Source organism: Anolis sagrei, chromosome 5 (assembly GCF_037176765.1).
Source record: "Anolis sagrei isolate rAnoSag1 chromosome 5, rAnoSag1.mat, whole genome shotgun sequence".
NCBI lineage: Eukaryota > Metazoa > Chordata > Lepidosauria > Squamata > Dactyloidae > Anolis > Anolis sagrei.
The window spans coordinates 82919325-83496040 of record NC_090025.1 but is presented as its reverse complement, the minus strand read 5'-3'; the positions used below and the strand labels follow the sequence as shown (position 1 = coordinate 83496040).

Sequence of the window (576716 nt, the reverse complement as noted above, 5' to 3'; positions counted from 1 at the left end):
GCTTTGATGGCAGAGAAGAGGAAGCAGTACTCCACTCAACCTTATCCTCAACCTTTGATGCGCTGCCCTGGACTGAGATCCAAAGGGCTTCCAGGGAGGAAAGGGAATAAGGACGTTTGGAATGCTTTGATGGCAGAGAAGAGGAAGCAGTACTCCACTCAACCTTATCCTCAACCTTTGATGCGCTGCCCTGGACTGAGATCCAAAGGGCTTCCAGGGAGGAAAGGGAATAAGGACGTTTGGAATTCTTTGATGGCAGAGAAGAGGAAGCAGTACTCCACTCAACCTTATCCTCAACCTTTGATGCGCTGCCCTGGACTGAGATCCAAAGGGCTTCCAGGGAGGAAAGGGAATAAGGACGTTTGGAATTCTTTGATGGCAGAGAAGAGGAAGCAGTACTCCACTCAACCTTATCCTCAACCTTTGATGCGCTGCCCTGGACTGAGATCCAAAGGGCTTCCAGGGAGGAAAGGGAATAAGGACGTTTGGAATTCTTTGATGGCAGAGAAGAGGAAGCAGTACTCCACTCAACCTTATCCTCAACCTTTGATGCGCTGCCCTGGACTGAGATCCAAAGGGCTTCCAGGGAGGAAAGGGAATAAGGACGTTTGGAATTCTTTGATGGCAGAGAAGAGGAAGCAGTACTCCACTCAACCTTATCCTCAACCTTTGATGCGCTGCCCTGGACTGAGATCCAAAGGGCTTCCAGGGAGGAAAGGGAATAAGGAAGTTTGGAATGCTTTGATGGCAGAGAAGAGGAAGCAGTACTCCACTCAACCTTATCCTCAACCTTTGATGCGCTGCCCTGGACTGAGATCCAAAGGGCTTCCAGGGAGGAAAGGGAATAAGGATGTTTGGAATGCTTTGATGGCAGAGAAGAGGAAGCAGTACTCCACTCAACCTTATCCTCAACCTTTGATGCGCTGCCCTGGACTGAGATCCAAAGGGCTTCCAGGGAGGAAAGGGAATAAGGACGTTTGGAATTCTTTGATGGCAGAGAAGAGGAAGCAGTACTCCACTCAACCTTATCCTCAACCTTTGATGCGCTGCCCTGGACTGAGATCCAAAGGGCTTCCAGGGAGGAAAGGGAATAAGGACGTTTGGAATTCTTTGATGGCAGAGAAGAGGAAGCAGTACTCCACTCAACCTTATCCTCAACCTTTGATGCGCTGCCCTGGACTGAGATCCAAAGGGCTTCCAGGGAGGAAAGGGAATAAGGACGTTTGGAATTCTTTGATGGCAGAGAAGAGGAAGCAGTACTCCACTCAACCTTATCCTCAACCTTTGATGCGCTGCCCTGGACTGAGATCCAAAGGGCTTCCAGGGAGGAAAGGGAATAAGGACGTTTGGAATGCTTTGATGGCAGAGAAGAGGAAGCAGTACTCCACTCAACCTTATCCTCAACCTTTGATGCGCTGCCCTGGACTGAGTGCCAAAGGGCTTCCAGAGAAGAAAGAGAATACTGCCGTTTATTTTTTACACCCAGGGAGATGGGTTGTATCCCAGATGAACTGTAGTCATAGTTCTGGGATTGGGATGGAATCTGAGACTGCCCTTGGCAGGTTCTCCTAGGATGGACATTCGAGACACAGTTCTCCTGGGTTTCGCTTGGTTTGGAGACATTTTTCTCGTCCTCCCAACTGACTCTTGATCCTCGGCTTCCTCTTTCAGAGCCAGAAGAGAAGCAGGGCTCTTCAGCATGCAACCAAGCAAGAACTCTTCTGTCCTGGCCTATTTCATCCAACGCATCTGTCTGGTGGATGCTCTGTTCTCCTGGACCGGAGCTCCATTCCTGGGGTTCGCTGGGTTTTGAGACATTTTTCTCGTCCTCCCAGCTGACTCTTGATCCTCGGCTTCCTCTTTCAGAGCCAGAAGAGAAGCAGGGCTCTTCAGCATGCAGCCAAGCAAGAACTCTTCTGTCCTGGCCTATTTCATCCAATGCATCTGTCTGGTGGATGCTCTGTTCTCCTGGACCGGAGTTCCATTCCTGGGGTTCGCTTGGTTTGGAGACATTTTTCTCATCCTCCCAGCTGACTCTTGATCCTCGGCTTCCTCTTTCAGAGCCGGAAGAGAAGCAGGGCTCTTCAGCATCCAGCCAAGCAGGCTCTCTTCCGTCCTGGCCTATTTCATCCAACGCATCTGTCTGGTAGATGCGCTGTTCTCCTGGACCGGAGCTCCATTCCTGGGGTTCGCTTGGTTTGGAGACATTTTTCTCATCCTCCCAGCTGACTCTTGATCCTCGGCTTCCTCTTTCAGAGCCGGAAGAGAAGCAGGGCTCTTCAGCATCCAGCCAAGCAGGCTCTCTTCCGTCCTGGCCTATTTCATCCAACGCATCTGTCTGGTAGATGCGCTGTTCTCCTGGACCGGAGCTCCATTCCTGGGGTTCGCTTGGTTTGGAGACATTTTTCTCATCCTCCCAGCTGACTCTTGATCCTCGGCTTCCTCTTGCAGAGCCAGAAGAGAAGCAGGGCTCTTCAGCATCCAGCCAAGCAGGTTCTCTTCCGTCTTGGCCTATTTCATCCAACGCATCTGTCAGGGAGATGCTCTGTTCTCCTGGACTGGAGCTCCATTCCTTTTCTGCATCTATTGGAAATGAAGTCTCTGACACTGCAGAACCTTGTTCATAATCAGTATCCGCAGTAGCACAAGCTAGTTCTCCTTCTTCCTCTTGAGTGTATGCTATTTTTGGAGGCTGAAATGCCTTCAGGGACTTCTGAGCCCGTTCTGGGAGACCCCACTTGTGCTCCGCAATCTTATGGCTCAGGTGGGAATTCAGGCGTGTTTGTGCTTCAGCGCAAACGAAAGGGAGGCTTGAAGTCGAGATCTTCACATCTCCTCTCTCCTGAGAGTGCGCCTTGCACACATTCTGTCCTATGTGTTCTTTCTTCTTAAGAAGAAATGGGGAGAACACATGCAAGGATTGTATCACCTTGGCTGGAAGACCCCATGCATGTTGGATTCTCTTGTGCACAACGTGGGTTCCAGACAGTTCCAGGCTTCTTCCGTGAGGAAGGAGGGCTTCTTCCCAGGACAAGGGAAGGCCACCCCTCCGGGACCACGTTGTGCAGTTGTTCCCGGTGTCCTTTGCCAGGTGGTCTCCTTTTGCTTCGCAATGGCTCCTTTTCTGGATTGGACAAGGGGCCGGGAATCTTCCTTTCTCTTGGAAGGGGACGAAATGCCGTGCCGTTGGCGGGATTCCTCTTGGAGCTGTCTTCCTTCAGTGTGGGATGTTTAACTGCAACCCAGGTTTTGCACTTTCTTCTTTCACCTTGGTTATAAGGGTCCTCCACTCCTCCCCACTTTCGGCCATCAAAGTGGTATCATCTGCATATCCAATGTATGATTTTCTTTTTCTTTTTAAACCTTTTCTACTCTGTACGCTCTAGGTGCTCTTACTGCCTACTACAGGGAAAACCAGCTGATCCCTAACCCATCTAAAACACAGACATGTGCCTTTCATCTCAAGAACAGAGAAGCATCCCGAGCTCTGAAGATCACCTGGGAAGGAATCCCACTGGAGCATTCCAGTGCACCCAAATACCTGGGAGTCACTCTGGACCGTGCTCTTACCTACAAGAAGCACTGCCTGAACATCAAGCAAAAAGTGGGTGCTAGAAACAATATCATACGAAAGCTGACTGGCACAACCTGGGGATCACAACCAGATACAATGAAGACATCTGCCCTTGCGCTGTGCTACTCTGCTGCTGAGTATGCATGCCCAGTGTGGAACACATCTCACCATACTAAAACAGTGGATGTGGCTCTTAATGAGACATGCTGCATTATCACGGGGTGTCTGCGCCCTATACCACTGGAGAAATTACACTGCTTAGCCGGTATTGCACCACCTGACATCCGCCGGGAAATAGCAGCCAATAGTGAAAGGACCAAGGCAGAGACATCTCCAGCTCATCCCCTGTTTGGGTATCAGCCAGCGTGTCAACGACTTAAATCAAGAAATAGTTTTCTAAGATCTACAGAGACACTCGCTGGAATACCTCAGCAAACGGGAGTCCAAAAGTGGCAGGCTCAAACCCAGCACTTCAACCAATGGCTGATACCAAATGAGAGACTCCCCCCTGGGCACACAGAAGACTGGGCGACTTGGAAGGCATTGAACAGACTGCGCTCTGGCACCACGAGATGCAGAGCCAACCTTCAGAAATGGGGCTACAAAGTGGAATCCTCAACATGCGAGTGTGGAGAAGAGCAAACCACTGACCACCTGCTGCAATGCAACCTGAGCCCTGCCACATGCACAAGGGAGGACCTTCTTGCAGCAACACCAGAAGCACTCCAAGTGGCCAGATACTGGTCAAAGGACATTTAACCAGCTACCAAACTCACAAGTTGTGTATTTTTCTGCCTGTTTGCTTTGTTCTGCTAGAAATGTAATATAATGGACTGGCTGCTCTGACACGACAAATAAATAAATAACTCTGTCGAAATTTCGCTGTTCCAAAGCCGCTGGAGATTCTGTGAGGACCCAGCAGCAACTGTATCGCAAACTCAGAACTAAACCCTTTAATATTTTTTTTCATGTCAGGAGAGACTTGAGAAACTGCAAGTCGCTTCTGGTGTGAGAGAATTGGCCGTCTGCAAGAACGTTGCCCAGGGGACACTTGGATGATTTGATGTTTTTATCATCCTTGTGGGAGGCTTCTCTCATGTCCCCGCATGAGGAGCTGGAGCTGATAGAGGGAGCTCATCCGCCTCTCCTCAGATTCGAACCTGAGACCTGCCGGTCTTCGGTCCTGCCGGCAAAGGCGTTTAACCCACTGCGCCACCGGGGGCTCTAACCCTTTAATAAAATGTTCTAAATGATATTTTTATGTAACTTGTACTAATTGTGTGTTGTATTAATTCCTAAATGTATAAAATCTAAATTTGAATGTATGGTGAAGGCATCTGTTTTCCCCAGCACCCTCTCTTAGTAGTAGTTTATGTGATGCTTAGACCATAGGTCCTTCACATACGAGGCAAGGCAAGGCAAATAAATAAGTACATGAACGCCAGATTATTAAATACAATATAAAATACACAATAAAATCCTATAAATCATTAAAATGCTGCATATATCGATGGCAAGATGCACCTTTAAAATATTACATAATGTATAGACTCACACCTGCGTAATTAAAAACCAAGTAAAAGCAAATAGATACAGCATTATTAAAACCACATAAACAGCCACTATTAGTTGAAAGCATCCCCAGCAGAGTCAACTGCAATACCAGAGATTAGTTTTGCCCGGAGTTTCTGTGCTGCCAGGGCAAAAAGAGACACCTTGTGAGTAACCACGGGGTTAGTGTCAGCCAAGAGATAGAAAATCTTTTCGGACACAGTGTTGGTCTGAAGGAGGTGCAGAAGAAACCCCAGGATTTTGGTTCTTAGATCAGAATACAAAGGGCAGGAAAGCAAATAGTGAGGCAGATCCTCAATTTCCGGGGCCCCGCAAACACATAAACGAAGAGCCAGAGGGGTGCCCGTATATCTGCCATCAGTCACTGCTGTGGGCATACTTTGAAAACGAAGGGCTGTGAAGGCTTGTCTAAGTTTTGGAGATGTGAGCCTAGTCAGGTAGATAGCCCTATCGTGGTCACGTTTGTACAGTCTAAACCAGTGGGAGAATTTGGAGTTATTAATGGCCTGCCTATCATGGTGGGCACAATTATTAAAAATATATTTATTTATTTATATTATTATTATTATTACTTTATTTGTACCCCACTAGCATCTCCCGCAGGACTCGATGCGGCTCACATAGGCCAAGGCCTCAAACACAATACAACAATACGATACATAGAGCAAATTAAAACAGATTAAGCAAAAATAAACAACAACAATAACAATACATAGAGACATCAGAAACAATATAAAACTGGGCCAGGCCAGAGTGATGGGTACAGGATTAAAAGTGCTGATGTGGCAGGGGGTATGTAGGATTATAAATTAAGTGCAGAGTGCGGTGTACAACGGCCATTAGTTCAACTAAAGTGCTTCTAGGACTTGGTATTGGGGTTCCTAATCTGGGAAGGCACATCGGAACAGCCAGGTCTTCACGTTCTTTCTGAAGACTGCCAACGAAGGGGCCTGTCTGAGGTCTTTTGGGAGGGCGTTCCAGAGTCGGGGGGCCACCACAGAAAAGGCCCTGTCTCGAGTCCCCGCCAAACGCGCCTGCGACGCGGGCGGGATCACAAGCAGGGCCTCTCCAGATGACCAAAGTGAACGTGTGGGTTCATAGACGGGGATGCGATCACGTAGGTAGGATGGTCCCAAACCGTTCAGGGCTTTGTAGGTAAGCACCTGCACCTTGAATTGGGCTCGGAAAATAAACGGCAGCCAGTGGAGCTCCTTAAACAGGAGGGTTGACCTCTCTCTGTAATGAGCCCCAGTTAACATCCTGGCTGCTGCCCATTGGACCAGTTGGAACTTCCGAGCCATTTTCAAGGGCAGCCCCACGTAGAGGGGCTCATTATCAAGAGAGGTCTACCCCTCTGTTTAAGGAGCTCCATTGGCTGCCATTCATTTTCCGAGCCCAATTCAAGGTGCAGGTGCTTACCTACAAAGCCCTAAACGGTTTGGGACCACCCTACCTGCGTGACCGCATCACCATCTACGAACCCACACGCTCGTTACGGTCATCTGGAGAGGCCCTGCTCGTGATCCCACCCACGTCGCAAGCGCGCTTGGTGGGGACACGGGACAGGGCCTTTTCTGTGGCGGCCCCCCGACTTTGGAACGCCCTCCCAAAAGATCTCAGACAGGCCCCCACTCTAGCCGTTTTCAGAAGGAATTTAAAAACTTGGCTGTTCCGTTGTGCCTTCCCTGACTAGGAATCCCCACCCCAAGTCCTAGTAGCACCTTAGCATAACTAATTGTCGCTGCACACCGCACTTTTAACCTTACTGCCTCCTGCCATTTCAGCACTTTTAACCCTTGTACCCAGTGCGCCGGCCGAACCAGTTTTTAATAATGTCTTGATGTACTGCCATTGTCGTTATTTTGTTTATTGTTTGATTTGCTTAGTTATTGTGGAGTTATGTTATTTTGCTCATTGTTTGATTTGCTTGTTATTGTGATGTTACGTTCTTTATTGTATTGTGTTTTGAGGCTTCGGCCTGTGTAAGCCGCATCGAGTCCTCCGGGAGATGCTAGCGGGGTACAAATAAAGTTAATAATAATAATAATAATAATAATAATAATAATAATAGAGCGCATTACAATAGTCCAATCTAGAGGTGACCAAGGCATGGACCACCCCGGCCAGATCAGCCTTCGCGAGGTATGGTCGCAGTTGGCGCACGAGTCTCAATTGTGCAAACACCCTCCCGATCACCGCCGACACCTGAGCCTCAAGCGTGAGTGATGAGTCCAAAAGGACTCCCAAACTACGGACCTGTGGCTTCAAGGGGAGTGTAACCCCGTCCAACACAGGTTGCCACCCTATACCCCGGTCTGGTTTGCGATCGATTTCGTATACTTCTACCCCGCCCTTCTCAACCCCCGAGGGGGGACTCAAGGCGGCTTACAAAAAGGCACAATTCGATACCTACACAATAATACAATAAACGTATAAAAACAGCAATTAAACAGTTATAACAATTAAAACAATCAATATATATCACAGTCAATAAATCAATCTCATGCTCAGCGTTCGCCAACTCAGAGTCCATACTATATTCCACATTGTCTATTCCTGTCCGTCGTCGTAGTCCTTTTTTGTTTTTTATCTGCCAGATTGCCCAAACGCCTGGTCCCAAATCCATGTTTTTACTTTCCTTCTAAAGGAAAGGAGGGATGTCGCTGATCTAATTTCCCCGGGGAGTGAATTCCATAGGGGCCACCACTGAGAAGGCCCTGATCCTCATCCCCGCCAATCTCCCCTGTGACAGAGGCAGGGATGAGAGCAGGGCCTCCCCAGAAGATCTTAAACTCCGAGGTGGGACGTAGAGGGAGATCCGTTCGGACAGATATGCTGGGGCTGGAGCTTCTCCTTTGAGTTCAAGATAGAAGGCTTATCAGACAGAGTAGGGTGAAATTCCAGCAGCTTCTGGTATCTAGTATTCCAGACTTTAACAGAAGCTTCTGAGAAGGGAGATCACTGAGCCAAATATCCCTCCAGCGATCTCCCAGACTTGATAATATAATCTCTTTTGTATATGTAAAAAAGAAAGAAAAGAAAATTGCTTTATCTCCAGGGTCGTGTTTATACTGTTTACTTGACCAAATGTGCCCAGAAACTTATTTATCTTGTATTGTCGAAGGCTTTCATGGCTGGAATCACTAGGTTCTTGTGGGGGTTTTTTTTCGGGCTATAGAGCCATGTTCTAGAGGCATTTCTCCTGACGTTTCGCCTGCATCTATGGCAAGCATCCTCAGAGGTAGTGAGGTCTGTTGGAATTAGGACAATGGGTTTATATATCTGTGGAATGGCTGGGGTGGGGCAAGGAGCTCTTCCCTGCTGCAGTTAGGTGTGAATGTTTCAACTGATCACCTTCATTAGCATTTGAAGGCCTGCCTGAGCCTGGGAAAATCTCTTGCTGGGAGGTGTTAATCTGTGCCTGGTTGTTTCCTCTCTTTCCTCAACAGCAAAACAACACCGCAGAGGAACTCAGGACGGTTCACAGCCTTGTTCCTCCAGACATCCTTTGGTGGAAAACTTATAGCTCTGGACTTACAGCTCTTATACAAAAAAGTAACCACAATTTTGTTATATTTGTTATAGTTATGATAGTTATGGTATTTCCACCTACCACTAAGGAGGCTGTTCAGGTCATGAACCGGTGCTTGGTCGTTGTCTCGGACTGGATGAGGGACAACAGATTGAAACTAAATCCAGACAAGACAGAGGTACTCCTGGTCAGTCGTAAGACCGAACAGGGTACGGGGTTACAGCTTGTGCTGGACGGGGTCACACTCCCCCTGAAAGCTCAGGTACGCAGTCTGGGAGTTCTCCTGGATTCACTGCTGAGCCTGGAACCCCAGGTCTCAGTGGTGGTCAGGGGAGCATTCGCACAATTAAAACTTGTGCGCCAGCTGCGTCCGTACCTTGGGAGGGCTGACTTGGCCACGGTTACATCCCGCTTAGACTACTGCAACGCTCTCTACATGGGGTTGCCTTTGAAGACTGCCCGGAAGCTGCAGCAAGTCCAACGCGCGGCAGCCAGATTACTAACGGGGGCTGGGTACAGGGAGCACACCACTCCGCTGTTACGCCAGCTCCACTGGCTGCCAATTAGCTTCCGAGCACAATTCAAGGTGCTGGTGTTGACCTATAAAGCCCTAAACGACTCCGGCCCTGTTTACCTCTCCGAACGTATTCTCCCCTATGAACCATCAAGATTATTAAGATCATCTGGAGAGGCCCTGCTCTCGGTCCCACCGGCCTCGCAAGCGCGCCTGGTGGGGACGAGGGACAGGGCCTTCTTGGCGGTGGCCCCGCGACTCTGGAACTCTCTCCCTCTGGAGGCCAGAACTGCCCTATCCATCCTAACATTTAGGAAACGGGTGAAGACGTGGCTGTGGAGTCAGGCCTTCGATGACTGAGACAACACCATAGGACCCTGGATGGAAGTTGATGTAGATCCATCTTAATAGGACGACTGACCACTGTAGTTTTATATATAGTGTTCTTAAAGTTGTTTTTGTAATTTGTGAAATATGATATTTTAATGAGTGTATATGTTTTTTATGGCTGGAAACCGGGCTGACTCCCTCAATGACGTTGAGAAGCTCGGTATAGAAAACTGTGAAATAAATAAATAAATAAATAATAAATAAATACAGACCTCTTGTGATATTTAGGAAACACTTTAGAAATGATTCACTCCCCCCCCCCCCACACACACACACACACTCACACAATTTAGTAATGAGTATTGATTGTTTCCCCCATGGATGGCACAGGTCTATCCAGATGGACAGAACACTGAGTTCCTTGGTGCTCAGCCATGGGTTTTTGGGGCCACTTTGAGAGGCCAAAGTACTCACCCGTTCTCCAAAGGGCCAAAGCTGGGACACAATTCCAAGGCAGGCAGAAAGGCATCTGTGGGATCTTTGCCACAGATCCTGCCGTAATGGAGGGTATCTCAGGAGCTCCCAAATTAGGTGGAGAAGTAATTCATGGATTCCCAGAATCAAAATTAATCCGCAGATGATGGAAGAATCAATGTCTAGCATTGCCTCTTCCATCGTCATCAGCAAACCCAAGGTGACACTGCCACTTTGGGTCCTTTGCCAATGCTGGCTGGAGAGGCAGGTGCCAAGCCTTGGGAGGAGTCCTGCTCGCATCATAAAGGTCTCCAGGTCCCCTTTGGACAGCAGCCACAGGTCAGAAGAAACATCTGAACTTCATAAAGGGTTGACTCTCTGAGCAGTGATGGGTCAGATGACATCACCAGACTTCATAAAGGTCTCCAGGTCCCCTTGGGGCAGCAGCCATGGGTCAGGAGAAACCTCAATGACCCTCTGAGCAGTGATGGGTCTGAAGGCATCACTATCTATCTATCTATCTATCTATCTATCTATCTATATCTATCTAAACATGCTCTGTGCATAATGAGTACCTTAAAAACAAAAGAACCAATGGACGAAATCACACCAAATTTGGCAAAAAAAAAATAATCTCAAAACACAAGGAGTGACCATCACTCAAAAATTATGATTTTGTCATTTGGGAGTTATAGTTACTGGGATTTATAGTTCACCTATAATCAAAGAGCATTCCGAACCTCACCAACAATGGAATTGAACCAAACTTGGCACACAGGACTCCCTTGACCAACAGAAAACACTAGAAGAAAACACTAGTGATGGATCTGGACCAAACTTGGCAAGAATACTCAATATGCCCCAATGTGAACACTGGTGGAGCTTTGTGAAAATAGACCTTGACATTTGGGAGTTGTAGTGCTTGGATTTATAGTTCACCTACAATCAGAGCATTCTGAACTCCACCAATGATTAAATTGAACCGAACTTGGCACACAGAACTCCCATGAACAACAGAAAATACTGGAAGGGTTTTTTGTTTTAGTTTTTTTCTCCTGCAGTCACTTTAGGAGACGATTGTTATTACTATTATTATTATAAAACTCAGTTGGAAGGAAACCCCAAATCCAGCCCCCATCTTTCTGCCAGGCAGGAAGATAGAATTACTCTTCTATTATTATACACCATCTTCTATTTCATCATCATCATCATTATTATACATTACACAGGATACAAATATGTGAAATTAATTAATTCATTAATTATGTGCATGTGTTTTGGACTAGGAGTCTGGAGACTTGGATTCTAATAAATGGCAATGGAGTGCCACGGGATGACCTTGAGAAAGACACACTTTCTCAGCCTCAAAGAAGGCAAAGGCAGACTCCTTCTGAAAACATCTTGCAAAGAAAATCCAGTGCTAGGTTCATCCTGGGGCCCTTCCAGATGGGCCCTATATCCCAGGATCTGATCCCAGGTTATCTGCTTTGAACTGGATTATATGAGTCCGCACTACCAGATAATCTGGGATAAACAGAAAACCTGGGATCAGATCTTGGGATATAGGGCCTGTCTGGAAGGCCCCTAGACCCCTTCTACACTGTCCTTATAACCCAAGATCTGATCCCAGGTTATCTGCTTTGAACTGGATTATATGAGTCCGCACTGCCAGATCATCTGGGATAACCTGGCTCTTTGAACAGGCGTTTAATTAAGCAGTGCAATTAATTGATTGAGTCTGGAACTTGGAATAATGGACGAGGAGATCGGATTATGACTTCATTGATGAGACGTGATGGATTAGTTATATGGATGGATTGTTGTTATATTGATGTTCTGATGTATTGTTATATTGATTTAGTTGCTTTAGTTACTGTTTTTTAAATGCTAATGCTAATGTTGTGCACTTTGTATATTGACCTGGTTGTAAACCGCACTGAGTCGCCTACGGGCTGAGAGAGTGCGGTATACAAATAAAGTAAATAAATAAATAAAATAATAAATAAATAAACAGAAAACCTGGAATATGAGGATTTAAATATTGAACTGCAAAGACTCCGGCACAAGCCAGTCAAAGTGGTCCCAGTGGTGATTGGCACACTGGGTACAGAGCCTAAAGACCTTGGCCTGCACTTAAAAACAATCAGCACTGACAAAATCATGATCTGCCTGCCAGCTGCAGAAGGCCACCTTACTGGGATCTGCACGCATTATTCACCTATACATCACACAGTCCTAGACACTTGTGAAGTGTCCCACGTGTGATCCAATACAACTTTCTGCCCCATATAACAACAACAACAACAACAACAAACCCACAAACAACAACAGTAAGTCAAAGTTATAGCAGGTTCCCTCATCCTTTCTGCCCAATATAATAAAATAATAATAATAATAATAAGAAGAAGAAAAAGAATATAACAACAACAGTAAGTGGGGCCAGGAAGTTCTTGGATGCAGAGGGGAAGACTGCAACTCCCACTATTCCACGCAGCCTCAGGCCCTTTCCTTGTAAGCAGGTGACTAGAACTGACCTTCCTCCCGGATCTTGAACAGCGGGAGCTTTTTTTTTTTTTTTTGCGCCCCTGGAAAAAAAAAACTATTCAGCAGCCGCTTACCCAGCGCAATGGAAGAACCGCCCCTGCCCGTTCCACACAGCTGTATAAAATCCATATTGAACTGGATTATATGGCAGTGTGGATTCGGCTATCCACATCCCTTCCAGACAGGTCCTATATCTCAGAATCTGATCCCAAGTTTTCTACTTACCCTAGATTATCTGGCAGTGGGAACTCTTATAATCCAATTTGAAGCAGAAAACCTGGGATCAAATTCTGGGATATACGGCTTGTCTGGAAGGGCCCCTAATACAATGTGGATTTTATACAGCTATGTGGAAGGGGCCATCGTGGATTATCTGCCTTGATATTGGAACCCACCTCAAAATTGTATCCATCCACTTCATTCTTGCAAGATGCTTTCCCAGGTGGTGTCACAAAGGCCCCTACATTGCCATGTAATCCAGATGATCAAAACAGATGATCCACATTACCTGCTTTGAACTGGATTCTATGAGTCTACACCGCCATGTAATCCAGTTCAAAGTAGATAATCTGGATTTTATATGGCAGTGTAGAAGGGGCCAAAGTAAGATCTCCTTAGGCAGTTTCAACACAGCTGTATGAAGTCCACATTGATCCGGATTATATGGCAGTGTGGACTTGGATAATCCAGTTCAAAGCAGATACTGTAGACAGAAGCGGCCCTGGGTAATTTTCAATGGTAAGCAAACAGTATCCCCCCCTCCCCCAACCAATAATTGATATATATTTTCTGTTCGTCATGGGAGTTCTGTGTGCCATATTTGGTTCAATTCCATCATTGGTGGAATTGAACTCCAAAACCAGAGGACATTCTGAACCCCACCAATGATGGAATTGAACCAAATTTGGCACACAGAACTCCCATGACCAACAGAAAGTACTGGAAGTGTTTAGTGGGCAATGTCCTTTGGTTTTGGAGTTGTAGTTCACCTACATCCAGAGATCACTGTGGACACAAACAATTATGGATCTGAGCCAAACTCTACATGAATACTCAAAATGCCCAAAAGTGAACACTGGTGGAGTTTTGGGGAAAATAGACCTTGACATTTGGGAGTTATAGTTGCTGGGATTTATAGTGCACCTACAATCACAGATCATTCTGAACCCCACTGACAGAATTGGGCCAAACCTTCCACACAAAACCCCCATGTGGGCCACAGCAATAAAAATACACACCAAAAGAAAAGTCACAATGCGTATGTGTAAACTTCCTCCTTGATTGAATCACTGGCATTATTCTGGCATTTTCCTTATGGGTGCCTTAAATACCTTCCCACTTTAGAGCAGCCCCTATTTAACTACCCACATTGCTGTTTTCCAAGTGCTAGGTAGGCAAAAGCTGAAGGAGTTCACCTCCTTTCGGTCAACCTAGCCTACCATCAACCGCCCTGCTCAAATCTTTCACACTCGGGGCTGTGATTGAATCATTCATCCTTGATTGAATCATTCCTCTGGAATGTGGTCTCCTCCTTTTTCTGCTGCCTTCCAGAACATCATTGTTCTTTTCTAGTGAGACATCTCTTCTCATAATGTGGACAAAGTATGACAGCAGTTTAGTCATCATGGCTTCTAAGGAGCGATCAGGCTTGATGTATTGTCGAAGGCTTTCATGGCCAGAATCACTAGGTTGTTGTAGGTTTTTTCGGGCTGTATGGCCATGGTCTAGAGCAGTGGTTCTCAACCTTCCTAATGCTGTGACCCCTTAATACAGTTCCTCATGTTGTGGTGACCCCCAGCTATAAAATTATTTTTGTTGCTACTTCATAACTGTAATTTTGCTACTGTTGTGGATCATAATGTAAATATTTGATATGCAGGATGCATTTTCATTCACTGGACCAAATTGGCACAAATACCCAATACGCCCAAATACGCCCAAATTTGAATACTGGTGGGGTTGTGGGGAGGGGTTGATTTTGTCATTTGGGAGCGGCGGTAGTTGCTGGAATTTGTAGTTCACCTACAATCAAAGAGCATTCTGAACTCCACCAATGATGGAATTGGACCAAACTTCCCACACAGGACCCCCATGACCAACAGAAAATACAGGATGGGTTTGGTGGGCATTGACCTTGAGTTTTGGAGTTGTAGCTCACCTACATCCAGAGAGCACTGTGGACTCAAACAATGATGGATCTAAACCAAATATGCCCAAATATGAACACTGGTGGAGTTTGGGGAAAATAGACCTTGACATTTGGATGTTGGAGTTGCTTGGATTTATAGTTCACCTACAATCAAAGAGAATTCTGAACCCCACCAATGATAGAATTGGGACAGACTTCCCACAAAGAACCCCCATGACCAACAGAAAATCCTGTGTTTGCTGATGGTCTTTGGCGACCATTCTGACACCCCTCTCATGACCCCCTCAGGGGTTCCGACCCCCAGGTTGAGAAACACTGGTCTAGAGGCATTCTCTCCTGACGTTTCGCCTGCATCTATGGCAAGCATCCTCAGAGGTAGTGAAGTCTGTTGGAACTAGGGAAAAGGGTTTATACATCTGTGGAATGACCAGGGTGAGAGAAAGGACTCTTGTCTGCTGGAGCTAGGTGTGAATGTTTCAACTGACCACCTTGATTAGCATACAATGGGCTGACTGTGCACCCACTTTTTGCTTGATGTTCAGGCAGTGCTTCTTGTAGGCCAGAACACGGTCCAGGGTGACTCCCAGGTATTTGGGTGTGCTGCAATGCTCCAGTGGAATTCCTTCCCAGGTAATCCTCATGAAAGACACATGTCTGTGTTTTAGATGGATTAGGGATCTGCTGGCTTTCCCTGTAGTAGGCTGTAAGGGCACCTAGAGCTTCGGAGAGCTTCTGTTCAACCATCTCAAAGCTCCCTGCTTGAGCAGTAATGGCACGATCATCAGCATAGATGAAACTCTCTGTCCCTTCTGGCAGTGGCTGGTCATTTGTATAGATGTTGATCATGGATGGAGCAAGCACGTTCCCCTGAGGCAAGACGTTCTTCTGTTTCCGCCATCTACTTCTCTGGCCCTGAAACTCAACAAAAAAGCTCCTGTTGAGGGGAATGAAGTGATCTTATTATTCCCCACTGGTGTCAGTACAGCCATTTCTCACCCAGTTTGTGATGCTCAGTTCCATTTCGTAATCACCTTTCACCATAGGCAACAATGGTGCCAATACTCCCTGGCACTAGTGCAATGAAGTACAGGAGTGTGATTTCACACTTCTTTACAGGAAGATTCAAAACCATTGCTCTTAGAGATATTCTAAAGGTTGCAGAAGAAGGCAGAAATGGTGTTTAGTTCAGCAAGTTGCAACGCTTCATTATCTGACAATAACCAGACTACTATTATGTTTATGAAGAATACTCACATGCGGCCACTCTCCCACCTTGGCCGAGTGGTTTCCTGCCAGTTTGCAGCAGTACTGTAACAGGACAGGACAGAACAAAACATGCAGAAGTTGTGTTAAAGCTGCCAGATCAGCACTTTGTACAACTAAAGATCTTAAAGGATCAACATCTAACCTACACAGACGGTTAAAACGGTTACGAGTTTTTCTTTTCAGAAAAGAAGAAACAAGATTTTATTTATTTTTGTCATGTCAGGAGCGACTTGAGAAGCTGCAAGTCGCTTCTGATGTGAGAGAATTGGCCGTCTGCAAGGACGTTGCCCAGAGGATGCCCGGATGATTTGATGTTTTTATCATCCTTGTGGGAGGCTTCTCTCATGTCCCCGCATGAGGAGCTGGAGCTATTTATTTATCGTGTCATCAGCAACCATTGTATTACAATTCTAACAGAGCAAAACAAACACAGAGATTAAAAAGAAAAAGAGGGGGGGGGGGGGAAGAAAAAAAAGAAAGAAAAAAAAACCACACAGATTTTGTAAATTTGGTATTTGGTTAAATGTCCTTTGACCAGTATCTGGCCACTTGGAGTGCCTCTGGGGTTGCCGCAAGAAGGTCCTCCATTGTGCATGTGGCAGGGCTCAGGGTGCATTGCAGCAGGTGGTCAGTGGTTTGTTCTTCTCCGCACTCGCATGCCGAGGATTCCACCCTGTAGCCCCATTTCTTAAGATTGGCTCTGCATCTCGTGGTGCCAGAGCGCAATCTGTTCAGCGCCTTCCAAGTCGCCCAGTCTTCTGAGTGCCCAGGGGGGAGTCTCTCATCTGGTATCACCCATGAATTGAGGTGCTGGGTTTGGGCCTGCCACTTTTGGACTCTCGCTTGCTGGGGTGTTCCAGCGAGTGTCTCTGTAGATCTAAGAAAACTATGTCTTGATTTAAGTCGTTGACGTGCTGGCTGATACCCAAACAGGGGATGAGCTGGAGATGTCTCTGCCTTGGTCCTTTCACTATTGGCTGCTACTTCCCGGCGGATGTCAGGTGGTGCAATACCGGCTAAGCAGTGTAATTTCTCCAGTGGTGTGGGGCGCAGACACCCCGTGATAATGCGGCATGTCTCATTAAGAGCCACATCCACTGTTTTAGTATGGTGAGATGTGTTCCACACTGGGCATGCATACTCAGCAGCAGAGTAGCATAGCGCAAGGGCAGATGTCTTCACTGTGTCTGGTTGTGATCCCCAGGTTGTGCCAGTCAGCTTTCGTATGATGTTGTTTCTAGCGCCCACTTTTTGTTTGATGTTCAGGCAGTGCTTCTTGTAGGTCAGAGCACGGTCCAAAGTAGCTGGAGCTGATAGAGGGAGCTCATCTGCCTCTCCTCGGATTCAAACCTGCAACCTGTTGGTCTTCAGTCCTGCCGGCACAGGGGTTTAACCCACTGCGCCACCAAGAAACAAGATCAAAAAATTATAAATGGCATGAAGAGGAGACTTATTTTTTGAGAACACAAGAAGACAACTATTATGTTTATGAAGAATACTCGTAAGGATTTCCACAATCTTTCCACTGCTTTGTGAAGGTTGGTTTGGAGGTTGCATAGAGAGCTGCAGGAGAGACAGGGATTTCCTCTCTTCCTGGTTGTATTGATGGCCCTGTACATGTAAAGAACATTTTTCATATTAACACTTGAAGAAAACTCCTGTTTGTTGCTATAATTTATAAGATTCGGTTACCTGATGACTAAGCTCTTTGTGGGTATTTTTTGTGTTTGGCCCTGCTAATTTCTCAGAAACACTGAATGAGGTACTTCTTAATCCGGATCTAAAACGTTTGCCTCTTTGTTGTGGTTAGTTCTATGGGAGGGATTAAAATGAACTTCAGACATGAAAGACACCTCCCAAGAAATAGATGAACTTTTTCACAGAGATGTAAATCTCATTGTTAGTCCTAGCTAGAGTAGACCCATTGAATCAATGGAATGTAAAGGAGTGTTGACCTGCCATCAGTTTAAGGATTCTACAGGTATTCTTGCTAAAACTAGAAATTGGTTCTATTCTATTCTAAAAATAAGTTTATTTTGACCAAGGTATGTAAATACTGAACTGATTCCAAATCTGGTTCAGGAGAACTTTATTAGTAAACCAAACCAAGTGTACTTATAAATAAATTATGTTGATAATCACATAATTTTCTTCCATATAACTTTTCTTAGGATGTGATTCTGGTATGTCTTCACATTTCTTATTATTATTCTGTGCAAATATAAAATCACTATTCCTTCTGTTCATGTGTTTCTAATGCTTGGTTGTTGTAGGTTTTTTTGGGCTATATGGTCATGTTCTAGAGGCATTCTCTCCTGACGTTTCATCTGCATCTATGGCAAGCATCCTCAGAGGTAGTGAGGTCACTACCTCACTACCTCTGAGGATGCTTGCCATAGATGCAGGCGAAACGTTAGGAGAGAATGCCTCTAGAACATGGCCATATAGCCCGAAAAAACCTACAACAACCCAGTGATTCTGGCCATGAAAGCCTTCGACAATACATTTCTAATGCTGTTTATTGCCTTTCTGGTGTTTCCTGAATTACTGTTGGTTGACTCATCCTGAAATTTTCTCTTATGCCTACTTAGATTAACTAGATGCCAAGTAAATGTATCGCTTCTTGTTTTTTTAAATTACTTATGCGTAGAGATTTCATTTCCTACATTTTGTCTGATTCCATATCCCAAAATTCTTGTTTATTTTATTTATCGTGTCAAAAGCGAATTGAGAATACAGTTAAAATGTACTAGCTACCCCCTGCCACACGTTGCTGTGGTCCAGTCTGTTAATTTGGAAAATAAAGTAATGAGAAAGTGTTGGTTTCTAATATATATAATTTCTTTATGCTTGTGGGTAAACAGTATTTCTTGCTGTTTCTTTGTCAGTGTTGATGTGGAGAGTGTCTAGTTTGCCCACCCTGGAACATACAAGATATCATTGTCCTTCTTTAGAGGTCCCTTTCAAGTCTATGACACTATATCTGTGTGTATGTGAATAATATCTATCTATCTATCTATCTATCTATCTATCTATCTATCTCTATGGCTGGATGGCTCTTTTTCGGGAGGGCTTTGATTACATTTTTCTTGCCCTGGTGAAGGGCAAGAGTTAGATTGAATGGCCTTAAGTATTTTCTGTTGGTCATGGGGGTTCTGTATGGGAAGTTTGCCCCAATTCTGTCGTTGGTGGGGTTCAGAATGCTCTTCGATTTAGATGAACTGTGAATCCCAGTGACTACAACTCCTAAAAGTCAAGGTCTATTTCCCCCAAACTCCATCTGTGTTCATATTTGGGCGTCTTGAGTATTTGTGCCAAGTTTGGTCCAGATCCATCATTGTTTGAGTCCACAGTGCTCTCTGGATGTAGGGGTACTACAACTCCCAAATGCCCACCAAACCCTTCCAGTATTTTCTGTTGGTCATGGGAGTTCTGTGTGCCAAGTTTGGTTCAATTCCATCGTTGGTGGAGTTCAGAATGCTCTTTGATTGTAGGTGAACTATAAATCCCAGCAACTACAATTCCCAAATGACAAAATCATAATTTTTTGAGTGATGGTCACTCCTTGTGTTGTGAGACGTTTTGTTGCCAAATTTGGTGTGATTTCGTTCATTGGTTCTTTTGTTTTTAAGGAACTCATTATGCACAGAGCATTTATAGATAGATAGATAGATAGATAGATAGATAGATAGATAGATAGATAGATGAACCACAAACAAAGGTATACACTTTGTGTTATACTGAATTTCCTTTGACCAGAAGCTGGCCACTTGTAGTGCCTCTGGTGTCACTGTAAGAAGGTCCTCCAATGTGTATGTAGTAAGTGGTCTGTGGTTTGCTCTTTTCTGCACTCGCATGCAATGAGCTCCACTTTGTGGCCCCATTTTTTAAGGTTGGCTCTGCATCTCGTGATGCCAGAGTGCTGTCTGTTCAGTGCCTTCCAAGTCACTCAGTCTTCTGTGTGCCCAGGGAGGAGTTTCTCATCCAGTATCAGCCACTGATTGAGGTTCCAGGTTTTAACCAGCCACTTCTGGACTCTCGCTTGCTGAGGTGTTCCTGTGAGTATCTCTGTAGATCTTATGGAGCTATTTCTTGATTTAAGGCATTAGCATGCTGGCTGATATCTGAACAGAGGATGGGCCAGAGATGTCCATGCCTTGGCCCTTTTATTGATGTCTGCTACTTCCCAATGGGTGTCAGGTGGTGCGATACCAGCTAAACAGTATAACTTCTCCAATGATCTGGGGCATAGACATCCTGTGATAATGCAGCATGTCTCATTAAGAGCCACTGTTTTAACATGGTGAGATGTATTCCATACTGGACATGTGTATTCAGCAGCAGAGTAGCAAAGTGCAAAGGCAGATGTCTTCATTGTGTCTGGTTGTGATCCCCAGGATCTAATGGAGGTTGAAAGAGAGAAATGTGCCAAGAGGAAGGCACATTAAGTCAACCCTGACTGGGACTGCCTTCTACCTGGAAACCGATGCCCTCACTGTGGGAGAACATGCAGATCAAGAATAGGGTCCCACAGTCACCTACTTACCCATCGCCAGTACATCGATCTTGGAAGACAATCCTACTCAAACAATGAGGGATTGCCTAAGTAAGTAAGTACTTCAAGATACTATAAAATCTGTTGCAGATTTTCCAGTTAGAATCATAGACCCCTTCCACCCAGCTGAATAAAATCGCACATTATCTGCTTTGAACTGGAATATATGGTAGTGTGGATTCAGTTAACCCAGTTCAAAGCAGATATTGTGGGATCTTCTGCCTTGAAATTCTGGGTTATATGGCTGTGTGAAAGGGCCCATAGAATCATAAAAGTTGGAATAGATCACAAGGGCCATTCAGTCTCCAGAACAATTTTTTAACACATATGTATCACAGTGCAATTTCTGGCGAAACCGATAAAAGCCCCAGATGAATTGTGTCTCCAAAGTGTCACAGCAGGCATAATGTGATAGACGTGTAATGACTTCTCAGTTTAAGGTGCATACTACAAATGAAATGGATTCTAATGGGTACTTCGTATTCACGTATCATTCCCTCCACTGCTACTGCTCAGGTTGTGAGCAAAAAATGTGTATTGAGAGGGAAAACATTCCAAGGATGGCAACTCCCCAGATGTCCCAGAGTAGGTTAAATGTGCTCATTGTCCTTGAAATGCTCACCAATTGTTGAGTGTGTATAAAACTGGGTGAGGAGAGGAAGTTGAATGGGAGGATTGCACAGGTTCACTCCACGGTGCCAGATTTTTGTTATATGTGCCAATTTTTAAAATATGTAATAATAATCTATATATATATAAATGCTCTGTTCGTTTTGAGTGACATCATAACTCAAAATCCGCTGGATGAATTGCTGCCAAATTTGGCCACAAGACACCTACTAACCCAAAGAGTAACCATTACTAAAAAAAATCCCAATTTTCTCATTCAGGAGTTGTAGTTGCTGGGATTTATAGTTCACCTACAATCAAAGAGTATTCTGAACTCCACCAATGATGGAATTGAACCAAACTTGGCACACAGGACTCCCATGACCAACAGAAATCACTAGAAGGGTTTGGTGAGCATTGACCTTGAGTTTTGGAGTTGTAGTTCACCTACATCTAGAGAGCACTATGGACTCAAACAATGATGGATCGGGACCAAACTTGGCACAAATACTCCATATGTCCAAATACGAACACAGATGGAGTTTGGGGAAAATAGACCTTGACATTTGGGAGTTGTAGTTACTGCGATTGTTCACCTACAATCAAAGAGCATTCTGAATCCCACCAATGATAGAACTGGGCCAAACTTCCCACACAGAACTCCCATGGCCAACAGAAAATACTGTGTTCTGGTGGTCTTTGGTGATCCTTCTAACACCCCTCACGCCCCCCCCTCCCCCGGCGTCCCGGGGTTGACAAATGCTGCCTTAAGGCCATCCAGTACAACTCCATTCACCAGGGCAAGAAAACATAATCAAAGCCCTCCTAACAAAGAGCCATCCAGCCATAGATATAGATAGATATAATTCACACACACACATACATATATGTATATGACAAATATAGCATCATAGATTTGAAAGGGATCCCTAAAGAAGGACAATGATATTTTGCATGTTCCAGAGTCCCCCTCAATGGACTGTCAACTTGTTGTGGTGAGGGGGCTTGCGTGTTCCAATGAACCTGCAGGCACAACGACTGAAGTCAATGACTGCAATTCCTGGAACGATTCCATCAGCGCTGCCTCTGGAAAATCCTGCAAATCTCTTGGGAAGAAAAGCGGACATATGTCAGCATGCTGGAAGAAGCAAAGACCACCAGCATTGAAGCAATGGTCCTCCACCATCAACTCCACTGGACCGGACACGTTGTCCGGATGCCCGACTACTGTCTCCCAAAGCAGTTGCTCTACTCCGAACTCAAGAACGGAAAACAGAATGTTGGAGGACAGGAAAAGAGATTTAAAGACGGGTTTAAAGCCAACCTTAAAAACTCTGGCATAGACACTGTGAACTGGGAAGCCCTGGCCCTTGAGTGCTCCAGCTGGAGGTCAGCTGTGACCAGCAGTGCTGTAGAATTTTAAGAGACACAAATGGAGGGCAAAAGAGAGAAACGTGCCAAGAGGAAGGCACGTCAAGCCAACCCTGACTGGGACCGCCTTCCACCTGTAAACCAATGCCCTCATTGTGGGAAAATATGCAGATCAAGAATAGGGCTCCACAGTCACCTACGGACCCACCGACAGAACCTTGGAGGACCATCATCCTCGGACTACGAGGGATATAATAATAATAATAATAGTAATAATAAAACTTTATTTATACCTCGCTACCATCTCCCCAAGGGCCTCGGTGCGGCTTACAATACATCAATAATAAAAGCAATAACAAACAACAATACGAAACAGTTAAAATAAATCTCATAAACAAAAAAATAAGCAATAAACATTGACAACAAACGTAAGTAAGTAAGTAACATTGACAACAAACGTAAGTAAGTAAGTTCCAGAGTAGGCAAACCAGACAATCTGTACATCAACACTGACAAAGAAACAACAAGAAATACTGTTTACCCACAAGCAGAAAGAAATTACATATATTAGTAACCAACACTTTCTCATTACTTTGTTTTCCAGATCACCAGACTGGGCCACAGCAACGCGTGGCAGGGGATGGCTAGTTCTAACTGAAAATGTTTTTGGGATTTTGCCTTGAAACTTTGTGATAGAATTTCAGTGATATAAATTTCTAAGGTACCCAAAAATGTGCTCGCAAACATTTGGTCCTTTGTAGTGAGCACAAGGTGTCTTGACAATAGCAAAAGACATTAATTCCTAGAAGTGTGTTGTGCCAACACCTCTTTTACCATCTTTCAGATCTAAAACTACAACGAATTCTTACTGAATAAGGATGTGTTATTGAGAAAGATCAGGGGGAAAAGCCCTACCAATTTATTTTCTACCTGCCCAGCAGATGTCACTATCTGATACAATTAGGGTTATATATATATAATCATAACAAAAACTAATAGAGGCATGTGTCCAAATGTCTTTGAAAACCATTCCTTGTGCTGTGATGATTAATAGTATGATTCATACCATTATGCTTGGTTTAGTGAGGCCTGATACTCCCAAATGTGTGCCTAGGATTGTAGCAGTTAGTTGGTAGTTTTCTATCAGCAGCAAGTAGGACAGAGCTGTCAACGGCTTGTATATGTACGCTCAGCTAGTTCAAATCTTCCATTGCTCTACTGACCTGAAAAACAACCTGACGCTATGTATTCTCATAGCAAAGTACAGGATGGAAAGAGATGTCTCTTCTTTACGGTGTGATATATTTTTTAGAATTCCTGTTATCCAATAGAAGTCATGTTGAAAATTAAACTGATTCTTGTCTGCACTGCTTTGAGCATAAAATAAGGAACTTGAAGCGAGCAACGAGTGTAATTGTTTATTTGCATAATTAATTTCAGCATGAACAAGGTCACCTTGTGGATTTTTCCCTCCCTCATGAACACACAGTGTTAAATTTAAGAAACAGAAGAATGGTTTGAAAGGATAATTGAAAATGGACAAATATAAATGAAAACAACAGGCAACTGAGAAGAAGAAGAAGAAGAAGAAGAAGAAGAAGGAGAAGGAGAAGGAGAAGGAGAAGAAGGAGAAGGAGAAGAAGGAGAAGGAGAAGGAAAAGGAGAAGGAGAAGGAGAAGGAGAAGGAGAAGGAGAAGAAGTACTTTATTTTTCTACCCCACCTCCATCTCCCCGAGGGGACTCGGGGCAGTTTACATGGGGCCAAGCCCAAGGCAACATACAATTAAAAGCAGAAATAACATATTAAAATAGCATAAAACAACATAAACAACAATAAACAAACATCATAAGCAACAAGAGACTCATTTGGGGGCGGGGGAGTGGGCCAATATGCGAAATGAGTTAAAGGATGGGCTGGTCAATAATAATAATAATAATAATAATAATAATAATAATAACTTTATTTTTATACCCCACCAACCATCTCGGGACTTGAGGTGGCTTACAAGGGACACACCCAAGATTACAATTAAAACACACATGTAAAACAATTTAACCAATTAAAACATCAGATAAAACAAATAACAACGCAATAGAAATCAATATAAAATCAATGAGGTGGATAGAACATATAGTAGCATAGAAATAGAGCAATTAAACAGGATCATGCCAGCTTAACTTTAAAATGTAGTAATCAAATATAGGAATTTGAATTCAGGTCATGGTTAGAGACCATCTGTCAAAGGAGTCATCAGTTGAATGCACAACGAAACATCCACATCTTTTGTTCCTTACGGAATGTGGATAGGAAGGGTGCCAGCCTAATCTCCTTGGGGAGGGAGTTCCAGAGACGAGGGGCCACCACCGAGAATGCCCTTTCCCTTGTGCCCACCAACCGCGCCTGAGACAGGGGTGGGAGCAAGAGAAGAGCATCCCTGGAAGATCTTAAGGATCATGTGGGCTTGTAGGGGAGGATGCAGTCACAAAGACAGGCATGTCCTGAACCGTTTAGAGCTGAGAAGATGTAACACCAAACATTGTTACATAGGCAATAATTCAGTAGAGAGCCTGCACTTTGTGTTTGTGTCTGGATTCCTCACAATAATCACTGCTTCTCGGCTGAGAGTACCTGATTCTTTTTCATTTGTTTTTTGAAAAGATTATTGGGACGTTTTGTGTTGTTCATTCGTTCAGTCGTCTCCGACTCTTCGTGACCTCATGGACCAGCCCACGCCAGAGCTCCCTGTCAGCCGTCACCACCCCCAGCTCCTTCAAAGTCAGTCCAGTCACTTCAAGGATGCCATCCATCCATCTTGCCCTTGGTCGGCCCCTCTTCCTTTTTCCTTCCACTTTCCCCAGCATAATTGTCTTCTCTAGGCTTTCCTGTCTCCTCATGATGTGGCCAATGTGTGACGTTTCAATTCTAATAAAAATTTAGCCATGCAAGATAATGCAACAAACTTCATAAGAAGCTGTACCATTTTGAGGGCAATTCCAAAGCATAAAACACATTATAAAAGCTTCATTGGGCTTCTTCGTCAAGCAAAGATGTTTAAAACCATACAGGAGAAAGAAAATGTGCATAGGCCTACTTTCTGTCTGAGAAATTGTCAGTGAAGATGGCGTGGGGGAATTTTAATGTAGGTGGAGGCCCCCACTTACTGGCCATGTGAGGACTGGATATAAAGAGCAATAAAAGACAAGGACTTGCCCACAGAGTCTCAGGGCCATTCCACACAGCCATATAACCTGGAATATCAAGGCAGTTAATCCACAATATCTGCTTGGAACTAGGTTATCTGAATCCACACTGCCATCTAATCCAGTTCAATTTGGATTTTATACAGCTGTGTGTGGAAGGGCCCTTTGTTTGCAGCAACTGAAGTCAGCAGAGGATGAAGAGAGAAGGTTGAACTTGGGATACATCTACACAATAGATCAGTGCTTCTCAACCTTCCTAATGTCGCAACCCCTTAATCTAGTTCCTCATGTTGTGGTGACCCCCAAACATAACATTATTTTCGTTGCAACTTCATAAATGTCGTTTTGCTACTGTTATGAATCGTCATGTAAATATCTGAGATGGAGGATGTATTTTCATTCACTGGACCAAACTGAGCACAAATACCAAATACACACAAATTTAGATACTGGTGAGGTTTTTTTTTGGGGGGGGGGGGGTTGATTTTGTCATTTGGGAGTTGTAGTTGCTGAGATTTATAGTTCACCTGCAATCAAAGAGCATGCCGAACTCCACCAACGATGGAATGGAACCAAACTTGGCACACAGAACTCCCATGACCAACAGAAACCCACCCGGAGGAAGGGTTTGGTGGGCATTGACTTTGAGCTTTGGAGTTGTAGTTCACCTACACCCAGAGAGCACTGTGGACTCAAGCAATGATGGATCTGGACCAAATTTGGCACAGATATACAATATACCCAAAAGAAAACACTGGTGGAGTTTTGGGAACATAGACCTTGACATTTGGGAGTTGTGGTTGCTGGGATTTATAGTTCACTTACAATCAAAGAGCATTCTGAGCTCCACCAATGATGGAATTGGGCCAGATTTCCCACACAGAACCCCCATGACCAACAGAAAATACTGTGTTTTCTGATGCTCTTTGGTGACCCCTCTGACACCCTCCTCGCGACCCCCCCCCCCCCCGGGGAACCACTGCAATAGATATAATGCACTTTAATCATGGGACCTATAGTTTGGCCAGTTACAAAAGACTTTGGCAGAGAAGGCTAAAGACCATGTAAAGCTACAACTCTCATGATTCCATAGCATTGAGCCATGGCAGTTACCATAAGTGATGTCAAACTGCATTAATTCTCCAGTGTATACACTCTGGGACATGTTAAAAGCAGCTGAAAAAGTGGAATGACAGATTAATCAGGACCGCTCCTGCCAAATCGGGACAGTTGGAGAGTATGCTATGTATATGAGCCCAGGATCTAAAAGTTCTCCTTTTGTCCAGGTGACAAACCCCAGTTCAAATATCTCTTCTATATAAGCGGACTTGACATGGTTTACAGTAATGTTAATTATGCTTCTCTGCTTTGCTTTCTAAGAAGCACACATAAACCAAACAAGCAAGCAATGGAAATCAAGCATTCACTGTTGCTAATATATGTGACTGCAATTATTCTCCCTCCCTGTACTTTTTGTAATGAGAAAATTGTATTTTTAAATTTCTGCCTGTCAAAGAACCATTGTAGAAAACAGGAAAATATCTTATGGCAAATATCTAGTGTGAAACTGCTGAGATATTTAAAATATAGTTTTTTAAAAAGTCGAAGATAAGCATAATGTACAAAAATATTTACTAGTATGAAAATTACAACCCCACATTCCTTTCGATTCAATTTCCCCCTATACGTTCATGAGCACAAGCTTCACGTAATTATTTTGAAAAATGAAATATAGGGCAAATTAATGCACTGCCTTGAGTTCCTCTAGTTTATATTAGCAAAACTGATTGCCTATTTGCATGACTAATTTTGATTAAAATTGCTTCATCTAAATACCAAATGAAGGCCTTCGTTTTCATTAATCTGTGTAGCTCTTGGTAGCTTGATGGTATTCATAGAAAAGAAGGGAATATTTGAGTGGGGAAAAGTGTAATGCTGGCTAAATCAAAATTCCAAAGCCAAAGGAAACATAAAGCAACTCTTTACATCATTTTAAGAATTTTACTTTCCAACTGACCAGGAAAAAATGTCAGTCTGCTCCAGTGCTTCAAATAGCAGCTCAATTTGTTAAAATCAATGTTATGAAGTTTTTCACAGTTTAGCAATAAGCTTGCTATTGAGTTGTTGTAGGTTTTTTCAGGCTATATGGCCATGTTCTAGAGGCATTTTCTCCTGACGTTTCGCCTGCATCTATGGCAAGCATCCTCAGAGGTAGTGAGCTCTATTGGAACTAGGAAAGTGGGTTTATATACTAGCGATAGCGATAGTATCCTTATATAAGTAATCGCTGCATCGTAAAACAAGGCAGATATATATACTGAAAATAATTGTAGCTTTGCAAGGCAAAGGAGTTGTTATACTTTCCCTAGCACTTAGGCTACAATTATAAGCATGCCTACCAAGTGGTGTGACATCTAAGCTGTAGAATTAGCGTACTTTGACACCTCTTTAAATGCCATGGCTCAATACAATGGAATTTTGTGAATTGTAGTTTGGCGAGGCACCAGCACTATTTGGCAAAGAAGGCTAAAAGCCTTGTAAAACTACAACTCCCAAGATTCCATCGCATTGGGCCATGACAGTTAAAGTGTATAGTCCCGAGACAGTGAGCAAGCCCCCTTTTGTTAAAAGGATTTACAGATAGGCATTTTGTCTGCGCATTTCCTCTTAATTTCCTCTGGGGTAGTTTGTTGACGAAAGGTGGTGTCATCTGCATATGTAAGGTTGTTAATGTTTCTTCCAGCAATTTTCACCCCAGTCTTGAATTTGTCAAGCCTCACATGATGTGTTCTGCATACAAGTTGAATAGGTTGGAGGAGAGTATACAACCCTGCCGTACGCCTTTCCCAATCTTGAACCAGTCTGTTGTTCCATGGTCAGTTCTTACTGTTGCTACTTGGTCCTTATGCAGATTCCTCAGGAGAGAGACAAGGTGATTTGGTATGCCCATACCACCAAGTACTTGCCACAATTTATTATGATCGACACAGTCAAAGGCTTTAGAATAGTCTTCTACCATTTATTATTATTCTGTCTTCTTATGAATGCGCACAGATGATGTTGTCATCAGCATATATAGCAGTGTGGACTCAAATAACCCAGCTCAAAGCAGATAATGTGGATGATCTGCCTTGATATCCTGAGTTATATGGCTGTGTATTTATTTATTGTGTCAGGAGCAAACCAAACAGTTGTACTACATTTTTTAAACAAACAAACAAACAAAACACAAAGTTTGCAAGCTTGGTAGTTGATTAAATGTCCTTTGACCAGTAGCTGGCCACTTGGAGTGCCTCTGGTGTTACTATAAGAAGGTCCTCCCTTGTGCATGTGGCAGGGATCAGGTTGCATTGTAGCAGATGGTCTGCGGTTTGCTCTTCTCCAACTCGCATGTCGTGGATTCCACTTTGTAGCATCATTTCTGAAGGTTGGCTGTGCATCTCGTGGTGCCAGAGCGCAGTCTGTTCAGCGCCTTCCAAGTCGCCCAGTTTAGATTCAACTTTCATCATCATCATCATCATCATCATCATCATCATTTAATTACTTATTAATCGCCCTCCATCCGAGAATGCTCTAGGCGATTTACAGCTAAATTGTAAAAGATAAAATACATACATACAAAAATTAAAAATTAACAGGGATCGAATGTTCTAGTAAAAAGCCAGGTCTTAAGTGCTTGAGTAAAAGGCCCTAAATCACGCATGGCTCTCATATAGGGCGGCAAGGAATTCCATAAGGCAGGGGCAGAAATAGAAAAAGCCCTGCGTCTGGTCCTTTCCAAGTGCACTTCTCTAGAAACCGGTATATAGAGTACGTCGCGTTGGGCTGGTTGTTGCGACCTCTGACGATGGGAGGAGAGGTGGTACCTAAGGTACGATGGACCCTGGCCGTGGCGTCCATCCTTGCCCTCCCCATTAGAAAGGGGGCTTCTGCTTTTTTGGGAAATATTCTGGTTTCTTTGCCCGTACAGCTCAGTTTTCTGTGTGCCCAGGGGGGAATCTCATTTGGTATCAGCCATTGATTCTGGGTAAGTGGGCGCTAGAAACAACATCATACGAAAGCTGACTGGCACAACCTGGGGATCACAACCAGACACAGTGAAGACATCTACCCTTGCGCTATGCTACTCTGCTGCTGAGTACGCATGCTCAGTGTGGAACACATCTCACCACACTAAAACAGTGGATGTGGCTCTTAATGAGACATGCCGCATTATCACAGGGTGTCTGCGCCCTACACTACTGGAGAAATTACACTGCTTAGCCGGTATTGCACCACCTGACATCTGCCGGGAAGTAGCAGCCAATAGTGAAAGGACCAAAGCAGAGACATCTCCAGCTCATCCCCTGTTTGGGTATCAGCCAGCACGTCAACAACTTAAATCAAGACATAGTTTTCTTAGATCTACAGAGACACTCGCTGGAACACCTCAGCAAGCGAGAGTCCAAAAGTGGCAGGCCCAAACCCAGCAGCTCAATCCGTGGGTGATACCAGATGAGAGACTCCCCCCTGGGCACACAGAAGACTGGGCGACTTGGAAGGCACTGAACAGACTGTGCTCTGGCACCACGAGATGCAGAGCCAACCTTAAGAAATGGGGCTACAGGGTGGAATCCACGACATGCAAGTGTGGAGAAGAGCAAACCACTGACCACCTGCTGCAATGCAACCTGAGCCCTGCCACATGCACAATGGAGGACCTTCTTGCGGCAACACCAGAGGCACTCCAAGTGGCCAGATACTGGTCAAAGGGCATTTAATCAACTACCAAGTTTGCAAAATCTGTGTTTTTTTTTTAATCTGTGTGTTTGTTTTGTTCTGTTAGAAATGTAATACAATGGTATGGTTGCTGATGAAACGATAAATAAATATTATTATTATTATTATTATTATTATTATTTAGCTATAGATGTGTGCATAGCTCTGTAAGGGAGATATGCATGTACATCAGTGGTTCTCAATCTTCCTAATGCAGTGATCCCTTAATACAGTTCCTCATGTTGTGGTGACCCCTAACCATAAAAAAAAGCCATTGATTTAAGTTCTGGGTTTGAGCCTGCCACTTTTGGACTCTTGCTTGCTGAGGTGTTCCAGTGAGTGAAAAGGCAATGTGAGAAGGCCCTGGGGGCAGGCCCTCCCTGCTGCTCTGTGACTTGGTTTAGTTTTGTGCCATTTTGGGGCCCTTCCACACAGCCCTGTATCCCAGAATATCTAGGCAGAAAATCCCAGATTATCCTCAGGCCCCTGCTGAGGGGGCCTGAAGATAATCTGGGATTTTCTGCCTTGATATTCTGGGATACAGGGCTGTGTGGAAGGGCCCTGAGTCAGCGCCACCAGGCCTGAGGACCTTGTTATACTGGGAAGTCTCTTCAGAAGAGTTTTATGGAGGAGGATGTTATGGTGGCACATTCGTGAGGCCCGGGCCCGCACGCCTTTCCTGGGAGGCTCCCTGAGGAGAAACTCCTTCGCCTAGGCCCGCCTCCCGGCCCTTGGCAACTGCGCCTCCCTCCCAGCCCTGCATTGGGGAAACGGTGACCAAGCAGGTGCGGGGTGTCGCTTCCCTCTCCCCCAAAGTCCCCTGAAAACCGAAAAAGGAGGAGTTGGAGGAGGAGGAGGAGGAGGCGAAGGAGAGGGCGCGGCCTGAGGCGCCTCCTGGGAGGGCGAGCGCGCGGCCGCCATGCCAAGAGGTCGGCTTCGGGCGCGAGGCGGTTCCTGAGCGCGGAGAAGGCCAGGCCTCTCTCTCTCCCTTTGGGGGTCTTGTCAGTAAGTAGAAGGAAGACACAGGCCGACGCCGCCTTTTCCTCTTCAAGGGCCTTTCCTTGGCCTCAAGCCTCTTCCAGCAGTGAAACCTGTCGGGGAGACACATATAATAGGCCTCCTTTGTGGAGAGAAAAAGCGGGGTAGCCATAAACATAATCTTAATAATAACTCTCAGGGCCCTTCCACACAGCCATACAACCCAGAACATCAAGGCAGAAAATCCCACAATATCTCATTTGAAATGGGTAATTTGAGGGCCCTTCCACACAGCCATATCACCCAGGACATCAACACAGAAAATCCCACAATATCTGGTTTGAAATGGGTAATTTGAGGGGCCTTCCACACAGCCATATAACCAGAACATCCAAGGCAGAAAATCCCACAATATCTGGTTTGAAATGGGTAATTTGAGGGCCCTTCCACACAGCCATATAACCAGAACATCCAAGGCAGAAAATCCCACAATATCTGTTTTGAAAAGGGTTATCTGAGGGCCTTTCCACACAGCTGACTAAATTCCCACATTATCTGATTTATTGTTGTTGTTGTTGTTATTATTATTACAAACACAACAAGATGAGTCCACAGAAGACACTGCTGGCTGTTGATTTGGATCATACGTCGGACACTTCCCAAGTGTCTAGGACTATGTGATGTATCGGCGAATAATGCGTGCAGATCCCAGTAAGGTGGTCTTCTGCAGCTGGAAGATGGTAATTTTGTCAGCGCCAATTGTGTTTAAGTGCAGGCCAAGGTCTTTAGGCACTGCACCCAGTGTGCTGGGAGCCCCCGGTGGCTCAGTGGGTTAAAGCCCTGTTCCAGCAGGACTGAAGACCGACAGGTCACAGGTTCGAATCCGGGGAGAGGCGGATGAGCTCCCTCTATCAGCTCCAGCTCCTCATGCGGGCACATGAGAGAAGCCTTCCACAAGGATGATAAAACATCAAATCATCCGGGCGTCCCCTGGGCAACGTCCTTGCAGACAGCCAATTCTCTCACAACAGAAGCGACTTGCAGTTTCTCAAGTCGCTCCTGACACGAAAGAAAAAAAAACAAAACCCAGTGTGCTGATCACCACTGTGACCACCTTGACTGGCTTGTGCCAGAATCTTTGCAGTTCGATCTTTAAATCCTCATATTGTGTCAGCTTTTCCAGTTGTTTCTCTGCAATCCTGCTTTCACCTGGAATTGCGACATCAACGATCCATACTTTGTTTTTCAACACGATTATTATTATTATTATTAAGGGCCCCCGGTGGCGCAGTGGGTTAAAGCACTGAGCTGCTGAGCTTGTTGACCAAAAGGTCGCAGGTTCGATTGCGGGGAGCAGCATGAGCTTCTGCTGTCAGCCCCAGCTTCTGCCAACCTAGCAGTTCGAAAACATGCAAATGTGAGTAGATCAATAGGTACCGCTCCGGCGGGAAGGTGACGGCGCTCCATGCAGTCATGCCAGCCACATGGCCTTGGAGGTGTCTATGGACAACACCGGCTCTTCAGCTTAGAAATGGAGATGAACACCACACCCCAGAGTTGGACATGACTGGACTTAATGTCAGGGGACAATCTTTTACCTTTATTATTATTATTATTAATAATAATAATAATAATACTAATAATAATTTTGTTGTTGTTCATTCGTTCAGTTACTTCCAACTCTTCATGATCTCATGAACCAGCCCACACCAGAGCTCCCTGTCGGCCGTCACCACCCGCAGCTCCTTCAGAGTCAAGCCAGTCACTTCAAGGATATCATCCATCCATCTTGCCCTTGATTGGCCCCTCTTCCTTTTTCATTCCATTTTTCCTAGCATAATTGTCTTCTCTAAGCTTTCCTGTCTTCTCATTATGTGGCCAAAGTACTTAATAACAACAACAACAACAATAATAATAATAACAACAATAACAACAACTTAATTCATATCCCACCCCACCTCCACAAAAGCACTCTGGGCATCTTGCTTTAAACTGGAATATATGGCCACATGGACTCAGATAACCCAGTTCAAAGCAGATATTGTGGGATTTTCTGCCTTGATATTCTGGGATATAGGGCTGTGTGGAAGGGCCGTGAATCCACACTGCCATATATGCCACCCCAAATTGAAAATGTGGGATTTCATTCTGCTATGTAGAAGGGACCATAGAGTCATAGAGGTTATATTCTGCTATATAACTCAGAATCCACAATATCTGCTTTGAATTGGGTTATCTTGGTCCACACTCAGATATTGTGGGATTTTCTGCCTTGATATTCTGGGATATAGGGCTGGGTGGAAGGGCCCTGAGATTCTGCCACTTCCAGGTCTTTGATGGCAATGGAAGTATTAAACCCAGGCTCTCTTGATTCCAGCTTCACCATGAAGGATCTAAAACGTGTGCTGCTAAGTTGTGTTGGTTTTCAATTGGCATGCCCAATGGAGTTCATATATTTAAACAGTAAAGATAAATGGATAATGTTTGATAAAAGGAATGACCTTCCTCCTGGTTATGTGTATCAGAAACTCAAGGTCTATTTCACAGCAATGCTTAAAAAAGATGTCCAAGTTCATATGCAAGAAACAAAGGGCCCTTCCACAGAGCCCTCTATCCCAGAATATCAAGGCAGAAAGTCCCACAATATCTGCTTTGAACTGGGTTATCTAAGTCCTCACTCAGATTATGTGGGATTTTCAGCCTTGATATTCTGGGATATAGGGCTGTGTGGAAGGGCCCTGAAGTGGCACAGAACTAAACGAAGCCACAGAGCAGCAGGGAGGGACGCCCCCCAGGGCCTTTTCACACAGCCATATAACCCAGGAGTAAGGGGTGCTCAAGGCAGATCATCCACAATATCTGTTTTGAGCCAGGATATCTGAGACCTCACTGCCATATAATCCATTTCCATGTGGACTTTATAGGGTCATAATTTGTGTCAGCCACAAAAACGAAGTTACTGGAGTATAACAACTACTTTAGAGTCAGTACCATGCAATTAAACAGGAAATAATACTTTCAAGCCAGGAACAAAACTTTTTCATATGTTAGTAAAGGTAAAGGTTTCCCCATGACATTAATTCTAGTCATGCCCGACTCTAGGGGGTAGTGCTCATCTCCATTTCTAAGTTGAAGAGCCAGCTTTGTCCATAGATACCTCCTAGGTCATGTTGCCAGGATGACTGCATGGAGTGCCATTACCTCCCGCAGAAGCAGTACCTATTGATCACACATTTGCATGTTTTCGAACTGCTGGGTTGGCAGAAGCTGGGTCTAGCAGTGGGAGCTCACCCTGCTCCCCGGATTAGAACTGCCAACCTTTTGGTCAGCAAATTCAGCAGATCAGTAGTTTAACCTGCTGTGCCACCAGAGGGCCCTTATCAGATGTTACTAATTGTAATAATAGGAAGGCGGCACAGGTGGAGTATCCCTCATCTAGTGATGCTAGGGGTTTGTTTTGTTTTGGAATCTTTACACCAGAGCTTTCCAAACATATCATATGGGTGATACGCTTTTTTGGCACACATCCTTTTGTATCACAGCCGTTCCACCTCGGGCAAACCAGATGTTAAACCAACCCCTTATGAGAGATACGGACACATACATAAATTGTAATTGTGACATGTATAGGGACGCAGCACATCTCATGGAAACCTTTCATTTATATATTCTGGCTTGGGTACCCGGCAATGCCCAGGTTATTTCAAAAAGGCATTATTTGTTTTTGGATGTTAGATAATATCAGTTTAGTAATTTGTAATGCTGTTTATTGGTGGGGGGCGGGGTCAGTCTTTCCTTTTGTTTTTTACGTGTGTGTGTGTGTGTGTGTGTATAGTAGTTTTGGATAGCATAGGGAAGGATTACCTCCTCTGTAACATTTGTTTTGCTGTCTGTGGCCCTGTTTAGAAGATATTGCCTGACTTTCTGTCCCTGTGACTATTGGATTTTGAAAATTTTGGCATCTTGTGGAAACAAGGATTGGTGATAAAGCTGGAGTCACATTTTAAAAATGTTCCCATTCAACTTAAGAACAAACCTACAGTGCCTACAGTGTTCATAACTTGAAGACTACCTGTATACCTTATACAGGTAATTGTACACACCACATTTGCAATAATTCAATGTGTGAGAGAAAGTGTACAGATATGGTGTATACCATTCCTTTCAGGCTATGTGAATATATATGGCAGCCAAAATCGATGCCAGTAACATCTAAATGGACACCTCTAGAGTGTGTATACAAGAAAAGGACTGGCCAAAAGTGGTGAAAAGAAATGAGGAATAAAGATTTATACAGAATTAAAGACATGTATTGTGTGAATGCCTCGGTCTTCTCACAAAAAGAGAGTCTTCAACCTCAGCAAGATGGAGTGGATGAGGGATTGGAGGACATCCAACCCCAAATTGGGAAAGAAGTTGTCCAGGAATACCTGGCCGCTCTTAACAAGTTCAAATCCCCAGGGCCAGATCAACTACACCCCAGAGTATTGAAGGAACTAGCGGAAGTCATTTCGGAACCATTGGCAACCATCTTTGAGAGTTCTTGGAGAACGGGAGAAGTTCCAGCAGATTGGAGGAGGGCCAATGTGGTCCCAATCTTCAAGAAGGGAAAAAAGGATGACCCAAACAACTACCGTCCTGTCAGCCTCACGTCAATACCGGGCAAGATTCTGGAAAAGATTGTTAAGGAAGCGGTCTGCAAACACTTAGAAACAAATGCAGTCATCGCTAATAGTCAACATGGATTTATCAAAAACAAGTCATGCCAGACTAATCTGATCTCTTTCTTCGATAGAGCTACAAGCTGGGTAGATGCGGGGAATGCCGTGGATGTAGTGTACCTGGATTTCAGTAAGGCCTTCAACAAGGTCCCCCATGACCTTCTGGCAAGGAAACTAGTCCAATGTGGGCTAGGCAAAACTACGGTGAGGTGGATCTGTAATCGGTTAAGTGGACGAACCCAGAGGGTGCTCACTAATGCTTCCTCTTCATCTTGGAAAGAAGTGACAAGTGGAGTGCCGCAGGGTTCCATCCTGGGCCCGGTCCTGTTCAACATCTTTATTAATGACTTAGACGAAGGGCTAGAAGGCATGATCATCAAGTTTGCAGACGACACCAAATTGGGAGGGATAGCCAATAGTCCAGAGGACAGGAGCAGAATTCAAAACGATCTTGACAGGTTAGAGAGATGGGCCAAAACTAACAAAATGAAGTTCAACAGTGACAAATGCAAGATACTCCACTTTGGCAGAAAAAATAAAATGCAAAGATACAGAATGGGTGACGCCTGGCTCGAGAGCAGTACGTGTGAAAAAGATCTTGGAGTCCTCATGGACAACAAGTTAAACATGAGCCAACAATGTGATGTGGCGGCAAAAAAAGCCAATGGGATTTTGGCCTGCATCAATAGGAGCATAGTGTCTAGATCTAAGAAAGTAATGCTACCCCTCTATTCTGCTTTGGTTAGACCACATCTGGAATATTGTGTTCAATTCTGGGCACCACAATTGAAGAGAGATATTGACAAGCTGGAATGTGTCCAGAGGAGGGCGACTAAAATGATCAGGGGTCTGGAGAACAAGCCCTATGAGGAGCGGCTTAGGGAACTGGGCATGTTTAGCCTGAAGAAGAGAAGGCTGAGAGGAGATATGATAACCATGTATAAATATGTGAGAGGAAGCCACAGGGAGGAGGGAGCAAGCTTGTTTTCTGCTTCCTTGGAGACTAGGACGCGGAGCAATGGCTTCAAACTACAAGAGAGGAGATTCCATCTGAACATTAGGAAGAACTTCCTGACTGTGAGAGCCGTTCAGCAGTGGAACTCTCTGCCCCGGAGTGTGGTGGAGGCTCCTTCTTTGGAAGCTTTTAAGCAGAGGCTGGATGGCCATTTGTCAGGGGTGATTTGAATGCAATATTCCTGCTTCTTGGCAGGGGGTTGGACTGGATGGCCCATGAGGTCCTTTCCAACTCTTTGATTCTATGATTCTATGAATGGCCAGTTAATACCCTTGGATAGAATAATGGAAAATACTGGAAATAGAAATTGGCTAGAAGTATTGGGACTACATAATAAACTTAAACAAGGGAGATACGGAAGGAAAATAGAGGAAGATGATAAAATGAAACAATTAAAACACACACAGAGAGAGAAATTAGAGAAAGGATTGGCAGGACTAATATACAAACCTATGGTCAAGGATGGAGTATATATGGTAAAGACAATACAAACTAAATGACAGAAAGAAGGACCATTGACAAGTCAAAACAATAGCTTAATGAAGGGGGGTGATTTGACATGTATGTATATTTGGGGAAGAGTAGATGGTATTCCTTCTATTAATAATTATGTTAAAGGTATTATAATGTATTCAACTGTTTCTCATATTCGGAAAGTGTACAGACTGAAGTTTGGAATATGTGCAGATTTATTTAAACACAACTGATTAATCATTTGACTTTTTACTGAGCAGTTGAAAAAATGTATAACACAAGCCTTAAGGAAGATACTGTGTGTTAGACAAGTTCAAAACTAGAGCAATTATGTAAATTTCATCAGAAAAGAAACAAAGATTTTAAGACTTATCCATGCATCACTTGTGCAATCTTGTTGAACTTTGCCCCATTGTTCCACACTAATATAAGCACCAGTTCCTGGAACGGTCTTCAGACATACATAACCTCACCTTAAAGAGCTGCTAAGATATGCAAGCATTTGCATGCTTAGAGATTGTATGCATTAGATCATGGAAATGTGTTCTTGAAACATTACGTTGTTCCTGCTTGAATTTCTAGATATCTCTTGATTTATATTTCTGGAAATTCTTTCTTTTTAAACAAATATTCATGAACACTCTCCTTGAATGTGAAATCAAGTGTTTCCTAAAATATTTGAAGTTTTATTTGTGTATTAAAAGAATAATCTTCAAAGGAAGGTTTGTGATCCCTTCTTAGTAGGTCTTACTTCTTTTGAAATAATACCTTTGTGAATGGGGTAAATATTTGTTTTTGGTATCACTTTAGAAAATGATCTCATCAGTATAAAATGCTTCTATCACTGTGTTTAAATAGTACAGGAGTCATTATGGTGTCACATGAACATATCATTTTAATTCTCCAATTAAAAGATACTAATAGCAAAAATGCAGATTGTTGTGTCTTCTGATCTGAGTTCTCTGTAGTCGATCATAATGATAAATAGACAATGGGAACATAGTACAGTTTCCATTACAAAATGAAGCAGGTGTATTCGGTATATCTTCCTGGAGTGAATTCTAGAAATCTATTTTGTCAGTACTGATCAGGCATTATGCAAGAGTTGTGTGTGAAGCCGGCCAGGCAATCTTGCCTGGGTATCTAAAATGAAAAATGGCAGAGGAGCGAGTGTAGGGAATAACTATTTAACCCTTTAATGCCACTTCCTTGCTCTAAATCAGCCCTGCCAAACTGCTCTTCTTGCTATGGAAGAGAAGCATGTTTTGTGTTTATCACCCCATTGGATAGAAAGTTGCTGGAAGATTATTCATGATAAAATTTCACATTCTTCTCCCTCTTGCTAGATCTGAATCTCTTTCCTGTATTCTTTTTCTAGCTTCTTTGGGCCCTTCCACACAGCCCTGTATCCCAGAATATCAGGGCACAAAATCTCACATCTGAGTATAGACTAAGATAACCCAGTTCAAAGCAGGTATTGTGGGATTTTCTGCCTTGATATTCAGAGATATAGGGCTATGTGGAAGGGCCCTTTGTTCATTGAATATCTTTTTTTTAGCCTTGTTGTGAAATGGTTTTTGAGCAGGGGTCCACAAACTTTTTAAATAGAGGGCCAGGTCGCAGTTCCTCAAACTATTGGAGGGCCAGATTACAATTTGGAAAAAAAATGAATGAATTCCTATGCACACTGCAATATCTTATTTGTAGTTATAAAAAACACTTAAAAACAATACAATAATTAAAATGAAGAACAATTTTAACAAATATAAATTTAATAGTATTTCAATGGGAAGTGTGGGGCTGCTTTTGGCTGATGAGATAGGATTGTTGTTGTTGTTGCTTTCAAGTTGTTTCAGACTTAGGTTGACCCTGAGCGAGGGCCGGGTAAATGACCTTGGAGGGCCGTATCCGGCCCCCGGGCCTTAGTTTGAGGACCCCTGTCCTTGAGTCTCTGATACACATAACCAGGAGGAAGGTCATTCCTTTTATCAGACATTATTCATTTATCTTTACTGTTTAAATGTAGGAACTCCATTGGGCATGCCAATTAAAAACCAACACAACTTAGCAGCACACTTTTTGGATCCTTCATGGTGATGCTGGAATCAAGAGAGCCTGGGTTTAATACTTCCATTACCATCGAAGACCTTGAAGTGGCAGAATCTCAGGGCCCTTCCGCCCAGCCCTATATCCCAGAATATAAAGGCAGAAAATCCCACAATATTTGCTTTGAACTGGGTTATCTGAGTCCACACTGCCATATTCTTCTTCTTCTTCTTCTTCTTCTTATTATTATTATTATTATTATTATTAGCAACATACACACACACACACACACACACACACACACATACAATACATTATACCATGAGCAAAGTACAATATCAGCACTATACATCACTATATTGTACTATACAATTATATTGTAATATTATTAGTAAAATTACATGTAATATAAAACATATATTATAATATTAGTATTATACTGTATTACATTATAATATTATAAATGTTGTATTCCAATTCAAAGCAGATTATGTGAGATTTTCTGCCTTCATATTCTGGGATATAGGGCTGTGTGGAAGGGCCCTCAGACCTGTATCTAACACATTCACTGCTGCGACAGAGTTCTTGCCCACTTTGTTGGCAGTATAGAGAATCATGCAGTTTTCTGGTCCTTGTTGGGTTGCAGCTTCCAAAAGCCCTTACCAGGATAGTAAGCAGTAAATGATGTTGGGAGTTACAGTTCAACAGCATCAGAGGGGAGGCATCCGTTTCTCAAGAATGAGAAAAGTGAGAGTATGCAATAGTCTATATGTTATGACAACCAGTAGGCATTTAGCCTCTGCTATTGACCAGGTAGGGGTTGCCTCACTGGTAGGAGTGATCTGGATTTGGAGGCACCTTGGTTTGGAGGCACAGAGTCTGACTGTAGCCTTGACATTCGCAGTATTTATTATTGCAGAAGCTGTGCAGAGCAGACACTGGTTCTCTGACTTCTTCCAACATTTTAGTTGCAGTCTTTAAGCACACAATCACCTTCTCATTTAATGTAACACAAAGCACTTGCATCTTCTAAGGCACAGAAACAGGTCAAGCTTAGTGAGACGTGGAAAGTGTGGTTTTGCTCTGAATTGCAGATATGGCTGCTAGCTCAGTCAATAACAAGGTGGAAAACTTGGCCAAAAGCCTTGCATTTACTAAGAGCCTGTTCAATTGGCTGGATCAAATAAGTTGACTGCTGTGTTCTTATTTTGTTCTGTTCTCTTTCAGAGTTGCTTTTATGGACTTTTACTTCAAGAATGGAATTCTGTGAAGATGGGAAATAATTTTTGTCACAAATATTGTTCAATTTCCCTCTGTAGCTTCTGAATTCAGCTGTGACATTTTGACCACTTATAGAATAAGGTATGTAAGCTAAAAGTAGGAAATTTCTTTTTAGTTAGAAGCTATCTTGCCTCAGTGGTAGTCTGATGTCTTGATGGAGTGTTTCTATGTTAGTGACATGCAGAGCCAAAGTCAGTGGAGCTACCTCCTTTCCCATTCACTTTCCTCCTCATGGTTTCTGTGATTCACACGAATGGTTTTTACTGTGCCTGTGCAATGCAGCACGCAGAACCTTCTAGTGCTGATATATAAGCATTTTGGTGGTAGTGCTGCCTCCCCTGTCTTGTGACCAGCCTGATTCCCGATCAAACACTCAGTTTGTTTTTGTCTGGTGCCGTAGCAGCATCAAAGGAAGCGTTTTGGGTTTTTTCCAGGTTATACTATTTCTGGTTTTTTAAATATATATATACCCTTCTTTATCCTCTTTTTTCATTGTTTATTATTATATAATGATAATAAAGCTATACTAGGACTTCTTTCTGTTTTAATATTCATTATATCTTCTATTTCTTTAAATACTTTCCCCCCAAAATTATTTGCATATTTACATTGCCACCACATATGTATATATGTTCCTGATTCTTGACATCCTCTCCAGCAATTTTTTGAATAGTTTTATTTATATTTGCTATTCTTACTGGTGTTAGGTACCATTTCTATATTAACTTATAATAATTTTCTTTAACCCATATTGATAATTTTTTTAGATGTCTTTGTCTCTATAATTGTTGCCACTCTGTTTCATTTATTTTTATCCCTAAATCTTCTTCCCATGAGGATTTTTTACAAGAAGCATTCAGTCCAAATGCATCTTGTCTGGTGATCAAGTAATGTTTGTCCCTACCTCTGGATACCATTCCTCCCTGGATTGTTTCATTCCCTACTCCAGAGCTTCCAAAGGCACTTGACACAGAGTTTATCACCCTATAAACTTAGAATCTATCTAAATAAAAATGTAATGTTCGTTTGTGGGATTGACGTAACTCAAAAACCACTGGACGAATTGACACCAAATTTGGACACAAGACACCTATCAGGCCAGTGAGTGACCATCACTCATAAAAACACAGAAAAACACAGCAGAAGAGACTAAAAAAGCCAAAATACAAAAAAAATACATTATCACTCATGCTCATAACCACATATATACAGAAACACACATATATACACATATACACAAATAAATACACACACAAAACAAATATACACAGACTGGGACACAGCAACGTGTGGCAGGGGACAGTTAGTAGTAAATAAATGCCAAATGTGATGCAGTTTACACTATTTTCATCGATACTGAATAAATTCATTTACTGATTTTTCTCTTGGACAACTTTTAGCATGCGCCCCACCCGGTTTCAACAAGGTGTTCCTCTTTTTTCTTGTAACCATTGCAGTAAATATTTGACTGCTCTAACAGGAAATGCATTGACTATTTTTTAAAAAAAACAAAAACATCACAATCGTGTTTATAACTATGTGGGTTAAATTTCCTTCCTGGTTACTAGAGCACTTCCTTTGCATCTGCTTATGAGAGCAAACAAGAAAAGCGGAACAGCTTAGACAAGTAACTTTTCATGTTGTGAGTAGTTGTCATTTTAGGTAGACTTAAAAAGCTATACAAATGAATCTTCTCCAGCTGCTCAGTTTCTGCTTTGTAACCAGGTAATCTTTTCTTCAACATCACACCTTTCTGTTTTCTCTTACTTGGCTCTTAGAAAATTGAAAGATATAATTCAATTATTCATGAAGTCCCAGAGTAGTTTTTTTGTATTCATTTCTTGTTCTAAAGTTTTCTGGAACAGAGGAAATGGTATGGATTGCCTGCTAATGCATTTATGTATTTGATGTTTGTTTTGAAAGAAGTTACTGTTAAACAATAACGTTCCTATTACTTAAGGGAACACTAAATCAGACGCTATCTGTCCATTAACTGTCATTTCATTTGGCATTGCAGAATTGAAATTGCAATAAACCATTTCTTACTTTTTAATCATCAGCGAGAAAATATAGTGTTTGGGTTGCTGTGAGTTTTTCAGGCTGTATATGCTGCCGGAACTTGGCCATATAGCCCAAAAAACTCACACCAACCCAGTGATTCCAGCCACGATCCTTCAACAAAATACTGTTTGCTAGGGGCAAATTGAAGAAAATACTTCCTTCTTTGCTTATGAGCTTCTAGTATGATCTTCCAGGATTTGGGGTTTGATTTTTCAAGGTAACTTTGAAAATGTTTGTGGTCATTGCATTTTTTTTACAATGTCTTTAGGTTTCTTTATTCCGGATTGTGATGCTGTTTTAAAAATTCATAATTTTTATTTTGGTAGTGTAGAACTTAACCACAATCTTTCTTGGATTTTTGGTGGTTTAAATTTGCCATTACTTTTTACACATGAAGCTAATAAATGGTTTCCAAGTGAAATCAAACTCTTCTCCAAAGTTGAGGATCTAAATCCTATTGTTAGTCCCAATGTCAAATTGGTAAAAGTTATGTAAGTGTTGAATTTCCAATTTCCCATTTATTCAGTCATTTATTCTAGTTGAGATTAATAATTAGATTTACGCTAAGATGCAAGAAAATCAGAGGAAATAAATCGTTTCTAACTTGTTTGAAAATTATTTTGGTGATTGTATTTAATGAAAATTCCACAAAAATATGCTGGCGCACAGAAAAATATTACCCAATCATTTCTTGTATTTTTTTTAGATACCCTCTGGCATGGAGCTGGAGGTCAACGAGCAACCTGTTGTTATGAGAGACGATAACAAACGGAGGAGAAGGAGGATGAAGCCATATTGTACAGCCAGCAGTTTATCTGCATCAGAACTGATAACCATTGAATTTGTTCTACCCACAAGCAACATGTTAATAGATATAGCCAGCAACTGTACTGTAGAACAGATGAAAGCACAAATTTGGATGCGGGCAATAGAGCGGAATCAAAACTCGGACTACTACCATACATTCACACCAGATCAATTTGTTCTTCAGTACCAAAAGAAGGGTCAATGGTATGAAATTTATGACAAACATCAAATAATACAGACACTAGACTGCATATTGTATTGGAAAGTGTTGCAAAAGAAAGTTGGCAAAATTCACGTGATCCAAAAGCAAAAGCCCACAAAGGAAGTTCAGGAGTTTCAAAAGCAACTCAATTATTTGATTGGCTATGATGTCACTGATATAAGTAATGTGCATGATGACGAACTGGAATTTGCTCGCCGCAGATTAGTCACTCCACGAACAATTGAAGTATCCTGCAGAGATCCAAAATTATATTCATTGCACCCTTGGACTACATATAAACCTCTTCCAGATTATATGCTTAGTAGAATTATCAATAATAACATTTTCATAAACATCCATAGAGGAACAACTAGCCAGAAGGTTAAAGTGGCCATTGATGACACTCCAGAAATGATCCTTCAGAGCTTTTTCACAAAAATGGCAAAGAAAAAATCTTTGATGAATATTCCTGAAGATCACAACGAGCTGGACTTTGTCCTTAGAGTGAGTGGCAGAGATGAATATATTGTAGGCGAGACACCGATTAGAAATTTCCATTGGATAAGACAGTGTCTGAAAAATGGGGAGGAAATTCACCTTGTCCTGGATGACCCCCCAGACCCAAATCAGGATGAAGTGCAGAAAGAGGAATGGCCCTTGGTGGATGACTGCACCGGAGTCTCAGGATATCACGAACAGTTGACAATAGATGGCAAAGATCATGAGCGGGTATTCACTATATCATTGTGGGACTGCAATAGAAAATTCCGTGTCAAGATAATTGGCATTGATATCCCTGTGCTACCAAGAAACACAGACCTTACTGTATTTGTTGAGGCGAATATTCAACATGGGCAGCAGCTGCTTTCACAGAAAAGAACGACTGCTAAACCATTTACTGAAGAAGTCCTGTGGAATATCTGGCTTGAGTTCGATATCAAAATTAAAGATTTGCCTAAGGGTGCATTACTGACTCTGCAGGTATATTGTGGCAAAGCACCAGCATCGTCCACTAAGGCTAATCTCCAGCCACATGATTCCCCCAGTCCCGATTCTAAGTGTAAAACCCAGCTACTCTATTATGTCAATATTTTGCTGATAGACCACCGCTCCCTTCTTCGGACTGGGGATTACGTTCTCCATATGTGGAAAATTTCCGGCAAAGGGGAAGAGCAGGGGAGCATAAATGCTGATAAGCTTACCTCAGCCACTAATCCAGATAAAGAGAACTCAATGGCTATCTCGATTGTTTTGGACAAGTATTGCCACCCAGTTGCTTTGCCCAAACACAAAATTGCAACAGATCTGCAAGGAGACCGGGCCAGAGCCGAAATGCCTAACCAACTGCGCAAACAGCTTGAAGAGATCATAGCCACCGACCTGCTTAATCCACTTACCCCTGAAGACAAAGAATTACTGTGGCATTTCAGATATGAAAGCATAAAACATCCAAAGGCATATCCTAAGCTACTTAGCTCAGTAAAATGGGGACAACAAGAAGTAGTAACAGAAACATACCAATTACTAGCTAAAAAAGATGCATGGGACCTCAGCACTTTGGATGTTGGATTACCAATGCAACTCTTAGATTGTAACTTTTCAGATGAAAATGTGAGAGCCATGGCAGTGCAAAAACTAGAAAGTTTGGATGATGATGATGTTCTTCATTATCTCTTGCAACTAGTTCAGGTAAGGTAGATATACATTCCTCAACGTCTGTTATATGGTATATGTCTGATTGCAAGCGTATTCTGATGTTAGGTGTGCTGTTTGGTTAGCTTGGTAAAATAGTGCCGTGATAAATGTATCAACCAAACCCATTATTAAGCAATGAGCTAATACACATATGCATGTCTGTCTTGTTGTCTGGCAAGTGGATGTCTACCACTTAGATCTACCAGATTACCCTGCTATCTTTGAGGTGCTAACAAGAGATAATGGACATACCTATGAGACATGCGATTCCCAAATGGAAGTTGCTTCTTCAGATTGCGGCTGACATCTGATGAGCATAGATGTATGAAGCAACGCAATATTTATGATCCAAGGTTAGCACCAGATTGGCACAACTACCAAAGTGACAGAACAACTTTCTAATGAGCTAGTTGTGTTTGTGCTCAGTACCTACATTCTCTGTCAATGTTGTATTGGTATTCTTGAGCCTGCTGTTTGAAGGTTAAAAATGCTAGAAAAATTAGCTGATGTATGCAGAGCAAGGGTAAGAAATCCCAATCACTTTTTTGTGTCTCTATGAACTCCAAATTATTATTTTGTTGCAGATTAAAAATGCCCCAATTTTTTCAAAAAGCCCTGTGAAAAATGCAACAACTTACTTTTAAACAACTAAATTAAATCTTCTAATCTTCTCCTTACTGGAAAACCTAACTAAAGCCAGGAAACAGAAAAGAGAAGTGATGTCAGATCACTTCTGGGTTGTATTTTTGGGGCAGTTGTCAGAAATGATATCTAAAAGTCCTGAATTTAGCAAGAATCTTTCTGTTTGTATAATTCCTCCAAATCTTTTTTTCCACCCCACCCAAAGAAGGGAAAGGGAGAGGACCTAATGATCACTCAGTGCCTCAGAGATGGAAGCGATGAACAAACTAAAATGCAGTAGAATACACATGTGAAAAGTAGAATCAATGTAATGATTCAACTTTGATTCAATTTTAACTTTGTGTTTTTAAATAATTACAACTGTACCTTCAATTTGCTTCTCACATGATAAATAAAAAAAATCAACAATCAGAAGTATAAAACAGTAGGATAATGAGAGTAGGGACTATTCCAATTGTTAGAAAAAGATTATTCAGGGCTTTTGTGTTCAGCGAAAAAGAGAGAGGGGTGGAATGAGCTAAATTCCATTTGTACAGATTAGGAAATTCCAGAACCTGGCTGCCACTGTAGGCTCCCTCTTCCATACTATAGCACAATTGTGGTATATTGCCACGATAATTTCTTACGGAGTTCTGGAGTCTTCAGTTTGGTGAAATTCCAGAGTTCTCTGACAGATAATTTTAAATACTTTCCCCTAAATTGCAAATCTCATGATTCCCTAGAATGGAAATACAACAGCTATAAGTGGAATCACACTTATAGTTGTATAGTTGTGTAGTGCAACAGGGCAGAAGTAGGCAGTTTTTCAGATACCTGGATGTAGCCTTTAGGGGTGTAAATGTTGTAACTAGCACTTTAAAATGGACTCAGAAACAATTTTGGTGCTAATATATTTGCAAACAATCCACGCCATATATCTGTCTCACTGGTCTGATATATACTGCTTGTGAACATTTGAAAGTGTTTTTACTTGGTAGAAAAGGAGAATATGCTTGAAAGAAAAGAAAAAACATGATCCTTCAGCATGTGAATGAAAGATATGACACCATTATCTGAAGCATGCAGAACACATTTTTCTATTGAATTGAATGAAGTAGGCTTAATGTTACCCTATGTGCAATTACAAATGTTTTGTAGACACAGGAGAAAAAGCAGAATACTTACAAGTGAGGAGAGACGAGTTTACACCTCTGTGTACTGAATAAATGACCAGCTTATCTAAGGCCCCTTCTACACTGCCATATAAAAGCCAGATTATCTGCTTTGAAATGGATTATATGGCAGTGTAGATGTCTATAATTTAAAACAAATAATGTAGATTATCTGGTTTGATAATCTGAATTATATGACAGTTTAGAAGGGGCCTAAGTGTAACGTGACAAGGGAGAACTAGGACAAGAATATCAGTGCTGTTCTCGTCTGCTTTAGAAAGTGTGGAAGCGAATATATAGCCCTCGATTACATTACTGGAAATGTTTCTCTTGATAGGAAGAGCAGATGATCGCCTAAACTGTGTATGGAATGAAAAGGATTCTAGCTGCCTTTTCCCTTTTTCTGTCCTGCTAGAAAAGAGAAAGAGAAGATGGAGTATTATATTGGCATGTGTCTGATAAAAATAGAGTGATGTGAGCTGGAAGCAGAATGGACAGATGACTTCCCATATTTAACTGAGAATGGATCGATACTCTAGATTTCACTCAGTTTGACACCACTTTAACTGCCGTATTTGTGGTTTTATCAGGGGTTTTTTTTAGACATTTTGTGTCTCTGGTTTGAACTGGTATGGGCTTGGAAAAAATACTTTTAGGGTTATATCTCACACTGGATGGGGGATTCTGTAATCCCAAGAAGTAACTGCCCCAGATGCTGGAGCTGGTACATGAAAAGTATTACATGTTTGTGAGGTATATTCATTATGTAATTTTTAAAAGGAGACATTTTTGTCCAACTTTGTTGTCCACCACAGAGCATATTTATGACTAAAATAGAAGTAAAAGTGCACTATAATTGAAAATATCCTTATAACAAGGGGTAAACAGCAATTAGGAAGCATTTTATTTTACCTGTTGGGGCAGTCAACTCTACTACACACTCTAAAACCTCTATTCAGACTCATTTTATTGCTGTCACACCCAGTGTTTTAAATGTTCAATCTATTAGAATAGGCCCTGCCCACAGTGTTGGATCCCTGTGTTTTTTAAATGTTGTGTTTTATTGCTGATATGTTATTTATAATGGTTTTGTATTGTATTTTTATTTTTTGTTTTATTTTATTGCTATGTTTGTTTATACTGATGTATTGTATTGTCGGGCTTGGCCTCATGTAAGCCACCCTGAGTCCCCTTGGGGAGATGGTGGTGGGGTATAAATAAAGTTTATTATTATTATTATTATTATTATTATTGCTCCATTTACTCGAGTGATAAATAGTGAGAAAGACAGCATGACAAGGATCTGTTGCTTATGATTGAACCAAATATAAGAGCTGTATTTAGTTCATTCTAACTTATGATGATGAATGAGTGGTGCTTTTGAAATCAGGGAGCAGAGGTTTTTAGCCACGTGCCTCTGTGAATACATGATCTAACCAAGTGGGGCGTCAGCAGAGTCACTGACGTGCTTGGAGACAGGCTTAGCAGCCACTAGTTCTATATCACTTCCATCTCAATCTTTTGAGCTTAGTCTCCTAGATTTTTATTTCCTATTTGAGACTATTGAATATATTTGGTGAGGGAGCTGCTGCAGAGGTTGTTATTCATACTTTGGCTCTTTGATGACAAAGGCTCTCCTGGTTTACCATAGAGTTGCTGCAGCCCCTCCTCCCATGATTGTTTTGTGTCTAGTAGAAAATGAGAGAGGTGTTTGAGAGAAGCATCTGGCTGTATCCCCATAGTCCAGTGGTTCTCAACCTGGGATCCCCAGATGTTTTTGGCCTTCAACTCCCAGAAATCCTAACAGCTGGTAAACTGGCTAGGATTTCTGGGAGTTGTAGGCCAAAAACATCTGGGGACCCCAGGTTGAGAACCACTACCATAGTCAGATGTGGGATGCTAAAATAATCTGCTAAATTCTCTGTGAAAGCTCAGCAGGCCTCAGCAGATGCTGTACTCACTTTGTGTCTGTCTAGGGAACACAGTCAGATACTTTACTGATTCCCCATCCCCTTGTGTTCACTACTGGGCACAGAACAGCCATGGGAGATTGCAATGGCTCCACGCTAAATCTGAGTGATGGTAATAATAATAATAATCTATATCTATATCTATGTATATAATAAAAGTCAAAACTTGTATGCGGAGGACAAAAGTGTGGCGGGAGGAGTATGTGCAAGCGTTTTGATTGGCTGCTGCAGTGCTGCTATTTGCATATGGTCTCTGATTGGCCAGCTTCAAGAGGAGCCCCTGGTGGAGAAAAGAGTTCATGGAAGAAACGGGGACATGAGAAGGAAATTTGCATATGGTCTCTGATTGGCCAGCCTCAAATCCAACATTCCGAGATGACAAAGAGAGGAAAGGAAAGGCCGGGGGCTGGGTCAGAACACTCCCAATACAGACCGAAATAGGCACACAGAGCCCCCATGACCCACTCTACATCCTACTGCAGTTTGGAGGAGGATGAACCATGGATGATGGGACTTGCGGTACCATTACTCACATTCTGAGACCACTGTTAACCTCATCCAATGACTGATCAGGACCAAACTTGGCACATAGACCTCTCATGCCCCACTTTACATCCTGGTGTGGTTTGGTCGGGGATAGACCTTGGATTATGGGACTTGCAGTACCTTTGCTCAATTCTTGAGACCACTGCAACCCTCATCCAATTACCGATAAAGACCAAACTTTGCACACTGAGTCTCCATGACACACTCTACATCCTGGTGCGGTTTGGGGGAGGATGCACCATGGACGATGGGACTTGCAATACCTGCACTCCCTTCCTGAGACCATTACAACTGCCAACAGTGATGAATCAGGATCACAATTCGCACAGAGAGCCCACATGACCCACTCTACATCCTGGTGCAGTTTGGAAAAATATGGAAATGGATGATGGGACTTGAAGTCACTTCACTCACTTCCTGAGACCACTGAGACCCTTGCCAATGACGGATCAAGACCAAACTTGGCACACAGAGTCCCCATGACCCACTCTACATCCTGGTGCACGTTTGAGGAGGACAGACCATGGATGATGGGACTTGAAGTACATTCACTTACTTCCTGAAACCACAGTGACATTCATCCAAATACCAATAAAGACCAAACTTGGCACAGAGAGCCCCCATGGCCAACTCAACATTCTGGTGATGTTTGAGGGAGACTATGGATGATGGGACTTGCAGTACCTTAACTCACTTTCTGAGACTGCTGTGACCCTCATCCAATGACTGATCAAGACCAAACTTCTCCATCCTGGTGCAGTTTGGAGGACGATGGGACTCACAGTACCTTCACTAACTTCCTGAGACCACTGCGAGCCATATAAATAACTGATAAAGACCAACCTTGATACACAATTCCTTTCTCAAATAACCCGGGCAGCGCCGGGTCCCCAAGCTAGTATATAATAAAAGTCAAAGTTTGTATGCGACGGAGGGCAGACGTAGGGAGGATGGAGGGAGGAATATGTGGCAGCTTTTTGATTGGCCAGCCTGAAAGTTCCAACATTCGGATTGGCTGCCGCTGTGGTGCTATTTGCATATGGTCTCTGATTGGCCAGCTTCAATAGGAGCCCCTGGTGGAGAAGAGGGCTCATGGCAGAAACGGGGCATGACAGAAGGAAATTTGCATATGGTCTCTGATTGGCCAGCCTCAAATGCAAGATTCCGAGATGACAAAGAGAGGAAAGGAAAGGCCGGGGGCTGGGTCAGAACACTCCCAATACAGACTGAAATAGGCACACAGAGCCCCCATCACCCACTCTACAGCCTACTGCAGTTTGGAGGACGATGAACCATGGATGATGGGACTTGCAGTACCACCACTCACTTTCTGAGACCGCTGTTAACCTTATCCAATGACTGATCAGGACCAAACTTCGCACATAGACCTCTCATGACCCACTTTACGTCCTGGTGTGGTTTGGCCGGGGATGGACCGTGGATTATGGGACTTGCAGTACCATTGCTCAATTCTTCACACCACTGCAACCCTCATCCAATTACCGATAAATACCAAACTTGGCACACTGAGTCTCCATGACGCACTCTACATCCAGGTGCAGTTTGAAGGAGGATGCACCATGGACGATGGGATTTGCAATACCTGCACTCTCTTCCTAAGACCATTACAACTGCCAACGATGATGGATCAGGACCACAATTTACACAGAGACCCAGCATGACCCACTCTACATCCTGGTGCGGTTTGGAAGAATTTAACAATGGATGATGGGACTTGCAGTCACTTCACTCACTTCCTGAGACCACTGAGACCCTTGCCAATGACTCATCAAGACTAAACTTGCCACATGGAGCTTCAATGACCCACTCTACATACCGGAGCACTTTGGAGGACGACAGACCATGGATGATGGGACTTCAAGTACCTACACTACCCAAGACTGCTGCAAAACTCATCTAATGACCAATCAAGACCAAAGTTGGCACACAGAGCCCCCATGACCCACTCTACATCCTGCTGCAGTTTTGGAGGAAGGTGGACCATGGATGATGGAACTTCCAGTACCTTCACTCACATTCTGAGACCTCTGCAAACCTCATCCAATGACGGATCAAGACCAAACTTGGCACATAGACCTCTCATGACCCACATTACGTCCTGGTGTTGTTTGGAAAACTTTGGAGATGGATGATGGGACTTGCAGTACCTTTGCTCACTTCCTGAGACCACTGAGACCCTCGCCAATGACTAATCAAGACTACACTTGGCACATGGAGCTCCAATGACCCACTCTACATCCTGGTGCAGTTTGGAGGAGGACAGACCATGGATGATGGGACTTCAAGTACCTCCACTCTCTTCTGAAGATTGCTGCAACCCTCTTCTAATGACCAATCAAGACCACACTTGGCACACAGAGCCCCCATGATCCACTCTACATCCTGCTGCAGTTTGAAAGGGGATGGACTTTGGATGATGGGACTTGCAGTACCTTCACTCACTTACTGACACCACTGCCACCTTCATCTAAAAAGACCAAACTTGGCACACAGAGCCCCCATGACCCACTCTATATCCTGCTGCTGTTTGTAGGAGGATGGCCCATGGATGATGGGACTTCAAGTACCTTCACTCACTTCCTGAAAATAATGCAGCCATTATCCAAAGACCAATAAAGACCAAACTTGGCATACAGAACCGCCATTACCCACTTTCTCTAATAACCCGGGCAACGCCGGGTCCCCAAGCTAGTCTATGTATATAATAAAAGTCAAAACTTGTATGCGGAGGACAAATGTGTGGCGGGAGGAGTATGTGCCAGCGTTCTGATTGGCTGCCGCTGTGGTGCTATTTGCATATGGTCTCTGATTGGCCAGCTTCAATAGGAGCCCCTGGTGGAGAAAAGAGTTCATGGCAGAAACGGGGACATGAGAAGGAAATTTGCATATGGTCTCTGATTGGCCAGCCTCAATTCCAAGATTCCGAGTTGACAAAGAAAGGAAAGGAAAAGGCCAGAGGGGGCGGAGTCAGAAAATTACCAATACAGACCAGACTTGGCACACAGAGCCCCCATGACCCACTCGACATCCTACTGCAGTTTGGAGGAGGATGAACCATGGATGATGGGACTTGCAGTACCATCACTCACATTCTGAGACCGCTGTTAACCTCATCCAATGACTGATCAGGACCAAACTTAGCACATAGACCTCTCATGATCCACTTTACGTCCTGGTGTGGTTTGGCCGGGGATGGACCATGGATTATGGGACTTACAGTACCTTTGCTCAATTCTTGAGACCACTGCAACCCTCATCCAATTACCGATAAAGACCAAACTTGGCATACTGAGTCTCCATGACACACTCTACATCCTAGTGCAGTTTGGAGGAGGATGCACCATGGATGTTGGAACTTGCAATACCTGCACTCCGTTCCTAAGACCATTACAACTGCCAACAATGATGGATCAGGACCACAATTTACACAGAGAGCCCACATGAACCACTCTACATCCTGGTGCGGATTGGAAGAATTTGACAATGGATGATGGGACTTGCAGTCACTTCACTCACTTCCTGAGACCACTGAGACCCTCGCCAATGACTGATCAAGACCAAACTTGGCACACAGAGTCCCCATGATTCACTCTACATCCTGGTGCACTTTCGAGGAGGACAGACCATGGATGATGGGACTTCAAGTACCTCCACTCCTTTCCCAAGACTGCTGCAACCCTTACTATTGTCCGATCAAGACCAAACTTGGCACACAGAGCCCCCATGACCCACTCTGCATCCCGATGCTGTTTGGAGGAGGACGGACAATGGATGATGGGACTTCAAGTTCCTTCACTCACTTCCTGAAAACAATGCAGCCATTATCCAATGACCAATAAAGACCAAATTTGGCATACAGAACCGCCATTACCCACTTTCTCTAATAACCCGGGCAGCGCCGGGTCCCCAAGCTAGTATATAATAAAGAAGAGTGTTTGTATGGGAAGGACAGAGGTGCGGAGGGCGGAAGGGGTATGTGCCAGCATTCTGATTGGCTGCCGCTGTGGTGCTATTTGCATATGGTCTCTGATTGGGCAGCTTCAATAGGAGCCCCTGGTGGAGAAGAGGGTTCATGGCAGAAACGGGGCATGACAGAAGGAAATTTGCATATGGTCTCTGATTGGCCAGCCTCAAATCCAACATTCCGAGATGACAAAGAGAGGAAAGGAAAGGCCAAAGGGGGCGGGGTCAGAACACTCCCAATACAGACCAAAATAGGCACACAGAGCCCCCATCACCCACTCTACATCCTACTGCAGTTTGGAGGAGTATGAACCATGGATGATGGGTTTCAGTACCACCACTCACATTCTGAGACCGCTGTTAACCTTATCCAATGACTGATCAGGACCAAACTTCGCACATAGACCTCTCATGACCCACTTTACGTCCTGGTGTGGTTTGACCGGGGATGGACCGTGGATTATGGGACTTGCAGTACAATTGCTCAATTCTTCAGACTACTACAACCCTCATCCAATTACCAATAAATGCCAAACTTGGCACACTGAGTCTCCATGACGCACTCTACATCCAGGTACAGTTTGAAGGAGGATGCACCATGGACGATGGGACTTGCAATACCTGCACTCCCTTCCTAAGACCATAACTGCCAACAATGATGGATCAGGACCACAATTTACACAGAGAGCCCGCATAACTCACTCTACATCTTGGTGCGGTTTGGAAGAATTTGACAATGGATGATGGGACTTGCAGTCACTTCACTCACTTCCTGAGACCACTGAGACCCTCGCCAATGACTCATCAAGACTAAACTTGGCACATGGAGCTTCAATGACCCACTCTACATCCTGGAGCAGTTTGGAGGACAACAGACCATGGATGATGGGACTTCAAGTACCTCCACTACCCAAGACTGCTGCAAAACTCATCTAATGACCAATCAAGACCAAAGTTGGCACACAGAGCCCCCATGACCCACTCTACATCCTGCTGCAGTTTTGGAGAAGGGTGGACCATGGATGATGGAACTTCCAGTACCTTCACTCACATTCTGAGACCTCTGCAAACCTCATCCAATGACGGATCAACACCAAACTTGGCACATAGACCTCTCATGACCCACTTTACGTCCTGGTGTTATTTGGAAATCTTTGGAGCTGGATGATGGGACTTGCAGTACCTTTGCTCACTTCCTGAGACCACTGAGACCCTCGCCAATGACTAATCAAGACTAAACTTGGCACATGGAGCTCCAATGACCCACTCTACATCCTGCTGCAGTTTGGAGGAGGACAGACCATGGATGATGGGACTTCAAGTACCTCCACTCCCTTCCAAAGATTGCTGCAACCCTCTTCTAATGACCAATCAAGACCACACTTGGCACACAGAGCCCCCATGATCCACTCTACATCCTGCTGCAATTTGAAAGGGAATGGACTTTGGATGATGGGACTTGCAGTACACTTACTGACACCACTGCCACCCTCATCTAATGACTGATAAAGACCAAACTTGGCACACAGAGCCCCCATAACCCACTCTATATCCTGCTGCTGTTTGTAGGAGGATGGGCCATGGATGATGGGACTTCAAGTACCTTCACTCACTTCCTGAAAATAATGCAGCCGTTATCCAAAGACCAATAAAGACCAAACTTGGCATACAGAACCACCATTACCCACTTTCTCTAATAACCCGGGCAACGCCGGGTCCCCAAGCTAGTAATAATAATAACAACAACAACAACAACACTTTATTTGTACCCCGCTACCATCTCCTTAAGGGACTCGGTGTGGCTTACATGAGGCCGAGCCCAAACACAACAATACAAACAATAATCACAACAATACAAGCAATTAAAATAAAACATAGACGATAAACATATAACATTATCAATAGTGGTCTACTGCAGCATAGTTCCACACGTGGAACTGCTATGCAGCATTAGATCACACAGGATTTCAGCTTTCATATGCAACAACTTTGGAAGACCATAACTTTTCAATGAAGATATAATGTAGCCTCTTATTATTTATTTATTTACATCAATTTTATCCCGCCCATATCAGCCCAAAGGCAACTCAGGGCGGCGTACAAATCGGCTCAATTAGATGCCATATAAAAAGACATACATCGGTTAAAAGCAAAAAAATCACATTACAATACATTTAAAAACCGTAAAAGCAATAACAATAAAAATTATAAAAAATATATCTTCTTGTTCAAATCCTTCTTGTGTAGACTACTATTCCAGGTAATTCACCAGTGCTAGAAAATCTTTCCTAACTTTAAATTTGTTTCTAGGTACAGTTCTAAATGTTGAACTTAACCAATAAAGGTCTGAACAACTAGGGATCGCTATGTCTGAAGAATCATTTTCTCTCATAGAAAACTGCTCATCCTTTAAGATCTGAGGCTTGTTTTCAAATGTAGGACCAGGGGGAATGAGATCAATTCATTGAGGGCTTTAAAATAAATATCTTCTTGATACTCCTAGCTATGGTTGGTTATAAGGACAAAGTTTCATTTTCTTGGTGGTTTATTGCTTCATCTCTTTTTACTGCTATTTTAAAATAGCTTTTATATTTTGAAAATTGTTCTGTTTTTATTGGTAGTATTGTGAAACTGGCTGTAGAGTCAAGTGGGGAGCAGAAAGACAAAATGAATATATTTTAAACAAGTGATAAAGATATTTGGTGTGCAAAGATATGATACATGCTTTTAATTTGACATTGTAATTTCTTGCCACAAATTAATGCTGCCTCAAAGGCTGAAATAATACTCAGTTCACAAGTAACTCAGGTTCTTAAAGTATGTGAAAGTGCAGTATGGTGCAACTCCAGTTAGTGATGGTATTATAAAGAGTATGTGAGAGGAAAAACCCAAGATGTTTCATTTCTTCCCATGTATATCTATAGATTTATTTGTTTTATTTGTCATGTCATAGCAACCAGTCAATTATATTACATTTCTAACAGAACAAAGCAAACAAACAGACAAAATACAACATTTGTGAGTTTGGTAGTTGATTAATGTCCTTTGACCAGTATCTGGCCACTTGGAGTGCTTCTGATGTTGCTGCAAGAAGGTCCTCCATTGTGCATGTGGCAGGGCTCAGGTTGCATTGCAGCAGGTGGTCATTCGCATATCGAGGATTCCACTTTGTAGCCCCATTTCTGAAGGTTGGCTCTGCATCTTGTGGTGCCAGAACGCAGTCTGTTCAGCGCCTTCCAAGTCGCCCAGTCCTCTGTGTGCCCAGAGGGGAGTCTCTCATTTGGTATCAGCCATTGGTTGAGGTTCTGGGTTAGAGCCTGCCACTCTTGGACTCTCGCTTGCTGAGGTGTTCCAGCGAGTGTCTCTGTAGATCTTAGAAAACTATGTCTGGATTTAAGTCGTTGACATGCTGGCTGATACCCAAACAGAGAATGAGCTGGAGATGTCTCTGCCTTGGTCCTTTCACTATTGGCTGCTACTTCCCGGCAGATGTCAGGTGGTGCAATACTAGCTAAGCAGTGTAATTTCTCCAGTGGTGTAGGGTACAGACACCCCGTGATAATACGGCATGTCTCATTAAGAGCCACATCCACTGTTTTAGTGCGGTGAGATGTGTTCCACACTGGGCATGCATACTCAGCAGCAGAGTGGCACAGCGCAAGGGCAGATGTCTTCACTGTATCTGGTTGTGATCCCCAGGTTGTGCCAGTCAGCTTTCATATATCTATGGATGATAGAGTCATGGAAGAGTAATCAAATCAGAGTTGGAAGGCATCTCATCAGCCACCTAGTCCACTCCCCACCTCAGTGCAGGGTCTCTAGCTAAAGCATCCCCAGCATATATAATAAGCTCTCCAAATTCTTTGGAATTAAGGCACAGAACTCCAGGAAAAGTTAAAAAAATAGCCTTTTTTAACACGAGAAAATATATCTCTATGAATATCTAGGTTCTCCAGCATAACTCTGTGATTAACATCTGCAGAAGTTGACCATAGAGTTGCAATGGGAGACCTAGAGATAACATTTAAATCAAATCCATGAATAATCAAATCTGTAAAAGCCACAAAATGTGAAAGGCCCATTGTATAAGTTCTGATCTTGGTCATGATTGTTTGGGGTTTTTTTAGCTGTAAAGATTGACATGAATGCATGCATAAAGGTTTTACTCACCATCCCCCACCTTCCTAAAATATCATTATGATATGCTACTTCGGGGAGTTTCAGTGATATTACTGGGGTTGTTGTTACAAACTTAGAAGTTTCATAATATACAGGCAGTCCCCGAGTTAAAAACACTTGACTTACAAACAACTCAGAGTTACAAACTGGGATGAGACAACAGGAAGTGAGAGAAGTCTACCCCTAGGAAGGGAAATTCACTCCTGGAAGAGTTATTATCATGGGGAAAATGTGTCTCAACTTAAGCTTTGGCTCCAATCCTAGTTTCTACAACAAGCCACATTTTTCAAAATCCAATTTTCACAGGGATAGAAAGTAAGGTGAAATCTTTTGAACAGGGGCACAGACAGCAAAACAAACACCACAGAGGTGTTAACCCTTCCCTAGACTATTGAAAGCTAAAAGAAAATGGCTGGAGTTACACTTAAAATGCACATGCTGCAGCTTACAAACAAATTCATCTTAAGAATAAACCAACAGAACCTATCTTGTTCATAACTTGGGGACTGCCTGTACTCACAGTGGCCCACATATTTCTCGGTTGTTCTAGTCTATGGGATTCTAATTGGCATAGACTGCAAAATCTGAAGCAACAATTCAGGCTTTTTTTTCATCCACCTGTTTACTGAAGTTGTTGTTGTCTACTCAAGACTCCGTGATCTGCCTTGCAATGTTATCTCATAGAGCCATACATGAAGGCAATCTAGGTGATGCTGAAAATTCACCTGCCTTATGCTATCCCTTTGTACTTCTTTTATGGGGCAGATGTTTATGTGATAGAGGCATTCAGAGACAGGAAATTACATTTGGTTCCTCTCTCCTCCTGCATAAATGCAACATCTAAAACCACTTAGAGAAAAAGAGAGAGTAAACACTGTGTGGCAACAATTCATATAAGACTAGCTGTTCCCTGCCACGCGTTGCTGTGGCCCAGTCTGTTGATCTGGAAAATAAAGTAATGAGAAAGTGTTGGTTTCTAATATATGTAATTTTTTCTTGCTGTTTCTTTGTCAGTCTTGATGTGGAGAGTGTCTGGTTTGCCCAACCTGGAACATGCAACATATCATTGTCCTTCTTTAGGGGTCCCTTTCAAAACTATGATACTATATCTGTCTGTGTGTGAATCATATCTATATCTATCTTTCTATCTTTCTATCTTTCTATCTTTCTATCTATCTATCTATCTATCTATCTATCTATGGCTAGATGGCTCTTTGTTAGGAGGACTTTGATTAAATTTTCTTGCCCTGATGAAGGAAGTTGGATTGGATGGCCTTAAGTATTTTCTGTTGGTCCTGGGGGTTCTGTATGGGAAGTTTGCCCCGATTCTGTCGTTCGGGGGGTTCGGAATGCTCTTTGATTGTAGGTGAATTGTGAATCCCAGTGCCTACAACTCCCAAATGTCAAGGTCTATTTCCCCCAAACTCCATCTGTGTTCATATTTGGGCGTATTGAATGCTTGTGCCAAGTTTGGTCCAGAGCCATCATTGTTTATGTCCACAGTGCTTTCTGGATTTAGGTGAACTACAACTCCCAAACTCAAGGTCAATGCCCAGCAGACCCTTCCAGTATTTTTTGTTGGTCATGGGAGTTCTGTGTGTCAAGTTTGGTTCAATTCCATCGTTAATGGAGTTCAGAATGCTCTTTGATTGTAGGTGAATTATAAATCCCAGCAACTTCAACTCCCAAATGACAAAATCATAATCTTTTGAATGATGGTCACTCCTCCTTGTGTTGTGAGGTGTTTTGTTGCCAAATTTGGTGTGATCCCGTTCATTGGTTCTTTTGTTTTTAAGGTACTCATTATGCACAGAGCATTTATATATAGATAGATTATGTATCCCTACTCCTGAACTGTTAACATTTAGAGTTCAGTATGCTCTGTCCCTTTCCTGTTATAGAGATAAAATGACCAAATACTTTTTAAGGAAGTAATTGAAAAAAACTATTGAATATCAGTAAAGATGTGGACTGTTTATTAGGATTCTCTCTGAATTGTAAAAAAAAGTAATAAACATCTCTCTGAATGACAGGATAATACAGCTTGTTTGCCTTTAAAGTTGTTTTTCATTTGGATTTTTTGTCTTGTAGATTGCACAGAAATTTTACTTGTTTCCACTTTTTTATCTGTTCTTTAGGCTGTGAAATTTGAGCCTTATCATGACAGTGCGTTAGCCCGATTCCTTCTAAAAAGAGGCTTAAGAGTAAGTTTTTGGAATGCAGTCAATGAAATGAAATTTATAATTTTTGTCAAAATCTCTTGAATTCTGAGGGTCATTTAATTTGGTATATATTTTCCCGTGTTTCTTCTTTTTCCACTTATAGAACAAAAGAATTGGGCACTTTTTATTCTGGTTTTTAAGAAGTGAGATTGCACAGTCCATGCACTATCAGCAGAGATTTGCTGTGATCCTAGAAGCTTATTTGAGAGGCTGTGGGAAAGCAATGCTACAAGATTTCCTGAAACAGGTTCAAGTAATTGAACTGTTGCAAAAAGTGACAATGGAGATAAAGTCACTTTCTGCTGAAAAGTATGATATCACTCCTCAAGGTATAGAGTTTTTACAACTATGTTCTTATCTGCTGTATGTTTAGTTTTTACTATGCCTTTTAAGAAAGGTAAAACGTAAAGTCTTTCCAATGTTGGTAACGAGTGCAGTTGCAAATACTAAAATAGTTGCAAGTAAGTAAAAAATCCTCAATATTATATTTGCATTTTTGAGGAAGTTTCTGAAAATGTTAATAACATGGGAAACCTGGACTATTGTCTGTCTAACCCAGTATTGTCTGCCACAATTAACAGTGGAGCTCCGGTGGTTGAGGCATAGATATTTGTTACTTAGAAAACTAACATTTGCTACTTGGAAAACTTGTATGTATATGAAAACTAACATTTGCTACTTGGAAAACTTGTATGTATATGAAAATATACATAAAATCAAAATGAACACGTGAGCACTATTTTATTTTATTTTATTGCCTTAAAAAGGTTTTCAGAGAGCTGTCATTTGGGAGTGTTATTATTGGAGGTTACAACTCCCAGAAATCTGCAGTGGTCATGTTGGCTTGGGGATTTGGGGAAGTGTAACATCTCAAAGTAGTTTAATTTTTTTATTAACTTACTTTGTAAGTCTTGTTTTTAACTACTTATTCGTCTAAACATGATTTTTTAATTGTGTGATGCCCAATTTGTTGTAATGTTTCATTATGCTGATATCTAATGTGTTATGATTTGATTTATAGTTTGTTGTTGGCATTGAATGTTTGCCGCTGCATGTTGTGAACCACCCAGAGTCCCCATTGGGGAGATTGGGCAGGATAGAAATAAAGTTTTATATAGAGAAATAAAGTATGATCGTTTGGGAAGAGAATTGCTTTCTTTTTTTATATATTTTTCACATTTTCTGAGATGTAGTGGGTGAATGCTATTCCAAATACTGCCCTGTCTGTCTCCTTCAGTTTTATGTATCTTTTGTTTTATGTATTTCTTTCAGTAATTATTTAACTGACCTTCTATTTCATTGCTTTTATTGATGTTTACTTGCTGCAATGACAGTGTGCTTGAAAGTTTTTTTATTTTTGTTTATTATATTTTGCGCTTATTAGAAAGTAGCTTGATAACTGTTTTAAAACAAAAATATAATGATAGTAATTTTTTTGAAAGCGTCCTAATTTTTAGGCACACTTGACGTGTCTTGTTAGTCTGTCAAATTAGATAAGATACTAATAGTTTGAGCAATAACTAAGTAGCTTCTGGACTAGATTTTGACAAAAAGATTTTATTGATTTAAGCTTGGATGTAAATGTTACTTGCCATGGTATATGAACATAATTTCCATTTGTCCCATGTCTTGTCAAATAATTTGCAGAGTTTATTTACCAGAATAAAAATTGTGTTGCATGCACATTATGACTAACTTTTAGGCAGATAATTTCTGCGTGTTGAATCCTCTTTTAATTGTCTGTTTTTAGTAATTACACAGCTCAAACAAAAGCTTGAGAAACTGCAGGACAGCAGGTTTCCTGAATGCTTCAGAGTTCCATATGACCCTGGACTGATAGCAGGAGCACTGGTGGTAAATCTTTTTTCTTCTCTAATAGCAAACCTGGATGGTTGAATGCCAACAAGATCTGAGACATCTGTTTGGTAATCAGGAGAAGTCAGGGTCTTGGAAAAATATGAAATATCCTAAAACAACATTAAGTCAGAAATAGCAATTTTAAAAAAAAAGAGAATGCCATGGAATGATTGTTGCTAGTTATGAACAATAAGTAATCTTTTTTTTGTTACCAGCCTCTCCTCCTGACTTGAAGGGGGGTACAACATAGTTAAAACACAGAAGAAGTGAAAAACCTGAGGGAGGGAGTTGGTGAATTGACTTACCATATACTTGTGTATAGGTTGACCTCATGAATTAGTTGAGGGCAGGATTGGGGACAAAAACTATAGATGTTTATGGGACCTTTGAATAAGTGAAGAATCCTTCCATAAAAAGGGAGACCCCTGGTCACTGCCACCATTTTCCTGCCCAAACATTTTAAAAATGGAGAAAGTAGAGGGCGTTAATGCTTCTTTTGTCCCTTTAAAATATAGTGTTAGAAATGTTAACTAAAAAAAAAAAATTGCCTCAAAAACTAAAAAAAAACACAACTTTCTCATAAAAGCATTAATTCTTTGGCCTCTGCTTCCGATACTCTTAATTTCTCAGGTAAAGATGAGATTGACCACAGAGGAAAATCTGCTAGGAAGTAGCAAATCTATGTTTATTACAAGGTTATTTCTTGGTTTTAAAAAAGCATAGTGTAAGCACTATGTAACATAATTTGAAAAAAATCTATTCCTGTTTTGAAAGTATTATTTCTCTTTAATTGTGCGGTACTTACTTTGGAAATAGTTGTTTTGCTCCAGAAACTTCGTTTTTTGACTACCACAAACTATGTTGGGTTACTTGAGGCTCGATGTGATAGTCATTGAAAAACTATAGCAAAATGTGCTGTAGGATGTCCCACAAAAACAAAGTTTTTGCAGTTTAATAAACTTTTCCCATGTTTTAATGATAAAACAATTAAGAAAATGACATTTATAACCCAGGAACAAAAATCGTGTTACATAGTGTTATTAAAAATGATAATTTGTTAAGTAGAATGGAAAAGCAGAAGAGATGCTAAGGAGCATGATGGAAATAGAACCAGATAAATGACCATAAACAGCGTTTGATTGCCAAAAGGGACAGGATTGATTGTAAAGATAGGCTTAAATCCAAAGTTGGTCATATTTATGGGATACCCATTGAAATTAAAGGAATAAGATAATTGACAATTAACTTGATTTTAGTTGATCTACTTAATATAGGAATAATGTTAGATTTAATACAAGCATGGATAAAAATAAAATGTTGCAGAATCATTTTGGCTGTTTCTGATGTTCTATTTCAATTCTGTTTGGTTTTGGATGTGATTTTCAGCTCTGTTGCCCAGAATGGTAAAATCCAACCCTAAGCCACTTTGGCCATGTTTTCTTGAAGGAGGTGGGCTTGGTAGTTCATGAGATACCAAATGGAACTCCCTAGGGCTACATGTAACTTTCAGGCTGCAAGATTTCCACCAGTAATCTACCAGAAGGATTCCTCCCTTTAATAGAGAAAGGGGATATTTCTTTCAACCTTAGGCTTAATCTCTTAATACATTTTGCAATGGCTTGCACCACAGTCACATTCATTTTAAGGGAAAGTTTTTAATATTTCATGGCGTCTTGTGAGTGTGGATGCAAAACTAAATGGCTAATATATTAATCCCCGGTGGCACAGTGGGTTAAATTGCTGAGCTGCTGAACTTGTTGACCGAAAGGTTGCAGGTTTGAATCTGGGGAGCGGTGTGAGCTCCCGCTGTTAGCCCCAGCTTCTGCCAGCCTAGCAATTTGAAAACATGCAAATGTGAGTAGATCAATAGGTACCCCTCTGGTGGGAAGGTAACGGTCATGCCGGCCACATGACCTTGTAGGTGTCTACTGACCACGCCGGCTCTTCGGCTTAGAAATGGAGATGAGCACCAACCCGCAGAGTTGGACACGACTGAACTTAATGTCAGGGGAAAAACTTAACCTTAGTTTTTAGACATCAGTTCTGATTGTAGGAAATATATGAATGTATGTCTTTCAGATAGAAAAATGTAAAGTAATGGCATCCAAGAAAAAACCTCTTTGGCTAGAATTCAAATGTGCAGATCCTACATCACTATCAAATGAAACTATTGGCATAATCTTCAAACATGGAGATGATCTGCGGCAGGACATGCTTATTTTACAGGTATTTTCTTCATGGTAATTTCTTGAAAATCTAAGTTGTAACCTTTTTTCTGTTTCAGTTGGAAAATATTAAAAGTATGGGCATGGTATAGTAATTTGAGTTCTGAGTCAGGACTCTAGGAAACCAGAGTCTGCATTTCCCCTTTGTGGAAGCACACTAGTAACTATGAACAAGTCACACTCTCGGCCCCAGAAGAAAGCAATGGCAAAATCTCAGTTGACTATATCTTGCCAAGAAAATACAACAAGAAGATAGTGTTGTCATTTGTCATTGTTGACTTAGGCCCCATGTACGCTGCCATGTAATGCAGTCGGTGTAGACTCTCATAATGCATATTGAACTGTGTTGAACTGAATTATATGAGTATATGCTGCCATATAATCCAATTCAAGATTCATTATAATGGTAGTATAGATGGGGCCTTGAATTCACATAACTGTAATAACAGTGTACAGAAGGAAGCAAAGGGGGTGTATTTTCTTTCTTCAGCCCTACATATGGTCTGTGAGATGACTTTCTTACAAGTGGTACTATTTTGTTTTGACCTCTGTAAAGAGATCTTACTCAGTTAAGGTTTGCCATGTGATATTTTTTCAAATTTTGTAATCTTAGGATTACAAAATTAGGATTTCTTTACACACACACACATATATATATATTAAATCAGATTCCAGGTAATGGGCATTAATCCTTCTTTGTTGCTTCACTGCAGAATAGACCAAAGTCATACTGCTTCCCGACATTCCTTTCCATGCCATGGTCATTGAGGATAGGAATGTCCATCCTGTGCAATACACATGTTTATCTAAAACATGCCTTCCCATTCTGATATTGCTGCTTCCAGTATCATTCAGATATATGTGACCCCCAATTCACTGGGCTTCCTTAATCACGGACACAGAGTGATGTGAATGTAGTAGGCATTTTATCTTAATCTCCTAAAGAAACTCCAGTGCTTCTCATGAAGCCAAGTTTTGGATCATTCTCTTATGGACAGAGAGGCACATCATATGGGGGCATGATATATATTATCTATCATTTGTATTCTGAATTCTGCTAGAATAGATGTTGGGTGTTCATCTCTTCAGGATTGTTCTACAAAATGGAAAATAACTTCTTGCAGAAAACAGATTTGTAACTTTTTCAAAAGTCATGATCAAATATTTGTGTTTTCTTCTTACTAGATACTTCGGATAATGGAGTCCATCTGGGAAGAAGAATCCTTGGATTTATGTCTGTTGCCATACGGCTGCATTTCTACAGGGAATAAAATAGGTAGTAAATTTTGATCAATCAGAGTTGTAAAACATTGTTTCGCTTGGAAGAGTTGGATTATTTTGATTTTATTTCTTAATCTATTCTGATTCAACTTCTTGTGGTGCTTGGACTGGTAGCATACTTCAGTGCTTCCTGACCTGTGAAACGGGAACTGATTTAATCTTGCATAAGATTAATGTCTTACACAAAGAAAGACAATGAATAGTGATCATGATGATGTCCTTTTCTTCATAGGAATGATAGAAATTGTAAAAGATGCTACAACAATTGCCAAAATCCAGCAAAGCACAGTTGGAAACACTGGTGCATTTAAAGATGAAATATTAAACCAATGGCTCAAAGAGAAATGTGTAATTGAAGAAAAGGTGAATACTTTTTTCCTTTTCTTCATTGTAATGTTTTTCAGGGTGGGATGGGTTGCATATTACTATAAGGCAGTGATTCTCAACCTTCCTAATGCTGCAACTCCTTAATACAATTCCTCAGGTTGTGGTGACCCCCAACCATAACATTATTTTTGTTGCTACTTCATAACTGTAATTTTGCTACTGTTACGAATCGTAATGTAAATACCTTATATGCAGGATGTCTTTTCATTCACTGGACCAAATTTGGCACAAATACCCGATATGTCCAAATTTGAATATTAGTGGGGTTTGAGGGAGAGGATTGATTTTTGTCATTTGGGAATTGTATTTGCTGGGATTTATAGTTCACATACAATCAAAGAGGATTCTGAACTTCACCAATGATGGCATACAGAACTCCCATGAGCAACTGAAAGTACTGAATTGACCTTGATCTTGAATTTTGGAGTTCTAGTTCACCTATATCCAGACAGCACTGTGGATTCAAACAGTGATGGATCTGGACCAAACTTGGCACAAATTCTCAATATGCCCAAATGTAAGCACTACTGGAGTTTGGGGAAAATAGACCTTGACATATGGGAGTTGTAGTTTCTGGGATTTATAGTTCACCTACAACCAAAGAGCCCCTTGAACCCCACAAACGATGGAATTGGACCAAACTTCCCACAAGAACCCCCATGACCAACAAAAAATACTGCGTTTTCTGATGATCTTTGGTGATCCCTCTTACATCCCCTCGTGACCCATCCAGGCATCCCAACCCCCAGAAACACTGCTATAAGGCATATATTACTATAAAGGCAGTTATGGGCAAACTTCGGCCCTCCGGAGGTTTTTGACTTACTCCCACAATTCCTAACAACCTACTGGCTGTTAGGAATTGTGGGAGTTGAAGTCCAAAATACCTGCAGGACCAAAGTTTGCCCATGCCTGCTATAAGGTGTGGGAAACCTTGTTGCTGCTGCTGCTGCTGTTGTTGTTCTGTATTATAAGTTATTCTCTTCCAAAATATATTTATTTATTTACTATATTTGTATACTGTCCTTCTCAGCCCACAGGCGACTCAGGATGCTTTACAGAGGCAGCAATTCAATGCCCACAACACCATAAAAACATTTAAAACATTAACATATAATATAAAATCATGACAAAATTAATAAAACATAGATCATTTTCCTAAGATGTTAATATGTTAATATGTAGTGTATCATTGGCCCAGAAATTTTCCTTCTTTTTTTCTTTGTTTCCTACTTTTCTATCTTCTTTTAAATATTCCCCCTCTTTTGATGTAACTTTATAATACTTTAATAAAAAATATTCCAAAAAAAAAAAAAAAAGCAACAGATAAGGCAAGAGCTAAAAGTTGGCAGGACCATATTGTTCTATTATCCGGGTGGAGGCCACCAGAGGACGCTAGAGAAAGAAGGATAGTCCATTTTACGGGGGCAGAGGGTGGGTCGAAGGAGGAAAACCATTTCCCCCTGTTATCCTTTTACTCCCCCATCCATGTCGCCATTGTGGAAACAGCCCTCATTTATAATAAAGCAAATGGGGAAGGGGAATAGCTAGAAAAAACAGGGGGAATGGTTTGCCTAATTCAACTTTCCCTCTGTAAAATGGACTATCATTTTTTTCTGTAGTGTCCCCTAGTGGCCCTTGGCTGGATAATGGAACAGTAACGGCAGGACATAATATCCTCTTCCTTGCCTTCTCCCTCCATACTGTACCCCTTTCTGCCTATCCTATTGTCAAACAGATAAAATGCTAGAGGACCATGGAGAAAAAGCTACAGCCTGAGTCAAGGTGAATCTTCACAGACTGAATCTGAGCTAGATTTTGTTTCCGCCATAGATAGCAGTAGTGTGTGGAAAAGCCTACATAGAATACTTGACTCAAACATCTCCTCCTATGAACCAGGTAGGACGTTAAGATTGTCTGGGGAGGCCCTGCTCTCGGTCCCACCTGCATCACAAGTACGGTTGGCGGGGACGAGAGACAGGGCCTTCTCTGTGGTGGCCCCTTGGCTGTGGAACGCCCTTCCTACAGAAATTAGATTGGCCCCCTCCCTGTTAGCATTTCAGAGGAAATTGAAGACCTGGCTGTTTGAGCAGGCGTTTGAATAGGCAGTGTAACTGATATAGAAATATGGAACAATTGGATGACGAGACTGGATCTTGATTTCAACTATGAAACGATATGAGATGTTGATGTTTATTGATTGTTATAATTGTTATTCTTAAACTGTTTTCACTGTTTTTTATCATGTTTTATGTATTGTATTGTTGTGAACCGCTCTGAGTCGCCCTGAGGGCTGAGAAGAGTGGTATAAAAATGCAGTAAATAAAATAAATAAATAAATTTTGTGTTTCAATATCTTTACTGAATTCAGATCAATGTTTCCAAAAAGCTGGTATTGAATCTGACCTGTGAATTGATGGTGGCTTGCTATTTTCTTTCACTTGATTTTTTCATTTCTCGATCCCTTATCTGATCCCTTGTAAAATTGTCACAACAAAAGCATTCTAGAATGTCAAGATCAGAGTAAATTGTCTTGATGGTTTTAGGGAACTCTTTGAAAAACATTTTGCATAATTTTTCATTGATCAGCAAGCATGAAAAGGTAGGATGAGTGTCTTGCTTAGGCAAAAATTGATATTGACATTCCTGATTTTTTAAAAAATGCTACATCCTTATGGCTGTTTTTTATTAGTTTCAGACAGCAGTGGAAAGATTTGTGTACTCCTGTGCTGGTTACTGTGTGGCAACCTTTGTACTTGGAATAGGAGACAGACATAATGACAATATTATGATTACAGAAGCAGGTATGGATTTTACATCTGAATGACAATTGTTTCCATGAAATTTTGACTGAGCCTTTTTACACCTATTCTCTTGATATGAGTTGTTTGTTGTTCACGACACAAAATAAGTTATTTTGAATATTAATGGTGGCTTTCACCATTTTAAAGGTACGATTCTATCCAATAGAATGTAAGTGTCTGTGAATGAGAAATAGAAAATGGAACACAGCTAAGGAGAAAAAATGTTAAAAGATATTTGTATGAAGACAGGTAGAGGAATGGGCACAGTATGCTCTTCTGCACTGGTGTGAATTCAGCTGTACAACACTCTTATTTGTTTGTTTGTTTACGACATTTATATACCACCCTTCTCACCCTGAAGGGGACTCAGAGCGGCTTACAAGATATATGTATACATACAACATATTATATTATTAGCATAGTACAATATCAGTATTAAATATTATTATATTGTACTATCTATATATATAAAAAAAGAAAGGGTGTCCAACGGGACAGCAAAACTAAAAAAAACCCGACGAAAAGTTACCAAATTTACCATGCACATACCTCAACCCACAAGGTATGCACAAACCGATTCAAAATTCTAAACAACATTTTGACACACTCACAATAACCAAAACCAACTGAGCATGCGCAAAGCTGCCCCGCCGCAAGTCCCCGGTGCGCACACATGGCCGGCTGGCCAGCGCACCCTCCGCGCAAGCCATGCCTCCATCCTCCGTCGCCCAGCCCCTACCCTCCCATACGGCCTCTTTCCAACGCACCATCCTTCTTCCCCCGCCCATGCCCCCTCCCTCCCCCGCCCCGCCCTAAACGCCCATACCCCAACCTTACCTCCTCCCCCTCCTTCTTCCCCCGGCCTTGCCCCCCACATTCACGCCACGCCCCCACGCCCCCCATGTTCACGCCACACCCCCTCCCTCCCCAGCCACGCCCCCCACATTCACGCCCCACGGGACATCACCCCCAGCCTGCAACTCCTCCTCCCCATGCCCTCCTCTTCCTCCCTCCCTCCTCAAAACGCGACACTAAGGGCGATTTTATTTCTTTCTTTCACTTATTATTGTAATTTATACCCAGCATACTAGACAACCCCCAACTTTTCATAAGATTTTCCAGGCATAAAAAGTCTAGCATGCCAGAATATACGGTAGAATAACAGCACTACAATTATGTAATGTGAATGGATCCATAGTTGCTAATGTATCCTCAGCTGGAGTGTGCAAGATCACTAACCTTGTTTGGTTTGTTTGTTTGTTTTGCACTTGTAAAGATGCATTTTTTAAAAAATATTCACCCAGTTTCGTATTGGTTTCTTCTTCCCAAGGTAATCTATTTCACATTGACTTTGGTCATATTCTTGGAAATTACAAAAGCTTCCTTGGAATCAATAAGGAACGGGTTCCTTTTGTATTGACGCCAGATTTTCTTTTTGTGATGGGAACCTCTGGAAAGAAAACCAGTCCACGCTTTCAAAATTTTCAGGTACAGAAGCAAGATCTATGAGTGAAAGTGAAGTTTTTAGAATAACATGTGGCAAACCAGATATAAATGCAATCTATAAATGCAAACATATTATCCTCCAGCTGCTATTTAAAAGTGACTATGTTCCTTGCCTTTTGATTCTAAGGAAGAGAAAGAGAAAGGAGAGAGATGACATTTGTAACGATTCTGGCTCACCTTGGAAAATTGGGATGTAACGTACCTTAAAGGGTTGGCGTGTGAGCAGCCATTTTGTGGTTCTCAGGGACCCGCAGCACCAGTGTAGAGGCTATTTGCATGAGAGCGACCTGATTGGCCGGATGCAAATGGGTGCCAAGCTTTGAAAGATGGGAGCGTCACAAATATTACTAGTGGCAGCGGTGGGATAAGAAAAATCCACCCTGCCACGTGAAAGATCAGAGTGTGTTTCACAATATTATTAAAAAAACAAATGGTTGGAGAGTTCATGTTGTTTCTGTTTGCAAATAGACTATTGTATCTCCTGGGTTTTAAATTGCTGTCTTGCTACACTAGAGCTGCTTGTCCTGTATCATACAAAAATTGAGGAAAACAGAGGAACTCGCATTCTGTCTAACGCTACTCTAAGAATGTTGTATTCTGCACAGTGATCTAAAAATAAAAATATGTGCAAGTAACATAGACAGATATTGTACAGGTAGATATACCAGGGCATTAGAGCATGAAAGGTTGCCTTATACAGAGTCAGTCGACCAGTATTGTCAACACTGAGCTGTCAATAAGAGTCAGTTCAAAGTTTCTGCTTCCTTACCTGGAGGCACCAGAGCTTAAACATGAGAGCATTAGATCACAAGGTATGTACTATATCTCTTCCCACTTGGAATTGGCTTCTGCTTTTTTTTTACTTGCATATAAAAATAATAAGTGAAAGTATTCTCTTAAAATGTAAGAATAAAAATTAGGTGGTGTGTTGAAAAAGAAAAGGAGCCCCCTCGATTTCTGCCTTCGTTGTGACCTTTGAAATGCTGTTTCATAAACAATTTTTCCCACCTCCTGCTTCCTCAAGTGGATTGATTTTCTATTAAGCAATTCGTTTGCATGTATGTATAGGATCAGCTGATTCTCAGTGTGCTGATGATTTCCAAGTTCAGTTTTCCTAGGAATTTGGAATGTCATGGAAACAGGAATTTAATAATAAAAATATTAGAAGTTCAATGCATTGTCGAAGGCTTTCATGGCCGGAATCACTGGGTTGTTGTAGGTTTTTTCGGGCTATATGGCCATGTTCTAGAGGCATTATCTCCTGACGTTTCACCTGCATCTATGGCAAGCATCCTCAGAGGTAGTGAGGTCTGTTGGAACTAGGAAAAGAGGTTTATATATCTGTGGAATGACCAGGGTGGGACAAAGGACTCTTGTCTGCTGGAGCTAGGTGGGAATGTTTCAACTGATCACCTTGATTAGGCCATTATATACTGTCAGGCCATTATATGCTAATCAAGGTGATCAGTTGAAACATTCACACCTAGCTCCAGCAGACAAGAGTCCTTTGTCCCACCCTGGTCATTCCACAGATATATAAACCCCCTTTTTCCTAGTTCCAACAGACCTCACTACCTCTGAGGATGCTTGCCATAGATGCAGGCGAAACGTCAGGAGAGAATGCCTCTAGAACATGGCCATATAGCCCGAAAAAACCTACTACCAACCCATATTAGAAGTTGTCAGAAAGCTACTGAGAGAAACTACTTGAATATTATTACTGGTCTTTCCACTGCCACATGCAGCAGCTATTGGGAAGCAGTGGATCCTTTCCACGTCAGACAATGCAGAAGGCAGAATGGGGTTCAACAAACTTAACAGGCATCCTAAAGGAACTGATAGTGCTTCCTTGACCAATGCTTTATATTCTTTGCAGAGCTTGCGGGGTTCCTTGCCAGTAAAATCTGATGAAGTAGTAACGGTAGTTCCATTATGGAAGAAATTATATTTGCAATTTTCAGAGTAGTTATTATAGAGCAGATGCTCATGTGCATAAAATAACTCTCTTTGAATCCTTTTGCAACAACATGTAGTGCAATGCATCTGCTCATTTCCACCTAGATCACATTTTTCATGGATGTCACACAATTCTTCAAAGTTTTATGAAATGCTAGAGCAATGCTTCTTAAACTGTGAATTGCAAGATTTCTTTTTCATCTTTTATGAATGGTAAAATTACCATTTATGAAAGATGTGTTAAATGGTAATTTTTAAATATATTTTGTTAAAACAAATTTTGAAAAAATTGTTAAATTTGGTGTTAAAATACATTCTGTTAAAACAGATTTTGAAAAATTCTCTGTTCCTAGTTTGAAAGTGTTATTTCCTGTTTAATTGTGCAGTGCTTACTTTGAAAGTAGTTTTTATGCTCCAGAAACTTCTTTTTTGTGGCTGCCGCAAACTATGTGAAATTAGTTGAGACACAATGAGATATTTATTGAAAAAATATAACAAAATGTGCTATGTTTTAATGATAGAGCCAATTAGGAATTGACATCTAAACCCAGGAACAGAAATCATATTACATCATGTTATTAGTAAATGTTTGATTTGTATACCTATTTTATATACCTATATACCTGGAACCACTGAAAAACATTTTTACACTCACTATAGAAGCTGAGACAAGTGATTGGAGAAAATCACATAAAATCAAAATTAAATGATTTCTAGTTTTTTTCCGTTCATAATGTTCAGTTATGGTCATCAGGTTGTTTTTGTGTCTTCTCTGTTAGGATATCTGTGTGAGGGCTTACCTTGCACTTCGGAAACACACGAACCTCCTCATCATCCTGTTTTCTATGATGCTAATGACTGGAATGCCTCAGCTGACTAGCAAAGAAGACATTGAATATATCCGTGATGCTCTGACTGTTGGTAAAAATGAAGAAGATGCTAAAAAGTATTTCCTAGATCAGATTGAAGTATGTAGGGATAAAGGCTGGACTGTGCAGTTCAATTGGTTCATACATCTTGTGCTGGGAATTAAACAAGGAGTAGAAAAACACTCTGCATAATGAAGATGTATACAAACAACTAGTGGGGTAATCCTTTGCTTCTTCTAATGGTTCTCAACAGGAATGGTTGAAAATGCTTCTATGGATTATTCCCCCTGCCGAAGCCATAACTGTACAAAAAATAACCTTATGGAGAATGGCAGTATGGTACAATGTTGATTTAACAACGTAGATGAGAGCTTTACTGTGCCAGCTTTTTCTCTCTCTCGGTGCCACAAATATTTAATAAATTATTGATAGAATTTAGATGACAGCACTGAAGTAGACACACCATATTCTTTCCCACTGTTTGTTAAAGAAAATAATATGGATTCCTACAAAATGGCAGAGAGCTCTCTTGAAAACATTTGGGCATTCAGTATACTTTAAAGCAATATTTTTTTCTCTTTCACCTTAAGCCATTTAATTCTTTTAAGGCCTTCAGTTGTAAATTGTTCCCTTTATTGTAGCTTTAACATGTTTTCTCTGTTTGTAATCCTGGCAAAACACTCTTTCTGTATTGTAGAGAACATGTTATGGCTATGCCATTGTAAATGACTAAATCATATGTATTGTTGAATGTGTGTTACATGCAATTTGGGCATAGCTAATTAATCTCTGTGGAAGCCAAAGTACATAGGCCATTCTGATGGCAAATGGTTCAGATAATCCCTTCGTCCTTTGAAGATGAAGGAGCATATTGTAAGAGCCAATTTACATCTAGGGCAAAATTAAATCACTTGGATATAAGTAGACCCTTGTGGCAGTGATCATAATATGTGGAATATCACTTTGTGCCGCCTCTGCTGCTTCATATGCAAAAACAGTGATGGGAAGCTCTGTACAACTATTTCCACACCTCTAATAGAAGAGAAATACATTTGGGAAAGACTTTACCAGTATATTATTTTTCAAAAGTGTCATGATTTTTAGTATGAAGATAATCTCCCATGATGAAATGAAAAATACTATTCCTTAAAAAAATGAATTCAGAAAAAATATTGACACTTTTGAAATACAATATATTGGTAAATATAATATATTGGCGAGCTCAATGACATAGTACTCAGCTTTTAAAAGCTTTATAGTAATGGTACTGTCATATAAAGAAGTGCTATGTAAGAGCTTCTGTTTTTTAAGCAAATGTTTGGAAATCGTTAACAGTTATATATTTCCTTTGTACCAGTTTTCTAAGTTTTCAAATATACACTAGTGCCATAATCTAGAAAACTACTTTGGATATGCTCAAAATATGCTTGTATATTTGTGTAACCTTTGACTAAGCATCTCCCACCGTTATTTGAAAATGCTTTTATGTTCTCCTGATTTGTAAAAGGACCCTGATTTGCAGTTAGTAAAGTTGTACATATTTCTCTGATCATATCATTTTCTAGTTAGTGGCAAAAATCAAGAAACCCTCTACATTTTTATGGCAGTTGGTTTTTAACTTTTTATTTTTACTATTTTAAAAACAAAATAATTTATTTTTTTAAAATTGAGCAAGTATTTAATATCTCACCATGATAGGAACTAGAGAGACAATATATTCATGATACTGCATATATTAACTATACTTGGTATATTAACTAGATTAATCTTAATTGGGAGGTTATAATTGAGTTTTCAACCATGAAATCATTGCTGATAATACCAGCAATAACCTTAATCCAGTGGCAACACCCAGCTAGAGTATACTCAGTAAATTAAAGAGAACTTGATAAATAAACACTTACATAACCTCTGTTGATTCAAGAGGCGTCTTCTAATTGGTTTTAACAATTGGATTTAGGCCTTGAGTGCTAATGCTTATATTATACATGTCTGTAAATATCTTAAAAACAAACACAAATTGCATGTACAGGAGCATGAACTGTTTCGCACAGACGAGACAGACAAAATCAATTGGAAGAAATAGGTCACAGCTTTGGTTATAGCTGATAAGGTTGGCACATGCATGAATCTGAATTGGCACCAACCAGCCCACCACATATCTAATACATTTAGATGGTGTGAGATGGTCCAGCTGTGCATCTCCCCCGTGTGGTTTTGCCACCAACAGAGAATATAGGGAAAGCTTATATTCCCCCAGCTGGACAGGATCAGTTCCATGCCCCACAATCACGAGTTCCTTAAGTAGACCCTCATATGGTTGTAGATGAATCTTGGCTATCCAAAGACGTGATTGAACATTGGACATACACACATACATATAACAATAATCTTAAACATAAGGAGGAAGGGTGGAACAAAGCTTGGACAGAATTGGGTCTCACAAGGCACAGGCTCCTTAATTTATGCCCAGTTATCCAACTGGAGTGAAATCTTCCCCTCCAGGTCACTCTGGCTTGGTAAGAAGAACCTGCCAAGCTAATGGAAACTGAGCAGTTTCAAATTTATTGGCTGACACACTGAAAAATGCAAATGGGGGCTTCTTGGGCAGCAGAGCCTCTTGGGAAGGAGGCCCTGGACCCAGCTTAACATGACAGCCACATTCTATGCTCCTGGCCCCTAACCACAACCTGGGCGTTGTGTTTTTTGAAAGTTATGCTCATGTGCAGCCCCTTTTTTGAGTTGCTGTGGAGAAAGGAATTCATTACCCTCTTCACACAATAACCAGGACTCACTTTCATTGTGAGCCAGAGTCAATTAGTAGTTGGCAAAGAGTGGGAGTTTCTAAGGAAGCATCTTCCTATGTTCTTATTGCCAGATGCAGAATGACGGATATTGCAGGGCCTCTTGGAGCATGACATTGTTATGTGGCTGGCCCTGGACCCAAAGCCGGGCACTTCTTCCATACTCTTGCTCCCAATTGCCACTAAATGAAGACAAGTTCTGCAGAAGTAGATTGGGAAGGTATATCATGGTTCTACCTGGGTGGAACTTTCTAGTGTGTCTCTCAGTGCAGAAGCTTGGCCATTTGTATCTATATGTTCTGTGAGCAGCAGTTCATAAACGAAAAATCACATCAAAAATGAAGCTCACCTCAAAAATGAAGCTCCCTAGATTCCTCAATTTTAAACAACTACCGGCCAATTTCTAATCTCCCTTTTTTGGGCATGGTTCTGGAGCGGGTGGTCACCTCCCAACTCCAGGGATTCTTGGACGACACCAATTATCTGGATCCATCGCAGTCTGGTTTTAGGCCTGGACATGGTACGGAGATGGCTTTAGTTGCCTTGGTGGATGACCTCCGAAAAGAACTAAACAGGGGGAGTATGTCCCTGTTGGTTCTCCTGGATATCTCAGCGGCTTTTGATACCATCGACTATGGTATCCTTCTGGGGTGGCTCTCCGGAATGGGTCTTGGGGGCATTGCTTTGCAGTGGCTCCACTCTTTCCTTGAGGGTCGCTCCCAGTTGGTGAAGCTGGGGGATTCCTGCTCGGACCCGTGGCCTTTGACCTATGGGGTCCCACAGGGCTCCATTCTATCCCCCATGCTTTTCAATATCTACATGAAACCACTGGGTGAGGTCATCCAGAGTTTTGGAGTTGGGTGCCATCTGTATGCAGATGACACCCAACTCTACTACTAATTTCCACCTAATTCCAAGGAAGCCTCCCAGACCCTGAACCAGTGTCTGACAGGCGTGGTGGACTGGATGAGGGCTAACAGGTTAATCCAGACAAGACAGAGGTCCTCCTGGTCAGTCGTGGGGCTGACCGGGGTATTGGGTGGCAACCTGTGCTCTAGAGGGTTACACTCCCCGTGAGGGCACACGTCCATAGTTTGGGGGTCCTCCTGGATTCAATGCTGTCGCTTGATGCTCAGGTGTCACCAGTGGCCGGGAGGGCCTTTGCACAACTCAAACTTGTGCGCCAGCTGCGACCATACCTCATGAAGTCTGATTTGGCCAGGGTGGTCCATGCCTTGGTTACATCCAGATTGGACTATTGCAATGCGCTCTACATGGGGCTGCCCTTGAAGGCGGCCTGGAAATTACAACTGGTACAACAGGCGGCATCCAGGCTCCTTGCTGTCGCAGACTATAGGGAGTATACAACGCCCCTATTAAAACAGCTTCATTGGCTGCCGATAAGTTGCTGAGCCAAATTCAAGGTGCAGGTCATGACCTATAAAGCCCTAAATGGTTTGGGTCCCGCCTGTCTCCGCGATCGCATCTCCATCTATGAACCGGCATGGACTCTTAAGGTCCTCCGGGGAGGCCCTCCTCTCGTTCCCACCACCATCACAAGCACGGTTGGTGGGGACGAGAGAGAGGGGGCCTTCTCGGTGGTGGCCCCCCGCCTCTGGAACGGCCTTCCAAGGGAAATAAGACATGCCCCATCCCTCCCCTCTTTTCGTAAGAGTTTGAAGACTTGGTGGTTTCAGCAAATCTTTGAGAGTGATCAGTGTTAGCCCAGACACTGTTCGGACACAACCTGTTACTGTTATTTTTTTATTTCGTTTTGATCATGTTGTGACTCTGTATGTTTTAATGTTGTTTGGAAATCGCCCTGAGTTCCCCCGGGGAGATAGAGCGATATATAAATAAAGTTTTATTATTATTATTATTATTATTATTATTATTATAAATTGTTCCATGTTAGTCCAAGTAACTCTGCATTCTATTTTTCAAGAAAAAAATCTATATAGAATTCCAAAATTTTCCATGTATTGTAATAATGTAGGGACTTCCTAACAACAATTTCTTTGTCTTATATTAAGCTGTTTTCATGTTTCACCTGTCCAATAGAAAAGCCAGAATACTAAAGTTGAGTAAAAAAGCATTTTCTAAGACTCTTGCTTGAATGAGTTCAAAAAAATAAATCATTTGTACAGTATTTGTAACCTTAATTTTAAAAATGATGTATTCTAATTTTGAAGGAAATTGCGTAGATGATTAATAAAACGTTATTAAAGTATACTCATACATTTTTGTCTCACGAGTTCTTTCTACATTTATATTACTGTGAAACAATTATGCACCAATATAATAAAACAGGAAATAGTGGGTTCAGTAAAATTATAAAATCATCAGTCAAAAAGTAAAAGTGCTCAGTGGTCATAATCCACTTTTACAGCTGTCTTTTCTTGCAGACAAGCTTTATAATTTTATACAAGTTTATTTCAATATTGGGGGTGTGCATTTTCAGATGAATACAATATGTATTTGCTTCATTTCTGCAGCCTATGGAATGTTCTATCTTTACTGGTCAGAATGTATTTGTGATTTTACAGTACTGTTGATCATCCATACCCATGGAGTTTGTATCCACAGTTTCAACCATCTATGGCTTGAAAATTAGATGGACAGTGATAATAACAATGTTGATAATGGCTTGGAAATGGATTATGGATAAGTTTGATGGAACATCCAATCACAGTTATCGGCTAATAATGGCCATCAGACTGGTAATTCTAAGTAGTTTTTAATTGTATTGTTTTAATGTTTTTATTTATTATTATTTTTATTTATTTATTTTAAATAAATAAATTACACTGTTCAACGGAGAAAAAGTTGCGGGCCTGAAAATAGTTGTTCTTTTATGATTTTGGGGTGCTGAAAATGAAAATGACATTTAAAAATGTATATTGGCTCTAGTTTTTATGATATAAGCAATCACGTGATCATGTATGGTTGAAAAAATGCATGTTGCGACTTACACTATGGAAGATTCTAAAATACTCTAGAAAGTTTGATGACGCAGTATTAGTGCCGTGTGCAAAAGCCAGAAAGCCCTATATAAGGCCAGACTTTTGAACGGTGAGGGTAAGTCAGTTGAAGTCTGAGAAAGTATTGTTAAACATCATTTTACATTGTTCTTTTTACTGTAGTTATGCCTCACACGTGTGTAAATAAAGCACTATGGAAAAAAGATATCAAGGCAAATAGACTCCGTCAATGCTGTCAGACTACTGCTGGAGCACTGTAAGAGACAATCCTTTCCTTGAATACAAAAGTAAAATCAAGAGAAGCAAACAGGATATAAACTAAAGTCACGATTAAAGCGACATTTAAACTTTCAGACTTTTCAACTACATTAGGCCTACTAATATAATTTCTTGCTGCACAAACATAAACAATAGACTAATTAAATAAATATTTCTCATGTATAAACTATTGGCAATATAATTTGACTAAAATTTAGTAAATATTCACGGTTTATATACATGCAGTAAGGTTAGGCGCATTATCATAATATTAACGAATTACCTATTGTGGAGAAAATTGAAATAGCTGTTGCATAAAAACCAGAGCCAATTAACACATTTAATTATTATATTTGAATTCAGCATGTTAAATTTATTAAGAAATGGCACATTTCATTTCCGCAACTGAGAAAAACTGAAAATTTGTAGAACAGTGTTATTGACTGTTTGTTTTTATTATGTATATATTGAAGCAACAAATTGATGCTAATGGGAAGCCGCCCTGGGTCCTCCCAAGGGGGTTGAGTAGGGCAATATTAGAAATAAATAAAAATACTAAAAAAAGAGAAAAAGCTAATCTTGATTTCGCTATTTTATATAGAAGTTGCCATTGTATTATGCCATTATATAGAATGAGACTTGAAAATCGAAAAGAAACTAGTTACAGATGAGAAATCAGAAATTAGAGGATTGCCTTTACATTGTAACTTTGTGGTAATTAGCTAGTAGGAACCAATTACTTCAACTCTGTTTTTCTCAGTTTTTACAAATTCCTAAGAGGATCAAAGGTTTTGAAATAAACATACATTCTAGAGAATTATGTCAATTGTGTAATTAGAAAGTTGTATGCAAAATCTGTGTATAACATGCTTTCAGTTTTTATTTTCTTCTGAATTATCTAACGTCAATATAAATTGTAATGGGTTATAATTAAACGACTTCTATCATACTACATTACGCATGTTCCCATTTTAAATAGTGTATTTTGCCTTAGCTACCCATGGTAGCTAAGATAGTGAGCTGTCCTCTTTCCTCAGTTTAAGTATTATTCAGCACCTCCTCTGAGTTCTTAAGATTTCAGCACACATTGCTCATCTATTCTAACCATCTGGCTAGAAATATTCCTACTCTACAGTGAAAAAATGGCCTTTGTGACGTGATGTGAAACCAGCCAACAAACACAAGAAATCATTCAAATGGTTTAAATCCTATATATGGCATAGTCCTAGATAACCAACTATTAGCAATTGTACTACAGAACTAGAGAGAGATAAACGGAAGAATAAAATTGCGTATTTAAAAGGAGAATGTGTCAATATGGATACTGTTAAAATCCCATGATTGAAAAGCTAATTTTATGTGAGCTGCCTCATCTCTGCAGATCTAAAAACTGGGAATACTTTTACAACCAGTACTTACAATTATTACCTTATTTTAAAAACATATCTCAGGGCCCTTCCATACAGCCAAATATCTCAGAATATCAAGGCAGAATAATAATAACAACAGCAATAACAATAATAATATAAAACTTGATTTCTATCTCACCCTATCTCCTGAAAGGGACTCATGACGGTTTACAATAAAAATTGGCAAACATTAAAAGCCAAGAAAAACATAACACAACACATCAAATAATGGGCAGTCAAATAAACAACATCAAGGCATACTTATAAAACAACTCAAAAATAACAAATTGAAACTTAAAATATACAAATAAAACAATTGGGACATATTTCTATAATAATAATAATAATAATAATAATAATAATAGATTAAAACATTTAAAATTTGTGGCTGGCTGCCCAAGCTGAAGAAAGTCTCCATTAGTTGAGTCAGAGTTTAATATGCTAATCCTCCTCTCTGTACACTTGAATACATGGGTAAGTTTTTAACAGCTTCTTGAGAGAAGGGAAGGGGCAGTTTTCAATTATTTCAGGAGGGAGTTCCAGAGGTGGGGAGCAATCACGGAAAAGACCCCCTCTCTTGTTCCCACCACCCATGCTTGAGACAATGGTGGGACCGAGAGAAGGGGCTCCTCCACGGATCACAGTGCTCATGTTGGTTTATACACGAGAGGCAGTTTTTCAAATAGTCTGGGCTCGAACCATTTACAGAAGCAACCTGGACTCTCAATTAAATTCATACTAGTAATCAAACGCTGCCCTCCAAAGAGGGGCAGAGTTGTCTTTGGGATGGCATAGATATATCTATCCTCCAAGAAAAGAATCTATGAGGAGGGACTTCGGGACAATTGAATTGAGGTTCTTTTCCTGCCACCCATAGCATTTGCCATTAGTTGTGAGTTTACTGGACTGATGTCTGTGTGCATGCTTTCCTGGTACAGTAGGACTTCTGTACCTGTAAGGAATACATTCAGGAACTATGGAAACAGGAAACCAGTGAACTCTATTGAAATTATTTCCACTGGAAGTTACCGTAAAGTCATCCTGAAAAACTTCAAGAATTCCCAGGTAGGTATTATTTCTAGAAATTTGCTAGGTCCCCTAGTGTGCTCTTCTAACAGAACCATAGGATAGTCTCTAGAAAATTCCTAGAGAGGACATAGTTTGTCAGATGTGGGTTAGTAAAATTGTGGGTTCTGGTCATATGTATGTATCCACCTTGCATACCTGTAAATGAATAGATGATACAACCCTCCTGTTTAAGGAGCTCCACTGGCTGCCGTTTATTTTCTGGTCCCAATTCAAGGTGCAGGTTATCGCCTATAAAGCCCTAAATGGTTTGGGACCCACCTACCTTTGTGACTGTATGAACCATCTTGGGCCCTCCGATCTTCTGGGGAGGCCCTTCTCTCACCCTTGCCAGTTTCACAAGCTCGCCTGGTAAGTACAAGGGAGAGAGCTTTTTCCTCGGTGGCCCCCCGACTCTGGAACTCATTGTCTGGAGAAATTAGGAAAGCCCCTACCCTAGAAACCTTTAAAACGAACCTTAAAACTTGGCTCTTCCGCTGCGCCTTTAGTGAGTAGGTATACAATCTCACATTACTGTTTAGCCTCAACGTTCTGTCATTGGAGTATACGTCGTCGTCGTCCCCTTCGTGGGAAAGTTTGATTCCACAACCCCGCTATAATGAGCCCCCCTCCGCAAATAACCTGCTTCCCTTTCATCTCGCCTGAGCTTTTAATTAGTTTTTAATTAGTTTTTCTTTCAATCATTACATGTAGCCCGCCCACTGTCACTGTGTTTGTGCTTATTGTAATTTTATATTGTTATGTATTCACATCTTTTATGTAATTATGATGATGTTGTTGTTTATTGTTTGCGTTTTTGGTTTGCGTTTTTGGTTTTACTCTGTTGTAATTTGTTCTTTGGGCTTGGCCGCATGTAAGTCGCTCTGAGTCCCCATCGGGAGATGGTGGTGGGCTATAAATAAAGATTATTTATTTATTTATTTTCAGTTCCAAAAAAAAAACAACCCCTGGCCTCATAGAACTGCCCTGGAGTTCATTTGCACTGAACTGGAAAAAGAAAATTAGTTATAAAGCAAGAGGACAGAGAGTACAAAGTAGAAATGAGGAAGTAGGGCACAGAAGCTGGTAAATTTGACAAACTGTCATGAAGTAAAGCTATGAGAAAAGGAGAATGACTTTGGGGATGTGTCCTTTTCCTTTACTGCTGGCACAACTCTACTCAATCATGCATTCTGATTGCCTTCCCTCATAATAGAGGAACTACACAAGCTAGTTGTATGAAATACCCAGATAGTAAAATTCCTGATATAGTTAATCAGAATTCCTTTAAAACATCACAAAGGAAAACAAAAGTGTAGAGATGAGTAACTGGGCAAGTTTGCTAGCTTAAAAACCCCTTTGGACAGTTCCTTGTGTGACCAGTTGGGAATCATTGTGTGTGCCGTTAATCCAGTTTTTCCACTTAACAGAACAATTGGGGGTTGGGGTGGGAGGGGATGATTTTTTTAAAAGAAGCAAACAGTGGAAAAATACAGAAATGTGTTTTCTGAAGTAGGCTGTAAAATACTCAGAGACTGAGTAATTGTAATGTAATTTTTTGCTTCCTTTGCTTCTAATCCTAGGCAAGACTGTAAATTGTCCCAGCAACTATTATGTTTGCTTTAACTCTCTTGGAAATAGGAAAAAAAACCTACACTGACATAATGTAGCCAAGACGATGTAAACTGGCTTTTTCTGTTTTTTATCTTCCTGGGCTGAGAAACAAGCATGTTTTAGACTCTCAGGAGGAAGATTAGAAAGCTTTACGAAGTTTTTATTATGAAGTAGAAGAGGAGTTAAAAGATTCAGGTTCACATGTGACTCATCCATGAAACGTAGCCGGTGACCACAGATCTGTCATCATTTCTCAACATACTTCACAAGTGTGCTGATCAGTGAACAAGAGGAGAAACATATAGGTGATTTAATTCCTTGCGGGAAAAGGTAGCTTATAAATAAACAAATAACTACATCCATCTATCCATTCTATCTATTCTAATGCCTTTGACTGTGTGGATCATAATAAATTGTGGCAAGTTCTTGGTGGTATGGGCATACCAAATCACCTTGTCTCTCTCCTGAGGAATCTGTATAACAACCAAGTAGCAACAGTAAGAACTGACCATGGAACAACAGACTGGTTCAAGATTGGGAAAGGCGTACGGCAGGGTTGTATATTCTCACCCAGCCTATTCAACTTGTATGCAGAAACCATCATGCAATGTGCGGGGCTTAATCAATACAAGGCTGGGGTTAAAATTGATTAACAACCTTAAATATGCAGATGATACCACTTTGATGGCCAAGAGTGGGGAGGAGCTGAGGAGCCTTCTAACCAAGGTGAAAGAAAAAAGTGCAAAAGCTGGGTTGCAGTTAAACATAAAAAAACCCTAAGATTCTGGCAACTGGACTGATAATTGGCAAATAGAGGGAGAAAATGTGTAGGCAGTGACAGACTTGGTATTTCCAGGTGCAAAGATTACTGCAGATAAGGACTACAGCCAGGAAATCCAAAAACATTTACTTTTTGGGAGGAGAGCAATGACCACTCTTGATAAAATAGTGAAGAGTAGAGATATTACACTGGCAATGGAGATCTGCATAGTTAAAGCAATAGTATTCCCCATAGTAACCTACAGATGTGAGAGCTGGACCATAGGGAAGACTGAGTGAAGGAAGATCGAACCTTTTGAACTGTTGTGTTGGAGGAAAATTCTGAGAGTGCCTTGGACCGCAAGAAGATCCAAACAGGCCATACTTCAGGACATAAAACCTGACTGTTCATTGGAGGGAAGGATATTAGAGGCAAAGATGAAGTACTTTGGCCACATCATGAGAAGAAAGGAAAGCTTAGAGAAGACAATGATGATGGGGAAAATGGAAGAAAAAAGGAAGAGGGGCCGACCAAGGGCAAGACGGATGGATGGATGGTATCCTTGAAGTGACTGGCTTGACTCTGAAGGAGCTGGGGGTGGTGACGGCCAACAGGGAGCTCTGGCGTGGGCTGGTCCATGAGGTCACGAAGAGTCAGAAGCGACTGAACTAATAAATAACAACATCCATTCCATGGTTTAGTTATTTCTATTTATTTAGTGCATATGGGAAAGTATGTTTGTGGATATGCCTATGTATAATTTGTTCAAGCGTAGGAAACAATATTTTGACTGGACTAAAAAAAAGTTTAAAAGATGTGGTATATAGCCAATATACACAAAAGAAGACTGCAATTGCCACTGTAGCACTGAGAATTGCATGGTAAAGTTGAATGAAAAACCACATCTGTAAACACGTGGTGGGCATGTGCTGGTAAGTTGTAGTTAGTCACTTTTGTCTATGTACATTCTTAACATTTCCATCTAGCATCCAGATATGGCATTGTGTTATCAGACAACATCCAGAGGAGTTGACTTTGGGATACTTCTGATATGTAACATCCTTCTGGTATCTTGGCACATAATGCACCCTTCCACTCTTGGGAATGGAACCAGAGAAAGAAATCATATTGTACCTTCACAACCATTTTCTCTGCATGTCAACTCCATGGCATGTCACTACTAAAAATAGCCCACTTTGGCATGCCAGCTGGAGTTGTAAGATTAGAAAATAAACTAATGTGCCCTTAATGAAAACTGATGGGTGCAAGCCAAAAATTATCTCTAACACAATGACGTATGTATCACTACCAGCATATGAGTTTTGTGATTGAATATATTCACAACAATTGTATTAGAAGGATTCTAAATCTAGAAGAATCCCAACCTGTTGGTTACTGGTATGCCCCCCCCCCCCACCCCACACACACACACTAATTTTCCTCCAATGAGCTCAAGGTGATCTAAATCGTTCTCCTAGACTTCTCATATCCTAACATCAATTGATGGGCTATATTGGATTGAGAGATAGTCTCAAAGTTTGAACTCAAGATCATATATTATGTTTAATGCTTCAGTAATGACTTAAACCTAGAGCACTCAAATTCCAATATAGCACTTTAATCACTACATCACAAGGGTTTTCTGTATTCTGTTCTAAGATCTTAAAATGTTAGAATTTGAGGTATTTAGACTGCAGTAAGCTAAATCAGGACCCTTAACTGTGATCACCACCATCAAATTGTTATGTTTTTAGTTGTATTATTGTCATTGTAAGCATTGAATTTTGCCCTGTTAACCGCCTTGAGTTACCTATGAGCTGAGAAAGGTGGTATACAATACAATAAATAAATAAATAAACATGGAAAAATAGGGACAGATTCTGACATCACGAAGAAAGAAGGATAGCAAAACATTTTGACAGTCATTTTATTCAAAACTCACAGTATGCACATGTGACATGAAACAATTAGAGCAGATTAATAAGAACATTTTAAACCTTCTGAAGAGCACTTGAAATCTTCTTCCAGAATGCATCCTTACAATTTTTTTTGTCTCTCAGCAGCCTCCACTTTTATTTTGAGTTCCACTGTGATGGCAAGCTTTTTTAATATGCAAGGGTGAGCTGGTGAGGCCAGTTAGTCTGCTTTCCCCTACTACCACTTGTTTGCTGTCTATTTTGAGCAAATTTCCTCAAAAGAGGTTCTAGAGTCAGCTGCAGTTTATCTTGCCTGCTGTAGGCAGGCACAGATGGCTGAAGTAGAATTGGCTAAATCAGATAACTATTCTTTCCGAGCTCAAGTAAAATAAAATATGTTTACTGCGACCACTGCTGCAAAGTGACATCAAAAGACTGTGTTTCTCTATTGTTCTTTCACTATCCTCTCAGTGCTGATGCTTTTTTAAAAGCCCTTCCAGCAGAGAAGGAAAAGGAGAAGATGGAGGGCATAAACATGAGCTCCTTTGTTAGAGGTTTTGTTAACTGAAGTCCATCTGCAAGATATAAATAAACCTTCATCCTGCTGAACTCTTCTCTATTCACATCTTTTCTCTTTCTCTTCCTTTTTCCTCTTCTACTTTCATTTGTTACATTTAGTAATTGAAAAAGCATATTCTAGTTATTTCCAGTGCTCATGTTGCAACGAGGGCAGACACTCCTGTCTTAAATGCCAATTCAGACTATAAGACTTGTAGTAAATGCCATCAATACTCCCTCATCTATGCTGTCCTCATAATGCACACACTAATTATTTTCAGAGGGAATAGGCCAAGTGATATTCTTAAAAACATTCAGTCTAAACGTCTGGCTCCTTCTAATTATAAATAAATTAAAGAACAGATGGAATATACCTGATCTCTTTATGGTGGGCAACATTCATATTATGAGGGGGCAGCTGGAGGAGATTCTAGATCAACCCATGATTGGACTTTCTGGTGTTAAATAAATTATCTCTCCATTACCCAAGCAGCCTAGGAAGGAAAAATATCTAGAAACTCAGTCTTTAAAAAACAAAACAAAAAAACCCCACATGTTTTTAAGAAGGAGAAGAGTTTAAGAGAAGATATGATGACCATGCTCGAGTACCTGTATGGAATGTCAAATAGAATATGGACTACTTTCCTTCTCTTGGCAGCCACTTCTCCACCAAAGTCAACATTGGCACCCAAATACAACACTGCCTGAGCTCTGCGAGTGCAGCATTTTTCCGAATAAAGCAGAGAGTGTATGAGGACCGGGGCATCCATAGGGATACCAAGGTGCTTGTTTATAAACCCAGCTATATGCCTGCGAGACTTGGACTATCTACAGACGTCACATGCAACTCCTGGAACGATTCCATGGGCATTGCTTCCAAAAAATCCTGCAAATCTCTTAGGAAGACAAGCGGATAGTCCACGTCTCGCAGGCGTATAGCAGGATTGGGAGGACAATAGAATCATAGAATCAAAGACTTGGAAGAGACCTCATGGGCCATCCAGTCCAACCCCCTGCCAAGAAGCAGGAATATTGCATTCAAATCATCCCTGACAGATGGCCATCCAGCCTCTGTTTAAAAGGTTCCAAAGAAGGAGCCTCCACCACACTCCGGGGCAGAGAGTTCCACTGCTGAACGGCTCTCACAGTCAGGAAGTTCTTCCTCATGTTCAGATGGAATCTCCTCTCTTGTAGTTTGAAGCCATTGTTCCATTGCGTCCTAGTCTCCAAGGAAGCAGAAAACAAGCTTGCTCCCTCCTCCCTGTGGCTTCCTCTCACATATTTATACATGGCTATCATATCTCCTCTCAGCCTTCTCTTCTTCAGGCTAAACATGCCCAGCTCCTTAAGTTGCTCCTCATAGGGCTTGTTCTCCAGTCCCTTGATCATTTTAGTCGCCCTCCTCTGGACACATTCCAGCTTGTCAATATCTCTCTTGAATTGTGGTGCCCAGAATTGGACACAATATTCTAGGTGTGGTCTAACCAAAGCAGAATAGCTTTATAAACAAGCACCTTGGGATCCCTACGAATTTCCCAGTCCTCAAACACTCTCTGCTTCATTCAGAGAAATGCTGCACTCGCAGAGCTCAGGCAGTGTTGTGTTTCAGTGTCAATGTTGACTTTTGTGGAGAGGTGGCTGCCAAGGTAGTGGAAATGGTCAACATTTCTATATTCTATACTCTAATGGATTCTTGACTGCATGCAGGATCCACTCCTGTAACAAAACAATATATGAAGAAATAACACAACCTTCCTGTGTGTGATATACACAAACATACACATGCACACAAATGCAGAGCATTTCTTGAATGATTGGTGATGTATGCCACCCAGTGAATTAATAATAATGATTCCAAACAACCTTTCATGCAGGTTTGGTGCTTACCGGCTGTAGAATGAAGCTCAATGCTGCCAGCTTTTGAAACAATGAGGAACTGTTTGTACTTTGCACTATTTGTTCCAACCAATGAGTGCAAGAGAGTTAATTAGCCAGTGACAGACATCCCCTTCCCTTCCCCAGACAGTCCCAAACACCCCTCCCTTCCATCCCATGCAGAACTAGGCAATCGCTTAGGCCTCCTGCCCCCTCACTAGGGAATGTTTCTATCAACTCTTTCACAGCAATTAGGCCAAAACTGCAGGTGTCAGTTTGGGGAAAACTTCATGCAACCTCCTTTTACTCCTATCAAGCAGATTGGAGGAGGGCCAATGTGGTCCCAATCTTCAAGAAGGGAAAAAAGGACGACCCAAAGAATTACCGCTCGGTCAGCCTCATGTCGATACCAGGCAAGATTCTGGAAGAAATTGTTAAGGAAGTGGTCTGCAAACACTTAGAAACAAATGCGGTCATTGCTAATAGTCAACATAGATTTATCAAAAACAAGTCATGCCAGACTAATCTGATCTCTTTTTTCGATAGAGTTACAAGCTGGGTAGATGCGGGGAATGCCGTGGATGTAGCGTACCTGGATTTCAGTAAGGCCTTCGACAAGGTCCCTCATGACCTTCTGGCAAACAAACTAGTCTAATGTGGGCTAGGCAAAACTACGGTGAGGTGGATCTGTAATTGGTTAAATGGACGAACCCAGAGGGTGCTCACCAATGTTTCCTCTTCATCCTGGAAAGAAGTGACGAGCGGAGTGCCGCAGGGTTCCGTCCTGGGCCCGGTCTGTTCAACATCTCTATTAATGACTTAGATGAAGGCTTAGAAGGCATGATCATCAAGTTTGCAGACGACACCAAATTGGGAGGGATAGCCAATACACCAGAGGACAGGAGCAGGATTCAAAATGATCTTGACAGATTAGAGAGATGGGCCAAAACTAACAAAATGAAGTTCAACAGGGACAAATGCAAGATACTCCACTTTGGCAGGAAAAACTGATGATGTATCTAGAGCAAATTTGCCCAACATAACAAAATTTTAAGTACTGGTGAAATTTCTCAGGGTTAACCTGGCGTTATGTCAGTTGTAGTTCATACACATTGTGCATTTTGTACAATTGAAAAACTGACTTTTTCAAATAACCTGGGCAACGATGGGTACCCAAGCTAGCACAATAAAAATTTATACAAAAGAAGAAAAATAAAATATTTTCCCTCATCCCCTAATTTCATGAGTATTGAAACATTTTTAATTGACTGAACAGGCCTAATAATAATAAGCCATTGTATATAATGGGATTTGGGTATCCACTGATGGTCCTGGAACCACATCAAGCAGATACCAAAGCTCCTGTATAAAATCCACATTGAACTGGATTATATGGCAGTGTGGACTCATATAATCCAGTTCAAAGCAGATATTGTGGATTATCTGCTTTGATATTTTGGGGCTTTTTCCACACAGCTGAATAAAATCACTCATTTTCTCCTTTGAACTGGAATATATGGAAGTCTGGACTATCCCAGGGCCCTTCCACACAGCCCTATATCCCAGAATATCAAGGCAGAAAATCTCACAATATATATTATTGTTAGTATTATATTGCATTACATAATATTATAAATATTATATGTATATACAATATATTATATTGCTTTATATTATATTGGGTTGTTGTAGGTTTTTTGGGCTATATGGCCATGTTCTAGAGGCATTCTCTCCTGACGTTTCGCCTGCATCTATGGCAAGCATCCTCACTACTTCTGAGGATGCTTGCCATAGATGTAGGCGAAATGTCAGGAGAGAATGCCTCTAGAACATGGCCATATAGCCCCCCCCCCCCCAAAAAAACTACAACAACCCAGTGATTCCGGCCATGAAAGCCTTCGACAATACATTATATTATACTAGCTGTCCCCTGCCATGCATTGCTGTGGCCCAGTCTGTTGATCTAGAAAATAAAGTAATGAGAAAATGTTGGTTTCTAATATATGTAATTTCTTTATGCTTGTGGGTAAACAGCATTTCTGGTTGTTTCTTTGCCATTGTTGATGTGGAGATTGTCTGGTTTGCCCATCCTGGAACATGCAACATATCATTGTCCTTCTTTAGGGGTCCCTTTCAAATCTAGGATACTATATCTCTGTGTGTGTGAATAATATCTATCTATCTATCTATCTACCTATGGCTGGATGGTTCTTTGTTAGGAGGGCTTTGATTATGTTTTCTTGCCCTGGTGAAGGGAGTTGGACTGGATGGCCTTAAGTATTTTCTGTTGGTCATGGGGGTTCTGCGTGGGTAGTTTGGCCCGATTCTGTTGTTCGTGGGGTTCAGAATGCTCGTTGATTGTAGGTGAACTGTGAATCCCAGTAACTACAACACCCAAATGTCAAGGTCTATTCTCTCAAACCCCATCTGTGTTCATATTTGGGCGTATTGAGTGCTTGTGCCAAGTTTGGTCCAGATTCATCATTGTTTGAGTCCACAGTGCTCTCTGGATGTAGCTGAACTACAACTCCAAAACTCAAGGTCAATGCCCTTCTAGTGTTTTCTATTGGTCATGGGAGTTCTGTGTGCCACGTTTGGTTCAATTCCATCATTGGTGGAGTTCAGAATACTTTTTGATTGTAGGTGAACTATAAAGCCCAGCAACTACAACTCCCAAATCAAAAATTTTTGAATAAAGGACATACATTGGTTTGTTAGGTGTATGCTGTCCAAATTTGGTGCCAATTGGCCCACTGGTTTTTGAGTTTTGTGAATCCCACAAAGAAACATTACATTTTTTATTTATATAGATTATATTATTAGCATAGCACAGGCCACAAGGTGGAACTGCCCCCTGCCCCCCCCCTCACTTCACTCTGGCTCAGAGTGGCAAGTGGTGCTGGGGGGAGGGGCCCCCAACTGAAGACATTTAGGCCCCTTCCACACAGCTGTACAAAATCCACATTGAGTGGCAGTTGGTGCTGGGGAGAGGGCCCCCCAACTGATGACATTTAGGCCCCTTCCACACAGCTGTACAAAATCCACATTGAGTGGCAGTTGGTGCTGGGGAGAGGGCCCCCCAACTGAAGACATTTAGGCCCCTTCCACACAGCTGTACAAAATCCACATTGAGTGGCAGTTGGTGCTGGGGAGAGGGCCCCCCAACTGATGACATTTAGGCCCCTTCCACACAGCTGTACAAAATCCACATTGAGTGGCAGTTGGTGCTGGGGAGAGGGCCCCCAACTGAAGACATTTAGGCCCCTTCCACACAGCTGTACAAAATCCACATTGAGTGGCAGTTGGTGCTGGGGAGAGGGCCCCCCAACTGAAGACATTTAGGCCCCTTCCACACAGCTGTACAAAATCCACATTGAGTGGCAGTTGGTGCTGGGGAGAGGGCCCCCCAACTGAAGACATTTAGGCCCCTTCCACACAGCTGTACAAAATCCACATTGAGTGGCAGTTGGTGCTGGGGAGAGGGCCCCCCAACTGAAGACATTTAGGCCCCTTCCACACAGCTGTACAAAATCCACATTGAGTGGCAGTTGGTGCTGGGGAGAGGGCCCCCCAACTGATGACATTTAGGCCCCTTCCACACAGCTGTACAAAATCCACATTGAGTGGCAGTTGGTGCTGGGGAGAGGGCCCCCCAACTGAAGACATTTAGGCCCCTTCCACACAGCTGTACAAAATCCACATTGAGTGGCAGTTGGTGCTGGGGAGAGGGCCCCCCAACTGATGACATTTAGGCCCCTTCCACACAGCTGTACAAAATCCACATTGAGTGGCAGTTGGTGCTGGGGAGAGGGCCCCCCAACTGAAGACATTTAGGCCCCTTCCACACAGCTGTACAAAATCCACATTGAGTGGCAGTTGGTGCTGGGGAGAGGGCCCCCCAACTGATGACATTTAGGCCCCTTCCACACAGCTGTACAAAATCCACATTGAGTGGCAGTTGGTGCTGGGGAGAGGGCCCCCCAACTGAAGACATTTAGGCCCCTTCCACACAGCTGTACAAAATCCACATTGAGTGGCAGTTGGTGCTGGGGAGAGGGCCCCCCAACTGAAGACATTTAGGCCCCTTCCACACAGCTGTACAAAATCCACATTGAGTGGCAGTTGGTGCTGGGGAGAGGGCCCCCCAACTGAAGACATTTAGGCCCCTTCCACACAGCTGTACAAAATCCACATTGAGTGGCAGTTGGTGCTGGGGAGAGGGCCCCCCAACTGATGACATTTAGGCCCCTTCCACGCAGCTGTACAAAATCCACATTGAGTGGCAGTTGGTGCTGGGGAGAGGGCCCCCCAACTGATGACATTTAGGCCCCTTCCACGCAGCTGTACAAAATCCACATTGAGTGGCAGTTGGTGCTGGGGAGAGGGCCCCCCAACTGAAGACATTTAGGCCCCTTCCACACAGCTGTACAAAATCCACATTGAGTGGCAGTTGGTGCTGGGGAGAGGGCCCCCCAACTGAAGACATTTAGGCCCCTTCCACACAGCTGTACAAAATCCACATTGAGTGGCAGTTGGTGCTGGGGAGAGGGCCCCCCAACTGAAGACATTTAGGCCCCTTCCACACAGCTGTACAAAATCCACATTGAGTGGCAGTTGGTGCTGGGGAGAGGGCCCCCCAACTGATGACATTTAGGCCCCTTCCACGCAGCTGTACAAAATCCACATTGAGTGGCAGTTGGTGCTGGGGAGAGGGCCCCCCAACTGATGACATTTAGGCCCCTTCCACACAGCTGTATAAAATCCACACTGAACTGGATTATCTGGAAATGGACTTGATATTCTGATATGTCTGCGTGGAAGGGTTCCAAGGGCCTGTTGTACTTCTCCCTAAATATCAGGTTTCCATAAGGAGGCACCATGGCAGTGGCAGCTGAACAGCAGCACTTATAATGCGATATAATAGTACGAATAGGCTTTCACTTGGTTGTCTCTCTCGCGCGTGGCCCCTCTCTCCTCGCTCTGGTGAAAGCCTAGCCTCCCTCTCTCTCGCGCGCGCGCTCTCCCTCTCCTTTCCTTGGCCGCGGCGGGGGGTTGCCATGGTTCCGCGGGTCACGTGCGCAGGCGCGCGCGCGGGAGGCTTTCGAGGCGCGCGGAGCCGGGTGTGTGTGTGTGTATGAGAGAGAGAGAAGGAGCGCGCGCGTGCGGGAGAGACAGAGCGAGCCAGCGCGAGGCTCCTTCTTCCTCGAGGGCGCCTGAGGGAAGCAGCAGCGGCAGCGGCAGCGGCGGGAGCGGGGCCGGCCACCGCAGTGGCTCCTTCATGCTTCCTTGACGCTTGACTCGCGGAGCGGCCCCTTCGCAGCGCCCGGCATGAGCATCTCCGTCCCGGAGGGGCTGACGGAGCTGCTGCAAGGCTTCACCGTGGAGGTGCTGAGGAGCCAGCCAGGGGACCTGCTGGACTTCGCCCTCCAGTACTTCGGGCGCCTCAAGGCCGAGGAGGAGGAGGAGGAAGAGGAGGAGGGAGGGGACGCCGGCCGGCTCCATGCCGCCTCGCCGGGGACCCCGAGGGGGAAGCAGGCGCCCCGCGGCGGGGTCAACTTCGCCGAGGAGCCCATGCAGACTGACTCCGAGAGCGGCGAAGGCGACGAGGACGGCGAGGCGGAGGGCTTCCCCGGTGAGACGCAGAAAAAAGCCTCCCCCTCCCCTCTGTGTGTGAGTGTGAGTGTGTGGGAGGAGGCGGGGCCATGAAGAGGAGGCCCCGCCCACTCCCAGGGGCGTGACCAGGGTCTAGTTAGACCACGCCCCCTCTCCCACCCTCTAGGTTAGTGTTTCTCAACCTTCCTAATGCTGGGACTCCTTAATACAGTTCCTCATGTTGTGGTGACCCCAGAGGCGGCCCTAAGTAATTTTCAATGGTAAGCAAACAGTATTTTGGCGCCTGCCCCCCCCCCCCCAACCAATCATTGATATATATTTTCTGTTCCTCGTGGGAGTTCTGTGTGCCATATTTGGTTCAATTCCATCATTGGTGGAGTTCAGAATGCTCTTTGATTGTAGGTGAACTATACATCCCAGCATTTATTTATTTATTTATTTGGGGTGCTTCTACCCCGCCCTTCTCAACCCCCTAGGGGGGACTCAGGGCGGCTTACAAAAGGCACAATTCGATGCCTGACACTTCATAAAATACAACATACAATTGTCAACAATTATAACTAATTAAAACAATCAAACAATACAGTCGCGGCAATAAAATCATATTGTGGCCAATGTTCATCGATTCATAAATCCATGATCCGTCTAGCATCGTCATTATCCTTTCCTACGCTGGTCGTCATTGTCTTTTGTCCACTGCCAGCTTACCCGAAGGCCTGGTCCCACATCCAGGTTTTTAACTTCCTTCTGAAGGAGAGGAGGGATGTTGATGACCTAATCTCCCCGGGGAGTGCATTTCATAGGCGAGGGGCCACCAACGAGAAGGCCCTGTCCCTTGTCCCCACCAGTCTCACTTGTGATAAAGGTGGGGCCGAGAGCAGGGCCTCCCCAGAAGATCTTAAACTCCGAGGTGGGACGTAGAAGGAGATACGTTCGGACAGGTACGCTGGGCCGGAGCCGTAAAGGGTTTTGTAGGTCAAAACCAGCACTTCGAATTGTGCTCGGAACTGGATCGGCAGCCAGTGGAGCTGACATAGCAAGTGAGTGGTATGCTCCCTGTATGACGCAGTAACTACCCAGTAACTACACTTGCCGCACTTGCTCCTTTGCCTGGCCCGCTTTGGGTCTGGAGGCGTGCCTGAAGACCCCGGCGTGTGCACCAAAAGTCACTTCTTCTCCTGTCTTTCTCCTCAGCCATTGGGACCGAGAGAGAGAGAGATACATAGAGGTGGAGATGCCCACCTTTCCTGAAGGTAGGCGCAAAAACAAAGGTGGGAGCGGAGGTGGGAGATACCTCCAGCCAGAGGGGCTCTCTCTCTCTCTCTCGGTCCCAATGGCTGAAGAGAAAGTCAGGAGAAGAAGTGACTTTTGGGACACACACTGGGGCCTTCAGACACGCCTCCGCCCCTTGGCCCACCCACGGATTGGGGAAAGGAGAGGAGGCGGGTGGAGCGCCGGGGGATCGGGAAAGGGAGCCGGTCATGGGGAAGGGATCGAACGCGGAGAATGATTGAGCGCCGGCTCTGCTTGCGCACCCGGTGGCCGGGTGGAGCAGGAACGAGAGGGGCTAGGTGAGGCTCAAGGGCCCGGCCCCTTTGGGAAGAGGATCGCCCGGCAGCAAGGCAAGAAACCCGAGGCTCCCCCCGGACTGCTAGGGCTGTTGTGAGCTAAGGGGGCGCTCCTCAAGTGGCGGTCGAGGGGCATTTACAGAGGCGCCTCTGCGCCCCTGGCAAAAAGTGTTCTGCGACCGCTTACTTCGCGTAATGGACGAGCCGCCCCTGGATGACCCCCAACCATAACATTATTATTGTTGCTACTTCATAACTGAAATTTTGCTACTGTTATGAATCGTAATGTAAATATCTGATATGCAGGATGGATTTTCATTCACTGGATGAAATTTGGCACAAATACCTGTTACACCCAAATTTGAATACTGATGGGGTTTGGGGGGGGGGGGGATTGAGTTTTTCATTTAAGAGTTGTAGTTGCTGGGATTTATAGTTAACTTACAATCAAAGAGCATTTTGAACTCCACCAACTATTGAAATTAATGAATCTTGGCACACAGAACCCTCATAACCAACAGAAAATACTGGAAGGGTTTGGTGGGCATTGACCTTGAGTGTTGGAGTTGTAGTTCACCTACATCCAGAGAGCACTGTGGATCAAACAATAATGGATCTCAACCAAACTTGGCACAAGTACTCAATATGCCCAAATGTGAACACTGGTGGATTTTGGGGGAAATAGGCCTTGACATTTGGGAGTTGTTGTTGCTGGGATTTATAGTTCACCTACAATCAAAGAGCATTCTGAACCCCGCCCATGATAGAATTGGGCCAAACTTCCCACACAGAATCCTCATGACCAACAGAAAATACTGTGTTTTCTTATTATCTTTGGTGACCCCTCTGACACCCCCTCACGACCCCCATAGGGGTCCCTACCCCCAGGTTGAGAAACACTGCTCTTGGTTGTGCCTTTCTTTGGGCAAACCTGCACTGTTGAATGCATTCAGTTTGCCACCACTTTGGGCACCAATGTCTCTATGCTCTGGGACCATGGGAATTGTAGTCTTGCAAGATTTTATTTATTTATTTATTTATAAATATAAGATCTTCATCCTCTCTTCACAAATCTCATGATTCCATAGCCTTGAATCATCCCATGATTCCATAGAATTTAATTGAGTTGGCCACCATTTTGGACTCCAATAACTCCATGCTCTGGGACCCTGGGAGTTGTAGTCTTGCAAAATCTTCATCCTCTCTTCACAAATCCCGGATTCCATAGCCTTGAAACATCCCATGATTCCATAGCATTGAATTTAGTTTGCCACCATTTTGGACTGTAATGCTCTGGGTCCATGGGAATTGTAGTCTTGCATGATCTTCATCCTCTCTTCACAAATCCCATGATTCCATAGCCTTGAAACATCCCATGATTCCATAGTATTGAATTCAGTTTGCCACCACTTTGGGCTCCAATGACTCCATGCTCTGGGACCATGGGAGTTGTTCTTGTAAGATCTTGGACAGAGAAGGGCAACTAAAGTGATCAAAGGTCTGGAGACCGTGAATCCTTATGAGGATCATCTTAAAGAACTGGGCATGTTTAGCCTGCAGAAGTGAGGGTTAAGAGAAGATATGATAACCATGTATAAATATGTGAAAGGATGCCAAAAGGAAGAGGGAGCAGGCTTGTTTTCTGCTGCCCTGGAGATTAGGACTCATAGCAATGGATTCAAATGTCGGGAAAGGAGATTCCACCTGAACATTAGGAAGAACTTCCAGTCTGTAAGAGCTGTCTAGAAGTGGAACTCTCTGCCTTGGAGTGTGGTGGAAGCTCCTTCCTTGGAAGCTTTTATATAGAGACTGAATCTGTCAGAGGTGCTTAGATTGTGCTAGATGGCTTAAATGGTGTCTTCCAACTCTATAATTCTATAATTCACCCTTCTCACAAATCCCATGATTCCATAGCATTGAGCCATGGAATCATGGGATTCATGTCTAATTGCATATTTCTGCATCCTTGGAAGCCCTCCTCCCCGTTTTGGGTCCCTTACAGAGAAAAGGTGAGGTATAAATAAAGATAATAATAATAATAATAATAATAATAATAATAATAATAACCCATTGAGTCTGTCTCAGATGGTAATGGGCTTCCCACCTGAGACAGACCCAAGGGATTGATATGCTTTCAGATAAGAGATGCTTCAAGGTCGAGCGTTTCTTATCTGAAATCCTCCAAAATCCAGACATCTCCACTTGGGTGGTTGAGAAAGAGACACCTTTGTTTTCTGATGGTTTTATTAACACAAACTTGTTTCCTGCACAAAATTATTCAAAATATGTATGGAGTTATAATCAGGCTATGTGTATATGGTGTGTGCAAAGAACAAAGCATTTTTAACAGTTTCTAACTTATTTGTTTTAATAGACTTCTTTCAATTGTGTGTTTAATTATATTTTAATATTTTAATATTTATATTTTGTATGTTTTAAGTTGTATTGTTTTAAAGTCAGGAGTTGCTTTGGTTCTTGATTCAGAGAGAAAGGCAGGGCACAAATAAACATAATAATAAACATAGTAATAAAATATTATTATTATTATTTGAAACACAGCAAGAGGAGTCCACAGCAGACACTCTTCTGGCTGTTGTTGTTGTTGTTGTTGTCGTTGTTATTATTATTATTTTATTTAGACTTGGGTTCCATCACCAAGATATCTCACTATATGTATACCAATATTTCAAAATCTAATAATAATAATAATAATAATAATAATAATAATATTTTTATTTAGACTTGGGTCCCATCTCCAAGACATCTCACTGTGTACATGCCAATATTCCAAAAATCTTAATAGTAATAATGATAATAATGTTTTTGTATTCAGTATTGGGTCCCATCTCCAAGACATCTCATTATGTACATGCTAATATTCCCAAACTTTAATAATAATAAGAATAACGTGTTTGTATTTAGACTTGGGTCCCATCTCCAAGATGTCTCACTATGTATATATCCCCAATATTCCAAAATCTTTTAATACGAAGAATTTCAGATTAGGCATGCTCAGCTGCACATATTTAATTTATAACCTAGTTTTTTTCCTGGTGGGTTGTCTAAGACACCTTATGATGAATTAAGAGCAGAGTGACACTCTATTCAAATACATCCACAACTGTATTGTTTGAGAGATGGTGGAGAAGAGCCAGGATGTGTTTGCTGGCTCTTGTGAACTCCTTGGTTTCAGGAATGGCTGAACAAGACCCCCAATCAGTTTATCATGATTAGGCCAGGGTTGTAAGAGCAAGAGGTGAGCACAAGAAGCAGCACACCAAAGCTTCACATGTTTGGGCTCAAAGTCAGTGTGCCTCTTCTTGGGCTCACCTCTCCCTTCTCCTGCTCTGTTCCTTTAAGGCAGACTGATAAGCCTGACAGTGATGTTCATTTCTATGCAGGAGCTAGCCTCACCTACCGATCTCTGCATGTCTATTTTTTTGTTAAAATACACACAAGTGTGCAGAGGAGGACACAGGAACAAATATTTGGATATAGACCAAAGGCTAGGGGCAAACATCTGGATGTGACTGGCGTGTTGCATAGGAAATCCGAGCCAGGCTCTCATTCACAGTTTTGTTGTTGACTCTTTATGAATGAGAGCATCAGCAGTTGGTTCAGCCTGCTTTGATGAACATGTGGTACAACGGCTGAGAGTCAGATCACATTTTTTTGGGCTGGTTTTATTGCTTCCTGGGTTATCATTTGTGATTAAGGGCTCTTGGAAAGTGGGAAGAAAAATACCCCCCTTAAACAGAGGTGTTAACAAATTATGTAAAAAGCCATGCTTTTGTGCAACATACAGCAAACACATATGCAAAGCACACACATATGCAAAATAATATTGCCAAAGGAGTTTATAAATATAAAATTGGGAGGAAGTACACAAAACTCTTCTAGAGCAGCTTTTAATGCCTTTTCGGGTTGTTAGTTGTGTTAAAGGAATTTTGGAAAGTGCAAGGACAGACTCCGCACACACACATCCACCTGAACAAAGACAGTAAAAATATGGATTGTACAAAAAAGCAATACTTTTGTGCAGAATATTGCATTTAACAAAACACACACTTGTGCAAAAAAAAAAAAATTGGGAGGAAATACATGAAACTCTTCTTGGGCTGAATATATTGCTTTTTGGGTTGTTAGTTGTGTTATGGAAATTTTCGGAAAGTACAAGGGCAGACTCCGCACATATACACCCTTTGAACAGAGACAGTAAAATTATTGTGCAAAAAAGCAGTGATGCAAAATGTTTCATTTTCACAAAACACACACGTACACAGAATAATTGCCAAAAAAAAGTCAACAAATGAAAAAATAAAATCGCACAAAGCTCTTGTAGTCTGTCCTGGAAGGAACAGGGCAAGGTTATAGTAGGAATGAACTTTCTCTTCAGGACAAAAACATTGTGATGATTTTCTTCCTTCTGAGCAAATTACAAAAGTTTTGTATCTCTCTTCTCTCCCCCTCCTTGCCCCATTTTTTTATGGACTTTGGGCATTTTTTTTCTTGCAAATGTGCATCTTGTTATAATATCTTTGCACAAAAGTATTGTTTCAGCACATTTTGCTGTTTCTGTTTGCTGATGATTAGAAAGTGCTGCTCTTTGTTATTCTTGCATATGGCAAACAATTTCATAGACATTGGCATTTTTTTCCAGTGGTATGTCTCAGCAAAGAAACATAGACTAGATTGTAGAATTGGAAGAGACCACAAGGGCCATTCAGTCCAACCCCATTCTGCCATGCAGGAACGTAAAAGCAAAACACTCTGATAGACTGAGACACCATTCCTTGTTAAAGACAAGAACATTTGATGCTGTTCTTTATGTCCTCACAGAACCTCTAGCATTTTTTTCTTTTAAAAAACCCACATCTTTCCTCTTCCTTCATTTCCAGAAGAGAGCTACATGCTAACCTAGTCAGATGGTTTGTCACTCAATTGTGATTGCTTGTAGTGGTGAAAGCTACTTTATTTTCCTACACGCAGAGAAGTGTGGAGTGGTGTGAAACACTCACTGGCCAGCTACCAACCATCACATCTTGTGCAGAACAGCGTGTTAGAGAAATTACAAGCAGTAACAAAGCAATTAAAGGAAGGAGTTGTTGACAGACAGACCTTTCCCTCTCTGTTCTCCTTTTTAAGCCTTAAAGGGCAGATTGGTCACAGAAACCTAACAGTGGGAGAAGCAAACCAGACTTGCCAAATTAAATGAAGAGTTTTTAAAAAATATATTTTTCAAGGGTTTTTTTTGGGGGGGGGCAATAAATGATATGATAATAGATTTTTCTAAGCAAGTTCAAAGTCCTTTCGCTTTGATCAGATGACCACTCATGCTGCACAATTACAGTGCTATTATTAACTGACATGTTTTTGTCTGATGGAAATCTTGGGTTTGTTGTTTGGAGAGGTATTGGGGCTTTCTGACTGAGAACATTGGAAACATCTTTCTCTAAGCTGCAGACAGAAACTTTATAACTTTATTGTCATTGTACATCATACAAGGAAATTAAATGCCATCCCCAATCACATTATACAGGGTGAGGCAGCATAACTTCCTTTTTTTCAAAACTTAATAAAATCCATTGTATGAATCAGAAATTTTTTATTTTTTAATTATTATAATGTTGGGGCATACCTAAAGTTTTGTTTTACGTAGTTTTGAAGAACAAATTAGGTAGGTGACATCCCCCATTCTCCAACCGATTTCTGGCGTTTGTCATTACTCTTGCCAGCATAGCAGGCGTTATGTTGGCAATTTCTTCCTGGATGTTGGTCTTCAAATCTTGTAGGGTCGTTGGAAGGTTTTACAAAACAAAGCACCCATCATTTCCCATTCTAATCAGTATTGCATCACACCTAATGCCACATCAGAATGAAACCATAGAGTTCAGTATAGTCACAGCTCTAGGATAAAAGCTGTCACTCAGCCTATTCATCCTAGATTTTATCATCCATAACGCCTGCTAGATGGTAATAATTCCAAAAGAATATCCATGTTGAGATGGATCCTCAATAATATTTTGAGCTTTCTTAAGGCAACGGGAATTATAAATTTTTTCCAAATAGGGGAGGGCAACCAATAATTATTTGGGCAGTAGTGGTAATGATCTCAGGATCATTGGGTCCCAGAAGTAGGCAACTGTGCCCCTAGCCATCAAAGCCAGTGGTCAGGAATGATGGCAGATGCAGTCAATAGCATCTGGGTATCCCTACCCCTGACGTTGGCAGTTGTCAACAGATTTCTACAGATTTCTACAGATTTCAGTCATGGCAGTGTTCTGCAGATAGACATAAGCTTCAGACTCTCCCCATCCTCTTTTGTCCCGTTAGCTTTAGTTTCTCTTAGTTTTTGAATGGTACAAGTATACTAGAAAGTCTAGAGAAATTACTCGTATATTTCTATCTATTTTGAGTAAGTACACTTATGTCCAAGTGATAAAGTAAACAATGAATCTTCTTAGCAGAGCATGCTAACAGTAAAAATCTTGAATTGGTTAGGGTCAGGGAGGCATCTACTGAAGAGCTGCTAGAGATGTTTAATTTGTCAGCGAATGTTGCAGTATTTGGTCTCTCTGTTACTTTTGTTATTTATTCAGAAATGTTTTCCTTGGTAGCATTTATTTTAGAAACAAGGTCTCCTGTACCATTGTGTTCACAGGATCTTTGATGGTCAATGTGCTTTCTAGCAAGAAAAACTACTTGTGAGCCAGGAGTTTATTATGGAAATTGATGGCTACATTAGTTTTGTATATCACACTGTGATAAACTGAGGTTTGCCCTCTCCCAACCATGTGCCTAACAGGAGCGGAAACTAGCATGGACTGTGGGACTAAATGATGTGAAGTATCTTCAATTATATACCTAAAAAGGTGTGCGAGGCAGCACTGAGATTTCGAGGTAGCAAGGTAACACTTCTTTGAAACTTAATACAAACTGATGTATACATGAGTGGGCTGATTGGGTTCTCTGTAGCTTCCTTATGACTCACCATACATCTTGGAGTCCTTAGAACACTGATGACTAAAACCTAATTAATCCTTGCAGGAGAATGTTGTGACAGAGGGGACTGTACCACTTTATACATAGTAGAAGGTGAGCGAACATTTTTTGAGAGGCCCTATAGCAGGCATGGGCAAATTTCGGCACTCTAGGTATTTTTGACTTCAACTTCCACAATTCCTTACAGCTGGTAAGCTGGCTGGGATTTCTGGGAGTTGAAGTCCAAAACACCTGGAGGGTTGGCGTTTGCCCATGCCTGTTATACTGTAGTATACAAAGTACCAAGAGTCCCTGCAAACGTGGAAGTGGTGTATTAGTTAGCTGGCTGAGTTAGAACTTTTCTCACTGGTTAACTATTTACTTTAAAAAAGCAGCTTTCTTTCTTTCTTTTTTAAAGCGGAACATTAAAAGAAGGGGATTCTTCCCACCTGATACCAGAACTGGTGCACTCATCTCAGGATTCTACCACTTCAGTGAGATGTGTGTTTAGAGTGTGTTTAAGAGACAATCTACACATCCCATGGAAGAAGGTGAAATAATTCTGGAATGGACTACTTAAGACTGCAGGCGATATTTTAAAAATGTGTTCCTTCCACTGTAAAAAAAAATCCTGAATCTAATGAATGACAGCATCCACCACATAACTATTCTAAACCTTTATCTTACTCTTTGGAGAAAGCTTTCATATAAGTGTGAGAGTGTTAAAAATCAATTGAGAGCCCTTCCCTTCATCCCAACTGCTACTGTCTCAAAGGCAGACCGAATTCCATTATGCCTAGGCTCAGAAACAGATGAAAGGTTAGGTTGTTGTAGGTTTTTTTGGGCTGTATGGCCATGTTCTAAAAGCATTCTCTCTTGACGTTTTGCCTGCATCTGTGGCAAGCATCCTCAGCGGTTGTGAGGTTTGTGGAAACTAGGAAAATTGGGTTTATATATCTGTGGAAAGTCCAGGGTGGGAGAAAGAACTCTTTTGTGTTTGAGCTAGGTGTGAATGTTTCAATTGACCACCTTGAGTAGCATTTGATGGCCTGACACTTTTTAGATGTGGCTTGTTAGTGCCTGAGGGAATTTTTTGTTGAGAGGTGTTCCTGATTGTTTCTTGTCTGAAGTTTCCCTGCGTTTGAGTTTTGTTTATTATTTACTATTTTAATTTAGAGTTTTTTTAGTACTGATAGCCAGATTGTTGTTCATTTTCATGGTATCCTCCTTTCTGTTGAAATTGTCCACATGTTTGTGGATTTCAGTGGCTTCACTGTTTAGCCTGACATTGTAGTTGTTAGAGTGGTCCAACATTTCTGTGTTCTCAAATAATATGCTGTGTCCAGATTGGTTCATGCAACCTGGACACAGCATATTATACCATGCAGCTGTGGACAAGTCTACATAGGCACCACCAAACGCAGCAATGCCCAAACATTAATCAAGGAACATGAAAGGCACTGCAGTCTACTTCAATCAGAGAAGTCAGCCATAGCAGAGCATCTGATGAACCTTTCAACAGAAAGGAAGAAACTATTAAAATGAACAAAATGTGGCTACCAGTACTAAAAATCTCTAAAATTAAAACAGTAAATAATAAACAAAACTCAAACACAGGGCAACTCCAGACAAGAAACAATCAGGAACACCTAATCACCTCTCAACAAGGAAATTTCCCTGGCAGTAACAAGCCACACCTAAAAACTGTCAGGCCATCAAATGCTAATCAAGGTGGCCAATTGAAACAGTCACCCCTAGCTCCAACAGACAACAGTTCCCCCCCCCCCCCCCGGAACTTCCACAGATATATAAACCTAATTTTCCTAGTTTCTACAAACCTTACAACCTCTGAGGATGATTGCCATAGATGCAGGTGAAACATCAGGAGAAAATGCTTCTAGAACATGGCCAGACAGCCCGAAAAATCTACAACAACCCAGTGATTCTGGCCATGAAAGCCTTGGACGATAAGCTGAAAGGTTCTTCACTGTAACCACCACTGCCCTGGCCTTGGGGACACAAAATAGCTTTATCGTGCCTGTGCCTAGATTTAGATGCCATTTCCCTGGCCTTCAAGGGAGAGAAGTAGAGGCAGTATCTGCTGGACTTAAATCTCCTCTCAAACTGTCTTCCCTTTTTTTTCTTTTCTGTCATGTCATAATTTGCTTGTAAGCCTGATGGCAAGGGTCTATTTTGTTGTTGTTGTTGTACCTGTAAAGTGCTTCTGGCTTCATGATTCCAATTCTATAGACTAAGTCAAAGCAAAAGTCAGCTTTGAAATAAAATTTTCAGGTACCTGGAAGGAAGAGAGAGAGAGATACCTCAAATGTTCTAAACCAGGGGTCCTCAAACTAAGGCCCGAGGGCCGGATACGGCCCTCCAAGGTCATTTACCCAGCCCTCGCTCAGGGTCAACCTAAGTCTGAAATAACTTGAAAGCACACAACAACAACCCTACCTCATCAGCCAAAAGCAGGCCCACACTTCCCATTAAAATGCTAATAAGTTTATATTTGTTAAAATAATTCTTCATTTTAATTATTGTATTGTTTTAAAGTGGGGGGGGGGATTGCACTACAAATAAGATATATGCAGTGTGCATAGGAATTCATTCATGTTTTTTTTCTAATTATAATCCGGCCCTCCAGTCTGAGGGACTGTGACCTGGTCCTCTGTTTAAAAAGTTTGAGGACCCCTGTTCTAAACAGTAGCTTTAAACCAATTTTTAGTGAAAAGTCTGTTAATAACTTAATATATTTGTTAAAACATATCTTAATGTACTAACAATACTTAACATTATTCTTATTCAAGCTTTAAAATACTTGCATGTATGCTAATAAAATATATGTCCGAGTAAAGGCTTCTCTCCACACTAAGATATTCTAGGAATCAAGTTCCATTAACTTCAGTGTGATTCATTTCCCAATATATACTTATAAGGTTACATTTTTTGGTTCATTCATCTGCCCCTCACCATTTATTCCCTTAACCAGATAAATAGATAAAATATTTATCAGTATGCAAAATTAACTATACATATTTCTCCTCATTGCATATAAATAAAATTAACATGAGAAATCAAACCTTTGGTTTGAATAAGTGGATGTTTTTAAAGAAACACCACTCATCATGGCACTAATGGCACTTGCTCTCCTTCCCAGCAATGGAAAGACTGAAAAATAGCATCTAGATGGCACAAATACAGTGTTTTTTTTAAAGGATGCATTGTTGTGACTGTATATTTGTAGTCTTAACATGAAAGAGCCCAAAAAGGCAGAAGGAAGACCTGGGATTTGTTTTGAGGGTAATATTGACCTTGGCCAATTAGGTCAGTGACTAATGATAAGCTTGACTTAAATTGCCATGAAAGCATTAGGAAGAAAATCAGCATGAGCAAAGGAACAGACATGACCTTTCTGCTTTTCTAGTAAGGCATGTCCTTTGTTTAGAATTATCGTTTCATTATGAATGATAGCAGCTCAGAGTTATATGAATAGGTCTTGATCGGCAGGTCTTGATTGGAGAGTGTTATTGTGCAGAGCAGCTTGAAACTCTCCTGAAGCCAGTTATATCATCTGTCAAGGGGTGGGGGAGGTCAGGCAGACAATACACAACCCTGAAAGTAGAAGTGTGTGCTTGCAAGCTGCAAGACACGGGGAGAATGGAAAGAGATTAGAAATCTTTGATCCTTAACATGATGGCTGTCAAACTGGGGTCTTACAGTAACGTCAAGAAGTCAGTTGATTTAACTGTTGGTGAGTGAAGCCCTGGCATATTGTATTTGAAAAGCTGAGTTTTACTGTATTTATACATCCATATCTTATTGTATGTGGGTATGAAGGCGCTTTCTAAGAACTGCAAGTGGGTGGCACTGAATTAATATTTTATGTGACCTAATTTTAAAGAACAGCTATTGTAAACAATGCTTTTGTGTTTCAAAAGTCTTACATTAAAATTATTGATTAGTTCACATAATTTGCCTTTCTTGTAGATGTGCAGTTTTTCTAATTTTAAAAAATTGTTAAAGACCAAAGGCATTCAAATTAAGCTATCTCAAAATTTTCTTGAAGAGATTTATTATAGAAACTGGATGCCGCCTTGGTTTGTATGTGGATTAGACTACAGTTCTGTTTATATTTATCTTTATGAATTCAGTGCAATTTGTGTTGTATTGATTATTGTGTTGTTAAGTAGAAAGTTTGTGGGTGGTGTATATTGAAATAGTGTGCTAATATATGTGAATAAAAGAAAGATTTGGGGTTTTTATGTCATTGAAATAATACAAATAGTTCACATGAACTATGTCTATTTCATATATATTTGCTAATTCTAATATATTAACTTCTACAGAGAGATGTGATTCTGATCATTTGTGGCTTATTGAAGAAGTTCTTATTCAAAAATAATTTTAAATTACATTATTTCATAATTTATGTTTATATACAGTAAAAGTTTTCAATCTGGATGTTACTAAGCTTTGATATATTCTATATCTCCTGATTTTTTTTAAAAAAAATGCTTAATTCTGCACTTCATTCTGTATACACCATATAATAAGAGTACTGCATTCATCATACTCTATTTCAATACGTCTCATAGTGGTTTTGATCCATCAGTTCTTAAACAACTATATGGCTTATACACAACGTTTGCTGCCGAAAGATGAAAAATTTAAAGCAAGGATTTTGAGAATCTAATCTCTGTTCGTTTTCTGGAAAAATCCATAATTTAGTTTCAAAAATGATACCAATATTTAATAGTTTATTGTAGGCATATATTATTGTTTTATGTTAAATGGGCATTTTCATCCTAGCCTAGCAGAAGAGAGGTATATAGAGAGATGTACATACATGTAACATAGGTGTAACTGGGATGGACCTTGCTATCCACATTATTTCTCTTCCAAAGAGCAGTGAAAGGACAGACTTTATATTCTGATAGAAATATATAATATTGTATATTTTCATGCAGAGCCATTAGTTATTACCAATTATTCTCTGTGTGCTATTTGAATCTATAGAGCTGAATTAAGACCTACAGCCTTATCACACAAGAACTGCAAGATTAGGCAAAAAGAATGCATACCATTCTGGGATTTGTGGGACCTCTCTGCCCCCTCCCCTAAACTACAGGCCCCAGAATTCTGCAGGAAGGAGGCAGCCACAGAATTTCAGATGGGATTGCATACTCTTTACCTACTCTTCAATCTGTAGTGTGATACCAGTCTTAGTCATTCTTAGAGTAGATCCACGGAAATCAATGGGATGAAAATATTGATGAGTAAATTAAATACTATGGGCCCCTAGTATCAACAGCAGTTTGATTCCAGGACACCTCCCCCCCCTACACACACACCAAAATCCATGAATGCTCAAGTTTCATTATATACAATGTCACAGTAAGATTGACATTGCTTTTTAGAATGTTAAAAAATACTTTAAGCTCTGGATAGTGGAATCTGTGAATATGGAGAACTGGTTGTAATCCTCCATTTAATTCTGTTCTGTTAAGACTGGATCCACTCAATCATTTTTGTGCTCCTTTTTTCTTAAAGGGAAAACCTTCTATGAGTTGAGTTGGGAACAAACTAAAACGGGGACTTTCCTTGTGGGGATGAATGAAAGGCAGATTGATAGGATTAAAATCTGGAAAAGTTAGGTTAACTGTAAATGAAGGATGGGAAGAAAGACTAAGTAAGAGATTTCATGAACCTACAAGTCCCATCAAGTTTCTAAAGGGCATAATTTTTATGAATCTCTTACAAAATGGGCTAGGATATATGTCCTACTGCTGTGCTCCCTTGCCTTTTCCAGCTGTGTGATGATTAGAAATTAATTGTGGAGCTTTTCACACGCCAGCTTTCCATAACATTCTTACCTGTTGAATTTACAGAAACAAAAGAAACTGTCTCATACTGAGTCAGGCCTTGTCAACACTGGTGGGTAATTGTTTCAGACAAGGGGTTTTTCTAGACAGGTACAATTTCTGAGAATTTTAAAGCCATGTTAAAAACTTCTTTGTATTTCTTATGTTTGAAAAACTGATATTAGTATGGTTTATAGGCTAAAAATGAGTTTGTTACTTTTGATACATAAAATGTATTATATACACAATATGATACAGCAATGTAAATTTGTTTGGCATAACATTTTTTGTATTTTCAAGAGAATTTTCAAAAGTGCTTAAGTTAAAAAAAGAACTAGTAGATGACCTGGTTTGGAGAAATGCAGTCCAACATCTCAGATTATTGTGTATGTCATAGTAGCATATGTCTGTTTCTCAGACCTGTAATATAAAATTTTGCTTAATTAAAAAAAATCTTCTGACAGTATAAATCCAAAGCTCTTGACATATTAAAAGGGTGTCCATCCCTGTAACAATATTTTGGATAAAATGTCAGAGGGAGAAAATTAAACATATTTCCTATTAAAATCAGTAGGCTTTAATAGTGTTTACCTGGTGGAGAGTGCAGAACTAAAAATTAGAAATATGGTATATACTTTGAGGAAAATGTGGAGTATATTGGCCTGGCATGCTTTTCATTGTGGTCATGTTTTTGATAGTGTTTAAGAAATTTGGATTAGATATTTTAGAAAAAATCATCCTGTAGAGTTTATTTTTCTTTCATTTATATTCTCTAGGCAAACCAAACTACCATCCAGAAGCAGATTTGAACTCTTTCATACAACTCAATTGTAGCACTGTTATTTTGGTTTAACTTCCCTGGTTTTATGATATGGAATTCTGGGGATTGTAGTTTGGTGATGAAGTACTAAAGCTCTCTAGCTGAGAATTGTCTGTCTCTAAACTTCTGGCAGTAGAAATGGAAAGATGTTGACCAGTTCATATTGATATGGAATCTCCAAATTTGAAATTCAGCAAATCTCACATTTGAATTTGCTGACGTCCCTTTTTGGAACCAAATTTTGTTTCAAAATACATAGCAGTTCATAGTTTTAGGATAATAAGGTATAGGGATGCTAGAGTGATGTATATTATTGCTATCTTTTATTGTCATTTTGAAATCAGGAAAGGCCACAACTCAGAGATATGGGACCACTCTGCACGAGTTTTTGGTGCTTGTCATTGAATTAAAATGTGACTTTTAATTAAAATGAGTTAGCAGCCCTTCTTTTATCTGGAAGCAAGTTTAGAGGGTCAATTTGGATTCATATTCATGTTGATATATGAAAACAGTTCTCCTGCAACCAATTGCTTCTCAAATTGGCTAGTGTTCAGAAGCCCTGCAGGTTTCACCTTTATTTATTGGAGGAATAGGGCAATTACAGTTGTTTTTTCTTTTAAAAGTTAAAATACATACTAATTGACTACATATGTGTAAAACAGATTAAATTATTTTTGAAACTATTTTAAAATAGCTGATATCAATAACAAATTAAGTATTCATTAAATGTTCTTTATTAACCCCCCACCCCCAATTAAGCAATGAAATATCTTGGTCAAGGTTGACTATTATTAAATTTATATTTATATGTTAATAAACCTTTAATGTACTCAGCCTGACTTTAATTAATGTGACAGTAACTATGTCTGAATGGAAAAACTGAAATTATCTATGATATTGACTATATTGTTAAACTTAGTTCCTTTTCTTATTGACTATAGTTCATCTAGTAATTGGCTACCAAATTTTGACAGCAAACCACAATACAGGAATACTTCAGTTAACGTTTTACTAAGTCTTTAAATGCTTGGTCCCTACATTTTTTTCCTTTTTCTTCTGTATAGCTAGAAGTTGTTTAGCAGCATCAGCGTGAAAGAGAACTAGAAAAACATTGACTTGTGGTACAGGTTTGCTGCAGGGTGCCTGTAGTAAAGGGTGAAATAAAGCTAGAGCTTGGAAAAAATTAGATTCTATTTTAGCCTTTTATTACTATAGCTCTGACCACAGCAGGCAAGATGCTTCCAGTGCCCCTTACTAAGTATGTATAAACAGCAAAACAAAGATAAAAGGGAACTATCCCCAGCATTTCTTAGAACTTTAGCCAGAAAGCCTATCCCTATGTGCATTTTGGAAAAAGGTTTCAAGTAGGCTCTAAAAGGTTCAAAATGTTGGTGTATATTTATGCAAGGTTGCCTAACCTGACTGTTCCATTTCACATGTGTATATTGCTTGCTTTTGAATAAAAACGTCACTGAAATATGTTGAACTGCATTCTTGGTGGTAATAATAACTTAATTCTTATATCCCGCCCAACAAAAACAGAATAAAATATAGCACAATTATTGCGTTTCAATAATTAAAATCATAAAACCGAACAACAGACATCGTAAAAACTTAAGAACAACAATAACCATCAACCAGGTTAGGTTCCTGGTGGTCCAGGAACATATCTCTATTTTCCTCATGTTATTTCTCCTCCTGATGGCATGTTCTGTTAAATTGATTCCAGGAACACATTTACTTTGTTAAGCAATGTGTACCTATATAAATTTTTAATAATAAAACATGAATGGGAACAGAAAAAAAAAAAAACATTTGGAATGTGTGACTTGTACGTAGTTTGCAGATTGCCCATCCCTCAGTGTTTAAATTCTCCATTTTCACACTAATTAATAGCTTGTTCATTTGTTGCTTATGATATATTTTATGTGAGGTATTTGCTACTTCCCATGAAGAAAAGTTTGAAGGATGAGGACATGATGGATCTGTTTTGTGTATTCTATGATGCAGTTGTGTCTAGGATGGTACCACACTGGATTAATCAACATGTCTGCCATAGTGATATTGAGAGTCTTGGTGCATATTTGATGGTAGAATTGGTGGGATTACATAACTGATCCTTTAGTTTGGAATAAGATGTCCTTACCTCATGTCTTGCACTGAGTATGGCAGTGAAAAAGTCAGTCTTTTTGCGTAGACTGAGCAGGGAAGTCGCTCTTTCTTATTCTCAATCTGTTCTGCCACTGAACGCTACATTTACAATCACACATTATTTTGTTCTGAGAGCAGCTTGTGAGACGTTCAGGCTTCTTACTCCATTTTTCATCAACTAGAGAAGAATTATTTAGTTCTACCAGAGGATTTTTCATCCAGTAATTTAGGCAGAAACTGGGTGGAATCAAATGTTTAAGTTCTGTAGCTGATTTTTTAAATATAGAATAGTTCTCATATCCACAGGGAATACATTCCTGGACTTTGCATGGATACATGAAACCATGGATAATAATGATCCCTATTATAAATGAAGAAGTTACTGAAAATAATAATAATAATAATTATTATTATTATATTTCTTACCCGCCTCTCCTAATGGCTCAAGAAGGGTTACAGAACAATTAAAACACATAAACATGGCAAAAATAACACAACCCCATAGCTTGTCCCTCCTGTACCTCCCAGTTAAATCACTTAGGTCATCCTATCCCGCCCTGTATCCTCTGTTTTTATCTTTGCACCTTGGCCCAGCCATTTTGATTAACTCCTTATCCCTAATTTTATTTTACTTCATATCCGGTGTTATATCCCATTGTGTTAATTTCCTTTTACTGTTTGTATGTTACTGTTTTATTGCTGTAACTTATTTTAATTTTAATTATTATTTGCTGTATTTATTTATTTACTGTATTCATTGGGCTTGGCCCCATGTTAGCCGCCCCGAGACCCTGGGAGGGGAGATGGTGGCGGGGTATAAATAAAGTTTAATAATAATAATAATAATAATAATAATAATAATTAATAATTAATTGAAATGTACCTCTATAAAAGCAACACACCAAATCGTATCTCTGTAAAATGCACATTAAAACACACAAAACAGATGAAACAAAGAACACTCATTTAAAATTCATGCTTAAAGACTGTCTGGGTAGGCCTGCTGGAAGAGATAGTTCTTTACATGTTTTTAAATTCCGACAGCTCATTTAGCTGTCGGAGTTATTCCGGTAGGTCATTCCACAGCCTTGGGGCAGCTGATGAAAAGGTCCTCTGGTAGATGGCTGCTAGTCAGGTTCTGGCTGGTTGGAGCAGATGCCCCCAGAAGATCTTAGTGTGTAAGGTGGATTATATGGGAGAAGGCAATCCTTTAGGTAACCTGGACCCAAACCATGTAGGGTTTTATAGGTCAAAACCAACACTTTGTACTTTGTCCGAAAACTAATTGGCAGCCAGTGGAGTGACTTTAGGATAGGTGTAATATGCTGCTCACTCCTAGATGTTCCTGTAACCAGTTTGACTACCATGCTTTGACCCAGCTGGAGTTTCTGAACTTGGTACAAGGGAAGCCCAATGTAAAGCACATTGCAGAAGTCCAGCCTTAAGATTACCAGTGTGTGCACTACCATCTTCAGGTCCTCCAAATCTAGGAAGGGCGTATGAGTCGTAGGACTCCTGACCATTTCATCTACCTGGACTGAAATTTGGAGAGACGGATCCAGGAGCACTCCCAAGCTGCGATACAGTCTTTCAAGGGAAGTGTAACCCCATCCAGAACTGGTTGCCATACCTTAATTCCCAGATTAGGACCCTTGATGGCAAGCTCCTCTGTTTGTCTGGATTCCGTTTCAATTTGTTTTTCCTCATCCAACCCATTACCTCCTCCAGGCATGCATTCAGCGGAGACATGCTGTCCTTAGCTGAAGCTGTTTTTAAAGCCATGGAGAAATATATTTGAGTGCCATCAGTACCCAATCCTTACAGATGATCTCTCCCAGCAGCTTCATGTAAATATTAAAGAGCATTGGGGATAGAATGACACTTTGTTGGACTCCACATAACAGCTCCTTTTTTGAGGAGCAGCTATCCCCAAGCACCACTATCTGGAACCTACCTGAAAGGTATGACCAGAACCAGTGCAGCACAGTGCTTCTGATTCCCAGCCCCTCCGGCCATTCCCGAAGGATGCCATGGTTGATTGTATTGAAGGTCGCTGAGAGGTTTAGAAGCACCAAAAGGGACACAAACCCCTTGTCAGTATTGAGACAGAGATCATCCACTAAGGTGACCATCCACTAAGAAGATGTAGCTTGTACAGGAGTTAATAATGAAAACTATGAATAAATGAAACTGTGTGTATTGGTTATGGGGAGTCATTCTGATGACTTGCAAAGTGACATCTTTATAGGATTGTAACTAAATTTTCTTTGTAATTAAATGTGTGAAGCATTTTCCATTGAAGCAAATTTGGGGTGGATAGCCTATTGTAGCTTTATTAGTGTGCATACCGTGTCATATCTGACTTCTGACTTCAGGAAATTACTTCTACAAAAAAAGACTGCAAGAAACTCTGAATGAAGCAGTTTGGGTAACTATATTTCAAATAGTTTATATTTGAAATATAGTTTCAAAATAGAAAGCTGTTACTAATAATGCATCTCCTTCATAAGAAGGAGCTTAATGAAGGTTGTCCCGAAGTTCCAAAAAATCACTGATGATAAAGGTCATTAGGACAAATATAGGAATATTAAATTAAATACAATGATGGCAATTGTTATTTATTTATTTTATTTATTTCATATCAAAAGCATTGCATACATTAGTATAACACCGATAAAAATAGAAGGAGCACAGGTGGCTAAATATATTTTAACCAAAAATGGGCAACAGCAATGGCATTGTCTATAGCCTCCAACAATTCGTCCTCTGTACATGAGGCAGGGCATAGTGGACAAGCATACAGATGCGGAGTTGTCTGTTCTGCTCCACAGTCACGCAAGGTGTGGGATTCTTTTAGGTAGTGCCATTTTGCCAGGTTGTCTTTTGATCTGGCCACTCCACTTCTGACTTCCAAGGGACTTCCAAGTTGCCCATTCTTGGTTTGCCCCTGGAGGAAGACCCTCGTGGGGGGCCATCCAGTTGGGGTTTCCTGATTTAGCTGCCCAGAGGGATACTCTTGCTGTTGCTGGGGGGACGCCAAGAGGAGTGGTAGTTCTCATAAAGCTTTTCCTGGATTTGAGTCTACTGGGAGGAGGCTGGTAGGTGGCTTTCACAGTGTTTAGCCTTATTTCTCTCACATTTAGCAGCAACTTTCAGTTGCACATCAGGGGGGGCAATGCCAGCTAGCTTGTAGAGTTTATCAACAAGTGTAGGTTTAAGACACCCTGGGATTATTCTGCATGTTTCATTCAGTGCTATGTTCACCTGCTTTGCATGGGCAGACCTATGCCAAACAGGGAAGGCATACTCGGCAATTGCGTAAGACAAGGCCAGGGCTGATGTTCTTATTAATTTAGGGTCTGCACCCCATGTGCTGCCAGTAAGTTTCTGCAGGATGTTATTGCGTGCACTACTTTGTGCTTGATGTTCAAGCAGTGTTTCCTATATGCTATATGCATCATCCTAAATATCTCGGTGTCACCTTAGATCGAACACTAGCATATAGCATATGGCAAGTGTTGAGAGAGGTTAACAGAAGAATCCTAAACTGTTCAGAAGTAAATGCATTGAATATGCCCCATGTTCTTTATGCCCAGGTAAATGGGACTGGAGTTTTAGATTATGCTTTCGAGTTAACCGCAGAGTTCCCAAACTACCTAATAGTGTGAAATATTTATCTCACCTAAGATTCTGGGCATTAACCCAAACATAATTATGCATTCTAATTTTCAGCTTACAGTTGTAACAGTAGAAACTGAGTGGGAAAAGCATGTTTCCCTTGATACAAGGGAAGCTTGGGAGCGATCACATTAAAAAATACTAATGAGATAATAAATGTAAGTGAAAGAAAATACAGATTATAATACAACAAGCCATCATTGAAACATATTTTCTCATTAGCACTAGCTGCTCCAGTCACCTGTCAATCCCCCCAATTGTGCTCTGACAGAAGGATGCAACAGGAAGAAGTACATTAAGTACATTTATTGCTGTTCCACCCATTCCAAGCAATCTCTTTTGCACTAAGTAGTGGTGATGGGTTTTTTGGTCCCTTTGGATTTTTTACTGAACAGAACATTGCACAGAGCTCACCGAATTCATCACTGGAACTTACTGTGTTTTCTGCAAATTGCTCAGTGTTTTAAAATATCAAAAGGAAACCTTGCAACTGTTGTCTTTATGTTTTGTGATGAGATATGTGTGTGGAAGGTCTTACATGTTCAAGAAGCCCTTAGCTGTGAGGCAGTCGAAGTGTATCTGAACCTGTCATAATACACACAAGATTTTCAGAGACGCTCTGTATTTTTTTTCCAGCTTCTGCTTAGGTATGCAAATTGGCTGTATTTTCAGGCTTGCTGTGGCTTCCAGTTACATATTCAGATAAGCACATTAGTTCTGAAAGCTCCTGTTGTCTTCGATAAGAAATGGTAGATGTAGAGGATTTTGAACACCTGACCGTCTTCATTTAGCTGCTGCTTGGATGTACAAGCTTTAAGGGGAAAAACATGACATATTCATGGGTGCAAAGGACTTTTGATGACGCAAATCAGTCTCCCTAGCAACGAAACAATAGCATAGCGCTTTCTCTCTTAGAGGGTGAAAGAACATGTGCCTGAAAGATTCGCTTTTATGGCATAATTATCAACTGTATTAAAACAGAAATGCTTGCTTTTTATCTTGGTTTATATACTCTTGTTTTTTTTTGTTTTTTTTACATACAACCAGGTTCAAAGGTAAAGTAAGGGATATACCTGAAGCCACACACAGCTGGAACCATAGTATTGAAAAAATGTCTTGGCTGTATAGTCAGTAAACCCTGAAGGTGTTGCATCCTTCTTTCAAACAGACTCTTACCCAGCAAGTGCTTCAAATCAAAGCCGACAGTTTTCTAGTGTTGTTAGCAATTTTGTGAGAAATCTTGGTGTTGACTCTGAGAGATTTTTTTCCAATTTCTGAACTCAGGAACGTCAATGAAGGAGGCAGATTTGTGGAACGCAGTGGATGCTTTAGCCAAATCTGTTTTCTCTTTTAAAAGAGGTAGAGGAAGCGTACTCACACCAGAGATCCTCACCAGAGAAACCCAGTCATACAATATTACTGTACCATGAAACCCAGTAAGTGAACTTGGCCCAATCACAATTTTTTGGAATAATTTATTTTATGGGTTTGTTGTGAGGGAGAAACACCGTATATACCATCTTGGGCAATTTGGGATATAAATGCAATAAATAAAGATCCATCCAGAGGAAAAGTGTTCTTGCCATATATCAAGGGAACCACTGACCGCATAAGGGAAACTGATGAGGAAACACAACATACAAACTATCTACAGACCCACCAAGAAAATCCAACAAATGCAACATTCAGCAAAGGACAAGAGGAATCCTCTCACCTCTGCAGGAGTCTACCGTATACTATGCAGCTGTGGACAAGTCTACATAGGGACCACCAAACGCAGCATTGCCCAAACACGAATCAAGGAACATGAAAGGTACTGAAGACTACTTCAACCAGAGAAGTTAGCCATAGCAGAACACCCGATGAACCAATCTGGACACAGCATATTATTTGAGAACACAGAAATGCTGGACCTCTCGAACAACCACCATGTCAGACTACACAGAGAAGCCACTGAAATCCACAAGCATGTGGACAATTTCAACAGAAAGGAGAAAACCGTGAAAATGAACAAAATCTGGCTACCAATATTAAAAAAAACTCTAAAATTACAACAGCAAAACAACAGAGAGGAAACAATCAGGGACAGCTAATCATCTCTCAACAAAAAGATTCCCCCAGGCACTAACAAGCCACACCAAAATACTGCCAGGCCATCAAATGCTACTCAAGGTGGTCAGTTGAAACATTCACACCTAGCTCCAACAGACAAGAGCTCTTTCTCCCACCTTGGACATTCCACAGATATATAAACCCAATTTTCCTAATTCCAACAGAGCTCACTACCTCTGAAGATGCTTGCCATAGATGCAGACAAAACGTCAGGAGAGAATGCCTCTAGAACATGGCCATATAGCCCGAAAAAACCTACAACAACCCAGCAATAAATATTTTTTTTAAAAAATGATTTAGACCAGGGCTTCTTAAACTTTTTCCACTCATTACTTCATTTTGCCCTATAAATTTTTATGTGACCTTAGATATATAAATGTATAAAATAGGTTTTTTAAAAAATCAAACATTTACTGATAACACTGGCCAACACACATTGTAGTGCCTCAAATGTTAGCCATGTTTCTACTTGCTGATTCCAAAAATGGCTCTAGTTTTCCCTTATCAGCTCTAATTTTTGAGATACAGAACATGTACCATATATCAGTTTTCATCTCCTTGCCCATACAAATTCATGATCACCATATCTAAGAAACTGGAACTGATGCAGCCTGTCTAAACAATCCTATTGTTTAAATCAGTAAATAGCCCCAGGAACACACCTAAAAAACAATATTTTTTATCTATTATGCTGTGTAATAAATTAGCATTTGCAAGGCTTGCTAAACAGGTTGATTTTCTTTTTGTGGAGTACAGCTGAGCATTTTCTGCAGAGTCCACTGCAAACACTCCAAGTTATTGCTAAAAGATTCACATATATGTCTGGGTGGCATTTAGAAACCTTTTACTGTTGCCAATTTTTTCAAGACCCCAACTGAGTTCAGGGGATCCTATTTGAGGTTGGGACCCACAGTTAAAGAAGCAGTGATTTAAAATAGGTATACATCTCATGACTCTGGGATAGGTTTCATAATCAACCCTTAAGCTTCAGGTTCCTCCATTAATGGAAGGGAGTGATTGTGATCTATCTTGTAGGATTTTGAAAACAGAAAATACATAAATAACCTCATAAAGAAAATCCCCCCCCCCCCCCAATTCAGACTTCTCGCATAGGGATATTTTTAGACAAGGCCTTTAGTATGCACTCACCCTACATCATTCACAAAGTGTTATCCGATGTATTTTTATCTCATTTGATGAAGTGGGTTGGAATCTACAAAAAATTGGGCCACACTAAATGAGTCTGCCTTTTGAGGCCCTATAAGATGCTTCATTGTTATTTTTCTTGAAACAGATTAGATAACTACCTAAGATCTCGTAAAACTAGTTACTGAACTAAAGTCTAAGAATCAGTTGCTTTTGCTTATCTTTTCTTTGATTTCCCTTGTGTAGGTTGGTGGGTTTTTATCCTACCCCAGTTACTCAGAATGCTTAGAAAGCTCTGTGTGGCTTTTAAAAAGCATCCCTGTCCCTTGTCTTTCTGATTCCTATAGTGGTAACATTAGAGAAATGTTATTTGCCTTGATATTGGAAATGATGTTATTTCATAACCTGAACTTTGTGACTGCAGACAGTGTGTATTCCCTTGTGCCCATTGCTGTTTCTGTCTAGTGCTTCAAATAGGTACTGAACTGTGGTTCTTCACTAGAGAGTTGCAATATTGCTGACTAAAACACCATCCTCTGTTTTTAGGGAGTTGGTGTTTAGACAAATGCACAGGCTCACATCTGTTCACCAGACAAAGAGGATGAAGTCTCATGGAAAAGAACATTATTTAAAATAGTTACTTCTTGAAAATTATGGATGGGAAGTTTTTTAAATTTGGAAACTGTTTTAAATGCATTTTTCAAAGAAATAGCTATTTAGGGCAAGTAACATGATTTGTATCTTTTGGGATACTATTAAATTGTATCCTACTCCCATAACTATACATTTGTTTTTTATGAGCATTAATATCACTTGATATTGTATTTGAAAAATTGGGTTTATATCCATAAAGGTCGTACCAAAGTAAAAACGTCCTGCTATGTGTGTTTTCTTTTATTCTCACCCTCTTTTTCTCATGTTTTATGTTTTTTAATATAGTGTGTTATTCTTTGCACTTTCTAAAACATAGGCAGCACATATATTATTTGTTTTTATGTTTTGTGCTTTCATGACAATGTTTGTTTCTTTTTTTTGTGGTCTTGTTGGTTGTATTGTTGAAGGTTCTGGGAAGATCTGTTCAGTTGGACTATATTAGATGTTATATTTAATATGCCTTAGAATCTTGACTTGATCCTTTAAGCAAATCTGTTGGACATTAATGGCATATCCAAAGAATAGCAAATATATTGCACTATTCTGCCCTGCTTTATCTCTTCAATGCTTTGTTTAGATCCATGAAGGATTTTGTACAGATTTTATGTTTATATACAGTCAAGGCAGAGGAAAGAAGAAATGGTCAAATCTGTTTAAAAAAATAGAATGACACTAAAGCATGTCAGAGATCACTATATAGGCAAAGCATGATAGCAATTCGGATCTAGTCAACATGCCTAAATACCCTAAAGGCATTAGATCTCATCTGATCTTGGAAGCCAAACTGGATCAATTCTGCTTAATAATTGGATAAGAGATGGCCAACCAATACCAGGTGCTGTAGGCTATATTACAGAGGAAGGAACTAGTAAAACCAGCTCTTGAGTAGTCCTTGCCTAAGAAAACAGATGACTTGATGGCACACACACATACACACATACGAGTAGAAGTCTCAAGTCAAAGCCTAGAGAGGAGTTGTTATTTTTTCTAGAGAGTTAGGCACTGTGAGTGTCCTCTGCAGCCTGAATTTGACTGAATTATATTGTGCCAAGTCTACGCTGTAGTTCATTTGGCATATTGTACATTGGTGATCACACTGTTTCTAACAAATGGCTTATATCAAGCCAATGTGTAGTCCAGTAGTATTATATCCCTATGTTGGGGACCAGAATAAGACACCCTAGCAACAGTCCCCCCCCCTTCTCGTTTTCTTCATTTTCCTAGAGGGAAGGAGGTGGGAAGAAGAAGTAGCAACAGTGTGTGTGTGTGGCAGGATGGGACAAATGGTGAGTGGTTGTGTGTGTGTGTGTGTGTGTGGGGGGGCAGGTTGTTTACCTAAGAGTGGTAAGGAGCAGGATGTCAAAAGATAGAAGAAATAAGGAGAAAGATGGGCAATTTGGGGAGGAAGGAGGATGGATGATCTGGGTGATGGACAAAGAAAAGGGTGCTTTATGATGCTAATAAAAGTTTAGTGACATTCTGGGATGATCTATAAAGTTTTCACACCAACTGGAATGTTCAAGTTATGATTAAGAAGTTCAATGCAACATTTAAGTTAAGCTGAAAGCAGTAGTTTGAGAGATATAAAAAATACAAGTCTCTCAAAACTTCTAAGAGAATAATCTATTTTAAACTATTCTGGGAATACTCTTGAGAATATTCTCATTACATAGTGCTAAATGGGCTTTGAATTCTGTTCTGTGAAGAAATCAGGTTGACAGAGCAAGGCATTCTCAGCAGAGGTACATTCTGCATGGCATATCCTCGCTCCACGTTGCCCCACTGCTTAGCTGGAGCTCTCTTCTTTTAATGAAAGGGTTAACAAATCCCCAAGCATATTGCTGAGTGGTTGATGAACAAATACTTTAATTACTGATATTTGCTTTTCTGCTATACTGTTCTTAAACTCTGAAATACTTTTACGGTGGTTGAGATTTATTGGAATATGTTTTGTAGGTTTTCTGTATGATAGTTGTTAGCCACTCTGAGTCACTCTTGTGAAATGTGGCAAGACATCAATTTCAAATATAAAAGTCAAGTAGAAGAATGGGCTATCACCAGAATGGATGACATTCAAGGAGGGGAAGGGCTGTGGTGAGTATTCTGGAGGTGAATTGCCTGTAAGAAAGTAAAGTCAGAGAGGGCACTAAGAAACAAACATTATTCCCAAACAATATTGTGAATGCAGTAATCCTTGGAATAAAGTCAGGAAGACTGGTAAAAGTTGAAGGCAGCAGGAAAAGAGGAAGACGAAGTGACTCAATAAACCAAACCCTGGCCCTGAATTTTTCAAACCCTGCTCTTTTGGAAGTCTCTCATTCTACACTGTCATAAAAAACCAAATTTCTACTTTGAATTGGATTATATAGCAGTGTAGAGTCATATATGTTGGAGATCAGCTTGAGACTCCTGAGGCTGATTGGTTCACTGATGATTTAGAGAGGATTATGGGATTGCCTGTGGGATTTCCCAGGGCTCTAAATGATGAAGATTCAAGTCAGGGGAATTATGCTTCTCTCTGTGAGAAATCTGACTTGGAAAGTTCAGGACTTCAAGGTCAGTCAGAGGAGCCAGAAACTGCAACATTAGATAAGGAGTTGGGCGAAGAGATAAATGATACAGAAGGCTCCATAACTCTATAACCTGGAGTTATGGAGATCAACAATGGTCTTTGTTTACAGATCAGAGCAAAAAATAGGCATTGTAGGTCAGAGAGATTATGTGGGAAAGTTGGGGAGATATTTCATGGGGAAAAACATTGGTGCCTATTAATTAGCAAGTTGTTTACCTAAGAGTTAGTTCAGGCAATGTAGCATTCAAGTGAGAAGGTAGACCTGAGTTTTCTGATTCTTGTTTTAAGTCAAGCCTTTGGCTTTGGATTTAAGTTTCCTGGAAATATTCTATGTTCTTGTTTTTATATTCCTGCTCAAGTTTTACTCAGTATATCTTTTGATTGTGTTCTTGTGACTTGAACTGTTTTACCTTGGGATCTGCATGGGACATTTGGCTCACTGTTTGAATTATCATCTTTTCCTAAACCTTTTTAAATTATACATCTACTTTCTTTATTCCTGATGTTTTGCATATACTTTTAATGTGTTTCTATAGTAAACTGTTTATATTCTGGACTCTCGTGTGGTGCTGTGGTCATAGGTATTCCTAGGCCTTGAGTTCAACAATATAATCCAGTTCAAAGCAGATTATCTAATTTGACAATCTGAAGTATATGGCAGTATAGAAGAGGCCAGAACTTCCATAAGATGAAGATAAATTTATGGCAAATCCATAAGATAAAAATAAATTCCAGCACAAGTGTAGATAGTGTAGTAGAGAGTAAACTGAAAAATAACATTTTAGTATAAAACCATATTTTATGTCAGTCTGTATTCTTGGAAAGATTTCACTGTAGTGAACCTATGTATTTAAAACTGAACATTTAATAATGGCTTAAATCCAGTTACTCACAATTAGAGCCAATTCACTGATTCGACTGAAATTTAGCATATGTTTGTGAATTCCATTGATTCAGTGGAGCTACTTCGTTCAGAATAAAAGTCACTAGATTTAGGCAAATGGTTTTAATTGCTTAGAGGCAGGATGGGGCTAATATGATCATTGTGGTGGTTTACTGTCTAAGTTGCTACTTCATGAGCAGTGTTTTGAGCACCGAATATCTGAAAAAGTTGAATGCAAATGAAATGTTTTCATCATTAATTATTAAGGAATGTTAGATTAAGTTTTTGGTATTAATCTCTTTGAATCATAGAGAAATCAGTATGGTATTTCTTATGATGTGGCAAATAATGTCTGTAGGAAGATTATCAGTGTATTTGGAAATTGAATTCCAGATGTTAGTTGCTAAAAGCTGTGCTTGCATTTTCAAATGACTGAGGTCTTTCATTTTTTCTGTCCAGTGTCCTAGGCTTAACACCAGTTATAAAGTGAAGTGCAAATTGAAAGTACTCCCTTTCAACAAGAATGCATTTTAAATTTTGAGCCAACCACATGTTAAGATACTTCAGATTAAGAAATAGTAGTAGACTTTCAATGAATTTTTGCAAAACATTGCTCCCTTTGGCTGTTATTCTTTCTTCTTCTAGCCATGGAAATGCATTCTTCCATGGGTGGGCAGAATACTGCAGTGCTCTTTCAGCTCTCTGTTCATTTGCTTAGAGCTCAAGGGATGTAATACGCTTGTCAAAGTATGTGGCTCTTCCCAGCCTGAATTTGTGGTGTGTAGCACTCAGTCTGTGTTAGCAGGCAAATGGCTGTGAAAAAGCATGAGAAAAACATACTTCATGGAATCCTTTAAATAGGCAGAAATCATAGAAAGCAGCTTTGGAGGCTCGAAGACTGAATGAGACAAAGGAGAAGTGAGGTCAGAGTGGCAGTGTAGGAGGGAGTGGCTACACATTCCCAGTGCCTTTGAATTTCATTATGAAATGATGTTTTGAGAAACAATACTGGTCTTTATCCCTGTATCCAGCCACCACAAGTCTGATTTTCAGCAAAATATTATAAACATAATATTTTAAAAACTTTGTTGACATTTTTTTAATTCCCGTGTCCCTTTTTTTCTTTACTTTTATCATAATTTTCTAACAAAATCTCTCTTTCTCATTTCTTAGCTCCAGTGATAAACCGGTTCACCAGACGGGCATCAGGTCAGTGTACTACATTTGTCTGTTCTGCTTTTCCTGCTATTGAAATGTTTCAAATTCTAATTTATTATTGCTTTACTTAAGAATGCTAACATTACCTATTGTAGAACTAATTTGTTTCCTTTTAGCTCTATACTCTCTCCCCCCAAAAACTGAAATAGTTGTCTTGTGACAAAACCTTGTTAATTTTAGAGTGTAAAAATGTCTAACATCAAGTGATTTCAGTTGGCTGTTGTACAACTGCCATGCAGGAATTTGTTGTCCCATTTGAGTGTGAATCTCATTTAACACTGGCATGGGCTCTCTCTTGACACCAGTAATTATATTTTCTGTAGCCTTTTTATCCTGGAGGAATTTTTCAGGTCTCCAGGAACTCTGACTTGAAAAGTTATTATACCTGCAGTTCATAGAACGTTTTTTTTTTTCAGTCATGACCTCCTATGGAACCCTAGGTTTCTAGGGAACCATGTTTGAGAAATGCTGATCTAGAGTATGTAGACAGATATAAATAAAATTACCATATGTTCTGTAGGTATTTCCACAGTGGTCAAGAACATCCAAATATTTTCTCAACCTAAATGTTGTACCATCTTCTCAAATGTCAGGGCCAATTGTGAAGTAGTAGTAGTTGTTGTTGTTCAGTCGTTCAGTAGTTTCCGACTCATGGACCAGCCCACGCCAAAGCTCCCTGTCGGGTGAAGTTGTTGTGTGCCTTCAAATCATTTCCAATATATGGGAACTCTAAAGTAAACCCATCCCAAGATTTATTCAAAGGGAGTTTGCCTTTGTCTTCCTCTGAGCCTCACAGTATGACGTGTGCAAGGTCATCCAGTGTGTTTCCGTGGCTTAGTGGATCCAAAACCTGGCCTTCTAGTCCAACCTTCAAATGACCACATCACACTAGCTCTTCCATTATGAAAACTCACCAGGAAAAAAGACTAGAATGACAGTGCTTTCCTTAATTACTACTATGTTCCTAAATACAGGCTAAAAGCAGAAGCATTTAAATTGTTTACGTTGTAATAATGTAATTCTTAAGCATTAGATTTTCACTCATTAAATCTTCATGTTTTGATTTAGAAATTTACTGATACGTTTGCAATGAAATACTGAAGATTGGGTTGTTGTAGGTTTTTTCGGGCTATATGGCCATGGTCTAAAGGCATTCTCTCCTGACGTTTCACTTGCATCTATGGCAAGCATCCTCAGAAGTAGTGAGGTCTCCAGGAACCCTCACTACCTCTGAGGATGCTTGCCATAGATGAAGGCAAAACGTCAGGAGAGAATGCCTTTAGACCATGGCCATATAGCCCGAAAAACCTACAACAACCCAGTGATTCCGGCCATTAAAGCCTTCGACAATACATTAAATACTGAAGAATTTCATTCTGAGACCAAGAGCAAGGCTTCACAACACCTTGTAACTGAATTCACACTTCGTGACAGTTATTTATTTATTCATCTTTATTATATTTTAGATCTCTTTTAAGTGTAGGGTGTTCATCTTTCCAAAGTAAGACAATAAACCAGTAGAAAAAGCAACAATCTAAGGATATACTATTAAATTGGATCTCATTAAATGGCAACGTGGAGTCCTATTTTGGGAGAAAGGCAGAATATCTATCAATCAGTCAATCAAATCATTCAACCAACCAACCAACCAATCAATCAATCATATGAGCCATTGAAGAAACAAGAGAACAAACTTCAACCATAAATAATATTTTTTAAAACCTGTTTCTCTCGCAGAAAGTACTTACTAAATGTGAGTGTTACAACATTGCCTTAAAATAGATCTTTTCAAAAGGGTCTTTGGCAAAACATTTTTCTTTTATTCAGTTAGCCAATTTTTGGGCTTGTTTTTTTTTAATTTCAGAGACAGGGTTTTAACTCAAACCAAACTGATGTTAAGAGATTAGGTTGATAGGATGGGCACAGCTATGTTTTAAATTCTTACATACATACAAAAGTCATACATCTCCCAAAATCAAACAGTTGGGATCAATACACAAAAACTATGAAGGATATTAAAAACCCAGCAACCATCCTATATGTGGTTCTGTTACCCAGGGTTCTGTCTTTAAAGTCAAGCAGTGTATGGTACATTTCTGATATTTTTCAATAACGTGGGTTTATCTGTGTTAAGATACATATTTAAGAAAGATTTTCTTTTTCTTGGCAGAGCCTCCAATTAAATAGCCACAGGTTAATTGTAGAAGCACCTGCTGACAATAATGTGGGCTGTTAATTATTGAGTAGATATTCCAAGTAACATGCTGTGACTGTTAACATTTTTTTTTCATTCTGCGTAGTCATAATTGGTCACAGCAGCTGTGATGGCACAATTCCTTGCAAATCAATCCCCCTGAATGTCTTTATCTCTCTCAGGATGCTTTGGTTTTGGTGGTGCTTTTGCCAGTCCTGGCCCCCAAAAGGGATTTTAAATTTAGGGAAATTTAAAAAGAGCCAGAGGGAGACGTTGCTTTGGGTTAAAGTGACATCACATCGTGGCTTTTTATGAATGTCAGGATTTTTTCACGATTGATTCAAGTCTTTCACATGAGCAAGAAAAGAAATGGTGGAAGGGGAAAAATAGTATACTTGTTCAAATTTGATCCACCAGTGCCAGCAGATGCAGTGAGTAACAACCATTGGCCGGTTCACATCCAGTGATTGCTGCTAAGCTGAGGACAAGAGTGGGATGATAAGGGTGATGTTGCTGAACCAGGTTCAGTGCCACTGGGCAGTGTGGACTTCATCCAGTTGCTGGGCTGGTTCAGTGCCTTGCAATGTGGACAGTTGCCAAGCCAGCTCTCCACTGGATCAGTCATGATGTACTGTATGTGGCCTATATAGATGGGCTTGAGAGTCAGCCCAAAATCGGATCCATTGGGTCCTTTATAGCAGGGTAGTGGGACAAGGGAGAAAATGAGTCCTTTTTATCTTTCTCCTACTCTCTCCTACTCTTTCCTAACCGCAAAGAGCACTACAAGATTAGTTATGTTAGTTGGACTGGAGCCCTGACTAGAAGTGCTTCTATTCAGTATTTGATGGTAACATACAAGAACAGTTTGTTATACGCCCACCACCCCTTTATTTAAGGCAGTATTTTATTCAAAGAATCACCTGCTGCTCCCTGCACAGCCTGTGTGGACTTACTTACTGTGGGTTCTAATGAAGTCTCAATTTCAGTTCTTTGAAAAATCTCGTTTCCAGAATATAAAGATCAAAATTGCTACCAGAATTCAATAAATTGTGTATTTCAAATTGAATGTGACCAAGTATGTATTCCTAGCATGTACTGCCTTCTGCATACTCCATTGAAGAAGTAGGCTGTGTGCTGGTAGAGTCTTCCACAACTGACAGGGTTTTTGTCAGAAAGCTACCAGGAAACAGCAAAATTTGGGGAGACTATAGTATAGTATTTTCAATTTCAATGTATGGTTGTAAAAACTGGACAGTGAAGAAAGAAAACCAGGAGGACTATCAACTCACTTGAAATGTGGTGCTGGAGAAGAGTTCTACAATACCATGGGCTGCTACAAAGACTCATTTTTTTTGTACAACTGGACTCCTTAATTCGGAGACTGATGAAAAGTTTAAGTCTAACCTGGAATTCCTTATTATGACCAAAAACACTACCAACATCACTGCTCCTTTTGCTCCTGCTGGTATTCATTTTTAGAAGCTGTCCAGCCTGTCCTTCTCCCAGATGTCACGGTGATCCCCCTCGACCACTCCAGGATTAGGGACCCAATTACTTCCCTTGATCCAGCGCCATGCAGTGGAGTGCCTCACCAGTCCCGCCGCTGAGCCTGACACCACCGAGAGTAACTCAGACATCTCCTCCTTTACTGCTGCAACCCACACCATTTCTGTCACCAACAAAACTTTCCCATCTTCAACCCACCCCACTCCTCTTTCGAGATTGTTTTGCTGAGTTTGCCCTGTTCTGGGTGTCCACAACATATGATTATGGGTGCTTGCTATTGTCTCCATATGCTACACCTTAGACTTCAAGACAGCAGTGCTTCTTGCAGCCATTGCGACAATACGGTAATCGGTCTACCCAGTAACGTCTTCTCCCAGTACTTCATCACCCAGTATTGTCGACTTGTGGTAACCTCATGATTTTCATAGAGTTTTCTTAGGTGAGGAATATTCACAGATGTTTTTGTCAGTTCCTTCCTCTGAAATATAGCCACAACAACCGTTTTTTGTTGTGGTCTCTCATCCAAGAACTAACAAGGACTGACACAGCTTTGCTTCCAAGATCAGACAAAATGTGTTGCCTTTGGGGTATTTATGACCTTAATACATTATGTTGCATACATAGCCATGATTTACTTTAATTTCTCTCTTCAGTGCAACAACACCAAATGCAGGAGGGAAGTTCTGAGCAACACTGGAAATAATACAAACGGCATACCCTATGTCCCTTGACGCTGAGGCAGTAGAAACTGTGGGACATGTTGTACTACTCTTTTTTATTAAGACCTTCGATAACATTTTATGAACCAAATTTTTCTAAAAATACCAGGGAGACCTCAAAGTTTTTATATTGATTATCTTTTGCCTGACCAGTCTCACAAAACTCAAGCCAAAGTTATTTTTGTGCAGCAGCAATAGCTGGGATGCTATCACAGACTTAAAAGGTTCTATTATTTTATCTCATCTTTTCTCACTGTTATTCAAATATATAAATTTTTAATATTTTTTTAACTCTCATAACTTGTTATTTTAATGCCTAAACTTATGTTTACTTACCTTTTAGTGTTTGTTTTAATGCTGGTCATTGACCAAAATAAATAAATATATATCAACCCTGGGTAATATATCTGCTTGAGATTTTTGATGGCTACTTACAAATCCCACCTTCAGTATTTTATGACTGTTTTACTGCTGCGCTATTTGGGTCTCTGATATTGATTTATGACCTGGCTCCTTAACCTTGGGCTATTCCAGCTCATACTTGTCATCTCTTCTCCTTACATCATTTCTGACCTTCCAGTAACTTGCTAACAGCACTGTTTCCAGGAGCCCAGAGATATGGTATGCATGTCTTTAAAAACACTATCTTCTTCAAGCAAAAAGAAATAAACCAGTTTCTGCCTTCTGAAAAGAAGGGGTCTGCCTCGAGTATAAACACCTGCCAGGATTTCAGCACATGGTTCATTCTCAAACTGCTTCCATTCAAATAAGCCTCATTACTGTGCATCAGTTTGTAAAATCCAAAAGGTATTTAGAATTGGGAGAACATCCAGTGGAATTCAATGGTAGCATCAAAATGTGTTATTAGCTGTACTTCAGCATAATAGCCGTACTGTTCAAATGGAATTGTTACATAGGAGGGAGGAAAATGTAAAGTTGCTGCATCTTGTGGAAAAATTTTCACATTTATACATTCACATTTATATTTTGTTTTATGCTTTGAAAAATGGGTCAGAAACATTAAATAGTAACAATAAAAAACAAATTAAATTTTGCCTAGCCAGACTAGCATAATATTTCATATTATTTGCCACTAAATCAGATTCTTTCAGAATCCTAGGAATCTGTGTAGGAAATTCACCCACACTACAAATTTAAGAAAGTGATACCAAAAATACATTTACATTATTTGTTCCCGATAAATACTAGAGTTTTCTATTTAATTTTTCTGTCAATGCAAAAGTCCAGATTTTGACCATTCCATTTGTATATTTTTATAACCTGGCTTTTTGAAGTACTTACTTCCATAGTGCAAAGTCACTCTAAGAGTCTTCTGTTCTATCTAAATATTGAGCAAAAGAAAGTATTCACACTTCTTATAGTCAGCTACATATGATATTATGTAGCTTTACTCTTAATTGGTTAGCAGATGTAAACTTCCTTCTCACAAAGAGATCTCATGTTTCCTATCTACCGTTTATCATAAATCCTTAAATCGCTCCCTTTTGTCTTCCAAATAAAAATAATTATAATATTAAATTGCTCTTATGGATGTGGTGTAAATATTGAAATCTATTTCCTCCAGGTTGTTACTAAGTCACTAAGGAATAGGTGTTGTACTTTCTGTATGTTTCTAAATACAGTACCTGAGTTTGAAATACGGTATATTAATATTTTATTTAGGTCTTTGCTCCTTAACTCTTATGCTAACCTATCAGTTATTGTCAGAAAAGCTTCAAAGTATTTTCTTAGGTTATGTATTGCAAAGTCTCCTATATTAGATAGAGCATGTACACAAACACACACAAATCCTTGATCTTTTTCATTTCATAATACACTTTTCAGCTAAATGTTTCCAGAGGGTACGATTTTTAAATCTGGGTGTGAGTTGGTTTGAAGGAGGAATAACCATTTTGGCACTAGGAGTTTAGCTAATGATTTTGTTCGCCCCAAGAGGCATAATTTGAAAGGTCCTCATGTCTTCCTTTTGCTTCAGACAACTTTTAATTGATTTATATTTTTATATGTAAGATATGATTGATGCTCTTTGGTATTCCTTCCAATGATTTTGAACTAGAATATACTGAGGAAAGCCCATAGATGATCTGAAGGACATTTGGCTGGCTAAAAGGTATATTGAAATAGCATAGTTGATAGTTAAAATGTACAATGCATAATTCTAGATTCATAACCTAGAATTATGCATCAATAACTGCTCCATATTTAGATACGCTATGATTGAAAAATTTGAGATAGCTGCTCCAGGTTATGGAGGCCTGTGGCATGGGCAGGTGGCGCACTTCAGGATGATATGACTTGCCTGCTTCTGGTTTCTGTTCTTAGTTCGGAAACGGGGATGAGGGCAGCTAGCCATGTCATCCTGATGTACCGTACTTGTCCGTGACATTGATGTTTGTTATGTGGAGCACCTTGTTTGAGTTTAAAGCTTGTTCTATGGGTCAGTTTCTTAGGCCATTCGTAATTACATGTATGTAGTTACCAATACAGTGTTGAAACGTACCAATTATTTCTTATTCACTTAGTAAATTCCACATGATACCAGAAATAACTATTGAGATGTGCTCTAAAGGAGCTTTTTGCTTTTCATGCTTGCTTTCATAGGAGTCTCATTTAAGTCTTCTCACTAATTGATATAAAGAATTTGTTGTTAGTTAGCTAGATGATTGCATGAGGCTTGGGCACAGTCAGGGAGCGCTTTAAGCTGGGTAAGGCAAAGACAGCTTATTTGAGAAGTCTCTCATCTGACATTCTAATGGGGCAAGTGCCCGTTTGCAGTCTTCATGTACTTCTTTTTGGAGCTGTGTCAGGAGCGATTAAATACTCTTCTTGACATGGCTTTTAGCCTTGTCTCTCTCCTTGGGATTTGTTAGGTGACATAGTGTAGCTGTCAGGTTTACCATTGTTTGCTGTGCAATCCTCTTTTGCCCTCTTGAATAGAAAAAGGCTCTCAAATCACGTCCTGGTCAAAAATGAGATCTTCATTTTCTTCTCTAACTGCAGAATTTATGTTAGATCTTTTTTTAACCATCAGAACTAGAGGATTTTGTTTGGCTACGTTGCTATTGTAGCTATCTTACAAACTCTAAGCTTGGCTCCTATTTCACATTGATCTACTACAATGAAAGTAAAAAAGGGAGAATAAACTACCCCCAATTTAAGAGTTACATGAGCCCCTGGTGGCGCAGTGGATTAAACTGCTGAGCTGCTGAACTTGTTGATTGAAAGGTCACAGGTTTTAATCAGGGGAGTGGCGTGAGCTCCTGCTGTTCGCCCCAGCTTCTGCCAACGTAGCAGTACGAAAACATGCAGATGTGAGTAGATCAATAGGTACTACTTCTGCAAGAAGGTAATGGCACTCCATGCAGTCATGCCGGCCACATGACCTTGGAAGTGTCTACGGACAATGCCGGCTCTTCGGCTTAGAAATGGAGATGAGCACCACCCCCCAGAGTCAGGCCCGACTGGACTTAATGTCAGAGGGAAACCTTTACCTTTACCTATTATAGATAAACTATACACCATGAGTGGGATTTCATGTTTACTGTTTCTGAGAAGTCAAGCTACTTCTTCATTGTAGAAACATTATGTCATTGATATTTGACTGCTAAATACATGAGGAGGTAGTCCCTCTAATTTTGCAGGGAAATAGGGTTTCATCTTGCAAGAAAAACACTTTGGACTTCTTGTATTGTGCATTCAGCAGTGATATGTTTCATATTCAACTTTCAGACTTTGGAGATGGTGGGTCTTTTGCATATCATTCGGTTTCCATCCCTTCCCCCTCCACGTTAATAGAAGGGTATTTGAAAACGGTTTGTTTATGTGTTTTTAAACTTGACAAGATTACAAGTGAAGACAGAGAACATATGGAATTTTATAGCAATCTGGTAATTTTCACACTTTCTTTTTCTTTTAATATTTAAATGTTGGTTTATAACATCTGGAACGTGTACAGTTAAGTTATGGACAGGCCTTAGAAAAGCTGCATGTCACAATGTGAAAATGAGAAAAGCGACTGCGGAAAGAATTGGACATCCTGTATGGTGTGTTGTGGATTGTCATACAACACTTGTCTTTTCACCAGATAAAAAAGTGGATGTGTTTCTTTATTCAATGTAGCCAATTCCATTTTAAGTTGAAGTCCCTCATTTGTACAATTTTCAATTGAGGTCTGCACACAAATAATTTAGTCACAGAAAGAACAGAATGCGAGCACACCCCACACCCCAAATTAAAAACGCCCTTGAAATTTTCTTTCAGCATCCTAATTTCTAGCATTTATTGACTTTAGTTTTCAATGGATATCTTGGCATTTAAGGGGCTCATCTTCATAGTTGCCCTACCAAGTCCTAGTTTAGCTCTGATGTCTAGACTGCAGTCTCCATTCCAATTTATTACTGAGCCAAAGTATGGAAAATCTTGAACAATTAAAATGCATTCATAATCTACTTTTAAGTTATATAAATAATCTGTGATTATATTGCAATATAATTATTAATATTTCCCCTACAAACCTGCCTTTGTATTTTCTTCTGAAATAATTCCAAGTCTTTGCTATTTTCTGCTAGGAGGATAGTCGTCTGCATGCCATAAATTGTTGATGTTCCTTCAGTTCACATGCCTCCATCCTCTGGGTCTAATTTTGCTTTATATATGATAGGGTGATAAAATGCATCCTTCCCTGATTCCCCTTGCCAATTGAAAACCATCTATTTCTCTTTATTTTATCCTGATGTTATCCTTTTGTCCTGAGTAAAGACTGTGCATCAGGATGCTGACATGTAATGGTACACTAATTTTTAAAAGAACAATCAGTAGGTTTTTTTTTTAATAATCTAGACCAGGGGTCCTCAAACTAAGGCCCGGGGGTAGGATATGGCCCTCCAACGTTGTTTACCCGGCCCTCGCTCAGGATCAACCTGAGTCTGAAATGACTTGAAAGCACAAAACAACAACAACAAACCTATCTCATCAGCCAAAAGCAGGCCCACACTTCGCATTGAAATACTAATAAGATTATATCTGTTAAAATTGTTCTTCATTTTAATTATTGTATTGTTTTAAAGTGTTTTTGCACTACAAATAAGATATATGCAGTGTGCATAGGAATTCATTCTTTTTTTTTTTCAAATTATAATCCGGCCCTCCAACAGTTTGAGGGACTGTGACCTGGCCCTCTATATAAAAAGTTTGAGGACCCCTGAGCTAGACAATCAAAGGCTTTGCCTATAAAACAGAATTATTTTCTTTTGAAATTCTTTGATATTCTTCATTATTCAATGTATATTTGCAATTGATCCTTACTGTCTTTTCCTTTCTTGGACATTTGGCATTTCCTGCTCCATGTATCATTGTGGTAGATCTTTGTACCCAAGCTGGCCCCCACTCAGCAATCCTACCACTCACCTTGTTCTTGTTTCCCTAATTATTCCATTGTTGGATTGGGCTACTGGATTACAGGATGATCTCTTTAAATGTGCTCTTGTGGCTGTTGCCACAAGAGTTGCTGAACAGTTGCGAGTTGCTGAACAGTTGCAAGTTGCTGAACAGTTGTAACTTTATTTCTGTTTTCTTTAACTTTCACTTCTTGTCTATTCTTAATACTGCTTATTTGTCCCATAGATTTCAATGGGATTTGCTCTCAGTAGGTGGTAAGAGTGGGCTAGGGGCTCTTGAGACATATTTGTTGGGAGATTGGTGGAGATTGTGGTGTCCATTGCTATAGTTCTGAGATTTTTGTTAAATGTACTGTATATACTCAGGTATAAGCCTAGTTTTTCAGCAGTTTTTTTCAGGCTGAAAATGTCCCCCGCGGTTTATACTCAAGTCATAGTTATTTATTATTTTACTCTGTTGTTGTTGTTGTTGTTGTTGTTATTATTTATTTTACTCTGTTGTTGTTATTATAATAATTATTACATTTATTTATTATTACATTTATCATTTTACTTTATAATTATTACATTATTTTTTTTACTTTATAATTGTTTACTGCTACATTCATTATTTTACTCTTTTTATTACTATTACATTTCCATTATTTTACTCTATTATTATTACATTTATTATTTTACTCTCATTATTATTATTATTGGAAGGATATGTAAGCACATTTACATTGAAGAAGGTTAGAATAATGGTTTAATTAGAGTTGGACAGTCTTATCTTAAATTACTGTTTTATGTAAATATTCAAAAACATTTCACCTACTGATGCCTCAATTAATGTAATTTTATTGATATCTATTTTGAAATTCACCAGTAGCTGCTGCATTTCCCACCTCGGCTTATACTCGAGTCAATATGTTTTCCCAGTTTTTTGTGTGGTAAAATTAGGTGCATCAGCTTATATTCGGGCTGGCTTATACTCGAGTATATACGGTAACTTAGAGTGCAGTCACATATGCATACATACACATTTTCAGAAGTTACTGCCTTATTTTCAGAATAGTTTACTCTCAGTTAAGTGTGTCTAAAATTTTAAGTTCCATCTAGATCTAAGTCAGTGTATGCTTAAAAATTAACTTTATGAAAATAAAACCAAGCAGCGGAATCGAGTGCAGCACACTTATTTGGAAACTTGCAGAGTACAGCACACTTATTTGGAAACTACACATCTAAATGCTTAGAGGAGAAAAACCATTAAAATCACCAGTCTAGTACATTATGCAAAACTTTTTTTCATCTGTATTGAATAGTGTATAAATGATGACATTCTTATTGCCTCAATTGCTTTCCCCATATTTGTTGTCTAATGAATCTTCTGATTATGTAAGTGATCTCATGCATTATTTATTTGGCAATAAAATTATTTTTCTTTGTACCAGGAAAATGATTTACAATGAGAATAACATCACCTTGGCTGTGACCTGAAAAGCCATTTCTTTCCATCTTCAGTATCTTCTGAAATGATTATATTTCCATTTGCGCTTGAAATGGAGGGTGTGTTTTATACCGAACATGGTAGTTCTTTGTAAGTTACACCTAAGACAAGAACTTGACAGCTAAAAAAACTATTCCAACTAACCCATTCCATAGTGTGGAGAATCTATGTACATATACATTTACGGTAGCTATGCAGTTGTTTAATAAGGTTAATAACTCTTTTCAATTTTTTACATTATTAAAAGATAGGCCAGAAAAACAGCCTCTTCATCCAGACTGTTGAGGTTTGCCTGGTACTGCATTGTTGTCTTTTTATGGTTTTTGTTTAGCTAAGCTTGATGATACTGCTACCTTACAGTTAGCAAAACCACTAATAAAGATGGTTCTTTTTTATAAATACATGCTTAGGGTCCCCCTTTTTTCCTTGTCCTCCATCTAGTTGGGTTTTCTTCTGCAGCTCTGGCATTGGGAGCAAGTCTGTAGCCAGGGGTGGCAGTGGTTAATGAGTTCACCTCCCCCCAAAAAAGGTTCAGTATTTTCAAATAAAAAAGCAATCTGATGTACACATGAATTTTAATTGGTTAACCAAATCCCCATGCTAGGTCTGTGAGAAATGAAAATTAGAGTTCCTCCAGAACTGCAGTCATCATCTCGACCAAATTTTGATAATTTATTCACACTATCATTACCTACTTTTCCACCAATTTACATTCTTTGAGAACACAGAAATGCTGGACCACTCTAACAGCTACCCTGTCAGGCTACACAAATAAGCCATCGAAATCCACAAGCATGTGGACAATTTCAACAGAAAGGAAGAAACCATGAAAATGAACAAAAACTGGCTACTAGTATTAAAAACTGTAAAATCAGGACAGTAAATAAAGAACAAAACTCAGAAAATGGGAATTCCAGACAAGAAACAATCTGGGCCAGCTAACACCTCCCAACAAAGGTTGCCCCCATGCAGGAAGCAGCCAGGCTTTGAAGCTCCAAGTCTATTCAGTGCTAACCAAGGTGGTCAGTTGCAACATTCACACTTGCCTCAAACAGATGAGAGTTCTTTCTCCCACCCTGGACATTCCTCAGATATATAAACGTAACTTGCCTAGTTTCCAACAGACTTCGCAACCACTGAGGATGCCTACCATAGATGTGAGTGAAACATTAGGAGAGAATGCTTCTGAAACATGGCCATACAGCTTGGAAAATTCACAGAACCCACTGGATTGGGGTTGCTTGAAACCCAATCAAGATCTGCTGATATGATCTACTTGTGTGTGTGTGTGTGTATGTGTGTATCATGCTCTAGAGACTTAATTTAATGTATTATTTTGGGAGGCAGTGGTCAATTTCTCAGTAACAGAAAACATGAAGTTTGATGCACGTTTTTAAAACAAGAAAATAATTTGTGAGGAAAGAAACCATGATGCAATGTTTGGTTGGTTTTAATTGATCAGTTAAAATATTTTAATTATAAAATACCCTGGATCTATCAGAAAACACTGAAATTACATATATGACAAATAGATGCTCAGTTAGCCAGAACTCAAGAACTCTCAAACATCTAGCAAAAAAAAAAAAAAAAAAAAAAAATCAAGGAAAAAATATTTTAAATAAAAAATTAAATTAAACAATTTTAGCAGTAATATAAGCTTAAGTTAAGTTTGTCTTATTTGCTTTTAATTCATGTATTTCAATATTACGATCAAATCAATATGGAGTTTATGATATGGTGTAGTATGGGATATAGTATCAGTTAGGTCTATTTTAATAGTGATGCTAATTCAACCAGAAACTACATTTATCCAGCATCTACTAATCCACATGGGTGCTGGTTAACTGAGAGCCTCGTATACTTAGAAATATGCATTAGTATGCAAATTGTTCAGATTTAATCAAGCTGTAGAAATCCCTTCCGTTAATAGAGTAATTTCTTCAATTGTGTGACTGACCCAGTTTAAAGTACCACTGCCATTCTGACTTGCTGTATAGATATTTTGTCTTTTCCCAGAAATGTAAGATAAAGGGGCAAGAGAAGAGAAGATATAGGTGAGATAGGCCCTGTGTCTTCCTCTTTCAAAATGAGAAAATCATTTCACCCAAGATGGGTTTATTCAGTCATTATTTTCTAGGGAGAAATTGACCATTGTGTGAGACACTTTTGCCCTTCTTTTCCATCATGAGTGTGGGATGATGACAAAACGTATGTCTATTTTCTGTGTTTCTCATGACTGTTTGGAACAGGAAAGAGATAATGCCGGCTGTTATGCATCAGTCTCAGGAAGCTTTTTAAAAATACATTTTGTAAGACACTGGACAGTGTCTTGTAGTCAGGCGCTTCTATACAGATAGGAAACAGCTGCAAAAATGACACTGAAACATTTATATTAAGGATGAGCTTTTTTATATATCAACTCCTGTACTACACTTCTGCAGAGGGAACGTTGTGTGGATAGGAGAGCCTGAATAAAGATATCTAGTTTTTGAGCGAGATAGTATTACCAGCCCTCATGAGATCTAAGCGTGGAGCTCTTGGCCCAAAACTTGCAAAACACAATAATCGCATTTTGCAAGATGTTAGCTTGCCACAACCCTGTAGTTGCTTTTCATATAGCTTCCACTATTTTTGGTCAAACAATTATGTAAACTAGACAAATGCTCTTATCTTAGTGAACTGTATATTTAAATGTCTTATTATTTAAATGTATGGAAATCAGTTTTTCAGCCTACTTCAGAGTAAATGACTTTTACCAATTTAACATGCCTGAGGGATGGGACCAGCATCTAAAGACGGGGATACTGAATTTAGAGATGAATACAAGAATGACTTTTTATGGCCCCTTCTACACTGCCATATAATCCAGATTATGAAATCAGATAATCCACATTATCTGCTTTGAACTGTATGTGTCTGTTGTTGTTGTTGTTCAATCGTTACCGACTCTTCATGACTTCATGGACCAGCCTACACAGGAGCTCCCTGTTGGCCATCACTATCACCAGCTCCTTCAAGGTCAATCCAGTCACTTCAAGGATGCCATCCATCCATCTTGCCCTTGGTCGGCCCCTCTTCCTTTTTCCTTCCATGAGTCTACACTGCCATATAATTCAGTTCAAAGCAGATAATCTGGATTTTGCTATGTGTTTGCTATGGAATCAAACTAAGGAGAGCATCACTCAGGAGAACTTGGTCTGAAAACCAATTCTGGGAGAGGAAACCTACAACGTGTTTGCCAAAATTAAACTGGAGCTCTTCGGCGAAGAAATGTTTTCAATTCTGCTCTAAAAGAGTGTTTTCGACTTCAAATGTGAGTAGATAAAGAGGTACCGCTTTGGCAGGAAAAGGCAATAGACACTCCAAGCAGTCATGCCAGTCACGGAGGTGACAACGCAGGCTCCTCAGCTTGGAAATAGAGAACAGCACCTTCCCCAAGAGCCAGAGATGAGCACCGCCTCCAGAAGTCGGAAATGAAAGGAGAAGCCTTTGCCTTTGTCTGTGTATGTTTGTCCCATTGTATTGTTACAAGGCATTGAATGTTTGCCTGTAAAGGTTTATAGACTGTGATCCACTCTGAGTCCCTTTGGGGAGAAGGACGGAATATAAATAAAATGTATTATTATTATTATTATTATTATTATTATTATTATTTTATGTGACAGTGTATAAGGGGCCAAAGTGTAACTATTCTTCACAGTACTTTAAAACAAGCAGCTTACATTGTTGTAGAGGTATGCATCAAAATGCTTCTCTCAGGCAGTCTGGAAAGTTGCATAAATTTTAAAGGCATCTCAGTTTCCAGATGACCAAAGGTTGGTCTTGGATTTGGGAGCATTAATTCAAATGCTCACTTGGTCGTTATATGGCGAAGTTGGCAACTTTAGCTCCCCACTCAGCAAAATGTGCATTATCATGAATAATCTCCCAGGCATAAAGTGAAGTGATAGTAATATGTACAAATGGGACCTGAAATAAGATGTTGTAGTGAGAACTGTGATGGCATTGTGGTTAGAATGGCAACCTGAGATTTGGAAGATCCAGGTTAATATCCCCACTGAATTATGAAGTTCAATGGTGAATTTGGGTCAGCCACAGTTCTCTTTCAGCTTTATTCACATGTAAGTCACCCCGAGTCCCCTTGGGGAGATGGTGGCGGGGTATAAAAATTAAGTTGTTGTTGTTGTTGTTGTTATTACAACTGGTGAGGGGAAAAGAAGGATGGCAAGAGGTTGGAAAGATTAAATAAATCTTTGCCTGTATGGTTCTGCCTTCGAGTTAGCAGAAACAACTTGGCTTGGTGAATTCTTTCCACATCTTGGCCAGTTAGACTTTCATTGGGATTCTATATGCATAAACCAGATATGTTGAAGCTGTTTAGAAGACATCGTGAAACAGTGGATTCAATGAACTGGATATAGTTGGCCCAAAGAAAAGATTTAGGCCAACTATGCTTCTTGTCAGGGGGTTGGACTGGATGGCCCATGAGGTCTCTATGATTTGTATTGAATTTTTTTTTTCATTTCTGCAGATTTTTAAAGTTCTTTATTTCAAATATGTATAAGCAGCTTTTTTATTCCAGGTACTGCACAGTAGCATCATAGTATACAACAAAGCACATATTGATCTTAGAGCAATCTTGAAAGCACATTGTTGTTAAGAATCACATCTTTTTGTTGCCTTTAGTGTGTGCTGAAGCTTATAATCCTGATGAAGAAGAGGATGATGCTGATTCAAAGGTATGTATTCTTGATAGAAGAAATCAGCTTTGAAAAAATCTTGGAAGAAAAATCTATTATTATTATTATTATTATTATTATTATTATTATTATTATTGCTCTGCTTTATCTCCCCCAAAGGGGACTCAAAGGGGCTTAAAATAGAAGCAACAGCATAACAATTTAAAATATACAAATATACAAACATTAAAACAGGATTAAATATAAACAGTATTTTTAAAATCTCAGTTAAAAACAATTAAAACATACTCAGATATATAATTTGTAATAATATACAGACAGTTCCTGGGTTACAAACATCCAACTTGCAATGAACACCTAGTTACAAATGCGGAAAATACAATAGGAAGTGAGAGGAAATCTACTCCTAGAAAGATAAATTCACTCCTGAAAGAGTTATCATGACAAAAAGGTGTCTCCACGGAAGCTTTATCACCAATCCTTGTTTTCATGGCATTCCCAATTTTTCAAAATCCAATGGTTCCAGGAACAGAAAGTGAGGAATATCTTCTGAACAGGGGCACAGATAGCAACACAAATATTACAGGGATGTAAATCTTTCCCTGTGCTATCCAAAACAAAAATAAAAATGACTGGAGTTACAGGTAAATAATGTATCTTTTACGTACGAATTCAACTTAAGAACACACCTACAGAACTTACCTTGTTTGTAACCCGGGGATTGCCTACATCTGTTCATATATCCTGAATGTTTTTGCAAAATGTAGCAACATGTACATTTTCTTTCCTCATCACTTTTATTGTAATTTCCCTTACATGACAATAGATTTGTTACAAAAAATTCTTTTTTAAAATTTATTTCTGTACTGTTTCTTTCTAAAATGAGATTTTTCAAAAATGAAATCCCCTGTTGTTACCTGAAAAATGTTAAATGGCCTTAGAAGTATTCCTTTAGATTGCATACTTTGGTTATGACCCTTTCTATGATCATTTTTCTTAAAGTTAATCCAAGAAGAGGGAGACTAAATTGCAGTGATTTCTTTCAGATTATTCACCCCAAAACAGATGATCAAAGAAACAGACTGCAGGAAGCTTGCAAAGACATTCTCCTATTTAAAAACCTAGATCCGGTAAGAGTTTATTTATTTATTGCTTATTTATAGCAGAAAAGGAATGATAGATTCAAGCATCATTCTGGGATTTTCTTTGTTAGCAACAAGGCATTGGCAATATGGTTAGACAGAATGGTTTCAACAAAGCCAAACTTACTTAATTGAAGCAGTTTGGATTGCTAAATTTTTTGGCTTTCAAATGCTTCTTTAAGGAAGATATATACATACGTGCTGACTTAGGTCAGGAATGGAAATTAAGCAAGTAGTTTAGAACTTCAACTTTGATTACTCCTGCCCGGCACAGAGAATGGTGAAGAATGTTAGGAGTTACAGTCCAGCATTATCTGGGAGACAGCACAACTATTATCCAAAGGTCAGTTGGAATACTTTACCTTAATTCTTATCAAAAGAGGAATTATCCCCTTATCTGAGTAAAGTGCTGAAAGGCAAGAGTCCATTTTGGAGAGTTTAAAAGAAGCACCAATGCCTTGTACTCTTTCTGATGCTGCTTCTGAACTTTTTGAATGCCTGAATACTGGCAGTGGCCAGGGGCAGCTGACCCCTTTTGTTTGCATAGGCGCTTTTTACTTTCTGTGGAATGATCCTTGACCTATCTATGGATCACATCGAAATTCATATCTTTATCCTACTGTGGGCACAACGGGTTGAACTGTTGAATCTGCTGATCTAAAGGCTGGCAGTTTGAAGCCATGGCTCGGGGTGAGCTCCCGCTTTTAGCCCTAGCTCCTGCCAATCTAGCAGTTCAAAAACATGCAAATGTGAGAATATTAATAGGTACTGCTTCGGTGGGAAGGTAATAAAGTCCCTGAAGTCACAGGTCCACAGCTTGGGTGTCCTCCTGGACTCATCACTTACTCTTGAAGCTCAGGCATTGGCGGTGGCTGGGAGGGCCTTCACACAATTAAGACTCGTGCGCCAGCTGCGACCGTACCTCGTCGGATCTGGCCAGGGTGGTCCATGCCTTAGGCACCTCCAGATTGGATTACTGTAATGTACTCTACGTGGGGCTGCCCTTGAAAACAGCCCAGAAATTTCAACGGGTACAACGGGCGGCAGCCAGGTTACTAACTGGAGCAATTTACAGGGAGCTGTCAAGCCCCCTGTTTAAGGAGCTCCATAGGCTGCCGTTCATCTTCCGGTCCCAATTCAAGGTGCAGGTTCTTACCTACAAAGTAGAAGCGGGTCAGGCTAGCCATAGTCTCCCTCTTTGTTGCTGATCAATACAATTAATGCATTTTGAATAAGATCCAGTTTCAAGTTCCTATATGTATTTCTAGTAAAACTAGGGATGTAGAGTGTTGTCCTAGTCTTCTCCAAATGTGCTGGCCCCCAATTCTCATCCACCTCTGCTAATATGGCCAGAGTGAAGGACCATAAGAGTTGCAGGCTAAAACAATTAGAAGGTATAAGGTAAGGGAAGGTTATCCTCAAGCCTTTCATATTTTTTTTAAAAAAATCAGTCAGAGATAAACAACCCGGTATTCAAAACTTTGTTAAATGTGTCATAGCTTTTTCTTATAATGGTTTAATGTAATGAATGCTGGAGTCAATTCTGTGACATTTACATTTGACAATGTGACATTTTGTAATGTTGACAAAGGATATTAATGGATAGCAAATACTCTGTTGGGTTAACCTTGACACACACCTTTAGCATTTTGCCTTTTTCAACAACTCAGTTATGTGTGGTGAAAACTGTTTAGATTTTGGCTAAACATCTTTCAAAGATGTTTGAGTTGTGAAGGAGAACTAGGAACAGCACAGGACAGAAAAGGCTGCTGTCCTCACAATAAGATGTGTTTCCCATTTTTAAACTCTTTCAGACAGAGGCAGGAGGAGCCAACAATCATTCCTTCAACCCAAACCTGCCTGTGTTGGTCTTGAGTTACCAATATTTTTGCCGTTATATACTGTATTTTTTCAATTGTAAAAGCCATTGATTGTAAGACCCACCTTAATTTCAGTACCACCACCAACAATGAAAATACACAAAATACTTCTAAGATGCACCCCATGTAACTGAATGAAACTAAATGATACTGTGTTTTCATATCATATCATATTATATCATTTATTTGATAGGAAAAAGGTGTGTCTTAAAATTGAAGAAATACAGTGTGTGTGTGTGTAATATTTACTTTCTATCCCAATATGAGTTCTCGCTGTTAAAAGGAAGCTGTCCAGATGAAGTCCTGAACAAACCTGAATTAATTCGCCACAAACCAGGAAAACCCAATTAATTTGTTATTGGATTTATTCCATGCCTTCTTGGAAGGTGCAGGATAAACGCACTACTTCCGGTCTCTGGACTGCTCCCTCAAAAGTTCTGGACTTTTGAAGGGGCAGTTCAGACAATAGTCATATGGTTTTGTGGGCTAAATTAGCCCAGAAAACTGTGAGGCCACCCAAATTGCTCCCCCCCCCCCCATTTCTCCTAGTGTGTCATTTCTACGTGCCAGGTTATCCTCAAGCCTTTCACAATTTTTTTTAAAATCAGTAATAGATAAGCAACCTGGTATTCAAAACTTTGTTAAATGTGTCATAGGACTTACCCAGCCTCTAATGGAGGCTGGGTAAGTTATTTTGTTTTATAAAGGGCTTTGTGAGGCTTTCAGGGAGGGGGTTAGAGTGTCTGGGTGTTTTCCTGGAAAGTTCCGGGAGAACATCTGGACTCAGAAAGCATTCTGGGGTAATAATGAATAATAATAATAAACTTTATTTATACCCCTCCACCATCTCCCCAAGGGGGACTCAGGGCGGCTAACATGAGGCCAAACCCTAAGATACAATACAGCAAAATAACATACAAAATATAGACAACAAAATTACATCAGAATAAAATACATAAAATAGCAAAATAAAGTAAACCAAACAAATTAACATAATATAAAATCAAACAAAATTGGCAGGCCAAATGGACAAGGTAAAATGATTAAACCCTGGATGAGGTAGGAATAGAAAAAGTGTAATTGAGAGGAGCCTAAAAAGGCAGAACAGTGGGGTAAGGCTTTCAGTTTAGGGTATGTGTGGATAGGGGCTCAGGAACATTCGCGTTTTGTAAAGTGCGGATGCTCCTGGGATAAAGGGCTGTGTGGAAGCAACTATAGGATTCCATATCTGACAGATGGAATATCAAACTACTATCAAAATTGCATGTGTTCTGCAAGTGCTGACCTTGTGCATAGCTGCTAGCTCTGTCTCATCATCACATCACCGTTTGCCATGGAAATTTGGCACAGAATGTATTTATATAACAATTTGTGGAAGGTGATGTTATCCTCAGTTTCTCGTATAGTTCCGACTTTGGAGCTACATCATCATTATATGAAATGCATTGGAAACATTACTTAACAGCATGCCTGTTTCGCAGCACCATATTATTCACTTTCTCCCTCCACTTTCCCACCCTAGGAGTCAAAAGGAAAGGAAGAAGGAAAATGCTTGGCTGCAAAGTCTGCTGTTCATGAGAGCCCCTCTCCTCCCTTTCAGTAACATTCTTGCTGCTATTTGTCCCACGCTGCTCCCTATAGAGGCTCACTTTGGACTGCTTGCACACTGCTTGCAAAGTGAGCAGAAAGCAAGGGAAAGGTGCCAAGCCAATTGTGAAGGGTTGCTTGTGACCAAGCAAATGCTACTTGGTCCCCCCCCCCCCTCCCCGCACGTCAGTGGCTTCATGCTTTCTTTGATCATTCAGTCTGTGTTCAGTTCATGGTGCTTCTAAGATTGTGGGCAGTGGTCCTTCAGACTGCATCCAGGCATTCATGTTGCTTCTGAGATTGTGATCAGTATCTCTTACAGCAGTGGTCCTCAACCTGGGGTCCAAGGACCCTGGGGACTGTGATATTGTCACAGGGAGGTCTGTGAGGGGCTGAAGAAATGTTATTTTTTTTAGTGCTTAAATCTAAATGAATACCCCAAAACGGGCAATTTGAGAAAAAGTTATTGTTTTTGTTATTATTACTATTAATACTACTACTACCACTACTACTACTACTACTACTAATAATAAACTTTATTTATACCCTGCACCATCTCCCTATCGGGGACTTGGCGTGGCTTACATGAAGCCAAGCTCACCAGTACATTACAAAAATATAAAACCAGAGCACAAAACAAACAACACAATAAAGTAAATAAAACACAATAAAGTAAATAAAACATAAGAATATAATAAACAGTATAAAATAATACTATTATTGTGGTTATCATTATTGGTACTAGTAGAAGTCGTAGTGTCATTATTATTGTTATAGTTCTTGCTATTACTGTTGCAATTATTACTGTCTATTACTGTTATTACTGTTCTGGTATCGCTTCTATTAAATTGTTAGTGTTGATACTTTATTTTAAATTCTTTCTCTGAAGATACATCTTCCGTGTTCATGTCAGTGTGATGGCTTTGTCATAATGATTATCCAGTGTTTCTGTATTCTTTTTCTTTTTTAAAGAACACTAAGATTAATCACTGGCAAAATGCCAACTTTATTTATAAAATTGCAATTTTCATATAATGTAAAAGGGTATCATTAAGATCTTACAATATGATTACAAAGGAGTGAAGGGGTATTGCTATGATTTTACAATACGTATTGTATTGGTTTAGAGAGAAAAGGTGGGGGCATTTATCATCATCATCATCATCGTCATCATAATCAAATAACTTGCTCCTATTTTCATCACATTAGAGTTTTTAACTTATTATCCTGTACATGTGGCCTGCCCACTGTTACTGTGTTTTTTGTTTATTGTAATGATATTTTGTTATTGTATTCATATTTTTCCCCCTTTTTTCCTTTTCCCCCCTTTTGATGATGTTGCTTGTTGTTTATGTTTTGATTTTATTTTGATGTAATATGTTGTTCGGGCTTGGCCCCATGTAAGCCGCTCCAAGTCCCCATCGGGGAGATGGTGGTGGGGTATAAAAAAAGATTATTATTATTATTATTATTATTATTATTATTATTAACAGGAATGTGCACTTTAACAGATAAACCCTAAATTAAATTTCAAGGACCTTAATGAGAAAAGTTAAATTATTATTTGACACAGTCTAGTGCCTTAAACCTTGAATTAGATCTTGGGTGTCCACAACCACAAAAGGTATTTAAAAAGAGATCAGTGGTGAAGAAAAGGTTGAGAATAACTGTCGTACAGTATTATTGTACAGCCTTTGTGTTTATAATACAATATAAAGTAGGATATACTATATATACCTTAATATAATATGATCATGATAATATTTATTTAAATAATGTAATAAATGATAGTATAGCATAGTATACAAAGGGTGCCAAAATGTATACACATTTTAAGAAAGGAAAATGTTGTTTTAACATTGTAATACTCAATATATATTGATAATAAAAGATGACTACATTTGTCTTCTGCAATTACAAACAGTGCTCGAAGTGGTTACCATCAGTGTCCAGACACTTCTGTTTATGGTAAACTACTGTTTGAGCAACGTTGACCAAAGTGTCCACTTGTATTTCTGTGCATGCCATTTCGATTTCTTCCCAAAGTACTGCCAGTGTCACCAGTTTTCTTCAATACATCCCATGCTTTAGGGACCCCCAAAGGGAGAAGAAGTCAAGAGGTGTTAAGTCAGGAGAATGTGGGGGAATCTCAACAGCACCTCTTTGTCTTTCTGTCCATATCAGGAACTGCAGATCTCTAGGAAGACATCTATTCACAGCCAGGGCTTGAAATAAGATTCCTTTATTTCCCTATCATTACAGGTTAGAGGAAAAAATAACTTCTGAGCATTTGGAGTGAAAAGCATGGCTATAACCCACAGCAACAACACCCCTCCCTCTCATCCCAGTTCCTTTGTTTACATTTTCTCAAGGCACTAAGTTCCCAGCTTTAGCTGTCTAAATAACAATAACAAATGTTATGGCTTCATTTTCTTTCTCAGCCTTGATGATACAAGGTGGTGGTACTTAACAGCTTGTTGTAAATTTCCATTCATGACGTGGATTCCTCTGAAGTTTTGTTTCTTTGAAGTTTCAGAAGGGGCCATGACAGTTCATTTAAAATGTGCTTTAGCAGACCAAACAATTTTCCCCACAAACTCTTAATCCTTTTGTACAATGTTTTGAAACGATTCACAATACCTTACCCTTTGTGCATGTTATAATCTTGGGATGAAAACTTTCCATTTTTCTGTTTCAAGAATGCCTTGTAAGCTTGTCCTGCAAAGTCCTGTCTCACAGGCACATTGTTTGGTAGACTTTTATGGTGAATGTGTAAACTGTTGCTGTGTGAGGCCTCCCTGGTCTTGTGTACATCATACATCAGTACCATGTGTCTCAAACCTGTTATGAATGCATGCAATTGTTAGTTGTGTTGGAGGTACTGTTGCATACTCATGCCTCCATTGTTGTTATACTTCCACAACATTCTCATATTTCAAATACCACTTAAAGATGGTCATACACTCTCATCATTTTCTTTAACTGTGCTGCCTATTGCATGATGATGCTAGCATTCATTTGATTAACATTTGATACCGTAGTTCAGTTCAATATAGATAGCATCTCTTAATATGTGTATACATTTTGATGTCCCTGTACACGTGTGTGTGTTCTTTTGTATTATACTTAGAGTATATCAATATATAATATCACATTACAATTATTTATGCTTATAACACTGCACTAAGGAGCCCCCGGTGGCGCAGTGGGTTAAACCCTTGTGCTGGCAGGACTGAAGACCGACAGGTTGTAGGTTCGAATCCGGAGAGAGCGCAGATGAGCTCCCTCTGTCAGCTCCAGCTCCCCATGTGGGGGCATGAGAGAAGCCTCCCACAAGGATGGTAAAACATTTGCTATTTGTCCCTCACGGCTCCCTATAGGGCAGAATTTCTCAACCTGGGGGTTAGGACCCCTGGAGGGGTCGCAAGGGAGTGTCAGAGGGGTTGCCAAAGACCATCAGAAAACACAGTATTTTCTGCTGGTCATGGGAGTTCTATGTGTATTTTCTGCTGGTTATGGGAGTTCTTTGTGGGTGTCCCCTGGGCAATGTCCTTGCAGACGGCCAATTGTCTCACACCAGAAGCGATTTGCAGTTTCTCAAGTCGCTTCTGACACGAAAAAAATAACACTGCATATTCTCTCACACCAGAAGCGATTTGCAGTTTCTCAAATCGCTTGTGACAAAACAAAAAACAAAAACAAAAAACACTGCATAATGGCATAATGCATAATGGCAACTAAATATAATGACAAATCTAAAAGAACTTTTGAATTCATTCAGAAGTTATATATAGTGTGTTATGTTGTTCCAGTGTGCCTTCCCAGAATAATGATCCCATAGCACTTTGTCCTCCAAAGTACTTTATATTGTTTTAGGTCTGCTTGCATGATTCCACAAACGCCCCATCTCTTTTTCACCTATGTCCAGCATTATTTTTAAATGTTAATTACATTTGGCCTACCCATAGATTTTAAAGTGTGTTGTCCTACTGTTAATGTTTATGTTATTGTTTTGTTTGATTTTAATTGCTTGTATTGTTGTTATTGCTTGTATTGTTGTATTGTGGGCTCGGCCTCATGTAAGCCGCACCGAGTCCCCTGGGGAGATGGTAGCGGGGTATAAATAGAGTTTATTATTATATTATTATTAAGAACCAAAATGCATTTGCAAGCTTTAAAAACCCCGAGTTTACCTTTTCAACCAGTTCTGTCTTCTGACAATGCCTAACCCATCAGATCAGATCAGACTTCTATACCTTCTGACCCATACAGCCAGAGGTTCCTAAAGCAGTCAAACTGCTGCTGAAATCTGCACTCTGTCTTCTGCTTGATCACAGCACTTGCATTTTGTTCATATTCTCAAGACCCTGAATCAGTTTAAGTAATAGGTGCCAGAAGCTTCATCATCTTCACTGCTGCCACAAAATCCCTTAGCACATTTCAGGATAGATGATGCTTTGTTCTCATCTTATGCAAATAGATCACATAGTGAGGCAAAACGGTTCTTACTAATCCGGAAGTCATCCTTTACTTGCTTTCTAAAAAAGATTGTATTTTAAAATACTGTTTTCTTTCTCTTTTGTTCTTTCCTTCCTACTACCATCCACTCTCACATGGTAGGGGCATACTCACATGTATGTTTCCCTTTCATGTATGTTGTCTTTTGAACGCTGCAAGTGTTGATACTGTACGTGGAAAATAAGAAATCCTTAAGCTAAGAGAAGCTATTCCATTAATGCAGCATTAGACAGCGAAAACATGAACTTTATGACATTTTTTCTTCAATGGGAGGTTTATGAGCATCACAAAAATCGTTTCTTTGTGATGAAGCGCTGAATTTTCCCCCTGTCATCTAAGTGGTAAAGTTATTTCCAGCCTGTTAAATGCTGACAATGTCATCCTTCTTTTTTATACACAGTGGGCTTGCGTAGGCTTCTGGGAGCTCTGGGTTAATATGGTGAGAAAGGATTTCTAAATGTTAACTATTCCAAAACCAAAGTTATGATGTTTGAAAGGAGAAAGCATAAACATTGATGGTAGCCTAATAACCATCAACTGGGGCAAGTTATCTATTATAAATACCTTTTAAGTTGATAAATTCCTATATATTTGTATTCTATTTTAATAGGACCAGATGTATGTTGTATGTTGTGTTTGCACTGTCTGTTTTTGATAAGGCCAACTGGCTAATCAATAAAAATTGTTGTAGTTATTATAAATACCTGAAGGTAACATTTTAAAAGTCTGGATCTGTTCCACACACTCAAAAAGCAATGATTATCTGCCAATTTACCAGCAAATTGTCATGGCTTATGATGATTAGGGGTAAGGGTTTCTTTGCCCAGCATCTGAGTTGGGGCAAACATGGATCAGCAACACATGCAGTTTGACACTGAAGACTTTGTAGAGCAGGAGTAGCAGCCCCAAAGAGATAGGGATACAAAGTCAGGGTAGAATCAGAGGTTTGAGGAAGCAAACTAGGAACTAAGTATTCCAGTTAGGCTGCAATTAAGATCTGATGCTATTCAACTGTGGCAATCCAGTTGATTGACTGAGAAGAGGGTCAACAGGAGGGATCACTTAGGAAAGTGGCATGAGTATCTGGAGACTGGATTGGCTAGGTGCTGGAAGCAATGTCGGTGCAAATGCTACAGCTTGAATCTTTGTTGGGGAACTCTTGAACTACTGACTGGAACTTGACTTTGGTGTGTGGCTTGCAGTCTTGATGTTGGTGAGATTTCTTGGCTTTGAACGTTCTGGAAAGGACTTTGGACTACTCTTGTGTCTCACTCTTATTTTGGATGACCTTGGATTGCTTTGGACTATGATACAGTGTACATTGTTCAACAGTATTCTGGTGGACAGGACTTTGACATAATGATGCTTTCCAGTATAAGGCAGGACTGATTGCTCCCTTGAACTCTACAAGGCCAACCTATTCCTCCAGTTAGTATATGGGGCAGCAGTGTGTGTCCACTCAGATATAGTGTTACTGGGTTCAATACAATTTTTTTTCAAAAAGCAATCTTTGATTTTGAACTGGAAACTGTGTTTTCCCCTTCAGCATGTGTAGGAATTTGTATTGAGAACTTCCTGCTCTTTCCTTTATTTTCATTTTGTGTTTTGAGGTATCTAGGTTATGATTTGGTGATGGCTGAACCACCACTCTTCCTTACATATAAGAGATCTCCAGTAATTACTGGTAACCTTTTTGGACTTCATTTGTTGAAACAGCTGTACTTTCTGAGGCTTTGACAAATACTGTTGACATCTGTTGTGTTAAATAATCCATTTGCTACCAGTGGACAGTTTGAACAACTAGACAGTAATTTACTTGTTCATGAATTCAAAACTGCTTATTTGAACAGTCTAGTGAAGACAAGGCTGAATGAGTGTGTAATTTTTTGGAAGATCCCTCCATTAGAAAATCTGCCGTTTTGTTGAGTTATTTTTTTATTTATTGTGTCAGGAGCGAACTAAAACAGTGTAATTGCATTAAACAAACAAACAAACAAAACACAAAGTTTGCAGACTTAATATTCTATTAAATGTCCTTTGACCAGTAGCTGGCCACTTGGAGTGCCTCTGGTGTTGCTGCAGGAAGGTCTTCCATTGTTCATGTGGCAGGACTCGGATGTCATTGCAGCCAGTGGTCTGTGGTTTGCTCTTCTCCACACTCACATGTCGTGGATTCCACTTTGTAGCCCCATTTCTGCTGCTGAGTTATGTTGAACAGATTTAAGTGACCAGCTCCTCTGCTGGGACAACAGTGCAATCCTTGGGAAGCAGGAGGAAGCAATCTCTACTTCCCACTGCAAACTCATGAGCATCCCCAAAACTTGTTCCAGAGGACTGGGAAACCTTTCAGAGCCATTTTGTGAACCTTTCCCAACAGAGCAGGAGATAGAAAGGAAGTCAGATTTCACAGCAGAGTCAACATGATGTTGAATCTAGGCCACTGTTGAGTTTGAATACAATTAAATGAAAAGGTTAGGTTATATCCCTACTATAAATCACCAGTTTACATTTCTCCTGAGGCTTTGTATTCATTTGGGTAAGCAATTTTACAAGAGAGTTTCTGTATGCAAGAAACTTGTTGATTGACAAAGGAAATTCTTGATATACTAATAGTCATAGAATCATAGACAATAAACATAATAAATGTAATAATAATAATAAATCCACCTTTCACAGTTTTATTTCATCTGCAAACTTGATAAAGAATCACTCCACTCAATAATAATAATAATAATAATAATAATAATAATAATAAATAAAACTTTATTTATATACCTCTCTATCTCCCCAGGGGGAATCAGAGCGATTTCTAAGCAACAACATCAAAACATACAGTCACAACATGAACAAAAAATAACAATAACAGCAACATAAGCATGGAATTACCCAACAACACATAAATATTAAAAGAAAAAAACCCTGCCTGCTCTTCATGTCTATTTGTTAGGGCATGGAAAGGAATGGGTCAGGACAATTAAAAAGGCTGGGTCAAGACTGATACAAATTGAAATAAGATGGGACCGGCATTTGAGTACGGTACTGTAATAGGTAAATGACAAAAGTGGGAATAGGCTATTCCAGGGGCCTGTTAAGAGAATGACCAGGGTAATAAATAGGGGGCTAGGTCGTGTCCGGACAGGGTCTGGGCTGAGCTAGTACTGGTCACTCTTGAAGATTTGTTGAAACCACCAAGTGTAGAAACTCTTATGAAAAGAGGGGTGGGATGGGGCCTCTTGGAAGGCCTTTTCCAGAGGCGGGGGGGGGGGGGCACCACCGAGAAGGCCCTCTCTCTCGTCCCCACCAACCGTGCTTGTGGCGGAGGTAGGAGCAAGAGGAGGGCCTTTCCAGAGCATCTTAGAGTTCACACTGGTTCATAGATGGAGATGCAATTGTGAAGAAAGGCGGGGCCTGAATTGTTTAGGGCTTTATAGGTCATTACCTTCACCTTGAATTTGGCTTGGCAACTTATCGGCAGACAATGAAGCTGTTTTAATAGGGGTATTGTATGCTCCCTATAGTTTGCTCCAGTAAGGAGCCTGGCAGCCGCCCATTGTACCAGTTGTAATTTCTGGGCCGTCATAGATAAAACCGTTGAAGAGTAATGGTCCTAGGACAGAACTCTCCTTCCAGTTTGTGTGCAGTCATTGATGATAAGTCTTTGAGCATGGTTTTCTAATGAGTTATGGATCCGTTTGCCAATATTCCCATCTATTTCACATTACGTGATCATTTCCTTCTACAGTACTGATTACTTTGAGTCCAATGACTAACTCCTTTCTATTGGTTTGGATTGAGTCTGGGATTGCCAGTATCCTTGTTCTTTCCTTTTCCTTTTGAAAAAAAATATGTTCAAATCACATAATTCTGAAAGTCAAACACCATTTACAAGCTAGTCATTCCTTTTTAGTATCTTTCTGTCTCTGCTTAGTTGTCTGCCCTTCACTGGCAGAATTGATGAGAATACCACCTGTGCCTTAAAACTCCTTCTTTCAGCTTCCTGGCAAAGCTTCATAGCCATAGGTGAACTGCTCAAAAATGTTCTTGGCTGCGTTTTTGGTACTCACTTGAATAAGGAGAAAGGATCTGTGTTTTTGATGAGTTTGGCACATTGTCAGTGACATCCTAGATTCGTATGCCAGCAAGATAACACACTTCCTGATTCATCTTGTCAGCCTGGCATACTGGTGCCTCTATACTTCTGAGCAATTAGTCCCTAATCACCAGTACCTTTCTTTTCTTCTTGTCTTTGGTGGGTTACCTTTTCCCCTTCCTTGACATGAGGTTTTCTTTGTTGCTGGTTTCCTGTTTGAGTGTTTTTACTGCTGCTATGCTGCTAAAGGTTTATTTGGAAGGATTTTGTGCGATCTGCTCTTGACAGTGACTTTTGTCTGGGGTGGGTTTTTTTAACTGTTATATGCCTTTCCAGTTTCACTGGAAGTTTCCTACTGTTGGTTTTATATTATCAGTTCTTACTTTGTTTTATCAGGAAGTCGTCCTGTTCTCTGATGCATTGAAGACATGCAACACATATCTATAGTGCACTGATCTTTGCTTCCAAGAGAGCTACCAGTTTGCACTTGCTACATATGTAGTTGGTGATGCTTCCTGCAAAGAAAACAAACGTTGTATGTATATTGCAGCAGACAATGAATTTATATATCCTCCCCTCTCCGATCAAATCTGAATAGAGATTCATTGCTCCTCAGTTTTTTCCAGATTCATTTAGACTCTGTTCAGAGCCAATTCAACTTACCGTATATACTCGAGTGTAAGCAGACCTGAATATAAACCGAGGCACCTAATATTACTACAAAAACTGGGAAAATGTATTGACTCGAGTATAAACCTAGGGTGGGAAATACAGCAGCTACTGGTCAGTTTCAAAATAAAAACAAATACCAATAAAAATACATTAATTGAGGCATCAGAAGGTTAAATGTTTTTTTTAATATTTACTTAACACTGTAATTTAAGATAAGACTGTCCAACTCTGATTCTAACCTTCTTCAAGATAAATGTGCTTATGTATCCTTCCAATAAGAATAAAGAGTGTAACATAATGTAATAATAATAGAGTAAAATAATAAATGTAATAATAACAATAATAAAGTAAAATAATAATGTAATAATAATAATTAAATAAAATAATAAATGCAATAATAATAATAATAAGAGTAAAATAATACATATAATAAAAATAATGACAGGGTAAAATATTAAATAACATAGCCGAGGGGAACTTTTTCAGCCTATAAAAACAGCTGAAAAATAACATATAAAACAGCTCTGTACTTAAGCAAAACAATACGTCTGAGAACCTCATATGTAGGACTGATTGGGGTAAATTGTAGGGGTGATAATGAAATATGATGGTGTATATACTCAGCTTGATCAGTTGATCAGTTTTATCATGTCTTATCATATTTATTTATTTACTGTATTGTTATAAGTGTCTTATTTTAACTTACTACGTGGAGTGTGATCGGGTCTTGTCAGGCCTTGTTGTTCTGTTTCTTATTGTGATATGCCCTAAGGGCTAATCAATAAAAATTACTACTACTGAAAAACTAGGCATATACTCGAGTATATACAGTAATTGTTCCAAGGCTGCCTCAGCATCACCTCCAGAGTAGGTTCCTGTCAGTATCCATTGTCCAGGAGTCAAACTGGTGAATATAAGTTTTGCGGCACCAAGGCTGCCCTCGCCTTCTTGTTCTCTGACACTGTTGCTGGAGTGCCATTATCATCATTGCTGCTTGCTCACTGCCACTACTGCCACTCTGTGTTGTTGGTCTCTGATGTCCATCACTGCATAGCTGTCTCTTCATGTTCCTCTGTCTTCTTGCATCCAAGGTGGCTCTTGCCACTTACTATGGATCCTTCTGCCTCTGTAGTTATTTCCTTCCTCTTCCTTTCTTCTCTATATTGATTCTCAGTTTTTCCTGTATTGCTTGAAGCCTTTTCCCAAGACAGCTTCATCTTTCACGTGAAGTTTAGCAGTATCAACCCAATTGTTCCAGGGTTGCTTCAGTATTGCTTTTAGGATCGTAGAGACTTGCACTTCTTAACGGTTGCCATTGCCATGCTGTATTTGCACTGGCACTTGTTATACCCTAGGAAGGGATTTCTTTGCAAACATGGAGTCAGGGGAAAAGGTAGATGAAAAGATGTTGGCTCCAACTGTTGATTCTTTGACTTGGTCACCAACTGTCACCATGTGAACTCCTTTGCAGATTGTAAACTCATGCTTAAATTCAAGGCTGAGCCAGTCTCTTGAGTCGAGGACACATAACAACAACCAGCAGTGCTTGATGAGATTCACTCAGAAAAGAAAAGAAAATAAGAAAGTTGAACAAGGACTAATTTCCTAGTAGTGGTTTTGTAGTTGTTTTGCCTTGTCTGAGTTATATGACCTTGGCAACTTGGTTGCCCGAAGTCCAGAAAGTATTTCAGCCCTCAGATTTAGCAGATATCCTGTTCAGTGTTCATGTGACTCACTCTCTCTCTCTCTCTGGGTTAAATACTGATGCTATAGTATTATGGTAAATAGTTTCTTTTTCTGCCCTACCTCCCTGTCTTTTGAACCATTTACCACAATACTATAGAATCAGTATTTAACCCAAAAAGAGTGTTTTTAAAGACGATACATTTTCAGTTATAAAATTAGTGTATATAATAGAGGGCTCCCAGAAATGTTAAGAAAAAGAAAATTAATTAACATACTCTTTGCTTGTTTATCTTTTCAGTCCCATATGGATAGGGACATGCTCTTAAAGTTAAAGGCTTGTAGAAAATAATGTTTCCAGTAGAGACTGTTGTTATGTAAACCATACTAGGCATATATATAGGCATAATACTGTGAGATTCTTAATTACTGGTAAAACGTCATAGGCGGCATGCTCTTTCCATATTTTCTTCTTTATTTTAATGCTGGTAACGTGGTAATATTGTTCTGCTGGATCCAGATTTTTTGCCCAGATTTGCAATTTCTTCTCCTGTCTTCTCCCCTTGTGCACCCTTCAAAACTTGCTTTAGTGGGTTGAGAAACTCTAAAGCAGGATATTGCTTTTACTATATCATCAAATCTTCATGTCCTGATTAAAATTAGGTTAGTCATGATTAATGCCTGGTGCTGGCTGACCCTTTTCCTTGGGAAGGGATACTGCCAAAGTTTTGGTTTGCATTGTGAAAGCTTTCTATGCCATTCTGGGTCAATAAATAAAATGGTAGACAGTCTTTATACAAAAGCCAGCACGCTTACTAAAATGTTAACAAATGATCTTTTATTTTGTCTTTGTAGCAGACATATTTAAGGACAAATCTTCCAGTCCTTCCTCATCCTCCTTGCCCCCTCTCCTCTCTTTGAATTTCTTTCCAATCTCCCTACTGCCTCACCCTCTCCACACACATCCCTTACAGTCACCCAGTTGATTGTGATCACAGTCTCCCGAATCTTGCTTCCTTGCAGGCTCACATATCTTTCCTTTGATGTAAGGGTGGATATTTTATTTTCTGTAAGGGTGGTGTCTTCCTTACTTCTCATAGTCTTATGGTGCCACTGAAGGATTCTAATTAACAGGTATTGGAGTTCAAAATACATGCTTTCCCCCAGTCACTGAAAGTTATTTCATTTAAGAATAGTATCTCAACATAAACTCAGTCCATACTTCAGGAAATAAAGCCCGACTGCTCATTGGAGGGAAGGATATTAGAGGCAAAGATGAAGTACTTTGGCCACATCATGAGAAGACAGGAAATCCTAAAGAAGACAATGATGCTGGGGAAAATGGAAGGAAAAAGGAAGAGAGACCAACCAAGGGCAAGATGGATGGATGGTATCCTTGAAGTGACTGGCTTGACTCTGAAGGAGCTGGGGGTGGCGATGGCGGACAGGGAGCTCTGGTGTGGGCTGGTCCATGAGGTCACGAAGAGTCAGAAGTGACTGAACGAATAAACAACAACAAAAATAAACTCATCTGCTTTTTATATTTTTGATTTAACAGGAACAGATGTCTCAGGTATTAGATGCCATGTTTGAAAAATCGGTTGAAGGAGGGGAGCATGTCATTGATCAAGGTGATGATGGTGACAACTTCTATGTAATTGACTGGTAAGTAATTTGTATATCCAGACAGTCCCCAAGTTAAACAAAAGATAGGTTCTGGAAGTTTGTTCTTAAGTTGAATTTGTATATAAGTTAGAACAGATACGTTTTAAGTGTAACTCCAGCCACATACACATGCACGCATGTGCGCACATTCTCTCTCTCACACATATGTAGGCTTTTGTTAGCATAGGGAAGGGTTAACAATTCTCGGGTGTTTCTTTTGCTGGTTGTGTCCCTGTTGAGAAGGTTCCACCTCGCTTTCTGTCCCTGTGATAACTAAATTTTGAACATTTTAGGTGTTGTGGAAACAAGGATTGATGATAAAGCTTCAGTGGTGAAACCTTTTCCCCATGATAACTCTGTCAGGAGTGAATTTCCCTTCTTAGGGGTAGACTTCTCTTACTTCCTGTTTTCTCACCTCCATTCTTAACTATGAGTTGTATGTAAGTTAGATGTTTGTAACCTGGGAACTGTATAAATAATGGTTCAGAGTAGGGCTGAGGTTGCAACATCACATAGGATGGGATCTACAGTAGTGGTAGTGTTACTATCTGTGGATGACATAAATCCAATTGAAAGAAATATTGTGTATGAAAATGTAGTGGGCTCAATTTGTTACAATTCAATTAATTGCATTTAGGTGCTTAAGAATAATTACTAAAACTTTCTCTAGAGCAGTGTTTCCCAACCGTGATCCCTTAATACAGGTCCTCATGTTATGGTGACTTCCAACCATAACATTATTTTTGTTGCTACTTGATAACTGTAATTTTGCTACTGTTATGAATTGTAATGTAAATATATGATATGCAGTATGTATTTTAATTCACTGGATCAAATTTGGCACAAATACTCGATACACGCAAATTTGAATACTGGTGGGTTGGGGGGGGGGGTTGATTTTATCATTTGGGAGTTGTAGTTGCTGGGATTTATAGTTAACCCACAATCAAAGTGCATTCTGAACTCCACCAACAATGGAATTGAACCAAACTTGGCATACAGAACTCCCATGACCAATAGAAAATACAGGAAGGGTTTGGTGGTCATTGACCTTGAGGTTTGGAATTGTAGCTCACCTACATGTAGAGAGCACTGTGGGGTCAAACAATGATAGATCTGGACCAAATTTAGCACGAATACTCAATATGCCCAAATGTGAACACTGGTGGAGTTTGGGGACACTGGACCTTGACATTTGGGAGCAGTAGTTGCTGGGATTTATAGTTCAGTCAAGGAGCATTCTGAAACCCACCAAGGATAGAATTGGGCCAAACTTCCCACACAGAATCCCCATGGCTTGAAGGGACTTGCTGTCGTGAGCCTCTCTTGAACCTCACATGCTCTCCATTGCCAACACATGCACACCATGCTGCCTTGCATCAGGCATGCCTGCTCTCCCCTTCCCACTTGGAGTCCCAGAAACAGCCCTCCCCTAGGCTGAGAGACTGGCCAATCACAGCAGAGGAGGGTTTTTGCTGGTGGGATTGCTGTCTGTTTCCAAAAAGGAAGAGAAAGACAGGTGGAGAGAGCTTCAGCTTTCTCTGCCAAAGGGGTTCCTAAGACCATCAGAAATAAATGTTTTCTGATGGTCTTTAGCGACCCCTCTGATACTCCCTCATGACCCCCTAGGGGTCCCAACCCTTAGGTAGAGAAGCACTGCTCTAGAGGGTTTTCTCTTCATATTTAATTAATAATAATTATGGTATAATTAGAGTGTTTCAGAGAAAACCCAATAGTAACTTCATGTGATGTAATCTTCCAAATCCCTCACTGAATTAAACTAAATGATAGTGTTTTCATATCACTAATTTGATTTGATTTTTTAAAAAATACATATTAAAATATTTTTTTATTTCCACTCTACATCTGTAGATTTTGGAACATCATATTCATATTTGATTTCAATTGGATTATAGAATTTATCAAAGCTATTTTATAATGCCTTTCTACAGTGTTTAGTTATTGTAAGGTTTGCAGATTCACCCATCTCTAACTGAAGAACTCGTCCTGGAATCATCTTGATTCTAAAAACGTAGAAGGATGGAGTTATCATCAAGAAAAGGCCACAAAAACAATTGAAAAGTGATTTAAACAACTTTAATCAGATCAGCAGAAATAAAAAGGCTTGGGCTAAGAGGAAGATGTGATTGCTGAGTCTCAAAAAGTTTTAATATGGCTCCAAGATGATACTAATGTGCATGTTAATTTAAGATGTGTTTGTTTTCTTTTTTCTTAATTCTTTTTATCTGAGATGCCACATTCATGGAAGTTAATTGCTTTTAACCTAGATATTGCATATTTTAAAAGATGGCCTATCAATTCCTTATGCACTTTGTATGTCTTATAGGGGGACATATGACATCTATGTAAAATGTGAGGGTGTTGGAAGGTGTGTTGGCACCTATGACAACCGTGGGAGCTTTGGTGAATTGGCTTTAATGTACAATACGCCTAGAGCAGCTACAATCATTGCTACCTCTCCTGGTGCTGTGTGGGGCTTGGTAAGTACCTTGCCATCAGATCTAGTTTGCTCTTGATGTCTGAAAATTAAATAAACTGTTTTTACAAAGATATAAGAGTCTAACATAGGGCACAATACACCATGTACTTCAGTTTCTCTTAAAATCATTCGGTTGTCTTTGGGCGTTTTCCTGCTATTTTCTTCATTTAGATCTTTCAATGAAGAATTATTTGATTAAGCTGATTATCTTTATCATTATTAAGTTGATTTAGTTTATTATTAGTGTAGTAAACAAAACATCATAAAGTGATGTATGGGTAAAAACAAAAATTCTAAAACATTTTTTGAGATTTAGAAGATACCTCTGTGTCTTGGTAGGTTAGGATCTTATAAGAGATATTTGTAATATGTGAAGTAAATACAAATATTTTTAAAATACATGAAATAAATACAAATATGTTGAAGACATGTTGCCTAGTTGTTTGTGTTAACTGTTTAGTCAGTGTTATGTTTTCAATACAATTGTCTAACCAATTCATCAATGAAGGCTAAAATCTTACACATGCCTTGCTGGGAGCAAGTTCAACTGAACATATTGAACTTGTTATTTTTCTTAGAAGATGTTCATAGGAATGAACTACAAATGTTATAGGTCTGATTAGTAGGTGGTTGCATTATTTTGAACTTGATGCTTTTTACAGATTTAAAAAGCAAATAGATTAATATTAGCATGAATTATCTCTGTTTATGGAGCCCCTGGTGGCGCAATGGGTTAAACCCTTGTGGCGGCAGGACTTCTGACTGAAAGATCGGTGGTTTGAATCTGAGTAGCAGGGTGAGCTGCTGTCTGTCAGCTCCAGCTTCTCAAGCGGGGACATGAGAGAAGCCTCCCACAGGATGGTAAAACATCCGGGCATCCCCTGGGCAAAGTCCTTGCAGACGGCCAGTTGTCTTACACCAGAAGTGACATGTAGTTTTTCAAGTCGCTCCTGACACAAAAAAACCCACTTCAATTTCTTATGGTAATGGAAAGTATCCAGAAGTGTATTTCTGTCTCAAATACAAGACAACTGGGATTGCCTTCCTTTTGTGAACCTCTATGGCATCAAAAAACCCCTATCTGGTTTTCTCCGTTTCAGAAGCCATTGGGGTGGGTGGGGGGGGGGGTATGTGTACTAGATCTTTCAGGGCTGAAAGCTTCCATGATCCCCATGGAAGCTGAAGGATCCAAAAGATTTATACAATGGAATCCAGGCTGTTCAGTTCAGAATGTTCAATCCAGCAAATTGCTATACACACGCTCGTGCACATTATACACTTCAAATTTTGATACTGTTTCACTTTTCCTTTTACAGGACAGGGTAACATTTCGAAGAATTATTGTAAAAAATAATGCCAAAAAGAGAAGAATGTATGAAAGCTTTATTGAGTCATTGCCCTTCCTTAAATCTTTAGAGGTAAGTTGACTTACTGATTTTTCAGAAATTTTAATGTCATTGCTCCATATAGCTCGGGGTGGAAACATTGTGACCTTTGGACTGCATTTACTCTTTACTCAAGCCTTCATAGCTGATAGTGAGGCATGATGAGAGGTGCAGTCCATCAAAAACTAAAATTTGTCTACTCCTACTTTAGGTTTAGTGTAATATGTGTAAACAAACAAGTGCTATGTTTGTCTTTGTAGACCATATATCCAGTCCAGTCCTGTTATTTCACCTACACTGTTTTCCTCATATTGCACTTTCCCCCACCTTATTGAAAGTCTAATTCCACTTTTCAGTCCCCTACAAGCTCCTCCCCCACAAATATACCTATTTCATTGCTATCTCATTCAGAGTTTTATCATTTTATGTTGTGCATTTGGCCCGTCCACTGTGTTTGATTTTTCATTATGTTATTTTGTACTCTTTATTTTACTTGATTGGTTTATTTTATTGTTATGCCATTTTGTTGTTTATATTTTATGTTGCTGTAATGTATCAATAATATTATTATTATCATGTAAGCCTCTCCGAGTCCCCTTTGGGGAGATGGTGACGGGGTATAAATAAAGTTTATTATTATTATAATGTTTTTAATAGGTTTTTCTTAATACCATGTTCATATGAGAAATTGCAGAGCTCACCTACTGAGGACAATTGTGATGTTTAGGGTTGTGACTTTCTGAAATTAGTCTCCAGTTTTCTTTCTTAGTAAAATATCCTCCCCTATTTCACAACACTTCAAGGTGATATCGATGTAAAGTGATCCCCAGTCACTTCTATCCTTCCATGCTCTCACCTTCTTCCAACAGCCCACTTTTGTTATACATACCATACAAAACAATTATATCTTGTTTTTGTTGTTGTTGTTGTTGTTGTTGTTGTTGCCTGCCTTTCCTCAGGCTGGAAAATTTCTTCTGGGGAGGGCATCAAGAACATTTGATGCTGAATGTTAGCTCCCCCTCTCCACCCATTTTTGAAGCTTTTTCCTTGCCCTATTTAAGTACATTGAGATATTCCTGCTTTCATCTGAATAGAGAAAAAAACTTTCATTATTATTATTATTATTATTATTATTATTATTATTTCGAATATTTTTACCCCGCCCTTCTCAACTCAGGGCGTCTTCCAAAAGGAGGGAGTAATAGTGTGGTACGTGCCCCGACATGCCTGGATAGTGCATTACACTGTTCTTGGCATCCCATAATTCAAGTAGTGGAGTTGAGCAAAAAGATTCCAGCAATCTGTCACCACAGGTATGACCAGTCCACAAGCAATGGTGTTAGAAGCACATATGTGTTTGTCATTAATTTGAAATTAATTTTGGAGAGTATGCATGTATGTTAGCATAATTTGTCTTCTCTTTTGTTCAAGCTATCTGAAAGGCTGAAAGTGGTTGACGTGATAGGTACCAAAATCTACAAAGATGGAGAACAAATTATTGCTCAGGTATATCATATGTGTTTGTTTTAATCAGTTACTGTCTAGATGTAAATAAGTCTGTTGTTCAGAATTTGCATGTGAACAGTTTGTAGAAGTCTGCATTGGTAAAGGAGCAACTGTAAACTCAGGTGTGGGTAGCATACAGTTTTCTAGGTATAATTGCGTTGCAGCCAAGGACCATGCTGGGAAATGGTAGCTTAACGGCATGTGGAGGGTTGTACAGGTTTTGCCCATGTCCTAAGAATGAGAATTGGGGTTGAAAAAATTCTATGTGCTCTGTTTGAATTGGACTTCCCAGTGAGAAATAAAATTCTGGTGGTTAATACAAGCTAATGCAAATGACAGGAATTAACCCAGGGGTCCTCAAACTTTTTAAACAGAGGGCCAGATCACAGTCCCTCAAACTGTTGGAGGGCCGGATTATAATTTGAAAAAAAAATGAAATAATTCCTATGCACATTGCACATACCTTATTTGTAGTGCAAAAAACACTTAAAAACAATACAATAATTAAAATGATGAACAGTTTTAACAATTATAAAATTATTAGTATTTGAATGGGAAGTGTGGGCCTGCTTTTGGCTGATGAGATAGAATTGTTGTTGTGTGCTTTCAAGTTGTTTCAGACTTGGGTTAACCCTGAGCAAGGGCCGGGTAAATGACCTTGGAGGGCTGTATCTGGCCCCCGGGCCTTAGTTTGAGGATCCCTGAATTAACCAATAAACAAATTATTAGAGGAACAATAAACAAATTATTAGAGGAACAATAAACAAATTATTAGAGGTGTTCCCCAGCTGTGGAACACCCTCCCTGCAGACATCAGACAGGCGCCCTCCCTTATGTCATTCCGCAAGAGCCTAAAGACATGGTTATTTGAGAAGGCGTTTGACTAAGTGCTACAACAATTGGCAATGACGACTGGAACGGAATATGGATTACGAGATTGGTTTATGATTCTAAGATGAGATGGCGCGGATGATTTAGTGTAATTTGTATTATTGTTGTATTATTGATAGTTATGTTGATATTTGTTGTGTTATTGCCTTATTGTAAACTGTTTTTATATGTTGTACACCGCCGCGAGTCGCCCTAGGGCTGAGAACGGCGGTCAACAAATGCAGTAAATAAATAAATAAATAAATTTACCATGTGATGTAAATACATTACCATGAAAGGACGTCCCTTTACCATATAATTAACAACTTGAAATTTTACTATTCTTCTGTTTATTTTTGAAAATATGTAACTTGGTTAGCAAAAGCTTGATTTATTTGTTTAGATCTCACTTTTTTCCCGTATGGCTAAAATTGTATGGTAAAACAAAATGAGTTTACGCAGGGCTCCTTTTTTGTTCTTTGTAACCTTTTTAGACTTTTGTACTACTGAACCAGTTTGGCTTTTCTCTTTAGCATCTACTTTCTAAGAGAAAGTTAGCTCCCCCTCCAAATTCTTGCTTACATAAGTACTGGCTGCAAAGGGTTTTAAGTATAGGGTTTTAAGTACAGGCTGCAAAATACAGGCTTTACGTCAGCTACGTTTTCTGGTAAGTTACAGGGCTCTGCTGTTGTGTTTGAAGTTATCCACAAGAGTGGATTTACTGTTAGGGAATGATACTGCTAAATGTCAGTCTTGCGTACCGACTCCTCTCTCTGCTTTCTTTTGTGCATGACAGAAATAAATCTGTTTTTATTTTTCAGCTAACCTCAGTTCTTCATGACACCTGAACTGTGGTTTATTCTCTTTTTACTTAACAAACCAGGATAACCAAATTGTGACTCAAAAAGACCATAGTTAATCTCAGGAGGAACATGTTATCTTCCAGTGGAGTTCCCATAAGCCATTGGATATGTTGTCTAAGAGTGTTGGGAATTGCAGGCCAGTAAGATTGGAAGGCCTCATTTTCCCCATTGATGTTTTAATATTCTGTATGAGCCATGCTACTGTCTCAGTGGCTGCAGCTGCTTCATCTCACTGCTGTTGCCCTTTGAAATGTATTCTTTCTTTATTCTGAACAGGATGGAGAAAATAAAACATCTTTTTTTTTCTTGGCATAGTCCTTGAAAATAGTTAGCAAACAAATCTGTAGAGAAGGCACTGCTGCTTTTCATCCTGTGCCTGTTTAGTTTTTATGGCACCTAAGAAAATATTAAGACAATTCTCAGCGAGAACGCTCTGGATAGAAGCCTTCCGGATTAGTTTCGAATAGCTTAAACTTTGGCAAACTGCTACTTTTCCCCAAAGCAATATTTCAAGATTGCATGAAAGCTATCCATCTATCGATCAACCAATTTCCCTATAGGTTGAGTATCCTTTAGTTAAAATGCTTTGTACCTGAAGTGTTTTTGAATTCAGATTTATTCTCTAATTTTGGAATACATGTATTTTGAGATACTTCCATAATAAGAGATATCTTGGAGATGAGATCCAAGTCGAAACATGAAATTAATTTATATTTAATATACACCTTTCACACACAACCTAAAGGTAATTTTTGTGTGATGTTTTTAACAATTTTGTGCATAAAACAAAGTTTATGTACATTGAACTATCAGAAAGCAAAGGTTTAACAAGCTCAGACACCCATTGGGCAGTTTTGGATTTTGGGGTATTTTGGATTTCGGAATTTCAGATAAGGGATGGTCAACCTATATTATGTCAGATAGTAACAATCTCAGAGTATGGTTAATTATTTCTCATTTCATAGGATGTGGAAGCTGCTCAGTTTATGAAAAAAAGGGAAGGATAATTTCCCACTAATCTTTTTTTTAAAATTATTTGTGTGCTTATAAGGAAACTAACATAGAACAAATAATAATTGTATTAATTCATGTTTCTGCTCTCTTTTTTGAAAGGGAGATATGGCCGACTGTTTCTTTATCATTGAATCTGGAGAAGTGAAAATTACCATGAAAAGAAAGGTAGACCGTGTATTGATGTAACACTGATAAATGTTGACATTTTATGACATTTTATGTCTTGACATTTTAATAGTACAGAAAAATCTCAATTTATATTGAGATTCTCTTTTTAGATTCACAACATGAATTGGAACTGATGTAAAAGAGAGACATTGTACATTTGAAATGTTGTAAATTAGAGCAACACAAGTTGTGATTCAAGTTGAGTGCTTATCACCAAATAAACAATATCAGCTTGGTTTTAAGTCTTTGTTTGGTATATATGAGGCTATTTGATTTTTTTATTATTTCCATTCTCTTAGGGTAAACAGGATGTAGATGAAAATGAAGCTGTTGAAATTACCCGGTACACTAGAGGGCAATATTTTGGAGAACTTGCTCTTGTAACTAACAAACCTCGAGCTGCCTCAGCGTTTGCACTTGGCACAGTCAAGTGTTTAGGTAATTAAAAGCAATTGTGTGTATGTATTGTTGTCTTTCCTAGTGTGAAAAATAGCACTAATTCTCTGTGTAGGCCTCTGTACTACTCTCACATTTTAAAGCCAGATTTAGCTTCATTGGTTGCACTGAGTTTGAGATGGTATTATGTTGATGTAGGGTTTTAATATTTACGGTGTACATCAGGAATGGAAATTGGACTTCATCTTTTATACCTGTTAGGGCTGATAAAACTGCATTTCAGTTACGACATTCAAATGTTAGTCTCAAGAATAAGCTTATTAAATTGGTGGGAATATGGCAAGTTAATACTTACTAAAACAATTGCATTTCAACCATAGTTCCCACAAAACATGGTTATCCCACAAAACAACTGGACTGCAGATCCCAGTATTCTTCACATTTTATACCAGTTAGAGGTGATGTAACAGCACTTCAGTTACTAAATTCAAATGTTAGTCCCACCAAGAATAAGCCTGTTAAATTGCTTGAAAAGGAGCCCCCGGTGGCGCAGTGGGTTAAACCCCTGTGCTGGAAGGACTGAAGACCGACAGGTCGCAGGTTCGAATCCGGGGAGAGGCGGATGAGCTCCCTCTATCAGCTCCAGCTCCTCATGCAGGGACATGAGAGAAGCCTCCCACAAGGATGATAAAAACATCAAATCATCCAGGCGTCCCCTGGGCAACGTCCTTGCAAACGGCCAATTCTCTCACACCAGGAGTCACTCCTGACACGACCAAAAATTGCTTGAAAAATGGCAAGTTAATACTAACAATTGCATTTTTTTTACTTAATCATACCACCTATGCTGAATATATACCTAGCTCCAAAGATAAGTTAAATGTACGTGTATTCAAAGATAAAGTATTTGAAATGAAGTGACAGAAATGTAAGAGGGTGCGATTATAAATTAGACTTTCTTCCTTTTAATAAAAAAACTATCTTACACTCTTAGAGATACATTAGGGAAAGCAGTATCAGTAACATTCTGACATTTTAATTAGCATCCTTGTTACTATGGATCCTGAAAGCGTTGGAAACTAGCATAGATCCAAAAGTCTCAGTACTTTAAATGCTTTTGAACATGCACAAAAATCCTCTGTGGATTAATCTAAACCAGTATTTGGATTAGGTAGCCCTTTAGTTTTACATAGTATTGTTGCTGGGACCTAAAGTCCAAAAATGTCTGGACGGCTGCATGTTTCCGGTTTTTGCTCTAGAACAAGGCTTCTTAAACTTCCTATTTTTTTCCCTTTTTGCTGCAGAAAGTTTTACACAATCCTGAGTATATAGGTATATAAAATAGGTATACAAATCAGACATTTACTGATACTCGATCATAAAGAATTTTGTTTTTTTTAAAAATATTTGGTATGCAAATAACTTTACCATTTATTAAAGATGAAAACCAGTTTGCATACTATTGTTTATTTTTACATAGAGAATTAAATATTGGCTGAATATTTGATACTGCAGGAAGTAAAACATCTGACTTCAACGTTTTTCATGCCATACTGGCATGTTTGGTTTGCAGCCCCAAGTGGCAGAATATCCACTGTTGGCTCTCCTTTTTTCTGCTGGATTCATGTAAATGTCTAAAACAGCCACTAGGTGGCAAGCTACACAATTTTGTCAGGATGCACAGGTTCAGGTAGGGGACCCCAAATGGGGTTGCAACCCACAGTTTAAGAAGCTTTGCTCTAGAGCAGTGGTTCCCAACCTGTGGGTGCACAGGTGTTTTGGCCTACAAGTCCCAGAAATCCCAGCTATTAGGATTTCAGGGAGTTGAAGGCCAAAATATCTGGAGACCCACAAGTTGAGAAGCACTGCTGTAGAGCGGTGTTTATGAAACTCTTGGGGTACTCTCCGGTTGTTTTTCACAGTGTGCCTAATAAGGGTATCATACTTGTGCCAATTTATTTTATGGAAATTACCTGTGGATCAGCAGTCAATAGCTCATGGACTAGCACTAATATGTGCATCACCACTTTGAGTAACATGGCTCTAAGGACCTCATCACACTAGAGAATGAATCCACTTTCAATCCAGTTGCTGATTCCTGCAGAATTCTGGGGTTTGTAGTTTAGGGAGGAGCCTTTAACAGCTTCACTACACTACAAACCTCAGAATTCTGCAGAAGTCACAAACCGGATTTAAAGTGGATTCATTCTCTGGTGCAGTGGTTCTCAACCTGTGGGTCCCCAGGTGTTTTGGCCTTCAACTCCCAGAAATCCAAACAACTGGTAAACTGGCTGGGATTTCTGGGAGTTGTAGGCCAAAACACCTGGCGACCCACAGGTTGAGAACCACTGCTCTAGTGTGATGAAGTGGTAAAAGGTCTCTCAATGTTTTGTGAAAAACTTTTTGAGAAAGCATAGTACAGAGAAAGAGGAACCAACCTAGTAGACTGGCAGGACATTTGTTGCTGTTTTAGATTCTCACTTCTCTTTTTAACCATGCTGACTAAATATGGGCTGCCTTACAACCTTTACTGCTATAATTTAGTATCTGGCAAGATAAATGTTATATTTCTCTCAGTGCAAAATACATATTCATTCATTTTCTCTCCCTCCCTCTCTCTTTCTCTCTTAAAAATTTAGTTATGGATGTACAGGCATTTGAAAGGCTTTTGGGACCTTGTATGGAAATTATGAAAAGGAACATTGCGAATTACGAAGAACAGCTAGTTGCTCTGTTTGGAACAAACATGGACATTGCTGATCCTAGTGCATGAAGTAAAGTATGAAACCACAAGATCTGTTTATGAGAAATAGCACAGTAGTGGTTAGTCCACTGAAAATGTGTCTATCTTCCTGTAGATGCTAAGCATTTTTCTGTGATTTTACAGGGAACTGGGTTTCTTTGTGTTTCCCCCTCAATTTTTATTTGCCTTTTTGTACACAGTATTTCAGATGTATCAATACATGGAGTAGAGACATCATAGCATCTACCTTACCTTGAAGAAAAATCGTTCCACCAACCCCTGAGCTTTTGGGTAACAGTCCTAAATATCAGCCCTAAAATCTTTTATTGAAGTTCAGTGAGTACCCTTCATTCAGTTTTAGTATTATAACCCTTTGGGACCTCGAAAAAAAGACATGCCTTCTATCATTACAAACATTTTCTTTTACAAAATCCTGGATTGTAATCCAAACAATGTGTGCATATCGGCATGTTTATTATTATTATTATTATTATTATTATTATTATTATTATTATTATTATTATTTGTCTTTCCTGATTCTGAAGTCTTCACCTCTGCAAAGCAGCCTTCCCAAATTCCTGATCTGCTTTGGAGGTAGTTTATTTTGTAGCACAGGACATGGGTTACATTCAGGAGTGTTCTCCTTTCACTGCATATTTCTGTGCAGTCCTTGGGATTGCAGGATACTTGTTGATGAAATCTGTTCCTAGCTGATTAAATAGTAATGGCTTCTGTAAACTATCTGAAGACAAATGGAGTAAGTTGATGTCAGTGGGGTATTTGCCACTGATAAAAAGTCAGGATTGTGTCCATATGTCAAATAAATGTGGTATATTGAGAGTATTCGTGCACCTAATGCTCACAAGTATCTAGTGAAGACGTTTACACAATACATCTGGTTTCCTGGATATTTGAAATTAAATCTGGATAAGTTAAGGTGAATTTATAGAAGTTGCATTTTTTTTTAAAAAAATCCCCAAATTTAAAGCATGGCCTTGTGTTCTTTATAACTTTTATGACCTAAATCTTGTTTTAGGTTTTACAAATGTTTATTTTTTTAAATGATTCAAACTAAGATATCACACTTCACTTCTGTTTGTATGAAACATACTCCAACATCTTGCAAAACTTGGTTTGTGTTTTTATGGAATATGCTTATTTTTGTTGTTAAATTTATTGAGTTTGTATTATTTTGATTATATTCACTCATTAGAAGAATGGAAAAAGTTAACTTTAGATCAAGGAAGAGTAACTTCCCATAGGCCATTGTTACAGTCTATTTGCATATCAAGTGCATAGATATAGCTTTCAAAGCAATCTTGATTCTGATATACTGAGATTACAGATTGACTGACTAATCCACAAATTAGGATTAGTAAAATAAATTCCTTGGATTAGGAGTATCCATTTTGTTGGTAGTTCTTATAGCCCTTTGTTTTAAATATTGTTATCTTTCTTCTCTGAAGGTATTTTCCCTCGATTCGCCATAAGTGGGCACCCTATCTTTTACTCATCGTTATTTTATTAATGTGAATAGTGTTTTAAATCACTGCACCTAAAATCTGATGTGATCCCAACATGGAATATAGCACTGCCAGCTTTTACTGTTAATGTTCTGGTTTTCAATAGACCATAAAAAGGAACTTCTAAAGTAGAGTCACAGAGAGTACCTAGATAGGCAACCAACTATATACCTACCTGTCCGTATGAAAGCACAACCACCTCTGGATTTATTTTTTGCCACTGTAGTCAGATAATACCAAAATTTAAATAAGTGAATTCAAAACAATAATATTGAAACAGAGCACCAGTTAAAAAAAATAGTGTAGTCTTCCTTGTTGACAGAGTTGTCAGAAAAGTATTTGGCCTTTTTATGACATCTCTTCCTTTAGCATAAAATTCTGCTGTTTCGACAGTTGTGGCATAGAGTGAATTATTGCCTCTTGGAATTGAGAACAAAGTATTGTCTAATGTCTATATATGATAATATAACTATATTTCTTTATTTTTATTTATTGCCTCTCAGGCTACCAAAGCCCACGGGATAGTGTCCCGTGGGCATCTAAATACACAGTTAGTGATTGCTACAAATTATAAACTTATAGTAGGAACCTGTTATTGTAAATCAATATTATTAGTCCCTTGTTTGGAATGCTGAAATCCAAAACAGTCCAAATGAGTGGCTGAGATAGTGACACCTTTGCTTTCTGATGGCTCAGTGTAAACATAAAATTTGTTTCATGCACCAGTTAGTAAAAATAGTGTATAAATTCATGTTCAGACTTGGGTCCCATTTCAAAGATATCATAGTATGTACATATATGCAAATACAAGTGTTCAAAACACCTGTAGTTCCAAACATTTTTGGATAAGTTATAGTGACCATACACTATGGTATAAAATAAAAGATGACATGTAATTTCTTTCACATATTCTTCCTGATAAAGGCCCAAATCTAATTTCTTAATTAACTTAAACTCTTTAAATCAATATAATTTTCTTAAGTGTAATTGATAGGTCATTCACCAGTTGATTCTATGGTTCTGTGCTGGATATAGGAATCATGTAGCCTTCCCAATATTGTTAAGATTATAATCCCTAGCAACTCTAAATCAACATAGCAAATTGTAGCACATGCTTGGAAATGCAGTTCAAAAACACAGGGAGGAATATAATTCTCATTGATCGTTTACTCTCATTGATCGTTTACTAGCAAGTGAGTTTAGGCTGAGATTATTTTGGATCAGTAAGGATACAGTGTTATGCAGTGGAGAGAAAATCAGGTAGAGGACTCTGTGGCTTGCACCCAGAGGACTCTGCCAGATGTTTCACATGCTAAAAGAGAGCTTTGGGGTTGATTTTTTTGAATGAAGGCTAACTCACCGCCCATGGTGAACATGTGAATCAAGAGACTTCAAAGAACATAGTGATGTGGCATGGTGAATTTTTCCTTCAGTGAAAAAAAAATAGAATAAATTCCACACTGAAAGATACTCTTTGCTTCCTGGCCCACAACCTTTTGGATTTTTAACTGAGGAGGGCTATGTATTATGTTAAGTGTTATGTAGAGGAATGATGATGTGATTTACACGTGTGACAAAAACTTCCAATCAAAGCCAAAAATAGTTAGTTTGTAATGGTGTTTGTTTAAAATTATTTATACCAAGGCATTAACCCTTCTTTAGAATTGCAATTAATATTAGGCCTGCAGTTCTCATCGGCACACTTCCAATACATGAACATTAGCATGTTTCAACATTGTTTTTGCTTGTGAGGTTTGTACAAATTGTGTTGCCACGATTTTAGCTCTTCCCACTATGATCTTTTAGTAAATACGAAAGCAATCTGTAATGGGAAGATTCATTCAAACCGATCGAGTGTAGCTTCTTACTGTTGGATATCCTGCATTCTATTCGTGAAAAGAAGGCAAGATATAATTCTAATACAGTGGGTCTTTTGTATCCTCTGGGGTTTGGTTCCAGAACATCCTATGGATACCAATATCAAGTCCCACTATATACAGTGATGTAGCAAAATGACATCCCTTACATCAAAAGACAAAATTGACAATACGGTAATAAAACTTATATGGATTGTAGCCATACAGTAATTAGCTTTATTTACATTATTTACACAAAGCTCAACGCAGCACAGAGCAAGTACGTCTGCTCAGGCAGAGTCATCTCAGCAAGATGGCGATTACAGTCTTCTCCTTATCAGTAATGGCACGCCTCTCAAGCAGTTTTATGATGACCAAAGTCTGGTATCATCAGAGGAAACAGGAAAACACACTGTCCTTCTAGGACAAACTCAAATCTCTGTGGTCTGTTAACTCTACACATGCTAGGCAGCTTTTACAAACACATGATCACAGCTTTAAAAACATACACTTTGAAATCTCCCAATAAATCAAACACATCTCAAGGCTTGCTTTTTGGATTTTTAAAAAATATTCCAAGCCTTGGATGGTTGAACTTGTGGATATAGAATCTGTAGATAAAGAGGGCCCGACTGTATATAATCAGTGCAAAAGTGTATGTAAGGGAACAGTCCCAGTAGTTGAGTAGTGTCAGACTTGTGGCCCTCCAGATATTTGGGCTTCCAACTCCCAGAAGCCATAGCTAGCTTGTTCAATAGCCAGGAATGCTGGGAGATGAAGTCTAAAACATCTGAAGGGCCACAAGTTTGCAACCACTGCAAAAGCTGGTACCCTTCAATAAAATTCTTTTGTTTGTATGCAACAGACAATCAGCAAGGTATAACGAGTTTTGGCAGTAGCAGTTCCTTGCTAGGTAAGGCCCACAAAATGTGTACAAGGAGAGTGTCTTTCATTGTGTGCATTTGGCTGTCCATTGTTTAATTAATTTATATTTATATTGCCTTCGAAGCCCAGGGCAATGAACAAAAAAAAAAAACCAATTAAAAGATTTTAAAAAATTCAAAAACATATTAAAACACATTTTGAAAAACTCTGAAAAGCAGTCTTAGAATCCAGTTTAAAAGCAGTTGAAATAGCAATTTCAGACATTGTGTTGTTCCCGAGCAAGAGGGCTTGCACACCTTGTTACACCATAGAATCAAACCTGTGCTGGTCTGCCAGTGCGCAAGTTCCCCATGTTAATCAACTGTTTCCCAGATATAACCAGTATAATATTAATTATCAATCAAGGAAACTTGGTAAAATATCTAGCTCATCCATGAAACTAAGTGTTATCACTAGATGCAACTTGGATAAATAAAAATGGTAACTTGAGAACACAAGTGGGGAGAAATAACATTTTCTGGGTCTAGAGGTATCTTAACTTTGTGTGAAGGGGAAATATCACATTAGAGAAAGTGGCACAAAAGCATTTTTTTAAAAAAAGACTTCATTTCATATATACTTGCTTATATGAAAAAGGAACATATTTATTTGCATTTTTAAAATAGGATGCCTGTGCATGTGGAAAACGTGTATATAACGTGTGTGGGGAATGGGATTGTGTTGCACCCTTGGCTATGCCTACCACACTCCCAGGGTCATGTTGCAACCAGTTGTTGGATCATATGTTAGCACAGATTCTTCTTTATTGTCTTTACCCCTTGAAATTAAGGGTTAAATATCACATGGGTTGGATTTATGTAGATTTCAGTGACATAAGTTAGGATCCACGGCAATATATGGAAGTGAGTGGGGAGGGGTGGGAACAGCTTGTACATGCTTTTTCGATAGACATGAATAGGATCAAGCATTTATATAATCTGAATGGAGAAAGTGGAAGACACGTAGTTGGATGCTACTGTGCATACTTGGCATGCAGAAGTTTTAATCAACTCCTTGAGTTAAAGGAATCACAGGCAGAGTTACCATAGATGTTTCCCTGAAATTCTTGAGAATCACTGCCAGAGCTGGCTTTCTTGGACTAGGATAGATGGACCAACAGTCCAATTTGACAGGCAGCTTAATATATTAAGATGTAATGGCTACTCTTGTGCCACTTTTCTTTGAAGAACTTCGCTAAAGCCTAAACCAGGACATCTTCCGCCATTATCCCAATATCTTTCTGTTTAGAATTGTCTTTTAGTGGTCAGGGTTTAAATGCTGTATTTAAAATTAATGGGATTTACGAGATATTTTGATATGTATGTGTGTGCTTTTTCATATATTTTTTCTTTTGTTTGAAAGCTTTGTAATATGCCCTACACTCTTTGGATAGAGCAGAATTTTTTTTAATGAGCATTAAATTAAGGATACATAGTCTGCCCCACCCTTTTACAAGAAATTTGTGTATCACTTCCTTTTCCTGAATGTTAATGTTCTGTCTTTTTACTGATGCCTCTTTTTTATGGTACCTATCAGTTGGTGAAGATTTACAATGTACAAAATTAATAAATAATTTTGAATATAGAATATTGTGAGTCAGTATTTGTTTTGCTTGATCAGTTCAAACAAGTCATACATTTGCTGTCATTAGGCCCTTTATTTTTGTAGCAGATTAAGGAGCCTCCGGTGGCGCAGTGGGTTAAAGCACTGAGTTGACCAAAAGGAAGCAGGTTCGAATTCGGGGAGCAGCATGAGCTCCCACTGTCAGCCCCAGCTTCTGCCAACCTAACAGTTTGAATACATGCAAATGTGAGTAGATGAATTGGTACAGCTCCGGCAGGAAGGTAATGGCGCTCCATGCAGTCATGCCGGCTACATGATCTTGGAGGTGTCTACGGACAATGCCGGCTCTTCGGCTTAGAAATGGAGATGAGCACCAACCCCAAGAGTCGGACACGATGGGGAAAACTTTTACCTTTACTTAAGATAACAGGTTTAAATACCATACTGTGATTGTGGTGTTTATAGTCTATATTTCTTTGATTCTAAGATGCCATTGATTTTCAGATGCCAACTTATTTTAGTACCACCAAGAGAAAAAGCTTTATTTACATATACAAAAAAAGCACCCACGATTCTATGACACACCCCATTTTTTTAGATGTTTACATGGGTGGAAAAGCATGTTGTGGAATCAAAGAAATACAGTACCACATTTCTTCAGTTGTAAGATGCAATCCATTGTAAGATGCACCCTAATTTCAGTACCACTACCAACAACAACAAAAATACATAAGATACACCTATGATTCTAAGATGCACCTCATTTTAGAGATGTTTATATAGAGAAAAAGTGCATCTTGGAATTGAAGAACTACGTAATTGAGACTCTGGCACTCCCTCTTCTGGAAAATATTGTTATAGCTGATCTAGTTAAATAAAGATGTCCTAAAATGTCTTGGGAATAAAAAGCCCATCTGGAATTGTCCTCCTGATTTAAAGGAGGTGATTTAAAGGAGGTGATTTAAGGTCACCATCTAAATATATGACTTTAGATGCCTTACATTCAGATTGCTATGGAACATAAATATTAACAGCGTTAACTGGTGAGCCATCTAGCAAGAAGGTTTAAAATGTATATTTGTCATATCCCCGATAACAAAGAGTCTTGAAATCACTTTTGTGACGAGGTACCAAGTTGTTAATCAACTGTGAGGCCCCAAAGGCAGGGAATTGTCTCTTGAGCCTGTCAAAGCTTCTCATTCCAGTTGGTCTGAACCATGTGGGCCTATCCCATATGATTTGTCTCTACATACACTGCAATTCTTAGATGAAAAAGACCTTCAAGATTGTACTAAACATGTATGAAATTATGCCTCTTCTGAACCAATGTAATAATGAATGAGATCACTATTTCCTTATGTTTTCAGTATTTTGTTAATTACAAACGGTTAAACCAGTGGTTCTCAACCTGTGGGTCCCCAGATGTTTTGGCCTTCAACTCCCAGAAATTCTTACACATGGTAAACTGGCTGGGATTTCTGGGAGTTGTAGGCCAAAACATCTGGGGACCCACAGGTTGAGAAGCACTGGGTTAAACATTTAATCAGTAAGTGTAACAATGAATAAATACCAACAAAACGAATGTCTCCAACTTGGTTTAAACGATTCATATTCATCCTGGAGAAAATATCTGGGCAACTTCCTTCTTAGGATTAATATGATAGATTCATCCACATGAAATGTATTTCATTGCACAGCCCTATATGCAGTTAGGTTCTCTGGATTAATAATTCATACAATATGCATTTACATTATCTAGAAATGTTATCTGCTCAGTTATCTTACTCCCAAGTACTAAATTGGTCAGAAACAATATGGCAATCCAGTTTTATTTTGTGATGTGAGGCCCTTATTTCAGTTACTTAGAGTGCATATGTGGAAATGAACAAATCTGCTTAATGCATTGCCTTGCAGAGATGTTCTTCACTTTTTGACTTTTCCAGATTTTGTTATGTTACAACCTGGAATGGAAAGGTATTGAATTGAAATTGTTACCATTTTATGCATATTGATGAAATACAGTGGGAAGGTTTTAAACTTTTATGATGGAACAAAACAAAATGACGTGTTGCTTGCAGAAATAGTTGGAAAAAAGCATATTTGGCAGCAAAGGCAGTCAATACTTCTTGGATAAGGTTCTACACAACACTATTCTTCTTCTAGGCAAAATAGGCCCAGCCCTTCGCAGTTACATGGAGACTATTGGTGGACATCCACTTTCAAGTCTTGCCACAGATTCTCCATTAGATTGGTATCAGGACTTGGCCTGAGCCACTGTGAGACATTCGAGTTACTTCTCTGTTTCTTTGGCTGTGCATCCTCCTGGCCATTGACCTGCTGGAAGATCAAGGCTGTGTTCCAGGCACAGGTACTACGTTAAAAAAGAGGGTCCTCTATAATTGTTCAGTATTTGGTCCCATCCATCTTGCCATCAATGGTGGGGTTGGTCTTCTCAGCGCAATGAGATCTCTCTCCATGAACCAGCCCGGGCTCTTAGATCCTCGGGGGAGGCTCTCCTTTTGCCCTTGCCATTATCACAGGCTCGTCTTGTAAGCACAAGGGAGAGAGCCTTCTCCTCTGGCCCCCTGATTCTGGAACTCATTGCCCAGGAAGACCCCACCTTAGAAACTTTCAAGAGAGATCTCAAAACCTGGCTTTTTTGATGCGCTTTTGGAGAGTAGCCATATTATCACATACAGTTGCTCCTCCTCAACGGTTTTTGTCCCCAGCGTATATTTACTGTGTTTTGTCGAAAGCTTTCATGGCCGGAATCACTGGGTTGTTGTAGGTTTTTTCGGGCTGTATGGCCATGGTCTAGAGGCATTCTCTCCTGACGTTTTGCCTGCACTTTGGCAGGCATCCTCAGAGGTAGTGAGGTCTGTTGGAAGTTCCAACCATGGCCATACAGCCCGAAAAAACCTACAAAAACCCATTTACTGTGTTGTTATTGTGTTTTGGTTTTACCTTATTGTAATATGCTGTTGAGCTTGGCCTCATGTAAGCCGCCCTGGGTCCCCATTGGGGAAATAGTGGCGGGGTATTTAAAAAGTTTCTCATTATTATTATTATTATTATTATTATTATTATTATTATTATTATGAGCAGTGTTGGTTTTTTGCCAAATATAGCAAGGCCAAAAGAAAATCAGATTTGGCCTTGACTGACCAGACAACCTTTTCCATATGCTGTGTGTTTTGTGTGTGTGTTTTTGCAGGGGGGGGGGGGGGGGGTTGCATATCCCAAACAGTCTTTGGCATGGATTTATTTAAGCAATACCTTTCCTCTTGCCAGTCTTGCATAAAGCCCAGCTATGGGGAGTATGAGTGTGATTAGTTGGTGCCCTGTGATGTTTTCTTCCATCTTAGCTGCAAATCTCTGCAACTCCTTACCATTTGCTTCTTGGTTGCATCCATGCCCTTCAAAGGACTTTACAATGAGATGCTATTCAGCTGCTTCTGTGATGTCTAAAGGTTGTGGATTGCATGAGAGCAGGTATGGACAAACTTTGGCTCTCCAAGTGTTTGGACTTAAAATCCCAAAATTTCTAACAGTCGGCAATCTTTGGCCCTCCGAGTGTTTTGGACTTAAAATCCCACAATTCCTAACAGCCGGCAGACTGTTAGGAATTGTGGGAGCTGAAATCCAAAACACCTGGAGGGCTAAAGTTTGCCCATGCCTGCACTAGAGTCTATTTAGGTATGTCACAGCAAAGGGGTTTTATACAATACAGTACAATGCAATGCAATGCAATGCAATGCAGTGCAATGCAATGCAATGCAATGCAATGCAATAGTAAAATATAAATGTATTTGAAATAAGTAAGTGCTAGCGTTGTTACTTACTTAATGATTGTGGCACATTATTTTATAACAGAGCCCCTCTTCGGAGCTCGAGAATAGGACGGGATACAAATGTTCTAAACAAACAAACAAACAAACAAATAAAAATAAACATTGATTTGTATCTTGTGAACATCAGGTAGTAGAGAAGCCTGAATGTCATCTTCAGATGTGCACTATTTCACCATTCACCTCTGACTAGGAACAACTCAACATGACTCACTCGTTAAATAATTAGGTTAAACTTTTCTGTAGAAGCAACATCATTTTCAAAATAGGATGGTTAAATGCAGCAAGGTTCTTATTAAAATCAGCTTATTACTTCTATTCTCTCTTCCTCCACAGAAATACTTAAAGCATCAAATTAAATTGCCTATAGGAAGCATTCCTGCAAGAAGAAAGGACGTGGAGAACCCTACCCAGAAATGCTGATTGCTTGTTACACATTTTCTTACCACGGTTTCCACTACAATAGTTGCAAAGTGGTGTCTTTTTTTTCTTAATGAAAGGAGCTAATTATACTGGGGATGTAGGATGAAAGGAAAGAGTAGGCCAGCATTCGGTGTGATGAGCTGTGCCTGTCGGGATGGTAACCCTGTTTCCACATCAGCAGCGTTATGAAAGAGTTCCTCATTCGGGCATAACTGGAAGAGCAACATTCATTCCAAGAGAGAAAAGGCAGTAAATCTGAATTGTGGAACAAGAGACAGACAGAGCATGCTTTTCAACCTGGTGCAAACCCAGAAAGCGCCGTGATACTGAGTGAGTGATTCTTTAAGCTTTTAGCATGGAAATCATGTACAAAGGTAAAGCTTGCTTAGGAAAATTAGGAAAAGAGGCATGGCTTCTCTTAATTACCTCTAATGAGTCACACAATAAAGAGGAGCTGCAATCTAAGTATTAGATGTGATCCGCTGGTATAGATTTTGCCTGATACTAGGACTATTTTTGAGACTTCTGAATGAGGACCGAATTGAATTAAAATGAGGCAGTGCGGCTGATAGAATCATAGAATCCTAGAGTTGGAAGAGACCTCATGGGCCATCCAGTCCAACCCCCCTGCCAAGAAGCAGGAAAATTGCATTCAACGCACCCCTGACAGATGGCCATCCAGCCTCTGTTTAAAAACTTCCAGAGAAGGAGCCTCCACCACACTCCGGGGCAGAGAGTTCCACTGCTGAACGGCTCTCACAGTCTCATGTATTTATACATGGCTGGACCATAGGGAAGGCTGAGCGAAGGAAGATAGATGCTTTTGAACTGTGGTGTTGGAGGAAAGTGCTGAGAGTGCCTTGGACTGCATGAAGATCCAACCAGTCCATACTTCAGGAAATAAAGCCCGACTGCTCATTGCAGGGAAGAATAGTAGAGGCCAAGATGAAGTACTTTGGCCACATCATGAGAAAAAAGGAAAGCTTAGGGAAGACAATTATGCTGTGGAAAATGGAAGGAAAAAGGAAGAGGTGCCGACCAAGGGTAAGATGGATGGATGGCATCCTTGAAGTGACTGGATTGACCTTGAAGGAGCTGGGGATGGTGACGGCGGATAAGAAACCCTGGCGTGGAGTGGTCCATGAAGTCACAAAGAGTCGGAAACAACTGAACGAATGAACAACAACAACAATCATGTCTCCTCTTTGCCTTCTCTTCTTCAGGCTAAACATGCCCAGCTCTTTAAGCCGTTCCTCATAGGGCTTGTTCTCCAGATGTATGCGATATGTCCCCAAATTTAAAACTACATATCTCCCAGGGAAAGAAGACTGGATTTTAAAGATATTTGATTGTCTGCTTGGATAATCTGGATTATATGGCAGTGTAAAATCATATAATCCAGTTCAAAGCAGATGTGGATTCTCTGCTTTGATGACCTGGCTCATATGGCAGTGTAGTCGGACCGCATTTCTGTGTACGAACCCACACAATCTCTTCGCGCTCCCACCTCCTTTGCAGTGGGGACAAGGGAGAGGGCCTTCTTGGTGGTGGCCCCCCGACTCTGGAACTCACTTCCCAAGGACATCAGACATGCCCCATCATTGGCAGTCTTTAGGAGGAGCCTGAAAACATAGTTGTTCCAGTGTGCCTTCCCAGAATAAGGAAATCTCTCAGCAATGTGCCCTCAAAATGCACTTTACCACTGATTTAGATTTTGAAAAAAATCTATCCCAGTTATATCCTACCTTGTTCATGCCCAGCATTATTTTTTAAATTTTAAATTATTACATTTGGCCCAGCCATAGGTTTTTAAATGCTTGTGTGTTACTGTTATTGTTTATATTTTGTTGATGTGATTTATATTAACTGTTTTGTATTGATTGTTATTGTTATTGCCTTTGTTTACTGATGTACTGTGGGCTTGGCCTCATGTAAGACTCACTGGGTCCCTTGGGGAGATGGTAGTGGGGTATAAATAAAGTATTATTATTATTATTATTATTATTATTATTATTATTATTATTACTAGCTGTCCCCTGTCACGCGTTGCTGTGGCCCAGTCTGGTGATCTGGAAAATAAAGTAATGAGAAAGTGTTGGTTTCTAATATATGTAATTCCTTTATGCTTGTGAGTAAACAGTATTTCTTGTTGTTTCTTTGTCAGTGTTGATGTGGAGAGTGTCTGGTTTGCCTACTCTGGAACATGCAACATATCATAGTCCTTTAAGGGTCTCTTTCAAATCTATGATACTATATCTGTGTGTGTGTGTGAGAATCATATCTATCGATCTATATTTATGACTGGATGGCTCTTTGTCAGGAGGACTCTGATTAAATTTTCTTGCCCTGGTGAAGAGAGTTGGACTGGATGGCCTTAAGTATTTTCTGTTGGTCATGGGGTTCTGTGTGGGAAGTGTGCCCCAATTCTGTTGTTGTTGGGATTTGGAATGCCCTTTGATGGTAGGTGAACTATACATCCCAGTAACTATAACTCCCAAATTTCAGGGTTTATTTCCCCCAAACTCCATCTGTGTTCATATTTGGGCATATGGAATATTCATGCCAAATTTGGTCAGATCCATCATTGTTTGAGTCCACAATACTCTCTGGATGTAGGTGAACTACAACTCCCAAACTCAAGGTCAATGCCCACCAAACCCTTCCAGTGTGTTATGTTGGTCATGGAAGTCCTGTATGCCATGTTTGGTTCAATTCCATCGTTGGTGGGGTTCAGAATGCTCTTTGATTGTAGGTGAACTATAAATCCCAGCAACTACAACTCCCAAATGGCAAAATCAATTTTTTTGAGAGAAAGACATAGATTGGGTTGTTAGGTGTATTGTGTCCAAATTTGGTGTCAATTCGTCCAGTGGGTTTTGAGTTCTGTTAAAGAACATTACATTTTTATTTATATATGATTATTATTATTACTACTGGAATGATCTGTTGAGTATTTCTTCCCCGCTTTTTCAAAGAGTTGGGCTGCCATTAAACCTGTCACAAAGGGCTCGTGTTGCGAATACACGTGTGTCGAAGGCTCTTGTTTACCAACGACCGAGAGGCTTCTGGGAGTTGTCGTTCCTCAGCTCCGTCTGGAGCGCTTTGTCAAGGAGAACCGAACGACAATTCCCACAGGCCTCTTCGGCTTTGGGAGGCCGGTCTGTTTTCCTCTTCGGGCGCTGCGATTGGCTCCGCGTCCTGTCAAATGGACTGCGCGAAGGACATCAAAACAAGGCTGCTGTTAACGGAAAAAAACAGGACAAGCACTTCGAGCATCCAATGAGGAGAGAGGGAAGAGTGACGGACGGTCACGTCAGCCACCCAGAGGCCGAATGCAGCCTAAAGTGGGCGGGCCTGTGGCCAAAAGAAGGAAAGACACGGAGGAGGGGGGAGGAAAAAAAAACCTGAGGGAATCTTGTAATGGCGACGGGTTTGGTAAGTACCTCAGAAGTTTTCGACCGTGCGCCAGAGTTTTGAGGCTGAGAGGCAGAGATAACTGGGAAGCGCCTTGTTGGAGGCCTGTTTCCCCTCACAGCCTGGGGACTGTCATGACGCGGGGAGGGAGTGTTGTTGTGATTCTGTACTTTATGAAGGGGAAGAGAGAGAGAAAGGGGGGCCTCTTTGACGGGGCAAAGGGGCCGAGGAAACGGACCCTCCGGGCGGGAACAAAACCTGGAAGAGTTCCTGACAGCTTTTGGGGCGCCTCCCCCTCCCCCACCGCCTTCGCCTGTTGTTGTTACGCACTTCTGAATGAATGGGGGCTTTTCTGCGCATGCGCCGTGCTCGGAGAGGAAAAGTTTATAAACAAGGGCCTCTTCCAGGCACTGAGCACGTGACCGAAGAGGAGGGAGGGGGGACGAGGGAGAGAAAGGTTCGGGGGCGCATGCGCGGGGAAGGAGGAGGCGGAGGAGGAGGAGAGGCGTGGCTTTGCAGTTGCGGCCTCTCTCCTCTCCTCCCCCCTCCCTTCGCCGTTTTCTCTTCAGGGAACCAATCAGAACCCGGGCGCTCGTGGTGCTGCGCGTGACTCCGGCCGCCTTCCCTTCCTTTCCTGCTGTGCGCGTGACAGAAACTTGGCTGGCGTTGGTGGAAGGCTGTTTGGCGCTAGAGGGCGCCAGGGAGGCCTGCCTGGCCTTGTCTTTCCCCCTTGTATAATACCAGGAAGTGTTGAAATAACCACAGCTGTATGGTGTTTTTCTCTTGAGGGGAGTTGTGTTACCTTAGTAGGCAAAGGTATTGGGCAAACGTGTTAGGCTTTGAAAGGTTATGATGGTGGTTTTATTTATCGTGTCAGAAGCTAATTGAGAATATAGTTATCTATCTTATATAAATAAAAATGTAATTAACAGAACTCAAAAACCTCTGGATGAATTGACATGAAATTTGGACACAAGACACCTATCAGGCCAATGAATGACCATAACTCATACAAACACTGGAGCCCCCGGTGGCGCAGTGGGTTAAACCCCTGTGCCAGCAGGACTGAAGACCGACAGGTCCCAGGTTCGAATCCGGGGAGAGGCGGATGAGCTCCCTCTATCAGCTCCAGCTCCTCGTGCAGGGACATGAGAGAAGCCTCCCACAAGGATGATAAAAACATCAAATCATCCAGGCGTCCCCAGGGCAATGTCCTTGCAGACAGCCAATTCTCTCACACCAGGAGTCACTCCTAACAAGGAGCCCCCGGTGGTGCAGTGGGTTAAAGCACTGTGCCGGCAGGACTGAAGACCGACAGGTCGCAGGTTCGAATCCGGGGAGACGTGGATGAGCTCCCTCTATTAGCTCCAGCTCCTCATGCGGGGACATAAGAGAAGCCTCCCACAAGGATGATAAAAACATCAAATCGTCCAGGCGTCCCCTGGGCAACGTCCTTGCAGACAGCCAATTCTCTCACACCAGGAGTCACTCCTAACACGGAGCCCCCGATGGTGCAGTGGGTTAAAGCACTGTGCCGGCAGGACTGAAGACCGACAGGTCGCAGGTTCGAATCCGGGGAGACGTGGATGAGCTCCCTCTATTAGCTCCAGCTCCTCATGCAGGGACATGAGAGAAGCCTCCCACAAGGATGATAAAACACCAAAAATCATCCAGCCGTCCCCTGGGCAACGTCCTTGCAGACGGCCAATTCTCTCACAACAGAAAAAGAAATATTTGTAAGGGAGAAGCTCATAGAAGACGGAGTAGTGGAGACAAGCTTTCACGCAGGTGGAGGGAAGTACAGTATGAGGACAACATTATGGGAGGAGCAACAAAAAAGAGGTACATGGTTACTCTCCGAAAGTGCAACAGAAAAGCCATGTTTTGACATCTTTGAAGGCTACTAAGGTGGGGGCTTGCCTAATTTCAGAATCTCAAAAGCCACAAACAAAGTTAAAAACTTGGCATTATACTAATAGTTTTTTCACTTGAAGTGCATCTGATGTCGCTGTAAGGAGGTCCTCCAGTGTGCATGTGGCAGGGCTCAGGCTGCATTATAGTAAGTAGCCTGTGCTTTGCTTTTCTCCACACTTGCATGTTGTGGATTCCACTTTGTAGTCCCTTTTATCGTGCATCTCGTGGTGCCAGAGCACGGTCTGTTCAGTCTCCTGTGTGCCCAGGCAGGTGTCTTATCATTAGGTATTAGCCATGGGTTGAGGTTCCAGTTTTTAGTCTGCCACTTTGGACTCTCACTTGCTGAGAGTTCCTGCAAGTATCTCTGTAGATCTCAGAAAACTATTTATTGATTTAAGACGTTGGCATGCTGGCTGATATCCTAACAGGATGGGCCAGAGATCTCAGTGCTTTGGTCCTTTCATTATTAGCTGCTACTTCCTGACTGAGATCATATGGTGCAATATCTGCTAAACAGTATAATTTCTCCAGCAGTGTAGGACATAGGCATCCTGTGATCATGCGGCATGTCTCAAGAGTCACATCCACTGTTTTAACGTGGTGAGATATATTCCACACTGGGCATGCGTATTCAGCAGAGTTGCAAAGCACAAAGGGCAGATGTTCTCACTGTATTTGGTTGTGATCCCCAGGTTGTGCCCGTCAGCTTTCGTATGATGTTATTTTTAGCATCCACTTTTTGCTTGATAGTCAAGCAGTGCTTCTTGGTGATGGTGGTGATGCAATCCAAAGTAAATAATCTGCATTCAGAAACTGGATTATATGGCAGTGTAGATGGGGACGCAGTCTATTTTAAAAATATATAATGATTCAGTAACTCTTAAGAATTTAAGAAAAAAAAACTAGAACAGCTGTCTTATTTCTAATTTACACGGAGTCCTCAGCATAGGAACAACTTCAGAACACATATGTTAGAACAGTTTCAGCAATCATTCTTATCTTCTTCCTGGAATAGATGTTTCTAAAATGGGAGCCAATGCTTTTTTTCTAATCTAGTTTCCTTTCAATTTTGTACAGTAATTTTACTGTTGAAAATGTTTGTTTCACTTTTGCTCCTACTTTAGTTGTCGCCTTTCTTCGTCTTTATTTAAATAATTCTAAATAGAGTATGTTTAAAACAATGTGTTTTAAATCCTATTTAGTAATAGCTATTATTATTATTATTATTATTAGTAGTAGTAGTAGTAGTAATAGTATTTTCTTTGAACTCTCACATCCTGAGATAGAGTGGCAGTGTGGAAGGGGCCTGTGTATGGAAACAGGATTAGGATAAGGGGCATATTGCTAGGGAGATTGTGGATGGGATTTATGGGGGCAATTGGGTGTTTTAAAATGTATTTTAATTGTATTTATTGTATTCTAACTGTTTTTAACCTGGCACACACAAATATTGTTTAATTATTTTTAATGTTTGCATTTCCTTTGTTTTAAATTTAAAGTGTGTGACTGTTAGCTTCCTAGAGTCTCCTTGGGGAGGAAGGTGGGATATAAATAAAGTAAATAACAACAACAACATACATGTTACAGACAGATACAAGTGACAGAAACAAATGTTTTGTCTAAGGAACAAACATTAAACCAAGCCTTGAAAAACTCCAAAGATAATTGCTGTGGCAACAGGACATGGCCCTTGGGCATACTGGCTGAGATCCTACATAAATTGCTGTATAAATATCTGCTGGCAAAGTTACATTATGCAATCCAATCCCAATATTGAGTACTGTTGACAAATTGTGAATGCATATAGCTGTCACCTCATTGCACAAAACATAGAAATGGTGTGCAATGAACATCTACACACTATTCTAGATGCATTATTTTGTATCTGCAGTACTTTTAAATGTAGAAGTCTCTTCCCATCACTGTCAGGTGGATGCATCTATTTCCACATTGTCAAAAAAAAAAGTCACTCCGCAAGGTAGTGTTACTAATGCCTGAGTAGGTCATCAACAGGATTCTGCCCATTCTTTGTTTGCACAAGGGGGGCTACAACAAAATGGTGTGTTGCAGAGCAGATGATTTGCTGTATTTATTTCCAGAACATTCTAATCTACCTCTAACCCCCCCCCCCCATACTTTTCACTATTTTCTGTGATGACTACTCATCGTTTTGTGACCATCAAACATGCTCAACCCTCATTGGTTTATGTTTATAGGAGATGAAATATCTCCTTGTTTTTTGAGTACTTTAGTCAAGCTTGGCTTTCTAGTCAACACCGTTGTTTCTCAGTGGCTCCATTTTGGCAAATGCATACAGATGTTAAGATATGGATTTAAAGTCTACTGAGAAATAATCTTGTTGTTTAAGTCTGTTTTTGCATTTTAACATAAATTGCATGCATAATGAATAATGTATTTAACACATATGCAGTTGACCATCAACCGTATGACTCAGCTTTAATTTGTTAAATTGCCCATTGGAGTTTTGCATGTGCAAAGGTCTTACTGTTTGCTTAGTAATATAGTATTTACCTGAGGAATGGGTAATCATGCTACTTAGCTTAGTTTACCTTTCATTGCAATGGTGAATCATCACAAAGGAAATATGTATAGAATTGTAGGCTGTAGGTCATAGTGATTTTTCCCAAACCATTTCAGCTTCCCATTGAAAGATGGTGAATGTTGTTATATTTTACTATGAAATGCACCTTTCTATTACTGTATTTAAAGAAATTAAGGAAATAAATTGCAAACTGGAGTGCTACATTTAATGAGTTTTGCTTATACCTTGATGTCAACAAAAAGTTAGACAGGAGACATTTATGCTTGAAAGATACTTTTCTGTTCAAGTGATGGTATACCTTTATACATTAGAGTACCTCAACCCAGTTATTAATGTCTTGTTTATTTCTGTTTAAGTCAGATAATTTGAAGCACCCTACAATGGTTTGGGAAGTAAAGACAAATCAGATGCCTAATGCAGTACAAAAACTTCTGTTAGTGGTGGACAAGAGAACTTCAGGGATGAATGAATCATTGGAATTGTTGAAATGTAACGAGAACCTTCCGTCTTCTCCTGGATATGCATCTTGTGATGAGCACATGGAGCTTGGTAAATACTGCTTTAGCTTTCTTCTAGTTATTTTATCTGTCTGTGCCATGGAGGACAATTAATACTGTCTAGGGCACTGATGTAGAATGCCCCAAGATAATTTTGAAAATTTAGAAAATTTCGGGTTTGTACAAGAGAACTGTGCTAGCTTATTGAATTTTTTTCATTTCCTTCAACAGTCTAATTTCCTTGAGTGCACATTGCCTTAACTTGACTGCCAGATCACAGATAATTTTGGAAATTTACTTTGGTTTCCCTGAATGAACCTTGGATCCATATTTCTATATATATATTCATTGACCGATGTGGTTCCATTAAAACACCTTTTGGTAAAAGCCAGTGTCACCAAAGAAAGTAGTATTTTGGGAAAACTCAGACTGTGGAGATTGTCTTTTTGAGTGCTGAATCTGATGACCAAATAAAGAATATGAAGTATCTGTTCTCTTTACAAAAAAGAGTAATGGAAACATTCCTCCATGCTGTTTGTTTTTCAGTTTCCTGTGTTTAAACATATGTTTAGTTCAGACAGTTTCAGACATGTTGTAGTCTTTGTATTTTCCATGCTGATAAGAAAAACTTATCTACATACATGTGATGGTCCTAACCATCCAGCATTGACTTTTCAGCAATTGGAATAATACTAATATAGTTAACTGTGTTGTGCTGTCCTGCTAATTCAGTGTCCATCCAGTGTAGCATTGCAGTGTCTCCATAGTGGTAACATAATGTAAAAAGGGGATCTCAGAAGTGAAAAGGATCCACAAAGTAATCATTATTTGTCCCTCTAGAAAGGCATAAAGCAGTGTGAGGATACAGTGAGCGTTGTGGTGTCTTTATCTATGGAATGATCCATAGGAATAAATGTGACTGTATATTTTTGCAGATGATCTGCCAGAACTGCAGGCTGTTCATACTGATTCTACCCCACCTGCACTTTTCCAGCTGAGTGCTAATGTCTCCCATCAGGAATATTCAAGGCCTTTGTGGAAGCAGCATACCTCAAGCAGCAGTCCAGAAAGTTCTTACGCTTGTGAGAATGGAGTGAACTGGTTGACAGAGTTGGCAAACATAGCCACTAGTCCACAGAGTCCTCTAATGCAGTGCTCTTTTTATAACAGGTAGGACACAGTTTTGCAGTTGTTGTCATTCTAGAACGTGCAGCGTTGTGCTCTCATCCAAAAAGGGACCTGCTTGGATTGACCAGTCAGTTATTATTTTGGAATCTGGGGTACATGAATAGTCTATACACATAGAACCATAGAATCATAGAGTTGGAAGTGACCCCGTGGGCCATCCAGTCCAACCTCCTTCCAAGAAGCAGGAAAATCACACTCACCCCTGACAGATGGCCATCCAGCCTCTGCACACTGTTCCAGTGTGTCTTCTCGGAATAAAGAAGTAATTCCCAGCAAAATGTCCTTACAAATGCACTTTAACGACTGGATTGCGTTGGACTGCGCCCCCCACTTCTTAAAACCCTCCTACCAGACATATTCTCCCTTGTTCATGCCCAGTGTTCTTTTTTAAATTTTAAATTATTTCATTTGGCCTGGCCATAGGCTTTTAAATTCTTGTGTGTTACTGTTATATGTGATTTATATTAATATGTATTGCATTGTATTGTTTTGTTTATTGCTTTTCTGTTTTATTGATGTGTTGTTGGGCTTGGCCTCATGTAAGCCGCTCCGAGTCCCTTGGGGAGATGGTGGTGGGGTATAAATAAAGTATTATTATTATTATTATTATTATTATTATTAAAAGCCTCCAAAGAAGGAGCCTCCACAACACTCCGGGGCAGAGTTTATAGCATAGTTGTGTTTGATTTATCCATTGTGCAAGCAGTACCTCCAAAGATCAGATACATCAGTGTTTGAGGGAAAAATTGCTGGATTCTACCATTTCACTATATCTGTTAATTCGTTTCAGTGGTTTTTGGTTTAGTACAGAAACACTATGCCATAGAGGTCAGTATATGATGTGCTTTCCACAAGAAGGCCATCGAACCTTTGCAGGGATTAGGATTCCTAATTTAGATAACATGATAACTAAATTCCTAGAGTAGAAGTAGTTCTGTGGCATTAGCTGGAATGTTTGGTGGGCTAGCCTTTTCTTTTTGTAAATAAAGAAAAAGAAAGAAGAAATGGAATCAGCAAGGAGTCACTATTTGTGGTCTTGTTTAATGAAAAAGTAAAGGAATCTTGCACACTGTTAGAGAATTGTCAATCAGTAGCTCTCAGCTAATCTTTCTTGCCTTCCTTTGTTTCCATTCTTGACCAAAATCTAATCATCCTTTTTTCAAATTTGCTTAGGTCATCTCCTGTTCACCTGATAGCTACAAGCAAAAGTTTACATTCCTATGCACGCCCTCCGCCAGAACCCTCTCAGAGTGATTCTGGTTTTCCCAGGCATAATATTGATGCATCACCAGTCAGACATGAAAGGGTAAGTTTATAACTATTGTATCTACTGTATTTAAACTAGCAGTGTAACAGAGAAGATATTTTAGAGACATGATAGCTGTATATGATGTGCTATTCTCAGAATGGCAGTAGGAGCAATCCAACTGCTGGGTTCCTTATTTACATTTCTTGACCGTTTAGTGCCAGTTAAGCACTAATATTAAGCTGATCTGGTACATACTTTGCAGATTTGATACACAATAGAAACGGGAAAATATCTCAATAAAAATTCAATTTAAAGAAAAGAAAAAACCACATTTTGCATTTTTCAATTTCTTTGCTTGGATTAAGGATAAATAGATTAAAAGAAAAGAAAAAAGAAGAAAAAAAATACGTGCATTCATTCATTAATTCATTTGTGTAATTATTAAAACATACCCTGTGAGAGCTTTTATCAGTTGGGGAGTTTGAATTTTCCTTGGATCTGGTGTTACATTCTTAATATAATTTATGTTACACTTAAAGAGATGCTGGGTGATTTTTTTGTGTTTATCTAAATACAAAATCTAGAAATTTTAGGTAAAAAAATTAAACCTCCAAAAACCTGGGTTGACTTATCCATGGATCGGTCTGAGTGCTGCACCTTAATTTTTATCAAAAAACCAGCTCCTTCTCTGAATAAGGTCATATCAAAATCCATAATTTTGGCTCCAAAACATGTCTTTGACTTATATCAGGTCGACTTATGGAGGAGCATATATAGTAGTTTAAAAATATAATTAAGCGAGACGAAAATACAATCAGATAGGATGGGATTATGAGTGAAGAGAAGGAAATAGTATCAACTACTTCTTGTACCTGAATGTGGAATGGAATGCATGATTTTTGAAATATTTGTTTCAACTATAGAAATCTTAAAGCATCAAATAAAAATGCATGATTTAAATATATTTAGGAAAACATATAGTAGTTTAGTATGATCTGTCTTAGAAGTATTCAGTTAAAATGTGTGATATGAATGTGTGTTTTTTTTTAACAGACAAATAGCGAATCAGAGTCTGGCATTTTCTGTATGTCGTCGCTGTCAGATGATGATGATCTAGGCTGGTGCCACTCCTGGCCTCCAACTGCCTGGCATTGTTTCCTTAAAGGTAAAATATCATACATTATATTGTTGTTAACTGCCATCAAGTTGACGTTGACTTACAGTACCCCTATGAGTGAGAGACCTCCCAACAGCCCTTCTCCAGTCTTGACTGAGTTTAAAATCAGATCTGTACCTTTGATGACACCAAATTTCTTCTTGTTGTTGTTTTAAAATTAGGAACACGTTTGTGCTTCCACAAAGGGGCAAAGAAAGAATGGAAGGATGTTGAAGATTTTGCTAGGTTCACAGGCTATAAAAATGAAGCTGATGATTCAATGACTTCTTGCAAAGTAAGTTAAAAATAGTTAAAAGTTTTGGTGAGGTATTTTTTGTATAGATGTAAAATCTTATTTAGAATAATAGAAACACAGTGTTGGAAGAGACTTCATGGGCCATCCAGTACAACCCCCTACCAAGAAGCAGGAATATTGCATTCAAAGCACCCCTGACAGATGGCCATCCAGCCCCTGTTTAAAAGCTTCCAAAAAAGGAGCCTCCACCACACTGGTGAACGGCTCTCACATTTAGGAAGTTCTTCCTAATGTTCAGATGGAATCGCCTTTATATTAATGTTTCATGTAAATATTGTTATTTGGATAAAATTTCAGTAATCATATAAATTTTTGAAACATATTTTCTGCTTTCCACAGATTTTTGTGACTAACAGTATTACAGGTAGCCCTCGGGTTACAAACATCTGCCTTACAAATGACTGATATTTAAGAACAGGGGTGAGACAACAGGAAGTGAGAGAAATCTTCCTCTAGAACAGGGGTCCTCAAACTAACACCCGGGGGCCGGATGTGGCCCTCCAAGGTCATTTACCCTGCTCTCACTCAGGGTCAACCTAAGTCTGAAACGACTTGAAAACACACAACAACAACAACAATCCTATCTCATAAGCCAAAAGCAGGCCCACACTTCCCATTGAAATACTAATATATATATATATATATATAAAAAATTGTTCTTCATTTAATTATTGTATTGTTTTAAAATGGTTTTTTCACTATAAATAAGATATGTGCAGTATGCATAGGAATTCATTCATGTTTTATTCAAATTATAATCTGGCACTCCAACAGTTTAAGGGACTGTGACCTGGCCCTCTGTTTAAAAAGTTTGAGGACTCCTGCTCTAGAAAGGAGAATTTGCTCTTGAAAGAGTTATCATGGAGAAAGGGTGTCTCCACTGAAGGTTTATCTCCAAGCCTTCTTTCTACAATAAGCCACATTTTTCAAAATCTGATTATTATAGAGGCAGAAAGTGAGATGAAATCTTACGAACAGGGGAACAAAACTGCAAAACAATCACCATAGGGGTGTTAACCCTTCCCTGTGCTATCCAAAGTTAAAAAAGGAGACATTTTTGGCTCAAGTTACACTTTAAAATGTACTTTTTCCGACTTACAAACAAATTGAACTTCAGAACAAACCACAGAATCTATCTTGTTTGTGACTTGGGGGCTGCTTGCACTTTGTCAGTTGTTTTGCATCAACTAATACGTCATCATTGGAAACTGCAGTGAGTCCCCTCAGGGATATAGGGTGGGTTACAAATAAATTATTATTATTTTTATTATTATTATTATTATTATTATTATTATTATTATTATTATTATTTCAAACACAACAAGATGAGTCCACAGCAAACAAGATCACTCTGCTTGTTGTTGTATTGTATCACACGTCAGACACTTCCCAAGTGTCTAGGACTGTGTGATGTATTGGCGAATAATGTGTGCAGATCCCAGTAGGGTGGCCTTTTGCAGCTGGCAGACGGTAATTTTGGCAGTGCTTAATTGCAGACCTTGGCCTGCAATTGTGTTTAATTGCAGGCCAAGGTCTTTAGGCACTGCACCCAGTCGATCACCACTGGTACCACCTTTACTGGATTGTGCCAGAGTCTTTGCAGTTTGTTCTTTCAATCCTCATATCATGTCAGCTTTTCCAGTTGTTTCTCTTCAATCCTGCTGTTGCCTGGGATTGCAACATCAATTATTATTATTATTATTATTAACATTATTATTATCACCAGATATTTTAAAGAGACAGGTAGCTTCTAGATGCAGTCAGCAGAATAATATGCAATATTTCCCTAGCTGCAAAATCGGACACAGTGACAGGAGAAGGAGGAAGAGGCCGCTATGATTTTCTGTCTTGTTACTCCCTGAGGAATGACTGTAACTTACCCAAGACAAGCAGGCAGATGATTAATGTCATGGCTTTAGCTCCAAAGAGAACGTTCTGGCTCATAAAGCAATGTTTCAACATAGATTATAGTGATTTCTTCCTCTTGTGGCAGATGCTAGATAGAGCAAGTAAACCTGGTTATTGAAACTAAATAAAGCCTTTTGAACAACATGTGGGCCTCCCGTGATTTGTACGGAGCCCTTATCTGTGGAGCGTTTTGGGAGATGGGAGAGCCTTTCACTGCCTTGCAACTGCTAGGAGTGTTTGTGGGAAAACAGTTTCGTTTTTGTGTGTCTTCAACTCATTTCTAGCTTAGGGAAACCTATTGTGCAGTTTCCTTGTGGAATAATGGCAGATTTGTCTTTGCCTCCCCATGAGGTAGAGAGACTGTGATTTGACTAAGGTCACCCAGTGGGTTTCCATGACTGAGCAGGGATTTGAACCCTGGTCTCCAATGCTCAAAGCACTACACCAGGGGTAGGGAACCTTCGGCCCTCCAGGTGTGGTGGACTTCAACTCCCACAATTCCTTGAGGCTCGTGTAAGCCTTTGGGGCGAATGCCGAGCCTCAAGGAATTGTGGGAGTTGAAGTCCACCACACCTGGAGGGCCGAAGGTTCCCTACCCCTGTACTACACCATGCTGCAGAAAAAGTTACCTTGCTTACGATCACCCATTCAGTATATGTCCTATTCTAAAAGCTTACAAGGCAAAATTATGCTTGTGGAGCAAAACTGTAGAGTCAAATGAAGGTACTCTTTTTGGAGCAGACACGTGACTGCTTCTTAAGGAAAATACTTGAAACAGATAAAAACAAAAACAAAAAAAAAAACCCCAAAAATACTAACGTGGGAGACAGACATCAGATTTTGGCACCATTAAAAACATTAATTATAATCACAAATTTACTTTACATGTTTTTCTCCAAGCAGTGAGAGCAGAACTTGGGGGCCATTCTATCCATTGCTAGGTTTTGATAAAAGTCTTTAATTACTGGCTAAAGATTCTTCAAATGGACCCAGGGAGACTCCCTAAACTCTGCCTAGGAGAACAGTTAAGTCTACAGTGACCTAACCTCTGGGTATTCTAATTTTATCAACTAACGTACCAGCATTTTCCCATCTACTTTTCCTAAGCTATTCGGCCCTGGAAACATTCAAAGAGTTCTGGATATCACTGCACAAACACATATAGCTTTTCTTGCCAGCTTCAAATCTCTAAACTGGTTAGCCAAAAACAAAACAACATTTGGAATAGAAAAAAAGTGACATAGGGCAAACTTCATGCAGGGATAGGAAGTAGCTTTTATTATTTATTTATTTATTTATTTACTGTATTTTGTATACTGCCCCTCTCAGCCTGAGAGGCGGTTTACAAGGAAAAGTTCAGTGCCACAAAAACACAAGTATAATATAAAAAGGTTAAACAACAAAAAAATCATAACAGCAACAATAAAAAATAATTCAATAAATACTCATTAAAATATTGTCCAGAGCTAGATTCGAGCAACTTAATTCTATGGTTAAACAGGATGATTTAAAAAACAAAACAAAAAAATGAAACAAAAACCCTTACCACAAAAGAACATGCATCTGTGGTACACCAGCCATAGAGGACATTGTGCATATTTTGTTTGATTGTTGTATATATGTCGAGGTGAGATCTCAATATTTATAACCGTTTTTGGTCAGAACAACCAATTGTCAAACTGTCTTATTTTCTTTCTGGGGAGAATCTACACTTAGTCCGTGCATAGCCGCCCATCTGAGAAATCTCTTTATCTCACAAAATGGGGTCCCTTGTTATGGTGATGAACTTATTATTCAATCAAGTTTTATTGTGTTTTGATTAATTTTGGTTAACTATTGCAGGAATTTTAGTGTGATTAGTGTCTTATTTGTCTGTGTATTTTTATTTTTGTATTTTATTGTTGATAGGGTCTATTGACTAATCAATAATAAGATATATCTATCTATTATTTATTTATAGTATTTATATTCCGCCTTTCTCACCCCGAAGGAGACTCAGGGCGGATCACAATGTACATATACACGAGAAACATTCAATGCTGTTTTTGACATATAAGACATACATCACTTCCACTTCAGATCCTCCTGGATCTGAAGTGGAATTCGGCCGCAGGGGGAGCTGTTGCTTTGTCCACTATGACGTCGAGCCTTTTTGATCTTAGTATTTCCTCCTTGCTCTCCAGCATTTTTATGGTGTTATACATTAGCCTCCCAGCTTCAAGCGGTGCCTAATTTCTCTACTCACAGCTGTTTTTGAACTGCTTAGATCAACAGTGAGCTGGGCATATTTTTTAACAACTATTTTTTTAAAAACAGCTATTAACAGTCGGACGCTCAACCCCGACTTGGGCTTTGAACTTGCCATCTTTCGGTTGGCAATGATTTATTGCAACTGATTAACCAGTTGTGCTACCAGCCCGGCCACTGATTACAACCTAGTTACCTTGGTCATAACCAGTGGTGCGTTCATCCAAGTAAATTGGTTTTTTCCTGTATTTATCAGCAGGGAAACAACAATCTGTGAGGACCATCACGGAGGGTAAACACCCTCATTTGGTCTTTCACAACTTCTCTTAGTAGTTAAAAAAAGTTTCTGCAGTGTTGTGCAGAGTCCCATATCTAGCCCCACATATGACCCTCAGCCAAAAATATTGCCTACCCATTTTAACCACAGTTGTTAAGGCTTGAGATTTTGAGTGTGTTAGAGCAAATGATGGTTATTTTGGCAAATTGGTTACGTAGAGTAAGAGCGGCTGCGGTTTCCACTGGTTCGCTGGTTCTTTCAATGATTAAATCTCATCTGTTATACAGGAATATGGTTCTGATGGCTTGAAGTTGATATCACATGAAGAAACTGTTTCATTTGGAGAGTCTGTACTAGAGTTAACGTTTGACCCAGGCACAGAAGGAGATTGCTTACTTACTGTGGAATGTAAACTAGATCACCCTTTCTACGTCAAAAATAAAGGTAGGACATTTTTGTTACTGCAGATATCATGTATTCTAATGTGCAATTGCAAACAACTGGAGTGTGATTTCTGTGATGTATTCATGTTATGGCAGTAGGAAGAAAAAGGATCAAATGCATTTTTAAGCATTTCTTCTTCCTTTTAAAACCTGCAGCAGAACATTGTGACAGGAGTTACAGGAGAAAGAGAGAAATTGGCAAAAATCACCTTCCTCTAATAGGGTACATTTTGTGAATTGAAGGAGTTCTCTGGATCCAGCTCATTATTTTTGATACAGAATTGTCAAATTGTAGGGCTTCCTGGTTTCACTAAATGTTTCAGCAAAACAATGACTGTTACAATGCCATGGAGTCCTACCATTATTATTAAGAATCGCTTCCTATCTGATTATATTTCAAGTCTTAAATAAGTGACTAAAGTGCATTCCTAGGAATTAAACATGATATTTATGACAGCTGCTATTAATATAACCCCAAATAATGAAAGGCTTGGTGAGGATCTCATATAAAACAAAATCATATGAATAGTTGAACAATTGCTGTCATGAAATTACTGCTTTTATATTGCTTTGATCATACCCTTTCATGCTAACACGCCTGAGTTTATTGTTGAAGGCTTTCATGGCCAGAATCACTGGGTTGTTGTAGGTTTTTTCAGGCTATATGGCCATGTTCTAGAGGCATTTTCTCCTGACTTTTCGCCTGCATCTATGGCAAGCATCCTCAGAGGGAGTGAGGTCTGTTGGAACTAGGAAAATGGGTTTATATATCTGTGTAATGACCAGGGTGAGAGAAAGAACTCTTGTCTGCTGGAGCTAGGTGTGAATGTTTCAACTGACCACCTTGATTAGCATTTGATGGCCTGGCAGTTGTTTGGTGTGGCTTGTTGGTGCCTGGGGCAATCTTTTGTTGAGAGGTGATTAGACGTCCCTGATTGTTTCCCCTCTGTTGTTTTGCTGTTATAATTTTAGAGTTTTTAAATACTGGTAGCCAGATTTTGTTCATTTTCATGGCTTCCTCCTTTCTGTTGAAATTGTCCACATGCTTGTGGATTTCAATGGCTTCTCTGTGTAGTCTGGCATGGTGGTTGTTAGAGTGGTCCAGCAACCATAGCAGAGCACCCGATGAACCAACCTGGACACAGCATATTATTTGAGAACACAGAAATGCTGCATAGATATATAAACCCATTTTCCTAGTTCCAACAGACCTCACTTCCTCTGAGGATGCTTGCCAAAGATGCAGGCGAAATCTCAGGAGAGAATGCCTCTAGAACATGGCCATATAGCCTGAAAAAACCTACAACAACCCACTCCTGAGTTTTCTCAGGCTGTTATTCTAAGTTTTACTCTATCCTGAAAGTGTTAATAATGAATGTGTGTGTGTGGGGGGGGGGGGGGGGGGGCTTGTGTTCCTCTGTCCCACTTGCCCCATATATTTAATGTCATTCATAAGTGTATATGTTTTTCTAGCTTTGAAAGTTACATAGGGAAGTAGAAAATGGTTGTGGGGCAGGTATCGATTTATACCTGAGTTATCTGTCATAATTTTATGAAAAGTTATTGCCCAAATAATCTACTGTAACATGGTTCCTAAACTGTAAAATAATGACATTTACAAATTTTATTCCATTGTAATAAGATTATTTATTTATTTATTTATTTATTATTCAAACTTATATGCCGCCACTCCCCTAGGGCTCGAAGCGGCTTACAAGAAACAAACTCGAATCTAACACAATTTAAAACAACATATCACTCCTCTGTTATCCAGAATAATCTCAGTTTTTCCCAATCTAACACTGCAAATATTTTAAATTTAAAAATGTAATTAAATTGTAGTCCATTCCGGAAAAAAAGTGTATTCTTAGGGCTCATGTTAAAGATTTGTTAATTATAATAGGGAATTTTGTTCCCTTAGTCAGTTTTTCCTCAAGTAGAGGTAAGTTGTCAAAGGGAAGCCTTTGGAAGGACAGGCAGTTTTCATCAGACTATGGCAGTATATTTTCAGTGGAAAAAGGTCCTGCAAGTCAGCTTCAATTTTTCTGGTGTTTAGGTGCTTCAACACACATACACACACTTCAATATATCCACAAAATATTGCAGTGCCATTTGGAAGACTAGGTTTTACCTCTATCCTTTTCTTCCTGAAAATATGGGTCTAATGGAATGCATGTGTTTTCAAGAGAGAATACTTCAGAGGAACAGAAGTCAACTTGGCTCCTTTTGCTGTTAGGAATGCTGCCAAACCTTTATCATGAAAATCAGCGTCTCACAGCTGCCTGGGTTGCATCTTGCCCTTCCTGCTGTGGTTCGATAAGAAAATGGTGGTGACGAACGGTTGTGCCTGTTGAAAGTCAATACATGGGATTCCTCTTGTTGTGTTATGAGAATATTCTGGCATAGTGAGCCCTCTGATTGAACTGGAGATGTTTAATATTTTTATTGCCTGGATATTCAAAGCACTTGGTGTTTAAATTGTGCTACTCTTAAATGTGTGGAATTTAGCACAATTGAAAAAATAGAGGTTGCTATCAATACCTTTTCCGAATTAGTATCTGAATCAATAATTGTAATTATGTTACATAGTGTAATATCGCTACTTAACACCTAAACACTAAAGCAGCATTCCTGAACACAGTTAGCAGGATGAAAGCATCATTGAACACTGAAGAGTTCTGCGTTAATTTACATAGATTTTACCGTACATAGGATTTTAATTGAAATCCATGTCAGATCCCGTTTTATGCTGTTTATGCTATTATTCCCTTAAATTGAGAATGTCATGTAACCAAATATAGAAAATTGTGTTTGCATTTTGAAATACTATTTTTTTTTTCCTGTACAGGTTGGTCCTCTTTTCATCCAAGCCTGACTGTGGTTCAGCATGGTATTCCATGTTGTGAAATGCATATTGGAGATATATGCCTACCTCCTGGACACCCAGATGCAATTAATTTTGACGATTCAGGTGTTTTTGATACATTCAAAAGGTAATTCTTAAAGTGAACACCCCTTTATGCTCATCTTTTTTTACCCCTAAACCGACCCTCCAGATTTTAAATAAAACATAAAGGCAGCCCTACATTTTTCCCTGGCTTTGTAATGTGCTTTTCCTTATAAAATTTTTATTTTTGACCTGATAGTAGAAGCAGATGATGACAGTCGCAAATGAGAAAAAAATAATTAAAATTTTAGAGTAATCTAACAATAAGAATTATTTTGAGAGGTAGGTAAGGCCAGTGATGGCTTATGGCTTGAATGTTGGGTGGTAGGCATGGTCATTGGAGGTTGAGCTAAGGCAGGGATCCACAAACTTTTTAAACAGAGGGCCAGGTCACAGTCCCTCAAACTGTTGGAGAGCTGGATTATAATGTGAAAAAAACATGAATGAATTCCTATGTACACTGCACATATCTTATTTGTAGTGCAAAAACACTTAAAAACAATACAATAATTAAAATGAAGAACAATTTTAACAAATATAAACTTATTAGTATTTCAATAGGCAGAGTGGGCCTGGTTTTGGCTGGTGAGATAGGATTGTTGTTGTTGTGTGCTTTCAAGTCGTTTCAGACTTAGGTTGACTCGGGGAGAGGGCCGGGTAAATGACCTTGGAGGGCCATATCCATCCCCCGGGCCTTAGTTTGAGGACCCCTGAGCTAAGGGATAGTATTTGCCATAGAAATAGAGATGTCTAGCATGCTTCTGAAGGTCACTTGTTGTCAAAATTAGCAAATAAATTGGATGGCATTATTAGCAAGAGCCAACATGATGTTGTGGTTTGAGTGTTAAACTTAGACACTGTGAGACCAGGGCTTGAATCCTTGCTTGGCCATGAAAACCAGCTGATCTTGAACAAGTCACACTCTCAGCCACAGAGGAATTTTTTACCTTTTATTTTTTAATAAACTATAAAGACTTCTGGCTGTGTGCGGTATGGTGTTCTTCAGCAAGGTGAATCTACTCTGAGGTGCAACAGCTGTTGTTTTCTTTGATTAGTCTGTATATGATATACTATGGTATATTTAGAGGACCTCAGGGCATATCACACTATGTAACACAATTTTTGTTCCTGGATTATAAATGTCATTTCCTAATTGGTTCTATCATAAAAACATGGGGAAAGTTTATTAAACTTCCAAAATGTGGTTTTTGTGAGAGATTCATTGCTATAGTTTTTCAATGAATCTCTCATCAAGTCTCTACCAATTCAACATAGTTTCTAGAGCCACAAAAATGAGTATAATAACTACTTTCAAAGTAAATACCACACAATTCAACAGGAAATAACACTTTTAAATCAGGAACAGATTTGGTTTAAATTTTGTTATCTAATGTTATGGGATGGGAAGAATTAGGACAATAATAAGGAAGTCCAGGTTTTGTGTTCATTTTGCAATGACGCCCAACAAACAACAAACAACAAATTTAGATGGGTTGTTGTAGGTTTTTTCGGGCTATGACATAGATGCAGGCGAAACGTCAAGAGAGGATGCCTTTAGAACATGGCCATATAGCCCGAAAAAACTTACAACAACCCAGTGATTCAGGCCATGAAAGCCTTCGACAATACAAATAATTTAGACTCAAATTTTGGCAGGGATAGAAGATAATGTATGGCATTTTATCAGTACCCAGAGAGACCGGAGCATTCTCATTTAAGATTAAATCCTGAATTGAAATGCAAAAGCCATTTAGTTTCTAAAAGTATTTCTCCATTTCAGTTACGATTTCACACCGATGGATTCCTCTGCCGTCTATGTGTTGAGCAGCATGGCCCGTCAGAGGCGCGCTTCTCTATCGGGAGGAGGGCCAGGAAGCCAAGACTTTGAAAGATCAGAGTGCAGCACAAACTATGGGCTCGCTCAGCCATCACAGATTTCATCCCATTCTTTGTACAGAAAAGCTGGCAAAAGCCACAGCTCAGGGACTGCAACTACTGTGAGTGCCACTTCTCCCAACAAATGCAAAAGACCAATGAATGCCTTCATGCTTTTTGCCAAAAAGTACAGAGTTGAATACACTCAGATGTATCCAGGAAAAGATAACAGGTAACAGCAGTTATTCTAAATTTGGTTTGTGTGTGTGTGAACTTTGAATCCTGAGTTTTGGATTTGCATTCTATTATATATGTATATTGAGCTTTGTACCCTCTGTTTTGACTTATACATTTTGTTGTATGTATTTTATGTTGATATTTTGACTATATTGTACCCTGTCTTGAGCAGTTAGGAGAGGTGGGTAACAAATGAATTATGATGGTTATGTTGTTGTTATGGTGGTGTGTATTAAATTCCTGAAAACAGCTTCCTAGTTTGAATATTATAGGAAATTGTTTTCAACAGACCTAGAATCCCCCTCTGAAGCAGGAAGTGCTGAATGTTTGTTCCAACAAATCCTAGTTGGATGAGGAAAAGTCTGACTGAACTAGATCAGTGCATGCTGCCATTTTCAAAATTTGTTGATTCTATTTTAGTATCATGTGCACTGACTTAGTTATTTATTTACTTCATTTATACCCCATCTTTCTCACCCTGCAAGGGTCTCAAGGTGGCTTAAAGACACTGGCAAAATTCAGTGCCGCATATGAACATAACAATAAAAACATATCCCATCTAACTATAAAATAGTTAAATCATATGAGCAAATAAAACACGTAGAACAGTAAAACAGATTAATACATATAAAGTGCTTGAGTCCATTAATCCAAGGGACTTAATGAAATGGGAAGCTGAAGGGAGCCAAATTGTGACATTTACTATAACTGCCAGTCTCAAAGTTGTAGCTACATTCAGCATTTTTCTCTCATTGTAAAGGTGCCTAAATCAGAAAAGCAATATTCCAACAAAGAGGACAAACCTTAATTATTAGCTACAGTTGTAGCCCACGGTGTCATTTTGCTTTTACAAACAGTATTATTTCCCATGTTATCTTCCTTCAAGACCATATGCTAAGTGGGAATGGGTTTTCTATTATGCAACTGGTGGCTCAATTGATGTTATAATGTCCAGCATGCTCCAGTGCTTGCACAACTAAAAATCCCAGTGGGTTTGTTTTTTTCACTCTTTTATGTTATCTTGGTCTCTGTTATTATAGTACTCATATAGTTTTACTTTTTATCCCTTTTTTGATTAAAAAGGGTGTGCGTCTATTATGTGATGAAAAAAATCTTTTATTCGCCGTTTTCTTTTTAAAAAAATTAACTGCCTTTTCTCCAAAAAGGAAGAAGGAGGGGCAATCCAGCCTCAAACAAACAGCTCAATTTCTGTTTGTTTGTTTTTTAAAGATCTGTCTTGCCTTAGAGATAGGAATAGGGAAGATTCCTCCTCCCGTCCTTCTTTTTCCAAAGGCAAAGCAGTTTAAAAACTATAAAATGCAAATCTTTGGAGCTCCACTTTTCCCTCCTTCCTCTGAGGCTTTGCGACACTTTACAAAATCTGAAATGGAGCTCTTTGGAGGAAGGAGGGAAGATCCCAAGTTCTAGAACAGTGGTTCTCAACCTGGGGTCCCCAGATGTTTTTAGCCTTCAACTCCCAGAAATCCTAACAGCTGGTAAACTGGCTAGGATTTCTGGGAGTTGTAGGCCAAAAAGCAGAGCTCCAGTGACTCCATTTCATAGTTTTTAAATTGTCTTGCCTTCAGAGAAGGAAGGAAGGAAGGGTGAATCAGGCCCAAACGGCTCTGCGACTATTATGTGAGGATCACAAAAATACAAATTTGCCACCCAAAAATGGGGGGGGGGGGTTTGACTATTATGCGGTGGCAATTATTATGCAATGAAATACAATATATTACATATATCACATGCATTTTGGACATTCCCTTTGATGTCTGACATTAAGTGTATATCTACCTGCTCACCCTTTCAAAATCCCCAAGTCTTGATATTGTTGGGATAAAGAAATACTTAATACTTTGCACATCCTTATTGTTCAGTGAGAACAGGCATCTTTTAAAGCTATTTGATTTACTCTTAGTTCCCGTAATGCCTTTCACACTGCAGTCATAATGGTTTCCTGTCGTAAATCCTGTGAATCGCACATATGGTAACTCTGCGCCTGCGCAGCTCAGCAATCGGAACCTTCTGGAAAGTAAAATGACCGTTTAGACTCCCTCTGGCCACGCGCCCCCTCCCCTACCCTATATATAGCCCGGGGCAGTGGCCGTTACTCAGTTCTCTTCTTTCCGCGCTAGAGCGAACAGCAAAGGAACCTTCCCGTTCTTGAACGATAAGGATTACGAAGAGAATTAACAAAACAATATTACTTAATCGATTATGGCTACTACAGCCTTTAAGAAATGTAGGAACTGCCCAAATATTCTTCCGGACACAGATGGACACTCACTGTGTCTTGAGTGCCTGGGTGAGGGGCATCTTTCTCAACCTTGCAAGATTTGCGCTGCTTTTACTCCTCAAACGAGGAAAAATAGATTATCAAGACTAAGAGCGGCGCTTTATGAGAAGGCTTTAATGCCGCAGCCTTCTCAGCCACAAGAAACCTCCCATGAACAACCCTCCTTACCTTTAGGGGGAAAGAAAAAGATTAAAAAGGTCAAAAATAGCGGCCTCCAAAATGGCCGCCAATCTGCCGTGACGAAAAAAGTCCTAGCAAAGAAAACAAATCCTTCCACCACGGATCGTAGTAGAAGGCAGATATTAAGGTACAATGATAAAGTTAGTGCGTAATTATCCACAATTTCAAAAGAATAACCTTCAGGTTTGGATAAAAATAATTTAAAACACCACAGGCTACTTTGACAACTACACTTCATAATTTAATTAAAAGCATTTCTCAATTGCTTCCTTGGGACTCTAATCAAAGCAGTGGCTGCATTCAAGATGTTGCACCTAACTTTGAAAGTGGCAGCATCTGGGACCATGTTAGTGTTTTCTCATATCTAATTATGGAGCTCCGTTGTTGTCATAAAAAGAAGTAAGTGCTTTACGAAGTTAGAATTCTTTGGGCTCCTTCACTGATTTTTTGAAAATATTTCTTCTGCAGAGCCATAAGTGTGATACTTGGTGACAGGTGGAAGAAAATGAAAAATGAGGAAAGGCGGATATACACCTTAGAAGCCAAGGCTTTGGCTGAAGAACAAAAACGTTTAAATCCTGACTGCTGGAAACGGAAAAGGACAAATTCAGTACGTTTCCCCCTGTTCTTATTTATTTTATTTTTTGTTTTGCTTTGCAACACATCTTTCATTTGTGAAATCTTGGCTTAGATTTAGAAGCAGACTTCACTGTTTTCTCAGACAGGTACTGCAGCTACCTTCCAAGTTTCCTTTCTTCTGGACCTACAAGGGTTGAATGAAAAGTAATGCCTCCACTTTCGTTACTTGGGTTTGGATGGGAATATTTTAATAAATCAGTCACAGAAATAATCCTTAGAATGTGCTCTTTTACTACCAGTATTCACTTTTCCACATAATCACCAGACAATTGGATACATTTCTGCCAATGATGAACAAGTTTTCTGAAGCCGTCACGGAAGAAGTCGACACTCTGTTTCCGCAACCAGAGTCTCACAGTTCTCTCAATGTCTTCATCAGAAGCATAATGATGTCCCCGCAGATCTTCTTTTATTATCAGGAACAGATGGAAGTCAGACGGTGCTAAATCTGGACTGTATGGAGGATGCCGTACGGTGACACCTTCTGCTGTCAATTCAATGATCGGATGTTGCTTAAGTTGCATTGACCGACTGCGCAAGGTTCCATACTTTGCACAACACAACCGTTCGATGCTATGGCCTCCTGCTAAAATTGAACTGCAGAGGAGAGTCTACTGAATAAGCCAGTACCTGCTGCATACCAGTACTGCCATCTGTTGAGTTACGAAAGTGGAGGCATTACTTTTCATTCAACCTCGTATATGGTCATGCTACGTTTTGTGGTGGGGTACAGAATGTATTACTTTCCACTCCAGAATCTATTCCCATTCTCTATTATATTGTCTGTTATCAGAAAGAGGAGCAAGAGCTGTAATTAGCTTTGGCATATTCTGGATTGTCAGGAAAAAGACCCATCTGTGAATTGTTTCATAGATAATTTTTTTCTGATCTCTCTCAGAGTAGTTCGGAAAGGGACTTAAAAAGCCATTATGTTGTCACTGACAGTCATATGACAATGGGATGTCCCCGTTTCACCCATATCCTTAGAAATTGCCCTGCTGTTTAATCTCCTGATGCCATCACTACATCCTTATGTTGTGGAATATGCAACTGGCAAGAGAAAACAGATCCTCGTGTAGCAGGATTCTTACTTGAAGCAGTAGAGCATTTCTCAGCCATAGATGGCGCCATAAACTAAAGCATTATTTGCATGTCATCTATGTCCTGAATGCATAGCTTGGTATCGGCTGTTAAATTAAGTTCGTTTTGGCCATACTTTGAAATAGCTTAAGAAGAGTTGTTGTTGCTGGGGTTTGTAGTTCACCTACAATCACGGAGCATTGGGCCAAACTTCCCACACAGAACCCCCATGACCACCAGAGTGGGCCACAGCAACGCGTGGCAGGGTGCAGCTAGTGTGTTTTTGTCTTCCAGCAAAGGAACACTTACTGTATTTTCACTTAGCCACATTAAAGGTGAATCGTGGCAGATAGCTTAAAGGGAAGCCCAAGGGATCCCTTATGTCAGAGTTACGTCAGATAATTTTGTCTACATGCACTGCAACAAGGATGTAACAGATGCACAAACTGAGTCTCTTTCTCACTTTCAGTCTGCACTACATTATATGTCACTCAGGCTTGAAAATGGATATCTTGTGGTGCTAAAGAGGCTAGTTATGGGACATAAATAAACATAATAATAGTAATAATAATAATAACAATAACAAGACAATATGAGGATTTACAGATCGAACGGCAAAGACCCTGGCACAAGCCAGTCAAGGTGGCCCCAGTGGTGATCGGCATACTGGGTGCAGTGCCTAAAGACCTTGGCCTGCACTTAAACACAATCAGCGCTGACAAAATTACCATTTTGTCAGACAAAATTTACTGGGATCTGCACACATTATTCACTGATACATCACACAATCCTAGACACTTGGGAAGGGTCCGACGTGTGATCCAATGCAACAGCCAGCAGAGTGATCTTGTCTGCTATGGACTCATCATGTTGTGTTTATAATAATAATAATAATAATAATAATAATAATAATAATGAGGACTTAAAGATCGAACTGCAAAGACTCTGGCACAAGCCAGTAAAGGTGGTCCCAGTGGTGATCGGCACACTGGGTGCAGTGCCTAAAGACCTTGGCCTGCACTTAAACACAATCGTCGCTGACAAAATTACCAGCTGCAGAAGGCCACCTTACTGGGATCTGCACACATTATTCACTGATACATCACACAGTCCTAGACACTTGGGAAGTGTCCAACGTGTGATCCAATTCAACAGCCGGCAGAGTGTCTGCTATGGACTCATCTTGTTGTGTTTATAATAATAATAATAATGATAATAATAATAATAATAATAATAATAATAATAATAATAATGACAACATCTGGATGCTTTCTTTTTGTCTGCAGGGTTCACAGTAAGAGTACATTGGGATTCTCCGAATACATGGTGGTGGAAGACTCGATCACTGTTTCATAGCCTGTTGTGAAGGTGTGAACATAAAACGCCTATAGCGTTCGGTAATTAGGAACGCCGATTTGCTTATCACAGTAGAGCATTAAGCAAGCTAAAAAAAAAAACTATCAACATTTTAAACAACCAAATTGCCTTATTTTTCTTCCAAACTACATTATATGTCGATCAGGTGTAATAGGCTTGAAAAATGGATATCCTGTGGTGCTAAAAGAATAGCGGGAAGAAGAGGAGCTTTGTATAAATGTTTTTTTTTTAAAAAAAATGCACAAAAAGGGGAATTTTAAAACATGTAACATCTGTTTATACATTGATTCTTTATTGCTGATTAATATGTATTGCACAAATATGTAATTGACTTACAAATCTGGGAGCTGGGATTTTCTGACGTATAGGAATTTCTGGGTGAGACATAGGCTGGCTTCACTCAGCTTGTGCGGGGTGTTGGGGATGTTGCAGAAGGCGGTCTCTGTGTCACTGCTTCATGCAACAGCTGTCAAGGGCTTTCATTGGTTGACCCCTTTTGGCCTCTGGGCAGTTTGGAGCATTGCCCCCCCCCCCCCCCCCGGGTGGAAGGAAACGACAGTAAGGGTATGCTAGTGTTCGCATAGGATCCCAGTCGTCATCTGCCCAGTGCCAACCAGTTACCAGAATGGATGTCAAAGCAGATAGCATAGTGTATACTATATGTAGCAAGGTGGTTGTCTGGGAAGACTGCCCCATGCCCACTTTCCCCCTTCATTTATAACTTACTTGAGACGTGATCTCTTCCCAGTAGAAACGAAAGGCTTGTAGAACTGCCTGGGCCGTGCTTTTCAGTCCAGTAATAAATCCATTTAGTAGCATTGCATTATCCCAAAAATAATGGTGCTTTTGTGGTGTCACCATTTTATTTTTAAAACTTTGGGGTGGTTTCTTTTTGTCTCCAACGCTGCATATTTTAAAAGATTTTATTTGGCCATAAGACATCGTCTTTTTTATGGTGGGGACAAACTTTGCACTTGCTGTAGGTGCAACATTTGCACTTTACTTTTTTTCCCTCCATCTTTTTTTTAATACTTAACAGCAGATATGTTAGATTGATGGCTCTTTTTTTTTTTTGCTGTGAACATTTACGACATAGCTTTTCAATGTTACTAAGTAAAGAGTGTGTTTCTGTTGAAGAATCACAATATAAATTTTCAGCACCTGACATGTCTGTCTCCATAATGTTGCTCCTATGATTTTGCACACTATATTCATGTATTATTACAAATAAATTTGTAAAACATATTGTTGTATATTTTACAAACATAAAATACTAAATACCGTTCTCTCTGTGATTACTTAACTGTGGGGATAACTGGGGGGAAAAAAAAGCAAAAGACACAAAATTAATGAGTTCAGAATCAAAATATTGTACATGATTATTTTGTGTAGATTTGAGAGATAAAATAAGTTACAGTATATTCTGGTGTATAACACTACTTTTTAACCCAAGAAAATCTTCTCAAAAGTCAGGGGTCATCTTATACATGGGAGTCGTCTTATACGTGTGGTAGTCTTATACACAGGAGTCGCCTTATGCATGGCAGTCGTCTTATGTGCGGAAGTAGTCTTATACGCCAGGAGTAGTCTTACAGAGCGGGTGCTGAAACTTCCAATCCGGATTGGGGAATCTGTGGTTGCTGCAGACCTAAGATCGTCTGGGGAGGCCCTGCTCTCGATTCCGCCTGCTTTGCGGGGACGAGACAGGGCCTTCTCTGTGGTGGCCCCCCCCCCCCCCGGCTGTGGAACTCCCTCTCCAGAGATATTAGATCAGTCCCCTCCCTCCTGACTTTCCAAAAAAAGAGTAAAAACTTGGCTCTTCGAGCAAGCATTCGGAACCCCGGAGTAAACAGACAAACTAGAGTTGGACATTGACCCAGGAACGGCCAAGACGATGTAACGGATGAAGATTTGAACAGAGGACATAGTTTCTTTTTAAATTGTTATTATGCACTGTCGTTTATGTTTAATTGCACTTAATGTTTTTGGTTTATCAATGTATGTATTATGTTTTGGCATCGAATTGTGCCGACTGTGTATACCGCCCTGAGTTGCCTTCAGGCTGAAATGGGTGGGATAGAAATAATGTAGATAAATAAATAAATATTGTGGGGGAAGCTCAAAAATGGCAGTGGCTGCGTCCCTGCCATATGCAGCGACTGTATGAAAGCATTAAGGGCAACACTGTATAAGTATGATAGAAGAAAATCCATTCATCTGGATTTGTGGATTTAATGCGGTCCCGATGGTGAGGTAAAGTGACGCCTCACCAGGAAGGTGTAAGTGAAGGGCGGAGTAAGCTGCAGGCGTCTTGGGCGTCCGGGGTATGGAAAAAAGAGCTAGAGTGGCTCTGAGCCCAGAAAAACACACCTCTTTTACCTGTCTGGCCCGCCCTTGTATCCTATTACCGTACCTCCTCCTCTGCCTCTCAGATTTCGCTCCTGAAGACTGCAGTGAAGTGATGCAGGTGCGCAGGTGCGAGATCTATAAGACTACCTCTCTTCCAACACACACCGCATAAAATTTTAAAAGCATCAGATTTGATTTCAATATGGTAATTTTCCTATTACTGTACCGCCTTCTCTGCCTCTCAGATCTCGCTCCTGAAGACTGCAGTGAAATGGTGCAGGTGCACATGTGCGAGATCTGAGAGGCAGAGAAGGAGGTACAGTAATAGGAAAATTACCATATTGAAATCAAATCTGATGCTTTAAAAAATTTATTTGGTGTGCGTTGGAAGAGGGGTAGTCTTATACGGCGAGTATATCCCAAACTCTATATTTTAACGGGGAAAGTTGGGGGTCGTCTTATACGCCCAGTCGTCTCATATGCTCTACATTTTTCTATGACACAAAATTGATGAGTTCAGAATCAAACTATTGTACATGACTCTTTATTATGTATAGATTGATAGATAAAATAAGTTAGTTTAAAGCTGTAGAACTGTTGCCGAAAAGAATCCCAGTCCCGTTCACATGGAAATCCTGTCAAGATTGTTTAAAATTCAATCAAAATGCAGAAAAAAAGCCTTTTGACACAAAATTTCTAAAATCAAAAAAAGATCATCAAAGCTTTATACCAGAAAAGAACATAGTGTGTATTCAGTCATGAAAAGAATTTATGGTAGATTTTTGAGAGAAAGCTGGAGAGAGATGTGTCCACCTATGTTCTGAAGAGTTGCCCTAGCATTGCCATTTGTTGTCTGTATCATTGGATCCCAAATGTCTTCCATGAAGCATTTCACTGGAGAGTAGAGAGTGCTTTCTGCAGCAGTTGTATCATTATGGGATAGACTGGTGCAAACTCCTTTCCTTCTCTACTTTTTACTGACTGAACATAAGCTTCCAGGGCACCTCTGTTAAAAGGGGAAAAATAATAATAATTAGATGTTTGTATAGTACCTATTGTGAAATGAGTTTTTAATAGGCTTATATTAACTTACTGCTAAGAACTCAGCCATAGCCTCATTTGCAAAAACAAAGACATCCAACACCACGCTATTGAATACCGATAGTTAGTCAGGCACAGTTTAAGTGTAGAAACTTGAGAATATTTATAGGTGATTCTGAATAAGTGAGAGCACTTTTCCTTTAGTTGGCTCCAGATTCTCCAGACTAAAATGGTTTGACATTGTTTTGGGAAGGGTTGAATGCATATCACTTGCCCAGGTTACCTACTCAGTGCCCCACTGCTCACAACTGAGTCCTATGCAGACATCCCCCCGCAACATGCGAGGACCACACTTGTCATATAGCACCATGTAACAAAATTTGAAAAAAATGTTCCTGGTTTGAAAGTGTTATTTCCTGTTTAATTGTGTGGTACTTACTTTGAAAATAGTTGTTCAACTCCAGAAACTTCGTGTTTGTGGTTGCCACAAACTATGTTGAATTGGTTGAGACTCAATGAGATGGAAAAACTACAGCAAAATGTGCTGCAGTATGTCCCGCAAAAAACAAGTTTTGGCAGATTAACATGCCGTTTCCATGTTTCTATGATAGAACCAATTAGGAAATGACATTTTTAACCCAAGAACAAAAATCATGTTAGATAGTGTAATTAACCAGTGTGGCTTAGATGATATGCCATTGCACATAGGCTTAGGAAATGCTAGTCACCGACTGGCACTTGGGCGGTGGATACGGACTCAGTTGTTCTACCTCAAGATCTGAGGCAGTTGAGTAGTTCAGCAGCTATATCCATGACTGAGCAGCCCCTTTGAGGATCCACTCTGCTCACCTCACATAGGGAAGGGGCTAGAAAAGGTGCCCTAAACATAGCCTGCCTCTCTTATCCCTGACTGGACTGCAGTGGAACATGGAACTTCGGAACATGGAACGTACTAATGGACAACACTGACGGTGAACGCCCTGAATGGAGAACTGCCATCATTGCAAAGGAGGTAGGACACTTTAAAATCAACATAGCAGCACTTCAGGAGATACTTAAGCAGAGATACAGCTTAATGGTGTAACATTAGAAAATGTTGACCATTTGGCAGCCACCTTCCCACCAAAGTCAGCATTGACACTGAAATACAACACCGCCTGAGCTCTGCGAGTGCAGTATTTATCTAAATGAAGCAGAGTGTTTGAGGACCGGGACATCCGTAGGGATACCAAGGTGCTTGTTTATAGAGCTATTGTCCTCCCAACCCTGCTTTATGCCTGCAAGACATGGACTATCTACAGACATCACACGCAACTCCTGGAATGATTCCATCAGTGCTGCCTCCGGAAAATCCTGCAAATCTCTTGGGAAGACAAGCAGACAAATGTCAACGTGCTGGAAGAAGCAAAGACCACCAGCATTGAAGCAATGGTCCTCCAACATCAACTCCGCTGGACCAGCCACGTTGTCTGGATGCCCGACCACCGTCTCCCAAAGCAGTTGCTCTATTCCGAACTCAAGAACGGAAAACGGAATGTTGGTGGACAGGAAAAGAGATTTAAAGATGGCCTCAAAGCCAACCTTAAAAACTCTGGCAGAGACATCGAGAACTAGGAAGCCCTGGCGCCTGAGCGCTCCAGCTGGAGGTCAGCTGTGACCAGCAATGCTGCAGAATTTGAAGAGGCACGAATGGAGGGTGAAAGAGAGAAACATGCCAAGAGGAAGGTGCATCAAGCCAACCCTGACCAGGACTGCCTTCCACCTGGAAACCAATGCCCTCACTGTGGGAGAAGATGCAGATCAAGAATAGGGCTCCACAGTCACCTACGAACCCCCCCATGGAAGGCCATCCTACTCAGACAACGAAAGATCACCTAAGTAAGTAAGTAGGTAAGTAAGTAAGTAAGTAAGTAAGTAAGTAAGTAAGTAAGGAAATGCAGCTTCTAGTCTAGACATTTCATGCCAGTGACGCATCTTTTTAGATGTGCATCATTTTGCGACACAGTAATTCAACTTTACTAGCAGACCGGCAGCTTAAATCTTATTTATACGAGACATGGACAAACACATACAATTTAATAAGGGGAATGTATGAGGACACAATGTATCTCACAAAAACCTTTCATTTATATTCAGTTTTAAATATATGATTTGTAAGATAAAACACATTTCCAGGATTTTTGCCCTTTCTTGTTACGTTTGGGTGACACACCTCCAAACCGAAACCGACACAGCAACGTGTTGCGACACGTGGTTTGAAAAGCTCTGTTCTAGTCCTTACTGGGTCATGTAGATGACGAGGCATAATTATAAATATGTAAAAGATGTGACGATGAAACATTTATGGGTCTTTAACTCTAGGGGATGCCGTGCGCCATCCATAACCAATGTGAGTATGTGGATACCTGCTCAGTGGCAGCTGATGTGCCTGATTTCGTACGTTTTTGAAATATGGAAAGGCAATGCTTATCCACTTTCAGATAGCAACACAGAGCTCTCCCTGAACTAGTCTTGGAAGGGGGCGGGGGAGCCTTGCACGTGTGCCTACATCTTCCCAGTTTAGCACATGTTGTGAGCAAACACTTACATAGGGCTCTTAGTCACAGAGTTGACAAATATAGCACACTGGATAGAAATACATCTCAATATGCATCCCCACGCACATTCTGTCTCGGTAACCAGGTATATTTTTGTAAGACGAGCATGATCAGGACAAAGACTATCACAGTACAACAAGACGGCCTGGCCAATGGGACACGATGCTCTTCTCCCCCCTCGCTCCCCATATCAAAGCGGCACCAAAAATCTGCTCTCTCTTATAGCAAATTGGTAGCCAAGTTCGACTAAGCATATAATATCAAACTTATTACACAACTAGCCATCCCCTGCCATGCCATGCTGTGGCCCACTTTGGTGATCATGGGGGTTCTGTGTGGGAGGTTTGGCCCAATTCTAACGTTGGTGGGGTTCAGAATGTTCTAGGTGGACTATAAATCCCAGGAACTGCAACTCCCGAAGGTCAAGATTCTATTTTCCCCAAACTCCACCAGTGTTCACATTTGGGCATATTGAGTATTCGTGTAGAGTTTGGTCCAGATCCATCATTGTTTGTCTCCACAGCATTCTCTGGATGTAGGTGAACTACAACTCCCAAACTCAACATCAATGCCCACCAAACCCTTCTAGTGTTTTCTCTTGGTCATGGGAGTCCTGTGTGCCAAGTCTGATTCAATTCCATCATTGGTTGAGTTCAGAATGCTATTTGATTGTAGGTGAACTATAAATCCCAGGAACTGCAACTCCCAAATGTCTAATTCTATTTTCCCCAAACTCCACCAGTGTTCACATTTGAGCATATTGAGTATTCATGTAGAGTTTGGTCCAAATCCATCATTGTTTGTGTTCACAGTGTTCTCTGGATGTAGGTGAACTACAACTCCCAAACTCAACATCAATGCCCACCAAACCCTTCTAGTGTTTTCTCTTGGTCATGGGAATCCTGTGTGCCAAGTTTGATTCAATTCCATCATTGGTTGAGTTCAGAATGCTATTTGATTGTAGGTGAACTATAAATCCCAGGAACTACAACTCCCAAATGACAAAATCAATTTTTCTGAGTGAAGGACATGCATTGGGTTGTTAGGTGTCTTGTGTCCAAATTTGGTGTCAAGTCCAGTGTTTTTTGAGTTCCATTAATCCCACAAACAGACATTACATTTTTATTTATATAGATGTCTGGTAGATTTGGATTATTCAGTAGCAAAAAAGCAAAGCCCCAGATAGGCAAAGGTTTCGTACTACAGGTTGAGTATCTGTTACTTAGAAATATTAAAAAAAATATTCCAAGAGGCTGAGATAATCATTTCAAAGCCCCAAACATTCCAGTCAAGGGAAACTCAATCTGTATTATGTTTTTAACATGCATGCTCAACATCAAAACTCTGCTTTTCATTCAAAAAAACCCATTATACATTTCCTGATATGCAGTCTAATTACACTTCTGTTCCTAAGCCCAACATGGAAGTTTCCTTCAGAATGAATTGTCAAAGTTTGGGACGCGCAGCAGAAGGATTGCTAGATCTGCAGACACTGTGTTGTTCTGCAGACACTTTGGGTTGTTGTAGGTTTTTCCGGGCTATATGGCCATGTTCTGGAGGCAATTTTTCTCCTGACGTTTCGCTTGCATCTATGGCAAGCATCCTCAGAGGTAGTGAGGTCTGAGGATGCTTGCCATACCTCTGAGGATGCTTGCCATGGATGCAAGCAAAACGTCAGGAGAAAAATTGCCTCCAGAACATGGCCATATAGCCCGGAAAAACCTACAACCCAAAGATAATAATAATAATAATAATAATAATAATAATAATAATAATAATAATAATTTGTAGTCTCCAGTGTGATCCCATAGTATTCTTGGATCATTCATTTCAATATCTTCATTTCAACAGGGTTTACTATTACCTGCAGCTTCACTTTAAGTTCAGGAACATATGCCTCATAGATAAGGGGATTGTATGAGGGTTGAATGAAAAGTAATGCCTCCACCTTCATAACTCCTCAACTGATGCAGTACTGGTATGTGGCAGGTATTGGCTTATTCAGTAGACTGTCCTCTACAGTTCCATTTTGGCAGGAAGCCTTAGCATTGAACGATTGTGTTGTTAAAGCACGAAGTAATGCCTCCACCTTCGTAACTCCTTAACAGATGGCAGTACTGCTATGCAGCAGGTACTGGCTTGTTCAGTACACTCTCCTCTACAGTTCCATTTTGGCGGGAAGCCTTAGCATTGAACGGTTGTGTTGCTAAAGTGCGAAGTTGTGTTGTTAAAAGTATGGAACGCTGCACAGACGGTCAGTCAATGCGACTTAAGCAATGTGCAGTCATTGAATTCTTGACAGCAGAAGGTGTCACCCCAAAGGAGATTCATCAGAGAATGCAAGCTGTTTATGGTGATTGTGTTGGTGTGAGTAGTGTGCGTTGTTGAGCAAGTTTCAGGCGTCAGCATCCTGGGTATTCATCATGCACAGATCTTCCGATAGCCAAGCAAAGCAGTAATGTGACCCACATGTTCTTGTGAAATGCAGATTATGCTTGAAATTTCTCTCTGAGTGAGACGACCATCATCCTGAATCAAAACTGTCAACCTTTTGCTTGTGAAACTCAGTGGTTGCTGTCACAGGACATCCAACTCTTTGTTTGTCATGCAAATCAGATGTTCCCACCTCAATATCTTTAAACTTTCTCATCCAATGACGCACACTACTCACATCAACACAATCACCATAAACAGCTTGCATTCTCTGATGAATCTCCTTTCCAGACAAGTAAGTAAGTAAGTAAGTAAGTAAAGAGCAATAGAATAACAAGTTTCCACTGAAATGGTACTGGGCAGACCAGATCCTTTGAGGGTGCCTTTTATTTACCGGTTAGGTTCAGCATAATCTTCCATTGCACTATAGTGGTCCAGTCTGGATGTAATTCAGATACGTGTGATCACAGTCAGATCCATTCATAGAATCATAGAGTTGGAAGAGACCTGGTGGGCCATCCAGTCCAACCCCCTGCCAAGAAGCAGGAAAACCCTCCCAGGAATAGCTTCAGTTGGGGCAGGAGACGCTGATTAGTAAAAGCAATTGAGAGACTGTGGCTAGGCTGAGTGCAGAGACTCACCCAAAGTGCCAGAGAGAGTGCCTGCAAATCTGTGAAATGGTGGGAGGCTATTGCAGGGGATGTCTACATATCAGCTTGGTGATAGACTTGGATTTTTTTTATTTTCCCCCTGAATATTTTTGAGCCACTGTTGGCTGAATCTGTGGATGTAGAACCCAGAAACTGCAATTCCTAGCATTCCTCATCCTTAGGTATGTTCACCAGGGTTTCTAGGAATCTGAGTCAATCCACTGCTGGAGGGCTGAGTGGTTCCAAATCAACACCCGGCCTGTTATTACTCTGGTATTATTCGCACAGAAAAGTGGTTTGGCATAACAGTGGCTGCACTCCAACATATCCCCCAAGGCGGCATGTACATATATCCGTGTGTGGATATAAGCTGTGCCAGCACAACACAAGCCCCAGGCAAAAAGCAGTACTTTGCAACATATGTACATGACCGGGTGCCCAAAGCACAACTGCAATGCACAATGGGCAATCACAATGCTTCCGCCCCACCAGCCAAGGAGGAAATAACTTGTTCTGCGTGCATAGCATGACTAACAGGATGCTAGGGAGCTTTGGTGGCTAGAAGGCTGCATTCATTAATATTTTCTTAATTATGCCAGAAATGAAAAAATAAATCCCTCACATAAATCTTGTTCTCTGTGTCACCTCCAGCTGTCATCTAATCTATTGAGGAGGAGAGGAAGCAATGCCTTTAAAACGTATTTCCTAGAAGGCTCCGTGGTTAGTGGCCTTAGGGTTGGACTAGGATACTGCCCTGGAGACTAGGACTCAGAGCAAAAGGTTCAAATTGCAGAAAAGGAGATTCCACCTGAATTTTAGGAAGAACATCCTGACCGTATGAGCTGTTGAGCAGTGGAACTCCCTGCCTCTGAGTGTGGTGGAAGCTCCTTCTTTGGAGGATTTAAGCAGAGGCTGGATGGCCATCTGTCAGGGGTGCTTTGATTGCGCTGTTCTTGCATGGCAGGGGATTGGATTAGATTTATTTATTTATTTATTTACAGTATTTATATGCCGCCCTTCTCACCCCGCAGGGGACTCAGGGCGGATTACAATCTATATAAATAAAAATGTAATGTTCGTTTGTGGGATTAACATAACTCAGAAACCACTGGACGAATTGACACCAAATTTGGACACAGGACACCTAACAACCCAATGTATGTCCTTCACTGGTAGTTGCTGTGATTTATAGTTCACCTACAATCAAAGAGCATTCTGAACACCACCAACGATGGAATTGAATCAAACTTGGCTCACAGTTCTCCCATGACCAACAGAAAATACCGGAAGGGTTTGGTGCGCAGTGTCCTTTGGTTTTGGAGTTGTAGTTCTCCTACATCCAGAGATCACTGTGGACTCAAACAATGATGGATCTGGACCAAATTCTATACAAAGACTCCATATGCCCAAATGTGAACACTGGTGGGATTTGGGGGAAATAGAATCTTGTAATTTGGGAGTTTTGCTGGGATTTATAGTTCCCCTACAATCACAAAGCATTCTGAATCCCACCAACGATAGAATTGGGCAAACCTCCCACACAGAACCTCCATGTGGGCCACAGCAACGTGTGGCAGGGGATGGCTGGTCTATATAAATAAAAATGTAATGTTCGTTTGTGGGATTAACAGAACTCAGAAACCACTGGACAAACTGACACGAAGTTTTTACACAATACACCTAACAGTCCAACGAGTGTTCATCACCCCTAAAAATAAAAAAAAAACCCTCAGCAGAACGGACTTAAAAACCCCAAAATACACCCCCCCTCTCTCTCTCCCTCTCTCTCTCTATATATATATCCACACACACATACACACACACACTCATATACACATGCACACATACATACACATACGTATATATATACCCAAGTACACACGAATATATATACACACACACATCTAAAAACACACCTATATACATATATACATGCACACACAAATATACACATGCACACATACACATATATAAACACAAATATGCATAAAGACTAGTACACACATATACACAATATACATATGCACTTATGAAAACACAAATATACACACACATATATACATATCTACACACACACATATGCACACACATATATATACACCCACACATATCCCCCTCACACATATCTATCTATCCATCCATCCATCCATCCATACACAAACACACAGATACACAAATATATACACACATATAAACACATATATACAGACTGGGTCACAGCAATGCGTGGCAGGGGACAGCTAGTGTACATATACATGGCAAACATTCAATGCCATAGATGCACAACATATATAGACAGACAGACAGAGGCTATTTAACATTTCAGCTTTTTCATGAGGGTATTCTGGCCACCAGGGCAGCTGTCGCTTCACCGTCCATTTGTGACACCGATGAAGTACTTCCTCATTCTTTGCATGCTTGCTAGAGATTTTTATGTCATCATAAATTAGCCTCCCCACATAAGCGGTACCTAAATTTCCTACTTGACAGATGCAACTGTCTTTCGGGCTGCAAAGGTCGACAGAAAGCTACACAAATTGGTCAGAAACTCACTCCGACCTGGGCTGGCTTCGAACTCATGACCTTTTGGTCAGTAGTGATCTTAATGCAGCTGACTCCCAGCCAGCTGTGCCACAGTCCCGGGGTTGAACTAGATGGCTCATGTGGTCTCTTCCAACTCTGTGATTCTATGATTCTATGAGAGGCAATTTCAAATTGCATTAGAGTCTTCTGAGACAATTCAATTAGAAGGGCTGGCTAGCAAGCCGATAACTATGCCTATTGTTTTAAACAAGGGGAGATAACTGGGCTCCCGAGCTAGTTTACTTAGCACCGACCGTTTGCTGAGTCATTTTGGAATATTGCAGGCAGGCATTATTTTTGCTTGATTTAACAAAAGCATCTGATTCAAGCGGATGGAAGAAGCCCTTTGGAACCACGTTGTATAACACCATGCAACATGACTTTGGTCCCTGGGTTATAAATGTCATGTCTTAATTGGTTCAATCACAAAAACATGGCAAAAGTTTCTTAAACTGTGAAAACTTTGTTTTTGCGGGACATCCAGCAGCACACTTTGCTATAGCTTTTCAAGGAATATCTCAACCAGTTTAACATACTGTACGAGGGTTGAATGAAAAGTAATGCCTCCACCTTTGTAACTCCTCAATAGATGGCAGTACTGCTGTTGTAGTAGAGCCTGTGAGTAATGATGCTAACAGTAGTTTGGACACTAGAAGGGGAAAACAGGTTACTCGGGAGCAGGTGTCTGATGAGGAGCAACAAAGGAAGAGGATCCAGGATATATTTAATGCTCCCACAGGTGAGGAATCATTCTTGGGTTTCTCTGGGGACGATGGGTTAACAAGTGAGGAGGAGGAAGGAAACATAAAGGAAGGAAAAGGACTACTCGGAAGCAGGAGTCTGATGAGGAGCAACAAAGGAAGAGGATAAGGGATATACTTAATGCGTCCACAGACGAGGAGTCATTCATAGAATCATAGAATCAAAGAGTTGGAAGAGACCTCATGGGCCATCCAGTCCAACCCCCTGTCAAGAAGCAGGAATATTGCATTCAAATCACCCCTGACAGATGGCCATCCAGCCTCTGTTTAAAAGCTTCCAAAGAAGGAGCCTCCACCACACTCCGGGGCAGAGAGTTCCACTGCTGAACGGCTCTCACAGTTCTTCCTCATGTTCAGATGGAATCTCCTCTCTTGTAGTTTGAAGCCATTCTTCTGCGTCCTAGTCTCCAAGGAAGCAGAAAACAAGCTTGCTCCCTCCTCTCTGTGGCTTCCTCTCACATATTTATACATGGCTATCATATCTCCTCTCAGCCTTCTCTTCTTCAGGCTAAACATACCCAGCTCCTTAAGCCGCTCCTCACAGGGCTTGTTCTCCAGACCCTTGATCATTTTAGTCGCCCTCCTCTGGACACATTCCAGAGGAGGGATGAAGATGGAGATGACACACTGGACTGGGCTAAGGTAAAAAAGGTACAAGCTGTATGTGCGGAGCCAACATCCAGTGATACATTTGTAGGGTTCTCTGGTAATGAGGATTGGCAATCGGGGAATACGGCTGAGTCTTGGGGGGACCTAAGTCTTGACAGAAGATGAAGAAGTTGGAGGGATGGGAGTAGGAGTTCACGTGTGGAATCAAGAACAGCTGCAAGGGATAACGACAGGGCGGAGGTCAGCTCATCTTTTGATGATGTGTAAGATAAAAGTAGGCTCTGAAATGGGGAATCTTTGCAGAAGGCAAGGTGTTGGTTCGTGCATTGGGTTCTTGTCACTGCCTATTTCGTATTGGTATTGGGTCCTGGATCTACAGGTTACTGCTTCCGTTCATGTGTGCTTTCGACTCGGCTTGGATTCCTGTGAGTGCTGACTTATCCCTTCCTTGACTTCGGACCGGTTTGACTAAGACGCTGACTACGTGGACTTTGGAACTTCGCTACTTTGAATTCGGCTTGCTTCGACCTCGGACTTCGTTTGACTACGCTTTCTTCCCTGCAGCCCTTTTGTTTGTTAACTGTTTACTTGCTGTGCTATTTTGGGGGACTCTCGGAGCGCTTTGATATAATCTGGTTCTTTTCTCCGGATAATCCAGATTATTGCTTCACTTATCTCTTTTGAACCAGGACTGGTTTCTGCTTTTGAGTTTGGCCAGAGACACTAAGTTAAGTGTCTCTGAGCCCTTTTTTCCATGCTTAATAAACTTTACTTTGGAACTAATTCTGAGTCTGGCCCTTTAAGGCGTCTGTGTGCCAACAACTGCTATGCGGCAGGTGCTGGCTAGCTCAGTAGACTCTCCTCTACAGTTCCATTTTGGTGGGAAGACTTAGCATTGAACGGTTGTGTTGTTAAAGTGCGAAGTATGGAACCCTGCGCAGATGGTCGGTCAATGCGGCTTAAGCAACATGCAGCCATTGAATTCTTGACAGCAGAAGGGGTCATCCCAAAGGAGATTCATCAGAGAATGCAAGCTGTTTATGGTGATTGTGTTGATGTGAGTATTGTGCATCTTTGGGTGAAGTTTCAAGCATAATCAGCATTTCATTGCTTGGCTATAGGAAGATCCGTGCACAATGGGTTGCGGAAACAGAGTGTCAACTTCTTCTGTGACGGCTTCAGAAAACTTGTTCATCGTTGGCAGAAATGTATCCAATTGTCTGGTGATTATGTCAAAAAGTGAATAGTGGTAGTTAAAGAGCACATTCTAAGGAGTATTTCTGCATTTGATTTATTAAAATATTCCCATCCAAACCCAAGTAACGAAGGTGGAGGCATTACTTTTCATTCAACCCTCGTATTTTCCTTCTCTTCCAATAGAGGAACCAACTTGCGCTGGTTGCAATTTAGGGATTAGAACGCAATGAACTACCGAGTGCTTTAAAATGAGTTAAAACTACTCAAACCCTCCGCATGGAAAAGAGGACAAAATAATGAGACATAACAAAATGTCTAGCAGACAATATATTAGATTACACTGTTCTACAAATTTTCAGTTTTTCTCAGTTGCGGAAACGAAATGTGCCGTTTCTTAATAAATTTAACATGCTGAATTCAAATATAATAATTAAATGTGCTAATTGGCTCTGGTTTTTATGCAACAGCTATTTCAATTTTCTCCACAATAGGTAATTCGTTAATATTATGATAATGCGCTTAACCTTACTGCATGTATATAAACCGTGAATATTTACTAAATTTTAGTCAAATTATATTGCCAATAGTTTATACATGAGAAATATAGTATTTCTTTAATTAGTCTATTGTTTATGTTTGTGCAGCAAGAAACTATATTAGTAGGCCTAATGCAGTTGAAAAGTCTGAAAGTTTAAATGTCGCTTTAATCGTGACTTTAGTTTATATCCTGTTTGCTTCTCTTGACTTTTCTTTTGTATTCAAGGAAAGGATTGTCTCTTACAATGCTCCAGCAGTAGTCTGACAGCATTGACGGAGTCCATTTGCCTTGATATCGTTTTTCCATAGTGCTTTATTTACACACGTGCGTAACTACAGTAAAAAGAACAATGTAAAACGATGTTTAACGATACTGTCTCAGTCTTCAACTGACTGACCCTCACCGTTCAAAAGTCTGGCCTTATATAGGGCTTTCTGGCTTTTGCACACGGCACTAATACTGCGTCATCAAACTTTCTAGAATATTCTAGAATCTTCCATAGTGTAAGTCACAACATGCATTTTTTCAACCATACATGATCACGTGATTGCTTATATCATAAAAACTAGAGCCAATATACATTTTTAAATGTCATTTTCGTTTTCAGCACCCCAAAATCATAAAAGAACAACTATTTTCAGGCCCGCAACTTTTCCTCCGTTGAACAATGTTATCTGTCCCAAAACTTCAAACAGAGCTAAGTGTGGTGACACCGATGTCCAAGCAGTCTCCCTGTTTTCCTCTCTCGTACAGAGAGAAATCTGAGAAATCCCCAATGGCCCTTGGCCATACGCTTGGATAACAACGCCAATTAGTACGTTTGGTTTATATTGCCCTTTGCCCATGTACTCACATCCAGTGGGGAAAAAATCAGAAACGATGCTGGAAGAGCCATTAAGAAATGCATGTGTGTTGAGATTGCAATACAAAGCTACTGCTTTTATTCCATAACATATTCTTTTTCCACCAAGGAAAGGAATTGCTTGCACTTAAAACATACTGAGCTTGACAAGAAGCCTCCTGACTTTGCCAGAACGTTCGACCATACATTGCTAAGAATGCATCCCCAGAGATTCGGCTTTATTAAAAGACATTTCATAGAGGCCGTGCTAAACAGGGCATCGCCATGAAATACAACCAGTTGAATCCACAGCCAGCGACAAGACAAACGACATTATCTCTTTTTATGAGATCAATTTATTTTGGAGTAGGAGCGCAGAAAACATCGGAACTATTTTGAAAGTTCGGTATAATTTGAAAGGTAACCTATCTCTTCACCAAAGGGGAGTCGGACAAAATGTCACCTTACTGGTCTGCAGCCATTAATCCTGGGAAAGCAATGCATTTATAACCATCTGCAGGAGGCCATGAAGTTCACAGCAATTTTCATTTAAGCTGTATACCAAAAACATGAGGGATGGGGCTGCTTTAGGAGACAGGGAAGATAGAATCATCTATATAAATAAAAATGTAATGTTCGTTTGTGGGATTAACAGAACTCAAAAACCACTGGACGAACTGACACCAAATTTGGCAGCAAAACATTCCAATCTGATCTATGTCTTTCAAACAAAAAAACCCGTAAAAATGAAGGGGAAATAACTTAAAACTCCCCAAAAAGAAAAAAAATGCCTTAGAGAGCATGCGCAAAAGCCCCTCTCCCCATTGTGCGAGAAGAATGAAGCACCATGGAGTCCCTTTCCTTTTTCTTTTGCGGAGGGGAGAGATTGGGGAAAGGAAAGAAGGAAGGAAGGAGAAGGCCAGGCCCAACAGAGGGGTGGGGGCTTGGCAAGGCAAGCCCCGGCAGCTGCTGAAGCCACCGCAGCAGCTCCATGAGGCCCATGTGGCGACCAGGCAACCCTTCCCCCAACACCAGACGATTGCAAGGCAAGGCTGACTGCAGGAGCGGCTGCACATGACCCCCCCCCCCCCCGGTTGGGTGAAGGGAGGATGCGAACCATGAGAAGGCCAGCAACTCTCCCACTTGGGGTCCATATCCCCCCTTTCACACACACCCCCCCAACCCTTACAAACTGTACCGGGAAAGGGAAAGGAGAGAAGAAAGGAAGAAAAGGATTGGTGAAGAGAAGAGATTATGAATGGAAGGAAAGGTAGAAGGAAAAAAAGAGGAAGTAAGGGAAAGGAGGCAGGGATAGGAGAGGAAAGGAAGGGAAGAGGCAGGAAAGAAAGAAAGAAAGAAAGAAAGAAAGAAAGAAAGAAAGAAAGAAAGAAAGAAAGAAAGAAAGGGGGAAACTGATGAAGGGAAGAGAAGGATATCATATCAGAGAGTCCTAGAGTTGGGAGAGACCTGGTGGGCCATCCAGGCCAACCCCTTTCTGTGAAGAAGCAGGAAAATCACATTCAAAGCATCCCCAACAGATGGCCACCCAGCCTCTGTTTCAAAGAGGCTTTTTTTAGTGTTTTGGCCAGCATGAATATAACTGAAAAGCCTTGCAGCTTCAGTGGCTGCTTCTCACTACTTTATATTCCATACCACCTTGCACCTTAACAGCCTGGCTTCTACTAGCCAGCAGGAAACCTTTGGTGGGAGGAGTTCCCTAGCCCAGATTGCTTCATGTCTGCAAATCCTCTGTTTTCTGAGGGCCACAGCAATGCGTGGCTGGGTACAGCTATTAGAATCATAAAGTTGGAAGAGACCTCGTGGGCCATCCAGTGCAACCCCCTGCCAAGAAGCAGGAAAATTGCATTCAAAGCAGCCCCGACAGATGGCCATCCAGCCTCTGTTTAAAAGCTTCCAAAGAAGGAGCCTCTACCACATTCCGGGGCAGAGAGTTCCACTGCTGAACAGCTCTCACAGTCAGGAAGATAATGGTTTCCAAGTTGTAACGCTAGAACATCACATTCAGAGTAAAAAAAAATCTTACCGTATTAAAATGAGCCTGTCCTTCTCTGAAGGATGGTCATCAAGCCACCGGGAATAGCGGGCAATGGTCCATTCGGCTCTCTTTCATGGGAATAAACACACAAAAACTCTGTCAAATCTCGGACATTTTCATGTGCTAAACAAAAATTAGTGCCAATAACTGATTGGTACATGAGATTCATTTCTATATATGGTACAGAGTGACAAAGACAAGGACAAACAGACTGAGAGATACCTTTTATCCTAGAGCTGTGACTATGCTGAATATCATGGTTTTGCACTGATGTGGCATTGGGGGCTGTGCAGTGGTGGTTGGAGTGTGGAGGAATGGGTGTATTGTATATGTATATTGTATATTATATGCAATATAATACTAATAATATAATTATATATTTATATTACATGTAATATTATTAATAATCTATATAAATAAAAATGTAATGTTTGTTTGTGGGATTAACATAACTAAAAAACCACAGGACGAATTGACACCAAATTTGGACACAATACATCTATCAGGCCAACGACTGACCATCACTCATAAAAACACTGAAAAACACATCAGAAGGGACTTCAAAAGCCAAAAAACAAAACAAAAACCATTACAACGTATGCGCAAAACCACATATATATGTGCAAGCACACATATACACAAATATATACACACACAAAACACATATACATAGACTGGGCCACAGCAACGCGTGGCAGGGGACAACTAGTCTATATAAATAAAAATGTAATGTTCGTTTGTGGGATTAACATAACTAAAAAACCACTGGACGAATTGCCACCAAATTTGGCCAAAAGGAACCTACTAACCCAAGGAGTGACCATCACTAAAAAAAAAAAAATGATTTTGTCATTTGGGAGTTGTACTTGCTGGGATTTATAGTACACCTACACTCAAAGAGCATTCTGAACTCCACCAATGATGGAATTGAACCAAACATGGCATACAGGACTCCCATGACCAACAGAAAATACTAGAAGGGTTTGGTGGGCATTGACGTTGAGTTTGGGAGTTGTAGTTCACCTACATCCAGAGAGCACTTTGGACTCAAACAATGATGGATCTGGACCAAACTTGGCACAAATATTCCATACACCCAAATGTGAACACTGATGGAGTTTGGGGGAAATAGACCCTGATATTTGAGAGTTGTAGTTACTGGGATTTATAGTTCACCTACAATCAAAGAGCATTCTGAACCCCACTAACAAGAGAATTGGGCCAACTTCCCACACAGAACCCCCATGACCAACAGAAAATACTTAAGGCCATCCAGTCCATCTCCTTTCACCGGGGCAAGAAAATATAATCAAAGCCCTCCTGATAAGGAGCCATCCAGCCATAGATACTTGTTGTTCATTCGTTCAGTCGTGACCTCATGGACCTCATGGACCATCCCACGCCAGAGCTCCCTATCGGCCGTCACCACCCCTAGATGGTATTTGTGGCACAAGTTCCAATGAATCATCTGAGCAACAGTGTTATGCCTCTGCTTGTAGTCTGTCTGTGAGATCTTCTTGCAGCAGATGAGGATGTGATCTATTGTTTCATCTGCTTCCTTGCAGAGTCTACATTGTTGTTGTTGTTGTTGTTGTTGTTATTATTATTATTATTATTATTATTATTATTATTAGTCTTTAGTAACTGTTCTCAAAAAATGTAGAACAGTCAGCTAACTGGCCTCAATTGGATTTGGCTTATAAATGGTTTAAGCCAGTGGTTCTCAACCTTCCTAATGCCGTGACCTCTTAATACAGTTCCTTATGTTGTGGTGACCCCCAACCATAACATTATTTTCTTTGCTACTTCACAACTGTAATTTTACTGCTGTTATGAATCATCTTGTAAATATCTGCTATGCAGGATGTATTTTCATTCATTTGGAACAAATACTCGCTACACCCAAATTTGAATACTGATGGGGTTGAGGGAGGATTGATTTTGTCATTTGAGAGTTGTAGTTGTTGGGATTTCTAGTTCACCTATAATCATTCTGAACTCCACCAAGGATGGAACTGAACCAGACTTGGGACACAGAGCTCCCATGACCAACAGAAAATACTAGAAGGGTTGGTGGACATTGACCTTGGGTTTTGGAGTTGTAGTTCACCTACATGCAGAGAGCACAGATGCATCTGAACCAAACTTGGCACGAATACTCAATATGCCTGAATGTGGACACTGGTGGGGTTTGGGGAAGATAGACCTTGACATTTGGGAGTTGTAGTTGCTGGGATTTATAGTTCACCTAAAATAAAAAAGCATTCTGAACTCCACCAATGACAGAATTGGGCCGAACCTCCCACACGGCCATCAGAAAATACTGTGTTTTCTAATTGTCTTTGGCGACCCCTCTGACATCCCCTCACGACCCCCGCAGGGTCCCGACCCCCAGGTTGAGAAACACTGGTTTAAGCCCTGCATTACTTTGCTCTGTAGTTACTACAGTCCCCTACCTAAAAGCATTGGTACTCTTAAATCTGGATCAGAAGTGATTAACATTTAGGACTGCACCCCCCCCCCTTCCAACCTGTGCCACTGGGCATGCTGGCTTGTGGCCTTCGGGAGCTGCAGTCCAAAATTATTCCACTGCTGCTCTAGAGCTAAGTAATAATTTTGTTAACTACGCCATTTCCATTAATTCAGAATGCTTTAATTTTTTCGGTGGCATTTAAACTTACAATTACCGCTAATGTAGAAACGAACAATGGGAAAATTCACAAAAAGAAGGGAAGGGCAGCTTTTTTGTTCAGAAGCATTACTTCTGTTCTACTGCCAGGTGCTAATACAGAATGGAAAAAAATGTCGGCAACCTGCTTCTTGTTATGATCTTATAAAATCAAACCAGGCGAGCTGCACCTTGAACAGCACTTTTCATTGCAATTAGAGGTAAATGTCATTTTCCTCTTGATGAAGGGTTTGACATGAAACGATGGCATAACCTCATTACCTGGAATGGGGATTTTAATTCAGGTGGTGCTCTTGTAAATAAGAACTGAATAACGGTGCTGAATGGAATGACATCTCCCACAGCCGGGCTGCTGGCAATGTGCTCGCTAGTTTGGAACAGCATTGGTCTGCGTGGAGAAGAAAGCACAAATTATACAATGCAGTTTAAAGGGAAGACTATTGCGCCTGCATTAGCATTGGCAGGCCTGTTTATTGCGCAAGCTCATTGAAAACGGTTTAATTTATACATGAAGAGATTTGCATAATAATAATAATAATAATAATAATAATAATAATAATAATAATAATCTTTATACCCCGCCACCATCTCCCCCATAGCATAAGGCCAAGCCTTATGTTTTCCACCCTGAGCAGCTCATCACTGGTAATGAAGATGCAGCCAACAACTACGCCAGGGGCCTCTACACTATTGGCAAGGAGATCATTGACTTGGTCCTGGACAGGATCAGGAAGCTGGCCGACCAATGCACAGGCCTCCAGGGCTTTCTGGTCTTTCACAGCTTTGGTGGTGGCACAGGCTCTGGTTTTATCTCCTTGCTGATGGAGCGCCTGTCTGTTGACTATGGAAAGAAGTCCAAGCTGGAGTTCTCCGTCTACTCAGCCCCTCAGGTCTCCACAGCCATAGTTGAGCCCTACAACTCCATTCTGACTACCCACGCCACCCTGCAGCACTCCAACTGTGCCTTCATGGTAGACAATGAGGCCATCTACGATATCTGCCGCAGGAACCTTGACATTGAGCGCCCCACTTACACTAATCTTAATAGGTTAATTGGTCAAATTGTGTCCTCCATCACAGCTTCCCTGTGATTTGATGGTGCCCTGAATGTAGATCTGACTGAATTCCAGACCAACTTGGTGCCCTATCCTCGTATCCACTTCCCCTTGGCCACCTACTTCACTGCAGTCTTCAGGAGTGAGATCTGACAGGCAGAGGAGGAGGTACGGTAACAGGATACAAGGGCTGGCCAGACAGGTAAGAGAGTTGTGTTTTTTTTAGGCCCAGAGCCACTCTATCTCTTTTTTCCATACCCCGGGTGCCCTGGACGCCCTTCACTTACACCTTCCCGGTGTGGCGCCCCTTCACCTCACCATCGGGACGGCATTAAGTCCATAAATCCTGAAGAATGGATTTTCTTCTATCATACTTGTACTGCGTTGCCCTTAATGCTTTCATACGGTCACTGCATATGGCAGGGATGTGGACACTGCCATTTTTGAGCCCCCCCCCCCAATATGCAGCAACCACAGATTCTCCAATCCAGATTGGAAGTTTCAGAACCCACTCTATAAGACGACTCCCGGCGTATAAGACTACTCCCGCATATAAGACGACTCCTATGCATAAAGCTACTCCAGCATAAAAGACGACTCTGGTGTATAAGACGACTCCCGCATGTAAGTCGACCCCTGATTTTTGAGAAGATTTTCTTGGGTTAAAAAGTAGTCTTATACACCAGAATATACGGTGTATATATACACACACACACATATATATACAAAGAACTGAGCCAGAACCACCAAACATCCAGGAGGCAGAACTAAGAGCAAGCGTCAGCTTTGTTTATGCTGTGCCAATAGCAAACATATAACCCGGAAACCAAAATCTGTCCCTTTTCTTTGCAGCTGCATGCTGCTTTGCTTCATAATCCTCACACTCCTCTATTACTAAATGTTGTAAGTGATCGTTTGTACTAACAGCCTATTATTTTAATTAAACAGTTTCCCAACACTGCATCTTACATTTGGTTTTCAAGGGGGGAAACCCCCCAATGTGACTACACATCTCATTATTGCAAGAACCAAGATCAAAAACAAAAGCAGAGGTACAATTTAGCTGACATTTGCATGACAAAATTCTCCTACTCACAGTCGCACGGTATAACATACTAAAGGGGAAAAAAACCCACACCAATTTGTTGGTAATTTACATGGGATGCTGCCAGAAGGTTTTAATTAAATTCCCATGCAAACGAGAAGTCATTAACTTTGCTTAATGAGAAAAAACTCCTACTGTTGGAAATGTTTTGAATCTCACTCACCTGAATGATCTCAAGAGTTTGTAGGACTTCCCCAGATCAGACACTCGCCTGCAGAGGGGAGCCACTGCTAACTCCATCTGTGGGAGAAAATGAATTTTGCTTCAATATGTCGTTCAAAATCTCAGGGCAAAACAGACAGGCAAAAATGGGGGGGGGGGGGGGGGGGTTAGTAAGTAAGTGAACTTTATAAACAAGAACCCAGGCCAAGCTTCACCAGTTGTGCATGTCCACCAATTAGTCCAGTGTTGAGATGTCAGAAGTGAAGGCCAAGCTCATCAATATCCTGTCAATTAATGAATAGCATGTGCTCATCACACAGCTAGCTAATTGGCTAGTATCCTCATCAGCATTGTATCTGAACGTATCTCCTGTTACGAACCATCACGCACTTTAAGATCATCTGGTGAGGCCCTGCTCTCGATCCCACTGCCTTCACAAACACGATTTGTGGGGATGAGTGACAGGGCCTTCTCAGCAGTGGCCCTCCCGTCTGTGGAATTCCCTCCCCAGGGATATCAGATTGTATTTTAATTGACTTGTTTAATTTTTGAATGATTTATTGTACCAGCCATAGGCCATGACATAACATAATATACAACCTTTGAAAGTACAATAAACACCTTTCCAATATAAATATTAAAACTTATTCCATATACTGGCTCTTTAAAATTATAGTAGCAGTGACATCATAACAATTGCAAATGTGTGATTTATATAATCCCAATTTCCATTTCTATTTTAATATTTATCTTTTACTAGCCGTCCCCTGCCATGCGTTGCTGTGGCCCAGTCTGGTGATCTGGAAAATAAAGTAATGAGAAAGTGTTGGTTTCTAATATATGTAATTTTTTTATGCTTGTGGGTAAACAGTATTTCTTGCTGCTTCTTTGTCTGATTTGCCTACTCTGGAACATGCAACATATAATTGTCTTTCTTTAGCGCAGTGGTTCTCAACCTTCCTAATACTGTGACCCCTTAATGCAGTTCCTCATGTTGTGTTGACCCCCAACCACAACATTATTTTTGTTGTGACTTTATAACTGTAATTTTGCTATGTTTTGAATTATAATGTAAATATCTGATATGTAGGATGTATTTTCATTCACTGGAAATCGACCTTGACATTTGGGAGTTGTAGTTGCTGGGATGTATAGTTCACCTACAATTAAAATGCCTTCTGAACCCCACCAATGATAGAATTGGGCCAAACTTCCCACACAGAACCCCCATGAGCAACAGAAAATGCTGAGTTTTCTGATGGTCTTTGGTGACCCCTCTGACACTCCTTTGCGACCCCTCCAGGGGTCCCAACCCCCAGGTTGAGAAACACTGCTTTAGGGGGTCCCTTTCAAATCTATGTGTGTGTGAATCATATCTATCTATCTATCTATCTATCTATCTATCTATATCTATGGCTGGATGGCTCTTTGTCAGGAGGGCTTTGATTACGTTTTCTTGCCCTGGTGAAGGGAGTTGGTCTGGATGGCCTTAAGTATTTTCTGTTGGTCAGGGGGGTTCTGTGTGCAAATTCTGTCATTGGTGAGGTTCAGAATGCTCTTTGATTGTAAGTGAACTATAAATCCCAGTAACTACAACTCCCAAATGTCAAGGTCTATTTCCTCCAAACGCCATCAGTGTGCACATTTGAGCATATAAAGTATTCATGCCAAGTTTGGTCCAGATCCATCGTTGTTTAAATCCACAGTGCTCTCTGGATGTAGGTGAACTAGAACTCCCAAACTCAAGGTCAATGCCCACCAAACCCTTCTGGTGTTTTCTGTTGGTCATGGGAGCCCTGTATGCCACGTTTGGTTCAGAATGCTCTTTGATTGTAGGTGAACTATAAATCCCAGCAACTGCAACTCCCAAATGACAAAATCAATTTTTTTGAGTGAAGGACATACATTGGGTTGTTAAGTGTATGCTGTCCAAATTTGGTGTCAATTCACCCACTGGTTTTTGAGTTCTGTTAACCCCACAAACAAACATTACATTTTTATTCATATAGATATAGTTGAATTTTAATTGCATTACATTTAAAGTTGTTAACTGCTTTGGGTCCTAATCCTGGGAAATGCAAGATGATGATGGTAACAACAACAATAACTACACTTCAATCCCAGCAACAAATGCTACCATAAAGCTGCTTTCCTGTAGAAACAAAAGACCTATCATTTATTAATTTATTCACAGGTCAACAAGACCCATTTCAGACCATGTCTCCAATCTGGGGGGTGAGAGGGAATTAATTGATCTCCTGGGCCAATTAATTTATTTCTCCCGGGCCAATAATTTCTGTTTTGATGAACAAAGACAGTTCTCTATCCCACATAATAACAGCATAATTATTTTTGGCAGTTACTAAGCTCAAAATAATTGTCTTTTCAGATAGTATTATTGTGCCAGATACTGAAAAACTCTTCAACTGACTTTATTATGTTCATGTTTCAGTTCTTTTAATATGCAAAGCCACACAGCATTTAAAGGGCAAAATATTACTCTCAACCTATTGCAATTGAAAATATTCCAAATTAGTATAACCTTCACACACTTGGATTTGTTATACAGGAATAAACCACTTCATAATGACTAAGTCATAAGGTAGTCCAGTTCTCAGACGATCCCTTACGGTACATATAACTGTTAAGGAAATGTCACTTTAGTATACCTCACTGACCTAAGGGAAATCCTTTGTAGCCAGTCCTAAAAAGTGAAAAATTGAACCATGTGTTTAGTACGAGTGACTATTTTCACCTTTCAAGTCTCTGTCAAGCTCACCCCTCTGCATATGTTCATGTTTGGACTGCTAGACATACGAGGGTTGAATGAAAAGTAAAGTCTCCATCTTCATTACTTGGGATTTGGATGGGAATATTTTAATAAATCAAACGCAGAAATAATCCTTAATGTGCTCTTTAGCTACCACTATTCACTTTTCCACATAATCACCAGGTAATTGGATACATTTCTGCCAACGATGAACAAGTTTTCTGAAGCTGTCACGGAAGAAGTCGACACTCTGTTTTGGGTACCCATCGTGCACAGATCTTCCGATAGCCAAGCAAAGCACAATTGCGCAATTAAAACTTGTACGCCAGCTGCGCCCGTACCTTGGGAAGTCTGACTTGGCCACGGTGGTCCACGCTCTGGTTACATCCTGTATAGACTACTGCAACGCTTTCTACGTGGGGTTGCCTCTGAAGACTGCCCGGAAGCTGCAACTAGTCCAACGTGTGGCAGCCAGATTACTGATAGGAGCGGGGTACAGGGAGCACACTACTCCTTTGTTGCGTCAGCTCCACTGGCTGCCAATTATCTTCCGAGCACAATTCAAAGTGCTGGTGTTGACCTAAAAAACCCTAAACGGTTCCGGCCCAGTTTACCTGTCCGAACGGATTCTCCCCTATGAACCATCAAGGCTGCTAAGATCTTCTGGAGGGGCCCTGCTCTCTTTCCCACCACATTCGCAATCGCGTCTGGTGGGGACGAGAGACAGGGCCTTCTCGGTGGTGGCCCCTCAGCTATGGAACTCTCTCCCGATGGAGATTAGATCTGCCCCTTCCCTCTGGACCTTCAGAAAGCTAGTGAAATCCTGGCTCTGGGACATAGCATTCTCAGAATGATGGGTGAGTTCAGCAATAACCTAATAACTACTGACCACATTGGTGGATTGAGATGAACGTGATTTTATCTTGGCAATTTGGCTTTATGTATTTATTCTATTTGTATTTTAACTTATTATGTTGTTATTATGTTTTTTTAGCTGTATTTGTGTATTGATTTTTTGTTGTTAGCCAGCCTAAATCCCTCTGCGGAGGTTGAGAAGACCGGGCGATAAAATGTTTAAATAAAATAAATAAATGAATAAATAAAGTGACCCAACTGTACTCATCAGAGGCTCAAGCTTACAACTGGCATAAGAATGACTGTAAAGAGAAGGCATCTTTCCAACAGCCATACAATGGCAGTACTGATATGCAGCAGGTACTGGCTTGTTCAGTAGACTCTCCTCTGCAGTTCCATTTTGGTGGGAAGGCTTAGCATTGAACGTTCGTGTTGTTAAGGTGCGAAGTATGGAACCTTGCGCAGACGGTTGGTCAATGCGACTTAAGCAACATGGTTAAGTCACAAAAACATGGCAAAAGTTTATTAAACTGCGAAAACTTTGTTTTTGCGGGACATCCTGCAGCACATTTTGCTATAGTTTTTCAAGGAATATATCATAGAGACTCAACCAGTTCAACATACTGTACGAGGGTTGAATGAAAAGTAATGCCTCCACCTTCGTAACTCCTCAACAGATGGTAGTACTGGTATGCGGCAAGCACTGGCTTGTTCAGTAGACTCTTCTCTACAGTTCCATTTTGGCGGGAAGCCTTAGCATTGAACGGTTGTGCTGTTAAAGTGTGAAGTATGGAACCCTGTGCAGATGATCAGTCAATGCGACTTAAGCAATGTGCAGTCATTGAATTCTTGACAGCAGAAGGTGTCACCCCAAAGGAGATTCATCAGAGAATGCAAGCTGTTAATTGTGATTGTGTTGATGAGAGTACTGTGCGTCATTGGATGAGTAAGTTTAAAGATGTTGAGGTGGGAACATCTGACTTGTGTGACAAAGAGTTGGACGTCCTGTGACAGCAACCACCGAGTTTCACAAGCAAATGTTGACATATTGATTCAGGATGATCGTCGTATCACTTAGAGAGAAATTTCAAGCAAGTTAAAGAGCACTTCCTAAGGATCATTTCTGCGTTTGATTTATTAAAATATTCCCATCCAAACCCAAGTAACCCAAGTAACCCCGTAAAGACTGATCTGGCTGGGGTGGTCCATGCCTTGGTCACCTCTAGATTGGACTACTGTAATGCGCTCTACATGGGGCTGCCCTTGAAAATGGCTCGGAAATTTCAACTGGTCCAACGGGCGGCGGCCAGGTTGTGAACTGGTGCTCCTTACAGAGAGAGGTCAGCCCTCCTGTTTAAGGAGCTCCATTGGCTGCCGTTTATTTTCCGGTCCCAATTCAAGGTGCAGGTGCTTACCTACAAAGCCCTAAATGGTTTGGGACCTGCCTACCTGCGTGACTGCATCTCCATATATGAACCCACACGATCCCTCCATTCATCTGGAGAGGCCCTGCTCACGATCCCACCTGCGTCGCAAGCGCGTTTGGTGGGGACGAGGAACAGGGCCTTCTCTGTGGTAGCCCCCCGACTCTGGAACTCTCTCCCCAAGGACATCGGACAAGCCCCAACGTTGGCAGTTTTTAGGAAGAGCTTGAAGACCTGGCTGTTCCAGTGTGCCTTTCCAGAATAGGAAACTCCCAGCATCATGTCCCAAACGCACTTTACTAGAGACTTAAGATTGCCTGCACATCGCACCTACCCTAAAATCCTTACATTTCACCTGTCATGTCCAGCTCTTTTAATTTTAGTCGTTACATTTGGCCCGGCCCTAGTTTTAAATGTGTCATGATGTATTGTTTTAATGTTTTACTGTTATTGCTTTAATGTTTATTGGTTTGCTTTATGAGTTTTATTGTTGTATTTGTTATGCTGTTGTTTTATTGAGGGCCTTGGCCTTTGTAAGCCACATCGAGTCCTTTGGGAGATGATAGCGGGGTATAAATAAAGTTAATAAATAATAAGAATAAGAATAAATTGTGTTGATATGAGTACTGTGCGTCGTTGGATGAGAAAGTTTAAAGATATTGAGGTGGGAACATCTGACTTGTGTGACAGAGTTGGACGTCCTGTGACAGCATCCACCGAGTTTCACAAGCAAATGTTGACATATTGATTCAGGATGATCGTCGTATCACTCGGAGAGAAATTTCAAGCAAGTTCCTAAGAGCACTTCCTAAGGATCATTTCTGCGTTTGATTTATTAAAATATTCCCATCCAAACCCAAGTAACGAAGGTGGAGGAATTACTTTTCATTTAACCCTAGTATTAGATATTTTAGGAGGAGATAGCATGTATGATAATGAAGCAACCTGTGCAGTTATGTGCATATGAATAAATAAAAGTAAAGTCTGGTCTTCTTTCATATACCTGTGCAAAGTCAGCAGCAAGACGCATCTTCCCGCCTTCACCCAAGGGTCTCAGCAGGCTGGCATTGCGGATAAATATTTCAATGGCTCTCTGAGCAATGGCTTCAGTACTTTCATAGACAAAGTCGTAACATTCAAAGTGTCTGAAGTAGTCATTCATGACTCTCGAAATGAAGCCCTGCAGCTCTTTCATGTACAGAGAACAAGGGATATCTGGCTTTCCTGAAGTGGGTAGTGACCTACCAGAATGAAAAAAACAAGGAAGGGGTGTTAATTTCCTGTTGATATCAACTACTTAGTGTTGTGTTGTTTGCTTTTATGCCGAGGAAGGCAATGGCAAAGACCACATACAGGACAGTATCCTTTTTTTACACTGAAAAATAAAGAGCTGCCTCTAAAAACAGTATCTGAAAATTTTCCAACTTCATTACATGTCCTCATGACATGACAAGTCCTGTTTCTACGCCCCCACATAGCTTTTTTCATCAGCTGGAAGCCTAAAGCTTTAAATCTATGCCTTAAATCTAAACAGCCCAGCTGTTGGTTTAATTCTCTAACAACAGACCATATCATCCTAGACAACACATTATGGTGCTAACAATCCAACCTGACCCCAAACCATTTTTATTTAGTCTCTAGTGATTCTGCATTACAGATTATACGTACATTTCCCTCTAATCCGGACAGAATGACACAAACGACAGGGTGTGGCTTGAAGTGAACCAGAGGACACAGGTTTCCTGCCAATTGCACATATATCCATGGGATTTAGTTAATAATGTGCATCAGGAATCTGCATTAGAAGTTTTTTAAAAATGTGAGCTGTAGTGTCCTGTGTATCAATGTATTTTAAGAGGCACCATTTTAGAAATGAATGCGATTGTATTTCCCGTTTTTTGTCCAAAGCCATTTTCCCAAAAAATTGGGGCGAGGGAGAGTGTGTAGTCTCAGAAATCTTTCATTAAGGCCTTCATGTTATATCATTTGAATGCATGTCATAGATATATTATTTATCATTGGAAATGTACATATACGGTTTTGGCCCAGTGTACCTGTCTGAACGTATGTCCTTCTATATCCCACCTCGGAGTTTAAGATCTTCTGGGGAGGCCCTGCTCTTGGCACCGCCTCTATCACAAAAGCGCTTGGCGGGGATGAGGGACAGGGCCTTCTCAGTGGTGGCCCCCAACCTGTGGAATTCACTCCCTGGTGAAATTAGATTATTGATGTCCCTCCTTTCCTTTAGAAAGAAGTTAAAAACGTGGATGTGGGACCAGGCCTTCGGGTAATCTTGCTGACAATTATTATTATTATTATTATTATTATTATTATTATTATTATTATTATTTATGGCATTTATATGCTGCCCCTCTCACCCCGAAAGGGACTCAGAGTGGCTTGCAAGATATATTTTCATACAATATATTATATTATTAGCATAGTACAATATCAGTATTATATATTACTATATTGCACTATACCATTATATTGTAATATTATTAGTAATATTACATGTAATGTAAATATATAATTATAATATATTATTATTACTAGTATTATATTGTATTACATTATAATATTATCCTGAAAAATTGGGGTGGGGGAGAGTGCGTAGTCTCAGAAATCTTTCATTAAGGTCTTCATGTTATATCATTTGCAAAACCATGTCACAGACATATTATTTATCATTGGAAATGAACACATATGGTTCTGACCCAGCGTACCTATCCAAACATATCTCCTTCTACATCCCACCTCGGAGTTTAAGATCTTATAGGGAGGTCCTGCTCTCGGCCCCGCCCCTGTCGCAAAAGTGCTTGGCGGGGACGAGGGACAGGGTCTTCTCGGTGGTGGCCCCCCACCTGTGGAATTCACTCCCTGGTGAAATTAGATTATTGATGTCCCTCCTTTCCTTTAGAAAGAAGTTAAAAATGTGGATGTGGGACCAGGCCTTCGGGTAATCTTGCTGACAATTATTATTATTATTATTATTATTATTATTATTATTATTATTAATGGCATTTATATGCTGCTCCTCTCACCCCGAAGGGGACTCAGAGCGGCTTACAAGATATATTTTCATACAATATATTATATTATTAGCATAGTACGATATCAGTATTATATATTACTATATTGCACTATTCCATTATATTGTAATATTACATGTAATGTAAATATATACTGTATATACTCGAGTATAAGCCTAGTTTTTCAACCCTTGTTTTAGGCTGAAAAAACCCCGCTTGGCTTATACTTAAGTCAAGGTGATTTATTATTTTGCTTTATCATTACTATTATTTTTATTACATTTATTATTTTACTCTATTTATTATTATTATTATTATTATTATTATTATTATTATTATTATTTTACTTTATTGTTATTATATTTATTATTTTATTTTATAATTGTTATCATTACATTTATTATTGTACTCTATTTATGATTGCTATTATTACATTTATTATTTTACTGTCTTTATTATTATTGGAAGGATACGTAAGCACATTTACATTTAAGAGGGTTAGAGCAGTCTTATCTTAAATTACAATTTTATATAAATATTCAAAACTATTTAACCTACTGATGTCTCAATTAATGTATTGTTATTGGTATCTATTTTCATTTTGAAATGTGGCAGTAGCTGCTGAATTTCCCACTCTTGGCTTATACTTGAGTCAATCCGTTTTCCCAGTTTTTTGTGGTAAAATTAAGTGGTTCGGCTTATATTCGGATCAGCTTATACTCGAGTATATACGGTAATCATAATTTTAATATTATATTATTGTTACTAGTATTATATTGAATTACATTATAATATTATAAATATTATATGTATATACAATATACTATATTATATTATTAGTAAAGACAAGATGGAAATGTGACATTCGCTATGGAAATGGACTATGGACATGTTTGATGGTGTCTCTAACTACAGAATTCGGCTCAGATAAGGCCACCAGGCTGTTATTGAAACAGGAACAGATTTTAATGAATTAATGTGATTTAATGTTTTAAATGTATGTAAGTATTGGATTTTATTATGTATTTTATTATGTGTACATTGGAGGCATTGAATTGTTGCCGGCTGGAAGCTGCCCCGAGTCCCCCCCAAGGGGTTGAGAAGGGCGGGGTACAAATATCTGAAATAAATAAATAAATAAATTCTACACACTACAATTTTTCCAGAAAAAAATGGCTTTGGGAAAAAACGGGGAAAAAACTGTACCCCCTCCCCTTTTTTTTGTGTGTTTTTTTTTTTACCAGGCCTTCACATTTCTAGTTGGAACAGAAAAACTCACTGTGTTTGCTATCACAAGTTCTTTCAAATGATTAATTGGGACTCTGGCTGAAAAAAAATCACCACAAAAAAGTGAAGGGTACATAGGAGATATGTAGCAAAATTCCTCACAACAGTACAGAAAGAAAAGTCTAAGAACCCTAAAGGATAGTTCTCATCATAGGATCATCCAGAGTGCATTTAGTCAATAGAAGGTTACAATATCCTATGCCAGTGGTCTCTTTTGATTCGTGGAACCCTTTTAGAATCAATTTCTGTGGCAGAGCTCCTTAGGCTTGTTATGCCTAACAAGTTAATGGTGTTTAGGAGTAGTGTTACAGGGAGAGGAAGAAGGGATAGATCTGGGGTCCTCAAACTTTTTAAACAGAGGGCCAGGTCAGAGTCCCTCAAATTGTTGGGGGGCCAGATTATAACTTGAAAAAAATATGAATGAATTCCTATGCGCACTGCACATATCTTATTTGTAGTGCAAAAAACACTCAAAAACAATACAATAATTACAATTATATTTTAACAAATATAAACTTATTAGTATTTCAGTTGGAAGTGTGGGCCTGCTTTTGGCTGATGAGATAGGATTGTTGTTGTTGTTGTTGTGTGCTTTCAAGTCGTTTCAGACTTATGTTGATCCTGAGTGAGGGCCGGGTAAATGACCTTGGAGGGCCATATCGGCCCCTGGGCCTTAGTTTGAGAACCCCTGGGATAGATAGTAAGGGAATGTAAAAAGATATCTAGACAGTTGCACAATGTCCATACAATGAAATTGTATCTTAAAAACGTGGAAATTTACCATATTATTTCAACGACCACCAACTCACATGATATTGACAAAACTTGGCCATTCATAAAAATCCTTCTAAAGTTCAATAAATCAAATAATTGCGTTACCACAGAACTAGAGTGCACTGTAGTGCAACAGCAAGCCAAAACTAAGATATAACATAAAATAATGTATATCCACAAGCATGTGGACAATTTCAACAGAAAGGAGGAAACCATGAAAATGAACAAAATCTAGCTACCAGTATGAAAAAAACTCTAAAATTACAACAGCAAAACAGCAGAGGGAAAACAATCAGGGACATCTAATCATCTCTCAACAAAAGATTGCTCCAGGCAATGCTAATCAAGGTGGTCAGTTGAAACATTCACACCTAGCTCCAGCAGACAAGAATTCTTTGCCCCACCCTGGTCATTCCACAGATATATAAACCCATTTTCCTAGCTCCAACAGACCTCACTACCTCCGAGGATGCTTGCCATAGATGCAGGCGAAATGTCAGGAGAGAATGCCTCTAGAACATGGCCATATAGTCCGAAAAAACCAACAACAACCCAGTGATTCCGGCCATGAAAGCCTTCGACAATACAATAATGTATAAACTTTTACTGAGACACTTGTGGTTGCATTGTTGCACAGTTTTCTTATTTTAGGTTCAGTTGATGATCATTGCAGGAGACCATCTGGTCGTACATTTAAAAGTTCCTGCATTTTGTTTTGGTACCTGTTTATTTACGCCTATCATATATAGGACTAAGACAGCAGTGTAGTAACTCCATTACCCAGAAAAGTCTTCCTGATGCATAGTGATGATAATAGCCTCTATTGAGTCTCCAACTGAGTTTAGTAAAGGTTGCACGGCATTTCCCATCAAATCATGGACTGTCTGGAAAAAGAATGACCAAGAATAGTTAGGAAACACACACATGAGACAACAATATGTCTATTTATTTATTATTTATTTACAACATTTCTACCCCACCCTTCTCAGTTCCCGAGGGGGGACTCAGAGCGACTAACACTGACAGCAATTCGATGCCACAGTTTCACAATCTATATAAATAAAAATGTAATGTTCGTTTGTAGGATTAACAGAACTCAAAAACCACTGGGGGAATTGACACCAAATTTGGACATAAGACACCTAACAACCCAATTTATGTCCTTCAATCATAAAAACACTGAAAAACACAGCAGAAGGGACTTAAAAAGCCCCAAAAAGCTAAATGACGAAAAGCTAAATGACAATATAGAAAAAAGGGAAGAAAGAGGGAGGGAAGGGCGGGAAAAAAGAAGCAAAGAAAGAAAGAAAGAAAGAAAAGAAAGAGGGAGGGAAAGAAAGAAAGAAGGAAAGGGAGAAGGAAGCATGGAAGCAAAGAGAGAAGGAAGGAAGGAAAGAGGTAGAGAAGGAAGAAAGGAGAGAAAGAGGGAGGGAAAGAAAAAGGGGGAAGGAAGGAAAGTTAGAGAAGGAAGGAAGGAGAGAAGGAAAAAAAGGGAAAGAAGGAAGAAAAGATGGAGCGAAGGAAGGGGGGAAGATGTAGAGAAAGAGGGAGGGAAGGAAAGAAGGAAACAGAGAAGGAAGTAAAGAGAGACAGCAGAAGAGAAAGAAAAAGGGGGAAAGGAAGGAAATAGATAGAGAAGGAAGGAAGAAGAGAAGGAAAAATGGGAAGGAAGGAAGGAAAGAGGGAGTGAAGGAAGGAGGGAAAGAAGGAGAGAAAGAGGGAAGGTCGGCCACAGCAACGCGTGGTGGGTACAGCTAGTATACAAAATAAAAACCATAAATACACAATAGATTAAAACAATAACACTAATTTGGGCTACACCCTCTAAGTTCCAAGATTCAATTAAATTCTCCAAATGGATTTGGCTGTATATAGTGCTATTTTGTGCTATGACAAAATATTTTTTTAAAAAAAACATTTGCTATGATATTCTCCAAACGGTATACCTGAAAATTTTTTTATTACAAGTGACTCTTTCTTCGCTGGCCCTTGTTCAACCTGCTGTTCTACATAAGGGGAGTTGGAAGAGATCCACCTAAATCGCACAGCATGTTTATTTTTATGCAAGTTTATGTATCTGTGTTCATACATCTATCTGGGTAGGTGTGATGTGTGTGTAAAAATAAATACATTTGTCAACTTAACTGGATTTTCTCCCACTCGCTTTGTGTGAACAAAGGGTTGATAAAGGGTCCACAAGGAAAGAGTCACGTGGAAGAGAATGCTTCAGAGAAGTTTAATATGATGCGACAGCTATCTATAGAGCTTTATAAAAACCAAGTGAAGTGGCTAAGTTTTAGTTCCGCATCCACCTGTAGATTCCTTTTTAAAATCTTAAATTTGGGAATATATTTTTAAGGATATAAAAAGGAAAGAAACTAAGAGAATAAATAACCCAATGTTGAGAAATGTGATAGGAATTTGGAATAGATACAAGGAAATATTATTATCAGAAAGTTCAACACTAACACCAATAATAATGGATAGAAAATAATAATAATAATAATAATAATAATAATAATAATAATAAACCTTTATTTATACCCCGCTACCATCTCCCGAGGAACTCAGTGTGGCTTACAAGAGGCCGAGCCCAAATACATCAATAAAAAAGCAATAACAACAATACAGACAATAATAAACTCATAAACAAAGCAATAAACAGTAACAATAACAGCACGACGCATTAAAAATCTATGGTGGGCCAATTGTAATAATTAAAATTTTAAAAATGCTGGGCATGACAAGGTGACATATAACTAGGGTAGGTATTTGGAGAGAGATGGAGCGAGCAGACAATCCTAGATCATTAGTAAAGTGCGATTAGGGACATGTTGCTTGGGTTTCCTTATTCTGGGAAGGCACACTGGAACAACCACGTTTTCAGGCTCTTCTTAAAGACTGCCAAAGTTGGGGCATGCCTAATGTCCTTGGGTAGCGAGTTCCAGAGTCGAGGGGCCACCACCGAGAAGGCCCTATCCCTCATCCCCACCAATCGCACTTGCGATGGAGGTGGGATCGTGAGTAGGGCCGCTCCAGATGAACGAAGAGATTGTGTGGGTTTGTACACAGATTTGCGGTCACTCCCAAAAAATTTAAAAAATATATTAGATAAAAAAATAAGAGAGAAGAATATAGATAAAATTGGAGATTGAATATAAGTAAACACGAGGAATGAAACTATATTGAGAGAATTTAGAGATATTAAACTCTCATGGTTCCATTGCTTACAGTTAGAGCAATAGTTCAAGAATTGGATAAAAAAAATAATGGGGAAGGAAGCAAACTTACGCAAGTTGAACAAATGATACAAAAATAAAGAGCTACAAAGCCCTGAATGGTTTGGGACCCGCCTTACTGTGACCGCATTACTGTGTACGAACCCACACGATCTCTTCGATCATCTGGGGAGGTCCTGCTCACACTCCCACCTCCTTCGCCGGTGCGATTTGTGGGGACGAGGGAGAGGGCCTTTTTGGTGGTGGCCCCTCGACTCTGGAACTCACTCTCTAAGGACATCAGACATGCCCCAACGCTGGCAGTCTTTAGGAGGAGCCTGAAAATGTGGTTGTTCCAGTGTGCCTTCCCAGAATAAGGAAAACTCTTAGCAATATGTCCTCAAATTTACTTTAATATTGATTTAGGATTGCCTGCGCACCCTCATCTTTCTCTGAAAACCTTATCCTAGTTTACCTTACCTTGTTCATGTCCAGCATTTTAAATTGTAATTATCACATTTGGCCCAGCCATAGGTTTTTAAATGCTGTATGTTATTATTCTTTATTGCTTATTGTGTAGTTTTTGTTTTGAGTTTTATTTTTAATTTTTATTTATTTTATTTTTTAACTGTTTGTATTGATTATTTGTTATTAGCTGTCCCCTGCCACGCGTTGCTGTGGCCCAGTCTGGTGATCTGGAAAATAAAGTAATGAGAGAGTGTTGGTTTCTAATATGTAATTTCTTTATGCTTGTGGGTAAACAGTATTTCTTCCTGTTTCTTTGCCAGTGTTGATGTGGAGAGTGTCTGGTTTGCCTGCTCTGGAATATGCAACATATCATTGTCCTTCTTTAGGGGTCCCTTTCAAATCCATGATACTATATCTGTGTGTGTGTGTGTGTGTATGTGTATGAATCATATCTATCTATCTATCTATCTATCTATCTATCTATCTATCTATCTACTTATCTATGTCTATCTATGGCTGGATGGCTCTTTGACAGGAGGACTTTGATTACGTTTTCTTGCCCTGATGAAGGGAGTTGGATCGGATGGCCTTAAGTATTTTCTGTTGGTCATGGGGGTTCTGTGTGGGAAGTTTGCCCCGATTCTGTCGTTTGCGGGGTTCAGAATGCTCTTTGATTGTAGGTGAACTGTGAATCCCAGTGACTACAACTCCCAAATGTCAAGGTCTATTTCCCCAAACTCCATCTGTGTTCATATTTGGGTGTATTGAGTATTCGTGCCAAATTTGTTCCAGATCCATCATTGTTTGAGTCCACAGTGGTCTCTGGATGTAGGTGAACTACAACTCCCAAACTCAAAGCCTTCTAGTGTTTTCTATTGGTCATGGGAGTTCTGTGTGCCAAGTTTGGTTCAATTCCATCGTTGATGGAGTTCAGAAAGCTCTTTGATTCCAGGTGAACTAGAAATCCCAGCAACTACAACTCCCAAATGACAAAATCATAATTTTTTGAGTGATGGTCACTCCTTGTGTTGTGAGACGTTTTGATGCCGAATTTGGTGTGATTTCGTTCATTAGTTCTTTTGTTTTTAAGGTACTCGTTATGACCAGATCATTTATATATATATATATATATATATATATATATATATATATATATGGAGCCCCCGGTGGCGCAGTGGGTTAAAGCACTGAGCTGCTGAGCTTGTTGATTGAAAGGTCGCAGGTTCAATTCCGGGGAGCGGCGTGAGCTTCCGCTGTCAGCCCTAGCTTCTGCCAACCTAGCAGTTCGAAGACATGCAAATGTGAGTAGATCAATAGGTACCGCTCTGGCGGGAAGGTAACGGCGCTCCATGCAGTCATGCCGGCCACATGACCTTGGAGGTGTCTACGGACAACGCTGGCTCTTCTGCTTAGAAATGGAGATGAGCACCACACCCCAGAGTCAGACATGACTGGACTTAATGTCAGGGGACAACCTATATATATATATATATATATATATAGCCTTTGTTTATTGATGTGCTGTGGGCTTGGCCTCATGTAAGCCGCACCGAGTCCCTTGGGGAGATGGTAGCGGGGTACAAATAAAGTTTATTATTATTATTATTATTATTATTATTATTATTATAAATACTGAAGTAATAATATATACTGGTCACATGACCTTGGAGGTGTCTACGGACGACTGACTCTTCGGCCTAGAAATTGAGATAAGCACCACTCTGATAGTCGGACATGAGTAGACTTAATGTCAGGGTAAATCTTTACCTTAATAACACAAATATTAATCAGAGGCAGTTTATTTTTTACTTTGCAGCAGGTTTCCAACATTTCTGTTTCTAACATCTACTTACCTTTAAAGCTGTGCTGACGGTTTCTTCAGAAGCTGCTGGAAAGGCACTTTGGCTGGACACGACCTAAAAGAGAAATTAAAAGCAAAATATATCCAGATACTGAGGTTCTGGTGAAGCCACCTCTCAGTGACTGCCAGTATGTTTACATGGAGACAACCTGGATGTACTCCAAGTACCATCAAACCCTCCTTGCTGCGTCTAATTCTGTAGGAGACCAAGCTTGAGTGCACATGAGTAATTCATTCCCTCTTGCATGCTGGACTGCAATTCTCCTACAAATGATCTAGCTAGCAGAAACCTCCCAAGAAAACAAGATCCTCTACTTTCTCTTCCTGCATAGAGCATTTTACTAAAGAAAAACCCTAACTCTTATTTCACGATAAAAATTATACAGTGGGTCAACATCATATGGCAGGAGAAATATTTTTAATTAGTTTGATCTTCTGGGACCTTTGTGGATTTTAAACAATGCACCAAAAATCCACCCCCAAGAAATGTTTTAAATTTTCTTATTTTTTTATTGGAAAGTTATGAAGCCCACATTTTGACCAAAAAACCATCTGTTCCTCCAAAACTATTTCTAACGTGCTCTGCATTTGCATTTCAGAAGAGCATTAGCAAGTTCTTTTTCCATTTTTTAAATACAATTGGTAAGGTTTTAAATCAAAAATTGAGTCAAGCAACTGAAATGTGTAATTTCAAATGATTTCCAGTCTACAGCATTTAAGTCTGTCAATGATACAGAATTCATGATGACATAATATTGTGAAACAAAAAGCCCAGCTTTTGTCTCCAGTGCTCCAGATTTAAAATCCATGGCTTACTAAAAAGAAATCCAATAAATTTTAGACACTCAAGAAGGCTTGCCCCCGCCCCCCAAAGAAACAACTAAGAATAAATGGCCAGCTGTCAAACTGGATAGAAATATAAAAAGGTACAGACAAGGGTGCCCACTATTTCTCCTCTTACTTATATGGATGTCAGAAATATTAAATATTAAGATTAGGGAATACAGACATATCAAAGGAGTGAAAATAAAATGGCAAGAATTTAAAGTAAAGGCATATGTGGATGACATGGTGGTCACTACGGAAGATCCTATAAAGAGTATACCAAATTTGATTGAAATAATTAGTAGATATGGAAGGGTGGCAGGTTTTAAAATAAAAAGAGAAATCAATATTTTTAACTAAATAGCGGTTGTTTTCTTTTGAGATTTGATACATCTGTTTTGTATATTTATTAATATGTTTGGCATTGAATGTTTGCCATTTTTTGTTGTACCCTAAGTCCCCTCGAGGAGAGAGGACGGAATATAAATAAAGGCGGCGGCAGCAGCTTCTCCTCCTTCCTCTTCTGCTTCTTCTTCCTCTTCTGCTTCTTCCTTTTCTGCTTCTTCTTCCTCTTTTTCTTCTTCTTCCTCTTTTCCTCCTCCTCCTCCTCCTCTTCTTCCTCCTCTTCTTCTTCCTCTCCTACTTCTCCTCCTCCTCCTTCTGGATGTTGCAGAGACTGGTATTCTTTTCCATTCTTCACAAAGACCCCATTGCTGGGGGGGGGGGGAGCAGTGGGATCAGAGAAGCATCTGATTGTATCCTTGTGCAATCATGAGATCATCCTCCTTTCATCCAAAAAAGAGGAAGTAAAGATAATCCTTTGAAGGTTTCAGTAGATGATGTAATTATTCAGCATCTGGCTATGAGGACATATAATGTGTGTTGGGTTCTCATAGTTATCTGCAACATGATTGCATTGTGCACTGGGACCTACAGAGGACCATGTTGGAACTCAGCAGATGGAAGTGACTTCCCGTATCTGGCTCCAGGGACACTTCATTGACATTCCCATTCTCCACCAGCCATGGAAGGCTCATTGGGGAGGAGTGGGTAGCTAAATGGTGGATCCAATGGGTGTATTTATTTATTTATTTATTTGCAGTATTTATATACCGCCTTTCTCACCCCTGGGGGGACTCAAAGCGGCATGTAGAGCAGGCATGGGCAAACATTTTTGGGTGAGAGCTGAAATCTGGGGCAGGCTGAGGCAGACAGGCCGGGATGGGGTGGGAAGAGAGGACGAAGGCGGTGCCGGGGGAGGGGGAGTTGGCACAGGGGAGGTTGGTGTCTTCTTTTCAGTCTAGGGATGTGGCAGGCCACTGCGTTCCCAGACTGAGAGGAGAGACGGGGGAAGGAAAGGCCACTGGCAAGAGCTTTCAGCAGTGGACTGTCCTTTCCCCTGGCTCTCAGCCTAGAGATGCAGCGGCCTGCTGTGTTCCCAGGCTGAGGAGAAGAGGAGGAGGAGACATGCTGTTTCTGAGAGCTCTCCGGAGAGCTCTTGACAGTCACGTGTCTCTGCCTTGGCCCTCCTCTCAGCCTGGGAATACACTGAGTTGCTGCATCCCCAGGCTGAAAGGACAGCTGGGGGAAGGACAGGCCGCTGCTGAGAGTAGATGAGGGCCAGAGGGAGGAGCCCAAGCAGCTGCATCCGGCCCGTGGTCCTGGGGTTGCCCATGTCCAGTGTAGAGAAAACATATAGTGTAGTTCTTCATGCATAATTACTAGTGTTATGCCCTTCAGGAGCACAGAGTCCAAGTGAATTATACCTTCCTTGAGGTATGCAACTTTATTTTCTTAAATAAATCCTTTATTGTATTGTCGAAGGCTTTCATGGCTGGAATCACTAGGTTCTTGTGGGTTTTTTCGGGCTATATGGCCATGTTCTAGAGGCATTTCTCCTGACGTTTCGCCTGCACCTATGGCAAGCATCCTCAGAGGTGAGGTCTGTTGGAACTGGGGAAAAGGGTTTATATATCTGTGGAATGACCAGGGTGAGACAAAGGACTTTTGTCAGTTGGGCTAGGTGTGAATATTTCAACTGACCACCTTGATTAGCATACAATGGGCTGACTGTGCCTGGAGCAAACTCTTCTTGAGAGGTAATTAGATGTCCCTGCCTGAGTAAAGATATAAAGATGAAGATCTACCCAGAGGAAAAGTGTTCTTGCCATACATCAAGGGAACCACTGACTGCATAGGGAAGCTGATGAGGAAACACAACATACGAACCACCTACAGAACTACTAAGAAAATCCAACAAATGCTACGTTCAGCAAAGGACAAGAGGGATCCTCTCACCTCTGCAGGAGTCTACCATGTACCATGCAGCTGTGGACAAGTCTACATAGGGACCACCATGAAAGGCACTGCAGACTACTTCAGCCAGAGAAATCAGCCATAGCAGAGCACCTGATGAACCAACCTGGACACAGCATTTTATTTGAGAACACAAAAATGCTGGACCACTCTCACAACCACCATGTCAGACTACACAGAGAAGCCATTGAAATACACAAACATGTGGACAATTTCAACAGAAAGGAAGAAACCATGAAAATGAACAAGATCTGGCTACCAGTATTAAAAAATTCTAAAATTGCAACAGCAAAAACAGCAGAGAGGAAACAGGCAGGGACATCTAATTACCTCTCAAGAAGAGTTTGCTCCAGGCACAGTCAGCCCATTGTATGCTAATCAAGGTGGTCAGTTGAAATATTCACACCTAGCTCCAGCAGACAAGAGTCCTTTGTCTCACCCTGGTCATTCCACAGATATATAAACCCTTTTTCCCAGTTCCAACAGACCTCACCTCTGAGGATGCTTGCCATAGGTGCAGGCGAAACGTCAGGAGAAATGCCTCTAGGACATGGCCATATAGCCCGAAAAAACCCACCAGAACTTAGTAAATCCTTTATTCCTATATAAATTCACTTGTAATTTTTCTTGTGTGCTCAAAAGTTGGAGTATGTTTCCGGCCCACCCAAGCTGGAGAGGAGAAAGGCTCCAGACAATCAGATGCAGTTTATGAGAAATATTTGCTCCTTTCATCCAAAAAAGAGGAAGTAAAGAGAGTGAGAAATGCCCATTTTAGGATACTCAGGTGGTAGCAGAAGCAACTGCAAAAGGATAAGAGCCTCTCTTTTTTACTCAAGGGCCTTAGATGAAGAGCAAGCCTTTATGCTACATATCACAGAACAGAATAAAACAGAGGTGATTTCCCTCTATAGTTTGTGATTTGATTGATGAGTCTGTAGTTTTAAGGGTGTGGAAAACAGATATCCTATTGAATGAACTGGCACATTACAGGCACTCCTTTCTTCAGATCTATTAGCTGACCCACAAAGTGACCCTTTGTAGTTATTACACTACAAATACATACATATTTGTCCAGCTTCAATTTCTCAATCACCAGAACACAAAAAAGAGCACTTCATAGGAAAATGGGCTTTAATATGTCCAAAGGGGAGAGAAGTAGCGGTAGAAAAAGAAAATATACACACATATTCAATAGTTAAATGCAGCCCATTGGAAAATTAAGCTTCAACATTCAGTGACATGGTTGTACAAGTAGTTTTGCACCTGTTCCCCAATTTGATTCAGGATTTAAGCAGAAGTATTCATGAATGCATATACTTCCTTGGTACTTACTTTTAGCACTGACTGGTGTAGCCTGTATAGTGAATTCACAACAGCCACATTTCTCCTTTGTCCTTCTGTTAATGGTCCAATCACCTGACTCGCATCTCCTTGTGTAGACAGCTGCAGTAACAAAATAAGGAAAACAGAAGGTTTGTTTTTAATTGTACTCAATCAAACATACATGTTTGTCCCTTAGACCGAAAGGAGAAGATGAAAGTAAAAAATAGGATATATTTGGTGATTTCCAGCAAAAGCAGCAGAATATTTTGTTCTATGGAGAATGATCTTGAATTCTGATCTTTAATTATGCTTTTCAGCTCACATTTTCTTAATACAGAATAATAATAATAATAATAATAATAATAATAATTCAACTTGTTATTTTGTGATACGAAATCCAGCGTATAGGTCTCGTTTGCTGTGACATACTGTGCTTTTGTGTCAATAATAATAATAATAATAATAATGCCACAAATACCATCTGTCTGCGACAAAGAACTGGTGGGATCACAAGCCTGAAAAAGTTACAGAAAATGAACACATCAAACTATTCTGGGACTTCCGAATTCAGACTGAGAGAATTCTGGAGCACAATACTCCTGATTTCACAATCGTGTTAAAAAAACAAAGTATGGATTGTCGATGTTGCCATCCCAGGTGACAGCAGGATTGAAGAGAAACAACTGAAAAAGCTGACATGATATGAGGATTTAAAGATTGAACTGCAAAGACTCTAAGCCAGTAAAGGTGGCCCCAGTGGTGGTCGGCACACTAGGTGCAATGCCTAAAGACCTTGGCCTGCACTTAAACACAATCGGCACTGACAAAATTACCATCTGCCAGCTGCAGAAGGTCACCTTATTGGGATCATCTGCATGCTTTATTTACCGATACATCACACAGTCCTAGACACTTGGGAAGTGTCCGACGTGTGATCCAATACAACAGCCAGCGGAGTGATCTTGTTTGCTTGTTATGTTTCAAATAATAATAATAATAATAATGAGGACCTAAAGATCGAACTGCAAAAACTCTGGCACAAGCCAGTCAAGTGATTGGCACACTGGGCATAGTGTCTAAAGACTGCACTTAAACACAATTGGCGCTAACAAAATTACCATTTGCCAGCTGCAAAAGGCCATCTTACTGAGATCTGCACGCATTATTCGCCGATACATCACACAGTCCAAGACCCTTGGGAAGTGTCCAACGTGTGATTCAATACAACAGCCAGCAGAGTGATCTTGTCTGCTGTGGACTCATCTTGTTGTGTTTCAAATAATAATAATCATGAGGACTTAAAGATCGAACTGCAAAGACTCTGGCACAAGCCAGTAAAGGTGATCCCAGTGGTGATCGGCACACTGGGTGCAGTGCCTAAAGACTTTGGCCTACAGTTAAACACAATTGGAACTGACAAAATTTACAATTTGCCATCTGCAGAAGGCCACCTTACTGGGATCTGCATGCATTATTCGCCGATACATCACACAGTCCAAGACACTTGGGAAGTGTCCAATACAACAGCCAGCAGAGTGATCTTGTCTGCTATGGACACATCTTGTTGTGTTTCAAATAATATTAATAATAATAATTATTATTTTTTGGTTGTGTCAGGAGCGACTTGAGAAACTGCAAGTCGTTTCTGGTGTGAGAGAATTGGCCATCTGCAAGGACGTTGCCCAGGGGACGCCCGGATGATTTTGATGTTTTTATCATCCTTGTGGGAGGCTTCTCTCATGTCCCTGCATGAGGAGCTGGAGCTGATAGAGGGAGCTCATCCGCCTCTCCCCAGATTCGAATCTGCAACCTGTCGGTCTTCAGTCCTGCCGGCACAGGGGTTTAACTCACTGCGCCACCGGGGGCTCCATAATAATAATAATAATAATAATAATAATAATAATAATAGATCACATCCTGAGCTGCTGCAAGAAGATCACGCAGACAGACTACAAGCAGAGGCACAACACCGTTGCTCACATGATTCACTGGAACTTATGCCACAAATACCATCTGGCGAGGTAAAAATAAATTATTGTTGTTGTTGTTGTTGTTATCCTGTTGTGTTTCTAATAATAATAATAATAATAATTATTATTATTATTATTATTTATTTTTACCTCGCCATCATTTACCTGGAGAGACTCAGGACAGCCCACAAAAGTACTCAAGGTGTAAACACATAAATACAATAACTGCATGACCAATATCACAATAACAATAACAACAAACCACATAAAATCATAAAATTCCACCAATAAAAAAATCAATAAAATGCAACAGTAGCTGCAGATATAAACAAATTGCAATCAGTATTAGTCCATAAAGTGCGAGGTGAGATAAACACAAGTCCTCCAATATAATCAGTAAGGATTCCTAAACAAGGTGAAAGGCCTGTTTGAAAAGCCAAGTTTTCAAATTGGTTGGAAATTCTTGGAGAGTGGGGACTAATCCCAAGAGCCATGATGCTCTACAGAGGTACACAAAACTACATCAGATTAACCCCCTTCACAAAAATGTTGACAGCACTTTAAAAACCCATCAGAAATATGTGGCCACCTGCATCACATCACGCTGTGCTAAGTTCAAAAATACATTTCTTTCTGAAGCAATGTGGGGAATAGAATGAATCAATATTGCCTCCAGAGGAGACTTGTGTATGTTTAAATAAGATGGTTTCTGGCAGAATGTAATACCCACAGGAAAGGAAAGGTTTATGTCAGTAGGCTTACACAAGCCTTTTGGAAAAGAGAATGGGTTTGAGACACCGAGAGAGAAGAGAAAAGTAATCAGGAAATACAGAGATATGTTTGAGAGCAGAAGATCTTCTTTTGCTGGTGCCCCACAGGATAAATACAGAAAGCAACATCACGTCTGATACATGATATTATTTGAGGCACTGGAATGAAATAGAGCACCTGCTATATCCAGGGTGTGAACCACCCAATTCAAAAGGGTATTTCTACAGAAACTCACCCCACCAGCCCCAGAATGCCTTACAGAAAACAGAAGAAGCTCTGAAACTCTATTTGCATAGGTCAAAAATGGCCTCAAGTATTTCCAACCCTGGCAAATCATCTCAATCAACCACTAGCTTGCCAGTAAAAAAATGAAAGCAAATGATTGAGACAAAATCTAACTCTAGAAACATTCAAAAAGAACCTTAAAACCTGGCTCTTCCGCTGTGCCTTTGGCGAGTAGATGCACAACATGACACTATTGCTCCCCTCAATGCTTCTGCCACTGGAGTACACCCCCCCCCCAAATGGGAAATTTAGTTCCACAACCCTGTGTGTTTTTATGAGCTCCCTGCAAATAACCTGCTCCTATTTTCATCTCATTAGAGTTTTTGATCATTTTATCCTCTACATGTGGCCCGCCCACTGTTATCGTGATTGTGTTTATTGGAATGTTATTGTGTTACTGTGTTTATACTTTTTTTCCCTATGTAATTTTGATAATATTGCTTGTTGTTTATTTTCTGGTTTTATTTTGCTGTAACACGTTGTCCGGGCTTGGCCCCATGTAAGCTGCTCTGAGTCCCCATTGGGGAGATGGTGGCGGGGTATAAATAATAATAATAATAATAATAATTATTATTATTATTATTATTATTATTATTATGTTGCAAGTGGGAACATTATTTATTTTTCTTTCAAGTATGCACACAGCAATATATATCAGGTGAGGAATTCTTTTATGAAAAATCTAATCTGCACCTGTACCTTGGGAAGTCTGACTTGGCCATGGTAATCCACACTCTGGTTACATCCCGTATAGACTACTCTACGTGGGGTTGCCTTTGAAGACTGTCCGGAAGCTTTAACTGGTCCAACCGACGGCAGCCAGGTTGTTAACAGGCGTGGCTCTCAGGGAGCATACAACCCCCTGCTTTGCCAGCTCCACTGGCTGCCGGTTTGCTACCGGGCACAATTCAAAGTGCTGGCTTTGGCCTGTAAAGCCTTAAACAGATCTGGCCCAACTTACCTGTCTGAACTCATCTCCCCTTATGAACCATTGAGGACTTTAAGATTGTCTGGGGAGGCCCTGCTCTCAGTCCTGCCTTCATCACAAGTACATCTGGCGGGGACGAGAGACAGGGCCTTCTCGGTGGTGGCCCCTTGGCTATGGAATATATCAGCTTCTTCCCTGTTAACATTTAGGAAAAAGCTCAAGACATGGTTTTTTCGAGCAAGCTTTTGCAAATACAGAGTATTATTTATTTACTTACTTAAAACATTTATATTCCGCCCTTCTCACCCCGAAGGGGACTCAGGGCAGAGCACAGCATATACACTTGTCCGAATGCATCCACCCCTATGTCCCACCTCATAATCTAAGATCATCCGGGGAGCCCTGCTCTCGCTCCCGTCAACAGCACAGATGCATCTGACAGGGATGAGAGACAGGGCCTTCTCGGCTGTGGCCCCCCGCCTATAGAACACACTCCCAAATGAGGTAAGATCCGCTCCCTCCCTCCTGGCTTTTAGATAAAAAATAAAATCATGGTTTTGGGACCAGGCCTTCGGGCAATAGAAGTAAATGTATGCAGCTTTTCAGAAAGACAATGACTGGAACGGCGATTCGACGGATGAGACTGTTTTATTGTTTTAATTATTGTTTTATTGCTTGTGGGTGTACTGTTTTTAATTTGATTTATGTTTAATTGTAGTGTATAATTGTAATTGTTTGTACTGACATTGAATTTTGCCATTACTTATGTGTAAACTGCTTTGAGTCCCCCTCGGGGTGAGAAAAGTGGTATACAAATACTGTAAATAAATAAATAAATAAATGCACGGCAAACATTCAGTGCCGGGACACAAATTCACATGCAATACATAAAAATTAAAAAAAACATTTAGCAAAATATTAAAATACACCATTTAAAACCGTCCTAGTCATCTGCGTCAAATCTAATTGGCCTGGTCATCTTTCCAATTGCCGCTTTACTGCTCTGTCCCGAAAGCTTGGTCCCACAGCCAAGTTTTTACCATCCTTCTAAAGGACAGGAGGGAGGGGGGCGGCCTGATCTCACCAGGAAGGGAGTTCCATAGCTGGGGAGCAATCACCAAGAAGGCCCTGTCTCTTGTCCCCACCAATTGTGCCTGTGACAATGGCGGGACGGAAAGCAGGGCCTCCCTGGAGGATCTTAATCTCTGCGATGGTTCATGTAGCAGATATAGGACAATGGAACAACCATACGATGGGACTGGGCAATGTTTTAATACGGATTTCTTAATGACTTATGTTTTGTTGCTGTTGTTATGATTTTATGTATGTTAATGTTTTTAAATTGTGCTTTGTGGCATTGAATTTCGCCTTGTAAACCACCTCGAGTCGCCTGAGGGCTGAGAGGGGTGGTATACAAATACAGTAAACAAACAAACAAATAATCTCAATAAGAGAAAGTTCTCTCCCAGCACTGCACATCCAGTCTCATTTCCAAAATGTTTGTTTGGATTCAATAGCAAAAACACAAAACGTGATCCCTCCAGTGGGAACATTCTGGCAGAAACGTTCACACGCACATCTTTTTCCACCCCCAGTAATACTGAACTACTCTACTCCACATTCTTGCTTCAGAAGAAAATATTTTTTTAGAAGTAAGCACTGCATACTGCGATGCAGATGGCTCACAATAGTCAAGCCTGGAGCTTCAAAACCTCTGTCAGATGCATAAGGAGAGAAACCCACTCAACCATGAACAAGGCCCTACTATTTCCACCATCACAATCCTTCCAGAGACTACAAGTAACCTTAACCTGTTACAAACCATTTTGAATTGTGATTTTATCCTTTAAATTCACTAAACATTTAATCTGATTAAAGCACTGCAGACAACGCATCTAAACAGAAATATACCGTAGGCCAATCTTTCTAATTTCCTGTCATTCAACATCTTCTTTTAACCACCCACTATTTGATATCTAGGAGTGAGACAAGGGACTGACAAGTAGACACAAACTATGGGATGAACACAACATGCATGCGAGGCCCATGATTCACTTAATAGAGTTTCATTGGCAAGTTGGTGTCTACTTTTTCAAAGATAGCAGGTTTTCTCTTCCACGTCATGCAGGATAGCTTCACAAATTCTGAACACAAAACTGAGTAACTGCTTGAGATGGAAAATAAATAATCTGACTATCTGCAGATTTCAGATAATGCCACCAATCATAGAATCATAGAATCAAAGAGTTGGAAGAGACCTCATGGGCCATCCAGTCCAACCCCCTGCCAAGAAGCAGGAATATTGCATTCAAATCACCCCTGACAAATGGCCATCCAGCCTCTGCTTAAAAGCTTCCAAAGAAGGAGCCCCCACCACACTCCGGGGCAGAGAGTTCCACTGCTGAACGGCTCTCACAGTCAGGAAGTTCTTCCTAATGTTCAGATGGAATCTCCTCTCTTGTAGTTTGAAGCCATTGTTCCGTGTCCTAGTCTCCGAGGAAGCAGAAAACAAGCTTGCTCCCTCCTCCCTGTGGCTTCCTCTCACATATTTATACATGGCTATCATATCCCCTCTCAGCCTTCTCTTCTTCAGGCTAAACATGCCCAGCTCCTTAAGCCGCTCCTCATAGGGCTTGTTCTCCAGACCCTTGATCATTTTAGTCGCCCTCCTCTGGACACATTCCAGCTTGTCAATATCTCTCTTGAATTGTGGTGCCCAGAATTGGACACAATATTCCAGATGTGGTCTAACCAAAGCAGAATAGAGGGGTAGCATTACTTCCTTAGATCTAGACACTATGCTCCTATTGATGCAGGCCAAAATCCCATTGGCTTTTTTTGCCGCCACATCACATTGTTGGCTCATGCTTAACTTGTTGTCCACAAGGACTCCAAGATCTTTTCCACACGTACTGCTCTCGAGCCAGGCGTCACCCATTCTGTATCTTTGCATTTCATTTTTCCTGCCAAAGAGGAGTATCTTGCATTTGTCACTGTTGAATTTCATTTTGTTAGTTTTGGCCCATCTCTCTAATCTGTCAAGATCGTTTTGAATCCTGCTCCTGTCCTCTGGACTATTGGCTATCCCTCCCAATTTGGTGTCGTCTGCAAACTTGATGATCATGCCTTCTAGTTTGCAATATGTGGATGATGTGCAGATTTCTTATTTCTATCTCGTAATCCCAGGAAGGTGATAGGCATTTAGTGGGAATTTTGGAGGTGGATGAAGGAAAAAGCTGATATTCAGTGCAGAGATAGAGGTGTGGATAGAAACAAATTCTGAACAAGATAATGGAACAGAGGGATTCTGTTCCATTGTGTTTGATTTTATATTCGTTCATTCATTCATTCATTCATTCATTCATTCATTCATTTACTCCATTTATATACCGCTTTTCTCAGCCCTTGGGCGACTCAAAGCGGTTAACAATAGCAAAATTCAATGCTCAACATCATAAAAAAGTTAAAAATAATTAAAACAATGGCATAATAAACAATTAAATAGCAATATAACATCTCATTAGCGTCTCATAGGTAGAATCAAGATCCAATCTCATCATCCGTTGTTCCATATTCCTATATTCATTACACTGCCTATTCAAATGCCTGCTTGAACAACCAGGTCTTCACTTTCCTCCGAAATGCTAATAGGGAGGGGACCGATCTAATTTCTGTAGGAAGGGCGTTCCACAGTCGAGGGGCCACCACTGAGAAGGCCCTGTATATTATGTGAATTTGCTTTATATATTTTATGTCGCTACTGTATATTATCCCGATGTATTTTTGTTGTCTGCATTTTGTATTTTATTTTGCTGTATTGTACCTTTGGGCTTGGCCTCATGTTAGTTGCCCCGAGTCCCCTTTGGGGAGATGGTGGTGGGGTATAAATAAAGATGTATTTATTTTCCCAGGGCCATCCCTATAATTAGGCACAGTGAACTTTGAGTAGCAAGTGCTGGGAGGGGAGGTGAAGATCTGATGTTGGAGAATGTGATTCTAGGGATGCTCTGCATCCTGTTCTGTACCACCTAAATTACTCAACTGCTCATATTAGCCTTGGTTGATAAAAAAAATGGTTCAAAACTAGTTTCAGATGTAGGGGTGCTGGTGGTTTGATTTGGAATTCAATTCCGAATTTTTCCCAATTTTTTTCTGGAACTTTCCGAATCACTTCATTAATGGCGGACGCGATTGCACAATACATGAAAAACAGCATAGGCAGGAAAGTATGGGATTTCTAGTGTCTTCTTAGGCAATTCACAGCAAACAAAGAAAACAAGGAACAGCCCTGAGAGCTTTATGGACCTTTTGAGCAGATTTCACCAGTTTGGGAAGTATAGGCAGGAAAGTATGGGATTTCTAGTGTCTTCTTAGGCAACTCACAGCAAACAAAGAAAAAAAGAAACAGCCCTGAGAGCTTTATGGGCCTTTTGAGCAGATTTCACCAGTTTGGGAAGTATAGGAAGGAAAGTATGGGATTTCTAGTGTTTTCTTAGGCAATTCACAGCAAACAAAGAAAACAAGAAACAGCACTGAGATTTTATGGGCCTTTTGAGCAGATTTCACCAGTTAGGGAAATATAGGCAGGAAAGTATGGGATTTCTAGCGTCTTCTTAGGCAACAAAGAAAACAAGAAACAGCCTGCCCTTTTTGTTTTGGAAGCTGATTTCACTACTTTGGGAAGGAGAGTTTGTGTCCAAAGAGTGGCTTGAGTTGATGGGAGATCTAGTTCTTTTGAGGCAATGTGCAACACAAACTAAAAAACACTGAGGCCAGAGAGACCAGCTATAACGTTGGCTTTTGAAAATGTTGGAGTGCCTGCTTTGGTTCCTCCGTGTTGCTCCCACCCACACCACTCACCCACACACACTACCCTTGCGGTGCCCACCCGATCCAAACCTCAACAGCAACAACACAGCAGAAGACATGATCCTACTGTTGGTGAAGAAATAAGATTCAACTATCTCTTTGGATATTGGATGGAAATAGAATTTATTGTTGTGACGTGCTTCCACTTTAACCCTGACTTATAATAAACCTATTATATATTTTTGGACAAAATTTACTCCCTGATTTATTCAGAGGTGGTTTGCCACTGCCTTCATGTAAGGATGAGATAATGCAAGTCACCCAAAGTCACCCAGTGGGTTTGCACAGCTGAATGGGGACTAAAATAATGGTCTTCCAGAATTTTAGTGCAATGATCAAAGAATTTCCCCACACTGGCTCTCAACCTGGAATGGGGGATAGATATTTTATCCTTTGTCCTAGGAAGCAAAAGGTATTAAGCGAGCCCTGTGTTGTTCTGATAGCTTGCTTGCTAAAAGGCTCTCTTCAACAACTGCAATCAGACTAAAAGCTGAAGTCAAGCACTAAGAAGGTTGGGTAGATTAAAAAGCTATAGAATAGATGCGAAAAGGCTTTTAAGAAAGCTATTTGAAGTTTCAGGTGTCTGAGATCTGTACTGGAAAATACAGAAGCATACCTCAAAAATTTTAGATACTGAAGATATTCAGGGTCTGACATATGTCTAACAAAGTAAAAGCTTCATTTTGTAGGCCAACAGAATTTCTAGAATTTTTTTAGAACAGAGATTTGATTTCAGATGGGAATATTTATCCTTCAAGAAGATGGAAGTCTGGATGAAAGATCATAAATATCTTAATGTTACTTGCTTAAGGTCCTAAAACAGTTCTGGCCCAGCTTACTTGTCCAAACGCATCTGCCTCTACGTCCCACCTCATAATTTAAGATCATCGCAAATGCGCCTGGCGGGGATGAGAGACAAGGCCTTCCCAGCTGTGGCCCCGCATCTGTTGAATGCGCTTCCAAATGAGGTAAGATAGGCTTCATCCTTCCTGGCTTTCAGGAAGAAATTGAAATTGTGGTTTTGGGACCAGCAGACATAATCAGCACTTTGGTTGGAAATTGACTGGAATGGCATTACAGCTGATGATACTGTTTATTGTTTTAAATTATGCTTTATGTACTGTTTTTAATTAATGCTTTATATATTTTAATTGTTGTTGTATTATTGTAAATGAGACATACGGGGACATGAGAGAAGCCTCCCACAAGGATGATAAAAACATCAAATCATCCGGGCGTCCCCTGGGCAACGTCCTTGCAGACGGCCAATTCTCTCACACCAGAAGCGACTTGCAGTTTCTCAAGCCGCTCCTGACACGACAAAAAAAAATTGTAATTGCTTATATGTAGTGGTATCGAATTGCTGCCAAAATGTAAGTTGTCATTGGAGTATACGTCCCGTCCCCCCCATCGTGGGAAAGCTTGATTCCACAATCCCCGTTTTAATGAGCCCCCCTCCGCAAATAACCTGCTTCTCCTTTATCTCACCCGAGTTTTTAATCAGTTTTTCTTTTAATAATTTTTCGCACATGTAGCCCGCCCATTGTCACTGTGATTGTTTATTGTAATCTTATAACGTTAATGTATTTATATGTTTTATGTAATTAGGATGTTGTTTTTTGTTGCTTGTGTTTCTAGTTTTATTTTGCTGTAATTTGTTGTTTGGGCTTGGCCTCATGTAAGCCGCCCCGAATCCCCGTTGGAGAGATGGTGGCGGGGTATAAATAATAATAATAATAATAATAATAATAATAATTATTATTATTATTATTATTATTATTATTGTCCTGAGTCCCCCTTCGGGGGTAGAGAAGAGCCGGGGTAGAAATACCATAAATAATAAATAAATAATAATAAAACTTATCCCTGAGCAGTTAACATTGTCCTAAACCCTTTTCTTTCTTTTTACATGTGCAAGCAAATGTTGTGCGCTACATATTTCTTATAAGGAGTGGAAAGACAAAGATTAACACTTGCTTCCATAATGGTACTTCACATTTCTCAAGTACTCATGGTACTTCGCATACATGATTTATACAAGAATTATGCTAGGCCAATGATTTTCAGCATTATAGAGTGGAGGTCAAGGAAGGCTGTCAAAGAGTGTCCAACAATTCAAGGGCTGATACAACATTTGAACCTGAGCCACTCATGTTTCACAATGGTATTACACTTGCAGAATGGTTTGATTGCATTAATGTATCCTGTTTTTTTGTGATTCACAATGAATTTAAACAAATACATAAGAAATGCTCACAACTGTTTGATTTTTTGTGTGTTTATTTGAGCACTTTATGCCCAATTGTCAGCTATATATGTCACGAAAATATAATTGCAGATTTGATAAATGTGGATTTAATATGATGTGTGGGAATGAATGGAAGAATGGAAGGCGAATCTATGGATGGAGCTAATAATTTTGGAGACACCAGTGTAACATTAAGGCCTGCAATGACTAACTACCGGCTTGCTGGACTGTAATTAAAAGTTGCTAATTAGAGCTGAAAAGTAAACTCTGATAAGAATTAGGGCAGTGATAACAGTCCACGCTCTTGTTACATCCCGATTGGATTACTGCAACGCACTCTACGTGGGGTTGCCTTTGAAGACTGCTCAGAAACTCCAACTAGTCCAGCGGGAGGCAGCCAGATTGCTCACCGGAGCGGCATACAGGGAGCATACCACTCCCCTGTTGTGTCAGCTCCACTGGCTGCCGATCCAATTCCGAACACAATTCAAAGTGCTGGTTTTGACCTACAAAACCCTACACGGTTCCGGCCCAGTGTATCTCTCCGAATGGATCCCCCTCTATGTCCCACCTCGGAGTTTAAGATCTTCTGGGGAAGCCCTGTTCTCGACCTTGCCTCTATCGCAAGTGAGGTTGGTGGGGACGAGGAGCAGGGCCTTCTCGGTGGTGGCCTCTCACCTGTGGAACTCACTCCCTGGGGAGATTAGATTGGCAACTTCCCTTCTTTCATTTAGGAAAAAACTGAAGACCTGGATGTGGGACCAGGCATTTGGACATTCTGGCAGCTAAAGAAGATCTGATGATGAGCAGGAATTGACGAAACAGAATGGATTTACGGAACTCTGAACGCTGAGCTTAGGATTAGTTTATTATTATGTTATTGTAATGTTTGTACTGATGATTTTAATTTGTCAACTGTTTTAAGTGCTTTTATGTATGTATCTATATTTGATATAGACATCGAATTGTGCCTTCCTTTGTAAGCCGCCCTGAGTCCCCCCCCCCCCGGGGGGGTGAGAAGGGCGGGGTAGAAGTAACTGTGATAAATAAATAATAATAAATAAATGTTTACAATGTTAAGAAGGAAGTCAACATAAGATCAACACCAATCAAAAAGATCAACTTCTGGCCAGGAAACTGAGATGGAGCCAGGATGGAAGACGTCTATCATTAATTTACTTCGGGACTACATCAACAAAATATTCCTATAAAAAAGCTCAGTCTAATAATGCTCAAAGTGTGATAGACCTGATATGTCTGTTCCACCTACTATGCTTTGCTCCATGGGCAATTCAGGTTTTCACTATATCTATCTATCTATCTATCTATCTATCTATCTATCTATCTATCTATCACATGACCTTGAAGGTGTCTACGGACAACGCTGGCTCTTCAGCTTAGAAATGGAGATGAGCACCACATCCCAGAGTCAGACATGACTGGACTTAATGTCAGGGGACTACCTTTACCTTTACCTATCTATCTATCTATTTATCTATCCATCCATCCATCCATACACACACATGCCCACAGAAAAGGAGGGGACCGTACTAATGGCTTGGTAACTAGGACGCGAAGCAATGGCTTCAAACTACAAGAAAGAAGATTCCATCTGAACATGAGGAAGAACTTCCTGACTGTGAGAGCCGTTCAGCAGTGGAACTCTCTGCCCCGGAGTGTGGTGGAGGCTCCTTCTTTGGAACCTTTTAAACAGAGGCTGGATGGCCATCTGTCAGGGGTGATTTGAATGCAATATTCCTGCTTCTTGGCAGGGGGTCGGACTGGATGGCCCATGAGGTCTCTTCCAACTCTATGATTCTATGATTCTACAATTGAGGCTCAGTTGCTGTCAAAGCTCTTTGACCAAAGCTTATATGAAAACCTCACTTTTAGGATTGCTTTTGACCGTCTCCAAACTCATTAAATTTCAGTATGTCAAGCAAATCAAAATATTTTTGCTTATATTAGAGGACAAGATGTGTTTTTCTGCAACTGTCAAACAGATTTCATTGTTAAAACACAACCTGCATAACGATTCATCTTTGAACCTTATAGCATTTAAGACAGTATTTTAATTTTTTAAAAATAGCACAAATAGCAAAGGTAAATATTATTCATGTTGCATTTCGCAACACTATTATGTCCGACTACACAATTGCTAAAAATGGATTCTCTGGTCAATCATGCAAGAACTAGCTGAAACCTGAGAGATGAAAGCCACCTTTTGAAATTATTTTCCACACCACAAAAGTTGAATTCTATAATTGGGATGAAAATAATGGGTAGAAGAAGTTTATCCCACACAAACCATGGACGACACTGCCAAATTCAAAAGTGCCCTTTGCTTATATCCAAGAACTTTCCCAATGTATAGACTGAACAATTGCTCCAGGTACTATAACTGCCTTTGAGCAACACGGGTTTGGATTCTAAGGTATGTAAATGAAAGTCCATGAATTAAAAAATGTCCACCACCTTTTCCTCTGTAAAATCAGATCTGAAGGTCTGAGAATCTCATCAAAGACGTTTTCAATACCATGGTATTGTGGGGAGCCATGTATAAATATGATAGCCATGTATAAATATGTGAGAGGAAGCCACAGGGAGGAGGGAGCAAGCTTGTTTTCTGCTTCCTTGGAGACTAGGACGCGGAGCAATGGCTTCAAACTACAAGAGAGGAGATTCCATCTGAACATTAGGAAGAACTTCCTGACTGTGAGAGCCGTTCAGCAGTGGAACTTTCTGCCCCGGAGTGTGGTGGAGGCTCCTTCTTTGGAAGCTTTTAAGCAGAGGCTGGATGGCCATTTGTCAGGGGTGATTTGAATGCAATATTCCTGCTTCTTGGCAGGGGGTTGGACTGGATGGCCCATGAGGTCTCTTCCAACTCTTTGATTCTATGATTCTATAAGCATCCTAAGAGGTTGTGAGGTTTGTTGGAAACTAGGAACAAAAATCCATAGGGTTTTTCAACCCCAGCTCTTCCAACTCTTTGATTCTATGATTCTATGATTCTATGAGGGAGAACACAAAGTTCCTCTAGCTTAACAGGAGTTCATTAGCATGTTGCTGGATGTAGGTCACAATATCCACATAGGCCAGGGGGCCTCAAACTTTTTAAACAGAGGGCCAGATCACAGCTCCTCAAACTGTTGGAAGGGCAGATTATAATTTGAAAAACACATGAATGAATGCCTATGCACACTGCAGATATCTTATTTGTAGTGCAAAAAACACTTAAAAACAATAGAATAATTAAAATAAAGAACAATGTTAACAAATATAAACTTATTAGTATTTCAGTGATCTCATACTCTATATCTGCTAAGATAGTGTTTCTCAACCTTCCTAATGCTGGGACCCCTTAACAGAGTTCCTCATGTTGTGGTGACCCCCAATCATAACATTATACAGGGTTAGTCAAAATGCATAGGCCAATAAGCCATTCAATAGGCTTCTTATTGGCCTATGCATTTTGACTAACCCTGTATTTGTTGCTACTTCATAAGTGTAGTTTTGCTACTTTTATGAATCGTCATGTAAATATCTGATATGCAGGATGTATTTTCAAAATGCCAAATACCCGATATGCCCAAATTTGAATACTGGTGGGATGGGGGTGATTGATTTTGTCATTTGGGAATGTTGGAGTTGCTGGGATTTATAGTTCACCTAAAATCAAAGAGCCTTCTGAACTCCACCAATGATGGAATTGAATGAAACTTGGCACACAGAATTCCCATGAGCAAGAGAAAATACTGGGAGGGTCTGGTGGACATTGGCCTTGAGTTTTTGGAGTTGTAGTTCACCTACACCTAGAGAACACCGTGGACTCACAGAATGGTGGATCTGGAACAAACTTGGCACAAATACTCAATATGCCCAAATGTGAACACTGGTGGAGTTTGGGGAAAATAGACCTTGACATTTGGGAGTGGTAGTTGCTGGGATTTATAGTTCACCCACAATGAAGTAGCATTCTGAACCCCACCAATGATAGAATTGGACTTCCCACACAGAACCCCTAGGAACAACAGAAAATACTGTGTTTTCTAATGGTCTTTGGTGACCCCTCTGACACCCCCTCGCAACCCCCACAGGGGTCCCAACCCTCAGGTTGAGAAACACTGTGCTACGAGAAATACAAGTATAACAGTGACATGTTCTTATAACACATGTAATTCACAAAAGAGCTGACTCCAATTTTGCAGTTTTTAGATGTGCCTCTTGTCATTTTTAGACTGACTCATTAGAATGCAGGTTGCATTGCAGCAGTCTGTAGTTTGCTCTTCTCCACACTCACATGTCATGGATTCCACTTTGTAGCCCCATTTTTTAAGGTTGGCTCTGCATCTCGTGGGGCCAGAGCGCAGTCTGTTCAGTGCCTTCCAAGTCACCCAGTTTTCTGTGTGACCGGGGGGAGTCTCTCATTTGGTATCAGCCATTGATTGAGATTCTGGGTTTGAGCCTGCCATTTTTGGACTCCCACTTGCTGAGGTGTTCCAGCAAGTGTCTCTGTAGATCTTAGAAAACTATTTCTTCATTTAAGTCGTTGACATGCTGGCTGATACCCAAACAGGGGATGAGCTGGAGATGTCACTGCCTTGGTCCTTTCACTATTGGCTGCTACTTCCCGACAGATGTCAGGTGGTGCAATACCGGCTAAACAGTGTAATTTCTCCAGTGGTGTAGGGCGCAGACACCCTGTGATAATGTGGCATGTCTCATTAAGAGCCACATCTACTGTTTTAGTGTGGTGAGATGTGTTCCACACTGGGCATGCATACTCAGCAGCAGAGTAGCAAAGTGCAAGGGCAGATGTCTTCACTGTGTCTGGTTGTGATCCCCAAGTTGTGGGGATCACAACCTGGGGATCAGACTCCAGAAGCGACCAGAAACCATGTTCTGAACCATCTGCATGTGATGAAATTTGAGATCCTACAGTCATTCTATTAATTGTTACTCTGGACAAACAGATAATAAGATTAAAATAGTTGGCTATAGTAATAACAAAACGGTGAGGATCCTAGTCACATGCAATCCATATCAACTTGCCTACTCAAGTGAGTGGGAACCTAGAAGAGGTAGTTTTTATCTATAAAATATAGAGTTACTAATTGGTATAAAAGTAGGGTTATGACTCCACTAGAAATCTGTTATGATTTGGAATATAATCAAAGTAGTGCATAAAATTATCACCATCTGTAGCAGGATCTGAGGAGAAAGAAGCCAGTTATCTGCTCTCTTACAGTTCAACAAGCCAACTGTAGAAGAAATGATCCATCCGGACAGTGAGGCAGTGACTGACAGCTGAACAGCAAAGTTAACGTACATTTGGCTGGCAATTCAGGACTGTCACATCCAAAGCTGTTTTAGTCTCTCTTTGCTAGGATCCTATTATATAAAGGGAAAATAACACATTCCTCAGTGTGAGAGAAATGGTACAGAAAACTGTAACTAGAACACCAGATGGACAAAGCAAAATTTTAGAAGGTAATTTATAATGAATCATCAGTGAGTCTGAGAGAGAGAAATAATCCTATGTGCTATCCAGTCAGAAGTAAGCCTACTCAGAAGTAAGCACTCATTTAATCTAGTGGGATATATTCCCAAGTATGTGGGCACAGTAGGAACGTTCAACATTTGACATCCATGGAGCTATTGAGGACAACTTTCACAGACTCCAGAGTGACAATCAGCCATCAGCATTTTCTGGGATGACAAGCTCAAGTGCTGTTTTTTACCTTTAAAGTCCTAAACGGCTTAGGTCCAGACTACTTGACAAACCGCACCTCCCTCTACAGACCAACTCAGTCATCAGTGGAGTCCTCCTCTCAGTTCCACCACCGTCCCAAACGCGGCTGGTGGGAACGAGAGAAAGGGCCTTCTCAGTGGCTGCCCCCCACCTCTGGAACTCCCTTCCTAAGGAGTTAAAGATGGCCCCCTCCCTCCCTGCCTTCAAAAAACAGCTGAAGACATACCTTTGCTCACTGGCTTACGAGGAGGAGGAATAGTAGTTGATAATACTACCATTATACTTCTGATTAATAGTTGCCATCCGTATCCGTGCCTTGCTCACCCCACCAACTCAATAGATATCTTGAACAATGGTTAATCATTTTGCCCCAAAGAAATTGGAAATTACTGTTTCCATTTGATGTTTGATGTTTTGTCTTATGTTATAACAGGCTGTGCTTTTTGTTCAGTTTTAGTTTGTTAAGTTATAATTTGTATTAATATGTTGGGTTGTATAGATTTTGTTATTATGGATGTATTGCTGTTGTATTCGGGCATTGAATGTTTGCCTTTTATGTTTGGAATCGGCCCTCTGGGGAGATTGAGCAGAATATAAATAAAGTTTTTTATTATAGGGGGACGGGGAAGTCATTGGAGTAGACATCCCCCCCTTGTGGGAAAGCTTGATTCCACAACCCCTGCCATAATGAGCCCTCCTCCGCAAATTATCTGCTTCTCTCTTTTATCTCACCCGAGTTTTTAATTAGTTTTAATCAGTTTGTCTATTAATCATTACATGTAGTCCGCCCATTGTTACTGTGCCTGTGCCTTTTGAAATTTTTACATTGTTATGTATCCATATGTTTTATGTAATTATGATGTTATTGTTTATTGTTCGCGTTTTCGGTTGTGTCTTGGTTTTTCTTTATTGTAATTGTTGTTTCGGGCTTGGCCTCATGTAAGCCTCTCCAACTCCCCATCAGGGAGATGGTGGCGGGATATAAATAAAGATTATTATTATTATTATTATTATTATTACTACAGTATATTCCGATATACAAAACGACTGGGCGTATAAGACAACCCCCAACTTTTCCAGTTAAAATATAGAGTTTGGGATATACTCACCATATAAGACTACCCCTCTTCCAACACACACCAAATAAAAAATTTAAAAGCACCAGATTTGATTTCAATATGATAATTTTCCTATTACTGTACCTCCTTCTCTGCCTCTCAGATCTCGCACCTGCGCACCTGCACCACTTCACTGCAGTCTTCAGGAGCGAGATCTGAGAGGCAGAGGAGGAGGTACGGTAATAGGATACAAGGGCGGGCCAGACAGGTAAAAGAGTTGTGTTTTTCTGGGCCAAGATCCACTCTATCTCTTTTTTCCATACCCTGGGCGCCCCGGATGCCTACAGCTTGCTCTGTCCTTCACTTACACCTTCCCGGTGAGGCACCCCTTCACCTCTCCATCGGGACCGCATTAAGTCCACGAATCCTGATGAATGGATTTTCTTCTACTGTATTTGTACTGCGTTGCCCTTAATGCTTTCATACAGTCGCTGCATACGGCAGGGACGCAGCCACTGCCATTTTTGAGCTCTCCCCACAATATGCAGCAACCACAGATTCTCCAATCCGGATTGGAAGTTTCAGCACCTGTTCTATAAGATGACTCCCAGCGTATAAGACTACTCCTGCCATATAAGACGACTCCCATGCATAAGGCAACTCCAGCATATAAGATGACTCCCATGTATAAGACTACCCCCGCGTATAAGACGACCCCTGACTTTTTAGAAGATTTTCTTGGGTTAAAAAGTAGTCTATACGCCAGAATATACGGTATTATGAGGGGTATTTTTAAAGTAAGGCCCATTTTGTTGTAGACACTAGTAGTTCGTGTGCATACCGCAACGAGCGCGTGCGTATACCGCAACAAGCCCATGCCTCGGGAACAACTGTGCTCAGTTTCCGCTCTGTAGCTAACCTGTACGGTTCTGTTCTGTGCTTTAAAAATGTTTAAGACTATCAACTCACCTGCCGCATGTGAGGTTCGCTCAGTGATAAGTTTTTTGTCAGCAAGGAACCTGCCTGCTGCAGAAATTCATCGACAGACTTGTGAAGTGTACGGTGATACTGTTATGAGTGAAAGCAAAGTGCGTAAGTGGGTACGGCAATTCAAAGATGGCCGTGACAACATCCATGATGAAGACCGCTCCGGTCGCCCTTCTTTGATTACAGACGGCAGTGAACTTTTGGTTATCGGAGCAGGCGGAAAGTTTTTATGAAGAGGGTATTTTAAAATTGGTTCAGAGGTATGATAAGTGTTTGAACAAACTTGGCAACTATGTCGAAAAATAGAGTGAAATATGTACTTTCTGAAAATAAATTTACTTTTTTGAAATAAACTTTCATTGTGTACTTATGTTCCAACGGACCTTACTTAAAAAATACCCCTCGTATTATTATTGATAAAAATGGAAAAAACACAAATAAAAAATCGCTTTTTTCCTGAAACGACAACACCTCTCTAGGAATCTCTACAGAGGAACCTATAAGAAACAACTGTAGCAAATTGACAAAACTATGTGTCCGTATCTGACAGATGGGGAAACACAACTGCCAGTCCGCCGCAGCAGGTAGCCTGGGAAGCACTTGGTTAGAGCGAAGCACAGCATCATGTCAGAAAGGGGGCACTGCAGAATATCCAATTCATTGCTTGCTCAAATTTACGACAGAAGATCTGTACTGTATACTATGAGTGAGCACTATCCCACAATAATCAACTTGGGATGAGACAGACAAACCCAATCTGCTTCCTAAGTCAAAGCAGAGCATGGGAGAAAGGGCTTTGCTCCTGTAAGGCCACATGCACTCGAAAACGGGCAACACTGACTCACTTCTCAACCTTGTCTCATCTTGGGTGAGCGCTTCCCTCTTCCACAGGCTTGTGCTTTTGTTCCTATTTCTTGTCTGAGCCTGCTCTGCCTCTCACTCCCCTCTCCCACCACCCGTGCTGTTCACACCTCATTGAAGTCTCTTGTGCCAGCAACACTCTTCCTCCTGCTTTCCACACCACTTAGGCAGCTGCTTCCAACACCACGCTTTTCTCACAGGCTTCTTCAGCAATCTCCTCCCACCTTTCTCTCCTGTATGCTGCCACTCCAGTTGCTTCTTCTCTCTCCTACATGCCAGATGCCAGCCTTTGGCCCACAGCAACTCCTGAAGCTCACTAAAGACAAGTGATGACTGATTCACTGGTGTCCCAGGGAAGATGTCAGGAATGGTGAAGTATAGTGATGCCTTTGTTGCCGCAAGAACCATAAAGACCTGCTCAGCAGTCACTATTTGGCTATTTTGGGTATAGAGAGTTGGTTGGAAGGACTAGAGCAGTGGTTCTCAACTTTCCTAATGCTGCGACCCTTTAGTACAGGTCCTCATATTGTGGTGACCCCCAACCATAATGTTATTTTCGTTGCTACTTCATAATAGTAATTTTGCTCCTGTTATGAATCGTCATGTAAATATCTGATATATAGGATGTATTTTCAGTCACTGGACCAAATTTGGCACAAATACCCGATACGCCCAAATTTGATTACTGGTGGGGTTGGGGTTGACTGATTTTTACTTATTTATTTATTTATTAGACTTGTATACTGCCACTCCCAATTTGGCTTGGAGCGGTTTACAGTAGTCGATTAAAACAATACAACCAACTTTAAAATACAATAAAAACGAGAACCAACATAATCCCAAGTTATTCACCCATCGAAAGCTTGTTGGTGATGCTGGAGTTGCTGGGATTTATAGTTCACCTAAAATCAAAGAGCCTTCTGAACTCCACCAATGATGTAATTGAATCAAACTTGGCACACAGAATTCCCATGACAAAGAGAAAATACTGGGAAGGTCTGGTGGACATTGATCTTGAGTTTTTGGAGTTGTAGTTCACCTACATCCACAGAACACTGTGGACTCAAGCAATGATGGATCTGGATCAAACTTGGCACAAATACTCAATATGCCCAAATGTGAACACTGGTAGAGTTTGGAGAAAATAGACCTTGCCATTTGGGAGTTGTAATTGTTGGGATTTATAGTTCACCCACAATGAAATAGCATTCAGAACCCCACCAATGATAGAATTGGACCAAACTTTCCACACAGAACCCTTATGACCATCAGAAAATACTATGTTTTCTGATGGTCTTTGGCGACTCCACTGACAACCCCTCGTAACCCCCACAGGGGTCCCGACGCCCAGGTTGAGAAACACTGGACTAGAGTCTTCATTGCTGAAAGCAATCTTTTTTCTAACCCAGGCTGTACCAGAATTAAGAATAACATTTTCTTGGAAAACTTTCACATATGGTTAGAGAAAATTACAATCTTTACGACATTCCATTTACACACAAATGAAGATTATACAGATATTCATCATTTACTGAAATACCGATAAAAGAAAGGTATTAATTTACTGTATATACTCGAGTATAAGCTGACCTGAATATAAGCCGAGGCACCTAATTTTACCACAAAAAACTGGGAAAACATATTGACATGAGTTTAAGCCATGGGTTGGAAATGCAGCCACTACAGGTAATTTTAAAATAAAAATAGATACCAATAAAATTACATTAATTGAGGCATCAGGAGGTGAAATGTTTTTTAATATTTACATAAAACTGTAATTTGAGATAAGACTGCCCAACTCTGATTAAATCATTACATATCTTCAGTGTAAATGTACTTATGTATCCTTCCAACAATAATAGAGTAAAATAATAAATATGATAATAATAATAAAGTAAAATAATGGAAATGCAATAATAACAGTAATAATAGAGTAGAATAATAAATGTAATAATAGAGTAAAATAATAAATGCAATAATAATAAAGTAAAATGTAATAATAATCATAAATAGTGTAAAATAATAAATGTAATAATAATAATAATAATAATAATAATAATAATAATAATAATAAGGTAAAATACTGTAAATGTTATTTATTTATTTATTTACTTATTATTCGAACTTATATGCCCCCACTCCTCTGGGGCTCGGAGCGGCTTACAAGAACAGGCTAAAATCGAACACAATAATAAAGAGAGTAAAATAATACATGAAATAAAAATAATACTAATAAATAACCTTGACTCGAGTATAAGCCGAGGGGAGTTTTTTCAGCCTAAAAAAGGGGCTGAAAAACTAGGCTTATACTCGAGTATATACAGTATTTATATTCTGCGCTTCTCATCCAGCAGGGGACTCAGGATGGATTACAATGTACATATACATGGCAAGCATTCAATGCCATAGACACGCAACATATATCGACAGACACATGGAGGCTATTTAAAATTCCAGCTTTTCTTGAGGATATTCTGGCCACCGAGGGAGCTTCACCGACCATTTGTGACACTGGTGAAGTACTTCCTCATTCTTTGCATGCTTGCTGGAGATTTTTATGACCTCGGAAATTAGTTAAATTAGCCTCCCCGTATAAGTGGTACCTAAATTTCCTACGTGACAGATGCAATTGTCTCTCGGACTGCAAAGGTCAACAGCAAGCTACACAAATTGGTCGGAAACTCACTCCGACGCGGGATGGCTTCGAACTCATGACTTTTCAGGCAGTAGCGATCTTAATGCAGCCGACTCTCAGCCAGCTGCGTCACAGTCCCAGTGCGTTAAGAAAAGATACTAACAAGAATCTGATTAAAGGGCAGTGTGACCAGCTAACTATGATTTTATTTTAAAGAAAAAATTAGTAAGGGTTTCTTAGATTTGAAAGGAAAGCACTCCTCATTTCTAGACAACTAAAATTTTATGTTCTCAGCACAACACATTTTATCTATGTGCAGCAGGTGGGCATGCTAGTCTATTTCAATCCACCCACATGTGAAGCTTACAGAAATAGCATCAAAGTAAAAGAACATACAGTACTTCTGTTGGCGCTCACACACTGTGAGCTAGCTGCAGACATAACTCAAAAATGAAGGAGTATTTTTTAAAAAAAGGACAACTATTTGGTGAACAATCCTTCATTGACAAAGAGAAAAATCAGATTACCCATTTAGTCTATTCTGATTCCAGCATCCATTGTATATTTTTTTGCCATTTTTGCTGCTCTATAGAACAATTAGCTGTACAAAAAGGTTTCCTGAGAATTGCATACTGTGACTAGCTCCTCATTCATATTAAGGCAGAAAATGTACTTCCAAAACACCCAAAGGGCTTAACATCAAAATATTCTTACAAATGTGCATGCTTTCAGAAACAAAAGGATTCTGTCATAGAGGCAATTTCAAACACTACCACCTCCACCAACCTGAAAAGGATGTCTGTTGCCAACCTGTCTGGCTGCCTGCTTCCTAGTCTGCATTTCTCCTGGTGAATTACTGCCTACTCCAGGCAGTGTTATAGCATGCTTTATTATCTTAGAACATGCCTACACAGGACGTATTGGGCCAGAAGTTACTCTTGGACATCCACACAACATTCAGGCACATTTGGCCCCTAATGTGGGGTAAGACCAGTTAACCTGCACCTTGGAGTCAATGCAAACAACTGGGCTAGTACTATTTTGAATTTGTCTACTGCACGACAGCTCCAAGAAAAATGCAGGGAACAAAATCAACCTCTGTAAATGACATTCATTGACCTTGCAAAGCCATTCGACACAGTGAATTGCAGCGCTCTCTGGACCATCCTCCAAAAAATTGGGTGCCCAAACAAATTTGTGAACATCCTGCGGCTCCTCCATGATGACATGATGGCAACAGTCTGGAACAGCAATGGCTCCCAAAGTGACCCATTTAAGGTTGAATCAGGTGTCAGACAGGGATGTGTTATTGTCCGAACCTTATTTTCCATCTTCATCGCTATGATACTTCATCTTGTTGATGGGAGGCTTCCCACCGGAGTGGAAATCATCTATCAGACAGATGCCAAGCTATTTCACCTCAGCAGACTGAAAGCCAAAACGAAAGTTACAACAACATCTGTTATATAACGCCAATATGCTGATGACAACGTTATCTGTGTGCATTCAGAAGACCTACAAGTCACTCTAAACACCTTCACAGAAGCATACGAGAAGCTCGACCTGTCATTCAACATCGAGAAAACCAAAGTGCTCTTCCAGCAGTCACTAGCCAATCCCTCTCCAATGCCAGAAATACAGCTTAATGGTGTAATGTTAGAAAATGTTGACCATTTCTGCTACTTTGGCAGCCACCTCTCCACAAAAGTCAACATTGACACTGAAATACAACACCGGCTAAGCTCTGCGAGTGCAGCATTTTTCTGAATGAAGCAGAGGGTGTTTGAGGACTGGGACATCCGTAGGGACAGCAAGGTGCTTGTTTATAAAGCTATTGTCCTCCCAACCCTGCTATACACCTGCGAGACATGGACTATCTATAGACGTCACATGCAACTCCTTGAACGATTCTATCAGCATTGCTTCCGAAAAATCCTGCAAATCTCTTGGGAAGACAAGTGGACAAATGTCAGCGTGCTGGAAGAAGCAAAGACCACCAGCATTGAAGAGATGGTCCTCCGCCATCAACTCTGCTGGACCAGCCAGGTTGTCCAGATGCCAGACCACCGTCTCCCAAAGCAGTTGCTCTACTTCGAACTCAAGAATGGAAAACACAATGTTGGAGGACAGGAAAAGAGATTTAAAGATGGGCTTAATTCCAACCTTAAAAACTTTGGCATAGACATCGAGAACTGGGAAGCCCTGGCCCTTGAGCGCTCCAGCTGGAGGTCAGCTGTGACCAGCAGTGGTATAGATTTTGAAGAGGCACGGATGGAAGGCAAAAGAGAGAAACGTTCCAAGAGGAAGGCGCCTCAAGTCAACCCCGACCGGGACTGCCTTCCACCTGGAAACCCTCACTGTGGGAGAAGATGCAGATCAAGAATAGGGCTCCACAGTCACCTATGGACCCACCGTAGGATTGGATGACAATCCTACTCGGACTACGAGGGATCACCTAAGTAAGTACGTGAAGGTCCAGAAGTTACTCTTGGACATCCACACAACATTCAGGCATTTTTAGTCCCTAATACGGGGTAAAACCAGTTAACCTGCACCTCAAAGCTAATGCAAACAGCTGGACTAGTTGTAATTTCTCAGAGACCACTACTTTAATCCTATTTTCTGTGCTGAGCATACTGTTTTGGCTCCAAAATAAGACCAGGATTTTATTAAATTTTGCTCCAAAAGACACCTTATGGCTTATTTTCAGGGGATGTCTTATTTATTCATGTACAACGATCTTCATTTATTCATGTACAAAAATCTACATTTATTCAAACACAGTCATGTCATCGTCTGGAAAATTGTCATAATACTATGTCAATAATATTATTTATTTATATTTAATTATATATTAATATTATTATTTAATCATTCAATATGTTCATTGTGTGTTGCAACGGATGTACTCAATGTATCCATATGACTGATATGTGAAGTTCTGTGGTTTGCTCGTAAGAACTGTTAGGATATACCCTCTATAAAAGTCTGATCCATGAACTTCCCACAAATGACATATATTTGTTATCATATTTCTATCTGAAATTTCTTCGATTGTGATTAAGGCACACGTCTTTTTTTCCTTTAAAACAGCATTGTGAGATTAACCAAGCTGAATGGCAGTGACTGGTGTGAAACTCTCCCAATAAATTTCATGGCTGACATATTTATTTATTTACAGTTTTATATTCCGCCCTTCTCACCCCGCAGGAGACTCAGGGCGGATTACAATGTACATATACATGGCAAACATTCAATGCCATTAGAAATACAACATATATTGACAGTCACAGAGGCCATTTAACATTCCAGCTTTTTCATGAGGGTATTCTGGTCACTAGGGGAGCTGTCGCTGTCCATTTGTGACACTGATGAAGTACTTCCTCATTCTTTGCATGCTTGCTGGAAATTTTTATGGCATCGTAAATTAGCCTCCCTGCATAAGCGGTACCTAAATTTCCTACTTGACAGATGCAACTGTCTTTCCAGCAGCAAAGGTCAACAGCAAGCTATACAAATCAGTCGGAAGCTCACTCCGACCCGGTCTGGCTTTGAACTTATGACCTTTTGGTCAGTAGTGCTCTTAATGCAGCTGACTCCCAGCCAGTTGCACTACAGTCCCGGTGCAATTTTAACCAATATTTTCTCTGGATTTGAATCAAAGATCTGAACCAAAGTTGCTCCTTACACTATTGACTCTGAAAATTGAGGGAAGGGGGGTTTTCACTATCAAGGAAACAACATTTGAAACAAATTCACAATTCCTAACCTAAATTGCATATAAAATTTCATTCTTCTTTGGCAGAAAATCAACAGCATTATAAAACCCAGTTTCAAGCTATGGAAGATTCTGCATTAAGATTATAATGCAATCAAAGTGGATAAATTGTTACCAAAATGAAGTGAATGGCACATACTTTCCCAAATTTCCATTGGGCATTTGAAAATGGATTGGTCCTATCTACTGTAGTTTCTAAAGAGGGAACAGACAATCCTTTATGTGCAAAATTACTCTTAGTTACCTAAGTGTCAGCCATACAACCCACACGATTACCAAAGTTGTAAAAAAAAAAAAAGGATGAGGATCAACCTTACACGAAAACTTACATGTTTATCAACCTGTAAACATAAATTAGCACATTTCCTCTTGAAAATAACTTTAAAATAAAATGGAAGGAATTTCTCATCATGATGCATCATCAAGAAATCAAATGCTTTCTCCTTCTCTATGTGTCTTCTAGAAATTTATGGGGTAAATGGTATATTTCAAGCATGGTGAGATATTCTCACAAAGCTTAGTCTGTCAAACTCCTTTCTTCCAGAACTCAGCCCCATGCATCTTCCATCAACAAGGCTGTCAGGATTTCACATGGACTTCAAGTAGATGTTCTACTAGTATTGAGTCTGATGCAGCTACTCTTCCAGTCTTAGTGGTCCCTTCACCCATGGATACAACTATGGGGCTACTCATTACTGTGCTTCAGTAACTTGAATGTTTTCCCAGTGCTTTTTTTGGTCATGTCAGGAGTGACTTGAGAAACTGCAACTCACTTCTGATGTGAGAGAATTGGCCGTCTGCAAGGACGTTGCCCAGGGGACGCCTGGATGTTTTTTGGATGTTTTATCATCCTTGTGAGAGGCTTCTCTCATGTCCCCGCACGAGGAGCTGGAGCTGACAGAGGGAGCTCATCCACTCTCTCCCTGGATTTGAACCAGTGACCTGTCAGTCTTCAGTCCTGCCGGCACAGGAGTTTAACCCACTGTACCACTGGTGCTGTTTCCCAGACACTATTTCTGGATGAAGTTCTGCCAACATAAAACTTAGGATGCAAAATTTTTGTTTGGATGGGTATGAGAATGTTCTTATGCTGACAAAATAATTGCATAGTTTAATATTTTATTCTAACTGAATTTGTTCTGACATTCTGGAAGTGGGGTGAACAATAAGTATTAAAATTGTTTTAAATATATAATGGAAGGAACGGAAATGTAGTCCATCCTTTTAATTGTTTTAAAACAACAGGATATATATATATATATATATATATATATATATATATATATATATAAAATAAAAATATGGAAATGGTACCTAACACCAGTAAGAATAACAAATATAAATAAAAACTATTCAAAAAATTGTTGGAGAGGATGTCAAGAATCAGGAACATATATACATATGTGGTGGCAATGTAAAAATGTAAAAAATAAAAAATAAAAATGTAATGTTTGTTTGTGGGATTAATATAACTCAAAAACCACCGGAAGTATTGACACCAAATTTGGACAGAATACGCCTAACAACCCAATGAGTGACTGTCACTCAACAATTTGATTTTGTCATTTGGGAGTTGTAGTTGCTGGGATTTATAGTTCACCTACAATCAAAAGGCATTTTGAACTTCACTAATGATGGGATTGAACCAAACTTGGCACACAGGACTTCCAAGACCAACAGAAAATGGTAGAAGGGTTTGGTGGGCATTGACCTTGAGTTTGGGAGTTGTAGTTCACCTACATCTAGAGAGCACTTTGGACTCAAACAATGATGGATCTGGACCAAACTTGGCACAAATATTCCATATGCCCAAATATGCACACATGTAGAGTTTGGGGAAAATAGACCTTGACATTTAGTTGCTGTGATTTATAGTTCACCTACAATCAAAGAGCATTCTGAACCCCACCAACGACAGAATTGGGGTAAACTTCCTGCACTGAACCCCCATTACCAACAGAAAATACTTAAGGCCATCCAGTATTACTCCCTTCAGCAGGGCAAAAAAACATAATCAAAGCCCTCCTGACAAAGAGCCAGCCAGCCATAGATATAGATAGATTCACACACACACCGATATAGTATTATAGATTTGAAAGGGACCCCTAAAGAAGGACAATTATATGACACATGTTCCTGAGTAGGCAAACGAGACCATCCCCATAACAACACTCACAAAGAAACAGCAAGAAATACTGATTACCCACAAGCATAAAGAAATTACATATATTAGAAACCAACAGTTTCTCATTACTTTATTTTTCTGATCACCAGACTGGGCCACAGCAATGCGTGGCAGGGGACAGCTAGTGTGTATGTATGTATGTATGTATGTGCGTATATGTCTGTGTGTGTCTCTGTGTGTGTATACACACACACACACCAGCAAGAGCTTGGATAGGACGCAATCAACCATACTTCTTTTGACAAATTAGATGGAACCAAGTAGTTTGAACAGTAACATTTTATTATTTGCCTTTTGCCATGACAACAGATATTTTCAAATATAGTTAATTCATTGGCTCTTGCTAGAAGGCAGCTGAAGAAATTAACCACAGAAGAAGTAGCTAATGCTATTATTATATCAATAGGACGAAAATGCACAGTATGGTGTCCTTCCAAGTTAGCTGGTAAGAAAAAGAAATTTAAAATGCTAAAGTAGCCCTATGTGTATCTACTCCGACTCACTGAGTTTCATGGAGCTTACTTTCAGGTATGCAGTTATAGGAATGCATCCTTTAATGTTTGCTTTATCTCTGAAGAAGAAAAAAATAATTACCCTGACGGAGTCTAGAGAATACAGCACTATGTAGTTTAGGAACATCAACAACAATATTAAAGAATACCGAAAAAAATTACAAAGCTTAACAAACCGGCAACTTCGATGTTGACAGGATTAATTTCTGACAAGCTTCTAAGTACCAAACTAGACCGAGTTCTTAATTAAGTGTGCACACTCAGAATATAGCGACAGACTTAATTAAAAGCAGATCAATGAGCAACTGTGCTCAAAGAAAATAATATATTAGGATGCACTACTAACAAGCAGAGCAAGCATTAATATTTTAACTTGAAGACTTATGTCCTTGTTGCTAAGTCACAGACACTCCAAAAAAATTAATCACTCAGCCAAATAAATGTGGTATTTTTTGCATTCATCCTCCTAACGGAAAAGGGCATGCTGTTCTAAATATAACTAAAAGTAATACAAGTATTTCAATGTGGAAATATGAAAATGAAGTAGAAATGAAGATATTTATTTATACTATTGGTGGGCCCCAAACCGTTTATTTTCCGGTCCCAATTTAAGATGCAGGTCTTACGTACAAAGCCCTGAACGGTTTGGGACCCACCTACCTTCGTGACCGCATTTCCTTTTTATGAGCCCTCATGATTCCTTCGATCTTCTGGGGAGGTCCTCCTCTCTCTCCCGCCCCCATCGCAAGTGCGATTTGTGGGGACGAGAGAGAGGGCCTTCTCCGTGGTGGCCCCCCGGCTCTGGAACTCACTCCCCAGAGAAATTAGGCAAGCCTCCACTCTGGTAGTCTTTAGGAAGAGTCTGAAAACTTGGCTATTCCAGTGTGCCTTCAACGAATGAACAATAATCCCTGACCTTGACCAAACACTGCATAAAATGCCTTCGGAAGCACTTTATCCCATCTTCTAGTGCCATTAAAACTCATTTTGTCCCTCTGATCCTCTGTCTAGATACATTACACGGCCTGCTCACCCAGTATTTTAAATTTTTAATCTTTGCAACTTGCCCAGCCCACTGTCCATTGTGATTATAATTATCATCATCATCATCATCATCATCATCATCATCATCATCACCATCATGTGATTCAATTACTGTGATCTATATATTGTTTGGTGTGTTCATTTGTATTGTTTTATTTATATTTTCATTATATTTTGCAGTTTGTATTTTATGTTGTATATTTGCTCTGTTGTTCTGTTGGGCTTGGCCTCATGTAAGTTGCCCCGAGTCCTCTTGGGGAGATGGTGGCGGGGTATAAATAAAGTATTATTATTATTATTATTATTATTATTATTATACAAGATGTGACTATTTGTACTGTTGGGCTTGGCCTCATGTAAGGTGCCCCGAGTCCTCTTGGGGGGATGGTGGCGGAATATAAATAAAGTATTATTATTATTATTATTATTATTATTATTATTATACAAGATGTGACTATTTGTACTGTTGGGCTTGGCCTCATGTAAGGTGCCCCGAGTCCTCTTGAGGAGATGGTGGCGGAGTATAAATAAAGTATTATTATTATTATTATTATCATTATTATAATACAAGATGTGACTATTTGTACTGTTAGGCTTGGCCTCATGTAAGCTGCCCCGAGTCCTCTTGGGGAGATGGTGGCAGAGTATAAATAAAGTATTATTATTATTATTATTATTATTGTTATACAAGATGTGACTATTTGTACTGTTTGGCTTTGCCTCATGTAAACTGCTCCGAGTCCTCTTGGGGAGATGGTGGCGGGGTGTAAATAAATAAATAAATAAATAAATAATAATAATAATAATAATAATTATACAAGATGTGACTATTTTAACAGGATGAGATAATTAATCAATTTATGCTTTGGTAACTAAAGTAAGCTTCCATGTACAGGTTGACATTACTTATCCAGAATTTCAAAATCCAAAATAGTTCACAATCCAGAATTGTCCACATGAAAGAGAAACAACTTTGTTTTCTGGTGTTTCTATGCTCATATGCAAAATTAGTAAAAATATTCCGTATTAAATTACCTTATGTGTATAAGGTGTATATGAAACACACCCACATAATGTAATGCAATATAATAATATGACATTATAATTATATATTTATATTACATGTAATATTACTAATAATATTACAATATAGTGGTATGGTGCAATATAGCTAACAATATACTATGCTAACAATATAATATATTGTATGTAATATATACCTTGTAAGCCACTCTGAGTCCCCTTTGGGGTGAGAGCGGCATATAAATGTCGTAAATAAATAAATAAATTTCATCTTTGGACATGGGCACTATATGTGAATTAATTCCAAAATCTTTTTTAAAAATCTGAAATACGGAACACTTCTGATCCTAAGCATTTCAGATAACAGATACTCAACCTGTAAAATGACTCCTTCTATACATCTCTGCCCAGTTATCAGGTGCTCGGGTAGAAGCAGCTTATATTGGACAGGTGAGACATAAAATAACAACAATAAATCATGCAGTATCAGATGTTGGGACATTAGAACTATTTAAAGTCCATTATAATAATGGAAACACCTATACGATTGTATAACAAATGTTATTGTTTTTAATCTATTGTGTATTTATGGTTTTATATTGTTATATTGTGATATTGTGGCATTAAATTGTTGCCGGTGTTAGTTGCTCTGAGTCCCCCTCTTGGGCGTTGAGAAGGGCAGGGTAGAAATGTTGTTAATTAATTAAGTAATTAATTAAAGTCGACAACCTCCCATCCTTCTTTCAAGAATCCTAGAGGCACCTTGTTGACTGTTCATTGAAAGTGACTAACGCAGTCGTTGTGTTATTCTAGATGCTTCGAGTTATACAAGATGTCTGTGACAAACTAAATGGGTAAGTGAGTAAGAAATAAAGGCAGATTATTAACACAAGACAATTATGTTTACCAAAAAATGTAAATTACTTTCCTATAATATCCAATACTTTGCACTTGCCTGTGAATTCATTAGCACAGGCTAATATCAAAAATCGGATTACATACAGCCATTTTGTTAATGATGGCAACGTATTAGCACCTCATTCTTAGTGTGAAGCATTTCCTCACATTAATTTTGCCATCACCAGATCTCCCTGAACAATCTTAAGGAAATGACTCCCTGCTATCCACATCCTCGAAGAAGAATAAAGTGTTGTCTGCAGACTTAAACACAGATTTAAAGGCTAGGTTTCAAAGTGCATCTGCTATCTTTAGGGATGAATGAGCCCTTGCAACTTTTACTGATTATAATTTTTCCCAAGTAGCAAAAACTGTTTTCCTTTGCAGTGCTTCTTCTCGGCCAGGCACAGGCCTGAAATAACAAAGAGATCACTATAGAAACAGAATTAAATGAGGACGGGGGAAGCATTACTGGAGTGCGGATCGAGAGCTTTGTGATTATTATTATTTAGGAAGCATGTCCTTGCGTGGCAGGTACCTTACTCAAAGCACTGCTATGAAAAGGCCTGTTCGTTTCTTCAGAAATTATGACGAGCAACTGATTTTATCCCATTCTTTCTTTACAAAGCTCAGAATAGTATGATAATGCATCTAGGTTCATGTTTCTTTAAGAAATACCTGTTTTTCCTAGCACAGGATTGGAAGTGACTATGCAATGCTTGCATCTTCCATATATGAATACCATTTATGATGGAGGTTAATGTGAATCAAAGTATGGGTATAGTATTTATTTATTTATTTATTTATTTACTGCATTTGTTGACCGCTGTTCTCAGCCCTAGGGCGACTCACGGCGGTTTACAACATATAAAACAGTTTACAACAAGGGCATATCAAAACAACAATATAAACATAACAATCAACAATACAAATTACACTAAATCATCCGCGCCGTCTCATCTTAGAATCATAAACCAATCTCGTTGTCCATATTCCGTTCCAGTCGTCATTGCTAATTGTTGTGGCACTGCTAATTGTTGTGGCACTGCTAATTGTTGTGGCACTTAGTCAAACGCCTAGTATGGGTATACAGCAATTGATAATAATAATAATAATAATAATAATAATAATAATAATAATAGATGGCCAACGTATAAAAACCTAACAACAAAAAAAGATGTAAAAATAGCTCTAAAATCGAAATAGGAGATAGCCAAGGAAATAACATCTTTCTCCTGGCTACAATATTTCCAGCTAAAGGAACACAAAAAAAGAGCAGGAAGTAGGCTTTCAAACACATGAATATTCTTGGGAGAAGATACTACAAAAAGATAAGAAGAACATAACCCATATATATTATATTACAATATATTACTTGAATGGGCGACAGAGACGGAGGCCATAAAAGATTGTATGATAAAATGGGCAAAAAACATCGGTAGGCCAATAAAACTAAAGGAATGGGAATTGTTCCGGTCCAAAAAAATCAAATATACATATTCAACAGACATGAAAGAAAACTGGTATAAGATGATGTAAAGGTGGTACATGACGCCACAAAAACTAGGCCTAATGTACAAAAGAACCAGCAGCAGACGCTGGAAATGCGAAGACCAAACTGGAACCTTCTACCACCTCTGGTGGACCTGCCCCAGAATAAAAACTTATTAGAAATCAATACAGGAAAACTGCGAGAAAATATTACAAACAAAAATAAAAATGAATCCAGAATACTTCCTCCTTGGAATATTTGACAAACAGATTGAGCCTGACTCTAATAAAGATATTTTACTCACTTACTTAACCACTGCGGTTAAGTAAGTGGTTAAGTACTGGCCAAAAAATGGAAACTAAAAGAAATACCTACAAGAGACGAATGGCTAAATAAAGTTATCAACATAAAAGAAATTGTTGGGGTTCAGCCTGAGTTTGAACTTGAACCTGATTCTCTGTTTGTTCCTCCTGATGCTAATGAAAGTATATTTACTGATGCTAGTGGAAATGTACCTCTTGATGCCAATGCTCCTGAAATTAGTGAGGAAGAAACTGCTGTAGGTTTGGAAAATGAAAGTACCAGTGTTAATGAGAATGTTGCAGAGGGAGACCTTGAACTTTCCCTCCCTTCTGCACCTGTTAACTGTAATGACAACAGAAGGGGCCAAATTTGGGAAGACAGAAGTAAAACACTCAGTTTGCGTCGATCCTCCCGAATTCAAGAATTAAAAACATTGGCTTCAAAACAGAAGGGCGGTTCACGGAACCGATTCTTGAGTTTTAATTGCAATACGCCAGGCTGATTCCCTCAGTTCAGGCATCGTTTCAGAATTGATGAAGACCTTGGCAGTTCTCCCAGTTCCCTGGCCATAGTATGGGAAGATTTCTAGGATATCAAGTACGGTTAGTGGATTGCTAACAGATTCAAGTATTTCCCAGAGAGGCTTTTGGTTTTGCTTTGTCCATTTAAATTCATGTTTGCTGATTTTGCTGTGGCTTTTGACTTGCATTTTTCCTTTATTTTGTAACCATTTTTCTTCAATAAAAAAGGATTGTTTTTCACAGCCAAGTGTGGTGGAAAGTTATCTTAGGCCTCGTTCTCTGCTCTGGATTGCAACAGAAATGGATATTCTAACCTATGCTTTAAAAGAGGCACATGGAAGACCGCTTAAAAGGACAGACTGGATCTTATTCGATGACTTTATGTCAAATCTTCAGAAGAAGGAAAATAAAGAGGATTATTGTCCAAGCTAACAAATGAAGGCAGGAAGAAATGTAATGAAAATCAAAAAGAGAAGTCATAGGATTAAAAATACTTTAAAGGCGAGAATGATACGACGCGTGAAAAGAGATCTGGGAGTCTAAAATCCCATTCACAACCCCTTTATTCCCTATCCCAAACTATCCCAAACTATCCTAAACTTCACTACATTTCCTTTTTGTTTGTTTGTTTGTTTGTTTTTGCCCCCCCTTCTTCCTTCTCCCTCCCCCTCCACCCAACCCGAAATAACCCCCTCTCACCTGCTTTTATTCAGTTGTTATTATGGAAATATACTCAATAAAAAAATAATAATAGGTGCAGTGGGTGCCATGCCAAAAGATCTCAGCCGGCATTTGGAAACAATAAACATTGACAAAATCACGATCTGTCAACTGCAAAAGGCCACCTTACTTGGATCTGCACGCATCATTCGGAAATACGTCACACAGTCCTAGACGCTTGGGAAGTTTTCGACTTGTGATTTTTTGATACGTAATCCAGCATATAGATCTCATTTGCTGTGACATACTGTGCTTTTGTGTCAGTAGAATAATAATAATAATAATAATAATAATAATAATAATAATAATGCTTCATTTATAGCCCGTCCTATCTCCCCGGAGGGACTCAGGACTGCTTACAGCAAAGTAAAACACACTGGCAAACATTCAATGCCAAAGATAGAAATAACAAGTCAAAAATATTTTAAATAAACCAGATATAATACATTCACTCTTTTAACATATTAGATCCTTAAAAACACTTTAAAATTCAACTAATTGTTATTATTACATAAGATACTCTGTAAATATCATATATTTGTAACCTTGGGTATATAACATTTATTACAAAAATACAGGGAGATACACAAAGAAAAATATTCCAAAAATATTATCTGCTTATCAAAGCTCACAGTATAGGCACAATAGTATAATTTCCCACCAGGAAAAACATGTCTTTTGTTTATACTTTTTGACATCTCTGTCTTTGTATATACTTTTGTATATACTTTTTGACACCTCAGGGGTTGCAGTGGTGCAGTGGGTTAAACTGCTAAGCTGCAGGACTTGATGACCGGAAGGTTGGCAGTTCGAATCTGTGGGGCGGGACGAGCTCTTGTTGTCAGCCCAAGGTTCTGCCAACCTAGCAGTTCAAAAACATGCAAATGTGAGTAGATCTATAGGTAACGCTATGGCAGGAAAGTAACGGCACTCAATGCAGTCATGCTGGCCACATGACCTAGGAGGTGTCTATGGACAACACCAGCTCTTCAGCTTAGAAATGGAGATAAGCACCACCCGCCAGAGTCAGACTCAACTAGACTTAATGTCAAGGAGAAACCTTTACATTTTAAAAATGCGACTAGAATACCTTTTGGATAGTTTTTCTAATTTACTGCTAATGTATGTCAACTGATAAGTCACATTTTGTGTTCTTGTCAACTATAGTCCAGGGGCTATTATCATGTGGTGGCCTTCTTGACAGCAAGGGTCACACCTAGGCTTGTCAATGATCAGTTAATGCAAAAATTAAGACAAATTGCAGTGAACTTTGGTGCCATACTTCTATGACAGGTTAAGAGGTTGGCAAAAATCATCTTGTATAATAATTTGACATATGTTAGAAGATTATACGAACAGCCTTGTATTAATCTGGACATGTTTGACCTTGGACCAGTCAAAGTGTTCGGATGACCTTGTAAGATGAGTTTGTTTTAGGTGTGTAACCCTGAGAGGGGTCTGAGGTCATCAACAAGTACCAAACTATTTGTGAAACCAATCTAATGTTACTTATTGTTTTATATTCCTTATTATTATTATTATTATTATTATTATTATTATTATTATTATTATATATTTATACCCCGCCCTTCTCACCCCCAAGGGGGGACTCAGGGGAGTCCTGGAAGTATTTATCTCCCAAGTTTGTGGTCCTGGAAGTATTTATCTTCCTAGTTTATTTACTTATTTATTTATAGTCTAGCTGTTCCCTGCCACGCGTTGCTGTGGCCCAGTCTGTTGATCTGGAAAATAAAGTAACGAGAAAGTGTTGGCTTCTAATATATGTAATTTCTTTATGCTTGTAGGTAAACGGTATTTCTTGCTGTTTCTTTGTCAGTCTTGATGTGGAGAGTGTCTGGTTTGCCTACTCTGGAACATGCAACACATAATTGTCCTTCTTTAGGGATCCCTTTCAAATCTATGATACTATATATCTCTCTGTGTGAATCATATCTATTTATATCAATGGCTGGATGGCTCTTTGTCAGGAGGGCTTTGATTACATTTTTTTTTTTTTGCCCTGGTGAAGGGAGTTGGACTTGACCTTGAGTATTTTCTGTTGGTCATGGGGATTCTGTGTGGGAAGTTTGGCCCAATTCTGTCGTTGGTGGGGTTCAGAACACTCTTTGATTGTAGGTGAACTATAATTCCCAGTAACTACAACTCCCAAATGTCAAGGTCTACTTCCACCAAACTCCATCTGTGTTCATATTTAGATATATGAAATATTTTTGCCAAGTTGGTCTAGATCCATCACTGTTTGAGTCCACAGTGCTCTCTGGATGTAGGTGAACTACAACTCTCAAACTCAAGGTCAATGCCCACCAAACCTTCTAGTGTTTTCTATTGGTCATGGCAGTCCTGTGTGCTACGTTTGGTTCAATTCCATCATTGGTGGAGTTCAGAATGCTCTTTGATTGTAGGTGAACTATAAATCTCAGCAACTACAACTCCCAAATGACAAATTCGTCCAGTTGTTTTTGAGTTGTGTTAATCCCACAAACAAACATTACATTTTTATTTATATAGATTATTATTATTATTTCATATATTTATACCCCACCCTTCTCTCACCCGAGGGGGGACTCAGGGTGGTTCTGGAAGTATTTATCTCCCAAGTTTGTGGTCCTGTAAGTATTTACCTCCCAAGTTTATTTACTTCCTTATTTATAGACTAGCCGTCCCCTGCCATGCGTTGCTGTGGCCCACATGGGGGTTATGTGTGGGAGGTTTGGCCCAATTCTATCGTTGGTGTGGTTCAGAATGCTCTGTGATTGTAGGTGAACTATAAATCCCAGCAACTACAACTCCCAAATGTCAAGATTCTATTTCCCCCAAATTCCATCAGTGTTCACATTTGGGCATATTGAGTATTTGTGTAGAGTTTGGTCCAGATCCATCATTGTTTGAGTCCACAGAGATCTCTGGATGTAGGTGAACTACAACTCTCAAACTCAAGGTCAATGCCCACCAAACCTTCTAGTGTTTTCTATTGGTCATGGCAGTCCTGTGTGCTACGTTTGGTTCAATTCCATCATTAGTGGAGTTCAGCATGCTCTTTGATTGTAAGTAAACTATAAATCCCAGCAACTACAACTCCCAAATGACAAAATCATTTTTTTGAGTGATGGTCACTCCTTGGGTTAGTAGGTGAAGGCACCTACTAACAATTCGTCCAGTTGTTTTTGAGTTATGTTAATCCCACAATCAAACATTACATTTTTATTTATATAGATGATGATGATGATTATTATTATTATTATTTCATATATTTATACCCCGCCCCTCACCTCCGAGGGGGGACTCAGGGTGGTCCTGGAAGTATTTATATCTCAAAGTTTGTGGTCCTGGAAGTATTTATATCTCAAGTTTGTGGTCCTGGAAGTATTTATCTCCCAAGTTTGTGGTCCTGGAAATATTTATCTCCCAAGTTTGTGGTCCTGGAAGTATTTATCTCCCAAATTTATTTACTTATTTATTTATAGATAAATAAATCTCCCAAGTAAAAATGTATTTTGAAATTAAAGAGTTTTGTCTTCTTACTAGCAAGAAGAATAAAGGTAACACAACTCCTACTCCCCTCTCCCCAATCTCAATGCACTCCTCATGCTCATTTTTCTCTGAGGATGTTTAAGATGCTAAGAGTCACAACAGTTCTGAAACGTAATAGCTCTTGACAACAGCAGTATCTTTGAATTAACTGGTGGGACCCTTCCCCCCATTACATACCTGTCACTATATTTCTACACACTATTATTCTGAAGCTGCTTGCCACTTTGAAATCACATTTCTCACTGAATCACACTCCACACCACACAAAAGACTGGATGACACAGAAGCAACTGCAGGCCTTGGCTATTCATGGCTACCACGTCTGATTTTACAATTCAATGGCAAATTTGTCCTGGCATGTTCGGAAATACATTTGGCATTTTATAAATGAAACATCTATTATTTAACTGTACAAAACGAAGCCCAAATATTTAGGTTTGAATTTATTTTGATCTGCAAAAAGGACAGAGCGTTGCTGGAAATGTGCAACACACTGTTCAACTACGGCACAGTTATCCATATACGTTCATGCACACACTTTCAACTAAAGTCTTTTTAGACTCAGTCATGTCCTCTTCCCTGCACTGCTTTCTAAATCAATCTAAAAGTGGGTCAAAGAAGAGAACAGCTGGTCAGGGCAGTCAAAAACTTTAGGAGAACTAGAAGTATGTGCGTTTGTGAGCAGCTGGATATCTATTCTGTTCCTTAGCCCCCAAAGAAGGTCAGATAAAGTCACCCATACACTCTTCATCTTTATGGCAAGCTTTGCACGGCAGTTCATAAGCAGCATTCACTGTCTTTAAAAGTTAGTGAAAGGGACACTGAAGTGATTTTTCTACTGCAGCCAGAAGCCGGACTGCATGCGTGATAAAAGAGAATTTTCCATGGGTGACAGGACAGATTGTAAAAATGTGCACACATGTACACACACTGCTCAACGCACCTGCCTGCCTTTTTGAACCCTCCCAAGAGTCATGGTAAGAGGACTTGTCATAATGACTTTTAGTATTTCTTTTACTATTTTAGGGCCTTTCTGGTCCAGAGTGAAGAGAGAGGGGGGCAGAAGATCAGTTCCATCTTGTCTCCTGCCTATATCATCAGTTGGGAGCCCTCCACCCCGGCACCAACTGCTCCTCTGGTCCAGAGTGAAGAGAGAGGGGGACAGAAGATTGGTTCCATCTTGCCTCCTGCCTATATCATTGGTTGGGAGCCCCCCACCCCCCCCCCCCGGCACCAACTACTTTTCTGATCCAGAGTGAAGGGAGAGGGGGCAGAAGATCAGTTCCATCTTGTCTCCTGCCTATGTCATCTGTTGGGAGCCCCCCCCCCCCAGCACCAACTACTTTTCTGATCCAGAGTGAAGGGAGAGGGGGCAGAAGATCAGTTCCATCTTGTCTCCTGCCTATATTATCAGTTGGGAGCCCCCCCCCCCACCCTGGCACCAACTGCTCCTCTGGTCCCGAGTGAAGAGAGAGGGGGCAGAAGATTGGTTCCATCTTGCCTCCTGCCTATATCATTGGTTGGGAGCCCCCCAGCCCCCCCCCCCCCCCGCACCAACTACTTTTCTGATCCAGAGTGAAGGGAGAGAGGGCAGAAGATCAGTTCCATCTTTTCTACTGACTATGTCATCGGTTGGGAGCCACACACACACATACACACACACACCCGCCACCAGCTGCTTCTCTGGTCCAGAGTGAAAAGAGAGGGGGGCAGAAGATCAGTTCCATCTTGCCTCCTGCCTATGTAATCACTTGGGAGCCCCCCCCCCCCCCCCCAGCATCAACTGGTCCAAAGTGAAGAGAGAGGGAGGCAGAAGACAATTCCATCTTGTCTACTGCCTATGTCCGGTTGGGAGTCCCCCTCCCCTGAAACTAACTGCTGCTCTGGGCAGAGTGAAGATAGAGGGAGGCAGAAGACAATTCCATCTTGTCTCCTGTGCTTTAGTAATCATGTAATATAATATAATATATTGTATATACATATAATATTTATAATATTATAATGTAATACAATATACTACTAATACAATATTATAATTATATATTTTATATTACATGTATAATACTAAAAATATTACAATATAATGCTCTGAGTTCCCTTCGGGGTGAGAAGGGTGGCATATAAATATTGTAAATAAATGAATAAATATTTCAAAATTAACCATTACAACATTGATTGTGAGCCATATCTTCATTACCTCTGGAGTACTGCATATTAGGGCTGGGCGGTTTTGTTTCGTAATTTTGTAATTCGTTAAAAATTCGTTATTTTTTTTTTGTTACGAAGCGATAACGAACCATTCAGGAGCATCTAAAAAACGAAACGAATTTTTAAATTCGTTTCGTAATTGCTTCGTAATTGCTTCGTATTCGTTTCGAAATCGTTTCGTTATTATTTCCGCATGTCTGGGGCAAGTTTTATAGCTGTTGTTTGTCTAATCAGTGAAAAAAAATTATAAATATCACACCAACAGTCAACAACAGAGGGAGAGGGAAGCTTCAGAAGTTCCCCCTGTCCCATATGGAGGTTTTTTAGCGTATTGCGCGGTCGCGTCCGCCATTAACGAATCGATTCGTATTCGTTTCGTATTCGGTTTGTATTGTTTCGTAATTTTACGAAATTTCGTAAATATCGAACTTTTTTAAAGAAAAATTTCGGAATTCTTTTAAATATCGAAACGCAAAAAACGCCAAAAAACGAATCGAGTTTAGAAACAATTTTTTCCGTGGTTGCCCAGCCCTACTGCATATGTCTAGAAATTGCAGTCAAAAGATCAACCCCACAAAACTTGAGTCATCTTATTCATGGATTAATGTATTTACGGCAACTTAACTCTTGTCAAAAAAGAAACCATCTCTGAGTAGAGTAGTGAAAGTTATCCAAACATAATTTTAATATTTATTTATTTATTTATTTACGACATTTATATGTCGCCCTTCTCACCCGGAAGGGGACTTAGAGCGGCTTACAAGTAAAAAACAAATACAATACATTATATTATGACCGTAGCACAAAATTAATATTATATATTACATTGTACTATAACATTATACTGTAATATTATTAGTAATATTATATTTAATATAAAATATATAATTATAATATCATATTATGATTCGTAGTATTATATTGGATTGCAATATTATCAATATTATATGTATATACAATATATTATATAATATATTATATAATACTGTTTTTATATGTTTTTAATGTGCATTAATTTTAATTATAAATGTTAACATAAATGTATTTTAACTGTATGTTGTCCTATATGTAAAGCCACCTTGAGTCCCCTTCGGAGTAGAGAAAGGCGGGCTATAAATAGGGTAAAATAAATAAATAAATAAATAAAATTGCTTTAGAAAAAAACTTTATGACAAACAATACATGTATTTAGACTTTAAAAGAAAATAATTTTGAATTAAGGAAAACTTACAAGTTGCTCAGACTTCACACCAAAAAGTTGTATGGTCTTTGCCACATTTTTTGATACTGCTAAGCTGAGGTTTGGATCCACAGCAGCAACATTCAGCTCACTAGAAACAAAAATAACTCAATTTTTAATAATATTTTAACTTACAGAACAGAGAAAGAACATTTCTGAATTAATGCCATGCAGGCCTGTACTCAGGATTTTGATTCGGGGGGGGGGGGCTGAGTTTGATTTCGGGGGGGGGGGGGGGGCTCAGGATCTGCCCTAGCAAACCTTAGCCATAGCCAAGGGATTAGGCAATAGAGAAGTGAAAAAAACAGTCCAAATGGTCAGAATACCTCTAAACAGTCCAATAAAGCCGATAGCTGGCAAGAGTTAGGAAGGTTCTCCAGCTGCTTATGAAGCGGTGGATGAAGAGAACTGCTGGCTAGCCCCGCCCATGGGCTATATATACTCGAGGGAGGTGGGAGGGGCTAGCTGGGGTCTAAAATGTTATTTTTATTTTCCAGAAGGTTCCGAATGCTGCACTGCGCAGGCGCAGAGATACCAAATGTACGATTCACAGTTTGCTACGACAGGAAACATAACAGTTTAAATAATGTACCAGTAAGGCCTTCTCGCGGACCACCCTGAGAATTTCGGGGGGGGGGGGGGCTGAAGCCCCTCAAGCCCCCCCCCCCCAAGCTCTGGGCCTGATGTCATGTTATTACACCTCGCTATCTATCTCTATCTATCTATCTATCTATCTGATGACAGAAAAAGTTAAAATGAAAATAGTGTTTGTATTTTGTTGCATTTGACATATTTTAAATATTTCATTTTATATAAAAGTTAAAAACATAGATAAACTATTGATATAATTCAAAGATAGAGCCATGTTTCTCTGGAAAATCAGTATGCGATGTGATTTTGTAGCACCTTAGAGATTAACAGAAAATGAAGTTGGTAGCATAAACTTTACTAGACTAAGGCTCCATCTACAGTGACTACTTAGGGGTGACTCTTGGTGGTGGGGAAGGGGAATGCAATGGACCCGAACATACTGAAAGCTTTTTATTGATTTACATAATAAAATGCAAGACATAAGCTTCAGTTTAATTCTGTTGCTAACAGCCTTTATAATGACGAAAGAATTAATCACTTAGCAATAGCGAACGTTCACTTCCAAAAGTCTAATTTAAGTGCACATGGAGGGGAGGCAAAATAGCGTTATACCTTATGTACTGAATGCACTAACATTATAGATTATACCCTTACCTTGCAATGGTTTTGATGATACTGTCAAGTTCATCGGTTGAAGGAGGATTGCGACCTCCAGGGGGAAACACAAGATTGATAGGGTCAAAGAGTCGAGACAAGGACTTTGACAAGTAGGCAGCTTCATAGGCTTGCAAAGAGTCTTTCAGAGCTATTTCTGGACTGGAGAATAGGGTCAATTGGTTATTTTTATATCCTTTTAAAAATACGACAAAATGTTATGCTAATCATCTGAAGGCTGAACCATATCTTCCTAATATCTGCAGAATTCATACACTCTACCAGAGCCTTATTCTACTTTCAAGGTATACAGACTAATAAGAGAAATTTTAATGGCACACGATACAACAGCACATAAGCTTATAAGATGTAGGTTACTACAATGAAAAGAACTACAGTAGAGTCTCCCTTATCCGACCTTCGCTTATCTGACATTTCGTCTTATCAGACGCCTCCCTTTTCCTCTAAGATTTCCCCTTCAATTAAAGGAGCACCCCCAACACTTTCTACATCTATCTATATAAATAAAAATGTAATGTTTGTTTGTGGGATTAACATAACTCAAAAACCATGGAGCGAATTGACACCAAATGTGGACACAATACACCTATCAGGCCAAGGAGTGACCATCACACATAAAAACACCGAAAAACACAGTGGAAGAGGCTTAAAAAAGCCAAAAAATAAAAAATACATTACAACGCATGCACAAAACCACATATACAGAAATATATATACACACAAAACACATATACAAAGACTGGGCCACAGCAATGCGTGGCAGGGGATGGCTAGTCTATATAAATAAAAATGTAATGTTCGTTGGTGGGATTAACAAAACTCAAAAACCACTGGGGGAACTGACACCAAATTTGGACACAAGACACCTAACAACCCAATGTATGTCCTTCAAAAAAATTGAGTTTGTTATTTGGGAGCTGTAGTTGCTGGGATTTATAGTTCACCTACAATCAAAGCGCATTCTGAACTCCACCAATGATGCAATCAAACCAATCTTGGCACACAGAACTCCCAAAACTAACAGAAAATACTAGAAGGGCTTGGGGGGCATTGACCTTGAGTTTGGGAGTTGTAATTCACCTACATCCAGAAAGCACTTTGGACTCAAACAATGATGGATCTGGACCAAACTTGGCACAAATATTCCATATGCCCAAATATGAACACAGATGGAGTTTGGGGGAAATAGACCATGACATTTGGGAGTTGTAGTTACTGGGATTTATAGTTCACCTACAATCAAAGAGGATTCTGAACCCCACCAACGACAGAATTGGGGCAAACTTCCCACACAGAACCACCATCCTTAAGGCCAACCAGTCCAACTTCCTTCACCAGGGCAAGAAAACGTAATCAAAGCACTCCTGACGAAGAGCCATCCAGCCATAGATATAGATAGATATGATTCACATACACACAGAGATATAGTATCATAGATTTGAAAGGGACTCCTAAAGAAAGGCAATTACAGTATATTCTGGCATATAAGACTACTTTTTAACCCAAGAAAATCTTCTCAAAAGTCAGGGGTCGTCTTATACGCGGGTGTAGTCTTATGCATGGGAGTCGTCTTAACTCTATATTTTAACTGGAAAAGTTGGGGGTCGTCTTATACGCCCAGTCGTCTTATATGCCGGAATATACGGTATATGTCACATGTTCTGGAGTAGGCAAACCAGACTATCTCTACATCAACACTGACAGAGAAACAGCAAGAAATACTGTTTACCCACAAGCATAAAGAAATTACATATATTAGAAGCCAACACTTTCTCGTTACTTTATTTTCCAGATCAACAGACTGGGCCACAGCAACGCGTGGCAGGGAACAGCTAGTCTATAAATAAATAAGTAAATAAACTTGGAAGATAAATATTTCCAGGACCACAAACTTGGGAGATAAATACTTCCAGGACTCCCCTGAGTCCCCCCTTGGGGGTGAGAAGGGCGGGGTATAAATTACTTTATTTTCCAGATCACCAGACTGGGCCACAGCAACGCGTGGCAGGGGACGGCTAGTATATAAATAAAAATGTAATGTTCGTTTGTGGGATTAACAGAATTCAGAAACCACTGGACGAATTGACACCAAATTTGGACACAATACACCTATCAGGCAAACGAGTGACCATCACTCATAAAAACACTGAAAAACACAGCAGAAGAGACTTAAAAACCCAAAAAACAAAAATTACATTACAACACATGCACAAAACCACATATACACATATTCACAAATATATGCACACACATTTACACACAAAAAAACACATATACACAGACTGGGCCACAGCAACGTGTAGCAGGGGACAGCTAGTTCCCAATAAGTGAAAAAGGCAATACAAGGAGGAGGAGGAGGAGGAGGAGGAGGGAGGGAGGGAAGGGGGAAAAGAGGCAGGACTAGAAGCATCCGCCCTCCTTCCCTCTGTGATTTCCATGCTCTTCTTCCACATCTGGGCACTTCCTGCTCGGTCGTTCTAGCCCTGAGGCATTGCCTTGCCTTAACCTTTTGAGTCCCTGTAGTTAGTATTCTTGGTGTCTAGCGCTGCGTTGGACAGGTAACAATAGGAGACTCCATGTTATCAGACATTTTTGTTTATCTAACTTTCTGCCTGCCCGTTTATGTCGGATAAGTGAGACTCTGCTGTATTTCCAAAGACCTTGACCAAAAATGTGCTGAACTCTTTCTAATACAATTCATATAAGCCATAGACAGCATGCCAATGATCAGGACCTTGTAGTGCAAAAAGCACATGAAGGATGTCAGGTCTCCCAGACCAGTAGACATGTGTTTGGCATTAAATAATTACCATATTTTCTGGCGTATAAGACGACTCCCCAACTTTTCCAGTTAAAATATAAAGTTTGGGATATACTCGCCATATATGACTACCGCTCTTCCAACGCAATTAAAAAAACATAAGATATGATTTCAATATGGGAATTTTCCTATTACCGTACCTCCTTCTCTGCGTCTCAGATCTTGCACATGTGCGCCTGCGCTACTTCACTACAGTCCTCAGGAGCGAGATCTGAGAGGCAGAGAAGGAGGTATGGTAATAAGATACAAGGGTGGGCGAGATGGGAGAAAAAGGCGTGTTTTCTGGGTATAGCAGCGCTCTATCTCTTTTTTCCATACCCCGGGCATCCTGGACGCCTGCAGCTTCCTCTGCCCTTCACTTACCCCTTCTCGGTGAGGCGCCCCCTCACTCCTCATCGGGACCACTTTTAGTCACTTCTTTCCACAAAACCTGGTGAGTGGTTGATCTTCTACTGTACTTGTACAGCGCCGCCCTTTCTACTTTCATACGGTCGCTGCATATGGAGGGGATGAGGCCACAGCCGTTTTTTACCTCCCCCCACCATATACGGCGACTGCAGATTCTCTGGTCTGGCTCAGAAGTTTCAGCACCCGCCCTATAAGATGACACCCGGCCTATAAGATGACCCCCCAACTTTGGAGAAGATTTTCCTGGGTTAAAAAGTAATCTTATACACCAGAAAATACAGTAATTTGTTCTTTTGAAATGCATGCAGCATTCCTTCAAAAAAAAAGAATAATTCAAATTTCTCAAAGTAGATTAGAAATCACTTAACTTAAATTGGGGGGGGGGGGTGTTTAATAAAATAATAACTAAAATTGTTTACGTCTCAAAGTAAGTTTTTCATCTGTTGGTTCCAATTTTTAGCCCAGAAATGAAAAACCACAAACTCATTACGAGCACAGCTACAAGAATCCTGCAACCAAATGTCAGAGCTATCCAATCTTTTTCCTAGTTTCTCCAAGCCTATGTGTTTGTTAGTCTAACAGACATAACGCAACAATATAATTTCTAAGAGAATTCTTCTACTTTTTTATTTTCCCGTGACTCTGATTTTCAAGTGGTCTCATGCAATTTTACTTTTCATTTTTCCTTTCATTTGGACCGAGATCAAAGGATGTCAAGGCACGGTCAGCCATGTTATGCTTTTAGAGAACTTGATAGAGATGAAAGCTTTAAACGAGTCTGCTTTAGAAAGGATTTCTATGGTGGGTTTGAAAACCCCAGCCAAAGAACACATTAGAGAGGGCCGACTAATTCAAAGACTCGTGTAAAAATATCTCACAAGTCACAAAGGGAAAAAATATTTAGCATTAATTTACTTCTGTTCAAACTTCTGGACACTATAATACAGGGGTCCACAAACTTTTTAAACAGAGGGCCAGGTCGCAGTCCCTCAAACTGTTGGAGGGCCGGATTATAATTTGAAGAAAAAAAAACATGAATGAATTCCTATGTACACTGCACATATCTTATTTGTAGTGCAAAAAACACTTAAAAACAATACAATACATAAAATAAAGAACAATTTTAAGAAATATAATTTAACTGATTTACGAGGCCATAAAAATCTCCAGGAAGTATGCAAAGAATGAGGAAGTACTTCATCAGTGTCACAAATGGACGGTGAAGCGACAGCACCCCTGGTGGCCAGTAGCTGGAATGTTAAATAGCCTCTGAGTGTCTGCCTATATATGTTATGTGTCTATGACATTGAATGTTTGCCATGTATATGTACATTGTAATCCACCCTGAGTCCCCTGCAGGGTGAGGAGGATGGAATATAAATACTGTAAATAAATAATAAATAAACTTATTAGTATTTCAATGGGAAATGTGGGCCTACTTTTGGTTGATGAGATAGGATTGTTGTTGTTGTTGTTGTTGTTGTCTGCTTTCAAGTCGTTTCAGACTTAGGTTAACACTAAGCGAGGGCCAGATAAATGACCTTGGAGGGCCGTATCCAGCCCCCGGGCCTTAGTTTGAGGACCCCTGCTATAATACCTGCCTGTGGTACCAAATTCAATAGGTTTGGTGAACAGATCAATACAAACGCCATGCCCTTATGCTACAGAAAATGGACCGTTCTTTAGAATCAAATGACAAATTGCTCTTCAAAACACTGAAACAAAAAACCCGATTGTTGCAGGAAGCAGGGGAATCTGAAATATACTGTTCTCTTCTGGCACATATAACACATAATAATGAGACTCAGTATTCACATACTCATAATCTTGCTTCTTTTGGATGAATATGTCCTGTGTATCATCTTCAATCTGTTGAAGTTCAGCAAAGTGTTCTGCACTTCCATTTGTAATAAAATTCCTTTGAATGTTTTCACTGTATTGCTGAAGCCGCTTCCACAAATCATTATAGAGTCTCAACAACTTTGGGTATTCGCCTTCAAAAGCTTGCTTCAGAAACATGGAAGCTGCAAGACAATTAACACAGAGACCACAGGCTGCTTGTGACACACCAGAGGGGTTGTGGATGTTATTAGAACGAGGTTTTAAGACAAATGCATTCACATGACTTTGTCATTTGACCCCAAGCAGAGAACTTATAAAGTGCACGTCTGGAACACCTAGCTTCTGTGAGATTCCATCACAATGAAATCTAGTGATATTTTTGGCATGTTCTTTGCAGCTGCGGGGCATATATACAACAGTATTAGGAAGTCACTCACTTTATACTAGCTTTTTTGTCACCTGGTTATGAAGTAACTGTACAAGACGAGCTTCTTACACACACACACACACACACACACACACACAAGGGTTGAATGAAAAGTACGAACGCATCTCCTTCTATGTCCCGCCTCGGAGTTTAAGGTCTTCTGGGGAGGCCCTGTTCTCGACCCCACCTCTATCACAAGTGAGATTGGTGGGGACGAGGAGCAGGGCCTTCTCGGTGGTGGCCCCCTGTGGAATTCACTCCCCGGGGAAATTAGGTCATCGACATCCCTCCTCTCTTTTAGAAGGAAACTAAAAACATGGATATGGGACCAGGCTTTTGGGTAACCTGGCAGATAGATAAAGGACAATGACGACTAGAATTGATAGGATTTGACAATGTGGAATGAATTTACGGATTCTGAGCTGGTGAACGTTGATCATAGAATCATAGAATCATGGAATCAAAGAGTTGGAAGAGACCTCATGGGCCATCCAGTCTAACCCCCTGCCGAGAAGCAGGAATATTGCATTCAAATCACCCCTAACAGATGGCCATCCAGCCTCTGTTTAAAAGCTTCCAAAGAAGGAGCCTCCACCACACTCCGGGGCAGAGAGTTCCACTGCTGAACGGCTCTCACAGTCAGGAAGTTCTTCCTCATGTTCAGATGGAATCTCGTTTCTTGTAGTTTGAAGCCATTGTTTTGCGTCCTAGTCTCCAGGAAAGCAGAAAACAAGCTTGCTCCCTCCTCCCTGAATGTTGTGATTGGCCGGCTTGATTAGCATTGAATAGCCTTGCAGTTTCAAAGCCTGGCTGCTTCCTGCCTGGGGGAATCCTTTGTTGGGAGGTGTTAACTGGCTCTGATTGTTTCTTGCCTGGAATTCCACCGTCTTTATATGTTTTTCTGTTTTCATTTGCTTTATTTACTTTTTTAGCTGCCTTAGATCACCATAGGACCTTTCTACACGACCATCTCAAATCCAGATTTTCTGCTTTGAACTGGATTATATAGCAATGAAGATTCATATAATCAAGTTCAAAGCAGATGTGGATTATCTGCTTCGATAATCTGGATTACATAGTAGTGTAGAAGGGGCCTTAGTGGGCTGATTTTTTAGGAGAAAATCCCACTTATACCTGAACTAAAAAGACAAGGGACAGGCAACCTGCTCACCTCCCATATCCCACACCTTATTTGTTCATTTGTTATTTGCCCATTGGAGAGGATTTCTTCACAACTGGTAGTGTGATTGTGCAGAATCCAATGTACTCAAGGTAGGATATAGCCTTTTCCAGCATATTGCATTGTTTTACTGCAGGAAGAAAGCAATTTCTCTTTCTAACTGCTATTACGACGAGTAATATGTGGACTATTGTTGCCCATATGTCATAGACACTGAGACAGTTATGACCAACAATGTAATTTTCTCCTACCAGTATTGTTTTATAAAAGTTTCTTTTTAAACATTAAGCAAGTGAACAGAAAAAGGCAGCATACACCAGCACAAGGTCCTTGTTCATCATCAGTCCACGAAAAAAAAATCTCTTTTTGATTTTTCATTTAATTCTGCTTTTGAACATAGAGCATACAGACATATCATAGAATCATAGAATCAAAGAGTTGGAAGAGACCTCATGGGCCATCCAGTCCAACCCCCTGCCAAGAAGCAGGAATATTGCATTCAAATCACCCCTGACAGATGGCCATCCAGCCTCTGTTTAAAAGCTACCAAAGAAGGAGCCTCCACCATACTCTGGGGCAGAGAGTTCCACTGCTAAACGGCTCTCACAGTCAGGAAGTTCTTCCTCATGTTCAGATGGAATCTCCTTTCTTGTAGTTTGAAGCCATTGTTCCACATCCTAGTCTCCAGGGCAGCAGAAAACAAGCTTGCTCCTTCCTCCCTGTGGCTTCCTCTCACATATTAATACATGGCTATCATATCTCCTCTCAGCCTTCTCTTCTTCAGGCTAAACATAGCCAGCTCCTTAAGCCGCTTCTCATAGGGCTTGTTCTCCAGACCCTTGATCATTTTAGTCGCCCTCCTCTGGACACATTCCAGCTTGTCAATATCTCTCTTCAATTGTGGTGCCCAGAATTGGACACAATATTCCAGGTGTGGTCTAACCAAAGCAGAATAGAGGGGTAGCATTACTTCCCTAGATCTAGACACTATGCTCCTATTGATGCAGGCCAAAATCTCACTGGCTTTTTTTGCTGCTACATCACATAGTTGGCTCATGTTTAACTTGTTGTCCACGAGGACTCCAAGATCTTTTTCACACGTACTGCTCTCGAGCCAGGCATTGTCCCCCATTCTGTATCTTTGCATTTTGTTTTCCTGCCAAAGTGGAGTATCTTGCATTTGCCACTGTTGAACCTCATTTTGTTAGTTTTGGCCCATCTCTCTAATCTGTCAAGATCGTTTTGAATCCTGCTCCTGTCCTCTGGAGTATTGGCTATCCCTCCCAATTTGGTGTTGTCTGCAAACTTGATGATCCTGCCTTCTAGCCCTTCATCTAAGTCATTAATAAGGATGTTGAACAGGACCAGGCCCAGGACGGAACCCTGCGGCACTCCACTTGTCACTTCTTTCCAGGATGAAGAGGAAGCATTAGTGAGCACTCTCTGTGTTCATCCGCTTAACCAATTACTGATCCACCTCACCGTAGTTTTGCCTAGCCCACATTGGACTAGTTTGTTTGCCAGAAGATCATGGGGGACCTTGTCGAAGGACTTACTGAAATCCAGGTACGCTACATCCACGGCATTCCCCGCATCTATCCAGCTTGTAACTCTATCAAAAAAAGAGCCCTGTAGCACATCTCTTCTCTCCAGGTTAAAATAAGTGCTCTATCGGTTACATTTTCCAGATTTGACACTGTCCATCTGATTGACAAAGCACTCCGAAGTCAGACCATCAAATGCCCTGGGCCGAACAATTAGATATATTGCTAAGAAGAGATCGTCCATTTAGTCAGGAGCGGCTCCATATTGTTATTTTATAGCAGATAGCAACTGGGGAAAAGGAGTCGGGAAAAGGAAGCTTGACTGTGGAATCTAGATATGTGTGGAATCTAGATATGAGTGCAGCTGCTTGTCCCACTCCTAGTGCTATGAATAATATCTAAAGAGGTCAGAACTCAAATGAATGTCAGCAGTGAAAAGTGTTCAAGCCATTTGTATAGGATAAGAATGCTATACAGTATTCTTGGGTTCTGGAAATTTGAAGATGAGATGAAAGTATATCACTTCCATCACATCCATACCCACTCCTCTTCTGTACAAAGGCTCCTTTCGATCCCATTCTGGAAGCATTTCTCCCCTACAAATAACCTGCTCCATTGTTGTCTCACCCCGTCTTTTTTAGCTTTAGTATTTTATTCTGTACATGCGGCCCGCTCAGTGTTTATGTTATGAATGATGATATTGTAATTTTTTTTGCTGTGTTTTTATATTTTATGTTTTATGTAATTTATCATGCTGTTGTTTGTATTCTGATTTTATTTATTGTATTACATTGTTAGGCTTGGCCTCATGTAAGCCGCCCCGAGTCCCCACTGGAGAGATGGTGACGGGGTATAAATAAAGATTATTATTATTATTATTTGAAACACAACAAGATGAGTCCACAGCAGACACTCTGCTGGCTGTTGAATTGGATCACATGTTGGACACTTCCCAAGTGTCTAGGACTGTGTGATGTATCGGCGAATAATGCATGCAGATCCCAGTAAGGTGGCTTTCTGCAGCTGGCAGATGGTAATTTTGTCAGCACCAATTGTGTTTAAGTGCAGGCCTAGGTCTTTAGGCACTGCACCCAGTGTGCCAATCACCACTGGAACCACCTTGATTGATTTGTGCCAGAGTCTTTGCAGTTCGATTTTAAAATCCTCATATCGTGTCAGCTTTTCCAGTTCTTTCTCTACAATCCTGCTGTCACCTGACATCGACGATCCATACTTTGTTTTTTAACACGATTGTGAGGTCAGGAGTATTATGCTCCATAACTCTGTCTGTCTGAATCCGAAAGTCCCAGAGGAGTTTGGCGTGTTCATTCTCTGTAACTTTTTCCAGCTTGTGATCCCACCAATTCTTTGTCGCAGGCAGATGGTATTTGTGGCACAAGTTCCAATGAATCATCTGAGCAACGGTGTTGTGCCTCTGCTTGTAGTCTGTCTGCGCGATCTTCTTGCAGCAGCTGAGGATGTGATCTATTGTTTCATCTGCTTCATTGCAGAGTCTACATTTGGGATCTGTTGTCGACTTTTCAATTCTGGCTTTGATGGTATGGGTCCTAATGGCTTGTTCTTGGGCTGCCAGAATCAGGCCCTCCATCTCCTTTTTCAGAGTTCCATTTGTGAGCCACAGTCATGTTTTTTCTTTGTCAATTTGGCTCTCATTTTTTCCCAGGAACTGTCCATGGAGAGCCTATTATTATTATTATTATTATTATTATTATTATTACATCCCACCTTGGAATGGCTTCTTGCTCAGGGGTGGTGCAATGGGTTAAACCCTTGTGCTGGCAGAACTGTAGACCGACAGGTCAGAGGTTCGAATCCAGGGAAAGTGTGGATGAGCTCCTTCTATCAGCCCCAGCTCCCCATGCGGGGACATGAGAGACCTCCCACAAGGATGGTAAAACATCAAAACATCCCACAGTCCCCTGGACAATGTCCTTGCAGACGGCCAATTCTTTCACACCAGAAGTGACTTGCAGTTTCTCAAGTCACTCCTGACACGAAAAAAAACCAAGCCTCAGTTAGCCAGTTCTTGCAGGTAGTGCAATTGTCTTGGTTCAGAAAAGCTTCTGTCTAATCCGTTTCAGTTTCCATTTTTTTTGCTCCCAAATCACACAATCGAAAACCAAAAGTGTGGGAACGCTTGAAAATACTCAAGCATCTTAAATACGGTATTACCCCAAAATACTTTTTTTCCATGCAGCTCCTCTGAAAATCATGAAAGGAAGTGACATGATGTAATATTCTGTCTTTATTTGAGAGGGGTTATGGAAGATAATAATAATAATAGTAATAATAATAATAATAATAATCTTTATTTATACCCCGCCACCATCTCCCCAAGGGGACTCGGGGCGGCTTACATGAGGCCAAGCCCAGCAATACAGTAAAACAATATACAACAGAACACAGCAAAAATAAAATAAAATAAAAAACAAACCCATTTTAAACACATCAACAATATAAAATCATAACATTTAGAACATAGAAATTGATCACATTGGGTGGGCTGATTTGAATAGATTAAAATTTGAATAGATTAAAATAGATTAAAATTTTAAAACACTGGTGAGACAGCAATGTAATGTGTCTGGACAGGGGATCTGAGAGGCAGAGTAGGGTGTGACTGCATTAGCAGGTAAAATAAAGTGCTACCGAGGACTATTACAGAGGTAGGTCATGTCAGGGTATTATTGACATGTATGTGGGTTTGTTGTGGGAGGTGCAGCCTTGGAAAGATGGGGCATTTGCCTCTGGCTTACAAACAGGTGGCCACACTGATCTAAACCTTTTAGGAAGAGTCTGACGAAACTATGATCACAATAGCTACAAGTTTTCTGGTTTTAACTTGGCAGAAATGTGGGTATTTTTTGGAAGAAATTAGCCATGTTCCTTCTCTGGCCGTTACCCAAGTCTGATGCAGGAGACAGACATATCCCTACCACTCCACCCAGAATTAATTTCCCAGAATGAGACATCTTCATAATCCGTCATGAATTTAATACTTACAATCAGTTGCTTTCTGAAACTGGGAGGAAAGAACCTGCGTCACTGCTGTCCAAAATGTGTACAAAATGTCTGATTGACCATCCTGGAAGACAAAGAAGACAAGAAACGTTAAAGGTAAACCTCAAATTTATTACTTAGGAGAATTCTATTCTTTACTGTGTCCATTCAGCTATCACAAACATATTTACAAACTGTGATTGAAAGAATATGAAGTGCAGAAATCAATAATCTTCCTACCAAAGAATTTAATAAAAAAGTTTCCTTTCAATATTATCATGTTTTTATTTGCATGAAGTTCCTTTCTTAATGACAGAAAATGTTCAAAAACATGACAACACTTTTTGCATTTGAAATGATGCTCAACTTAACCACATCATTATGCCACAGGTATATACAACATTTGGAGCCCCTGGTGGCGCAGTGGGTTAAAGCACTGAGCTGCTGAGCTTGTTGATCGAAAGGTCGCAGGTTCGATTCTGGGGAGCAGCGTGAGCTTCCGCTGTCAGCCCTAGCTTCTGCCAACCTAGCAGTTAGAAAACATGCAAATGTGAGTAGATCAATAGGTACCGCTCCGGCGGGAAGGTAACGGCGCTCCATGCAGTCATGCCGGCCACATGACCTTGGAGGTGTCTACGGACAACGCCGGCTCTTCGGCTTAGAAATGAGATGAGCACCACACCCCAGAGTCAGACATGACTGGACTTAATGTCAGGGGACTACCTTTACCTTTTTATATACAACATTTGTATGTGTACACTTCATTTACTGCAGGTAATTAAGAAAACTATGAAAAACCGTCAATGGAAAACATTTGATTCTGCCGGCATCATTATTTTACTGTAATTCTTTCTAGGACTGTTAGGCTGCAGCCTTACCCAAAATGCTACATGCTTACATGATTTCAATAACAATTACTAAGGACTTCCCAAGTGAGATGTCTCAGGGACTCGGTTTCCAATTTTCCTTTACTTATTATGTATAATAATTAGCTACAGTTTGTCTGCTTTGTTTAAGAGGAAGCAATTAATGATCAGGAAGAAAAATACGGTATTACTTGGCAAGAATTTATCAACACTGTTAACCTGGGAGGTCTGTGGCTAGAAGAACACAAGCAAAAAGAAAACAAATGGCTTAGATTTGAGTGTTGTATTTTTCAAGTTGTGGATACTTCATTAACATTTCTCACATATTGTCTTTATTTAAGGAACCTCTGACTTCCGTTTGGGTAGGGTAGAAAAGGGCATCATAGGTTCTCTGGTTAACATAATGTTCCTCTTTGCCTACCACCTTAAAGGATTCCCTATGAGTATTTTTACATTTAATTTATCTTTACTTTTTTGTTGAGGTGTTGGATCACTGGCTGCCATTCTTTAACAAAATCCTCTAGTGGCTCTCCTCTTAAGAATACACTTATTTCATCAATGATTTAACAAATCAATGATGTAGTTTTCCCATTCTTCCATATCTGGTACCTCTGTGGCATATACTATTCATGCTGTCACTGTCATCCTTATAAATAAAAATGTAATGTTCGTTTGTGGGATTAACATAACTCAAAAACCACAGGGCAAATTGACACTTCTGAGTCTATTCAGGGACTTCCAAGTTGCCCATTCTGGGTTTGCCCCTGGAGGAAGACCCTCGCAGAGGGGCATCCACTTGGGATTTCCTGGTTTAACTACCCAGAGGGCTACCCTTGCTGTTGCTGGGGGGAAGCCAAGAGAAGTAGTAGTTCTAATGAAGCTTTTCCTTGATTTGAGTCTATTGGGAGAAGGCAGATAGCCATGTAGTGGATGGCTTTCACAGTGTTCAACTTTATTTCTCTCACATTTAGCAGCAACTTCCCATCACACTGGGAGGGGGGGGGGGCAACGCCAGCTAGCTTGTAGAGTTTATCAACAGATATAGGTTTAAGACATCCTGTGATTATTCTGCATGTTTCGTTCAATGCTATGTTCACCTGTTTTGTGTGGGCAGACTTATGCTAAACAGGACAAGCATATTCAGCAGTTGAGTAAGACAAGGCCAGGACTGATGTTTTTATTAATTTTGGGTCTGTACCCCATGTGCTGCCAGTAAGTTTTCGCAGGTGTTATTGCGTGCAGCTACTTTGTGCTTGTGTTCAAGCAGTGTTTCCTATATGCTAGCGTTCGATCTAAGGTGACACTGAGATATTTAGGATGGAAACAATGAATTGACTAAGAACTGCTGTACTATTTTAAGCTTTTTCTACATGGAAGGGGGTTGAACTAGATGGCCCATGTGGTTTCTTCCAATGGTATGATTCTATTCATCCAGTGGTCCTCAAACTAAGGCCCGGGGGCCGGATATGGCCCTCCAAGGTCATTTACTCGGCCCTTGCTCAGGGTCAACCTAAGTCTGAAATGACTTCAAAGCACACAACAACAACAACAACAACAACAACAACAACAACAACAACAACAACAAGAATCCTATCTCATCAGCCAAAAGCAGGCCCACACTCCCCATTGGAATACTAATAAGTTTATATTTGTTAAATTTGATCTTCATTTTCATTATTGTATTGTTTTGAAGTAGTTTTTGCAGAAATAAGATATGTGCAGTGTGCATAGTAATTCATTCATTTTTTTCAAATTATAATCCAGCCCTCCAACAGTTTGAGGGACTATGTCCTGGCCCTCTGTTTAAAAAGTTTGTGGACCCCTGTATTAATCAAAGGCGCTCCCATTATTATTTATTGTACAGATGGATTCAAATGAAACTGGAGCACAGTTTTAAACTTTAAAGTTACATAATCTTCCTGCATTTTAAGATCTGATTTGGAGGATTCTACACAATACATTACAAGCTACAGGTTCCAAGGAAACCAGAAACATTGCATTTCCCGTGTGTGTTATATCACATGCATTTGCAGATGCTCAGATCAACAATAGACTCCAAATTTAGCTTAAGGCTGCCGAGTCACAGGATTATAAGATTATTCCTGAAGGCAAGATCTGCTGGTAGTGACAGAACTGTGAACCTACTTGTTCACATTAATTTATCTTGAAACCAGTGCTCAAAAGTATAACCCAATGTACTAGCCAATTAATACCAAGGAATCAATGTTTTCCTCAAAATGAGCCAAACTCTAGCATACCATGCTACGTGTTCTAACAGAAATGCCATTGCAGCTGCACTCGTTTCAAACTCTTCTTTAATTTAAAGACAGAAAGTTAGCCTATTTTTAGACAGAAAATACTTGAAGCAATCACGAGCTTGCTGTCTGTTTATATACACACGCCATTCTGCCTTCTTCAGTTAATATATATTTGAAAATAAAACCTTTATGGTTGATGTTTCTACCTTTTTATATACAGCTGACCTGGAGTTCCCCGCACTAATGGAACAATGGGACAGGGCCAAGTAGATTGACAATGCAGGTGTCTCACTGTGGGTCCTTCTTCTTCTTCTTCTTCTTCTTCTTCTTCTTATTATTATTATTATTATTATTATTATTATTATTATTATTATTAAAGAACCCAGGCTTTGTTTTAATCATCTGAACCAAATGGTTTCCAGGACTCATTTTGCCCCGTGGTTCATCTCTGGGGCACTTCAACACCAAGGAAGAATGAGATGCCATTCCCTTTTCTGCAATACTGTTATGCACCTTCACAGTGGAAAAGAACCAACTCATAGCATTGCAGTGAGCAGAGTTTGTATATCTTCTATATATATAAAAATGCTCTGTGCATAATGAGTACCTTAAAAACAAAAGAACTAATGAACGAAATCACACCAAATTTGGTAACAAAACGTCTCACAACACAAGGAGTGACCATCATTCAAAAAATTATGATTTTATCATTTGGGAGTTGTAGTTGCTGGGATTTATAGTTCACCTACAATCAAAGAGCATTCTGAACTCCATCAACGATGGAATTGAACTAAACTTGGCACACAGAACTCTCCTGACCAACAGAAAATACTGGAAGGGATTGGTGGGCATTGACCTTGAGTTTAGGAGTTGTAGTTCACCTTCATCCAGAGAGCACTGTGGACTCAAACAATGATTGATCTGGACCAAACTTGGCACAAGCACTCAATACGCCCAAATATGAACACAGATAGAGTTTGGGGGTAATTGACCTTGACATCTTGGAGTTGTAGTTACTGGGATTTATAGTTCACCTACAATCAAAGAGCATTCTGAACCCTACCAATGATAGAATTGGGCCAAACCTCCCACACAGAGCCCCCATGTGGGCCACAGCAACGCATGGCAGGGGACAGCTAGTATCAGATAAAACTCTTTAAATCAGAGGAAATATGGGTTTCTTTCAATAGCAGCAGGAATGTGGTGGAGTCTCCTTTGGACGTTTTTAAGCAGAGGCCGGATGGACATTTGTCAGGAGTGTTTTGACTAGATGTTCCTGCACAACAAGATGTAGGTCTGTATGGCCCTTGTGGTCTTTTCCAGCTCCAAGAAAAATGCAGGGAAAAAAACCTCTGTACATGGCATTCATTGACCTTGCAAAGGCATTCGACACAGTGAATCGCATCACTCTCTGGACCATCCTCCAAAAACTTGGGTGCCCTGACAAATTTGTGAACACCCTGCGGCTCTTCCATGATGGCAACAGTCTTGGGACAGCAATGGCTCCCAAAGTGACCCATTTAAGGTAGAATCAGGTGTCAAAAAGGGATGTGTTATTGCCCCAACCTTATTTTCCATCTTCATCGCGATACTTCATCTTCTTGGTGGGAAGCTTCCCACCGGAGTGGAAATCATCTATTGGCCAGATAGCAAGCTATTTAACCTTAGCAGAATGAAAGCCAAAACCAAGGTTACAACAACATCTGTTATAGAACTCCAATATGCTGATGACAACATTGTTTGTGCGCATTCAGAAGAAGACCTACAAGTCACTCTAAACATTTTTGCAGAAGCATACAAGAAGCTCAGCCTGTCATTGAATACTGAGAAAACCGAAGTGCTCTTCCAGTAGCCACCAGCCAATCCCTCTCTAATACCAGAAATACAGCTTAATGGGGTAACATTAGAAAATGTTGACCATTTCCGCTACCTTGGCAATCACCTTTCCACAAAAGTCAACATTGACACTGAAATTCAACACCACTTGAGCTCTGGAAGCGCAGCATTTTTCCGAATCAAGCACAGAGTGTTTGAGGACTGGGATATCCGTAGGGAGACCAAGGTGCTTGTTTATAAAGCTATTGTCCCCCCAACCCTGCTACATGCCTGCAAAACGTGGACTGTCTACAGACACCAAATGCAACTCCTGGAACGATTCCATCAGCGCGGCCTCCGAAAAATCTTGCAAATCTCTTGGGAAGACAGGCAGACAAATGTCAGTGTGCTGGAAGAAGCAAAGACCACCAGCACTGAAGCGATGGCCACGTTGTCCAGATGCCTGACCACCGTCTCCCAAAGCAGTTGCTCTACTCCGAACTCAAGAACGGAAAACAGAATGTTGGTGGGCAGGAAAAGAGATTTAAAGATGGGCTCAAATCCAACATTTAAAACTCTGGCATAGACACTGAGAACTGGGAAGCCCTGGCCCTTGAGGGCTCCAGCTGGAGGTCAGCTTGACCAGCAGTGCTCTAGAATTTGAAGAGGCACGAATGGAGGGCGAAAGAGAGAAAAATGCCAAACCCGACCGCGTCAAGCCAAACCCAACCGTGACTGCCTTCCAACTCGAAAACCAATGTCCTCACTGCGGTAGAACATGCAGGTCAAGAATAGGGCCTAAGTAGTAGGTCTCTTTCAACTCTATGATTCTATGACTCTTTGAGACGTTGAACCAAAGAAATAAGACAAATTTCTCAACCTTTTTCTGTACCATTTTGGCAGAAGGATAAGGAAAACCAGTGACCAGTGACTTAGCAGGGCACTTTTAATGCTATAGTTATGGCCAAAACAGAAGAATAATCAGTAGTCTTCTGCACTCTAAACAGAAAGGATCTCAAAGAGCTTCCCCAGCTAATTCCAGCCAACAATGGATATTCTCCTGCCCTTTCCTGTGTTCAACAGGTATTCAAGTACAGTGCACATATATATACAAAATAGTACACAATTTCCAGAGACTCCTATAAATAATTTCTCAAAAATCTATCAGTCCAAAGTTGATTGTCAAAGTCTAAATCAGGGGTCCTCAAACATTTTAAACAGAGAGCCAGTTCACAGTCCCTCAAACTGTTGGAGGAACGGATTATAATTTGAAGGAAAAAAAAAGAATTCCTATGCACAAAGCACATATCTTATTTGTAGTGCCAAAAAACATTAAAATGAAGAATAATTTTAACAAATATAAACTTATTAGTTTTTCAATGGGAAATGTGGACCTGCTTTTGGCTGATGAGATAGGATTGTTGTTGTTGTTGTTGTTGTTGTTGTTGTTGTTGTTGTGTGCTTTCAAGTCATTTCAGACTTAGGTTGACCCTGAGTGAGGGCCGGGTAAATGACCTTGGAGGGCCGTATCTGGGCCCCGGGAGTTAGTTTGAGGACCCCTGGTCTAAATGCTAGGCATGTCTTATTGGATCTAGAGAAGATTCAGATCCCCTTGATCAGTATGAACAGCACTGCATAAAGCCTTGAAGAACCAGGAGCCACAAAGCCCACAAACTTGGTGGTTGGCGAAGCTGATGGAAAACTGATTAATGAAGATCAGCATGATGTAAGACCATTTCACAGATACCTCCTCACTCCCACACAGGCTGAATAAACCCTATATCACTCGCTAAAGCAGGACAGAATCTTATGCAATTTACTGCTATATAATGCTGTGACGATTACTAACCCTAAAATAAGGCTTTCGGGATGTACTTAAAAATTAATGCAAGGCAAGTATACTGGTGGCTATTACGCGGCATGCTGAAAAACAAAATCTCTATAATCAAAGGCAATAAAGCTATTACTAGCTGCTGAGGTATTTTGCTCTGCTTGTGAGTTTTTCACAGTGGCTGTGAAAGGCGGCACTGGGCAAGCCTGTTTGTGGATAGCTAGTGGAGGTTGTCTATGGGAAAGAAATGATACAAAACTGAGGGTTACCCCAGAGAAAGTGAGGATCTGTTTATTTGAGGGGTTGTGATGTGTGTGTGCTGGGGGTGCAAATTGCATGGCTGATCTTAAAATGTCTACACCTGTACAAATATAGACAGTGAAAGGAATATAAATGGGGAAAATAATGAGATGGAATGGAGAAGAGCAAAGAAAAGAACCTGGCTCTCTTAGAACTCAGTGCAAAGGCAGGAACAAAGGGGAGAGGAAAGAAGTGCTCCCATCCCATTACCACTCCTTTGCCCAAATAGGAGAAAGGCAAACACCCCTCCCCTCCTCTGTCACCTTTTTTTGGCTCGACTGGCATTTAGCAGTAACCATTTGGGGCACATGAAGAACAGCAGAGTGGCAGTGGCCTTTTTTTAAAATAGGAGCTTCCAGTAGTCTCTCTGGAAAACCTGTGAAGCTTTCAGAGGGGTTGCTAAACATCATGGTGCTTATATAGGAAGCTCCTAGTAATATGTTATTTATTTATTTATTTATTTCATGCATTTCTACCCTGCCCTTTATAATGAACGAGTAAGATTTTAATTAATTTATAGACAGGGAAATATATAAAATAATCCCAGTGCTGCTCAGCCAAAATTATAATGCTCACATCATCATAGGCACATACAAGGCACCACCTAAAGAATATATGTGAACGAACGTGCTGTTCACCCAAAAATATATGAAGCCGTCAAAAGGAAGAGGGAGTATGGTTGCTGAAACAACTGTATATTTTAAAGTTAGGAACTGGGAACCACTGGAACTGTGAGACTTAAAATTAATCTTCAAATGAATTCCGCTGCCACCATTTTCAATAATAATCAGGCTGAGGTAATATTGAGAGTTTGTTCTGTAACACACACTGTGCCACTATAGTTTCTTAGAGGCTGCTGTGAAGCTGACTTTAGTAATACTTTGACCACAAAGGTATTCACACTGAGGCTGGTATAAGTTGATAAAATAGCAAGAACGTTTATTGAACAGGCTTGAATTATTCAGGTACAAAGGCTTAATGGTTTCAGTATTTATTTGTCGTGTCAGAACAACCAGTCAAATTAATCAAATGGTTTCAGTAAAATGCTGGCATAAAAAGCTTGTGGTTGCGTTAGAGTAAAAATCTTAAAATCTTCTGAGTTACAAGTCTTCAAAATTCCAACACAGGAAATTACTTCAGGAAATTAATTGCTGAAAGTAACTCCCAAAACTTCCCCTCAGGAATCTAGCCAAAAATACAATGAACCAGACTTCTTTAGGAATTGAACAGTCCACTAACTGGGTACTGCTCCTCCACAGTATTCTAGCTATCTACTCAATAGCTACTCTGAATACTTCACAAAAGACTAACCCAAACTTCTTCTCTAAATCCAAACTCGCTCTCACTAACACCAAGTCTTCTCTCTCGAACAGCTCCAAACCCTAATCGACTCACTGGGACTTCAAGCCAGTTTAAAAGACATCTTTTTCCTCTAGACCCCCATCCTTCTAACCAATCCTAGCCTCCTTATTTCCCCTCTAAGACTTGAACACGGCCCCTCAAGGCAAACCTAACTAAAATGGCTTCTCCCTGTCTCCCCTTTCTAAAATGGACACCGTAGCTTCGCCAGGCCCACTCCCTTTAGACTTCAGGCAGCCAGCTAAGGTAGGGGATTCATTACACCCTTCTCCCCCCTAAGGGGGACTCAGAACAGCCTCACAGAAGAATCATATGAAAAACCTTTATCTTTACTATATAGGTATATAAAATAGGTATAAAATCGAACATTTACTGATAATAAATCAGCATTTGCAATGCTGGTTTTCCTTTTCATGGAGTATAGCTGAAGCATTTTCTGCATGATCCACTGTAAACCCTGCACATTGTTGCTAACAGATTTATGTAGATGAGTGGCTTTCAGAAACCCTTTGCTGTTGCCATTTTTTCCATTGCGGGACAAGACCCACAGTTTAAGAATCAGGACTCTAAGGTACTCGATAAAATAGTGAAGAGTAGAGTCATCACACTGGCAATGAAGATCTGCATAGTTAAAGCAGTGGTATTCCCTGTAGTAACCTATAGATTACTATAAGGAAGGCTGAGCAAAGGAAGAAAGATGCGTTTGTACTGTGGTGCTGGAGGAAATTTTTAGAGTGCCTTGGATCACAAGAAGATCAAACCAGTCCATACCCCAGGAAATAAAGTCAGACCGATCACCAGAGGAAAGGTTATTAAAGGCAAATATGAAATACTTTGGTCACATAATGAGAAGACAGGATAGTTTGGAAAAGATAATGATACTATGGAAAAAAGAAAGAAAAAGGAAGAGAGGCCGACCAAGGACAAGATGGATGGATGATATCCTTGAAGTGATTGGCTTGACCTTGAAAGAGCTGGGGTTGAAAAACCTTATGGATTTTTGTTCCTAGTTTCCAACAAACCTCACAACCTCTTAGGATGCTTATAGAATCATAGAATCAAAGAGTTGGAAGAGACCTCATGGGCCATCCAGTCCAACCCCCTGCCAAGAAGCAGGAATATTGCATTCAAATCACCCCTGACAGATGGCCATCCAGCCTCTGTTTAAAAGCTTCTAAAGAAGGAGCCTCCACCACACTCTGGGGCAGTGAGTTCCACTGCTGAACGGCTCTCACAGTCAGGAAGTTCTTCCTCGTGTTCAGATGGAATCTCCTCTCTTGTAGTTTGAAGCCATTGTTCCGCGTCCTAGTCTCCAAGAAAGCAGAAAACAAGCTTGTTCCCTCCTCCCTGTGGCTTCCTCTCACATATTTATACATGGCTATCATATCTCTTCTTCAGGCTAAACATGCCCAGCTCCTTAAGCCGCTCCTCATAGGGCTTGTTCTCCAGACCCTTGATCATTTTAGTCGCCCTCCTCTGGACACATTTCAGCTTGTCAATATCTCTCTTGAATTGTGATGCCCAGAATTGGACACAATATTCCAGGTGTGGTCTAACCAAAGCAGAATAGAGGGGTAGCATTACTTCCCTAGATCTAGACACTATGCTCCTATTGATGCAGGCCAAAATCCCATTGGCTTTTTTTGCCGCCACATCACATTGTTGGCTCATGTTTAACTTGTTGTCCACGAGGACTCCAAGATCTTTTTCACACGTACTGCTCTCGAGCCAGGCCTCCCCCATTCTGTATCTTTGCATTTCGTTTTTCCTGCCAAAGTGGAGTATCTTGCATTTGTCACTGTTGAACTTCATTTTGTTAGTTTTGGCCCATGGCTTGCCAGAGATGCAGTTTTGGCTTGCCATAGATGCAGGCAAAACAACAGGTGAGAATGTTTCTAGAACATAGCCAGACAGCCTGAAAAACCTACAACAACCCTACAGATCAATCCTCAGACAATAAGTGAAACTTGTTATTTACTTTCATATCAGAAACTAGGAACCATGAATAAAACTATGGATTGATCTGGTGCAAGATATTTTTATGCTTTGTTGGGATGCTTCGAGAGGGGGTTGTTGCTAAAGTGGGACAAAAATATATTAAATAAATAGTCTCAACCACTTGTCCTGGAATGTATACCAGGGGATAAATAAGACAAATAGTCAACATTATAATGAATGCCACAACATCCTTGTTAAAGGGTAGTTAACAGCTGCTTTCACATCATAAAAAAGAGTCACTTAGGAAAAAGGTTTATTAGGCTACATTAAAAATGATTTCCCAGCTGTGTATTATCGGTTAATGAAGAAGGTGTGTTCCTGGTCATTACTTCTTTAACAGATAATTTGACACCAGAGGCAGAAACAAGGGGGAAATAATAAAGAAGGGTGCATGCACCACAAAAAAGAAGTATGCTTCGACAAACATTATTTTCCAAAATTAACAGTATGCAAATGTGAAATGAAACAACAAGGTCAGGAAAGCCTTGAATAAATCAAGAAAACTTTACTTATTTCTTTTTTATATATATAATTGTTTTTTATTTCGAATATGGCGCTCCTTGAGTAGGAGCAGATAGAGAGGGGTGTAGGAAGATAATTTAGTGCCTTGTTTACAAGTAAAGAGTGGGAACAATAATCTTAAGTAAAGTAGGAAACTGAAAGGGAGGGGAAGGGTGTGAGGGTGAGGAGAGTAAAAAGAAAGAGAGAGAGAGAGAGAGAGAAAAGAGGGAAACACAGTGGCCAGGTTAAAAGACTTCCAGGATCTCCCAGGGTAGAGGGGAATTGCAAAATGATTCCATTCTTTTCTACTCTTCTTTTTCATTTATCGTCGGCTTCCTGATGATAGTCCTTCGAGTTTCATTCAAAAGAAACTGGTATAAATCTCCTTGTTTTCTCTTTTGATATACTCCAGAAAATTCTTCCAGTCTGTTCTAGACGGTTTCGCGGGATTTTGAGAAATCTTATGTGTTAAGATATCCATGTTCATAATATCCATTGTTTTAGTAGCCATTGTTCCACCGTGGGTGCATCCTTAGATCTCCAGATTTTAGCTAGTATAATTCTCACAGCAGTTGTAAAATAAAAAAAATAGTTTCTCTAAATTTTTATCTACTATAGAGTCTATAATCTCTAGTAACATTGCTTCTGGTTTAAATTCGATTTTTATGTCCAGGGTTAATATGATCTTTTAATATATTTCATGCCAGAAGTTCTTTATTTTCTTACAGCCCCACCACATGTGGAAAAAAATTGCCTTTGTGTTTGTCACATTTCCAGCAGATGTCCTTTATTTTGCCCTTGCTAAATTTACATATCAACTCTGGATTCAAGTACCACCTGTAGAATACCTTATACCAAATCTCTTTGAGTTCGGATGCATAGATATAATTTATCTTTTTGTACCAAATTTCTTCCCATTCTGACATAGCTATAGATCTTCCTATATCCTTAGACCATTTTATCATGTTTTCTTTTACCTGTTCCGTTTCGGTTGTCCATATTAGTAATTGTTGGTATATTTTTTATTAGTTTAGTGTCTGTTTTTATTATTTCTTTATAACTTTTTAGAGATCACTTAAAATCTTCTTCCAACATGACTCTTTCTTTCATTAGCCCTCACTTTTTATGATTTCAATGCTGAGTGTAGATGATAAGCTGGGCTTATTTCATCTCCTGTACCCCTTCTGTTTTGCTATTCATTCATTCTCAGTAAAGAATTCTGTAAGTAGTTGCTCTTCACCTTATCTATAATAAGCAAGTATGCACAATAATAATAATAATAATAATAATAATAATAATAATAATTCTATTTCTTACCCACCTCTCCCAATGGTGGATTACAACATCACTAAAAACATACAATAATCTAAAAACATTCTACAAAATACATATTAAATTACACAGACCCAAGATTAAACATAAGACACAAGTTTAAAATTTGTGATTAAAACTGGCTGGGTAGCTAGAACAGAATCTCCTAGAGAAGAATCCTATTTTCCCCAAGGTGAAGTTTTGTTGCTTACTGGGGCCATGTTGCTTCATCCTAATACTGAAAAGTCTGCTCTACCATTCTCCAAAGACTGATACTGCCAAAACAAAAACAAACAAACAAACAAAACCTTCAACTTTCTAACTAGTAGAAGACAAAGAAGAAAAAAGGGAGTTGGGTGTTGCACTCTAGGACAGGAAGAGCCCTCTGACTTTCAAAACCACACCGTTGGATGGGAAACATTCCTTTTATTGAAGATTATTAAAAAGCAGTAAAGTTAAAAAAACACTTTAAAGAATTAGGTAAATCCAATTAGATAGGAAGATAAGTAGGAGCAAAGTAGTCCAGGGTAATAGTCCAGCAAAGTCCATAAAAACAAAGTCAAAACTTCCCAAATAAAATGCAAGAAATCAGGAAACATGAATCCAAGGCATGAATATAAAAGCATAGAATCCAAAAAATCAAAACCATGAAACAAAGGTACTTAAAGCTTCCATGAAACAAGGAAGAGATCTTAATTCCAAACGATGCTTCATCTGACTACATTTCCTGTACTTGGGACTTTTGTCTCCTCGTTAGCTATGTCTCTAGTGCTCAGAAATTGGTTTCACTTTAGCTGAGAATTTATATTTTTCTCTCAGAGCCTGACAGAATGCCGAAGCCACTGTTCAGCTCTCGTGTTATGACTGATCTCCCTCAACTATCTATTCGCTCATTATCTACGAGGGGTATTTTTTAAGTAAGGTCCGTTTGAACATAAGTACACAACGAAAGTTTATTTCAAAAAAGTAAATTTATTTTCAGAAAGTACATACTTCACTCTGTTTTTCGACATAGTTGCCAAGTTTGTTCAAACACTTATCATACATCTGAACCAATTTTAAAATACCCTCTTCATAAAAACTTGCCGCCTGCTCTGATAACCAAGAGATCACTGTAATCAAAGAAGGGCGACCGGACGTTGTCACGGCCATCTTTGAATTGTCGTACCCACTTACGCACTTTGCTTTCACTCATAACAGTATCACCGTACACTTCACAAATCTGTCGATGAATTTCTGCAGCAGGAAGGTTCCTTGCTGACAAAAACCGCATCACTGAGCGAACCTCACATGCGGAGGGTGAGTTGATAGTCTTAAACATTTTTAAAGCACAGAACAGAACCGTACAGGTTAGCTACAGAGCGGAAACTGAGCACAGTTGTTCCTGAGGCATGCCGGTACACGACGCATGCGCTCGTTGCGGTATGCGTGCGAACTACTAGTGTCTACAACAAAACGGACCTTACTTAAAAAATACCCCTCGTATTTGCTCATTAATTTCTGCAGCTGGGCCAGATGCCGAGCTGTTTTCATGTTCTCTATCATGGGAACATTCTGGTAACAATTTATAAAGCACACCATCATCCCCACATCCCTCAGGGACATTCTCATGGGAAACTACACTTTGAACAGGGATCTCCTGGTCATTCTCTGCATCAATATCACTGACCAAACCATTGCCATCTTGAAACTCATCTTCAAACTCATTGACATCACTCCCCACATCCAAAGCACCCTGATCCTGAAACACAATCACAGGCTGAGCTCCAACATTGGGAATGATAAAAATACTTTGCCAAAAGGAACTTGTTTTCCAGAAGCTTTGTTAACCGAGATATACCTGCACTGGATAACTGTTTATGTGAAGAAATCCGGTGCTATTTATATATAAAAAATACAAAGGCCCACTATTTCACAGATTCCAGTCATTCTCCAAAAACACAGCTTCCATCCCACGTGACTCTGCTTTTTGCATTTTAGTAAGTCGGCTGAAATGTATATTTTAAAAACCCTACTGTCAAATTCCTTTGAAATGTAAAGCCACGCAGAGGATATCAGTATGCAAGCATTTGCTGCAGGTTCCCAAAACAAAGCTCTGAATAGTAATGAGAATGATATTCTTTTCTAATCAAGACAGATTTGAGAAAAACGTGCTGAAGATAGAAGGCCTTTGAAGTAGCCCCTAACAGTTTTTAGTTTTTAAGTAATAATGCAGGACTGTAAAAAAATATTTCTGTAGTGTGGGCACTCATGGGACTGAACTAAGGAAGATCCATATACCCTATTTCTATAGCAACGTACAGTAATAGCCAAATGTTAGACTATGAACAAAAGCATTCGTTTTCAGAAGAAGAAAAAACCAGTACAGAAATACACACGTTCCCAAGCCCCCTGATATCTCTCTGTTGTGTCCTGAAACAACAACCATTAAAATATTCTTGATGTTGTCTACATATCATATTTTAGAGGTCCCGCACCGAAAAAACACGCTCACGATTTCTATTTTTTAAACATTGTTCCATTTCACTGAGAAACATGCTAGAGAACCAGATTAGTTTACACAGTGTGAAATTTAAACTTGGCTTTCTTACATGACAACAAGGAAAATACAATGTACTTTGCAAAAAGTATTGCTTCTCAAAATGAAACAAAAAGGGAGTAAGAACCACACAGACGTATTTGTTTTTAATCCATGCACAGTGGATTCAAGAGAGAAAATATTTTTGCATGGCCTCAATATGTAAAACATGGCCTAGATAATATGACAACATCCCTAAGCCTTGAAAACCCAGTAACAGAGATTGATGCATACGAAGAGGAAGTAATTTTGCTACTTGGGAAGATATTGAGTTGCATTTGTTTCTTCTGTCGACAGATAATGCAACTGTACAAATTTTTGATCATATTTGTAATAACAGTGGCTGTGATTGGACATGATACTCACATGATACTTTTTGGTGTGTCACAAATGAGTCTATGGACCTCATCGCATTGAAGTCCAATTTGCAGGCGATGGGGAGGATTTGATAGGCAGTGTGACAAATCCAGCGAGCAGCAGGGGAGACCATTGCCATGCATTGCCCGCACTGGTGCTTTCCCCATCTCACAGGGGAAAGCATCGCCGCACGGCTTATCTCTGTACTTTCAATGACAACATGGGAAGTGTCCTGGGCAGCGTGCTAGGGTGCGTGGAGGATGCTGGGAGGATGGAGTCCTGCCGGAAGTAGCTGTACGCAATCTGATGGGATCCGGCAGGCTTTGTCCTTCCAGTGTCCTCCAAGCGTTCTAGAATGCTAAAATTCTGTAATATGATGAGGTCTTATGAAAGCCTCATGTTTACATGAGCACCCATCCAGCACATCTCGCAGGAGTATTGAAGCGTTCATATTCTTTCTTTTCACCAGCTAGGTGCAGAGGGTCAGCACCCTTTAGGTTAATGACAGGTTTAACACTATAATACTTACTTGAGTCTAATACACATCTTTTTAGCTAAATTAATATACCAAATTTTAGGTGCCTATTCAGTTTGATGGGCATTAGAAAACCCAGTTCAGGGAAAGGTTTTGAAGGTCTTATGAGGCCAGTTTGGGAACCATGTGGGACTAAGCCCTGAGGGTAAGAGACCCCCTAGGACCACTTGGGAGGCAGGATGTGCAGCCGAGCCCTAGCCCAAAAGGAGGTAATAGGGGCAATGCTTGTTGTTCTCTCACCAGAGAGGCTTGAAGGCTCCACAATTAACCAGCAGTAATTATTGGGCCACCAGCTGGGTGCTCTTCCTCCTTCTCCAGGTGCCCTTAGGCCAGGGGTCCTCAAACTTTTTAAACTGAGGGCCAGGTCACAGTCTCTCAAACTGTTGGAGGGCTGGATCACAATGTGAAAAAAATGAATGAATTCCTATGCACATTGCAAATATCTTATTTGTAGTGCAAAAAACACTTAAGAACAATAGAATAATTAAAATGAAGAACGATTTTAACAAATATAAACTTAATAGTATTTTAGTGGGAAGTGTGGATCTGCTTTTGGCTAATGAGATAGGATTGTTTTTGTTGTTGTATGCTTTCAAGTCATTTCAGACTTAGGTTGACCCTGAGCGAGGGCTGGGTAAATGACCTTGGAGGGCCGTATCTGGCCCCCGGGTCTTAGTTTGAGGACCACTGCCTTAGGTTGCCACCAAGAACAGTCTCTTAGCCCCCCTCCTCATCCCTGCCTCCATCTGGTCTGAATGAGGCCAGTTGGGAACAGATCAAGGCAGGCACTTAGTGCCTGGAGAGAGGGTCCTCCTTTCAGTCTGGGGATGCAGTTGGGTTCCCAGTTTGGAAGGAGGAGGGAGAGCTCTCAGCACCAGCCTGTCCTTCCACCAGCAGGCAGCACCTAGGTGCCCTCTAGACCCCTCTCAGCTGCCACCTGCCTTCCTGGGCTGTCCTCCCGGCATAAGGACGAAGATGCTTGTCCCATCCTTATGCTGAGAAGAGGGCCCAAGGAAGGCACACAGTGGCTGAGAGTGCTCCTGAGGACTCCCAACTGTCCTTTCAACAGAAGAACGCAGCAAGATGCTACATCCTTATGCCCAGAGAACAGGGAAAATGAGGAGGCCCAGACATAGGTGCCCAGAGGGCAGTGTGTCATGTATCATGTTCTGTAGTTGAGGGTGGTTGGTGGTGGCAGGCCTAGCAGTTGGTGATGGAAGTGTTAGTTCTAAAGGGTTGAGTAATCTGTAAGTAAGAGTTCATGGATGGAAGCAATTAAGGGTGGAGGTATGCAAGAGATGGGTTGCAGCTGGGTGTTTCTGGATATAAGGAGCTAGCCTTGGGACTGATCTTCGGGAGAAAAGTATTTGTTTTATTTTGGTGGTAGATGCTGCTGGTTTTACCCCAGGTTTGTGGATTTTTGGTGTCCTGACCTGGAACCTTGACTCTTTAGACTGGCTTTTGACTACAGTATAGACTCTTGATCCCTGGACTTTGTTTATTGAATTCTTGGCATTGGACACTGGACTGGACCCTTTGACTATGGTGTAGCTTTTGCTATCAGTTTTTCTTTATTCTGTGACTGAGTGCTATCTTTATGTTTTATATTTTGGACTATTAAAACAGTCAAAAAGTGCTGTTTTAATTAAATTGTTTAACACAAACTGGGTTTTTGTTTGGTTCATCTCTGCCTCTGTAAAGGCAGAGCCCTGCCAATGTGACACAGTGTCCTGCCCATGGGCCTTAGTTTGCCCATGCTTGGTACAGGGTATATAACTAGTACAAAATGTATCTATATACTATTAATACTATTTTTAGTCAACAAATCATGCTGGGGTCATGTTTCTTTGCTTCTTTATACATTCAGTAAAGGGTTTCCATTTGAGCACTACATTTGATTGCAAAATCTATTTCTTGTAATGCACACCTTCAACACTGAGGTGAACATTACATTATACTTGACTAAATACAGTTATGTCTAAATGTGTGCCTGAATCCTGACTGTTAACAGTAAGAAAATTTGCTATACATATGGTCATGTTATCATTGCTGACACCAGAGGAATGTAGCTATAGAAGTTTTGCTATATTCATAGCCATTCCACTGCTTGGTCAAATGAAGTCTAAAAGCACAGCAAAATTTGTAAATTTTGGCTTGTGTCTCTCAAGTAGCTGCCTCCTTGATTCACAATATGGACGTCCCAAATAAATCGGGCATCGTGATTTCTATGTCCCATCACAAGTCTCCAATGAAACCAATGAGCGTTCCAAAAGCTGTTTGTGATACAATTTGAGAGTTAGCTGTTCAAAAAAGAAAAGGTATGCTACATAGCTCTAGAACATTTTGGTCAGTCTTACACAGGCATAAACCTCAAAGAAAAACCATAAATAATTATTTAAAGCTGGGTTGTGTCTTTTAGTTATAGTTAAGATTAACTATTAAATTGTGGCAAGTTCTTGGTGGGATGGGCATACCAAGCCACCTTGTCTCTCTCCTGAGGAATCTGTACAAGGACCAAGTAGCAACAGTAAGAACTGACCACGGAACAACAGACTGGTTCAAGATTGGGAAAGGCGTACGGCAAGGCTGCATCCTCTCACCCAACCTTTTTAACTTGTATGCAGAACACATCATGCGATGTGCGGGGCTTGATGAATGCAAGGCTGGGGTGAAAACTGCTGGAAGAAACATTAACAACCTCAGATATGCAGATGACACCACTTTGATGGCCGAAAGCGAGGAGGAGCTGAGGAGCCTTCTAATCAAAGTGAAAGAAGAAAACGCAAAAGCCGGGTTGCAGCTAAACATCAAAAAAACCAAGATTATGGCAACAAGAATGATTGACAACTGGAAAATAGAGGGAGAAAATGTGGAGGCCGTGACAGACTTTGTATTTCTAGGCACAAAGATTACTGCAGATGCAGAATGTAGCCAGGAAATCAGAAGACGCTTCCTTCTTGGGAGGAGAGCAATGTCCAGTCTCGATAAAATAGTAAAGAGTAGAGACATCAGACTGGCAACAAAGATCCGCCTAGTCAAAGCCATGGTATTCCCTGTAGTAACCTACGGATGTGAGAGCTGGACCTTAGGGAAGGCTGAGCGAAGGAAGATCGATGCTTTTGAGCTGTGGTGTTGGAGGAAAGTTCTGAGAGTGCCTTGGACTGCGAGAAGATCCAACCAGTCCATCCTCTAGGAAATAAAGCCCGAATGCTCATTGGAGGGAAGGATACTAGAGACAAAGTTGAAGTACTTTGGCCACATCATGAGGAGACAGGAAAGCCTAGAGAAGACAATTATGCTGGGGAAAGTGGAAGGTAAAAGGAAGAGGGGCCGACCAAGGGCAAGATGGATGGATGACATCCTTGAAGTGACTGGACTGACCTTGAAGGAGCTGGGGGTGGTGACGGCCGACAGGGAGCTCTGGCGTGGGCTGGTCCATGAGGTCACGAAGAGTTGGAGGTGACTGAACGAATGAACAACAACAACAAGATTAACTATGGGTTGCCAAGTTTGGATAACAGGCCAAATTATGGTTAAATCAAGCATAAAGGTTTCTAAGCTAATTTCAAGAAGAAAAAAATGTGTAAACCTCATTCTCTTCACAGTAAATTATCCTTGGGAACTGCTACTTCTGAATCAGCCAATAAAGATTTGATACTACTTCAATTTAGTCAGACATTCCATTCTTAAAGGCCTTATTCTCTGTAAAAAATTCTCGGGATGAGACTTGCATTGGTGAGTCACTGAGGAGACAGATGGACATCTAAAGTGAACCTGCTGTGGAAGATGACTACAATGATAATGTTGACCTCACTAAGAATAATTAGCAAACAGAACACAAAAAGCAGGGTTCATGTTTCTGTCTGGTATGAGAATGGGCAAACTGCCCTTTAAAATGGGCAACATTTGCTATGTTGTACTGTTAACAGAGCTTAATAATATGGGTACAGACAGTTTACATAAACTAGAAAAAAATGGAATTACAAATCAAATTGCTTTTTGATTACTATTAGAATTTCCATGTTCTTGTTATAAAATTATCAGTATATTTATAACTGCTGGCAGTAGCTTCAACTGTTCTTACACTCCCACATGGCTATCCAAACAGACACTGAGGGTACAAAGGCATTTCTGCATTATAATTGCTTGTTAGGAAGTTACAAACACCCAACTTTGCAGCTTATGGCAGAGAACACCAGAAAAATTACAGTGTAGGAATTCTTTTCATGCACACCATGTAATTGATCTTCTTCCAATGAACTCATCACACATGTATGAGCGCTATGGTAAGGATTATACACACATCATTTATAGCTAAAAATGAAATTGAATAGCTAAAAATGAAATTGTAACACACTCTATGTGGGGCTGCCCTTGAAGACTTCCCGGAAGCTTCAACTAGTCCAACAGTCGGCAGCCAGGTTGCTCGCCGGAGTGGTGTACCAGGAGCAAACACCTCCTCTGTTACGCCAGCTCCACTGGCTGCCAATCAGCTTCCGAGCTCAATTCAAAGTGCTGGTTCTAACCTTTAAAACCCTAAATGGTTCTGTCCGAACTTATCTCCTGTTACAAACCATCACAAAGTTTAAGATCATCAGGAGAGGCCCTGTTCTCGATCCCACCACCATCACAAACATGTTTGATGGGGACGAGAGACAGGGCCTTTTTGGCTGTGGCCCCCATCCTTGGAACTCTCTCCCCAGGGACATCAGACTGGCCACCTCTCTCCTGTCTTTTAGAAGAAAACTGAAGACTTGGCTTTGGGACCAGGTGTTCAACTAGTGAACTATGGCAAGTGGAAAGAAGACTTCAGAAACCCGCAACACTGAATTAACCCAGATTTATTTATTTATTTATTTACTTTACTTTACTTTACTTCTATACCGCTGTTCTCAGCCCGGAGGCGACTCACGGCGGTTCACAAAACACAGGACATAGCAAAATTCAACACCAATATAAAGCAGTTAATAACCTAATCTACACCATTAATACACAGTTACTATAATAACCATTCACAAGGTCTCATCACTAAAAACATGATCCAGATTCGTCGTCCATTGTTCCATTCCTGTGTCATTACCAGTCATTGCACAATTATTCGAACGCCTGCTGAAATAACCAGGTCTTTACCTTCTTGTGGAATGCCATTAGAGATGGTGCTAACCTAATATCTGTGGGAAGGGCGTTCCACAGTCGGGGAGCCACCACCGAGAAGGCCCTATCTCTCGTCCCCGCCAGACGTGCTTGTGACGCTGGCGGAATCGAGAGCAGGGCCTCCCCGGAAGATCTCAAAGTCCTGGTGGGTTCATAGGCCGAGATGCGGTCAGATAGGTAGCTTGGGCCGGAACTATTTAGGGCTTTAAAGGTCAACACCAGCACTTTGAATTGAGCCCGGTAGCAAGTCGGTAGCCAGTGGAGTTGGCACAGCAGGGGGGTTGTATGCTCCCTGCGCTCCGCTCCTGTTAGAATCATGGCTGCTGAACGCTGGACTAGTTGAAGCTTCCGAGCTGTCTTCAAAGGCAACCCCACGTAGAGAGCGTTGCAGTAATCTAGGCGGGATGTAACCAGAGCGTGGACTACCGTGGCCAAGTCAGACTTCCCAAGGTACGGCTGCAGCTGGCGCACGAGTTTTAACTGTGCAAATGCTCCCCTGGTCACCGCCGAAACCTGGGGTTCCAGGCTCAGCGATGAGTCCAGGGTCACACCCAAGCTGCGAACCTGCGTCTTCAGGGGGAGTGCGACCCCATCCAACACAGGCTGTAACCCTATACCCAGACTTGGATTTGATTTTTAACTGGCATGTTTAATCTATAATTTTAATGAATTGTTTTAATATTTTAATGTATTGCTGATTGTTTATGAGGGTGATAGCAACATATGGTGCTTGTTGTAAGGCCGCCCTGAGTCCCCCCTCGGGCGGAGAAGGGCGGGGTATAAATATATGAAATAAATAAATAAAATTGCTCTATACCAATGGTTCTTAGCCTGTGGGTCCCCAGATATTTTGGCCAACAACTCCCAGATATCCTGGCCAGTTTACCAGCCATTGGGATTTCTGGGAGTTGAAGGCCAACACATGGTTGAGAACCACTGCTCTATACGGAGCATGCAGTATAGACAGGGATTGTTCTTTAAAAGTGAAGCAGATTCGTCCATAAAACCAGGAGCCACCAAGTAATGGCTTCAGTTGACTGAAACAGACATGTCAAAATTCTGAACCTTTTCAAGATGGCTACAAGACCATACTGACTGCTGAAGAATTCAAAGAAATAATTATTGAAAAGGGAGAATGAACATTTATTTCTGTGCATAGTAATTCTTGAAGAGGAATTGATTAAGCAGAGACCATAAGAGTGTAAGCCACTTTGATCTCCCCAGAGGTGAGAAAAGTGGTATATAAATAATGCAAATAAATAAATAAATACAATTCCATCTAAAAGAAAGCACCTCCCTATGCAAAAATCCCAAAACAAAATAATTTCTGATTTCAGTGCAGAATTTTGAGGAATAATATTTATTTTCTCTCGATGTAGAGGAAACTACCATAATATTCTTCCTTACATGCAATGATACAACAGACAAGGATTTACATTTACCTAGTAACCAGGGAGGAAGACAGCAGGATTGAATTGTTAGATAAATGACTCTAAATCTTTCCACGTATTTATTTATTTATTTATTTATTTATTTGATGCACTTATTAACCGCCATTCTCAGCCCATAAGGGCGACTCATGGCGGTGTACAGTACACATAAAAGACAATTACAAAAAAGCCAGTTTCAACAACATATAAACTATACCACAATTACAGACTACACTAAAAATCCGCTTCGTCTCTTAGTGGAATCATAGCCAGTCTCATATTCCTTGTTCCATTCCAGTTCTCATTACCGTATTGTTTAGCACTTAATTAAATGCCCTCTCGAACAGCCATGTCTTAAGGCTTTTTCGAAAGGACATGAGGGAAGGAGCCTGTCTGATGTGTGCAGGGAGAGTGTTCCACAGCCGGGGGGCCACCACCGAGAAGGCCCTCTCCCTCGTCCCCGCCAGCCGTGCCTGTGAGGCAGGCGGGATCGAGAGAAGGGCCTCCCCAGACGATCTCAAGGTCCTCGTGGGCTCGTAGGCCAAGATGCGGTCGGAAAGGTATTTTGGGCCGGAACCGTTTAGGGCTTTGTAGGCCAAAACCAGCACCTTGAATTGGGTCCGGTAGCAAATCGGCAGCCAGTGGAGCTGGGACAACAAGGGCGTTGTGTGCTCCCTGCCACCCGCTCCAGTTAGTAACATGGCTGCCGCGCGCTGAACCAGCTGAAGCTTCCGGGCCGTCTTCAAGGGCAGCCCCACGTAGAGAGCGTTGCAGTAGTCCAGGCGGGATGTGACAAGAGCGTGTACCACCGTGGCCAAGTCAGACTTCCCGAGATACGGGCGCAGCTTACTTACTTACTTACTTACTTACTTATACATGAGGCATAGCTTTCTTTCACAAAATTCCTCCTCAACAAACCTGTTTGCTTTTTAATTTAAAAAGATGAAAAAAGGACCTGATCTAATTTTAAAATTGAAAACAATGCATATATGCATTCGCCTCTCTATGTAAACAGTTTAAAATAAGGGTATCAATAAGCCAGTAGAGAGAACTGGGTTGTTTTTCTTTTCATTCTGTATAAACATGAGGCAAAGGGATTCTCCTTTATATGTCTCAGGGCTGTTCTTAGTCCCTGAAAAAACTATTAATCAATCTATATATAAAAAAATGCTCTGTGCATAATGAGTACCTTAAAAACAAAAGAACCAATGAACGAAATCACACCAAATTTGGCAACAAAACGTCTTACAACACAAGGAGTGACCATCACTCAAAAAACTATGATTTTGTCATTTGGGAGTTGTAGTTGCTGGGATATATAGTTCACCTACAATCAAAGAGCATTGTGAACTCCATCAACGATGGAATTGAACCAAACTTGGCACACAGAACTCCCATGACCAACAGAAAAATGCTAGAAGGATTTGGTGGCCATTGACCTTGACTTTGGGACTTGTAGTTCACCTACATCCAGAGAGCACTGTAAACAATGATGGATCTGGACCAAACTTGGCAAAAGCACTCAATACGCCCAAATATGAACACAGATGGAGTTTGGGGGAAATAGACCTTGACATTTGGGAGTTGTAGTCACTGGGATTCACAGTTCACCTACAATCAAAGAGCATTCTGAACCCCATGAACGACAGAATTGGGGCAAGCTTCCCACACAGAACCCCCATGACCAACAGAAAATACTTAAGGCCATCCAGTCCAACTCCCTTCATCAGGGCAAGAAAGCGTAATGCAAGTCCTCCTGACAAAGAGCCATCCAGCCATAGAGACAGATCGATATATATGATTCGTCCACACACAGATATAGTATATAGATTTGATACGGGCCCTTAAAGAAGGACAACAATATGTTGCATGTTCCAGGGTGGGCAAACCAGACACTCTCCACATCAACACTGACAAAGAAACAGCAAGAAATACTGTTTACCCACAAGCATAAAGACATTACAAATATTAGAAACCAACACTTTATCATTACTTTATTTTCCAGATCAACAGACTGGGCCACAGCAACGCGTGGCAGGGGACCACTAGTCTATATATATAAAAAATGCTCTGTGCATAATGAGTACCTTAAAAACAAAAGAACCAATGAACGAAATCACACCAAATTTGGCAACAAAACTTCTCAATACACAAGGAGTGACTATCAAAACATTATAATTTTGTCATTTAGGAGTTTTAGTTGCTGGGATTTATAATTCACCTACAATCAAAGAGCATTTTGAACTCCACCAACGATGGAATTGAACCAAACTTGGCACACAGGACTCCCCTGACCAACAGAAAACACTAGAAGGGTTTAGTGGGCATTGACCTTGCGTTTTGGAGTTGTAGTTCACCTACATCTAGAGAGCACTGTGGCCGCAAACAATGATGGATCTGGATCAAACTTGACAGGAATACTCAATATGCCCAAATATAAACACAGATGGAGTTTGGGGGAAATAGACCTTGACACATCTGGCCACGGTGGTCCACGCTCTTGTTACATCCCGAATAGACTACTGCAACGCGCTCTACGTGGGGTTGCCCTTGAAGACTGTTCGGAAACTTCAACTAGTCCAACGAGCGGCAGCCAGACTGATCACCGGAGCGACATACAGGGAGCATACCACCCCCCTGTTGTGCCAGCTCCACTGGCTGCCGGTTCAGTTCCGAGCACAATTCAAGGTGCTGGTTTTGACCTACAAAACCCTGTACGGTTCCGGTCTAGTGTATCTGTCCGAACGTATCTCCCTCTACGTCCCACCCCAGAGTCTGAGATCATCTGGGGAGGCCCTGCTCTCGACCCCACCACTGTCACAAGTGAGGCTGGTGGGGATGAGGAGCAGGGCTTTCTCAGTGGTGGCTCCTCACCTGTGGAACTCACTGCCGGGGGAAATCAGGGCATCATCATCCCTTCTCTCCTTCAGGAGGAGGGTGAAGACGTGGTTATGGGACCAGGCCTTTGGGCAATCTGGCAATTAAATAAGACAATCAAGCGAGTAAGACCAACAGGATTGATGAAGTGGAACTGAAAACTAGAACTATGAGTTAGCGATCGCTGACCATGTAAGAGGAGGAATTGGGTTTGTATTGGTTTTATATTTTATTGATTTTACTGGTATAATGCATGAACTGTTGTGAACTGTGAATTGATGTAATTTTGTGTCTTGATTGTTCTGTGCTGAAGGCATCAAATTGTGCCTTTGCTTCTGTAAGCCGCCCTGAGTCCCCTTCGGGGTGAGAAGGGCGGGGTAAAAGAACCCCAAATAAATAATAAATAAATTTGGAAGTTGTAGTTATTGGAATTTATAGTTCCCTTACAATCAAGGAGCATTCTGAACCCCACAAACGACAGAATTGGGGTAAACTTCCCACACAGAACCCTCATGACCAACAGAAAATACTGTGTTTTCTGGTGGTCTTTGGTGACCTTTCTGACACCCCCCTGGTGACCCTCCCCCCGGGGTCTTGACTTCCCAAGTTGAGAAATGCTGCCTTAAGGTCATCCAGTCCAACTCCCTTCACCAGGGCAAGAAAACATAATCAAAGCCCTCCTGACAAAGAGCCATCCAGCCATTCACACACACACACATATATGTATATGACAGATGCAGTATCAAAGATTTGAAAGGGACTGTAAAGAAGGACAATGATATGTTGCATGTTCCAGAGTAGGCAAAGTAGACAATATCCACATCAACACTGGCAAAGAAACTGCAAGAAATACTGTTTACCCGGAAGCATAAAGACATTACATATATTAGAAACCAACACTTTCTAATTACTTTATTTTCCAGATCACCATACTGGGCCACAGCAATGCGTGGCAGGGGACCGCTAGTATCTTATATTAAAAAAAATAGAAATATACAGATCCTCATATCAGATCTACAGTAGACAAAGAAACTTCATAATTGTTTTTTAAAATGTCCCAAATTGGCAAAATCATGCTACATGGTATGTGACAACTACATTATTTTAGTCAATTCATTGATGCAATTCATTTCATTTACAGGCAAATGCAAGAATTATAGTTTCCGAATGAACAAACAAAAAGGGACATTAAGCACACTGGCTTGGACTCAAAAGCCTGCAATGTGCGACTATAAAAGCCTTGAGCTCATGTCTAAAGACTTGCTGATTCCTTCTAGGAAGCAATTGCTTACACTTCTAGAATTTAATTTCATAGAATCATAGAACTGGAAGAGAACTCGTGAACCATCCAGTCCAACTCCCTGCCAAGAAGCAGGAAAATTGCATTCAAAGCACCCCGACAGATGGCAATCCAGTCTCTGTTTAAAAGCCTCCAAAGAAGGAGCCTCCACCACACTCTGGGACAATGAGTTCCACTGCTGAACAGCTCTCACAGTTAGGAAGTTCTTCCTAATGTTCAGGTGGAATTTCCTTTCCTGTAGTTTGAAGAATTTGCAAGGGTTCTTCATCTTCAGGAATGGAGCCCCTGGTGGCGTAGTGGGTTAAACCCATGTGCCGGCAGAACAGGTCACAGGTTCGAATCCGGGGAGAGGCGGATGAGCTCCCTCTATCAGCTCCAGCTCCTCATGCGGGGACATGAGAGAAGCCTCCCACAAGGATGATAAAACATCAAAATCATCCGGGCATCCCCTGGGCAACGTCCTTGCAGACGGCCAGTTCTCTCACACCAGAAGCAACTTGCAGTTTCTCAGATTGCTCCTGACACGACAAAAAAAAATCTTCAAGAAGAGTCTGCTGTTGTAGAGCAAATAGACCTTCGTCCCACGAGAGACAACCTCACATTAGTTTCAAACCAAGTCAAAAGGGGAGAAGACCAAATCTGAATACATCACCAGTCAATAATACATTCCCTGTTGCCCTGCATATACTTGTTATTTGATTGGAACTGGGTCACCTCAGGTACATCTGTATTGTTAACACCATTGAGCCATAGCCTAAACAAAATTATATTGGCATATTAACATTTCAACACAGCAGCTAGAGGTCTAGTCTGAAGGTGTTCCGGGTATATACTACTTGTAAATTGCGCTTGCCATCCATGTCATGACTGACTTTTCAATAACTTTGAAGCATAGGTTCTTTTTATTGCAATTTCCAGTGTGAGAGGGTATATCAGATTATAGAAAAACATTTAGACAAAGAATGACATTAGACATACAGACATACAGATTCTATGCAACTACATTGGATTTACAATTACATTGGTTAACAAACAAACAAAGGGGAATTACATTTTCTCTCAACATTCACACACATGTACACGCATTAATCCACATGCATCCAAATTTTATCACATCATTTTCTCCCTCCTTGGAGAAGCACCTGTTAAGCCAAACTCTGCTTCCCTGCAGCCTGCCAACATATAGTTCCATAACTTCCATAATTTCAAAACGCTGAAATGCCAAAACTTCTTCCCTAAGAACAATGCCAAGGACCAGATCTCTGTTTTCCATACAGCAGAACCTGACTCCCTGCACAAAATCCAAGACTCCAAAAGCGCACTTCATCCTTTTCCCTTGAGAAAGAAGCCCCAAAGTGACCAGACTGCTCCCGTGCAAATCTGCCACTATCCATAGGTACACTAGCTCTCTCCTTCCCATGGAGCAGAGCATAGCGGGTGGAACAGACTCCTCAGCTCGGTCACACTTTGAACATTATTAGACTGAGTCTTTTATAGGAACATTCTGTTGATGTAGTCCCAAAGTTGTAAATTAATAATAGACTACTTCCATCCTGGCTCCATCTCAGTTTCCTGGCCAGATGTTGATCTTCTTGATTAGTGTTGATCTTATGTTGACTTCCTTCTTAACATAAGGAATGTTGCAAACATTTCCTTAACTGGAAAAGAACCATTGTCACAGTTCTTATCAATTCTCATTAGCAGATTTTGATCACAGTTCCAGCAAGCACTTAGTTAGTCATTGCAGGCCTTAATATTATACTGGTATTTCCAAAATACATCCATATATCCTTCCATTCTTCCATTCATTCCCACATATTTGTCAAATCTGCACATTGAATTTCTTGTGACATCCAGGTGAATATTCTATCAGTTTTCAGTAATTAATAACTACTTCTATTGTGCTAATGGCTCTCAACATTATGTTATTACTTTCATTATGCAATAGATATATTGAATTCTTAAACAGATCTCCCCCTCAACTTTTAGTTGCATTTTGCTATAAGGAAGGGGAGGAAGTATTACCTTTGCTAATTCATCAATGAAGCACACATGAGTAACCGGATCTCTTTTCTTAGACAATACTTTCTGCAGATGTTGCACCTGTAGAGAAAAGGGAAAACGTTGTTCCAAGTCTGATTTAATGGTACATTTTTAGTAAACTTGAGAGAAGTGTCAAGCAAAAATGACATTAAAATTACTAAATACCTGTCCACAAGCAGCACAGATTTGATCCATCAATTTTTCCATGTTAGTCCATAGAGCTGCTCTAAAGGCTGCAGTATTTCCTGGCGTTGGCATAGTTGCTCGCCCAGGACCACCTAAAAGTATTTAAAGAATAATGTGTTGTTTAACGCCCATACCTACACTATGATTATCGAGGAATTATCAAGCTTGCTCAACTCACTCTGAGAATGCCTTAAGTGCTTAAGTTCTTACCATAGGCGCTGAACTACAATTAGTTTTAGGCTTCTGACTTAAACATTTGAATATATAAAAGTAGAGTATTTTAAAGTAATCTTATTACTTATTACAGAGGGAGGCAGCATAACTTCCTTTTTTCAAAACTTAATAAAACCCATTGTATGAATCAGATTTTTTTATGATGTAGGTGCACACCTAAAGTTTTCTTTTATGTAGTTTTGAAGATCAAATTAGGTAGGTGATGTCCCCCATTCTCCATACACTAAATAAATCGATTTCTGGTGTTTGTCATGACTCTTGCCAGCATAGCAGGCATTACGTTGACAATTTCTTCCTGGATGTTGGTCTTCAAATCTTGTAGGGTCCTTGGACGGTTCACATAAACACGGGATTTCAAAAAACCCCATAGAAAAAAAATCACAAGGGGCCAAATCTGGAGAGCGGGCCGGCCACTCCAAATCCACTTAAAAAGTAGGCCTCAACGGCAAAAGCATGCTCCTCATTGTTCCAATGCATGATGGCGACTGAACTGTGTCAGGACAAAACTTTATACTCCCACCTCTCGAACGAGACCATTAGCGCTCCGCTACGTCTTCCACCAACTGAATGGCGCGCATTTTAAAAAAGGAAGTTATGCTGCCTCACCCTGTATTTTAATCTTATTATTTTAATCTTATTATATTATTTTAAATTAATATCTAGAAGGCCTGTGGCCTTCTAGATATTAATTAGATAGCAACTACAAAGAGCACAATATTGCCATTAAAATCCTCCGGGGAGGCCCTGCTCTCCAACCCGCCATTGTCACAGGTACGACTGGTGGGGACGAGAGACAGGGCCTTCTCGGTGATTGCCCCCCACCTGTGGAACTCCCTTCCTGGTGAGATCAGATCTGCCCCTTCCCTCCTGTCCTTCAGTGGGACCAAGCTTTTGGGACAGGGCAATAAGGCAGTGATAGGAAACTTTAACAGGCCAATTTAGATTTGACACAGATGACCAATGACGGTTTTAAACGGTGTATTTTAATATTTTGATGAATGTTTTTAATGTTTACGCATGCTTATATGAATTCTTGTCCCAGCATTGAATGTTTGCCGTATATATACTGTGTTCTACCCTGAGTCCCCTTCGGGATGAGAAGGGCAGAACATAAATGTTTTAAATAAAATAAATAAAACCAGTACAAAGTAGGGAGGGAAACAAAGAAGCCTCCATTCAGCAAGATAAAGCCCCCTTCCACACAGCTGTATAAAATCCACATTGAACTGGATTATATGGCATTGTGCACTCAGATAATCCAGTTCAAAGTAGATATAGTGGATTATCTGCCTTGATATTGTGGGTTATATGGCTGTGCAGAAGGGCCCAAAGTGACCAAAATATTGATCTGGGTTTAACCCCCAGGCAGCAGCACAGCTCGTTGGATAGTCTTGGGCAAGTCATTAACCTCTGTGGATTATTATGATGGCCGTTTTCCTCCCATCCTGTTAAGCCATCATTTCCATTTTGCAAAAGAACATGTACAGAAGGAGCTACTGGGTTCTAAAGCATAGAGAGATAATAATAATAAGGCAGAGAACTCATTACAGGCCTTTGGCTCCAGTGTGTACAAAACACTGGTTAGTCAATGAGGCTGGCAAACATATTCTGCCCCACTCCATAGAGCAGAAGGATAAGACCGAATGAATGGGGCTCTCTATTTCTAGCTCCCGAGGACACTCTGAAGTTAAAACAGGCTAATTCCTATGTACATCCTGAATTATTTGAAGGAAGGGGGACAGCAGTGGGGTGGAAGGCTTTCCTTTTAGACATCACTCTTGAGTAAGTCACTTTCATCAGCATCTTCTAAGACAGTGGTTCTCAACCTTCCTAATGCCATGACCCTTTAATACAATTCCTCATGTTGTGGTGACCCCCAAACATGTTGTTGCTATTTCATAACTGTGATTTTGATAGTGTTATGAATCGTCATGTAAATATGATATGCAGGATATATTTTCATTCACTGGATCAAATTTGGCACAAATATCAATACACCCAAATTTGAATACTGGTGTGGTTGGGGGTGGGGGTGGGGGGTAGGATTGATATTGTCATTTGGGAGTTGTAGTTCCTGGGATTTACAATTTACCTACAATCAAAGAGCATTCTGAACTCCACCAATGATGGAATTGAACCAAACTTGGAATACAGAACTCTCATGACCAACGGAAAATACTGGAAGGGTTTGGTGGGTATTGACCTTGAGTTTTCGAGTTGTAGTTCACCTACATCCAGACAGCATTGTGGATTCGAACAATGAAGGATCTAGACCAACTTGGCACAAATACTCCATATGCTCAAATATGAGCACAGATGGAGTTTGGGGAAAATAGACCTTGACATTTGGGAGATGTAGTTGCTGGGATTTATAGTTAACCTAAAATCAAAGAGCATTCTGAACTCCACCAACAATTGATTTGGGCCAAACTTTCCACACAGAACCCCCATGACCAACAGAAGATACTGCGTTTTCTGATGGTCTTTGGCGACCCTTCTGACAGCCCCTCATGACCCCATCAGGGGTTCCAACCCCCAGGTTGAGAAATATGCTATTCTAAGAACTTAAGCACTTCCATTTTCAGTGAAAGTTAAGTAAGTTGAATAACTCCTGGACTGCTTCCAGAATGTTAGAAGAATTGTGTCCTCAAATCCATCAATAATTCAATATTATATCGCATTTAAATACTTTCACAGAAAGGGTCCCAAATCCCTATAGCCAAAGGAAGAAAATATTCCCCCTTTCCCGCATGAAGATTTTATGTGATTTTAAGGGAGGCAAGATTATAAGCATTTTCAGAAATGCTTCAAATGCCTCCACAATGCATTGATGGAATGAGATGCACAAGTCAAAACACAGGCTCAAAATGATATTGCACTTTTAAAATCTGTGCTGCTAAATAGTGGGACTTATGTTTGTGTAAATATTATGCATTAAGCTACACCAGCTGTTGACATGGTTTGAAGCCTAAACAGAAAGATAGTACCATACAGGAAATATTAGGCTTTAAAATGACTTGGAATTGGGCCGATCTATTTACCTCAATGTGACTTTTTTGCTTTACGGCTTGCAGAATTCATCACATAAAAAGAAAACAACTTAGCAAACAGTCAAGTATGGTGAAGACTAATAGAACACGTAGAACTGTGCAATATCCCATTTATGGGGGAACTTGTCAAATGACACATCAAAAGGCACAGTTTTCTCCAATAAAAGCATTCAGAAAAAGCATAGTACCTCTAGCCACTGTTTGAGAGGGTTGAGTCAAAATTTTAATATCCAAGGCATTGCTGATGTTCTCCTCCAAGGTTGTGCAATATCCATCCACAACATTCGTAATTGTGACTTTCAAAGTACCAAGGTTATAGAAAACTTGAAGGGCTGTACCTACTTGCGTAGGATTCTAGACAAGACAAAAAAAGAAAACAGAAAACAGAAAACGGAGAAAGTGTTGGTAAGTATAAATCATAAAGCAACTTGATCCTTAATGAGAGAAATGTCATGGGTGATAAGACTAGCAATGGCTACTATCTAAAACCATACTAACTGTATGCTACCACTCTTATCAACTGCAGGACAACACAAAGAGGAAGGTACTATTGAACTCATAGGATTTTGGCACAGATAACTAGAACAATAACATATGCATATATAATAACGAAGCAACGTAGTAGTAAAGATTTTGATTTAATTTGTTGACGGGGAAAAATACAAAATAATCCCAACGCTGCTCAACCAAAATTATAACGCTCACACAAAGGATGAGGGAGTATGGTTGCTGAACCCGACTGTATATATAAGAGTCAGGAACTGGGAACCACTGGAACTGAGAGACTTAAAATACTTCTTCAAATGAATTCCGCTGCCATCATTTCAATATTAATCAGGCTGAGGTAAATATTGAGAGTTTGTTCTGTAACAAACACTGTGCCACTATAGTTTCTTAGAAGCTGCTGTGAAGCTGACTTTAATAATGTTTTGACCACAAAGGTATTCACACTGAGTCAGGTATAAGTTGAATAAAAGAACTAGAATGTTTATTGAACAGGCTTGAAATATTCAGGTACAAATGTTGCATGGTTTCAGTAAAATACTGGTATAAAAAGCTTGTGGTTGCGTTAGAGTCAAAATCTTAAAAACTTCTGGGTTACGAGTCTTCAAAGTTCCACCACAGGAAATGAATCTCTGAAAGTAACTCCCAAAACTTCCCCTCAGGAATCTAGTCAAAAATACCCTGAACTAGACTTCCCTAGGAATTGAGCAGTCCACTAATGGGGTACTGCTCCTCCACAGTATGCTAGCTATTTACTCAATAGCTACTCTGAATACTTCACAAAAGACTAACCCAATCTTCTTCTCTAAACCCAAACTCGCTCTTACTAACACCAACCCTTCTTCTCTCTAACAGTTCTAAACTCCAACTGACTCAACTGGGACTTCAAGCCTCAGTTTAAAAGACACTTTTTTTCCTCTAGACCACTTAGGTTCCGCCGCCATGGCCCACTCCCTTTAGGCTTCAGGCATCCTGCTAAGGTAAGGGATTGATTACAGCATCCAATTAAGAACATTGCTCAAAACTGAGAGTCTTGTGTAATAGTATGTTAAGTAGATAGAGGGGCTCATCAAGATACATCCATGAGCCATATAACATTAGTAATGTGATATTATTGTCTTTCTTTTTAATGTGGCTACAAAGCAGTGCTATTGTACAATAGTCATCGACATCACCTGTGGAATTCACTCCCCGGGGGAATTAGGTCATCTTCATCCCGCCTCTCCTTTAGAAGGAAATTAAAAATGTGGATGTGGGACCAGGCCTTTGCGTAAGCTTGCAGACCTGATGACGATAATGGCTATGGAAATGGTTTATGGACAAGTTTAATGGAGCTTCAATTACAGAACTCGACAGAACAATGGCCACCATACTGGCTTCCTTTTTAGTAGACTTTATGGTATTAATCTAATGTTTTTAACTATTTTTAATTATTGTTTTTGATGTGTGCTTTGCTGTGTTGCTTGTAGGCATTGAATATGTGCCAGCTGGAAGTCACCCTGAGTCGTCGTCCCCCCGGGGGGGGGGGGGGTTGAGAAGGATGGGGTACCAATACCCGGAATAAATAAATAAATAAATATTGACTGTATGATCATGAAACTCTGACAAGTTTCATCACTTTTTCAGCTAATGTCAATGCCTTTAGGTACTTATACCAATGATATATTTGCATTCCTCTTCACAGTGTTTGTTTTCTAATCATGACTTATCCAGCTGTGACCAACAGAAATGTCAACATTTCTTTAAATAGGATTAACTCTGCATGTTCTGAAACAAGCAGAGATGAAAGATAGATGGCAAATGCTAACACAGTTTGGAGTAAAACCTTTCAAGTATATTTTAGTAACTGCACAGGTCTTTATGATTATGTTTCCCTCTCCAGAATTGCGGTGATATTGTGCCATATACTGGATATACTCGAGTCTAAGTCTAGTTTTTCTGCCCCCCCCCCCTTTTAAGGCTGAAAAAGCCCCACTCAGCTTTTACTAAAATGAGGGTCCTGGCTGGAAGGCAACCCTTCTTTCAGCCCCACACCTTCCTACCAGGAGCCTCACAAAATATCAGAGGGAGGACTCTTTAAGAGATTTGAAGTTATCACTGTTGAGATTGGAATTAGAGTTGGCCCTTCATATCCACAGATTCAACCATCCCCAGCTTCAAAATATTTCATCCAAAAGGGAAAATCTTGATCTCACCACTTTATATTAGGGACATCATTTCATTATAACTTTGCAAATAGCAGGACTTAAGTATTCACAGCTTTCAAATCCACAGGGGTATGGGAGTCTTGGAGTCAAACTCAGCAGATAACAACGACCCACTGTATAGTCATCTCTGAAACAGAAAGGGAGTATACCCACTGCCATAACTGTTTTAGTGTCAATAAATCCCTAGACTGCATAGAATACCAACACGAGTCTCATTGGTAAGCCATATGATCACAATCTTAAATTTCCAGAAAAACAAAATAACAAACAAAGGTTTTGTTGATCAGCCATGTAATTTTGGATTTGGTTCAGGCAATGTCTTCACCTTAATGTTGGAACCTTTTTGCTCTACCTGAAACATCCCAGTCACTCACCAATGTCTACTGTAAAGCTCAAAATTTTAAAAAATATTCTATAAACTCTCATTTTCATAATTACATTTATAACCATGCAGGCTCTTTTCTCAATCTATATAAATAAAAATGTAATGTTCATTTTTGAGACTAACATAACTCATAACATAAGGTCTTTAAATTCTCTGTGTTATTGTTTATATGTAAGTTATATTAATTGTACTGTTTTATTTGCTTGCTGTTTTGTTTTTACTGATGTGTTGTTGGGCTTGGCTTCATGTACGCCACCCAAGTCCCCTTGGGGAGATGGTGGCAGGGTATTAATAAATAAATGAATATATAAATGATAATAATAATAATAATTATTATTATTATTATTATTATTATTACAAAAACCACTAGAGAAATTGACACCAAATTTGGACACATTACACCTATCAGGCCAACAAGTGACCATCACTCATAAAAACACTGAAAAACACAGAGGAAGAGACTTAGAAAAATCAAAAACAATGCATACGCATAACCACATTAAGTCTAGTCGTGTCCGACTCTGGGGGTTGGTGCTCATCTCCATTTCTAAGACAAAGAGCCAGTGTTGTCCATAGACACCTACATGGATGGCATGACTGCTTGGAGCACTGTTACTTTCCCACCAGAGAGGTACCTATTGATCTATTTACATTTGCATGTTTTCAAATTGCTAGAGGCTGACAGCGGGAGCTCATGCAGCTCCCCAGATTTGAACCTGTGACCTTTCGGTTAGCAAGTTTAGCAGCTCAGCAGTTTAACCCACTGTGCCACCGGGGGCTCTGGCATAACCACATGTGTATTTATGCATAAACACACATATACACAAATATATACACATATATACACACATAAAACACAAAACACATATACACAGAGTGGGCCACAGTAATGTGTGTGTGTGTGTGTATATATATATATAGAGAGAGAGAGAGTGTTCGTTTGTGGGATTAACGTAACTCAAAAACCACTGGACGAATTGACATGAAATTTGGACACTACAACCCTCACAGACCGAGGAGTGACCAACACTCATAAATCCATTCAAAAAACAGCAGAAAGGACTTAACACCCCCCAAAAAGCTAAATGACGATGCACCACATGCGCAAAAACAACAGCTCCCAGCATCCCCTAGACAAGGTCCTTTAGGAGAGGAAGATGCTCCACATGCACTGCTTCCAAGCTGTAAGCTTTCTTCTCCTTGGATTTCTTTGAGAGCATCCCAATTTCCGCATATTTCCTATATCCTATTCCTGGACTACAACTCCCAGCAATCCTCCAGATACATAGATTAGATAGAGATAGATAGTAAGTAGACAGATCAATCAGGACTGCTGGGAATTGCAGTCCAAGAATAGGTGGAGAAGGAAGAAAGGAGAGAAAGAAAAAGGGAGGGGAAGGAAGCAAAGCGGTAGAGAAGGAAGGAAGGAAAGAGGGAGGGAGGGAGGGAGGGAGGGAGAGAAAAAGAGGAGAGAAAGGGAGGGAAGGTTGGCCACAGCAACACGTGGCGGGTACAGCTAGTAGCAAATAAAGCAGTTGAGCAGACTGTAGTCTCTGCAGCTCATAGAGCACTCCTCACTTATTTCGGCTAAAAAACGCAAAAAGCCTCAATGAATTTGCTGAGAGTTGCTCTCAGTTAAGCCTTACCAACTGACGAATACATTTACCTCCAAATAAATGACTGCTGCGATCTTTGGACTTTACAAGAACTGTTTAAAAATGGAACTCCATTGATAAGCAAGGTCACTGCTACACATTTGACCCGAAGTGCTTTGTATTGCCAGAAGAAACTCATTCATTTCAATGCATTGTTTCCCAATGAAAACATCCTTGTAAATTCAAGCTCCATAGGATCCAGAAGTCAACACAACAAATGTACAGGCATTGTATTCACAATAGCACAGTGTAGACTTTCTTTGTAGTCTTCATCCCTGAAATCCACAATGCAATACAGCAAGTCTTTTCGTTCATAATTCAATCATTATAATAGCTAAAAAGATGGGCTCCATATGATACATTTTCTCCAGGAATTCTCAGTGTTTGGGAATACAGGAATATAAGGAGGACCTAGATTAATTATCTATATGCTGCTGTGAGTGAAAACAAAAAATCCTATGTTTAGAGTTGCAAAAGCAGCAATAGTGATAAGTGATATGATGCTATCACTTTTTTGTGCTTGCCACAAATGAATACAGTAAAATACGCCGTCTCCATATAGGGACACAGCTGGCATAACAGCCAAAGAAAATGAAAGGCACTTTTAATAACCAACACCACCTGTGCTTCCATGATGCTAAGCCTAATAAAAAGTACAGTCTGCCCACTGATTCCTTCAGGGGAAGGGGAAACTCATCCAAAGTTGATAGCACACTTTTCCCCAAATATTTCTCATCAGTAGTACCTCCATCTCATGGAGATGAAGTCTCAATTTGAGAGATTATCCGATTTCCCTTGGACTGGCAGGAGAAAGAGAAGCCGGGCTTTATTTCCTGGGAGGAGAGCAATGTCCAGTCTCGATAAAATAGTGAAGAGTAGAGACATCAGACTGGCAACAAAGATCCGCCTAGTCAAAGCCATGGTATTCCCTGTAGTAACCTACGGATGTGAGAGCTGGACCTTAGGGAAGGCTGAGCGAAGGAAGATTGATGCTTTTGAGCTGTGGTGTTGGAGGAAAGTGCTGAGAGTGCCTTGGACTGCGAGAAGATCCAACCAGTCCATCCTCCAGGAAATAAAGCCCGACTGCTCACTGGAGGGAAAGATACTAGAGACAAAGTTGAAGTACTTTGGCCACATCATGAGGAGACAGGAAAGCCTAGAGAAGACAATTATGCTGGGGAAAGTGGAAGGCAAAAGGAAGAGGGGCCGACCAAGGGCAAGATGGATGGATGGCATCCTTGAAGTGACTGGACTGACCTTGAGGGAGCTGGGGGTGGTAACGGCCGACAGGGAGCTCTGGCGTAGGCTGGTCCATGAGGTCACGAAGAGTCGGAGACGACTGAACGAATGAACAACAACATGGACTGGTTGGATCCCAGAATTTTCCTCCAGCATGCAAAGAACGATGAAGTACTCCATCATTGTCATGAATGGACGGTGATGCAAACAGCTCCCCTGGTGGCCAGAATACCCTCATGAAACTGGAATGTTAAATGGCTTCTGTGTGCCTGTCTATATGTGTTATATGTCTATGGCAGGGGTCCACAAACTTTTTAAGCAGAGGGCCAGGTCACAGTCCCTCAAACTGTTGGAGGGCCGGATTATAATTTGAAAAATAAAACATGAATTCCTGTGCATGCTGAACATATCTTATTTGTAGTGTAATCAACACTTAAAAACAGTACAATAATTAAAATGAGGAACAATGTTAACAAATATAAACTTATTAGTATTTCAATGGGAAATGTGGGCCTGCTTTTGGCTGATGAGATAGGATTGTTGTTGTTGTTATGTGCTTTCAAGTCATTTCAGACTTAGGTTGACCCTGAGCGAGGTCCGTGTAAATGATCTTGGAGGGCCGCATCCGGCCCCCAGGCCTTAGTTTGAGGACCCCTGGTTTATGGTATGATGGCACACCAGGAAGATTAAGGGAAAACTAAATGTGTCTAGTTATTTTCCCAGTGACCATCGGTATGCCCTAAATTATTTTAATACCTCAAAATAAAACACTATAGACAAGACTAAAAATGACCAATGAAGTTTACTGAATAAACGGGGTGAAACAAAACAAGGTATACAGAGGTGCAGTTTGATTTTATGGTAAAAAACGAGAATAATAAGGAACAGGTATAAGGTGCAACTCTGAGGTAAATAACAAACTATATTCTATGAGGTAAGAACTCTCTATGATGGTACAATTCTAATCTATAAGGCATACACTTCTATACTCTTTGGACAAACACTATATTCTTCTATATGGAGGCATATACATCTATATTCTATGGAAAATATATCTATAAACTCTGGGACATGTACTGCTTAAGTCTTTGGCATGTATATCTATAAACGTTGGTCTCTGAGGTAAATATGTGCTAAGGATGGCCTGTTCAGACTGCTAAACCAGAGCAGACACTTTCTGGCTAACTACTAAAACTATGTTCAAAAGAATGGAGCCAAAAAGTATTTCACCAGGCTCTGAGGCAGAATGGGCTGAACCAAATGGCTCGGCCTATAGGGGGAGCCTAAGCTCCTACTCTAAAACTTAGCAGAATGGAACAGTCCAACTCCAGGGAAATAAACAGGAAAATAAATACTAGGCCTCCAAGTGTTTTGGCCTACAACTCCCAGAAATCCCAGCCAGTTTACCAGCTGATAGGATTTCTGGGAGTTGAAGGCCAACACATCTGGGGACCCACAGGTTGAGAACCACTGTCCTAGATGGTTCTTAAGGAGAGATACGTTCGGACAGGTAAGCTGGGCCGAAACCAGCAAGTAATAGAGTTGGAAGAGACCACATGGGCCATCTAGAACTTTAAGATCTTCCGGGGAGGCCCTGCTCTTGGTCCTGCCTCCTTCACAGATGTGTTTGGCAGGAACGAGAGACACCGCCTTCTCAGCGGTGGCCCCTTGGCTATGGAACACCCTTCCCACGGATATACGATCAGCCCCCTCCCTCTTGACATTCCGTAAGAAGATTAAACCATGGGTCTTCGAGCAAGCTTTTGCTAACGCAACATAATTAGATTAAGATGAAATTTGGAATGATTTGACAATGCACTTGGATCACGAGTTTAGTAAGGAGATGTTGCAAATTATGTTTTTATAGCTTTGTTTGGTTTTTATATTATATGTTAATGTTTTAATTGCATTTATAATCTGTTTTTAACTCGCATTATATAGTTGTGGAGGCATCAAATTGTTGCCAATTGTGAACCGCCCTGAGTTGCCTTCGGGCCGAGAAAGGCGATATATAAATCTATATAAATAAAAATGTAATGTTCATTTGTGATATTCACAAAACTCAAAAACCACTGGGGGAATTGACACCAAATTTGGACACAAGACACCTAACAACCCAATGTATGTCCTTCACTCAAAAAATTGATTTTGTGATTTGGGAGTTGTAGTTGCTGGGATTTATAGTTCACCTACAATCGGTGAGCATTCTGAATCCTACCACCGATGGAATTGATCCAAACTTGGTTTTGGGATTCAGCCTGAGTTTGAACTTGAACCTGATTCTCTGTTTGTTCCTCCTGATGCTAATGAAAATATATTTACTGATGCTAATGGAAATGTACCTTTTGATGCCAATGCTCCTGAAATTAGTGAGGAAGAAACTGCTGTAGGTTTGGAAAATGCCAATGTTCCTGAAATTAGTGAGGAAGGAACTTCTGTAGATTTGGAAAATGAAAGTACCAGTGTTCATGATAATGTTTCAGAGGGAAGCCTTGACCTTTCCCTCCCTTCTGCACCTGTTAACTGTAATGACAACAGAAGGGGCCAAATTTGGGAAGACAGAAGTAAATCACTCAGTTTGCGTCGATCCTCCCGAATTCAAGAATTAAAAACATTGGCTTCAAAGAAGAAGGGCGGTTCACGGAACCAATTCTTGAACTTTAATTGCCTTACGCCGGGCTGACTGTCTCAGTTCAGGCATCATTTCAGAATTGATGAAGACCTTGGCAGTTCTCCCGGTTCCCTGGCCATAGTTTGGGAAGATTTCTAGGATATCAAGTACAGTTAGTGGATTGCTAACAGGTTCCAGTATTTCACAGTGAGGCTTTTGGTTTTGCTTTGTCCATTTAAATTCATGTTTGCTGATTTTGCTGTGGCTTTTGACTTGCATTTTTCCTTTATTTTGTAACCATTTTTCTTCAATAAAAAAGGATTGTTTTTCACAGTCAAGTGTGGTGGATAGTTATCTTAGGGCCTCGTTCCCTGCTCTGGATTGCAACACTTGGCACACAGTTCTCCCATGACCAACAGAAAACACTAGAAGGGTTTGGTGGGCATTGAATTTGAGTTTGAGAGTTGTAGTTCACCTACATCCAGAGATCACTGTGGACTCAAACAATGATGGATCTGGACCAAACTCTACACAAATACTCAATATGTCCAAATGTGAACACTGGCGGAGTTTGGGGAAAATAGAACCTTGACATTTGGGAGTTGTAGTTGCTGGGATTTATAGTTCACCTACAATCACAGAGCATTCTGAACGCCACCAACGATAGAATTGGGCCAAACCTAGAACCCACACAGAACCCCCATGTGGGTCACAGCAACGCGTGGCAGGGGACAGCTAGTAATAAATAAATGTGGTAAATAAATAATAAATAAATTCTACGATTCCAAGTAATACAGAAGGAAAATTGAACAGTCACAGCACAGCCCTTCACTCTGCCCCCAATGACACAAAAGCTACTAGGTGGAGCAAGAGGGAACACTGGCTTTACAGGACTAAAGGGCTTGGCATTTTATTATGGACCATAGATGCTTTAGGGCTCAGCAAACAAATTACTTTTTGACACTATTCTATATTCCACATCAGGGCTCATTTTTACGTCCTATCCTCCTCTTTTTCTGTGAATTACTTTCTAATCCCAGCTCTTCAATTGCATCCCAGCTATTCCTCTGCTGCCTAGCAACAGGCCATATGATGCACTCCTTCCAATCCTACTGCCTCTTGTCATCAGCCCTTCCTTTCCTACTTCATCTGCCAAAAAAGAGACAACAAATGTTAACATTCTAAAAATAATTAACGCATAAAAGCACAGGGTTAACTTCAGTGCCAATCAGGAAAGGTAGTGAGTTAAACCACATAGTTAATAATATAGCAAGATTATTAACTAGTTATTCCTAACAGCTCTGACTTCACATAAAATCTACGTAATCCAATGTACATCTATGTGATAAAGAAGGTGCCAATGTATCCATAAACTCCCAAACTGCCCTAGACATAGCCAGGATGATTAAAAGCACTAACAAGCCACACCAAAAAACTGCCAGGCCATCAAATGCTAATCAAGGTGGCCAGTTGAAACTTCCACACTGTTGCAACTCAGGGTAGTTTTCACCTTGCTCCAGACACCACCACACCAAAGCTGTAGGTTTTGTAGTTTATTGAGAAAAAGACAGAATCAAAACAGAGCATATGAAATGCATAAAATCCATAGGCAGGTCAAAGGCTTAAATGCAAAAACATAATTCCCAAGATCCAAAGGCAAAAAACATGAAGCATAATCCTTTAGCAATGGTCAAACAAGAGTCCATAGAACACAGTTGAAAACAAGGCCCAAATCCCAGACTCAGGAAGCCAGAAACGTGCTGCTAAAAGCCAAAGTTAATCCACAGAAGTTTGCATGAGAAGAGCTACATTGAACTGACAGCCCCTGCTTGTCAGCTACAAGGCTAAATACCCTTCGCAGACATGAATGCATTGCGTTGACCCTTGGCCTCCTTGGCTTCTCGCTTGCTGGCCAAGCGAGTGCTTCTCCGGAGCCTTAATTGCAGATGATCTTGCCTGCTCATTAATTCATTATCTTCAAGGCTATGCAACCCCTTATCTTGGTCCAGCTGGACCGGATCACTGTGGGAAGGCAAAGACGTCTTCACCTTGCCATGTGGGAATTCACTCCAGATATCAGTCTCACTAACATTCTTTTCCCCTGGAAACTGACTTACTGTTTCCCCTTCAGGAGCCCCACCATCAGGCCTGTCTGAAGAAATCTGTAACCCATCATCCTCATCCTGTAAGAATTCTGGCTCACAGAGCTCAGCTTCAGACTCAGAGTCAAGCAGAGCCACAACACACACCTAGCTTCAACAGACAAGAGTTCTTTGCCCACCCTGGACATTCCACAGATATATAAGCCCAATTTTCCTAGTTCCAACAGACCTCACAACCTCTGAGAATGCTTGCCATACATGCAGGAGAAACGTCAGGAGAGAATGCCTCTAGAACATGGCCATATAGCCCGAAAAAAACTACAACAACTCATTACAGGTAGTTTTACACTACCACACATACATACCATTTAAATTAATACTTAAGAGGAAAAGATAAAGCTGAGTTTCACATTTGCATGCTTTTTGCCTGATGAATCATCAATATGGAATACAAAATGTAATCTTGTGCATGTGGCATAAATTTCAGCAAGAACACTTCTGCCTCACTATACAATTATTCAGAATTTAATGAGCAGCCTGGAGAGAAAACAAGATGGAGAACCTATAGGTCTAAAGGGGATTATGTAGAAGAAGAAATAACTAAAATCAGATTATCAACCCAAGGGAAGAAAAGAAAAAGAATTACATTATGCTTCCTTTGCAGGACCTCAGGTTCATCAGACACAGTTTTGACTCTGGAGTACACAGATGTTATCCATTAATGCCGGGCATGTATTCATAGCTCAACTAATTTCATTATTTCAGAACCTGTTAACAATCAAGCAGTCAACAGCACAACACACAAATGGAATTATAAAGACCGGGAAAAATGATTTAACACAATGTATCTTATCAGGAAGGGACTGGCTTTAACTATTAACCGTGTTACTTTTGAAATGAGTCAGGGAAATACGAAGAGTGGCAGATTAAACAGAGAGATTATGAAGCTGTACCACATCTTGATAAGCTGCTGGATCAGTCAGAATTGGCTAGTGTGGGATATCAGTAGCTACTATTACTACATAGCATTTGATCCCATGGATTTGTGTTGTTTTGAAGAATTGGTCCAAGATACTTGGGGGATGGGGGAGTACAAAACAGTATGTATATTGTCATACTCTTCCACCAGAAAAAACTATGGAGCACCCCTGGTCGAAGCACTGGCACCTCTTAGACCAGGGGTACTCAAACTTTTTGAACAGAGGGCCAGGTCACAGTCCCTCAAACTGTTGGAGGGCCAGATTATAATTTGAAAAAAATTCCTATGCACACTGCACATATCTTATTTGTAGTGCAAAAAACACTTTAAAAGAATACAATAATTAAAATGAAGAACAATTTTAACAAATCTAAACGTATTAGCATTTTAATGGGTGACGCAACCCAGGATAGATTCACCTTGTTCAAGACAGCACCACACACCAAGGCTGTAGGTTTTGTAGTTTATTGAGAAAAAGCAAAATCAAAACAGAGAAGTAAAGTTGCGAAAGTTCAATAGTTAAAACAGAGTCTTAAATGCAAAGGCAAAGTTCTCAAGATCCAAAGGCAAATAAACTGAAGCATAGTCCATTAGCATTGGTTAAACAAGAGTACATGGCAGAAAGACAAGGTCTCCAAAAATCAGGATCAAAACCAAAGTCCCAAAGAGCCAAAAGCTTTCCCCAAAAGCCAAGGTATTTCCACAGAAGTTAACAGGGTAGAAGCAACATTGCATGATAAAGAATGCCCTTCGACTAGATCAGGGGTCCACAAACTTTTAAAACAGAGGGCCAGGTAATAGTCCCTCAAACTGTTGGAGGGCCGGATTGTAATTTGAAAAAAACATGAAAGAATTCCTATGCACACTGCACATAACTTATTTGTAGTGCAAAAACACTTAAAAACAATACAATAATTGAAATGAAGAACAATTTCAACAAATATAAAATTATTAGCATTTCAATGGGGAAGTGTGGGCCTACTTTTGGCTGATGAGATAGGATTGTTGTTATTGTTGTGTGCTTTCAAGTCATTTCACACTTAGGTTGACCCTGAGCGAGGGCCAGGTAAATGACCTTGGAGGGCTGCATCCGGCCCCCGGGCCTTAGTTTGAGGACCCCTGGACTAGATCATTAAATATGTTTTCCTAACATGAAAGCATTACGTTGACCTCTAGCTTCACATTTGTTGGCAAGGTGTGCGCTTCTGCAAACTCTTAATTGTGAACGGTCCTGTCTAATCAAATCTCCACTATCTTCAAGGCCGGATAGCTCATTATCCTGGCCCTGCTGGGCCTGGTCACCCTGGGAACCAAGAGGCCCTGAGTTCTCAGAAGGAGCCTCCACTTGCATCTGTGAAGTTTCACTATCTTTATCTAAAGCCACATTTCTTTCTCTGGGGAACAGAAATGCCGTCACTTCTTCAGAATCAACACTATCTGCCTCAATGACCGGAACATGTTCAGAAATCTGTAACCCATCATCCTCCTCATCCTGAGGAAACTCAGGCTCAGAAAGCTCAGGCTCAGACTGAGCCATAACAATGGGAAGTGTGGGCCTGCTTTTGGCTGATGAGATAGGATTGTTGTCGTTGTTGTTGTGTACTTTCAAATCGTTTCAGACTTAAGTTGACCCTGAGTGACAGCCGGGTAAATGACCTTGGAGGGCCGTATCCGCCCCCTGGGCCTTAGTTTGAGGACCTCTGTCTTAGACTATGCAATGATATGAGCCAGAGACCATTACAATGTGCTTCTCTTATGTACTTCGCTGATGATTGCTGGACAGCCCACAATGGCCATCAAGATCTCCCCCAAATGTAAATTCCAAGGAAGAAAGATCAGGTGTAAAATGAACACCCAAGTCCTTCAAGAGCCCTCTAAACGAGCCCTTCTCCAAACAACACTCAAGGGCTTAAAGCTAACCTTAAAAACTGTGCATAGACCCTGAGAACTGGGAAGCTCTGGCCTTAGAGCATTGTAACTGGAGGTCAGCTGTTACCAACAGTGTTGTGGATTTTAAAGAGGAATGAATGGAGGAAAAGAGTGAGAAATGTGTCAAGAAGGCGCATCAAGCTAACTCTTGTCAGGACTACGTTCCATTTGGAAATTATTGTGAAAGAACATGTGGATCCAGAATAGGTGTCTACAGTCACCTATGGACCCACCGCCAAGACTCTACATTTGGAAGGCATTTATACCCAGCCACAAGTGATAGCCTCTGTGATGATGCTATCCAAAACTAACAAAAATGGACTAGAGTTACACTTTAAAAATGTACCTGTTACAACTTTACATATAAATTCATCTTAAGAACAAACCTATGGAGCCTATGGTATCTTGTTCATAATCTGGGGACTGCCTGTGCTAATAATGCTTCTTTTTGGTATTAGGGTAAAAAATTACCCCTCACTACCTCTGAGGATGTTTGCCATAGATGCAGACGAAACGTCAGGAGAGAATGCCTCTAGACCATGGCCATATAGCACGAAAAAACCTACAACAACCCAGTGATTCCGGGCATGAAAGCCTTTGACAATACAATTATATTTTCTTTTTAAAAAATTATTTTCATTTAACATGGACCTGCATATTTATATTTTATGTGATTTTTTTATTATTGCAAACTTTCTTTCCTGAAAAATATGAGTGTTCTTTTATCCATTAACAGATACTACCCACGTTAGTAAAGGCTTTGGGCGTCTGACTTTTAGATCCAAAAGATTTGCTTTTTTATAATCCCCAAAGCGATATCTAGATGTGAGATGGTCTATAAGTCAATATTTCTCAGAGCTGGTTTTATTTCTAGTATTATTTGAGTAGCATGTCACACCAGAAAAAAATGAACCCTTGGCAAGGAACAGGAACAATCAGAATATAGAATAAATAGAAATGTAAGAATTATTCATTATGTTCCCTCACTAAAATCAATTGTTACGCTGCATAAAAGAGAAGGCAGATTCATATTTAAATCGTAGTATCAGGTATTTTGGCTGTTATGGATGTTATGATTCAACAGCAGAGACATACACATTTTGTTGGTGAATGGGGTGGGGGTGGGGTGAGAAATATCATTAATTCAAGGAATAAAATGAAGGGATTGTTGGAATCACAACTAATCTCTATGAAAATACATTGAAATAAGAAGGATTTTTTCAGCATCATGGGGAAGTGCAGACCAGTATTTGCAAATGTCTGATTATCTCATCACTAAATGCTTAGTTCTAATTTTGTGTTCATGAGTCACAGACACCTACTAACTCAGACATACAAACCATTCCGATCTATCTTTGTTAAAAAGTGACATCGGTTGGTTTCAATGCAATGGAGAATCCCACTAACCTAAAAACGTACATCATCAACAGAAGCAGAACTCATCCTTTTATTTACAACAACAACAACAACATTTTTACATGCCACTCCTCGTGGCTCGAGACAGGTTACAACATTGCTAAAACATATAATCTATATAAATAAGAATGTAATGTTCGTTTGTGGGATTAACATAACTCAAAAACCACTGGACGAATTGACACCAAATTTGGACACAAGACACCTAATAACACAAGGAGCAACTATCACTCAAAAAATTGATTTTGTCATTTGGGAGTTGTAGTTGCTATGATTTATAGTTCACCTACAATCAAAAAGCATTCTGAACTCCACCAATGATGGAATTGAGCCAAACGTGGCACACAGGACTCCCATGACCAACAGAAAACACTAACAGGGTTTGGTGGGCATTGACCTTAAGTTTGGAAGTTGTAGTTCACCTACATCCAGAGAGCACTGTGGACTCAAACAATGATGGATCTGGACCAAACTTGGCACAAGCACTCAATACGCCCAAATATGAACACAGATGGAGTTTGGGGAAAATAGACTTTGACATTTGGAAGTTGTAGTTGCTGGGATTTATAGTTAACCTATAATCAAAGAGCATGCTGAACTCCACAAATGATGGAATTGGCCGGGTATAAATGAAGTTTCTTATATTATTATTATTATTATTATTATTATTATTATTATTATTATTAGCTGTCTCCTGCCATGCGTTGCTGTGGCCCAGTCTGGTGATCTGGAAAATAAAGTAATGGTTTCTAATATATGTAATTCCTTTATGCTTGTGGGTAAACAGTATTCTTTGTTGTTTCTATGTCAGTGTTGATGTGGAGATTGTCTGGTTTGCCTACTCTGGAACATGCGACATATAATTGTCCTTCTTTAGGGGTCCCTTTCAAATCTATGATACTATATCTCTGTGTGTGTGACTCATATATATCTATCTATATCTATGGCTGGATGGCTCTTTGTCAGGAGGGCTTTGATTACGTTTTCTTGCCCTGGTGAAGGGAGTTGGACTGGATGGCCTTAAGTATGGTGGTTCTGTGTGAGAAGTTTGTCCCAATTCTGTCGTTGGTGGGGTTCAGCATGCTCTTTGATTGTAGGTAAACTATAAATCCCAGTAACTACAACTCCCAAATGTCAGGGTCTATTTCCCCTAAACTACACCAGTATTCACATTTGGGCATACGGAATATTCGTGCCAAGTTTGGTCCAGATCCATCATTGTTTAAGTCCAAAGTGCTCTCTGTATGTAGGTGAACTACAACTCCCAAACTCAAGGTCAATGCCCACCAAACCCTTGTAGTATTTTCTGTTGGTTATGGGAGTTCTGTGCCCCAAGATTGGTTCAATGCCATAATTGGTGTTCAGAATGCTCTTTGATTGTAGGTGAACTATAAATCCCAGTAACTACAACTCCCAAATGTCAGGGTCTATTTCCCCTAAACTCCACCAGTATTCACATTTGGGCATACGGAATATTCGTGCCAAGTTTGGTCCAGATCCATCATTGTTTGAGTCCAAAGTGCTCTCTGTATGTAGGTGAACTACAACTCCCAAACTCAAGGTCAATGCCCACCAAACCCTTGTAGTATTTTCTGTTGGTTATGGGAGTTCTGTGCCCCAAGATTGGTTCAATGCCATAATTGGTGTTCAGAATGCTCTTTGATTGTAGGTGAACTATAAATCCCAACAACTACAACTCCCAAATGACAAAATCAATTCTTTTGAGTGAAGGACATACATTGGGTTGCTAGGTGTATGCTGTCCAAATTTGGTGTCAAGTCGTCCAGTGGTTTTTGAGTTCTGTTAATATCACAAACAAACATTACATTTTTATTTATATAGATTATTATTATTATTATTATTATTATTATTATTATTATTATTATTGTATATGATTGGCAGCAGCTATTTAGGGTATTGGTTAGGGATCTTTTTCTACTTTGTTTAATTGAGATTCTAAAACATAGCAAAAACTGAACATAGAACCACCTCCTTGCAAATAATGTGTCCCAACACTAAGGCAGTGCATTACAATTGGAGAGCAAGCTTTAATACAAAATCTGAAAAACATGCAGGATCAACAAGCAGTTGAATGTAAAGCAATATTCAATACATGTTAGTACTATTTTTAAAAACGGATTAACTGGGCGTCATTCTATGCTGAGACTATAAACCAGTAAAAGATGCAGCGGAAAAAAGATATAATATATCCAAGATTATTTCCGATACTAAATTCATGGATCACTGGGCCTCGGGGCACAAGTCATTGCACCGTTGCCATGGTTGATAAAAGCAGATTGAATTATTTGAAGTCCAACTTGTAATACACCAGATGGGCAATTTAACATATGTTAAAACCCTGTTGTTTAACACTGCAGAAAAGTGTGTGCGTATTGGTGTGTGTGTGGGGGGAGGGGGTATCAAGTCCTTTACTCACACTATATCTTCCTATCCTTTTCCTTCTTTTGTAGCGGTATTGTCAGAGTTGATGCTGGAGATTTGGCAAGTAGTATTACATTTCAGACACATTATGATTCCCTTTAGTTTGAAATGCTGTTGTCGTGACACGTCGCTGTGGTATGTACTTGCAACAGTCACCGCTTTCGCCTTCTCTAGTTCTATTTTAAAAAATCTAACTTGTAGCAACAATAACAACAGAAAAGCCCAATTAAATTGGTGTGAAAAACACAGAAACAGCAAAAACACAGAAAGATCAGCAGGGAAATACAGGACAATTATTTCAAAAATGCCAGCACAAAAGGAGATCGTACACAATTTCCTATAATTTAAAAAGAGAAATTTCAAAGATCCCACACTTTTTCATGATGTTTCTAACACACTGGTAACAAAGCCTATGCGAAAGAGAGCTTTCACTAAAAGCAGGGACAGCAAAGGATGACTTTGGCAATAAAAATGATGGCATTGGGTCGTTTTAATGTTTGAGCTACAGTATAACTAGTTAATATAATTTTTAGAAGCCCGCAAATTCAGTCCTAATAATTGATGGTTTCTATTTGAAGAAATAATCATTATAGTAATGACATATTTAAGAAGTAACATTTCTATATGTGCATTGTTAGCTCTTTACTAGGTGTTCATTCCATCATTATTACTAAATGTGTTTTTGTGTTTTAATTATTCTGCAACCATTGCTTTAACTAATCCGCATAGTTAAAGCAATGGTATTCCCCGTAGTAACTTACGGATGTGAGAGTTGGATCATAGGGAAGGCTGAACAAAGGAAGATAGATGCTTTTGAACTGTGGTGTTGGAGGAAAGTTCTGAGAGTGCCTTGGATCGTGAAAAGATCCAACCAGTCCATACTTCAGGAAATAGAGCCTGACTGCTCATTGAAGGGAAGGATATTAGAGGCAAAGATGAAGTACTCTGGCCACATAATGAGAAGACAGAAAAGCTTAGAGAAGACAATTATGCTAGGGAAAATGGAAGGAAACAGGAAGAGGGGCCGACCAAGGGCAAGATAGATGGATGGTATCCTTGAAGTGACCGACTTGACCTTGAAGGAGCTGGGGTGGTGACGGTCATCAGGGAGCTCTGGCATGGGCTGGTCCATGAAGTCAAGAAGAGTTGGAAGCAACTGAACGAATAAACAACAACAACAAAGTATTGTCAAAGGCTTTCATGGCCGGAATCACTGGGTTGTAGGTTTTTTCGGGCTATATGGCCATGTTCTAGAAGCATTCTCTCCTGACGTTTTGCCTGCATCTATGGCAAGCATCCTCAGAGGTAGTGAGGTCTGTATCCGTTGGCCTGTAAACCAACTCCACCCAGAGGAAAAGTGTTCTTGCCATACATCAAGGGAACTGCTGACCGCATAGGGAAGCTGATGAGGAAACACAACATACAAACTATCTACACACCCACCAAGAAAATCCAACAAATGCTACATTCAGCAAAGGACAAGAGGGATCCTCTCACTTCGTATACCACGCAGCTGTGGACAAGTCTCCATAGGGACCACCAAACGCAGCATCGCCCAAACATGAATCAAGGAGCATGAAAGGCACTGCAGACTACTTCAACCAGAGAAGTCAGCCATAGCGGAGCACCTGATGAACCAACCTGGACACAGCATATTATTTGAGAACACAGAAATGCAGGACCACTCGAACAACCACCATGTCAGACTGCACAGAGAAGCCATTGAAATCCACAAGCATGTGGACAATTTCAACAGAAAGGAGGAAACCATGAAAATGAACAAAATCTGGCTACCAGTATTAAAAAAAACTCTAAAATTACAACAGCAAAACAACAGAGAGGAAACAATCAAGGACATCTAATCACCTCTCAATAAAAGATTGCCCCAGGCATTGCCAGGCCATCAAATGCAAATCAAGGTGGTCAGCTGAAACATTCACACCTAGCTCCAACAGACAAGAGTTCTTTGTCCCACCCTGGTTATTCCACAGATATATAAACCCATTTTCCTAGTTCCAACAGACCTCACTACCTCTAAGGATGCTCGCCATAGATGCAGGCGAAATGTCAGGAGAGAATGCCTCTAGAACATGGTCATATAGCCCAAAAAAACCTACAACAACTCAACAACAACAAACCCGCCTCGAGCCACAAGGAGAGGCGGGTAAGATGATGATGATTATTATTATTATTATATTGTTAATGTGCAAAATGAATAATTGCTATTTAGAAAGGGATGACTGGTACCACTTTATGACTTCAGCTTATGATGACCCCAGCTAGTCCAGCGCGCGGCAGCCATGTTGTTAACAGGAGCAGGGCGCAGGGAGCATACAACGCCCCTGCTGTCCCAGCTCCACTGGCTGCCGATCTGCTACCGGGCCCAATTTAAGGTGCTGGTGTTATCCTACAAAGCCCTAAACGGTTCCGGCCCAAAATACCTTGCAGACCGCATCTCGGCCTACGAGCCCACGAGGACCTTGAGATCATCCGGGGAGGCCCTTCTCTCGGTCCCGCCTGCCTCACAGGCACGCCTGGCGGGGACGAGAGAGCGGGCCTTCTCGGTGGTGGCCCCCCGGCTGTGGAACACCCTCCCTGCTGAAGTTAGACAGGCGCCCTCCCTTATGGCCTTTCACAGGAGCCTGAAAACATGGCTCTTCGAGATGGCCTTCAACTGAGTGCCATATCATTGGAAATGACGACCGGAATGGACTATGACTATGAAATCGACTATGACCCCTGGATATGACGAAGCGGATTTTTAGCATAAGTATATGTTATGTAGTAGTAGATTGTTGTGTACTGTCTTGATTTACTGTAAACTGTCTTTTCTATGTTGTTGTTCACCGCCACGAGTCGCCCTAGGGCTGAGAGTGGCGGTCAATAAGTGCAATAAATAAATAAATAAATAAATAATAAATGAGAAGGCACCTTGTCACCAACAGCCAAGACAGTTGATTCTGTCAGCTCAGTGTGACAAATCTAATACAGGTACGAAAGATAAATGAACTATTTATTTGTCCCATCTTTGTTAGCTTTATAGAACTATGTTCAGTTCACACAATCGTCTGGAGAATAATTTGAACCATCAAAAGTCTCCACAGTCTCCTTCTTCACTGTGAATATATAGCTTCTCTCTCTCGGGTTCCTATAAAATTCATGCACACACACACATATGATTGTTTGTTTTCCAAAATATTGTTGAACTAGGAATCCATTCCAAATGACAGTATTTTATTTTTGTTGAGACTGTGAAGTCATAGCAAATAATGAGTAGGACTCTGAAAGGAAAGCCATAGGTATTGGAGAAGAGAAAGGAGAAGAGAACAAGAACACTGCAACTCGTTCAGGAATCTCTAGATCACAGTTTGGAAGATCACATGAACTGAACCAGAAAGAAGATAATGACACTCTTCCAGCTAGCCCAGAAGGATCAACATAGTTAATAACTATGATTATTTTCTTTTTTTTTAATGATAAATTAATAAGGAAGATTATAACAAAGATTTTTTTATATATAAAAAAAGCAGCAACTGCAGCCAAGGGAAAAATCTGATCTGAACATGCTTTGGTGGATCTCACAAGATATTGGTGACATGATAGTAGGCTATTTCAACATATTTCAGTAGACTTCTAGAAACAAAAAAGAAAATGATACAGTACTTTACATTAATTACAAGAGTCCTGTCATCTGATGATTTTCCTAGTGAGCCACAGCAGAAATGTGATTCTCCTGATAAGCCTAAATAGTGACATGGATTCTTACAAAATAGGATCATGTCTTGGTGAGCCATAATAGTAACATGATTGCTGGAAATATTGTGGCAGTATTTATCTGACTGGAAGATATACCTGAAATAGTGAGTGATGAAGAATTTTAAAAAGTAACACATTTTTCAGATCTTGGGAATATGTAGTTGAGACAGTTGACCACATATTTCTATCCCAAAAAATGTTTTTTGCCTTCCAAAAGGCTGTTTTAGACTCAAAGTCAGAGCAGATTTAAGACAAGTTATTTTTAGGATACGATGGACTATCAGGTTGAAAGGTAAAGATCTTTGTTGTGTTGTTTTGTGACAAGGTTAAGGTTATTTAATCTCTGTATTTTTATATTTCTTTGGCAAAGTATAACAAACTCGCACGTACTTCCATTGTTAGGTTAAACCACGGGTCCTCAAACTAAGGTCCGGGAGCCGGATACGGCCCTCCAAAGTCATCTACCCGGCCCTCACTCAGGGTCAACCTAAGCCTGAAACGACTTAAAAGCACACAACGACTTGAAACAACAACAATTCTATCTCATCAGACAAAAGCAGGCCCACACTCCCATTGAAATACTAGTAAGTTTATATTTGTTAAAATTGTTTTTCATTTTAATTATTGTATTGTTTTAAGTGGGGTTTTTTTTTTTGCACTACAAATAAGATATGTGCAGTGTACATAGGAATTCATTCATTTTTTTTTTCAAATTATAATCTGGCCCTCCAATTGTTTGAGGGACTGTGACCTGGCCCTCTGTTTAAAAAAGTTTGTGGACCCCTGGGTTAAACATTCGACAAAATTTCCTTGGGTTCCCACCCCACCCTACTCTCTGGAACATGCATTTAGCAGAACAAACCTAAAACCTAATTCCTGATCTTCCAGACTAGGTTGAACAACTGAATGGGCGGCAAGGGTAATATTTTTATATTTTTTTTATATTTAGCTTCTGGTTATTTAAAATGTAAAGTGGCGAGTAGCAGCTGGTGGCTTCCATGTCAATGAAGGAGTGAGTCTAGTATACGCCTTAAAGAAGGTATATAAAACTACAGCTATGGAGAGTAGGGTTTATCACCTTAGAAAGCTTCCTGAAAGGTCAATTCAAAGCCTGAATTCACTACCCCCCACTGTCATGGAAAACACTCGTCATCATTAAAGTCTCCCAATCTTTGGAGAAAAGGATGTCCAAAAATGCAAAAAAATATTGGCCTATAATGTACATCAACTGGTAATTATCTACTGGAGTTTGGTCCCAGGATCTCCCAATGCAATCAAAATCCAGACTTTTCACAGGCTGCACTCTCACTTCATAAAAAGCACAAAAATTCCATTTTTTACATGTTGTTGTTTATTTGTTCTGTCACTTCCTACTCTTTGTAACCTCATGGACCAGCCCATGCCAGAGCTCCCTGTTGGCTGTGGCTACCCCCAGCTCCTTCAGAGTCAAGCCAGTCATTTCAAGGTTAACATCTATCCATCTTGCCCTTGGTCGGCCCCTCTTCATTTTTCCTTCCATTTTCCCCAGCATCATTGTCTTCTCCAAGCTTTCCCGTTTTCTCATTATGTGGCCAAAGTACCTCATCTTTACCTCTAATATCCTTCCCTCCAATGAGCAATCAGGCTTTATTTTACATAGAAAATGGCAATGGATCATTTCATACTGCCACTTTGAAAGGTTCTGTAAAGGAAAATTGAGATAATTTGAGGATAGTACAGGTTTCTGGGGTGTTTTAATTCATTTAATTTAATTTAGTTTAGTTTACTATATTTGTATTTGTATTTAGAGGGGTTTCTGCATGATTTGGGGAAAAACATTTCCCAAAAAGCATACAAGGAATGTTTTTTTAAAAAATGTTTCAGGTTGAAAATTTTGGTGAGAACTTTTGGGAGACTTCAGAGGCCACAAACAAGGGGTTCCGGGGCACATGTGACCCATGGAACACACTATGCTCACTGCCGTGTGACTGAAGCCCATTTCAGTTATGTTTCAAACCTGGAGTCTGTTCTGAAATCACTTTGGTGATCTTGACAGATGATACCAGAATATTAAGACATGAAAGCTGAACGTCTCTTAGGTAAAACCAAATTCATATAACGACCAATATTTATTCAGAAGACTTTTGAGGTGAAGAAGGCTTGACACTTCTGAGTTAAGACTTGACACACTTCATAGCTCCAATTAAACTGAAGCCAGTCTACCATCTTCAAAGATGGTTTTCCCTTAGGACAGCTCACAGTTGAAACTCAAAAGATCTTCATAGCCTTTGGCAATGAAACATAGCAGACAGTACAGCCTGAGACAGAGTTTGATTCATGATTCACTAAGAATGTTAGAGATGAGCAATGAACAGATTCTTCCCACATTAAAAGCTGCCTTAACCTCGGTTGTACAATAAGCTGATCCAAAACAGAGGAGACCAGCTAATGAAATTTCTTTCTCCCATTAAAGCATTCCCATGGGCAATTTTAGGTAGGTTTGATTATTCTTTTCTGGAGAAGGAAACTGCTGCAGAGAGAATTCCTTGTCATGACTCTCTATATGGATTCTAACCTCTAGATTCTACAGTGGGCCTTTCCCAGTTTCAGCTTGCCTTCATGTTAAGACTTTGTTCTAGTGAAAACTATAAAATCCAGCTATATCATAAACCAGTGGTCCTTAACTTGTGGGTCCCCAAGTGTTTTGGCCTACAACTCCCAGAAATCCTAGCCAGTCTACCATCTGTTAGGATTTATGGTAGTTGAAGGCCAAAACATCTGGGGGCTCACGTTGAGAACCACTGTCATAAACGAAGATGTCATTCATATGAGGAGGAAAACCAGTTGGGGCTTCAAGAACAGGTAATAACAGTATTGTATCATTAGTACAGTTTCTCCTGCAAAATTTGTATTTCGAGATACCCAATGTAGATCCCTAATAGGGGAATCCTAACCCAGAGGGAGTTAGACTTTATTTTCTGAGGTGTTTATTTTCCTTCAACACTAAGTGATTGGAATTTGACACCTATTAATCCACGCTACCTGTTCTATCTCTGTAATTATCTCAAGCTGACAATATCTAAGATTCTGAACACACACACACTATGTTGTGTTTCCTGGCAAGGGCAAGGACAGGATCAGTTCTCCAAACAAAACAACAACACTTAATTGATACCAAGGATGAAGTAAATTTTATTGTATTTCACTGTCTTTCTCTCCACTCTCCTCGAAGCCATGAGGAGACTGGGAACAGAGGGAACAGAGGTGGGTTGCCTCTATCAGTGTTGACTCAAGACAACCTTAAGTAAACAGAGAGGGGCCATGAAGGCAGTTCCATCTTGACTCCAGTGTCATCCGTTGGGAGCCCCCCCCCCCTCCAGCACCAACCACTGCTCTGAGATCAGAGTGAAGAGAGGGGCCATGAAGGCAGTTCCATCTTGCATCCACTGTCAACAGTTGGGAGCCCCCCCCCCCCCCAGCACTAACCGCTGCTCTGAGATCAGAGTGAAGAGAGGGGCCATGAAGGCTTGACACTTCTGAGTTAAGACTTGACACACTTCACAGCTCCAATTAAACTGAAGCCAGCCTACCATCTTCAAAGAGGCCACCTTGACTCCAGTGTCATCAGTTGGAACCCCCCCCCCCCCCAGCAACCACTGCTCTGAGATCAGAGTGAAGAGAGGGGACATGAAGGCAGTTCCATCTTGCCTCCAGAGTCATCAGTTGGGAGCCCACCCCCCTCCAGCACCAACCGCTGCTGAGATCAGAGTGAAGAAAGAGGCCAGGAAGACAGTTCCATCTGGTCTCCTGCACTGTGCTTATAATATAATATAATATAATATAATATAATATAATATAATATAATATATTGTATATACATATAATATTGATAATATTATAATGTAATACAATATAACACTACTAATAATAATATGATATTATAATTATATATTTTATATTACATGTAATATTACTAATAATATGATGGTATAATGTTATAGTACAATATAGGCAGCAGATCACAGGAGCTGTCTTCATAGACCTGTCAGCGGCTTATGATACTGTAAACCACCACCTCCTCCTAAGTAAAATGTATAATATCACAAAGGATTACCATCTCACTCCCCTCATAGGAAATCTGCTACAAAACAGGAGCTTTTTTGTTGAGTTCCAGGGCCAAAGAAGCAGATGGCGGAAACAGAAGAACGGCCTGCGTCAGGGGAGCGTGCTTGCCCCATCCATGTTCAACATTTACACAAATGACCAGCCACTGCCAGAAGGGACGGAGAGCTTCATCTATGCTGATAATCGTACCATTACTGCTCCAGCAGGGAGCTTTGAGATGGTTGAACAGAAGCTTTCTGAAGCTAAAGGTGCTCTTAGTGCTCATTACAGGGAAAACCAGCTGCTTTCTAAAACAAAGACATGTACTTTTCATCTTAAGAACAGACAAGCATCCCGAGCTCTGAGGATTACCTGGGAAGGAATTACTTTACTTACTTACTTAGGCGATCCCTCGTTGGACGAGTAAGATGGTCTTCCATTATGGATTTCCTTGTGGGTCCGTATGTGGCTGTGGAGCCCTATTCTTGCTCTGCATCTTCTTCCGCAGTGAGGGCATTGGTTTCCAGGTGGAAGGCGTTCCCGGTCGGGGTTGGCTTGACGCGCCTTCCTCCTGGCACGTTTCTCTCTTTCACCCTCCACTCGTGCCTCCTCGAATTCTGCAGCACTGCTGGTCACAGCTGTCCTCCAGCTGGAGCGCTCAAGGGCCAGGGCTTCCCAGTTCTCATTGTCTATGCCATAGTTTTTAAGGTTGGCTTTCAGCCCATCTTTAAATCTCTTTTCCTGTCCACCAACGTTCCGTTTTCCGTTCTTAAGTTCGGAGTAGAGCAACTGCTTTGGGAGACGGTGGTCAGGCATCCGGACAACGTGGCCGGCCCAGCGGAGTTGATGTTGGAGGACCATCGCTTCAATGCTGGTGGTCTTTGCTTCTTCCAGCACACTGACGTTTGTCCGCTTGTCTTCCCAGGAGATTTGCAGGATTTTCCGGAGGCAGCGCTGATGGAATCGTTCCAGGAGTTGCATATGACGTCTGTAGACTGTCCACGTCTCACAGGCATATAGCAGGGTTGGGAGGACAATGGCTTTATAGACAAGCACCTTGGTCTCCCTACAGATGTCCCGGTCCTCAAACACTCTCTGCTTCATTCTGGAAAATGCTGCACTTGCAGAGCTCAGGCGGTGTTGTATTTCGGCGTCGATGTTGACTTTGGTGGAGAGGTGGCTGCCAAGGTAGCGGAAATGGTCCACATTTTCTAATGTTATGCCATTAAGCCATATTACTGGCATTGGAGAGGGATTGGCTTGTGACTGCTGGAACAGCACCTTGGTTTTCTCAATGTTCAGTGACAGGCCGAGCTTCTCGTATGCTTCTGCAAAGGTGTTTAGAGTGGCTTGTAGATCTTCTTCTGAATGTGCACAGACGACATTGTCATCAGCATACTGGAGTTCTATAACAGATGTTGTTGTAACCTTGGTTTTGGCTTTCAGTCTGCTGAGGTTGAATAGCTTGCCATCTGTCCGATAGATTATTTCCACTCCGGTGGGAAGCTTCCCATCAACAAGGTGAAGTATCATAGCGATGAAGATGGAGAATAGAGTTGGGGCGATAACACATCCCTGTTTGACACCAGATTCCACCTTAAATGGGTCACTTTGGGAGCCACTGCTGTCCAAAACTGTTGCCATCATGTCATCATGGAGGAGCCGCAGGATGTTCACAAATTTGTTAGGGCACCCGATTTTGTGGAGGATGGTCCAGAGAGCGCTGCGATTCACTGTGTCAAATGCCTTTGCAAGGTCGATGAATGCCATGTACAGGGGTTGGTTTTGTTCCCTGCATTTTTCTTGGAGTTGTCGTGCAGTGAAGATCATGTCCACGGTTCCTCTGGAGGGGCGGAAGCCGTTCTGGGATTCTGGGAGGGTGTCTTCTGAGAGGGGCAGGAGGCGGTTTGCAAGGATTCTTGCGAGGATTTTCCCAGCGGAGGTTAGAAGGGAGATACCTCGATAGTTTCCGCAGTCTGTTCTTTCCCCTTTTTTGAAGAGGGTGATGATGGTGGCGTCCTTGAAATCTGCTGGGATTTTCTCGGTCACCCACACTTTTTCTATGAGCTGGTGGAGTTGGTGTGTTAGCTCAGGTCCTCCCTCTTTAAAGATTTCAGCAGGGATCCCATCTGGTCCACTGGCTTTGTTATTCTTCTGTTGGCTGATGGCATTGCTGACTTCTTCCAAACTAGGCAGTGCTGCAAGCTCATCCCTGGTTTGTTGTTGTGGGATTTGTGAGAGGACCTCTTCGGCCACATTGGAGCTGCGGTTCAGGAGGCTTTGGTAGTGTTCTTTCCAACGTAGTGCAAATGAGTTTTGGTCCTTCAGGAGTTTGGTTCCATCTGATGAGCGTAGAGGCTGTATGCCATGGTTTCTTGGTCCATAGATTACCTTTGTGGCTTTGAAGAATCCCTGAGCATTATGGGTATCTGCCAGGTGTTGGATTTCTTCGGCCTTCTTTGTCCACCAGATGTTCTTGAGTTCTCTTGTCCTTCTTTGGACCTCAGCTTTTGCACTAGCATAGATCTTTTTCTTAGCAGCACAGTTGATGTCTCTCTGCCATGCTTGGAAGGCTTTTCTTTTCTTGTCAATTAGCTGTTGGATCTCGATGTCATTTTCATCAAACCAGTCTTGATGTTTCTTGGCTTGGTATCCAATAGTTTCTTCGCAGGCTTGGATGATGGAGGTCTTCAGTTTGTTCCAATGTTCCTCAACATTTTCGGGGTGTTCTGTGGGTAGATGGTCCTTGAGTGCTGTTTGGAGATGGGCTCGTCTGGAGGGCTCCTGTAGGGCTTGGGTGTTCATTTTGCGCCTTGTCTTCCTTCCTTGGAGTCTGCGCTTGGGGGCGATCTTGATAGCCATCGAGGATCGAATTAGCCTGTGGTCAGTCCAGCAGTCGTCAGCACCTATCATGGCTCTTGTGAGGAGCACGTCACGGCGGTCTCTGGCGCGTGTGATTACATAGTCTAAGAGGTGCCAATGCTTTGACCGGGGGTGCTTCCATGATGTCTTGAACTTGTTTTTCTGGCGGAAAAGCGTGTTGGTGATGACAAGGTTGTGCTCCGCACATTTGGTGAGAAGCAGGATGCCATTTGAGTTGCTGTTTCCAACCCCGTCTTTTCCTATGGTGCCTGGCCACAGGTCGAAGTCTCGCCGACTCTTGCATTGAAGTCCCCCAGGAGAATGATTTTGTCCTCCTTAGGTATCCCCGATAGGACGGTGTCCAGCTGACAGTAGAATTTCTCCTTGATGTCTTCGTCAGCATCTAGTGTTGGTGCATAGGCACTTATGATGGTTGCCCGTTGGTTTTTGGCAAGATCGATTCGGAGGGTTGAGAGACGTTCGTTGATGCCAGTGGGTGCTTCGGACAGATGTTTCATCAGATCATTTCTGATGGCGAAGCCAACTCAGTGCATTCTTTGGTCTTTTTCGGGCAGTCCCTTCCAGAAGAAGGTGTAGCCTCCTTTTTCTTCCTTCAGCTGTCCCTCTCCTGCTCTCCAGGTCTCCTGAAGGGCTGCTATGTCAATGTTGAAGCGTCCCAGCTCCCTTGCAATGATGGCAGTTCTGCGTTCGGGGCGTTCACTGCCACTGTTGTCCATCAGAGTCCGTACGTTCCACGTACCGAAGTTCATTTTTCTTTTTTGGCCGCAGGGTGGTGACCCCACTGGACGCGGCAGTCCAGTCAGGGATGAGTGAGGCAGACTATGTTTGGGGCACCTTTTCTAGCCCCCTCCCCATGTGGGGTGAGCAGAGTGGGTCCTCAATAGGGCTGCTCAGTCGCGGATACAGCTGCCGAACTACTCAACTGCCTCGGACCTTGAGGTAGAACGACTGAGTCCATACCCACCGCCCATGTGCCAGTCTGTGACTAGGGGCTTCCAGATTTCACAGTCCTGCCCCCGTCGCCACTCGCTGATCGCCATGGGACTTTGGTTGGTTGGTTTTTATTTTCTTTGGAAGACGCCTGTGCGTGGATTTTTTTAATGTGTGGAGGTCAGTGCACAACTGATCAACACACAGACTTCACAGAGTGAGGTTCCACTGGTGATGTAGTTTAACACAATGACCGTGGCTTCTCAGTCTGTTGCAGCCTTCTTCCGCCTTCGCAGCCGTTGTAACATGTACCATGTTATCCTCCGCCTGCTCCGCCGTTGAGGTCTTTGGGTCTTCAGACTGTGCTTGGTCTGGAACCTCCCCCGCAGCCACTCCTGGGAGTGCACGACTCCAGTTGTTGTGCCTACAGGTTCATCGGAACACGCAAGCCCCCTCACCACGACAAGGTGACAGTCCATCGAGGGGGGACTGGATACCACTGGAGCATTGCAGCACACCCAGATACCTGGGAGTTACTCTGGATCGTGCTCTGACCTACAATAAGCACTGCCTGAATATCAAGCAAAAAGTTGGCACACAAAATATCATACAAAAGCTGACTGGCACAACCTGGGGATCACAACCAGATACAGTGAAGATATCTGCCCCTGCGCTATGCTACTCTGCTGCTGAGTATGCATTCTCAGTGAGGAACACATCTCACCATGCTAAAACAGTGGGTGTGGCTCTTAATGAGACATGCCGCATTATCACGGGATGTCTGCGCCCTACACCACTGGAGAAATTACACTGTTTAGCCGGCATTGCACCACCTGACATCTGCTGGTAAGTAGCATCCAATAGTGAAAGGCAGTGACATCTCCAGCCCATCTCCAGCCCAGCCAATGACTTAAATCAAGAAATACTTTTATAAGATCTACAGAGATACTCACAGGAACACCTCAGCAAGAGTGAGTCCAAAAGTGGCAGGCTAAAACCCAGAACCTCAATCAATGGCTGATACCAAATGAGAGACTCTTCCCTGGGAACATATAAGATTGAGCAACTTGGAAGGCATTGAAGAGACTGCGCTCTGGCACCACGAGATGCAGAGCCAACCTTAACAAATGGAGTTACAAAGTGGAATCCACACATGCAAGTGTGGAGAAGAGCAAACCACAGACCACCTACTGCAATGCAACCTGAGCCCTGCCACATGCACAATGGAGGACCTTCTTGCAGCAACACCAGAGGCACTCCAAGTGGCCAACTACTGGTCAAAGGACATTTAATAGAATACCAAGTCTGCAAATTTTGTGTTTTGTTTGTTTGTTTGTCTGTTTTTTTAATACATACAACTGTTTTGGTTCGCTCCTGACACGATAAATAAAAAAATAAAACTGGCATTGAAGGATCAACCACGATTTCCAGATATACTTTACAGTCCACATTTAAAAGGGATGTACTGTTTTGAAATGTCTATATCAAAGAACTTTGGAGTTGCAAGTGCATGATTTTTCATGTTTCTACATGATCAGGAATTACCCTTAAAATGGTGTTTTTCCACTGAGCCCATCAGTCACTCCATGAGGTTAAGGCTCCAGGGTCTTTAATTTATTTATTATTTATTTATTTGGGGTTCTTGTACCCTGCCCTTCTCACCCCGAAGGGGACCCAGGGCGGCTTACAGCTGCAAGGCGCACTTAGACGCCTGCTAGACAAACAATCATCACCAAAAAAAATAATATATATATATATATAACAGTACAAATTCCCACAATTCAACATTATCCAATAAAATCAGTAAAATGATAAAATCAGTAAAAACAATACAAACCTGGATCTTCCTCCTACCCATCAGTGTACAATTAACTCAAAGATCTGTTTTGGTTCCATTTCGACAATCCTGCCGATCTTACACATCTGATTGTCTTATTTGGTTGTCATTGTCTAATTGCCTGGTTGCCCAAAGGCCTGGTTCCACAGCCATGTCTTCACCCTCCTCCTGAAGGAGAGGAGGGTTGGTGCTGTTCTGATTTCCCCCGGGAGTGAATTCCACAGGTGGGGGGCCACCACTGAGAAGGCTCTGCTTCTCGTCCCCACCAGCCTCACTTGTGAGAGTGGTGGGGTCGAGAGCAGGGCCTCCCCAGATGATCTCAAACTCCGAGGTGGGACGTAGAGGGAGATACGTTCGGACAGATACACTGGACCAGAACCGTATAGGGTTTTGTAGGTTAAGACCAGCACCTTGAATTGTGCTCGGAATTGAACCGGCAGCCAGTGGAGCTGGCACAACAGGGGGGTGGTATGCTCCCTGTATGTCGCTCCGGTGAGCAATCTGGCTGCCGCACGCTGGACTAGTTGGAGTTTCCGAACAGTCTTCAAGGGCAACCCCACGTAGAGCGCGTTGCAGTAGTCTATCCGGGATGTAATAAGAGCGTGGACCACCGTGGCCAGATCAGACTTTCCAAGGTACGGGCGCAACTGGTGCACAAGTTTTAATTGTGCAAAAGCTCTCCCGGCCACCGCCGAGACCTGGGGTTCCAGGCTCAGCGGCGAGTCCAGGATCACTCCCAAGCTGCGAACCTGCATCTTCAGGGGGAGTGTAACCCCATCCAGCACAGGCTGTAACCCTATACCCTGTTCAGCTTTCCGACTGACCAGTAGGACCTCTGTCTTGTCTGGATTCAATTTCAATTTGTTAGCTCTCATCCAGTCCGACACAGCAGCTAGACACCGATTCAAGGTCTGGACAGCCTCCTTGGTGACAGGCGGAAAGGAGTGACAGATCTGGACATCATCTGCATAGAGATAACACCGCAGTCCGAAACTCCGAATGATCTCCCCCAGCGGCTTCATGTAGATGTTAAACAACATTGGGGACAGAATAGATCCCTGAGGGACTCCACACGACAATGGTTGTGGAGCCGAACAGGTGTCACCCAGTAACACCTTCTGGGACCGTCCCTCAAGAAATGACCGGAGCCACTGCAAAGCAGTACCCCCAAGTCCCATTTCTGTGAGTCGTCCCAGAAGGATACCGTGATCGACGGTATCGAAGGCCGCTGAGAGGTCCAAGAGAACTAACAGGGACACACTCCCCCTGTCCAGTTCCCTGCGCAGATCATCTACCAAGGCGACCAAGGCTGTTTCCGTTCCATGTCCCGGTCTAAAGCCAGACTGTGCCGGATCAAGATAATCAGTGTCTACCAGAAATCCCTGGAGTTGAGCTGCCACCACACGTTCCAGGACTTTGCCCAAATAGGGGAGATTGGAAACTGGCCGATAGTTGTCTAATTGAGTGGGGTCCAGTGATGGTTTTTTCAACAGCGGTTTGATAATAGCCTGTTTTAGGCTCGCTGAAATCTTGCCCTCCTCTAAGGAGGCATTAACCACCACCTTCACCCACTCCGCCAAACCCCCTCTGGCTTCTTTTATAAGCCAGGATGGACAGGGGTCTAGGATGCATGTGGTAGGCCGCACCTCTCCAAGGATCCTGTCCACATCCTCAAGCTGAACTAATTGAAAAGAATCCAACAAAACTTGACAAGCAGATGCTCTCGTTACATTCTCAGAGACTGCAGGTAAAGTGGTGTCAAAACCCGACCGAATCCGCCCAATTTTATCTGCGAAAAATCGAGCAAACGCTTCACAGCGAGCTCCAGAGCTGTCAGGGATCTCGCTTTTCGGCGGATTTAACAGACCCCTGACAACTCGAAAGAGCTCAGCTGGACGATTCTTCGCAGATGCAATATTGGCAGCGAAAGATGTTTTTTGTGCTGCCTCTATTGCCACACCGTAGGACCTTAAGAAGGTATTCAGATGTGTTTGGGTTGATTTAGTCGGGTTACTGCGCCACACGCGCTCTAGCCACCTCTTCTTTCGCTTCATTGCTGCCAGCTCCTCAGTAAACCAAGAAGCCGGGTTAGCTCGGTTACTCGAGAGGGGGCGTTCTGGAGCGATTGTGTCGATTGCCCTAGTCATCTCGGTGTTCCAGTGAGAGACCAAGGCATCGACAGAGTCGCCAGCCAGGGAGGTGGGAAATTCCCCAAGAGCCGTCAGGAAACCACTAGGATCCATAAGTCTCCTGGGGCGGACCATTCTAATGGGTCCACCACCCCTGCGGAGGTTGGGAGGAGCAGTCAGTCTAAACCTAATCAGGTGGTGATCGGTCCATGACAAAGGAGCGATGGTTAGCTCCTCCATCCCGATACTATCACCCCATCCCTGCGAAAAGACCAAATCCAGTGTGTGCCCAGCGATATGGGTGGAACCAGATACTAGTTGGGACAGGCCCATGGTTGTCATGGTGGCCATAAAGTCCTGAGCTGCACCTGACAGAGCAGTCTCGGCATGAACATTGAAATCCCCCAGGACTATAAGCCGCTGGGAGCTCAACGCCATGTCCGAGACCACTCCTGCTAGCTCAGGAAGGGAGACTGTCGTGCAGCGGGGTGGTCGGTACACTAACAGAATCCCTATCCTGTCCCGGTCACCTAACCTGAAGCCGGCACACTCAAATGTAGATGATTGTGGGATGGGGCACCTGATTAGGGGAATACAAACCTTATAGACCACTGCCACTCCTCCTCCCCACCCTCCGGGCCTTGGCTGGTGCTGGACAGAGTAACCTGGCGGGCAAAGCTGGGAGAGGTTCACACCTCCCCCCTCGTCCAGCCAGGTCTCCGTTATACATGCCAGGTCGGCCTGTTCCTCCTGAATTAGATCCCGAATAATGGAGGACTTCCCATTTACCGACCTGGCATTGAACAGCACCACCCTTAGCCCAGAAGGACCACCATCCTGACATCTCAGTTGTATCTTGTCGGGAGGAATTTTTTTTGGAATCGCCAATATATTCCTATTATTTTCAGGCCGAATTGATTGTGAAGTTGTAATATGGGTAATCTTTGGGATTGCCAATGTTCTATTGTGAATTTTGGGCCGGATTTGTTTTTGTCTTACATTCTTAGAGCATTTTAGGTTTGCCAAATTATTGCTGAAAATTTTGGATCGGATTGATATAACAATGGGGAAATAGCTAAAGATAACAGGACCTATTTTTACCTTTGGTTTTTCTATACCATTACAATAATTCCCTGGAAAATACAATGCCAATACTTTAGAAGAGTGATAAATAGTCTCTTATCTCATTTTTTTCTCCTTGAATAACTACTGCACGTAATTTATTTTACCCTTAAATGTAACCAATTATAAAGTGAGTAAAGATTTTTCAACAGTATAAAGATTAATATTGGTCAAGGTTGAAATCTTCCAGTTAATGGTTTAGTGTATTAAAGCTCTTGATGCGCTATTCTCTCCTAAAATGGCCTTGCCACCATTTTATTCTCGCAAATGTATAAATGAGACATCTAACAAAGTTTTAACTAGTTCACTGTAGTAAAATAGTTATTAACAAGGATCATCTGTTATTTTAACCAGACAAGGCTTCAAGCCAGATTAATGCTACTATGTGGAGGTGGACATTAATGATGGGCTGCTATGATTCATGAGACTCAACTCATTTTGTCTTTTAATCACAGAAAATATTTAGTTGGTAAATAAAGAAGCTTGATGCAGTTCAATACATATGGTGATAAACAAATGAAAATATCAATCACTCACAATACAATTTTTATAAATTTCATAGTAAAATCACATAGGATGTGCATCTGAAATTAGAATTATGTTGTCCACACAATTATTCTTTCATAATAATTAAATACAAATATGAAATATAAATAAAAGAAAAAAGAAGAAAAAAGAAGAAAAAAAAGGTTTGTCATAGCCGAGTCTTTTCATTTGTTGGCCAAATGACACAGATTCCGACATTCTTGAACTGACCAAAACCTTATCATATTCAATGATAAAGTAATCAACATACTTTTTACCCCAACCTTATTTTCCATCGCCATTGCTATGATACTTCATCTTATTGATGGGAAGCTTCCCACCGAGTGGAAATCATCTATTGGCCATATTGGCAAGCTATTTAACCTCAGCACACTGAAAGCCAAAACTAAGTTCACAACAACATCTGTTAGAGAAATCCAATATGCTGATGATAATGTAGTCTGTACATATTCAGAAGAAGTGATTCCAATTTGCAATTATCTTTTAAATCCATTCAGTTCATCTGATAAAGTATCAACAAGCTTTATGTTCCGGATTGATTCAAATGCAGTATTGGGGCAGTATCTATACCACCCAACAGAGATATTCAGATTTGCAAGTAATATATGTAAAGTTAATATTCAAAATGCCATTTCTGAATGAAGATTTTTTTTAGTTTCTGAAACTTTGTTCCTGCTGTAGCTGTGCCTCAGCCAGAGTCTGATGATGGGTTCACTGATTATTCAGAAGGGATTATGGGATTTCCTGGGGTTCAAAGTGTTAAAGATTCAGGCCAGGGAATCTTTTCTATATTCTTGTTTTATTATTCTTGCTCAGGTTTTTCTAAGTATACCTTTTGTTTATGGATTTATGTTGTACTTATGAGTTTTGGTGATTCCTGGACTGTGTTGTCTTTGGATTTTTATAAGACATTTGGATTCCTGTGTGGCTATCACCTATTGCTAAACCTTGTTTTAATTTATTGTCGAAGGCTTTCATGGCTGGAATCACTAGGTTCTTGTGGGTTTTTTCGGGCTATAGAGCCATGTTCTAGAGGCATTTCTCCTGACGTTTCGCCTGCATCTATGGCAAGCATCCTCAGAGGTAATGAGGTGATCACTACCTCTGAGGATGCTTGCCATAGATGCAGGTGAAACGTCGGGAGAAATGCCTCTAGAACATGGCTCTATAGCCCGAAAAAACCCACAAGAACCTACTTTTTTTAATTATCCCTCTCCTTCCTTATTTCTTGCTTTTTCATATATTTTATGTGTTTTTTAACAATAAACTGCTTGCTTTTACTCTGGACTCTTGTGTGGTTCTGTGATCATAGGTCGCTCCAGGTCTGGGGTGCAACACTTGTAATAAGAAATTCAATGTGCAAATTTGATAAATGTGAATTTAATAATGATGTGTGGAAATGAATGGAAGAATGGAAGGATGTATGGAGTTAATAATTTTGTAAACACCAGTATAATATTAAGGCCTGAAATGACTACCTGCTTGCTGGACTTGCTAATGAGAAACATTGATAAGAACTGTGACATTGGTTCTTTCAAGTTAAGGAAATGTTTGCAACATTCCTTATGTTAAGAAGGAAGTCAACATAAGATCAACACCAATCACCTGGCCAGGAAACTGAGATGGAGCCAGGATGGAAGACATTTATCATTCATTTACAACTTTGGGACTACATCAACAGAATATTCTTATAAAAGACTCAGTCTAATAATGCTCAAAGTGTGACCGACCTGAGGAGACTGGTTCACCCGCTATGCTCTGCTCCATGGGAAGGAGAGAGATAGTGTACCTATGGATAGTGGCAGACATGCACGGGAGCAGTCTGGTCACTTTGGGGCTTCTTTCTCAAGGGAAGAGGAAGAAGTGCGCTTTTGGAGTCTTAGATATTGTGCAGGGAGTCAGGTTCCGCTGTATGGAAAACAGAGATCTGGTCCTTGGTATTATTCTTAGGAAAAAAAAATTTTGGCATTTCGGCGTTTTGAAGTTTTGACCTTATGGAAGTTATGGAACGATGCGTTGACAGGCTGCAGGGAAGCAGGGTCTGGCCTAACAGGTGCTTCTCCAAGGAGAGAGAAAAGGATATGTTAATATTTGAATGCCCGTGGATGAATGCGTGTACATGTGTGTGAATGTTGAGAGAAAATGTAATTCCCCTTTGTTTGTTTGTTAACCAATGTAATTGTACATCCAATGTAGTTGCATAGAATCTGTATGTCTGTATGTCCAATGTCATTCTTTGTCTAAATGTTTTCTGTAATCTGATATACCCTCTCACACTGGAAATTGCAATAAAAAGAACCTATGCTTCAAAGTTATTGAAAAGTCATTCATGACACAGTTCCCTCTAAACTTGTCTTAAAGAATACATCTACCTAATATTTATTTTATTTATTTTTATTTGATGCACTTATTAACCGCCATTCTCAGCCCATTAGGGCGACTCATGGCGGTGTACAAATACATATAGAAGACAATTTACAGAGAAAAACCAGTTACAGCCACATATAGACTATACAACAATTACAGACAACACTAAAAATCCACTTCGTCTCTTAGTAGAATCATAACCAGTCTCATATTCCTTGTTCCAATCCAATCTTCTTTACCACATTGTAGCACTTAGTTAAATGCCCTCTCGAACAGCCATGTCTTGAGGCTTTTTCGAAAGGACATGAGGGAGGGCGCCTGTCTGATGTCTGCAGGGAGAGTGTTCCATAGCCGGGGGGCCACCACCGAGAAGGCCCTTTCCCTCGTCCCCGCCAGCCGTGCCTGTGAGGCAGGCGGGATCGAGAGAAGGGCCTCCCCAGACGATCTCAAGGTCCTCGTGGGCTCATAGGCCAAGATGCGGTCCGAAAGGTATTTTGGGCCGGAACCGTTTAGGGCTTTGTAGGCCAAAACCAGCACGCAAACATGAGAAGAAATTATAAAGATCTCCATTTTAGAAAACACACACACTATCCCCCCCCCCCTCTCTCTTTGGTGCCTCTGTGACCTATTTGGCAGAGGACAGTTCTCTTTTTTTGAACAGTCATAATAAATAACTATAAAAGAAGAGCAGCAGTCTTGAAGTTGCCCTTCAACACTTGGAATACGTAGGTCACTTGGTGACAGTTTTCTGCGCTAAGGGGAGAAAATGTGCATTCATTTCTAAAATAGAGAATTGTTTCTAAATTTTCAATTATATCTATATCTATCTATATCTATCTATCTATCTATCTATCTATCTATCTATCTATCTATATATATAAATGCTCTGTGCATAATGAGTACCTTAAAAACAAAAGAACCAATGAACGAAATCATACCAAATTTGGCAACAAAATGTCTCACAACACAAGGAGTAACCATCACTCAAAAATTATGATTTTGTCATTTGGGAGTTGTAGTTCCTGGGATTTATAGTTCACCTACAATCAAAGAGCATTTTGAACTCCATCAATGATGGAATTGAACCAAACTTGGCACACAGAACTGCTATGACTAACAGAAGGAAGGGTTTTGGTGGGCATTGACCTTGAGTTTGGGAGTTGTAGTTCACCTACATCCAGAGAGCACTGTGGATTCAAACAATGATGGATGTGGACCAAACTTGGCACAAGCACTCAATACGCCCAAATATGAACACAGATGGAGTTTGGGGAAAATAGACCTTGACATTTGGGAGTTGTAATCACTGGGATTCACAGTTCACCTACAATAAAAGAGCATTCTGAACCCCATGAACGACAGAATCGGGGCAAACTTCCCACACAGAACCCCTATGACCAACATAAAATACTTAAGGCCATCCAATCCAACTCCCTTCATCAGGGCAAGAAAACGTAATCAAAGTCCTCCTGACAAAGAGCCATCCAGCCAGATAGATAGATAGATAGATAGATAGATATGATTCACACACAGACAGAGATATAGTATCATAGATTTGAAAGGGACCCTTAAAGAAGGACAATGATACCTTGCATGTTCCAGGGTGAGCAAACCAGACACTCTCCACATCAACACTGACAAAGAAACAGCAACAAATACTGTTTACCCACAAGCATAAAGAAATGACATATATTAGAAACCAACACTTTCTCATTATTTTCCAAATCAACAGACTGGGCCACAGCAACGCATGGCAGGGGGCAGCTAGTTCCTTATAAATTTGCAAATGCAAGCATGTCTTCTTTTCTCTTTTTTAATGGTCCCAAAATAGATATCACCATACATCTATGCGGTGTAACTGTAATAAATAGCCATTACCTAAGTTAAATGCAACATTTTTAAAGATTTAGGTAGTATGGAAGTTCAGAAGCAAGATCCTCTGAAATATATTCTACTTATACTTCAAGACTCAAATATCCTATCATCTGTTCCTATGGAAACTGAAAAGATATTGTAGGTTATATCACTATCGGCTGATTACACTGCAGAGAAATGTGTAGTTTATTTTAAGCCCTACTTTGGAAGAAATATATTTCAGTACCTAATGTTAGTCCTCGTTCTCAATGCCCATACACAGCAACTCACTTTCATTAAGATGAAAGCTTTATACATTTCTGAGTATAACAGTAACAAAAAAAAACCTTACTACATCTGGTTAAGCCCCTGTGAACAGCATTATTAAAGCTCTTGGTAGAACAACATGGGCAGAGTCTTAAGTATACGTCTTGCTAGCAACTCTCAATGGAATCATGGGATTTATTTCTAAATCAACATGGTGAGAATCAGGATATAGATATGTTTTAGAAACTATTTTAGCTGTGTGAAGAATGATTACCTTTGGGTGTATAAGCAGCTCATCTCTGCATATGGAGAGGAAGCATGAACACTTGCCTGTTCCAGCTAGACTGTGAAAAAAATCTTGGGAGTCCTCGTGAACAACAACTTAAACATGAGTCAACAATGTGCTGTGGCAGCTAAAAAAGCCAATGGGATTTTGTCTGCATAAATAGGAGTATAGTGTCTAGATCAGGGGTCCTCAAACTTTTTAAACCGGGGGCCAGTTCACTGTCCCTCAGACCGTTGGAGGGCTGGACTATAGTTTTTTTTAAAAAAAAATCAATAAAAAAATTCCTATGCACATTGCACATATCTTATTTTGCTGTGTGGAAGGGCCCTTAGAGGGGGTTCTTTCTAGCCCTCTTTAGGCAGTAATTCCAGGAGCAGAGAATGGGAAATCTTCCTATTTCTAGTCTGAACAAAATCTGGCTACCAGTATTAAAAAAACCTCTAAAATTACAACTGTAAATAAGAACAACACTCAAACACAGGGGAACTCCAGACAAGAAACAATCAGGGCCAGCTAATCACCTCTCAACAAAGGATTCCCCCTAAAAACTGTCAGGCTATGAAATTGTAATCAAGGTGGCCAATTGAAACATTCATACCTACCTCCAACAGACAAGAGTTCTTTCTCCCACCCTGGATCTTCCACAATTTTCCTAGTTAAAGGTTTTCCTCTGACATCGTGTCAGTTAAAGGTTTTCCTTTCCAGTCGTGTCTGACTCTGGGGTGTGGTGCTCATCTGTATTTCTAAGTCGAAGAGCTAGCGTTGTCCGTAGACACCTCCAAGGTCTTGTGGCCGGCATGACTGCATGGAGTGCCGGGGCAGCCTCCCTTGGCTGGCTCCCGCTGCCCATCGGGCCTAATGGGCAGTGTGCCAAGGGAGGAGCAGCACCGCGCGGCCTACTCGCGCGTAAAGCACCTCGCGAGGTGCTTTACGCGCGAGTAGGCCCTACGGAGCAGCTGCCCTTGGCTGGCTCACGCTGCCCATCGGGCCTGACGGATAGAGTGAGCCTGCCAAGGGAGGCACAACACCGCACGGACTACTCGCGCGTAAAGCACTTTGCAAACTCCACTTCTGAACTCCACCAATGATGGAATTGAACCAAAGGTGGCACACAGGACTCCCATGACCAACAGAAAACACTAGAAGGGTTTGGTGGGTATTGACGTTGAGTTTGGGAATTGTAGTTCACCTACATTCAAAGAGCACTGTGGACTCAAACAATGATGGATCTGGACCAAACTTGGCACAAATATTACATATGCCCAAATATGAATGCAGATGGAGTTTGGGGAAAATAGATTTACATAGTTAACCTACATTCAAAGAGCATTCTGAACTCCACCAGTGATGGAATCTAACAAAACATGGCACACAGGACTCCCATGACCAACATAAAACACTAGAAAGGTTTGGTGGGCATTGACCTTGAGTTTGAGAGTTGTAATTCACCTACATCCTTAGAGCACTGTGGACTCAAACAATGATGGATCTGGACCAAAACGTGGCACTGATGCCCAAATATAAACACAGATGGAGTTTGGGGAAAATAGACTTTGACATTTGGGATTTGTAGTTACTGGGATTTATAGTTCACCTACAATCAAAGAGCATTCTTAATTCTACCAATGATGGAATTGAACCAAACATGGCATACAGGACTTCCATGACCAACAGAACACACTGGAAGGGTTTGTTGGGCATTGACCTTGAGTTTGGGAGTTGTAGTTCACCTACATCCAGAGAGCACTGTGGACTCAAACAATGATGGATCTGGACCAAACTTGACACAAATATTCCATATGCCCAAATATGAACACAGATGAAGTTTGGAGGAAATAGACCTTGACATTTGGGATTTGTAGTTACTAGGATTTGCAGTTCAGCTACAATCAAAGAGCATTCGGAACCCCACAAACGACAGAATTGGGGCAAACTTCCAACACAGAAACCCCATGACCAACAGAAAATACTTATGGCCATCCAATCCAACTCCCTTCACTGGGGCAGGAAAATGTAATCAAAGCCTTCCTAACAAAGAGCCATCCAGCCATAGATATAGATATATATATATGATTCACGCACACCTTTATGTATATGACATAGTGGGCAAACCAGACAATCTCCACATCAACACTGACAAAGAAACAACAAGAAATACTTGTTGTATTCACACCTAGCTCCAGCAGACAAAGAGTCCTTTGTCTCACCCTGGTCATTCCACATATAAACCCTTTTTCCTAGTTCCAACAGACCTCACTACCTCTGAGGATGCTTGCCATATTTGCAGGCGAAACGTCAGAAGAGAATGCCTCTAGACCATGGCCACATAGGCCGAAAAAACCTACAACAACCCAGTGATTCCAGCCATGAAAGCCTTCGACAATACATTGAACAAGAAATACTGTTTACCCACAAGCATAAAGAAAAAATTACATGTATCAGAAACCAACACTTTCTCATTACTTTATTTTCCAGATCACCAGACTGGGCCACAGCAATGCATGGCAAGGGACGGCTAGTAATATATAAAATAATGTATAAATATTAAAATTAATATGATGTCCCTACTTCGCAGATTTTCACTTATTGCGGAGGGTCCTGGAACGGAAGTGAGGGAACACTGTATACATTTTAGAAGGGCCCTGTATAGAATATCTGGATCTTCTGTTATTCTACTGGCAATAAACTCTTTGATTAAAAGTACTCTTATAGGAATTGTTAGCCAAATACGAATAAGTCATTACAACTATTGGTTGCTTAATGAATAAGCTACTGCCAACATTCTTGATGGTGTCAAGGTTAAATGACACTTAACCAGGAGTTCAAAAAGGTGTAATACACTAAACGCTACATCTTTTAAAGCAAGAGTGTAGGGATGGTGGATGTTAGCGAGTACTAATTTTTTTTGCTCTTGAGTCTCTATTCAGTAGTACAATTTATTTTAATCCAAGTCTTCTCAGACTTTATTAAGTATTCTATTCTCTTCAAGAGGACAATAAGCAGCTTAGCAGTAGGTCCAAATTAAGAGACGCCTATTGTATGGCCTAGAGAAAGATGTATAATAGCCACAGCGTCACAAGGACAGAAAAGTGCTTTATTGATAATAGGCCAAGTGCTATTCTGGCGCGTCTCGGCCTTTATATGGCTGAATTGGGCTTGAGTCCTGTCCAATTATATTGATTGCTAAAATGTGAAGTTTAGTCAAGCATACATTGTGTGCTTCATTCTTTTAAGGAGACTGTAGACTGCTGAGAGAGATATGGAATGAGCTGCATTATAGAAGCTGGAATACGGGGATATTTAAGGTTAATGAAAGCAATACAAAAAGTACAAAATTAAATTGATTCGTCAGAATCCAAGTTTAGGATTAAAATACGGTATTACCTTTTTAAAATGTACATCTCTTTTCTCCTATTCTATCTATCTATATAAATAAAAATGTAATGTTCGTTTGTGGGATTAACATAACTGAAAAACCACTGGACGAATTGACACCAAATTTGGACACAAGATACCGACTAACCCAAGGAATGATCATCACACATAAAAAATGATTTTGTCATTTGGGAGTTGTAGTTGCTGGGATTTATAGTTCACCTACAATCAAAGAGCATTCCGAACTCCATCAGGGATGGAGTTGAACCAAACGTGGCACACAGGACTCCCATGACCAACGGAAAACACTGGAAGGGTTTGGTGAGCATGGACCTTGAGTTTGGAAGTTGTAGTTCACCTACATCCAAAGAGCACTGTAGACTCAAACAATGATGGATCTGGACCAAATTTGGCACAAGTATTCCATATGCCCAAATATGAACATAGATGGAATTTGGGGAAAATAGACATTCACATTTGGGAGTTGTAGTTACTGAGATTTATAGTTCACACACAATCTAAGAGCATGCTGAATCCCACCAACGACAGAATTGGGGAAAACTTCCCGCACATAATCCCCATACTTAAGGCCATCCAGTCCAACTCCCTTCACCATGGCAAGAAAACGTAATCTTATGTTATTCTAGCTGCCATCACTAAGTAATTAAATAACTTATATTTATTTTTATCTATATCTATGACTTGGAAGGCGCTGAACAGACTGCGCTCTGACACCATGAGATGCAGAGCCAACCTTCAGAAATGGGGCTACATAGTGGAATCCTCGACATGCGAGTGTGGAGAAGAGCAAACCACTGACCACCTGCTGCAATGCAACCTGAGCACCGCCACATGCACCATGGAGGACCTTCTTGCAGCAACACCAGAAGCACTCCAAGTGGCCAGATACTGGTCAAAGGACATTTAATCAACTACCAAACTCACAATTTTCATATTTTGTCTGGTTTTTTTGTTTTTGTTTTTTTGCTTTGTTCTGTTAGAAATGTAATATAATCGACTGGTTGCACTGACACGATAAATAAATAATTAAATAAATAAACTGTGATTCCCAATAGAAAGTATTCTGGTTTCAATTACACTTTTATCTCTAATATTTTCTGGATTCCCCCCCCCCCCCCCGAATTCCTTTCTAATATTTTTTGCTAGTCCACCACATGTGGAAAAAAGTTCCTGCGTGATCCTCACATTTCCAACACTTTGCCTGTACTTTTGAGTAGCATTTTGCTAGTTTTTGTGGAGTTATGTACCATTGATACATCGTTTTATACCAATTTTCTTTCTGGACTACTGCTTCTTAAACGGTGGGCCCCCTTAGCTTAATGTTGGGGGTCATGAAAAGTTTGGCAACTATAAAAAATTGTACACAAATCTGTTGTTAGCAACAACCTGTAGTGTTTTCGGTGGACTCTGTAGAATATGCTTCAGCTGTACTCTACGAGCAAGCATAGCAAGCCTCGCAAATGCAGATTTATTATAAGAAAATGTTTGGTTTCGCTACCTATTTTAGATGCATATATACCTGGGGTTATGTAAATTTTTCTCAGGCAGAATGGGTTTTGCAAGTGGAAAAAGCTTAAGAAGCCCCGCTCTGAACTTGACCACAAAGCAAATTGCCTACTAAATCTTTATGGAAGTCAGGGAAGACAGCCCAGCAGCACTTCATCATGACAATCTTTATTTTACTCAAGATACAATTAAGAGCTAATAAAGTTCTTCCAGATCATCCCTGAGTTGATTGAAAGCAAGTCACTGGCCCCGCACAGCAGGCATGTATGCTAATAATTTCTTGATTATTTTGATATACTGTCTGACAAGGCTGTCAATTGTTTAGATGGAACCAGATTAATTTTCCAGGGCCTCGCTTGTCAGTTGGACTTTAGTATTTAATAGAGGGACAGAAAAAAGTTAAGCAAGGTCAGATGTGTTGTAATGAAAGGACACAAACAAGAGGAAACGTTTTGGATAGCTAATACGTTCTAAAATCAAACACCTACATATTTTGCAGTATTTGTGAGGAGGAGGTTTGGGGGCATTAGAATAAATAGACATTCTGTGCCAATGAGAGCCAAATCCAGTATTTATAGTCAGAAAAATTAAACACATCTACATCTAGAGCAGGGTTCCTCAAACTTTTTAAACAGAGGGCCAGGGCACAGTCCCTAAAATTATTGGAGTGCCGGATTATAATTTGAAAAAAATATATGAATGAATTCCTATGCATACTGCACATATCTTATTTGTAGTGCAAAAAACACTTTAAAACAATACAATAATTAAAATGAAGAACAATTTTAACAAATACTAGTTGTAGTTGCTGGGATTTATAGTTCACCTACAATTAAAGAGCATTTTGAACCCCATCAACAACAGAATTGGGCTAAACTTTCCACACAGAACCTCCATGATCAACAGAAAATACTATGTTTTCTGATGGTCTTTGGCGACCCCTCTGACACCCCCTAGTGACCCCCCAAGGGTCCCGACCCCCAGGTTGAGAAACACTGTATTATTCAGAAACATAAAAAATAAATTGGCACATCCCTTTCTACTTTTACGAGAAAATATCAAATACTAAGGAGAGCCAAGATGCTGTAGTGGTTGATCACTTGATTATGGGTCTGGAGACCAGGGTCTGAATCTCCATTTGGCCCACATTGGTTAATTTTGGCCAAAGGTGCCTGTTAATAGCCAAGAGCTCTGTGGAGCTTCGTGCCTGCTGTCCCAGTGACAAAATACAACAAAGGTAAGGATGGTCATCCAGCAATGACGAACGGCAAAGGTAAGGATGGCCATCCAGCAAAGCCAACTGGGTGCTTGGGGCTCCATCCTCCCACCACAGTGGTCCAGCTGCCCTTGGGGCCAATCCAGAATATTGCTACTTCTGATCATTAAGTGCATTAAGTGGCCATTGTAGATGGGACCTCACTGATGGGTGGGTGCTTACCCCATCTAGTAAATGATCAGCACTGAAAGTAGTTCCACACCAATATGGTGGAAGACAACAAACATTTGTTAGAACCCGCTCCTCTACATCCTCTGCAAGGAAATAACAAGAGCTAAATAAAGCATCTGTTCATTAACCCATCTGTAGCGAATTTGTTACTCTATATGAAATTTTAGTGTATAGATCTATGTTCGCAGGGGGCAGATAAGGAAGATTATAGACAGGAGAGGATAGCAACAGAGGGACCGGATTTATTTGCATATGGAGGCTGATTGGTCATATGCAGATTAGCATAGCCCCAGGATTTCAAAAGGTTGGGAGACAAAATGACAGTTGGGAAGAGCAGGGCCGAACATTCTAAAGGGGCGGAGTTAAGTTCAAAAAGGAGGGGAGTTAGAGAGAGAGTTTAAAAAAAAAGAGAGTTAGTTGAGTAGGGATTGCAGTTTGTGAAGGACAGAGAGTTAGGGATTCCTGTTCATGAATGGTAGTTAATAAATCCTGTTAGAAAAGTAAGCTGCTAGTCAAATAGAGTAAAAGTTTTGAGAACCTAAAGAAAAGCCAGTGGTGCTTGAATTGGAAAGTACTTTTAGTCCTGTATGTGTAAAGCAAATATCATCTTGATAAATGAGAAACATTGAAAGCCTATTTCAGGAGAGTGCAACAAGTATATATACGTGACTGGAACCCAAGTTTGCAACAAAAATAGTAATTGTAACCACAATCGTTTGGAGCTTGAAATTTTAAATAAACTTGTTACTTTGTTTCATACAAGAGAGACTCAAGCCTGTGTTTCCAAGCCAAGAGGCTTCTGCTTTATAACACACAGAGAATCCCAGATATTAAAGATTCGGCAGAGGACTGCACATAGGTGCATGCTTCTTTACACAAACTGGTGTCCTCCCTCTCTGGCCTTACATAAATGGTGGCAGCGACGGGATGCGTGTGACAAGACTAATCTAGTGCCTCAGAAAGCTGCGGGATGCGTGTGACAAGACTAATCTAGTGCCTCAGAAAGCTGCGGGATAAGTAGAATATATCTGGTCCAGTGCATCAGAAAGAGGCAAAATTTACCTCATAAAGAATAGAAGTAAGAGAAAATGGCTCCTCCCAAGGGCAAGAAAGCTGGAACTGAAGGAGAAGTGGTAGAGGAGGGAGCACAAGAACGTGAGGAAAGTCAGGAGCAGACAGTTACATCAGTAGAACTGCAAAGATTACAAATTCAGTTTGAAATAAGCAGAATGGAATCACAGGAAAGGTTACAGTTAGCTAAGTTGGAGGCTGAAGAAAGAGAGAGAGAGAGAGCGGCTGAGGAAAGAGAGAAGGCCAGAGAACATGAAAGACTGATGATGCAGTTAAGAATGCAAGAAAGAGATAGAACTAGTGAAAATACTAGTGTGCATAGTTACAATGACTTCTCTGCCAAAGTGAAGAGATTTGCTAAGTACCAAAAGGGAGACGACGTAGAAGCATTCCTTCTGGCATTTGAACGAACCTCTTTGGAACTAGAGATCCCAGAAGAAAGTAAAATGTCATATCTAAAGCCTTTAATATCTGGCGAGCTAAATCAGATATTGGCTGATATGAGGGATGATGAGATAAATGATTATAGATTGTTTAAGTCAAGAGTTAAAGTTAGGTTTGGGATCACTCCTGAACAGTGCAGGAAGAACTTTAGAGAGATAAAAAGAAGAAATGGTGAAACATATGTCCAGCTGGGAGCCCGATTAGACAAAGCCCTTGATCAGTGGATAGAAGGAAGTCGGGTTAGCACATTCCAACAGCTAAAACACCTGGTGGCGTTGGAACAGTTTTATAAAATGGTGCCCCTAAACATGCGCTGGTATGTCAAAGATAAAAAAATTGAGAGTGTGTCTCAAGTGGCTGTTGTCCTTGATGAACTGGAAACTGATTACAAAATGAAAAACTTGGACATGGCGTATAAGAGATCGTATGAGGAAAAAGGAAACAAATATATATACAAAAATGCTACAAGTCCCTCACAGCCATTATGGAAAAGTAAAGACCAAGAAGGGAGGGACAAGGCAGACCAACAATATGGGAGAAAGAGTAATTACTATAATAAGGAAGTAACAAGACCGGGTGATGTGAAGATCACATGCTACCATTGCCAAGAGCCAGGGCATATAAGAGCAAGGTGCCCTAGGTTGAGGAATGAAAAGAGTATTACTTCACCTCCAAGAAACATTCGTCTGGTACAGAAAGATAAAGGGACTGGTCACTATACAGAGGAGGTTAAGAGTGAAACGAAATCCACAGATGAGACCAGTAAAGTATTCCGAGTGTGGAAAGTGAGAGAGGTTGAAGAGTATGACTATAGAGAGGAGATAATAATAAATGGAAGAAAAATATTGGGATTAAGAGACTCAGGAGCTCAAGTGTCCCTAATCCAAAGTCAACTAATAAACCCGGAGCAGATAGTGCCTGATAAGAAATATCTATTAAAAGGAATCTATGGGCCAGCATTCGAAACATCGGTAGCAGAAATCCCTGTAACTTATAAAAAATACAAAGGAATGTGGCAAGTTGGAGTGATGAAGGAATTGGAAGTTCCATTCATTATAGGAAATGACTTATATGAAGAATGCCAAAGAGTCAATGTAATTACTAGAAAATCAGAAACAGAGGAGATGGACGGTGATTCTGATGAAGCAAGTACTTCACGAGACAACGAAGAGAGTGGTGAACTTATGCAAATGAAATTCTCAGATAAGCAGACTGAAGTGTTCTTAAAGGAACAGAAGAAAGATAAATCTTTAGGAGAGTCATGGGAACAAGCCAGAAGTGAGGCTGGTGGACCATTAGCTGAAAAGTCTAGTTCTTTCCAAGTTATAAATGAAAGATTGTATAGAGTTGTCAGAAGGAGGAAGAGTGGTGATAGTGTTGAAGTGAACAAACAGCTAGTAGTACCGGAGAAGTACAGATTAAGAATATTAAAGATGGCCCATGACACAACATTCGGAGGACATCTGGGAATTAAAAAGACGAAGGCAAGAATTCAAGAAAAATTTTATTGGCCTAATATTGGAAAGGAGGTCAAAGCATATTGTCAGTCCTGCCAAGTGTGCCAGCTAATTGGGAAAGCCAACGATAAAACTAAAGGACTTATACAATCGGTGCCTGTGGTAACAACGCCCTTTGAGAAGATGGGAATTGACATCATAGGTCCCATATCCAAAGCCACTAAAGAAGGAAATAAGTACATCTTAACAGCCATTGACTATGCTACGAGGTATCCAGAGGCAATACCTTTAAGAGACTTACAAGCTAAAACGGTAGCTGATGGACTACTTAATATTTTTGCCAGAGTGGGATTTCCCAAGGAAATTGTGACAGATCTAGGAACTTATTTTATGTCCAAGCTGATCAAAGAATTATTTAAAGGCTGTGGCATCGTACATCACAACACAACGGCATATCATCCGCAGAGCAATGGATTAATTGAAAACTTTAATAAGACAGTAAAACATATGATCAAGACATATGTCAACAAAAACCCTAATGACTGGGATAGACAGTTACAACATCTTTTATTTGCATATCGAGAAGTCCCACAGGAGAGCACGGGATATAGCCCTTTTGAACTTCTGTTTGGTAGAAAAGTGCGAGGACCCATGGACATCATAAGTGCAAGTTGGACTGGTGATGAGGAGATCCAGGAGGAAGATATTATGGACTATATAGAGAAATTTAAGGAACATATAGACATTGTACGGGGTGAGGCATCGAAAAATCTGGAGTCAGCTCAACAAAAACAGAAAGAAAGTCGAGATGCGAAGGCCAAACATCGGAATTTTAAAGAAGGAGACAGAGTGCTGTTACTCAAGCCTAAATCCCATAAGAAAATGGACATGGCATGGGAAGGTCCCTATGTAATATTTGAAAAACTGTCTGATGTGAACTATCTGGTAATGAAAGTAGGGGAGGAAGGAAAATATAAGCGTGTGCATGTTAATAGGATAAAACCCTATTATGTGAGAACAAATTTGATTTTTAGGGTAGTAACAAAAGAAGCAAAAGCATATTCAGTAACAGAATGGGGAGAATTAAGGGAACAAAGTATCATACCTGATGTGTCTAAGTGTTTAGAATTGTCAGAAAGTCAAAGATGTCAACTGAGAGATGTATTGATAAAGCATCAGGATGTATTTAGGGATGTGCCAGGAAAAACGGAGCTGGTAACTCATAAGATCAATACGGGTGATGCAAAACCCATAACTTCACACCCGTATAGAGCAACAGGAGAACAAGCTCGAATTATCTCAAAAGAAATTAGAGAAATGTTAGAGTTGGGATTGATAGTACCATCAGAAAGTCCATGGTCATCCCCTGTAGTGTTAGTACCGAAACAGGATGGCACCATGAGATTTTGTGTGGACTATCGGAAAGTAAATGCGGTAACTGTGTCTGACGTATACCCGATGCCCAGAATTGATGAATTATTGGAGACCATTGGGGCAGCGAAATTTATAACAACTTTAGATTTAACCAAAGGATATTGGCAAGTGGGGATGGATCCTAAGGATCAGTGTAAAACAGCTTTCGTGACAAAAGAGGGATTACATGAGTTCACACGTTTACCTTTTGGGTTAAAAAATAGCGCAGCGAGTTTCCAAAGATTAATTGACAAAATGTTGGTAGGTTTAAGAGAGTTTGCTCAGGCTTATATTGATGACATTGCAATTTACAGTACCGATTGGGAAATGCACTTAGGACATATTTCTAAAGTGTTACAAAGAATTAAAGAAACTGGGTTAACAGTAAAAGCTGCAAAATGCCAATTAGCAAAAACAAAGGTTAAATATTTAGGACACGTAGTTGGTAGTGGAGAAATAATACCTGAATGGGCCCGGTCCTGTTCAACATCTTTATTAACGACTTAGATGAAGGGCTAGAAGGCATGATCATCAAGTTTGCAGACGACACCAAATTGGGAGGGATAGCCAATAGTCCAGAGGACAGGAGCAGAATTCAAAACGATCTTGACAGATTAGAGAGATGGGCCAAAACTAACAAAATGAAGTTCAACAGTGACAAATGCAAGATACTCCACTTTGGCAGAAAAAACGAAATGCAAAGATACAGAATGGGTGACGCCTGGCTCGAGAGCAGTACGTGTGAAAAAGATCTTGGAGTCCTCGTGGACAACAAGTTAAACATGAGCCAACAATGTGACGTGGCGGCAAAAAAAGCCAATGGGATTTTGGCCTGCATCAAGAGGAGCATAGTGTCTAGATCTAAGGAAGTAATGCTACCCCTCTATTCTGCTTTGGTTAGACCACACCTGGAATATTGTGTCCAATTCTGGGCGCCACAATTCAAGAGAGATATTGACAAGCTGGAATGTGTCCAGAGGAGGGCCACTCAAATGATCAAGGGTCTGGAGAACAAGCCCTATGAGGAGCGGCTTAGGGAACTGGGCATGTTTAGCCTGAAGAAGAGAAGGCTGAGAGGAGATATGATAGCCATGTATAAATATGTGAGAGGAAGCCACAGGGAGGAGGGAGCAAGCTTGTTTTCTGCTTCCTTGCAGACTAGGACGCGGAACAATGGCTTCAAACTACAAGAGAGGAGATTCCATCTGAACATTAGAAAGAACTTCCTGACTGTGAGAGCCGTTCAGCAGTGGAACTCTCTGCCCCGGAGTGTGGTGGAGGCTCCTTCCTTGGAAGCTTTTAAGCAGAGGCTGGATGGCCATCTGTCAGGGGTGATTTGAATGCAATATTCCTGCTTCTTGGCAGGGGGTTGGACTGGATGGCCCAGGAGGTCTCTTCCAACTCTTTGATTCTATGATTCTATGATTCTATGAATGGAACAAAGTAGAAACTATTAGGAATTGGGCAAGGCCTAGAACTAAAAAAGAAATTAGAGCATTTGTAGGAGTGGTAGGCTTTTATAGGAAGTTTATTCCTAATTTTAGCGCTATCGCTTCTCCTTTATTTGAGTGTCTACAAAAAGACAAACCTAATATAATTAAATGGAATGAAGGGTGTCAAAAAGCCTATGATGAGTTAAAGAATGCATTGGTAAATGAACCCATATTAAAGGTACCTGAGTTTGATAAACAGTTCATACTCACCACAGATGCATCAAGGATAGGACTGGGAGCGGTGTTGAGTCAAGTAGATATAAATGGAGACCTAAGGCCTATATTATATCTAAGTAGAAAGTTATTGGAGCGAGAGCAACATCTCGCAGTGATTGAGAGGGAGTGTCTAGCCATAATTTGGGCTATTGACAAATTAAGACCTTATCTTTGAGGAAGAGAGTTCCTAATATATACAGACCATTCTCCACTGAGGTGGTTGAATCAAGTAAAAAACACCAATAGCAAACTGATAAGGTGGAGCCTAATGCTGCAAGATTATCAGTTTGATGTAAGACATATTAAGGGAAAAGAAAACATTGTGGCGGATGCGCTCTCTAGAATTCCAGGAAAGGATGAGGAACAGGAGACAGAAGAATAAATGAATGCAAGAAGATGACTATTGGTAATGTATATTGGTGATATATGTTGTTAAGATATATAATATGTGTGTTTATATAAAATTGTATTGATAGAGTAACCGTATAGTATCATTATTAAAGAATGTTTTCATGTGATATATGATAGAAATGTATGTATTTAAATGTATGGTTTTAAATGTGAATTGAATATAGAATTGTTAGATAAGGTATAAGTTAACAATATTGCTTTCGATGAGGTTAAAAACACTCACCTCCAGCAATATTTTTATAGGGAAGGGGCGTATGTAGCGAATTTGTTACTCTATATGAAATTTTAGTGTATAGATCTATGTTCGCAGGGGGCAGATAAGGAAGATTATAGACAGGAGAGGATAGCAACAGAGGGACCGGATTTATTTGCATATGGAGGCTGATTGGTCATATGCAGATTAGCATAGCCCCAGGATTTCAAAAGGTTGGGAGACAAAATGACAGTTGGGAAGAGCAGGGCCGAACATTCTAAAGGGGCGGAGTTAAGTTCAAAAAGGAGGGGAGTTAGAGAGAGAGTTTAAAAAAAAAAGAGAGTTAGTTGAGTAGGGATTGCAGTTTGTGAAGGACAGAGAGTTAGGGATTCCTGTTCATGAATGGTAGTTAATAAATCCTGTTAGAAAAGTAAGCTGCTAGTCAAATAGAGTAAAAGTTTTGAGAACCTAAAGAAAAGCCAGTGGTGCTTGAATTGGAAAGTACTTTTAGTCCTGTATGTGTAAAGCAAATATCATCTTGATAAATGAGAAACATTGAAAGCCTATTTCAGGAGAGTGCAACAAGTATATATACGTGACTGGAACCCAAGTTTGCAACAAAAATAGTAATTGTAACCACAATCGTTTGGAGCTTGAAATTTTAAATAAACTTGTTACTTTGTTTCATACAAGAGAGACTCAAGCCTGTGTTTCCAAGCCAAGAGGCTTCTGCTTTATAACACACAGAGAATCCCAGATATTAAAGATTCGGCAGAGGACTGCACATAGGTGCATGCTTCTTTACACAAACTGGTGTCCTCCCTCTCTGGCCTTACACCATCCATTTAGTAGAAGCAGAAATCCAATAATAAGCATGCATATTTATGCTACAATCCACCTTATCGAGTATTAGGTAGTAATGTCAAGTCTACAAGATGTTATCAAACATGTCATATATACTCGAGTATAAACCGACCCGAATATAAGCCCCTCGGCACCTAATTTTACCACAAAAAACTAGGAAAACATATTGACTCAAGTATAAACCGAGGGTGGGAAATGCAGCCACTACTGGAAAATTTCAAAAAAAAAAAAATTTGGTCGTGTCAGGAGCGACTTGAGAAACTGCAAGTCGCTTCTGGTGTGAGAGAATTGGCCGTCTGCCATGACGTTGCCCAGGGGACGCCCAGATGAATTGATGTTTTATCATCCTTGAGGGAGGCTTCTCTTATGTCCCCGCATGAGGAGCTGGAGCTGATAAAGGGAGCTCATCCGCCTCTCCCCAGATTCGAACCTTCAGTCCTTCTGGCACAGGGGTTTAACCCACTGCGCCACCGGGGGCTCCCAAAATAAAAATAGATACCAATAAAATTACTTTAATTGAGGCATCAGAAGGTGAAATGTTTTTGAATATTTACATAAAACTGTAATTTGAGATAAGACTGCCCAACTCTAATCAAATCATTATTCTAACCCTCTTCAATGTAAATGTACTTACATATCCTTCCAACAATAATAAAGAGAGTAAAATAATAAATGTAATAATAATAATAATAATAATAATAAAGTAAAATAATTGAAATGCAATAATAAGTGTAATAATAGAGTAAAATAATAAATTTAATAATAGAGTAAAATAATAAATATAATAATAAGCATAACTAGTGTAAAATAATAAATGTAATAATAATAGGGTAAAATACTGTAAATTTAATAATAATAATAATAAAGAGAATAAAATAATACATGAAATAAAACTAATATACTAATAATAATACTAATAACAGAGTAAAATAATAAATAACCTTGACTCGAGCCTGAAAAATTAGGCTTATACTCGAGTATATACAGTAACTATATCTACTTTTGCACATTTTATTGAAAACACTTTGAGTCAGTTCTGGGAGAAAGGTAGGATAACAAATAAAACTTCATACTAATATAAAAGGCAAGGAAATAGTAGTTTTGTAATATTGAACAATTTCTTTCAGAACAAGCCTTTGTTTGCTAAGGTTCACTTTTTCACATTGCCTCTGAAGAAGTGGGGTGTCACTCGTATAAGGTTATGCTGAAATAAATGTATTCATTTAAAAGGTCTTAGCCTACATATCCACCAATGTTAGCCTGAAAATCCACTAATTTATTTTTATATATCCAATTTCACCAATCGAAGTATTGCACTGTAGCTAAAGAGCAAATCATTTATCTCACTTTGAGAGGTTTTGTATTCCATCCATCTTTCAATCTAATTTTGAAAGGAAGCAAAAACATACTTTACCTGAGTTTCTATTCCTTGCTCAAGCAGCCGTTTAGCCTGGTTTTCAACCTCAAGTCGAGCTCTTGCAATAAACAGCAGGTCATTTTCAATTACTTCTATTCCAGAGAGATCTATTCCTTGAGAAAGGTAATCTGTAAAAGCAACAGCATTTTGATATATTATCAAAAGAAGTCTGAAAACAACATAAATTGAAAAAGGCGAAACCTTATAAATAGCATTTGATGTCACAATGTCGAAGAACACAAGGATATGTCTTTGCATAACTGTTTCACGAAGAAGGAAAGGGAGACGGGCAGCAAGAGTTGAATCTCTCTCAGCAGCAGGTTTAAATGCATTTATTGCTTTCCATTAAGACATTGTGCATCCAGACGAAATGAAAAGTCCCAGATGTGGTTTCGATACTTTCCAATTTTGCATGTGTGTACGCCTTAAAGTCCTGCCGACTCATGAAAACCCCATTAATTTTATATTGTTTAGACTGTCCATTTTTTTTTCTGAAATAACCTACAGCATCTGCTATTTGTTGACAGTCTCTCATCCAGTACTAATAAGGGAAGACTCTTCTTAGCTTCCAAGAGCAGGCATGATCTGGTGCCTTTAGTTTCCCGAACTCTGCTAGTCCAGATGTTCAGACAGCTGATGAAGATCCGGGGATTGTTGTCCCAGAGCCTGGGAGAGTGGATGGGGTTTTCAATGAGAGAAAGGGTGGAAGTTTAGATCCTGTCTGTGAGAATGAGCTTGAAAGCGAAACTGCCCCAGAGTCCAGTGGACAGAGAGTTGCAGCGGCTGGCTAAGACTTTTTGCCTAGTCGCCTCATAGCAACCCCTGATAAAGAGTTGGATGGGTGAGAAAGTTCATCTGAAAACACACCTGCAGTTAGCAGGAATCTCAGGATTCATCATAGGGAAGAAGTAAGCAAAGATCACAAAGACTCAGTGAGAAACAACAGTGTGAGAAATCTCACAGGCAAGGGAGACAAGACTTCATGGCTTGTGGCCCTTAAATCAGAGAAATGTTTCCGTTAGAATTCAGATCAGGCAACACTGCATTACAGTGAGGATCTCAAGTCTAGTTTCAAGTTCATGTTTTAGTCTAAGATCTTGAGAATTTGGATTCATGTTTTAAAGAAGTTTCTATAGTCTTGGTTTCATGTTTTGATTCTTGTTTTCCTGGATTTATGCTCATGTTTTGACTGTTTTTTCCCCTGTAGCTTGTTTTATGGAACAGATTTGGACTGTTTGGATTATTGCCTTTGGAATGTTTTTTCCCACTACCAGTTTGGTTTGGCTTGTTATTTGTTGTATGCTTTTCCCCATTACCTACTGGATTTTGCCTTTCTTATTTCCTATGGTGATTTTCCCTTTTTATATGTGCTTTTCTCAAAAAACTATTTTACTACTGCCTTTGAATTCCTGGTTGGCATTGAGTACAAGGTGAATTCTTGCTGTGGTACAACACGTGGGTTTAAAACTGTCTCCTCAGCAATTGTTCATCTTTGTATTGCAGAGATTAAATGGAGAAATTAAAACAGTTATTGCTTTCTTCAGAGATGTGCCCATATTTCATAAAATAGACCCTAAGGAAATTGGCAGTGGAGGGGTAATGAAGGGATAACATCTTTTGGTTAAGGTTTAATAATGAACATGACTGATGAACATTTAACAGCTTAAGCAGAAATACATGAACTAGAAGTATCCTGGCAAGTGAGGATTGAGTTGATTGTTAAGTTAAGCTACAATTCTGCAAGAGTTTTATTACAAAAAAGAACAAAAATCATAAAATCATATAACTGGAAAAGATCTCATGGGTCATTAAGTCCTACCCCTCTGCCAAGAAGCAGGAAAATCACATTCAAAACACCCCTGACAGATGGCCATCTAGCCTCTGTTTAAAAGCCTTCAAAGAAGAAGCCTCCGCCACACTCTGGGATAGAGTTCCACTGCTGAACAGCTCTTACAGTTAGGAAGTTCTTCCTAATGTTCAGGTGGAATCTACTTTCCTGTAATTTGAAGCCATTGTTCCACGTGCTAGTCTTCAAGGCAGCAGAAAAAGAGCTTGTTCCCCCGTTCCTATGACTTCCCTTCACATCTTGATACATGGCCCTCATCATGTCTCCTCTCAGCCTTCTCTTCTGCAGGCTAAACACACCAAGTTCTTTAAGCTGCTCCTTATAGGGCTTGTTCTCCAGACCTTTGATCATTTTAGTTGCCCTGCTCTGGATACTTTCCAGCTTGTCAACATTTCCCTTAAATTGCAACATTTCCAGAATTGTGTGACCAAGGCAGAATAGAAGATAGCATGATTTCCCTGGATCTAGACACTATACTCCTATTTATGCAGGCCAAAATCCCATTTCTTTTTTTAGCTGCGGAATCACATTGTTGGCTCATGCTTAACTTGTTGTGCATGAGGACTCCAAGATCCTTTTCACAGGTACTGCTATCAAGCCGGGCATCCCCCATTCTGTATCTTTGCATTTCATTTTTTTCTGTCTAAGTGGAGTATCTTGCATTTGTCTCTGTTGAACTTCATTTTGTTAGTTTTGGCCCATCTATCTGATCTGTTGAGATCATTTTGAATTCCGCTCCTATCTTCTGGAGTATTGGTTATCTCTCCCAATTTGGTGTCATCTCCAAACTTGATGATCATGCCTTCTAACCCTTCATCTAAGTCATCAATACAAATATTGAACAGAACCTGGCCCAGAATGGAACCCTGTAGCACTCATAGCTTTTTTCCAGAATGAAGAGGAAGCATTTCAGTATGTTCGCTTAACCAATTACAGATCCAGCTAACCACAGTTTTGCCTAGTTCACATTTGACTAGTGCCTGATGTCATGATCTGTTTCTTAAACATTTATGCAAAATATTTAATTTTTTAGTTGCCACAAGGATTCGAAGTTTTTTTTGTTTTGTTTTTACGAACAACAGCTCAGATAACTCCAAAAATCCAACAAACCTACTTTTGTATCATTATGCATCACCAAGCTCAACACATATAACCATCACAGTTGATACAGTTAATGTGATAAAAGTTCTTTTAAAAAGCAGGAAAGCACATACAATTGTTTGGTTGTAATGCAATGTCACTGACTTTTTGCAGATTTCAGGCTTCTTAGTATTTATTTATTTGTTTGTATGTGTTTTTATTTCAGATATTTGTACCCTGCCGGGGGGGAGGGGGGGGGGCAGAAGACGACTCAGGGCGGCGTAACATTTTCTAAAGGCTTATTTCAAAAGTTATGTCTTTGTGTGATATGTGATGTTATTTTATGTGATGTGCTTAATAATGTTTATTGTTTTATCAGGCGAGGGTCAATTTCGATGTTTTATACTGTTTTTTATCGATGGCATTGAATTGTTGCCCACACTGTGATCTATCCTGAGTCCCCTTCGAGGTTGAGAAGGGCAGTATACAAATACTACTAATTATTATTATTTGCTGTATTTGTATACCGCCTTTCTCAGCCTATCGGCGACTCAAGGCAGTTTCCAGCAAAAAAGTATACATAATATCATAGTACAAATTAGACATTAAAGCAACATAAACACAGCAAGCAATAAAAACAACATAATCAGCATCTCCTTATTGTCAAGCATTGTCCAGTTCCATCGTCAATTCGTCAGATTTCCTATATCAGTTATCTATATCAGTTACTATGTATTTGTGAACACTTGCTCAAACAGCCATGCTTTAACTTGCTTCCGAAACGTTAAGAGGGAGGGAGCAGATCTAATTTCTCTAGGGAGGGCGTTCCATAGCTGAGGGGCCACCACTGAGAAGGCCCTGTCTCTCGTCCACGCCAAACGTACCTGTGACGAAGGCGGAGCTGAGAGCAATGCCTCCCCGGACGATCTCAAGGTCCTTGATGGTTCATAAGGGGAGATGCGTTCGGACAGGTAAGTTGGGCCAGAACCGTTTAATAATAAACAATTCCATATTTAATTCTTTAAAATTCTTGTTAAGGCACAAGAAATGCATTGTTTCTTGTCTTCCTCCACTTGGCTTCTAGAAAAATGGACATAAATGCAAACATTTTCAAGGAGTGCCTTGAGATAGTTCAATCCCAATTCTCCACTTTAATTCCAAATGGAAATATTATGATCCAGCATTTGGGGCGTGAAAATAATATCCTCTTGGTGAACAGCTCTTAAATGGATGATAACTGAATATTGCTTGCTATTCTGAAGGCTGTGAAGTGCATCGGAGAAGATAGAATAAATGGCTTTTAAACTAGTGAAGACGATGAGAAGTACCTCTTTCCGGAACCATATCATGACTACATCTCTTCATACCACAGATAATAAAATGTTAAAAGTCTGTGCCATTTCCTGATATTAATACTCTGTACTTCACCAGTGAGAACTGTGTCTGCAAATAAATTTTGTGCTTCCACGAATCACAACAGAACTATAAACTGTCTTCTAAATGAAAGGTTTCCCTTTGATGAAAAAGATGCCAATTGTATTAATCTCATTGCATTTGCAGTTGTTACTTTTTTTATATAAATAGGCAATGTGTCAAATTCTATTTAAAATCTCTAATATTTCTACGCAGGTCTCATCACTATTTGCTCATCCTCAAATGTTCCCATGATTATTTGTTGTTGTGTTTTCATAAGAATCGTGGAGATTTGCCTTAAAAAACACTGTTTCCAGGCAGCCAGGTGTGCTCTTTGTACAGCATTGCCATCTTCTAAACATTATTATTATTATTATTATTATTATTATTATTATTATTATTATTATATCATTTAGCAATCTAGCTAGTCTGTTTTGGGCTAATAGGATAGTTTCTCAACTTTTTTCATAGTTGGGTCCAAAACAAGTTAACCACGATAATTAAATCGAACTGGCTGATACATTCATACTATTTCAGTATTCTGCTACCTTCAGTGGTTGACAGTTCATTTCAAGGACCAATTCAAAGTGCTAAATTTAGTTCAAAATGGGTTGGTGCCAGGTTACCTGGAGCATTTGCGTTATAACATGAGATACTGCTGCTTTGCAGAATAACTACAGTTAGGAGAGTTATTCTACAGATGAGTCAAAATACAAGGGGTTGGAGTTGCAAGACCCCTGCAAAAACAGAAAAACCACAAATGAAAAAGAAAATATCTTTCTAAGAACCTCCAAGCTCCATAACAACTTTATGGCTAAGTTCTGCTGCAGACTGAACACAGAATAATGCTGGTGCTGTTCAAGTGTATGTACTATTCAAGCGAGGTATTGACAATCTGGAATGCGTCCAGAGGAGGGTCTGGAGAAGAAGCCCTATAAGGAGGGGCTTAAAGAACTGGGCATGTTTACCATGAAAAAGAGAAGGCTGAGAGGAGACATGATAGTCATGTATAAATATGTGAGAGGAAGTCATAGGGAGGAGGGAGCAAACTTGTTTTCTGCTGCCCTGGAGACTAGGACACGGAACAATGGCTTCAAACTACAAGAAAATTCCATCTGAACATTAGGAAGAACTTCCTCACTGTGTGAGTTGTTCAGTAGGCTTGGTTGATCTTTTTCGTAAGTTTCTAAACTCGTAATGAATTCGTATTAAATTACCTTTTGATCCAATATCGAGCCATGCAGGAATAGTGTCAGGAGTAATTACAAATTGAAACAATTTCCCCATTTTTCGCAATTTACCCATTTTTCGTAGTTTTACAATCTTGCAGTTTCCCTGGCTTCCCTGGCAACAAGTGGCAATGCGGAAGGGCGAGGTGGGCGTGGCTACGCCCCCAGTGACCGTCAAGAAGAGCTGGGCATAGCCACACCCACCTCATTCCCCTGCCATTCATCGCCGTTCAGTCACCCAGGGAAGGGAAACTGCAAGATTTTAACACTAATTTCGCAGTTTCCCTTCCCTGGGTGACTGCGAATGGTGATGGATGGCAGGGGAATGAGGTGGGTATGGCTATGCCCAGTTCTTCTTGATGGCCACTGGGGGCGTAGCCACGTCCACCTTGCCCTTCCGCATTGCCGCTTGTCGCCAGGGAGGCCAGGGAAACTGCAAGATTTTAAACTAACAGGGGGGAGGGGTACCTTCAATTAACGAAGTAAATGAAGATACTCAGATTTTTGCTATTTCCGATCTTTTTTTCAAGAAAATTTGAAAAATAATTTTAAAATCGAAACGAGTTTAGAACATTTTTTTGATTAACCAAGCCTACTGTTCAGCAGTGGAACTCTCTGCCCTGGAGTGTGGTAGAGGCTCCTTCTTTGGAAGCTTTTAAACAGAGGTTGGGTGGCCTTCTGTCGGGGTGCTTCGAATGCAATTTTCCTGCTTCTTGGCAGGGGGTTGGACTGGATGGCCCAAGAGGTTTCTTCCAACTCTATGATTCTATTGTTATAACTTTTATAATTTGCAGATTATTGATTAAGTTGTAATAAATGCCACTAAAATGGATTCTAATTAAGAAAACAAAGTATTTTCTTAAGAACAAAATCTTAAGATAAGAAGCCATTGAACTTCACAAGCACATGGACAATTTCAACTGAAAGGAGGAAACCGTGAAAATGAATGACATCTGGTTATCAGTATTAAAAAAAAACAACAGAATCAAGACAGTAAATAATGAACACGACTCAGAAATAGGAGAACTCCAGACAACAAGCAATCAAGGGTCATTTAACACCTCCCAAACAGAGGATGCCTCCAGGCAACAAAGTCCAGGCTAACTCTATGCAGATACCCTCACTGATTGACTTTGCAAATTTCATGGCTACTCAAATGCTAATATAAGTTTGCTAATTATGACATTCATACTTTCTTTAAACAGACAAGAGATCTTTCTACCACCCTGGGCATTCCACAGGTATATATACACCCCACTTCCCTCACTGCCAACAGAACCTCTGAAGATGCCAGCCACAGATGCAGGCAAAACGTTAAGAGAGAATGCTGCTGGAACATGGCCATGCAGCTTGAAAAACTCACAGCAACCCAAAAGAAAATCTCAATCAGTGACTGATACCAGATGAGAAACTTTTGCCTGGGCACACAGGAGACTGGGCGATTTGAAAGACGCTGAACAGACTGCACTCTGGCACCACAAGATGAAGAGCTAACCTTAGGAAATGGAGCTACAAAGTGGAGTCCACGACATGCGAGCGTGGAGAAGAGCAAACCACAGACTACTTAGTACAATGTAGTTTTGAGCCCTGCCACATGCACAATGGAGGACCGTCGTACAGCAACCCCAGAGGCACTCAAAGTGGCCAGCTTCTGGTCAAAGGAAATTTAGAATATATGGTTCCGGCCCAGCGTATCTGTCCGAACGCATCTCCTTCTACGTCCCACCTCAGAGTTTAAGATCTTCTGGGGAGACACTGCTCTCGGCCCCACCTCTATCACAAGTGAGATTGGTGGGGACGAGGAGCAGGGCTTTCTCGGTGGTGGCCCCTCACCTCTGGAATTCACTCCCCGGGGAAATTAGGTCATCGACATCCCTCCTCTCCTTTAGAAGGAAATTAAAAACATGGATTTGGGACCAGGTGTTTGGGCAATCTGGCGGATAGATAAGGGACAAGCGACGACTAGAATTGATGGATTGGACAATGTGGAATTTGAATTTACAGACTCTGAGCTGGTAAACATTGAGCACTAGATTGTTTTTAGGGATTGTGATGTATAATGGATTGTTTTAATTGTTTTAATTACTGTTTTTATGTTTTAATTTTTTACCTTGTTGTTGTGCCAACATCGAATTGTGCCTTTTTGTAAGCCGCCCTGAGTCCCCCCTCGGGGGTTGAGAAGGGCGGGGTAGAAGCGCGAGAAATAAATAAATAAATAAATAGTATAATGCCGAGTTTTTAACTTTGTTTGTGGTTTTTCTATACATTCTAACTGTATTCTCAATTCACTTCTGACACTATAAATAAAATTATATATAGGGGGTGGGGGGAGGAAATGAAAATCTTATAAAAGTTTGGTTTAACAATGCTGGAAGATCTTGAGATTCCTAGAGAGAACATATTAACCAAATTTGCAAATAATTAAATCAGCAGAAGTGAAACTTGTAACTGTGGAAGACCGACTATAATGGGGATGACATCAGAACCAAGGGACTTTTCCAATCCTTTTTGTTGTTGTTGTTCATTTGTTCAGTCGCTTCCAAGTCTTCATGACTTCATGGACCATCCCACGCCAGAGAGCTCTGTCAGACGTCACCTCCCCCAGCTCCTTCAGAGTCAAGTCAGTCACTTCAAAGATACAATCCATCCATCTTGCCCTTGGTCAGCCCCTCTTCCTTTTTCCTTCCATTTTTTCCAGCATCATTGTCTTCTGTAAACTTTCCTTTCTTCTCATGATGTGGCCAAAGTACTTCATCTTTGCCTCTACTATCTTTCCCTCCAATGAGCAGTTGGGCTTTATTTCCTGAAGTATGGACCGGTTGGATCTTCTGGTGGTCCAAGGCACTCTCAGCACTTTCCTCCAACACCACAGTTCAAAAGCATCTATCTTCCTTCACTCAGCCTTCCCTATGGTCCAGCTCTCACATCCATAGGTCACTACGGGGAATACCATTGCTTTGACTATGCGGATCTTTGTTGCCAGTGTGATGTCTCTACTCTTCACTATTTTATCAAGATTGGACATTGCTCTCCTCCAAAGAAGTAAGCGTCTTCTGATTTCCTGGCTGCAGTCTGCGTCTGCAGTAATCCTCAAAACCTACGAATACAAAGTCTGTCACGGCCTCCACGTTTTCTCCCTCTATTTGCCAGTTATCAATCAATCCAGTTGCCGTAATCTTGTTTTTTTATGTTTAACTGCAAACCAGCTTTTGCACTTTCTTCTTTCACCTTGATTAGAAGGCTCCTCAGCTCCTCCTTGCTTTCAACCATCAATCCTTATTTTTTTGTAATTTGAAGAATGTGTAAATAAATGCTCCAAGGAAATCCTGTTGCACTCCAGACAGATAAGGGTCTCAAGGCTTTGCAGAAAATCCACTGTTGTTCCTTTCCACTCCTCTGAATAAGTACAAAAAGAAGTTTAAACACTACATTCATAGATTATTTGGCCTTTGGGGTATTTAATGCAAGGCACGGTAGATTTATTTATTATTTATTTATTTCTGCTACTTATACCCCGCCCTTCTCACCCCCGAGGGGATTTGTTTATTTTTTTATCCTATAGGCTAAAAGCTTGCCAGCCTTCTCAACAGGCTCCCAGAACAATTGTTTGGCATATGTGATTAAGAAGTCAGCTTGCTGTGCATTCAATTTGTTTACAACACATTCAGTTCTAAGAAGATCATTACATGACTGGGGGGGGGGGGGGAGGAAACAGGTTAGAATAGTATTCAGCTAAGCCTTTTTCTAATTTCTTCCTCTGACTGAGGGAAATCTTGAGTCTTCTCCCCCCACCCCTTGTATCATGCAAGGGAAATTATGCGTCACTCCCAACACACTCTTACATTTCATAATAGGACTCTAATAATGCCTGGAGGTCCATTAAACACCAGAAATTCCTGACGGCACAAGGCAATGATTAATTCAAGCCCATCACAGCAACACCTCCAAAATCAACAGATAAAAACACATTGTGAAATTAGAGTAGGTAATGGAACATGAGCAGAAATTAGAATAGATGTTAAAGGTATTTCCAGAATCTACCATCCAAGGGGAATTTTATTGTCTCTATTAATGGGAAACACAAACCATCTGGCACCCTAAAGTCCACAGGTTGATCATAAACAAACACGAAGAAGATCCATGACTTGGACTGGATCCCAACTTATATGTTTTTATTATGTACTGCAGGCCTTAAAAAAGTCTGTATACGGGTAAGAACAGGGAAGCTTGGACAATGCAAAACGTCCAGCACAGGGGATATACAGCCTAAATTTAGACCAAGGAAGAGACTGATAGAAGTTCAGATGGCCTTTGTAATAATAACACTAGCAAGCAGCAGAAACCCCAGAGGAGGTGGGGCACCCATGGAGCCCCTGAACACCTCTTGCAGAGCCCCAAAGGCTCCCTGGAGCACAGTTTGAGAAACACTGTTCTAGGGTAAAGAGAGTTGCAGTCCAAGTGAAATACTATAGGCTAGCAAATGGTTTATATATGTAATGATAGTGAATATCCTTTGCTCTATACTGGATCTATCTACCTATCTCCATTTTTATCAATTCATCTTCCCAATATAAGGTTACATCCCATTTAGACTACTGCAACGCTCTCTACGTGGGGTTGCCTCTGAAGACTGCCCGGAAGCTGCAGCAAGTACAACGTGCGGCAGCCAGATTACTAACGGGTGCTGAGTACAGGGAGCACACCACTCCGCTGTTACACCAGCTCCACTGGCTGCCAATTAGCTTCCAAGCGCAATTCAAAGTGCTGGTGTGAACCTATAAAGCCCTAAACGACTCCAGCCCGGTTTACCTCTCCGAACGTATTCTCCCCTACGAACCATCAAGATTACAAAGATCGTCTGGAGGGGCCCTGCTCTCGGTCCCGCCGGCCTCACAAGCGCGGCTGGTAGGGACGAGGGACAGGGCCTTCTCGGTAGTGGCCCCGCGACTCTGGAACTCTCTCCCGCCAGAGGTTAGAACCGCCCCAACAATCATGACATTCAGGAAACAGGTGAAGTCGTGATTATGGAGACAGGCTTTCGAAGAATGAGGCAATGATCTGGATGGAAGACGGTGTATATTCGATTTTAGTATGACGACTGACCACTGTAGTTTTAAATATATGTGCTTTTATAATGTTTTATTGTAATGTGTATTTTGATATTTTACCGATAGTATGTGTTTTTATTGTTGGAAACCAGGCTGAGTCCCTCTTATGAGGTGAGAAGCTCGGTATATAAAACTTTGAAATAAATAAATAAATAAATAAGATCCAAGACAGTTTAGAATTTTGATTAAGCCATCGAATTAGATCTTGGATATTATTCAGAATATCCTTCCAGAGCAAAAATATTTGTCCCACCTCACCATGATAAACACATTTGGGGGCAGGGGGACGACGACGGAGGACTAAGTCCTGAGGGACTCCACAAATATCCAGTTGGTGTGCTCTATGTTTTGAGTTCCTCACCACAAGAAAGTGCTCCCAAGGTGCATTCCAGAATAGTGACACTAAGAGCCCTTCCACACAGCCCTGTATCACAGAATATCAAGGCAGAAAATCCCACATTATCTGAGTGTGGACTTAGATAACCCAGTTCAAAGCCAATATTGTGGGATTTTTGGCCTTGATATAGGGCTGTGTGGAAGGGCCCAAAGGAAAGTCATAACCAATAGTACTGAAAGCTTGTTGAAGGCTTTCATGGCTGAAATCACTAGGTTGCTATGAGTTTTCCAGGCTGTATGGCCATGTTCCAGAAGCATTCTCTCCTGAAGATGCCTGCCATAGATGTGAACAAAATGTCAGGAGAGAATGCTTCTGGTATATAGCCATACAGCCCAGAAAACTCACAGTAACCCAGTACTGAAAGCCATTGAAAGGTCTAATATAATGGTTCCCAACCTTTGGTTCTCCAGGTGTTTTGGACTTCAACTACCACAATTTCTAACAGCTGGAAAGCTAGCTGGGATTTCTGGGAATTGAAGTAAAAAAAACTGGAGCTTGGGATCCACTGATCTAATAAAACCAACAAGAACATAATTCACCTGTCCAATTCCCAGGTCAGGTCATCCATCAAGGAATCAAAGTGTATCTGTTCTTTAACCAGAACTGAAGCCCAAGTGAAATGGACCTAGATAATCCATTTCACCTAGGTTCTGATTTAATTGAAAATCTTTCACATATGCCATATGTATGTCCATCTGTACTATTGTTCATTTCTAAGCCTCATAACTTAGAAACCTTTAGGAAACAGCACAATTACTTCTATGTCTGTTGTCTTTTTAATGGCAAATAGGTGTGGAACTCTAGGAAGAAATAGACTGATGGAAGCAGATATGAAAAAGTAGCAGCTTTGAAATTAAATATCTAAGAAATATGCATCATAGAAACAAGAGAAGGAAATGGAAAACAAAGCAATGAAAGAAGTAGGAGATCTTCAAATAAGAGAAAACTAAATCCAGCTTGTATAGCCTGGACTTAACAAACAGGAGTCATACACAACATGTCACTTTCCACTTCAACAGTTCCCTCCTCCAGATAATCTAGCAGTCTTTATTACTTGCTAATATCCCATGCCCACTATGTTCCCACTCAAACCTTCTGAAGAACATCTAAAAGAATGATAAACAAAGCACCGCAACAAAGCTTTTATATAAAACTGCAGGCTGCAAGCAGATATTACTCAGAATGTAGGGAAGGTCCTTACGTGGCAGAAATATCTGTTCATCTTCACCACAGAGGCACTCTTCCCAAAACCATTCATATGGATATTAACGTCGAAGGGAGCAGTTTCTCTGTATGTGTATAGGCCCCCAACTCATAAGTCGACAAGATGAAAAGATAAAAATCTAACTAATCAGATTGCCTAACTCGGCTCAAAGCTAAGATTCTGTCTAAGCAAAGAATGGTAATGAGATTATGTATATGCCAGTGATATTTTTCTCATATGTCTATACGAATAGGCAATTTGGGGGAAAGGCATACGTGATCAGTTCCATGTCAAATGTGTTGTGCTGCTCTTAAGACAAGATAGTTTCTGCATACTGTATTGATAATTTCTAATTTCTTGTTTGTTTGTTTTGTTTATGCCCTGCCTTTATCTCAGCATGCAATTCAAGCATTTTAAAAACACAATGCAACTAAAAAAAACCTCAGTTTTAAAAAAGCATTGGAAGCATAATAAAACAGAAACACAACACTCCCCATTAAAATCGCTGCTGCAATGTTTTAAAACCAAATCCCTCCCTAAATAAAATAGTCTTTACTTGCCAGCAGAAAAACAACAGGGAAGAAATAATAATAATAATAATAATAATAATAATAATAATAATAACTAGCCGTCCTCTGCCCATGTTGCTGTGGCCAACATGGAGGTTTTGTGTGGGAGGTTTGGCCCAATTCTATCGTTGGTGGGGTTCAGAATGCTCTGTGATTGTAAGTGAACTATAAATCCCAGCAATTACAAATCCCAAATGTCAAGATTCTATTTTCCCCAAACTCTACCAGTGTTCACATTTGGGCATATGGAGTATTCGTGTAGAGTTTGGTCCAGATCCATCATCGTTTGTGTTCACAGTGATCTCTGGATGTAGGTGAACTACAACTCCAAAACTGAAGTCAATGCCCATCAAATTCTTCCAGTATTTTCTGTGGGTCATGGGAGAACTGTGCGCCAAGTTTGGTTCAATTCCATCGTTGGTGGGGTTCAGAATGCGCTTTGATTGTAGGTGAACTATAAATCCCAGCAAATACAACTCCCAAATGACAAAATCAATTTTTTTGAGTGAAGGACATACATTGGGTTGTTAGGTGTCTTGTGTCCAAATTTGGTGTCAAGTCGTCCAGTGATTTTTGAGTTCTGTTAATCCCACAAACGAACATTACATTTTTATTTATATAGATAATGCAAACTCTGCAAGGAAGCTGATGAAACCATGAATCATATCCTCAGCTGTTGCAAGAAAATCGCACAGACGGACTACAAACAAAGACACAACTCTGTGGCCCAAATGATTCACTGGAACTTATGTCACAAGTACCACCTGCCAGCAGTAAAGAATTGGTGGGATCATAAACATGCAAAGGTCATGGAAAATGAACATGCAAAAATACTGTGGGACTTTCAAATCCAGACTGACAAAGTTTTGGAACACATCACACCAGACATCACGATTGTGGAAAAGAAAAATGTCTGGATTACACTGTTCTACAAATTCTCAGTTTTTCTCAGTTACGGAAACGAAATGTGCCGTTTCTTAATAAATTTAACATGCTGAATTCAAATATAAAAATTAAATGTGTTAATTGGCTCTGGTTTTTATGCAACAGCTATTTCAATTTTCTCCACAATAGGTAATTCGTTAATATTATGATAATGCACCTAACCTTACTGCATGTATATAAACCGTGAATATTTACTACATTTTAGTCAAATTATATTGCCAATAGTTTATACATGAGAAATATTTATTTAATTAGTCTATTGTTTATGTTTGTGCAGCAAGAAACTATATTAGTAGGCCTAATGTAGTTGAAAAGTCTGAAAGTTTAAATGTCGCTTTAATCGTGACTTTAGTTTTTATCCTGTTTGCTTCTCTTGACTTTTCTTTTGTATTCAAGGAAAGCATTACAATGCTCCAGCAGTAGTCTGACAGCATTGACGGAGTCCATTTGCCTTGGTATCTTTTTTCCATAGTGCTTTATTTGCACACGTGCGAGGCATAACTACAGTAAAAAGAACAATGTAAAACGATGTTTGACGATACTGTCTCAGTCTTCAACTGACTGACCCTCACCATTCAAAAGTCTGGCCTTATATAGGGCTTTCTGGCTTTTGCACACGGCACTAATACTGCGTCATCAAACTTTCTAGAGTATTCTAGAATCTTCCATAGTGTAAGTCACAACATGCATTTTTTCAATCATACGTGATCACGTGATTGCTTATATCATAAAAACTAGAGCCAATATACATTTTTAAATGTCATTTTCGTTTTCAGCACCCCAAAATCATAAAAGAACAGCTATTTTCAGGCCCGCAACTTTCTAGAATCTTCCATAGTGTAAGTCGCAACATGCATTTTTTCAACCATACGTGATCACGTGATTGCTTATATCATAAAAACTAGAGCCAATATACATTCGTTTTCAGCACCCCAAAATCATAAAAGAACAACTATTTTCAGGCCCGCAACTTTTTTTCCGTTGAACAGTGTTACCGATGTTGCCATACCAGGTGACAGCCGCATTGTGGAAAAACAACAGGAAAAACTCAGCCGCTATCAAGACCTCAAAATCAAACTGCAAAGGCTCTGGCATAAACCAGCACAGATGGTCCCAGTGGTCATTGGCACACTGGGTATCGTGCCAAAAGATCTCAGCCGGCATTTGGAATCAATAAACATCGACAAAATCATGATCTGTCAATTGCAAAAGGCCACCTTACTTGGATCTGCATGCATCATTCTAAAATACATCAGAGAGTTGTATGGAGTTATAACAATGGCTATATATGAGTCCTATAAGTGGGTAGGAGGATGAGATTGGTTCTGTTACTTACAACCGTATATCTGTTCCCTCACCATGCTATAGTGAGTTTCCTCACCATGCTATAGGGCAGTGCTTCTCAACCTTGGGTCCCCAGATGTTTTTGGCCTACAACTCCCAGAAATCCCAGCCAGTTTACTAGCTGTTAGGATTTCTGGGAATTGTAGGCCAAAAACATCTGGGGACCCAAGGTTGAGAAGCACTGCTATAGGGAGTGGCAAAGTATGAAGTGTACTTCGTTGTATTAAAGCACAGCCTCCAATTGCAAGAATATTCTACATTTGTTTATTTATTTTATTTACTGTACACATTTATGTATATGTCTAGAAATGTTAGTCCAAAATTGATTTCAAAAACCATGTGTCAACTTATCTATAGGTCAGTGTTAAGTACTGTACCTTAACTCTCATCTAATAATAATAATAATAATAATAAAAATAAAAATAATAAATCTTTAATTTTAACCCGCTTTCTCTCCCCAAAGGGACTCAAAAAGAGGAAACTGTCCTCTTCTCTGAGTAGAGCGGCAAAAAGGCCAAAGCTTAATCCATGCCAGGAGATGAACTGAATGTCAATTGTCGCAAACCATGCCCCATTTTTCTGAAGTAGCTAAAACTATTTTTGGCATTAATGTGAAAGGAACTGATATTAAGATGGTCCAGGATGCTAATAATAATAATAATAATAAGATGATGATGATGATGATGATAATGATGATGATGATACAGGTTGTCCCAGTGGTCATCGGCACACTGGGTGCCATGCCAAAATATCTCAGCTGACATTTGGAAACAATAAACATTGACAAAATCACAATCTGTCAACTGCAATAGGTCACCTTACTTGGATCTGCGTACATCATTCGAAAATACATCACACAGTCCTATACGCTTGGGAAGTGTTCGACTTCTGATTTTGTGATACGAAATCCAGCATATAGATCTCATTTGCTGTGACATACTGTGTTTTTGTGTCAGTAAAATAATATTAATAATGATGATGATAATAATTTTATTTCTTAACAGTCTCTCATGGCTCGAGGCAGGCTACAACATAGATAAAACATATAATCATTACAAACAAAATACACATCTTAAAACATATTTCTATAAAATGCATATTAAAATACACAGAACAAAGTTTAAAATATAGTGAACACAAGATGTGAGTTAAAAAGTCGTGATTAAATCTGACTGAATAGGTCTGTTGGAAGAGCTAGGTCTTCAAATTTTGACAGGTCATTTAGCTGACAGAGCTCTTCTGGCAGGTAGTTTCATAGTCTTGGGGCAGCGTATGAAAAGGTCCTTTGGGTGAGGGTTGCCTGTTGGGTTCTGCCTGGTCGGAGTAGCTGCCCCCCAGAGGATCTCAGTTTTGGGGTGGGCAATTGTACAGGAGAAGGCGATCCTGTAGGTAACCTAGACCCAAACCTTGCAGGCTTTAAGGGTCAAAACCAACATCTTGTACCTGTTAGTTTTTATATACATATATACCTATATATACAGGCAGTCCTTGAGTTACAAACACCCAGTTTACATATGACTTCTCATTACGAAACAGGGTGAGGCAATAGGAAGTGAGAGGAAATCTACCCTTGGGAAAGGAAATTCATTCCTAAAAGAGTTATCATGGGGAAAAGGTGTTTTTACTGAAGCTTTCTCAGAAAACTTTGTTTCCATGACAACCCAAAATTTTCAAATCCAATTGTCACAGGGACAAAAAGTGTGATGAAATCTTCTGAACAGACAGCAAAACAAATGGTGCAGGGGTTAACCCTTCTCTTTACTATCCAAAACCTTTTTTAAAAATGGCTGGAGTTACACTTAAAAATGTACCCGTTCTACCTTACACACAAATTCAACTTAACCTGCAGACTGCCCGTACAACAAAACACTGAAAAAAAGAGAAGCAAGAAAAATATACAGATGAGTCAGGATGCAATTAAAAAATAGGAGGAGTTATAAAAGAATCCCTCAAATAAATAATTTATGAGATCAAATTGTTACAAAAACAGTTTTCAACTATTATGTTGCCTATGGTTGAAAAGAAGATGAGATATGGGAAATGGAAATAGTTTGAGTAGGAAAATAAATCATGAAGATGGCTAGCAAATAAACTAGAGAGAGAAATTAATATCGAAGATTGGAGTTTGAGAGGAAGAACTGACTGACCAAAACAAGATTAAGAAGATTGTTTATAAATATTATGCATGGCTTTACACAGCTTCAGAGTCTCCTGAAGATGAAATAGAAAAATATCTAGAAAGACAAAATCTTCAAACGTTTAATGAAAAGCAATGAAGGAGACTTCATGAACTGATAACTACGGCAGAAGATATTAAGGCTCTAAAGTAGATGAAGTTAGATGAGGCACCAGGTCTACTTGGACTATCTGCATAGAGTTATAAGATTTTATATGATCAATTAATTGTGCCATTACAGCAAATCATGAATAAATTATCTGATTTTTGGTAACAGGCTAATATAATTTTAATTCTTAAAAAAAGCACCACAATCTAAAAGATACAAAAAACTATACGCCAATACCTTTGTTGAACAATTACTACAAAAAAATGCTGCCATTTTAGCAGAATGAGTGAAAACAGTTTTGCAAACTCTATTACATGATGATCAAGTAAGAGCTCTACCAAAGATATAGTTAAGAAATGATACTAGCTCAATTTTGAATATTTTGGAATATTCTGAGCCTCATAACAAGAAATATGGCTTTGATGTTTTTGGATGCTATAAAAGCTTTTGACAATACGTCTTGGCCTTTTATATGGGCTGTGCTGGAGTAGATGAAACTTAGTACAAACTTCCAAGAATGGATTAAACACATTTATGAAAACCAAAATTCCCGTATTTTGATTAACTAAACCATGCAAACTACAAAAATGTACTAGACATAGATGTCCTCTCCTGCCATTGTTCTTTTAAAATGTTGCTTGGGGTTTTAAATAGAGTAACTGATGCTGACTAAGATATAAAAGGAGTTAAAGTTTTAAATTTAAAATGTTTGCTGATGATTTTTTAATTTTTTTAGAAGATCAGTTGCATTCTGGTTGATCACCATGTTGGGTGGCCATAGAATATATGAGTGGTCACAGGAAAGAGCTGAAGGAAAAAACTAGTGATAGTATGCCACTTTTTGGTCTTTTCCTTGTAGTAGATTTTTCTAGACACCAGTCTTATCTGGCCACGGTGGTCCACGCTCTTGTTACATCCCGAATAGATAACTGCAATGCGCTCTACGTGGGGTTGCCTTTGAAGACTGTTCGGAAACTTCAGCTAGTCCAATGGGCGGTGGCCAGATTACTCACCGGAGCATCATACAGGGAGCATACCACCCCACTGGTATGTCAGCTTCACTGGCTGCCGATCCAGTTCTGAGCACAATTCAAAGTGCTGGTTTTGACCTACAAAACCCTTTACGGCTCCAGCCCAGCGTACCTGTCCGAACATATCTCCTTCTATGTCCCACCTCGGAGTTTAAGATCTGCTGAGGGGGCCCTGCTCTCGGCCCCACCTTTATCACAAGCGAGACTATTGGGGACGAGGGACGGGGCCTTCTCGGTGGTGGCCCCTCGCCTGTGGAATGCACTCCCAGTGGAGATTAGGTCATCAACATCCCTCCTCTCTTTCAGAAGGAAGCTAAAAACCTGGATGTGGGACCAGGCCTTCGGGTAAGCTGGCAGATGGATAAAGACAACCAATGACGACCAGAGTAGGAAAGGACAATGATGATGCTAGATGGATTACGGATTATGAATTGGTGAACATTGACCACAAGATGATTTTATTGCTGCTAGTATACTGTTTGATTGTTTTAATTAGTTATAACTGTTGACATTATATGGTAAAATTGTGTATTGTATATTGTATTGTATTTTGTGAATTGTTAGGCATTGAATTATGCCTTTTGTAAGCTGCCCTGAGTCCCCCCTATGGGGTTGAGAAGGGTGGGGTAGAAGCACCCCAAATAAATAAATAAAATTAATTAATTAATTAATGTTTTTCATTTCATTGGGTGTTCTTGTGGTTTGAGAAATATGTCTTTTTGTGAATTTGAGCACACATAGTTGTACTGAAGAACTTGACTGTAAATTATAGATTTATTAGTGTGTCCTGGGTAGAAGCTTGAAGCCTGTAATGGTGACATGGTCTTTCAATATAGCATTGCATTGCCCAATGTGCAGCTGATAGGGTGGGCATTGTTGAAACTCTGATGGAACTTCTCAAGTGATTCCATACCAAAATTCAAATGATAAACATGTCATCAATGTACCTCAGGTAGAAGAGAGCTCTTTGAGTACTACAGCTGAGAAAGCATTGTTCCATTCCAGTCATAAAGATGTTTGCAGAATGTAATGCCAAGCTAGCAGTCTCATTAATTCGAATGAAACACATGGCCAGCAATGGGAATATGAAAATGTGATCTCTGATACTCCCAAAATACATGTTATCCTTTCCCAACAGTAGATACAAAAAGGAAGTGCAGGTAGATGTAGAGAAAGATGGCTATTCAAAATGTAAGCTTTGGGGAAATTGTTTCTATGGATAACTATCGCAAACTCCGAGGGACAGCGTACACTGCTGCAGGGTTCCAATTACATCTGAAGATGCTGCACAAACAACAACAATAACAGAAATTAGCAAAGAGATTTAAGAGCAACTCATGAGCAATTCTAAGTGTCGTAGTTTAATTTTAGTCTGAAATGGCTAATTAATGCAATTCTGCTATTTTGATGAGTGTTGGGGGTGGGGAAATGAGCTTATTCATTCAATGGATACTTGGGGGGAAAGCAGGTGGTGAAAAAGAGCATTTAGGGACAAATAATGATTTCAGCTGGATAAAGCTTGTGCAGACATATTATCCCAAAACAAGGGATATAATTATGCTGTGGTTTGCCTTATGAAAGTGGTTTGAACTCTTTGGTACAGAACACTGTAAATACTGGGTACATATTGTATAATCACAGAAAGAGGGAAGAAAAGGAGGTTTTTTTTGTTTTTTTACTGAGAGCATCAAACAGGACAGCAGCTCTAAAGGGCTCATCCATCTTCTATTACTATCAGAAAACAGAAATTGTTACTGTGTATTTCCCCTTTTACTCATCTAACAGTGCTGAAATTCACATATTCACAAATGGTTTCTTCCTATAGCCAGCTTCGGGGAAAAGTAAACCGAGGCCCTTTCACACTATACAAATATAGCACTATGATTCCACTTTAATTGCTATGGCAACAAACATGCTATGGAATTCTGGAATTTGATGAAGCACTAAGGATCTGTAGCTGAGAATTCGAAATACTCCTCCCTATGTGGGCAAATCACAAGATTGTATTAAAATGTTGCCATGGCAATTAAAGTGGCATCACAGCTATAATGTGCAGTGTAAGGGGCCACAAAACAGGATTAAGGTGGAAATTCATTTATTTATTTAAAACATTTATATTCCGGCCTTCTCACCCCACAGGGGACTCAGGTCGGAGCACAACATATATACGGCAAACATTCAATTCCGGGACATAAAACCATAAATATATACAAACATTAAAATCACTTGTATTCACATTAAAAGTGGCTTTAAAACCATCTTAGGACACCATTTTGCCTCATTGCACTGCCCCAAAAGCTTGGTCCCACAGCCAGGTCTTCACCATCCTTCTGAAGGACAGGAGGGAGGGGGCTGATCTAATATTGCCCAGAAGGGAGTTCCATAACTGGGGGGCAAACACTGAGAAGGCCCTGTCTCTCGTCCTTGCCAAACGGGTCTGTGATGGTGGTGGGACCGAAAGCAGGGCCTCCCCAGAAGATCTTAGTTTCCGCGGTGGTTCGTAAAGGGAGATGCGTTCAGATCGGTAAACTGGGCCAGGGCCGTTTATGCTGTTGAAATGAGGAAGGCACTGAGAGAATAGTGACCATAGTTATGTTGTTTTTTACTTTTTATATTTTGTGATGTTACCTAGGAACTGCTCTGAGTCCCCTCGGAGAGATGGAGCGGTATATAAATAAAGATTATTATTATTATTATTATTATTATTATTATTATCCAAAAGCAAAGTAATTAGTAGTGATTTAAATGTGAGCTTTAAAAAATAATGTTTTGGAAACAGTAATTCAACCCTTACTGTTTCCAAAAATAATGGCCAGGTGGAGAAGTAAAGAGGAGGCATATGTAGTCCATGAGTGGCATGTTGCGAAACATAAACACACAGTAACTACTGTGCATACTTGTGTATAATTTGATCCCCCCTCCCCAAAATCAGCCCTAAAAACCTAGGTTGATAGAGACATAGGTCAATAGTAGAACAGGAACCTAATCATTCAAGAGAAAGAAAGGCAGTTTTCCATCCTTTCTCACTGCCTTTTACGACATGGCTGGTATTCATCAGCCATACGGAAGAGCCATTTTGGGTGCTTGAAGTAGAGAGGAGTAGTGTCAGCCATCTATATATATAAAAATTGCCTGTTCGTTTTGAGTGACATCATAACTCAAAATCCACTGGACAAAGTGCCACCAATTACCCATTACCAACAGAAAATGCTGTCTTTTCTGGTGGTTTTTGGTGACCCTTCTGACACCCCCTCCTGGAGTCCTGACCCCCAGGTTGAGAAATGCTGCCTTAAGGCCATCCAGTCCAACTCCCTTCAACAGGGCCAGAAAATATAATCAAAGCCCTCCTGAGAAAGAGCCATCCAGCCAGATATAGATATATATGATTTATACACACACACACACACACACACACACATACACATATGTATATGACAGATATAGTATCATAGATTTGAAAGGGACCCCTAAAGGAGAATTATATGTTGCATGTTCTAGAGTAGGCACTCCAGACAATCTCTACATCAACACTGACAAATAAACAACAAGAAATACTGTTTACCAATAAGCATAAAGAAATTACTTATATTACAAACCAACACTTTCTCATGACTTTATTTTCCAGATCACCAGAGTGGGCCACAGCAACGCGTGGCAGGGGTCGGCTAGATTTTAATAAAAGCTTTCTGCATAAGCTTCTGCAGAGACACTGCAGTGTCCATCTCAGTTGCACACCTGCTACAGAGAATCTTATTTAGGAAGCCGTTATTAAAAACTAGCTGTCCCATGCCACGTGTTGCTGTGGCCCACATGGGGGTTCTGTGTGGGAGGTTTGGCCCAATTCTATAGTTGGTGGGGTTCAGAATGCTCTGTGATTGTAGGTGAACTATAAATCCCAGCAACTACAACTCCCAAATGACAAAATCAATTTTTTTTTAGTGAAGGACATACATTGAGTTGTTAGGTGTCTTGTGTCCAAATTTGGTGTCAATTTGTCCAGTAGTTTTTTAGTTCTGTTAATCCCACAAATGAACATTACATTTTTATTTATATAGATGGTTGACGCTGCTCCACTTTGAGTGTCCAAAATGGTTCTCCCATTTTTCTGTTGAACTCTACTCAAGCTGAAAAAGAAAGCGAGGAAGGATTGCTAACAGTGGGGTTGCTAACAGAGACAGTTTGCTTTCCTTACTCTTATCACCACGTCCTGTTCTTTCTCCTCATTTATATTCATTTTCCTCTCTGTATTTGTGCAGATGTGGACATTTTAAAATTAGCAATGCAATTTACCTTCTTCAACCGCTGCATTGAAACCCCTCAAATAAACAGATCATCTCCTTTTCTTTAGTTATTTCTAGGTACGTTCCCTTGATACAATTTTAAAAGAAGAACAAAAGAGTTGTTTGTTATGTGTCCCTAACTTTGACCTTCAATTTACCTATGGGTCACAGCTAAATCCGTAATTTTGGTACTAAAACCTGCCTTAAACTTAAACATGACGCTGACTTACACACTACTATAGATGAGAAATGAGGAGGAGCAATATCTATAGGGTTTTAAAAGTATATTTCCCATGTATTGTCGAAAGCTTTCATGGCTGGAATCACTGGGTTGTTGTAGGTTTTTTCGGGCTAAATGGCCATGGTCTAGAGACATTCCCTCCTGACGTTTCGCCTATATCTATGGCAAACATCCTCAGAGGTAGTGAGGTCTGTTGGAACTAGGAAAAAGGGTTTCTATATCTGTGGAATGACCAGGGTGAGACAAAGGACTCTTGTCTGCTGGAGCTAGGTGTGAATGTTTCAACTGATCACCTTGATTAGAATATAATGGCCTAACAGTGCCTGGAGCAAACTTTTGTTGAGAGGTGATTAGATGTCCTTGTTTGTTTCCTCTCTGTTGTTGTGCTGTTGCAATTTTAGAGTTTTTTAATACTGGTAGCCAGATTGTGTTCCTTTTCATGATTTCCTCCTTTCTGTTGAAATTGTCCACATGTTTGTGTATTTCAAAGGCTTCTCTGTGTAGTCTGACATGGTGGTTGTGAGAGTGGTCCAGCATTTCTGTGTTCTGAAACAAAATGCTGTGTCCAGGTTGGTTCATCGGGTGCTCTGGCTGACTTCTCTGGTTGAAGTAGTCTGCAGTGCCTTTCATGTTCCTTGATTTGTGTTTGGGCAATGCTGCGTTTGGTGGTCCCTGTGTAGACTTGTCCACAGCTGCATGGTACACGGTAGACTCCTGCAGAAGTGAGAGGATCCCTCTTGTCCTTTGCTGAACGTAGCATTTGTTGGATTTTCTTGGTGGGTCTGTAGATAGTTTGTATGTTGTGTTTCCTCATCAGCTTCCCTATGCGGTCAGTGGTTCCCTTGATGTATGGCAAGAACACTTTTCCTCTGGGTGGATCTTCCTCTTGACTCTCGTGGCTTGTTCTCGGTCTTGCGGGTCTTCTGATGTCTGAGGTGGAGTATCCATTGGCCTGGAGAGCCCAGTTCAGGTGGTTCAGTTCAGTACATAGGGACCACCAAACACAGCATTCCCCAAACACGAATCAAGGAACATGAAAGGCACTGCAGACTACTTCAACCAGAGAAATCGGCCATAGCAGAGGACCTGATGAACTAACCTGGACACAGCATTTTATTTGAGAACACAGAACTGTTGGACCACTCTCACAACCACCATGTCAGACTACACAGAGAAGCCATTGAAATCCACAAGCATGTGGACAATTTCAACCGAAAGGAGGAAACCATGAAAATGAACAAAATCTGGCTACCAGTATTAAAAAACTCTAAAATTGCAACAGCACAACAACAGAGAGGAAACAAACAAGGACATCTAATCATCTCTCAACAAAAGGCACTGTCAGGCCATTATATGCTAATCAAGGTGGTCAGTTGAAACATTCACACCTAGCTCCAGCAGACAAGAGTCCTTTGTCTCACCCTGGTCATTCCATAGATATATAAACCCTTTTTCCTAGTTCCAACAGACCTCACTACCTCTGAGGATGCTTGCCATAGATGCAGGCAAAACGTCAGGAGGGAATGCCTCTAGACCATGGCCATATAGCCCGAAAAAACCTATATTTCCCATGATGATACATTTTGACTGAAAAAATGTTATATTTTAAAATGTTTTTTTTTTACTCATGGGCTTCAAGTTCCCACAACTTTTAATTATAAGACTCAAGAATACAGTAGACAGGTCTGTGAAAGAATCTTATGTGCAGATCCATTTGCCTAAAGCTATAAATAGTTATCTAGAAGGCCTTAATGAGCAGCCAAACACAGGCAGTCACTACCTAAATCAAAGGAAAAATTCTGCCTCTTCTTTCTCCTGTAAGCAGAAGAAAATCATTTTACTGGGTGGAGGGGAACAGTATAGGGAGACAACTGCAGTGTTTGCTAAAAGAACCCGATGAAAAGAAAACCTGTGTAAACATACTGTTCTGGAATCAAATAGGCACTCCGACACAACATAAGCTGATGCCCTCACGCTCCACACCCACATAAATTTACTTTAATTTTAAAAATCCAGCCAGATGACAATGACTTTGAAAAATAAATGGCAGAATATACTGAAATACGGATAAAGTTTATGTGCAGCTGGCAATAACTAGTAATGAAAAACAGTGACATAGATCAACAGAAACAATATCTAGGTCTTTGAGAGAAGTCACTACAGAGTAGGCACCTCCCTACTCAGTCACATATAATATACTAGCTGTCCCCTGCCACGTGTTGCTGTGGCCCACATGGGGGTTCTGTGTGGGAGGTTTGGCCCAAATCTATCGTTGGTGGGATTCAGAATGCTCTGTGATTGTAGGTGAACTATAAATCCCAGCAACTACAACTCCCAAATGTCAGGATTCTATTTTCCCCAAACTCCACCAGTGTTCACATTTGGGCATATTAAGTCTTCATGTAGAGTTTGGTCCAGATCCATCATTGCTTGAGTCCACAGTGATCTCTGGATGTAGGTGAACTATAACTCCAAAACCAAAGAACACTGCCCACCAAACCCTTCCAGTATTTTCTGTTGGTCATGGGAGAACTGTGTGCCAAGTTTGGTTCAATTCCATCGTTGGTGGAGTTCAGAATGTTCTTTGATTGTAGGTGAACTATAAATCCCAGCAACTACAACTCCCAAATGACAAAATCAATTTTTTTGAGTGAAGGACATACATTGGGTTGTTAGGTGTCTTGTGTCCAAATTTGGTGTCAATTCGTCCAGTGGTTTTTGAGTTCTGTTAACCCCACAAACGAACATTACATTTTTATTTATATAGATTTGGGAGTTTCAATTTTTCATATAATAACCACACCCTGAGGTCTACATCAGAATAACACAGGTTGTGTCAAAGGTATCCATACACAGGAAAAATGAACAAACTCATATTTTGTTGTTCATTCGTTCAGTCGTTTCAGACTCTTTGTGATCTCATGGACCAGCCCACGCCAGAGCTCCCTGTCGGCTGTCACCTCCTCCAGCTCCTTCAGAGTCAAGCCAATCACTCCATGCAGTCATGCTGGCTACATGACCTTGGAGGAGTGTACGGACGCCAGCTCTTCGGCTTAGAAATGGAGATAAGAACCCCCCCCCCCCCCCCAGAGTTGGACACGACTAGCCATAATGTCTGGCCGGAGTGGTCCATGCCTTGGTCACCTCTAGGTTGGATTACTGTAATGTGCTCTACGTGGGGCTGCCCTTGAAAACGGCTCAGAAATTCCAACTTGTCCAACGAGCAGCGGCCAGGATGTTAACTGGTGCTCCTTACAGAGAGAGGTCAACCCTCCTGTTAAAGGAGCTCCACTGGCTGCCGTTTATCTTCCGAGCCCAATTTAAGGTGCAGGTGCTTACCTACAAAGCCCTGAACGGTTTGGGACCAGCCTACCTGCGTGACCGCATCTCCGTCTACGAACCTATGCGTTCACTACGCTCATCTGGAGAGGCCCTGCTCGTGATCCCGCCGGCGTCGCAAGCACGTTTGGTGGGGACATGAGACAGGGCCTTTTCCGTGGTGGCCCCCCGTCTCTGGAACACTCTCCCCAAGGATCTTAGACAGGCCCCTACATTGGCAGTCTTCAGAAAGAACTTGAAGACCTGGCTGTTCCGATGTGCCTTTCCTGATTAGGAAATCTCCAATACCAAGTCCCAGATGCACTTTATTAGAATTAATACTGCCGCACACTGCACATTGCACTGCCCTATAATCCTTACATTATTTATTTATTTATTTATTTACTTTGCTTATATACCGCTGTATCTCAAGCCCGAAGGCGACTCACGGCGGTTCACAAACAGTAAAAACAGTAGAAACAGCAGTGGTTCCATACAACATATAACAATTGACTTAACACATCATCCATAAATTACCAATAAGCAATTACAATGCACAATTATTACAAAAAACAACCGTACCCAATCTTCTCATCATCCAAGCGTAGTCCAGGTTCGTCGTCCATTGTTCCATTCCTATGTTCCATTACCAGATTGCACTAAATTACTCAAACACCTGCACAAACATCGAGGTCTTCACCTTTTTGCGGAATACCATTAGAGATGGTGCTAGTCTAATGTCCGTAGGAAGGGCGTTCCACAGCCGAGGAGCCACCACCGAGAAGGCCCTATCTCTCGTCCCCGCCAGCCGAGCTTGAGAAGCAGGCGGGATCGAGAGCAGGGTCTCCCCGGAAGATCTCAAACTCCTGGTGGGTTCATAGGCAGAGATGCGGTCAGATAGGTAGCTTGGGCCGGAACCGTTTAGGGCTTTAAAGGCCAACGCCAGCACTTTGAATTCAGCCCGGTAGCAGATCGGTAGCCAGTGGAGTTGGCGCAACAGGGGGGTTGTATGATCCCTGCGTTCCGCTCCTGTTAAAATCATGGCTGCCGAGCGTTGGACTAGTTGGAGCTTCCGAGCTGTCTTCAAAGGCAACCCCATGTAGAGAGTGTTGCAGTAGTCTAAACGGGATGTAACCAGAGCGTGGACTACTGTGGCCAAGTCAGACTTCCCAAGGTACGGGCGCAGCTGGCGCACAAGCTTTAACTGTGCGAATGTTCCCCTGGTCACCGCCGAAACCTGGGGTTCCAGGCTCAGCGATGAGTCCAGGGTCACACCCAAGCTGCGAACCTGCATCTTCAGGGGGAGTGCGGCCCCATCCAACACAGGCTGTAACCCTATGCCCTGTTCGGCCTTGCGACTGACCAGGAGTACCTCTGTCTACATATCACCTGTCACATCAGCACTTTTTAATCCTGTACCCTTTACTCTGGCCCGGCCCAGTTTTTATCTTGTTTGATGTATTGTTTATTGCTTGTGGTTCTTTGTTGTTTAATACTGCTTTAATTGTTTTTAATTTGCTTTAAGTGTATTGTTATGTTGTGTATTGAGGCCTTGGCCTTTGTAAGCCGCATCGAGTCCTTCGGGAGATGCTAGCGGGGTACAAATAAATAATAATAATAATAATAATAATAATAATAATAATAATGTCAAGGGGAAACCTTTACCTTACTGTCAACCTTAACTTGGGGTTGACACATCCCCACTGGTAGCTGATATGAAGGCATGCATAGGGATTAGGTGAGGAAGTGTGATCTTTACCATCGCAAAATGGATCCAAAATTGGCTGGGTGATAGCGTTGCAAAGAGAAAGCAGGGCAAAGGGGTTTTCCTCACCTGACCACTCAAGCATCTCTTTAGTGCTTGCATGATCCTTCAAAAGGATTTCATGCCCACCCACAGCAGAGAGAGAGTTTGAAGTGGAAGGAGTGTCTCTTTTCTTCTATCCAGGCTAAGGAGCTGCCTGGACAGGAGTAGGCTGGCTGGCTGAATAATTTCTTGAGCTCTCACAGGAATAAGAAGATGCAATAGCTGGGCAATATGGAAGGGAGAAAGAAACAGGAGAAAAGACCTTTTTGTTAGAAGGACGAAAGTGGGTGTTGGAGTTCAGCATGTGATTGCGTTTCAGCATCAGGGTGCTTTGGATGTGGGAAGTGATGCCAATGGATTTCAAGCTGGCAATGATTTTGTCAATGATATTGATGCAGAGAAGGACCAGGAGACCCCTGTGCAAAGTGTAGTTTCCCATGAGAATGTCTCTTAAGGGTGTGAGGATGATGGTGTACTCCCTGAATTGTTACCAGAGAGTTCCCAGGATTTGGGGCTTGAAAACAACTGGACACCTGGCCCAGCTGGAAAACTTAATGAGCAAATAGATAGGAGGCAGGAGATTGAGTCAAAACAGGTAGACCAAACAGTGGCTTCGGTGGTCTGCCAAAATCCGACAGAAAAAGATAAGAGAATCTCAATTAAAGTGAAACCAATTTCTGAGTGCTGGGGATAGCTTAACGAGGGGATAAAAGTTCCAAGTATGGGAAATATAGTCAGATAAAGTATTGTTTGGAATCAAGGGAAGTTCTCATTCTTGTTCATGGAAGCATTGCTGGGAAGATTCTTGTCTAAGTATTTCTTGTTTCATTATTTAGATTCTTGGATTGTATGAATGCCTATTCATGTCTTTGATTAATGTTTCCTGGTTTGCTGAATTATATTGGAGAAGTGTGGACTTTGTTTTTATGGACTTTGCTGAACTTTACCCTGGACTATTTTTGCTCCTGCTTATTTTCTTACCTAATTGGATTTACCTATTTCTTTAAAGTGCTTTTTACTTGCTGCTTTTTAACTATCTATATAAATAAAAATGTAATGTTCGTTTGTGGGATTAACAGAACTCAAAAACCACTGGACGGATTGACACCAAATTTGGACACAAGACACCTAACAACCCAATGTATGTCCTTCACTCAAAAATTGATTTTGTCATTTGGGAGTTGTAGTTGCTGGGATGTATAGTCCACCTACAATCACAGAGCATTCTGAACCCCACCAACGATGGAATTGATCCAAACTTGGCACACAAAACTCCCATGACAAATGGAAAATACTGGAGAGAGTAAACAATCAGGCATATCAATTCACTCTCAACAAGAGATTCCCCCCAGGCACTTCCAGGCCATTGAATGCAAATCAAGGTGATCAGCTAAAACATTACCCTGGTCATTCCACAGATATATAAACCCATTTTTCCTACTTCCAACAGACCTCACTACCTCTGAGGATGCTTGCCATAGATGCAGGCGAAACGTCAGGAGAAAAATTGCCTCCAGAACATGGCCATATAGCCCGGAAAAACCTACAACAACCCAGGAAAAAGAGAAATTGGAAGGTTTTGGAATGATCAAATAAAGATCACAAAAAGCATTTCCTATCAGAAAGGGGGGGGGGGGGGTAGGAATTAGACTGGCCCTCCTGGGGATTGCTCCCTTTAGAGGGGACACCAAAAATTCTACCTTTTTCGCTCCCTGTTGGAGGAGTGAGTGGGAGAAGCAAGCCATCAAGAGGAGATTCCTCCCTTCTCTGTGTAGAATCTGTGTTTTATTTTTTGAAGATAATTTGCCAGTGTAAAATGTTCTCTCACGCTGTCTAGGTACTGGGGAGGTGTGATGTCTACTAACAAGTAAAAACTGAAAAATAAAAAGTAAAAATATTTTAGTCATATACTTTTTCCCCCAGGAGATAAAACACAGACTCGGGAAGTTATTTACTGACAACCTTCATGATGGAGCAAACAATAATGAGACAAATTGGTTCACAGAAAGTAATATCAGGAAGTCATCAAACCAAATACGCATCATTTGCGTCCCACCATAAGAGTGGGGCTCAAATAAATATAAAGAGATACAAAGGCGTGTTAAACAGGAGTGACAATGTTTGGGAAAGAGAAATCTCACTGGAATGTGTTGGACTAATGAGTGGTTCTCAAACTAACCTGAGAGTTTGTGATCATACTGGTTTGTGAGAAGGAAACCAAAGACAGGCACCTTTGAACTATCTAGAAAAAGGTTGAAAGAAAATATGCTAGCTACCTAGCTAAATTAAGCAAAATAAAAATCCACAAAAATGAGATACCTAACATAGTAACCTAACTTTATAGGTAAAATGTGATTCCAGAATTTGGAAGGAAGAAAGAGCAGATCAAGCAAGCTATTTTTAGAATTTTTAAACAGTTCTCTTTTCTAACTCAAAAGAAAAACATTTATCTGCTGCAAAAATATAAATGAAGCTCAGAAACTATGCTTATGCCCCAGAGTGAGAATAAACAAGTCTGACAGTCTTCTGTGTCATAACTCCCAACACCTCTAAAAGACCCTTATTTGAAAAAGTAACTATTGCAAAATAAACCAGTGGAAAGAAAATGTTTTGTTTGAAAAATGCAGAGATAGATTAAATGAAAAATTGAAAGCCACAATATGGCAGGCTGTGGCATAATTGTCACATACCAGAATTTTGAATTTTCTCTGTTCCATAATTCAGAACCAATGTTCTTGAGCACACACAAGATATCAAGGTACTAGCCTAAAATAGCTATAGAACACCGACTGAGCTCTGCGAGCGCAGCATTTTTCCGAATGAAGCACAGAGTGTTTGAGGACCGGGACATCCGTAGGGATACCAAGGTGCTTGTTTATAGAGCTATTGTCCTCCCAACCCTGCTATATGCCTGTGAGACGTGGACTGTCCACAGACGTCACATGCAACTCCTGGAACGATTCCATCAGCGCTGCCTCCGGAAAATCCTGTAAATCTCTTGGGAAGACAGGTGGACAAACGTCAGCGTGCTAGAAGAAGCAAAGACCACCAGCATTGAAGCGATGGTCTTCCGCCATCAACTCCGCTGGACCGGCCATGTAGTCCGGATGCCCGACCACTGTCTTCCAAAGCAGTTGCTCTACTCCGAACTCAAGAACGGAAAATGGAATGTTGGTGGGCAGGAAAAGAGATTGAAAGATGGACTCAAAGCCAACCTTAAAAACTCCGGCATAGACACTGAGAACTGGGAAGCCTGGCCCTTGACCGCTCCAGCTGGAGGTCAGCTGTGACCAGCAGTGCTGCAGAATTTGAAGAGGCACGAATGGAGGGCGAAAGGGAGAAGCGTGCCAAGAGGAAGGCGCGTCAAGCCAACCCCGACCGAGACCGCCTCCCACCTGGAAACCAATGCCCTCACTGCGGAAGAAGATGAAGAGCAAAAATAGGGCTCCACAGATACATACGGACCCACAAAAATACTGGAAGACAATCCTCCCCAGAAAACGAGGGATCGCCTAAGTAAGTAAGCTATAGAACTCTAATATTTCTGCTTCATGACAGAAGGGATGAATTTATTAGAAAGGAGGCCTTTGCTTACAAAAACAGAAGGGTACATCAAACAAAAGTTGGAGGTAACAGTCAAACTCTCACCCTTATTAAATTCACTGGATCAATGAAATTTGGTTAAATCTTGATTTCTAAGCTCCCCACTGATTCAGTAAACATGTTCTAATTTTGATTAACATTTAGTAATTGTTAAAAACAAGAGTCTATTAATAATTGTATAATGAAATAGATGATATCCTGTAATTTAAGAAATATACTTTGATCAATCCATTTCGGAAACAAAAAATGGCATTTCCATGACAACTCTAAAAGATGGCTTCTTGTGCTCGTACGTAATAAGATAGGTTTCTGCTCAAGTGCTTTTTCAAACTTCATTCTAAAATTACCTCTTTACAACACAACTAAGCCATGAAAGACCAGAGTGGGAGATTTTTGAGTGAATTGCGTCTAACCTTATCATTATGCAATTATGTGCTGCTTCTGTACTGGATTGATTGAGCAACTAACTATAGCCCAGTTCCAGACAATGTGCTAATGTGAGGACAATGTAAAAAAATCTCATCTGGGCATGTTCAGAACGAAATGCAGAATCCATTCTGGATAACCTAATCCTTCTACTGGGTTTTCAACCTTTCTAATGCCGTGGCCCCTAAATACAGTTCCTCATGTTGTGGTGACCCCCAACCATAAAATTATTTTCGTTGCTACTTTATAACTGTAATTTTGCTACTGTTATGAATTGTAATGTAAACATCTGATATGCAGGATGTATTTTCATTGTTACAAATTAAACGACTCCGGCCCAGTCTACCTGTCTGAACGGATTCTCCCCTATGAACCATCAAGGTTATTAAGATCTTCCGGAGGGGCCCTGCTCTCGGTCCCACCACCCTCGCAATTGCGCTTGGTGGGGACGAGAGACAGGGCCTTCTCGGTGGTGGCTCCCCGGCTCTGGAACTCCCTTCCACTAGAGATCCGATCTGCCCCCTCCCTCCTGACTTTCAGGAAATTACTAAAGACCTGGCTCTGGAATGTGGCTTTTGAGGACTGAATCTATGATGAACTGTGACTATGACTACAACTGTGATTGTATTGACGTTCTGGCCTGGGTAATTGTAATGATGATGTTTTTACTGTATTTTATTGTTTTGTTTTAATCTCTAAAGATGTTGCACTCGGTTGTATTTGTATATTATTGTAATTGCATATATGCTATAAACCGACCTGAGTCCCTTGTTTGAGGTGAGAAGGCCGGTATAGAAAACTTCCAAATAAATAAATAAATAAACATAATTCAAGCATAGTGATTAATCATAAAAACAATATATTTTGGGGAGCATGGACAATGGATGATGGGATCTGAAGTACCTTCAAACTGTTCAGCTCTGACTTCCACAGACCACTGAGACCCTCACAAATTACACACCTGAATCAAACTTGCCGCAGTGAACCCCCATGACCAACAGAAAATACTGGAGGGTTTGGGAGGAATTGACAGTGATTTAGGGGAGATGTAGTTCTACATCCAGAGAGCACTGTGAACCCAAACAACTATGGATCTGGACCAAACTTGGCACGAATACCCAATATGCCCAAATTTGAACATTGGTGGGAAAAACAGACCCTGACATTTGGGAGTTGCAGTTGTTTGGAGTTACAGTTGCATTCTGAACTCCATCAAAAATGAAATTGAACCAAACTTAGCATAGAGAACTCCCATGAACAACAGAATATACTGGAGAGCTTTGGGGAAAATTGGCCCAGACTTTTGGGAGTTATAGTTGCACCTGCAATAAAAGAGCATTCTGAACTGAATCAAGAAAGGAATTGAACCAAACTTGGCATACAGAACTCCAACAAGCAACAGAAACTACTGGAGAGCTTTGGGAAATATAATCCCAGATTTTGGGAATTATTGCTGAACCTGTAACAAAAAAAGAATTGAACCAAACTTGGTATACAGAACTTCCATGACCAACTGGAAATACTGGAGAGCTTTCGAGAAAACTTGGCACCTACCTGGCAGGCAGCCCAGTCCCGGATTCGGTGAGGATCCGAGGCAGGGGCTGGGCCCTGTGGGGAGCCATTTTTAGAAGGGGGAGGGGCCAAAGGAGGTGGCCTCGCAACCCCTCCAAAATGGCCAAGCGATCCCCCGGGGGTCGCAACCCCCAGGTTGAGAACCACTGTTCTAGAGATTTTGTAGGGGGGAAAAAAACTCTTTTTAGAAGAATAGGTGGTTTCATTGAACCTTACAGTTTAGCACATCATTAGTCTCCCTGCATGATGAAGTTCTATTTAAATGAAGCATTGACTTGGTCTACAATTAGAAGAACAAGCCTAGCCTTCACCGGGACTCACATGCTCCACACTCTCCTCCTCCATTTTATCCCTAAAAGAACGAGAAGCTTATGCTAGTGTTTTAGATATGCTGCAGTGCAATGTATTATCTGAACCTAAATCATGGTTAATCTTAACAATATTAATGAAAGAAAACCAAGCTTCTGAAACTGTGGTTGGGAGATAACTGGTTTCCATCAATCATAGTTAGTATTAGCCAATATTAGTCAGTTGGCGTTTTCTTTTCTCTTGTCTGCAATGTTGGCAATATATTGCATTCCTAAGGGTTCACAGTAGATTACAAAAAGGGGTTCCCTTTTGTTAATACTTTGAAATTGTGGTCATGACAGGATTCCTGAATGTCTCCTGGGGACATACTGGAGAAAGTGGAAAAGAAATCACACAAAGGTCAGGTTACAGTGGCAGTGCTAGATTTATAATTGAATTAAAAACAACTGTGGCTTAGCATACAGGTTGAACATCCAGAATTCCTAAATTTGAAATACTCCAGAATGGATATTGAATGGTTGGGATACTGAAACTTTTGCTTCCTGATTGTTCAGTGTATATAAACTTTGTTCAATGCACGGCATTATAAAAAGGTTGTATGAAATTATCTTCAGCCTATGTGTATGAGGTGTGTGTAAAACATAAATGACTTTTAGTTTAGACCTGGGTTCCATCCCCAAGATTATTTATTTATTTATTAACTTTATTTGTACCCTGCTACCATCTCCCCAAGGGACTCCGTGCAGCTTACATGAGGCCAAGCCCAAACACAACAACAAAAACAATAAAACATCAATACATGCCATTAAAAACATAGACAATAAAAAACAACATTATCAAAAAAGCAACACATAGTTAAAACAGTGGGGAGGCCAAATGTAAAATTAAAATTGGAAATAATGCTGAGCCATGAACGAGAGGTGACACTAGTGTTTGTGGAGGGCATACAAGCAGACTCAGGGAAATGTAAAGTGCTTTGGAGGACAAAGTTCTATGGGATTCAATTATTCCGGGAAGGCACACTGGAACAGCCATGTCTTCAAGCTCCTCCTGAAGACTGCCAGGGTTGGGGCCTGTCTGATGTCTTTAGAGAGTGAGTTCCAGAGTCGAGGGGCCACCACCGAAAAGGCCCTCTCCCTCGTCCCCACCAAACGCGCCTGATATGATGGTGGGATCGAGAGCAGGGCCTCTCCGAAAGATCGAAGAGATCGTGTGGGTTCGTATACAGAGATGCGATCACGTAGGTAGGCAGGTCCCAAACCGTTCAGGGCTTTATAGGTAAGAACCTGAATCTTGAATTGGGTCCAGTAAATGAATGGCAGCCAGTGGAGCTCCTTGAATAGGAGGGATGACCGCTCTCTGTAAGGAGCCCCAGTTAACAACTTGGCTGCCGCCCGTTGGATCATCTGAAATTTCTGGGCCGTTTTCAAGGGCAGCCCCACGTAGAGTGCATTGCAGTAATCCAATCTAGAGGTGACTAAGGCGTGGATTATGCAGATATATGGCAATAAGGGTATTTTGACATCCAAAAAAATTCCAAAATCCAATGCTTCTGGACCTAAGCATCTGTATTACATATGCTAGCTCTGTGTTATCCTTTCATGACCTATACATCCATGGATTCTTGTTGCTTCAATAGTTCCACCATGACTTATAATTCTATAGTAGTGATGAAAGAGAATGTCTTTGTAATTCGTTGTGGACTCTAGGAATGCATTATATTACAAGCACTGCAAATACAACATTCTTTTAAAAGGCAGGAGAAGAAAATATTGTTACCTTCTAGTCAATGCTTCATTTAAATAGAAGGCAGGCTCCATTGAAGCACAATGTGTTGAAAGATATACTTCAAAGTTCTGCCAACACGAATTCAAACAGAGCTATGCAACAGCTGCTATTCTTGACAGTGCTCTGTTCTGTCTCTCCTGATGGAGGTTGACCATCTTCCTTTGCATCTAAATATGCATGCTTCAATTATACGCTTTGTGCTTAATAAACCTATAGTGTCCTGGCAGTAGCCATTTTCACAATAAGATGAAACAGTTTAAAGACCAACGTAATACTCTGGCAAAAACAGGGTGACAAAACAAAAAGCCAATCTTTGTGATCAGAAATTTAAAGGAGAAACTAGCTGCACATACAACAATTGTGCTATTCTTTTATCTTGAACAGAGCGACTCCTCTAAACCCTACACAATATCTATATAAATAAAAATGTAATGTTCGTTTGTGGGATTAACATAACTCAAAAACCACTGGACGAATTGCCACCAAATTTGGATACATGACACCTACTAACCCAAGGAGCGACCATAACTCAAAAAATCGATTTTGTCATTTAGGAGTTGTAGTTGCTGGGATTTATAGCACACTTACAATCAAAGAGTATTCTAAACTCCACCAATGGTGGAATTGAACCAAATGTGGCACAAAGGATTCCCATGACCAACAGAAAACACTGGAAGGGTTTGGTGGGCATTGACCTTGAGTTTGGGAATTGTAGTTCACCTACATCCAGAAAGCACTGTGGACTCAAACAATGATGGATCTGAACCAAACTTGGCATGAATATTCCCAAATACGAACACAGATGGAGTTTGGGGAAAACAGACCTTGACATTTGGGAGTTGTAGTTGCTGGGATTTAGAGTTCACCTACAATCAAAGAGCATTCTGAACCCCATCAACGTCAAAATTGGGGCAAACTTCCTACACAGAACCCCCATGACCAACAGAAAATACTTACGGTCACCCAGTCCAACTCCCTGGGACAAGACAACATAATCAAAGCCCTCCTGACAAAGACCCATCCATCCATAGATATAGATAAATATATATGATTCACACAGAGAGAGATATAGTATCACAGATTTGAAAGGGACTCCTAAAGCAGGACAATTATATGTGGCATGTTCCAGAGCAGGCAAACCAGACAATCTCCACATCAACACTGACAAAGAAACAGCAAGAAATACTGTTTACCCAGAAGCATAAAGACATTACATATATTAGAAATCAACACCTTTTCATTATTTTCCAGATCACCAGACTGGGCCACAGCAACGCGTTTCAGGGGACGGCTAGTATCTATATAAATAAAAATGTAACGTTCATTTGTGGGATTAATATACCTCAAAAACCACTGGACTAATTGACACCAAATCTAGACACAATACACCTATCAGGCCAACAAGTGACCATCACTCATAAAAACACTAAAAGACACAATGGAAGGGGCTTAAAAAGCCAAAAAAAAAATACAACACATGTGCAAAACCACACATATATAAATATTCACAAATATATACACACAAAACACATACACACAGACTGGGCCACAGCAATGCATGGCAGGGGACAGCTAGTTTGTAATAAAAGAATGAAATCTTATGAAGGCTGCAACATTCAGGGTGAAACCCACCACTCCCAGTTTTCCATCTAGTAGCTTCTTTTTCTTTAGAGAACATTTCACTGTCTTTGGTATGATCTCTTTGAAACACAATCCTGAGGAGGCAGGAGTAGTAGTTCATACCAGGGCTTCTTAAACCTTTTCCAATGTGAGATATTTTTACATGACCTCAGATAGATAATAACAACAACTTTATTTTTATATCCCGCCACCATCTCCCCAAGTAGATTGGGGGTGGCTTACATAGGGACAAGCCCAAATCACAGATAAAACAACAGTCAAATAAAAACATAATACAGTACAACAACAACAACAACAACAACAACAACAACAACATAAAAGCAATATCATGGCTGAAAGGCAGAATCAGAGCTGGGTCCAGGCTCAAGTAAGTGCAGTGAAATTCCAAATTAGAGTCAGGAAATGTGCAAAATTCAAGTGTGCCAGTCTAGCGAGAGTACCTATGGATGGATGGATGAATAGGTAGATGTAAAATACAAATCAAACATTTATTGCTAAATATTAACACTTGGAAGGATTTCTAAATAGGCTGATTTTTCTTTTTATGAAGTACAGATGAAGCAATTTTTGCAGAGCCCTGCATCTTCTTGCCAGGTAAGAGATAATCATCTTGTAAAATCAAGCATTGTTCTTTGGATTTAAATAATATTTTCAAGCAGTGAATGGCTGAATTTATGGATACAAAATCCGTGAATATAGCTGACCACCTGTAATGCTGAAGGTATTATACTTGTAATTTGTGAAGAAATTTAAACCATTATTGACAAGCTGGAAAATATCCAGAAAAGCCCAACCAAGATGGCAAAAGGTCTGGAGGTCCTATGAGAAATACCTTAGAAAGCTAAATACATTTAATCATAGAATCAAAGAATCTAGAGTTGGAAGAGACCTCGTGGGCCATCTAGTCCAACCCCCTGCCAAGAAGCAGGAATATTGCATTCAAAGCACCCCCAACAGATGGCCATCCAGCCTCTGTTTAAAAGCTTCCAAAGAAGGAGCCTCCATCACACTCCAGGGCAGAGAGTTCCACTGCTGAACGGCTCTCACAGTCGGAAGTTCTTCCTCATGTTCAGATGGAATCTCCTTTCTTGTTCCACAATGTATTGTATTGTCAAAGGTTTTCATGGCTGGAATCACTGGGTTGTTGAAGGTTTTTCTGGCTATATGGCCATGTTCTAGAGCAGTGGTTCTCAGCCTTTGGGTCCACAGATGTTTTGGCCTTCAACTCCCAGAAATCCTTACAGCTGGTAAACCGGCTGAGATTTCTGGGAGTTGTAGGCCAAAACACCTGGCGACCCACAGGTTGAGAACCACTGTTCTAGAAGCATTCTCTCCTGATGTTTCACCTGCATCGATGGCAAGCCTCCTCAGAGGGGCTTGCCATAGATGCAGGCGAAACGTCAGGAGAGAATGCCTCTAGAAAATGGCCATATAGGTTGAAAAACCTACAGCAACCCAGTAAATACATTTAGCCTGGAGATGATAAGATTGAGAGGGCATTTGATATGATAATCATCTTTAAGTATCCAAAGGTATGTCTACTAAAACAGTGGTTATCAACCTTTGGACCCCCAAGTGTTTTGGCCTACAACTCCCAGAAATCCTAGCCAGTTTATCAGCTGTTAGGATTTCTGGGAGTTGAAGGTCAAAACATCTGGGGACCCACAGGTTGAGAACCACTGTACTAAATGGTGCAAGCTTTTTTCTGCTGCTCTAGAGACTAGAACATGAACCAATGGATTCAAATTGCAGAAAGTGATTCTATCTAAACATTAGGAAGAATTTTCCGATCGTGAGAGCTGTTCAATAATTGAATGGAATGACTCAGAGGGTGTGGATTCTTTATAAGTGGTTTAAAATAAGTTCAATTGCTTATCTTAAGAGTGTTTTGAAGAGGTATTCCTACACCAAAAAAGGTTGGACTGGATGGAGAATGTGGTACTTTTGAACCATATGATCCTATGCTTCACAACACATTGTGTTACAGAGCGATTGTATATTTGAAGAAATATGTGTTTTTAAAGTTCATTATTTCAGAATCATTTTTATTATAACACTGTAGCCAGATGAATCCTCTATAAACCTAGCTAAGATGGATGTGAAATTATGACAATTAACAGAGAGAAAAAATAAGTTAGAAATGAACATGCATATATTCTTAGGGGAAGAGAGTAGACTATAATATACCCTTCCAGAATATTAGAACAAAAACTAGTATACAATCCTACTTTTAAATGAATGTTTGCCATGTATATATCTATGTGACTAAAAGAGCCGTCCACGGAGAAAACTTTGTAACTGTAACGTATTTGTAGAGCAAAAATATCCACAAAGATTATTTCAATTTCCGTTGCTTACATTTATTTGTCAAAACTAGATTAATTACAGCTGAATTCTGTAAATCTGTCTTTTTTTGGCTCCAGCAGCCAACAGCTGTAGTGCCATCCATTTTCCTTAAAAGCCTTACAGACGTGAATTATGTTTATTTCACAAAATATGCATTGGAGAAACTTCACTTTATGTTAAAACAAAGCAAACTAGGCAACAGTCACACGGTATTCAGTATGAATGTACAGCTACTGACATTTGAAGAACACAGAGTGAGAATGTTGCAAATAAATATGGATGAATAAGTTCACAGATTTGAACTAAAGAGAAAACATGATGGATAGTTTTAATTACTTTTATTCATCAGTTAACATACAAAAAAAATCTGGTTGCTTAAAGGAAAGTAAGGCGCAAATTTATCACTGATGGGGAAGTCATAATTTTAAATGGGGCTCTGTCATTGAGTCCCATACCATGCTAAAACAGTGGATGTGGCTCTTAATGAGACATGCCGCATTATCACAGGGTGTCTGCGCCCTACACCACTGGAGAAATTACACTGTTTAGCCGGTATTGCAGTACCTGACATCCGCCAAGAAGTAGCAACCAATAGTGAAAGGACCAAGGCAGTGACATCTCCGGCCCACCCCGTTTGGGTATCACCCAGCACGTCAACGACTTAAATCAAGAAATAGTTTTCTAAGATCTACAGAGACACTCGCTGGAACACCTCAACAAGCGAGAGTCTAAAAGTGGCAGGCTCAAACCCAGAACCTCAATCAATGGCTGATACCAAATGAGACTCCCTCCTGGACACACAGAAAACTGAATGACTTGGAAGGTGCTGAACAGTCAGCACTCTGGCACCACGAGATGCAGAGCCAACCTTAAGAAATGGGGCCACAAAGTGCTCGATATGCGAGTGTGGAGAAGAGCAAACACAGACCACCTACTGTAATGCAACCTGAGCCCTGCTACATGCACAATGAAGGACCTTCTTATAGTAATACCAGAGGCACTCCAAGTGGTCAGCTACTGGTCAAAGGACATTTAATCAACTACCAAGTGTGCAAACTTTGTGTTTTGTTTGTTTGTTTTCAATGCAATACAACTGTTTGGTTCGCTCCTGACACAATAAATAAACAAATAAATAAAATTGAATCCCATTTTAAAGCAACTCTTGATTCTATGCTTTTTCACAACAAGCAAAAACATACGTAAGTTTGGTTTTGTCATCTGTGCTCCACCACCAGGAAAAGCAGTTGCAGTTATTAGATTTGTGGTATATTTTCTGCTACTTGGATCAAATGAAATGATAAGACTATAGTCTTCACATTGTTACAATGTTTGTTAGAACACACTGTGGCCTGGAGCTAGTGGATCAAACATGTCCAGCAACCTCCCTTAGGAAAATTTTCGTCCTTGCTAGTTACTGGTTTGTCTAAGTGGACTATAGTGGTGCAAGACAGAGATGAGAGAACTTGGATGGTAAATGTCCATATCATTTTCTTAATTCACTACTACCAACACCAAGAGTTTGAGACTTGTAACTCTGTCCTAATTTTATTAGCACTTTTAGCTAAATGCATATATGTTCTCATGCACAGAAAGTGCCATTATATGACTGCAATACCTGGTTTCTATTACAGTGAAAGTAGGAGAACATGGATTAAAAGGAAAGTTGGAATTAGGAGGTAGGGTGGAGACGGGAAAGAGGAAAAAAGACAGTATCAAACATATATATAACATATATATTTATAAACATTTTCCCCATCGCTTCCAGATCGCTTGCTATATCCCTTTATTTTGTACTTTATCTTAATTATAGTAGTCACCTTATATTTGACATATCTTGGCCCTTGGGTCATTCATCATTCAATTTTTAAAAGAATTTGTAATTTTTCTTTTTTTAAAAAAATAATAAATTTGTTCCAATCAGTTTTATTTGATGTTGATCTATTTTGGGCTACTTTTTGGGTCAACAGATCCATATTAATGATATCCATGGCTTTCTCAATCCAGTTGTTTGTTGTTGCTGTCTCTTTTGCTTTCCAGTAGCGGGCTATACTTATTCTTGCTATCGCAGTCATGTCATTGACTTTTTATCTCTGACCAATGTGTGTGAATCTATGTGTGTCTATTAGGGGGTTTTGGTTTTGTTTGGTTTTGTTTTGTTTTTCTTTTCTCTGTAAGGCAAGGACTTTCATGTGGGTATGTTTACATGTATATATGCCTTTCATGTGGGTATGTATATGTATATATGCCTACACATGTATACACTGATATATATATTTCTTATATAAATGTCAGCATTTGTTTTTGGGTTTATGTTGGTGTTATGTCCATGTCTTTCACTAATAAAAATAAATTGCAAAAAAGAAAAAGAAAGAAAGAAAGTGCCATTATATTTTATCTGAATATAAAAATATATTATACTGATTAATATAGTGTCCTTCTCTCAATGCTGAACAACACTCCAAAGCATCAAAATCAGCAGCCATGGACATATGTGGTATCCAGCTTCAGTCTAGGGTCAAAAGCTGTAAATCAGAATAGAGTCCAAGAAAGTGGCAGAAGGGTCATGAAGACAATCCAATAGTCATAAAACAAATGCTTACAAGAGATGGACTGAAGTTGAATCCAGCCGTTTGCCTTGAGAAAATCACTTGTTTGTAAAGGCAGCCAACTCAGACCATGGCCACATTCCCAGCAAACACTGAAAGGAGTGCTGTGTTTTCCTTGAGGCTAGGAACGTGGCTTGTCACTCTATCTGTAGGACAGGATCTGGCCAGGAGCCGACATCTTCGCCTTTCTCAGGGATAGGGAGATGATCTTTCTTCCAGCCCCTCTTCCTGCTATGAATCTGGTTGAAAAGGACTGACTATTAGGCACCTTCTCTGACTTGGGTATGTCTGTTCTCTCTGCTTTGTCTTCTGAGTAAGACAAACTTTGGGGGGGGGGGGGATACAAAAGCAGGCTGTCCAGCTTTCTGGGGGTGATGAAGTTCTTGATCCCAACCTGCCGACCCTATTTATTTTAGTTCCAAACTGCTGTACAAGTTGAGCAATCCTCATCCAAAATTCCGAAATTGTTCACATGTGTGGTTGAGTAAGTGTTTAGACTTGGGTTCCATCTCTACGACATTTCATCATGTATATAATGCAAACACAGACATTTCAAAATCCCAAATCCAAAGCATTTCAGGAAAATGGTACTTGTAACATTCCATTCTGTGGCGCTCATCTTAGACTGTTAAATCAAAAAAATAGTTTTCTAGGATCTACAGAGACACTCGCTGGAACACCTCAGCAAGTGAGAGTCCAAAAGTGGCAGGCTCAAACCCAGAACATCACTCAATGGCTGATACCAAATGAGAGACTCCCTCCTGGGCACACAGAAAACTGGGCGACTTGGAAGGCTCTGAACAGACTGCGCTCTGGCACCACGAGATGCAGAGCCAACCTTAAGAAATGGGACTACAAAGTGGAATCCAAGACATATGAGTGTGGAGAAGAGCAAACCACAGACCACCTACTGCAATATAACCTGAGCCCTGCTACATGCACAATGGAGGACCTTCTTGCAGCAACACCAGAGGCACTCCAAGTGGCCAGCTACTGGTCAAAGGACATTTAATAGAATACCAAGTCTGCCAATGTTGTGTTTTGTTTATTTGTTTTTTTAATGCAATACAACTGGTTTAGTTCGCTCCTGACACGATAAATAAATAAAATAAATATTAGACTGTAGTTTTATCACTGCTCTGTTTGATTTATTCTGTCACAACTTGTGGGGCAATTGGTTCATTATTATGGCTTTATTACCTTATATAAGAAAGCTTGAAAAAAAATCTGTTCCTGGTTTGAAAGTGTTATTCCTGTTTAATTGTGCGGTGCTTACTTTGAAAGTAGTTGTTATACTCCAGAAATTTGTGGCTACCACAAATTATGTTGAATTGGTTGAGTCTCGATGAGATATTCATTGAAAAAGGATCAAAACTTTTGCTGCAGGATCTCCAGCAAAAACAAAGTTTTGGTAGTTTAATAATTTTTTTCCATGTTTTTACAAGAGAACCAATTAGGAAATGACATTTATAACCCAGGAACAAAAATCACATTACATAATGTTATGGGGAGCAAAGGGAGGCAAAGTGCAATGCTCCTCATAATGGCCACCCAGTACTTGGACCATGTCCCTTTATTTAACTGTAAACTGATTTAACACAACTTGGTGTTTTCATTATTGCTATTTCCCTCCATGTGCCAGTTCTTTTTTTCCACCAGGAGCCACAAAACAAACCACATATGTTTATTATTTTTCAGTAGACAAAAAAAAAATCATTACACTAAAATTCAGAATTCCTTTACTTCTTACATGGCATGTTTAAAGTTGACTTGAACAACCAAAATTTGTTTCTAATGGAGAAAAATTATATTTAAAACTCTGTGATTGATATTTTTTTTGGTCGTGTCAGGAGTGACTTGAGAAACTGCAAGTCACTTCTGGTGTTAGAGAATTGGCTGTCTGCAAGGACGTTGCCCAGGGGACGCTCAGATGATTTGATGTTTTTATCATTCTTGTGGGAGGCTTCTCTCATGTCCTTGCATGAGGAGCTGGAGCTGGTAGAGGGAGCTCATCCGCGTCTCTCCGGATTCGAACCTGCGACCTGTTGGTCTTCAGTCCTGCCGGCACAGAGGTTTAACCCACTGCGCCACCGGGGGCTCCTGTGATTGAATTGATGGAATCCAATAACTCACACAGGACATATATATCAAGCTTTGTTATATCATAAAAGATTATTATATTTAGAGTTCTAGTTAACTTTTTGGTGAAAACATTAGTGGGAATTAGTTCAATTAAGCATAAATAAATATGCTTGAGCTAACTGAACAGAAATATTTTGCAACACTTAAATCCATTCTGCTGCCAGTATCCATTAAAATGCTGAGGCTCTGGTCCAGCTAAAACTTCTGATAATCAAGCCTCTTTTTTTTAAAAAAAAAAGTTGTGCCGGTTTCAGCTGTTCATTTAACACCTCTTTAGATCTGATTCATAGAATATTCTACAAAAATAACACAACTATAGACAGTGAACAGGCATGTAGCCGGGGGGGGAGGGGGAGGGGCTTGAGGGGCTTCAGCCCCCCCCCCCCCGAAATTCTTATGGTGTTTCGCGAAAAGGCCTTACTGGTGCATTATTTAAACTGTTATGTTTATTCATATCATGATCTGATCACCATACTCAATATATCCCATATGCATGGGGGTATTGGGGTAACGATACAAAAGGTTTGCTAGGGTAGACCCTCTTTCACTCAGACTCAGCCCCCGCACCCCCCAAAACAAACTCAGCCCCCCCCCCCAATCGAAATCCTGGCTACGGGCCTGACAGTGATTATTGTGTAATTTTACTTAACGCAAAAAGAAAACCACAAACACGTGTTAATCAGAGAAAGGCAACAGCTTACCACAGCTAAATTTGTATTATTATTTAATTTTCTGTTTAAAGCATCTATCCCAAGCTTCAAGTGGATCATAAGGGTTAAAAAGCCTTGTATGAATTAAATTTCAGGCCTTGGAAGGGTCTGTAGAGGCCTTAACACAAGGTCCAAGGCACTCTGAACCAGATAAAAATGGCAATGTATAAATTTGGGGAGTCTACATTACAAGCTGGGGGCTGTTTTCAAAAACGGTATTGCTCAGCAATTCACTAAAATCAAAACATTCAATACTGAATACTGACCTCTCTACGAAATCTGGAGACAAAGCTTCTTATATATATATATATATATATATATATATATATATATATATATATATATATATAACACTCCTCAAAGAATAATGCAATTTTATAAATGTAATTGTACCACAAGCTTGTCAATCATATAATATATATCTAAAATATTTATGTGTTTCACAAGAGGTAATAATTCCATTCACAGTGGAGGGTACTTTCAAAACAATCGTTCATCAAATGGCACAGAAAAGGAAAAAAATGTGATAATTTGTGACAATGGACAGAGGAAACCACTGAAAATGTTCGTTTCCCGCAGTCTATTATCCAGCATATCTATAAAACACATAATTACATACTCTACTGCCCATTTTTCATAAAACATCTAACTTAAGACAAGAATATGACTCACAAAGAAGTGGAACATTAGCTGCCCTTTGTCATTTCAATCAAAATCCCATATAAAATGTTAGTTTTCACAGAGTGTTTTATTCAATATGTCAGCCTAACTATTTCTTCATATACTAATTTTCCATATGTACAATGAGATTTCTTGCAATCTCAAAACTGTAGTCTGAAACCTTGACTTCACATTTTTTTGAACGGGATCTGAAATGGAAGTTACTAACAAGAGATCTTGGCGCCACAATGGACTAGTGACGGAAAACTGAAATTTAGGGTGAATCAACTACAATAAAGGTCAAGGCACTGACAATATAATTGAAAGTATCATAATGGCATAGTCAAAGCAATGGTATTCCCTGTAGTAACCTACAGATGTGAGAGCTGAACCTTAGGGAAGGCTGAGCGAAGGAAGATAGATGCTTTTGAACTGTGGTGCTGGAGGAAAGTGCTGAGAGTGCCTTGGACTGCGAGAAGATCCAACCAGTCCATCCTCCAGGAAATAAAGCCCGACTGCTCATTGGAGGGAAGGATACTAGAGACAAAGTTGAAGTACTTTGGCCACATCATGAGGAGACAGGGAAGCTTAGAGAAGACAATTATGCTGGGGAAAGTGGAAGGCAAAAGGAAGAGGAGCCGACCAAGGACAAGATGGATGGATGGCATCCTTGAAGTGACTGGACTGACCTTGAAGGAGCTGGGGGTGGTGACGGCCGACAGGGAGCTCTGGCGTGGGCTGGTCCATGAGGTCACAAAGAGTCGGAGACGACTGAATGAATGAACAACAACATCATAATGGCATTAAGGTGTGGCAGGAACTGGTTTAAGAGACAGTTCCAGTTGTATGCTAAAAAGAAAAAATAATAATGTGGAAAAGAAAGCAACACAATGGTGACATGCCATATGATGAAAAATTAAAGTTCAAGGAATATAATCGTTTAGGAAAACAGTGACGAAATATCAGACTAAAAGTTGGCATCTCCACATTTAGAAGCAGTGTACTGTTGAATATTGGTCAGTGTAGATCTGGTCTAAGACTCGTATTGTTACTGAGCGCAGAAATAAATGTAATAATATAATAAGCCAAAACATTATTCCAAAAAATGCAGTGTCCTGTCTGACTTTTCTGTATGGATCCAATTGCACATGTAAACCACTAGGTCATAGGAAAAGATTAGCAAAATACTCCCCTAAACCACCACATTAGCTTAAATTATAGAGGAAAGTATACCCTTTAAAACAGGGGTCCTCAAACTAAGGCCCGGGGGCCGGATGCGGCCCTCCAAGATCATTTACCCGGCCCTCGCTCAGGGTCAACCTAAGTCTGTAACGACTTGAAAGCACACAACAACAACAACAACAATCCTATCTCATCAGCCAAAAGCAGCTCCATACTTCCCATTGAAATACTAATAATTTTATATTTGTTATAATTGTTCTTCATTTTAATTATTGTATTGTTTTTAAGTGTTTTTTGCTCTACAAATAAGATGTGTGCAGTGTGCACAGGAATTCATTCATTCTTTTTCAAATTATAATCCAGCCCTCCAACAATTTGAGGGATTGTGACCTGGTCCTTGTTTTAAAACATGGACACTAGTTTTGGGGAGCCTACAAGTGTCTAGACCACGGATCCTCAAACTAAGGCTCGAGGGCCGGATATGGCCCTCCAAGGTCATTTACCCGGCCCTCGCTCAGGGTCAACCTAAGTCTGAAATAACTTGAAAGCAAAGAACAACAACAATCCCATCTCATCAGCCAAAAGCAGGCCCACACTTCCTACTGATATACTAATAAGTTTATATTTGTTAAAATTGTTCTTCATTTTAATTATTGTATTGTTTTAAGTGTTTTTTGCACTACAAATAAGATATGTGCAGTGTGCATAGGAATTCATTCATGTTTTTTTCAAATTATAACCTGACCCTCTAACAGTTTGAGGGACTGTGACCTGCCCCTATGTTTATAAAGTTTGAGGACCCTGGTCTAGACTAACAATATGCATATCTGTTTTACTGAGCAAGCATATTTACTGAGCGTGATAGAAACCAGAAGGGTCAGCAGTTTGGTACAGGTTCTCAGAAGACATAACAGTTTCACTATTTCCAAGGGATTCACCAGTAAAAAAACAAAGCTGATACAAGAGTGGACATTTCTGAACATGTAGGAGGTTATGATTCCGGGAGAATATTCTGCAGCCAATTTTCCAGTTCTATGAAAATCTGGCACTACCGATCTAATGATCAAAGAGAATAAAATTAAGCACTAAAAACTGCTTTCAACAACTACTCACATATATTTGTAGAAACAGATGTCCCTGGAGCAAGTTTATTTTGTTCACTTTAAAACTAGCCATCTTATACATCCTTTCACTTTTATTATCTTTTCTACATCTACTACAATGCAACATTCACAACAGAGGACCTTCTCACAGTGACACCAGAGGCACTCCAAATGGTCAGCTTCTGGTCAAAGAACATTTAGTATATTCCCATGTGTTTTAAACTTTGTGTTTTTAAATGCATTTTAACTGTACCCTCAACTTGCTTCTGACATGATAAATAAATAAAATAAACTTTTCCAGTACTTACAGCTGTGATCCAAAGAGGATACTATTTATGCTTGCATATAAGATAACATGCCAACTCCTAGGTCTATCTCTTCAGTTTTCATTGCTGTAATTCCCACATCCAAGGACTCAAGCCACTTGTGAAAAATGGAGAGTGCATTCTCACTTTGTCAATGTCCCCATTGGATCGCAACCTACAGTTATAATGAAACTTTAGACTAGTGGGCTTTTAAACCTAATTAAAAACATTGTGAAATAGTGGTTATTCAGTGATCTAAATGAACATTCTTGACTCACTTCTTGTGGGTTTTTTCGGGCTATATGGCCATGTTCTAAGGCATTTCTCCTGACGTTTCGCCTGCATCTATGGCAAGCATCCTCACCTCTGAGGATTGGCTGCAGACCTCAGAGGTGAGGTCTGCAGCCAATCCTCAGAGGTGAGGATGCTTGCCATAGATGCAGGCGAAACGTCAGGAGAAATGCCTCTAGAACATGGCCATATAGCCCGAAAAAATCCACAAGAACTGAGTTATTCCAGCCATGAAAGCCTTCGACAATACATTCTTGACTCAATCTAAAACAGAATCACAACTCCATGATTTTATTGTTCATCAGACAGCAACCACCAATAATATTTTTATTGATAAATGGGCAAATATTAAACACTATTTATATGAATATAAAAATACAAAGTGAACAAAAAAAAAAAGGTTAAGATCAGAATCTCAGGAAGCCAGTCTTTGATGTCTCCACCAAAAAAGAGAAATAAATAGTCTCCATACGATTATATTAAAGAAGAAGAACAACAACAACAACAACAACAACAACAACTTTATTATTCTACCCCGCCTCCGTATTCCTGAAGGGACTCAGGGCAGTTTACATGGGGCCAAGCCCAAGGCAGAATACAATTAAAAGCAAAGCAATAACAATTAAGATACCATAAACCAGCATAAAACAGTGTAACAATAATAGCTAGCAACAACAGTAACAACAAGACTAATTTTGGAAGGGGGGCGGGAAGAGGACCACTATGCAAGCTGGTTAAAGGATAAGGTGGTTCAATAAGGTGGATAGCAGCGTATAATAGCACAGAAAATATCATGAAAACATAGCAAATTAACAGGATCAGAATCAATGGGATTGTGGCGCAGCTGGCTGAGTGTCAGCTGCATTAAGCTCACTCTGACTGAAAGGTCATGAGTTCGAAGCCAGCCCGGGTTGGAGTGGGTTTCCAACCAATTGTGTAGCCTGTTGCTGACCTTTGCAACCCGAAGGACAGTTGCATCTGTCAAGTAGGAAAATTAGGTACCACCTTAAAGTGTGGGGAGGCTAAATTAACTAATTTATGAAGCCATAAAAAAGACTCCTGCAAAGCACTCCAGCAGAAAAGCATGCGGGGAATGCGTAAGTACTTCATCAGTGTCGCAGATGGACGATGAAAGCAACAGCTCCCCTGGCAGCCAGAAAAAGTTAAATGGCCTCTGTGTATGTCTGTATATGTTGTATGTTAAAATTGGCATTGAATGTTTGCCATATATGTGTACACTGTAATCCGCCCTGAGTCCCCTGCGGGGTGAGAAGGGCGGAATATAAAAGCTGTAAATAAATAAATAAATAAATAAATAAATAAATTGTGGGCCCTCCAGTCCAACCCCTTTCTGCCAAGAAGCAGGAAAATCACATTTAAAGTACCCTCGACAGATGGCCATCCAGCCTCTACTTCAAAGCCTCTACCACACTCCCCCTGGGCAGAGAGAGAGAGAGATCCACTGCTGAACAGCTCTCTCCCCCCATCAGTTAGTTCTTCTATAAAAGCTGTAAATAATAATAATAATAATAATAATAATAATAATTGATATTGTATGAAGATTGTTGCATTTCTCAATGCTAATAATCAAACTTTATACAACAGTATTTGTCTAAACTTTGACCAATTATACAAATTAAATTATGACTTACAAAAAATAAGAATGACAATGAATCATTTTAACTAATATGAATGCAAATTGTTTCCCCTAATATTAGCATTCCAAAACTGCAGTTTCCAGTGTTTTGTATAATGAAGACAGTTTACATAAAGAAAGTGTCAAAAAATGACCTGCATGTAAAAGATAACAGCTAAGATTGGGTGCTGAGCCTGGACATCCATCAGTGGTAGGCACAGAACAAAGTCCCGAAAATAGAAAGTATGTATATACAATATGATTGTTTAAATATAACAAAGGTACCCCTTCACCTGTTTGCCCTGTCTACTGTGATCTCATGTAGCACACAGTACTGTACAACCCTGAAAACATACTGTACAAAATGAAAACTACAGCCAATATCCTTTAAAAATGGAAGAAATTACACATAAATGACTTTTTTTCCAAAATACTGCCCTTTAAAAAAGAACCCACTTCTTAAAAAGCAAAAAATTAAATTCACTCCCATATGCATGAAGCACTGTTTAAGCCCAACATCACTGACCAATCAAAATTAGTGAATGCACTGCATCTCTCTGCAGTGAAGGGAAGCGACAAGGTAGGCTGTCATTCTGCACAAGCTGCCCAGAACAAGGTCTCCTAAGCAGCAAAATTGCTCCGCTTCAGATCGGCCAGACCGTTATGCTGTCTCTGGAGACACGAAGCCTTCAGTATGTTAAATTACTTTCATTATGCATTTGGAGATGCTTATTGATTCTACGGTCGGAAGTGGGAGACTGCAGCAGGCTCCGAGAGCAGCATTGCATGCTGTATGCATGAGCACAGCGCTGAAACAATGGCACAGCAGAAATACAAATATTCATTAAGGTCCTGTTTTGGAGTGATGCTTTTCACCCTCTTTCCCCTCTATTCTGCTAACAAGTGAGAAAAATATTTTTTAAAAAATCAAAAGCAATGAATCCCTCCAAACTGGAACTGCTCCACCAGCTTCAGGAATTTATTCAATCCTCAGTAAAGGTAAGACACAATCCTTATGACTATCAGAAAATATGTTTATGAAGGGGGGAGGGCTCTCTAGTTCTATTTAAAATCCTACTTTGATTTTTCTGCTCTTTTGTCTTACGGCACACACAGTGTTCTCATTCATATATGTTATATTGCATTTAAAAGGATCAAATCCTTTCCAACTGCGTTATCTGCAAATACATAAGATGTAGAAGATTATCAGGTTTGTGTCAAAAGAGCTCTTACGAGATGGTACAGCTTAAAGTTCCAGCAGATTTTCCCCCCTCAAAACAGCTAAAATGGATTAAAAATATCATACAACCACAGCCACATATGCAGCAAATATATTCAAATATTCCATAAGGGATGTTGCTTTCTGGAGGATGGGTTAAATGACTAATTCCCAATTTTGCTCATAGGGGAAAATCAGGTTCTTTTTTATGTAACTGTGAAATGCTTTGGTATCGAAGGTATGTTTGAAGAACGTGATGTAAATAAGCTCACAGAAAGTACCAAATTCGAAAGGCGTGTGCAAATTAGGATAGCTATCAGCCCCACGAAGCAGCTGAGGTTCTTACATGGTCACATGAAATCAAAACAGTAGTGTATAAACTAGTCTCTCAGTAGAGCTATATTTCGTAGAATCTACTAATGTATTTAAGAAAATACTGCAGCACTGAATTTGCTTCCCGATTTCTGCTATCTCCTTTTAATACGTTTCGATATCAAATCAAAATACAGCTAAATGAAAAAAGGGGTGGGGGTGGGAGATTTGCCATGTTGAGAAACACTTAACACTGCATACTTCCTGCAAATAATGTTTTTACATTATCTCACAGAAGCCATATATGACACAATGCGGAACCAGACTACACCAGATGAAAATGTTTAATTTCTATTATTTAAGGATCTCTATTTTAACAAGTTTCTTTTTTCTTTCCATGGCACACAGCATCCAATTCAGTTTGGTTACTGATGACATGAAGAATCCAGTTTCCTGGGGATATTCCTTGCAGAGCTTCAGGATGTGCTTATAATATATGTTTTTGAACAGGGGAAATTATGGAGTTCTATATTACCCCTCAAATGGTGTGTAACACACTTGTGTACACAGACAACTAAAAAGACACCTGCTCAAATGAAAGATTTATTCGGTGGCTTATTGCTACAGGAAAAATGGCGAGCATCTCCTGCAAGTGGATTTACAATGTAAAATCAGGATTGTGGATATGGCTGATGAACGAAGGAACATTAAGGAAAGAATTCCCTGAAAAAATATCTGGATAACACCAACAAGGATTGAAGCAAATTTGAATGGCTCTGCAGAATGTTATTTGGGTTATTTCTACAAATGACTAAAGTTTAAGGAAACAATCATAAATAGGCTGATGTAGATCATGGCTTCAAAGGAAAACATGAAAACTGGATTATTCGAACAAACAGTAATTTCTATGACAAATCTGCAACACGGGAGTAATGAGCAATCTATAACTCCAGAATAATGACTGGAGATGAATAAAATCAGTACACACCTATAACAAGAGGATATAGTGAATTAAACTGGTTTCAATTTTTATTTTGCTACTACAAGGAGTGGGGGAGAAGGATGGTGCCAAGCAACACAGAAGAGGAAAGAAACTATGAACCACTGAGAACAGGGCTACTATCCACTGATGGATTAAAAGATCATTCTTTTTCATCGGGTTCTGCTCCGTGGAAACGTATTAGGAAATTAAATGTTTTTGTTTACTCTTCTGCTGGTGTGCTGGAACAAAAAGAAAACTAAAATATTCTGTCAGGCAGGAAACAGATCGCAGCCATCTCTCTGTTGCCAGGTGAAAACGCATGTCAAAATCTGTCAGTGACACCATGTATGAATTTATGACAAGCTGCTCCTGCGAGCTGAAGGGCCCTTGAGGCAACAGAAAACAGGTAGGTCAGAGGCGGCATGATCCCAACCTCGGTTTAACATTTCCAGAAGGAGCCCAGCTCTGGAGATGTGTGTTGTTTTAATTACCTTCCCATTTGAACCGTTCTGCTTTTATTTCACCAAGTATCTAACTAATGTGACAAAGACCTGGTGTTTAATGTGTCTGTCGAAAAGTTAGCACATGCATTTTCTCCCATTTTTGCAAGATTTCAAATTGCATTCCTCTTTAAGAATGAGCCTGGATATGGTTTGTTTCAGTTTATCGACCATGAGTCCGAATTACTCTAAATACAGGCTTGTACCTTAAGATTCATATAGCGACAAAATGAATTGTCATATAAGCTATTCCATGCTTTCATGAGATGATTGGTTGTGTTTTTATGCTGCAATTTACTAAATAAGTTTTTTTTCTTTAAATAAATATATGTCTGCTAATTACTGAAGAACTAAAAAAGCTTCCAACTGAAAGGACTGTTTTTTGCAATTCCATCGAGTCCATTTTTAACTTTTCAAAATTCATTTTTTGAAGGACAGACAAATCATAGTAATGAAGCAATCTAAAGTATGTTTTATGATGAAATCTCCTTCAAGTGGCAATTCTGTACACTTACCTAGGAGTAAGCCCTACTGAACACAGTGGAACTTCACAGTAAATGCACAGAATGAAACTGTCAGCAAAGAAGGTTTGGTTTTCAGAAACAGCTCATAACCCCCCAAATACTTCACTCTGTAATCATACAATGTTGAGGGTGTGGTCACAGCATAAGTCATAGCATTGCAATTACTGCTATTCCATTGAATTGTGTTCTTCATAACTAGAGGAATAACACTCTACCCCATAAATCATCAGCATACAAATCCAATTGATGTCACTATTTGTAAATTCATTGTCATAAGTATTCATCTCACTTAATGAGGTAACAAAAAAATTGGGATCTAGTCCTCTTGCTACAGGCACATTAGTAGCTCAACAATAAGAACCCCTTTTTGCTAGAACCTCCTGGAATGGAAAATGCTAAAGAAATTCATTACATTTATTATATGCAGAAATAATTTCATAATTCATAGGGTAATGTACATTCACCTATACTTTTTAAATAAATACACTTGATTGCATTATTATGTACTCATGCAAAAAGCCTATGTACGATGACACTCAAAAACACACAGGAAATACAAGCAATTTCCAGTGCAGATATAAGAGTAAAATTTATGCCATATGGATTATTTCCAATATGCCATTCAGAATAAGGTTATTAACTTGAACTTGTTAGAAAAGTAAAAAGTAATGTTTATCTTTTTGACACAGTAAACCTCCCCAGCCCCCCCCCCCACACACACACACAAGCATTATATAAAGTTGGCATAGTTTTGCACAAATCAAAAGTTATGCATACATTCAGTTTTGTAACACAAATGCTGTCTTTGTTTAACATATTTTGTTTTATTAACAACAGTCTCTTTGGGTTGTTGTAGCTTTTTTCAGGCTATATAGCCATGTTCTAGAGCAGTGGTTCTCAACCTGGGGTCCCCAGATGTTTTTGGCCTACAACTCCCAGAAATCCCAGCCAGTTTACCAGCTGTTAGGATCTCTGGGAGTTGTAGGCCAAAAACATGTGGGGACCCCAGGCTGAGAACCACTGTTCTAGAGGCATTCTCTCCTGACGTTTCGCCTGCATCTATGGCAAGCATCCTCAGAGGTAGTGAGGTGAGGATGCTTGCCATAGATGCAGGCGAAATGTCAGGAGAGAATGCATCTAGAACATGGCCATATAGCCCAAAATAACCTACAACAACCCAGTGATTCCGGCCATGAAAGCCTTCGACAACAGTGTCTTTTTTTAAACCACCCAAAATTCCTGCAAACTAAGCACAACAAATTTCCTGAATTAACCAAAGCTATTTTTTGGTAGATTATTATTAAATTAATTATTAAAATAATCTAGAATCAAGCAGCTTCATCTCTTCTCTCTCATATTTCAGGGCAAAACAAACTTCCAACAAAAGAATGTGTTTCTCTTCCATTCCAGAAGTCAACATGCAGTCTGAATCTAACATTACAGTTCGAGATGCCATTGATGACATCAACACCAATATGTACCAGCCACTGTCTTATCCATTAAGCTTTCAAGTGTCTCTCACTGGATTTCTGATGTTGGAAATAGTATTGGGACTTGGCAGCAACCTCACTGTATTGGTACTTTACTGCATGAAATCCAACTTAATCAATTCTGTCAGCAACATTATTACAATGAACCTTCATGTTCTCGATGTAATAATTTGTGTGGGATGTATTCCTCTAACTATAGTTATTCTTTTGCTTTCACTGGAGAATAACTCTGCACTCATCTGCTGCTTCCATGAAGCTTGTGTGTCATTTGCAAGCGTTTCCACTGCAATCAATGTCTTTGCGATTACTCTGGACAGATATGATATCTCTGTGAAACCTGCAAATCGTATTTTGACAATGGGAAGGGCTGTGATGCTCATGACATCAATATGGGTTGTCTCCTTTTTCTCCTTTTTGATTCCATTCATTGAAGTCAATTTCTTCAGTGTTCACAGTGCAAATACTTGGGAAAACAAGACACTCTTGTGTGTCAGTGCAAATGAATACCACACAGAACTAGGAATGTACTACCATCTTTTAGTACAAATTCCAATCTTCTTCTTCACAGTCGTAGTAATGCTAATTACATATAGCAAAATACTCCAGGCACTTAATATCCGAATAGGCACAAGATTTTCTACGGGACAAAAGAAAAAAGCAAGGAAGAAAAAAACAATTTCTTTGTCTACACAACATGAAACCACTGATGTATCACAAAGCAGTGGAGGGAGAAACGTAGTCTTTGGGGTGAGGACTTCAGTTTCCGTGATAATTGCTCTACGACGGGCTGTAAAGAGACATCGCGAACGGCGAGAAAGACAGAAAAGAGTCTTCAGAATGTCATTATTAATCATTTCAACTTTTCTTCTCTGCTGGACACCAATTACAGTTTTAAATACTACAATTTTATGTTTGGGCCCAAGTGACCTTTTGGTAAAGCTGAGATTATGTTTTCTAGTCATGGCATATGGAACCACCATCTTCCACCCTTTACTATATGCATTCACTAGACAAAAATTTCAAAAGGTTTTGAAAAGTAAAATGAAAAAACGCGTCGTTTCAATAGTAGAAGCTGACCCTATCCCAAACAATGCTGTAATCCACAACTCATGGATAGAGCCTAAGAGGAACAAGACAATTACTTTTGAAGGCAATGAAGTAAGACAAAAGTGTTTAGTACCTCAGGTCGTCACAGACTAGATTTCAGTATTCATTATCTTTGAAGAATAACTGTATGGAAAAGATGAATTAAATTGCCAAATTAAGATTTTTAAAAAATGAATGAATTGGCTAGATGATAATTGTTTGACATGTGTTGAATAGATTAGGCCTGTATATTCTATTTCTGCATTAGTCAAGTTGTGTGTTGCATGGCAGTTTGTTAGAGTAACATCATGAGTATATTTTGTCAATATTATGTCCTCCAATATACATCTAAGTAAATATTTTCTTAAAAAATAGCCTTAAAACAGTGTACACTTTTTGAGTTGCTGTAAATATATCAAGATTTGTTTTTAAGCTTTCTGTCAGAGACATAGTTGATGGAGAAGCTTCATGGCATTAAGGTTTTGTTGGCTCTGTTCTGACATAATATACAACTTTCTGCAATAGATTCCAAACTTGCAACCAGAATCAGAAGCCTGATATTATGATTACATGTTTAGTGCACAACAGGGATGTTTACTCTTAACAAGAAATATACACACATTTTTGGCCGATGCAATAAGTGCCCTTGCAAACAGTTTTCATTTGAACAATCTTATAGGAGCTTATGAAGGAAACATAAAGGAAAAACAGTGAAACACTGTTGTGCATCTTTAAAACTCCATTTAAGCTCACTGTGGGGCAGGAAGGCATTCCTCGAGCACATATTCACCAATGTTACAGTATAGAAACAGTAAGTTTCTCATGCACTGATGAAGTCCATGTTCCATATTCACAGCTACCCAGGATTAGAATTTGAAGTTGTTCACCTATATCCCATGGTTATAATCTCAGGCTTTCCAAAGTCACTGTATAGTTCTGAAAAATAACAACACCTTTTGTGGGATATAATCAAAATGGCTCAAGAACTCATCAAGTCATGTAATCAACAAATGAAGTGTATCACCTAGTCTTCATCATAAATTACTAATCAGCTACGCAAGCCCTAAATTAGAATCATTCTGATTTTATAATAACTTTTTCTTCCTTCTCACCTTTTCTGAACTGTAGTGTGGGTTCAAGCTGTCAGATTGCTAACAACTTATTTGCACAAATGCATCACTGGACAGAACCACGAGTATTACAAATAATCTATTCAAACCACATGTTCCACATTTGACTTCTACAAACTAGATATTTTCCCCGGAGAAAGTATTCAAGGGATTTGCATTTTATTACATCTCAAACAAACAAGATAGTGTACCCAGCATCTAATACAGGGTGAGGCAGCATAACTTCATTTTTTCAAAACTTAATAAAACCCATTGTATGAATCAGAAATTTATTTATATTTTTATAATGTAGGCGCATACCTAAAGTTTTGTTTTACGTACTTTTGAAGATCAAATTAGGTAGGTGACATCCCCTATTCTCCATACACTGAGTAAACACATTTCTGGTGTTTGTCATATAATAATAATAATAATAATAATAATAATAATAATAATAATAAAATAAGACTTTATTTGTACCCCGCTACCACCTCCCCAAAGGACTCAGTGCGGCTTACATGAGGCCAAGCCTGCAGTACATCAATAAAACGAAGGCAGTAACAAAATAATCAATACAAAACAGTAAAATAAATCTCAAAACAACAATAAACAATAAACAATAACAATGAACAATAACATACAAGCATTTAAAAACCTATGGCCGTCATGACTCTTGCCAGCATAGCAGGCGTTATGTTGGCAATTTCTTCCTGGATGTTGGTCTTCAAATCTTGTAGGGTCCTTGGACGGTTCACATAAACATGGGATTTCAAAAAACTCCATAGAAAAAAATCACAAGGAGCCAAATCTGGAGAGCGGGCCGGCCACTCCAAATCCGCTCGAAAAGTAGGCCTCAACGGCAAAAGCACTCTCCTCACTGTTAATAATAATAATAATAACACTTTATTTGTACCCCGCTACCATCTCCCCAAGGGACTCGGTGCGGCTTACATGAGGCTGAGCCCAAACACAACAATACAAGCAATAATCACAACAACGCATAATGGCAACTGAACTGTGTCAGGACAAAAGTTCGTACTCCTGCCTCTCGAACGAGACCACTTGCGCTCCGCTATGTCTTCAACCGACTGAATGGTGCGCATTTTTAAAAAGGAAGTTATGCTGCCTCACGCTGTATAGCAATTACAATTTGGAATATTTTTGGAACAGAGATAGCAGCGCACACTGGAGCAGTGGTGCAAAACCTATGGCCCTCCTCCCAAAATTCCTGACCATTGGACATGTTGGCTTGGGCTTCTGGGAATTGGAGTCCCAATCCGCTGGAGGGTCATAAGTTGTGCAACACTGCACTGAGCAATAATGAACAACAGTTCTCCTTTATAATATTACCTACAGCTTCACTCTACATTGAGGAGAGAACTCTAACGTTTATCTTTTCATACTAGGTCTTTTTTGCACTAAAATACCACGCAGAAATGAAAATCTTTTACATAAATTGTAAAATCTTTTAAACAAATAGTAAAACGGTTACTTTTCGTGAGTTATTTCTATGATAAAATCCCACTTTCATTCAGTTCAAGTAGAATGTGACAGTGACACCAGTATCAATACTTGACTCAAACTAACCCAACATGTGTCACTTTGTCATGTCACCTTAGAGCACCTGATGCATTTAGATCCAGAGAAAATATTTGGGGGTGGCAATATTAAAACTAGAGTTTAGATCAAGGGTCCTCAAACTAAGGCCCGAGGGCCGAATACAGACCTCCAAGGTCATTTACCCAGCCCTCACTCAGGGTCAACCTAAGTCTGAAATGACTTGAAAGCACACAACAACAACAACAACAACAACAGCAATCCTATCTCATCAGCCAAAAGCAGGCCCACACTTCCTATTGAAATACTAATGTTTTTAAATTTGTTAAATTGTTCTTAATTTTATTGTTTTTAAGTGTTTTTGCACTACAAATAAGATATGTGCACTGTGCATAGGAATTCATTCATGCTTTTTTCAAATTATAATCCGGCCCTCCAACAGTTTTAGGGACTGTGACCTGGCCCTCTGTTTAAAAAGTTTAAGGACCCCTGGTTTAGATTCGTCCAAATTCATAAATGGGAAGGTCTGATCAATCGCCAGTGTTCTCCATGAACATCAAATACTTTCTATTCTCAAGGACAGTTTTATCAGGCTTTCTCTTCACTCAGTTTACATTTGAGTTTTAAGATGAGTGTAGAAAACCTTATCAAATTCATGAGGGTCACAATAATTCAAAAGGCAGCTTGAAGACACAGAAATGTCACTGAGAGCCTTTTGGGTCATTAAACTGGAGACTGGTAAAGCTGCCATGTTACGGTGATAGAGTCTTTTGTTCAAATTACATGAAAGGGCTCCCAAAGCAATGAACAAATAAAACCAATTTTAAAACACAAAAAATAAGACCCTTTTGAAGCAAATTAAAATACTCTTTAAAAACGCCAAAGTGCAATCCAATAGCAGTCCTGTAATCCAGTTCTGAAACTGTTAAAAAGTCAGCACTAGGGTTGTTAAACCTTCTATGGCAGGGGTCCTCAAACTAAGGCCCGGGGGCCGAATGCCCTCCAAGGTCATTTAGCCAGCCCTCGCTTAGGATCATCCTAAGTCTGTAATGACTTGAAAGCACACAACAACAACAACAACAATAACAACAAACCTATCTCATCAGCCAAAAGCAGGCCCACACTTCCCACTGAAATACTAATAAGTTTATATTTGTTAAGATTATTCTTCATTTTAATTATTGTATTACCAGTATTAAAAAAACTCTAAAATTAGAACAGCACATCAACAGAGAGGAAACAAACATGGACATCTAATCACCTCTCAACAAAAGATTGCTCTAGGCACTGCCAGGCAATCAAATGCTAATCAAGGTGGTCAGTTGAAATATTCACACCTAGCTCCAGCAGGCAAGAGTCCTTTGTCTCACCCTGGTCATTCTACAGATATATAAACCCCTTTTCCTCGTTCCAACAGACCCCACTACCTCTGAGGATGCTTGCCATAGATGCAGGCGAAACGTCAGGAAAAATGCCTCTAGAACATGGCCATATAGCCTGTAAAAAAACCTACAACAACCCAATTATTGTATTGTTTTTAAATGGTTTTTGCACTACAAATAAGATATGTGTGGTGTGCATAGGAATTCATTCATGTTTTTTCCAAATTATAATCCGGCCCTCCAACAGTTTGAGGGACTGTGACTTGGCCCTCTGTTTAAAAAGTTTGGGGACCCCTGATCTATGGCATCAATATTCCGATTGAAGTCCAAAGTTACATTCCATCTAAGATTCAAGGCTTGACAGCGACTACTTTGAGAAATTGAAAAGAGTATTAATGTGAAAAAACACCTCAGATTAGGCCACGTGCTCTATGCCATGTATATTCAAGTAAGACTCTACAAAGCAGATCTGTAGATTCTTGTGGTTTTTTTCGGGCTATAGGGCCATGTTCTAGAGGCATTTCTCCTGACTTTTCGCCTGCATCTATGGCAAGCATCCTCAGAGGTAGTGAGAATGCTTGCCACAGATGCAGGCGAAACGTCAGGAGAAATGCCTCTAGAACATGGCCCTATACCCCGAAAAAAACCACAAGAACCTAGTGATTCCAGCCACGAAAGCCTTCGATAATACAGATCTGTAGAGTTTCAAAAGATCTCTCAAGAAAGAGATGAAAAACCAAATCCTTTGTTTTTATGAGACGGATTCACCTTCAGTTAAAAAAAGCCATACTAACGTCATAGATCACAGGAAGGGAGATACACAATCCTATACAGTTACTTTCAGTTTTATGCAGTGCTTTACAGGGCAGGATGACTGAATGCAGATGTCAGGAACCATGCAGTTTCGGCTTAAAAGCTTTCTTGTTTATACTCCATAAAGGCAAAGGGACAGGATGTTCTTTGATCACAAAGTAGCCTCTGCCTACTTGCTTAGGCCCAGCTTTACCTCTACTCTGCTCCCCTAGATGCTCTGCAAACGGACAGTAACCAAACAGTCAGTTGCAAACCATCACTTTTCCATGCAGTAGAGATATCATAATGTAAGCTTTTATACAGCCATTTGAATCCTATCCAAATTTCAGCATGAAAACATGATGTCTTCCTCAACAAAGTCCAAGTGCCAGAATAACATCAGCACAATTTGAATCTAATAATGAAATGATACGGTCTCAGATTGCTTAGCGCTCGGGGAATTTCTTGTCAGTCCTCAAAGCTCTGACAAACCTCGTTTGGTTTATTTATTTGGTGGTCCCTATGTAGACTTGTCCACAGCTGAATGGTACTTCTGCAGGAGTCTACCGTGTACCATGCAACTGTGGACAAGTCTACATATGGACCACCAAATGCAGTATTGCCCAAACACTAAACAAGAAACATGAAAGGCACTGCAGACTACTTCAACCAGAGAAATCGGCCATAGCAGAGCACCTGATGAACCAACCTGGACACAGCATATTATTTGAGAACACAGAAATGCTGGACCACTCTCACAACCACCATGTCAGACTACACAGAGAAGCCATTGAAATACACAAGCATGTGGACAATTTCAATAGAAAGGAGAAAACCATGAAAATTAACAAAATCTGGCTACCAGTATTAAAAAACTCTAAAATTGCAACAGGACAACAACAGAGAGGAAGCAGGCAGGGACATCTAATTACCTCTCAACAAAAGTTTGCTCCAGGCACAGTCAGTGCATTGTATGCTAATCAAGGTGGTCAGTTGAAACATTCACACCTAGCTCCAGCAGACAAGAGTCCTTTGTCTCACCCTGGTCATTCCACAGATATATAAACCCTTTTTCCTAGTTCCAACAGAACTCACTACCTCTGAGGATGCTTGCCATAGATGCAGGCAAAACGTCAGGAGATAATGCCTCTAGACCAGGAGTCCTCAAACGTTTTAAACAGAGGGCTAGGTCACAGTCCCTCAAACTGTTGGAGGGCCGGATTATAATTTGAAAAAAAGAAGAAGAATGAATTCCAGTTCACACTGCACATATCTTATTTATAGTGCAAAACCCACTTAAAAACAATACAATAATTAAAATGAAGAACAATTTTAACAAATATAAATTTATTAGTATTTCAATGGGAAGTGTGGGCCTGCTTTTGGCTGATGAGATAGGATTGTTGTTGTTGTTGTTGTTGTTGTGTGCTTTCAAGTCGTTACAGATTTAGGTTGACCCTGAGCGAGGGCCAGGTAAATGACCTTGGAGGGCCGCATCCGGCCCCCAGGCCTTAGTTTGAGGACCCCTGCTCTAGACCATGGTCATACAAGCCCGAAAAAACCCACAACAACCCAATAAAAAGGTACATTTGTGGGGGATGGTTTTAAAATAATTATCAGCTTGAATATTTAAATCCAAATGCCTTGCATGAGATACAAGCCCTATCATAAAGCAACAAGCGTGTATGTATATATTACAAATAGATGTGTTTGTTTTGAAAGACTAGACAGCATTCACAGCATTGGTCCACAAAGGATACACACATGGCATTTATTTATTCTATTCAGAATGCAACATATAATCCGATATATATTTAACAGGGTATTGGAGCAAGCTAAAATAGGAAATACATCACAATCAGTCAACAGGGTATATATGAACAGCAGGTAGTTTAATATGTAAGACTTTTCTGGTAGACAGTCCTTTCCAGTGATAGAATTGTTAACAAACCATGTGTACTGTTTTAGAAATATATTGTATTAATTTTTTTTAAATGACAACTCTACAGAAACAATGCAACTTAAGACTGTATACCTTGAATCCTAAGATCTGTTAAGTAACTTTATGGTATGGGAGTTCCTTTTCCTCCTCCTCTCACCTAGGACCCAAAGAACAAACATGTCTTCCAAAAAGTAATCACAAAAGGTCAGTGGCCCTCCCGAACTCTATGGGATAGAAGACACGATAAGTCGTTGGTGAAAAATTACCCAGAACTAGGCATTTCTCTGACTATTTTTGAGTGATGCCCTCCTCAGTCAGCAATTCCTCCCATGTCTCCCTCTATAACCCACAATGTTCAAATGGGACCCCAATCCTTCTGTGATGGGCAATAACAATTTTCTGAAGTAGCTCTTAGTGTATATATATATAAGGATATTAAATTAAAATTTATGAGAGACATGAGTTACTATCTCTAAATATACACTAATGGCAGCTCTTGAATGCTAATAAATACAATTTTATTTACATATAACAGAAACCATTCAACTCTATTCACACCCTGCTCATGAAAATAATAAAGGGTATCTACAGTAAAAAAAAAAAAAAAGATTAAATTAGTGCATGCTGCTGACAAAAGAATTGTAATATTTCTAGCTAATTTGATCGATAGGCTCAGGATGGGGAGTGGTAATTCAGTACTTATGTAAATGTTTATTCCAAATGCAATATACATACATACAAACCCATATATGCATACATCCATACACACAAATTAAGATAATGCTTTAAATTAGGTTCTGTGCATCATCAATAGTAAGCTGTTCAGAATTATCTGGGCGTATCTTTCTGTAATATGGTCATTTGATAGTGTAGTCTTTTCTATGACGACTGCAAGGAAAATGATGTCTCTCTGGCTACTCTTTTCTTAAAAAATGCTACATTATAATCGTGATTTTTAGTATGGCTCTTTAAATAAGGACCCCCTCTCTTAGAAATACAGCATAAGAAGAAATGGTCACACAAAGATCCTGTTCACAGAAGAGTTATTCAAAAATGTTACGATATACTACCTATGTTCTAGGGTGGGCAACACTTTCTCCAAGATATCTTCCACAACCAACCTATGGATTCTAAATCGCCAAGGAATGAACACAATCACTTCTACTTAGTATTCATATTGTAAATCATAAGTCACTCTTAATGTTTTCCTAAATTTGGGGATCGGTTTTTCATGTAATTCACAGATAGATCAAAAGTCCTTTTTGGATTTTATAATAATAATAATAATAATAATAATAATAATACTTTATTTATATACTGCTCCATCTCCCCGAGGGGACTCAGAGTAACATCATAAAACATACAAAGTAAAAAACAACATAACTATAAGATTAACAAAACAAAATATAAGCATAAAAATTGTCGCCCTAACACACATATATTAAAAGTAATCCTGTCTGTTCAAGGCAATTTAAAAGGCCGAGCCAAGTTTTGTGCAAGCCCAAAAATTCTAGGAGGCCGGGAATTAAGTGCAATGCTATGGCAGGCAACAATAATATTAGGTACGGGTCTGTGGCGGTTCATTCTGGGGCCGATTAGAGGAAAGAATCTGGGTAATTGGTAGGAAGAAAAAGGCCGTATTTTAGGGCTGAGTTAGAACTGGTCATTTTTTCAAAGGCTTGTTGAAACCACCAGGTCTTCAAGCTCTTACGAAAGGAGGGGAGGGATGAGGCCTGTCTTATTTCCCTTGGAAGGGCGTTCCACAGGCAGGGGGCCATCACTGAGAAGGCCCTCTCTCTCGTCCCCACCAACCGCGCTTGAGATGGTAGTGGGACCAATGCATGTCACTCCACATCCACATACATTTACCTGAAGAATGCTGGTGACAGTAGTTCAAGAACTGATGGAAAAATATTAAGTTTTGATGATACAGCATATTTCAAGTTATGATGGTAAAGCATTTTTTTTATTCATTTTATAAACAGACACCACTTTTGAGATTCTTAACAGAGATCTGCCGTTAGATGATACATTACTTAAAAGCCTAACATTCCCGGTCATCAGTCTCTTTAAATGTTTGATAAATGTGTTGTGTTTGCTGTATCATTAATTCATTTCAGCATTGCTTTTGCCTCAGCAATTCTGCAGTCACTCAGGGTGAAAGGGAACAATGCCTGCATCAGATAGTATGTCCTTGTTCTTTTTATCAGTCAGATTAAGTAAACAGTTGATCGCTCTTCAGTTATCTCCCTACCATCTTTAATTTAAATTTCCTGTCCTTCCATGATGGATGGATTTAACCTGATAGTGTAAAGCCAATATTTTACTACCCAACAATATTATTTTCAGAATATTCCAAAGCTCGGATGGCTGTGCAGATTTCTGAGGAATAGCACTATCTCAGGCATTTCAGTTCGGAAGTATAAATATGACTGACTTACTGCTCAGGAACTGCAGCTTAAAGCCAAATTTGCATTGTAACTCAAAACGTGAGTCAGGATTGTCAATCATATCTCAAATTAAATAACCAATATATTAATGAGTCTTTTGCCTCATTCACACTGCTTTCCACTGTGGAACTAAACAAAAAAAAGACAAGTGCGTAGAGCAAAGTCAGACTGTATTTTAAAAATGCAAGAGTGTGACAGGATGGCATGTCCCTATTAACAAAAGAGCTTGTCCCTACAATACTCGCTCCATAACACAACTACAACTCTTTACTGCTTCTCTAGTAGTCTGTAGATTTTTAGAATCTATAGCATTTGCTTTATTCTATACTCTAAATGCCCAGGAGTTTGAATTGAAGGAGTAGAAAAAAGCACATACCACTCCCAAACTCACTCTACACAAATGTCATGGGAACGCAACACTATTATCTGAATGAACCCTATGAAGTGTACACTCCTTCCTAAACTGAAACTGCTCAATTTAATGAATGTTTAAGATTGCAAATGGTATAGTGGCTAAATACGAAGGGTATTTTTAAAGTAAGGTCCATTTGAACATAAGTACACAACGAAAGTTTATTTCAAAAAAGTAAATTTATTTTCAGAAAGTACACACTTCACTCTATTTTTCGACATAGTTGCCAAGTTTGTTCAAACACTTATCATACCTCTGAACCAGTTTTAAAATACCCTCTTCATAAAAACTTGCCGCCTGCTCCGATAACCAAGAGTTCATTGTAATCAAAGAAGGGCGACTGGAGCAGTCCTCATCATGGACATTGTCACGGCCATCTTTGAATTGTCGTACCCACTTACACACTTTGCTTTCACTCATAACAGTATCACCGTACACTTTACAAATCTGTCGATGAATTTCTGCAGCAGGCAGGTTCCTTACTGACAAAAACCGTATCATTGATCGAACCTCACATGCGGAGGGTGAGTTGATAGTCTTAAACATTTTTAAAGCACAGAACAGAACCGTACAGGTTAGCTGCACAGCGGAAACTGAGCACAGTTGTTCCCGAGGCATGCGGTATACACACAAACTACTAGTGTCTATAACAAAACGGACCTTACTTTAAAAATACCCCTCGTAGATAGCTGGCAGTAGTAAGGTTAGAGGAACTAGTGTAGTTAAGGCTTAATTTTGCATGTGTATATATCCAAATATTCTCTGGAAATGGAGAGGTCAAATAAATAACACTATCTTCTTTGTGACAATCATACTGTCCACTGCAGTGAAAAATTGGCCTTCTGCTTGTGGCCAACAGAAGAGTATGGCCACATGAACTCCTCGAGTTCATGTGGCCATACATGGAGATGCAGTTTCCAATGGCCCTGTCCTCATTTTTAGATATTACTTTGGACCAAAGGTGGATATATGAAGTCAGCAGAATCATCAATGGCTGTTGTTCCCAAAGAAGAGAGTGGGTCAATATTCCAGCGATGGGAGAAAGATATAAGGATTTAGACCTGATACCTAGCATCCTTGAGAATGTTACCTAGTAGAGCCCACCAGGAGCCATTAATCTACTCCCATAGTGGGCACAGCTTCACCTGAGCACCCTCTGCAATTGGACTACTGCAACTGCTAGTCTTGTGCACATTTGTAGCCTTATCCGTTGACACAGCAGTGAGTGGTTCCTTTCTACCCCAAGACCCTGGAGCCCCAAACCAATGTGGAAAGATCCACTTATGTTTCAAATGTTTCAAATGTTTCTGTGATTGTGAAGATCCTGATATAAAGATTGCCAGAGGAATATAATCCAACACAGCAGAATAATGTGAACAGGCAGAAGCAAATTGTATTATAGGACTTAGGGTTCCCAGTGAAAGGGAGATCTTGTAAACTATTTACAATGCTTATTTGCATTGGTTGTGCATTTTATGTTATTTTATTTTCTGATTTTCTGTTGTGTTTTTTTGTTATGTTGTGTTTACTGTATTGATGGACGTGTCCTCATGTAAGCCGCCCTGAGTCCCCTTGGGGAGATGGTGGCGGGGTATAAATAAAATTTTATTATTATTCATTATTCATTATTCATTATTCATTATTATTATTATTATTATTGACACAAAAGCACAATATGTCACAGCAAACGAGATCTATATGCTGGATTTCGTATCACAAAATCACAAGTCGAACACTTCCCAAGCGTCTAGGACTATGTGATGTATTTTCGAATGATGCGCGCAGATCCAAGTAAGGTGGCCTTTTGCAGTTGACAGATCGTGATTTTGTCGATGTTTATTGTTTCCAAATGCCGGCTGAGATCTTTTGGCACGGCACCCAGTGAGCCAATGACCACTGGAACCACCTGTATTGGTTTATGCCAAAGTCTTTGCAGTTCGATTTTGAGGTCTTGATAGCGGTTGAGTTTTTCCTGTTGTTTTTCTTCAATGCGACTGTCACCTGGTATGACGACATCAATAATCCAGACTTTTTTCTTTTTCACAATCGTGATGTCTGGAGTATTGTGTTCAAAAACTTTGTCAGTCTGGATTTGAAAGTCCCACAGTATTTTTGCATGTTCATTTTCCACGACCTTTGCAGGTTTATGATCCCACCAATTCTTTGCTGCTGGCAGGTGGTATTTATGACATAAGCTCCAGTGAATCATCTGGGCCACAGAGTTGTGTCTTTGTTTGTAGTCCGTCTGTGCGATTTTCTTGCAACAGCTGAGGAGATGATCCATGGTTTCATCAGCTTCCTTGCACAGTCTGCATTTTGGGTCATCTGTTGATTTTTCAATCCTGGCCTTAATGGCATTGGTTCTGATGGCTTGCTTCTGGGCTACAAGAATCAGGCCTTCTGTCTCTTTCTTCAGGGTTCCATTTGTGACCCATAATCAGGTCTTCTCCTCATCAACTTTTCCTTCAATCTTCTCAAAGAACTGCCCATGCAAGACTTTGTTGTGCCAGCTGTCAGCTCTGGTTTGTAGTGCAGTTCTACAAACTGATTCTTTGTCTGCTGTGCTTTGAGAAGTTTCCGATTATTGACTTAAATTAAAGCAGATTCTTTGCTTTCTTTTACATATTCTGCCAGGGTGTGTTTTTCTTTTTTGACTGCTTGTTTGACTTGTAAAAGTCCTCTGACACCAGACTTTCTAGGCAGATAGATCCGATTAACATCACTGCGAGGATGTAATAAATTATGAATGATCATGAGTTTTCTTGTTTTTCTGTCCAAATTGTCCAGTTCTGCCAAATTGTCCATAAACTGCGTCCGGTTTATGATGTCAGCAGTATATCTTATGACAGGTATGGCCCAGGTGTTTATGGCCTTGATGGTGTTGCCTCCATTGAGCTTGCTTTTGAGAATTTTTCTGACCCTTTGAATGTATTCTTTGCTGACCACAGTTTTCACATGTTCATGTTTGATGTTGTCCACCTGCAGTATGCCCAGATATTTATAGGCCTCTGGCTGGTGACACTTTATCACTTGGCCATTGGGCATATTTATGCCCTCACTTTCAATGATTTTTTCCCTTTTTCAGTGCCACTGTTGAACATTTGTCCAAACCAAACTCCATGTTGATATCTGTGCTAAAGATTCAGACAGTGTCAGTCAGAGACTGGATTTCAGTTTCAGTTTTCCCATACAGCTTCAGGTCATCCATGTACAGCAGATGTGAAATTTTGTGAGATGTGAATTTTTGTGAGATATTATTATTACTAGCTGTCCCCTGCCACGCGTTGTTGTGGCCCAGTCTGTTGATCTAGAAAATAAAGGGAATGAGAAAGTGTTGGTTTCTAATATATGTAATTTCTTTATGCTTGTGGGTAAACAGTATTTTTGTTGTTTCTTTGTCAGTGTTGATGTGGAGATTATCTGGTTTGCCTACTCTGGAACATGGAGCATATTATTGTCCTTCTTTAAGGGTCCCTTTCAAATCTATGATACTATATCTGTATGTGTGTGAATCATATCTATCTATCTATCTATCCATCCATCTATCTGTATCAATGTCTGGATGGCTCTTTGTCAGGAGGACTTTGTTTATATTTTCTTGCCCTGATGAAGGGAGTTGGATTGGATGGCCTTAAGTATTTTCTGTTGGTCATAGGGGTTCTGTGTGGGAAGTTTGCCCCCCATTCTGTCGTTCATGGGGTTCAGAATGCTCTTTGATTGTAGGTGAACTGTGAATCCCAGTGACTACAACTCCCAAATGTCAAGGTCTATTTTCCCCAAACACCATCTGTGTTCATATTTGGGCGTATTGAGTGCTTGTGCCAAGTTTGGTCCAGATCCATCATTGTTTGAGTCCACAGTGCTCTCTGGATGTAGGTGAACTACAACTCCCAAACTCAAGGTCAATGCCCACCAAACCCTTCCAATATTTTCTGTTGGTCATGGGAGTTTTGTGTGCCAAGTTTGGTTCAATTCCATCATTGATGGAGTTCAGAATGGTCTTTGATTGTAGTTGAACTATAAATCCCAGGAACTACAACTCCCAAATGACAAAATCATAACTTTTTGAGTGATGGTCACTCCTTGTGTTGTGAAACATTTTGTTGCCAAATTTGGTGTGATTTCGTTCATTGGTTCTTTTGTTTTTAAGGAACTCATTATGCACAGAGCGTTTTTATATATATAGATGATGATGATGATGATGGTTATTATTATTATTATTATTATTATTATTATTATTATTATTATTATAGATCAGGTTGAACTTCATGGGTATAAGTGGACTATTGCCAGGAAGATCAAGTGACAGCAAGTGCTAGAAAAAGCCCAAAAGCAGTTTGCCCAGTGTGCTGAAGTGCCTTGAGTCAAGTCTACTAGATCTCTCTTTCACTGGGAACCCCAAGTCCTATAATACAATTTGCTTCCGCCTGTTCACATTATTCTGCTGTGTTGGATTGTTTTCCTCTGGCAATCTTTATATCAGGATCTTCACAATCACAGAAACATTTGAAACATAAGTTATCTCCAAAAATACTAAAGTCTGCAAGGAACCTACAAAAATATAAGCATAAAAAGATTTTTAAGGTAACTACACTATACATATTATGCACTATATATAAAGTGGGAAGTGTAAGAAAATTGCAAACCGTGAAGCAGAAAACAAAAAAAAACATGGAAGGGGGAAGAACCACTAGAACTGTAAGGGACCTGTCATTGGTAAATTCAGAATGCAAAGATGTGGGAAATATAGCTATCATGATGAGGGTGGAGCACATCCATTTTATTAAGCGAAATATCAACTTACACAGCTACATGATTGTATTTGTTAGGAGATATGATTTAGAGGTGCCAGATTACATTATTAATAGCACATTCCATATACAGGATGGAGAAATCATCAGACTGGAGAATTCTAAAAGTGTGTGTGTGTGTGTGTGTGTGTGTGTCTTGAACGGAGGTGGATAAAATCAGCACAATGAAAGCGGAATTGACAAAGAATGCTGACTAACTGCTAGGAAGATAAAAGAAAAAATACAGGAATTATAGGAAAGGAACTGAATTTTGTGAACAGAACTTCTCCACACAGCTACATTTCTTTCAATACCCGTGTGTTCATAGTCAATATTAGACTTTACTTCTTTTTGTTTGATTTTGAATGTAAACATAGTGAACTATAAATCCCAGCAACTACAACTCCCAAATGTGTCTATTTTCCCCAAACTCCACCAGTGTTGACATCTGGGCATATTGAGTATTGAGTGAAAATTCATGTATTATTACAAATTTCTTTTAACATAGTGTTGCCTGATATCTTTCTGCTTTCATTCATTATCTTACCACAAGTCTGCCATTTATTTTATTTATTTTATTTATTTACTTTGCTTATATACCGCTGTTCTCAGCCCAGGGCGACTCACAGCGGTGTACAACATAGAAAGAATAAGGTACAAAATACAAGACACAATATAAAAAATCCACAATCCATCATTAACAAACAACATCATCATCAAAAAGCATCATCATTACTACGAAAGCCATACCGCGTCGTCTCATCGTCAAAACCACAATCCAGTATCATTTTCCGTTGTTCCATTCCTATAGTCAATTACCAATAATTGAACTTCTTGTTCGAACGCCTTCTTGAACAGCCAAGTCTTTAATTTCCTGCGGAATATCATCAGGGAAGGGGCCAGTCTGATGTCCACGGGAAGGGTGTTCCACAGCCGAGGAGCCACCACCGAGAAGGCCCTATCTCTCGTCCCCGCCAGCCGTGCCTGTGAAGCAGGCGGGATCGAGAGCAGGGCCTCCCCGGACGATCTCAAAGTCCTGGTGGGCTCATAGGCCGAGATGCGGTCAGATAGGTATCTTGGGCCGGAACCGTTTAGGGTTTTATAGGCCAATGCCAGCACCTTGAATTGAGCCCGGTAGCAAATCGGCAGCCAGTGGAGCTGGTACAACAAGGGGGTTGTATGCTCCCTGCGTCCCGCTCCTGTTAGTATCATGGCTGCCGCACGTTGGACCAGTTGGAGCTTCCGGGCCGTCTTCAAAGGCAACCCCACATAGAGAGCGTTGCAGTAGTCTAAACGGGTGTAACCAGAGAGTGGACTACCGTGGCCAAGTCAGACTTCCCAAGGTACGGGCGCAGCTGGCGCACAAGCCTAAGCTGTGCAAATGCTCCCTGGTCACCGCCGAGACCCTGGTCACCGCCATTGCATCACATAGACTCTAATACTTCTCATGTTTTCCTCTACTGTGTTTTGAGTATCTGGAAATATGCAGTTTGGTCCAGATCCATCATTGTTTGAGTCCACAGTGATCTTTGGATGTAGGTGAACTACAACTCCAAAACCAAAGGGCACTGCCCACCAAACCCTTCCAGTATTTTCTGTTGATCATGGAAGAACTATGTGCCAAGTTTGGTTCAATTCCATCGTTGGTGGGGTTCGGAATGCTCTTTGATTGTAGGTGAACTATAAATCCCAGCACCTACAACTCCCAAATGACAAAATCATTTTTTTTTTAGTGAAGGACATACATTGGGTTGTTAGGTGTCTTGTGTTCAAATTTGGTGTCAATTCGTCCAATGGTTTTTGAGTTCTGTTAATCCCACAAACGAACATTACATTTTTATTTATATAGGTTGTTCTTTCATGAGGTTTTTTGGACTACAAATAAGACATATGCAGTGTGCAGGATTATGGTCTGGACCCCCAACAGGATGAAGGATCATGAAGCGGCCCCCCGCTTTAAACGTTTGGACACCCCTAAGGGAAAAACAACTCCTGCTATCCTAAGATTAACAAGGGAGTTAATTGGCAGAGTTTCACACGTTTAAGTAAAACCTGGCGCTGACTCTTCTAATCTTATCGTCTTAAGAGCAATAAGATTCCTGAGCAGCAGGTGCCAAATCAGCTATAATATTGGCAAATAATGTGTTTCATAGTTCTAGTCTGTTACAACTTAAAACACCCATGTGATGAAAACCTATTAACAGTCTTTCACTATCTAGATGCCCTCTAACTACCACCAACTCCAGGTGGAATGGTCTATAGTGAGAGAACACGGAAGTTGAAGTCTGAAACAACTGGAGAGGTTTGGGGAAGGCTGGCCTGTGGAGAGAGCAAAAATGCTCTCTTCAGTTCTTGAGTTTCTTAAGAGAAGAGAAATTCATTAATACATGACTAGATGGAGAATTGTTCCCTCCTTAGTTTAAAATCTTTCAATTTAAAAAAGTGTAGCACGGTATTTCTCAACTTGGGGGTCAGGACCCCTGGAGGGGTCGCGAGGGGGTGTCAGCGGGATCACCAAAGACCACTAGAAAATACAGTATTTTCTGTTGGTCATGGAGGTTCTGTTGGAAAGTTTGGCCCAATTCAGTCGTTGGTAGGGTTCAGAATGCTCTTTGATTGTAGGTGAACTGTAAATCCCAGCAACTACAACTCCCAAATGTCAAGGTCTATTTTCCCCAAACCCCACCAGTGTTTACATTTGGGCATATTGAGAATTCGTGCCAAGTTTGGTCCAGATCCATCATTGTTTCAGTCCACAGTGCTCTCTGGATGTAGGTCAGTTGTTCTCAACCTTCCTAATGCTGCGACCCCTTAATACAGTTCTCATGTTGTGGTGACCCCCAACCATAACATTCTTTTCGTTGCTACTTCATAATTGTAATTTTGCTTCTGTTATGAATCGTAATGTAAATATCTGACATGCAGGATGTATTTTCATTGACTGGACCAAATTTGGCAGAAATACATAATACTCCCAAATTTGAATACTGATGAGATTGTAGGGGAGAGATTGATTTCTCATTTGGAAGTTGTAGTTGCTGAGATTTATAGTTCACCTACAATCAAAGAGCATTCTGAACTCCACCAATGATGGAATTGAGCCAAACTTGGCACACAGTACTTTCATGACCAATAAATAATACTGGAAGTGTTTGGTTGGTTTGGAAGTTGTAGTTCACCTGCATCCAGAGAGCACTGTGGACTCAAAACAATGATGGATCTGGACCAAACTTGGCATGAAAATCAATATGCCCAAATGTGAACTCTGGTGGAGTTTGGGGAAAATTGACATTTGGGAGTTGTAGCTGCTGGGATGTATAGTTCACCTACAATTAAAACGCCTTCTGAAACCCACCAATGATAGAATTGGACCAAACTTCCCACACAGAACCCCCATGACCAACAGAAAATGCTGTGTTTTCTGATGGTCTTTGGCTACCCCTCTTACACCCCTTTGCGACCCCTCCAGGGGTCCCGACCCCCAGGTTGAGAAACACTGATGTAGGTGAACTAAAACTCCCAAAACTCAAGGACAATGCCCACCAAACCCTTCCAGTATTTTCTGTTGGTTATGGGAGTTCTGTGTGCCAAGTTTGGTTCAATTCCATCGTTGGTGGAGTTCAGAATGCTCTTTGATTGTAGGTGAACTTTAAATCCCAGCAACTACAACTTCCACAGGGCAAAATCAATACCCTCCCCCAATCCCACCAGTGTTCAAATTTGGGTGTATTGGGTATTTGTGCCAAATTTGGTCGAGTGTATGAAAATACATCCTGCATATCAGATATAAATAATAATAATAATAATAATAATAATAATAATAATAATACTTTATTTATACCCCGCCTCCATCTCCCCAAGGGGACTCAGGGCGGCATACATAAGGCCATGCCCGTCAATACAGTAAACACAATAAATACACAAAAACACAACAGAAAATCAAAAAATAAATTACATAAAATGCAAAACCATATTTACATTACTATTCATAACAGCAGCAAAATGACAGTTCCGAAGTAGCAATGAAACTAATTTTATGGTTGGGGGTCACCATAACATGAGGAAGCGTATAAAGAGGTTGTGGCATTAGTAAGGTTGAGAACCACTGGTGTAGCACCGTACAATTGCTGTGAATCTATTTCCTAGTTAGGACAATTACAGGAATGGTGCAGATTCACTCTAGGATCGATGCCATTTGCCAACAAACTAAAATCATTGAATACAGACCCTCTTTAAATACAACAAGAGCATTGTGGCTCAATGCCACCTTCTACATTCCCCACAGAGCCATTCGGCTGCTATGTGTTGTTAAGCACAGCCAACCACACCTTAGGGAACATTTATAACAACCCTTCTTTCAAACCCCTTTGACACTCTCCAGTGTGAAAATGGACTTTTCAGCAGTCAAGCACAGAAAAAGAAACAGATCAAACACTGTTTTGGAATGGCTGGAGATAAAACCAAATCCTAAACCAGCCTGGAATGCCATTTACAGTGCTAATTCAATATTAGTGATAGAAAAAATCACAGAGGATTCATTTGTCAGTGGGACATTAGCTCTCCTAGAGAGAACAGGGAATATGAAAGTGCAATATTCTTGCACTTATCTTACCTCCGTTGTGAAACGTTTCATAAACCATCCTTTAGCACCCCATATAGCTGAGAAAACAATGTATACTTGGGAAACTTCCTTCATTTAGATCTAATATCATTTATCCAGTACGTTACATATTTTTAAGCAATTGACAAGCAAAGAAGTTTTCACAATAAAAAAATATAAACACTACAGTTGAGACATTCCAACTATGTGAATAATTGCTTGTTAGATTTCATTTTTAAAATTTTATTTATTTATTTATTTATTTATTGTTCTTATACCCCGCTACCATCTCCCACAGGACTCGGTGCGGCTTACAAGAGGCCAAGCCACACAACAACACAAAACAACCACAACGAAACAATGAATAACTTATAAAAGCAAAAAACAATACAGTAATAACACGACACATTTTAAAAACATGAGGCAGGGCCAAATGTGAACATTTAAAGTTAAAACTGGAGAGTTCAAGGGAGATAGGAGGAGTGTTTTGGGATAGATAGATGTGCAGACAATTCTAAATCTCTCATAAGGTGCATTAAGGACATATTGCTTAGGATTCCTTATTCTGCGAAGGCACACTGGAACATCCACATTTTCAAGCTCCTTCTAAAGACTGCCAATGTTGGGGCCTGCCTGATGTCCTTAGGGAGGGAGTTCCAGAGTAGCGGGGCCACCACCGAGAAGACCCTGTCCCTCGTTCCCAACAATCGCACCTGTGAAGCAGGTGGGATCGTGAGCAGGGCCTCTCCAGATGAACAAAGTGATCGCGTGGGTTCGTATACAGAAATGCGGTCACGAAGATAGATGGGCTTTGTAGGTAAGCACCTGCACCTTGAATTGGGCCCGGAAAATGAATGGCAGCCAATGAAACTCCTTAAACAGGAGGGTTGACCTCTCCCTGTAAGGAGCACCAGTTAACAGCCTGGCCGCCGCCCGCTGTACCAACTGGAATTTCCGGGCCGTTTTCAAGGGCAGCCCCACATAGAGCGCATTACAGTAGTCCAATCTAGAGGTGACCAAGGCATGGACCATCCCGGCCAGATCCGCCTTCACGAGGTACGGTCGCAGTTGGCGCACAAGTCTTAATTGTGCAAAGGCCCTCCCAGCCAGCACCGACGCCTGAGCTTCAAACGTCAGTGATGAGTCCAGGAGGACACCCAAACTGCGGACCTGTGACTTCAGGGGGAGTGCAACCCCATCCAGCACTGGTTGTCACCCTATACCTCGATCTGGTTTGCTATCTACCAGGAGGACCTCTGTCTTGTCAGGATTAATCTTCAACCTGTTCTTCCTCATCCAGCCAGCCACAGCAGCCAGGCACTCGTCCAGCACCCGAGGGGCTTCCTTGGAATTAGGTGGGAAAGAGTAGTAGAGTTGTGTGTCATCTGCGTAGAGCTGGCACAATGTGACAAAACTCTTAATAATTTGGAATTAACTCTACTCCAATGAAAGCAGAAAATAAGAATGAACATCGATTTGAAGCAACCATGAAATAATAATAATAATAATCTTTATTTATACCCCGCCACCATCTCCCCAATGGGGACGCGGGGCGGCTTACGTAAGGCCAAGTCCAAACAACAAACTACAGCAGAATAAAACCGAAAACGCAAACAATAAACAACAACATCATAATAACATAAAACATATGAATGCATAATGATATAAAATTACAATAAACACAATCATGGTGACAATGGGCATGCTACATGTAATGCTTAAAAGAAACACTAATTAAAAACTGATTAAAAACTCAGGTGAGATAAAGGAGAAGCAGGTTATTTGCGGAGGAGGGCTCATTAAAACGGGAGTTTGGAATCAAACTTTCCCACAAAGGGGGGGTGGGGAACGACGTATACTCCAATGACAAAACGTTGAGGTTAAAAATGTTTTGTCATTGGAGTTGAAAGATAAAGGGTAATTCTGACAAAAACAAACCTTACTTATTTTTGCAAAAATTTGAATAATTATCGAGCAGATAATAGTTGTTTAGTAGAGGTAAAACTACTTTTCAAGGAAAAGTAAATAGATACCAAATAAATCCACACAATGTACACTATGAAACCTTCTCTTCAGATTTTATAAAGAACTAGCCATCCCCTGCCACGTATTGCTGTGGCCCACATGAGGGTTCTGTGTGGGAGGTTTGGCCCAATTCTATCGTTGGTGGGGTTAAGAATGCTCTTTGCCTGTAGGTGAACTATAAATCCCAGCAACTACAACTCCCAGATGTCAAGATTATATTTCCCCCCAAACTCCAGCAGTGTTCACATTTGGGCATATTGAGTATTCTTGTAGAGTTTGGTCCAGATCCATCATTGAGTCCACAGTCATCTTTGGATGTAGGTGAACTACAACTCCAAAACTAAAGGACACTGCCCACCAAACCCTTCCAGTATTTTCTGTTGGTCATGGGAGAACTGTGTGCCAAGTTTGGTTCAATTCTATCGTTGGTGGGTTTCAGAAAGTTCTTTGATTGTAGGTGAACTGTAAATCCCAGCAACTACAACTCCCAAATGAATTTTTTGAGTGAAAGACATACATTGGGTTGTTAGGTGTCTTGTGTCCAAATTTGGTGTCTATTCGTCCAGTGGTTTTTGAGTTCTGTTAATCCCACAAATGAACATTACATATTTATTTATATAGATTACATTTTGAGTAGATTCATATATATATAATGACGTTTATAAAAGACACATAGGCTAAATTTTAGAGTTATATGGGCAGCTGGTATGTCAAGTCTTCAAGATTTTTTTTTTCATTGGAAATGAATGAGTATGTTACTCTGGCAATATCTGTTGCATTCCAGACCTATGACCACAGCACCACACAAGAGTCCAGAATATAAGCAAACAGTTTATTGTAAAAACACATTAAAAGTATAGGAAAAACCTATAAAGAAAGAAGACGTATAATCCAAAAAGGTTTAGCAGTAGGTGATAATCCAACAGGAATCTAAATGTCTCATACAGATTCAAAGATAATATAACCAGGAATAGTTCAAAGTCACAAGAACAGCTTAAGTCCGCAAGCAAAAAGTATATTTAGTAAAACTCGAACAAGAACCCCAAAAACAGGAATGTAGTGACTTCTGAATACTTAAATCCAAAACGAAGGCTTGAGTTGAAACAAGAACTAGAGAATTCAGGCCTAGCTTACTTGAGCGCTATGTTGCCTGAACTAACCCTTAAGTAAATAACTTGCTATTTAATAGACACCAATTAAAGCATTCTGTTTCCCACGCTCCAACATTATGGTTGATTGATATCTGCGAACCCCACCTCCTTCAAGATGAACTGAACCACCTCAACTGGGCTCTACAGGCCAATGGATACTCCACCTCAGACATCAGAAGAGCTGCAAAACCAAGAACAAGCCACAAAAGTAAAGATGAAGATCCACCCAGAGGAAAAGTGTTCTTGCCATACATCAAGGGAACCACTGACCGCATAGGGAAGCTGATGAGGAAACACAACATACAAACTATCTACAGACCCACCAAGAAAATCCAACAAATGCTAAGTTCAGCAAAGGAAGAGAGGAATCATCTCGCTTCTGCGGGAGTCTACCGTATACCATGCAGATGTGGACAAGTCTACATAGGGACCACCAAATGCAGCATCGCCCAAACACGAATAAAGGAACATGAAAGGCACTGCAGACTACTTCAACCAGAGAAGTCAGCCATAGCAGAGCACCTGTTGAACCAACCTGGACACAGCATATTATTTGAGAACACAGAAATGCTGGACCACTCCAACAACCAACATGTCAGACTACACAGAGAAGCCATTGAAATCCACAAGCATGTGGACAATTTCAATAGAAAGGAGGAAACCATGAAAATGAACAAAATCTGGCTTGTTGTTGTTCATTCGTTCAGTCGTCTCCGACTCTTCGTGACCTCATGGACCAGCCCATGCCAGAGCTCCCTGTCAGCTGTTACCACCCCCAGCTCCCTCAAGGTCAGTCCAGTCACTTCAAGGATGCCATCCATCCATCTTGCCCTTGGTCGGCCCCTCTTCCTTTTGCCTTCCACTTTCCCCAGCATAATCGTCTTCTCTAGGCTTTCCTGTATCCTCATGATGTGGCCAAAGTACTTCAACTTTGTCTCTAGTATCCTTCCCTCCAGTGAGCAGTCGGGCTTTATTTCTTGAAGTATGGACTGGTTGGATCTTCTCGCAGTCCAAGGCACTCTCAGCACTTTCCTCCAACACCACAGCTCAAAAGCATTGATCTTCCTTCGCTCAGCCTTCCCTAAGGTCCAGCTCTCACATCCGTAGGTGACTACAGGGATGACCATGGCTTTGACTAGGCGGATCTTTGTTGCCAGTCTGATGTCTCTACTCTTCACTATTTTATCGAGACTGGACATTGCTCTCCTCCCAAGAAGTAAGCGTCTTCTGATTTCCTGGCTACAGTCTGCATCTGCAGTAATCTTTGCACCTAGAAATACAAAGTCTGTCACGGCTTCCACGGTTTCTCCCTCTATTTTCCAGTTGTCAATCATTCTTGTTGCCATAATCTTGGTTTTTTTGACGTTTAGCTGCAACCCGGCTTTTGCGCTTTCTTCTTTCACCTTGATTAGGACCAGTACAACCAAAATCTGGCTACCAGTATTAAAAAAACCCTCTAAAATTAGAACAGCACAACAACAGACAGGAAACAAACAAGGACATCTAATTACCTCTCAACAAAAGATTGCTCCAGGCACTGCCAGGCAAGGTGATCAGTTGAAACATTCACACCTAGCTCCAGAAGACAAGAGTCCTTTGTCCCACCCTGGTCATTCCACAGATATATAAACCCTTTTTCCTAGTTCCAACAGACCTCACTACCTCTGAGGATGCTTGCCATAGATGCAGGCAAAACGTCAGGAGAAAATGCCTTTAGAATATGGCCATTTAGCCCGAGAAAACCTACAACAACCCAGTGATTCCGGCCATGAAAGCCTTCAACAATAGATTGTTATCATATTTGGGGCTGCTTTTGAAGCTGTTGAGCATTTTGGAAAGAACAAGCTCGAAACAGAGGTCAATTTCACAGTCACAGGATCTTTAGGATTCTCTTTCTGCAAAAGTGACTCACCCAATCCATATGGAAAATTGTTGGATTTTTTTAAACTTAACAGCCTTTCCAAAGCAGACTGTGATGTAACATCATGACGTTCTTCTCCAACAGTAATAATAATATAAAGAACTCAAAAGTCTCATGGCATATGGCCAAGCCTTTGGGTACCTCTAAAGTAGCTCCTTGGAGCCTAGCCAGAGAAAGTCAATAAGATCATTTAGTGTACAAAATTAAGAAGCAGACAAGGGCTTGTGGCAAGCCACATAGGGCTTGCAGCCAAAGAACCATATCCACCTAACTTCATTATAAACGCTTTTAAAAACTGCTGCATAGAACAGGAAGTAATGTCAAGATTAAGGCATGAAATCCCCGGTCTTAATCCAGGAAATATTGTAATAGTATTGATGACTTTAAAATAGGATAACTAACAATACTCACAACGGCCACAGTGTATATGCTATTTATAGCACAGTATACCCTGTATATACCCAGATAGTGCCAGACACAGGTGTTCCCAGGCCTGGAATGCAACAGATAGTGCAGATGCAGACTGTAGTCAGGAAATCAGAAGACGTTTACTTATTGGGAGGAGAGCAATGACCAATCTCGATAAAATAGTGAAAAGTAGAAACATCACACTGGCAATGAAGATCCACATAGTTAAAACAATGGTATTCCCCATAGTAACCTATGGATGTGAGAGCTGGACCATAAGGAAGTGTCATGTATTATGCTTTGCAGTTTATGGTGGTTGGTGATGGAAGGGTTAATGTGTATTAACTCTAAAGGGTTTAGTAATCTGTAAGTAAGAGTTCATGAGTGAAAGCAATTAAGGGTGGAGGTATGCAAGAGATGGGTTGTAGCTGGGTGTTTCTGGATATAAGGATCCCTGGAACTGATCTTTGGGAGAAAAGTATTTGTTTTATCTTGGTTGTAGATGCTGCTGGTTTTCTCCCAGGTTTGTGGATTTTCAGTGTCCTGACCTGTTTCCTGAACCTTTGGAATCCTGGAACCTTGAATTTTTGGACTGGCTTTTGACTACAGTATAGACTCCTGGTCCCTGGACGTTCCTCATTGAATTCTTGGCATTTGACCACTGGACTGGACCCTTTGACTACGGTGTAGATTTTGCTATCAGTTTTTGTTTATTCTGAGTGCTATCTTTGTTTTGGACTCTTACAACAGCCAGCAAGTAAGTGCTGTTTTAATTAAACTGTTTATACAAACTGGGTTTTTGTTTGGTTCATCTCTACCTAAATAAGGCAGAGCCCTGGCAACGTGACAGGAAGTGTGGTGCTAGAGGAAAATTCTGAGAGTGCCTTGGACCGCGAGAAGATCCAACCAGTCCATATTCCAGGAAATAAAACCCAACTTCTCTGGAGGGAAGGATATTAGAGGCAAAGATGAAGTACTTTGGCCACATCATGAAAAGACAGGAAAGCTTAGAGAAGACAATGATGCTGGGGGTAATGGAAGGAAAAAGGAATAAGGGCCGACCAAGGACAAGATGGATGGATGGTATCCTTGAAGTGACTGGCTTGACTTTGAAGCAACTGGGGTGGCCACAGCCGACAAGGAGCTCTGGTGTGGGCTGGTCCATGAAATCGAGAAGAGTCGGAAGCAACTGAACAAATAAACAAGAACAACAACACCCTGTATATAGTGGAAGACTAGCTGTTAAGCAGACTACCTTGAAAGAAACAAGTTATGCTCAGGCTTGAAAGACACTAGCACACAACTATGTTTAAAACATGGAAGATACCAAATGTGCTTATGTGTGTTTATGATTGAAAATAAGACACCTTTTTTCTTATTAAACTGTAAAACCTTTAACAAGCTTTCTCTTTAATTCTCCTTTGCAAATCTTGGGTTCCTTTTTGTACATTTTTATTTCTTTACTAGCCGTCCAAAGCCACGCGTTGCTGTGGCCCACAGGGGGGTTCTGTGTGGGAGGTTTGGCCCAATTCTATCGTTGGTGGGGTTCAGAATGCTCTGTGATTGTAAGTGAACTATAAATCCCAGCAACTACCTCTCCCAAATGTCAAGATTCTATTTCCCCCAAACTCCACCAGTGTTCACATTTGGGCATATTGAGTATTCATGTAGAGTTTGGTCCAGATCCATAATTGTTTTGAGTCCACAGTGATCTCTGGATGTAGGTGAACTACAACTCCAAAACCAAAGGACACTGCCCACCAAACCCTTCCAGTATTTTCTGTTGGTCATGGGAGAACTGTGCGCCAAGTTTGGTTAAATTCCAACGTTGGTAGGGTTCAGAATGTTCTTTGATTGTAGGTGAACTATAAATCCCAGGAACTACAACTCCCAAATAACTCCCAAGCTCTATCTGTGTTTATATTTGGGCATATTGAGTATTCATGCCAAGTTTGGTCCAGATCCATCATTGTTTGAGTCCACAGTGCTTTCTAGATGTAAGTGAACTACAACTCCAAAACCCAGGGTCAATGCCCACCAAACCCTTCTAGTGTTTTCTGTTGATCAGGGGAGTCCTGTGTGTCAAGTTTGGTTAAATTCCATCATTGGTGGAGTTCAGAATGCTCCTTGATTAAGTGAACTATAAATCCCAGCAACTACAACTCCCAAATGACAAAATCATACTTTTTTGAGTGATGGTTACTCCTTGTGTAGTGAGACATTTTGTTGCCAAATTTGGTGTGATTTCGTTCATTAGTACTTTTGTTTTTAAGGAACTCATTATGCACAGAGCATTTATATATATATATATATATATATATATATATATATATATATATATAGATTATTTCTTTATTTGCATCAGTATGACTGACATGCACTAATCAATAATAATAATAATAATAATAATAATAATAATAATAATCTTTATTTATACCCTGCCACCATCTCCCCCAGGGGACTCGGGGCAGCTTACATGAGGCCAAGCCCAACAATACAATACATTAGTATAAACCAACACAACAACAATATTAAACCAAAAAATAAAAATACAATACAAAACCATTATAAATAACATATCAGCAACAAAACACGACATATTAAGAAACACAAGGATCCAACACTGTGGGCAGGGGGCCTATTGTCATAGATTATAAAAATTTAAAACACTGGGTGTGACAGCAATAAAATGAGTCTAAATAGAGGTTTTAGAGGATGAGGTAGGGTTGATTTCCCCAACAGGTAGAGTAAAGTGCTTCAGAGGACATTTTGCAGAGAATTGGTCAGATCAGGGAATTATTGGTCTTTCAATCAGGGAAGGTACATTGAAACAACCAAGTTTTTAAGCTCCTCCTAAAGACTGCCAGTGTGTGGGCTTGCCTAATTTCCTTAGGGAGCAAGTTCCAGAGTCGAGGGGCCACCAAAGAAAAAGCCCTCTACTTCGTCCCCACCAGTCGCATCTTCGAAGGGGGTGGAAGCGAGAGAAGGGCCTCTCCAGACGATCAAAGAGATCGCATAGGTTCGTAAACGGAAATGTTGTCATGCAGGAAGGCGGGTCCCAAACCGTTCAGGACTTTGTAAGTAAGAACCTGCACCTTGAATTGGGACCAGAAAATGAATGGCAGCCAGTGGAGCTCCTTAAACAGGGGGGTTGACTGCTCCCTGTAATTCACTCCAGTTAGCAATCAGGCTGCCGCCTGTTGGGCCAGTTGAAATTTCCGGGCCATCTTCAAAGGCAGCCCCACATAGAGTGCATTGCAACAATTCAATCTGGAGGTGACTAAGGTGTGGACCACCACGGCCAGATCCGACTTCACGAGGTACGGTAATCAATGATACGGAATATATACCAGGTTCTTCCTGGGGTACATTCATACTACAAAATTATAGCACTCTTGCTCCATTTTAACCACTGTAGTTCTGGAAACCTGGAAGTTGCGGTTTAGGGAAGGTCACTTAGAATTCTCAACCAAAGAGTTCTGGTGCGTCACTAAACTACAGATCCTTGGATTTTAGAGGATGTAACCATAGCAAATAATGTGAAATCATAGGGTTAGAATGGTGTAGTGTGAAAGGGCCCTTGCTTGTCCACAGGTGGCCCACTTGCCTCCTTCTCCCAACCTTTTCTGGACAGCAAGCAGGCTGGTGGTGGAAGACCAGAGAAAGCAGGCAAAAAACCACTAACAACAACACAGGGATCCAGCAGAAGCAGTGAGCAAAGAAACACAAGCAGTAATGAGGAAGATTTGTCTGGAGTGGCACTCAGTTTTTCAGTGATTTTCAGCATTTTTTTAACTTACACACAAGTATATATAATAACCTGTGGCTTATTATTTAGATGGCTCTTGGTCTATAGGCCTTTAATTAACAAAAAACTAAAAAAAGAAGGAAAAGCAACAGCACTTTCTGAACAGAAGGCCTCCAAATCAATTTCAATTTAAAATCTTCAAAACTAAGGCTCACTGCTAGAACTTGGATATTAGTAGGGCTCTTGCATGCTCTTGCAAGAAGCATTGCCTGAACATCAAGCAAAAAGTGGGTGCCAGAAACAATATCATACAAAAGCTGACTGGCACAACCTGGGGATCACAACCAGATACAGTGAAGACATCTGCCCTTGCGCTGTGTTACTCCACTGCTGAGTATGCATGCCCAGTGTGGAACACATCTAACCACACTAAAACAGTGGATGTGGCTCTTAATGAGACATGCCGCATTATCACGGGATGTCTGCGCCCTACACCACTGGAGAAATTACACTGTCTAGCTGGTATCGCACCACCTGACATCCGCCGGGAAGTGGCAGCCAATAGTGAAAGGGCCAAGGCAGAGACATCTCCAGCTCATCCCCTGTTTGGGTATCTGCCAGCACGTCAACGACTTAAATCTAGACATAGTTTTCTAAGATCTACAGAGACACTCGCTGGAACACCTCAGCAAGCGAGAGTCCAAAACTGGCAGGCTCAAACCCAGACCCTCAACCAATGGCTGATACCAAATGGGAGACTCCCCCCTGGGCACACAGAGGACTGGGCGACTTGGAAGGCACTGAACAGACTGTGTTCTGGCACCATGAGATGCAGAGCCAACCTTCAGAAATGGGGCTACAAAGTGGAATCCCCGACATGCAAGTGCGGAGAGGAGCAAACTACTGACCACCTGCTGCAATGCAACCTGAGCCCTGCCACATGCACAATGGAGGACCTTCTTGCAGCAACACCAGAAGCACTCCAAGTGGCCAGATACTGGTCAAAGGACATTTAATCAACTACCAAACTCAAACATTTTGTATTTTCTCTGTTTGTTTGCTTTGTTTTGTTAGAAATGTAATATATTTGACTGGCTGCCCTGACACGAGAAATAAATAAGTAGGGCTCTGAAACCAAGTTTTGGAACGTCTTGTGGCTCATTTTATCCTTGGATGGCAACAACTACATGCCAGAAAAGAAGGAAGCACAGTCTTACTGGCTTGCTCCTCATCCCTAAATCTTTGTTATTTTTAAAGTCACTTGGAGGCTATAAAGCCGATTTAGATGTTAGTCATGTAATAAGCATGTTGGACTAAAACACTTTGGCTCCAACTTTGAACTTCAACTTGAAAGGTTTTTCAAGAACTCCTTTATCTGAGATCCCTGCAGAGTAACAAAAAGGCACTTGGAAAGCCAGCGTGTAATTCAGTAGTGGCCCAAAACTACTCACAGCTAAAGCATAGACCAATAGGTAGCTTAAAAAATGACATACAAAGGAAATGCCACCGAAACTGATTGACTTTCCACTTAAAACCAACAATATGGAACACAACAAGCTCAGCAAATTAAAACAAACATGCACACAAACAGAGAGAATCTGACGGAAGTGTGGGTGGGTGTTTAAGCAGAAATTAGGATAAAACAACATGCAGACACAACCAACATAATTCCTGGCAATAAAATAATTTCCAAAAGGAAACTGCTAAAGTACAAGGACACAAATCCATATGCTGATTTGGAATTCAGCATAAGCAATATTTATCAAGGTGGAAATACTTTTTTCTATCAATAAATCTTAGGATTTTTTATAACGGTGCTAACACATATAGTCTCACACAATATATCACCATAAATAACAGATTTCAAGACTTCCTATTAAAAAGATTGCATGGTATAAGCCTCTACATTGCTTCAAGAACCTTGGAATCATTTTCGTACTAACATTGCCAGAATGGTCAGAAAAATGGTCAGTTTGGGTCTGTCAGTTTCACAGACAAATGCAAACAACATAGCTTCTTATTAAATGCCTTTCTATAGGCTTAAACCTAACAGTTGTATCCACATCAAATTCATTAATTGACAGTAAACCCCTTTAGGTCATTATACCAATCATATCCAAATGTCAGCTACACAAAGAATATGCCAGCTAAGCCAGCAAATATTATTCATGTGATAATCATTGCACATTAAAGGCATCACTGAAGTTTCAGTTCATTGAACAGCTAGTAACATAAGCTTAATTTTTCTTACAATGTTGAATTAATAATATGGTATGCTACTGTTATTTCTTACAATTTAACACAACTATAATGAACATTTTGTTGTACAGAAAAAATGAGTATCTTGTTTTTGTTTATATTTTATATCATTGTGGCTTTATGAATGTAAAACCTCCAAATTGAGAAGGATATATTGTATTTGAATGGGACAGTATTATAGAGGGTGAGGCAGCATAACTCCCTTTTTTCAAAACCTAATAAAACCCATTGTATGAATCAGATTTTTAAATTATTTTTTTATTATGTAAGCGCATACCTAAAGTTTTGTTTCACGTAGTTTTGAAGATCAAATTAGGTAGGTGACGTCCCCCATTCTCCATATACTGAGTAAACCGATTTCTGGTGTTTGTCATGACTCTTGCCAGCATAGCAGGCGTTATGTTGGCAATTTCTTCCTGGATGTTGGTCTTCAAATCTTGTAGGGTCCTTGGACGGTTCACATAAACACGGGATTTCAAAAAAACCCATAGGAAAAAATCACAAGGGGCCAAATCTGGAGAGTGGGCCAGCCACTCCAAATCCGCTTGAAAAGTAGGCCTCAACGGCAAAAGCACGCTCCTCACTGTTCCAACACATGATGCTGACTGAACTGTGTCAGGACCAAACTTTATCCTCCTGCCTCTCGAACGAGACCACTAGCGCTCCGCGGCGTCTTCAACTGACTGAATGCTGCGCATTTTAAAAAAGGAAGTTATGCTGCCTCGCCCTGTACAATTCTATGGTGATACACAGTAGGACATCCTCACCTAAAGTGAAAAACCAAAACTTACAATGAAATGTTTAGTAATGGAGTGGTTTTGATCCCATACAAGAGAATTTAATCATTTTCAATAGTGCAAACATCCAGAAAGAAGGCTATGGATCATTAAAAACCATTTTGTGCCCCTCTGCCTCCCTCCCCATCCCAGGTTAAAGCTAGACAAAGTCCTCAACACCTTTTATATGAAAGGGTGGATGATGGCAAAAAGTTGCACAACATCACTTGAAGCCTTCAAATACTTCCCAACTCCCAAAATTAAACTGGCAAAAATTGGACCAAATGTGGCCCAAAGCTCCTCTTAGAAGTTGGATTTTGATTTCTGGTTACTTTTTTATTGTATTTTTGGCCAATTTTCATTCAAAATTACGGCAGTATATGCCATGAAAAAACATGTGGGCAAAGAAAATGCCCTTTTATTACGGTGCTAGCACATATAGTTGCTCATTTCTGGATAAAAGTGGAACAAAACTGCATGCTACCGAACCTCAGCACTATGCCCATCTTCAAGACCTTTCTCTTGCACATGAACATCTGCCTCAGATACGCCTAGGCATAGAGACTCCCCATATATTCTGGAGCCCTGCTCAAGAAGATCTGTGCACATAGGGTTCCTGTCACATGGCCACAAATCAGCATTTGGGTAAGGAAAACTATAAGGCATTGATGCCAAAGTGATAGTGCAGCCTCTTTTTAGTCACGGGGAGCTAAAGATTTGCAATGATTCAAGGAAAAGGCAAAACTTCCAAAGATCCGCCTAGTCAAAGCCATGGTATTCCCTGTAGTAACCTACGGATGTGAGAGCTGGACCTTAGGGAAGGCTGAGCGAAGGAAGATAGATGCTTTTGAGCTGTGGTGTTGGAGGAAAGTTCTGAGAGTGCCTTGGACTGCGAGAAGATCCAACTAGTCCATCCTCCAGGAAATAAAGCCCGGCTGCTCATTGGGGGGAAGGATACTAGAGACAAAGTTGAAGTACTTTGGCCACATCATGAGGAGACAGCAAAGCCTAGAGAAGACAATTATGCTGGGGAAAGTGGAAGGCAAAAGGAAGAGGGGCCGACCAAGGGCAAGATGGATGGATGGCATCCTTGAAATGACTGGACTGACCCTGAAGGAGCTGGGGGTGGTGACGGCCGACAGGGAACTCTGCCGTGGGCTGGTCCATGAAGTCACGAAGAGTCAGAAACGACTGAACGAATGAACAACAACAACACTGAACTTCCATGTTCAGAGGCAGAATTAGATCCTAAGGACAAACGGGGAATAATAACCACCAAGTCTACCCTGTGGATCAAGGGTCCTCAAACTAAGTCCCGAGGGCCGGATACGGCCCTTCAAAGTCATTTACCCGGAACTCACTCAGGGTCAAACTAAGTCTGAAATGACTTGAAAGCACACAAGAACAACAACAATCCTATCTCATCGGCCAAAAGCAGGTCCACACCTCCCATTGAAATAATAATACTTTTTTTGTTTTTGTTCATTCTTTCAGTCGTTTCCGGCTCTTCATGACCTCACGGACCAGCCCACGCCAGAGCTCCCTGTTGGCCCCAGCTCCCTGTCACCCCCAGCTCCTTCAAGGTCAATGCAGTCACATCCATAGGTGACTATGGGGAATACCATTGCTTTAACTATGCGGATCTTGGTTGCCAGTGTGATGTCTCTACTCTTCACTATTTTATCGAGATAAAATAATAATAAGTTTATATTTGTTAAAATTGTTTTTCATTTTAATTATTCTATTGTTTTAAGTGTTTTTTGCACTACAAATAAGATATGTGCAGTGTGCATAGGAATTCATTCATGGTTCAAATTATAATCCGGCTCTCCAACAGTTTGAGGGACTGTGACCTGGCCCTCTGTTTAAAAAGTTTGAGGACCCCTGCTGTGGGGTATCCAAAAGCATTTCGCCACTGCAGGAGACATACTCCTGGATTTGGTAGACCTTCCCCTAACCCAGTAAGGCAATCATTTTCCTGTTCAATACAAACATCAGCCAGGATCATTTTAGGAAAAAAACATTATTTCTTCACCATTAAAAAGTTGCTTCCAGGTATGAGGTAAGTGTCATTCATGCTGTGGTGTTTTCCAGTCCACTCCTCCACACTTATGCGTTTTGCACAACCTAAAAATATCCTTAAAGATGGGGAGATCCTCCAGAATGTTTAGGAGGATGTACAGAGCATGCAAGAAATGAGGTAGACTTTGCAACACATGCAGAACCATCTTTGGATGAACCCACAAAGAAGTTGATCCTATTGACTGAACTCAAAATGTGAAGTGAGAATTAAAGAGCCCTAAGATGATTTTCGCAATTGCAGCAGGACTTAAAACCCCTCCTCGCACCTGGTCCCTTGTATCCCATAAATGAGAACGGGGCACTCTGCATTAAAGTAAGGGCAATTTGGTACAATGCCCCCACCCCCTCGAAAAAATCAGTCCACAAACAGGAACACTTTAGCTGCATATACAGAGGCCACTTGAGACTTCAGCCACAACCTAATTCAAATCTTTTTGAGCATAAAAAGCAGTAACATTGACTTCAGCCAAAAATCTCTTACATAAAAACTAACTGAATGATATCTTTTCTGAAAACCAAAATTCCGTTTGTACCTCTGGAAAGCTAAGAAAGTCATCGCCACATGTGTTTTGATTTATACGAAATAATCTGTGCTGATGATCGTGCCATTACTGCTCAAGCAGGGAGCTTTGAGATGGTAGAACAGAAGCTTTCCGAAGCTCTAGGTGCTCTTACTGCCTATTACAGGGAAAACCAGCTGATCCCCAACCCATCTAAAACACAGACATGTGCCTTTCATCTCAAGAACAGAGAAGCATCCCGAGCTCTGAAGATCACCTGGGAAGGAATCCCACTGGAGCATTGCAGCGCACCCAAATACCTGGGAATCACTCTGGACCGTGCTCTTACCTACAAGAAGCACTGCCTGAACATCAAGCAAAAAGTGGGTGCTAGAAAAAATATCATACGAAAGCTGACTGGCACAACTTGGGGATCACAACCAGATACAGTGAAGACATCTGCCCTTGCGCTGTGCTACTCTGCTGCTGAGTATCCATGCCCAGTGTGGAACACATTTCACCACACTAAAACAGTGGATGTGGCTCTTAGTGAGACATACTGCATTGTCACGGGGTGTCTGTGCCCTGCACCACTGGAGAAATTATGCTGTCTGGCCGGTATCGCACCACCTGACATCCGCCGGGAAGTGGCAGCCAATAGTGAAAGGACCAAGGCAGAGACATCTCCAGCTCATCCCCTGTTTGGGTTTCAGCCAGCACGTCAACGACTTAAATCCAGACATAGTTTTCTAAGATCTACAGAGACACTCGCTGGAACACCTCAGCAAGCGAGAGTCCAAAAGTGGCAGGCTCAAACCCAGAACCTCAACCAATGGCTGATACCAAATGAGAAACTCCCCCCTGGGCACACAGAGGACTGGGCGCTGAACAGGCTGCGCTCTGGTACCACGAGATGCAGAGCCAACCTTCAGAAATGGGGTTACAAAGTGGAATCCTCGACATGCGAGTGCGGAGAGGAGCAAACCACTGACCACCTGCTGCAATGCAACCTGAGCCCTGCCACATGCACAATGGAGGACCTTCTTGCAGCAACACCAGAAGCACTCCAGGTGGCCAGATACTGGTCAAATGACATTTAATCAACTACCAAATTCACACATTTTGTATTTTCTCTGTCTGTTTGCTTTGTTCTGTTAGAAATGTAATATAACTGACTGGCTGCCCTGACACGAGAAATAAATAATAAATAAAATAAATATACGAAATACATCAAAAAAGGAGAAGTGTCTTCCATGTTGTCCATTACCCTTGCGACAAATGAGGCATTACATGTCCGGCATCAAAAGTACTTTTGTAAAGAAAGGAAACCATTTCAAATGAATAAATATCATGCTGCTAAAATGACCAAGAAATGCCAAGTAGACTCACCAAGCTCATTGAGGCTCTGAGCAGCTTTTGTTATCTCTCTGCTTCCTCCCTGCAGCTGCCCTTGAAGTCTCTTGCTGAGATACAGGATGCGTATTATTCTCCGAAGCAAGTCACAGGCAGCCTGGATCGGAAACATAGATTCAGAATATGCTCACAATATTATTATTATTATTATTATTATTATTATTATTATTATTATTATTATTCTCAGTAGTAGTAGAAGTAGTAGTATTTGCTTTATTTATTTATTTATTTATCCTCACTATATTATTATTATTATTATTAGTAGTAGTAGTAGTAGTAGTATAGTAATAGTAGTAGTAATAGTAGTATTTACTTTATTTATACCCCACCTTTCTCCCATAGGGTACTCAAGGCAGCTAACATTATTATACAGTTTTAAGTATTTATTTATTTATTCATTTACAGTATTTACATACCGCCTTTCTCACCCCTGAGGGGACTCAAAGCGGTGGAAACCCTGCACATATTTTAGGGACTTAGAATACTTGATCACATTACACAGTTCATTTCATGGCTTGATAAGGGTTCTGAGCACCAAGAGTAGGCAACTGTAGTATGTAAACAATGTCCTCCTTTTAAATAGGATTTTTTCTAGCCTTTCCCCCAATAAACAGCACCTAACCCTGGGTGGGACTTTTGATAGCTCAGGCTTAAACACCCTGGCACGATATCTAAGTATCAGGTCCAAGATCTGGATTATTTCCATCCAGCTGGTTATTCTAAGAACGAGAGCCTGAACCAACTAATCTGCTCCTTCCTCTCCTTCCCTTATTTAAACTCAGGGAGGGGACTGCCATGCTACTTATATTTGTAAATAGCTCTTTGATGAAATATAAATAAGGCTAAAGGAGAGGAGGGAAGGATAGTAGAGGCAAAGATGAAGTACTTTGGCCACATCATGAGAAGAAAGGGTTAGAGAAGACAATAATGCTGTGGAAAATGGAAGGAAAAAGGAAGAGGGGCAGATCAAGGGCAAGATGGATGGATTTATTTATTTATTTATTGTTCTTATACCCCGCTACCATCTCCCGTAGGACTCGGTGTGGCTTACAAGAGGCCAAGCCCCGCAACATCACAAATCAACCACAACAAAACAATGAATAACTTATAAAAGCAAAAAACAATACAATAATAACACGACACATTTTAAAAACATAAGGCAGGGCCAAATGTGAACATTTAAAGTTAAAAACTGGGGAGTTCAAGGGAGATAGGAGGAGTGTTTTGGGATAGGAAGATGTGCAGACAATTCTAAATCTCTCATAAAGTGCATTAAGGACATATTGCTTAGGATTCCTTATTCTGGGAAGGCACACTGGAACAACCACGTTTTCAAGCTCCTTCTAAAGACTGCCAGTGTTGGGGCCTGCCTGATGTCCTTAGGGAGGGAGTTCCAGAGTCGCGGGATGGCATCCTTGAAGTGACTGGATTGATCTTGAAGGAGCTGGGGATGGTGACGGCAGACAGGGAGCTCTGGCATGGGCTGGTCCATGGGGTCACGAAGAGTTGGAAATGACTGAACAAATGAACAACAACAAGAAGAAGGGATGTGGAAGAGGGAGTGGGAAAAGAGAAACGACAGCAACTATAAAGCCATAAACGGTTCTGAATGCATCTCTTCCTACGAACCCACCAGGAACTTGAGATCATTGGAGGAGGCCCTGCTCCCGATCCCGCCTGCTTCGCAAGCACGTTTGATGGGGACAAGAGACAGGGCCTTCTCTGTGGCGGCCCCTTGGCTGTGGAACTCCCTGCCTAGGATATTAGATCAGCCCCCTCCTTCCAGACCTATCGAAAAAGAGTGAAAACTTGGCTCTTTGAGCAAGCATTCGGAACCTCAGCATAAACAGACAAACTTGAATTGGAAAATGACCCAGGAACGGCCAAGACGGTGGAACGGATGAGGATTTGAACGAGAGGACATAGTTTTTAAATTTTTTATTGTTTATTGTTTTTATTATTTTAAATGTACTGTAACGTTTCTTTTTATTATTATTTTTTGCTTTTTATCAATGTATGTATTTTATATATGGCATCGAATTGTGCCGACTCTGTACGCCGGCCTGAGTTGCCTTCGGGCTGATATAGCGTAAATAAATAGCGTAAATAAATAAATATATTTATTTATTTATTTATTTATTACTGCGCTTGTATACCGCCGTTTCTCAGCCTAAATTGGCGACTCAACGCGGTTTACAACTTTGCAACCATCACAATAATACAGTTTAAAATGCATAAAAACAACATACAATACATAATATTGGGCCACCAATATAATCCAGTGCATCTCTTAACTCAAATCGCAGTCCAATTTCATCGTCCATGATTACCAATCCTTAGTCATCAAATTCCTTGCACCAGATTAACCGAATGCTTGTTTGAACATCCATATCTTCAATCTTTTCCGAAACACCATCAGCGAAGGGGCTGATCTTACCTCTATGGGGAGGGCGTTCCAAAGCCGAGGGGCCACCACAGAAAAGGCCGTCTCTCGTTCCCGCAAGCCGCACCTGTGAGGTAGGCGGGATAGAGAGCAGAGCCTCCCCCGAAGATCTTAGGGTCCTGGTGGGCTGATAGGCCGAGATACGTTCGGATAGATAAGTTGGGCCAGAACCGTTTAGGGCTTTAAAGGCCAGCGCCAGCACCTTGAATTGGGCCCGGTAGCAGATCGGCAGCCAGTGGAGCTGGTGCAGCAGAGGAGTTGTGTGCTCCCTGTGCTCCGCTCCCGTTAGTATCATGGCTGCCGCCCGTTGGACTAGTTGGAGCTTCCGAGCCGTCTTCAAAGGCAACCCCACGTAGAGAGCGTTGCAGTAGTCAAGACGGGATGTAACCAGAGCGTGGACTACCGTGGCCAAGTCAGGCTTCCCAAGGTACGGTCGCAGTTGGCGCACGAGTTTTAATGCTCCCCTGGTCACCGCCGAAACCTGGGGTTCCAGGCTTTATTATTATTTATTTATTTATTTATTTGCTTTATTTCTATACCGCATTTTTCAGCCCTTAACAGGCATATAGAGGCAGGGGCAATCACACAGATCTTCCACACACGTCTTCAAGATACAACATGCCCCACAGTTCTAACAACAATATTACCAGTGTTAAATGAGATAAATTCAATACATATTTACAGACAGGTAGTGCATTTTGGGGTTCTCCTGGGCTTTTAAGACATTCAACAACAACCATGCAGATCTTTCTTCCTTTCTGAACAGGTAGTTCTCTTGGTCCAAGACCAGCCAGTGTTGACGCATCTTAAAATTCCAGCTCAATACAGACAAAGTAGAGCTTTGAAATGTATCCTCTCCCTGTAAACATCTCACTATTCACCAGATCTTCTGTCTTCTCTCTCCATTTTGGTTTAGAACGTTGCAGACTACAAAGTGTAATCTACAAAATAAGTTTAAAACAAACAAAGGCAGTTGAGATCGTTGCTTCATCTATGGTTGCCTAGTGACAAATATTCCCTATAATTTCATAACCATTTTTCTATATTATATAATAAGCACTACAGACATTTTGCCCGTTAATGTACTTTGTTGAGAACAATGCCTGTACCACTAGGGGAAAAGAGTTATATACAGAATCATCCTTTCATGCAAATCAAAATTTTAATTTATTTAAATGCACTGTAGATGCACTCTGGATCAAAACCAAAATGGAGAGAGAAAACAGAAGGTCCGGTGGACAGACGCCTAAAAATTTCACAGAATGGGTTGGAGGAACCCTTCTGAATGTGGTGAAGGTAAGGCTGTGGTGAGGGGGAATCCTTGAAGGTGAAATATGGACATTCATTCTGCTTGATTTCCGAAGATTGTGCCTTCTTCTCTTTCCCCTGACTATTCACCAAGGGTCCCCAACTCTCCAGGAAGTGTTTTGGGGACAGGTGAAGGGAGCACCATGGAAGTCCTCTTCCACTGAACGAGTTGCACATGACTAAATCCAAATTCAACCCTAGGATAAGGATGGGATGCTTTTATATGTGAGATTCGCTTTTCTGACTCTACCAACTGAATAGAAAAACAAGGAAAAAGGTAAAAAAAATCAACCATAAATTTGCATTTGGCCATTCTAATTTAATGCTGATATCCTATATAGTTTTAACTATGTTGTCTTTGTTTTAACTTAGAAGCCACCTAAGTCCCAGTTTTGAGGGAAAGACAGAGTATAACTAATGCTGAGAGGGGGCAGAAAAACAGTAGCTAGAAAAAACAGACAATTAGTCCTGAATACCCTGGGATTCCTTCCTTTTTCAAATCAATAATAATAATAATAATAATAATAATAATAATAATTGAATATGTTAAGGAAAGCCAAGAACCTGCTTTAATTGAAGTCAATAATCGCAAACTTCTCAAAGCACAGCAGACAAAAAGTCAGTACAAGAAAACTGCACTCCAAACCAGAGCTGACAGCTGGCACAACAAAGCCTTACATGGGCAGTTCCAAAGTTGATAAGGAGAAAACCTGGTTATGGCTCATGAATGGAACCCTAAAGAAGGAGACAGAAGGCCTGATCCTTGCAGCCCAGGAGTAAGCCATCAGAACCAATGCAAATAAGGCCAGGATTGAAAAATCAGCGGATGACCCAAAATGCAGACTGTGCCAGGAAGCTGATGAAACCATGGACCATCTCCTCAGCTGTTGCAAGAAAATTGCACAGACGGACTACAAACAAAAACACAACTCTGCGGCCCAGATAATTCACTAGAACTTATGTCACAAGTACCACCTGCCAGCAGCAAAGAATTGGTGGGATCATAAACCCGCAAAGGTCGTGGAAAATGAACATGCAAAAATACTGTGGGACTCTTGAATCCAGACTGACAAATACACCAGACATCACGATTGTGGAAAAGAAAAACAGTCTGGATTATTGATGTCGCCATTCCAGGTGACAGTCGCACTGAGGAAAAACAACAGGAAAAACTCAGCCGCTATCAAGACCTCAAAATCGAACTGCAAAGGCTCTGGCATAAACCAGTACAGGTGGTCCCAGTGGTCATTGGCGCACCGGGTGCCATGCCAAAAGATCTCAGCCGGCATTTGGAAACAATAAACATCGACAAAATCACAATCTGTCAACTGCAAAAGGCCACCTTAGTTTGATCTGCGCACATCATTCGAAAATACATCACACACTCCTAGACGCTTGGGAAGTGTTTGCCTTGTGATTTTGTGATATGAAATCCAGCATATAGATCTCCTTAGCTGTGACATACTGTGCTTTTGTATTATTGTGTCAATAATAATAATAATAATAAAAAAACTTTATTTATATACCGCTCTATCTCCCTGAGGGGACTCATAGCGGTTCCCAGGTAATATCACAAAAGATACAGAATAAAACAACATAACCATAAGATTAACAAAACAATATAAGCATAAAAATTGTTGCCATAACACACATAATTAAAAGTAATCCTTCCTGTTCAAGGCAATTTAAAGATGGAAAAGGCCGGGCCAAGATTTGTGCAAGCCCAAAAATTCTAGGGGACCAGGGAATTAAGCTGCTATGGCAGGCAACAATAATATTAGGTACGAGTCTGTGGCTTTTCCTTCCGGGGCTGATTAGAGGAAGTGATCTGGGTAATTGGTAGGAAGAATAAGGCCGTAAGACTGAGTTAGAACTGGTCATTTTCAAAGGCTTGTTGAAACCACCAGGTCTTCAAGCTCTTACAAAAGGAGGAGAGGGATAGGGCTTGTCTTATTTCCCTTGGAAGGGCGTTCCAGAGGCGGGGCGCCATCACCGAGAAGACCCTCTCTCTCTCTCTTGTCCCCACCAACTGTGCTTGTGACAAAGGTGAGAACAAGAGGAGGGCCTCCCCGGAAGAACTTAAGAGTTCGTGCCAGTTCATAGAAGGAGATGCGATTGTGGAGATAGGCAGGGCCTGAACCGTTTAGGGCTTTATAGGTCATGACCTGCACCTTGAATTTGGCTTGGCAACTTATCAGCAGCCAATGAAGCTGTTTTAATAGGGGTCTTGTATGCTCCCTATAGTTTGCTCCAGTAAGGAGCTTGGCTGCCACCCGTTGTACCAGTTGAAACTTCCAGCCATCTTCAAGGGCAGCCCCACATAGAGCGCATTGCAATAGTCCAGTTTGGATGTAACCAAGGTGTGGACCACCCTGGCCAAGTCAGACTTCACAAGGTATGGTCGCAGATGGCCACAAATTTAAGTTGGGCAAAGGCCCTCCTGGCCACCGCTGGCACCTGAGCATCAAGCGACAGCATTGAGTCCAGGAGGACCCCAAACTACGGACCAAGCACCCAAATTTCAGGCTGATTTAATAATCAATACAAAGAACTTTCTGCCAAGTTAACACGTATTGTAAAGGAGTGTTTCCAGTGTTAAACATGCTTTCCTATTTGGTTTGCCTAAAATATTTGGGGGGGGGGGGATCTGAATTTCTGATTTGCTGGAACTGACTGAAACCGAGGAGGAAAAGATACTTAATTCCATGTTAAAGATGTTTCCAGGGGATTCAAAAAATATTCTTAAAAATAGAAGTATTTTTTTAAAGAAATACCGTAGTGAGTAAATAAAGAAGCCCACCATACCAATATGTAATGAGAAGCTCTTTTATGGTTATATCTATAGTCTCTCTTTCAAGGAAAATTTCTAAAATATTCAGTATACATATGCCATGCTTTCAATTATTTATTCTGGGAGTGTTTCCCACTCCAACCAGTCACCATAGCAACACTGTATCCAGCCAGAATAAAGTCTATACAGTTAACTGTGGCCACCATTAATTCTTCTTCATATTATCAGCTCAAATGTTGAAAGTGTGAAAAAAGAGATCATCTAAAACGCTGCCTATAAAAACACATGCATGGTCTTCCCATAATCACTATACCCCATTCTATAAGATTATCTTCCGTTTCAGAATATCAGCAGAAAAATAGCCTTTTCGAAATACTATTCTGAAGTTAAGAGAAATGTTGATCAGAGGTCAATATTATGGTGAGGACCCTTCCACACACCCTTCTATCTCACAATATCTGCTTTGAACTGAGTTATACGAGTCCACACTACCATACATTCCAGTTCAAAGCAAATATTGTGGGATTTTTTGCCTTAATATTCTGGGATATAGGGCTGTGTGGAAGGGCCCTGAGTTTTAAAGTCTTCCGATGAGGCTCTTCTCTGCATTCTGCCCATCTCACAGGTACATTCGGGGAGGAAGTGAAAGAAAGGCTTCTCAGGGGATGCTTCCAGGATGTCAAGCACTCTTTCAAGGCCTACTTGGTACTACATCTGAAGAAGTGGATACATATCCACAAAAGCTCATCTATATAAATGAAAATGTAATGTTCGTTTGTGGGATTAACGGAACTCAAAAATCGGTGGGCGAATTGACACCAAATTTGGACACAAGACACCATTCAAAGCAATCTATGTCCTTCACTCAAAAAAACCTTCGGTTCAATTCTGTCAGTGGTGGAGTTCAGCATGCTCATTGATAGAAGGTGAATTAAAAATCCCTAATCTCAAGCACCAGCCTAAGCGGCAGAGGCAGAGAGGTCTCTTCCTGCACCTCGTGCCTCGCTCAAGACCTGACCAAACAGCCCCAGCCCATCTTGAGCCAGAGAGAGGGAGTAGAGGGAGGCCTCTCTGTCTCCGCCGCTGTGCTGCTGGTTCGCAGTGATGGCTGCCAAAGCGACTGTGCCTGGCTGAGGCCAGGCCCACCTTGCCCAAGCACAGTTGCTGACAGAGAGGCTTGGGATGCATTCTCCTCCTTCCCCTCCTCCACTTCCCTCTTGCTCAAGGCCCAGCAATGTTAGAAAGAGATCTTGGGGCTGCTCCACTGGTTCTTGAGCTAGGGAGGTCCGCCCTCCACCTTCCCCGCAGGCTGCAGGGCACGCACAGCGCCGGAAATGGCGCAAAAAGGCAGCGTGTGAGCAGGTGAGGAGGGAGAACGAAGCCCCCCCCTGCAGCTGAGTTCTGACTGCTGTTTGACTGAAGGTAAACTATAAATCCAAGGAACTCCCAGATGTCTCCTCCTCCTCCTCTACTTCTTCTTAATCAGAGGGTGAATGGCCATCCATCAGGAGTGCTTTGTTTGTGTTTGTCCTTTATAGCAGATAGGGCTGTACTGGATGGCCCTTGGAGGTCCCTTCCTACCATAGAATTCTATTATTATTATTATTATTATTATTATTATTATTATTATTATTATTAAGCAGAGGGTGAATGTCCATTTGTGAGGAGTGCTTTGATTGTGGGGCAGGACTGGATGGCCCTTGGAGGTCTCTTCCTACTCTAGTATTTGATTATTGTTGTTGTTCATTCGTTCAGTCGTCTCCGACTCTTCGTGACCTCATGGACCAGCCCACGCCAGAGCTCCCTGTCGGCCGTCACCACCCACAGCTCCTTCAAGGTCAGTCCAGTCACTTCAAGGATGTCATCCATCCATCTTGCCCTTGGTCAGCCCCTCTTCCTTTTGCCTTCCACTTTCCCCAGCAAATTTCCCCAGTAATTTGATTATTACTAATACTGTTATTATTGTTGTTATTATTATTAAGCAGACTTTCTCATTACTTAATTTTCCATACCACCAAACTGTGCCACCTATCAGGCCAACAAGTGACCATCACTCATAAAAACACTGAAAAACACTGCAGAAGAGACTTAAAAAGCCAAAAATAAAAAATTACATTACAAAACATGCACAAAACCACATATATGCACATATACACAAATATATACACACATATATACACACACAATACACATATACACAGACTGGGCCACAGCAACACGTGGCAGGGGACAGATAGTCTATATAAATAAAAATGTAATGTTCGTTTGTGGGATTAACAGAACTCAAAAACCACTGGATGAATTGACACAAAATTTGGCCACCTGCTAACCCAAGAAGTGACCATCACTAAAAAAATTGATTTTGTCACTTGGGAATTGTAGTTGCTGGGATTTATAGTTCACCTACAATGAAAGCGCATTCTGAACCCCACCAACGATGGAAATGAACCAAACTTGGCACACAGGACTCCTATGACCAACAGAAAACACTAGAAGGGTTTGGTGGGCACTGGCCTTGAGTTCTGGAGTTGTAGTTCACCTACATCCAGAGAGCACTGTGAACTCAAACATGGAGAATCTAGACCAAATTTGGTACGGATACTCAATATGCCCAAATATGAATACAGATGGAGTTTGGGGGAAATAGACACATCGGAAGAGCCAAAGACACATCGGAAGAGCCAAGTTTTTAGATCTTTCTTAAAAGCTCCCAGGGTAGGGGCTTGCCTAATCTCATTAGGTAGTGAATTCCAAAGCTGAGGGGCCACAGCGGAGAAGGCTCTCTCCCTCGTTCCCACAAGTCGTACTTGTGATGGATTTAGGGTTGAAAGGAGGGCCTCTCCAGAGGATCAAAGAGATTGTGCAGATTTATGGTAGGAGATGCGGTCACAAAGGTAGGCCAAAATAACAACAAAGTAGTGGAAACCTGTGATAATAAGAATAATAACAACAAAAATAATAGCTACAGGCTCTGAACCAGGTCGCCGGCCATATAAAATGATGTTGCAGGCTACATTCAGCCCACAGGTCTTGAGTTTGAAACATGTGCTCCACAGGAAGTGGATCATGGTGTTGAAATGAAGGACCTAGAAATTTCCAGTAAGATGTTCCCTGTAGTAAAAAAGAATAGTTTTTCTAATTCAGTTTTTCCACTTTTGCGTGGCCCCGTTTCCCTGTCCGAATGTATTCTCCCCTATGAACCATCAATTAATGTATTCTCCCCTATGAACCATCAATTAAGATCTTCTGGTGGGGCCCTGCTCTCGGTCCCGCCACTTTCGCAATCGCGTCTGGCGGGGACCAGAGACAGAGCCTTTTCTGTGGTGGCCCCCCGGCTATGGAACTCTCTCCCGATTGAGATCAGATCTTCCCCCTCCCTCCTGCCCTTCAAGAGGCTGGTGAAATCCTAGCTATGGAAGGAAACATTCCCAGAGTAATGGTTGAAACCGGCTACAGAACAAAGTTATCGACCACACATACAGGCTGAGTTGGACATGATTTTATCTTGACGATTTGGCTTATTTCTAATTTTATGTATTTTAACTCGTTATTATATGATGTTTTTAGATTGTACTATTAGCATCGAATCCTTGCTGTAAGCCGGTCTGAGTCTTTCTACGGAGATTGAGAAGATCAGGATACAAAAAGTTTTAAATAAATAAATAAATTCTGTGCTCCTGACCTCTGTGAATGTGGAGTGCTCACTATAGTCTTACAGGTGCAGTGACATTGATTTTTCCCTTCCTTCCTTTCTCTTACCCACCAAACCTCATTTATGCTACAAAAGACAAACATTGCTATTTCTTTGAAATCTTCCAAGGGATACTAGGCTTCTCCCTCATGTCCATCAACTGGGCTACAAAGACATTTTCGATGAGAAAATATTTATGTAAGCTGACTGATTTGTTGAGGGTTTTTAACTGAAAAAAAAATGTGCATTTGCTAATTTTTTTTGCCTTGATGCTGTTTTTAATTGCTTCAATTTGTTGCATTTAAGATAATAATCTGTTTAACTGTGTTTTGATGTTCAAATGTGCTGTGTTTTTAGTTACATCTGTTTTTAAATCATGTTTGTAAAATGCCCCAGGCTTCAGTACTAGAGAATAAGGCAGGACAGAAACAAATGCTGCTTTTGCTGCTGTTATTTCTGGAGAAGAAAACTTCTTAACTTACCTGAAGCCGAGCTAATTGCTCAGTGCGTGACACAATTTTGTTGTACGGATCAACGATTTTCGCTCTGATTCTAATGAAAAATGAAAAAAGTTTTAGTAACCATGGCAGTATTTGCAAAAAAAATGCTAACAATATTAAAATATAAAACTCCACACAACATTAAATAGATGACATACCTGTCGACAGTACTCTGCAAGGCACTAATCCTGGTCTGCATCATTTGAAGAACACCTGGATAACAAATACAACAAATTGTTAAATGGAGTAAAACCAGTATTTCAACAGCAGAGAATGGATATAAAAGCCACTTCCTTTCCCTGTTAGAATAAAGCAGCTTAAGTCAAGTCACTTAAAATAATTGAATTAACTTCAGTACATTTCAGCTTGTAATAGATCTCATAGAAATGATAAGTGTGCAGAATGTTTTATTGGCCATATCACATTTACGGTCTCGTCCTAAATATGTTTATTCGAGAACTAGTCCCATACAGTTAAATAAAATGTACTTTTTTCCAAATGTGTATAAGGCCGAACATGCAGCCTTACAGAGCAATCCTACATAGATCTACCAAGAAGAAAATCAGTATCCACAATACTACTGCCTAGACAAAGTTGAAACCTCAATCACATAATCAATGATGTAAAAATGATTAACTGGAGAAAGATGATTGTTGAGCCTCATAGTTAAGTCTGGTTTTAAATATAGATCTCCCACCTGTATTTTACCTACAGTACAAGCCTAGTAAGAAACATTTTGCTTTAGGACACTGGAATCCGGAATCAGTATTATGCAACATTGATGAGGACTTTAATATAATGCTTTATTTACTATAATATCAATCAAATCAACTAGATAATACACACTAAAATATGATAATTCATTCAAGAAATAGAAGGAATATCCTTGCAGGTGTAACTGGCTATCCATATTTAACAGTGGAAACCAAAAAGGGCCAGGTTGGTATTTATTATTATTTATTTATTTAGAGCTTTTATAACCCGGTCTTCTCGACCTCCGAAGAGAGACTGAGGCCAGTTCACAGCAGGAAATTCATACACAAATAGAATAAAAACATAACATCGTAATACATTAATACAAATACATTAAAATACAGATCATACAATTACATAAGGCCAGGTAGCACAACTAGTTTATTTATTTATCGTGTCAGGAGCAAACCAAACAGTTGTATTGCATTTTTAAACAAACAAATAAACAAAACACAAAGTTTGCAAACTTGGTAGTTGATTAAATGTCCTTTGACCAGTAGCTGGCCACTTGGAGTGCGTCTGGTGTTACTATAAGAAGGTCCTCCAGTGTGCATGTAACACAGCTCAGGTTGCATTGCATCAGGTGGACTGTAGTTTGCTCTTCTCCACACTCGCATGTCAAGGATTCCACTTTGTGGCCCCATTTCTTAAGGTTGGCTCTGCATCTCGTGGTGCCAGAGCGCAGTCTGTTCAGCGCCTTCCAGGTCGCCTAGTTTTCTGTGTGCCCGGGGGGAGTCTCTCATTTGGTATCAGCCATTGATTGAGATTCTGGGTTTGAGCCTGCCACTTTTGGACTCTTGCTTGCTGAGGTGTTTCAGCAAGTGTCTCTGTAGATCTTAGAAAACTACTTCTTGATTTAAGTCGTTGACGTGCTGGCTGATACGCAAACAGGGGATGAGCTGGAGATGTCACTGCCTTGGTCCTTTCACTATTGGCTGCTACTTCCCGGCGGACATCAGGTGGTGCAATACCAGCTAAACAGTGTAATTTCTCCAGTGGTATAGGGAGCAGGCACCCCGTGATAATGAGACATATCTCATTAAGAGCCACATCTACTGTTTTAGTGTGGTGAGATGTGTTCCAGAAGCGACTTGCACAACTAGTTAATCAGCTGCAATAAATCACTGCCAATCGAAAAATGACAAGTTCGAAGCCTGAGTCAGGGTTGAGCACCCGACTGTTAATAGCTGTTAAATCTATATAAATAAAAATGTAATGTTCGTTTGTGGGATTAACAGAACTCAAAAACCACTGGACGAATTGACACCAAATTTGAACACAAGACACCTAACAACCCAATGTATGTCCTTCACTCAAAAAATTGATTTTGTCATTTGAGAGTGGTAATTGCTGGGATTCATAGTTCACCTACAATCAAAGACCATTCTGAACCCCGCCAACGATGGAATTGAACCAAACTTGGCACACAGTTCTCCCATGACCAACAGAAAATACTGGAAGGGTTTGGTGGGCAGTGTCCTTTGGTTTTGGAGTTGTAGTTCACCTACATCCAGAGATCACTGTGCAGCGGGGAGCGAGGGTCCCCAAAAGATTCCAGGAGGAAGAGGAAGAAGGAAGAGACAGAGACAGCTTTGCAAGTTCACAGAATTTTAATGCTTACCCGGGTAAGGGCACCTCAGCTTCAATCTGGCTGGTGAGGTACAAAATACTGATCCTAACCACCCAGTATTTATAGGCAAAATTATCCAGTTCGCACATGCGTATATACATTTGACATTTACACAATCTAATCAGTTTGTCCTCGAATCGTGGCCAAGAACATTTGTTGGCAAGAACACTTGTTGGCAAAATATTATGTTTTCCACAACTTTCCCCTTACATCATCTGACCTCGCTCTCAGACGATTTACATTGATTTACATTGAACCATTTAAAATGAATCATAACTTCATATTTCTTCACACATCATATTATATGATTCCACACATCTTCATCTCTGTATCTTTAACTCATTAAAAGCAAGCATTTCCCTTATTAATCCTCCTTAATTATCTTCCCAATACATTCACAATACATTTGATCCATTTAAAAGGTGTATTTCATTTTGTCTGCTATTTACTTCAACTAGACAGGAGGTGGCGCTGTTATACCATATCTTCAAATGCTCGCTTCTCCCTGGATTAATAATTATTAACTTTGTACTTGGCAGCAACCTTTGTAACCTTCTACAAATAGCTCCTGGCCTATTCAAATATTGACATAAGATTAGGCCTCTTGCCTTCTTGTCCTCCATGCCATCTGTCATTTTTCCCTTCCACCAGAGAATCACCACCAGAATTCCTTCTTCACTCTATTAAGAATCCCTTTTTAAGGTAAGACTTCATTAATTTCATTAAGTTATAATTATTTTTCTATTTAGCTGCTGCCACAAAACAATTATAGATCTGGACCAAATCTACACAAAAACTCAATATGCCCAAATGTGAACACTGGTGGAGTTTGGGGGAAATAGAATCTTGACATTTGGGAGTTGTAGTTGCTAGGAATTTATAGTTCACCTACAATCACGGAGCATTCTGAACCCCACCAATGATAGAACTGGGCCAAATCTCCCACGCAGAACACCCTTGTGGGCCACAGCAACGCATGGCAGGGGACGGCTAGTATATATATATAGCTGTTAAAAAAATGCCCAGTTCACTGTCGACCTAAGCAGTTCGAAAACAGATATGATCTGTGAGTAGATGAGTTAGGGACTGCTTAAAAGCGGAGAGGCTAATTTATGACACCATAAAAATGTCGGAGAACAAGGAGGAAATGCTACAATCAAAAAGCCTCGACATCATGGTGGACGAAGTGACAGCTCCCCCTGTGGTCGAATTGAGCAACCTCCAGGATCCGAAATGGAAGAACTGCTGAATGGCCTCTATATGTCTGTATGTCTTGTATGTCAAAAACTGCATTGAATGTTTGCCATGTATATGTACATTGTGATCCGCACTGAGTCCCCTTCGGGGTGAGAGGGGCGGAATATAAATACTGTAAATATATACTTCCCAAATCCTAATAGTCAAATACGGTGTCTACAAACAAACAGAATTTGATACTTTTTACAATCCAACCTTAAACAAGTTTGATTTGAAGTGACCTGGATCATATTAATATAATGCCGTTCATTGTAAACTATAAACTGCATCACAACAAGACTAAGTGATGACTGTGAATGTGACTGACTTTAAGAGAAGACTAAATACACTAATAGATCATAATCTGTTTGATCTTGAAAGCTAAGCAGGGTCAGGCATTATTAATTCTTGGATGAATGATCAACAAGGAATACTAAGTGCAGCAGGCTGTATTTCAGAGAAAGGCAATGGCTGGCCATCTGAGCATTCCTTGCCTAAGAAAATTCTATGAAATTCATGAGGAGGGCATACGCAGACAGGTGATTTGAAGGCAGGCAGGCACACACACACACACAAGGAGAATAATGCTGCGGTGACAACTTGTCACTGCAGTTATACATTAGCTCCAGTATTTTGGCAGTATGCCACTGAATACTAGTTGCTGGGGGGACATGAGTGTGTAGTGCCACTGTACTGTTCTGCTTCTGAGTTATTTTATTATTTCATCATTATCAGCATCATCAATATTTCATCTTTCTCCCAAAAACTGGGACTCAAGGATAATTTGAAAACATACAACTGAAACATACTAAAGAAGTGAATATTAAAATGGGATTCAACCACTGGCAACACTGAAATTATTTAGACTACACTGAAAAACAGGATTTCTGATGTTCTTCACTAAGATAAAGTAGTAGTAGTAGTAGTAGTAGTAGTAGTAGTAGTAGTAGTTGTTGTTATTATTATTATTATTATTATTATTAATGATATCTGTACCCCGCCCTTCTCACCCTGAAAGGGGACTCAGTGCAGCTCCACACACAGGCATCAATCCAATGCCATAAAAAATATACAACTAAAATAAATGTTTAAATTAAAACCATAAATTAAAACATTTAAATATTACATCAACTATTAAAACCACACCATTCACAATCATAATCTGGGGCCATTCCAGTGGTCATTGCACATATTTAAACTACAATGAAAATAGGATTTGGACTTATCAAGCAGGGCATTTCTGACGTTCTTCACTAAGATAAGGTCATTTATTATTATTATTATTATTATTATTATTATTATTATTATTATTAATGATATTTGTACCCCACCCTTCTCACCCTGAAGGGGACTCAGTGCAGCTTCACACACAGGCAACAATCCAATGGCATAAAATACAATTAAAATAAATGTATTGTCGAAGGCTTTCATGGCCGGAATCACTGGGTTGTTGTAGGTTTTACTGGGCTATATGGCCATGTTCTAGAGGCATTTTCTCCTGACGTTTCGCCTGCATCTATGGCAAGCATCCTCAGAGGTAGTGAGGCACCTCACTACCCTCTGAGGATGCTTGCCATAGATGCAGGCGAAACTTCAGGAGAAAATGCCTCTAGAACATGGCCATATAGCCCAGAAAAAACCTACAACAACCCATTAAAATAAATGTTTAAATTAAAACCACAAATTAAAACATTTAAACATTACATCAACTATTAAAATCACACAATTCACAATCATAATCTGGGACCATTCCAATGGTAACTGCACATATTCCGTATCTATTTATTGCACTACAATTATTATCCGAAGCAGCATTTGTGGGATATGGTTTACTTCTGCAAATAGGCACATTGAGGTTCAAGATTAGAAAGTCTAACCTGTTTGCTAAACCTAGTCTGTGGAATTAATACCCAGAAGATGCAGTGACGACCACTAGCTTTTATGATTTGATGATTTCCTGCTATTATGAGAGTTCAAAAACCAAGGCATGAAATCCACAATAATCAACAATTTGAGATTAATAAGCCATAAATCAGAAATGCATCACAATAAGGACAGAAATTGCTTTCAGTACTAATGAGGGAGAAATGGGCCTTCTTTTAACAAGCCTCAGCTCAGCCCATGACCAGTACCTGACAGTATTTAAAGAGTCCATCTCACAATTGCAGGCATGTAGCCTTTTGCTGCATCTGAGGTCTGTGTTAAATGTCTCATTCATCTTTGCTCGGGAGGACTTGAAAGTCTCTCTTCCATCTCTCATTCTTGGTAAAGGAGGAGAACTTGGTTGTTCATCATGCTGAACTGCTGAAGAAGGACCTGGCTGCTGTAAGTCTTTGGTCTGCTGAGGAAAACAAACTCTTGGAGGGGGGGGGGGGATGGTGGATGACTTTTTTATAAGCAGTGGTTCTCAAACTGTGAGTGTCCAGATGTTTTGGCCCTCAACTACCTGAAATCCTAACTGTCTTTTACCTCCTAAAATCATACATATAATAATATTCAACCATCTAAGCATATATATATATATATATATACACACACACACACACACACACACACACAATCATATTTAACTGTAGAGACACATATACATAACTACACTTAACTTACAGTTAAAAATCAATGCTTCATCACAATCACTCTCCAAGGCGCAACGGAAAAGCCATGTTTTGAGGAGCTTCTTAAAAGTTTCTAAGGTGAGGGCTAGCCTAATCTCGCTGAGCAATGTGTTCCAGAGTTGGGGGGCCATGGAAGCCAAGGTCCTGAGTCTGCAAGAACTGAGAAGGGCTACTGGAGGTCTTTCATCATAGGGTTACCATAAGTCAAAGTCAACTTGATTGACAATGAACAACAACAAACAAGACTAACATGGATATATCTAGTGATTTAAAGAGTGAAGTTTGTTCATGTAATCCAAAAGCAGCCTAACCATTTCACACGCAGTTATTAGAGAACAAAGCTCTACCTCTCGCTGCAACATCCAATTCTGCAAAACGTTTACCATTAACATCTGTGGGATTCACACACAAACATATATACAGAATCTTTCATCAAAATATGTGATATATTTCTTAACCTTCGACACACTATAGGTAGTAAAAAAGTAAAGGTTTTCCCTTGACATTAAATCCAGTCATGTCCGACTCTGGGGGTTGGTGCTCATCTCCATTTCTAAGCTGAAGAGCCGGCGTTGTCTGCAGACAACTCCAAGGTCATGTGGTCAGCATGACTGCATGGAGCACCGCTACCTCCCGCCGGAGCAGTACCTATTGATCTACACACATTTGCATGTTTTCGAACTACTAGGTTGGCAGAAGCTGGTACTAAAAGCAGGAGCTTACGCCGCTCCCCAGATTCGAACCAGTGACCTTTCAGCTACCAAGTTCAGCAGCTCAGGGCTCTAACCCACTGCACCACTGCCTCCTCACACTATAGGTACCTTAGACATATTCTTTAAAACTGACTTATAATTGTCTAAATTCTGAGATTATCGCAACAAATAGAGGTCTCAACTCCTAATTAAAAGGGGGGAAATTAAGCATAGGGATTGGTATGTATCAATGGAGTCATATTATTAAAAGAGAAATTGGTATTTTCCCCAGAGACTGTCATAGCTACATTTGAGCCTATTTCATGCAGAATTGATCTTATGTTGCAAACGTTCATAGCACAACTCAGCTTTAGAAATTATCAATTTAAACATACGTCTGTAGGAGTCCAATTCCATATATGTAGCAAAATAGGCTCAGCATATCAGAGTGACATAACAAGCATTTGTCAGCCCACATGCTTGTTGAGGCTTAGTCATCTATACATCAAAGAATAAGGATTCAAATAAACCTATACATTATTTGATAAGAAATTTACAAAATAGAAGACCATATTTGCAGATGATATATGCCAGAAACAAGAATGAAAGAATGCTCTACTCTTGGTTCTGCTGGATCTGCTGCATTCGGTATATCTTCAAACTATTTTAAGGAGTTGTTTCAGTCTGTTTGAAATATTTTTGTCCATTGAATATTTTAAGTGTGCTTACTTATTGTACATCACCTCAGGGGCCCTGTTGGGTTGAGAAATGATAAAGAAATGCTGCACATAAAAAATAAGATCCACCAGAGCATCCTTTTGGATTTTTTGGTTAGTATGGGACTTAGGGAGCACTGTGTTGAAATGTTTCCAAAAAGTGAGGCCCTTTGATATACAGGATTAGCAAAGCTTACTTTTATATATCTCAACATCTACATCCTTTTATTGGATCTTATTGCTATGATGATAATACTTTGCTCTTTTTCAGATCACCCACTTTGTGTCTCCTTTAAGAGAAGAAAGTGAAATATAAATAATAATAATAATAATAATAATAATAATAATAATAATAATACTAAATCTTTATTTATATTCTACTCTATCTTCCCGGAGGAACTGCCCATTTTGACACCTTTCCCATAATATTTTCCACATTATTTCTTCTATTAGATTTGATGTTAATTGACAAAAAAATCTCAGGCAACATCAGATCAAACTGAAATAATAGTAATGAAAACCAAGAGATCTTAGTATTATAAGAAGATTACCTACTAGTACATAGTGCACAACACTGTTTTTTTCTTCTTCAAAAAGGAATGTTATAGTCCAATGGTTCTCAACCTGTGGGTCTCCAGATGTTTTGGCCTTCAACTCCCAGAGATTCTAACAGTTGGAAAATTGGCTGGGATTTCTGGGAGTTGTAGGCCAAAACACAGGTTGAGAGCCACTGTTATAGTCAATCCAGCATATCATTTTATAGGTTGCTATGAGGCTGAAAGATTGTCTTCACAAATGGAATAAAACTTTACCAAATTGTATATATATATATATATATGTTTTTCATTATCCTTCACATTATGATGTACTATTATATTATCCAGGTGGAGGCCACTAGGGAATGCTAGAGGGGGAGGACAGTCCATTTTACGGGGGTGGGGTTGGGCTGAAGGAGTGGCCAACATGACTGCATGGATCACTGTTACCTTTCCGCCAATTGATCTACTCAAATTTGCACACTACCTCAAATCAACCCCCCATCAACCCCCCTTCTCCCCTTTTTTTATGCAAAGCATAACATTTTCAATAAGTAAAAAAAGTTGAAGTACTTTGGCCACATCATGAGGAGACAGCAAAGCCTAGAGAAGACAATTATGCTGGGGAAAGTGGAAGGCAAAAGGAAGCGGGGTCGACCAAGGGCAAGATGGATGGATGGCATCCTTGAAGTGACTGGACTGACCTTGAAGGAGCTGGGGGTGGTGACGGCCGACAGGGAGCTCTGGCGTGGGCTGGTCCATGAGGTCACGAAGAGTCGGAGACGACTGAACGAATGAACAAAAAAAATTGTATGTTTTCGAACTGCTAGGTTGGCAAAAATTAGGGCTAGCAATGGGAGCTCATCCTGTCCCACGGATTTGAGCTGCCGACCTTCTGGTCAGCAAGTTCTGCAGCTTAGAGGTTTAATCTGCTGCACCACCACAGCCTCTTCCAAATCAAAGAGACATTACCAAATGTCCCAACCCTTTATCAGGTTCCAAATTCAAAGACTCAGACGAAACCTTAACTGTTTTTTGGCTCAGAAGAGAATGAAAACCATTTTGCTGATTGACAATTCCCAAAGTCAAATATACTGGCACAGAGTCACCCTTTGAAAGCGCACGACCAGCTTCCTTTTTCTCGCTTAGGAAAGGTGTCAGCACCCAGAATACATTCCTCAAGAACAGAGGGTACTTCAGCAGTGTTAGTTTTCTGTCAGTTGTTTTTGGAGGTAATGAGGTTCCTTCTGGCAGCAAAGATGTTCTAAGACACCGAGCTGGTCTTCCAAGTCAGGGATTCAGTGACGGTACCAAAATGCAGACAGAAAGCGGCATGACAGAAAGCAACACAAAAGGAAGGTCCACTGGTTTCTTACTGCAGTCACATAGAGATCACATACAAAATGCCTTCATATTTTGGACAACGGGTACCCGACATTTGTTTTAGCTCTAAGAGCTTTCTAGTGTTTGCTGGGAAAACCTGAGATCACGCATAAATGGGGGCATACATGCACACTCGGTTTTAGCAATCTGTACCCCAATCTGGGATGGAGAAAACACCGCAATCACTGGGGGATATAATAATAATAATAATAATAATAATAATAATAATCAACATCATCATCTTTATTTATACTCCGCCACCATCTCCCCGATGGGGACTCGGAGTGGCTTACATGGGGCCAAGCCCGAACAACATATTACATCAAAATAAAACCAAAACATAAACTACAAGCAGCAGCATCAAAATTACATGGGAAAAATACAATAACAAAATAGCATTACAATAAACAAAAAAACACAGTCGCAGTAAACAATGGGCGGGCCACATGTACAGGATAAAATGTTAAAAACTCTAATGAGATAAAAAAGGAGCAAGTTATTTGCAGGGAGATCATAAAGATACACAGGGTTGTGAAACTGAGATTCTCATTTTTGTGGGGGGGGGGGGGGCGTGTACTCCAGTGACAGAAGCATTGAGGGGAGCAATAGTGTTGTGTTGTGCACCTACTCGCCAAAGGCGCAGCAGAAGAACCAGGTTTTAAGGTTCTTTTTAAACGTTTCTAGTGTAGGGGCTTTCCTGATCTCTCCAGGTAATGAGTTCCAGAGTCGGGGAGCCACAGAGGAAAAGGCTCTCTCCCTTGTGCCCACAAGACGAGCCTGTGAGATTGGCAGGGGCAAAAGGAGGGCCTCCCCCGAAGATCGAAGGGCCCGGGTTGGTTCATGGAGAGAGATATGGTCACGAAGGTAGGTGGGTCCCAAACCATTTAGAGCTTTGTAGGTGATAACCTGCACCTTGAATTAGGCCCGGAAAATAAACGGCAGCCAATGGAGCTCCTTAAACATGAAATATATGTGTGTGGTAATGCATTTTGGAGATTCAGAGCAATCCCAAACTAATACATCTATCAAGTCGTTACAGAATGGGCAGCCCTCATGGCACCTCAGATCATCACAGAATTCCTCCAGTCTGAAAGTTTCTATAAAACGCTATTCCAAACTGCCCAAACTGGACCAACTAGGAACCAACTACAACATCACTTCCATTTCTGTAAAAACAGCAGTGTAAGGCCTACACTGGGACTGTGGCACAGCTGGCTGGGACTCAGCTGCATTAAGATCACTCCTGACCAAAAGGTCATGAGTTCAAAGCCAGCCTGGGTCGGAGTGAGCTTCCGACCAATTTGTGTAGCTTGCTGTTAACCTTTGCAGCCTGAAAGACAGTTGCATCTGTCAAGTAGGAAATTTAGGTACCGCTTATGCGGGGAGGCTAATTTACAACGCCATAAAAATCTTCAGCAAGCATGCAAAGAATGAGGAAGTATTTCATCAGTGTCACAAATGGACGATGAAGCGACAGCTCCCCTGGTGGCTAGAATACCCTCATGAAAAAGCTGGAATGTTAAATAGTCTCTGTGTGTCCGTCTATATATGTTGGGTGTCTATGACACTGAATGTTTGCCATGTATATGTACATTGTAATCCGCCCTGAGTCCTCTGTGAGGTGAGTAGGGCGGAATATAAATCTATATAAATAAAAATATAATGTTCGTTTGTGGGATTAACAGAACTCAAAAACCAGTTGGCGAATTGACACCAAATTTAGACACAATACACCTAAACACCCAATGTATGTCCTTCACTCAATTTTTTTTTATTTTATCATTTAGGAGTTGTAGTTTTTGGAATTTATATTTCACCTACAATCAAAGAGCATTCTGAACTCCACCAATGATGGAATTGAACCAAAGGTGACACACAGGACTCCAATGACCAACAGAAAACACTAGAAGGGTTTGGTAGGCATTGACCTTGAGTTTGGGAGTTGTTGTTCACCTACATCCAGAGACCACTGTGGACTCAAACAATGATGGAACTGGACCAAACTTGGCACAAATATTCCATATGCCCAAATATCAACACAGATGGAGTTTGGGGGAAATAGACCTGGACATTTGGGAGTTGTAGTTACTGGGATTTATAGTTCACCTACAATCAAAGAGCATTCTGAACCCCACAAATGACAGAATTGGAGCAAATTTCCCGGACAGAACCCCCATGACCAACAGAAAATATTGAAGGCCATCCAGTCCAACTCTCTTCACCAGGGCAAGAAAATCTAATCAAAGCCGCCCTGACAAAGAGCCATCCAGCCATAGATATAGATAGATATATATGATTTACACAAACACAAAAATAGTATCATAGATTTGAAAGGGACCCCTAAAGAAGGACAATTATATGTTGCATATTCCAGAGTAGGCAAACCAGACACTCTCCACATCAACACTGACAAAGAAACAACAACAAATACTGTTTACCTACAAGCATAAAGAAATCACATAGATTAGAAACCATTACTGTATTTTCCAGATCTCCAGACTGGGCCACAGCAACGCGTGGCAGGGTACGGCTAGTACTGTAAATAAAATAAAAAATAAATACAAAATGCAGCAGATGTAGCCTGCTGACCTCTGAAAAACGCTCAAACGTGTTACAGTAAGGTCACCTACATGAGCATCAGAAAATGGTAAAAATATCAAATGTGATGGAATTCCCACGAAGCCTAGTTTGTTCATAATGGTTCGGTTTTTCCCCCATTTAATGCATATATGAATATATCATAGAATCATAGTTGGAAGAGACCACACAGGTCATCTGGTCCAACCCCCTGCCACACAGGAAAAGCACAATCAAAGTATCCCTGACAGATGGCCATCCAGCCTCTGTTTAAAAGTTTCCAAGGAAGGAGCTTCCACCACACTCTGAGGCAGAGAGTTACACTGTTGAACAGCTAGTACAGTCAAGAAGTTCTTCCTGATGTTCAGGTGGAATCTCCTTTCCTGTAATTTGAACCCATTGCTCCAAGTCCTAGTTTCGAGGGTAGTAGAAAACAAGTCTGCTCCCTCTTCCTTATGACACCCTTTCACATGGCTATCATGTCTCCTCTCAATCTTCTCTTCTGCAGGCTACACATGCCCAGTTCTTTAAGTCGCTCCTCATAGGGCATGGTCTCCAGACCTTTGATCATTTCAGTCACCCTCCTCTGCACACCTTCCAGCTTGTCAATATCTCTTTTGAACGGTGGTGCCCAGAATTGTACACAGTATTCCAGGTGAGGTCCGACCAAAGCTGAATACAAAAGTACCATGACTTCCCTCAATCTCAACACTATTACTCCTTTAAGAATTACAGCTTAGGAACTATAGTTCCTTTAGAAACGATAGCTGTACTATATGTAAAAGAAGGGTGACAAAAAGATATCCCAAATGAACAATAATGATATTTACTAACATGCATATTATGAACATGTTTAATTCACCTTTTAAAATATTTGTATATTTCAACATAAAAGTATTCACATAATGAGTAAACCAGACTGGTATTTACATGCAAGGAAGTTATTCTGTGAATCACATTAAGTGAAGATGTGAGTAATTGAAAAAAGGTGATCTGGAATCAAAACAGAAATCTTTTTTAAAAAAAATTATGTTTATATTCCACATTTATATTAAACACATAGGGTGGCTTACAGTAAAAGGGGGACTAGAGCGCAAGACAAAAACAAACAACATGTAATTGTATCAATATTGTTTCATTTGCTCCAGGATGACTTTTCTTCTACTAAAACCATCTGCTTCTTAAATCCACAGTTCATGAAATTCCTTGAGCAGCTCAGATTCATATCTATGTCAATTGTTTCTTATATAAACAACTCCTTTATGCAAAACAGCACAGAAGCCATAAAAAAGACCTCCAGGAAATTGTCTATAAAGAGCTCCACCTGCTGGCATTTCTTTAAAAAAGTACATTATAATGTGATATAAGGTGGACCAGCGGGTGATGCAACAATGTATATCGACTTACACAAAGATTGAAAAGTTCCTTTTTAAGAATCAAAATAGAGACACCAAAGCTTTTCTTAACTGACCAGTAGAAGAATGGCACTTCATTTTTTTAAAAAATAACTTTCTGAGCTCTAAAACTCTCAAAGTTTGTTTTGCTTTCAGTGGCATTGGTAGGTGTTAAGGCAGCATTTCTCAACCTGGGGTGGGGACCCCTGGAGGGGTCGGGAGGGGGTGTCAGAGGGGTCGCCAAAGACCATCAGAAAACAGTATTTTCTGTTGGACATGGGGGTTCTGTGTGGGAAGTTTGGCCCAATTCTACCATTGGTGAGGTTCGGAATGCTTTTGATTGTCGGTGAACTATAAAACCCAGCAATTACAAATCCCAAATGTCAAGGTCTATTTTCCCCCAAACTCCACCAGTGTTCACATTTGAGCATATGGAATATTCATGCCATGTTTGGTCCAGATCCATCATTGTTTGAGTCCACAGTGCTCTCTGGATGTAGGTGAACTACACTCCCAAACTCAAGGTCAATGCCCACCAAACTCTTCTAGTATTTTCTGTTGGTCATTGGAGTTTGGTGTGCCAAGTTTGGTCCAATTCCGTTATTGCTGGAGTTCAGAATGCTCTTTGATTGAAGGTGAACTACAAATCCCAGCAACTACAACTCCCAAATGACAAAATCAGCTACAACTCCCAAATGCCAAATGCATATCAGATATCTATATATATATATATAAATGCTCTGTGAATAATGAGTACCTTAAAAACAAAAGAATCAATGAACAAAATCACACCAAATTTGGCAGCAAAACATCTCACTACACAAGGAGTGACCATCACTCAAAAAATATGATTTTGTCATTTGGGAGTTGTAGTTGCTAGGATTTATAGTTCACCTATAATCAAATAGCATTCTGAACTCCACCAACGATGCAATTGAACCAAACTTGGCACACAGAACTCCCATGACCAACAGAAAATACTAGCAGCGTTTGGTGGGAATTGACCTTGAGTTTGAGAGTTGTAGTTCACCTACATCCAGAGAGCACTGTGGACTCAAACAATGATGGATCTGGACCAAATTTGGCATGAATATTCCATATGACCAAATATGAACACAGATGGAATTTGGGGGAAATAGACCTTGGCATTTGGGAGTTGTAGTTACTGGGATTTATAGTTCACCTACAATCAAAGAGCATTCTGAACCCCACTAACAAGAGAACTGGGCTAACTTCCCACACAAAACCCCATGGCCAACAGAAAATACTTAAGGCCCTCCAGTCCAACTCCCTTCACCAGGGCAAGAAAACGTAATCAAAGCCCTCCTGACAGAGAGCCATCCAGCCATAGATATAGATAGATATATATGATTCACACACACAGAGATAAAGTATTATAGATTTGAAAGGGACTCTTAAAGATGGACAATTATATGTTGCTCCAGAATAGGCAAACCAGACAATTTCTACGTCAACACTGTCAGAGAAACATCAAGAAATACTGTTTACCCACAAGCATAAAGACATTACATATATTAGAAACCAGCACTTTCTAATTACTTTATTTTCCATATCACCAGACTGGGCCACAGCAACGCATGGGAGGGGACTGCTAGTTTATATTATGACTTGTAATGGTCGCAAAATTACAGTTATGAGATAGCAACAAAAATAATTTTATGGTTGGGGGTCACCAAAGCATGAGGAACTGTATTAAGGAGTCACGGCATTAGGAAGGTTGAGAACCACTGTGTTAAGGTAAATTGACTCCACGCGTCATGTGAATGCCACGGAATCCATTCACCCCTACTCTATATCATTTGGCCTGTATAGATGGGCCCTTAGACATGGTTTAACCAAGCAGACCTCTAAAAATGGCAGTAGTCACAGAAGACCTTAATAACTCCTGGAGATTTTAATAACCAAAAATGTCCATAGAAAGACTGTGCTGTAATCTATTTAGGAATGTTTCTGAGCTGAGAACTACTAACCAGTGTTGATCTTTCAATATCAGGATGATAAGATCGCAATACTGTGCAGCTACGACATATTTTAACCATCTTGGAGAGAGTACATTGCAATAGAATAAACCTGATGCAGTGAAGGCACAGACGCATCCACCCCACATCCCACCTCGTAATCTAAGATCATCTAGGGAGGCCCTGCTCTCATTCCCGTCAACAGCACAGATGCATCTGGTGGGGACCAGAGACAGGGCCTTCTCGGCTGTGGCCCCCCGCCTATGGAACACACTCCCAAATGAGGTAAGATCCGCTCCCTCCCTCCTGGCTTTTAGAAAAAAAAATTAACCATCACATTCTTGGTCACGATATTGGAATGTACGATAGCTTTGCAACTTCAGGGTTCCTGGACTAGCTCTAGAATGATTTCAGCCTGCTTCTAGATATTGTTATTTATTTACTTACTTGCTTACTTACTTACTTACTTATTTACTTACTTACTTACTGTATTTGTATACCGCCTTTCTCAGCCCATAGGCGACTCAATTCAATGCTTACAATCATCTTCTATCATCTGGAGAGGCCCTGCTCTCACTCCTGCCCCCTTTGCAGGCGTGATTGGTGGGGACAAGGGAGAGGGCCTTCTCTATGGTGACCCCCCAACTCTGGAACTCACTCCCCAGGGATATCAGACAAGCCCCCACATTGGCAGTCTTTAGGAGGAGCCTGAAAACGTGGCTGTTCTAGTGTGTCTTCCATGAATAAGGAAACAATGCCCTGCTCTGATTAATTCTCTGCAATTGTCCTCGGAAGCACTTTAACTACCCGTTGGGTTGGTCTCCCTACATTATCTTTTAAAACCCTCCTGCTTAGATACATCCTACCTCTGTTCACACCCAGTGTTTATTTTTAAAAATGTAATTTATTACATCTGTCCCAGCCATAAAGTTTTAAATTTGGTGTGTTATTGCTTATATGTGAGTTACATTAATTGTACTGTTTTATTTGCTTGCTGCTTTGTTTTTACTGATGTGTTGTTGGGCTTGGCCTCATGTAAGCCGCCCCAAGTCCCCTTGGGGAGATAGTGGCGGGGTATAAATAAAGTTTTATTATTATTACAATATCATAAATACAATTAAAAACGTAACATATAATAAAAATTAAACATATCAATAAAATATAAATTCAGTGTCTCCTTGTTAAAAACGTTGTTCAGTCTCATTATCATCATTCCCTTTTCCTGTGTCAGTTACTCTGCATTTGGAAACGCTTGTTCAAAAAGCCACGTCTTCAGTTTTTTCCGGAATGTTAAAAGGGAGGTGGCCAATCTAATATTTATAGGGAGGGCATTCCACAGCCGAGGGGCCACCGCCGAGAAGGCTCCATCTCTTGTCTTCGCCAAATGTACTTGTGACAAAGGCGCTAACGAGAGCAGGGCCTCTCCAAATGATCTTAAGGTCCTAGATGGTTCATAAGGGGAGATGTTTGGACATGTAAGTTTGGATATGTATGGAATAGAGACAGCTTTGGCCACCTTGGTAGATGACATGCACCAGAATAGTGATTTTCAATGTCAGTGACCATGGTTTGTCAACTAACTATGATAGGTCTTGGAGGCACTCTTATACAATGGTTTTGTTTTTTCCTGGAGGGGCACTTTCAGGAGGTGGTGCTGGGGAGTCCCTCAATATTCAGTCTTGTTTCCTATGCTATTTAACATCTACATTGAAACTGTTGGGAGCTTTGGGTTGAGGTGTCCAATATGCTGATGATACCCAGCTGTATCACTATTTTCTATCTTATTTCAAGAAAGCTATTCTTGTGCTAAGCTAGTGCTTGGCTGTTGTAATCGACTGGAAGAGCGTGAGTACACTAAAGTTTAATTCAGACAACACAGAAATGTTCCTGGTCAACTGAAAAACCAATCTGACAATAGGGATTCAGTCTGGGATAGATGGGGTTATTCCCTTCAATCAAAAACACAAGTTTGGCGGTACTCCTGGTATTCCACAAAACACAGTATGAAAATATGAAGCAAATGTGGTGGTACAACCCATGTAGAATGATTTGGTTTACTTGAATTTTGTCCCATGAGACAGGCTAGAAGTAACTTTGTCCTGATCTAAAATTCCAATTCCATGCATGTTTATCTATTTTATTTTTTACAAAGAAGTTCCTTCTAAATTCCACAAGATACAAACCATGCTTACCTTCCAAAGATTCTATACCAGTTGCTTGTGCCAGCAAGTCCTCATGTCTTGCAACTACCTGCAAAGTGAAACTATTAATTATTTTCTGAACAATAATACAAAACATAAACAGTGTCACCTGGCACAAAATCTGCCCCTTGAAAGTGTTATTTTTCTCTCTGAATTTGCATATCTATATAAGTAGTAACACATACTTTTTAGAACAAGTAATCAATGTTCATATTTCACTAATTACAAATAGATCTTAACCCACTTAAGACACAAAACAGTATCCTTCATCCAAAATGCTTTGAACCAAATGTTTTTTCATATTTCTTGTGCTTTTGGAATACCTACATTTGCATCTACATAGTGAATGAGAGATAGGGTAAAGGTGGCTAGCTACACTGCTAGTGCCCACTGAATATTTCTTAAGGAGTTCTTGCTCTACCACTATCATTTGATGGGGAAAAGTGAAGGATCCTGTAGCTTGACTTACACAAAAGCCATGTAAAAGCAGACATCAGGGAGGTAAAAGGCCAAATGCATCTGGCTGCAATGGGGTTGGGAAATTTTGGAAAGGTCCAGCTTCCTGGCCAATCAAAACTGAGCTCTCTTTCTGCCCAGCCAAGGGTAGCATGAAATGGGCTGGACACCCTGGAAATGGGGTGCAAAAGAGATTATGCCAGCAAAAGATAAGTTCAGAAAGTTTAGGCCAGTTCAGATGGCATTAATTGTCTTAAAAGGTAATGGTAGTCCCCTGACATTAAGTCCAGTCATGTCTGACTCTGGGGTGTGGTGCTCATCTCCATTTCTAAGCCGAAGAGCCAGCGTTATCCGTAGACACCTCCAAGGTCATGTGGCCAGTATGGCTGCATGGAGCGCCGTTAATTAATTGTCTTATGCCTTATCAAATTTCTTATAGTTGTATTTCTTATAGTTGTGGACCACCCTATTCCAGCTAATCTCTCTTTGAGTTGGGATTGATATTTTTTGTGCTTTACTAATAATATAATATAATATATTGTATATACATATAATATTTATAATATTATAATATAATACAATATAATACTACTAATAATAATACAATATAATTATATAATTTATATTACATGTAATATTACTAATAATATTACAATATAATGGTGTAGTACACTATAGTAATATATAATACTGATATTGTACTATGCTAATAATTTAATATATTGTATGTATATATATCTTGTAAGCCGCTCTGAGTCCCCATCAGGGTGAGAAGGGCAGCATATAAATGTCGTAAATAAATAGAAAAATAAGTTTTTCCTTCATGGAGAGTGCACTCTTGTAGAAAAGATATGAATAATAAACAAATGTATTTATTTTATGAAAGCATTCATATCCTACCCTTTAATAATAATAATAATAATAATAATAATAATAATCTTTATTTATGCCCTGCCATCATCTCCTCAAAGGGGACTCGGGGTGGCTAACCAAAGGATCCCAAAGTGGTGCCCAATGAAATCAACTTAAAATGGTAAAAGTAATTTAAACAGGCTTCATGTATATCAAACAATTTAAAAAGAAGACACAATGATGTTGAAACATTTTCTTTAAAAAGCAGAAATTCTAATTTGGATTAAATCAATTAGATGCCCAAAACTTTATTGAACAGCCATATTTTTACTTGGAGCATGTATTTTTATTTTATTTGATGATTGGTTTATTGACTGATTGATTGGATTTCTATCTTGCCCTTCACTCAATATGGTATTCAAAGCACCTTATAATATAAGTCAAAACAAAATAGCTAAAACATGCTTCTCTGAACTTGTACAACATTAGAGAAGCTGACATTTAAGTTTTGATTCTCTAGAGGCAAATGGGATCATGATATTTTTGAGACCACATTGCATACATTTACAACATATAGGTCATATGTAAAGTCTGAGCATGGCTCACTATTGAAACATATGATGTTCCAGATGCTACCATGGTGAACATCTTTAGATACGGATTGAGATCATCCATATATAAATGTGCTAAAAAGAATTTATTTCCAACTAATGAACACAAGAAGAAGAAGAAGAAGTACAACTACAACTACTTTATTTTTCTACCCCGCCTCCATCTCCCCGAAGGGACTCGGGGCGGCTTACATGGGGCCAAGCCCAGGCAACATACAATTAAAAGCAGAGCAATAACAAATTACAAATTAAAATAGCATAAAACAGCATAACAATAGTAAGTAAGCATCAAGCAACAACAGACTAATTTGGAGGGGGGGGGAGGCTAATACGCAAAATGACTGATGGGCAAGTGGTTCAAAAAGGTGGATAGAAATGTATAATGGCATAGGAAATATCATGGAAACAGAGCAATTTAACAAGATCAGGGTCAAATCAGTTTAACATACAAAATATGAATAGTAATATGATATAGGAATTCAAATTAAATGATGATTCAAGTCATGATACAGATCGTACTAAATTGGGAAACCTTAAAATGAAACAACTAAATCCTGTTTCTGAACTTCACTGGGACTCTTTCACTTCATTTGTTTATTCATACTGTTTATACACATTGGTAGCATTATGGCATCTTGGAATTTGCAGTTTAGGGAGGGACCTTTAGATTTCTCAGCCAGAGATCTCAAGTGCCTCTGACCAAATTACAAACCCCAGGATTCCAGACTGTGGCCCTGGCAGCTAAAATTGAATCACTGAACTGTAATTGTGGAGCGTATGAAAATACCTTAACTTTCTGCAGGCCCTGATGATATGCATGGCACTTACTTGCAAGTGGAGTTCTTTATCCAACTGACTGATCCCTTGAGCAAGCTTCGCTAACTGTTCAGCTATAACAGCTTGATGAATAGATTGCGAAGTGTATGCCTTCACATCAAAGTCTTCCCGTAAAAAATCTGCATAGCATTCTGAAAAAGAAATAAAATGGAACATTTGAATTTGGTTTCTTCTAATACTGTAAAATAGATTTATTATTACCAAAATAGTTTTAATATACATAAAAGCAACACTTAAGGAAAACAATCTATATAAATAAAAATGTAATGTTCGTTTGTGGGATTAACATAACTCAAAAACCACTGGACGAATTGACACCACATTTGGACACAATACACCTATCGGGCCAATGTGTGACCATCACTCATAAAACACAGAAAAACACAACGGAAGGGATGTAAAAATCCAAAAAACAAAAATTACATTGCAACGCATGTGCAAAACCCCCCCCACACACACATATATACACACAAACACACATATACACAAATATATACACACATATGCATACATATACACAAAGAAAACACATATACACAGACTGGGCCACAGCAACGCGTGGCAGGGGACGGCTAGTCTAAACATAAAATAACATACAAAAAACAACCTAAGCAAACTATAGTACAGCTAAATAAAAAAGAAACAGTGACTTCCACCTTCTAAACTCATGGTTATAATTATCTAGTTAATGAACTTCCTTTAAATAAAAAATTGAACTGCACTACCACACCAAGCATATGTCTACTATCTCTCAAAATCTACCACATATTATATGCCCTGCATTTTCTCAAAAAGTTAATATCTGTTTTTAAAAATGTCAATTGATCAAACTTCTGCTACTTCATATATTTTCGCCATCCAATATTCTGTAGTATCTTTCCATTCCTAAGCATATAAAAGTCTCACTGTTGTAATTGTATATACTTTCTTTCCTTCCATTGTTAAGAGACATGCCAAGTGCTTTTCTGATCTTTCTCTGTACACATTGAATGTCTTCAAAGAATAAATCTAGAAGATCAACTATTTCTCTAATACAACTATTTCTCTAATACATTTTAGGCATCCCTTATCTAAAATGCTTGGGTCAATAAGGGCAGTCGCAAGGTAGAATGGATTCACTTTGGCATCACTTTACCTGTTATGGCTTAATACAATAGAATGCTGCAATTTGACAGGGAAGGCTCAAGATCTTAAAAGCTCAACTCCCATGATCACATAGCATTGAGCCACAGCAGTTAATGTGGTTTAAAACTGAATTCTATAGTGTAGATGCACCCCAGGAATATTCATATTTTTTCATATTTTAAAATATTTGCCTTCTAATAATAGAATCATAGAATCAAAGAATTGGAAGAGACCTCATGGGCCATCCAGTCCAACCCCCTGCCAAGAAGCAGGAATATTGCATTCAAATCACCCCTGACAGATGGCCATCCAGTCTCTGTTTAAAAGCTTCCAAAGAAGGAGCCTCCACCACACTCCGGGGCAGAGAGTGCCACTGCTCACTGGAACATCCCAGCAAGTGAGAGTCCAAAAGTTGCAGGCTCAAACCAGAACCTCAATCAATGACTGAGACCAAATGAGAGACTCCCCCCTAGGGACACAGAAAACTAGGCGACTTGGAAAGCACTGAACAGACTGCGCTCTGGCACTACGAGATGCAGAGCCAACTTTAAGAAATGGGGCTACAAAGTGGAATCCACGACATACGAGTGTGGAGAAGAGCAAACCACAGACCACCTGCTGCAATGCAACCTGAACCCTGCCACATGCACAACGGAGGACCTTCTTGCAGCAACACCAGAAGCACTCCAAGTGGCCAGCTACTGGTCAAAGGACATTTAATCAACTACCAAGCTTGCAAACTTTGTGCTTTGTCTGGCCCACATGGTTGGCCTTAAGTATGGTGGTTCTGTGTGGGAGGTTTGGCCCAATTTTATCATTGGTGGGGTTCAGAACACTCTTTGATTATAGGTGAACTATAAATCCCAGCAACTACAACTCCCAAATGTCAAGATTCTATTGTCCCTAAACTCCAACAGTGTTCACATTTGGGCATATTGAGTATTCGTGTAGAGTTTGGTCCAGATCCATCATTGTTTGAGTCCATAGTGATCTCTGGATGTAGGTGAACTAGAACTCCAAAACCAAAGGACACTGCCCACCAAACCCTTGCAGTATTTTCTGTTGGTCATGGGAGAAATGTGTGCCAAGTTTGGTTCAATTCCATCGTTGGTGAGTTTCAGAATGCTCTGTGATTGTAAGTGAACTATAAATCCCAGCAACTACCACTCCCAAATGACAAAATCATTTTTTTGAGTGAAGGACATACATTGGGTTGTTGGGTGTATTGTGTCCAAATTTGGTGTCAATTCGTCCAGTGGTTTTTGAGTTCTGTTAATCCCACAAACGAACATTACATTTTTATTTATATAGATGTAATACAAATGTCTGGTTGCTCCTGATACGATAAATAAATGAATTATTATTTACTATTAATTATTATTATTATTTGAGGAGTGAATGTCCCTTCCTAAAGAGATTTCTCTCCCTTTCTGATGTCTCACCCTCGTTCTTAACTGTGAGTCGTTTGCAAGTAGGATGTCTGTAACTCGGGGGCTGCTTGTATCCAGATCCAGGAAAAGCTGGGAAACCTCTGTCAGGGGGAAATTCAGAGGGAGGACTGGTTTCCTCGGCAAAGGAAGTGTCAAGAGACCAGACACAACCAACTCCTAAAGCACACCTGAGGGAGCACAAGGAAATGGACTTCTGAGGAAACACACCGCCATTTCCTCCTGCTGCTGCTGCCTCCCCTGACAACCTCGCCGCTCCCCACAACCCCCTTTCCTTCCTCTTACCATCCCCAAGAAGCTCCCCAACCGCGGGCTCCGGAGGGGCTTCAGGCATCCCGCCAGACCCCGCCGCGCTTCTCTTCCCTTCCATGCTGGCGTTTGCCAGCTCCGCCGTGACGCACTAATCCCGCGACGCGCCGACAGCCCAGCGGCCCATAGAACTAGGAAATGATAGAGACACAAGCAAACCTAGCTGATGTGCTCCTTTAGGAGGGAAAACGTAGCAGCCCTCTAGATCAGAATGAAGTAGAGTCAGAAAGACCAACTGGGGGGAGGGATTCCCAAATGCTAGGTTTTATTTTCAGAACTAAAATTTCTGATATCCATCTCTGTGCGGATCATAATAAAATTGTGGCAAGTTCTTGGTAGTATGGGCATACCAAATCACCTTGTCTCTCTTCTGAGGAATCTGTATAACAGTGGTTCTCAACCTGGGGGTCGGGACCCTTGGGGGGGTCACGAGGGGGTGTCAGAGGGGTCACCAGAGACCATCAGAAAACACAGTATCTTCTGTTGGTCATGGGGGTTCTGTGTGGAAAGTTTGGTCCAATTCTATCTTTGGTGGGGTTCAGAATGTTCTTTGATTGTAGGGGAACTATAAATCCCAGCAACTACAACTCCCAAAGGTCTATTTCCCCCAATCTCCATCAGTGTTCACATCTGGGCATATTGAGTATCTGTCCTAAATTTGATCCAGATTCATCATTATTTGAGACCACCGTGCTCTCTGGATGTAGGTGAACTACAACTCCAAAACTCAAGGTCAATGCCCACCAAACCCTTCCAGTATTTTCTGTTGGTCATGGGAATTCTGTGTGCCACGTTGGGTTCAATGTGCCACGTTGGGTTCAAGTTTGGCCCAATTCTATCTTTGGTGGGGTTCAGAATGTTCTTTGATTGTAGGGGAACTATAAATCCCAGCAACTACAACTCCCAAAGGTCAAGGTCTGTTTCCCCCAATCTCCACCAGTGTTCACATCTGGGCATATTGAGTATCCGTCCCAAGTTTGATCCAGATCCATCATTGTTTGAGCCCACCGTGCTCTCTGGGTGTAGGTGAACTACAACTCCAAAACTCAAGGTCAATGCCCACCAAACTTTTCTGTTGGTCATGGGAATTCTGTGTGCCACGTTGGGTTCAATTCCATTGTTGACAGAGTTCAGAATGTGCTTTGATTGTTGGTGAACCCTAATATAGCCCAGCAACTACAACTCCTAAGTGATAAAAACAATCTCCCTCAACCCCACCAGTATTCAAATTTGGGTGTATTGGGTATTTGTTCCAAATTTGGTCCAGTGCATGAAAATACATCCCTCATATAGAATTCATAACAGTAGCTAAATGACAGTTATGAAGTAGCAATGAAAATAATGTTATGGTTGGGGGTCACCACAACATGAGGAACTGTATTAAGGGGTCACAGCATTAGGAAGGTTGAGAAACACTGCTGTATAAGGACCAAGTAGCAACAGGAAGAACTGACTATGGAACAACAGACTGGTTCAACATTGGGAAAGGCGTACGGCAGGGTTGTATCCTCTCACCCAACCTATTCAACTTGTATGCAGAACACATCATGCAATGTGCGGGGCTTGACGAATGCAAGGCTGGGGTTAACATTGCTGGAAGAAACATTAACAACCATTGTTGAAGGCTTTCATGGCTGGAATCACTGGGTTGTTGTAGGTTTTTTCGGGCTATATGGCCATGTAGCCCAAATTGGACATAGTATTCTAGGTGTGGTCTGACCAAGGAAGAATAGAGAGATAGCATGACTTCCCTGGATCTAGACCAGTGGTTCCCAACCTTTTTTTGACAAGGGAGCACTTTGACCATGGATTGCTCTCCTACATTAGTACCAAAAGGGTTACAAATCAGTTTTTGGTCAACGTAAGATTCGGTTTGGTTATCTGAGGTGCTGATTCAGGAAATTGTATTTGATAGACCACATCAGCTATAGTTTGTGATACAGAACAAATGCCATCCAGTAGTTGCCACCTGCTTGCCCTCGGAAAACCATATTTAATAATCTAGAGCTGATGTGGTCTATCCAATGCAATTTTCTGAATCAGCACCCCAAATAATCTCAGGAGCAGGCCCTGGCGCCAATTTTCCCCAAATGTCTCATGAACCTTATTTTAGCTCTCACGGCCCACCAGTGGGCTGTGGCCCACAGGTTGAGAACCACTGATCTAAACACAATACTCCTATTTATGCAGACCAAAATCCCATTGGCTTTGTTAGCTGCCGCATCACATTATTGGTTCATGTTTACCTTGTTGTCCATGAGGACTCCAAGATCTTTTTCACATGTACTGTTGTCGAACCAGTTATTTCCCATTCTGTATATTTGCATTTCATTTTTTCTACCTAAGTGAAGTATCTAAATTGGATTGTTATTGTATATTATTATCAAATATACAATTTCTTTCTGTATTCAAGTTTGATTTTACCTACCAAATTAAGCTCTTAAGAAAAAATGAAAGCTCAGAAAGATAAAGAATTTATTTTGCAAATCTTTATTTTATAAAATTGATATGTGTAGCCTCACCACAGTATTGATTCTGTTTGTGTGTATCCATTCTGTTACTGAATAAACCAAAACACCCATCAATGTGAACAATATCCTTTTTTATAATAAGGCACTAGTTCGACTGACATTTTTCATCAAGTACACAAAAACCAGACCTTCCAAGAAAGCTCACACCAAGCAGCTGATACATAGAACCATTCACTGACATGACATCAGTGCTGTTAAAAAGCTTTGGATTTTAACTCCTTTTTTTATTAATCTCTATCACCACTAGCAGTGTGTACCTCAAAACCAGTTTTACCAGATAAACATCTCACTTTTTAATTTCAAATTGACAACATTGATGTAATACCCAAGTTTATGATAGTACAGTATCCAACCAATTTCATCATAAATATTTAGCCCTGAATTTGATTGCTAATCCCTACAAGAATAGACCAGTTGACTCAATGGCATTTATATACATTTTGGTTTTGCTGCTGTGTGTCTTTTAGTGTGGATTTACTTGATACATGCCTTTCAATAATTCTGGCCATGCTTCATTTGAATTTTGAAAGAAACTCAGGAATGTGAACAAGATTTGAGTCTCGTACCCATACTTGACTAATTTTTACAACCTCAGTACCATGTTAATATAATTTGCCTATTTTCTTAATTAATATTTTTATATTCACAGCATTGGGATACAGTGACTCTCTAATATCCACTGGAGTTTGGTCTCAGGACCCCTGTAAATACCAAGATCTGTGGATAATCAAGTCCTATTACATACAATAGCCTAAAAAAAGGAAAAATGAGGATTCCTCCTGGGAAATTAAAACTAATTTATTCGAACCATGGGTGGTTGATTTTGTGGATGCAGAATCCATGGAAATGGAGGGCTGGCTGCATTGTTTTTTCACTGAAGAATATTGTTTCTTCCTTTTCAAAATATTGCATTTTTATTAGTCATAAATAGTTTCGCCCTTCTGGCAGTAGCACCTAGAGGTACCCTGAGAAAATAAAGTCATATTGTCTTTGGCAGCATACAAACAGTCTAAATAATATTTGCCATTAATAACAAGTCCATTTATCCTTCTCTTCTTTTTCTTTCTTTCACTTTGCGCAGTTGCTGGTTATATACGTGAAAGTAACACTGGGAGATAATGGCAATTATGTACATGTCCATCTCCAGAAGCTCTTTCTGCTATAGTTATGGTGAACTTGCTTTCCATTTTGCCAGAATATTGATTTTGTGTAGGCTATCAAATAATTTTAATTAGACAAAATATGCAACGAGACAAAATAGTGTCAGAAACATCTGTAGCATAAGAGAATTATTTCTTCTGGTGGAAAGTAAATATCCTTCAGCAGTCCTTCATGAAGCAAGCCTTCGCATAGCCTGGTAAAAGTAAAGTTTGAAAAAGAAACAAAATTATTTCTGAAATGAAAACTGTATTCTTCACAATCTTTGCAATGATGTCTTTGCAATGATGACATGTATGGGGGCCGCGGTACCGCAGCAGTTTAAACTGCTAGCTGCAGGAAAAGCAGCTGACAGGAGGGTTAGCAGTTCAAAGCGGCAAGTCGAGGTTTGCTCCTGACTGTCAGCCCTAGCTTCTGCTAACTTAGCAGTTCGAAAGCATGCAATGTGAGTAGATCAATAGGTACCACCTTGGCAGGAACATAAAAAGGCGCCCCACGCAGACATGCTGGCAAAACACAATCAGAGATCCCTATGGACAACAGAGAGAGGTCAACCCTCCTGTTCAAGGAGCTCCATTGGCTGCCGTTCATTTTCCGGGCCCAATTCAAGTTGCAGGTGCTCACCTTCAAAGCCCTAAACGGTTTGGGACCTGCCTACCCGAGTGACCGCATCTCCATCTATGAACCCACACGTTCCCTTCGTTCATCTGGAGAGGCCCTGCTCGTGATCCCACCTGCGCTTGGTGGGGACAAGGGACAGGGCCTTCTCTGTGGTAGCCCCCTGACTCTGGAACACCTTCCCCAAGGACATCAGACAAGCCCCAACGCTGGCAGTCTTTAGGAAGAGCTTGAAGACTTGGCTGTTCCAGTGTGCCTTTCCAGAATAGGAAACTCCTTGCATCATGTCCCAGATGCACTTTATTAGAGTTTTAAGATTGTCTGCACATCACACTTACCCTAAATCCTCATATTTCACCTGTCATATCCAGCACTTTTTTATTGTACCCATTACATCTGGCCCGGTCCATAGTTTTATTGCATCATGGCATATTGTTTTACTGTTTTTTGTTATTGCTTTCATGTTTTTAGTTTGCTTTATGAGTTATGTGTATTTGTTATGCTATTGTTTTTATTAAGGGCCTTTGGCCTATGTAAGCCGCATCGAGTCCTTCGGGAGATGTTAGCGGGTTACAAATAAAGGTACAAATAAAGTTAATAATAATTAATAATAATAACAAGCTCCTCAGCATGAAAAAATGGAACAAGAGCACCTCCCCATGGCTGGAGTTGAGCATTGCCTCCAGACGCCGGAGATGAAAAGGGGAATGCCTTTACCTTGTCTCTGTACTGTATGTCACTGTGTAAAAGGCACTGAAACTTTGCCTTATATGTGTACTGTAATCCTCTCTTAGTCCATCCAGGGAGATAAAGAGGAGTATAAATAAAGTGTATTATTATTGTTGTTGCTGTTATCGTCATTATGGTAAAAGTATGTCTTATTAGAAACATGCACAATTCAAATATCAATGTTTCTGACTTCTCCCAATCCTTTGGAATCCAATTTGATAAAAGAGCTGTTGTGTTGTGAGAGATCTCTATTAACCCTGTGATTTGCTGATAAACCTAGAATTACTTGAGCCTTGATAGATGATTCATAGAAGTTACTGAAACATCTCAACCACTAAGGCTCCATCTACACCGGGATTGTGGCGCAGCAAGCTGAGTGTCAGCTGCATTAAGGTCATGAGTTCGAAGCCAGCCTGGGTTGGAGTGGGTTTCCAACCAATTATGTGTAGCCTGTTGTCGACTTTTGCAACCCGAAAGACAGTTGCATCTGTCAAGTAGGAAAATAAGGTACCACCTTAAAGTGTGGGGAGGCTAAATTAACTGATTTATGAGGCCATAAAGAAGACTCCAGCAAAGCGTTCCAGCGGGGAAGCATGCGGGGAATGTGGAAGTGCTTCATCAGCGTCGCAGATGGATGATGAAAGCGACAGCTCCCCAGCGGCCAGAAAAAGTTAAAAATAGCCTCTGTCTATGTCTGTATATGTTTGTATGTCAAAAATGGCATTGAATGTTTGCCATATATGTGTACACTGTAATCCACCCTGAATCCCCTGCAGGGTGAGAAGGGCGGAATATAAAAGCTGTAAATAAATAAATAAATAAAATACACTGCCATATAAAATCCAGATTGAACTTGATTATTTGATAGTATAGATTCACATAATCCAGTTCAATGCAGATAATCTGGATTATCTGCTTTGATAATGTGGATTATATGGTAGTGCAGATCCAGCCTAAAGGGTATGGGCTATTTTAAAGACACTGCAAAGCTGTACAGTATTTGAGAAATGAACTTTTGCAGCATGGAAAGGCAACCAGTGTTAACATTTTGTTTGCAAGTTTGACCCTGTACATTTTCTGAGGTGGGAAAGGAAGTTAAAATGCAGGTGTCTTGTGTTAAATCAAGCCATACATACCTCTTCCTGAACATCAAGCTCGTCATTCTGGTGTGTTTCCAATAAATCTATTGGTTCGGTTGACTCTTGCATCAGTGAGATCTGAATAAAATGGTGAAGCATTATTATGATTGTGTAGATAGAAAGTATACTATGCTGCAGTAGCTGATGTATTGTTAAAGAACTAGGTATAATTCTACAATTTTTTAAATACAAAAGATAGATATTGGGTGTTTTATAGAAGAAGCAAGACATTATAATCCAAATAAAACTAATGAAAACCATCACTACTGTTATATTTTTAAAATATTATTCAAATACTTCTCAATATATATACAGATATATCGGCATAAATTAATATCATTAGTTCCAACTATAGCAGGCTCCTTGAAACAAAAATATTTACCTATGTATATTAGCATATAAAACTAGCAACTAGGTTTAGGCCACAGACTACAAAATGCGACAAAAGTTATTTCAAGAAGATTTTAATTATCCTACTATTCATTAGGCCTTTGAAACGAAACATTTCATTCCTGGTGGGGATTCCATGGATGCTCAGGGCACACCATTTTGAGTTTCTACAATATTTAGGTGAATACTTACTGTAAGAGCATAGAAGTTGTTATTTCAACCAAATTTGGCTTTTGTCAAATAAAAACCATGCATTTGTTCAGTTCTTTGGGAGGGGATTGTAATTTTTATAAGATACTAGCTTATAATTTTTATATAATTTTTATACTAGCTTATAATTTTTATATAATTTTTATATAAGATACTAGCTTATAATTTTTATAAGATACTAGCTTATAATTTTTATAAGATACTACACAACAATGCCCGAGTTAGATATTTGATAATTTTTAACATTATCCATAGGAAAAAGTGATTGTTTTTGGATTCTGTGAACGGTCCCATGAAGAAAATGCATAAGGATATGGGTGGACTACAACTCACATCATGCCAGGTAAATCCCCCTCAAACTCCATGAGTACTTCATGTTGGACATGTTGGACAGGTGTGCCAAGTTTGCTCCAGATCCCTCATCAGTGGGGTTCAGAGTGCTCTCTGGTTGCATGGCAAACTACAACTTTCATCATGCTGGGTCAGTCCCCCCAAACCCCTCTAGCATGTTCTGTTGGTTGGGGTTGGGGTGTTTGTGTGCCAAGAGTGGCCCAGATCCATCATTAATGGGGTTTAGTGTGCTCTGACAGATTCAGGGTGAACTACAACTTCCTGGGTCAGTCCCCCAAACTTCTTCGATATATTCTGTTGGCCATGGTGGTTCTGTGTGCCAAGTTTGGTGCAGGTCTGTCGTCGGTGGGACTCACAGTTCTCTATGGATGCAAGGGGAACTATAACTTCTATAATGCTGGGTCAGTCTCTAAATCCCTCCAGTATGTTCTGTTGGTCATGGAGAGGATATTTGTGTCATGTTTTGTCCAGATCCATTATCAGTGGAGTTCAGTGTGCTCTTCAGATTCAGGGTGAACTACAACTTCCACCATGTTGGGTCAGTCCTGCAAACCTCTTCAGTGTGTTCTGTTGATCATGGGGATTCTGTGTGCCAAGTTTGGTGTAGGTTTATCATCGGTGGGATTCACAGTTCTGTATGGATGCAGGGGGAACTATAACTTCCATCATGCCGGGCCACTCTCCCAACTCCTCCAGTATGTTCTGTTGGTCATTGAGGGGGAATCTGTGTGTCACATTTGGTTCAGATCTGTGATCAGTGGAGTTCAGAGGGCTCTCTAGATGTGGGGTGAACTACAAATTCCATCATGCTGGCTCAGTCCCCCAAACCTTTCCAGTATATTATGTTGGCGATGCGAGTTCTGTGTGCCAAGTTTGGTGCAGATCATTCATCAGTGGGGTTCACAGTGCTCCCTAGATGCAGTATGAGCTATAACTTCCATCATATCGGGTCAAATCTCTCCAATATGTTCTGTTGGTCATGGGGGTTCTGTGTGCCAAGTTTGCCCCAGATCCATCATTGGTAGGAGTCACAGTGCAGTTAGTTATCCATATTACTGTTGCTTGGATCCCAAATTGCTCTTCAGAGTAATGAAAAAGCAATAACACTATTTTACCAATTCCCTTTTTCTGTTGCCAAGTCTTGTTACAAAGAGACCTCAAATCTAAAGGAATTAATATATCAGAAGCACTAGGAAGCGGGGCAGGATAACGTCTTTTTCTGCAAGTAAAATTCTGGAGCTTCTTAGAAGTCAGGCTTTAAGCTGTTTTAGGCAAATTAATAGAAGCAAAACTATGTCTGGGTCCGTACCTTTTCAAATATGGGGTCCTGGATGTCTCTGTGCATGATCTGATTCTGTATGTGGAGTACGGCATCATGGACAGTCAGGAAAAATATTTCTGTTTTAATATTATCATCAAAAAAGGCACAGTGTTCCAGTGTCTTGATAATGTGGTCTGAAGAGGAAAAAGTATGTCACAAAACAACAAATTAAAAATAGGACAAGCAATATATATTTTCTTTGCTGGAAAATTACGATTTCTACATGCCATGTATAATCCCATGTATGTTATAAAACCTCTTCAGGATGCACCCAACATCGGATGTATGTTATAAAGCCTCATGCGGAAGCACTCAACCTCCCATGTATGTTATAAAGCCTCATCTGGAAGCACCAGCATCCCTTTTAAAGTGGACATAACAGGAATGACCACCTTAAGGATTTGGCTTGCACTCCACTCTCTATCAAGCACTTTGTCATACGTTCTCAATGCAATCTGTTCTACATTATGGGTAGATGTGTGTTTACCTAGGTGGGATGCGATATAAACTTTTACATCAATCCTCTCAAACTCCTTGAGAATCTGAAAAAGACAAAAAGATTAGGTTTATTTGAAATGTAACCTCAAAATCCTTTTTTTTCTTTTTCTTAGTCGCCTGTTCTCAAAACTAAATTATATTATTAAAATCACTACTACTTTGCTGAATGTAAACACAGGATAAAGTCCAAATATGTTTACGCATATGATTTAAATCCATATGCGTAAACATTGATGTTCATTTCTGCTTTAATGTTTGTATATTTGTGGATTTTACATTGTATGTAAATGCCTTTAATTTATGCTGCTTTGAGTCCCCTTTGTGGAGAGAAAAAGCATGGTATAAATTAAAAATTAAATTTGTTTCATAAAGATCAAGTAAACAGAACATATTGTAAAGAACAAAAATAACTTTCTGGCCTTGCATCGCACAAGGAGGGTTCCTGTGTAACTAAGTCTGAACTGCTTAAAGTAACCACACCCTTTTAAGTCAATACTGTGAAACAGCTAAGCTTTATACCTGAATTGTTCCAGTTCTCTTAAATAAACATCATTGTTTTGTTGTTCACAACATCTGCCTCACGTCTGCCTCTGTGGGTGAAGTTTTAAAAACAGTTTCTTGCAGCAAACAAGAGTCTATGGTGGCAGCATATATTTTGAAGAACAATATTTTAATGTTACCTCAGAAACGCAAGCCTGAGTGCTTAATCCAACACACTCTAGCCTAGGATACTTCCAGTAAGACAAGGGCTTATCACTGCTTTTAAGTTGGTGGTGGCCAGAAGGTTTTCAAAAGGTTTTTCGGCCAGAAGAAAGTTCCAGCTTAGTGCAGCTTTTGGTTTTGGGCTTTTAAAACACAGAAGGAAGCCTCATTCCAATCACAAGTGGTGTTCTGCTTTAGGGATTTTATTCCCCAAATAAAGCCTCAATCCTTTATAGCATCCCATAGCTGAGGGGCCACCACTGAGAAGGCCCTGTCTCTCGTTCCTGCCAGCCGTACTTGTGACGAAGGTGGGACTGAGAGCAGGGCCTCCCCAGATGATCTTAAAGTCCTGGAGGGTTCATAAGGAGAAATCAAGGCATCCAAAGGTCAAGGAAGCCTGTATTTTAATTGAAATGAATATGTGCTTTCATTGTGCATGAATTACAGAACTCCATAAATGCGGGTGGCTATATTTGTTGTCACTTGTCACTATGCCTACAATGAAATTGGCTTACCGTTTTCATCACTCTCACCGCTACAACATCCAGAAAGGATACAGCTCCAAAATCAAAAATCAAGCTATGAAAAGGCACTTTGGGGACATTGACTTTGACCGGGAGTTCTGAATTCCAGTCTACTTGGATTTCTACTTCCTTGGTTGGGATGTCAAATTCTTCTGGATCTTCTGGGTCTTCATCAGGTTCAAAAGCTTCATTAGCAGTACCAAAATCACTGATGATGCCATTCTAATTGGAAGATACACACACCATAGTAAGTATGTCAATTATTAGATAAGAATTGAAGTTTTTAATTTTCCTGTTGATAAAATGTTTGCAATATGTTGATGGGAAACTAATCTTTCAGATAGTACCTATGTCATAATTTTTTACACACTAACTTTGATTAGGAATGCGATTAAGGGCAACTGTTCAATTGTCTAATAATGCATGCCGGCATATATCATATAAAGAATACATATATGTGCATATAAGAAGTTTGTTCCATATATTCAATATTATTAGGAAGGAAGAAAATGGATCAGAGGCCAGTATCAAATTTGGGTCACTATACCAACAGCACTCTAGATTGTAGCAATGAGTGTAATTTTATGAGTTTGCATAAGGAGTTAGAGTTATGTAATTTTATGAGTTTGCATAAAGAGTTATTCAGGAGTTATTCGGTCCACTTGGATTTCTACTTCCTTGGTTGGGATGTCAAGTTCTTCTGGATCTTCTGGGTCTTATACTTACACTCTCCCTACAGTTAACATGGATTTCTACATCAGTTTCCTTCTCTCAACTTTTTCATCTGTCTAACTCTTGCTAAGACATCTTGCTTCTGTTCTACCTTGTCTTCCAAGGAAAGTGAAGCACACACAAATAGGTGTGCTTTAAACAGTTATCTTTCAGAATATCTCTTTGGCAACCACAATGCCAGTCTCTCTTGTAAAGTACTACCTTTTAATAGAAGCAAAGAAAAATGCTAGTATATTGTATGCTAACCAAATTGTAGATAGATACAATCCTGATTTGTCACTTTCTGTTTGGATTTTCTTATGCTATAAACATTAGTAGTAGATGGCTACATACTGCATTTTGAAGGGGGGGAAATAGATCTCATGCACATACATTGAACCAAAACGAGTATTCTTTCTCAAAGAGGGCTTAAAATCACTAAGTAGAAATAAGAAATTGATACATTACTTTTGTTGCTTTTAATTTTCCCTTCTTGATCAGCTTTTGTATCTTTCGCAGAGCTTTGAGCCTTTTGTTATAAACCCGCATGGCATCAAATCCGACCTGCAAATAAAAGAACGGAGAAAAAGTATTCTACTGTTGTTTTTTCAGGTATGCCAAGAAGAAAAACACCCTGGGAATAGTCAATGGGATTGAGAGTATTATAAAAGTTACATCCTGTCTTTCTTCCATTCTGGAACTCAAAGATGCATATACAGAGTTCCCAGCCAATTGCCCATCCATTCATTTCCCATCCAGGCAAATTTCACGGACTTCTGTGCCTGGACATTGCACACGATTGTAGATTGTGGTTAGTGTAAACCAAAAATATTCTGGGTTGTTGTAGATTTTTTCGGGCTATATGGCCATGTTCTAGAGCAGGGGTCCTTAAACTAAGACCCGGGGGCCGGATACAGCCCTCCAAGGTCATTTACCTGGCCCTCACTCAGGGTCAACCTAAGTCTGAAATGACTTGAAAGCACCCAATAACAACAATAATCCTATCTAATCAGCCAAAAGCAGGCCCACACTTCCCACTGAAATACTAATAAGTTTATATTTGTTAAAATTGTTATTCGTTTTTATTATTTATTGTTTTAAAGTGTTTTTTGCACTACAAATAAGATATGTGCGGTGTGCAAAGGAAGTCATTCATGCTTTTTCCAAATCATAATCTGGCCCTCCAACAGTTTGAGGGACTGTGACCTGGCCCTCTGTTTAAAAAGTTTGAGGACCCCTGTTCTAGAGGCATTCTCTCCTGACATTTCACCTGCATCTATGGCAAGCATCCTCAGAGGTTGTGAGGTCTTCAATCAAACCAATCAAAATATTTATTTCGGTCATTGACCAGCACAGGAAAAAGTGTCACATTTCCATACAAACCTGGCATGCTTGGTACATTAAAAATATAAATATAACTACTAAAACACAATATGGGTGAGGGAGCAGAAGGGAAGGGGAAACAGGGTAAAAACATACAATGCCCAGATCCATCACCAGTTTGCAGATTCAGGGAAGAAGATTACCGGACACACTGTTGACTTTTGGAACTAGTCATTCCCTGGCGGACTCTGCATGCTGCTGCACAGAACCTCGCAACACTGTAGGTTGTAGCTGAATTAGCATCTGCAAGTAGCAGGGAGGTATAAAATTGTCCCGAATGGCCTGGGTGCTTGTCTATGAGAGGTAAGATAAGCCTGGCACGGATATCCCTGTAGAACGGGCACTGAAGGAGCACATGTTCTATTGTTTCTACATGACCCGAGTCACAGGGGCAGAGCCTCTCTGAGAAAGGGATCTTCCGGTAGCGGCCTTCAAGTACAGCTGATGGGAGAGCATGGCATCGGGCCAGGGTGAAAGCCCTCCGATGAATAGGAACCTCTAGGTATGTTAAATATGCCATAGGGGAGGCAAGGTATCTGCTGTCTTCACTGATAAGGAAGCTTGGAGCCGAGGCCAGATCTAGTTGGCGCTCTGTGTCTGTGATACGTTGTTTAATAAGTGCTTTGGCTTGATTGTAATCCATAGCTAATAGTAGATCTGGAGAAAATCCCAACGAGGAGATTTTGGATGCTACCGCCTGCTTCCATGTGGATTGGAAGTCATCCTCCATGGTTAGTGGGGCAAGGCCAAGGGGTTGTGAGGTCTTAATTTTTAAATATTCTTAAATATCACTGATTACTCACAGTTGATTTGAGGCTGCTTCTCAAGCCATCGATGTTAGCATAAAAAATAGGACTTGAAAATCTGAGAATCTTCACTCCTTCTGGTTCAACAACCTGTTGTGAAAATAATTTTCAGTTGAAACAAGCATGCATTTATTTATTTGTCGTGTCAGATCAACCAGTCAATTATATTACATTTCTAACAGAACAAAGCAAACAAACAAACAGATAATTGTGCCGGTGTTATTGTCATTCTATCTATTATGAATGGCTAAACTGAATGTCTTCCTATCTTGATTCTTTTTAACCACCCTGATTGAAATGCAATTATTTCTTTACTAACCATCCCCTGCCACACGTTGCTGTGGCCCAGTCTGTGTATATGTGTTTGTGTGTGTATATATGTGTATATATGTGGTTTTGTGCATGCATTGTAATTTTTTTTAATCTTTTGACTTTTAAGTCTCTTCCGCTGTGTTTTTCAGTGTTTCTATGAGTGATGGTCACTCGTTGGCATGATAGGTGTATTGTGTCCAAATTTGGTGTCAATTTGCCCAGTGGTTTTCGAGTTGTGTTAATCTCACAAATGAACATTACATTTTTATTTATAGATGAATGGCTAAACTAGATGTCTTCCTATCTTGATTCTTTTTAACCACCCAGGTTGATATGCAATAATTTCTTAATGTGATCGCTTCCCTTATGACCACAAAGCTCTCGTTTCAGTTATATACTTAAGCATTTACCTTCTCCTTAAGACTTTAACCTAATCACACATGAAAAAATAAGCATCCTAGCACACTTCCACCCCGGTTCACTCATGGAGTCCCACACCGTACATAAGATGATGTAGGCTGACTTCCACTGAGACTCCATGAGTGAACTGAAGAAGCAACATGTTGAGATGCTGTGCCACCAATACAGTAGCCTCCCTGTGTTTTGTTAGGAACAACAGGGCTACTGCAAGCTTAGGCCACGTGGCAACGCTTCCCCACGTGTGATGGGGAAGTGTCAGCTTCTGGCCAGCATGCCAGGAATGCCCTGCTGCCGCCCCAATTCAACATGGAGGCTGGCGAATCACAACGCTAGACCTCATCCATGTGATGAGGTCCTTAATCATACCAACTCGCTATGCCGCAAAATTCACATTTATGTAGATAATGGATATATACTGAGTTGAGTGCCTTCAATATTGCACCTTTCTTTATGAGCAGAACTGTGTTGGTTTGCTAATATGTGGTACCATCATGGTCCCATAATCACATTCTCCATACTTTTGTACCATTCCCAGATTGTCTTGTAGTTCATTTAATTTTAATTTTTTAGTGCAATTATGCTGTTTTAGCATTGAAAAAAAATCAAGATTTGTATATTAAAAAGCAAAGCAACCACTTTGGGAGCAGTTAGGGAGAAGGAGAACCTCACCCAGTGATGTCATGTGAGCACCAGTATGCTGGTAGAGAAGCAGAAGGGGCCCATTGTATGAAGATAGATAGTGGAAATGGTGGATTTTACCCATCAGTAGCTGGGGATGGGAAAATAATGGGGTGCGGGGGGGGGGGGGAGGCAAACTGGTAGTGAGATGCACACAATATCATCTGATAGCTTCCATCACCAAATCTAATGATCCAGCTGCAAGTCCTTATTCTAAGACCAAGGACAGAGTGATGTGTAACACAGAGAGGACAGTTATTGTCATTTCCCTCTCTTTAAAAAGAAAATCCCACAACAGTCAAATGATAGATACTCAGAAAAGCAATTATTTCATGATGCTTTTAGTGATGAAGTAAAGATATATAGTAATGTATTAATTGCAACTATATCATACACGTGTTCTTATATCAAAAATGAGAAAATCACAACATAAGTTGTGACCTTGCACACTTCATGCTGGACTTAATTCTACCTTAGCCAATATGTCATATTTAACTTCACTTAATTTTTTCCTAGAAATAAATTTCAACCAACCATAAAAGAAACCTTAATGCAATACTATTTAGATGTGAGTGAAGAGATAACTTGCTGTAAAGTCTTACATTTTTGTATTCTTTGATGTTTTTATATAGGTCTGTCCCAGAAATACTGCCAAGGCTGCCCCAGGAAGGACTGAAAAGAAAAGAAAAGAAAAGAATTGATCAAAGTGCATATTCAACACTTAAATTATACAGAACAATTAGTTGCCAGCCAGTGTTAACTGAGCTGTGATTAATCTCATGACCTGTGAACCAGATAATAAAGAACAGGGAAGACTAATTGGTTCTTTTGTGCTAATTGTCAAGCGATTAATTCCCTAGTAGAATGGTTCTTCAACTTGGTTTATGGAGGACTACTATTCTGTCTGATTATGCTTTGTGGTCCATGACATCCTCTTATCTTGTGGCCAGCCATGAGAAAGGATGCTTGAAACACTCCAGAGTTAAAGATTAATATTTGTCTTCTTTAGTTCTGATATAACTTATACATATTATCTGCTGTCGCACGCTGGGCCTGAAATAATGTCTGTTTACAGGATGCGCCTTCTGTATGCCCAATGGGACGCCGGGGTGCCTCAGCTGAAGGGCCCCTTAGATTTCCCAACACAAAGTTCTATTGAGGCTCAAAATAAGTTCAACAAAGTTCTTTATTTGGGCTTAAATCTTCAAACAAATGAATTAAACACTTTATAACATTGGAAAATGACACCTCAGGTAAAATTGAATTCCTTTGACGTAAAGCAGGAAAACTCTGCTTTGTGACGAAGTAATGTGACAGCTGGAAAGACCTGGGTCTTTCAGAAGACCCGGGTCTTTCCAGCTGCGGGCGCTGTGTGGATTAGGCCTGGGGGTCGCATTATGTGACTTCCAGTGCCATCCACACAGCTGACTCTGATTTCTTGGGCTCTTGGGGCCCAACAAACCCAAGACACCCACGCCGACCCCTCCCTCCAGAAAAACCTTTTAAAAAGAAAATAACTTTCCTAGCCACCATTCCCTCTTCTCTGGAACTCTCCTGGTGCGTAGTAATCACGCACCAGGAGAAGGGAAGGAGGAGGAAAATTGCACCTGTTCCCCCTTCTCCATTTCTACACACCAGGAGAACTCTGGAAAAGGGGGAATGCTGGTTGTGTAAGTTATTTTCTTTTAATAGCTTTTCTGGGTTTTTTTGTTTTATGTCCGGGTGCCTTGCCAGAAAGTCCAGCATGGTATCTGGACACCCCCCTCCCCTGAGAAAAGCGTGGATGTTGCGGAGGAGGTTTGTGGGCTTCAACCCAGGCCCAACTGAGTTAAAGGAACCCAACTGCACCCAGGTTGAAGTCCTTCGTGGAACCCCCCAATGATAATAATGAAATGTATGCAAACACAACATATCTCAAGAAAACTGTTAATTTATATTTTTCAAATATATGATTCATGGCTTATTTCACATATATTCAGAGGTTGGGTTGTTGTAGGTTTATCAGGCTATATGGCCATGTTCTGGAACAGGGGTCCTCAGACTTTTTAAATAGAGGGCCAGGTCACAGTCCCTCAAAATGTGTGGGCCTGCTTTTGACTGATGAGATAGGATTGTTGTTGTTGGATTGTTGTTGTTGTTGTTGTTGTTGTGTGCTTTCAAGTTGTTTCAGACTTAGGATGACCCTGAGCAAGGGCCGGGTAAATGACCTTGGAGGGCCGTATCCGGCCCCCGGGCCTTAGTTTGAGGATCCCTGTTCTAGAAGCATTCTCTCCTGGTGTTTGCCTGCATCACAACCTCTGAAGATGCCTGCCATACAGGCATGTAGCCGGGGGGGGGGGGGGGCTTGAGGGGCTTCAGCCCCCCCAAAGAAATTCTCATGGTGGTTCGTGAAAAGGCCTTACTGGTGCATTATTTAAACTGTTATGTTTATTCATATCATGATCTGATCACCATACTCAATATATCCCATATGCATGGGGGTATTGGGGTAATGATACAAAAGGTTTGCTAGGGTAGACCCTCTTTCTCTCAGGCTCAGCCCCCTCAAAACTCAGCCCCCCCCCCGAAACCCCCCTGAAAAAACTCAGCCCCCCCCCCCCCCCCGAATCGAAATCCTGGCTACAGGCCTGCTGCCAAAGATCCAGGCAAAACTTCAGGAGAGAATGCTTCTAGAACATGGCCATATAGCCCGAAAAACCTACAACAACCCAGTGATTGTGGCCATGAAAGCTTTCAACAATATATTGATTTAGAGGTTTCTCATTATGTTTGTGATGCACCCACACATTGTAGCTGACACGCCAATGGTGGCAATACATGGTTGGTAAGCTCTGCTTTAGTGGTTGGATTGTTGAACTCCAATTTATAATGGGTCTAATTCCATTATGAGTATAATATAAGTACCCCCAAATCTTGAGTGAATTCAGAAATTGTATTAATTTATTTGACAGAGCTGTCAAGGTGGTAAAACTCCCTTGCGTTTGTGATACTTACAACTGAACTCTCAGCACAACAGTCAGCAGCGCAAATACTAATCCAGCAAGTAATCCCAAATCCAGTCCAAGGATAATGGATGCTATACAGGTGAAAACCCAGATCATCTGGAAAATTGTTAACAAAAAAAGAGAGAGAAGCTGATGGTGCACCTTGCAGAACATGGCCCTGTTTTCACTGAAATGATAAACTGATGTCTGACATGTTTTGCTTTGCTAGTGGGAATCAATAGAGATTGTTTTATTATTATGATCATTATGGTATTTTATGTGTGACTTGACAAAGCAGAACTCTTTTTGCCTTATTTATTTAACACATTTATATTCCGCGCTTCTCACCCCGAAGGGGACTCAGGGTGGAGCACAGCATATATACAGCAAACATTAAATGCACACATTCATATACACATACATTGGGGGTGCATCTCTATTGCTTGGATCTTCAGTGGTCAATAAACCTAGCCTTGTAGGTGCTTGCTCAGTACAACACTCCCCTCTCCCCCCCCCCCCCCCAGCACCACCAGTTACTTGAGGTCTCAATTATTTATTAATTGAAATGAAAGGCAGGTGATAGGGCTGATCTTAATTCAAAATATCACCAACATTACACAGATTTATTGGAAAAAAATTAAGGACTCACAGCATCCGCTTTACTTTGCCTCCACAATCGGGGGACGTCACCTATTTGCATGAACATCCCTTTCAAGTTGGCAATGACCACAGCTGCCAATACAGACTGTAAACAGAGAAAGAAGCATTAACTGCATTGTTCCAAGAAAATAACTGCAAAGGAAGCACATTGGTATATCACGTTGTATAACAAGATGTAGAAGTAGAAGTAGTAGTAGTAGTAGTAGTAGAAGAAGTACCAGTAGTAGTAGTAGTAGTAGTAGGTATCACAAGCCTGAAAAGGTTACGGAAAATGAACATGCGAAACTACTCTGGGACATCCGAATTCAGACAGACAGCATTTTGGAGCACAATACTCCTGACCTCATGATCATGTTAAAAAACAAAGTATGTACTGTCGATGTTGAAATCCCAGGTGACAGCAGGACTGAAGGGAAACAACTGGAAAAGCTGACACAATATGAGGATTTAAAGATTGATGTTCTGTCGCACACTGGGCTTGATATAAATTGCTTTTAAAACAGGACATGTAACTTTAGCCCAGCGGGAAGCCAGGGGGCCCAAAGAGAAATTCGTAAGGATTTTCACCATAAACAGTCTTTAGAGTGTTTGTGAAATATAACAAAGTCTTTTATTGGTGAACAATCAACAGAGACTTCCTTTGTCTTCAAAAGGTTAAACAAATGCTTCCAGGCCTTTGTGCAACTGGTGGCTTCTAACTGTTACTTTTACTCTAAAGGAAAATCCCTTTCCAAACTTCTCCCAGGCTGACTGTGAACCTAAACCTAACTGATGTGGGCACCACTACTGGGTTGAACTGCGTCTCAAAGCACCAAATGGACCTACCAGTAGGCCTGTAGTCACTTCAGCTGGAGTTCTTAGATATTCAAAGCTGCTTTTCCCGCCGAAATTCCTCAGAGCTTTAGGGCTGTTTCCCTGGGAATCTTTGGGAATCCTTTTGTTTTTAAGACTGTTCTCCCCCTGGAAGTCTTAAGGGTTGAAGCCTTTGTACAGGAGAAGTCTGTATACGTTCTGTACATTGACTTTCCTTGCTGAGACTGACTGAAAATGGCTCCCTTCCCTTCTCAATTGTCCTGAACAGGGGGCGGAACCAAACTTAACGATGATGGACAGGGGGCCTGCCCTATAACTGCAAACTTTAACAGGAAGCCACCCTTCTGCAGAATCCCAAGCCTTGGGCTGCAAGCAAACACTTAATACAAGGCAAATAAAGTGGGAGCTTCTGGTACAGCTGTACCAGTACAATCGAACTGCAAAGACTCTGGCACAAGCCAGTAAAGGTGGCCCCAGTGGTGATCGGCACACTGAGTACAGTGCCTAAAGGCCTTGGCCTGCACCTAAACATAATCAGCGCTGACAAAACTACCATCTGCCAGCTGCAAAAGGCCACCTTACTGGGATCTGCATGCATCATTCGCTGATACATCACACAGTCCTAAACACTTGGGAAGTGTCCAATGTGTGATCCAATTCAACAATCAGCAGAGTGTCTGCTGTGGACACATCTTATTGTGTTTCAAATAATAATAATAATAATAATAATAATAATAATAATAATAATTTGTGCCTGCCTCTCCTCATGGCTCGAGGCACGTTACAGCATAATTAAAACACATAAACATTGTAAAATTCTGTAAACACACATATTAAAATGTATTTCTATAAAAATACATATTAAAATATATAGAACAGAGATTAAACACCAGATACAACTTTAAAATTCATGCTTCAAACTGTAAGAGAGGAAGAGAGCCAAGAAGAGAAAATAGTTTTTACTTTATAAATGGCAGATCTAAACATGCAACCACAAAGATGTTTAATAATTATGACAACAACAACAATAATAATACCTTTTGCAAAGGTTCCAGCAATTTTCCTAAAGCAACGATTGCAATAAGTACAATTGCAGCTGAGATTATTCCAGCAACCTGAATGGGAGAGGTGTTGGATAATACAGAAAATTAGTTTAAAACTTTTACTGCAGATTGCTGCTTTTAAAAATAACGCAAGGACAATCTCATAAACAATAATTATAATACTCAAGTGGCACAGTGGTAATAAAAACATGTGGATATTTGAATTGGACCTTTTTTGATTTATGTGCTTTTTAATTCTATTTGAAAACACAACAAAGATGGAAACCTTGGGAAGTCCTCCGTATTTTTGGTGCTGGTAAAGAAAACACCCTGTTTCATGTATCCTTATAAGAATTAAGGAAAATTACTACAAAACAATATGGAGGTGGTATCTAACTCCCATTAAATTAAATCAGATTGATAAAAAAAATACTCAAATCAGTGCTGGAGAGGCTGTCAGGAAATAGGGACTTACCTTCATATGTGGTGGTCATGTAAAATTATACAAAAATTTTGGGAAAGTGTATTTAAAGAAAAAAGTGCAATAATAAAAACAGAGATTGAGATTACACCAAAATTAGCATTATTATACATGATACTATCATTCCCTTACAAGAGGAGAAAGAATTGATTTCTAATTTGATAACAGCAGCTAAATTGTTAATAGCAAAAAACTGGAAAGAAAAAAAAAGAAATTCAATTGGAAGAATTGTATAGGGAAATATGGAATATAGCGATGAATGATAAGTTAACTTGTAATATTAAAATTAAAAAGGGAATATGGAAACAAATGGGGAAAATTTATTGAGTATGTGTTTAATGAGGGAAAGTGAATAAAAGGTGCGTGATAGAGTTATATGTACTATAAGTTGTAATGGAAATTTAAAAATAATAAGAAATATGATTAAAGACGTTTTTGATGTTTTAAAAAAACCAAGGTTGTCCTGTCTTCCCTAGTTTATTTGCCATGGCAATCGAACCTTCAGCTAATTTAATTAGAAAGGAAAAAAGAATAAAAGGATTTAAATTAGGCAAGGAAGAAATCAAAGTTAATTTATACGCAGATGATGGCATGATACTATTAGTGAAACCTGGAGAATCCATAAGGGAAGTAGTAAATATTTTTTTTAAAATTGAAACATCAGGTCTTGTAATCTTGTAACAAATCTTGAAAAATCAGAGATTAGACACCAAAAAAGAGTTTAAAAAATCCAAACAATCCTCGGGATAAGATTTGGGGAAAATAAATCTACCATATATACTCGTATATATACCGTATAAGCTAACCCAAATATAAGCCAAGGCACCTAATTTTACCACAAAAAACTGGGAAAATGTATTGACTCAAGTATAAGCCGAGAGTGATAAATGCAGCAGCTACTAGTAAATTTCAAAATAAAAATAGATACCAATAAAATTATATTAATTTAGGCATTAGTAGGTTAAATGTTTTTGAATATTTACATAAAACTGTAATTCAAAATAATAATAATAATTATTATTATTATTAACTTTATTTGTACCCCGCGAGCATCTCCCGGAGGACTCGATGCGGCTTACACAGGCCGAAGCCATAAACACAATACAATAGAAAACATAACAAACAATAAACAAGCAAATTAAAAAGCAAAAACAAATCAAATCAAAATTAGCAATACAACAGTAACTATACATAAGACTGTCCAACTCTGATTAAACCATTATTCTAATGTAAATGTAAATATTCTTCTTCAATGTAAATATGCTTACATGTCCTCCAATAAAAATAAATAGAGTAAAATAATAATAATAATAATAATAATAATAATAGAGTAAAATAATAAATGTAATAATAACAACAATAATAAAATAATAAATGTAATAATAATAATAATAACAACAACAAAGTAAAATAATAAGTAACATTGACTCGAGTATAAGCCAGGGGAGACTTTTTCAGCCTAAAAAAAGGACTGAAAAACTAGGCTTATACTCAAGTATATACAGTAAATACTTGGCAGTGTAGACTCATATAATCCAATTCAAAGTAGATAATCTGGATTTTATATGACAGTGTAGACGGGGACTTAGTGGCCATTAAAATGTCCCAGGCCCCTTCTACACTGCCATATAATCCAGATTATGAAAGCAGACAATCCACATTATCTGCTTTAAACTGGAGTATATGAGTATTCACTGCTATATAATCCACTTCAAAGCAGATAATCTGGATTTTATATGACAGTGTAGATGGGGACTTAGTGCAGGCCCGTAGCCAGGATTTCGTTTCGGGGGGGGGGGGGGGCTGAATTTTTTTCAGGGGGGGGGTTCGGGGGGGCTGAGTTTGGGGGGGGGCTGAGTCTGAGTGAAAGAGGGTCTAGCCTAGCAAACCTTTTGTATCATTACCCCAATACCCCCATGCATATGGGATATATTGAGTATGGTGATCAGATCATGATATGAATAAACATAACAGTTTAAATAATGCACCAGTAAGGCCTTTTCGCGAACCATCATGAGAATTTCGGGGGGGGCTGAAGCCCCCCGAGCCCCCCCCGCCCCCCGGCTACATGCCTGACTTAGTGGTTATTAAAATGTCCCAGGCCCCTTCTACACTGCCATATAATCCATATTTTGAAAGCAGACAATCCACATTATCCGCTTTAAACTGGATTATATGAGTCTTCACTGCCATATAATCCAGTTCAAAGCAGATAATCTGGATTTTATATGACAGTGTAGATGGGGACTTAGTGGCTATTAAAATGTCCCAGGCCCCATATTTTGAAAGCAGACAATCCACATTATCTGCTTTAAACTGGATTATATGAGTATTCACTGCCATATAATCCAGTTAAAGGAGATAATCTGGATTTTATATGGTGGTGTAGAAGGGGCCCAGCATCTCTCTCCTCCTTCCACTTTTATCTTTGTCTTCAGTTTATTTCAGTGCTCACATAGTTTGTACTGAATTGATTCAGCAAACGGGATTCAATAGGAGGAAGCAGAGTCCTGTTCTTTCAAAGCCAAAGTATCTAAATTTCAGGTTCAGTCTACTTAGAACAGTAGTTTTGTGCATTCTCCCTCATTAGGAACATTTGTCTCTTATCGCTTGGTCACATCCTTTTCATTACACTCTGATGTAGCAGGACCAGATGTGTCCCAGCTTTCACCTATGAAATGTTAGAGGGCATGGAGTAGATCCAGTGAATCAATAGGAACCTGCCAAGTCGAGGCATATCTAAATTCCATTGACTGAACAGCTTTGTTCTAGTTTGGATAAATAATTGATTTGAGGTCTCACTTTCACATCACTCCCTCAACATCGCTCGATTCAATATCAAGGCATATAGGTTCTTGCAGACACAGAAATACTGTGAGTGATCTTTTAATATTAATTGGCAGCTAAACGAGTTACCTGGGTTTTTCCACCAGTGCTTTCCTGGACTGCTGTGCGAGACAGAGCAGTGGTTGCAGCGAAACATGAAAAAGCTCCAGAAAAAATATTACAGATCCCAAAGGCAATAAACTCCTAGAAGATTAGAAAACCAAATGATTAAAGATTTTCTTCTTTTCTTTGCAGCGTCACTCATTCATTGCTTCTTCTTTAAGCAGCATCGGTTTATTTTAATTGTCTTTCCATCATCACAATCATAAACAACAGTAGTTAGAAATTTGTGCAGTTCCATTGTGTGCTTAATCTACACTGTAGAATTAATGCAGTTTGATACCACTTTAGCTACCATAACTCAATGCTGTGGAATCTTGAGATTAAAACGATTACTCCCTTTATTTATTTATCTTGTCAGGCAACCGAACAGTTGTATTACAATGTATTGTCGAAGGATTTCATGGCTGGAATCACTGGGTTGTTGTAGGTTTTTCAGGGCTATATGGCCATGTTCTAGAGCCATTTTCCTACTTCCAACAGAACTCACTACCTCTGAGGATGCTCTCCATAGATGCAGGCAAAACGTCAGGAGAAAATGCCTCTAGAACATGGCCATATAGCCCAGAAAAACCTACAACACAGTTGTATTACATTTTTTAACAGAACAAACAAACAAACATACATACAAAAACACAGAGTTTGTAAGCTTGGTAGTTGATTAGATGTCCTTTGACCAGTATCTGGCCACTTGGAGGGCTTCTGGTGTTGCCGCAAGAAGGTCCTCCATTGTGCATGTGGCAGGGCTCAGGTTGCATTGCAGCAGGTGGTCTGTGGTTTGCTCTTCTCCACACTCGCATGGCGTGGATTCCACTTTGTAGCCCCATTTCTGAAGGTTGGCTCTGCATCTCGTGGTGCCAGAGTGCAGTCTGTTCAGCGCCTTCCAAGTCGCCTAGCTTTCTGTGTGCCCGGGGGGAGTCTCTCATTTGGTATCAGCCATTGATTGAGGTTCTGGGTTTGAGCCTGCCACTTTTGGACTCTCGCTTGCTGCGGTGTTCCAGCAAGGGTCTCTGTAGATCTTAGAAAACTATTTCTTGATTTAATTTGTTGACGTGCTGGCTGATACCCAAACAGGGGATGAGCTGGAGATGTCACTGCCTTGGTCCTTTCACTACTGGCTGCTACTTCCTGGCGGATGTCAGGTGGTGCAATACCGGCTAGACAGTGTAGTTTCTCCAGTGGTGTAGGGTGCAGACACCCTGTGGTAATGCGGCACGTCTCATTAAGAGCCACATCCACTGTTTTAGCGTGGTGAGATGTGTTCCAAACTGGGCATGCATACTCAGCAGCAGAGTAGCATAGCGCAAGGGCAGATGTCTTCACTGTATCTGGTTGTAATCCCCAGGTTGTGCCAGTCAGCTTTCGTATGATATTGTTTCTAGCGCCCACTTTTTGCTTGATGTTCAGGCAGTGCTTCTTGTAGGTAAGAGCATGGTCAAGAGTGATTCCCAGTTATCTGGATGTGCTGCAATGCTCCAGTGGGATTCTTTCCCAGGTAATCCTCAGAGCTCGGGATGCTTGTCTGTTCTTGAGATGAAAAGCACATGTCTGTGTTTTAGATGGATTAGGGATCAGCTGGTTTTCCCTGTAATAGGCAGTAAGGGCACCTAGAGCTTCAGAGAGCTTCTGTTCAACCATCTCAAAGCTCCCTGCTTGAGCAGTAATGGCACGATCATCAGCATAGATGAAGCACTCTGTCCCTTCTGACAGTGGCTGGTCATTTGAGTAAATGTTGGACATTGATGGAGCAAGCACACTCCCCTGAGACAGACCATTCTTCTGTTTCCGCCATCTGCTTCTCTGGCCCTTGAACTCAACAAAAAAGCTCCTGTTTTGTAGTAGGTTTCCTATGAGGCGGATGAGATGGTAGTCCTTTGTGATATTATACATTTTTTCTCAGGAGGAGGCAGTGGTTTACGGTGTCGTAAGCTGCTGGCAGGTCTATGAAGACAGCTCCTGTGATCTGCTGCCTTTCAAAGCCATCTTCTATGTGCTGAGTCAGATTCAGCACTTGCGATGTGCAGCTTTTGCCTTTCCTGAAGCTAGCTTGCTGTGGAATCAGACAGGGGTCTATGTTTTCCATAATTCTATGCAAAATAAGTCTCTCCAGAACTTTGTAAAGATGGCATAACAGGGAGATTGGTCTATAGCTTTTTGGATCATTATGGTCTTTGCCTGGTTTCAAGACTCTTGCTTTCCTCCAGATTTTGGGGATCTGATAGGATGCAGTACAGTTGTCCATCAGCTCCAGCAGCCAGCACCTTGCTTTTGGACCAAAGTTCAGATTACTCCCTTGATTTTACAGCATGGCAATTGAGCTATGGCAATTAAGGTGGTGACAAACTATACCAATTCTATGATGTAGATGCAACCTAACTGACATCCTTCACAATAAGCCCACCATTACATTGCCATTATTATGAAAGGTAGCAAGATTTGGTGGGTAGGAAATAAAATATACACATCTAATAAATTTCTTTTTAGAAAATTGTATTGAGGGTACAGTTGCATGTAGCAGCACCTATCAATTTTGGCTTGTTGTATTCAGTCTCTTTTCTTACATTTTAGGTTATAAACGAACAAACTTGGATTGATTTTAATTCCAAAATATGCAATCTTTTGTTTCCTTGTTAACCTTGCACTATTTAAATTTGGGATTTTTTAATATTAAATTTATGTTTAATATTATAATGTAATACAATATAATAAAATGATAGTATAATTATATATATTTATATTACATATATTATTACTAATAATATTACAATATAATGGTATAGTACAATTTAGTAATGTATAATACTGATATTGTACTATGCTAATAATATAATATATATATTGTGTGTGTGTATGTATATCTCTCTTGTAAGCCACTCTGAGTCCCCTTCGGAGTAAAAAGGGCAGCATATCAATGTTGTGAATAAATAAATAAATAAATAAATGTGTGATACAAGAAATCCCCAAGTTACAAATATCTGTGTTTATGTGTTGAGAGCTGCAACGTGTGTTTGAACGTGGGTGTGGCATTTCAGATGACTAATTAATGTGGGACTATGACTTAAGAGAATAGTCTGCTTGAGTGTTCTTCACCACCTGGTGATGAATGCTGGCGTAATTAAAAATCCCATCCACATTGATTTTCCCTGTTCCTTTTCTGTTGCCTATAGTAACCAATCAGAGCTCTGCTTCCATTTCTTTTATTGCTGTGGTAAAATGATGGCACTGCAATTGGTTGATTTTTCTTATGCTGCTGACGTGTAAGAAAAGCTGTGCTGTGATTGGTTTTTATTTCTTCTTCTGCTGTGGTTTAATGAAAGCAGAACTGCAATTGGTTGTTTTTTTCTTAAACTGCTGAGGTAAAAGGACAGCTGCGCTGCGATTGGTTGCTAGAGCTCAATTTTCATTTTTTTGTACTGTTTAGGTATATTGAAAGCTAGATTGGGTTTGATTACTATGGGCTACATGGATTTTCTTTTGGACAACTTTCATAAGAGTGAGTGCTAAGATCTTTTCTGTGGCCTCTTTGTCTACTTCACATTTGCTAGTTTTACTGTAAAAACATGCACATATTTGAACACAATGTTGTGTCATGATTTCATTTTACTATTAAAACACGCACGTATTGGATAGCAATGTTGTGTTAAAATTTCAAGTCAATCGGCCGTCTACTTTTTGAGTTTTGCGTGCACAAACATACACAGGCTGATATTTTATAAATAAAGATGTATGTGTATGTGTTTGTGTGTATTGTTCATAAGTTTGGAATTGCTTGTACAATGCATACTCCCTGCAACAGTTACCAATAATGCAAATATGGAGAATGGGATTCATTGAAATAGAGTCATGCAATATATTTCCATAACTTGTATTTATAAAATGATGGGTGAGGGCTCAATACAGGTCTATTTACTAGGCCTGGGCAATCCATGGTTCTAAATGGTTCTAAAGTACTTACAAAACTAAAGTTCTGGTGGTGAAAATTTCAGAACTCTAACAAAACTTTCAAAATGTAATCATTATTTCATTACTGGTAATTTTCTATAATAGAACCAATTAGGAACTGCCATTTATAATGAAATTTTGAGGGTTTTGTTAGAGTTCTGAAATTCTAAAGTGGTGAAAATTTCAGAACTCTAACAAAACTTTCAAAATTTAATTATTATTTCATTATTGGTGATTTTTTAATGATAGAGCCAATTAGGAACTGCCATTTATAATGAAATTTTGAGAGTTTTGTTAGAGTTCTGAAATTCTAGAGTGGTGAAAATTTCAGAACTCTAACAAAACTTTCAAAGTTTAATTATTATTTCATTATTGGTGTTTTTTTATGATAGAACCAATTAGGAACTGCCATTTATAATGAAATTTTGAGAGTTTTGTTAGAGTTCTGAAATTTTCACCACCAGAACTTTAGTTTTGTAAGTACTTTAGAACCATTTAGAACCATGGATTGACCAGGCCTACTATTTACTATTGTTATTGACAGCACACAACAATTGTACCCACGTCGAGTTGTGCTCTTACGTTGAAATTGTTTAATATTTAGTATTGACTATGTGAACTTCTTCTTGTCTAAGTGGATGGATTATATGCATTTATAATTACAGTAATATAATCTGTCTCTATCTCCATAGATATAATGTGCCATTTACACTGTAATAGTTTGGAAAACGTTTAGCCACACATACCTGATTTCCATCAATGGCATAGTCATATTTGGTCGCATACACTTTACCTACGGACACAGCTATTGCATAAGCCACAATAGCGATGGAAAAGGATGATGCTATTATATCTCCAAACATGCTGACAGCTGGATTTATAGGAGGCAGAAATCTTTAAAATAAATATAAGAAGAACATGAAATTACTTATGTATCTATGTCTTCAATAAATACTATAGATATTAGCATTCTCAACAAGTTAATATTATTATATTCTTTTAGGGCATGCTGGAGTTGTGGTTCAACATAATATCTATTAAAGCTTCAACAGAGAGGGGAGATGAAGTTAATTTTCAAGACAATAGCTGCATCATGTCTTATGATGGGAATCAAATAATGCAGGCATCCATCTAGAGCTGAAATAGTTAATTTCTTTCAGTTGCTTTCAGCAAATACAATCTTCTACGGGATGGAAAAGCCAAACATAATACATTTTTGTTTGTAGGTTATAAATGTCATTTCGTAATTGTTCTATCATAAAAAATGGGGAAACATTATAAAACATCCTGCAACATATTTTGCTGAAGTTTTTCAATGAATATCTCCTAGGTTGCTTCCAGACAGGCCTCAAAATGCGGGACCTTTCAGACTTTTACCTGAGGCATCCAAACAATGCCTCTGGTAAAAGCGAATTAATTCGAGACAAAGCTGGTAAACCTTGCTTTGTCCCAAATTAAATAGATACCTGGTAACACCTGGATCTTTGGTAAGATCTGGGCCTTACCAGGTGTGGGCCCAGTTTGGTGCAGGTTTAAGACATGTCTGGAAGCACCCAGACATGAATCTTAGCCAATTCAACATACCGTATATACTCGAGTATTAGCCGACCCGAATATAAGCCAAAGTACCTAATTTTATCACAAAAAAACTAGGAAAACGTATTGACTCGAGTATAAGCCGAGAGTTGGAAATGCATCCACTATGGGTCAATTTCAAAATAAAAATAGATACCAATAAAATTACATTAATTGAGGCATCAATAGGCTAAATGTTTCTGAATATTTATATAAAACACAGGTTCGCAATTTGGGAGTGATCCTAGACTCATCGCTGAGCCTGGAACCCCAGGTCTCAGCGGTGGCTGGGAGAGCTTTTGCACAATTAAAACTTGTGCGCCAGCTGCACCCGTACCTTGGGAAGTCAGATCTGGCCACGGTGGTCCACGCTCTTGTTACATCCTGAATAGATTACTGCAATGCGCTCTACGTGGGGTTGCCTTTGAAAACTGTTCGGAGACTTCAATTAGTCCAACGGGCAGTGGCTAGATTACTCACCGGAGCGTCAGAGAGGGACATACCACCCTCCTGCTATGTTAGCTCCACTGGCTGCCGATCCAGTTCTGAGCACAATTCAAAGTGCTGGTTTTGACCTACAAAACCCTTTATGGCTCCAGCCCAGCGTACCTGTCCGAACGTATCTCCTTCTACATTCCACCTCGGAGTTTAAGATCTTCTGGGGAGGCCCTGCTCTCGGCCCCACCTGTATCACAAGTGAGGCTGCTGGGGACGAGGGACAGGGCCTTCTCGGTGGTGGCCCCTCACCTGTGGAATGCACTCCCCGGGGAAATTAAGTCATCAACATCCCTCTGCTCTTTTAGAAGGAAGTTAAAAACCTGGATGTGTGACCAGGCCTTCGGGTAAACTGGCAGATGGACAAAGACAATGACGACCAGAGTAGGAAAGGAGAATGACAATGCTAGATGAATTATGGATTTATGAATTGGCGAACATTGACCACAAGATGATTTTATTGCTGCTATTGTATTGTTTTTGATTGTTTTAACTAATCATAACTGTTAACGCTATATTGTAATTTGTACATTGTATTTTGTGAATTGTTGGGCATCGAATTGTGCCTTTTGTAAGCCGCCCTGAGTCCCCCCTAGGGGGTTGAGAAGGGCGGGGTAGAAGCACCCCAAATAAATAAATAAATAATAAAACTGTAATTTAAGATAAGGCTGTCCAACTCTTATTAAACCATTATTCTAACCTCCTTCAATGTAAATGTACTTATTATTAAAATAATAAATATAATAAAAATAATAGAGTAAAATAATGAAAATGCAATAAAAACAGTAATAATAGAGTAAATAATAAATGTAGTAATAATAGGGTAAAATACTGTAAATGTAATAATAATAATAATAATAATAATAAATAGATTAAAATAATAAATGTAATAATAATAATAATAATGGGATAAAATACTGTAAATGTAATAATAATAATAATAATAATAAATATATTAAAATAATAAATTTAATAATAATAGGGTAAAATACTGTAAATGTAATAATAATAGAGCAAAATAATAAATGTAATAAAATAATACTAATAACAGAGTAAAAGAATATATAACCTTGACTTGAGTATAAGCCGAGGGGATCTTTTTCTGCCTAAAAAGAGGCTGAAAAACTAGGCTTATATTTGAGTATATACAGTAGTTTGTGTCAGCTACAAAAACAATATTTCTGGAGCATAACAACTACTTTCAAAGCAAGGGCTGCACAAATATACAGGAAATAACATTTTCAAACCGGGAACAGTTTTTTCTTCTTCAAATTTTGTAAGTATACATCTCAGATTTTCTGAAACAAGCTGGCCCATGCTTGGGATGTTGTAGAGACCTTCCATCCCGCTGCTGTTAGGATTGCTTTGGGAACCATGAATGTGAACTTAAACTGTGGCTTCACTCATCCACTGGTTTTAATTATGAACAGACACATATCCGTCAACACTTACCCACTAGGAATATGTTTAACAATGCCCGCATTGTATTTTTTCTCCAGGTCAGCTCCATACGAAATGCCAGTGGCTACTATAGTCTGGAATAAAAACAATTAACAGTACAGATACAGAAGACAGGCATTGTCCTTCTCCCTTGAGTTTCTTTAAAATGGTTGTCTTACCACAATCACTTCTATAGGAATCGGGACAGGGATCTTGTGTTTGAATTTATCATTTATTTCTTTCACCACCATACAGATGATAATAGTCAGCAGGCCAGCAATAAGGTCAGCAATGTTGGTCATTGCAATATTTTGAAATATTTCTATCAGGGTCTAAAAGAAAGAATGAAAGAAAGAACGGAAAATTATCTTTTCAAAGACACAGACATAATTATTGCTCAAGATAACATCGGACAATAATCTTAGTCCATTTATTGGGTTTTTGTTGAAGTTACAGAGATCCGACTAGTGCAATTTGGAGCCTGCCATTTTCTTTCCTACAACAACTCCACTCATTCCCAACCAACACTGGTCAGAATTTGGGGATAATATGTATTGTATATGCATTTTTGCCCAGAAAACAATATTTTATATACAAAAAATATTACTGTGCAGAAAATGCCATATGTAATAGTCATGATTCTGTCACTGATATTGAAAACAGTGGGTTGTTGTAGGTTTTTTCGGGCTATATGGCCATGTTCTAGAAGCATTCTCCCCTGACGTTTCGCCTGCATCTATGGCAAGCATCCTCAGAGGTTGTAAGGTCAGTGATTCCGGCCATGAAAGCCTTTGACAAGATATTGAAAACAGTTTACACATTAAACACTACTGAATGAGTCATTTACTCCATGGTTCCTCTGTTCCCCAACTGATCGACATTATCAATGTTAGGTTCTTGTGGGTTTTTTCGGGCTATATGGCCATGTTCTAGAGGCATTTTCTCCTGACGTTTCGCCTGCATCTATGGCAAGCATCCTTAGAGGTAGTGAGGACCTCACTACCTCTGAGGATGCTTGCCATAGATGCAGGCGAAACGTCAGGAGAAAATGCCTCTAGAACATGGCCATATAGCCTGAAAAAACCCACAAGAACCTATTGATTCCAGCCATGAAAGCCTTTGACAATATATTATCAATGTTGACAATGCCTAATCAGCTATATAGTCTCCAGTTGCTATACATTACAATCCATGTACTATGTAGTTAGAGAATAATTAGTATTCAGATTTTTCTCATCTAAATATGATTTTATGAATTGCACAGTAAAGGAAAGACCACATTTCCTCCCATTATCTCCTATATAGGTAAAGGTAAAGGTTTTCCCCTGACATTAAGTCTAGTCGTGTCCAAATCTGGAGGTTGGTGCTGATCTCCATTTCTAAGCTGAAGAGTTCTGGCCCAAGTTACCTATCCGACCGCATCTCCACCTATGAACCTACCAGGCCCTGCTCTTGATCCCGCCTGCATCACAGGCGCGGCTGGCGGGGACAAGAGACAGGGCCTTCTCGGTGGTGGCCCCTCAGCTGTGGAACGCCCTTCCCACGGACATCAGATTGGCCCCCTCATTGATGGTATTCCGGAGAAGAGTGAAGACTTGGTTATTCGAACAGGCGTTTGAATAAAAAGTGCAATGAATTTCAGGAAATGGAACTACGACTGACGAGTTGGATCATGATTCTAGTTATGAGACGCCAATTGATTGACTTCTATTATTGTTAATTGCTTAACATGCTTTTGTGTTAACTGTTTTTAAGTACCTGTTGATACCGCATTGAATTTTTGCCTTGATTGTTTGCCTTGTTTTTGCTTGATTGTTGTTGTAAACCGCCATGAGTCGCCTTAGGGCTGAGAATGGCGGTATACAAGTGAAGTAAATAAATAAATAAATAAATAAGAGCCGGCGTTGTCCGTAGACACCTCCAAGGTCATGTGGCCAACATGACTGCATGGAGCACCGTTACCTTTCCGCCTCATCTACTCACATTTGCATGTTTTCGAACTGCTAGGTTGGCAGAAGCTGGGACTGACAGCGTAAGCTCACGCCAATCTTTCCTATATGATATTGTTGATTTAGATCAGGGGTCCTCAAACTTTTTAAATAGAGGGCCAGGTCACAGTTCCTCAAACTGTTGGAGGGCCGGATTATAATTTGAAAAAAAACACACGAATATTTCCTATGCACACTGTAGTGCAAAAAATACTTAAAAACAATACAATAATTAAAATGAAGATTTTTTTTTACAAATATAATATTAGTATTTCAATGGGAAGTGTGGGCCTGCTTTCGGCTGATGAGATAGGATTGTTGTTGTTGTTGTGTGCTTTCAGGTCGTTTCAGACTTAGGTTGACCCTGAGCGAGGGCCGGGTAAATGACCTTGGTGGGCCATATCCAGCCCCCGGGCCTTAGTTTGAGGACCCCTGATTTAGATGGTAGAATGAAGACTAAATGATTAAGGGTGTATCTACACTGTAGAATTAAGACAATCTGACACCACTTGACTCAATGCTATAGAATCATGGAAGTTGTATTTTTACAAGTGCTTTTGCGTAGTCTGCCAAAAAGCCCTTTCACACAGCCATATAACCCAGAATATCAAGGCAGATAATCCACAATATCTGCTCTGAATTGGGTTATCTGAGTCCACACTGCCATATAATCCAGTTTATACAATTGTGTGGAAGGGATCATAGAGTGCTGGTGCCTCATTGGACCAGAAACCCATACATTCTACTGTGTAGATGCATTCTGTACACAACAGAACTCAATTTAGGGAAGCATACTTACATATATTATAGAAAGAACTCCATTGTAATTTGCCGTTGGAACATTTAAGACAATTTTCAGTTGTGAGACTAACACTTGAAAAGCAGCTGCAGTTGTAAAACCTCCAACCAGCGGGTCAGCAAGATACCTCACAATGAAACCAATTTGGAATACACCAAACAGCAGCTGGGGAAAAAAGAAGACGCTCCAAGTCATTTCAGCACATGATTTTAATAATCCGGGACTGAGATGTTCAACCACACAGTTATGTCAAATAATGTTTTTCATGGGCTCGCACACACACATACACTGCATTGTGTATGGCGAAGCCACGGCATCCATTTTAGGAAAGGGAGACAGGGAGACACCATCTTAGGTTAGGTTTGCCTTAAGGGAGTGTGTTCTAGTCTTGGAGGGAAAGTTAGAAGGCTAGGATTGGTTAGGAAGATGGGAGGCGGAGCCTAAGGGTTCTAAAAGAAAAAAAGTGTCTTTTAAACTGAGGTCTGAGGTCCCAGTTGGCGAGTTGGTTTTTGGAAAGGGTAGAGAGAAGAAGTGTGGGTGTTAGCGAGAGCAGTTTGGGTTTAGAAGTAGTAGTTTGGGTCAGTCTTTTGTGTAGTATTCAGAACAGTTATTGAGGAAATAGCTGGAATACTGTTTTGTGGAGCAGAACCCCATTAGTGGTCTGTTCATTTCCTAAGGAAGTCTAGTTCAGGGTTTTTGGCTAGATTCCAAAGGGGGATTTTTGGGAGTTACTTTCAGAGATTCATTTCCTGAAGTAATTTTCTGTTTCGAAACTTTGAAGACTTGTAACCCAGACGTTTTTAAGATCTTTACTCAAACGCAACCACAAGCTTTTTATGCCAGTATTTTACTGAAACCATTAAGCATTTGTACCTGAATATTTCAAGTCTGTTCAATAAACGTTCTTGTTATTTTTATCAACTTATACCAGCCTCAGTGTGAATACCTTTGTGGCCAAAGCATTATTCCAGTCAGCTTTCAGCAGCCTCTAAGAAAACTATAGTGACACAGAGTGTGTTACTGAACAACCTCTCAAGAATACCCCAGCCTGTTTATTATTAATATGGTGGTAGCGGAAATATTTTGAAGAATTATTTTAAGTCTCTCAGTTCTAGTGGTTCCCAGTTCCTAACTTTTAAATAGACAGTTATTTCAGCAACTATACTCCCTCTATATTTTTGGTGAGCTAGTCAATAGTGGTAGTGTCATCGTTATAATTTGGCTGAGCAGCGTTGGGATTATTTTATATATATTTTCCCATATATAAATTAAATTAAAAATTTTCTCTATTACTTGCTGTCGTGAGGATGCTTGCCACAGATGCAGGTGAAACGTCAGGAGAGAATGCTTCTAGAACATGGCCATACGGCCGAAAAGCCTACAATAACCCAGTGATTCTGGTCACGAAAGCCTTCAAAAATACTTTAAATCTCCTTTAGTTTTAGCTGAGCAAAAACATTTCATGGATTGCTACAATGCTGCTTTATTTCAATTGTGATATGGTTTTCTCAGTTATGTAATGAATCATACAAATAACATTTTGAGGCAATTTTAAGTGGTTGCATTACCTGGATTATGCCCACCAAAAAGCTGACAGTACTGGAAATCAGTACCCTCTGTGCATCTCTGGCGTCAGTGTCTATGAGTGTTTTATTCAGTCCGGTCAAGTTGCTGCTAAGCACACGGAAATTTTCATCAGGCGCCATGCTTAATACTACGGATCCCACCATTAAACTGACCACAGGAAAAGGCCCTGTTGAGAGAAATGATACATTTAAAATGCACACTGCACTGTGGGTTGGATCAACATTTAGATGCATGTAAGGGTCCTCCTACACAGCCATATAACACAGAATATCAAGGCAGATAATCCACAGCCATAGATGGTACCTGTTATTGTTGTGCGCTGCTATAGCACCGCACCTAATGTCCCGGGCCCTCTAGAAATTTTGAGCTTGCACTAGCTTTGGCCCGGCCTTTTAAATTGCCTTGAACAGGCTGAATTATTTTTAAATATATATGTGCTACTGTGACTTTTTATGCCTATACTAGCTGTCCCCTGTCACGCATTGCTGTGGCCCAGTCTGGTGATCTGGAAATAAAGCTCCATCTGTGTTCCTAGTTGGGCATATGGAGTATTTGTGCCAAGTTTGGTTCAGATCCATCATTGTTTGAGTCCACAGTACTCTCTGGATGTAGGTGTACTACAACTCCCAAACTCAAGGTCAATGCCCACCAAACCCTTCTAGTATTTTCTATTGGACACAGAAGTCCTGTGTGCCACGTTTGGTTCAATTCCATCATTGGTGGAGTTCGGAAAGCCCTTTGATTATAGGTGAATTATAAATCCCAGCAACTACAACTCCCAAATGTCAAGGTCTATTTCCCCCAAGCTCCTTCTGTGTTCATATTTGGGCATATGGAGTATTGGAGAAAATAGATCTTGACATTTGGGAGTTGTAGTTGCTGGGATTTATAGTTCACCTACAATCAAAGAGCATTCTGAAGTCCATAAACGGTGGAATTGAACCAAACTTGGCACACAGCACTCCCATGACCAACAGAAAACACCTGGAGAGGTTTGGTGGGCATTGATCTTGAGTTTTGGAGTTGTAGTTCACCAGAATCCAGAGAGCACTGTAGACTCAAACAATGATGGATCTGGACCAAACTTGGCACAAATACTCAATCGGCCCAAATGTGAACACTGGTGGGGTTTGGAGAAAATAGATCTTGACATTTGGGAGTTGTAGTTGTTGAGATTTATAGTATACCTACAATCAAAGAGCATTCTGAAGTCCATCAGCAGTGGAATTGAGCCAAACTTGTCACACAGCACTCCCATGACCAACAGAAAATACTGGAAGGGTTTGGTGTGTATTGACCTTGAGTTTTGGAGTTGTAGTTCATCTGGATCCAGAGAGCACTGTGGACTCAAGCAATGATGGATCTGGACCAAGCTTGGCAGAAATACTCAATATGCTCAAATGTGAACATTGGTGGGGTTTGGAGAATATAGATCTTGACATTTGGGAGTTGTAGTTGCTGGGATTTATAGTTCACTATAATCAAAGTGCATTCTGAACTCCACCCATGATAGAATTGAGCCAAACTTCCCCCAGGCTCCTTCTGTGTTCATATTTGGGCATATGGAGTATTGGAGAAAATAGATCTTGACATTTGGCAGTTGTAGTTGCTGGGATTTATAGTTCACCTACAATCAAAGTGCATTCTGAACTCTACCCATGATAGAATTGGGCCAAACTTCCCATGCAGAACTCCTCTGTCTTTAGGGACTTGCTGGTGCGAACTTCCCTCCAGCCTCGCACACTCTCCCTTGCCTGCACATGCGCACCATCCTCTCCCCACTTGGAGTCTCAGAAACAGCCCTCCCCTTGGCTGAGAGGCCAGCCAATCAAAGCAGAGGAGTGCTTGTGGTGGGAGGATTTGTCATCTATTTCCAAAAAGAAAGAGAAGGACCGGCGGGGAGATCTTCAGCCTTCTCTGCCAAAGGGATTCCTAAGACCATCAGAAATATATGTTTTCTGATGGTCTTTGGCGACCCCTCTGAAACCCCCTCGTGATCCCCTAGGGGTCCCGACCCCCAGGTTGAGAAATACTGCATTAGCGCAATCTGGACCCCCAGACATTACTATCTTGGAAAAATCATTTTTTTAAAAAACTACTGATATTTGTTAAAATGTGCAATGCATAGTTACCAACTGAGATGTGTCGAGATGTTCCCAGGAAAAAATACGGCAAGATGGGGAAAAAAGCGGAGTACAGGCCATAACCAATTGGCACCCCAACGAGTAATGCGTACGCCAAGCCTATGATGTAGAAAATCAAAATGTTCATTAGTCTCATAATGGTATTCTGAAAGCTGACATTCATGATTAAAAGTACACTTTGCTTTCTCCATGGGGATAGTCCACATTTGTATTTCACGTCTGAGGTTCCTTTGCATATACAAATCTGAGAAGTTAGATTTTCAGCATGATTTGATTAATTCATAATCAGAATTGACTGAAATGTTTGGGATTGAAGTAAATCTGGGTAGCAAGAACCAAGATGCTTTTGAGTACTGAGCTACAAGTGTGTGTGTCTACACTGTTGATTGAATGCACTTTGATACCACTTTAACTGCCATTGCTCAGTGCTATGGAATTGTAGGAGTTGTACTTTGGTGAGGCTCCAGCACTCTTTGGAAGAGAAGGCTGAAGACCTTGTAAAACTACAACTTCCCTGATTTCATAGCATTGAGCCAGGGCAGTGACAAACAGAATTCATTCTTCAGTGCAGATCCAGCCGAGGACTTTGAACAATAGGGCTCAAACTCCTGCTTGTAATACAATATAATATATTGTATATACATATAATATCTATAATATTATAATGTAATGCAATATAATACTAATAATAATATGATATTATAATTATATATGTATATTACATGTAATATTACTAATAATATTACAATATAATGGTATAGTACAATATAGTAATATTTAATACTGATATTGTACTATGCTAATAATATAATATATTGTACGTATGTATGTGTATGCGTGTGTGCGTGTATATATATCCTAGCCGTCCCCTGCCACGCGTTGCTGTGGCCCAGTCTGTATATATGTGTTTTGGTCGTGTATATATCTGTGTATATGTGTGTACATATCTGTGTATATATGTGTGTTTGCATATATATATATATGTGTGTGTGTGTGTATGTGTGTACATATGTTTGTATATATTTGTGTATTTGTGTGTTTATATGTGTACATGCATATTGTGTATATTTATGTATATATGTGTGTTTGCTTATATATATGTGTGTGTGTGTATGTTTGTGTTTATATGTGTGTTTGTGTGTGTGTATATATATGTGTGTGTGTGTATGTTTGTGTTTATATGTGTGTTTGTGTGTGTATATATATATGTGTGTGTATATATATTTGTGTATTTGTGTGTTTATATGTGTACATTCATATTGTGTATATATGTGTGTGCTTGTCTATATACATATTTGTGTGTATATATGTATGTATGTGGATATGTATATGTGTGTGCATGTGTATATGTATATATGTATGTGTATGTATGTGTGTATTTGTGTGTGTTTGTATATATATATATATATATATATATATATATATATATATAAATAAGTGTGTGCATGTGCATATGTATATGAGTGTATGTGTGTATATATATATATATATGGTGTATTTTTTGGGTTTTTAAGTCTGTTCTGCTGGGGTTTTGTGTGTGTGTGTGTGTTTATGGGTGATGGACACTCGTTGGACTGTTAGGTGTGTTGTGTCCAAATTTCGTGTCAATTCGTCCAGTGGTTTTTGAGTTATGTTAATCCCACAAACATTATATATATATGTGTGTGTGTGTGTGTGTGTCTGTCTGTCTGTGTGTTCATAGGAGGCCTTGTATGTATGTATGTATGTGTGTATGTATATGTATATGTATATGTATATGTATATATAGTGTGTGTGTGTGTGTGTGTGTGTGTGTATATATATATGCGCTCTTAGTCCCCTTCGGGGTGAGAAGGGTGGCATATAAATGTCGTAAATAAATACATAAATAAATAGGCTATAGATACCTAGTCACACTCTCTCAGTCTCAAAGGAAGGCAATGGCAAGGCCTCCTCTGAACAAATCTCATCAAGAATACCCTTTGATAGGTTCACTTTCGAGTGCACGTAAGTAAAATAAAATGCATGAAAGTACACAAGAACAGAAAATCTGTGTATAGCCAGAGAAGCACCCAAGTACTAGTCAAACAGCTATATTAGTAAAAGTAATGAACATTTTTGTGGCACTTCAAAAATGATCAGTTTATTTGGCACAACCTATTGCGTATTTTGACCAGGTCCCTTCTACACTGCCATATAGAATCCAGATTATCTGCTTTGAACTGTGTAGACTCATATAATCCAGTTCAAATCAGATAATGTGGATTATTTGATTTGATAATTAGCATTATAAGGCAGTATTGGAGGGATCTCAGTTAGTATTTATTCATCTGGTGTTCATAAAAACCTATCTTGAATCAAAGTTGTCAATCTCCAATATGGCATAAGATTTTTTGAAGTTTTGCCATAGTAAAAAAACAAACAAATACAGATCTACTTTCTTAAATATATTGATGAAAAATTGTACATTGCTTATATGATGACGGTGAATATAACTGGAAAACATCATTCGTACATGTGGACAAACACCAGAATCAAGACAGTAAATAAAGAACACCACTCAAAAACAGAGGAATTCCAGAAAGCAAACAACCAAGTGCCAGTTAACACCTCCCAAACAAAGGGTGCCCCCAGGCAGTAACAGCCAGGCTTTGAAACTGCAAGGCTACTCAGTGCTAATCAAGCTGGCTAATTCCAACATTTACACTTTCTTCAAACAGACAAGAGTTATTTCTTCCACATGTAAATAATAATAATAATAATAATAATAATAATAATACCTTATTATTATTATTATTATTATTATTATTATTACATACATGTGGAATAAATTTCATGGTGGAACAAAGAATTCTTGGTATTATTATTATTATTATTAATAATAATAATAACAAAACGTCAAACTACTCTGGGACTTCCGAATTCAGACTGACAGAGTTTTGGAGCACAATACTCCTGACCTCACAATTGTGTTAAAAAACAAACTATGGATTGTCGATGTTGCAATCCCAGGTAACACTAGGATTAAAGAGAAACAAGTGGAAAAGCTGACACGATATGAGGATTTAAAGATCGAACTGCAAAGACTCTGGAACAAGTCAGTCAAGGTGGTCCCAGTGGTGATTGGCACACTGGGTGCAGTGCCTAAAGACCTTGGCCTGCACTTAAACACAATCAGCGCTGGTTTGGAAAATACAAAGTACCTGACAGGAAACCAGAAAACCAGTTTGCATTGAATGGAGAATTTAAAGACAGGGACTTTGCCATTGATGTTATCAAAAGCACACATGAATTTTGGAAGGCGCCAGTAACTTAAAAAACAGATGGGGTCTGTTACTGGGATCTGCACTCATTATTCGCCGATACATCACACAGTCCTAGACACTTGGAAAGTGTCTGACATGTGTCCAACATCAAACTGCAAAGACAGGCACTAGTAAAGGTGGTCCCAGTGGTGATCGGCACACTGGGTGCAGTGCCTAAAGACCCTGGCCTGTACTTAAACACAATCAGCACTGACAAAATTACCATCTGCCAGCTGCAAAAGGCCACCTTACTGGGATCTGCACGCATTATTCGCTGATACATCATACAGTCCTAGACATTTGGGAAGTGTCCGACAGCCAGCAGAGTGATCTTGTTTGCTGTGGACTCATCTTGTTGTGTTTCTAATAATAATAATAATAATAATAATAATAATAATAATAATAATTATTATTATTATTATTATTATTATAGGCCTCCCAATCTCCACAAGGGGGCTCACCCCACTTGCCTAATTTCCAACAGACCTCTGAACAAACCTCTGAGGTTGCCTGCCATAGATGCAGGTGAAACGTCAGGAAAGAATGCTACTAGAACATAGCCATACAGCAATCCAGTGATTCCAGCCATGTAAGCCTTTGACAACACATAGTTTGTACAGCCAATGTACAACATCATTTCTTTCCTCTGTGAGACTAGATCAATGGGGAGAAAAAGAACTATGTTTGGATCTCACTTACCCTGTAAAGTAGCCACAAGTCCTGTACTGATCCCAGAAATCACATCGCTGAGGAGCCATTCTTTAACCCGGTACTTGGGCAGCCACTCCAGAATAGGTAATAAAGTCTTGGTTATCTGGATGGCTTTCTTTTTTGAACAGCTGCCAAGGACAAAATGTGACATTGTGAGTGTTACACTGCGAAACCCTCCCATTGCCCTGCCATGGGCCACCCCCACTTGTTGCAGGACAAGACTTTCCCTTCTGCCCCAAAGCCGATGCATGCCAGTCATTCACCTGCAGGTTTTCTGGACTCGTTCCCGGAGTGTTTTGGGCACCACCAGCCTTCTCTCATACTCCTCTTGGAAGTTCACCTCGTTGTAGATGGGCCGGGCCACAACATAGCGGCCGAGCTCTGGGAGGGCCCCGTCGGGCCCCCCACCTGCTGCCATGCTGCTGCCCTGCCTAGGAAGGAAAAACAATGGGAAAAAGTCACATTTGCAAATCACACAGCCTCCAAAAGGCAGCCAACCATCAAGGACAGAACACCCCCTGAGTTTCACTCGCACCTGGAAAACCCAGAATTTGGCCAATGGCAATGGCATCAGGTGCCAACTCCTTCCCACCACATCAACCTTGCTACTGGGACTGTCTCTCCTTAAAATATATATTTCACAACATTTTGACAGTCCAAACCAGATATTACATTATGTAACATGTTTTTTGTCCCTAGAATCATAGAATCATAGAGCTGGAAGAGACCTCATGGGCCATCCAGTCCAACTCCCAGGAAAATTGCACTCAAAGCACCAGCCTCTGTTTCAAAGTATCCAAAGAAGGAGCCTCTACCACACTCCTGGGCAGAGAGTTCCACTGCTGAACAGCTCTCACAGTCAGGAAGTTCTTCCTAATGTTCAGATGGAATCTCCTTTCTTGTAGTTTGAAGAAAGGAGATTCCATCTGAACGTTAGGAAGAACTTGGATTATGAATGTCCTTGGATTATGAATGCCATTTCCTAATTGGATCTATCATAAAAACATAGACAAAGTTTATTTATTTACGACATTTATATGCGCCCTTCTCACCCCGAAGGGGACTCAGAGTGGCTTACAAGATATATATATATATATATATATATATATATATATATATATACATACACACACACACACACACACACACACACATACATATACATATACATACATACATACACACACACAATATATTATATTATTAACATAGCACAATACCAGTATTATAGATTTTCACCCCGAAGGGAGTCAGAGCGGCTTACAAGATATATATATATATATATATATACACACACACACACACATACACACACACATACATACATACACACACACACAATATATTATATTATTAGCATAGCACAATATCAGTATTATAGATTACTATACAGAGGCGGCCCCAGGTAATTTTCAACGGTAAGCAAACAGTATTTTGGCGCTCCCCTCCCAACCAATCATTGATATGGAGCAGGAACGAGAGGGGCTAGGTGAGGCTCAAGGGCCCGGCCCCTTCAGGAAGAGGATCACCCGGCAGTGAGGCAAGGAAGCTGAGGCACCCCCCGGACTGCTAGGGCTGTTGTGAGCCAAGGGGGCACTCCTCAAGTGGCAGTCGAGGGGCATTTACAGAGGCGCCTCTGCGCCCCTGGCAAAAAAAAAAGTGTACCGCAACCACTTACTTTGCGTAATGGATGAGCCGCTCCTGTTACTATATTGTACTATACCTTTTATTTACGACATTTATATGCCACCCTTCTCACCCCAAAGGGGACTCAGAGTGGCTTACAAGATATATATATATATATATATATATATATATATATATATATACACACACACAATATATTATATTATTAGCATAGCACAATATCAGTATTATAGATTACTATATTGTACTATACCATTTTTTTACGACATTTATATGCCGCCCTTCTCACCCTGAAGGGGACTCAGAGCTGCTTACAAGATATATATACATACAATATATTATATTATTAGCATAGCACAATTTAAGGATTATAGATTACTATATTGTACTATATCAGTGGTTCTCAACCTTTCCAATCCCGCGACCCCTTAATACAGTTCCTCAGGTTGTGGTGACCCCCAACCATAAAATTATTTTCATTGCTACCTCATAACTGTCATTTTGCTACTGTTATGAAACGTCATGTAAATATCTGAAATGCAGGATGTATTTTCATTCACTGGACCAAATTTGACACAAATACCCAATACGCCCACATTTGAATGTTGGTGGGCTTGGGAAGGGATTGATTTTGTAATTTGGGAGTTGTAGTTTCTAGGATTTATAGCTCACCTACAATCAATGAGCATTCTGAACTCCACCGACAATGGAATTGAACCAAACTTGGCACACAGAACTCCCACGGCCAACAGAAAATACTGTAAGGGTTTGGTGGCCATTGACCTTGAGTTTGGGAGTTGTAGTTCACCTACATCCAGAGAACACTGTGGACTCAAACAAGGATGGATCTGGACCAAACTTGGCACCAATACTCAACATGTCCAAATGTGAACACTGATGGAGGTTGGGGGAAATAGACCTTGACATTTGGGAGTTGTAGTTGCTGGGATTTATAGTTCACCTGCAATCAGAGCATTCTGAACCCCACCAACAATAGAACTGGGCCAAACCTTCTACACAGAATCCCCATGATCAACAGAAAATACTGTGTTTTCTGATGGTCTTCAGTGACCCCTCTGACACCCCCTCGCGACCCCCTCAGGGGTCCCGACCCCCAGATTGAGAATTACTGTACTATATCATTTATTTACGACATTTATATGCTGCCCTTCTCACCCCAAAGGGGACTCAGAGCGGCTTACAAGATATACATACATACAATGTATTATATTATTAGCATAGCACAATATCAGTATTATAGATTACTATATTGTAATATACCATTTATTTACGACATATATATGCCACCCTTCTCACCCCGAAGGGGACTCAGAGCAACTTACAAGATATATATACATACAATACATTATATTATTAGCACAATATCAGTATTATAGATTACTATATTGTACTATACCACTATATTATAATATTATTAGTAATATTACATGTAATATAAAATATATAATTATTTCATATAGTTATAAAATTATAATTGCAAATTTCTTTTGCTTCTCTCTTTCTTTCCATCCTTCCTTTGCTCCCCCCTTCCTGCCATCCTTCCTTCCTTCCTTTTCTTCTTTCCTTCACTCCTTCCTTCTCTACCTCTCTCCTTCCTTCCTTCCTTTTCTTTTGCTTCTATCTTTCCTTCCCTCCTTCCTTTGCTCCCCCTTCCTTCCTTCCTTCCTTCCTTCCTTCCTTCCTTCTCTTTTCTTCTTTCCTTCTCTCTTTCCTTCCCTCCCTCTTTCCCTTCTTCCTTCGCTCCCTCTTTCCTTTCTTCCTTCCTTCCCTTTTTTCTTTCCTTCACTCCTTCCTTCTCTAACTCTCTCCTTCCTTCCTTTTCTTTTGCTTCTATCTTTCCTTCCCTCCTTCCTTTGCTCCCCCTTCCTTCCTTCCTTCCTTCTCTTTTCTTCTTCTCTCTTTCCTTCCCTCCCTCTTTCCCTTCTTCCTTCGCTCCCTCTTTCTTTCCTTCCTTCCTTCCTTCCCTTTTTTTCTTTCCTCTCTCCTTCCTTCCTTCTCTACCTCTTTCTTTCCTTCCCCCTTTTTTCTTTTCCTTCCTCTTTCTATCTTCTCCACCTCTTTCTTTCCTTCCTTCACTCTTTGCTTCCATCCTTCCTTCTCCCTTTTCTTCCCTCCCCCTTTCCCTCCTTCCTTCACTCCCTCTTTCCTTCCTTCCCTTTTTTCTTTCCTTCTCTCCTTCCTTCTCTACCTCTTTCCTTCCTTCCTTCACTCTTTGATTCCATGCTTCCTTCTCTCTCTCTCTTTCTTTCTTTCTTTCTTTCTCCCCTTCCTTCCCTTGCTCTTCCTTCCCCTTTTTTCTGTATCACAATTTTTTGGTTTTTTAAGTCCTTTCTGCTGTTTTTTTTTTTTTTTGGGAGGGGGGGTTATGAGTGATTGCCAGATTTTTTTTTTTTTTTTGTCGTATCAGGAGCAACTTCTGGTGTGACAGAATTGGCCGTCTGCAAGGAAGTTGCCCAGGGGACACCCGGATGTTTTGATATGTTATCATCCTTGTGGGAGGCTTCTCTCGTGTCAGCTGGAGCTGACAGAGGGAGCTCATCCGCGCTCTCCCCGGATTCAAACCTGCAACCTGTCGGTCTTCAGTTCTGCCGGCACAGGGGTTTAACCCACTGCGCCACTATCCAGACAGATAATCCACACTATCGGATGTGAGCTGGATTATCTGAGTCTACATTGCAATATAATCCAGTTCAAAGCAGATAATCTGGTTTTTTTTTTTACAGCTGTGTAGAAGGGGCCCTAGAGGATGAAATGAGAGTGTTGGCTTCTGTCTTGCAAGGAAATCTTCCTCTTTTCCCCAGATTTCTTGCATTTGCATCAAAAAAGAGGCACTGAAGTACATCAATATCCTAGGACACTTGGTGGATTTCCATTGCATGCAAATGAAGTTTTAAAGTACAAATGTGGGGACTGGGGGGAAAATGCTTAGCACCTACCTTGCCTTCCAGGAGAAGGTCCCTTCTTTGCGCTGTCCGGGTCCTGAACAGGCGGCTCTTTCTCTCTCTTTCTCTCTCTTTCTCTCTCTCTCTCTCTTCCCCTCTCTCTCCTTTCTTTCAGTCTATCACTCCCAGAGCCCAGGAGGCATCTGCCCCCGAGGCGGCCTTTATATGTCCCTCGGGGCCTCTCCTCGCCTTTGCTTTTGTTTAGGGGCAAACAGAGGCATCCGGTTGGGCGGCAGCAAGGGAAGGCGTCTGGCCCACGGGACACCCAGCCTGGCCCCACCTGACAGGCCCGGCTCTGCACCTGGGGACACAGGGACACACACCAAAAAGAGGGCAGGAGAGAAAAACCAGGCAAAGGCAGGCGGGCAGGCAGGCGCGCACACCACCAACCAGTTGCAATGACTTCGAACTTTCTTTGCAGTGGCCATTGATCTGCTCTCTATATAAAACTGAAAGTATGCATGTGTCTATCATCTGTCTGTCTGTCTGTCTGTCTGTCTGTCTGTCTGTCTGTCTGTCTGTCTGTCTGTCTATCTATCTATCTATCTATCTATCTATCTATCTTAGCTTATCTCTCTCTTATCTATCCTAGCCTATCTACCCAGCCTATCTATCTAGCCTACCTACCTACCTACCTACCTATCTATTTATCTATCTATTTACTTATCTATCTATCCAGCCTATCTATCTATCTATCTATCTATCCATCCTAGTCTATCTATTCTAATCTATCTATCTATCCTTCCTATCTATCCAGTCTATCTATCTATGTATCTATCCTAGCCTATCTATCTATCTATCTATCTATCTATCTATCTATCTATCCAGCCTATCTATCTATCTATCTATCTATCTATCTATCTATCTATCTATCTATCTACCTATCTATCCTAGCCTATCTATCCCATCTATCCTAGCATACCTATCCATCTATCTATCTATCTATCTATCTATCTATCTATCTACCCAGCCTATCTATCTAGCCTGCCTACCTATCTATCCTATCTAGCCAGCCTATCAATCTATCTATTTACTTATCTATCTATCTATCCTAGTCTGTCTATCTATCCCATCTATCCTAGCATATCTATCTATCTATCTATCTATCTATCTATCTATCTATCTATCTATCTACCTATCTACCCTAGCCTATCTATCTATCTATCTATCTATCTATCTATCTATCCCATCTATCCTAGCATATCTATCTATCTATCTATCTATCTATCTACCTATCTACCCTAGCCTATCTATCTATCTATCTATCTATCTATCTATCCTATCTATCTATCTGTCCTATCTATCCCATCTATCCTAGCCTATCTACCTATCCCATCTATCCTAGCCTATCCAGCCAGGCCTGTAGAAAGAGGGTGGTTTTAGGGGTTCAACCCCCTCCCCCGAAATGTTTCAGATTTTTTTTAAAAACCTGGTTTACTCGTGAATTTTAACTGGTGAACCCAATCCCCGTGCTAAGTCTATGAGATGCAAAAAATTAAGAGTCCCTCCAGAACTGAAAGCACTATCTCAAGCAAATATTAGCAATTTATTCACACTGTCATTACTTGCAGCAATAGCCGATGTAGTGAAGCAACCAAGTTGGGTGTGTGTGTGTTGAATGCTCTCATTAAGGAGGCCAGACTTGGTGGAGGTGGTTGACAGGGGTGGAGCTGCAGGCTATTGAAGGTTGCTCTCCCCCCTGCTGTGCTCTTTGCTTCAGTGTGAGCTAGGAGGCAGGTTTCAACCCCCCCCCCAAATTTTCAACCCCCCCCCCCACCAAAATTGTCAACCCTTCCCAAATTTTTTTTCTGGCTACGGCCCTGTATCCAGCCTATCTGTCTGTCTGTCTATCTATCTATCTATCTATCTATCTATCATCTATCTATCTATTTATCTATCATCTATCTACCGATCTATCCTATCTATCCTAATCCATCCATCTATCTATCTATCTATCTATCTATCTATCTATCTATCTATCTATCATCTATTTAGTCCAGCTTATCTCTTTCTCTCCTATCTATCCTAGCCTTTCTATCCTAGCCTGTCTGTCTATCTATCTATCTATCCCATCTATCCAGCCTATCCAGATGTGGGTGAAATGTCAGGAGAGAATGCTTCCAGAAAATGGCCATATAGCTTGGAAAACTCACAGCAACCCACCCTCTCTTGATATGGGAAAATGTATCAAGTAAATCCTTAGTCTTTATTCCCAATACAAAGCTGAATAAACATCTATAAGAAAACTTGAAAATGTCTAGGCCAGAACTTCTTAAACCTTTTCACTCGGGGCCCCTCTCGTCTGAGAATTTTTTTTACATGATCCCAGATATATAGGTATACAAAATAGGCATCAAAATAGGCATAAATCAGCATTTACAAAAGTTGCAAAACAGGCTGATTTTCCTTTTTATGAAGTACAGCTGAAGCATCTTCTTCAGTGTCTACTGTAAACACCACACAATGGAGTCGTGAAAATGTCTAAAACAGCCGCTTGATGACTTTCAGAACATTTTTCAAGATCCCAACATTGAGTTAAGGGGACCCTATTTAGGATCAGGGTCCACAGTTTAAGAAGCCCTGGTCTATATCATGCCAATTCCACTCCCCAAAAATCTGGTTTCCTTTTCCTCTGGGGCTAAGGGAAATTGCCTCTTTTAGGTAAGTAATAATCTCAGATTATAAACTCATCACTGTACACATATGTGTGTTTGAGAAAATTTTCTTAATATTTGAAGATTCCAATATCTATGCTGAGGACAAAGCCCTCTAGACCAAAATGAGTTTGAAATTTTGAGCCAGAAGTGTGCACAAAGTATAAAGACTCCACCATGAGCCTCTGATTCCATGATGTAACACGATTTTTGTTCCTGGGTTATAAATGTCATTTCCTAATTCGTTCTATCATAAAAGCATGGGAAAAAATGATTAAACTGCACAAACTTTGTTTTTGTGAGACATCCTGCAGAACATTTTGCTATAGTTTTTCAATCAATATCTCATACAAGTCTGAACCAATTCAACATAGTTTGTGGCAGCCACAGAAGCGAAGTTTCTGTAGTATAACAACTACTTTCTAAAGTCAGCACCACACAATGAAACAAGACAGAACATTTTCAGACCGGGAACATATTTTTTTTTTCAAATTTTGTTACATAGTGTTATGGACAGGCCTCCCAATTCTTTCTTTTTTCTCAATAACATTTCAAGATTCCCTGCTAAACTAATAATAATAATAATAATAATAATAATAATAATAATAATGTATTGTCGAAGGCTTTCATGGCTGGAATCACTAGGTTCTTGTGGGTTTTTTCAGGCTATAGGGCCATGTTCTAGAGGCATTTCTCCTGACGTTTCGCCTGCATCTATGGCAAGCATCCTCAGAGGTAGTGAGGTCTGTTGGAATTAGGACAATGGGTTTATATATCTGTGGAATGGCTGGGGTGGGGCAAAGAGCTCTTCTCTGCTGGAGCTAGGTGTGAATGTTTCAACTGACCACCTTCATTAGCATTTGAAGGTGGTCAGTTGAAACATTCACACCTAGCTCCAGCAGGGAAGAGCTCCTTGCCCCACCCCAGCCATTCCACAGATATATAAACCCATTGTATTGTCGAAGGCTTTCATGGCTGGAATCACTAGGTTCTTGTGGGTTTTTTCGGGCTATAGGGCCATGTTCTAGAGGCATTTCTCCTGATGTTTCGCCACAATGGGTTTATATATCTGTGGAATGGCTGTAGTGGGACAAAGAGCTTTTCTCTGCTGGAGCTAGGTGTGAATGTTTCAACTGACCACCTTCATTAGCATTTGAAGGCCTGGCTGAGCCTGGGAAAATCCCTTGCTGAGAGGTGTTAAGATGTGCCTATAAACCCATTGTCCTAATTCCAACAGACCTCACTACCTCTGAGGATGCTTGCCATAGATGCAGGCGAAATGTCAGGAGAAATGCCTCTAGAACATGGCCCTATAGCCCGAAAAAACCCACAAGAACCTAATAATAATAATAATAATAATAATAATAATAATAATTTATTTATATTCCGTTCTATCTCCCCAAAGGGACTCAGGGCGGATTCCAAACATAAAAGGCAAACATTCAGTGCCCGAATACAACAACCACATTCATTCATTTATTTACAGTATTTGTATACTGCTTTTCTCACCCCGAGGGGGACTCAAAGTGGTTTACACATAAGTAATGGCAAAATTCAATGCCAGTACAAACAATTACAATTATACACTACAATTAAACATAAATCAAGTTAAAACAATACATCCATAAGCAATAAAACAATAATGAAAACAATAAAACAGTCTTGTCCGTCGAATCGCCGTTCCAGTCATTGTCTTTCCGAAATGCTGCATACATTTTCTTCTACTGCCTGAAGGCTTGGTCCCAAAACCATGATTTTAATTTTTTTCTGAAAGCCAGGAGGGAGGGAGCAGATCTTACCTCATTTGGGAGTGTGTTCCATAGGGGGGCCACAGCCGAGAAGGCCCTGTCTCTCATCCCCGCCAGGCGCATCTGTGCTGTTGATGGGAGCGAGAGCACGGCCTCCCTGGATGATCTTAGATTATGAAGTGGGACGTAGGGGTGGATGCGTTTGGACAAGTAAGCTGGGCCAGAACCATATAGAGCTTTATAGGTCAAAACCAGCACTTTGAATTGGGCTTGGAGATGGACCGGCAGCCAGTGGAGCTGGCATAGCAGAGGGGTGGTAGGCTCCTTGTATTATTATTATTATTATTATTATTATTATTATTATTATTATTTATTAACTTTATTTGTACCCCGCTAGCATCTCCCAAAGGACTCGATGTGGCTTACAAAGGCCAAGGCCTCAAAACACAACATAACAATACACAACCTAAAGCAAATTAAAAACAGTTAAAACAATATTAAACAACAAGCAATAAAACAATACACCAGGACACAATAAAACTGGGCCGGGCCAGAATAATGGGTACAGATTAAAAGTGCTGATGTGACAGGTGATATATAGGGATTATAGGGTAAGTACAGTGTGCCAACAATCTTAATTTCTAATAAAGTGCTTCTGGGACTTGTTGTTGGACTTTTCCTAATCTGGAAAGGCACATTGGAACAGCCAGGTCCTCAAGTTCTTTCTAAAGTCTGCCAACGTAGGGGCCTGTCTAAGATCTTTGGGGAGTATGTTCCAGAGTCGGGGGGCCACCACAGAAAAGGCCCTGTCTCGCATCCCCATCAGACGCGCCTGCAACGCAGGCGGAATAACGAGCAGGGCCTCTCCGGATGAACAAAGTGAGCGCGTGGGTTCATAAACGGAGATGCGGTCATGCAGGTAGGATGGCCCCAAACCATTTAGGGCTTTGTAGGTAAGCACCTGCACCTTAAATTGGGTTCGGAAAATAAACGGCAGCCAGTGGAGCTCCTTGAACAGGAGGGTTGACCTCTCTCTGTAAGGAGTACCAGCTAACATCCTGGCTGCTGCCCGTTGGACCAGTTGGAACTTCCGAGCCGTTTTCAAGGGCAGCCCCACGTAGAGCACATTACAATAGTCCAGTCTAGAGGTGACCAAGACATGGACCAGCCCGGCCAGATCAGCCTTCGCGAGGTACGGTCGCAGTTGGCGCACGGGTCTCGATTGTGCAAAAGCCCTCCCGGACACCACTGACGCCTGAGCCTCAAGCGTAAGCGATGAATCCAAGAGGATTCCCAAACTGCGGACCTGTGGCTTCAGGGGGAGTGTAACCCCGTCCAACACAGGTTGCCACCCTATACCCCGATCAGGTTTGCGATCGACCAGGAGGATCTCTGTCTTGTTGGGATTGATCTTCAGCTTGTTCCTCCTCATCCAGATAGACACAGCAGCCAGGCACTCGTCCAGCACCCGAGAGGCCTCCTTGGAATTGGGTGGAAAAGAGTAGTAGAGTTGTGTGTCATCTGCATAGAGGTGGCACCTAACTCCCCAACTCCGGATGATCTCTCCCAGCGGTTTCATGTAGATGTTAAAGAGCATGGGAGACAGAATAGAGCCTTGCGGGACCCCACAGGTCAAAGGCCAGGGATCCAAGCAGGCATCTCCCAGCTTCACCATCTGGGATCTACCCTCCAGGAAGGACCGGAGCCACGACAAAACCATGCCACCGAGACCCATCCCAGAGATTCGACCCAGAAGGATACCATGATCGATGGTATCGAAAGCCGCTGAGATGTCCAAGAGAACCAACAAGGTCACACTCCCCCTGTCCAGCTCTCTACGGAGGTCATCCACCAAGGCGACTAAGGCTGTATGCCACCCCAGTTAGTAATCTGGATGCTGCCCATTGAACTAGCTGAAGTTTCCGAACCGTCTTCAAAGGCAGCCCCACGTAGAGCGCGTTGCAGTAATCTATTTGGGATGTAACCAGAGTGTGGACCACCGTGGCCAGATCAGATCAATACATCCATACTAACAAAATTTATACAATCCAACATATAAATACAAATTATAACTTAACAAACTAAAATTAAATAAAAAGCACAGCCTGTTATAACAGACATAAGACAAAACATCAAACATCAAATGGAAACAATAATTTCCCATTTCTTTGGTGTATCGATCATGCTTGGAGGTCCCTTAACCTTGACATTATTAAGGGCATCCACTTGTCTTAATCCAACCTTGGATGAAGAACTTTGTTTTAAGAGAAAACACAGCCACAGTAGGTACGTATAACTGAATTGTGATGGAATAGAGAAAACCAGCAGGATACAGTTGCCTCTAGTTTCAATGGGAATGACAAGGAAAAGCATGCAGGAGTTGGTAAAAGTGACATTGCTCACTATATCAAGAAGGGCATAGTGTCAAATAAGCTGGAAAACCCAGAAAGCAGGTGATTCCACCAGAAAATTCCTGTGGATAACCATACCAGTCTCCCCCAATATTTTTGTATTGGAAAATGTTATCTTCCTCCTGACCAAAACCATTCAAGGTGATTCTGAGTCAAACCAGGGCAGCACCCAGAGGAGGCAATAACACTATGTATTTTTGTTCCTGAGTTATAAATGTCATTTCCTAATTGGCTCTATCATAAAAACATGGACAAAGTTGATTAAACTGCAACAACTTTGCTTTTTCGGAACATCCTGCAGCACATTTTGCTCTAGTTTTTCAAGGAATATCTCATTGAGTCTCAAACAATTCAACAGAGTTTGTGGCAGCCACAAAAATGAAGTTTCCGGAGTATAACAACTACTTTTAAAGTACGTACTGCACAATTAAACAGGAATTAATACTTTCAAACCAGGAACAGAAAGTCTGTCAAATTTTATTACACACACACACACACACACACACATATATATAAATGTTCTGTGCATAATGAGTACCTTAAAAACAAAAGAACCAATGAACGAAATCACACCAAATTTGGCAGCAAAACGTCTCACAACACAAGGAGTGACCATCACTCAAAAAATTATGATTTTGTCATTTGGGAGTTGTAGTTGCTGGGATTTATAGTTCACCTATAATCAAAGAGCATTCTGAACTCCATCAACGATGGAATTGAACCAAACTTGGCACACAGAACTCCCTTGATCAACAGAAAATACTGGAAGGGTTTAGTGGGCATTGACCTTGAGTTTGAGAGTTGTAGTTCACCTACATCCAGAGAGCACTGTGGACTCAAACAATGATGGATCTGGACCAAACATGGCACAAGCACTCAATACGCCCAAATATGAACACAGATGGAGTTTGGGGAAAATAGACCTTGACATTTGAAAGTTGTAGTCACTGGGATTCACAGTTCACCTACAATCAAAGAGCATTCTGAACCCCACCAACGATAGAATGGGGCCAAACTTGGCATATAGTTCTCCCTTGACCAACAGAAAATACTGGAAGGGTTTGAAGGGGAGTGTCCTTTGGTTTTGGAGTTGTAGTTCACCTACATCCAGAGATCCCTGTGGACTCAAACAATGATGGATCTGGACCAAACTCTACACGAATACTCCATATGCCCAAATGTGAACACTGGTGTGGATTTGGGGGAAAATAGAATCTTGACATTTGGGAGTTGTAGTTGCTGGGATTTATAGTTCACCTACAATCACAGATCATTCTGAACCCAGCCAATGATACCCTCCCACATAGAACCCCCATGTGGGCCACAGCAACGCGTGGCAGGGGACGGCTAGTAGTGTTATAAGTTAGGTTATGCTCTGGTTTTGGCTCTGAATGCATTTTCAATCGTTTCAAGGATTTAACTGTTTATTTTTAATATATTGTATTATTTTCTCAATATGTTTAGGTTTTTAGGTTTTAAATTGTATTGCATTGGTTTTACTGTAAGCTGCTTTGAGTCCTTTTGTAGAGAGAAAAAGCGAGGTATAAATAAACATTATTATTTGAAACACAACAAGATGAGTCCACAGCAAACAAGATCACTCTGCTGGATGTTGTATTGGATCATACGTCGGACATTTCCCAAGTGTCCACACTCTGTTTTTTAACACAATTATTTAATTTATTTTATTTTAATTTTAATATATTTTTAAATTGTGGCGTAGCTGGCTGAGTGTTGGCTGCATTAAGATCACTCTGACCAAAAGGTCATGAGTTCGAAGCCAGCCCGGGATGGAGTGGGTTTCCAAGCAATTGTGTAGCCTGTTGTCGACCTCTGCAACCTGAAAGACAGTTGTGTCTCTGTGTCTCAAGCCTGGGAAGCTGTTTTAAACCAGAGTGGATGAATTTCATCCCTTTCCCCACTTGTGTCTCAAACCAGAGAAGCCGTTTTAAACCAGAGTGGATGAATTTCCTCTCTTTCCTCTCCCCCCTCTTGTGTCTCAAGCCTGGGAAGCCATATTAAACCAGAGAAAGATTAATTTCCTCCCTTTGCCCCCTCCCCCCCCCCCCACTTCTGAAGTAAAACAACTACTTTCAAAGTAAAGACCACCCAATGGAACAGGAAATAACACTTTCAAACCACTAAGGAAGGATTCAGAAGTCTCGGAAGTTTCAAAAAGTTTTGAACATTTTTTTCTGTGAAAATCAGAATTGACTTTAGAATCGAACCAACAGCGCCCCTAGATCCGAAACGAGTTTTGAACCATTTTTTTTGATCAAACAAGCCTACTGTACACTCATGTGTGTTTGAGAAAATATTCTTAATGTTTGAGAATTCCAAGATGTATGCTGAGGAAAAAACCTGCCAAATCAAAGTGAGTTTGAAATTTAGAGCTAGAATTGTGCACATTAGAGCAGGGATCCTCAAACTTCTTAAACAGAGGGCTGGTTCAGACTGTTGGTGGGCTGGACTATAGTCTGAAAAAAACATGAACAAATTCATATGCACACTGCATATATATTATTGGTACTGTAACACCCCCCCCCCCCCAAAAAAACTCATGAAAGAACAATACAATATTTAAAATGAAAAAGACTTTTAACCAACATAAACTTAACAAAATTTCAATGGGAAGTGTGGGTCTGCTTTTGGCTGATGAGATAGTCAAGTTAATTAATTAATTAATTAATTAATTACGATATTAATAGCCTGCCTATCTCAGCTATACGGCGACTCAAGGTGGGTTACAGATTGGCACAATTCAATGTCAGGCATTCATAAAAGTGCCATTTTTTTGTCGTGTCAGGAGAGACTTGAGAAACTGCAAGTCGCTTCTGGTGTGAGAGAAGTGGCCATTTGCAAGGACGTTGCCCAGGGGATGATTTCATGTTTTTATCATCCTTGTGGGAGGCTTCTCTCATGTCCCCGCATGAGGAGCTGGAGCTGATAGAGGGAGCTCATCCGCCTCTCCCCGGATTCGAACCTGCGACCTGTCGGTCTTCAGTCCTGCCAGCACAGGGGTTTAACCCACTGCGCCACCGGGGGCTCATTTGAAGTGCCATTTAAAGTACCATTAAAAACAATCAACCTTACAATATAAAACATAAATAAAAACCGTTAAAGCATGTAATCGTCAGTGTCATCTTGTTAAAAAGGTTATCCAGTAACACCGTCTGGCCATTCCATGTTCATCATTAATAGTTCCATGTTATCTATTCTGCTGCATTCTCAAAAGCTTGCTCAAAGAGCAAGGTCTTTACTTTTTTTTGGAAAGTCAGGAGGGAGGGGGGCGATCTAATATCCCTGGGGAGGGAGATCCATAGCCAGGAGGCCACCACTGAGAAGGCCCTGTCCTTCGTCTCTGCCAATCGTACTTGCGAGGCAGGCGGGATCGAGCGCAGGGCCTCCCCAGACGATCTTAAGCTCCTAGATAAGTGGTTCTCAACCTTCTTAATGTCACACCCCTTAATACAGTTCCTCATGTTGTGACAACCCCCAACCATAACATTATTGTTGTTGCTCCTTCATAACTGCAACTTTGCTACTGTTATGATGTAAATATCTGATATTCCGGATGTATTTTCATTCACTGGACCAAATTTGACACAAATACTCAATAGGCCAAATTTGAATACTAGTGGGGTTGGGGATTGATTTTGTCATTTGGGAGTTGTAGTTGTTGGGGTTTATAGTTCACCTACACTCAAAGAGCACTCTGCACTCCATCAATGATGGAATTGAACCAAACTTGGCACCCAGAACTCCCATGACCAACAGAAAATACTGGAAGGGTTTGGTGGTCATTGGCCCTGAGTTTGCCTACATTCAGAGTTATAGTTTGCCTACATTCAGAGAGCACTGTGGACTCAAACAATGATGGAGCTGGACCAAACTTGGCACAAATACTCATTATACCCATATGTGAACATTGGTGGAGTTTGGGGGAAATAGAGCTTGACATTTGGGAGTTGTAGTTGCTGGGATTTATAGTTCACCTACAATCAAAGAGCATTCTGAACTCGACCAACAATAGAATTGGGTCAAACTTCCCACACAGAATCCCAATGACCACCAGAAAATACTGTTTTCTGATGGTCTTTGGTGACCCCTTTGACACCTCCTCACGACCCCCTCAGGGGTCCCGACCCCCAGGTTGAGAAACACTGTCCTAGATGGTTCATAGGAGGAGATACGTTCGGACAGGTAAGCTGGGCTGGAATCGTTTAGGGCTTTATAGGCTAAAGCCAGTACTTTGAATTGTGCTCAGTAGCAAATTGGCAGCCAGTGGAGCTGACGCAACAGAGTAGTGTGCTCCCTGAGAGCCGCTCCTGTTAGTAACCTGGCTGCTGCCTTTTGGACCATTTGAAGCTTCCAAACATTTTGGATTGTTGTTGCTTATGTGCCTTCAAGTCACTGCAGACTTAGGCCAACCTTGGATGAAGAACTTTGTTTTAAGAGAAAACACAGCTAAACTTGGCATGATGGAAATGTGGCAGAATGAAGAAAACCAGTGGGATACAGTTGACTCTGGTTTCAATGGGAATGACAAGGAAAAGCATGCTGGAGGTGGTGAAAATGGCATTGCTCGCTTCATCAAGGAGGACATGGGATCAAGCAAGTCCTCCTCGCTTGGAGTCACCCTGAAAGCAGGTTATTCCACTGGAAAATTCCTGTGGACAACAATATCAAGCTCACTAAATATTTTTGGATGGGGAGATGTTGACCAAACCCAGGTAGGAGGAGAATGAACCAGGCAGCATCCAAAGCAAGCAGGGTAGCAATACTCGGTGGTTTTAATGACCTTCATACTTCATAAGTGCACGTTTTCATCAAAACAAGGGCATAAATTTCAAATACTGTGATATTGCAGTAGACGAGCTGGTCACAGAAGTGCCCAAAGAGAAGGCTGTCTGAGGCCCTTTCTCCACTGCCCTATAATCCAGATGATCAAAGCAGATAATCCACATTATCTGCTTTGAATTGGATTATATGAGTTCACACTGCCATATAATCCAGTTTAAAGCAGATAATCTGGATGTTATATTTATTTATTATTTATCGCACTTCTACCCCGCCCTTCTCAACCCCCGAAGGGGGACTCAGGGCGGCTTACAAAAGGCACAATTTGATGCCAACACAACAATATGATAAAAATAAAACATATATAAACAGTAATTAAAACAATCCATTATACATCATACTCCATAAAAACCAATCTAGTGCTCAACGTTTGCCAGCTCAGAGTCCATAAATTCAATTCCACATTGTCAAATCCATCAATTCTAGTCGTCGCTTGTCCCTTGTCTATCTGCCAGATTACCCAAAAGCCTGGTCCCAAATCCATGTTTTTAATTTCCTTCTAAAAGAGAGGAGGGATGTCCATGACCTAATTTCCCCGGGGAGTGAATTCCACAGGTGAGGGGCCACCACCGAGAAGGCCCTGCTCCTCGTCCCTACCAACCTCACTTGTGATAGAAGTGGGGCTGAGAGCAGGGCCTCCCCAGATCTTAAACTCCGAGGCGGGACGTAGAAGGAGATGCGTTCGGACAGATACTCTGGGCCAGAACAGTGTAGAAGGGGCCTCAAGTATAGCGAACCAGGACATATTCAGCATTTCTCAACCTTGAGATCGGGACCCCTGTGGAGGTCCTGAAGGGATGTCAGAGGGGTCGCCAAAGACCACCAGAAAACACAGTATTTTCTCTTGGTCATGTGGGTTCTGTGTGGGAAGTTTGACCCAATTCTATTGGTGGGCTTCATCAACGATAGAATTGGTTCAAATCAACGATAGAATTGGCTCAAACTTCCCACATGGAATCCCCATGACCCTCAGAAAATACTGTGTTTTCTTATGGTCTTTGGCGACCCCTCTGACACCCCCTCACAACCCCCTCAGGGGTCCCGATACCCAGGTTGAGAAACACTGCCATAGCACTTTGTCCTCCAAAGCACTTCACATTTTTAGGTCTGCTCGTATGTCCTTCCACAAATACCACTATCACCTTTTCGTCCATGCTTCAGCACGATTTCCAATTTTAATTTTACATTTGGCCTTCCCATAGTTTTAATTGTATGTTGTCTTATTGATAATGTTGTATATTATTGTCCATGTTCTTTATTTTAATTGCTTGTATTGTTGTGATTATTGCTTGTATTGTGTTTGGGCTCGGCCTCATGTAAGCTGCACCGAGTCCCTTGGGGAGATGGTAGCGGGGTACAAATAAAGTATTATTATTATTATTATTATTAATAATAATAATAATTATTATTATTATTATTATTATTTCCCTGGGGAGGGCGTTCCAGAGGCGGGGGGCCACCACTGAGAAGGCCATCTCTCTCATCCCCACCAACCGTACTTGTGACTGTGGTGGGAGCGAAAGGAGGGCGTCCCCAGAAGATCTTAAAGTTCTTCCACTGAAAAAAAAGTAAAAGGAGACACTGTGGTGTAATATTTCAGACTGGTAGTCACACACATCAGACAAATGAAGCTTAAGCAATATCTTTATTAACAAATTAACATTCAAATAAAACGCACAAAAGGTGAATCTTTCAGCAGCAAATAATGAGCCAAACTTTGCCAGCAGAGTTCTCCCGGCAATAGAAGAAGGGGGTCAACTCACCAATTTCTTCTTGCCACTCATTCCCTAGGCCTCCTAAAACGTGGCGCTGGATGGCTCAGGTTGCCTCCAGAGCATAGCAGGCAGAGAGGTAAAGGGAAGTGGAACGGACAAAAAACACTGTCTCGCCTTTTTCTTTACTAGGAAGTTTTTAAAAATTTCTTTTTCCTTCTATTCATGAGGGACATATTTCCATTTAAGCTGATATAAGTACTGTAAACATTTGTATACAACTTGTGAAGCAGAATCCTGGTTTGTAAGTTGTATACAAATCTGTTTTCAGATGTATCTTCCTTTACACAAAGAAAAGAAAAATTAAAATTGGGAGGAGGAAGAGAAGGAAAACTCAAAAATGTATGTAGTATCTGTGCTACTAAGCACATGGACATAAATCAAAATTTCAGTCTATACAGAATAGACCCATTGAAATCAATGGAACTTACATACGCCTTTAAACCAGTATCCAACCTTTGATTCAATTGATGTACTCTAGCTGGGTTTACTCACAAGATTTAGATCAAAGTATTCATAAATTCTACTTCAATAGTATTACTGTATATGAGATTTTTTTTCATCTCTTCAGAGACACTATAATGCTCCGTTATGTTTACTCCTGAACCAAGTTTGATGTCTAATACACAGTAATAAAATGGACTGTTTAAAGATAATTTCATGTTTTGATATAATTTGTAAATAATTATAACTGTGAATATCACATAAATATGAACCGCAAGAGGAGTCAATTAGAAATTAGGAAGATCATATAGACATCAAAGTTGAACCTGTGTAGGATTAGAAGGAAGTCACAGGACTTTTTTTGTTTTGTTATGTTTACTTTTATTTTTTCATTTTTATCTAAAACAATTTTTGTATATATATTTTCCCTTTTTTTAATATACACCTCTATC

At 40.4% G+C, this 576716-nt stretch overlaps 7 protein-coding genes across 12 annotated transcripts; 5 read left to right on the top strand and 2 right to left on the bottom strand.

Annotated features, from left to right (window-relative positions):
* The first annotated feature begins 31165 nt into the window (after positions 1-31165).
* On the top strand, positions 31166-78352 carry PIK3CG (phosphatidylinositol-4,5-bisphosphate 3-kinase catalytic subunit gamma). Of its 3 annotated transcripts, none has more exons than XM_060778371.2 (12): positions 31166-31454; positions 40911-41045; positions 43732-45723; positions 60340-60405; positions 60527-60752; positions 62174-62277; positions 64360-64506; positions 65691-65781; positions 66019-66149; positions 68866-68977; positions 70308-70465; positions 73219-78352. In XM_060778371.2, the coding sequence occupies exons 3-12, from the start codon at positions 43744-43746 to the stop codon at positions 73498-73500; spliced, it is 3297 nt and encodes a 1098-aa protein (XP_060634354.2). In that variant the 5' UTR covers positions 31166-31454; positions 40911-41045; positions 43732-43743; the 3' UTR covers positions 73501-78352. The 3 variants fall into 3 exon arrangements, with proteins under 3 accessions (XP_060634354.2, XP_060634356.2, XP_060634357.2); XM_060778373.2 differs by lacking the exon at positions 31166-31454 and adding an exon at positions 35337-35516; XM_060778374.2 differs by lacking the exons at positions 31166-31454; positions 40911-41045 and adding an exon at positions 42587-42689.
* Positions 78353-93650: 15298 nt separating this feature from the next.
* PRKAR2B (protein kinase cAMP-dependent type II regulatory subunit beta) lies at positions 93651-174402 on the top strand. Of its 2 annotated transcripts, none has more exons than XM_060778375.2 (11): positions 93651-94180; positions 123764-123799; positions 139817-139869; positions 140877-140960; positions 156961-157067; positions 159415-159568; positions 160884-160985; positions 162384-162458; positions 165305-165370; positions 165673-165811; positions 168409-174402. In XM_060778375.2, the coding sequence occupies exons 1-11, from the start codon at positions 93877-93879 to the stop codon at positions 168540-168542; spliced, it is 1254 nt and encodes a 417-aa protein (XP_060634358.2). In that variant the 5' UTR covers positions 93651-93876; the 3' UTR covers positions 168543-174402. The 2 variants fall into 2 exon arrangements, with proteins under 2 accessions (XP_060634358.2, XP_060634359.1); XM_060778376.2 differs by lacking the exon at positions 93651-94180 and adding an exon at positions 106302-106464.
* Positions 174403-182002: 7600 nt separating this feature from the next.
* Positions 182003-207740, top strand: HBP1 (HMG-box transcription factor 1). 2 transcript variants are annotated; one of them, XM_060778377.2, is made up of 11 exons: positions 182003-182084; positions 186897-187089; positions 187973-188207; positions 189399-189531; positions 190528-190639; positions 190813-190925; positions 195666-195822; positions 198670-198814; positions 200549-200875; positions 203828-203969; positions 206365-207740. In XM_060778377.2, the coding sequence occupies exons 1-11, from the start codon at positions 182070-182072 to the stop codon at positions 206374-206376; spliced, it is 1584 nt and encodes a 527-aa protein (XP_060634360.2). In that variant the 5' UTR covers positions 182003-182069; the 3' UTR covers positions 206377-207740. The 2 variants fall into 2 exon arrangements, with proteins under 2 accessions (XP_060634360.2, XP_060634361.2); XM_060778378.2 differs by having other exon boundaries at positions 182010-182084; positions 186901-187089.
* Positions 207741-209332: 1592 nt separating this feature from the next.
* Positions 209333-516495, bottom strand: COG5 (component of oligomeric golgi complex 5). The gene is made up of 22 exons (XM_067468812.1): positions 516369-516495; positions 513502-513641; positions 510746-510803; positions 493201-493255; positions 493025-493094; positions 482286-482406; positions 390460-390590; positions 335794-335959; positions 332301-332413; positions 332118-332195; positions 303626-303707; positions 297428-297632; positions 292359-292520; positions 291105-291204; positions 249284-249394; positions 244803-244865; positions 240044-240147; positions 235174-235411; positions 229123-229199; positions 227061-227187; positions 224099-224178; positions 209333-209810 (listed from the first exon to the last, which is right to left on the bottom strand). Exons 1-22 carry the CDS (start codon positions 516451-516453, stop codon positions 209696-209698), a joined length of 2481 nt encoding a protein of 826 aa, XP_067324913.1. The 5' UTR covers positions 516454-516495; the 3' UTR covers positions 209333-209695.
* Positions 227218-227971, top strand: TUBA4B (tubulin alpha 4b). Its single transcript, XM_067468355.1, has 2 exons — positions 227218-227259; positions 227399-227971. The coding sequence occupies exons 1-2, from the start codon at positions 227218-227220 to the stop codon at positions 227888-227890; spliced, it is 534 nt and encodes a 177-aa protein (XP_067324456.1). The 3' UTR covers positions 227891-227971.
* On the top strand, positions 441418-448517 carry GPR22 (G protein-coupled receptor 22). 2 transcript variants are annotated; one of them, XM_060778380.2, is made up of 3 exons: positions 441418-441878; positions 442819-443798; positions 445827-448517. In XM_060778380.2, exon 3 carries the CDS (start codon positions 445835-445837, stop codon positions 447104-447106), a length of 1272 nt encoding a protein of 423 aa, XP_060634363.2. In that variant the 5' UTR covers positions 441418-441878; positions 442819-443798; positions 445827-445834; the 3' UTR covers positions 447107-448517. The 2 variants fall into 2 exon arrangements, with proteins under 2 accessions (XP_060634363.2, XP_060634362.2); XM_060778379.2 differs by having other exon boundaries at positions 445780-448516.
* Positions 516496-519997: 3502 nt separating the features above from the next.
* On the bottom strand, positions 519998-558183 carry SLC26A4 (solute carrier family 26 member 4). Its single transcript, XM_060778382.2, has 20 exons — positions 558029-558183; positions 557754-557893; positions 553759-553869; positions 551608-551792; positions 550040-550204; positions 547432-547584; positions 547265-547347; positions 544489-544636; positions 539771-539884; positions 536368-536445; positions 534507-534602; positions 533868-533974; positions 531476-531545; positions 529461-529553; positions 527743-527838; positions 526555-526785; positions 525327-525381; positions 524828-524973; positions 522565-522645; positions 519998-520277 (listed from the first exon to the last, which is right to left on the bottom strand). Exons 1-20 carry the CDS (start codon positions 558181-558183, stop codon positions 520254-520256), a joined length of 2331 nt encoding a protein of 776 aa, XP_060634365.2. The 3' UTR covers positions 519998-520253.
* Between the last annotated feature and the right edge of the window lie 18533 nt (positions 558184-576716).

Bases quoted from the DNA above. Each gene is read 5' to 3' on its own strand.
- GPR22 (XM_060778379.2), top strand. From the start codon at position 445,805: ATGTGTTTCTCTTCCATTCCAGAAGTCAACATGCAGTCTGAATCTAAC.
- PIK3CG (XM_060778371.2), top strand. From the start codon at position 43,744: ATGGAGCTGGAGGTCAACGAGCAACCTGTTGTTATGAGAGACGATAAC. The intron at 65,782-66,018 runs GTAGTAAATTTT...TTTTCTTCATAG, and splicing joins TTCTACAGGGAATAAAATAG to GAATGATAGAAATTGTAAAA. The intron at 70,466-73,218 runs GTACAGAAGCAA...CTTCTCTGTTAG, and splicing joins CACGCTTTCAAAATTTTCAG to GATATCTGTGTGAGGGCTTA.
- COG5 (XM_067468812.1), bottom strand. From the start codon at position 516,453: ATGGAAGGGAAGAGAAGCGCGGCGGGGTCTGGCGGGATGCCTGAAGCC. The intron at 235,412-240,043 runs GTAATGGAGTTA...TCATTCTGGTAG, and splicing joins CATCAGGAAGACTTTTCTGG to GTCACTACCCACTTCAGGAA. The intron at 209,811-224,098 runs GTAAGATTTTTT...CCCTTTTAACAG, and splicing joins GACAGGCTCATTTTAATACG to AGGTGCCCTGGAAGCTTATG.
- SLC26A4 (XM_060778382.2), bottom strand. From the start codon at position 558,183: ATGGCAGCAGGTGGGGGGCCCGACGGGGCCCTCCCAGAGCTCGGCCGC. The intron at 557,894-558,028 runs GTGAATGACTGG...TGTCCTTGGCAG, and splicing joins CGAGTCCAGAAAACCTGCAG to CTGTTCAAAAAAGAAAGCCA. The intron at 539,885-544,488 runs GTATGTGTGGCT...CTAATCTTCTAG, and splicing joins ATGCCATTGATGGAAATCAG to GAGTTTATTGCCTTTGGGAT.
- HBP1 (XM_060778377.2), top strand. The intron at 190,640-190,812 runs GTAAAATATCAT...TTTTAAAATTAG, and splicing joins CTGGCATTGTTTCCTTAAAG to GAACACGTTTGTGCTTCCAC. The intron at 198,815-200,548 runs GTAATTCTTAAA...TCTCCATTTCAG, and splicing joins GTTTTTGATACATTCAAAAG to TTACGATTTCACACCGATGG.
- PRKAR2B (XM_060778375.2), top strand. From the start codon at position 93,877: ATGAGCATCTCCGTCCCGGAGGGGCTGACGGAGCTGCTGCAAGGCTTC. The intron at 123,800-139,816 runs GTCAGTGTACTA...TGTTGCCTTTAG, and splicing joins GTTCACCAGACGGGCATCAG to TGTGTGCTGAAGCTTATAAT. The intron at 165,371-165,672 runs GTAGACCGTGTA...CCATTCTCTTAG, and splicing joins AAATTACCATGAAAAGAAAG to GGTAAACAGGATGTAGATGA.
- TUBA4B (XM_067468355.1), top strand. From the start codon at position 227,218: ATGCAGTTTAAAGGGAAGACTATTGCGCCTGCATTAGCATTG. The intron at 227,260-227,398 runs GCAGGCCTGTTT...TCTCCCCCATAG, and splicing joins TTGCGCCTGCATTAGCATTG to CATAAGGCCAAGCCTTATGT.